Source organism: Schistocerca piceifrons, chromosome X (assembly GCF_021461385.2).
Source record: "Schistocerca piceifrons isolate TAMUIC-IGC-003096 chromosome X, iqSchPice1.1, whole genome shotgun sequence".
NCBI lineage: Eukaryota > Metazoa > Arthropoda > Insecta > Orthoptera > Acrididae > Schistocerca > Schistocerca piceifrons.
In genome coordinates, this window is record NC_060149.1 from 516,806,927 (window position 1) to 517,383,642 (window position 576,716).

At 42.1% G+C, this 576,716-nt stretch overlaps 3 protein-coding genes across 5 annotated transcripts; 2 read left to right on the plus strand and 1 right to left on the minus strand.

Moving 5' to 3' along the window:
- Positions 1-118,322: 118,322 nt before the first annotated feature.
- LOC124722865 (mitochondrial pyruvate carrier 2-like) lies at positions 118,323-178,918 on the plus strand. The gene is made up of 4 exons (XM_047247996.1): positions 118,323-118,472; positions 169,458-169,498; positions 171,020-171,216; positions 178,749-178,918. The coding sequence occupies exons 1-4, from the start codon at positions 118,388-118,390 to the stop codon at positions 178,813-178,815; spliced, it is 390 nt and encodes a 129-aa protein (XP_047103952.1). The 5' UTR covers positions 118,323-118,387; the 3' UTR covers positions 178,816-178,918.
- Positions 178,919-184,162: 5,244 nt separating this feature from the next.
- On the plus strand, positions 184,163-190,415 carry LOC124722484 (fibril-forming collagen alpha chain-like; the record flags this gene model as incomplete). The annotated part of the gene is made up of 5 exons (XM_047247640.1): positions 184,163-184,902; positions 185,219-185,927; positions 187,127-187,723; positions 190,198-190,246; positions 190,387-190,415. Coding segments are annotated over 5 exons (2,124 nt in total), but the record flags the coding sequence as incomplete, so codon positions are not given.
- A 995-nt stretch (positions 190,416-191,410) lies between these two features.
- On the minus strand, positions 191,411-481,328 carry LOC124721529 (synapse-associated protein 1). 3 transcript variants are annotated; one of them, XM_047246548.1, is made up of 9 exons: positions 480,996-481,328; positions 349,089-349,319; positions 337,378-337,466; positions 284,104-284,225; positions 235,509-235,649; positions 231,615-231,754; positions 216,626-216,765; positions 203,156-203,314; positions 191,411-192,276 (listed from the first exon to the last, which is right to left on the minus strand). In XM_047246548.1, exons 1-9 carry the CDS (start codon positions 481,148-481,150, stop codon positions 192,140-192,142), a joined length of 1,314 nt encoding a protein of 437 aa, XP_047102504.1. In that variant the 5' UTR covers positions 481,151-481,328; the 3' UTR covers positions 191,411-192,139. The 3 variants fall into 3 exon arrangements, with proteins under 3 accessions (XP_047102504.1, XP_047102503.1, XP_047102505.1); XM_047246547.1 differs by having other exon boundaries at positions 191,411-192,279; positions 480,996-481,326; XM_047246549.1 differs by lacking the exon at positions 480,996-481,328 and adding an exon at positions 473,491-473,617 and having other exon boundaries at positions 191,411-192,279.
- Between the last annotated feature and the right edge of the window lie 95,388 nt (positions 481,329-576,716).

Genomic DNA, 576,716 nt, shown 5'->3' on the forward strand with positions numbered 1-576,716 from the left:
CAAATAATGAAAATAAATATATACTTTTGGCACAAAAAGCAGAAAATTTGCAAATGAGGTTTACTGATACATTGAAACTCATGCCTTTACGTATTGATAAACTTCCTTAGAATTTAAAAAAGGTGCAAAAGAAACACATTAGAAATTTTTTCCAGGAAGAGAACTAAAAGATTTAATATGTAAGAAAAGGAGGCTATCCTGATGATTGTATGGATAGATGGAAAACATTTGAAGAAACAAAATTTCCAGCAAAAAAGCAACTTTACAATAAACTAAAAGACTATAAAATAAGTGATGAGGATTATAGTCATGCTAAATTAATTTTGGCAAAAGTTTAATATAAAAAACATTGGTGGATAAAGTGATTTATACTTAAAAGCTGACGTTTTATTATTAGCTGATATTTTTGAGGATTTGCGAAATACTTGTATAAAATCTTTTGATTTAGATCCATCTTGGTATTATGCAGCACCTGTTCATCTTTTGATGCAATGTTAAAAGTGACTGGTCAATCAATTGAATTATTGCACGATTATGATATCCTTTTCATGATTGAAAATTGAGTAAAGGGTGGTATACACCAATGTTGTAAAAGACATGTTAAATACAATCAAACATATAAGAAAAAATTTTAATAAAATTATTATATCGAATTGTTTTCTGTATTTAGATGTAAATAATTTATATGATAATAGTATGAGTCAACATATGATGGCATTGAATGGGATGAATTGGTTATGTTTTGGAAGTAAATTTGGAATAGCTAAAAATTTACATGGTTCACATAAAGATTTACCATTAGCCCCTAGAAATAAAACTGTTCCAGGAAGTAAACAAAGTATTAGCTACTTTAGATTATAAATAAAATTATGTTGTTTATTATAGATATCTTAAATTATATTTATCTTTAGGAATGAAAATAACAAAATTATATAAAGTTTTAAAATTTAAACAATCTCCTTGGTTAAAAAAGTAAATTATAGAGATGAGGACAAAAGCAAAAATCGATTCTGAAAATGATTTATACAAATTGCTGAATAAATCAGTATTTGGAAAAACAGTAGAAAATATACAAAGCAGAGTCGATATAAAATTAATATCAGATCCAGATAAATGTGATAAATTAATAACTAAACCAAATTTTAAAAATAGAGCAATATTTAACGAAAGTTCAGTATAATGCTATGAATCCAAAATGTGCAGAAAATATTAAACTCTTATCGAGATATTGACAGTATTTTTACTGACAGAAAGTTTGATTTATGTTTGATTTTCATTAATACAATGTCAATAGACATTATCAGCAATAGCTGATACAAAGTCTAAGTAAGCTGATGCTAATTCTTGTTAGGTAACAAATATTGAATTGTGTGAGAATACTTGTGGATTTGTGTTTTGTTACAAAATCTTTTAACTGTTTTTCTAAATATTGTTCAGTAACAGTACTATAACCAATTTGTGGATGTCTTAATTGATTATTATTCTTCCTTTAAAAGTAATATAGCTATTGGGTCTTTGAAAAACTTTACTTATTTCCTTCTGAAATTCTGTTCTATTTTCTCTATTTTTTTCTATTTTGTATAATGTACTAAATTTTTTGATTGAATGATTCTAAGGCCCACGTTAATTTTTCTAATGCTAACACATTTATTTGCTCGCCCTTAGGTTACACCTTATTTTAAAAAACTGGCAATTTATTTGTTGAAAATATCATTAAATACATAGTTATTAGACAATAGCTTAAATACACAAAGATACACAAATAGCTGTATATAGTTTCATTAAAAGTTTGTGTTCATTGGACATTATAAAACAGCTCACTATAGTCCAGATATTTAACCAATTCTTTGGGAATATTTGCTGCAAAAGAATCAAGCACAATTTTTTTATCATTATTCTCATAATTTCATATCCAGTGAGTAGCTACATTATCTGAAGCAACGAAATTGACTTTTTCAGATTCAAAATTTTGTCGTTTATTACGTAATTCGTCAGTCATAAAGAGACCATGAAAGTGTTTGATTTTAGATGTTTAGCAAGTTTTTCTGTATCAAAATTACTTAATGTATTAGGGTACATATGAATTATTTTTTGTAGTTTTCTTATTCCAGACCCAGCTTTCTTCTCCATTGATAAATTGTGCCTTTTCTCTCTTTAATTCTTATCATCTTTTTGCTGGTCCTTTACCACTTTTGCAATACCAACCTCTCCACATGCCAATGACTCAAGAGTACTGGTAACTAAATATGGAAATGCTGTCAAAGTAATGCAAGGAATCCTCCTTTATGTTTCATTAGTCCAAAACTTTCTTCCTTTTTTGTTAGATATTCGATATATTTTTCAAAACAGGTACAACTAATGTTATGAGTAAATTGTCACCAGCTTTTATTTCCTTCATTTTTGTGAATCAGTTAAACAACTGTGAGTACTATGTAATTTATGATTAATGAGTTTAATTTTAACTGATTTTAGTTTATCTTTGCCACTAAATAGCAAAGTATAATCACTGCTGAAGTTATTAATTTATATTAATAAAATTTTTTCTAAAGATTAATATTATTGTAGTACCCAACCACTGTTATCAACATCTAAACCCATAACTAATTTTATCTTTCCATATATCTGGCTCAAACTCCTGTAGCATCTAATTTTTCTCCAATTGATGCATCAGAAGCATGCATTATTTCTTTGGCCGCTAGCTGGGGTTCTTTAACTGCTTTGTGTTGTTTTCTAAATCTTTATTACCTATTTCTAGAATACCCCTCTTTTTGCAAGCTTCATCAACCGGATTTATTCCTTCATTGCCTCTAGGTAACCACAATAATTATAACCAGAAAGATGCATTTCGAATGATAATTTTTGATGTAAGGTATTAACCAATCCTTTACATATTTTTCATTCATTCAAAATGTGTATGGCATGTTATTCAAAAATCTAATAAGATACAGTATTCCTTTTGGTGTGCTGATAACGAAATCACTAAATTTATTCATTACCATGTGTGTTATTCAAACATTTTCGTTACAATAATTTTTGTTTCCATCCAATACTTCTCCATGAATTACTACTAATCTGTCTATTAAATCTCTAATATCATACATCCAAACACATTCAATTAGATTTTATGTATATTTTTATTAAGCGTACACCGTTTTCCATCTGAAAAATCTGTACTTGAATGTGGATGACTTAATTTTGGAAAATAATATTCAGCAAATTTATCAAACTATTTTATATTATATCTTTATTTGATTTTATTTTATTTGGAATATCAGAACATAATTCTCCTGAACTGAATGCTATATCTACATAATTCGATAAAGCAACATGATCAAATATTTCACCCATATCATCCACACTAATGTGCTTTTTAGTTATCATACATTAATCCATATGCACCTTCATATTATTTTTCACGAATGGTGAACTTAGGTCCATCAAATGCTATTGGTAATCTATCAATGATTTTAAATGTGCAAACAGGTCTTAATACTAAAAGTTAATCTTCACAGTGATTAATATATTCTATCATCCTTTCACTTACATTTATTTTTTTTAGTTTGTAGCTTGTCCTGTTTTAGACCTCTGCTTCATAGTTCTTCAGAAAATCTTGTATATCTGATTCACTTAATGTATAATCTCTTTTATCACTATCATAGAGCTTAACTGCTGGTATGTCATTAAATTATTCAAAATATTTATAAGGAACCATCTGCTTTTCGAGTTCCCTGTTTTCTTCTATAGCTTTCAGATCATCATCACTTACGCCTTTGATTCCTTGTTTTACTCTTTCGATTGCATCTGTAATAGTCTGATCTTTTTTGTATTTTCCATATCCTGTTCTACATTCTCTTTTCCACTTTTAAATTCATCTTTTAATTGTTGCTTTAGCTTTGTATTCCTTGTAGCCTTTTTAACAACCTCGAGGTCATATGCAGAATGTGTACTCAGCCCTTTTGGCCGATTATATTTTGAAAATATTTAATAAAGCTAAAAATGATAATAATTTATTTTTTAACATTTAAGATTTATGGTTAATGTTTGTTGTTATGCTTAATGTTTATTGTCATGTTTAACGTTAATTTTTTAAAATTTAATTTTATGTCTCTACTTATCATTAATCATTTTTCTTGTCATATCCACTGTATTAAAGCCAGATTTATGTTCATTCCAGCTTTTACTACTCATTTCTTCAAAATCATCAAATTCCAAGTCGCCACTGACAAACTTGTGATAAATATGATTTAAATTTGTGTCGTATTGTTTATAAATACTTTAAAAATGTATGTTATCTATTACCAATTGTTTTGGTATTTTATAATATATGTAGGCTAAATAATAACAATCTATTTTGTTGTGACACCCTCTAGTAAAATGTTCTCTATCTACATCCTGATTTTCGAGAGTAAAATCATCGAATACTACAACTGAATTATCTTCAGTTGTAGTATCTTATCTAACAGTATAATTTCATCATTATTTTCTGTAAATGTGGTAATCTTTGCATTATTTTTCTCTTCTAATTTTTCACACTTTTAGAAATTCCAAGTATGTTGACTGATATAAGTTTTTGGAATAAACACACAAACAATTTGTTTTATTCCAGCTGTTCTGGAGCTAAAATGTAATTATCAATGATTAATACTGTTTTTTCACATCCACTTGGTCCTATTGTTGCACATTGAATACAATTTGGTAAAACCTTCCCATGTTTATTTTTATCTCTTCAATAGGAGTCTTAATTTTGGATCCCAATCAGTTTTACTCATTTAATTATATAATTTTTATTAATAATAAAGAGTCACCTATTTCAATTGTGTGGTAAGACATCTGTTATAAAAAACCTTTGACAGTACCTATAACAGACAGCTATAGTAATGTTTCTCTAGATCATATTCATACAACATTTCAAACTCCAAATATCAATTCCAAAAATAATAAATTGTATTCTGTTGGAGAAATGATAGAAATTCCTGTTGGACAATATAGCTTGAAAAAGTTAGAAAAATTGATTCTACCTAAAAAGACATATATACACATCAATGCAGACGAAATTTTAAATAGTTGTTATTGAGAGTGACACGAAATTGTATATGCACATACAGGAAATCATTGGATGTGTATTAGGATTTAATAACCAAATTATTGAAGCCAATGAAAAAATGTTGCTAATGATGTGCTTAAAATTATTTCATTCAAATTAATCGATATAAATTTTACTTTGGGCAATGGAATGTATGTAAAGCAATCTGATCACTTTCATAGAGAAACTAATATCATTGCTTCATTCAAACTCAATGCAGAAATTGGTGGACCAATAATTCGAGAGAAACATTATCCTCTATATATTCCGATTTTTAATACTATAAAAGATTTAGAAATAACTGGAACTGTACTTTCTACATCTACATCTACATCCATACTCCACAAGCCACCTGACGGTGTCAAAGTAATACAAGGAATCCTCCTTTATGTTTCATTAGTCCAAAACTTTCTTCCTTTTTTGTTAGATATTCGATATATTTTTCAAAACAGGTACAACTAATGTTATGAGTAAATTGTCACCAGCTTTTATTTCCTTCCTTTTTGTGAATCAGTTAAACAACTGTGAGTACTATGTAATTTATGATTAATGAGTTTAATTTTAACTGATTTTAGTTTATCTTTGCCACTAAATAGCAAAGTATAATCACTGCTGAAGTTATTAATTTATATTAATAAAATTTTTTCTAAAGATTAATATTATTGTAGTACCCAACCACTGGTGGAGGGTACCCTCAGTACCTCTTTCGGTTCTCCCTTCTATTCCAGTCTCGTATTGTTCGTGGAAAGAAGGATTGTCGGTATGCTTCTCTGTGGGCTCTAATCTCTCTGATTTTATCCTCATGGTCTCTTCGCGAGATATACGTAGGAGGGAGCAATATACTGCTTGACTCTTTGGTGAAGGTATATTCTCAAAACTTTAACAAAAGCCCGTACCGAGCTACTGAGCGTCTCTCCTGCGGAGTCTTCCACTGGAGTTTATCTATCATCTCCGTAACGCTTTCGCGATTACTAAATGATCCTGTAATGAAGCGCGCTGCTCTCCGTTGGATCTTCTCTATCTCTTCTATCAACCCTATCTGGTACGAATCCCACACTGCTGAGCAGTATTCAAGCAGTGGGCGAACAAGCATGCTGTAACCTACTTCCTTTGTTTTCGGATTGCATCTCCTTAGGATTCTTCCAATGAATCTCAGTCTGGCATCTGCTTTACCGACGATCAACTTTATATGATCATTCCATTTTAAATCACTCCTAATGCGTACTCCCAGATAATTTATGGAATTAACTGCTTCCAGTTGCTGACCTGCTATTTTGTAGCTAAATGAAAAGGGATCTATCTTTCTATGTATTCGCAGCACATTACACTTGTCTACATTGAGATTCAATTGCCATTCCCTGCACCATGCATCAATTCGCTGCAGATCCTCCTACATTTCAGTACAATTTTCCATTGTTACAACCTCTCGATACACCACAGCATCATCTGCAAAAAGCCTCAGTGAACTTCCAATCTCATCCACAAGGTAATTTATGTATATTGTGAATAGCAACGGTCCTATGACACTCCCCTGCGGCACACCTGAAATCACTCGTACTTCGGAAGACTTCTCTCTATTGAGAGGGACATGCTGCGTTCTGTTATCTAGGAACTCTTCAATCCAATCACACAATTGGTCTGATACTCCATATGCTCTTACTTTGTTCATTAAACGACTGTGGGGAACTGTATCGAATGCCTTACGAAAGTCAAGAAACACGGCATCTACCTGTGAACCCGTGTCTATGGCTCTCTGAGTCTCGTGGACGAATAGCGCGAGCTGGGTTTCACACTACCGTCTTTTTCGAAACCCATGCTGATTCCTACAGAGTAGATTTCTAGTCTCCAGAAAAGTCATTATACTCGAACATAATACGTGTTCCAAAATTCTACAACTGATCGACGTTAGAGATAGATGTCTATATTTCTGCACATCTGTTCGATGTCCCTTCTTGAAAACGGGGATGACTTGTGCCCTCTTCCAATCCTTTGGAACGCTACGCTCTTCTAGAGACCTACGGTACACCGCTGCAAGAAGGGGGGCAAGTTCCTTCGCGTACTCTGTGTAAAATCGAACTGGTATCCCATCAGGTCCAGCGGCCTTTCCTCTTATGAGCGATTTTAATTGTTTCTCTATCCCTCTGTCGTCTATTTCGATATCTACCATTTTGTCATCTGTATGACAATCTAGATAAGGAAGTACAGTGCAGTCTTTATCTGTGAAACAGCTTTGGAAAAAGACATTTAGTATTTCGGCCTTTGGTCTGTCATCCTCTGTTTCAGTACCATTTTGGTCACAGAGTGTCTGGACATTTTGTTTTGGTCCAGCTACCGCTTTGACATGAGACCAAAATTACTTAGGATTTTCTGCCAAGTCAGTACATAGAACTTTACTTTGGAATTCATTGAATGCCTCTCGCATAGGCCTCCTCACACTACATTTCGCTTCGTGTAATTTTTGTCTGTCTGCAAGGCTTTGGCAATGTTTATGTTTGCTGTGAAGTTCCCTTTGCTTCCGTAGCAGTTTTCTAACTCGGTTGTTGTACCACGGTGGCTCTTTTCCAACTCTTACGATCTTGCTTGGCACATACTCATCTAACGCATATTATATGATGGTTTTGAACTTTGTCCACTGATCCTCAACACTATCTGTACTTGAGACAAAACTTTTGTGTTGAGCCGTCAGGTACTCTGTAATCTGCTTTTTGTCACTTTTGCTAAACAGAAAAATCTTCCTACTTTTTCTAATATTTCTATTTACGGCCGAAATCATCGATGCAGTAACCGCTTTATGATCGCTGATTCCCTGTTCTGCGTTAACTGTTTCAAATACACTACTGGAAATTGAAATAAGAACACCGTGAATTCATTGTCCCAGGAAGGGGAAACTTTATTGACACATTCCTGGGGTCAGATGCATCACATGATCACACTGACAGAACCACAGGCACATAGACACAGGCAACAGAGCATGCACAATGTCGGCACTAGTACAGTGTATATCCACCTTTCGCAGCAATGCAGGCTGCTATTCTCCCATGGAGACGATCGTAGAGATGCTGGATGTAGTCCTGTGGAACGGCTTGCCATGCCATTTCCACCTGGCGCCTCAGTTGGACCAGCGTTCGTGCTGGACGTGCAGACCGCGTGAGACGACGCTTCATCCAGTCCCAAACATGCTCAATGGGGGACAGGTCCGGAGATCTTGCTGGCCAGGGTAGTTGACTTACACCTTCTAGAGCACGTTGGGTGGCACGGGATACACGCGGACGTGCATTGTCCTGTTGGAACAGCAAGTTCCCTTGCCGGTCTAGGAATGGTAGAACGATGGGTTCGATGACGGTTTGGATGTACCGTGCACTATTCAGTGTCCCCTCGACGATCAACAGTGGTGTACGGCCAGTGTAGGAGATCCTTCCCCACACCATGATGCCGGGTGTTGGCCCTGTGTGCCTCGGTCGTATACAGTCCTGATTGTGGCGCTTACCTGCACGGCGCCAAACACGCATACGACCATCATTGGCACCAAGGCAGAAGCGACTCTCATCGCTGAAGACGACACGTCTCCATTCGTCCCTCCATTGACGCCTGTCGCGACACCACTGGAGGCGGGCTGCACGATGTTGGGGCGTGAGCGGAAGACGGCCTAACGGTGTGCGGGACAGTAGCCCAGCTTCATGGAGACGGTTGCGAATGCTCCTCGCCGATACCCCAGGAGCAACAGTGTCCCTAATTTGCTGGGAAGTGGCGGTGCAGTCCCCTACGGCACTGCGTAGGATCCTACGGTCTTGGCGTGCATCCGTGCGTCGCTGCGGTCCGGTCCCAGGTCGACGGGCACGTGCACCTTCCGCCGACCACTGGCGACAACATCGATGTACTGTGGAGACCTCACGCCCCACGTGTTGAGCAATTCGGCGGTACGTCCACCCGGCCTCCCGCATGCCCACTATACGCCCTCGCTCAAAGTCCGTCAACTGCACATACGGTTCACGTCCACGCTGTCGCGGCATCCTACCAGTGTCAAAGACTGCGATGGAGCTCCGTATGCCACGGCAAACTGGCTGACACTGACGGCGGCGGTGCACAAATGCTGCGCAGCTAGCGCCATTCGACGGCCAACACCGCGGTTCCTGGTGTGTCCGCTGTGCCGTGCGTGTGATCATTGCTTGTACAGCCCTCTCGTAGTGTCCGGAGCAAGTATGGTGGGTCTGACACACCGGTGTCAATGTGTTCTTTTTTCCATTTCCAGGAGTGTAGTTTGAGTCTGGTTGTCACCAGAACGTCTAATGTGTTATTGCCACGAGTCGGTTTTAAGCAGGTCACACTATTGCACAGTTACATAAATGTAAATCCATTCATTTTCATAGAGAATTATTCTACTTTTGTTATAAACAACTCTAGAAGTATAAAAGTGTTAGCTACACAAAAAGCTACTACAAAATAATATGCTACATTGGATAATAAAATACCTATTGATAGTATTGATTATATAATAGTGTACACCATGAAAAATTTAACAACTGATACCCAACACAGGATATTAACTGAACATTTAAAAACAAGTTAATTATTATATTTTTATATCATAATCATGATAGTCCGCAGCTCGTGGTCGTGCGGTAGCGTTCTCGCTTCCCACGCCCGGGTTCCCGGGTTTGATTCCTGGCAAGGTCAGGGATTTTCTCTGCCTCGTGATGACTGGGTGTTGTGTGATGTCCTTAGGTTAGTTATGTTTAAGTAGTTCTAAGTTCTAGGGGACTGATGACCATAGATGTTAAGTCCCATAGTGCTGAGAGCCATTTGAACCATTTTTAATCATCATAACTATCTGAAAATTCTCCAGTTTCAAAAAATAGTAAAAATTAATGCACCTCATCAATTATATACTTAAATTCTTCTTTAAAATTTTCAGCTAAATCTGATATTTTAGATATTTTATACATCTTTACATTATTGTAAATTCTCTAACAAAATGTTTTGATATTTTCATCATGGAAATAGAAGACCAATCTAAGTTCTCTTCAGAATCTCTAATAAAGCCTTCTGATAATTCATTTGAATAACAAATTTCACCCCAATGATAACCAGTTAAAATATATAATTCTTCTGATTTTTTTATTTTCAGTATTAGATTTGGTTAAATTTAAAAAAGTTAGGCTCAGATGGCTCCCAGGGGGGCGGGTGGTTGGGGACCAGCAGTCATAGATGAGTATTGTCGGTAGTCTCAGGCCAGGGAAGAACCAGCAATATCCATCCACTCATAAGGACTGCACAGATTGGATTGGACTAATTAAAATGTACTAGGATGTATTTAAGCAATCATTCTGCCAATGGTCCACAAGTGACTGGAACAGGAAGAAGCCCCAATAAGTGGCACTACAGGAAGTACCACCTGCAGTACACTTCACATTGGTTTGCAGAGTACAGTTGTAGATGTAGTTGTGGATGTTGATCGTGAATAAAGTTGCCAGAGAACAAATTACGAAAGTTTTTCTTAATACTGATTGAAAGCTGTACTCATAAGACTTCGTCAGAATACTCAAGTACTTAAACAGATTTATAGAATGAACCCAGTTATCCTTTTTAATCATTATCCTTATGGTTATTTTCCATAGTTTGAATATTGTGCCCATTTAGTATGTATCTGGTCTCAATGAAATGATACCATAGCTAAGGATTGTGTATACTTAGGAATAGCTTGTAACTACAAGGACCTTGCTCTTACACAGTGGTGACATTCTTTTTGGTAATATCTTTCTGTACCTGTGCACTAACAACTGACAGTCAGTAATCATCTACAAAAAATTTGTATTTCTACAGAATCTATGGAATTATCGACAACAATGAAATAATATAAATTTCGGTCTTCAATATGAAATTCATGCTCATTGTTTCTTCACTTTCATCTTTAGTTTATTATTCAGTAAGAAAATGTTACTTTCTACTTGTACAGAAACAAGACTGTTGTTATGAGTCGAAAAACACGAAGGGATAGCAGTAACTGAGAAACAAGGAAGACAGGACTGTAGCCTCTCCCACATGTATAATCTGCACACTGAACAAAGAAGGAGGAACTTGGTAAAGGAATTAATGTTCAGGAAATATGAATAGAAACGGCACGATAATTCTGTCAGAGACAGTGAAGGACCTGGAAGAACAGCTGAAAAGAACGGGTAGTGTCTTCAAAAGAGGACACAAGACGAACGCGAAGAAAAGTACAGCAAGAGTAATGCAATGTAGTCGAATTACATCAGACGATGCTGAGTGAAATACATTAGAAAATAAGACACTGAAACTAGTAGATTAGTTTTATTACTTGAGAACAAAAATGTGTGACGACAGCCGAAGAAGAGAGGATACAGAACGCAGACTGGCAACATCATGAAAGCCTATCTGGAAAAGAGAAGTTCATTAACATCGAGTATAAATCTAAAAGTTATGAAATTTTTTCTGAAGATATTCATATGGAATTAAGGCTTGTAGAAAAGTGAAATGTGGACGGAAAGCGGTTCAGATAAGAAAAAATAGAAGCTTTTCAAAAGTGGTTCTAAGGTACAGTGATAAAGATTAGAGGGGAAACTGAATCGAACTAGGGAGAAAGGAAATTTATGGCACATCATGACTAAAAGAAGGGATCGGTTGGTAGGATACCTCCTGAGGTATCAACGAATCGTCAGTTAGATGGAGAGGCTTGTACAAGATAGACTTGTGCGGATAACATCAAACCAGCTTTCGGACTGCATTGTGCATTGCATTGTTGCTATCATCCGTGAAGACAATTCTTCCCCGTGCCTAAGATTGTGTATAAAACAGATCATTCATCCTTTGTAGCACAGTTATTTGCAGAGTGTGTATCCGAGTGGCTAGTGAGTTAGCGTGTCCCGTCACTTAGCTTCCGCCTCCGCTAGTTATGGCGCAAAATTACCGAAGTGTAAGCATCCCGCTTTAATGGTAAGTACTCTGCAAAATATCACCTGCTTCGCGTCTGCTGATGGTAGATATGACTGTCCGTTGTAAGCATGATTTTTTTTCGATTGTGCAACGCTTAATCCGCTAGATTGCCGCGCACTTGTCAGGTGACAAGTACCTGGAATCCCCGATAGTGCTACATGCCACGAGAGGCGTTATCGCCACTGGGTCTCTGTTCGAGGGACTGTGCAAGTGAGTCACTACGCAGAGGCAGTATCAGTTCATATCGCGTTGCTACATTGTCACGGTGGGAACAACGCTGTTAGCCCAGCCTTCCTGAGACTTCAGCGTTGCATATGTATCCAGTACATTCTCTTCCAAGTTTCTGATAATTTTTTGTGCTGCGTTTTTCACAAGAAACAGAATGGATTGATGTAGCGTTCCGAGAGAATTCAGCTGCTTGTGACTTTTTATTTCATATTTATTTACTGTTTATTTAACCTGGGAAGACCAGCACCATCAGTCTATCTGTTACATCTGACGAGAATTTCCACATATTTTATATGACGTACTCTGTCTGACAAAAAAAGTTAAACAACCGGAAGGGGAAGAAGAATGAAATGAAACTTCATGGGTATGTGCTGTTATTTCAGTGATTACAAATCCGAGTTAAATTTACAAAGAACTTGGCGGTATGACGCCTTTCACCATTATGACGTTACACCACATTTTGTCTTGTTCTATACACTGATTCGGTTGGGAAGGGTGTTGTAAAGCCGTTGTAGCCTCTCGTGAGGCAAGCTGGCCCAAAACTGGTCCTTGATAACCTAGATACTGGCACTGGGACGGAGTCGAAGTTCGAACTAGTCCCATATATCACCTGTCGGGGTCAGATCTGGGGATTTTGCTGGCCATGGGATTACCTCAACACCATTCGGACAGTTTATAGAGACACATACTATGTGTGAATAAGCATTATCCTGTTGTAAACTGGCATCTTGCACTTGTAGTGAGTGAGATAACACACGAGGACGCAAAATGTTCGTGACGTACAGTTGTACCATCAAAGTTCTCTCAGCCACTACCGGCCACGACCTGATGGTAGGGGTCCTCACAGTTCGGCGCTAGCAGTGAAACCACTGTACCTCTCCAAAGCTGAGGAAGAATGGGACATCTCCTCGGGTCGCCGACATACACGTCGAAGATGGTCAGCCGGGATAGTGTAGCACCACAATTTATCACATAACATAATGCGACACCATTCATCAACAGTCAATGCCCCTCCAAACGCCGCAGTTTGCGCTGTGGTGTTACGGCAGTCCACATACAGGACGATAATATGCTAGTCCTGCTACTGTTAATCTCTAATCAAAGGTTTGGGATGACACACAGTGCTGCTGAGAACTCATTACTTGTTCTCTGAAGGACCTGCAGATGTGAAGGAGTGCTTGGTGCGCACTACGACGAAAGTGGTCAGATAAGGTCCACCAGTACCTTAACTAAGTGTATACGTGCTCTCACGTTCCCATGCAGTCCAACATCGAGCCACGGTCACATCTGAATGCTTAATAAATCGGCATATTACATTATTGGACCAGCAAGCCAAATGGAGATCTATAATGAGGGCCCTTTCAAATTCTGTCAGGTGCTGATAACGCTGTTTCACACGAGTCTCTGATGTTTCCAATGATTACTCAGCATCTGACGCTGTTCATCCCCTTATATACCCTATCAAGCCTGATAACAACACTAAATGCGAACAACACTAATGCAGTGTGGAGGTCGTTGTACCTGTCACAGAGAACTAACACTCTAGTAGTTTCCACATGCACCGATTGTATGCATACTTACGAAGTTACATTGATAGCCAAACAGCCTTCTGGGTGCTTCACCTTTTAGTCAGGCAGTGAATACACTGCTCCTATCACAGTTAGGTGAAAGAACGTGTCTGTTGAGTGTTTGTGTCAGATCAGAAAATCCACACATCGCGAAATCTGAATGTTAATGGAAGCGGTTGCTTCGTTGTTGGTGATCCTGGAAGTGTACCTCATCCACATTTTATGGTGAACGTGAAGTATATGTAGTATGCTCTACGTTACAGCTAAGATAGAATATAACATTTAGAAATATTATAGTGTCGAATAAAACATAGCTATATTCGTTTATGAAAAGTTCAACAATGAATAGAGAGTACTGGAAGGCGAGTTTAAACTATGAGCGCTAGACACTATTTCTCATAGAGAAATCTGATCATATACATTAATTTTTAAGGAAAGGTTATTAGAGAGACAGAAGGAAGTGCTTCGGTTTCTTCCTAAAAAGAGCAGAGCATGGAATTGTGTGCCGGATAGCTGTTCTAGAGGTGAAGGGCAGCAACAGAGGAGTTTGTGAATATTTTTGTTTCATGTATGGATACAGCTAAGATCCTAGATGAGTCAGACTTGAGTTTCAGTTATGATGAGATAACCATGATTGATCTTTAATGTGAGGTACTGAGTTCTATCCGCACTGAGGAGCCCATGAAGTAAGTGGTGTGTGGTAGTCGCGTAACTTGTCTGGCACTAACAAAGCTAACTGGGTGAATGAACCACTGACATGGTCATGGTCATACAGTCGTTCGTTGTAGCTGTAATGTGCACAAGCATTCGTTGGTAGATCTAACCCTCTAGTGCATCATTACTTGTGATGTGTTGGTTTACATCACAACAGTGGCGGTTCAGTAGAAAGAGTGACTCCAAAATTTTTACGTTTCATGTTTTGTGGAAATATGTTCCGAAACTTTTGGAGGGAATGGAGGCAACCGGAAATGTTCCTATATGTGCCGACAGTATTTTATAACCAGCTGAGTTGCTCACTCAAAATTACACGAAGTCCTTTACTGTTTCTATGATATGATATTGGGATAGCGTCATGAAGAAATCGATGCAGTTGTTCGAGGAATGCTAAAGTTATTAATTTCTGGTGGGACACTGGAAACACAGAGTGTATATCAAAAAGAATCATCCGATTTTTAAAAAATATCATAACTGTTATGTTATCTGAGATACGGGAGTGAACAATGCACTGTTGGAAAGAGCAACCTCTCTTGTTTTATGGTTCCCACTAGGTATCAGCAGTGTGCGCCCACTTCATTTCTAGTAAAAATGGTGTCATGACAACAGAAAGCGTTTTGTGTTTTACGTATTGCGCATTGCGGGTCAGTAGTAACTGTTCATAGTGACTTTCGTATTAGGTATGGGGTGGATCTTCCTACAACAGAGAGCATTAGACGATGGCATGACAATTCGGAGAAACAGGTCGTTTGTGTAAAGGCAAATCGCCAGGCCGTCCGCGAGTGTCTGACACAGACGTCGAACATATCCGCGATAGTTTCACAAGGAATCCGCAGAAATCCGTTAGCCGTGCAGCTCGACAGCTCAATATGCCCCCGATGTCCGTCTGGCGTGTCTTGCGTCGACGTTCACACATGAAACCATACGAAATTCAGCAATTGCAAGCTCTTCGTGAAGGTGACAAACAACAAGGTGTGGAGTTCTGTTCAAATGGCTCAAATGGCTCTGAGCACTATGGGGTTTAACATCTAAGGTCATCAGTCCCCTAGAACTTAGAACTACTTAAACCTTACTAACCTAAGGACATGACACACATCCATGCCCGAGGCAGGATTCGAACCTGCGACCGTAGCGGTCGAGCGTTTCCAGACTGAAGCGCCTAGAAGCGCTCGGCCACCAGCGGCCGGCGGAGTTCTGTAATTTCATTCTTGGCAAGATGGAGGATGACACTTTTCTTCTACGCTTAGAGTTTAGTGACGAGGCAAAGTTCCATTTAAATTGGTAGGTGAACCGTCATAATGTCAGAATATGGGGTACGGAACAACCACGTGAAGTTGTACAACATGAGAGGGACTCTCCAAAATTTAATGTGTATGGCCTATTTTCCTTTGCTGAGAACATTGTTACAGGAAGCACATATCTCGATATGCTTGGGAACATTCTTTTGCAACAGTTGGAGACTGCTTCGAACGACTTCAGTTGCCAACAAGATGGCGCACAGCCACATTGGCATCTGGAAGAGCGGGAATTTTTAAATCAATGGATTATTGAACAATGGATCGGTCACGCTGGACCAACCAATTCAGCTTTACATTACTGGCCTCCAAGGTCACCGGACCTGATTTAATGTGATTATTTCTTGTGGGGATTTATAAAAGACTCAATTTATGTGCCTCTGTTACCAACAACAATGAATGAACTGAGACATCGCATAGCAGCAGCTGTGGAAACTGTAACTCAAGATATGCTCGCTGAAGTGTGGGAACACTTTGAATACCTCATTGGCCTTTGCCATGTATCTCAAGGGGAGCATATTGAACACCTATGAAAAGGTATGAAAAAAACTTTTTGAGTTTCCTGTTCATCAAAAAACAAAATTCATTGTATATCTTTATTAGTTTCAGGAAGTATAGACGTGCCAAATCACATGATTCTTTTTGATACACCCTGTATTAGGGACTTTGTCATATTTAAAGTCCCAGGTTTTGCTCTCATTTCATAACTGAAGGCAGATGGTTATTCATCTGGACGATGACAGCATTGATATCTTCATGTCTGAAACTTAGGTAAAGTTGGACGTACTCGAAATAGAAGTGATATTTACAGGACAGAATCGACGCTATATTATTGACATAGAAGAAAATTAATAATAGGCCCAGTACTGACCCCTCGGGCACTCCTGAGACAACACTCGACAAAAAAAGTTCGTCACCCTTGGAGACATCACGCAAATACTGTCTAACACGACCTCTGGCTTGGTAATGGCTTCAGTTTGGCGTAGACAAGGGTCTGCAAGTTTCTTTAGGTATGCCATATCAAACTGGTGCCTCTCATTGCCTGTAAGATTTGATAGAGCTACCAAATTGCGGCGATGTCGGTTGCTCCCCCTGTCCAAATAGTTTCAGAAATTTTCTATGGGTTTAAGATCGGGTGATTTATGTTGCCAATCGAATTGTGACAGGGTGTCTGAGTGTTCATCAAACCAGGAACGCATGCATGAGGCCCTGTGAATTCAGCTGTTGTGATCTTTAAGGACAGGAGTATCCACGGCATATTCACCGTAAAGATGTAGCAGAAACTACAACACTTGATAACCGAAAACGTTTATATAAGTATCCTTGTTGATCTTCACGGCAATCTTAAAACGTTATAGAAACACCTCCAGCCTGAACTACATCCCCCGCACGCGCTGCAGATTAAACGCCTCATAGGGCTGTCAGAGTCCTCGACGTCTAGCATCATCTGAGAAGAGGCAAAATAATCACTCGTCGGGCCACATTACATTCCTACAGACAGCTACTGTCCATCGAATGAAACAGTTTTGCTGTAACCAGTAATAATAATAAATTGTGACTGGTAACAGTAAGTTTTTTGTTTCCATTCGAATAAACTGTGTTTGCTAACAGTAAACTTGTAGTTTCATTCGATACCAGTAACAGACACTATAAATCCTAAGCAAAAATGTTCTCATTTAAAACTATTGTGCAGCTTCTGTGTTGTTTGTCCAGTTCCAGACGTGTTGCCTTATGTGGGTGAAGGTGGGGTAATGTGCCCACTATAAGGGAAAATGAATTTTCATCAAACTATGATTATCGATAGAAGCTTGCCGCCTACACTTTTTATATGTGCATATTACAAGGCATCACAACAGCTATTTGTAAGTGAAAACAAAAATCATATCTAGAGACTATATGTATTTTTCTGAATGCTTTAAAAGTGGCCACTTTTCCCTACCTACAGGGTAATGTGGTTCTTCCATCGCAGTAGGATCCCATGTCTGCTGTTCTGATTTTTGGGCATACTTTCTAGACATCTAGATGTCCTAGTACCTGAAACAGTACCAAAAGCTTTGGCCAGATAGTTTTCAATAGTATTTTTGTATTAGACGACGTATATCAGGACGGAGATGGTTTTAAATAATATAAATCAATTCAAGAGATAGAATCACGGACGATAGCTATTTACATAAAAGACTCTAGAAATAAATCTGATCTGTAGTATTATGCGTGATATATGGAAGTAAGTAACTCTTACCGGGATAAACTACGCGGCCACTTTTCCCTACAAGTAATGTGGCCACATTTCGCGATCGGACAGCATGACGGCATTAGTGGTTCACAGATGAAATTATCATACAGAAACATAGAACAACGAACTAAATTTGTAGGCCGAAACACTTCGTTGAAACATTGATATGGTAAAAAATATTACACGAAATGTGAGGAAACAAGAATAGTATAACTTACTTATATTACATTAGATAACTGAAAATCTGAAAAGTTTTTAGAGGACATAACGGAACAAACTTCCTCAGTCAAACTCACTAACAGTGATGGTCCATATTAGATCTAGTCTGACCAGTTCTCAGCAGGTAGAAACACTGTGCAGCGCAAAAATTGTGCCATAGCAACTTTTACCGCCCTCGCGACTTTACCTCGCCTTCCCCTACTGCCGTGAGCTTTGGTCTACGAGGTACATGACTCCAAATATTCACTCTGTGCTACGCTTGGAAAATGAACGATACTGGCCTGCATTCACTGACAGAAGGAATTCATGTCGGTAGAATTTCGGGACCATCTTCTTTGATGCTACAAGAGCTTTTGATTCTGTATGGCGTGAGGGCCTCTTACACAAGATTCTTGCGGGAGGTTTCCCTGTCTCGTAGCAAAGTTAAGGGCCGACGACAACTTCTCCTCTCGTCGTCTCATCCTGGTAAGTGTTCCCCTGGTGTCTGTACTCAGCCTCGTGTTGTGCAGGATCTACACTGCGGACCTACGTCAGACCGAGTGGGTACAACCAGCCTTATATTTTGACGACACTATTCTGTTCACACGCAGCATGAACTCCATATAACGCACCGACAGCTGCAGCAGTCAATCGACAACCTCGCCTAGTGAGCAAGGAAATAGCGACCCTCATATAATGCTTTGAAAACCCAGATTATCACAGTTACTCACAAGGTGGTGCCCAAAGACTTACAAAAAGTAATGATTAGGGACAAACCCATAGAATGGTCCCCTACAGCCACGTATTTTGACGTCACATTGGACAGAAGACTGACGTAGCGCCAACAGATTCTCCATGTCAGAGGAAAGGTATTCGGTAGACTAAGAGAACCTAACTTCGTCTTAAACCGAAAGGATGACCTGTATTGGCAAAGAGACGATTAGTTGTGTTCGTAAATGACACACACCAGTCCTCTACTATATCCCCGGTTACTGATATGAAAACAGTTGCAGCTGTAATTTTTGTGGGACAGATTATCACTGCATACTCTCTTTACTTACCACCATACAAATAAATCTATCACGAGGCTCTAGAAGACCTAACAGAACATCTGTCCCAGCCACATCTCCTACTGAAACAGTTCAATGCACATAATGTGTTGTGGGGCTTGTAATAGTAACGATACGTTGTTGGAAGAAAAATTTTTCGTAAAATTTGCTAGGGTCTGCAATACGATGTCAGTGGTCTGAAGACAGACGCCTTAATAGTTTTTGTGCATTGAATTAAGGTGAGTGGGCAGAGAGTGTCACCGGCAACAGGCGAGAAGCTTGTCATTGGCGGAGAGGTAGCGAGTCAAATTCAACCGGTATTTTACTGTAGTAAATCATGAGTCCCTGTAACGTTAAATATAAACTGATAAAAATGATAGATACAAATAACAGTTTGTGAATACGAGATATATGTGACATTATGAGCCATGCAAAAATATTAATGTAACAAACAGACTATAAACTGACCAATGGAGCATCGCGTGTAGGAATTGACGCTAGGGTCCTTGCTAATGAGGAACTAAGTATGGCTGAGACAGTGACACGTTTTGAGACAACTGACATGGCGCAGTGGCGGGCACTTCAGTGGGCTGCTGCAACGCATCTTCGCATCCAACAACATGGTTCAGCGCACCATCTGCAACTGCCATCGTCGATGAGATTTCAGTTGCTCGGTTGGGAGACTCCGACCAGAAACACGAGATAAATCCGTTCGTAGCGACTAGGCTGTATAGGGAATGATTCCAACTGTAAAGCTGTCGGCAATTCAATGCAACATAGTGCCCGTATTGGGAAACGACAACGTGACTCAGCAAGCCTTTGCATTCAATCTGACAATGGCCATAAACGATGCACGGCAGGTTAAGAACTGCTTTTTGACGATTTATGGGGATCTAGTGTTCAGAATTCGTTTCTTGAACTACTGACTTTTCTTTCATCAATGTCATAAACTTCCGGGACTCTCAGCATGACTGCTTTACTGATCGAACCCCGAGTGGGGCCCAAGATATTAGGTTGGTGCGTAAGTTCGTGCATATTGGTATTCCAGTTCCTATGGGTTTATTTATCGATTGCTGCTTTTAATTTGTAGTCCAGTGTTATCAACGGTTACATGTTGTCATTTTGCCGTTTGGAGATAGTGAATGGAGCTGTGGACGCTAGAATATGTAGCGTCTAGTGGAGAAATCTGAACATTTCCGACGTATTCTTCTGTTTGAGTTCAATAAAGGCAGCCAGAAATGCTTGCGCTCTGTATGGGAATAACGCCATTGGGCAAATCACGGAAATAAAATGGTTTTCTCGTTTTAAGAAGGATTGTTTTGACATTAGTGACTCTCCAAGTTCAGGAAGACCTTCGAGGTCTGATGAAAATTCTTTAAACGCATTATCCAACATGATAAAAGTCAGTTGTAACGGAACTGAAAAAATGGTGGGCTGACAGTAATTTGGAGCCCGCGCATCGGAAACGGGCGCGCTGGTGTGAGACTGCCCGGGAGTGCACCCTGATGCCATCTATTGGCGAAACTGGGAATTAGCGCTGTCTCAGACAATGCGCTAAGCTCTCGGAGTCAAATGTATTCTTTTTCTTGGTAATTATAAGTTATTAGTGTATGATTTAATGTTATAAGGCGCTAGTAGTAAATTATTATGACTGGTATGAACTCCAGGGTAATAAATATAAATTTTCTTAAATACTAAATGATTTCGGTGAAAAGGTGGTAGGGGAACGCCCCCACTCTTGGTGATACGAGCGTAGCTAGAGGTAGCTGGAGACACAGGGACTGAACAATGCAATGGCCTGGGGAGTGTTGACGTGATCGGACGTGCGTAACTGTGCTCACGCAAAAGTGATTGTGCAACAGCGAAGAGGCGAATATCGTCGCCGTTTGTGGACTAGAACGCGACGAATGGTTGTCGAAGCCGTCTCTATGCCACTGGGGCTGATTGTAAGAGTTCCTGCGCCCAGATTTTATGGCGGACACGCAGTAGCTTATACGAGTGCTACAGCTCGTAGTTCCAGCCGCCATTAAGGGCACGAGGCGTGAAGAGGAAGAGCTGCGTTAGCCACATGCATCTCACCACCAGCACCGACACGTCTACCCAAGGCAAGACTGCTTGAAATTGTTAAGTCGAACTTTGTATACATGTAAAAGGAGAATACCAGTTTTCTTTTGTGCAAGTGCAGAGGACAGAATATAGTAATGAGTAAAATTACGACGCATGTTGTTCATTGTAAAGTGTAGTAACCTGAAACATAGTGTAGTGAAATCAGACTGAGGCCACCATCGCCTCTTTCATTTACAATTCTTTTGGTTGTAGAATACTTTAGCGTTTAAGAATGTAGAAAAGAGCAATGGTCACACCAGAATGAGTCGCCTATTTATAGTTACTTAAATTTTTCTGAGTAACCTTTCAAGTAAAGTCACTTAACTAATTCTATAGCAATTGTCCAAAGAGTAATATCCCAAAATCATTAAATAAGTTGAAGGGTAGAAGTTGCTTAAATTGTCTTGGTGGTAATTACCAAGCCAACTCACAGAAATTGAGAGAGTATTTGCTTTGTAGAATCACCTAGAATGATCAGAAATAGTAATATTCAGAATTAAGTTTAAAATTCAACTCAAGCCATTTCACTTTGAAACGAGCCAAAAAATTGATTTATTCTTTTGCTCCTTCAGAGCTGGCGACCGTAGTTATAAGTATTTTCAGGAGGATTCGACGGTAAGTCTGCTGCTCTCGTCGTGCTGATAGGATTATCTACTGCTGCTAGCAGTGGTGATTGGATACATAAGCTCACTACCAAGTTAAGTGGGTCAGGTAGGCAGTGTTACCGTGTGAACTGTAGGGCACTGTAGGCCGTGGATCGAACCCGTTCAATCATCACAGCTCTTTGAGAAATAGTCCGGTTAGGAGTGTACTAATCCAATAGGTAAATACTGGCGAGTAACGGTCAAAAATGTATACGCAAGTGAATTTAGCAAGGTCCATGTAGCACCTAGTTAATGTGGTGTAATGGCGAGGGTAGGAGTGGAGTAAAAGTGAGCTGAGCTTGTGGCAGCTGTGCTGTCTTCAAAGATTAATAACGCCAGAATTCACTACTAACTCTTACCATTAGGGCTGAGCTATTTACGGTTAAAATACGTAGCAGTAAGCGCAAAGGCGTGACAGCTACAAGTCCGTATTGGCTTTATACATACGGAAGTAGGAAGCGGGTCATTCCGTCAGTGGAGGGGTCAAAACAACTGAGTCAGTTGAGAACATACCCCATTTACTGATGGAAAGATTCGGCGGTTCGGTCGCGCAGTGAATTCGAGAATTGGAAAATATAGTGAACTGTGATCATTTCACCATGATGTGACATTTTCATGCAATGGGGAAGGTTCAAAAATCGGGTGTATGGCTACAGCATGCGCCAAGCCAAAATCAGAAATAGGCGTGTGGTTATATGCGCATCTCTGATTGTTCGCCGTCGACAGGCTCGAGAAAAACACCGACTATTCGTATCCCGCACTGTTACTATTGGCGAAAAATGGTATCTTTATGCTAACAAAATGAAAAGAGTTCGAGCCCAAACAAAGCAGCAACCCCCCATACAAAGACCTGTGCTCATCCACAAAAGATAATGTTTGTTATGCGTCTGGTGGAACGGTGACGGTGTAGTGTACTAAGAATTGCGGTGTAACCATCACTGCTGACATTTATTGTCAACAACTGAGACGCCTTGCAGATGCAGTCCTATAACAAAGATCATGAAGACTGCGGAAAGTGATGCTACTCCACGATAGCGCCCGCCAGCATTCTGCTATACTGACAATAAACAGTATACTGGAGTTGGGTTGGGAAGTCATTCGTCTTCCACCGTATTCCCTCAATCTTAAGCCCCCAGATTTTCACCTTTTTTGCTCTCTATCGAACAGCCTTCAAGGAACTTCCTTTCCGGATGAAAATACGCTCTGAACATGACACGAGGAGTTCTTCACCTCAAAATCACGTGATTTCCACAGTAGCGAAATCGAAAAGTTATCCCAGTTTTGGTAGATTGTTGTATTGGTGAATCAGAATATATTACTGATGACTAAAGTCTCTGTTATGTGTATGTATCGAGTTTATTTAGTCATAGTCGTTCACTCAAACAGTTACGTTTCTGGCGTGGCTTGTTGCAGGAGCCACCGTTCTTCTCAACGTTATCTTCATCAGCAATAACTGTTGTGATAAATTCAGCAAAATATATTATTAATTTCGGCCATTATTATGTAAGAGTGGACGTGACTTCATCTAAGAAGCCAAGATTTCCCTAGCGGTGTTGTTGTTCTGTCAACTTCGCACAGAGTTTGCATTGAAAGCGGAAGATGGCTGTAGCATTCGTAAAATGTTACGTAACAAATAGGACCACACCGGTTTGCCGCTGTGAAAAAGTGAGTTTCGGTCGGCTGACTAGCTTGTAGCACTTAGTGGGTTAGCTGCTTTTTCATACGCTTTACGAACCTGGTGGAGCGGCAGGGGATGATCGTCTGGCGTTTTAAAGTCCCATCAGTTGGGACTCACGATATTGATGAGGAACACGATAGTTAGGGGCACTGATACTTGCTGAACACAGAAACGAATGCCATATTTGATAGCATTTCTATGATTGCAGCCAAAAGAAAACGGGAGACGACTGTTTATGACCAGTGTCGTTTGGTGCAGCAAAGTGGCAAGGACAACCGACATGACGCGTCGCCAGTAGCGAACACAAACAGACAGTTAAGAGCACCAAAAAATTCGAAGTAAAGATCCGAATTGGTCAGAAAAATTGACAGGATTCTTGTGGATATGCCACAGAGACGTTAACACGAGTCAAGAAAAAGTACAAAGTTTCAGTACATAGATTTATGGAACCTTCGCTTAATTACCTGTAAACAAACAAAATCAAGAAGTCCGGTTGCAAGGAAGGCAGGAGACCGATCGCAGCTGGCGACCATAATAGTACAGCTTAATATTTAGACCGCACGTCTGTATCATCATAATTTTCGGATTTAATAAATGCGTAATATCAAAATAGATACAAAAGGGTAGGAACGCGTCAACCAAGAAGGTGTAATCAAGGAGCAAGACATCAAGGGTACAGTAGAAATCAAACATGAACCGGCTTATTGAGATGAAAGTCACATTGCGGTAACTATGGGTTCAGGATCGATATTACAAGAAATATTAGCAACGTCACAAAGCAATACTGATTTTTTTGAAGTCACCAATGAATCTATAGGTTTGTTAGAAGTAAGCATGTAAACAGAAATACAAGTCAACTCAGAAGCTCTGAGGGCACAAATACAAGTGAATTCGGAAACTCTGAGAAAAGAAATGACAGCAAACAATGTGGCCTTGAGATCAGAGATGATGGTATCTATGAATACAGGCTTACAGACCTTGAAGAAGGAACTCGTTGTTACGAAAACAGATTTTGAGGAGAAAATCAAGGTAGTATGGAAGAAAGTCGAATCGCTTAGGAAGAAGTTTAATGAGAAGACTTAAATCAGTTTAATGTGGCAGATAGGCGTAATAGGTGAGAAAGTAACCATCTAAATCAAGAACCCTATAGAACAAACTAAAGAAAGTCTTGAAAAGGGATTTCCGAACGTCGTTCTGGGATAATGGGGAACGTAGATGAAATAAGAAGCTAATATTCTGTAGGGAATTTCAAAGGAGGTTAAGAGAAAATATGGGGACCAAATAGCACAAATGAAGAGAGATACTCCCAGAATCCAGGAAGATGTAGCATAGCTAGAGGAAAGTATTAAGCACAGAGGTTTCCCTGGGTATCACTGACTGGTGTAATGGGGTTGGTAATCATGACAGGAAGCTTTATCCTGAAGGTAACGTACACCCAATGGTATTTATAAATGCATGTGGGAACTGTGTATCGAGTAGCGTTAGCAGAAAAATTCGCTTGTTGGAACAGTGTCTTGCTGGAGATGCTTGAGGATGGAAATTAAAGCGACATGCTTAGTGAGTTAATTAAGCGGTTCAAAGCTAAATGCAAGTCGAAAGTTCGACAAAGGGAGCAACGAATACAGTTCCAAGAATTTACACACTATCGACGAAATTCATGGGATTCCATGTGGGAATATTGTGAAAGGTCGTCTAAAATAGTGGGTTACATTGACTCACCGATGTGTGAAGGATGTGAAGGAAGTGCAGAAGCACGTTAGTACAACGAACATTGATTCTGATCAGTTTTTGACTCAAGTAAATAATACAGATATGTGATACAGTAGGGAACAAAGCCCATATTGTTGGGAACGAGCGAGACCCAGTGACGGGAGACGGGTTAATGATTTTGAAATGAGATCGGTTCAGATGAATAGAGGACATCGTCTGGCAATAAGAGAGGGAAGAGGTCGAGGATATTATCGACGTGGATATAATCAGAGTATAGGGAAAAACCCCTAGAAAGCGATTCTCCACATCAGTAAGGGGCTGAAAGGTACGGAAAATGAGCAGTGGACCCGTAACGTTCACAAAAAATGTATGCTGATGAAGAAAAGACGGAGCTCAAAGTAACAAAACGAAAGCAAGTTCACGTGGTGGGTGGACGAAGCTACGTATATATGTAAATGGATCCTGTATCCGACATACATTATTTAATCACCCTCCCCCCCCCCCCCCAAAAAAAATTAATTAGGAATCCGACGACTAGCAAATGAAACAAGAATCACAATCAGTTCAGTTTATTCTGATAACAGATATTCGTAAAACAATTGACATACAACGGAAATATTGTTATAATAAAACCTTGGAACATCTGACAAAGGCGTCGCAGGGAAAGATTCTAACAATTACGGAAGTAAAAGAATTGCAGTTACCAAGTGGCACCATGACTGTCGTGATGTTAACTGAAAAAACAGACAGTACTACAGAATGGAATACATTGTACCTACTGTCGGAATTGAAAGCAGACGAAATGCTATAAAATCACTTTAATGTCTCTACACATCGTGTCGCAGTTGCGGCTCGATATCGGCATAGTAAATTATAGGTGGAAGCTGAAACGCCTGCAGAATAAGTCATTGGCGGCACCATCGGCCCTCGGTAAGCATCGTGCAAGTCAGTCCGAAATTTCTCTAAGACCCTCAACATTTCAACTTTGGCCGTGGCAGTCAATCAGCGGTTCTCATTGGAGAAGTGTGACGGTGGAAGCTACCGAAGATCGAGACTTTCAAAGATCGAATCTTTCAAAGAAGACTGACGATCAAGTAACTTCTAACCGAATAGTTACCAAAAGTAAACCCCGCACTACCGCTTTTTGCACCTCTTACTGTATTCAGATTGGCTGGGTTTCAGATCTACAGAGTTCCAACCGGTAAAAATGCTTCTTAGAACATGTTAGCACAGTCTAATACATACAGTCGCGACACTTACTGCTGTGAAAGTTGTTACCTTCTGACAGTTGAAGTGACACTAGCGCCCCTAGCGGCCAGAAAGCTCGGCTTCCTCTGACAGCAGATGCGACGCAAAAATGATGTTTGTTTTTAATTCGTTTTGTACGTAATTTACAAAATAGTTAGTATATTTTTGCGTCACAAGTGTTAGGAGAACAGCGAGAGACATAAATGATCGTGAAATATAAGTAAACAGAGCATGAACTATTGAATGAAGTGACATAAGCTGCAACATATTCTTGAAAAAAATAATTAAGAAGTAGCATACAATCGCACTTATTCCACTGAAAGCAAGAGAAAACACACTGTATATCCCACATATGAAGTAGATAGATGCTCTTCCTTGTGTAAAAATGCTTTGCAGGAAGCCTGCTTGCAAAAATACAATTTCCATGTTATTCTCTGTGGTATCTGGTTATCTCAATAAAAAGCACGACTGTTTTAAAATTTTATTGTATCCCATTGATAAATTTAATGAAAATAAAATTAAATGAATGAGTCAGTCCTAACACTTGAGCAACCCAAATGAGCCAGATTCATCACTTTTTTTATTTCTTCTCTTGCTCCTACAGACTAAATCTTGATTCCCGAATTTAATAATGTAAAAGAGCCTCACTTTCACAAACAGTCTTATTAACAGCAGCTTGGTTTCAGCACAGCACCCAGGTGGAAAACTGGGGATGTCCATCAACATGTTCACAAAGAAAGCACCACAATTACTTATGTGAGCATATTCATCAAAAGTAGAAGTCATCTTAGTCTCACAATGAGTTAAAAATTCATTGACATCTTCTGTACAAATAAATAGGCTTCCAAAGTTGCCTTCATAACTTTTAAAATGACAATAAACTTTGTCATTTGCATCTAAGTCTTGGCTGCCATCTACAAGTGCTGTCCTACATTTGCAACAGTCATGAATCGTGAGCAGTTTCTTTAATACGTAAACAAACACGTATCTCATGCTGTTTGCCTCTCCGAGGTCTGTTTGGACTTCCACATTTAGTAGTCTGATCACTGAACTCGTGTCACTGATGTCCAACAGTGGTGAAACAAGTAATTTGGGCGCTGCTTTCATACCCACTACTGTCTGACCCCAGTTGATCCCCTCACAATTGGAGGTAGCTACACTGTGTGTGTTCATTAATTTGCTTAAAGCACAATTATTGAATGTAACACAAAACTGTCGTGGTGATGGGTTGCTACAAAAACCATCTTTATGCCTTATCACTGAGAAAAGGTTTTCCAGTGGATCTTGATTAATTTTGAGTGATAAAAAATATAACTTGGATCCATGCAAAACATCATCAACAAACATGTTCAAAGCGCTTATGTTACCCAGAAGTCCTTTAACACACTTAATCCTAGATGAAAAATCTTTCCTATCAACATCTACAAATTTCCATGACTATATCCATGGCTTCAGTGTCTTTAATATTTCCAAATGTCTTGAGGCACTTTTAATGCAGTTCCTTAAGGATACAGGCCCTTTAACACCATATGCATTAAATATTTTAAAAATATCGTTTACTTTTTGGCAAAAATCTGCAGTAGCAGTAGCAGATGATGATATGGTGGCACTAGTAACAAGTGTCTCAGTGCCTGCTGCTACTGTATGACTCAACACACGAACTGAGTGCTTACCTTCAGTTTTGAAAACGCTGGCAGTTGTACAGCTCTTTTAGTGAGCTTGGGGGCCAACTTGTACTTCCTTTCACAATCACTTGAGTACAACTGACAAATGTCCTTCCATGAAGCAGTGCCAATCCATCCTTCATCTGTTGTGCGGATAATTTTATGGCTGAATAAATTATTACATATGCTTTTTATCAAGTGTGGGGTGTCATAAAAAAGTAGATCTTACTCCCTTCGTGTACTAAGCATGGATTAACTCGTGTGATACCCAGTCTGTGCCTGCACTCCACAAAATTCGAGCCTTGATCAGTCACACATGTTTTTACAACCAAACCAGTCTCTGTGAGTTTTTTGACAACTTCAAAAAATATGCGCATCAGGTGGGTGGCTCCAACTGGTCCTTTGGAAAAATAATATACTAATGGCTGTTTAAAATTTGAGAAGATGCCGTTAATCATTATAACTAATGCAGTATTGGCAACCACAGATGTACGTATGAAACCCATGTCTTCAAATCCAATAACACGATTCCTAGAGCTGTCATATATCAAATTTTCCATTACTGACATCTCATCCATAGACAAATTAACAATTATATCAGTTTCTGGTAACTGCTGCACTTCCTGCTTTAAAACATGACATATATTATTATTTATCCCACAATTTAATTGTATATCTTCCACATACCTTTGTAAGGTACATACTGATAGAAAGCTAAAACAGTGTGATAAAAAACTGTATGCCTGAGTACTACAATACAACAAATTAAGTGCAAATAATTTAGTTTTATCTTTCCATCTGGCACTACGTTTTCCATTCAATGGTGTACTGATTTGACTTATCAATAAATCGAGAGCATCTTTTTTCAAGTACTTGGAAAAAAACCACTCCGTCTACAGGCCACAAGTGGCCCATCGGGAGCATCTGACCGCCGTGTCATCCTCAGAGGAGGATGCAGATAGGAGGGGCGTGGGATCAGCACACGGCTCTCCCGGTCGTTATGATGGCAGTATCGACAGAAGCCGCTACTACTGAGTCGAGTAGCTCCTCAATTGGCATCACGAAGCTGAGTGCACCCCGAAAAATGGTAACAGCGCATGACGGCCCGGCTGGTCACCCATCCAAGTGCCGACCACTTCCGAGAGCACTTAATTTCGGTGATGTCACGGGAACCGGTGTATCCACTGCGGCAAGGCCGTTGCCACCAAGTACTTGGAACCAATACTTTTTAAAATAAGCTCGTCCTTTTGTACTTGTGTCCTGTGACGTTGTGGTTGCAGTTTATTCTTACGATGGGCACTTTCCTTGTGACGTAGTAATTTTGTACGAAGTCTAATGATTTGCACGCTTTTACATTTCACTCGATTTTCCAACACGCGAATAATTTCACGTAGTTTGAGCATTTCATCTTCAAAAGATGTCTGTGTCGCAGATTCCGTTGTTAGTGATTTTATATATGTCTCTCGTGTAGTAACACTTGTGGTAGCTGTTTCTTCTGTGTCAGGAGACAGATTTATTGTTTTTGCAGTAACACTTTCGCGTTTGTATGGCAATTTTCTCTTCATCGTCACTAGTTGTGGCTTATTCGGCACGTCAAATAACGTAGGAACTGCATTCCATACCAATGTCTTCTTTCTCGCGCTCATGAACTGTTTGACTCGAAATGTAATGCACAAACCTTCACGTTATTGTGCAAATAAAGGACATCTTTTTGCAGCAGGTCCTGTCTTCTACTATTTATTAATCATTTCTTGCTCCTGAAAAAGAAAAACAAATTCAGTAATTCAATACAGTTTAGAAAAAAATCGTAAACAAAGAGCGCACTAATGCGATGTTCCATGCCTCTCAGGGTCCTTAAGAAACCTGAAGAATGACACATGTGGTGACTTCTTTCTATTATTACTGCAATTGATTGCGCTACATACGCTGCCTTTCGTAAAAACCATGTTAAAAATGAATATAAACGATACTGTTTACATTTACTGAATACCATATTCCGCAGCGTAGCTTCTCCACCGCTTGGGGCGCTGTTGTCGCGGTGTATAACAAAAATCAGCGAGAGGGTCGCGACTGTATATACACTCCTGGAAATGGAAAAAAGAACACATTGACACCGGTGTGTCAGACCCACCATACTTGCTCCGGACACTGCGAGACGGCTGTACAAGCAATGATCACACGCACGGCACAGCGGACACACCAGGAACCGCGGTGTTGGCCGTCGAATGGCGCTAGCTGCGCAGCATTTGTGCACCGCCGCCGTCAGTGTCAGCCAGTTTGCCGTGGCATACGGAGCTCCATCGCAGTCTTTAACACTGGTAGCATGCCGCGACAGCGTGGACGTGAACCGTATGTGCAGTTGACGGACTTTGAGCGAGGGCGTATAGTGGGCATGCGGGAGGCCGGGTGGACGTACCGCCGAATTGCTCAACACGTGGGGCGTGAGGTCTCCACAGTACATCGATGTTGTCGCCAGTGGTCGGCGGAAGGTGCACGTGCCCGTCGACCTGGGACCGGACCGCAGCGACGCACGGATGCACGCCAAGACCGTAGGATCCTACGCAGTGCCGTAGGGGACCGCACCGCCACTTCCCAGCAAATTAGGGACACTGTTGCTCCTGGGGTATCGGCGAGGACCATTCGCAACCGTCTCCATGAAGCTGGGCTACGGTCCCGCACACCGTTAGGCCGTCTTCCGCTCACGCCCCAACATCGTGCAGCCCGCCTCCAGCGGTGTCGCGACAGGCGTGAATGGAGGGACGAATGGAGACGTGTCGTCTTCAGCGATGAGAGTCGCTTCTGCCTTGGTGCCAATGATGGTCGTATGCGTGTTTGGCGCCGTGCAGGTGAGCGCCACAATCAGGACTGCATACGACCGAGGCACACAGGGCCAACACCCGGCATGATGGTGTGGGGAGCGATCTCCTACACTGGCCGTACACCACTGGTGATCGTTGAGGGGACACTGAATAGTGCAAGGTACATCCAAACCGTCATCGAACCCATCGTTCTACCATTCCTAGACCGGCAAGGGAACTTGCTGTTCCAACAGGACAATGCACGTCCGCATGTATCCCGTGCCACCCAACGTGCTCTAGAAGGTGTAAGTCAACTACCCTGGCCAGCAAGATCTCCGGATCTGTCCCCCATTGAGCATGTTTGGGACTGGATGAAGCGTCGTCTCACGCGGTCTGCACGTCCAGCACGAACGCTGGTCCAACTGAGGCGCAAGGTGGAAATGGCATGGCAAGCCGTTCCACAGGACTACATCCAGCATCTCTACGATCGTCTCCATGGGAGAATAGCAGCCTGCATTGCTGCGAAAGGTGGATATACACTGTACTAGTGCCGACATTGTGCATGCTCTGTTGCCTGTGTCTATGTGCCTGTGGTTCTGTCAGTGTGATCATATGATGTATCTGACCCCAGGAATGTGTCAATAAAGTTTCCCCTTCCTGGGACAATGAATTCACGGTGTTCTTATTTCAATTTCCAGGAGTGTATTAGACTGTGATGTTAGTCTCCTTCCCTGGGCTATCCTGTACTCGGTTAACCAGTAACGTGCGTCCTACCATTCAACACGGAAGAAAGTCATCTCACTCTCTTTCTATCTCTCTCTCTGTCACCAGTGAGGTGGGTCCTCGCCAGCACAGTCGAGATTCTCCGTCTAACCTCTATTTAGCCAATCCCAGGGATTCTTATGTTACATAAACATTTTGTCTGCTATCGATACATATGCGGCCTGTGTGTATTGTTAGTGTTGTTGGTATCGAAATCTCTTTGGCATTCGTGGTAGGACAAAATCAGTGAGAGGAAAATGGCTGAGGAGAAGTTAACATCCTCAAAGTGAAAGCTGGTCGAATCCCTATGCTTCAGCCCACAGATTACTTTTTATTGAAACATAAACTGGCCCCAGCGTCTGTTTCATAATGCTGTTTTATCAGCATGGAACGAGTACAACGTGAAACCACATTTTCAACTCTTCCATGAGAAAATCGCCATCACTTTGGATGCTGAAGAAAGGAAGGCCATACTTCTCAAGCTAAAACAAGAAAGGGAGGAAGAGGAAAGTTCATATAAATATATGTCATTTCTTGAAAATGTTACTATTATTTATAAAGCATTATGTCGTTTTGCCCTCTATTTTACCTCTTCTTTATAACGTATTTACAAAAAGAGAAACATGTCATCCACATTCATGGTGCACTGGGAGTGAGCTATCACATAGCACTTGAGCGATGGAGGATTTATTAAAGAGTGTTTTGTTGCTTTGAGTTTTCGAAACACTTCCTCTTTCACGGAGAACAATTTGAGGTTCATCGAAGAAATGGTAAATTACGTGCAAACGCAACTGAAAGATAAGACTAACGATTTTTTTTTCTCTTTGGTTTTGGGTGAAAGGACGGATGTAACTTACGTAACTCAAGTTGTTGTAGTTCTAAGAGGTGTTGACGTAGAGTTCAACTTGGTGAAGGAACTCCTTGATTTAGTGCCAGTGCACGATATAACTACAACCGACAACATACTTCCTTGCTCAGGCAACATTGTCAACAAATATGACTTTTGTTGGGAAAGGTTTTCGTTAATTGCAACAGATGGAGCTCCTGCACCGATTGGTCAAAAGTCTGGTATCATTGCTATGACAAGGAACAAGGTGAAAGAAGTTGATATCCAGCAATACCCTGCCTCGAACATCGTGTTAACCTGCTGATAAAATGTGCCAAAATAAGCGGCGTCATGGATATTTAAACTGAGATGGCACGGTTTGTGCCATCGACAGTTTAAATCCTATCTGGTAGAGTTGGGGTGTGACTATGGCGATGTGCCATATTTTTGTGCCGTAATTTGTGAAGTAAGCTGGTTGTGTTGAGGTGTTGTATTAGAACGTTTTTCCAACTTGTGTGAAGACATATCATTATTAATTGACGTGAAATGAATGCCAGTAAAAGAAATTGATGACCTCCAGTGAATATTAGATCTTGCATTTTGAACTCACATTACAAAGCACCTAAGTTCTTGAGGGCAACTTTTCAGGGTACGCATAAACTACCTACCGTTGTTTTTGACACCGGCCTTGAGTACTAAAACAGTCTGCTTTTGTGGGCAAAGCGACTTTCAGAAAGATCATATGCTCATTTTTTGAACGTAGCACTAGCTATAAATGACTTGAATCTTGAAATGGCCACATTGTGCGAACATTTTGATAAATTTGTTACTGTGCTACAAGTTTTGTCACAAAACTTTGATAGTAGATTTAGTGACTAAATCGACTTGAGCTTTATTTTAATGTTTCTGCAACTTTTTTTTCAGTGGGCGTTGCAAGTGCGTCTCTCGAAATTCAGCCGGATGAGAGTGTCTTCCAGTGTAGTCATATGAGGTAGTCGAAGAGGTTTCGCACTGCAGAAGATATTGAAATGTTTTTCAAGAGTTTCCTTAGGGAACAGTTCCTGCAGTTGTTTCGAATAGCTGCTCAAGTCTACAGTACGTTCGGAACTACATATTAGTGTGAAAGTGTTTTTTTTTCAACAACGAACTTAACAAAATCGAAATCCAGGATTGGTCTTACTAACTTTCATCTGACTGGGGTTGGGGTTGCGCGGGGGAAGAGACCAAATAGCGAGGTCATCGGTCTCATCGGATTAGGGAAGGATGGGGAAGGAAGTCAGCTGTGCCCTTTCAAAACAACCAACCCGGAATTTGCCTGGAACGATTTAGGATGGCCGGAAGCGGGATTAAACCGCCGTCCTCCCGAATTCGAGTACAGTGTGCTAACCACTGCCCCCCCCCCCCCCACCACCCCATCTGACTGGAGCAATGCGTTTAATGACCAGCAATCACACTCCTGACATTCAGAGGCTAGTGTAAAAACATTTAAAGACTATAGTAGTATGAAGAAAATAGATGTTTCGTTCTTTCTCATAAGCTGAAGACCAGATCCGAACTTGACATTTATCAGTGAGATTAGATGTATTAAGTTAAGAGATGTTTAACCAAAAAAAGTATGTGCTCTTTGCTTATTAGTTTATGTCTGTGTTGTATTTGTGACCAGGAAATGAATCCGACGAGAGAGGTTTTTAATTCTCCTTTTCTTGATCCCTGTACCGCCCCCTCTCTCCCCCTCCCACTCTCTACTGAACTGAACGACAGACTGGAACGTCCGTACTGTTTGTAGTTGCTGTCAACTTATGTAGTGTATTATTTTGCTCATTACGACATTACGCATTGAAAAGATTATGCTTTATTTCTTTCTTTGTCACAGTGTAGTGCCTCTATAGAACTGCAGACGGTCAACCACTTTTCTGTCGTCCTCTGGTGTCATCTGAACGTGTGTACCTGCCTTTAGCTTTTCGAATGAAGCTGAAACGATATATTCACGTCCAGAAGAAAGTGGAACATGAAAATGGTCCCACAGGGAAGAAAATCAAAAATAAAATTTCACTCACTGACAAACATAGGAAAACTATACGGCTGTTTTACACCTTAATAATAGAAATTCAAAGCCACATGTGACGAGATGGCGCATAAAAACAGGCACACTAGCGTAAATTCATTTGCTTCTCTTCATGACAGATTCGTTATAAGTTAACTATTATTACTGTTTCATTCGATGGCATCTCTCGGTAAATCATAATTGGTCTTTTAAGGTTACAAATGGTTCAAATGGCTCTAAGCACTATGGGACTTAACATCTGAGGTCATCAGTCCCCTAGACTTAGAACTACTTAAACCCAACAAACCTAAGGACATCACACACATCTATGCCCGAGGCAGAATTCGAACCTGCGATCGTAGCAGCAGCGCGATTCCGGACTGAAGCGCCTAGAATCGCTCGGCCACAGCGGGCGGCATTTAAGGTTACACTTCGGCAAAATACTACGCACATGTTATATTGTGTCGTAAGTATTCATTGCATTGTCGTACTGTAGTAATTACGACAAGGCAGGGGATACTATAGCGGCTACAAACTCGAGCGTCAGCTGTCGATCGTGTACAATGGCCATTCTTCAGTCCTGTTCGCGAGTAAGAGTGTGCGAACAGCGTGCATCGTACCTACACGGCGATACAAATTCCCACAGTGCCTGCGGGCTTCCTCATGGGCAGCTCATGCGCCCCGCGCTCTTCTAAACAATAAATTGGTAGATATATCTCAAGAAGAGGAGGCTATGAATACTGATAATCTGGCTATGTCAGAAGGGTAGGATCCAGAAGAGATGTTAGGAGCACGAGCAAAGGAAATGTGCAATGTACTTTCAGGTGTTCTAGACTATGGCATGAAAGATGCAGAACGAAGAGAGACAGAAAATCCAGAGATGTTTGGAAAATGGAATATTATTGGATGAAGATGAGACACACAGTGAACAGGGCATTGAAGAGGGTTCAGATAAACTAGATTTAGAGAAGGAATTAGAAGATGACTCAAAGGAAGATGACCAGGTTGAAATACTATAGGGGAGGGGGCATATACAACGAAACAGGATTACGACGATAAAATTATAATATTTTATATAAAGGAGGAAGTGGTTCACACCATAACACATGAAGATGAGGAGGAAAAACTTGACTTATTTGAGAATTATAGGACAGATGAGAGTACTGAGATGGATCTGAAGAGCCTAGGAGGAGCACCACATAAAGCCTCAAAGATGGCGAGAAAAACGTGAGACAATTAGCTGTACAAAGCAGTGATAAGAAAACGTCCCTGGGGCAAGGTGAAGTAGAAGGAAATCAATATGATATGTTCCAAAATGACCTACTAGAAGAGGATATTATGAAGGTAGAGTTAAATGTATGTCAACCAGTAATTAATATAACTGTATATAGCGGCACAGAGTACGTTTTAGTCGAGCTGCGTAGCTAAATATTGGCTATCTCAGAACCTAGATATGAAGTTTTAAAAGACCAACAAAAGTTAGGAAAGATGCCAGTGACTGGTATCAATGTCTTACGGGCAATAGGCAAATTAAGTAATCCCAATAGGAAACAGGTACTTTTGGCGGTTGACGGAGGAGGACTGAGTTTGGAGCATGAGATTTTAGTAATTCCAGGGCTGAGTATGTATGTCATTTTAGGAAGGACTGAATCCTGAAGTACAAAGAACAAATTAATTGTGATATGTGATGTTTACAAGTTAAAGGTGACAAAGAAGCAGCTGTGATATATTTTAAAGAAATGATAGTAAATAACAGAAAGGAAAAAGGTGTGTTATCACTGAAATTATTGTTCATAAATTGGGGAATGAAGTATTTGAAGAGTTGCAAAGGAAGGGGTGAATGTAGCCGATGATAAGCCGACAGATTTGTAACCAATAGATTAAATCAACATGCGAGGATTAAGCAATGCTTCATGAACTCATATGGGAATCCATGGAGGAAATACGAAGTTCTTTTCGCAAAATACTACTAAGAAAATTTTGCATGAGGACCATGAAGATAAGAGAAATTAGTGCTAGTACTGAGGCATACAGACAGTCGTTTTTCCCTCTCAATACTTGCGAGTGGAACATTAGAGGAAATGACAAGGTATCCTCCTCCATGCACCATATGATGCCCTTCAGTGTAAGTATTTAGATGTAGGAGCATAAGTTAGAAAAATAATCAGTAACCCTGAAGGAATAACTGGGGCCCAAAAGGTTCAAATGGCTCTGAGCACTATGGGACTTAACATCTGAGGTCATCAGTCCCCTAGAACTTAGAACTACTTAAACCTAACCAACCTAAGGACATCACACACATCCATGCCCGAGGCAGGATTCGAACCAGCGATCTTAGCGGTCGCGCGGTTCCAGACTGAAGTGCCTAGAACCGCTCGGCCACACCGGCCGGCGGCCCGAAAGGAAAGCATGCTGAAATTTAAAGCTATTTTCCAACAGGTTAGGGCAAGTAACGAAATATCAGTGTAAATTCACTATCAAACGACACAGACCATTCCGTATGAGATCCTAGACAATTCCTGTCGCTAAGAGAGAAGCCGTAACCAAAAAACTTAGACAAGATAGAGAAATGGAATGCAACACAGCAGAGTTGAAGCAAATATAAGAACCCACTGGCGATGGTAGGGGAGTGAGACGGAAGTGTCTAGTTAGTAATCGAAGCTAGGACACCATTGCACATCAAGAGAACGATAGGCCAGAACATGTGGACGCGTTCACACAGAAATTTGAGGAGGCAAAATATATGAGCAGCGTGATTTGACAACCAGATATTGGCAGCTACAATTGGCGACAGAATGGTTCAAATGGCTCTGAGCGCTATGGGACTCAACTGCTGTGGTCATTAGTCCCCTAGAACTTAGAACTAGGTAAACCTAACTAACCTAAGGACATCACAAACATCCATGCCCGAGGCAGGATTCGAACCTGCGACCGTAGCGGTCTTGCGGTTCCAGACTGCAGCGCCTTTAACCGCACGGCCACTTCGGCCGGCGGCGACAGAATATCGTGGAATTGCTTTTAGGGGGCAAGTGCTGTCAGTCAGTCTTAGAGATCTAATGTTAATATCTCTTACAGTTCCACGGCATGACGACTTGGGAACAAAAACCGACATTCTTATATACCGGACGTTGTTTTTCACTAGGCACAAAAATTACAGATCACTGTTTTAGAAATCGACTGAGTCCATGTAGTTCACTCTTCTGTGACGTGTCATGCACATGCTACTTATGCTGAGAAAGTAGAGTTTATCAGCACTGATGGTCGAGAATCTTGACAGCAGATATATCTCGCAGTTTTTCAGATGAAACAGCACCACTGCACCACATTTGGTGCTGATGCCTCTAGCGCTCAGAATTGGGTGGAGCCTCTCCTTCTCCAATACCGATAGTCTTTCATGGCGTACTGTGCTCCACACATTTTTCAAGCTCTGTAAGTCTTAGCAGATGCATCCCTGCTTTCCTGTATTACTTCAAGTAAATGGTAAGAAAAATGTATAGATTATATTAGTAGTGGTAGTAGTGTGGAAGGCAAGTGGTAATTATGTGAAGACAGCAACAATAGCGATTACCATGATGATGGTTTCTCTAATGGTACAGCATCCACAAGGAGCTACTGCAGCGAGTCTTCTGGCTTTTATAACACATCATCATGCAGAGTCAGTAGGTAAAAATGTAAGTAGTGAGCATTAGTCAAGCAAGATCTATCTTGTTGATATAAGCGTCCTAGTTCCAACCGGTAAAAATGCTCCTTAGAACAAGCTAGTCTCCTTCCCTGGGCTATCCTGTACTCGGTTAACCAGTAACGTGCGTCCTACCATTCAACACGGAAGAAAGTCATCTCACTCTCTCTCTATCTCTATCTCTATCTCTCTCTGTGACCAATGAGGTGAATCCTCGTCAGCACAGTCGAGATTCTCTGTCTAACCTCTATTTAGCCAATCCCAGGGATTCTTATGTTACATAAACATTTTGTCTGCTATCGATATACATGCGGCAAGAAGGTCCACAGTCGGAAAGAAGATGATCTTGGAAGAATACAAGCTCTGAGACAGCCGCATAATCAAGGTAACTAAATTTCGTTATGTGCATGTTGACAATCTCTGCAACAGGAGTAACGTACCTGCTTAATTATATAGTCAGCTTGGCTGACCGAAAACTATTGTGTTACGATGCCTGGTACATTATTACGTGAATTAAAATTGAGAATGTATTAAAGAAGATAGCTCGTACCGCCACATGAGTTGACCAGTTAGCCTGACCATATGCTTAAAAAAAAAGTTGTTGAATAGGCCTCAGTTCACGAAAAATTAATGAAATCTTGATATATAAGTACCTTGATAGTTCCTGATCAATTCTGAAAGAGAATCAGTTTGGGAAATGCTCGTAAATGTATTAACAATCATACAAGAGTGAGTAGGCCTGGAAGAGCTTCGATAGGAAAGTGGATAATTAGCGGGTGAGTTATTGAATAGGAATACCTTTTACTACACATTTATTTCAAGATTAATTCTGTAAAAGGGAAACATAGGATCAGAAGATTATTTAACAGGAAAACCTTACCTACAGTGGAGTGTTGGTACTGAATATTGTTGGTAAACGGGCTGAAATGCATATATGAATAACATGATCATTTGAAAACGGGATTGCTTTGGGAAAGATGGATTACACACGAACACATTCAGGCTAACCATTAATCAAAGAGAAAGAAGTTGTTCAATAACTTAATAACGGGAACAAGATCTGAATTGGGTTGGAGAGAGACTAGGTTCAATGGTCGAATACTCTGACAGAAAATTATTCTTAGATTTATAAAAAATTACACGAGATTGCAGTTAAGAACAATGAACAGTAACTACATCCAGTGAACAATTCTTCCAAAAGGTAGGAGTCACCGAAAATCACTAGTAACCACGTGGCTACCCACTACAAAGAAATATCGATAAAATATAAAGTAAATTCTCGACAAGAAAGATCACAAAATCAAACAATAAGCACGAGAATTTATGTAAGCTAAGAAACTGGTTCATTTTTAAGCATAGGATACTTAAGTACAACGTCATGAACAAAGCACATGGTAACGGCTACCAACCATTTTGCAAGGAAGACTCACTCCAATCTGCACAAAACACAGTGGGCTTTTATTGATACGACTAGCGAATGTAAGTTCAAAGACATATAGATACTGCAGCAGACCACCAAAGGAATGGAATAAGGAAAACTTATGGTGACAGCGCAGATATAATATGATGATTTTTCTGTATCGAATTAAACTCTTAATATGTATCTAGCTAATATGGAAAATGTTTTAGATGTGAAATACAATTTAGATGCGATAATTTAGCATTGAAATATCTCCATGGCTGCTTAGCTTCCAGAAAAAGCACCCAGCTCCCCTGAACGTCAATGAAGCGATTTATATGAAGATTCTGCATCTCTGGGCTATGACTGAACATAGTCTTCGGGTGAAAAAAAAAGTTTCATTCTTCAAGTCACGTGTAATTTCCCGCGCATGTCTCAACACTCGTCAGGCTCTGCTGCGATAAGATAGCTCCCAGCTGAATGCTGTCTCAGGTGCTGCACTCTGTTGTGTGTCCAAACGCTGAAGTTAACGCCAACTGTTTCCAGACATTTTGCTGGCGTCTATTTGAAACGACAGAATGTTCTCAGGTGCAGCTGCAATTGATTGTTTTGCTTTATTTTCTACAGCCATCGTAAACTTCAAGCAATAATCAATGCTTTGCAAAGTTAACTCCTCTAAACTTTCAGCCTTCTTAAGTCTGGTTTACACTGTGCAAAACACAAGCGAATGCGCATTTTCGGACATACACCAGCGTTTATTAACATTCACCTGTACTTGTAGGCAAGAATTGACACTAAAGGGAACAAGAGATAAAACGAGACAATGAGCATAGCTTTTGAACGCTGCATTATTGTTTTTGACACAAATAATCGGCACACAGGATAGAACATTACACAGAGCCACGAATTCAGAGAGGATTATTTTGCATGGCAAGCGCACTTTTTATCAAGAAGTAGTAAAATGGAGTAGAATAATTTATGTGTCTGAATTTGTATGTAAGCATTAAATATGTTCATGAAGTCCGCTTAGCACTTTCAGCACTAAATTTCCTTAGCGTTATTCCAAAACTTTGAACATTTGTCGCTTGATACTTTTCGCTGGCTTCTTGTTAGATGTGAGAAGGGTTCAAATGGTTCAAATGGCTCTGAGCACTATGGGACTTAACAGCTGTGGTCATCAGTCCCCTAGAACTTAGAACTACTTAAATCTAACTAACCTAAGGACAACAAACACAGCCATGCCCGAGACTGGATTCGAACCTGCGACCGTAGCGGTCGCGTGGTTCCAGACTGAAGTGCCTAGAACCGCTCGGCCACCCCGGCCGGCTGTGAGAAGGGAAACTGAAATCAGAATAGTAATTGGTGATGACGGTTTTAACCTGAAAACACCCTAGCATTGGCACTGGTAAGCCAAAACATTATGACCACTGATCACCATGACGTTGGATGCTACCTGGCGGCGCTGCAGGCACGTAACGCTGTAACAAAAGTGTATAAGCGCGGCAGACACGGACAGAGAATCACCCTAGCGAAGATATGGGTTGCAAATGGGAAAACCCATTGAGATTAGCGACTTTCACAAAGGGAAAATTATTATTACGCGGAGCCTGTGAACGAGTATCTTGAAAACGGAGAGGTCGAATGCTCATGTGCTACTGTCGTGAGCATCTACGGAAAGAGGCAGAAGGACACTGAAACTACCACTAGGCGCTAAATGGTTGGACGCCTACAACTCTTCACAGAACGTGGGGCTTGGAGGCTTGTCTTCCCTGTAAAACAGCATAGCAATTACGGTTGCAGGGGGCACGGGTCCATCGGGATTCAACCGTTGATCAATGGAAATGTGTCGGCTCTTCGGGCGAATCACACTCATTTTTGCTACACTAGGTCGATGGTCGTCTCCACAAACGCCGTCGTCGAGGTGAACGGCCGCTCGAAACATGCAGCGCGCCACGGACGCAGGCTGCTGGGAGCAGTAGTTTGCTATGGGAGACATCCTCCTGCGCTTGGATGGGACCTGTGGTAATAATCAAAGACACGCTGATAGCTGCGAACCACCTGCATTCCTACATGCTTGATGTCTTCCCCGACAGCAATGTCATCTTTCAGCAGAACAAATGTCCGTGTCTCGGAGCCTAAACCGTACTACAGTGGTTCAAATATTCAAATGTGTGTGAATTCCTAAGAGACCAAACTGCTGAGGTCATCGGTCCGTAGACGTACACACTACTTAAACTAACTTATGCTAAGAACAACACACAGACCCATGCCGAGGGAGGACTTGAACCTCCTGCAAGAGGGGCCGAGCAGTCCGTGACATGGCGCCCCAAACCACGTGGCCACTCCGTGCGTACAGTGGTTTGAGGAGCATTATGGTGAACTGACATTGATGTCTCGGCCACCAAATTCACCTGATTTAAATCCTATGGAACCCATCGGGTGCCATTATCGCGTACGCAAATCAGCGGCCCATTATTTACACGAATTCCGTGACCTGTGCGTAGACACCTGATGTCACATATCTCCACAAACCTATCAACAAAGTGTCGGATCCCTCATCAGTGATGTATTTCCTTCAAAGGGAGGACAAACAAGCTACAAAGCAGGTAGTCATAATGTTTTCGCTCATCAGTGTACACTCTAGTTATTAGCAACTTGGTTTATTTAGCTTCGTGACAGTTTTGCATTTCAACAACTGCTATATCTCTGATAGTTGGTGACATCTACAGTGATATATATGCGAAGCACTTAAAGGATTTCAGTGGACTACATAGAGGATGGTAACAGAATTTGCTTAATGGAATGTGAAATATACACTACTGGCCACTAAAATTGCTACACCAGGAACATGACGTGCGACAGACGCGAAATTTAACCGACGGGAAGAAGATGCTGTGATATGCAAATGATTAGGTTTTCAGAGCATTCACACAAAGTTGGCGCCGGTGGCGACACCTACAACGTGCTGAGATGAGGAAAGTTTCCAACTGATTTCTCATACAGAAACAGCAGTTGACCGGCGTTGCCTGGTGGAACGTTGTTGTGATGCCTCGTGTAAGGAGGAGAAATGCGTACCATCACGTTTCCGACTTTGATAAAGGTCAGATTGTAGCCTATCGCGATTGCTGTTTGTCGTATTTGTGACATTACTGCTCGCGTTGGTCGAGATCCAATGACTGTTAGGCTAACAGTCGAGATGACAGGCATCTTATACGCATGGCTGCCACGTCTCGATCCCTGAGTCAACAGATGGGAACGTTTGCAAGACAACAACCATCTGCACGAACAGTTCGACGACGTTTGCAGCAGCATTGACAATCAGCTCGGAGACCATGGCTGCGGTTACCCTTGACGCTGCATCACAGACAGGAGCGCATGCGATGGTGTACTCAACAACGAACGTCAGTGCACGAATGGCAAAACCTCATTTTTTCGGATGAATCCAGGTTCTGTTTACAGCATCATGATGGTCGCATCCGTGTTTGGCGACATCCCGGTGAACGCACATTGGAAGCATATATTCGTCATTGCCATACTGGCGTATCACCCGGTGTGATGGTATGGGGTGCGATTGGTTACACGTCTCGATAACCTCTTGTTCGCATTGACGGCACTTTGAACAGTGGACGTTACAGTGCAGATATGTTACGACCCGTTGCTCTGCCCTTCATTCGATCCCTGCGAAACCCTACATTTCAGCAGGACAATGCACGACCGCATGTTGCAGGTCCTGTACGGGCCTTTCTGAATACAGAAAATGTTCGACTGCTGCCCCAGCCAGCTCATTCTCCAGATCTCTCACCAATTGACAACGTCTGGTCAATGGTGGTCAAGCAACTGGCTCGTCACGATACGCTAATCACTACTCTTGATGAACTGTGGTATCATGTTGAAGCTGCATGGGCAGCTGTACCTGTACACGCCACCCAAGCTATGTTTGACTCAATGCCCAGGCGTATCAAGGCCGTTATTACGGCCAGAGGTGGTTGTTCTGGGTACTGATTTCTCAGGATCTATGCACCCAAATTTCTTGAAAATGTAATCACATACCAGTTCTAGTATAATATATTTGTCCAATGAATACCCATTTATCATCTGCATTTCTTCTTGGTGTAGCAATTTTAATTGCCAGTAGTGTACATTCGACTTGACACATAGGCTGATGGAAAATATCTGTTGTATACGTTATTAGAAGGCAGACTGTATGATACTGGGCAAAGAATTTTTATTTATAACTAAAAATATCTAACATAATAGTAATACATCAGCCATGTAATTACAGTAATTGTGAATGCGAGCAATGAGACTAACGAGGTTTTTCGAAAATTTTAATCAGCATAATTGATACACATTCTTTTTATATTGGAATCCATAGGACTCGTGTGCAGCGACCATTGGACATATAAATATATATATATATATATATATATATATATATATATATATATATATATATATATATTTTCGGAATTCGTGCCGTGGATTTCTGGGATTCCAGAATATCTATATTCTTCTCTCAGCAACATCACATTTTCCTCAAATCACTCCATCACTCACGCAACTAGTGTCAACAACAACAGGAGAAGAAAAGATATCAGACGAAAGAATAATGCACTAACAGCACCGAAGAGTAATGAACGCGAAATTCGTTTAATGCGTCATTAAACGTCGACTCCCTGTGGAGCACAAGCGATTTACAGTTGAGAGATTTCTGATTCCCTTGTGCTCATTCGTTTGTGTAAAAACGGCTTTAGACTCTTTAGAATCTGAACTGCGAGTAAGCCTCGTCCTCTGGAATACTTGGTGTAATGTCAATGACTCTTTCATGCTGCACTCACTCATGCTTATTTCATGTACTTTGTATGTAATACAAACTCCATGAAATCTATGAAATCAAACTGCTTTGTTCTGGTTAACCAGCAATGGTTTCTCGTAACGTAAAATTTAATGTACCACCCATCCTCTGCTCAAAACTGAATGAAGTGACTGATGCCAGTGTTCATGCAAGCAGCAGCTGCACATAGTAAGATGGTCTTATCAGAGAATCAATTGTGCAGTGGACAGTATAAGCAACCAACCTAATTGCATTGTAAAATTATAATTATTGCTAACTATGTTATCCATGCAGCACAAAAATGAGGGACCAACACCAAGTTCCTTGTAAATGAGGAAGAGAAAGGTGTTTACACAAGAGGAGGACTTACTGCTTTTTGCTTTGGCAGACCCATAGAAACTGGTGATGGAAACTTGGCATTCCACACGAGGTAATAAATTCTGTAAATGTGCATGTCAGTAGGGGGGCAATGGGGTTCTGGCGCCACTTTTGATACCAAATTGATATCAAATTAATTATGCCGATTATTTAAAATGATCAATTAATTACCCCCAGACACTGATGACGTCATGGGTTGCCCACAGCCGGCACATTCCATCCCTGGAAATGGTGGAATATTGAAAGTTTGGTGGGAAATCCACAAAATGGGAGGAAATTCAGATTTATTGGTGGGAGTATCAAATTTTGTGTATTCAGCTTGAGGTTCGGAGAGCAACTGACCTAGTTCACAACACCACCACCAGAAGGTGATGTTGGCCCACCACCAGCACTATAACCATAACCCCCCACCAACACACCACCCACAACTCCCAAATCATATCCATGGTATTCTCATCCTCTCTTTCTCCTGCCCAGCGGCACGTCATTGATAACAAATTGATTTGCTAATTAATAAATTTGATCATGAGAGTCCCTCTACATGCTGAGTAATTTTTTCCTGCAGTCAGATTACACTCGCCAGGTAATCGTTACAGATGCTTCCGTGATGTCTCTGTAGGGTTTCCACTGGCTAGGTAGTCACTTCCTCTGATGCCAAAATGGGTGGTAACTTTCATCAAGTAGCTGAAGACATTCAATGCTAATAGCATTCTGTCTCTCGGTTGTCTTGTCATGCTGGTGGAAGTGCGAACTAATCCCACTCAGACCTGTCGATCTATGGGAGCAGTAGGATGTTTCACTCTCTTCATCATCCCTGTGATGCTACAACATCCTCAGTGGCATTGTAGCGAGAAGGAAGTACTTCTCTGGGCGGTATCACTAACCTGGTGTCTTGCTGCTTCGCTAAGTCCCTCGAAGCACAGTAGTAGCGCTCAGTCGCCAGGTTCCATGTAGGTGGTGATCCTGCTGAAGTGAAGTGTTCAGGGATGCCAGTTCTTAATTGTCAACAACATTTGTACTTTGATTGTTTTAATACAGAAATTGCTTTGTCACACACGTCACAGAATCAGCATTTGCAATATGGCGGCTCTAGACTACGCCGTTATATTCGACCCTTTACACACATTAACACAGTTTTCTGACTTTACATAATCATAAACACTGCCCACTTCACGTGGCGTTCTGATAACTAATAACCTCACTTTCTAGCTTGTTTAACAGCTGAAATATGTGCGACGGTTCTTTTAGAGCCGCCCCTGTTACTCGACCGTGCGTTTTGAGTGGCTCCTCGCGACTAACTCGCCCTGTCCTCCCGTAGGACAAGAGAGACCCCCTTTCTCCCTCAGCCAATAAGGACACTTCTCTCGTTTCCTATATATATATATATATCGAAACTTTCAGCCAATGGGCGTTCAGATCGCTGTTGGTAGGTGGATCAGACGTCACATTTGCAGACATTGTGACAGAAATTTGTCTCGGAACACTGTCTCAGATTGTAAGATCCTACTCCAGAAGAGTCGGATCTTGTCTCTACTAAAGTTGCACAACATTGCCTCCTATGATTTCATCACTAATGCTCCTTGCTGACGCTTAATTGTTAAATGTACATGTAGCCTGGCTACTACTGAGCATTCCCAATCGCATAAATATGCCTAATACTTGGCTTAAACACGTGAAGGGAATGCATCTATGCATCACAATGCCTCCGCCACCGGAGGCGGACTACAGCCTTCATACATTCCACATAAGGACCACAAAGATAAGATACGAGTAATTAGCACTGATAGAGAGATATATAGGTGGTCTTTTTCTATCGCTCTGTTGGCGAGTGGAATAGGAAAGTGAATGACCAGTAGAGATACAGGATACCCTCCACCACACGCAGTACGACTGCTAGCAAATTAAGCATATAGATATGAATTTAGTCTACCTATTGAGATGTCAGTCCACCCATTTATAGAACAATTTAGGAACAATGTTGTCTCTTATTTATCGAGAAAACAAAAGATAGAACTTCTGTTGCTGATTGTCTCTCTAGAGAAACATTCATATTAGCCCCTAATTTTCTCATTGCAGTCACTTTCCGAGGCATATGGGAGAGGCTGTAATATGTTTGTCCACAATACTTAGAAGAAACGGTATAGAGCTCTCCTCTCGTATCCCATTTCGTAGGAGCATCGCTTACTTGTCATATTCTCACGAATCGTCCAGTCTTTGATACACAGCATGAGATGTCCCTCGCCGAGTTACAGACTCCTGCTAATTCTGTCGAAATCCCATCACGTTGCGACACCACTGTTCCATTAGTTAGAAGGCTGATAGGTAAAATGCTGTCACAAAGAGAGAAATAGCACACTAACGTAGAGGCGGAAATTCGTAACATGCAAAGTACATGCAGACTGTACAAAGAAATTCAGAAGGACAACACCTACAATTCGTCAATATCAAATGACTGTCTATAAATATCAATCTGTACACGTCCTAATCTCCTTTATCGGGTTCCTATGAATACTAAGGCAGAAATACGTCAGTGCACTGTGGAGCATTCCCCAACAGCTCTCCGAAGGTGATGACTTCCACATTTATTCTCATCTTCCCCAGTGCCGGGGCAGCGGATGTCTTGGTGTTCCATTTCGAAGAGACCAAGAGCATTGCTTCTTCATAGTGCAATCATGCACGTGATCACTGCTTTGGTGCTGGCCATGCCCTGATGGTATTGCTCCCACCAAAACTCTCTCCATTTCAAACAAGTGGTGTCAGTCAATCATTATGTGGTAATCAACAGCGTACCAGTAGACAGATGGAATGGAAAAGACACCATCAGTATGGGGAGGTGTACTCTAATAAGCACCACAGTTGATCGTTCTATCAATTTTAGCAATTTTTTAAGGTTTTTCGTAATTTCAACACCAACGAATGACTCGGCTACATTCTTCCCAGTTTCTGTATCATCGCTAAACCACCCCTTCACTACTTAGCGTGCACCGTATACTAGATTGTTAATGTACATAGATGACTGTGCAGTACGTTCATTCACTGTTAATTGTCAGACATACACACCAATGATACCTCACAACTAGGGTTGGGATAACTTTGAGGGAAGGCACATGGAAGGTGGACGCACATATTTCGTTATTTGTTGTTTCATGGAATACAATAACAATGTTATAATTAACATTTTAAAAACTTTGTTAAAAGAATAGCAACACTCACAATGAAACTTCCTGGCAGATTAAAACTGTGTGCCGGACCGAGACTCGAACTCGGTATCTTTGCCTTTCGCGGGCAAGTGCTCTACCATCTGGGCTACCCAAGCACGACTCACGCCCCGTCCTCACAGCTTTTCTACCGCCAATACCTAGCCTCCTACCTTCCAAACTTTACAGAAGCTCTCCTGCTGTGAGGAAGCTGTGAGGATGGGGCGTGAGTCGTGCTTGGGTAGCTCAAATGGTAGAGCACTTGCCCGCGAAAGGCAAAGGTCCCGAGTTCGAGTCTCGGTCCGGCACACAGTTTCAATCTGCCTGGAAGTTTCATACCAGCGCACACTCCGCTGCAAAGTGAAAATCTCATTCTGGAAACACTCACAATAATTTTAAAAACTTTAACAGGCTCAATTCATCAATAACAAACTTTAACAATCTATACCATTAAGAGCAGGGCTTGAAACCAGGTGTATCCAGTTCCCAAGTACAAGAAAGAAGTCACACCACCTAGGCGTGGGTGCAAGCGGGTTCAACAAAAAATTTTGTCAGGCACTGGAAGTACTAAAAATTTCCAAGCTTGGGAAACACATTACACTAGTGAATAACGGCCATCAAAATTCTGAAAGGGTAACAAGTCACACCACTGACTGTGGCTGTTGGAAAGCCCTCAACAATGTATAAGCCTTAATAAAACTCCCTTAACCAATAAAATACACAATCCCCTAAAACACGCAAGGCTGGGAAGACATGCGATTTAAATGTGACTTGTAACGGATACACACCAGCAGAAACGCAGACAATGAGCCTCAACAAAAATACAATTGCCCAAAATACAAGAGAAATTGGGAAGACATAAAATTTAAATATGACTACCAACCGGTATGCATCAGCAGAAACGTTAACAATGACCCTTAATAAAAATACAGTTGCCCAAAATACGAGATAAATTGGGAGGACATGCAATTTAGATGTGACTCCCAACTGATACACACATGCAGAAACGTTGACAATGACCTTTAATAAATATACAATTGCCCAAAATGCAAGGTAAACTGAGAACGACAGCAGATGGCTATCACAGCCAATAAGGAACAACCAGACACGTTTCCCAGTGAGTGGAGTTAGCTAATGATTGAGAATCATAGGAAAAGCCTTAAAACTTAATGGGGTCTATAAGACGCAGTAAGGGTGCAAGGTTTAAACGAATACTTAAACAGCAGGTACAGGGAGAAGCAACTTCGGACTTGCCAAACACGCTTTAAACCAGCTGAGCTTACTGAAGTCACCAAATAGGACAGACCAATGGTTTCCAATTAATCGGCAACACTTTGCCATGGCGAGCAAATGGTTCAAATGGCTCTGAGCACTATGGGACTTAACTTCTAAGGTCATCAGTCCCCCAGAACTTAGAACTATTTAAACCTAACTAACCTAAGGACATCACACACATCCATGCCCGAGTCAGGATTCGAACCTGCGACCGTATCGGTCGCGCGGTTCCAGACTGTAGCGCCTAGAACTGCTCGGCCACTCCGGCCGGCCATGGCGCGCATCAAACCGTTAATTTAACTTGACCACCACGACACAACTGGTAAAAGCACCAGATGCCAGCCAATCAAGACAGCGTACGACGACAGAAGTGCCGCCGCAACAGCAAGGAAACACGTCTCCGCTCCGGGCCCAGGGAACAGGAACGCGTCGTCCCCTGTCAAAGCCACCCTGCCAATGCACGTCAGAAGAGAACAGTAAGTTGAGCAAATAAGGCTACAGATGAAAATGTCTGAGGTGTAGGAAATCTCAACTTATCGCGAAAGTGACTATACGTACGAGTTTCAAGCTTAACACTCCTTAAAATTAATTGTAAGTTAGACGACGAAATATCAGCGCCTGTTGATGCAATGATTAAGACATACCCATCTGCAAAGGATGTTTTGCCTCTAACACAGATTACGTTACAAATTTAATTTCGTCGAATCAATTTATAACAGAGAATACTCGTGCACATGCACAGAATATGGCCTGGAATAAGAAATTGCGATCAATTACACTGACCGATGATGGTACACACAATCACTTGGGCATACGTTAATATAACAGATCCAATTTCACATTAAAACATGTGCGGCCCTGTAATACCAAGTACCCGAAATGTAAGAAAACTACACTTAACTCCACTCAGATGTGAAGGAGCTGTGACTTGCGGGATTCCAAGCCAGGGTGTTATTGCCTCCAATTTGTATAAGCGTCTTTGAAGTGCTGTAAAATAAGCTAGCAGGGTAGACCGGGAACCTGCCGATCATGTTGCACTCGACGTTGGTTGCTCTCGCCGCTACCAATCTTTAAGCGAGCCGGCAAGGTTTGCCTCCGAGCGACTGAACCACTCACGGCTTCTCGATGGCTGTACCGGCCAGCCGGAGGCAACCAAAAGCCGGCCACGTGCCATCCAGCCAACCGACTTTACCAATACCAGCCAAAACCAACAACACATGCCTCCACCAAAGACCCTAGCTCACGAAATATGATCAGATCGGTATCGGCAAGACAAACAGTTTGTGGCGGAAGCAGAGTGCTATGCTGCCACAATTAAAGCCTCCAGGGCGCAACCAAAGTATACCAGACAGCGTCCTATACCGATGCAGTTAGGTTATCTACATATTTCTAGGACTTCGATCATAGCGCGGAAATTATGATTACTATTGGCCATCTTTCCCTATGTGGATGGAAGTCGCAGAGTATTCTCGCATTCATAGGATAACGTTGGAGATCGAAAGCTCTCCCCGCAGTGTCTATGAGCAACCCTCCCTTTAACACTGCGTCGATTTAATTTACAACTGACGAGAATTAGGAGGGTACTACACCCACTACATTCCACTTCTAATGAACAATCAGAGCAAGCCGAGTCTGTAACTGCTGTTCAGCGAAGATGGTTTTGCACCAACCTTAATCATGACAAGCATCCAAGCGCACAAGATCTCTCCAGATGTATGTCTGTCAATAAGGTTAGCACCTCTTATCGGTTTATGGTAGTATGAGAGTGTTGTGGTGATGTAACAGACGGTTAAGAAGGAACATGTGGTTTGTGCATGGTGGAGCTCAAGATGGACGGAGTTCATGCTATCAATTCTGACGTACTGTTCCAGTGTCTGGGGTCAGTTGCAAGAAGGTATTGCCAAGAGAGAAATGATCGTAGAACGCAAACACATGAACTCCTAAGGCTACACGGTTCTACACTTGAACACGCTGTAATACTAGAGCTGTGCGCTTTTCGATCTATTAGTCATGTGGAATGCAACGCTATTAATAGTCCAACGGAAGCAACATAATTCCAGTGCATGACATACATTTTCTCTGCATGTGTCTCCCCAGTAAACTATGGTGACAAACAGTAAAGTGATAAGCCAGTTACCTTGCACACCAAAGAAAACATCGATTCCTTGTAACACAAACACTACATAAGTTTCCAGAGGTGTATGGTGCCTACTGTTTATGAAGTTCAAGCCTGATTACGGTTCGGAAATTATGATATGTTCACAAAAGATGTGAGAAGATATCGGAAAGAGAGAAATAATCGTGCATCATAAACACATTACAAGGGCTACACAAAAAAATGGTTCAAATGGCTCTGAGCACTATGGGACTTAACAGCTGTGGTCATCAGTCCCCTAGAACTTAGAACTAATTAAACCTAACTAACCTAAGGACATCACGCACATCGATGTCCGAGGCAGGATTCGAACCTGCGACCGTAGCAGTCGCGCGGTTCCGGACTGCGCGCCTAGAACCGCGAGACCACCGCGGCCGGCCAAGGGCTACACAGTTCTGCACTTAAACTCCCTATGATGCTAGAGAGTGTTGCAGGAAGCTTTGTTCAAAGACAATACGGGGAGATCTTCTAATCTTCAACTTTATTCTATGAATGCGAGAATACCCTGTGACTCCCATCCACATACGGAAAGATGGCCAATCGTAATAGTAAAGTCCGCACTATGATCTAAGTGCCAGAAATACTGTACGTAGCTAACCTAACTGTATTGGTATAGGACGTATTCTTGTATACTTTAGTGTATATAACCGAGAATAAACTATGAATGGACGTACTATACAGTCATCTATATACGTTAGCAATCTAATATATGGTGCTCGCAAAGTAATGGAGAGATGGTTTAGCGGTGATACGGAAATTGGGAAGTATGTAGCTGTGTCATTGGTTGGCGTTGAAATTATCGAAAAACTGGTAAAATTGCTAAAATTGATCGCACTATCAACTTTGATGCTTATTACAGTACATCACCCTACATCGACGGTGTCTTTTACATCCCATTCATCCACAGGAAAGCTGTTGATTAACACATAATGATTAACTGACACTATAACACTAACCGCCTACACGTGTGCTATCATGTACCAAATTTGGTTTACTATGCATTACATTGCAGTAAATGTTACCCTCTGGGAGGATTTAAGTAAATTGACCGTGAGTTACCTAATGGATTTGGGTCATCGAACCTGTACTTAATATAACAGAAGAAACCAGAAAGCTATAGACTGAAATTTGGGAAGTGTTTTAAATAACCAAGTTTACTTAAAATGAAATAAAATACGGTCGCCAGCCTAATTAGGCACAGAAATGTGAAACATTACTTTCAAAAAAAATCTGTACAGAAATTTAGTAAGGGAAAGCTTTCATTACTTTTTTCTCGGAGAAGTGCAATGAACTCTACCATAACTAGACGAGAGATGCAGTCAATGCTAGCAGCTATAAATAGTATGAGCCAGCTGTCACGTTTCTGTTTTATTAATAAAATCAATTACAGTAACTTTATCTTTCATAGGCAAAGCCTTAGATGAGTCCCTCAAACTGTCTTTCCAATTTTTACTACACAAAGCACTCAAAATTATACAATTTCTTCACAATGCAATTAGTAAACTTATTGTTCAACAATGTTTCTTCATATCAAGCAACACTAAAGAGGGGACCTTTAAACTGTCCATTATCATAAAGCAAACTAAACACACTTTCTGAGACAAATTGTGAGATGCAAAATTTTGGTATTATTCTTTCATTAATCTTACTCACCTTGCAGGACTTTCAAAACAGTTAATGCCGGTGATCTTTTATACAGATTCTTAAGTATGACTTTAAATGCATTTTACTCTAACTAACCTCAAATCAACATGCTTCCTTTTGTCATTAGCACAACCAGTAATTTTCATTATCAGAATTGAATGCAGCTAATCTTTGAAGCACAAATACTTTGAATTAAAACAAATCAAACATTATGGAGGTTTTCATAAATGCAATACTAACTACCTCCCTTGATTTCAATGAAACCCACAGTATTTCTATATATCTTGTTGCATTCAGTATTAAGCAACACCAACAATCACTTATTTTCAATCGTTTTCCACATACAGGATACTCGGATGTTAGTAATTAAGTGGAATGTATCCTAAGAGGTATGGTGAGAGGAAATAATTCAAGGGTCAGACACACAGTTTAACTTAATTTGCCTTGTTATTGCGAATTAATCAACACTTAAGAGTACTGGTCCATACTTTGAGATAAATCTGACCTCTTAGATTTGCTGAAGTGACGGCGCAATATTGGTGGCAAGTACATGGTGGTCACCTGGTCTTTCCTCTGGTTGTAATTTGCTCTATTACTTTCTTCTCAGCGACGATACTACCGACTTTAGAGTATTTTCCAATAATGGAGCACCATTTTAGAGTCGTACACACATCCGAAGCCTTTCCATATTAACCCAGGTACTGAATGCCACCCCCGGCACTTCCGCTGTTCACTCACTTGCTGCTCAGACCAGGTCTAATACCCTTCTTGATCGAGTAGCAGAGAATCTGTAGGCAGCAACCAAGAATCTGCAGCGGCCGAAGAAGATGATTGAGATCGAATTCTCTCTGTATTCTAAACTTCTTCGACTTTGGGACTAACCTAGTATCATTACCGTATTAGCAATAATTGGCGAAACAGCACCGAAATCCGTTAAATTAAATAATCTTGAATGGTATGCTGTTGATGTGCATTTAAAAACCGAATATGCACGGGTGTGGTAGATATAATAGCGTTGGGTTTAAGAGGCCTAGACATTTTTTGGATGTCAGTATTCATGTTTTTGAGAACAGAATTCATCTAAGCAGCCAATCTCTTAAAATAAATTTTTCACTAGTCTGCAAGGATCTCTTACTCCAGTCAGATGAAAAAAAACAAATGTATCTCAATACAAAGAACGTGAGTTTAATGCCATCCATAACTGTTAATAATTGGTTCAGGTAGAGTCATTGATGAGCTGTTAAAGAAACTTGATTCTTTTAAAGAGAGTGGTTCCAGCTGGGCGTTGAAGGAAATAATTTATCTGTGCCTTAAAGTACATGAAAATTTGGCTTTAAACGCTAGACTATACATGGAACTGACCAAAGTCATAGTAAATAAACGCCCAGTAATAAACTTCCAGTCACGTGACAATGCCTGTTTGATGTGGTGAATTCTGGTCAAGTGTGTCCTATAAATAAGCATGCACACAATATGTGTAAATATTTTCATTGTACAAACAAACTTTGTCGACAAACTATTCCCTGTGCAACAAACACATGTTCACATTTTCGAAAAACAAAACGAAGTTATCTCTGCAAATATCTACAGCCTTCAGTATTCAGATTATGAATGGACGTTCGTAGACGACAAGAGAAATGAGAAAAAATTTCGAGTTGTACCACAAAGTATCTAAAAACACCATCGTGAGAAACATGTAAATCTAATAATGTGGAGTTCTATTGGATAGAAACATTGTTGAAACTAACATGAGGCAGCATTACTGCTTGCTACCATGTAGTTGTGGTATGTGAAAGCTTTCTGTGCTATTTTCAAAATGGCTCAAATGGCTCTGAGCACTATGGGACTTAACATCTATGGTCATCAGTCCCCTAGAACTTAGAACTACTTAAACCTAACTAACCTAAGGACAGCACACAACACCCAGTCATCACGAGGCAGAGAAAATCCCTGACCCCGCCGGGAATCGAACCCGGGAACCTGGGGGTGTGGAAGCGCGAACGCTACCGCACGACCACGAGCTGCGGACTGCTATTTTCATTCCAAGGAGAAGTCAGATGCACATTTACCTGATCGTGCACACTTTAAACCAGACAGCACTATATTGCCACGTGGCAATAATTAGTGTGTAAAATTTAGCAAATTCTGCGACAAACTGAAGCTACCCTTCTGATTTATACTGATACTGAATTCGTGTTGGATCCACTTGCTTCTTGCAGTTGTGGCTATGACTCTGTTTTGTATTCTGATCAGGTACGTTTGTATACACCTTCACCATACACTGCGGCTGGGCATACTGAGTTTAAATAGTGCAGAGGCAGCGACGGCATGTAATGGATCACCGAACAGCTGTATAGAATCGCTAAAAGTGTGAATTACTTTTTACTGCAAAATAAAAATATTGTAGGAAGTCCCGAAGAAGAATCGGTATTTTACTTGGCAAAGGTGTGCCATATTTGTGCGGAAGGTGATATACAACACAGATGCCACTGCCATTTCATTGATGCATACTGAGGCGCGGGACATGCCAGTTACAACATGATTTACAGGCGTCACTATACAGTACGAGTCGTATGCCACAATCTGAGCTATTAAGACAGGCATAAACATTTGCAAACAAAAGGTGTAAGAAGGCAAAAAAGAAGTTAAACTAAGCACAGGTCGTATTTTTCTTCTCTCATCGAATAAAGATATGAGTAATGAAAAGTAATGCAGTATTGCACTAAGAGCGGCATTGGGACGTAAATTTTTGATGTATCGATTCGCTAAATTTCTTGACGTGCTCACATGAAAAATTTGCATCAATCATGAAATCAGATGAACTTAAGATAATGAGGACATATTTTCCCGAGATCGAGAATGTAATCTAGTTAGAAATTTTTCTTGTGAGTACATGAGCAATTAAACGATTTTACTGGAAGATCATCAACACTCAACCGAAAAATTTTAAAGTTTATTGATAATAACAGAGCTGAGTACCAAAGAGCTTACAGTGTGTGGAGTGTATTTAAGTGTAAAACACTTGGAGATTAATTCCAGTTTCTATTTGAAAATTGACTTGCTACTCCTTGCTGGTCTGGTCGAAAGCTTTTGCTGTCTTTGCCTTGAAACATATGAACTGGATGATGTGCATTACATTGCTTTACCTGATTGCTGAAAATTACTTAAGAGGAACTGCAGTTAATTATGAATATTGAACAATCGCAGTTCGTTGAAAGAGGCATTGGAGGCAATGTTGTCCATTGTTCTTGCAAGCATGCCGTTGACACCGACATATCCATGGCCAATTATAATGTGAGAATTGACGAATCTTACTTCATTTATCTTGATGTGATTGGCCTAGACAGCTGAATGACATTGGCGTATCTTCCAGTGTCTAATTTTGAATGGCTTTCACCAGCGAGTGTTGTAATTTTTGTGGTAGAAACTATACCAGACACATAATGCATTTTAGAAGGAAATCTGGAATATTCACGATTTTCATTTGGATTTTCCCTTATGTCTGGAAAAATGTCATCACCATCGGACAGTAAGAAACCAAAAAAAAATATTTTCAAATTTATGTGATAGGAACACTGTGTTTGCCATGACATGAATCTAAAACAATGTTTACAACATAAATTGGTTTTTAAAGATTAATCGAATTTCAGCATATAGGCAAGCTCCATGGACTAATCCATAAATTGTCATTAATGCACATAATGCAGTGATTTCCAGAAGAACTTTTTCAGACTAATGAATAACAGTGTTTTAGAGAAACCATGCAAAGTGTGGGAAAGATGCAGGTCGTATGTCTAGAAACATCCTGGGAAGCCAGATATGGAGCAGCTGAATTAATTACCAAACTACATTTTCGAAGGAGTGTAGTTTTAACGAAAATTTCGAAGCCATAGAACCGAACAGGCTTAATGTAGTCTTTGATAAACCTATTTCAATAGGAATCGCCATTTTGGATATTTTGAAAACCCTTCTTATCGACTTTCATTATGGACACATATTAAACAACTTTGTGGCTAATCACGTGAAACTACACAGACACCGATAGCTTGATATATCACATTACTACTCCAAATATCTACGAGGATAACAGGAAATGTATCGATACATGATCTGATACTTCAGATTTCCCTACAAATAAGAGCTATGATATTCCACTAGTGAATAAAGAAGACTTTGGGCTAATGAAAGACAAACTGAATAGTGAACTTATTACAGAATTTGCTGGTCTATGAGCAAAAAATGTATGCCCTTGAGGCCAAATATTACGGAATTTGCTAGTCTATCAACAAAAAATGTATGCCCTTGAGCCCAAATCTTGACATATAATACGCAGAGCAAAGAGTATAAAACGGTCTTCTGTTGACAGGTTAACCGTTGATAACTACAGGTAATATGCGTTAAATTCGTAAATATAAACGACTGTGCAGTATACAGGGTGACTTTTTCCATTGTGTACAAACTCTAGGGATTGATCGATCAGAAAATACGGAACAAGAAAGGTCTAATGAACTTATGACCGGAAATGCATGGTTTCCATGCTAGAGTCCGTTTATTCAATCATATATTGTTACAGAGACTGCGGTCTAATACGCGCTGTACCATGAAGCCACAGTTACAGTATGCGTTGAAAATGGTTTCCGTGTGCCTCAATGCATGTGTGTACATGCTGTAAGATGTTCTGTCTCACACGTTCACATTGGCCAGGCTGCATCTGAACAGTGTCAAAAGCAGCATGAATACGCTGCTCCAGTGCCTCCAAATCTGGAATGGGCTCTGCATACACAGTGGATGGACCCACTACCAGAAATCGAATGGATTGAGATCCAGTGAATGAGTAGGCCGTGCAACTGGACCCCGTCGTCTGATCCATTGACCAGGGAGGCACGACTGAGACGTATCCGGACATAAATAGCAAAGGGGGCTGGAGCACAATCATGTAGCAGCCACATAACTCTTCGAACCATCAATGGCACCTCTTCTAGCAGGGGAGGCAAAGTCACCCGCAAGAAATGCCGACAGTTCCGGCTTGTTGGCGACGTGCAAGGAAGACTGGTCCCTAAATACAGTCGCAAATTATCCCGGCCCACACATTACGCCGCGCGGGATTAGCCGAGCGGTCTTTGGCGCTGCAGTCATGGACTGTGCGGCTGGTCCCGGCGGAGGTTCGAGTCCTCCCTCGGGCATGGGTGTGTGTGTTTGTCCTTAGGATACTTTAGGTTAAGTAGTGTGTAAACTTAGGGACTGATGACCTTAGCAGTTGAGTCCCATAAGATTTCACACACATTTGAACATTTTTGCATAAATGGAGGAAAGACTTACAAAGTAGTAAATACGCACCAAAATGAAATTTGTGGAACCATGAAACAAGAATTATCAGAAAGATTTATCGCATAGGGTGGCCACAAAGTCCTGTTACCCCCACTGATAGCCAACATGAACCCCTTAACGTGAATAAATTACATAAACAACACTTCCTTAGAGGAGTTTTCCTGAGATATAAACCATGTAGTGCTGCTCGCGAGAGGCAATGCACCGTTGCCTTTGGAGATCCATGAGACTGGGCCCTCCTAATCGCAAATGAGACGATGTCAAGTCTTCTTAGACCTAAGTAAGCAGATTCAAAAATCGTACAGTATAAGAAATCACAAAACAACGACGTTTACAACTAGTACAAGGGTAGAGGAAATGGAATTAATTCGTAACTGCAGTGAAGACAGAGCTTACTGTTATCCCCACATCTGCTGTATCTAACACCGATCAGAGGTGTTTCGTGGAAGAACTGCGAGCTGACCGCACTTTGTCATTTGAAGGCGAAAAAAGACAGAGTCAGTAGTCGATTAATGCTATGACACATTCATATACAACACTGACAGTGATAAGTATGAACGGAATACTGCTTCCACAATGTCACAGTCTGTCTTTAGGGACCTCAAAGCAAATTAGGACAAAAAAATTTTAAAAATGGTGTTTAGTGGCAAAAATATTGAAAGCGACGTAACGAACTCTGGGAGAAAAGGAAGAATAATTTTCATCATTTCATTCAAACGATTTCTAACAAATTGCAGAAGTTAATTCATTGCTTTTGTTGGCCTGGATATAACGATACCTCTGTCTTTCAGGATATAATTCTCATTCCACCAAGCCAAACCAATTAGACTCTTGGTAAAGACTTTTTTCGACTGTGTGAAGTATTTTTTATGAAATTGTCAGATATTATAACTCCTAATAGCTCCGTCTCAATAATTCTTATCCGGAGAACAGTATTCTTAACTCTAAGTCATTTGAGCATTATCAGTTTGCATCAGCATATTTTACGAAGCGGTTTGTTACGCCACAGAGTAATACGGGTTCCAAGTTATAAAATTTTTACCGAAGTTCAACCATATTGGCGTAAGATAAGCTGGTTACTCCACAATTAGCGGCGGACCAGAAAGCACGGTGATGCAAGACAGACAGGCAGCACAGTCTGCAACTCTGCAGTAGCTGAGTGGGAGAAAGCACACGCAGCAGGAAACAGAAAAGGACAGCGTCTAAGCAAACTAACACGCACGCTCGTTCGCGCAGCGGGATGCCACAAAAAGCAATAGACACGGCGAAGAAAAACACTCATAGACCAATTTAACTAGCTGCTAACAGAGAATTAAAGCAAGGGTAGCAGAATAACGAGGCCACATGCGCTCATCGCTAGTAAAACGCACGTCACGGAACTACAGAGAGCTCTTTAAATACCGGAGCCCCAACTCCAAGAAGAGGAGAAAGGTTCAGTTCAATGGGAAAGATTGAGTCCGTGTCGACGACAATCCATTCCATGGCCAGGTTGTTTTAGTAAGTCTTGTCTCAGATCAACCAGCGCAGTATCAGCCAGCTGTGGAGTGTCGCGTCTGAAAGCCGCTGGCGAACTTCATACTGTGTCACACCAACCACTTCCGGTGCGGAGCCTACCAGGCCGGCAGTTTTGGGTTCAATGTCTGTCGCCTACACCACACCGCGGATGGGGTGGTCCAGGGAAGAAGAGGCACGGAGTGGGATCGAGTACACTCCCTCAGTCGGTAGCAGCTATCCATGCAGTACCAGACTGGGCTAAGCAACCGTATCGACGCAAGAGGAACGACGTCTCGCTAGGACGCAGGCGCAAGGACTGCGCAGCGTCCGACACCGAGAGACTTTCCGTGACCAGGGCAGGAGGCAACTACGGCCAACAGTGCACCACCCTTTGTAAAGTTGTCACAATAAACGATTCACTGAATAATCATTTTTTCTTAGCGCCACGAGCACTTCCAGACGAGCCGGCCAGAGTGGCCGAGCGGTTCTAGGCGCTACAGTCTGGAGCCGCGCGACCGCTACGGTCGCAGGTTCGAATCCTGCCTCGGGCATGGATGTGTGTGATGTCCTTAGGTTAGTTAGGTTTAAGTAGTTCTAAGTTCTAGGGGACTGATGACCACAGCAGATAAGTCCCATAGTGCTCAGAGCCATTTGAACCATTTGAACTTCCAGACGATTCCTGACGTCGTGCAGAGGCGTCATCGGCTCGGCCCCTCTGTAGCTTTAACTATGCCCGGTATGCAGCACAACAAGCAGAGCAACGGCCAGGACTATTTCATACTCCACCGAAATTCTGTCTAAATAAAATTAGTAATGACTGTGACGTGCCTGAAAGCATTAATTTTTCTTTCGACTGGCGTAAGGAAAATGTTTGTTTTCTTCATTCAAAGGACACTTCGCTTTATTGCGACGACTATGGGGAATAAACACTGTTACTAAAATATACATTAGTCAGAAATTACTGTAAGAACCGTGCTACAGCGGTTCTTATAAAATGATGTATGTATAAGAAATATTTCATTTCAGTACATTAAAGTCAAGATTGATGAAAGTCGTCTGTAATATAACATCAAACACTCTTGATTTATTTTCCTCGGCTAGTTACCTCTGTAATAATTACATATGCAACAGGTTAGCTGTCGGTATGAATTGCCTTTTATGTAAAACATTAACAATACGTCACTCTTTTGTATAGTTTAGGTGCTTCAAATTCGCTTATTTCACTCCGGATGTTAGGACTATGCGGCGCTATCGTCTCTTGTCACGACCGATCGCGCGCTAGGCGAGGAGGGCTGTACAAACCGTTGTCACAAGGGAATACGAAACATCAGTGCCTGTATTGTGAAGAAAGTGTGATACAACTTCCCCTCAGACATGCATGCATGTTCGAAGGAACATTGCATCGTACTTCTTCAGAACACAGGCACTGCAGTTTCATATCGATCGACCGACACTCGGCCTGCACGAGTACAGATATGATACACAGACGACGACATACGGAAGTTTAGGCCGTGAGTCGTGCTCGGATAACCGAAATGGGCAGTTCACCTCCGCAGGTGGGCGCGGCTCGGACGCCTGTTTACATCCACGCCGCGAAGCGTTGCTAGCGTGAAGTTGTTTACCTCTTGTGCTTCTCGCGACTAACTACGCTATAGACAAATAATTGCTCACTCGTACAGGAAGTCAACCATCAAGATCAGCAACGCTACTGGACTGACGTGACCTTAAGTCTTCGAAGTCGGACGCTTCGTAAGAATAGATCCACAAGCCCTGATAGGCATCCACCTCTCTATTATGAGTAGTGTGATTTACCTTAAACTGACCAACGACACAGTATGTGATAAAATTGTACGTGAACGTAACAATGGTCTAAAATTTAGACATTTTAATGCCAACGTGGGAACGGCGTCAATCGCTCACACGGGACTTCGACTCCACACTATTAGAGTTTTTGAACTTCCCTTCGATGTTCCGGAAGATGTCGTGATCAATGCTTTACAACCATACGAACGCGTACTCAACCACGTCACTGAAAAATGGACACTTTTAAGACATACCCCTTTCTTAAAGGGGTGAGACAATTTCGAATCGAGCATGAAAGGCATGTCCCATCTTACCTTCTTATTGGTGGCTGTAGAGCGATAATTATTTACGACAGGCAGCCCAAGACCTGCAAGAAGGACCCCATACGCTCAGAGCGCGTCCAAACGAGAATAATTAAAGTACTGACGGGCGAAGCTGTACCCCCATCCACGACAGCATCCATGCCTCCTTGGTATGCTGCTGCCTTCCGAAAATGAGTCCCGTTTGCACGATCCACAGTTGCAGATGATGGGCGACCCCATCGAAGAGACGACACAAATTGAAGACAATGTATCCAAAATGTTCAAAAAGAAAAATGTTCAAATGTGTGTGAAATCTTATGGGACTTAACTGCTAAGGTCATCAGTCCCTAAGCTTACAAACTACTTAACCTAAATTATCCTGAGGACAAACAGACACACCCATGCTCTAGGGAGGACTCGAACCTCCGCCGGGACCAACTCCACAGTCCATGACTGCAGCGCCTAGAACGCTCGGCTAATCCCGCGCGGCATCCAAGATGTGAAGCGAGGAATGCTCCGCTGAGCAGCTGCAACAGAAATCGGACTTAGTGGGAACGGAGACGAGCATAGATATCGGCCGACTGGTGGTACCGACAACCGCGTTTGTTGCCGACTTCCAAGATGATCGGACTTCCAGACAACATTTGGATATGGACATGGATGTACGACAGCGCAAATAGAGGTTACAAAAACGGCACAGAAAGAAACGTCACACACCATCAGATGATAGCTTTCTCTGTAAGGGAGACGATGAACGACAACAGGCAGACGATGACGACGCCACAGTAGAGAGTGCTGGAGTCTCTGACAACGATCAGTTTTATACCACTTAATGCGAAGAACTTCTCTCCACCATAGAGACGTTTCAGGCAGTTCCCCAAATTTTCCAGAACTCTGCGCAGTAGAGAAGGACATGACCATAACAACAAACACAGACCAAGCCGCAGGAGTCGTCTTGGGGGTTACTGGGCCCATGATAGCCAGGAAGTCCAGTCGCCTGCAACCACAGGTACCACGGTTGAGACCCTCCCCCCCCCCCCCCCCCTCCAAGCGACCACTTTGTAACTAAGGATAGCCAGCTCACTCATGCCACTGACATAGAGCGCAATGACAAGGACAATGTGGGCCTAACATGCACGCCCCACAACATACAGGACGTCAACAGGCATTCAACATCACATCCGGTAATACTAGTACCATACGATCATGGATCAAGATGGCTTTACCCGCAGATATGCTACACGCTACAGCTACAGATATCATTGTTTTACAGGAAGTATACGTCGACGAATTCCAACCCCTCTATGGTTACAACTTGATGTCACCAACTTCAGAAACCACTAGTGGCACAGTAATCTATCGAACCTTTCAACATTTGGTGGCTCCCTGTTGGACTGAAATTTATCGCAAACCAATGTCTCTTAATGTGCCACTTTCACCTGCCTTTCTAGGGAGGCTGATCATTCCAATACCAAAACCTTCAGGCGGTAATTGACTTGCAGACTACCGCCCATTATCACTACTTAATTGTGGTGCTAAGATTTTTACCAAATTGATGGCGGCATGGCTTTCATGAATACAGCACCGCATGGTGTCACTTGACTAAACATCCCTAGGTGGCTACAGCAACATTCAGACGGCACTCGGGGAATACTGCGATTCAGTCGCAGTGGCGAAATCATGTCGACTACGCAGAGCTCTGACACAAATTAAGTATCCACAGCCCTAAATCCTCACGATCATGCGGTTACAATAGGCAGCGGCGTCTAAAGTGCTTATTAATAGCCGATTATTGGGCCCCTTTACTATTACCAGATTATTCACGATCATATATCACTGGCCTTTCAATTACTTCTCAGCGGCCTTCGCCAACACTTGACAGGCCTTATGATACGGGGGCACACTTTTCAGTGCAAGACGTGTGCAGACGACCTATTACTGGTGTTGCAGACTGGCAACGACGCAAATGTGGCATTGGACTGGGTCAGTAAGTATGGCACTGCTATGGGTAGGCGTATGAACGTAAACAAATCGGTCGACCTGAGTATTGATACTAGACTACCTGTTGACTGCGTTGCACCCTTCCAGATATGGGACAGTATAAAGTGTCTGCGGATCATCTTTCCAAATGACACGAGACGCAGAGCAGCGATCAACTTCGAGAGGTTGCTCCAAGTCATCCGGAGTGGTGTCACAGCTATCAGCTTGCGCGCCTTAGACATGATTCAACTGGTAAATACCTACTTGGCACCACGTATCCCCCACTAAACACAGATGCTTCCAATGCCGAAGACAACCACTTGACACACACTGACAGCATTTGGATACTTCGTCAGAGCGAGATTACTCTACAAGATTGGATATGATGCCCTGACGCTACTTATTGGGAGAAGAGGCCTCATGCACGTATACGTTCACAATCATACTGTACCCTTTCATCTCAGGCCGATGTTGAAAATATGGGATAGGAACCAGCCCAGTTTGTCGGGACCGCCGCGTGACGTAGCCGTGCGGTCTCAGGCGTCTTGTAACGGTCCGCGTGGCTCCCCCCATCGGAGGTTCGAGTCCTCCCTCCGGGATGGGTGTGTGTGTTGTCCTTAGCGTGAGCTAGTTTAAGTTATATTAAGTATTGCGTAAGCTTAGGGACTGATGACCTCAGCAGTTTCGTCCCATAAGACCTTATCATAAATTTTAGTTTCATTTGTCTGGACTCTTGATTGATGAACTGGCACCAGCTTCTCGAACTGCGCTGGTTATGGTGAAGAATATTTTCCAAAAATTTAAACGTATCAGAGATTCTTTCCTTGAATATGGCTACGTTATTACAGATCTCGCAGCCAACAAACCGCAGACGGCACACAACATCTATCGAATACTCACGATCAGGCGCCCCGACAACCCTGTGGAAGCACAACACCCCATAACCTACTGGCCTGTGATAAGGCGGACAATTCACCATACGACCCTTGACACATAACAAGAATGAGATGGTACCTGGTAGTTAACTGTAAACAAGTCACCAAATCCTGATTCAGCGCCATCAGTATGCTGAACTCTCCATTATGTCAAGCGTGTCAGGTTAGCGACCATGATACCCATCGTCTAACGTGCGCTCTCCCTGTGGAAGTTTGACGTCTAGTAACAAAGATTATTTCCTTTCTTATCTGTGTGGAATAACAACCCACTGATCCTATGAATGTTCTTTTTCTGGACAGAGCATACTAACATGAGCCAAGACGAATGCGGTGATATGGATATGAGACCAAGCGGTGCATTACTTGCTTCGCAACGACCAGAAGAATGTGCTGGACTTCTGCAATCACCTGCATGAATGACACACGGTGATTATGTATATCCCGAAATACCAACAATATTTCTCTAATTTTCGGGGGTATGTGTTATGAGATTCTCCACACAGCTGGAATGTCCTGGAGATGAGAAGCCGAGGATAAACACGGTGAAGAGGTCTACATTAACCATGTCAAATAGTCATCTTCTTCGATTGTATGAGATGTTGTGCCCGGAGGCAGAAGAGCCGTTGAGGGCCGCCCTTGTACTTTCCCACCAGTGAAGATTTTCTTTTGTTCTCTCTTTTTATTCGAGCAACGTATCTTTCCCTTAGTGAAGAGCACCCAGTTGATGATATTGTTGTAAACTTATAAAAGAAAATATGCGAGTGCAGGCTTTCTCGGCGAATTTCATATATGAAGTCTTCACGGGTTGTCAGCCGAGTAGCATCGCCGTCTCGCAGCAACGTTTCGGTGGAATGCGTCTCCATCATCTCCACCACAAGGTGGTCATTAATCAAACAAATAAGGAACTGGATGGGCCAACACAAGAGGTGCTGTCCAAAGGCCTAAACTTCGCCCCGGTTCAGAGCACCCTGCCGAAACGGGACATCATAAGTGGGGTAGAGCAAGCCATAAGGAGACTACCTGAAGAAGCTGCAGAAGAAGTAAGAAGAGACGTCTGCAGAGTACTAGACAAAGCAAAGATGCCGAAGAATAACATTTCGGTGGCAGAACGAAAGGCGCTACAGGCACGTTGACGATACCTTTGCTGTTTGGCCACAGGGCAGGGACAAACTGCTAGAGTTCCATCAACACCTCAACAGCATACATGCAAATATGAAATTTACCATGGAGATAGAAGAGAACAGAAGCTTACCCTTTCTGGATATCCTGATCACAAGAAACATGGACGGCACGCTGGGACACGCAGTGTATGGAAAGAAAACACACACGGACCTCTATCTTAACGCCAAGAGCTGCCACCACCCTGCGCAACTCAATGCTCTACTGAACACCTTAGTGCAGAGGGCCAGGTCCATCTGCGATAAAGAAACTTTGCCAGGAGAATTGCAACACCTAAAGGACTCCTTCAAGAAGAATGGATACAGTGAGACACAAATAATGATAGCTCTGAAGATCGACCACAAGAAGAGAGAAGAGAGACCGGATGAAGACGAAGCAATGGGTTGTGCGTTCTTGCCATACGCGGGTCTTCCGATGTCCAAGATCGTGAGAATTCTCAAGAAACATAAAGTGAAGACCGTTTTCCGCGCAACACGAAAAATCGACCTTCTCGGTTCAACCAAGGATCCACTAGGTCTGACGGCACCAGGTGTGTACGAGATCGGATGTGAATGTGGTATGCAATGTATAGGGCTATTACAAATGATTGAAGCGATTTCATAAATTCACTGTAGCTTCATTCATTGACATATGGTCACGACACGCTACAGATACGTAGAAAAACTCATAAAGTTTTGTTCGGCTGAAGTCGCACTTCAGGTTTCTGCTGCTAGAGCGCTCGAGAGCGCAGTGAGACAAAATGGCGACAGGAGCTGAGAAAGCGTATGTCGTGCTTGAAATGCACTCACATCGGTCAGTCATAACAGTGCAACGACACTTCAGGACGAAGTTCAACAAAGATCCACCAACTGCTAACTCCATTCGGCGATGGTATGCGCAGTTTAAAGCTTCTGTATGCCTCTGTAAGGGGAAATCAACGGATCGGCCTGCAGTGAGCGAAGAAACGGTTGAACGCGTGCGGGCAAGTTTCACGCGTAGCCCGCGGAAGTCGACGAATAAAGCAAGCAGGGACTTAACCCCATACGATTTCTTTCTGTGGGGTAATGTGAAAGATTCAGTGTTTAAACCTCCTGTACCAAGAAACGTGCCAGAACTGCGAGCTCGCACCAACGATGCTTTCGAACTCATTGATGGGGACATGCTGCGCTGGGTGTGGGAGGAACTTGATTATCGACTTGATGTCTGCCAAATCACTAAATGGGCACATATCGAACATTTGTGAATGCCTAAAAAAACTTTTTGAGTTTTTGTATGTGTGTGCAAAGCATTGTGAAAATATCTCAAATAATAAAGTTATTGTAGAGCTGTGAAATCGCTTCAATCATTTGAAATAACCCTGTATAGGACAGACGCAGCGTTGCATTTCACAGCGCCACAGTGAACACATTAGGTATGTACGCTTGGGCCAGTCCAACAAAATCTGCTGTGGCGGAACATAGTATTGACGAGAAGCACACCTTCGATTTCGAAGACACAAAGAAAATACGCAGTACAAACGGATTTTCGGACTCAGTAATCAAAGTGTCCATAGAAATACGGTTACACAACACCCTAATCAACCACGACAGTGGCCACCATCTCAGCACAGCCTGGGAGCCTGCAATCAGGAATATCAGAGAAGAACGTTCCGTTCCACCAAGGGCCGTGGACGGAGCAGACAGAGACGGACGCCGGGACTCGAACCCTGCGCACGCGTCCCCCCCCCCCTCCCCCCCACACACCAGCCGATCCAGGCGCATCGGGCGATTCCGCGGGCGCGTGATTGGCCGGCCGCGGGAAGCGGAGAGCGGTCCAGCAGAGATATAAGCCCGCGACCGACGCAACAGATCATGAGAGTGGTTGAAGCAGCCACAGAGGGCTTCAACCACAGAGGCTACTGCGGGATAGTGCTACTTGACGTAGCCAAGGCCTTTGACTCAGTATGGCATAGAGGGCTACTCTACAAGTTGTACACCCAAGGGTTCCCTGGGAGTATAGTTAAACAGATTAAAAGCTATCCCTCGAACAGAACTTTCTCTGTCAAAGTAGAAACGGCCACCTCCACCAGAAGGCGTATTCGTGCTGGGGTGCCACAGGGATCGGTCCTGGGGCCCGTTTTGTACAGTCTGTACACTGCGGACACTCCAACGGCCCCCCTGGTGCACACTGCACAGTACGCTGACGATACAGCCTTCTACACAAGAAACGCGAACAAGGACCTGGTCATCCGTAGGCTACAAAGGGTTTTAGATGACACAGAAACTTGGGCCCGTCGCTGGCGAATCACCATCAATTCTGAAAAGACGCAGGCGATGCTGATCACCCGTAGGCTCGGAAGGCGCGAACCTCCTCAACGGCCCCCCCTCCACCTTCACCTAAACGGAACCCAACTCCCCTGGCGCAGAACCGCCAAGTATCTTGGCGTAACCTTGGACTCTCGTCTTACGTGGAAACCCCACATAGACGAGGTCCATAGGAAGGTCTGCGCCAGAATGTCCATCCTGTACCCAATTCTCAACTCATCCAGCTCCCTTTCCTGCTCAGTAGGAGTGAACGTGTACCAGGCCCTGATCCGGCCAGTCATGGAATACGCGTGTCCTGTCTGGGGATACGCGGCGAAGCAGCACCTTGACAAACTCCAGAGGCTGCAGAACCGCGCCCTCAGGAGGGCACTGCGTTTACCCCTTGGATTCCCTATCGACGATTTGCATGCCGCTGCGGAAATCCCACTCCTGAGAGAGCGTTTTCAAGACCTGGCAAGGGCCTTCTATGAAGGTACTTCCAGGTCGGGAAACGCCCTCATCCACTCCCTAGGTCGGTATGACATGTCCCGCGATAAACACAATCGCCCCATGATGATCTTCGACGACTAAGCCGAAGAGAAAAATCCCAATACCCATTCCCAAATCATACTCCTACCCAAAATGCTACAACTATCTCGCCAAACCTCAGGCAAGTACCAGACTCACACAGAACAAACATCACATCTCACAGACATCAAAAAAGTACAGAAATAATCACACACACAAGTACACAGGGGAGTAAAAGCCGAAAGGCTACAAACTCCCCCTCACACTTCCCCAAAGAGGGGAAAGTGTTAGATGTAAGCAGCAGATATCCCGACACTTCGCCTGAAGATGATGGAGACGCATTCCATCGAAACGTTGCTACGAGACGACGATGCTACTCGGCTGACAACCCGTGAAGACTTCATATATTATAAAAAAATATTTCCATTTCAAAGTGTTTTGATTTCTCTCCTGCTTATGGGCTGGAAAAGAACCAGGAAACAAAACCAAAATGCGAAAACGTGCCTGGCTGCTACATCAGGTGCTGCCATATCAGCGAGGAACATGGAAAACAAACAGGGATGCAGTCCACTAATGTTATGAACTGAATGAAGCAGTTTGTCATTTCTTCCAACATTACAAAAAAAAAAAAAAAAGATTAAGGTGACTGCTTGTGTAAAGCCAGATATCTGGATTCGAGTCCCAGTCTGCAACGAATTTTCAATGTTGTCATTACTTTATACAGCTGCAGGTGATGCATATTCACAGCTGCGAATACATTTCATGAGTAGCAGGGAAAACTGCATTCTGGCACACTTTTGATATCAAATTGTCCAATTAATTACCCCCACCCTCCAAAGAAATGCCCCTTCCCCCAACCACTCCCCTGTGAAATCCCCTCCCCTCCCCTATGAAAATGGCGGAAAATTAAAATTTTGGCGGGCAATTCAAATTTATCGGTAGGAATATCAAATTTTGTGATTTCACCTTGACGTTCAGAGATCATCAGACCTAATTCACAACACTACCACCACCAGAGGGCACTATTGGCCCTCCCCACTTCCCTCTCCTCCTCCACTTCTGAGAGAGCTTTAGTCTGCGCTAAGCTGTCAGATTTGGGAATAAAACACACTTACATCTGTTTACGAGTCACAAGTTGCATTCTACCCAACAGAAACATGGGACATGTTTCGTACCATACTTTTTACAGATGTGGTGCTAATTATCTTACCTGAACATGGCATCTCAAGACGAAAGGTACACTGACCACTCACCCCTATGTAGTCTGACGCCATGTACTGAATGTATTGTGTAACTGAAGAGCTGGTCAGCCAAGAAACAGTCACTCACGACGGACATAAGCCAAGACTTCCGGTCGCCTGACACCCTTGTAAACACACCCGCCACTGACTATGGCACGATGAGGTGCTACTTGGACTAACTGCAGTTCCAACCCCTGACATAGACTCTTCAGTTTAAAAATTTCGAAACGGGGATGTTATTTTGTCAATATACCTCGAATTTCTCACACGAAATATACTTTTCTCCTGTTTGTATCTGCTATTTTCGAAGACAGAAGAAATGACCATGCACTTGTTCTCACATCGCTAAAGTATCGTTACTTGTTGTGAAAATCGTGTACGACACTATGGCATACGCTATATTTCCTCTAAGTATTGTCTCATCAGGTCGCAAAACCTGTTTCTATTAGCTTAATATCTGCCACACCCTGCACCACAGGACTAGAAAGTTAAACTCATTTTCGGCTAATGACAAGCGCTAAGAGCGTACTCTACCTCTGTCACGGGATGCCTCCATCCATTCGAACTCTTAAAGTAAAAAAATGTCTCATCACTTATGAAATCTCTCAAGGTAAGAGAACAGAGAAGTTGTAAATAATAGGTTTATACTACATACAAGTTTATAAATGCCATCATTAAACTCGTTTTATTACGATGATCATCTTTACGTATGTAGGTGGGAGAATGAAATTCCATTAAAAGATCTTACTGCAACGAAAAGATGCCTGATTACCGCTCGAACTCTTGAATTATATCTGTGGTATTTTTGCTTTCACTTCCACCAGCCCGGAGGCACCTCATTGATATCAGATTAATAGGCGAATTAATTAAAGTGGTCATGAGAGTCCCTTTGTACGGTGAATAATTTATTTCCTGCAGTCGGATGCCACTCGCCAGGTAACGATTACCCATGCTTCCATGACGTCTCTGTAGGCTTCGCAAAGGCTAAGAGGTCACTTCCTCTGATGCCAAAATGGGTAATAACCATCGTCAAATGGCTGAGGATATTCAACACTGATTGCGTTCTGTATCTCGGTTGTCTTGTCGTGCTGGTGAAAGTAAGTCACTTAGAATTCTGATGCACTGTTCCCGAACATGGCTCTGAGCGCTATGGGACTCAACTTCTGAGGTCATCAGTCACCTAGAACTTAGAACTACTTAAACCTAACTAACCTAAGGACATCACACACATCCATGCCCGAGGCAGGATTCGAACCTGCGACCGTAGCGGTCACGCTGTTCCACACTGTAGTGCCTAGAACCGCACGTCAACTCCGGCCGGCCACTGTTCCCGAACTAGACCTGTTGGTCTAAGGGTGGTGTAGGATATTTCACTCTCTTCTCCATCACTATGATGACTCTTCTACTTGACTGTATGTGAATAGCTGTCACTTGAGTTTCGAGCCTCCGCCTGCGCATCACGGCTGTTCCACTCCTGGCCAACAACCCACTGCTCAATGTACCGGACAGCTGTTAACGATTCCAGATTCGCAAAAGTTGTCCTATCCTTCACAAAAGGACTGGACACTTAAGTGTTGCTGGGGTTAATACCAGGATTTTGAACAATACGCTTCCCCTCACACCTCCTGCAAACCGAAACGCTCTGAGATGTGTTTTCGAAATATCCCGCAAAGGCTGACAAAGTGGGCGATAGCAAAATACCTTTATACAGACCGTCACATCCCAAACGTGTACGAGATTGCAGACCTAGGTTTTCCTCAGAATACAGCCCTATAGAAACGTTCTTATTGGCTCCCACCAAATTAGTGGGCCGATGTTTCGAGAACTAATATGAATATGATGTTCTTTAGAAGAGACTCTATTGACTATCGACATTTGAAACTGATCACAGAGGAATTTTACTGCTACCAACGTACATTTTACGTAAGGACCACATAAATACAAAAAATTTGTGCTCCTAGTGAGGCATTTAGGTAGCCTACTTCCCTCGTTATATTTTCGAGTGGAATATGTAATAGAATGATTAGTAGTGGTACAAGCTCTCCTCCTTCACACGCCTTACGATAGTTTGCGAGGTAAGGATATAAACCGAAATGTAAATTAAGTCTACTGGTTGTCTCTCTGTAGCAACCAACGTATTAGCCCCTAATTTCCTCATTGCACTGACTTCGCGAGACATGTGAGACGGTGTAGTATGTTTGCTTACACTACTTAGAAGAAACGGTATATAACTCACCACTCAGCTATCGTTTCGTCAGAGCCGGCCACTGTGGACGAGCGGTTCTAGGTGCTTCGTCCCGAACCGCCAGACTGCTACGGCCGCAGGTTCGAATCCTGCCTCGGGCCTGGATGTGTGTGATGTCCTTAGGTTAGTTAGGTTTAAGTAATTCTAAGTTCTAGGGGACTCATGACCTCAGATGTTAAGTTCCATAGTGTTCAGAGCCATTTGAACCATTTGACCCTTTCGTCAGATTATCGCTTACCTCCTGTTTTTTCACGAATCACCCAGTCTTCAATATATATCATTTGAATCCACCTGATTTCAACGAGTAAGAAACGTCCCCCTCCAGATTACAGACCCCTAATAATTCTTTCGAAATCTCAACACATTCCGATAGCACCATTCCGTTACATAGAAGGATACTAGGTAGACAGCTTTCACAACGAGAAAAACAGCTCACTAACATACAGAAGGAAATTGACAACCATGCTGAGTATACGCGGAATGCACAAAGAAATTCAGAAGCGTAAAACCTACAAGTCATTGATATCAAATGACAGTCTATAAATATTACTCCCTAAATGTCCTAATCTCCTGCATCGTGTTCCTATGATTACCACACCAAAACACGACAGTGTAATGCAGCCTGTATCTTCATATACAGCTCAGTCTCTCTCTCTCTCTTTCTCTCGCTCTCAGTCTCTCTCGCTCGCTCTCTCTCTCTCTCTCTCTCTCTCTCTTTCTCTCTCTCTCTCTCTCTCTCTCTCTCTCCACGTTATTTTTGTAACATATAAACAGAGTGAAACTACGTACTATAAAAACTTTGCTAATGTCACCTGGTAGAGAACTCAATAAGATTTTACCGTGTCTCTCCCTTCTGATAAATCGAGAAACAAATACATCTTTGTGTTGACATCGACCATATATGGTGGTCCCATTAAATATACATGTATTGGTCCACTGGAGCAGGTGAGCAGTGATCGAAATCGTTTCCACGGACCTGTTTAAAATTTTGTTGCCTGTGCTGGAGGAAGACCATATAGACTATCAGTCGGAAGGAGAGCGTTCTTGTGTTGTTGTTTCATAAGTAGTTTGATACATTGTTTTTCCTGTACTCATCGAAGCAGTGTATGACTAAAGCTGCCTACTCAGCCACACATTTTGTTTTTCTACCATGACTTCAAGGTCTAAGTCAGGAGCGAAACTGACATTAACACGTTTTGATTCATTGGCCCTCACAGAAAGCTGGACATCACATGGTATCTCCGTCTGGAGCTACATCGTACATAAACCACACGTTTCCTCTTAACCATTTTTTTTATATCATGACGACACTCTCATACTTATACCCCTCGATAAGGGGTGCTAACCTCCCCGAGATGCGCACATCTGGAGAGATGTTGTGCACTAGGGCTCAGCTCCCTCTGTTCCTTCACAAGACATGGAATGTAGCTAGTATACTACCCTCCTACTTTTGGTCAGTTGCAAATTCAATCATGTTCAATGGTATCACTAAACCCTCCTCAAGATGTAGACAACGATGCATGAGCAGCACCTATTTGACAGAGGACATCTGACAGGCTATCAGTTACATTCATTCCACCAGGAAGGAGGAACAAGGTTCACGTTGTCTTTAGTTCTATCGCGGTTCGATTGCGGCCACTTTGTTACTTTGTGCCAGGAAGGTCTCTCAGCAAGGGAAGTGTCCAGGCGTCTCAGAGGGAACCAAAGGGCATGGAGGAGACATGGAGAGACAGGAACTGTTGATGACATGCCTCGCTCAAGCCGCCCAAGGGTTACTACTGCAGTGGATGACCGCTACCTCGGATTATGGCTCAGAGGAACCCTGACAACAACGCCAGAATTTTGAATAATGCTTTTCGTGCAGTTACAGGTCGTCGTGTTACCACTCAAACTGTGCGCAGTAGGCTACATGATGCGCAGCTTCACTTCCGACGTCCATAGATAGGTCCATATTTGCAAACACGGAGCCATGCTCCACAGTACAGATGGGCCCAACAACATGCCAAATGGACTGCTCAGAATTGGAATCATGTTCTCTTCAGCGATGAGTGTCGCATATGCCTTCAACCAGACAATAGTTGGAGAAGTATTTGGAGGCAACCCGGTCAGGCTAAATGCCTTATCCTCTACATTTAATCTTATCTTCCACAGTGACAGTGTGGCAGATATCTTCGTGTTCGATGTCCAAGAGGCGAAGAGCATTGATTTCTCATATTGCAGCCATGTACGTGAACACAGTGTTGGTGCTGGCCATGCCTGGTAGGTGTTGTTCCCACCAAAATTCTCTCCATCTGAAACTAGTAATGTCAGTCATCATTATGTAGTAATCAACAGCTTACCTGTGGATGGGTGCGATCGAAAAGACACTGTAGATGTAGAGTGATGTACTGTAATAGGCAGCACAGTTGACAGTACAATCAATTTTAGCAATTTTACCAGTTTTTCCGTAATTTCAATGCCAACCAATGACATGGAAGCATTATTCTCAATTTCTGTATCATCATTAAACTAGCCCTCCACAACTTTGCGAGTACCATATACTAGATTGCTAATGTAGATAGATGATTGTGAAGTATGTCCATTCATGCTTAACCCTGGAATGGCTGAGCGAAAAACAGAGTCAAGAACAGTCAATCTGGCCTGTGGGTCCCAATAAATAAAACACTTGTAACAAGTGACAAATGGAATATTTACATCAAATGTTGAAATTTTATTTTGTTCAGGTACTACTAAATGCTATATTGACATTATTTTAACTTTCTGAGTTATACAAAAACTGTAAAAAGAATTGAAAAACATACTTCTTTGTAGTACTAAATGAGGTAAATTAGAAATACAAGTAAATTTGACCCCCCCGTGAACCATGAACCTCGCTGTTGGTGGGGAGGCTTGCGCGCCTCAGCGATACAGATAGTCGTACCATAGGTGCAACCAGAACGGAGGGGTATCTGTTGAGAGGCTAGGCAAATATTTGATTCCTGAAGAGGGGCAGCAGCCTTTCCAGCAGTTGCAGGGCAACAGTCTGGATAACTGGCCTTGTAACACTAACCAACACGGCCTTGTCGTGCTGGTACTGTGAATGGCTGAAAGCCTGAGGCAGTGCAGCTATACTGTATGGTTAAATGATGATGACATCCTAGTAGAGTAATTTTGTAAGTTCTAGGACACTAAGACAACATGAAACTAAATTCTGCATTTTACGAAAGACACAACTGATTTTTAAAATTCAGTATATTTTAATTAACTAAACCGATTGTATAACATTAACTAAATACCTGTTTTTTACAATAGTACAACTAATTATAATAACTACGTGATTTATTTAACTTCCAACACGATTTTTAGTACAATAATATGTATTACTTAAAAAATAAGTAATTTTTAAAAGATTCACATTGTGAGTGTAAGTAAATTAATTAAAATGCTTTAATTAAAAAAGAACATAACTTTAAAAATTCGCATTGTGAATATAAGTAAATTAATTGAAATGTATTAGCCAAAAATGTACATTCTTTTAAAAAACAGCATTGTCAATAAAAGTAAATTAATTAATACATATAATTTAACAAAGTACATTATTATAAAACATCACATTGTGAATATAAGTAAACAATTAAAATATATTAGTTAAAAAAGCACATTATTTCAAAATAACACATTGTGAATATAAGTAAATTAAATAAAAGGTATTAGTTAACAAAGTATACTATTTTAACAAATCACATTGTGAAGATAAGTAAATTAATTAATATGTATTATTTAACAAAAGTAAATTATTTAAAAAATCACAATGTCAACATAACTAAATTAAATAACATGTATTAGTTAACAAAAATACATTATTTTTAAATTTGTAGTTTTTATATTTTCTATCATTTTTAAAATGTATATGTGCATGAAGTTAAAACGTTCACATTTTTTTTTACTTTTTCATTCGTTTATATAGAATCTAATGTTAATAATAAAAATTTCTGTAATTAATCTATATTTTGCATCATAAGTGAGATTTTTCTTTCCATACATAATTATATAAGCAAGTGTATCAATTTGAATTTTGTCATTAAAATTTTCACGAAGTTTCATATTTGCTTTTGTGTAGTTAAAGCATTTTTTCTATGTGTCACATTTGTCACATACATTGAATAATTAGATATAAAACTAGGTAGATTAATATCAATATCTGATTTTAGTATAGTCATACTTTTAAAATATAAAAACTTGTCATACACTTTTAAAAAATTATTTGGTGTTTAATATTCCACATTTCTTGAGGAAAAACTATATTTTTACCATTTTTTAAATATATATTCTGTAGTTTAACATGATCAAATTATGATGAATCAACTAACTGATTCTTTTTACGATTTGTCTGAAATACAACAAAAACAAAATAAGGTATATCGAATTCTATAGAGTTATAGTAACTTCTTATAATTCGTTCATAATTATTATTACCAGATAATCCAGCATTAAGATTATGTCCATCTAAAATTATTTTGTCAGTAACAGATGAAGTTAGATGTAGTAAAACTGTTGATGAAATAAAAGGATGTTCAATTCTAGATAATATATTATATCCTTTTTATTGCTACAAAGTCTAACAATTTAGTTACATAACTATCAATTAATTTTTTATTCGATATTCCATCATAAGTAGCAAAATCATCAATATCATTTCCAATAATATTAAAATTCATGAATAATTGTGCATTATTTAGATGAAGCCAAGCATCAACAATGTTTTTTCAATTTCTGTATCTTTGTTAGAAACATTTTAATTATTTTTAGTTTTTTCATTAAGAGGAAAAGAACAAATCTGGTAACTTTCAATTTTATTCATGATTTATTAAGGAAAAACATTTATTAAGATACTAAGCTATATCTAAAATAACTGTTTCAGTTTACTATTTAAGTCAATTTAATTATCATTTTCATCAGTTATAGTAAATTCTAGATGTTGAATTGTATTAAAAATAGGAATATTTATAGGATAATGAGATTACCAAATTTTTCATCCACCAAATTCTGCATTATGTTTCAGTGAATCAATAATATTAGTTTGTTTATGAAAATGACTTCCCCCATGAACCATGGACCTTGCCGTTGGTGGAGAGGCTTGCGTGCCTCAGCGATACAGATGGCCATACCGTAGGTGCAACCACAACGGCAGGGTATCTGTTGAGAGGCCAGACAGACATGTGGTTCCTGAAGAGGGGCAGCAGCCTTTTCAGTAGTTGCAGGGGCAACAGTGTGGATGATTGACTGATCTGGCCTTGTAACATTAACCAAAACGGCCTTGCTGTGCTGGTACTGCGAACGGCTGAAAGCAAGGGGAAACTACAGCTGTAATTTTTCCCGAGGACATGCCGCTTTACTGTATGATTAAATGATGATGGCGTCCTCTTGGGTAAAATATTCCGGAGGTAAAGTAGTCCCCCACTTGGATCTCCGGGCGGGGACTACTCAAGAGAATGTCGTTATCAGGAGAAAGAAAACTGGTATTCTACGGATCGGAGCGTGGAATGTCAGATCCCTTAATCGGGCAGGTAGGTTAGAAAATTTAAAAAGGGAAATGGATAGGTTGAAGTTAGATATAGTGGGAATTAGTGAAGTTCGGTGGCAGGAGGAACAAGACTTTTGGTCAGGTGATTACAGGGTTATAAATACAAAATCAAATAGGGGTAATGCAGGAGTAGGTTTAATAATGAATAGGAAAATAGGAATGCGGGTAAGCTACTACAAACAGCATAGTGAACGCATTATTGTGGCCAAGATAGACACAAAGCCCATGCCTACTACTGTAGTACAAGTTTATATGCCAACTAGCTCTGCAGACAATGAAAAAATTGATGAAATGTATGACGAGATAAAAGAAATTATTCAGGTAGTGAAGGGAGACGAAAATTTAATAGTCATGGGTGACTGGAATTCGTCAGTAGGCAAAGGGAGAGAAGGAAACATAGTAGGTGAATATGGATTGGGGGGAAGAAATGAAAGAGGAAGCCGCCTTGTAGAATTTTGCACAGAGCATAATTTAATCATAGCTAACACTTGGTTCAAGAATCATAAAAGAAGGTTGTATACCTGGAAGAATCCTGGAGATACTAAAAGGTATCAGATAGATTATATAATGGTAAGACAGAGATTTAAAAACCAGGTTTTAAATTGTAAGACATTTCCAGGGGCAGATGTGGATTCTGACCACAATCTAATGGTTATGAACTGCAGATTGAAACTGAAGAAACTGCAAAAAGGTGGGAATTTAAGGAGATGGGACCTGGATAAACTGAAAGAACCAGAGGTTGTAGAGAGTTTCAGGGAGAGCATAAGGGAACAATTGACAGGAATGGGGGAAAGAAATACAGTAGAAGAAGAATGGGTAGCTCCGAGGGATGAAGTAGTGAAGGCAGCAGAGGATCAAGTAGGTAAAAAGACGAGGGCTAGTAGAAATTCTTGGTAACAGAAGAAATATTGAATTTAATTCATGAAAGGAGAAAATATAAAAATGCAGTAAATGAAGCAGGCAAAAAGGAATACAAGCGTCTCAAAAATGAGATCTACAGGAAGCGCAAAATGACTAAGCAGGCATGGCTAAAGGATAAATGTAAGGATGTAGAGGCTTGTCTCACTAGGGGTAAGATAGATACTGCCTACAGGAAAATTAAAGAGACCTTTGGAGAGAAGAGAACCACTTGTATGAATATCAAGAGCTCAGATGGCAACCCAGTTCTAAGCAAAGAAGGGAAGGCAGAAAGGTGGAAGGAGTATATAGAGGGTTTATACAAGGGCGACGTACTCGAGGACAATATTATGGAAATGGAAGAGGATGTAGATGAAGATGAAATGGGAGATAAGATACTGCGTGAAGAGTTTGACAGAGCACTGAAAGACCTGAGTCGAAACAAGGCCCCCGGGGGTAGACAACTACTGACGGCCTTGGGAGAGCCACTCATGACAAAACTCTACCATCTGGTGAGCAAGATGTATGAGACAGGCGAAATATCCACAGACTTCAAGAAGAATATAATAATTCCAATCCTAAAGAAAGCAGGTGTTGACAGATGTGAAAATTAGCGAACTATCAGTTTAATAAGTCACAGCTGCAAAATACTAACGCGAATTCTTTACAGACGAATGGAAAAACTGGTAGAAGCGGACCTCAGGGAAGATCAGTTTGGATTCCGTAGAAATGTTGGAACACGTGAGGCAATACTAACCTTACGACTTATCTTAGAAGAAAGATTAAGAAAAGGCAAACCTACGTTTCTAGCATTCGTAGACTTAGAGAAAGCTTTTGACAACGTTAACTGGACTACTCTCTTTCAAATTCTGAAGGTGGCAGGGGTAAAATACAAGGAGCGAAAGGCTATTTACAATTTGTACAGAAACCAGATGGCAGTTATAAGAGTCGAGGGCCATGAAAGGGAAGCAGTGGCTGGGAAAGGTTCAAATGTTTCAAATGGCTCTGAGCACTATGGGACTCAACTGCTGTGGTCATAAGACCCTAGAACTTAGAACTACTTAAACCTAACTAACCTAAGGACAGCACACAACACCCAGCCATCACGAGGCAGAGAAAATCCCTGACCCTGCCGGGAATCGAACCCAGGAACCCGGGCGTGGGAAGCGAGAACGCTACCGCACGACCACGAGATGCGGGCGGTTGGGAAAGGAGTGAGACAGGGTTGTAGCCTCTCCCCGATGTTATTCAATCTGTATATTGAGCAAGCAGTAAAGGAAACAAAAGAAAAATTCGGAGTAGGTATTAAAATTCATGGAGAAGAAGTAAAAACTTTGAGCTTTGCCGATGACATTGTAATTCTGTCAGAGACAGCAAATGACTTGGAAGAGCAGTTGAATGGAATGGACAGTGTCTTGAAAGGAGGATATAAGATGAACATCAACAAAAGCAAAACGAGGATAACGGAATGTAGTCAAATTAAATCGGGTGATGCTGAGGGGATTAGGTTAGGAAATGAGACACTTAAAGTAGTAAAGGAGTTTTGCTATTTAGGGAGTAAAATAACTGATGATGGTCGAAGTAGAGAGGATATAAAATGTAGACTGGCAATGGCAAGGAAATCGTTTCTGAAGAAGAGAAATTTGTTAACATCGAGTATAGATTTAAGTGTCAGGAAGTCGTTTCTGAAAGTATTTGTATGGAGTGTAGCCATGTATGGAAGTGAAACATGGACGATAACCCGTTTGGACAAGAAGAGAATAGAAGCTTTCGAAATGTGGTGCTACAGAAGAATGCTGAAGATAAGGTGGGTAGATCACGTAACTATATTGAATAGGATTGGGGAGAAGAGATGTTTGTGGCAGAACTTGACTAGAAGAAGGGATTGGTTGGTAGGACATGTTTTGAGGCATCAAGGGATCACAAATTTAGCATTGGAGGGCAGCGTGGAGGGTAAAAATCGTAGAGGGAAACCAAGAGATCAATACACTAAGCAGATTAAGAAGGATGTAGGTTGCGGTAGGTACTGGGAAATGAAAAAGCTTGCGCAGGATAGAGTAGCATGGAGAGCTGCATCAAACCAGTCTCAGGACTGAAGACCACAACAACAACAACAACAACAACAATATGAAAATGACCATTATGTTTTGTATATATTCCATCAGTAAGATTAAAATTTGTATTGAATTATTCAAAAGAAATTATTTTACGATCATTTTTAGCTACAGCTTTTTCATTAGCTTTAACAGTTTGATTATTAAAACCAAGTAAACTCGAAATTCTGTTTTCTATATTTACATCACTTTCAATAAGAATACTTTTCAAAATTTCATCTGAATTAACGTGTAATTCGGTATTTTCAAATGAATAAATTTTTTAAACTAAGTTGACCTATAGAAAAGTCTACTGTTGCTCCTTCACAATAATGTTTATTGTTTTTTGTTGTAATATTTGCTGTTAGAAATGTTGAATAAAAACCAACTAATGAAACATTAATGTAACACTTAATCTTTTTCTAAGTATAGAACAGTTATCACTAAGTCCAAATAATCTACTCATTTACTACTGAAAAAATTATTAATAAATGAAAAATACCATTAATAAATGAAAAAATTATTAATAAGTGAAAAAATTATGAATAAATGAAAAAAATAGAAATAAATGAACAAAACAGATTAGGAAACTAAAGTAAGAAAACCAGAAAATAAGTTGAAAACGAACATGGAGAACTTCAATCAAAATTATGTAAGATGTGCAACAATTGGACTAAGTGCTTGTGGAGAAACAACTTTAATGGTTGATAATTATATTTTAGCTACAGGAAGGTTAAATTGGAGTAAAATTAAGCATTTGTTGTTGCTTCAAAAAGTTTAGAACAACGAAAATATTAAGAGTTTATAAAACAATTATGAAAAATGGAAGATAAAATTAATAAACAAATTGTTAGTTTTATTGAAAATAATGAAGTAATTGTTCCTTAGATGAATGTAAAGGTAATTCAGTTGTTGTATTAGGTGATTTTATTCTAGAACATCAAGATATTGTTAGGAATTATTTTACTAGAGGTAGAGACAAAGGTATAGATTGCTTTTATTTAGCTCAATCTTATTCAAAAATAACAAAACACTGCAAACTTCCTGGCAGATTGAAACTGTGTGCCCGACCAAGACTCAAACTCGGGACCTTTGCCTTTCGCGGGCAAGTTGGTAGAGCACTTGCCCGCAAAAAGCAAAGGTTCCGAGTTCGAGTCTCGGTCGGGCACACAGTTTTAATCTGCCAGAAAGTTTCATATCAACGCACACTCCGCTGCAGAGTGAAAATCTCATTCTGGAAACATCCCCCAGGGTGTGGCTAAGCCATGTATCCACAATATCCTTTCTTTCAGGAGTGCTAGTTCTGCAAGGTCGCAGGAGAGCTTCTGTAAAGTTCGCAATGTAGGAGACGAGGTACTGGCAGAAGTAAAGCTGTGCGTACCGGGCGTGATTCGTGCTTCGGTTGCTCAGATGGTAGAGCACTTGCCCGCGAAAGGCAAAGGTCCCGAGTTCGAGTCTCGGTCGGGCACACACTTTTAATCTGCCAGGAACTTTCATATCAGCACACACTCCGCTGCAGAGTGAAAATCTCATTCTGGAAATAAAACACTTAGTTAGATATAATTTAAACTTTTTAAACATTCTTAGGCAAGATGATACAAATGGCTCTGAGCACTATGGGACTTAACTTCTGAGGTCATCAGTCCTCTAGAACTTAGAACTACTTAAACCTAACTAACCTAATGACATCACACACATCCATGCCCAAGGCAGGATTAGAACCTGCGACCGTAGCGGTCACGCGGTGCCACACTGCAGTGCCTAGAACTGCTCGGCCACACCAGCCACGAAGATGATGCAATATTAAATCATGTTTATTATGAGTTACTCAGAGGAGGTATTAAGTTTGGTAATTTTTAAGAATTGTGTAGTAAATTTTAGAACCAAGTGAAGGAAAATTTAGAAATAAAATTCAACATTTCTTTACAACATTAACATTAAATACAAACATTAATCAATAACATTAACTTCAACATTTACATTAACTTTCACATTGATTTTAACATTAAAACATAAACATAAAAATAAACGTAAACATAAACATAATTAATGTTTCTTCATTAATAATTGTTTGCAAAATATATTGAAAAAGTTGTTTATAAGCTAAAGAAAATAGATAAAAATTTGAAGAACTTGAAGAACAATTTAAGCTTTGCAAAAAGGAACCATGAACAGAATATGATAAATATAAAAGGGCAGATAAACCTGTTATTGATGCTATTGAAAAAAAAAACAGGATATTGAAGGATTAGGTGATAATGTTTTAAAACCAATTGAAGAAAATAGGGAAGTTGAAAAACAAATGATTCTATATCATCATATACAAGATTTTGAAGATCTATCACCAATTAAAAAAAATAACAGATTGGTCTGACGAAATTTATAGAGAATATGATTATACATTAAATGAATCAGAAATTAAAGAAATACATTTAATAAATGCTGAGAAGAAATAGAAAGTAAAAAGATAAATTAAACTAAAAAGATAAATGCTAGTGAAAGAATGTTAAAATATATTAATCATAGTAAAGATAAAATATTTTGTTAAAAACCTAATCGTATGTTTACAATTGTTAGTAATTTACTTGTAGAATTTAATGGTGATGGATTAATAGTGGGTAAAAACATATATAGGTACAGATGGATTAATAAATCTTTTAACTGAAAAACTACTTACTGTAGATGAATTAAATTAAAAGGTTCGTGGTGTAGATTTATCAAAAAATGCAGTTCTATTAATAAATTCAGGAGCATTATATTCTGATAATAATCCAAATGAAACAAGATCACATAGAGGTAATAATCATAAATATATAATAAAACAAATTGTCGTAAAGAAATTGAATGCGTTTGGTTAAATGATGTTAGACGATTAATTGATAGATTAGCAGTTATTCAAAGTGAAGAATTAGCTGGAAATAAATATTATCATAATGAATAAGTTAGTACAATACAAATGGTAACAAATAAATATAATGATTTTATAACCGATAATCCAAAACGAATTAATTATTTAATTAGATTTTTGAAAAATTTTCCACATACATTTTGAAAAAGTGGTAAATATGGACGAGGGTGGTTAATACTTTAATTAACAAATTACCATGTGAAATGCATCTTCCACACTATAAATTTTGTGATCTGGGTACAAAATCACAAGAAAGATTAGCTAAAGGTGATAAAGGTATAAATCCATTAGATGAAACTTACAAAAAACATGATATTCCTTAAGGCAGGGCTTAACAATTGGCCGGTTTTGGGCGTGAGTACTCGCGTCTGCTCAGGCATGTGCTCGTGAGCAGGTGCAAGGTCGCGGAGTAGGGAGGGAGGGCAGGGAGGGGAAATATGCGCGCACGTATGAATAGGACCGCAGCATGCCTCCTATTGAATTCGCGCCGACTGTGTAACGTTAAAAGTACGACAATCAGCTCTAACAGTCACTTCGCTGGTTAAGAATCGTGTCAAGCCGCCGTTGTGTAACCCTAACCATGCTTACGCAGTTCAACCCCCATTTGGAGGAATTGTATATGTTTACAGAAAAAGATGGTGTTGCAAAATGTTTTGTATGTCACAAAACACTGAATTCTTTAAGGAAATGTAATTTGCAGTGACATTATATATACCACACGAAAGACTACAGAAGTGGAAAATGTGATGGACCAGATTGTGCACAGGAAGTTATTAAACTTAAAAGGAAGTTATCCGAAGAAGATCTGGATGGTGAAGAAAAATCAACTGAGGCAACTCTCAGAGTGAGCTGTTTTTAGCAAACTCCCTGCGCCCCTTCACTGATGGCGATTTAATAATAGATGTTTGGTAGTTGCAGCAGAACATTTGTGTCCATCTCAAGCTGAACAGTTTCGGATTGTGCCATTATCTGACATGACCATTTTGTGTCACATACAGGACATGGCAGACGACGTCCAGAGCCAGCTTGCAAATATCTATAAAGATTTTATGGCGTATTCTCTAGCTCTGGACGAAAGTGTTGATATCACTGGAACAGCGCCGGCCGAAGTGGGCATGCGGTTAAAGGCGCTGCAGTCTGGAACCGCAAGACCGCTACGGTCGCAGGTTCGAATCCTGCCTCGGGCGTGGATGTTTGTGATGTCCTTAGGTTAGTTAGGTTTAACTAGTTCTAAGTTCTAGGGGACTAATGACCTCAGCAGTTGAGTCCCATAGTGCTCAGAGCCATTTGAACCATTTTTGAACTGGAACAGCGCATTGTCTGATCGAAATTTAAACAGCATGCTGCGCCTATGATGCACAAGAACAGTTACTCCGAACATAGACGCAATTGTAAAGGGCAAAAAGTACAAGATAACAGAGAATCCCACACTACAGTGACACCTTTTATTGTGTAACAGTTCACAAATTCGTACGAATGTAGAGGCATACACTAAGCTAATAAAATTATGCGGCACGTGTACACTCTCCTTTATTTGTTTCATTTGTCACAGTAATAATTCGTGAGTGATATCCCTGCAGGTGGCCACGGATTTACATAGACTGGTGGCAGCTGTTGTGTGCCCCACATGACTCTCCCACCTCTCTGCTGTGGTCCGGTAGTTGGGGTAGCGTGCTCGCACTGCTCCGTGCTCGTGCCTTGCTGCTCACAGCATGCTCCACGAGCACGTACGTTGTGAAGCCCTGGCTTAAGGAGATGATATACAGTTATAAAAAATACATATAGGTGATAAAGAACTTGAGGTAGCTAAACAGAAAGTATATACGCAAATGATGTCGCATTTGGTGAAAAATTGCAGCAACAGCAATTACAGGAATAATTTATGAAAAAAAAATTGGTATGGGAATTAATGATCATGTTGATGAAAATGGTTGGAGATTATAAAAATCTTTATAAATATTTAAACTATATAAAAGAGCTTGATTATTTTTAAACTATAAAAAAATTTAATAACTTTAATACTATACGAAAATACTTTACCATATTTTAACTATATAAATGAAGAACTTTGCAATTGATTATATTTGCTACCTAGTGGAAAAACTAAACCAAAATTAGTAAAATTAAATTTAAATAATGAACAATTAAATGCAATTGATCCATTTTAACTGAACCACAATAATGTAAGAAAGATTAAAAAACTGGTGGAAATTTACTTATCGCATTTGGTGTCCCTGCTGTGAAAAAAATTATTCAATAATTAGCAAAAAAGAAACATGGTAAAGGATTAACACAATAAGATGGTGGATTTCATCCATTATTATTAGCTGCATCGCAATATTTGGCAACAATTGGTTCATTAGCTGGTGGATCTACATCAATTGTCAGTGCAGTATAAAACATAAAGAAAAATGATAAGGAAATAGGTGAACAAAACTGACAATGCAATTAATAAAACAATTAAAAATTAAAAACTTTTGTGGTATATACATGATGATGAATTATTAAATAAACCATTAAAAATTAAATGTGGTATAGTAAATTTAGATACATCTGATAATCCTGGTACTCATTCGATTTGTTATTATAAAAATAATGATAAAAATTTGTTTTTGATTCATTTGGTGGTAATATACCAGAAAAATTAGATAACTATTTAACAAAAAATGAACTATACTGCAATACTCAAAGAATACAAAACTTTGCTGAAGTATTATGTGGTCAATTCTGTTTATTTATTTTAAAATTACTGTGTTAGAATTATACTTTTAATGATATTTTAAACTTGATAAATATGCATTTTTGGAAATTAGACACATCTAACTAAACAAACTGCATAAGTACTCAATACACGGACACACAATTAAGAAAAAATTGAAAATATTGTTAAACAATATCAATTTTCAATAGATCCAAAAACAGCTAATACAATTAAACAATTTCAAAAAAGGATTTAATGCTATTTTTATAATAACTAAATTTGGTTTTGCTTTTAAAAATAGAAGACTTTTTAGTATGAAACATGCAATTGATGCAGAAGATGTAGTTAACAAACAATACTTAGAAAAAGACTATGTTACAAAAACAGGATTACACAAGCATTTTATACAATATGATTATTATTTTACAAAGAAAAGTAGAGAAAAGTTTTTTAGATTATTTCTCAAAAACAGATTTAACATCATACTTGGAACAGTAAGGAATATTTAAGAAAAAAATATAAAAAACACATAATTGAATTTATTTTTTTAACAGGTGGTAAACAAAAAGTGTAGAATTTTAAATACAGGTTTGTTATTAAAAAAGCTGTAGTTATTGCTAAAAATATAAATAAAGAATTAACATTTAATTATTTCAGCATTTTTGTACATAGTAATTATAAACTTTATAAAGTAAATTCTATTAATCAGGCATTAATAGTAGTAGATAGTCGTGTTTTCTAAGAATAACATTGAAAGATCTTTTAAAACTTTCCCAGTTGATGTAAAATTGATTATAGATGTTGAAATATTTTAAATTATATAAGGTTTTATCTATATAAATATTTTTATCTATACAAAATTTTTAACCTTTACAAAATTTTTCAATTTATATAAAATTTCAGTCTATTTAAATTTTTATATATAAATGGAAAATCATAACTAATATTTAGTTCTTATAGACGATCATTTTTGTGTTTAAAGTGTAAAAAATTTACAGAACAAATACTCCATATAGCATGACAACTAAAAATGGAAGACAATGAATTGAAAGTATTTGTACTATTTGCAAATCTGAAAAAAGCAAATCTAGCAAAAAATTTTTGAACATGGTGAATGTTTAAATAAAATTCGCGAAAATAATATTCCTAAAAATAATATTCTTGAATATATAATAAATGCGCTTCATCAATATTAAAGAAATAATTTTAAAAGAATAAATGTTGTTTCATTTGATATAGATCATATATGGCAAGCTGATTTATCTGAAGAGGATTCTGGAATTTTAAAAGGAATTTCAGAAATAAATAAAAGTTATAAATATTTATTAACAATTATGGTTTTTTCTAAACATATAACTTGCTGGTCCTTTTAAAAATAAAATGGCTAGAGAAGTAGTTGATGCTCTTTCACAATTAAAAGCATCTGTTGTTGAACGATTTAACAGAATAATTAAGGAAATAATGTGAAAGAAATTTGTTTTATAAGGAAATTATAACGGTTAAATTTAGTTAACAATATAATTAATGAATAAAAAAATACAAATCACTCTACAGTAAAAATGCAACCGACAGAAGTTAGTGAAAAAATTTAAAAATAAGTACCAACATAGTATCTAATGAAGTAGCTAAACTTAAAAAATGTGATAAAGTTAGATCCAGTAAACTTAAAGGTATTTTTGAAAAAGGTTATTCAGCTAATTGGTCAAAAGAATTATTTGAAATTGAAGATGTTATTTATTCTAATACATTTACACATAAATTAAATGACATAAAAGCAAATTTTTAAGAACAATAACTACAGAAAAAAATTATCAAGAGGTATACATAGTAGAAAGGGTTTTAAGAAAGATAGTTGATAAAATTTATGTTAAATGGTTGGTTTTTTTTAATTCACAAAACAGTTGAATAAACAAAGACAAAGCAGTAAGAGACAAAAGTCTGCTTCAGCTCACCAAAATTTTATACAGAATCAGTTTACTACTTAGTTTAACAATCAGTTCATTTTCAAACAATTGGTATTTAAAAGAATTTGTTTACTATATAGTTTAACAATCAAATAGTTTTCAATCAACTAGTTTTTAAAAGAATTAGTTTACTATTTAGTTTAACAATCAATTAGTTTTTATTAAAGTATCAAATACTTCCATAAAATTTTTAATTTGAACATCTTTTGATTTAATTAAGTATTTCATTAGTTATTTTAATTCTATCATATTTTATTTTAATTATTCAGTATTTATTTTACTCAATGTTTGTTGTTTTTGTTTACAAAAATCTTTTATATATAAAAAATTTATTAATTACCTGTAGATATTATATTATTAATTTTCTTACAATTTTAATAACTTATAATGACCATGTGGTAATGTATCGATTTTTTTCCAATACATATCTTTTGCTAACGTTTGGATTTACTGCTGTTTTGTTTATGTCCATTGGATATATCATGTTTTTCACTTTAAATTAAATTAATTTTTTTATATTCTTCAAAATTGTTAGGTAAAGAATCATTATAATTTTCTAAACATATTTTGTTTTTAACAACACATTTCTTATTCCTTTAGCTTTTTCCTATTTTGTCATTAACTTTATAAGCATAAATTTTTGCACTTAAACCATATATTTTTTCAGTTACTTTTACACTACAAGCATCTTTTATTTTACCAACAACTATTTTGTTTATTCATGGAATATTATTTATAATATCTGTTTGATAATCACTTGTATGAAAATGACCAATCATCGATTTTAAATCCACATAGAAATCTTCAGTTTTAAAATTATAAATATATATATTTGTATCTTGATACTTAATATAATATATCCAACATAAAGAGGTTTATCAAATGTGATTTCAGTTTTAAACTTACGAATAGCACCAAGATTTTCATTAAATATAGTTCTACATTGGAAGTCTGGTTTGGCTACAAGTTTATCACATAATTTATTATTTCAAATTATTTTAGATCTTGTCTATTTCTTATATTCCCCTATGTTTTTCCAAATACAAAATTATTCATTACTTTATAGAAATCTTCTTCAAAAGCATTTGCTGCTTTAGTTCCTAACTGTGTATTTAAATGTATACACCTCTTTAACCAATTAGTTTGTTTAAATTTTAAAACTTTATGTAGTTTTAAAACTTGCATTAACAGAGTTAAAAATTATATAAGATTTCTATCATGTATTACACAATTTTTTTACCTAAATTAATAATTAATTTACTTTCATATGTACCTGGAACAATGTTTATCATGAAATTTTTTTTGTATTCTAAATCCATTTCAAATACCTAATCATCTTCAAAATTTTTGAAATTTCATTTACTTTTTTAGAGTTAAAATTATTTGTTTCATCCCATTTAAATGGGTAAATATTGCTTCATAGCATCACCATAGTAATTATTAGCATCTAAATATGTTATATAATGCGATATTTCGTTATAATAAAAATCTCTTAAGTATTTATTATTGGTTTTTACATATCTTGTATTATTCCTCCTCATATTCCTTTTTCAACCATTAAAAGCAATTCATAATCATATAATAACTCAATTTTTTGTTCAGCAATTTCTATCATTGCATCCCAAGATAAACAAGGTACTGTATAATACCAACAAAGATCTACATTATCTGTTCTATATAAAAGTTATTCTAAAATTTTAGAAACATCACTTAGAAATAGTATATGAATTTTAAGATATTTGTCACGATATGGCCAAATTTTTATACTGAATGTTTCCCAAACTAATTCTGCATGCTCATGACATTCATCAGTTATATTACAATCATTTAATTTACTCTAAAACTTTTCTTTTGGTGGTAATTGTGTTACTCCAAATTTTTTCCAGAAGTAGTATAATCATTTGAATAAACACATTTTCTAATTACTAAATTAAATAATTCTGGAATAAAACACTCTTTAACATTTTTAATTGATGTTTATTTAAATTTGATGAAGCCATAAATTTAAATGTATCAACAAATTTCATTTTTTAATTGTTTGGAATATTTCCCAAAACGATTATTTTCATTATTTGGTATTAGTTCTATTTCTTTATTATCATAACCAAGTTCCTTTACAAAAGGATGAGAACCATAACCAGAAAAATTATCTGAATAAATAGGAACAATATCAGGTTGTTGTAGTTTTTAATTACAATTATTACATAATGGAGCAATATAATTTCCAGTTACTACATCATGATGACGAACTTTTTTATTATTTTTTTGTATAATAATATTTACACATTGTAAAATATTTAGAATTATTACGTATTTCATTTCCTTTAAATGCAGCGGTTTCATTTAATCAATTTCAAAATAATTTTTTCAATTTCTTCAACTTTTTGTTTTATACAGTGAATAAATTTCTTATAACTATTTGGTCCTCTAAAACTACAGGATCTTTATAAATTACATATATCTATTTTACATAGTAGTAAAATCCACTTGGTTCATGATTAGATATTTCATTGTAAATGATTTTCCTAAATTTTTATAACCATTTTTAAAAATTAACATTCAAAATCAGCATAAATAACAAACAGAACCTTTTGTGTATATTTATAATTTTTAAAATGTACAAATACTTCTTCATTTGGTATTGAAATTTCTAATGATTTTTAGTTAAACAATTTGGTGTATCATCATTAAATTTTTAATTACCATTAAAATAAATCACAAAAAATAATTTACTTCAGTATGTCTAATCACTTTCTTGATATAAAACTTTATAAATTTCTTATATAACAATAGTGTAAATTATTATATTTATTGAAATAAATTACATATATAAGTTTTTCCTTTTTAGATTATGTAATTTTTAATGGATACAGATGAAATTTTTATTACCATGATCAAATGAATAAACATTAATAGATATATTATTTATATTTTCTATTTTTGGTATCTGATCTACTAAAACAGGACATTCAATATTTCCAATTTTTTTATCAAGATCAAGACCAACATTTTTTATTTGGTTAATCTTTCAGGATGCCCATCTACAGGTTACAAAGCTGCTTTTATACACCACAAAAACATTTTTCATCACTATTTATTACATTAATACAAGCTTATTTGTTTTTAATTTTTATCTGGTACACCAATATAAAATGATAGTTTCAGTGGAATATATTTATTACTTACTAGTTGCAAACCAATATTCCATTTAATGTCCATCCTTACCCTTGTCCTTGAAAATTTGTTGTTTTATGTAAAATATCTCTTTTAACTTGTTTAAATTGTTAATAAAATGTTTTCCTTTAAAATTTCCTTTAAAATAGGACAATTTCTTATATGTTAAACAAATTCTTGAATTTTTTCATTTATTGAATTTGTTTGTAGTTTATATTCACAATATAAACTAAAATTTATCTGTAAACCATTATATACTTTCAAATAGTCTTTAACAATTAAAAGAAATTTTTTAACTCTTCAGGCTTTCCCATGACATCATGGGTTGCCGGGTGTTCTGCCGGATATCAGAGTAGATGTATAAGGATTATTATTTAATAGATAATTGATCAAAAATAGAACTATTACATTATTTAGTTGAACAATCGATTAGTTTTTAAACAATAAGTTTTTAAAAGAATTAGTTTAATATTTCGTTTCACATTTAATTAATTTTTTAACAAATAGTTGTTTTAAGGAATTACTTTACTATTTACTTTATCAATGAATAAGTTTTTAAAGAATTAGTTCACTATTTAGTTTAATGATCAAGTAGTATATTAAAAAAGTTACTTTTCTAATTAGTTTGCAATCAATTAGTCTACTATTTAGTTTAATAATCAGTTACTTTACTATTTAGTTTAAGAATCAATTAGTTTTAATAATTTATGCAATTAATAATAAATATTACTATTTAATAAATAATAAATCATAATGTTACAGCTTTCTTATTCTTAATATAATCTAAAGTAAACCTCTTACATTTAGTCTTATGTTTATCTTTATGTGAAGGATTTATATAAAAACAATTTAAATCTTTAATTTCTAGACAACTTTTACATTTCTATGTAGATGTATCTTCAGTTACAACTTCTTCGTTATTCATTGTAGATGTAGATATTTCTTCATTAATCATTGTTAATTATATTTTTGAATGATGGATTTCATCGTAAATGTTCCTAAAGATAATATTTATCAACACATTTTCCACATACACAAGAAATTCGATTTTTATTATAAGTTCTTACATGATATCTATTTATACATGGTTATCATAGTTTTATAAGCAGCTTTTATATATTTTTATAAAATAAAATAATCAATTGATTTCTCTGTATGTCAATACTTACAAAATTTAGAATTCACTGAAGAATTTTGTTGAACTTGCTCCATTTATATATTAATAAATTTATTACATTTCTGAAAAAATTAATTTTTATAATTTTTACAATTTAACTATATAATTAATCACCATCATAATATCCTGTTTCACCATAATTTCCTCTTCTATCAAAAAATCCTGCTTCATCTTGAGCATCATAGATAGTACAAATATCAATTTTATGTTATTTATTTTTAATAATAGTTCTGCAAAGAGGACTATTATCTTTTTCCTTTAACCATTCTTCAACACATTGCTTTATGAAATATACGATTGCAATTTGTTTTAACAAATTGATTATTTTCATCATAAATAGGACAATCAATATCTTCTTCACATAGCTCAAATTATAATAAAAATAAAAAAGAATAATTTTCAATGAATCATTTGGCTATCAATTCAAAATTACAAAATTTTAAAATTATTATGAATACAAACTACAAATTTCTTTTTGAAAAACTAATAAAAAAATTTTCTGTATAAATGGAAACTACTTAAATCAAGAAGCTCAATAATATAAGTATTTCTAAAGAAATTAGAAAAGTAAATGAGCTAATGATAAATGTTTTATATAATATTACAAACTGAGAATATTTAAATACTTGATATGGAGAACAACATTGTCTAAAACAGAATAATGATTTTAAAGTTATTATACCAAATAGATTTTCTATATTAACTGATGATTTCGACTTTGATATATATGAAAAAGGACAAATAAAATTGAAATGAAAAGGAATGAAGAAACTTAAAAATAGAAGTATCAATTTCATTAGATAGAGTTCACAATGAGAAATTTTTTTAAATAATGTACTTTTATTTTAACTGATACATTTATATTACAATCATGTGTAAAATTTTTATAATTCACTTTTATTAAATGATATGTTTTTATTTAATTTTTCCTTATGTTCACGATGTTATTTTTTAAAAACTAATTCTACTTTTTTAACTAATACATTTTAAGTAATTTATTTACCTTCTCAATGTTATTTTTAAAATAATTAATTTTTTAACTAATGCATTTTAATTATTTACTTACTTTCACAATGTGATTTTCAAAATTATTTTTTTTAATTAATGCATTTTAATTAATTTACTTATGTTCACAATGTGATTTTTAAAAAAAGAACTTACTTTTTTAACTAATACATGTTATTGTGTCAAAATTGTGTTGTAAGTGAAGTAAATGAAGTTAGAAATCAGTTAATTATTATGATTGGTTGTTTTATTATTAAATATAGGTATTTAGTTAATGTTATAAAATCAGTTTAGTTAATTAAATATAATGATTTTTTACTGATGCTTAAAAATCAGTTGTTTTATTTATAAACTACAGTCCTTAGTTTATTATTGTCTCAGTGTTCCAGAACATAAAAAATTATTCTACTCACCCTCTTGGGTAAAATATTGTGGAGGTAAAATAGTGCCCCATTTAGATCTCTGGGCGTGGACTACTAAAGAGTAGGTCGTTATCAGGAGAAAGGAAACTGGTGTTCTACAGATCGGAGTGTGGAATGTCAGCCCTTAATTGGGAGGGTAGGTTACAAAATTTAAAAAGGGAAATGGTCGGGTTAAAGTTAGATATAGTGGGAATTAGTGAAGTTCGGTGGCAGGAGGAACAAGAGTCTTGGTCAGGTGAATACAGGGTTATAAATACAAAACCAAATTGGGGTAATGCAGGAGTAGGTTTAATAATGAATAAAAAATAGGAGTGTGGGTAAGCTACTACAAACAGCATAATGAACACATTATTGTGGCCAAGATAGGCACGAAGCCCACTAAAGCTACAACTCAATATGCCAAGTAGCTCTGCAGATGATGAAGAAATTATTCAGATAGTGAAGGGAGACGAAAATTTAATAGTCATGTGTGACTGGAATTCGATAGTAGGAAAAGGAAGATTAGGAAAAGTAGTAGGTGAATATGGATTGGGGCTGAGGAATGAAAGAGGAAGCTGCCTGGTAGAATTTTGCACAGTGCAAAACTTAATCATAGCTAACACTTGGTTCAAGAACCATGAGAGAAGGTTGTATACATGGAAGAAGTCTGGAATTACTAGACAGTATCAGATAGATTATATAATGGTAAGACAGAGATTTAGGTATGCGGTTTTAAATTGTAAGACATTTCCAGGAGCAGATGTGGACTGTGACCACAATCTATTGGTTATGAACTGTAGATTAAAACTAAAGAAACTGCAAAAAGCTGGGAATTCAAGGATAAACAGACAGAACCAGAGGTTGTAGAGAGTTTCAGAGAGAGCATAAGGGAACAACTGACAGGAATGGGGGAAAGAAATACAGTAGAACAACTATGGGAAGCTTTGATGCATGAAGTAGTGAAGGCAGCAGAGGATCAAGTAGGTAAAAAGACGAGGGCTAGTAGAAATTCTTGGTAACAGAAGAAATATTGAATTTAATTCATGAAAGGAGAAAATATAAAAATGCAGTAAATGAAGCAGGCAAAAAGGAATACAAACGTCTCAGAAATGAGATCTACAGGAAGCGCAAAATGACAAAGCAGGCATGGCTAAAGGATAAATGTAAGGATGTAGAGGCTTATCTCAGTATGGGTAAGATAGATACTGCCTACAGGAAAATTAAAGAGACCTTCGGAGAAAAGAGAACCATTTGTATGAATGTAAAGAGCTCAGATAGAAACCCAGTTCTAAGCAAAGAAGGGAAAGCAGAAAGGTGGAAGGAGTATACAGAGGGTCTATACAAGGGCGATGTACTTGAGGACAATATTATGGAAATGCTAGAGAATGTAGATGAAGATGAAATGGGAGATATGATACTGCATGAAGAGTTTGTCAGAGCACTGAAAGACCTGAGTCGAAACAAGGCCCTGGGAGTAGACAGCGTTCCATTAGATCTACTGACAGCCTTGGGAGACCCAGTCCTGACAAAACTCTACCATCTGGTGAGCAACATGTATGAGACAGGCGAAATTCCCTCAGACTTCAAGAAGAATATAATAATTCCAATCCCAAAGAAAGCAGGTGTTGACAGATGTGAAAATTACCGAACTATCAGTTTAATAAGCACAGCTGCAAAATACTGACACGAATTCTTTACAGACGAATGGACAAACTGGTAGAAGCTGACCTCGGGGAAGATCAGCTTGGATTCCATAGAAGTAGTGGAACATGTGAGACAATACTGACTCCATGACTTATCTTAGAAAATAACTTAAGGAAAGGCAAACCTACGTTTCTAGCATTCGTAGACTTAGAGAAAGCTTTTGACAATGTTGACTGGAATACTCTCTTTCAAATTCTGAAGGTGGCAGGGGTAAAATACAGAGAGCGAAAGGCTGTTTACAATTTGTACAGAAACCAGATGGCAGTTATAAGAGTCGAGGGACATGAAAGGGAAGCAGTGGTTGGGAAGGAAGTGAGACAGGGTTGTAGCCTCTTCCCAATGTTATTCAATATGTATATTGAGCAAGCAGTAAAGGAAACAAAAGAATAATTTGCAGTAGGTTTTAAAATCCATGGAGAAGAAATAAAAACTTTAAGGTTCGCTGATGACATTGTAATTCTGTCAGAGACAGCAAAGGACTTGGAAGAGCAATTGAATGGAATGGACATTGTCTTGAAATGAGGATATAATATGAACATCAACAAAAGCAAAACGAGGATAATGGAATGTAGTCGAATTAAATCGTGTGATGCTGAGGGAATTAGATTATGAAATGAGACACTGAAAGTAGTAAATGAGTTTTGCTATTTCGGAAGCAAAAAACTGATGTTGGTAGAAGTAGATAGGATATAGAATGTAAACTGGCAATGGTAAGAAAAAACGTTTCTGAAGAAGAGAAATTCGTTAACATGGAAAGTAGATGTAAGTGCCAGGAAGTCGTTTCTGAAAGTTTTTGTATGCTGTGTAGTCATGTATGGAAGTGAGACATGGATGATAAATATTTTGGACAAAAAGAGAATAGAAGCCTTAGAAATGTGGTGCTACAGAAGAATGCTGAGGATTAGATGGGTAGATCACATAACTAATGAGGAGGTGTTGAATAGAATTGGGGAGAAGAGGAGTTTGTGGCACAACTTGACTAGAAGAAGGGATTGGTTGGTAGGACATGTTCTGAGGCATCAAGGGATTACCAATTTGGCATTAGAGGGCAGCGTGGAGGAATAAAATCGTAGAGGGAGGCCAAGAGATGAATACACTCAGCAGATTCAGAAGGATGTAGGTTGCAGTAGGTACTGGGAGATGCAGAAGCTTGCACAAGATAGAGTAGCATGGAGAGCTGCATCAAACCAGTCTCAGGATTGAAGACCACAACAACAAGTAAATTTGATTGACACTCGGCTATAAATGAGAATAAGTTGTAGAACTAAGACGTAAAAATGTTTAATTTTGATTATATAAATGGAAATTGTGACTATCGTGAACAGTTTGAGAGGTATCGTTCTCTAAAATTAGCATTTTTCTAAACAGTAACAGCAAACCATTTCAGCATGCTCTGTGCATAGCCACAGGTTCAAACTTTGTAAAAGTAGTTAGTTTTGCTGTCCTTGCATTTGTAGCATCTTCCACTTCAACTATTCTTTGTTCTTTAGTGCCGGAGAGTTTAGTGGCAAGCCTGTGAATTTCGACCGGGAGGTTCGGCTGGGTTGCATGCATTGTTAAATATCATGTTATGAGAGAGTTTTCCTTGGGTTCCGAGGTCTTCTCTTCTAACTGAAACGTTTTTGTTTCCGTTGAATATAATGTAGCCCTTGAGAGCTGCAATGTTCAACAACTGAAAAAGACACAGAGAGGCCACTGTCTTGACCCTCTATCAATAGTATATTCATCACGCCTAGCATCAACGACGTCTAGGCCGCCCTTTGTTTCTTGTAGTACGTTATTAACGTTAATTTTTTATTTTTGCCGATGTCACTGTCAGTTCCATCGTCATGATGCAGTGACGAAATAACCATTACTGATTTCTTTCGTCCTGCTACGTATGAGAGTAATGTGCCGTCTACCTGAAGTCCAAGCCTACTTGAGTACCATTTTTTAGATTTTTTTGGGTAAATACTCAACTGGAATTTCAGGCTAATTTTTTAACGTACCAACAACAGTAATATTCTTTTCCTGTGGTACTTTTCTGACGATTACGTAAGAAGTAAACCAATTATCTATGGTCAGATTTGGTCCAGACCCTCTTACTGTGGCTACAAGATGCAAAACATAGATTGTTTTAGAACAAGACAGGGTGAAAACGTTGATCCCATACTTTGCAGGTTTATTTGGGATATACATCCTGAACTTGCACCTGCGTCTGTATGGAATGAGCATTTCGTCCAGAATAACGTTTTCTGGTTGAGCAAAATATGCATTGCAGTTGGAGGCAAACATATCAAGAATGGATCTTATGGCAGCAGGATTATCTTGTCCTTTTCTCTCTTTCCTCGTATGGATGTTGTCAATTCTGATACAACGAGTCAAAAATATGAACCGTTTTAGTGACATACTTGCTCTAAGGATTTATACTCCGGTCCCATCTGTAATCCAAAACTCTTCGATATTCATTTTACTGCAATTCAATGTTCTAGCTAAGCAAAGTAAGCCAAACTAGGCCTTCATTTCATTAAAACTCGTAGGCCTAGCCATATTCGGGTCACTTGTATATTTGTTTCGAACTGAATCAGTACACTCGAGGATATTGTCTGATTCAAGAACTAAATCAATCAATGGATTGTTAAAAAATAACTGCTATGATTCTAACGATGAATGTACATCCATCGCAGCTAGAATGTTTCCAGGCAAAGGCATGGTAACTATATTGTTACGTCTTGTTCGAACACTTTGTGAGAAACAAGTTTTTCTCCGTTTATTTGCTCTGTTCCTTCCGTTATAAAATTCCTTAGTTGAGAGAGTCAGTTATGGGAGATGTACTAGAATCAACAACAGTAGATGCATCGGTTCTGGCAGAAGGCTGAACATCCTCCTCTTCACTACCACTTATATCACTATTCCTGTCATGATCACTGTTTATTTCGAAGTCTGGGGCCGCGTCAGAATCGTCTACTTCACCCTCATCATATCATAAAATTCTGTAAATTTCACTGTGTGAAAGATTTCCTCACGCCATTTTAAATTGTAAACTATTGACAATTACAATTCTGTTTTAGGACGTCACAGATAGTTAACAAAGTAACTCAGTGACAGACCTACACCAAAATAAAAAGGGGACCGCACCGGCAGAAATTTGTGAAGTAAACGATCGGGCTGGGTCTGACAGACCCGCGCGCTTTTTGGAAGATTGCCAAACAATGACAAAACGAATCAAAAGCTCATTCACGACGTGACGTTTTCTCTCGGATGTTACAGGAAGCTAGCAGAGCCTTAAAATCAAAACAGCAACTACACACGTCAAAAAAAGTTTTGCATTATCTTGGTTCCGAGAATTCCGGAACCTGTACAGAAAATTGGAATAGACATCAACATAAACATCATTTCCGCCGTTTTATTGCTCATGAAAACCACACATTGCATGTTGTACCACCATACAGCGCGACCTTCAGAGGTGGTGGTCCGGACTGCTGTACACATCTGTACCTCTAATACCCAGTAGCACGTCCTCTTGCATTAATGTATGCCTGTATTCTTCGTGGCATACTATCCACAAGTTCATCAAGGCACTGTTGGTCCAGATTGTACCACTTCTCAACGGCGATTCGCCATAGATCTCTCAGAGTGGTTGGTGGGCCATGTTGTCCATAAACAGCCCTTTTCAATCTATCTCAGGCATTTTCGATAGGGTTCATGTCTGGAGAACATGCTGGCCACTCTAGTCGAGCGATGTCGTTATCGTGAAGGAAGTCAGTCACAAAATGTGCACGATGGAGGCGAGAATTGTCGTCCGTGAAGATGAATGCCTCGCCAGTATGCTGCTGTTATGACTGCACCATCAGTCGAAAGATGGCACTCACGTATCGTACAGCTGTTACGGCGCTTTCCGTGACCACCAGCGGCGTATGTCGGCCCCACATAATGCCAGCCCAAAACAGCAGGGAACCTCCACCTTGCGGCACTCACTAGACAGTGTGTCTAAGGCGTTCAGCCTGACCGGGTTGCCTCCAAACACATCTCCAACTATTGTCTGGTTGAAGGCATATGCAACACTCATCGCTGAAGAGAATGTGATGCCAATCCTGAGCAGTCCATTCGGCATGTTGTTGGGCCCATCTGTACCACGCTGCATGGCATCGTGTTTGCAAAGATGGACCTCGCCATGGACGTCGGAAGTGAAGATGCGCAGCATGCAGCCTACTGCGCACAGTTTGAGTCGTAACACGACGTCCTGTGGCTGCACGAAAAGCATTATTCAACATGATAGCGTTGCTGTCAGGGTTCCTCTGAGCCATAATCCGTAGGTAGCGGTCATCCACTGCAGTGGTAGCCCTTGGGCGGCTTGAGCGAGGCATGTCATCAACAGTTCCTGTCTCTCCGTATCTCCTCCATGTCCGAACAGCATCTCTTTGGTCCCTCTGTGACGCCTGGACACTTCCCTTGCTGAGAGCCCTTCCTGGCATAAAGTAACAAGGTGGCCACAATCGAACTGCGGTAGAACTACAGACAACACGAGCGTTGTGCCTCCTTCCTGGTGGAATGACAGTAACTAATCGGCTGTTGGACATCCTTCTTCTAATAGGCGCTGCTCGTGCATCGTTGTCTACATCTTTGGGAGGGTTTAGTGACATCACTGAACACGATTTAATTTGCAACTGACAGAATGTAGGAGGGTAGTATACTAGCTACATTCCATGTCTTGTGGAAGAACAGAAGGAGCTGAGCCCTAGTGCACAGCATCTCTCCAGATGCGCGCATGTCGAGGAGGTTAGCACCCCTTATCGGGGTATAGTAAATATGATTGTGTTGTCGTGACATAAAAAAAATGGTTAAGAGGAAACGTGTGGTTTATGTATGATGTAGCTCCAACAGACGGAGATACCATGTGATGTCCAGCTTTCTGTGAGGGCCAATGAATCAAAACGTCTTAATGTCAGTTTCGCTCCTGACTTAGACCTTGAAGTCATGGTAGAAAAACAAAATGTATGGCTGAGTAGACAGCTTTAGTCATACACTGCTTCGATGAGTACAGGAAAAACAATGTATCAAACTACTTATGAAACAACAACACAAGAACGCTCCCCTTCCGACTGATAGTCTATATGGTCTTCCTCCAGCACAGGCAACAAAATTTTAAACAGGTCCGTGGAAACGATTTCGATCACTGCTCACCTGCTCCAGTGGACCAATACATGTATATTTAATGGGACCACCATATATGGTCGATGTCAACACAAAGATGTATTTGTTTCTCGATTTATCAGAAGGGAGAGACACGGTAAAATCTTATTGAGTTCTCTACCAGGTGACATTAGCAAAGTTTTTATAGTACGTAGTTTCACTCTGTTTTATGTTACAAAAATAACGTGGAGAGAGAGAGAGAGAGAGAGAGAGAGAGAAAGAGAGAGAGCGCGAGAGAGAGTGAGAGCGAGAGAAAGAGAGAGAGAGAGAGAGAGAGAGAGACTGAGCTGTATATGAAGATACAGGCTGCATTACACTGTCGTGTTTTGGTGTGGTGATCATAGGAACACGATGAGGGAGATTAGGACATGTAGGGAGTAATATTTATAGACCGTCATTCGATATCAATGACTTGTAGATGTTACGCTTCTGAATTTCTTTGTGCAGTCCGCGTATACTCAGCATGGTTGTCAATTTGCTCCTGTATGTTAGTGTGCTGTTTTTCTCGCTGTGAAAGCTGTCTACCTGGTATCCTTCTATGTAACGGAACGGTGCTATCGGAATGTGTTGAGATTTCGAGAGAATTAGTAGGGGTCTGTAATCTGGAGTGGGACGTTTCTTACTCGTTGAAATCAGGTGGATTCAAATGATACATACTGAAGACTGGGTGATTCGTGAGAAAACAGGAGTTAAGCGATACTCTGGCGAAAGGTTCAAATGGTTCAAGTGGCTCTGAGCACTAAGGAACTTAACATCTGAGGTCTTGACCCCCTTAGAACTTAGAACTACTTAAACCTAACTAATCTAAGGACATCACACACATCCAGGGCCGAGGCAGGATTCGAACCTGCGACCGTAGCAGTCGGGCTGTTCGGAACTGAAGCGCCTAGAACCGCTCGTCCACAGTGGCCGGCTCTGACGAAACGATAGCTGTGAGGTGAGTTCTATACCGTTTCTTCTAAGTAGTGTGAGCAAACATACTACACCGTCTCACATGTCTCGCGAAGTCAGTGCAATGAGGAAATTAGGGGTTCATACGATGGTTGCTACAGAGAGACAATCAGTAGACTTAATTTACATTTAGGTCTATATCCTTACCTCGCAAACTGTTGTAAGGCGTGTGAAGGAGGGTATCTTGCACCACTACTAATCATTCTATTATCTATTCCACTTGAAAATATAACGAGGGAAGTAGGCTACCTAAATGCCTCCCTAGGAGCACTATTTTTTTGTATTTTTGTGGTCCTTACGTAAAATGTACGTTGGCAGCAGTAAAATCCCTCTGTGATCAGTTTCAAATGTCGTTAGTCAATAGAGTCTCTTCTAAAGAACATCATCTTCATATTAGTTCTCGAAACATCCGCCCACTAATTTGGTGGGAGCCAATAGGAACGTTTCTATAGGGCTGTATTCTAAGGAAAACCTAGGTCTGCAATCTCGAACACGTTTGGGATGTGGCGGTCTGTATAAAGGTATTTTGTTATCGCTCACTATGTCAGCCTTAGCGTGATATTTCGAAAAACAAATCTCAGAACGTTTCGGTTTGCAGGAGGTGTGAGGGGAAGCGTATTGTTCAAAATCCTGGTATTTACCCCAGTAACATTTAAGTGTCCAGTCCTTTTGTGAAGGATAGGACAACTTTTGTGAATATAGAATCATTAACATCTGTCCAGCGCAGTGAGCAGTGGGTTGTTGGCCAGGAGTGGAACTGCCGTGATGTGCGGGCGGAGGCTCGAAACTCAGTGACGGCTGTTCACATGCAGTCCAAGTAGCAGAGGCATCATAGTGATGGAGAAGAGACTGAAATATCCTACACCACCCATAGACCAACAGGTTTCAGCAGGATTAGTTCGGGAGCAGTGTACCAGAATTCTAGGTGACTTACTTTCACCAGCATGACAAGACAAACGAGAGACAGAACACAATAAGTGTAGGATGTCCTCAGCCATTTGACGATGGTTATTACCGATTGTGGCATCTGAGGAAGTGGCCTCCTAGCCTGTGGGATGCCTACAGAGACGTCATGGAAGCATGTGTACTGGTTACCTGGCGAGTGGAACGCGACTGCAGTAAATAAATTACACACCATACAAAGGGGTTCTCATGACCACTTTCATTAATTCGCCTATTAATCTCATATCAATGACGTGCCTCCAGGCTGGTGGAAGCGAAAGCAAAAATACCATAGATATAATTCACGGGCTCGAGCGGTAATCAGGCATTTTTTCGTTGCGTTCAATCTCCCACCTACGTAGCGAGAGATAATCATCGTAATAAAATGAGTTTTATTGCGGTATTTATAAAGTGATATGTAGTATAAACCTGTTATTTACAACTTCTCTGTTCTCTTACCTTGAGAGATTTAATATGTGATGAGACATTTGATAACTTCAAGAGTTCGAATGGGAGGAGGCATCCCATGACAGAGGTAGAGTATGCTCTTAGCGCTTGTCACGAGCCGAAAATGAGTTTAAGATTCTAGTCCTGTGGTGCAGGATGTGGCAGATATTAAGCTAATAGAAACAGATTTTTCGACCTGATGAGACAATACTTAGAGGAAATATAGCGTATGCCATAGTGTCGTACACGATTTTCACAACAAGTAACGATACTTTAGCGATGTGAGAACAAGTGCATGGTCATTTCTTCTGTCTTCGAAAATAGCAGATACAAACAGGAGAAAAGTATATTTCGTGTGAGAAATTCGAAGTATATTGACAAAATAACATCCCCGTTTCGAAATTTTTAAACTGAGGAGTCTGTGTCAGGGGTTGGAATTGCAGTTAGTCCAAGTTGCACCTCATGTGCCATAGTCAGTGGCGGGAGTGTTTACAAGGGTGTCAGGCGACCGGAAGTCTTGGCTTATGTCCGTCGTGAGTGACTGTTTCTTGGCTGGCCAGCTCTTCAGGTACACAATACATTCAGTACATGGCGTCAGACTACATAGGGGTGAGTGGTCAGTGTACCTTCCGTCTTGAGATGCCATGTTCAGGTAAGCTAATTAGCACCACATCCGTAAAAAGTATGGTACGAAACATGTCCCATGTTTCTGTTGGCTAGAATGCAACTTGTGACTCGTAAACAGGTGTAAGTGTGTTTTATTCCCAAATCTGACAGCTTAGCGCAGACTGAAGCTCTCTCAGAAGTGGTGGAGGAGAGGGAGGTGGGGAGGGCCAATAGTGCCCTCTGGTGGTGGTGGTGGTGTTGTGAATGAACGTCAAGGTGAAATCACAAAATTTGATATTCCTACCGATAAATTTGAATTGCCCGCCAACATTTTAATTTTCTGCCATTTTCATAGGGGAGGGGAGGGGATTTCACAGGGGAGTGGTGGGGGAAGGGACACTTCATGGGGGGTGGGGGTAATTAATTTGACAATTTGACATCCAAAGTGTGCCAGCAGTTTTCCCTGCTACTCATGAAATGTATTCGCAGCTGTGAATATGCATCACCTGCAGCTGTATAAAGTAATGACAACATTGAAAATTCGTTGCAGACTGGGACTCGAACCCAGATTTCTGGCTTTACACACGCAGTCACCTTATTTTTTTTTTTTTTTTTTTTTTGTAATGTTGGAAGATATGACAAACTGTTTCATTCAGTTCATAACATTAGTGGACTGCATCCCTGTTTGTTTTCATGTTCCTCGCTGATATGGCAGTACCTGATGTATCAGCCGGACATGTTTTCGCATTTTGGTTTTGTTTCCTGGTTCTTTTCCAGTTCATAAGTAGGAGAGATATCAAAACTCTTTGTAAAGGAAATAAATCAATGGAAATAAAATACTTTCCTTTTATAAGTTTACAACGATATCATCAACTGGGTGCTCTTCACTAAGGAAAGGTGCGTTTCACGAATAAAAAGAGAAAATAAGAGAAAATCTCCACTGATGGGAAACTAGAAGGGTGATCCTCAAAATGGTTCAAATGGCTCTGAGCACTGTGGAACTTAACTGCTGTGGTCATGAGTCCTCTAGAACTTAGAACTACTTAAATCTAACTAACCTAAGGACATCACACACATCCATGCCCGAGGCAGGATTCGAACCTGCGACCGTAGCGGCCACGCCGTTCCAGACTGTAGCGCCTAGAACCTCACGGCCACTCCGGCCGGCAAGGGTGATCCTCAATGGCGCTTCTGCCTCCAGGCGCAACATCACATAGAATTGAAAGAGATAACCATTTTTCATGGTTAATGTATACCTCTTCACTGTGTTTAACCTCAGCTTCTCATGTCCAGGACGTGACAGCTGTGTGGGGACTCTCATAACACATTCCCAGGAAAACAGAAAAATATTGTTGATATTTCGGGATACACACAATCACAGTATGTCATTCATTTAGGTGGTTCCAGAAGTCCAGCACATTCTTCTGGTCGTTGCGAAGCAGGTAATGCACCACTTGGCCTCATATCCATGTCGTCTTGGCTCATGGTAGTATGCTCCGTCCAGAAAAAGAACATTCATAGGGTCAATGGGTTGTTGTCCTACACAGAGAAGAAATGAAATTATCTTTGTCACTAGATGTCAAACTTCCACAGGCAGACCCCACGTTAGACGATGGGCATCATCATCGCTAACCTGACATGCTTGACATAATGGGGAGTTCACAACATTGATGGCGCTGAGGCAGGATCCAGTTACTTGTTTACAGTTAACTATCAGGTAACATCTCATTCATGTCTTTGTGCCAAGGGTCATATGGTGAATTGTCCGCCTTATCACTAGCCAGCTGATTATGGGGTGTTGTGCTTTCACAGGTTTGTTGATGCGCCTGCTCATGAGTATTCGGTAGACGTTGTGCGCTGTCGGCAGTTTGTTGGCTGGGAGATCTGTAATAATGTAGCCGTATTCAAGGAAATAAGCTCTGATATGACTAAATTTTTGGAATATATTCTTCACTATAACCAGTGAAATTCGAGAAGCTTGTGCCAGTTCATCTATCAAGAGTCCCGACGCATGAAATCCAAATTTGTGGTAAGGTCTTATGGGACGAAATTGGTGAGGTCATCAGTCCCTAAGCTTACGCACTACTTAATCTAACTTAAACTAACTTACGCTAAGGAGGACTCGAACCTCCGACAGGGGGAACCGTGCGGACCGTGACAAGGCGCCTCTGACTACGCGGCTACCCCGTGTGGCAGTCCGGACTGACTGGGCTGTTTCCTATCCCATATTTTCATCATCTACCTGAGATGAAAGGTTCTAGGCGCTTCAGTCCGGAACCACGCTGCTGCTACGGTCGCAGGTTCGAATCCTGCCTTGGACATGGATGTGTGTGATGTCCTTAGGTTAGTTAGGTTTAAGTAGTTCTAAGTTCTAGGGGACTGATGACCTCAGATGTTAAGTCCCATAGTGCTCAGAGAAATTTAAACCATTTGATGTCAGGGTACTATTAGGGCTCAAATATGCCAGAGTAAAAGTTATAGAACCAAGGTGGATAGAAACAGTGACTGCCGTAGCTTCGATATGGTCGAATGGTTGGAGAGCCTCGTGATTGTGGATGAGTGACTAATACAGAAACAGTGCCATGTCCCCACCTTGGCGATGGAGTTGGTCAGTGCGATAGCAAATCATGTTGCAGAGGAAGATGTTGTACAGGATATGCAAGGGCAGCCAGGAAGGACCGTGGGAGGGGGGGGGAGGGGGGGGGTTCGTTGAGGTGGCAGTAGCTGGCACTGTCGTTACCAGGGGCGTTTGGAGAGGAGGACGAGTGTGATTTTGTGTGCGGTGATGGAAGTGTTTATGTCTAAGGGTGGTAACTGATCCATCTACTGGAAACAAGGGGCGAGTGGTGGGACAGAGGTATCAGTGCGTTCGTGGACAGTGGGGACGAGAGAGTAATAAAATGGGGATCAACAGGAGTGGAGAACAACTCGGATAGGTGGGAAGCTAAATGGTTATCCTTACTGAGGTTGTCCAGGAAGAGGCAGTTGTCATGGAGAAGAGAGTAACGTGGGGTTGGATGACTACTAGTAGCCGGCTGGGGTGGCCGAGCGGTTCTAGGCGCTACAGTCTGGAACCGCGACCGCTACGGTCGCAGGTTCGAATCCTGCCTCAGGCATGGATGTGTGTGATGTCCTTAGGTTAGTTAGGTTTAAGTAGTTCTAAATTCTAGGGGACTCATGACCTTAGAAGTTAAGTCCCATAGTGGTCAGAGCCATTTGAACCATTGTTTTTTTTAGCTGCTAGTAAGGTGGTGGAAGGCTGGTCAGTACTTGGAGGAGTTGACAGGGAGGATGGAGTTGAGGTGTATACATGTCCGGCGCCAGTACTGGCGTTTCTTTGATGTAAGGAGTTTCTGGATGTGTCGCTGCAATTGCTGGTGGTGGAGGAGAGTACCCCAGTCATGGGTGCGGGGGAAGGCACTGGCGTCAGTCAGGTTTGAGCCCTGACAGTGTTTACTTGCGAGTACATGCACGTTGTTCACTATGGTCATGAGTGTTCCTCAGCGTTGTGTAGTCATAGTGTCTGAGTCGTCGTTGATTTGTCGTTCGCCTTGTAAGGCAGCATTCTTATTTCCTACTCGTCCTATTGTACCGGGTATTTATAGGCGACAGGCGTTCGTGCCTATAGCCTTCCCACACCCTGACTACGTCAGCTGGGCCAGGGCTAAGCAAGAATAGGACCAAGGACAGGAATCCTCAGCTGGGAGTCTCTTCGGCCCCCCGTTCGCGCAGCAGTGTGTACCGGCTGCTCATTGGCTACGCTGATATTGACACCAAAAAAATGGTTCAAATGGCTCTGAGGTTATTAGTCCCCTAGAACTTAGAACTAGTTAAACCTAATTAACCTAAGGACATCACAAACATCTATGCCCGAGGCAGGTTTCGAACCTGCTACCGTAGCGGACTTGCGGTTCCAGACTGCAGCGCCTTTAACCACACGGCCACTTCGGCCGGCAATATTGACACCACCCAATGGGCTAAGGACCAAGCGTATCATGCCTCTCGCCACAAGTCACCAATAACCACTGAGAGTGGTACCGATTCACGTGAACCTTGTACATAGCCTTGTGAAGTCCAGGGCTATGGACTAGTACACTCATCAGGCTTCTGGCGACAGAAGAACAAAAATCGTCATCAAAGACCTTCCTTGCGAAGTTACAGAAACAGATGTTAGGGATGAATTACTCTGTCTCAAGTTCCTGGACCCTTTGGTCCACCAATACAACAAGAGGGACCCGACACCTGGAAATTAATGCTTATGCCCACCCATGTTGTCTCGCTTATTAGGAGAGAGGACGTCGAACACATTTACAAAATCACGTATTTCCAGTGCACCACTGTGTGTATTAAATCATATAAAGGCTGCAATGGCCCCTCCATCTGCCATAGGTGTCAACGTTTGCGGTACACCAGCAATTACTGTTCACTGTCTTTTTGGTGTGTCTAGTGTGCTGGCTCGCATTAGTCAGAGGGCTGCAAACTCCTGGCCTCAGAAAAACCCATGTGTGCCCGTTGTTTGGGCATCTCTCACGATCCTCACCATCTGGCTTCTTGGAAGGGTTGTCCTATATACCAGAAGGCTATGAAGTTCTCCAGAAGGAAACCAAGGGCGAATCAGCCACCCCCATTGCCACGGGACCGCACCCATTTCCCCGTCTTACAGGGTCAATCCGATGACCGTCCCACCACTGATGCTCTGGTGCCTGACCTATCTGCGACACAGGAGCCCCCTCCAGCTCCATCCCCTATGACCACATTCGCTGATGCTCAGTCTCCTCCTGCATATCCATCTTCTGTGACGCATACCTACACCCACAAAGCTGAAAGACTGTCTGCAGCCTCCTCCCACCCTCCTGCTTAAGTGCCACAACCCTCCATTGTGGCTCCCTCTCCACCTGCCCCCACGCCCACCCCTGCCCATTGCAGGGCAAGCAGTACACCCGGGATGTACCTCCAGTGGTGGAGACAGATGCTTCTTCCCGGGATGACATGCGAGAGAGATCCTCCAGGTCATCTCTCTGTTCACGCGGCCCCACATCAGGGCTGCCATTCGTGAAACAGATCGAAAGATCCGTCGGATGGAGGATGGGCTCACTAAGATCATCACCGTTGTTGAAAGGCTTAGTCAAGATTTTGTTATAATGGCGAATCGCCCGCCATACAACCATCAGCCCTCTTAGGATCTAGTTGCCTGAATTTTTAATGCTAATGGCCTTACAGGTATGAAGACTGAACCAAACACCTTCCTATTTTACTTGTCTCAGAAACCCAACTGAACCGTCCTACGATTTTCGTCTCTGCTACATGGTTTGCTATTGCACTGACCACCTCCATCGTCCAGGTGGGGGCACAGCAGGGTTTCTGCATAAGGCACTCACCCATAATCGCGATGTTCTCTAACCAATCGGCCATATTGACGCTATGGCAGTCACTGTTTCCACCCACCTTGGTGCTATAACTTTTACTGCGGCATATTTGAGCCCTACCTGTAGCTTGACATCATTTGACAAACTCATTGTTAGGCAGATCTCAACGCCAAGCATCCAGCTTGGCATTCACGCGTTGCTAATCCCAAGGGAAGACTCTTCCTTGCCCTAGAAGATACTCTGGTGTTGTCGGTCTATAGCCCTCACACTCCCACCCACATACCAGTCCGCTCTGACTGCCAGCCAGATGTTCTTGATGTGTATATTTTCAAGAACATTTCAGTGCAGTTTTCGTTGGAAACACGCCACAAACTGGCCTCTGACCATGACCCCATACTTTTGCACTGTACTGACGTCACTCTGTCTTTAGACGTCCATTCTACCTTGACCATCATGGACTGTGATAAATTTTCCTGGATCCTTAATAAAAGCACTTGGCAACATCTCGACCTGGCAATGTCTGCTAAATTTGGTTAGTGCTGTTGATTACCTAACCACAAAAACTCAAAAGGCGATGAAGGCTTTTACTTCCGTTGTCCCAAGGGCTTTAACCCCAATCGATGACTTGCCTCTCCTCTTGCACAAACTTAAAATCCAGAAGAACCACTGCTGCAGGTGGTGGAAGCAGTTTCATGATCCTTGGGGTAACCATTGCATGAAGTGTCTTCAACGTGAATTCTGCCACCGGCTCGCGAACTGAAAATGGAACAATGGGAAGACAAGATGTCTGCCTTCCTCCTCCAACATAAATCCGAATGGCTTTTCCAAGCCCTATGGCACTCCACAGTGGAGACCAACCATCCCATCAGTGCAGTGGATGGGTTAACTTACGACACCCCCCATGTGGTAGAAACTCTGGCCGATGTGTTTGAGGCCCAGAACTAGTTGCTCATCTAGGACCTCACGCCTGATGAACTCCAAGGTGAACGTGATATTCCAGCAGCCGTTGCTGCCTACAGACCACCTCTGACTGCCCCTCATCCCCGGCGGAAATCCAATGGATCCTCCTGCAGAAGCATGGGCAGTTGGCTGCAGGTTTGGATGGCATCTTAAGCGACCACCTCTGCCAGCTCCCACGCAAGCCGCTGGTCTTACTAGCATCCTGAACTGCTGTCTCACAACTGGCCTTCTTCACTCATAGTGGAAGCACGCCAAAATGATTGCCATCCCCAAACCCTTGGAGGATCCTACAGTCCCTATTAATAACAGGCCCATTAGCCTTCTGAATACCATGGTCAAGGTTCTAGGATCATTGATCCTGCACTGGGTTTCCCAGCCTCTAGCAGTGGCTGGGACAATCCGTCAAGAACAGCTTGGATTCACTTCCCTCCTGTCGGCTGAACTCCAAGTCCTTAGGATCATGGAACACGTCAGCAAGGGCTTTAACTCCACCATGTCGAAGCCAGCGATTTTCCTGGACCCTCAAAATGCATGTGACAAGATCTAGCAGAACGATCTTGTGTACAAAATGCTGACACAGACGACCATCCCCGACATCTATGTGAAGATCGTGGATAATTTCCTCCACGATAGGACTTTCTTGGTTACTCAGCAATGTAACTGCTCCAACTTATATCACATGTCGATGAGTACCGCTCATGGCCGTGTGTTGTCTCCCATCCTTTCTAACATTCATGTTAACGTTATGCTAGTCCTCCCACACTGCCACCTGGCGCAATACACTGATGATATGGATCTCTATACCACCAGCCGCAACAAAGACCAGCTCATTGCTCTTCTCCTGAGGCAGGTGGACACGACAGTGACCTGGTGTCATTCTAGCAAGTTTGCCCTCAATGCCACCAAAACTACTGCAGTCTGCTTCACTAAACATTGCCCCATCCTCCGCCACAACATCACTATTGCAGGTGTCCCCAGGTTCCATGGTCCCCTGATACCAAATACACAGATGTCTGGATGGGTAAAAAACTGCTCTTCCATCGCTATGCAGAATATGTAACCCACAAATGATTCAAGCTGATAAAAGTGCTGTATGCACTTTTTCCAGTGTTCACCAGCAGTGAACTGAACCTTGACACCAAGCTCTGGCTGTACCAGATGGTTGCCCACCCTTCCCTCGCCTATGGCTCTACTGCATTGGCTGCAATTAGTGCCTCCCAGATGCAGACTCTTCAGTGCCTCCAGAATAAAGTGCTTTTGTGGAGCCTGCATGCCCCCTCCCCTCATGAGGGTAGTTACCCTCCATGAGGAAACAGATATGGCCACTCTCAAGACGTTCATGCGAGAGAAGGCAAGACGTCTCTATGTTAAAGTAGAAGCCCTATGTGACACAGTCGCCGGTTTACAAAACATTGGCAGCATGACACCCTGGCACTGGCACTAACACCCTGTTCCTCTCATCGCCCTTGAGGACTCCAATTTCAACCACGGTTAACGATAGCCTTCTTATGGCCACTCATGCAGCGTAGTATTGACTTGATGGGTTTCGACCTTCGTAACCCACCCACATTGATACCTGATGATGTTCTTCATTATGTTACCTCTTGCCTGCAGCCTGAACTTCAACTGTGGGAGGTTGGTATGGGACTTCAAGTCCCACTGCCACACATTCAAAGTGGACTCCAGTGACGTCTTTGGAATGGCATCGCTGCCGAATGGAACAGTCGCACCATCCACCAACACAGTCAGACTGTGAGCAACCAGTGAACTTGTATTTCAACCTTCCACTAAAAGAAAAAAAAAGGATGCACTGGGTTCCCACCCCCTCCAGCCCCCCCCCCCCCCCCACTGCACCTTCCTCTCCCCTCCTTCTCCCTCCTCTCTGGCCTCCTGTCCCTCGGCAGATCCCTACCAGTGGCTTTTATTCCTCATGTGTGCTCTGTCACTTACAGTGGTTTTTTAAGTATGTTTGCTCTGTGTGTTTTTATATTGTGACCGATTTTTAACTTGGGTGCGTGACTCCAGTGAATTTTAAGTGCCCCACAAATCGCCAACTGTGTTATTTTAACTTTATGTCGACTCTTTTACCTGTCCCACAGTGAACGTCCCCGTGTTAGTGTATATTTTAACTTCCATTATCTCCAATTACTGTGTTTTTATATCCCCTATTTTCGCTCTTTTTATGTATAAGTTTCCTCTGTTATTATTTGTATGTCACTCAGCTGAAGAGCGGAGGATTACACCATTGCCAGTCCGCCCATGCCCAGGGACATGAAAATACAATAAAGGAAAAAAAAACAGGTGCACTGGGAAAGTAGGTCACTGTTCTAGTATTATTACCCATCCTTAACGTCCTCCCAGCAGCAGTTCACTGTACTTCAGTGATAGTGAGCCGACCTTTTATTATTACCCATTCTCCCCATATAATGCTATAGGCTAGACTGGCTGAAGTAACTGTCTAGTGCTACACTAATGGCTAAAATATCCATTCCATATCTAGCAGTTATTGACGAAATTGGATGTAGCTACTGTATAGTGCTTGATCAATGGCAACTACCCCTTCCCAATTCAAATTGTTTAAATAATCAAATAATGACTTACATCTGTTCTGTCCAGCAGTTCAGCACAGACTGAAGGCCCCTCACAACTGGAGCTGGACGGGGGGAGAGGGAAGCAGGGAGGGCCAATAGCGCCCTCTCGTGGTGGTGTTGTTAACTAGGTCTGTTGGTCTCTGATCCCCAAGGTGAACACACAAAATTTGATATTCCCGCCAATAAATTTGAATTTACCGCCAGTTTTTAATTTACCGCAAAAATTTCACTTGGCAGCCCTTGCCAGGCGGGAGCGGAGGGCATTTCTCAGTGCAGCGGTTGGGATGCGGTATGTGACAGTGAGGAAAACCCATGATGTCATCAGCTGGTGGGGTAATTAATTTATCAATTAAATTAATTAGTTAATTTTATATCAATTTGGTATCAAAAATGCACCAGAACAAAGTTTGTCCTTCTACTTTCATGGCTGACGTAAGCTGTTCTTTGTGTGACAGAAACGAGTAACATGAACAATTTTTAAAAACTACTTGCAGTGCATCTTAGCAGCTACAATTTTGACACTGCATTTCTTTTGTTGTACTCTACCTACATATAAACTTCAGGTTCAGTTTTAACATTTCAGATTGGTCCATTCCTTTGTCAGCTGAGCCTGTGATCTGCCCAGAGAGGTTTGTAACTACCACTGTGCTTGTGGTCTTTGTTCATGCTATTACTATTGTATAATAGTAATCATTCACTACAGTACAGTTCATTTCTGGTGTGTTGCTGTTGACCATGGTGAATTACACGTTTGCGGAATACGCAACATGATGTTATTGTACAGCAAAGCTCAGTGCAATGAGAGGGCTGCTTGTCAGTTGTATGCAGAGCGTCTTCCACACCGCCAGACACCTTCGCACTCTCTCTTTGCTACAGCGACCAGCGGTCCTTTGAGACAAATACATTCCCCACCAGTAAGGCCGACTGTGGTGTTCCATGGCCGCTATGCACAGCCGAGTTTGAAGAAAGTGTATTCCATGCAGTGGAAGAGGACCCTATGGCGAGTATCAAAAACATACAGGTAGACTGAATGTTGATCACCAAACTGTCTGGCGTGTTCTCATTGAGCAACATCTATACCCGTACCACACCCAGAAGGTAAAGGCAATGCAGCCACAGGATTTTGTGTCACGAGCCCATTTCTGTAATTGGTTCTTGCACTGTTGTGTGGATGAACCCAGCTTCTCATGGGGGATCCTTTGAACGGATGGAGCCAAGTGTCTCAACTGAAAACGACGAAATCCAATATGGCAATTCCCCAATTCTGTTTGTGACATAGAATGTGGTCTTGCATCTCATAGGGCATATTCCTCGAATCAAATATCTGACTTGTCTTATTAAGTCTTTCACGCTACAGAATGCTGTGGAACGTGAAAATCCACCCTGTGAAGTCACAAAACTCGAAGAGCTCCTCGTCCACGAATGCTTTATCGTCCCATGCGAGGATGCCTTTGGGGAGTTCTATGCCTCAGGCTGTTGTGGGACAGTAGCCGTCTTGCTCCAAGCGTCTGACAGATTAGGTTTCTCATTATCTCTCTGATACACTCTCGTGGGTTAGACAAATCTGTAACCATTCATGTTGCCTTTCCTTGTATGCGTTCAATAACTGCTGTGAGCCCTGTTTCTCATGGGTACCACACACTTCACCAATATTTTTCAATGCGTTGTAAGAGTGTTTTGTGAGCAATCTCCTAAAGGATTTTCTCTCTGCCTCGTGATGACTGGGTGTTGTGTGCTGTCTTTAGGTTAGTTAGGTTTAAGTAGTTCTAAGTTCTAGGGGACTGATGACCATAGATGTTCAGTCCCGTAGTGCTCAGAGCCATTTGAACCAATCTCCTAAGTATAGTGATTGCACTTTTTCCGGTACCCTACTAATGAACTGAAACCAGTTTGCTTTACCTACAACTGAGCCTAAGTTACTCTCATTACTTATTATGAAACCTGTCAGTGGCTCGGTAAAAGTGTTGAACATACAGCCACAAAAATCTTTGATCAATTGTCCAGTAGCATTAAACATTTTACAGGCACCGACAAATCGTCTATACCGAAAGGGAACTTCTATTAGGTCCAATTAACTGCTAAAATGTGTTGGGTGGGCAGATAACGAGTTGATGTGGCGACGTTGAGTTCGAAAACGCGCAACTGATCTACTAGAAGCAAGAGGGTTATGAGTGTCCAAATCATTTAATAATCACACCGCAGAAGTGTAATGTGGTATGAAAAGTGCAAAGGTTTCACTTTTGACAGAATGGCCGAAACCGCCACGTTTAGCGCACGAAGCAAACCCTTCGCACCCCACCGAGATTAGGAATCGCGCGGCGTAATGATATCTCAGCTCTGCTCTGCACTCGAACGATCTATGCTCGCGGATCACATGCGAATCAGCGTCCACTAATATCGAAGTATGAACGACTGCCACACAACTAGGTTAGGTCTCGTTCTGTGTGCTCCTCAAACTTCTGAAGCACGATTCTTGCCTTTGGACAAGGTCAGTTATCCTGCTGGAAGATGACGTCGCTGCTGGGGAACACATCAAGCTTGAAAGAATTCAGGTGATCCGCAATAACGTTCTCATTATGCGCAACTGATGTGATACCTTCGATTACTAAGACGCGTCCCGTTAAAGCGAGTTGAATAATCTACATAGCGCAATATTGCACTCACCAACCTGCGTAGTGCACATTTAAAACAGCGGTTCGCCTGGATGACGGCATATCTGGACACGACCATAGACGTGATGTAACAGGATACGTGATTCATTCGGGCAGACTATGCATTTCCGCTGACCCACGCTCTAATCTGCATGACCCTGAGCCCATTGCAATCAAAATTTTCCATGTCGTTGGATCTACACTAGAACACGTACAGGTCGCCTACTGCGCAGCCCCGTGTTCAGCTATGTGCGCTGAACGACCTCCGAAACATTTGTGCCTACATCAGCATTGTACTCTGTTGTCAGTTCTGCCACAGATCGCCGCTTCTAGCCCCCTTTACGGATCTGTTAACGTCCTCATTATGTTATGAAGCGTCATTGTCCAGCATTTTGTCGCTCACTCGTGGTTTTACCATGTTTCAACTACTTTCCATAGAAGTTAACGACAGCTGCCCGCGAACAACCGACCAGCGTCCCGTTTCCGAGATGCTGTTCCTCAGGCGCCAGACGTAACAATCTGACCGTTATCAGATTCGCTTATATCAGCGGATTTCCCAATTTCTGGCTCCAGTCGTCGGTAAAATAATCCCCATTCGTCTCTTCTCCGCTTGTGTACTTTCCTTACAGCGTCAAGTGCCCACAACGCTACCATACTTCATTCAGTCACAGTGGGAAGCGGTCATAATGTTTTGGCACATCAATGTATGTTTTAATTGCCTTAACGTAGACCTAGTCTGATTAACCTCGGTTAATAGTCAGTGTGTTGTACGCCTGAGCGACGCAAGTCGGCCCCACAGCCCGAAGGAATTAGCCCACGGTAACAGTCATGCCATTGTTGTCTACTCCTTACACTATTCTCATTGCCTGGTTTCAAATCGGTTGTTTTACTTCCAGACCGAGTATGATGTCAATCCATCACAGCTGCCGTGGTTAATGTATTTCGCTTTTAGGAAAGTGCTTCTAACTTTAGATGCCAATTTCGTTTTTATTCAAAAAGGGAAATTTTAAAACATTTAGAAAAGAAAACGAGACACTAATTGTATTGACAAAATTTAGTGGACATGAAGCTTACCTTTGCATTACACACTCAGATGATCCCAAATGACTTTTTGCAGTTATTCTACTGCACTCTCACTGTACTTTCCGCTTTTATGTATTTTATCAAGAAGTGCACTTCCTTTTGACATTTTGTCATAAAAATAAGCACACGATACCCCAGTAAAGTGTGTTTTGACAATGAGCAAGGCCTTGCCTTTCCACTATCGGTGATAAAAGGAAACTCGCTTTTTATATTTCAGTCAAAATTACATTTTCGTTTAGAAATGATGAAACAGTGATTGTATACATTTAAAATTGCCACGTATCCTCTAAACATCTTCAGACTGATTACCGAAGCAGAAATGGAAATTCTTACTAACTAAACCAACAGTGCACAGTAAATTGCTAGTGTAAAATTCTTTAGTCAAGGTGAATCACAAAAAAAATAATGATACAGATGTCTCTGAGCACTACGGGACTTAACTTCTGAGGTCATCAGTCCCCTAGAACCTAGAACTACTTAAACCTAACTAAACTAAGGACATCACACACATCCATGCCCGAGGCAGGATTCGAACCTGCGACCGTAGCGGTCGCGCGGTTCCAGACTGTAGCGCATAGAACCGCTCGGCCACTCTGGCCGGCGAATCACAAAAGCGGGGCATTCGAATGTCACCAAAAGAACTTTCGGAACAGTGGCACATTTCGAGAAAAAAAAACTGGACTGTCACGAGAAAAACGAAACGAATGGGCATCCTATTCTGGCTCAGTCTGTTGCTTTACAGAAGCCTAAAGAAAGAGATCTGCCCGCATCTCGTGGTCGTGCGGTAGCGTTCTCGCTTCCCACGCCCGGGTTCCCGGGTTCGATTCCCGGCGGGGTCAGGGATTTTCTCTGCCTCGTGATGGCTGGGTGTTGTGTGATGTCCTTAGGTTAGTTAGGTTTAATTAGTTCTAAGTTCTAGGGGACTGATGACCATAGATGTTAAGTCCCATAGTGCTCAGAGCTATTTGAATTTTTTTTGAAAGAGATCTACAAAACTTTTACCTTATGCGGAGCACCTGTAGCTGCGCGCAAGAACCCACCGGTAAGATCCTCGTAATAGCTCAATACATACCCTGTAAGCTGTCCTAATCCACATCAAATCGTGCAAATTATCTGAGGAATATGGAATTATCCTCCGCATCGCAGGGACTGCTCCTGCACGATGGTGAGAGTGGCCAGGCGCCAAGAAACTGCTCTGCCTCCCCCCCCCCCTCCCCCCCCCCCCCCAAGCCATGGAATACCACAAGCCGGCGTCCTTGGACGGGTTCTCGAGCGACGATAAGCGCTGTTGGTTGACAGATACTCGGCGGACGCGCAACGGGCGGCCTTTATATAGAGACCGGCTGGAAAGGAGCGCAGAGTCGCCCTGGCCAGCATGTCGCAGCTCTACCTGAGGACGATCGCTTTCTTCGACAAGCGTGTGCCCCCCAAGCTGCGGCCTCTTTGGGAGCACCCTGCAGGTACGCTGTCTCTCTGCCCACTGTACATTAAGATCGTTTCACACTTGACGGGATGGAACAGAAGGTCAAAACGTTCCACAATGCATTTCAAATCACACAGACCGCCAACGGAACGGAACGAGACAGACGATAGTTAGTCCATAAGTAAGAGTGGTTTAACAGCAGCGTACGGTGATCCAAAACATGCCATTCCAAATTATTTAGCTGAAACTTTACGAACAAATTCTTCGGAATGGCCGTTTACACTTCAGCTGCATAAATTTTATACATGAAACCTTCGCTAATTCGGAATTCACGAAGTGAAACGAAGCCTTAACGTACCAGACAGTTCATTTGTTGAAAATATTTGCACATCCCCTCCCTTCCCATACGCTTCAGCTATGGCCGGTAGTGAATAACGTTTGTGTGTATTATTGTTGGTAACAAATACGCAACAACGTCAAATTCTGCACAGTTCGCTTACTGAAGGCTGCATAACGAACTGTGTTAATTTACATCTGTGTGATCGCTTAAGTGCATTGAAGTGTCATGCAACACAGTACAGCAACCAAGATGAGTGTTAGGTATAGATATAAATCATGAACTTCGGGAGGTATTGGGGATGAAAATATTGTCGTGGTATCATCGTGAGAGAGTAGTGCCTCTTTGGCTGCTATAGACCATATCATTATAGCTCCAGATGACAGCAACAATTAACTGGTAAAGTAAGTTCCGTTGTAGAGTAAATGTAGCATAGAAATTTCCACTAAAGCACCGATTTTCACTTTGCAAAAACAGACATAATGTCTTATGGGATAACAGCAATCAGTGATTTTATAATGTTACTTTAAATCCGTCTTGATTGCAAATTTTTTTTATTATTCATATGACCGGTTTCGATTCATTCAGAACCATCTTCAGATCTGATATTTAAGTTACAGGAGTAACCCGTCCAGTTCAGCAACTTTCACATGCTACGTCACAGATGTTTAAAGTAACATTATAGATTTTCACTTTGGTAAACATATAGTAATGTATCGGTTTATGTACCGTGCCTTTAATTTGTTTAATCTTATTGTTCGTTATTGTGATGCCATTACATTAGTTGCTCTTAAATTAAATATAGTGACAGTCTTTCACGTAATATTACAGTTAACTTAGTTTTTATTTAACCACTACATACGCTGTATATTCCTAGTTATAACTTCAGATAACTATTTTACCAAAAACAATTGTTATTCTGATTTTCAGTAATTCAGACTGAGACTCGTAAGTTTGTCCGAATTAGTGAGGCTTCACTGTATTTGCTTATTGTAAACAACGGCATCATACCTGCTGTTACGTTATTTTTTTGTCCCAGACGCGTTTCGTCTTCTGTTTCAAAACTATCTTGTATGAGCAATTTGAAATATATCACGAAAAATTAAGTTTAGATTTAAAACAGTTTACGTCCTGATTTATGCATTACATAAAAGATACTTACAATTACCTTTCCTAATGCGCACCCTGGCAACGTTCCTCTTCCTTCTGGAACCACGTGCTGAGAGTGACATTTGCACTCCACTTGAGAGAATATTGCGCATAATTGGGTTGAGACTGTGTTGATGAAAGCCGCAAAGAGGGAAAATGCAATTTATATATGCGTAAAATGCACGAAAATTTGTTTCAAAGTTGGAAATTTGTGGTAAGGTCTTATGGGACCAAACTACTGAGGTCATCGGCCCCTAAGCTTACACACTACTTAATCTAACTCAAACTAACTTATGCTAAGGACGACATACGCACCCATGTCCGAGGGAGGACTCGAACCTCCGACGAGGGGAGCCGCGCGGACCGTGACAAGACGTCCGAGACAGCGCGGCTACCCCGCCCGGCCGAAATTGGTAAGCCCACATCATTGTATGTGAAAATCAAGACGTGAACTGCTTCAAGTCTGTAAATGAAATTTTGTAGATAAAAAGAAGAATTTGACATTTCAGAGGATCCACTAGCCAAGCAATTTTCGTAACAAATCTAACTAATCCGTCAGCTAAATGCTTCTAATAGAACCTAACCGTTGGAATAAACGCGGAATTCTTGAATATCCCAACGTTCATGAAGTACCGCAATTAAGTTTTACTCCATAAGCAGTAAGACCATTAACACTTGTTCGCAGTCAGCATCGAATGCGGAAGTAGTGTATCACAGTTCGTTGTGTTATTTTTCTTATTTACTCCATATGTATAAATAATATTCTGTACTAAAAGTTTTGATCAGTATTTCGCAAGAAAGGCAGGTGCTAGAGAAGAAAAAGTCACCCAAACTAAATATAACTTTGTTAAATTACGAGAGTATCATCTATGCCATCTGCTAGCAAATCATGTAAACTCATATTTGTGTGTTTGTGTGTGTGTCTGTGTGTGTGTGTGTGTGTGTGTGTGTGTGTGTGTGTGTGTGTGTGTTCGTATTTTGCAAACATTGTATCAGACGCAGAAATAACGGTAGAGGTTGTCAACACGTATGCATTTTCGTACTTCTCTTCGCGGTAATATCACATTTCTTCTTTACTACCAACTTTGGCTGAGCGCCTACCTGTATCACAGGCCCCAGCCGCACGGAATTTAGCGTCGAAATTGGTACAGTGTGCTTTCAACAGCATGTATGTGACATATAACCAAAAGAATTCGTCAACATAGACGTTGCTACCACTACTGGCGGAATACTAATTTCAAGGCGGAGAACAAAGATAAAAACTCCGGCCACGCTTTCTTGGAACACGCAGTATGTGAGAAAAAGATATACGAGACAGGTAAAGAAATTTATGCTAGAGAATCGTCTATTTCGGAACGGTGTGAATCACTGCATGTGAGCAGTTGCTTTTAAGCGATCCAAGGGTGTCTTATTTTCTCGAAATACTCTTTTTTTTCATAATTTTCTGAGGATCCTTCCGGGAATATAATGCAAGCTTTTTTTTCCACCACCTCGATGTTCATTGTCTAATTCACTTGAAGCATCACTTCTCGGTAGTTTATCATTGTAAAATTGCGAGCAGCGCCAGCAAGAAAAACATCCCTGCAAAAGATAAATATGTTAACATCGAACATAAATTTGTTATAACGCCCTTCCTGATAGCATTTGTTTGGAGTGAGGAGTTATAGACAAGTAAGATTTTGACGATAAACAGTACTGACAAGATGAGGATAGAAGCTTTTGAAATGTCGTGCTGTAGAAGAATTCTGAAACTTAGATGGGTAGATCGAGAAACTGATGAAGAGATACAGAATATAACGATTGAGAATAGAGCTTTATGACCCATATTTATTAAAAAAAATAGGATAGCTTGTAGGACACCTCCTAAGCCGTGAAGAAATCGTCAGTTTGGTAGTGAAAGAATCCGTGGGGGTAACAACTGTATGGGGAGACTACGGCTTAAATACTGTGGACAACTGAAACGGATGTAGGGTGCAATAATTATGCAAATATGAAAAGACTTACTCCAGGAAAACTAGCGTTGAAGACTCCACCTTACCAGTCTTTGGGCTGATGACAACAACAACAATAACAACAACATTGTACAACTTACCACTGATGTCCGGTAAAAGTGATTTTTCACGATATGACGTTTGCACCAGAAACATCGGGAGAAGCAATTACCAAACTGATAAACCACCCTACACTTCCCTACATCTATACTATACAGGGTGTTACAAAAAGGTACGGCCAAACTTTCAGGAAACATTCCTCATACACAAAGAAAGAAAATATGTTATGTGGACATGTGTCCGGAAACGCTTACTTTCCATGTTAGAGCTCATTTTATTACTTCTCTACAAATCACATTAATCATGGAATGGAAACACACAGCAACAGAACGTATCAGCATGACTTCAAACACTTTGTTACAGGAAATGTTCAAAATGTCCTCCGTTAGCGAGAATAATGCATCCACCCTCCGTCGCATGGAATCCCTGATGCGTTGATGCAGCCCTGGAGAATGGCGTATTGTATCACAGCCGTCCACAATACGAGCACGAAGAGTCTCTACATTTGATATCGGGGATGCGTAGACAAGAGCTTTCAAATGCCCCCATAAATGAAAGTGAAGAGGGTTGAGGTCAGGAGAGCGTGGAGTCCATGGAATTGGTCCGCCTTTACCAATCCATCGGTCACCGAATCTGTTGTTGAGAAGCGTACGAACACTTCGACTGAAATGTGCAGGAGCTCCATTGTGCATGAACCACATGTTGTGTCGTACTTGTAAAGGCACATGTTCTAGCAGCACAGGTAGAGTATCCCGTAAGAAATCATGATAACGTGCTCCATTGAGTGTAGGTGGAAGAACATGGGGCCCAATCAAGACATCACCAACAATGCCTGCCCAAACGTTCACAGAAAATCTGTGTTGATGATGTGATTACACAGTTGCGTGCGGATTCTCGTCAGCCCACACATGTTGATTGTGAAAATTTACAATTTGATCACGTTGGAATGAAGCCTCATCCGTAAAGAGAACATCTGCACTGAAATGAGGATTGACACATTGTTGGATGAACCATTCGCAGAAGTGTACCCGTGGAGGCCAATCAGCTGCTGATAGTGCCTGCACACGCTGTACATGGTACGGAAACAACGGGTTCTCCCGTAGCACTCTCCATACAGTGACGTGGTCAACGTTACCTTGTACAGCAGTAACTTCTCTGACGCTGACATTAGGGTTATCGTCAACTGCACGAAGAATTGCCTCGTCCATTGCAGGTGTCCTCGTCGTTCTAGGTTTTCCCCAGTCGCTAGTCATAGGGTGGAATGTTCCGTGCTCCCTAAGACGCCGATCAATTGCTTCGAACGTCTTCCTGTCGGGACACCTCCGTTCTGGAAATCTGTCTCGATACAAATGTACCGCGCCACGGCTATTGCCCCGTGCTAATTCATACATCAAATGGGTATCTGCCAACTCCGCATTTGTAAACATTGCACTGACTGCAAAACCACGTTCGTGATGAACACTAACCTGTTGATGCTACGTACTGATGTGCTTGATGCTAGTACTGTAGAGCAATGAGTCGCATGTCAACACAAGCACCGAAGTCAACATTACCTTCCTTCAATTGGGCCAACTGGCGGTGAATCGAAGAAGTACAGTACATACTGACGAAACAAAAATGAGCTCTAACATGGAAATTAAGCGTTTCCGGACACATGTCCACATAACATTATTTGTGTGTGAGCTGTGTGAGGAATGTTTCCTGAAAGTTTGGCCGTACCTTTTTGTAACACCCTGTATAAGCCACCTTACGATGTCGGGCCGAAGGTACTTCCGGTATCTGTCTACACCTTCTTGCCTGTTCCAGTTGCGAATGGCGCTTAGGAATAATAATTATCAGTAACCCTTCGCATTACGTGTAATTCGTAGGATTTTCTGGTTGTGGTCAGTTCGCGAAACTGTATGTGGGAGGAAGTAAAATGCAGTAATATACTCTCTCGGAACTTCAATCGTATACTCTCTGTGGTGTACAACGGCTGTCTTGTAGCGTCTATCACAGGAGTTTGTTGAGCATCTCAGCAATGCTTTTGCATCGACTAAGAGACTGCGCTGTTCCTCTTTGGGCCTTGTCTATCCCAACTCGTAACGGCCCCAGACAGATGAGGAACACTCAAGCATCGGGCGAATAAGTGTTTTGTAAGGCACTTCCAATTAATCTCACCCTGGTATCTGCTTTACTTACAATTTGTTTTATGTGGTCATTCCACTTTAGGTCGGTCCTACTCCTATGTAACTTACTGATGTTGCTGTTAGCCGTGACTTGTAGCCAGTAGTGTAATTGTACCGTAGTGATCTTTTTTGCCACTTTATACGCTAAACGCTACATTTTATTTACGTTATGGTCAACCACTACTTCCTGTACCAATAGTAGATCCTCTGTAGGTATTTCTTGCAACTCGCTACGGTCTTCTGGCGCTGCTACCTTCCTACAGACAACCGCATCGTCTGCAAACAGCCTCATGAAGTTTCCGGCGATATCCACTAGATTATTTATATATTTTGGATCTGTCGATATTGTCCCATTAAGAGCGACGTATTGAGCTCTGTCTGAGAGAAAGCCCTGAATCCAGTTACAAACCTTTTCCGATACTCGGTAGGCTCGTATTTTTTCACTACACGACTATTCAAAATGGTTCAAATGGCTCGGAGCACTATGGGACTTAACTGCTGAGATCATCAGTCCCCTAGAACTTAGAACTACTTAAACCTAACTAACCTAAGGACATCACACACATCCATGCCCGAGGCAGGATTTGAACCTGCGACCGTAGCGGTCGCGCGGTTCCAGACTGTAGCGCCTAGAACCGCTTGGGCCACTCCGGCCGGCACGACTGTTGGGAACTGTTTAAAACGCCCACTTTAAGACAAGAAACACGCCATCAACCTTGGCGCCTTTGTCTACAATATCCTGGATCACACAGCCGAATAGAGTGAGCTGAGTTTCGCAAGATCCATGTTTGCGGAGTCCATGTTAATTTTCATAGAGGACGATTTCCTTCTTCAGATATGCTGTAGTAAGTGAGCATATTCGTGAATAAGCCTAGCGTCACTGTAAAAAGATGTACACACATCAGACGGAGACACACAACACTGCATGTGTCGCGCTAAACCACCCGTGCGCTGGTGAAGAAGAAAGAAATAAAGTAATATGGGTCTAATGTGGCATCGATGTCAGTGGGGACGGAGCACAAGCTCGGAATGGACAAGGAATGGGAAAGCCACGCCATTTCCAAAGATGACGGTAAGTTCCAGTGGGACCAAACTGCTGAGGTCATCGGTCCCTAGGCTTACACACTACTCAATCTAATTTAATCTAACTTACGCTAAGGACAACACACACACCCATGCCCAAGGGAGGACTCGAACCTTCGAAGGGGGGGGGGGGGGAGGGGGGGGGGGGAGCCGCACGAACCGTGGAAAGGCACCGGCACCTAGACAGCGCGGCTACCACGCGCGGCCATTTCCAAGGGAAACATTCTCGTGTTCACCTGAAACGGTATAGAGAATTCACTGCAAAACCGATGTCTAGATAGCTGCTCGGAACTTTGAGTCCCACTCAGCTAGTGGCTTAACTGCTGAGATACTTTGCTCTTTCACTGGTAAGTTTAGAGTTTTAGGGGTGCGGTGTACCATCTGAACATGGAGTGCTGTTTCCTAACTAATTCGAGCTGATAATACAGACGCTGGGCCAGCTCGACCGTGAAAATGAGGTATCGTATGTGGTGTGCACAAAGAAAATTCAGCATGGACGAATGAACAATACTCGGCGTCCGGTGCTGATATCTTGCTAGCTACTGTCGGTTTGCGTGTGATCAATCAATGTTCGACGTTCCAAAAATATGGCATACAGATAATTCTTAATTTACTCATTGTGGTTCGTATTGTTAACATGACTATGTTACTTTCCTGAAGAGTGAAAGGAGAATAGCTCTCCTTCAGTCGCAAATCGTGATTTTTGTTAAAATGCGCTATGTTTTTAGAGCCCTGCCGACTCAACTTCTGATACATTACATAATTTTGACGTAACAGCTATTTTTCGTACTGCACGCACAGAGACTAGATAGAATATGATATAATTATGGCTAATGTATTCTTACAAGAGTTACTCACTCGCTTAATAGCAAGTAATCATTTGTGGCATTGATAATTTACGCTGTATGAAAAAGGCCTTGCGTATTGCAGCATTTCACTTATGCATGTATGTAAAGATATGAGGTGACTTCAAAAAGTAAATTACGCATTATTATCGCAGGCCATTGAAGTCAGAATAGCAAAGACAAGGGTTCAAATACGCGTCCAGCTATCCAGATTTAGGTTTTCCGTGATTTTCCTAAATCGCTCCAGACAAATGTCAGGATGGTTCCTTTGGAACGGCACAGCCGATTTCCTTCCCCATCCTCGAAACAGTCCGAGCTTATGCTCCGTCTGAAATGACCTTGGTATCACCAGAACGTTAGTCGCTAATCTTTCTTTTTTTTATTGTGGCAGACCAAGTAACTTTTATTGAATGCTGCACTGTATTTGTAAGTGACAGAAATACGTGACACTGTTTCTCAACACAATCGCCAAGTTCCTGCAAACAACGCTCGGAACGTTAAAGTAGTCGTTCAATCCCGCGACGACGGAAATCTGCTCCTTTGTCGCAGACCCACTTGATAACCCCCGAAAGGACGTCTTCATAGTTGGAAAATCTCCGATTGTAGCGAATCAGTTCTTCGACTGCCTGGACATGGCCGTCTGTGATCGACGTCGACGTCGACGTCGACGATCAGCATCACCCACGTTTGTGTGGCCAAGTCAAATTGTCGACACCATTTCACCATGGGTCGATGCAACACTGAATTTGGTCGACATACCAACAGAATTTGCTCACAGGAATCGCACTGTACCGCGAACTTCAACTTTGGAGTACAATCCCAGTTTGCTGCGCCATTTCACTCTCACAGTGCGATGCCCGTGTCATCCGTACACCGCAGTAGAACTGCGTCGGCAAGAATCCCAGAACATGTACTCTTTTCTGACAATACGCCCGCCGCTCTTGTTGCGCAATGACCTTAGCGCGGGCCGACATGTGTAATTCACTTTTTAACATAATGGCTTCCTGCAGACTTCGGAGATGACGGGTACAATGCACACACAATGCGCGTTTTAAAACAGAATTACAGTTAACTGCGCGCATATAACTTGAGTAGCAATTTTTGTTTGTTCTCTGCTTAATGACCTGTACGTCGTGATCAACTCTGCCGGGAAAGTTATATCACATCCGTCTTATTCTTTAGGAAAGAAAGCGGTGTGTCTTTTTTCTTGCAGAATATGCGAACTTCGTGCACATTAAACGGTAGCCGGGGTCCCTAAGGCATGCTAATGTGGTGCACTCTGCGCGTACGTAACCGTTTTTCATCTCAGTTCGTCGCAGAAAGTTTCATCGCCAGTATTCGACCGCCAAGGCGTGGGCATACAAGCACTGAACTGTGCATCAGCGTTCTGGGTTCAAGTCGAGGCTTCTGTGGAGCAGTGCTTTTGAGTTACTGCAATCGCATTAGGGAAGACCTACGTTGAATTCTTTGGCCTGCCATCCAGATTTAAGTTTTCCGTGGTTACCCTAAATCACTTAAGGGAAATGCCGGGACGATTTCTCTGAAGAGGACACGGCCAATTTCCTTCCCATCCACTCCCTGCCAGTCTTTGTGCTCCACCTCGAATAATTCCGTTGTCGAAAGAAGCTAAGCTTAAATCTTTCTTCCTTTTTTAGAAAACTTCTCCGGCGTGTCTCGCGGAGTGTGGGAATCTGACACTATCGTTCTTGAACCAACTTCGACTGCTCCCCACAGAAAATTTATATCCCCGTAAAAGGAATAATTTTTCTGGCTCAATTTGTTTGGTCAGTAAAATAAACACTCATGTATGTACTTAGTGCCCACAGTTCTCCCGAAACCGTCTTTGTAGCACTCAGCTGAAAATCAAGTTTCACCGATTATTTATAGATGGTCGCTGATCGTGTTAATTTAGGACACACGACATTTTGACAGCATCATGATACACAAAGAACAGCGAGCGGCCTCTCTACTCACAAGCATTCACGACAAAGATTACATGCTTATACTTCGAAATCCTGAGGTTTAACATATATATTTGTAATTCAGAACAACTGTTGTACTGACAACTAAATATTATAAAATAAAATAAGGATAGATAAAATAAAATAAGGATAGATAAAATAAAAAGATATTTACGTAGATTCTCCACAGCTAATTACAAGATGACAGCCTCGTCAGAAGTTGTTGATACGTTTACAGAAAACTCTCCCCAGAACGTTTCATTTTTATATGTTCTTCAGACGGATATGCAATGCAGAGAAGAAGACAAAACGTCTAAAATCTACTGCGGTTTTTTATCTCACTGGAACAGAGCGTCCAATCTCGTAATAATGAATTCTGTATAAAAAGTGCTTGGCGTTTAATAGGACCAAAACGGATTTGGTTTTCTAAGAAGATAAAACTGTTGCGAGGGCGCAGGAAGGCGTATTGATCACCATAAGCTTTAAACTAATAGGAGTATGGTTCTTTTCGCCTGGAGAGTGCGCTAAGAATATTCCAATAACTAGCAGAAAAATTTCATCGGCTCTAAGAAATTGTTAAAAATATTTTACTACTATCATTACGAGCAAAGTAGGTCACAAGAAATGGAAACTCAACTTACAGGGACAGTATTTTCAGAATATGGAAGTGTGTTACAAAAATTGTATCTGGTGCTAATCGAAAAACGTCCTTCGGAGACCTCTTCAGAAAACTGGGTATTTTGACAACCACTTCAAAATATGTATTAATGGCTTTTGTCACTGTCAATAATTCTCTTTTCACAAAAAATAGTGAAAAGCGGTAACATAACACTACTACCAAAAACATCTGCTAACAAAGACTGCAGCGGGTTAACAGAAGTACAAAATGTAGTCAGATGCATGGCTACACATGTATTCAAGAACCTATCAGAGCAGATTAAATGCCAAGAAGATAATTTGGTGGAATTTAAGACTGAATTAAAGAACTTTCTGTTAGGCAACACCTTTTGAAGCAATGAAAAGTATTCAAATGCACTGAAAAGTATTCTAATGCACTGAAAAGTATCTTCAAAGAAACTCTTACATTCAAAGTTTTAAGTTCAAATGGTTCAAATGGCTCTGAGCCTTATGGCACTTAACATCTGAGGTCATCAGTCCCCTAGAACTACTGAAACCTGACTAACCTAAGGACATCACATACACCCATGCTCGAGGCAGGATTCGAACCTGCGACCGTAGCAGTCGCGCGGCTCCGGACTGAAGCGCCTAGAACCGCTCTGCCAACGCGGCCGGCTAAAGTTTTAAGCAATTTTATAATTAGGATTAACATCTTAATATAGAAAAATTAAGGTCATTTCAGGATATTTGCACTAAAGTGTGCATTTCTGGCTTCTCCTCACATGCCAGAAACCACTCTCCGCGGGATCCATGCGATATCACTAATGCATACGCAACTATATCCTCGAAAACCTCCGACGACACCTCACATTTTATTAATTGGTTAATAATTAAAATTTTGTATATGTGAAGTAATATTTAAATTCACCCTGAACTCAGCCACAATTTTATGCAGCAGTTGTATGATCAAAAGCACTATTAAGAAGAACAGATTGTTTAGAAGAATGTTGCACTCATTGGCAAATCACGTGAAATGTACCAGTGTAACCCCTGAAAGAAAGCTAGAGTATTGTCACAGCACAAGAGACAGCGCTAGGAAGCCGAGGGGGTCTGAAGTTCGTGTGAACGATGACGATTGACATGGGAGTGCACGCAGAAATATTGAAACATCTGCGAGTTTGAGAGGCTACTAGTGCACATGAAAAAAATATAGAAAAAATATTTGATAAAATGTTGAACATTGTCATACAGCGTGGTGCAGTCGATGCTAATTTGAATGATAACAGTTGGCGTCGCCAAAAAGTTGAAATAATAAGCTATAACTCAAAAGAGAATGAATAGGCTATAGGCCTTTTCTTTCATTTAATCACCTTCCCACGAATCATCCTCAAAAATTAGATCGACGCAGTCAATCAGAGCTCACCATCATTTTGTAGATAACAAAGAAAATATCATACATATGTGTAGGAGAATACTTCTTCAGACGTAGATGATACACCAGAACACTGTTTCAAGATAAAGGCTATGAAATTTATTGTTCAAAATTAAATAGTGCAGGTCGCAAACTCTGAAACTAACATTTCATTGCAATCAGTCTACACTATATGAACAGATACAAATTCCGTTGCGTAAATAGACATAACAATTGACGTTTAATAGATAGAAACAGTTTAAATAGTATAACATACAGTTGTATTATACGTATACAAAGAAAAAATCGTACACAGTACACAAATTAAAGAAACACTTTTCATTAAATAATCTATTTTTAACAGTGTAAATGTCAGCTTCATTAAAGGAGAAAAATACAGTTGTTTTTGACGGTATTTGGTACCTAGAAAGGAAAAAACACAATGGATAAAGTACATAGGCTCTATATTTTGCCTTCTAAATACTGTCTGATGTGACAATTTTTCTCTACCAAATAAATATCGATATTCTGACTTGTTAGGGTGATAGGTGTCCTATTATTTCGCTTCTCAGCAGCTTGCCATAGAAAATTGTTAAGAATACATGTTAAAAAGTTGGCTTTGGCCATTAATAAGTTTTATCATTACTAGCTCCTTAAACCCAGAACATTAAAAGTCGGTGGGTGGGGGGGGGGGGGGGGGAGAATATTACATTTCTGCCAAACCATCGTAAAGTTTAGTCCACATTTTATTAAAAGGAAGTCATAATTTATAGGTTACGATTTAATTAATTACAATTATTCGGTTTCCAATGGTACGTTACATACGAAATTAAGTACAAAGTGTCCATTTTATACCATACTGCAATCATAGGTTCTACGAGGGTTTTCGTAATGTAGGGTTAATCCTGATACTATATCATGACTTTTTGTATGACGGTTAGTATCCTATAACCTCACTTTCACCGTTAGGTATTGGGGTAAGCGATGTGACGTGTTGGTGTTCTGTCTAACGTGAAAACATCGCTGTTTGACAGTGACGTCGCTTGCCTTTTCGTTCCGTACACATTCAGTACGAATCGACCATTACTCTCTGGTTAGCTGCATCCACTGACCAGCTCTAGCGAAGTCATATATGACTTAGACCCTCCGGGGGATGCATCCCTAATCCTCTTGTCGTCGGCAGGGCGTTAAGTACAAATCTTCATTCTTCGAAATCTACGAGTGTTATTTTTCAGAAATGACATGGCCTTCATCGAGGTTAATCGTCTCCTCTGTCGAAATTAGCGAGGCTTTCGTAACGACGGATCGTGTGAACACAGCTTGTCCTCGAAACGCACACAAGCCAAGCGGCAGATAGCGGCTAGCAGTTAGATACGGTGTTCCTTGACATTCGGAGAGGTCTTCACGCCATTCCCACAATAAAGCGCCCACTTACCTACCACATGAGTGGTATACGACTGGCTCGAGTATTTGTTCTTTTGTAGGACGCAATATATCTCCTAAAGCACAAAGGCGCGTGGACCTCTCCTCGATTGCAAGCGGTCATTGAGAGCGCTTGGGGCGAGAAAAAGGACTAGCCACCACAACAGTATTTTCACTTTCGTTGTTCTCTCAGGTGACAGAAATGCCGATCTTCCTGGTGCATTGTATATGGGAGAACAAGACACAGCATGTGCTTGGATTAAAATAAGCGTAAGACTGGGATGTAAACTTTCGCCTCTACTATTCAGCCAGTACAGGGTGGTCCATAGGTGTGAAACCACCATTCTAAAACACACATAGGTGGATAAACATAAATTTAAAGTCGAGTGGTATGAAACGGAAGAGGGTGGGAAACCTGTGAGGGGATGTTACCAACATGGTGGCCTTTTTGGAAGTCACCGTCTTAGATCCAACTCGTAATCTCCAAATGAAAGGAGGGACATGTGAGATATTAAACAGATAGAGAATTGCACGATTGAAACAATGGTGTTTTTCACTTGAGCACTTTATGCATCCTCGAGTTACGTCGTAGTTTATACACAACAGGGCAAATGCTGATGATGACACATAAAGGTCACAGGATGTGCTCGACGGGTTTCCAACACTTTGAAAGGTTGTTGTTACCCACTTCACGCATTCCGCTCGGACTTTAACCAACACATGTACCGGAGTGTGAACTCAAACGTCAACAATCCGCTCCCTGAGGTATGACGTAGGCTGGTCTCAGTTTTCTGCCAAATGTGGATAACACGGGTGCGCATCTATGTTGAAATCAGGGTGTTCTCAATGTGTTCGGCTTGTGTTAACCTCAACTTCTTTCACGTCACTTGTAAGGAAGAAAAATCAGTCAAAACTCGAGAGTTGTCTGTCTATTTAATATGTCAATCACCCCCTTTCCATTTCAATATTACAAGGATCATCCGAGATGAAGGCTTCCAAGATGGTAGCCATATTGTTAACATTGCCTCACACGTTTTCTTCGTCTCCTATCTCATATTACTTAACTTTACATTTCTGTTTATCCACCCGTTTATGTTTTAGAACCGTGATTCCACGCTTGCAGATCATCCTGAGTATCGAGAAGCAATGAAGGAAATAAAAGATAGGTTCAGAAGCGGGATTAAAATTAAAGGTGAAAGGATATCGGTGATAAGATTCACTGAGGACATTGCTGTACTTTGAGAAAGTGAGGAAGAACCACAGTTTTTTTTTCCTTAATTATTATTTCATCCCACTCGCCCCATATGGGCGGGATGTGGGCTGTCAGCGAAGACAAATCGCTGCTCTTCAGCCATATGACAGTAAAAATTTTAAAACATATCATAAAATTAGACATGTCGGTTGACAAAGATGAATGCTTGACACAACAAAAAGACAGATCGTCAGATAAATAAGTCAAAATATAAAATGTTGATTTGGTGAGTTATTAAAATATTGACACAGATGAAATGACAAAATGAATGTTTCACAATATGTAAAAGATACATGGACAGATACATAAGTTAAAAGAAAAGAAAGCCGATGTGTTGACTGGTTAAGATAGAGACAAGGACATCTGAAGTGATGAGTGGATATAGACTGCCAGGGATAGGATTGTCATGGAAACAGGGCAGTCGGGGTAATCCGTAAGAGGGTGATGGTGTGGGCGGATGTTTGGAGGAGGGATTTGGTACAGTGAAGAGGAATGCTGTTTTGGACCAAGGCTCAGGATGTGAGTGGTGAGGAATGGAAACCTGACCAGGGGAGAAGGTTGGGTTCTTTTAGATCTGGTAGGACGGCCATGCATCAGGGCAGATTTCGTGGTCGGGTAAGGAAAGGCGATGAAAATTTTGTTGAGAGAGGATGTGGAGAGCGTGGAGGTGTAGTGCTGGGGTAATATGGTGGTAGAGGCGTGGAAGAGCACCAGGATCAGCGAGCAGGGAGGAAACTAGCGGGTGGCAAGTATCAAGTTTACGGGCAACGTAGGTACTCGGATAAGTTCAGGGTGGAAGAGTTGGGCGGAAAATTTACAAGTTGATAGAGGATTCAGAATTATAGGTTCTTTGAATGGAACAAATAGTCTATTGAGCACAGAATATGAATTGAGAGTTAAACAAAGAAAGACAAAGGCACGGAGAGACAGCAGAAATGAGATTATTGACAAACTTAACATCAAAATTGGAAACCATTTAGTAGAAGAAGTGAAGGAATTCTGTTACCTTAGAAGCAAAATAACGCCTGACGTTTGAAGCAAGGAGGGCATAAGAAGTAGACTAGCGCCGGCGAAGAGAGCATTCGTCGTCAAAAGACATCTACTGGTATCAAATACAAGTTTTAATTTGAGAGAGGAAGTTCCGGGAATGTACATGTGGAGCACAGCACTGTATGAAAGTGAGTCATGGACTGTGGGAAAACCGAAAAATAAGATAGTCGAAGTGGTTGAGATCTATCGTTACATACGGATACTGAAAATTAAGTGGACTAACAAGATATGAAGAGGTTCTCGACAGAATCGCTGATTCATGGAATACGCGGAAAACATGAAACAGAAGAATATGGCGTGTGTTACAACATCAGCGAAAAACTTTTGTGGTACTAGAGGGAGCCACAGTGGCCAAAAAATGTAAGGTACGACAGTGATTGCTATATACCCAACAAATAACTGAGCACATTAGGTGTAAGTGGCACTTTGAGATAAAGGGAGTGGCACAGGAGAGGAAATCATGAAGGGTCGCATTGGACAACTCAGAAGAACTAATGACCCAAGGAAACGAAACCATTTTCTTCTCGCTGTCCTCCGTGTTTCTGAGCCACGTCGTTGCCTTGTAAGGCCGAAGTTGCAACTTCGGATCCAATCTCGAGCATCAGTGTAGATTTTAAATGTGCCGCTGGGTGTACATCCACTGTATACATTAAAATATCTTATTATGGTACTCCTGGATATATTTTAAAAAGTTGTTAAATGTGTCACTGTTCATAGTTCGGTTTTGAGAAGGTGTGGAACGTAAGCAGCGACTGGGAAACACGCATAAAATCTATCTGTACGATATCTGAAGTGTAGGTCGTATAGTATCAGATAAGATTTGGGTTCCAGAAATCGATATGAGTTTCTCACCTCTTCAGATGTTGCTGATTACCAGTGGAAATTCCGAACAGCATCGTTATAAAATACCCGAGTAGCTGTACCTATGTTTCTTTCCCCAAAAGTGATTTGTTTGTGCGATAACGTTGCACATGCGACCGCAAAAGGCCAGCGTTCAAGGTAATGAATCAAAGAAAATGCAACTTTAGCTTTCACGAATCTGTGAAGGTCCTTGACTGGACTGTGGCATTCACTATTAAAATGAAGTATCTCATTATCCAGCTTGTCGATTCTCACTTGCTAATAGTATTAAATTACTCATTTTGAAATTACATATGTGTGCAGACTGAATAAAAGCAGTTTGTTTTCCCATAAGCGTCTTCAGATACTCTGCGTGTTGATGTTGCGCTATGCCGATATTTCGCCTTAAACAAGTCGCAGCCGTTTCCTCCCACATCCTCGTCTAAAACTAAGTAATTGAGCTCTTCCTGGCGACCTTGCTATTGATGGACAGCTCAGTTTAAAAAAATGCTCTCAAATAGAAGACCACTTACATCTTGTCGGAAACTATATCACTCCTTAGCTTCAGCCTGGAATTTACTGAGCTGATCTCGAAAATGTGTTCGCTTTTCTTTTATTTTTAAAACAACTTTAAGATGATACGAAATATTACATCCTTCGACATATTTTCTGGTGCTAACTAAAGTTTCAAAATACTCAGCACTTTAATAAAAAAACTATTTGTCGAAAATACTGCAGTCGAGAATAATAGAAATTTCTTCCACAATCTGCCTGCAAAGAGAATTCTTCCATCAGCTAGTAGAGGCGTTGGCTTCAATACAGTGACGTCATGCGCGGACTGTATCATCTACGTTTCAACGTCTACACCTACAGGGGCTGCACAAAAATGTGGAAACATGCTTGAACATAAATACAGGTGGGGTGAAAAGTGGCAATTGATTCTAAATAATGAAGACTGTGACGTCGTCCACATGAGTACTAAAAGGAATCCGCTAAATTTCGGTTACAGGATAAAATACACAAATCTAAAGACCGTGAATTCAACTGAATACTAAGGGATTACAATCACAAATAGCTTAAACTGGAACGATCACATAGATAATGTTGTGGGGAAAGCAAACCAAGGACTGCGATTTATTTTAGAAAGAAAGTTCTGGGAATGTACATGTGGAGCACAACATTGTGTGAAAGTGCAACTTAGAAAATGCAACAGGTCTACTAAAGGGACTGCTGACATACGCTTCTCTGCCCTCTTCTGGAGTACTGCTGTGCGGCGTAGGATCAGCATCAGATAAGACCGAAGGTGGATCTTGAAAAACTTCAAAGAAGGGCAGCTCGTTTTGTATTAGAGAGGATCAGGGGCGAGAGTGCCACGGACATAATACACGAACTGGGGTGGCAATCATTAAAACAAGGATGTTTTTCGTTGCGACAGGATGTTTTCATAAAATTTCAGTCACGAGCTTTTTCGTCAGAGAGAGGAAATACGAGGGTTGTAACTTAAATAGTGGTAACTATTTATTCACAGCCGATACAAAAGAGTTACATATTTGCACCTGTTACTGTCCTTCAAAGTAGTCACCAGCGTTGTGTAGAACCCGTTGCCAGCGATGTGGAAGGCGTACTATATCGTTAGCAGAACCTGTTCTGTTGATGGTGCGAATGGAGCGGTCTAAAATTATGGTGATTCTCGTGTAAGACTGTGATGATTTTATCCTAAAGTATAACGTTCCTCCACGGCAGACCGTCAGTGAACAGTATTACTGTTCGTTTTTCGAGCATCACCTGCGACCAGCTTTCCGAAAGAAGCGGGGACACTTTCTGCGCAACCCACCCATCATTTTGCACGACAATGCACGGGCTCATACAGCGCAAGCTGTGGCTGCTCTGTTCGGTCGATGGGACTGGGAAGTGCTGTACCATCCACCATGCCGGCCGGTGTGGCCGTGCGGTTCTAGGCGCTTCAGTCTGGAACCACGTGACCGCTACGGTCGCAGGTTCGAATCCTGCCTCGGGCATGGATGTGTGTGATGTCCTTAGGTTAGTTAGGTTTAAGTAGTTCTAAGTTCTAGGGGACTGATGACCACAGATGTTAAGTCCCATAGTGCTCAGAGCCATTTGAACCATCCACCATACTCCCCGAACTTAAGTCATTGTGACTTTGATTTGATTCCGAAGATGAAGAAACCACTTCGTGGCATTCGCTTCAGAACTGTTCCAGAGATTCGACAGGCAGTAGACCGCTCCATTCGCACCATCAACAGAACAGGCTCTGCTAACGGTATACTACGCCATCCACATCGCTGGCAACGGGTTCTACACGACGCTGGTGACTACTTTGAAGGAGAGTAACAGGTGCAAACATGTAACTCTTTTGTATCGGTTGTGAATAAGTAGTTGCCGCTATTTAAGTTGCAACCCTCGTATTTTGTTGGCGCCCACCTACAATGGAGAAATAATCGTCATTATAAAACATGAAAAATCAGAGCTCGCACGGAAAGATTTACGTCTTCGTTTCTCACGCGAACTGTTTGAGAATGGAATGGTAGAGCAATAGCTTAAAGGTGGTTCGATGAACCCTTTGCCAGGCGCTTAATTGTGAATTGCAGAGTAATCAGGTAGGTGTAGATGTAGATACTAGCCACGTCTGCAGGTTATTGTTTTGTATTTAACCACGAACTGCACCTGCACAATGCCCTGAACATGTTGTAAGTGTCAGTCGTGCTCAGAACAGTGTTCCGTGTAATTTTGAGTGCGTTAAGTCGGAGCTAAGAGAATTCGAACGTGGGCGAAGTACTTGTGCTCGTATGGTGGGTGCTTCCGTAACCAAGATAGTCGAAGTGTTTGATGGTTCAGGAGGCACCGCATTGGAGATTTATACCACATACAGAGAAAGGGGATATACACTACTGGCCATTAAAACTGCTACGCCACGAAGAGGACGTGCTACAGAAGCGAAATTTAACCGACAGGAAGAAGATGCTGTGATATGCAAATGATTAGCTTTTCAGAGCATTCACACAAGGTTGGCGCCGGTGGCGACACCTACAACGTGCTGACATGAGGAAAGTTCCCAACCGATTTCTCATACACAAACAGCAGTTGACCAGCGTTGCCTGGTGAAACGATGTTGTGATGCCTCGGGTAAGGAGAAGAAATGCGTACCATCACGTTTTCGACTTTGATAAAGGTCGGATTGTAGCCTATCGCGATTGCGGTTTATCGTGTTGTGACATTGCCCCTCCCGTTGGTCGAAATCCAATGACTGTTAGCAGAATATGGAATCGGTGGGTTCAGGAGGGTAATACGGAACGCAGTGCTGGATCCCAACGGCCTCGTATCACTAGCAGTCGAGATGACAGGCATCTTATCCGCTTGGCTGTAACGGATCGTGCAGCCACGTCTCGATCCCTGAGTCAACAGATGGGGACGTTTGCAAGGCAACAACCATCTAAAAAAAATGGCTCTGAGCACTATGCGACTTAACTTCTGAGGTCATCAGTCGCCTAGAACTTAGAACTAATTAAACCTATCTAACCTAAGGACATCACACACATCCTTGCCCGAGGCAGGATTCGAACCTGCGACCGTAGCGATCACGCGGTTCCAGACTGAAGCGCCTTTAACCGCACGGTCACACCGGCCGGCCAACAACCATCTGCACGAACAGTTCGACTACATTTGCAGCAGCATGGACTATCAGCTCGGAGACCATGGCTGCGGTTATCCTTGGCGCTGCATCACAGAGAGGAGTGCCTGCGATGGTGTACTCAACGACGAACCTGGGTGCACGAATGGCAAAACGTAATGTTTTAGGATGAATCCATGTTCTGTTTACAGCATCATGATGGTCGCATCCGTGTTTGGCGACATCGCGGTGAACGCACATTGGAAGCGTGTATTCGTCATCGTCATACTGACATATCACCGGGCGTGATGGTATGGGGTGGCATTAGTTACACGTCTCGGTCACCTCTTGTTCGCATTGACGGCACTTCGAACAGTGGACGTTACATTTGAGATGTGTTACGACCCGTGGCTCTACCCTTCATTCGATCCCTGCGAAACCCTACATTTCAGCAGGATAATGCACGACCGCATGTTGCAGGTCCTGCACGGGTCTTTCTGGATACAGCACATTATCCAGATCTCTCACCAATTGACAACGTCTGGTCAATGGTGGCCAAGCAACTGGTTCGTCACAATACGCCAGTCACTGCTCTTGATGAACCGTGGTATCGTTTTGAAGGTGCATGGGCAGCTGTACCTGTACACGCCATCCAAGCTCTGTTTGACTCAATGCCCAGGCGTATCAAGTCCGTTATTACGGCCAGAGGTGGTTGTTCTGGGTACTGATTTCTCAGGATCTATGCACCCAAATTGCGTGAAAATGTAATCACATGTCAGTTCTAGTATAATATATTTGTCCACTGAATACCCGTTTATCATCTGCATTTCTTCTTGGTGTAGCAGTTTTAATGGCCAGTAGTGTACACCATGCGGTGAGTCACAACGCAGACGTAAGCGTGTGTTGAGCGATAGTGACGGACGTCCATTAAAGAGGCTTGTGACGAAAAATAAAGAGGACAACAGCTGCAGAAGTCATTGCAGAACTGGACGTCGCAATCGCGAACCCTGTCAGCACCAAAACAACAGGAAAGAAGCTCCATAAGCAGGAAACTGCAGGGGGAGCTGGAATTCCAAAACCACTTATCGATTATGCAAATGCTCGTAACAGGAAAACGTAGTACACGAAGCCATAAAACCTGGACTATGGAAGAAAGTCATTTGGTCGGATGAGGTAAGGGAGAGGAAATTTAGAGTTTAACGTCCAGTAGACAGCGCAGCATTAGAGACGGAGCTCAAGTCAAAACGGCCGTGCCCTTTTTAAAGGAACCACCGGCATTTGCCTGGAGCATTTAATGAACTGACAGAAGACCTAAATTTGGATGGTGGACGGGGATCTGAAACGTCGTCCTCTCGAATGCGAGTCCAGTGTGATAACTACTGCGCCACAGCGCTGAGTACTTAGTCAGATGTGTCTTGTTTCACACTGTTTCCAATTTCCGGCCCAGTTTACGCCCCAAGAGTGAAAAAAGGTGAGTGTTCAGTCGTGTGTGTAGCCACATCGTTGCATTCCATGGTGCTGACCAGAGTCACCCAATGGTGCAATGATTGTTCGCCGATGGTGATGATGTGTTCCTAGACGACAGGGCTCCTGTTCATATAACTCGTATCGTCCAGGGCTGGTTTTGTGAGCACGAGGATGACGTGTCACATATCTCCTGGCCAACACAGTCGCCAGAACTTAATACTATTGACTCTTTGGGGAGAAGGGTGCGTGATTCCTACCCACTTCCATCATCGTTACCTTAACTTAACACTATTTTGCAGGAAGAATAGTATAAGATCCCTTTGTCCTGGAGGCCAAATAAAAAATTTAAAAAAAAACAAACAAGATTCCCTTGAAAACCATACAGGACCTGTATTCATCCATTCTGAGACGACTGGAAGCTGTATTGAATGCCAAAAGTTTTCCTACACCGTATTAGGCAAGGTAATACGTAATGTTTTTGGGTTTTCCGTACTTTTATCCACCACCTGCACATCTTGTGAGGAGATGGCTGTTTTGCGGACCACCGTCATTTCCTCGACTTACTGTTCTACTGACGACTGATGCGTGGGCAGAACCGCTGTTACTGAACCTCAGTGTCAGCTCCGGTTTGTTTTACTTTACCATCAAGATCATTCCACAATATAAAACGTGTTTCAAGAAGAATAGTAAATATTTTAGGAGGCGGTAGTACAGACTAACTCAGAATAGTTAATATTTTAGGAGGTGGTAGTACAGACTAATTCGAATAAAATAAAACAGATGTCCAATTTTTATTTTTTATAGAGACGCAGCTGTTAGCATGTAATCCTTACAAATACTCACAGAAGGTGTCAAGTAGAGGCAAATGATTACGTTCGAGGTTGATTTTCACATATTCCGCCTTCGACATAATGCACTTTCAAATTCTCCTCACAACACCATGTGTTGCTCGTCTGAAGTCGTCTTGGCGAACTTTCACTGGGGGTGGCACTACCCATATTCTGAACGATCAATTCGTCTCTTGTGTTTACTTTCTCTTTGTAGACTTCAACTTCCAGCCAGGCAAAAATGTGAAGCACTAATGCGCAGGGTCCTTGGAGGCCAAGAAACCTCTTCTCCCCTCGTCGGCCTAATACTGGTAGTAAAAGTTCCGTCCACCAAAAGGACTCGAACCACATTACCTCCGAATTGAGCGCCATTACATAGGATGCGTTAGTGTCATCGTCTACAGAAGCAGGTAGTATTTCAGTGACGAACCAGTTACGGAAAAAATTGTTATAATTTGGACATTCTGCATTAATCCCAACTGCTAATGTCCCATATTGACGAGGAATACTCAAGAATCTGTCGAATGGCAGTTTGTCAAAAAGGCTTTGGCGTTGTTTAAATTTATTATGAAACTCTCTCTGCCGACGTTGCCATTTTCTAACACAGCTATTGGACCAGTTTCTCAAAAAAATGGTTCAAATGGATCTGCACACTATGGGATTTAACTTCTGATGTCATCAGTCCCTTAGAACTTAGAACTACTTAAACCTAACTAACCTAAGGACATCACACACATCCATGCCCCAGGCAGGATTGGAACCTGCGACCGTAGCGGTCGCGCGGTTCCAGACTGTAGCGCCTAGAACCGCTCGGCCACTCCGGCCGGCGGACCAGTTTGTCATTCTTCACCACTGTGCTCGGCACGTAAGTGCCATATCTAAAGCGTATTGTACAAATTCTTGATACTCCGTATTCTCAGCTGCAGGAATGTACGCTATCTGATCAAAAGTATCCGAACAACCCTTTGTAACACGGAACTGACGAGTATATGTCACGAGAGGCGAACCCGCAAGCATAACGGACGCGGGGAGTACTGTGTTGTCAGTAGAGAAACAGAAACAGCCGAATTCGTTGGTCAGGAGAGGTCAGTGATTTCGAATGTGGTCCAGTCATTGTGTTTTGTCTCGACAACAAATCCATCAAGGACATATCAACCTTCAAAATCTGCACAAGTCGACTGATGGTGATGTGACTGTGAAGCGAAAACGCGAAGAAACAACCACAGCTGAACCAAGGCCAGATAGACATCATGAACTGACGGACAGGGACCACCGAGCACTGCGGAGGGTGGTTACAAAAATAGCATGAAATCTGCGGAAGGAAGCACTCGTGAGTTCCAAAGTGCTGCCAGTCGTCCAAATAGCACAATGATTGCACAGGGAATTAATAAGAATTGGGTCCAATGGTTGAGCAGCTCCTCATATGCCACACATTACTGTTGCTAATGCAAAGCTACTCTTGGTATGGTGTAAAGAGCAGTGGATGAGTGGAAACTAGTGATTTGGAGTGATGAATCACGCTATACCGTTTGGCTGTCCGATGGGTTTGGTCAGTGCCTGGAGAACATTACCTGCCATGATGTGTAGTACCAGCAGAGAAGTCCAAAGGAGGTGATGTTACAGTATGGCGATGATTTTTGTGGTAAGAGTGCGGTCCCATTATTGCGCTTAGGATAACGGTAAATGAAGAACAATGTGAATATATTTTACAGCATCGTGTACTGCATACAATAGAGGGACAGTTCGGAGACGATGAGTGTATCAGCATGACATGGCCCCCTGCCATAAATCAGCATATGTGAGACAATATCTTGTGGTAATAACATCCCTAGAAAGGACTGCATTGCCCAGAATCTCGTTCTGAGCCCAACTGAACACTTTTGGTGTCAGTTAGAACGACACTTCTTTCAATACCCCAGCATCCATCATGATTATCTTCTCTGGTTTCAGCTCTTGAGGAAAAATGGTCTGCCATTCCTCCACAGACATTCAGATACCACGCTGAAATTGTCCCGAGCAGAGTTCAAGACGTCATAAAGGCAGAGGGTGGACACACCTCATGTTAATGTACACTAATAAGTGTCCAGATATCGACCAAGTCGCGTATATTTGATTTTGACTGCTCAGGTAATCCGCAATACGTTTCTTGTCACACTTGCAAAGCAGACCAGGAATTGTGGCCATGGCAGTGTGTCTGACGTTCCCAGGGATCTAAACGTCTGGTGCAAAATAAGTGCTCGTAAAGCTCGTTGGGTGTTACAATAGATCCTGGGTGACTTGCTTGATACGTCAACTGATAAGACGTTTCTCAGAGTAATTTACGAATGCTGTCGCCGCGTGTTCCCTTATCAGCACACGGCAGCGCTATCTTGCTGTAGTATCGCCGACATCCCTGACGGCGTATCGGGTTTTTCCTTTAGGGAAATCGCACATGTCATCTACTATCAGTCTTCAGTATTTTTATTTACAATTGCCATGACGCGCAAAGGTGCGAAACGAATACCGGAATTATTCGGATTTTCCTATCGTTATCTGGGTCAGTGATTCCCAGAAATTTTCCGTCTGAGCAGATCTTTTAAACAAAAGGTTAAGTGTACTCTTTGTTCTCAAACTAGCTAGCTTTATATTTTGTAATAATTTACCCGATGACTTTTTTGAAGTAAATTATAGAAAATGGGTTCTTATTTCGGAAACAATTATTAAGGTACTACGTGAACAGACAAACTACATATATAATTTTATACGTTCAGAATGTGCTCCGCAAATGACTGCACGATAATTGGTGGAGGGTTCTTCTTACCTTTCCTTCTTCATTCCTACCGGTTGCGATGGAAGAGTAACTGCATGGATGCTTTCTTTTAGGCTCAAATCGTTCTTATCTTTATGTTTGTTACTGAAAATATACGATTAGAAAACAGTAATTATTTTATTTCCTAGGTGATACACCGACTCTCTGAAACTATGCAAAAACATTTCACCAGAACAGGAGGTCAAGCGCTTCAGTTGCCATCTATACTCGCTAATCAGTTAGGTAACAGTTTCGTATGAATTAAACTGCTCGACTGCAGAACTTCTTCGAATGCGTACTGACTAATGGATGTTCGTATATAAGCTTTCCATTGATTTACGGTTTCCCGTCATTTCCTAATGCTCCACACGTTATTTTCGCAATTTCTATTTGGTATATTTTCTAGTTAGTTTAGTTAGTTAGTTTCATGTTTCATGGATCATTTGCACGATAAATCTAATTATTAAATATACAGATGTGAGTTAGTAATTCCTACCCACTACCTTTTACACATTACAATAACAGAAATTCTTCTACAGAATAGGAGTTGTCAAGGAGAAACTTTTTCAGGGTTTATTTACAACAAAATTCATGAGGGAATAAATATGCTGTGAAGCGGTACTCAAAACAGATTTCTACAAGAAGACCGTGTGAGAGCACCACATATCACTCTTGTCGCACGTTTTTGAGCAACAAACACTTTCTTTTTTGAAGATGAGTGACCATAGAACATTTTCCCATACAACTCTATTGATTGAAAATATACAGAATATGTCAACTTTCTAATTTGACTCTCCCCAGGATTTAAAGTGATTCTAACTGCAAATGTGGCTGAAATAAGTTGTTTTAGGTGTTCCACAATGTGATTTTCCAGTTCAAATTTCCATCAATATGGACACCTAAGAATTTTGAAGGTTTCACCCTATTTATTATTTCCACACTCATCACTGGTGTAGTACCCTAGATGCACAGAACTAGGTATGTTGTGTAAAACTGAAGGTAGGACCATTCACAGAGTCAGTGCTGCTTTTAAGAACACTGCTTATCATTTTTTCTGTTGCTGTATGTATGTTTGGATTAATTACAATACTAGGATCATCTGCAGAAAGAAGTACTTCTACTTGTTATATTTTAGATAGAATATCGTTTACATAAATGAGGAACAATAGTGGACCTAAGATTGAGCCTTGGGGAACCCCATATGTGATTTCTCCCCAGTCACAGTAATGTCCCCAGACTACATTGGTTGAATTACCAAGCACAACTTTCTGTATTGTTTTGGTTAGATACATTACCCATTAGTTTGCTATACCATCAATCCCATAAAACTGAAGTTTATCTAGGAGAATATTGTGATTAGCACAGTCAAATACCAACTGGCGATATTTTGTTATTTAATGCTTGTAAAATTTGGTTAGTGAACATGTAACTGGCATTCTCAGTAGGGGAACTCTTCTGAAATTCAGACTGTGATTTGCTGAGGATATTACTGTTGTTCAGACGAGATACTATTGTAGAACACACCATCATTTCAAAAATGTTGTAAAATGATGTCCGTTATGAAAAGAAGAAGAAGTTGGTGGTATATTCATATGAATGAATTTTATGAGAGTTGCTTTTTCAACATACTGCTGTGATTTTTCTCCTGAACTGTTCGTCCCTATACTTTCTACTATAATTAAGAAAGGATTATTAAATATATTTGCTACATGTGACTCATCATTTATAACTCTTCCATTCAGTTCAATAGTGATGTTATTCTGTTCTGTGGCTAGTTGTCCCGTCTCTCATTTCACTACATACCATAGAGCCTTAAGTCTGTTGTCATAATTATTGATCTCTGACATTACGTACATGCACCTTGATTTTTAATAACTATTCTTAGTAATTACGACTTCTTTTTGTAGCGTGCAACTACTAAAAGATCTCTAAGTGTTCTTGCCAACAGATACAGTTTCCTTTTCCTTTCGTAAGATACTTTAATCCCTCTAGAGATCCATGGTTTTTTTATATAGCTGTTTAATGTCCTTTCCGATTAGCTTATGTGGAAGCTATTTTCAAGTAAAGATATGTATTTAATATGCAACAGATCAAATTTTAAGTTAGCATTTGGTGCATTATAAATTTCATTCCATGTCATCTCTTGTAAGTTATTCTTCAGAACATTTGTCGTGGAGTAACTAATTCTTCTAACTGATTTCAACTGAGGATTATTAATACTGTAAGGCACTGTCTCTTTTACCTTAACTAACTGAGCATCATGATCAGAGAGAGATCAACCTTTCTGAGTCTACTAGCCCTGTACGAGACCAGATGTCAGCCAATATCCCCTCCCTTTTCTGCATAAAGTTTAGCCCCTAACAAAACTTTCAATTGATGAAAAGAAAATGGAGCAATCCCATTTCTAAAACAACGAAAGATAAATAATGTACAGTTAATTCTCGAACAAATAAAATTCATCTGCTTTGGAACCAAGAGAAAATGCGTCAGTGGGATGGTTGATTTTTGCTTATCTTTTAGTCTTTTATAGTCAGTTTAATTTCGGCCAGCAAAAACGTGCGTTTTGCTCCACTTCCACTAAATTCCTCATTTTTCTTGTTCATTGCTAACATAGTATAAATTTGTATTCACATCTCTGCCTGTTTGTTGGGACGAATGAAATCAGTTTTATTAAGACTTTTTCTTATAGTAATGGATACTAAACACCAACCTTTCGCGAAAATGTTGTCAGTTCTACCACAACAAATTTCAAGTGCGTTGTCTTCACAGAATTCAAGATGTTGCACTTCGGGTCGAATTTTACTACCTGAAAATATTTTTATTCATTGAAATTGTTCAGAATCCGTGAATTTTTTATTGTTTTTGATATTCGTATAACATCTGTTAATATAATAGTTATGACAAGTGCTTATTCATTTAATCCGAGAATGACCATTTTCATTCCTCGCGCACCATCGTTGTCAGTCATGGAAACAAAGGAGGAACGTTAGTAAAGCTCCAATCTGCGAAGAAAACTGGTAACGTTATATTGCGTTTTCAAAAGATATTCACAATATTTCCTTTTAAGCTGAGGTTAAGGTATTTAGCGCTTCAAAGAAACCCACACGCCATTTCTGATAAATGGATTATCTGTTATTTTGAATCAGTTGGTGAGTGAACAATTCTAACCGACTAGCGAAACAAAAAGCGACAAGCGAGATGGTTTGCTGATGATTCGCTCCAGCGAATACCACACTGGCAGTAAGCTGTGGTCACTGGTGTCTGCGGGAGAATTTCCTAAAATACTGCTCACCACCACATCATATCACGCGCTAACGATCGTATTCGAAAACTGCACTACATTATTTGAAATTCTGAAGGTAACGGAGATAGAATAAAGGGAGCGAAAGGTTACCTACAACTCGTACAGAAGACAGATTGCAGTTACAAGAGTCAAAGGGCATGAAAGCGGGGCAGCTCTTGAGAAGGGAGTGAGACAAGGTTGTAGTAGGTCCCTTATATTATTCAGTCTGCACACTGAGGAAATTCTGAAGAATATAAACGAAAATTTGGAAAGTGAATCAAAGTTCAGGGAGAACAAATAAAACCTTACATTTCTTAATGAGACTACAATTATATCAGAGACGGCTAAGGACGTGGAAGAACAGATGATTTGAATGAACAGCGTCTTGAAAAGAGGTTATAAGATGAATGGCAACAAAAGTAAAACAAGAGCAATGGACTGCGGTCGAATCAAGTCAGACGATGCAGAGGTGGTTGTATTAGGAAATAACACACTGTAAGTAGTACATGAGTTTTGCTATTTGAGCAGAGAACTGAATATAAATTTAAACGTCAGGAAGCCCGTTCTGAAGGCACTTGTATGAAACGTAGCCTTGTACGGAAGAGAAACGTGAACAACAGCATTTCAGACAAGAGTAAAATAGGAGCTTTTGATATGTGCTGCCACAGAAAGACACTGAAGATTAGACAGGTAGATCTAACAACTAATGAGGATATACTGAACATAATCAAGTGATAAAGAGATTTATGTGACAATCTGACTAAATGAAGTGATCGGTTGATAGGATATATTCTGAGGCAGCAAGGATTCGTCAGTTTGGTAATAGAGGGAAGGACACGGGGTGAACATTCTAACGGGAGGCCAAGGTTAGAGCACAGTACACGGGTTGAAATGGATGTATGGTGCAGTAGTTACGCAGAGATGACCAAAATTTGCACAGAACAGAGGGCTGCATTAAACCAATCTTTGGGCTGAAGACCACAACAACATTTTCGTGACTGAATCCTTTTCGGTTTTACTCTCCAGAGAATTTTGTTTCATATTCCAAACAGTAGTAACGTCAAAGTTGGGAATCAGTGTTCTAGATGTTGCGGCTTATTACTTCACCTATTTTGGATCTCGTGCGTCACGGTTGCTCTCCGGCTTACAGCACTAGACGTTAGCTGTGATAAATAGCTGTGGGCCTCGGTAATTACTTTATCACAAACTGAACGAAATGCATCTTTCGCTTCGGGGCATTTATTCAGTGCGCTTTCACAGATGCTGTACGGTGTACAGATGAAATGCAGAGAAAAAAACTAACGAACTACCCTCGTTCCTTGGTTTTCATAGAAACCGGCAAACAAACGTCTACTGTTTTTAGCCTAATTAAGAAGATTATAACCTTGTTTCGGTGCACATTCACCCTGGTCTTGTAATATTCAGAATGATAGACAAGTGGATTTGACGAAAATAGACTATTACACTGATTACAGACTATGCCTAAACTCTGCTCACTGTGATTTCATAAGATATGAAGCAGCTAACCAAATACATCTGACGGACAACTATTTTGACTCCAAATAATACACGTTATGTTCACCATAGCATTTCAAGGAGAAACATGCATCCTTGAATATTTCTTGTATATGCTGTTCTGCAGCCCAACAAATTGTATCAAATTCATACTATTGTAACGCAGAAGCAGCTCTGATGGATTATTATTGCAATAGTATGATATTAAAACATGCATCCCTTTGCAATTTTTACGTTTGAAACGAAGTGAATGTTTTTTTTTTCGTAGCTTCAAAAAATAATAGGAAAATATATCCACAAGAAATTATTTACGCAAATGTCCCCTATAGCGCTGTGAGTGTGAATCCGTTGTGGGTGAAATATTCATTAGTCTTATTATGGAGAACATGAGCTATTTATTCCTTTTTATTAGTTTATTTCAAACCAGATGCGTTTATTGTTTTTCGCTAACTGAAATCGATTTCAAAGCAGAAAAGGATTTATCTTCAGACATGTAGTGTGATAATCGGTATATTACACCACTGCGTGTGTATCAGGTAATCATAACGGATCACTGGTAATTCACCGAGTATGGCCACAACATTGATGTGTAATACATCGATTATCACGCCATGGATTAATCCTTGCGTGCTTTGAAAGCGATTGCAGTTAGCGAGAAACAAGAAGTGCAGCTGACTGTACATATAATAATAAAATGGAGTAAATTGTGTGTATTTTTGGTAATACGTCATTTAGTGCTCAGCACTTCTAGCGCAATGGAGGCAATGAGAATATTCATTAGTCTTTAGTCTATCCTTCGCTTCTCTAATAAACACAACTTTCTTCAGACCGAAGGTTTATTTGAACTCCAGACTCCTTTTGGAGGTGCTACGCCCTTGTGTTCCTCGGATCTGTGAATTGACTTACCCAGCCAGTTATACACTAACGTACAACTTCATGTGGATTACCAGTAGTGCAAATTGGCACTGAATATATATTTCTACGGTGCAAGAAACAGAAAATATCTTAGGATCAATCAGGGATAGAGCACCAAACAATTTGATTCGTAGTCTATCGCTTAGCTTGTCGGCCACAAAGCAGCTTGGCGATTACAAACACATATTGGAAAGCAGCAATAATCAGCTTCGCGCACAATGATACTCATTGATTATTTTAGGCTTCCATAATTAACTTCATGTAAATGGCAGGATGGCTCCTTTCTCCTTTTTTTTTTTTTTTTTTAACTGGCTTTCGGAATGTGCCCATACAGCCATCTCACCGGTGGAAGATACGACAGTGCGTTTCGACTAATCAGGACATTCGTTAGCGCCAAGCCATGCCCCGGTACAAAGTTACGTATGCTTCGTCTTGTCACGTGACGCGATGCAGGCAATTTTTGTTTCAGTTAGTACGGTACTAAGATGAGAATAACGCGACAGTCAGTCCCCGAGCGAAGAAAATCACGACCCAGCCGGGAATAGAACCCGAGCCTTCTCTGTTAGCAATCTACCGGACTGACCCCGCAGCTACCGCGGCGGATAGGATGCCTCCTTCGATAGAGTCACTGCCGGTTCTCTTCTCAATTATTGCCCAAGCTCCATCTCTACTGACCTTCCTGTCCTGACGGTCTTTTCTTCCTTTAGTGTATGTAAGGTGAAACAGAATTATAATTTTTCCCAACTCCGTTGTTCTTGTTTCGGAAACACCGCGACAGCACTACATTAGACCGCTCGCTACGCAAGGCTCTGTTCTCGCAACTGCGCATGTGTGTGATGTGAGAAGGGCTAGTTCATTTGCTCTGAATTAGGGAAGTAGGTGTATGTAACTAATGTGTGATACAGGTGACATTATTGGATTCCACTGCCTTGCGTGAGTTGGAACTTCAACAGTGGCAGTGTTGCCACTGTTAAAATTCCAACTCACGGATTTATAAAGTGAGATGGTGTTTGTCAATGTAATGGACTGAAGGACTGCTGTCGAAATTGACGATGCCGTTGGATTAACATGGGAACATGTTGGGGTCGTCTGCTGTGGCCCTCATTTTCAACAACGTGCGTTCAATGGTGTGCCCCGGAACACTTGTGCCTGCACCAGCATTGCACTTCGTCGTTCAGAATGGTTCAAATGGCTCTAAACACTATGGGACTTAATATCTGAGGTCATCAGTCCCCTAGACTTAGAACTACTTAAACCTAACTAACCTAAAGACATCACACGCATCCATGCCCGAGGCAGGATTCGAATCTGCGACCGTAGCAGCAGCGCGGTTCCGGACTGAAGCGCCTGGAACCGCTCGGCCACAGCGGCCGACGCACTTCGTCGTCAGATATGCCACTGGTCGCCGCTTATCCCACTTTACATAGCGGGCAAGCCTCTGACCTGAATGTTCTGTGATGAGACTTGGACGTCCAACACGTTGTTGCCTCCCCACGGTTTCACCGTCTTTGAACCACTTACCACAGATGCTCACGACAGCAGCACACGAACAGCGACCAACGTCGGCGTTTCCGAAGCGCTCGCGCCCAGGCCGTCAGTCATAACAATCTGCCAGGTTTCAAAGTCTCTTGTCCTCTCTTATTTTGAGAGCCCAAAATAACTTTTTGTACAGAAAAAAATAAGAAAATATGTACAGAAAATGTTGTTTAACTGCTTATTCTTTTTCTTGTGTCTTTGTCCAGCATCGGCGTAGGATCGGCATGGTGGTGAAGAGATGTGGCACTGTTAATTTAGGGGTGGCCGGACACCATTCCTTTCGCACCCCGTTACCCTTGGGGCGGAGTGTGAGTACCCCAACTGTTGGCGTGTAGTGTCATCCATGAGAAAGTGAACGAAAATTCTCTAAATGTTTGCGAATCGTGTGACTGAGGCGGAATTTGAATACCAGCACAGCAGAATAAAAGTCCAAAGTCAAACTTTATTTTATAAAATTAAAATAACTTTCATACAGTTGTAGACATATGGCAGACCACTCTGTTAATTTGTTCAACAGTTCCGTGTTGTTCCATATTAAAGCCGTAAAATAAAACTAATACATTCGAAGTGGATTTTATGTCGATCGATCTATCCATTGATTCGTACATGTTGAACAACAAAGCAATGAACTAGTCTATCGATCTATCAAACGAACGGTTCTTTCCCAGTTTCTGTTTTGTGTTTGCATATGTGTTCTATAGCTCGCATTAACGGTAAAAAATAAAGGCATTTTTGGTATCCTTGTGGCCTGTGTTTTGTATTTTGTAATGAGCTTTATGTGTTATTTAAAGTAAACACAGTAACACAGCAAAACAGCCTAGCTTATCAGATTTCTTCCGTCGGCAATAAAAAGCTATTAAACCAAATGAGTTCATTATAATGTCTCCAGATATAACTCCAGAGATTAGTTTTCACGATACAGAAAGTAAAATAGTAAAAACTGTGTTTGATGATGATGAATTGGAAGTAAAAAAGACTTAAAAACTGTTGGAAAATGAAAAATTCAGTGAAAGTCAAAGGTAAAGATTATTTTCTATTCCTACCTGTACCACATGCCCCACTAGTCCATCTGCTGAAACAAAACAACCTCTACTAGGATATTTTCCTTTTCGTTTGTTTGGCGACAAAAAATAAATAAATAAATAAATAAATTTCCAGCAAGGTTGGCACAAAATTCATCCATGGTTGGAATAGAGTAAAAAAATGATGCTGCATTTCGTTTTGTCTGTAGATGTTTCTATCCCCAAATTCAAGGCACAAAAAGACAATAAGATAGTTTTGTAATTGAGAGTTTCAGTAATTGGAAAACAATAACAGAATCTCATTCCGGTTATAAGCAGAGTGAGAACAGCTTCACACACAAAACTCTCTAGTTGCTTGGGAGTGTGTGAAAATTTTAAAAAGTAAGTTTGGAGGGAATGCATCTGTTGCTGGTCTGCTAGATAAAACACATACTGTAGAAGTTCAAGAAAACACAGGACACACAGAAACTACTGCTTATCTGCTTTGATACACAGCCTTTGAAGGAATAGCTCAAAGAGTTTATAAGAAATCGAAAGATAGTGCAAATAAGGAAAAACTTTTAGAGTTATTTGAACATACAGGGAAAAAAGATCCAAGTACTAGGAAAAAACTTAAGTGTCACAGAAAAATACAGACATCATGATCCACGTAATGAAATCCTTAGTACAAGCAGCATTATCGTGCTAGAACTTAGATGAAGTGAATGAAGCACAACACTTTTCTCTAATGGCTGATGAATCAAAAGATTGTTCAAAAAATGAGCAACTGTCAACTGTTATTCAGTACTATTTAGATGGTAATAAATACAAAAGGTTTCTTGCCTTTGAATCTGCAAGAAAATTGGTTGCTTCTTCTTTCTTAGTCTACATTAAAAACACTTAGAAACTGTGGAGTTAATTAAAATTACTGTGTTGCACAAACATAAGATGGAGCTTCAGTCACGAGTGGTTCTTGTGCATGTATTCAAGGTCTTTTAAGCTGCGAGGTCCGACAAGCCATCTACACACACACTGTATGAACCATAAGTTTAATGTCATCGTAGTAGTAATAGGTAGAGGTACCAAGTCGGCTACAGCTTTTCTTTTATGACACTGCAGGGACTGTTTAATTTTATGAGTGGGCCACCAATGCATCAAATGTTTATTCATACGCTAGTAAAACGTCAAGTGACAATAGATGGGCCTGTCAGTATACTTCATGTTTGGCTGTGAAGATGACAACAGTTGCTATTGTTGTAACCCAAGTAATCATTCAGGCAGAGAAATCAGAACGAGCTCAGAACCATCAGAATTTAGCGCAAAGTTCAACTGTTCTTTTGTAATTTACGCCTGTTTACAAGGTTTCTATGGACGTGTAAATCACTATTTGATTTCCTTCACAGCAACGACTGTGACATAGTTGCTGCAATCAACTTGGCAGAAGCTACAAGGGATCATTTCAACCAAATGTATGGATCAAACTCTGGTTTCACTTAATTCAGGAAAGAAAGTGCAGTTGTGGCAATAAAAATAGGTGCTGATATTCTCCTAGATTCCTCTTCTCCTAGTAGAATTTGAGAGTTTCCAAAACATCTTGGGGAACATGTTTCTAGTTTGCCGAATGAATACAGTCTAGAAACTATACGACTGAGCTCAAATATTTAATATTTAATTAAGTTTTACGTATAATGAACAGTGAACTTGAGAGACCTTTTATTTCAAACTCTGGAATTATTAAAAGATTAACTTGTCTGTTCCCAAAAAGTGAAAATTTCATGGGGAAGCAAATGTTACTGCTATCGGCACAAAATTACTCAAGCAATGCTTAATAGTTGCTGGCAGAAATTAAAATATTAAAAAATCTTATCATAAGACATGAACGGCAAACTGGAGTGAATACCGATAATTTACTTGCATTGCCTGAATTGTTACGGCAATAGAAACTTGCGTTACACGACTTGTACGGATTCAGTCAAATAACAGTGACTCTTCCAGCTTCCTTTGCATCAATGAAATAATTTTGGTGTGTGTGTGAAGCGTAAAAAGCTATTTAATGAATTCCATCTCTGATGAAAGCCTAAGTTATTTGTCTATTCTTGAAACAAAAAGGACTGTGGCAGAGACCATTGAACTGCAAAGAGTGGTTGATGAATTTGCCACAAGTCACAACAACAGAAGGATAAATCTGTTTTAAAAGTAAGTAAATGCCTATTTTTTATTTCGTATTTCGCAGTTTCTCGGTTTCTTCACAGTGGTATTAGTTTTGCTGCTTTCCAGGTGAACATAAAAAGAATGTCCTCTAAAACGAGTGTTTTGAATCATAATTTGCTTTTGTTGTGTGACATGTCGAGAAAGGGGTTCCAGTCCTATCAATATGTTACCTTTCAGGCTTTTGCTATTAATAGGGTATAGGTGTATGGGAAAAAGACAGCTTGTGTATATTGGTGTACTTCAGTTTCCAATACAAGAATGAAAACGTTTTTGCTGTTATTGGGCAGTGCGTGTATTGGAAAATGTAGTTTATGTATATACATTAACTTAAGTTTCCGATACAGGAATGGAAATGTTTTTCGATATCGGTATTTTCCTGTTATCGGTATTTTCCTGTTAGTAGGGAGTGCATGTGTTGGAAAATACAGTTATGTGTAAAAGTGTGCTGTGGTTTCTGACACAGAATTTGTTTATTGTACGTTATTATGCTGTCCCCTTTCAAAACTCATATATGAATGATATATTTTTAAATGAGCTTACGTCAATTGACACAAATTTGCGGGAAGTCTATAAAAACTGTATAAATCTTCAAATTATTACTTATTGGCACGTTTCTTCACATTTTTATGTAATATGATGCAAATGTGGTTCTTTGAGAAACGACTGGATTTCTAATGTTATATTAAAGTAATGTAATAAATTGCTGAAAGTTGGAAACTGATACCTTAAAAAGATTCTGGAACTGTACACACATTTTACTAATATTTTCGTTGTCTTCATAACAAACAAGATAACACGTACGGTTCTACATTTTACAATAGTTATGCCTAATTCTACAACAAAATTCAATATTTCACAGTCCATTTATTCGTCATCTTGGTTTCGTTCGTTACACGCTCTTCAGAATTTCTTAACAGAAATGTTACGTTCATCAGCAGATAACGTTTTAGTTTTACAAGTCTCTTATTGTACTGGACTTAACTGGACCCTTTGCTGAGGGGTAAGTTAGTTTATGTGGCGCAAGCAGTGGACCATGGTCGAATCCCAGAAGAAAAGTGTCCACTGATTATCGTAGAAGCTCTAGTACAAACCTTCTCTGATACTGTCAAAAACAAAAAGTGAAAAAGTGCTGGTAGAGAAAGTTACCTTTCCTTGTCTTCCACTCCTTTGAGTGTCTTCAGATATTCTGGCCTTCCCGTAATATAATGGCCACTATGACTTGAAATCTAATATCTCAGTAGCACTAAAGTCTTTACTCGCAATAAGAACTTTACCTTCCTTCAAACTTGTAAGAATCACCTCTGTAACATCATGCACAGTTAAACAATCTGTCCTGTTTTCATAGTTCCCTTTTTATAATGCCAAAATCCCTATAACAGGGAAAAATAGTGTGCTCCCTCACTGGAAAGTATTGTCATACTTTGTTCAATCTCCCAGAATCGGTTTTCATAGTTCCCTTTTTATAATGCCAAAATCCCTATCACAGGAAAAAAAGTGTGCTCCCTCACGGGGAAGTATTGTTAGATTTTGCTCAATCTCCCAGAATCGGTTAAGAACAACACAAATCTGCTGAGGGTTTATTTTTAATTTGAACCGCCCACCTACATAATGTCCGCCCCAATAGCAGCCGACACGGTAGCTCAGCGTGTTCGGTCAGAGGACTAATTGTCCTCTGTAATAAAAAAAACTGAGTAAAGGACTCAACTATCAACCTGAACGGACACCATGTGACGTCCGCACAGACCAAACGCCACGAACTATACTGAACAAAATGAAAAATAATAAAAAAATAGTAAAAAAATCCCACTCCCGTACACATTTTGATTAAAAAAAAATAGCTGAATGGTCAGCGTGGCGGACTGCCGTCCTAAGGGGCCCGGGTTCGATTCCTGGATGGGTCGGGGATTCCCTCCGCTCAGAGACTGGGTGTTGTGTCGTCTTTATCATCATTTCATCCCCATCCGGCGCGCAGGTCGCCAAATCTGGCGTCGAATGTAATAAGACCTGCACCAAGGCGGCCGGACCTGCCCCGTAAGGGGCCTCCCGGCCAGTAACACCAAACGCTCATTTCCATTTTTATCTACATAATAGCGTTGTTTCTGTGGAAAGGAAGATGTATGATCTCGCACTAAATCATGCTCTGCTGCTGCTAGGCTGTCGGAAATACACCTTCCTCTCTTGTCTGCGGACGTTCTGCCAGAAATTTTAAGTGCTCGTAGTTTTCTTACTCCCTTCGCGCTGACGCTGAAAAGTCTTCTAAATGCATCGGAACATATTCTCTCTTTCTTTCTCTCTCTCCCCCCCCCTCGTTGTTCCTTCAAGTAGAATTAATCCTTGGAGCGTCATTCCTTAAGCACCTCTGCTTCAGAACATATACATGTCAGCCCTTGAAGATATATATAGCGATCATTATTTGCTGTAATATAATGAAACTGTGTAAATATATGCAGGCAGTTTCGTTCTCCAAATTTTACAAAGCAGTTTTGTACACACCTATAATAAGACACGTATTTTTGTTAATATCAGTTTCAAGTAATGTAATATGTACACGAAAATACAAATCATATAACTATTGCTATATAACTGTCTCATTATCTAGAGGTGCTTAGTGTAGAATACTCTTGTAACACGATATTACAGAGATATGTCGGACTAAATGCTACAGCTTAAAATGGTCTCCAGAGTTTTTTGTAGTCATGAAAATGGGCACAATACCTTTTCTTCTTCTGCAACTGCTTTTATTATGCTGGTCAATGTAATAAAATAGCTGGTACTTTGTACACAATCTGATGCTTTGCTTACTATAACAATAATAATTTTAAGCACTTTATATACGCCTATGTATAACCAGCTTATGATCTGAAAATGTTGTTGATTAAATATCGGAGTATGTGAGAAGGACGCACTAAACACCTACTAAAATAACAAGGCTGTGATAAAACTTGTTGCCGGCCGCTGTGGCCGAGTGGTTCTAGGCGGTTCAGTTCGGAACCGTGCTGCTGCTACGGTCGCGGGTTCGAATCCTGCCTCGGGCATGGATGTGTGTGATGTCCTTAGGTTAGTTAGGTTTAAGTAGTTCTAAGTCTAGGGGACTGATGACCTCAGCTGTTAAGCCCCATAGTGCTTAGAGCCATTTGAACCATTTTGATAAAGCTTGTTGCCTTTAAACACTTATCTTGTATTAACTTGTACAAGACGACGACGAATCATGACTTTTACAATACGTCAATCACTATGAAAAATAGAATAAAGTAAACTTCACAACAGAAATAAATACTTCAGTCCTTTTGTGGTGCTGAGCAACGTATTGGAGCCTACAACGAGATTTTGCTACCGATGATTGGTTTAGCAACTTTTACACAATGGCTTCCAAGCCGTAAATCCCATCGTAATATTTGGCCAGTACAGTGGGCAATGCTGCAGCATAATGTCTGCCTCCTTCACAGCAAAGGAATTGCCACTGGCCCTCATAATAACATTGCCACTTCTGCTAGGTTGACAAATAGCTGTTTAACACTGTAGAATTGTGTGTAGCAATAATTTCCCGTCCATCCGAGGCACAATGAACGTGCTCTCTTTAACTACCACACAATACAGTATGTGTACATAATACCACTCTGCTTCAGAATCATTCCGACTCACAAAGAAGACCATTCTGGAACTTTTTGTCGCAACGTTTCTTCCGCCTTTTCCTTCCGCGGCGGTGTCCCTTTAGATTTTACTTAAAGTCTAAGGCCATGACTCCTTACAGTTTTAATTACAAAGGTTCCTAATACTTTTAAAGCTAAGATCTACTTAGCAAGATTAATACAAAACACATTACATACAGCTACACATTTAAAACGGTTACAGATTATTCGTTGCGCACTCCGCAGGATGGTGGCAGCATCTTAGCAGCGGGCTGCCTTACTTTACCCTGCTGCCATTACATGGCGTATGCGCCCTCAGTGCTATATCATCCCACTGCTTGCTTTATACAGGTTTTTACATCTGCCCTGTTACTAACAGTATTTTTAACTTATGACAGAGAATAGCGAAATAACTTCTACGAAATGAAATGGAACAATTCCTACAGTGTGTCGTTACACTGTCCATCTCCTTTTGTTATCTTCTCTCTTCACATTTTCCCGGTGGGGTCAGGGATTTTCACCTGCTTCGAGATGACTGGGTGTTTGTGTTGTCATCATCACTTCGTCATCATTCATGAAAGTGGCGAGATTGGGTTGAGCAAAGGTTGGGAATCTGTACGGGCATTGATAACCGCGCAGTTGAACGCCCCACAAACCAAACATCATCATCATCATCATCATCTCTTCACATTATGACCCCTACTCCAACAGGAGCCTGGTGGTACTTACCACCACAGTATTTCTTTCCAGATCGTAACTTACATGTGTACCAAATTTAACTGAAATCGTTTCAGGGATTTAGGATTAGTTTTTTACCCATACCTTTGCCCACGTATACATTTCAAACGTATTTGTAGACATATGTACCTGTATCTCTAGCGAATTTCGCGCCGCAGTTTCATTTTCTCGCAGCTCAGTGTTTGTGATGTCATATCTCCAGAACTGAGCATCGTACAATGATATAATTTAGTAGGTATCTCCAGTAGCATATGTGGCTACTGTATGTGAAATGTGTTGCGAACAGAATTAATATCAAAGAAGTAATAAACTTAAAACATCATGCAGAATGTGGAAATGGTTCACGTATCTCAATGATTATGACATCACATCTCCTGAATTGTTTGTTGTATGTTGTACATATAATTTTGCTGGTACAATCAGCGGTATATTTGAATACTGTCTGCAAAATGCGTCACGAATACAGTTAGTAGTAAAGAAGTAATAAGTCAAATGTCTTACTTCATGCAGCATTTTTATTGCACGAATAGCAAAAATGTAACATTTCTGGATTATGACGGTAACATGACAGTAGCCGTGTAAAGAATCCCCAACAACATATTATTTGATGTTTTGGAGTAACTAGCCAAACTCTATATTCACAAAGATATCAATAAAAACTGTGTAGACTAATGCGGATATGAGATACGTTTTCTTTTTTAACTTCTAGACTTAACACGTAAGGCTATTCACTGGTTCCTTAATTTTGCTCCCACTTGGTTCCCAACGGAAGAATAAAGCCGAAATGTGGGTCATTCGCAGTACCTTAGAAGTTTGTGAGGGTCATTTCCTTTTCTTCTTTTGATGCTGAAATAGCTAGTGTTTACTAAGGAGATATCTACTACCATTCCTGAAAATGTATTCAATCGTTGTCAAATGAACCATTCTCGGCCGGGCGAAATTGAAAGAACATTCAAATTATTTGTATTCGTTATGTTTAAAAGCTAATAGTTTCCGAAAAATTTAAGAATAAGTACTTTCAATCTACTGCATATACAGCAGCCTACTTGATAAGTCATACCATCGTTGATCAGCACAGTGGCAGGTACCCTCCATTCGGGGCCTGGTATTGCGACCCGACAGTGCAGTATATGTCAGTCTGTATTTCATATTCTCTCTAATTCGGCCATCATCAGTTATGCGTTGCCCTCAGGGGCTCAGCATTTGTTTGCTGGGTACACTCTTGGCGACCCCGGGGTTCCTGAGCTGGGGACCGATGAACACCACTAGTCCTCTGTCACTGTAAGCTCTGGGCATGCTTCAGCGACCAACGTGAAGCGCGTTGCTGGGAAGTTGTGTGTCTACGGGAATGGGGTCTTGGCTTTACTGCCCAGATCGCGAGGACGGAATAAACCTTTTCAAAAAAAAAAAAAAAAACCACTTCAGTCTCAAAGTGTGCTGTGTGCTGATGAGATGCATGGCTGGTGACGTGGAACAGTCGTTGGCGGGCAACCTCTGGAGAACATCCCGCTCCTCAGTTATATAAGGTTTACTCAGGCACACAGGGCTCTTTCTGAGTGGACCCTTATTTCCCTAGCTGCTAGTGGGATCAAAATGGAACACTCGAAGATATCTCCTTCTCCTCCCAGTGGAAATGGTGGGCTGCTGATAGACATTAACACCCCATCAAATAAAAGGGCTCATGCAGTTAGTCCTCCAGACTCGGGGATTATACAGAATTTGACCATGAATAATAACAGAATGCATGCTGCTGCCAGAATGGGTTTTTGACTGTGAAACGGAAAGAAGGTATTTTAGAAAAACTTTCACCTTTTTATGTTAAAAAAGGTTTGGAGGCCATCGCAGGTTCATTGAAATCCCTCAAGCAATGGTGTAATGGCACACTGTTGGTTGACACTGCTAGTTCCCAACAAGCAACAAACCTCTGGAAGGCTAAATGCCTTGGAGAATATACCATCGGAATGGAGCTCTACAACAGCTTGAATTACAACAAAGGTGTTGTGTCGTGTAAAAAAAAAAAAAAGGTTCAAATGGCTCTGAGCACTATGGGACTTAACTGCTGTGGTCATCAGTCCCCTAGAACTTAGAACTACTTAAACCTAACTAACCTAAGGACATCACACACATCCATGCTCAAGGCAGGATTCGAACCTGCGACCGTAGCGGTCGTGCGGTTTCAGACTGTAGCGCCTAGAACCGCTCGACCATTCCGGCCGGCTGTCGTGTACAGATATGGTCAACATTTGTAAGGAGGAACTGAAAGATGAGTGGGCTCAAGAAGGGATCGTTGATGTGCAGAATATACCGAAAAGATTGGATGGGGATCTAGTGATATATGACTCCTCCATACTTACCTTCAATAGCATAAAACTCCCAGAGCATATAAAGGTGGGTTTTTTTTCACCTAAGTGTACGGCCATATGTCCCTAACCCAATTCGCTGTTTGAAATGCCAGTGCTTTGGGCACACCATCTTACGATGTAAGGGTGAAGGCATTTATGGCAAATGTGGCAAGACCAACAATGATGGCGTTGGCTGCTCCTCCCCTCCAAAGTGTGTAAATTGCTCTGGATATCACCCTGTCTGGAGTAGGGACTGCAGTGTCTTCCTTGAAGAGCGAAAGATACAGGAGCTTAAGACTTCAAATGGCATTCCACATGGACAGGCGAAGAAAATCTATAATGCCATGCACCTCCCACATTCACTAGTTCTTTTGCTTCAGCCCTTAAAAATCCTATTTTGATAGCCAATGCTTCTACACAAATGGAGGTTGCTAGTGTCAGCACTAGTACCTGCGCTTGTCAGTGTATTTATTAAGCTGCAATTGTTTCAGAACCAATACCCCTAAGAGAACATCAGAGAAGACCACAGGTACCACCACTGCAGAGCTCATAGTACCTCCAAGGGCACAGTCTTGTAAAAAATCCAGTGCTGCCTCTGCCACTGCTGCAGTAGTTCCTGTAAAGCCTCCCAGGCCAATAAAGCAAATGGGAAGCTTCCGCCACAGGCGAAAACAGAGAGTACAGGAAGTAGACTATCAGACCATGCCGATGTCAATCTACTTGATAGCTCTGCTGCTTCTGCTTCATAGCCAATGAACTGCAAACTCTACCTGTGGCAACCATCTTGCCCCAAAGCTGGAACTCCAATCACTGTGGGCTCCCCACCCTGGTGGACAGACAGTGTGAAAGTCCAACCATCATGATAAATGGCACCCATAATACAGTGGAACATGAATGGGTTCAGGACTCATGTGGAGCAACTGAAACTCCTGGCACAGACACAACCCCTGTGCTTGTGTTTATGGAAAACACATTTCAAAGCTACTGATGTCCCTGTGCTATAGGGTTATACCCTCCACCATAAGGATGACGTGACTGGGGAAAGAGGTAAGGGAGTTGTTGCTGTGTTTGTCAGTAACACACACCACTCCTCGCTTTCTCTTTAGCTGCTAACCTAAAAGCAGTAGCTTTTGCAGTTCATGGAAATCCAGTGATAACTCTCTGCTCCCTGTTCTTACCTCCACAGGATGCAATAGACTCTGAGGCTCTTGCAGGCCTTATTGACCAACTGTCCAGCCCATTTCTCCTACTGGATGCGCATTTCTTGGTTGCTACTGGATCATCCTCAGCCATTGACCTCTTATTCTGCTGTCCAGCCCTTGCACACTCAGCACAGTGGGAAGCAACTGATGACCTTAATTCCAGTGACTACTTCCCACTGTTAATCCACATACTGGATGGAGAATTGCTGGAACAGAAGCCACCAAAATGGATGATCATCAAGGTTAATTGGGCGCTGTTCAGCCAGTTTGCTGTGTTTGAACACCATGATAACCTCTAGGAATGGGTGGACCACATCACATGTGTGATCCGTCATGCTGCTGACTTATCCATACCACAGCCTTTAGGTCACTTAGGAGACGACCAGTACCTTGGTGGGCAGATGAGCGCTCTTCGGCAATCCAGGAGAGGCGTGCAGCTTTTTGCCGGTTTAAATGCCGCCCGACAGCAGACAACTTCACAGTGCACACTCTGCTGCAGAATGAAAATCTTATTCTGAAGGCATATGACACTACTTGGAGACACAGTATTCTCTCACAACTGCATCAATGGGGCTTTCGTGGCCACCTACCCATCTTCTTACAGTCTTTCTTGTCTCAGCGTTTTTTTAGGACTCAACTTCGTGACACGCTATCAGATCGATTTGAGCAGGAAACTGATGTCCGTCAGGGCGCTGTTTTGAGTGTTACCCTCTTTGCCATAGCCATAAACATTGTCACATCTACGGTAATGTGTGTGTGTGTGTGTGTGTGTGTGTGTGAGTGAGTGCTCATTTTAATCATTATCGTCGTATTTTTAATTTATTTGATTTGCATATGAGGAACACCATCCTAAATTTAAGAGACTCAGTGAGGCTTCTGGGCCTCATTTTTTACTCCAAATTGTTGTGGTTGCCACACCTAAGAGACCTGAAAGCCAGAACTCTCAAGTCACTGAACATCATGAAGTGCATTAGCCACAGGTCTTGAGGAGCTAACAAGGTGCATCTCCTCCAGTTTTATTGAGTTTTCATGCGTTCACGGCTCGACTATGGGTGCACCGTATATGGATCGGTGAGGTCTTCTTATTTGAAGATCATTGAGGTGTCATCCATGAGGGGATTCAGCTGGCCACGAGTGCTTATAGGACCAGAACCATACCCAGCCTCTTTGCTGAGGCTGGGGAACCAGCACTTACCATCCAGCGGCAGTTGATCATGGTGCATCATGTGTGTACATCCCTAGCAGCTACGACTTCACCTGCAAGCCTTACTGTTGCATGCCCGCCTTTGGAACACCTTTTCTCCAACCGTCCATGAGGCACAAAGCCGTTTAGGATCTGTGTGCATCTTGTGCTAGAGTCACTTGGTGTGGAACAAGTATTACCCCAAATCCACGGTTTTAACCGTCTGCCGCCCTTGTTACTCGAAAGACCCAGAGTGATTTTACATTTGGTGCAGTGTGGGAGAGACTGCACTCCTACTTCCATTTTTAATGCGATATTTTCTGACATTTTGTTCGAGCAGCACAACCATGTAGCTGTTTTTATGGATGGGTCGCGTTTGTACCCAGCAGATAAAGTAGTCCAGATTATCCAGGATGCCCTCCTCCAACTACAGCAACTGGGGATGGAGGTGTTTTTCTGGTGGGTATCAGGGCACATGGGAATTGTGGGGAATGAAAGGAGAGGTCTAGCAGCCAAGAAGCTGTGTTTTGATCCTCGGGAATTCCAGTTTGCCATCCCCCTGCATGCTATAACCTCGCTGTTGAGCTCCAGAGTCTTGCGTTGGTGGGAGGATGAATGGCTAGAAGTGACACACAATAAGCTCAATTTTACAAAGCCCAGAACGTGGCCGTGGTGTACTTCCTTACAGCCATGTAGATGGGACGACATTCTCCTCGCTCATCTTTGCATAGGCAACAGCCCTATGACGCATGGCTTCTTGCTCCGACTAGAGGACCCTTCAATGTGTGGCGCTTGTGTGTACAGATCAATGTGCACCACATTTTATTGGACTGCGTATTATTTTCCGACCAGCGGACTGGGACTGATTTGCCAACGGATCTGAAATCTATTTTAGGTGACAATAAAATGAATGAAGTTAGAGTTTTAAAGTTTTATGAATTGAGCAATATTTGTACCAATATTTTTGGGGAGATGAATTTAATATGTTCACAGAGTGACTGTTTCACTCATTTTTTTTTTACGCAAGTGGCCAGCCAGTGAGATTTTCCTGTGCCTTCCTTTTAGCTCCTTTGTCATGTTCCTTATGTTTTAGTCTCCTGTATAGCATCTTGTATTCTTTCCGGTTGTCTTTGCGTGTATGATCACTTTTTAGCAATTTTTCCCACATCCGTCTCTTTTAACATGTGTAAGGGCGCTGGTAATCTCACTGTTGAGCACCCGTAAGCACCAAACCCAAACCCAAACACACACACACACACACACACACACACACACACACACACACACAGAGCGTGGGAAAAAAAAGTGTCACGAAATTTTAACCCTGGATAGCTGATGCCAATAGGAACCAAAATTACCAACGTTGTGTAAGTCGACGACGCACCATTTTTAAACTACGAAAACTTGGCGCCAGGCGTTCCGATTGGCCGTGGGTTTGCGCTGTTGCCGCTCGTCGGTTGACGGGCACCGCTATAGTTGTCGGTTCTACATCTACATGGATACTCTGCAAATCACATTTAACTTTTAAGTGCCTGGCAGAGGGTTCATCGAACCACCTTCACAATTCTCTATTATTCCAATCTCGTATAGCGCGTGGAAAGAACGAACACCTATATCTTTCCACACAAGCTCTGATTTCCCTTATTTTATCGTGGTGATCGTTTCTCCCTATGCAGGTCGGCGTCAACAAAATATTTTCACATCGGAAGGGAAAGTTGGTGACTGAATTTCGTGAGAAGCTTCCGTCGCAACGAAAAAAGCCTTTGTTTTAATCATGTCCGGCCCAAATCCTGTATCATTTCAGTGACACTTTCTCCCATATTTCGCGATAATACAAAATGTGCTGCCCTACTTTGAACTTCTTCGATGAACACCGTCAGTCCTATCTGGTAAGGAGGCCACACCATGCAGCAGTATTCTGAAAGAGGACGGACAAGCGTAGTGTAAGCAGTCTCCTTAGTAGATCTGTTACATTTTCTAAATGTCCTGCCAATAAAACGCAGTGTTTGGTTAGCCTTTCCCACAACATTTTCTATGTGTTCCTTCCAATTTAAGTCATTCGTAATTGTAATTCCTAGGGGGGGGGGGGTTGTTTGCGGGAGGAGACCAAACAGCGAAGTCATCGGTCTCATCTGAGTAGGGAAGGATGGGAAAGGAAGTCGGCCGTGCCCTTTCAAAGGAACCATCCCGGCATTTGCCTGGAGGGATTTAGGAAAATCACGAAAAACCTAAATCAGGATGGCCGGATGCGGGATTGAACCGTCGTCCTCCCGAATGCGAGTCCAGTGTGCTAACCACTGCGCCACCTCGCTCGGTGTAATTCCTAGGTATTTAGTTGATAGAGGATAGTGTGACTGCAGTAATTTCTCTCTGGCACACTGCCCGTGAGACCCACATTTGCAACTTACTGTCCACACACTACATTTGTAGTGCCCTGCCCACAATACTCATTACTTGCGACAGTCAATCTACCAATTCCCGTAACAGTTTGAGCAATGTGAGTGCATCCACAGTGAAGAAGATCACTGGCTGGTAAGCCTTATCTATAAGAAGAGGGTATCTGTTCTTTCAGACATGTACGAAAGAACAGATACGATCTTCATATATTAAGTTTGTGTTGCTCCCCCCAAATTCAACACACATCTGCCAACCTCTAAACATGGCATTGTTTCACCTAATGAAGATAGCTTGGCAAAAAGCTTTGACTGTTTGGGAGAAAGGCAATAGGGGTGTTCTTCCAAAAAGCAACTTCCCTAATACATTGAAGCTGACATTTCACCACATGGGTGAGAAAATTCAAGACAATGCTACTGCAGGATTTCGTGCTTCTGGTATCATACCTTTCAATCCAGAAAACGTTTTATCTGTCTTACCTGTTAGTAGTTTGGGAAATGAAACAGGTAAGCCAGTGCAGGTATGTTCTGATGCCTTTGTGGAACACCTGAGAGATGTTTGTTATGGGTCTGTTAATTTCCAACCCAAAAAAGCTCATGGTAGAAAACTGGAAGTTCTCCCTGGAAAAAGTGTCATGTCACAGACAGAAATTTCAGACAATATTGGAGTGGGCAGCAAGGAAAAGGAAGCTGATGATCCCAAAGTTTTGGAGCAAGAAACTGTAATATCTGAGGCAACAACGGAAGAGAAATATGGACCTGAACCTTCCGAGACACCTCCAATGACACTGGCCAAAAACGATTTTGTCTTCGTTAAGTTTCCTGTTACAGAGACTAACCGTTCAAAATTATATATAGGAAGAATTGAGGCTGTGGATTTGCCTGACGACATTCAAGGTAATTTCATGAGGAAGAAAATTAGTGAGAAACAAGAATACTTCTTTTTTCCTGATGTTGTAGACATGTGTGTGGTGTCAAAAGCACAAGTTTGGATGAAGGTGAAAGGAACTGATTTCTAACGAGGGAGTCATTGACATTGTGTAATGTTAAGTGTTGTATTAAGTAATGAAGTTCAGAGATTTAGTGGTTAATAAAACTGGTTGGTAATGTAAAAATATTAATTGGCATTAATTTATTTAAAGCTGAGGGAGTATAAATGAATTTTCCTCAGTAAAATGCTTGATAGATGTGTTTCACATGTTCCAATTCACCTCACCACATGTTTCAAATGCAAGTACTGTTCAAAATATGCAGTGTTCCAAATCACCTCAAGTCCTGGGGTGAAGAACGGGTATGGCAGAGCATTTTCATTCTTGTAACACATTGCTGTAGGAAGGACTAGAGGTGCTGTATTTAAAATTTCAAAATTATAGTACAATATTTAGATGTTAATTTTCAGTAAAAACTTCATTTTCTGTCCCGATTCACCCCAAGTTATGGTGCTCATATTCACAATGACTACTACTACTACTACTACTACTATTTTGATCATTATATTGTAGTGCCCATGTAGAATATGTTAGATGCAAGAAAAGGCCCTAACTTTTACAGGTGAAATAAATGCATAAATAAATATTTCAATTGCCTATAGTGCAAGGCATCTAACTTTTAATACCCCAACTTGGCAAAGCACTGTTTACAGACAGACATGAATTTTGCTGTAGGTTACTACTTGAAACTTTCTTTTACCTAACAAAATGGAATAGTGTACATTTTGTGACAGCATTCAGTATCTCATAAACAGAAGACAGGAATCACATAACAGATGTCAGTACCTAGATTAAAGCTATTCACTATAAAATGGAGTACTGGTAGGCATACACTGATTCTTATTCACTTAGGTATGGCACAGAGTTTCGCACAAAATTGAATACAGTTCATATCAATGCAAATAGCTTACTAACAAGAAGGGATTACCAGTACTGGAAAATCGTAAAAGTAGGTAAGGGTTTAAGTGCTCCCTGTTGGAAACCTTAACTCAGCTTTTGTAACTGTACCATAAAATGCCTTTTATTATTTGATAATCCTTGATAATTTGCTTACAGTTGCCTCCAGGACACAGGACTTTATCGCTTGGCTATGAAAGTAAAAAATAACATTCCCTTATCAGAATTCTGAAAAAGCCTGAAAGACTGGATTCTGTGGCCTGGAATAAACAGCAGTTGAAACAGCAGTTGCCTTTATGTATTGTATCTGAACTGGCTAAAAATATTGTTAAAGAATTTTGAGGAGGAGGAGCAGATTAGTGTTTAATGTCCCTTTGACAGTGAGGTCATTAGAGTCAGAGCACAAGCTCAGATTAGGGAAGGAAGGGGAAGGAAATCAGCTGTACCCTTTCGTGGAAACCATCCTGGCATTTGCCTGAAGTGATTTAGGAAAATCACAGAAAACCTAAATGAGGATGACTGGATACAGGTTTGAACTGTTGTCCTTCTGAATGCGAGTCCAGTGTGCTAACCACTGCACAACCTCGTGTGGTCAAAGAATTCTGGGAGTGGCATCATATGACTGCAATTTTAATTGCAGAGAACAAACATGGACTCAAATTAAGAAAGAATTAATCTTAGGCATTAATGTCCCATTGATATTAAAGTCATTAGAGATGGAGTAAAAGCTCCAATTGGGTAAAAATAAATAAACTGTATCCTTTTCAAAGGACCCATCCCAGAATTGGCCTTAAGTGATTCAGGAAACCCAGGGGAAAATAAAATGTGAATGGCCGGACCGAGATTTTAAGTGCCATCCTGCTGAATGCGAGTCCAGTGACTTACCATTGTGTCCACTTGCTCGCTGACTCAAATTAAGGAATATGAGACACAGAACAATACAACACTTACTCACCAGACTGACATAACATCGTAAAACACTCAAACTATGTAATAATGAAATTGTGTGAGAATGAATGTGCAGTGGAATATACACTGAGTACCATCAATTCATTATTTCTTTAAAATCTGACAGCTATTTAGTTGACACACAAAGGACAACAAAAATGATAAATCATTTAAGTACAGTGCATTCATTGCTGGTAAAGCCAATTATGCATAAAATTCATCTGTGTTATCAGTTTGCAACGATTTGTGATTATTAGCAAATTTGTTATTATGTGTTATTCGTTGTTCATCCTATGGGTGGTCTTCCTTTTCAATAAGTACTTGAGATATCACTATCCATGGAACAATGATTACACCTGCTACCCCAACTGCCATCACCACTATGATACCTTCCCAACTACTGACAAAGACCTTGAAAGTATGTTTACTTTCAATATGCAGCACACATGCAACTATAGATTGCATGGGCAAGTGGCATGCTTTGTACTAGCTGCCAACACTACCTGCTGGCAAGGTCATCTGTCAACCACAAAGTTATTTTAATCAAGCTATATATCTTTTCATTGTAAACTATTAATTGTGCCTAACCACACAAATCGAACATGAACTTTCAATGGCTTGTCACAGAGTAGTGATGTAATTGTGATTTATTCCATTTGCTAACCAAATTACCTTTGTATCCACGAAAATATCCTCACAACAGCAAAAAACTGCATAATATGCAATAATCAAAACATAAAACATAAAATATGAAACACACAGTACTGCAACAACCCTCAGATTTTACAACAGTACTGTGACATGGTTACCATTACCGAAGGAACAGCCCACAGCATAACATCTATTTCATACCGTCAACACATACATAAGGTGCATATCAGCCAAGTCTTCGTCAGTAAACCCATCCATGCTGCTATGTATCAGTGTTAACATACAACTAACCCTGCCATAACACAAACCTAAAAGAGATCTGAGCAGTACTGACAGCAAGCTTGAGGGCAAGGAGTAAAGTGTGCATTACTCCTGTCAGTATCAAGTACTGTGAGTCGCTTGGACAAGATTGTTTCCAAACAAGACACACCTCAATCACGGCGAACATCAATCAAAAATATATAATTTTAAACTCACCATGGTTAGTGCAGCTCCCCCCGTCGGAGGTTCGAGTCCTCCCTCGGGCATGGGTGTGCATGTTGTCCTCAGTGTGAGGTAGTTTAGGCTGGATTAAGTAGTGTGTAAGCCTTGGGACCAATGACCTCAGCAGTTTGGCCCCTTACCACAAATTTCCAAATTTAAACTCGTCCACGAAAGCAAACACTTCCTAATTCTTGCTCTTGTTTTTGCAGGTCCTAAAACTATATTTTTCTGGTCGCCGTTCTTTAAGTGGGTAAGTATGAAATTGTAATTTTGACAGTTTTCACTTTTCTTGTTTGTTGTTAAATTAAACTTTGAATGACAGTTTCTTCAATGTCAGAAACCTACTTCATTCTTTCTTTTCAATTATGTGTTATTGGAATTAAGTGCAGATCATTTATAGATTTACCTTGTGTCTACGGACTTACGTGTGATTGAATTTTCTTTTATTTCTTCTACTCCCAAGGAGAACACGAAAAGTGCCATAATCCAATTTCCCAGAAAATTCACTTAGTGGAGGAGGAGTCAGAGTAAGCGAACACATTTTGGCTTATCTGTAGACACTCAACCATTTCTGAAAAAATTACAGTCAAAGTTTTTGAGATACTTTACAGGACTTTTACAACACAATATCCTCAGACAAAATGGTGGCACAATGGTTAGTGTTGCAGCTTCTTAATTTTGCACCTCGTGTTCGAAATGGAATTACTACCCTTTTTTTCTCATTTATATATCCATGTCTATAGAAGATTGCTACAGTTTATATTGATATAACATTATTCGTCTATCACTTGTATGTCAGATGACTGAATTAGAAAAAGAATGAGAAAATTATTTGAAATTGTTTTCGGTGAAATTCCTGCAGTGTAACATAGTTCATGATCAACTGCAAGTGCCAGTTTTGCAAAAGTGATCCATTATGCATGGTTTGCTGCGAAATTATTGCCAATACATGACATCTTCACAAATGGTAGCTACGTTTCTTTCCCGAGGGAGATTCCTACGAAGAAATGTCACTGTGGCAAACCTGTTTTTGCGAAATGCTTGTGGAATTTGGAATATCTGCATTCTGAATGTTTCTATTATCGGTACCATCCAAGGGAATGCATCAAATCTTCCTGAAGAATAAATATCTTTATAAAATGTAATAATATGAGAGTGGAATATGAGAATTTAAAAATACTGCAACCCATCAACATACCACACACACATATGCAATTATTGTGAGACACTTATTGTGAAATCCAATTGTAATTTTACAATTAATATAATGAATGCCCTTAGATCCCCTAATTTGATAAGAAACATTTGTGTAACAACCATCTAAGAGCATGTGTAGATAAATGAAAAGAATAAAAATAAAATAAATAAAAACAAAAATTAATTTTTGAACATGGGATGCAAAATTAACAAGCTGCAACCCTAACCACTGAATCATCATTTTCTCTGTGGATGTCTTGTGGTAGAAGGCCTATACCTTGAAAGCTTTGATAGTTGTTTATTGAGAAATGGTCATGTATCTACAGATAAGACGAGGCATGTGTTTGCATACTTTGACTCCTCTTCCACTGATCGGTGTTCCTGGGAAATGGGGTGATGACAATTGCCATGTTCTCCTCGTCAGTAAACAAACGTAGAGCAACTCTAAAACTACAGATACATAATTTCTATATAGATTATGAAAACTTTAAATTGCTTACATACAGACTCCTGCAAAATAGAAATTAAAGTAGAGTAAAATACTAAATATAAGTTATGTTGTCATGTTTTGCAGGGGCTTGTAATTGCAGGCTTGAGTGACCTCCAGCGACCAGTAGAAACAATCAGTATATCACAGTCTTCTGCTTTGGCAGTCACAGGCATGATATGGTCTCGATACTGCTTAGTTATTATCCCCAAGAACTATAGTCTGTGCAGTGTAAATGTCTTTGTCGCCCTGACAGGACTTTATTCTCTCTCAAGAGCTATAAGGTATGGTGATCCACTTTTTTTTTATTACTGATACTTATAAAAACCTTGTAATAAATTAACACAGACAAGATTACTATATTAAAACCGAATGGACTCTCATGAACTGTATTTGAACAACTACTAAATAAATGTTTAAATAACCATTACATCAGAATTACATTTTACTAAAAAAGCTTTTAAAAATGGCCAATTACTTAGACAGCAGTATCTATAATAGTCTTCTATTTAGATTTAGTTTATTTTTCATCACACTATATACTTATCAAAACTGTGACATAAATATGTAAACAAGCAATATCAGAATAAATGAATGTGTCAGCACAGGCAGAGTAATAGAAACACATGTATTTGTACTATGGAAGGTGTGACATATTGACAAAAGCACGTTTATTGATGAGAAGGATAGGGGATACTCTTTCCACAAGAAAGAGAGGTTGTAAGAGACTGAATAAGAAACATTGGAGATGGCATAAAAGGCTGGGTAAGAGCTAGGAGGAAGGAATAAATCAGCTACCGGTATGTTCTTTTCAAAGGAATCATCTCAGAAACTGGTTACATCAGTTTAGTAAAATGTATTTCGTGACTAGTTTTGGAAAATTGTTTCCCAGAATTCCATGTATACAGCTCTCTGCAAGCACGTCTTCCCTGTAAATGTACCACTACATTTGTTACGCATTTGTGCAACACACTCATATTGATTGAATGAGCGTATAATGTAGAGTACAACTCTTCTCTGCATACCTGTTATCTTCTGCTAGTCAACCTGAAAGAGAGTCCCAGTCTGATGAACAATAGTCAGGAATTGGTATAAAAATGATTTTGTTAATGACTTTCTTCATTGCTGACAGCAGACATGAGTCTGGTAAATACTTTCCTCGTGGAGATATTTTTTGTGCCCATTCCACTTTAAAACACTTAACAGTTTTACTCCTAGATGTTTCACAGCTTTGTCTTATTCCAGTAACCAAAGATCAATCACTAAGTCAAATGTTATTTGATTATTTTGTTTATTGATGCACATTATATTGCATTTACTTATGTCGAGGGTCAGACACAAATCTTTACACCAGGTGGTAATCACTTTGTCTTTCTATATTCATTTCAAATTTATAATGATGTCAACTTCTTGTACACAATTGTGAGATATCTGAACTGCTTCATAGAGCTACAAGTGATCTCTGTGTTATCATTAACAATGGTAGCACTACCAAACTACCTTGAAGTAGACCACATGCTACTCTAGCTTCTGATGGCACCTCCCCATTACAAATTTTGTTATGGGTTCTGTTTTCTAGGAAGTCTTCACTCCAGTCAAACTTTTATTCAGATATTTCATTTGCATGTATTTTGTTTGCTCAGTGATGATGTGGAACTGTATTTCAGGCTTTTTGGAAGCCAACAAACGTGATGTCAACCCCAGCTGCTGTACTTACTGCTCTGTCCATCTCATTAATGATAAGAGCAATCTGAGTTTCATATAGTCAATGATTACACAATCATTGTTGGTTTTGAAGTAGTAGTAGTAGTAGTAGTAGTAGTAGTAGTAGTGTGGTGGTAGCAAAGTTTGCAGATGAGCCATCACATGATAACAGAAATTCTGCAACATTTTGACTTCAATGAGATAGGTCTAATGTTAAAACTTGCTTACAGGTTATAACTGCGTTCAGGATTGGGACTTAAACCTAAAACTTTGTCATTTGCAGGCAAGTGCTCTGCCAACTGAGCAATCCAAGCAGAGCTAATGATATGCTCCTATCTTTATTTCTGCCAGTACCTCACTCTCATTCTGATGGATTAATAATCCTCCACAGATGTCCTGTGCCCCTTCCTTTGTATTGCAATGACCTGCACCTTTTTAAGTAGTTCAGGATAGCCAGCACACCCTCCTCTGGCTAAACAGCTGGGGCAGATGCTGGGTGCCAAGGTACAGAGGTATCACAGGGAACAAAACGGCAGATGTAGTGGCCTAGGAGGCATGTTTTGATCCTTGGTTACTTCAGTGCCCCATCGACCTGCATGTTCTCGTTTCGCTGATGAGGAACATCATGTGTCAATGAATGGCTGGAAGTGACAGGCAATAAGCTCCATCTAGTAAAGCCTACAATGCAGCAGCGGTTTATCTCCTTCCAGCCTCTCAACAGGATGAGGTTCTCCTTACATGTCATCACATATGCCACAACCCTGTAACGCATTTCTTGCTCTGGCGAGAGGGCCCTCCAACGTGCAGTGCTTGTGGCGTACAGATACCGGTGCTCCACGTTTTTAAACTGTGTTTCATTTTCTAACCAGAGAGTGGATTTGCCAACAGGTTTGCCCTCTATTTTAGGTAATGTTCATGTGAATGTGGTTTAAGATTTTGTGATCCATCCAACTTGTTTCCTAAGATTTTTGGTAGATATTCTTAATGTGTCTGTAGGGTGACTGGCTTACCCACGTTTTTTGTAAGTGGTCAGCCAGTTACATTTCTCTGTGCCTTTCTTTTAGGTCTTTTATGATTTTACTTCTGTTTTAATTATAGGTGTAGCACCTTTCACCATTTATCAGTTGTCTTCCGGCACGTTAGATACAGTGATTGTGTGACTCAACACAAGTGAGATGGGAGTGAGTGAATGAGTGTCATTTTATGGATTTACTCCTCATTGTGTGCAACGATTTTAGAGACTTAAACCACAATTGTTTATTTCCATGAGGGTAAGGGTGCTGATAACCTCGCTGTTGAGTGCCCATGGGCTCCAAACCACACACCTACACCTTTTTCCCAGTCATGCTCCACTTCCAGCAATATACACCACTTGTCAAGAAAAGTTCCGAGACTTATTTTATTACTGGTGTATAAGCGACATCAGCACAGTAACTATGGTAGCTGCTTGAGCTAACAACTGTAAACAGCAGATGTGGATTTGACCAGTTAGTTGTGAGGTTGTGGAAGTGGGCATGAGACCATAGAGTGTCAATGTCATGTCAAATTGCAATGACACAACAGACTGAACATCTAGAAATCAGGTGTTCAATGCCTACTACAACTTGACTGGAATGAACAATGTGGACTGTTCTTTTTTAGAAAATATCACCAAAGGTATTGAGACTTGGAGATATCAATGCAAACCTATTACAAAATGACTAAGTGCAGACTGGGTCTCTAACAGTTTCTTAAGACCTAAGTAAATGCGAACGTGATGTGTGAGTTGAACACCACCTCAAAAGAGGACTTTTCTGACAGTTTCACAAGATTGTATGAACATTCTGTGTGCTGTACTGAAGTATAGGAAGCCTGTGTATAGCACCTGCAGCATTAAAACCACCATATTAACTGTTCTCTACTTTTTATCAATCCAGTCTCAAAACGTTTTGGACTGATGGAGCAAGGTAAACTGTTGCAGAAGAGGGGGTCAAGTTCTACCACATATTTGATAAAGAATTCAATGGACAGCCCATCAGGTCTAGTCATATTTCCTCTATCAAGACACATGAGCCAATTTTCAATTATATTCTCATTTATTTCTCTATCTGTTATTTTCACATCTGTACAGCCACTGAAAGCAGGAACTATATTGTTTTCTCTCGTCTGTCACACATGTTAGTATCACTAAAGGTGTCACAAATGGATCTTCCTGAACTGTATGCCTGTAACCCGCTGTAGGGAAAGCTAAATTTGGTACAGCTGTGTGGTCATGGGTACAGATACGGGTGGGGGTTAATCTCCATGTGCACCTCTCATATTGCCTCTTAAAGATCAACAGATCAGAGTCCAATGGACTGACAAAAAAGGTTCATGATAATTATGTTTTACAGCAACAATAGCAACAAATGCTGAGACTATTTTCAATTTCTCTACACAGTCAGTATAAGAAAGTTTCACACCAGGATAATAATTATAATATGGATCATCAGAAATGGGGTACAGTAGAGATAGTTGTAGCTCCAGTAATTAAACACAAATTAATAATAATTGTAGTAATGGAGAAACTCTCTGGATTGAGGGAAGTGAACTACTAATCTAGAATTAAGATTCATGTGGGAATAAGTCTTAAAGGTATGACTGTTTTGTGTTTCATTACAACAGTGTTTTGTAATCTGTGTTATTAATCAGAAATATGACTTTCAGTAATTCATTTGTACTTGTGCCAAGTTTCGTGTGCATTTCCTTTCACATTTGAGTTTTTCATGTGACAGCTCTTACAGCTTTTTAAATTAAAACAAACAAGATTAACGTTCTACATCTTTATCCTTCATGTCTACATATTAATTTCTCAACAGTCACCTGGACGATGAACATATTTCTCCCAACGAGAGACCAGTTTAATAATACCATCACTATAGAATGATTGACTTTGTAGCTGGAGCCACAACCCTCACTTCTGTTAGCTTGAAGATGTTCTTCAAGTTTTGGAAATCGGATGGGGCCAAGTTGGGACTGTATGAAAGATGACAATCACAGCAAACCCATGGCATTGCATTGTTTCAGATGGCGCCATGCTCATGTGTAGTCCGCCATCATCACAGCAAAGGAAGGGGTGCTCTGTGGGTAGCCAAATCTTCAAAGTAGGAACTCAATTACAGCACACTATTTCTCAGATACCGACATAGTTACATTACGCACCACCTTATTATATGCTATAATTTGGAGTTATCAAGTAGTAGAGGGCTGCAAATATCTAGACATGAAGAATGAAGATGTAGGATGTTGGTAATTTAAAAGTTTTACGAGTTTTGACATAAGAAAACTCAGAATGAAGCAATACTTTTCAGCACACCCTCATATTTGTCTGGCTTCCCTAAGAGTTTTATAATTCATTTACACTTACTTTACATTGTTCCCTGTCAAAGACAGATATTGTCACAAGGAAAGTAAGTTCGTCTGACATGTTATCAACCTATACATGAAAGGTAATAAAAGTGTCAGGTCAACCGGATGCAGATTCAGGAGGGTATCAGCTTTGTTTTAGCCATATGAACCATCCTTATATTCACCTCAAGTCAATTAATGAAACTATATCCGGATATCAGGCATATGAATGCAATGTCTTAACCACTGGTTAGTTCTTCAATAATTACAGAAACACAAAGCACAAGAGCTGAAAACAGTCACATGTAGGTGAAATACCTTAACATAGTACTGTTAAAGTGGATGATTCTTTCAGCTGACATGATGCTATGAGATGCACTAGTTGTAGCATAGTTGCTGGTAGCCCTACCAACTTGAACAGGTATTAGCTGATGTTCTGCAAATTCGAGTGTGGAACTTTACACATTAAAATATTGTATGGAATTGGGAGGAACCAATGGTATTGTTACAAGCAAGAACGTGAGTTACAGAATGAGTTATTAGACGTACTGCAATTGTGGAAATATTCTTCCAAGAATTAAAATGAAGCTATTGACACCCATCAGCATACATGTTTAGATGTCCATATTACAAGCTGATGATTAATAGTATGTAGGGATTATGTGAGGAAATGACAAATCATTAAAAGTAACTGGAAAGGGGATTAAAATCTGACAGTCAAGGATGAGTGGATTGCTACAGTTGGGGAATGAAAGGACACCACAACTGCTGCACAATGTGGACTACCAAAAAAGAAACCTGAGAAAATAGAGACTGCTGGAGTTCTGAATTATGTTTCTACTGCTTTTAGCAAAGATCCACTTCAGGAACCATAAGGGGAGGTGATACATATGTGGAGTAAGTGTAAACAAACAAAGAAAAAGGTAAAGAAAACAGTCTAAAGGATAACAGAAACTTCCTACAAGCTGGAATAAGATAAAAACCTTGGAGAAAGTTAAACAACTGCTGTATTAAGTAAGTAAAAGTTGGATGATCAAGGGAGATTTCATAAGCTTGACACAGTTGAACACAATTGAGATGTGGGACTGAAGTTCCTTACAAGATCATCCTTATATATTGATCAGCCGGAACATTATGACCATCTACCTAATAGCCGATATTTCCACCCTTGGCAGGAATAGTAGAGGCAATGCATCATGGCATGGATGCAATGAGGCCTTGGCATGTTGCCGGCAACACATATACACACACAAGTCACCTGATTCCCGTAAAATCTTCGGGGAGAGAGCGAAGAGCTCTGATGCCACACTCAACCACATCCCAGATGCGTTTGATTGGGTTCAGATCTGCCAAATTGGGGGCCAGCACATCAACTGGAACTCACCACTGTGGTCCTGAAACCAGTCCATCACACTCCTGGTCTTATGACATGGCACATTATCCTGATGGAAAATGCCACTGCCATTGGGAAACATGATCGTAATGGATGGTTGTATGTGGTCTGCAACCAGTGTACAGTACTCCTTTGCCATCATGGTGCTTTGCAAGAGCTCCACTGGACTCATGGTCATGGGAATGTTGTCCAGGGCATAATGAAGCCACCATCAGCTTGTCTCCGTCCCGCACTACAGGCATCGAGGAGCTCCTCCCGATTCACACTATCCCATCAGCATAATGAAGAAGGTATTGGGATTCAGTAGTACTTGCCAATGTGGTGGAATTAATATTGGCACATGTATGGGTTGTCAGCTGCAGAGGCCCATCAGCAGGAGTCTTCAGTGCACTGTGTGTTCAGACTCACTTGTACTCTGTTCTGCATTAAATTCTAATGTTAGTTCCACCACAGTTCACCACCTGTTCTGTTTTACCAGTCTGCCTGGCCTACGACATCCGACACATGTGATGAGGGGTGGCCGCCCAACTCCATGATGTCTGGACGTGGTTTCACCTTGGTTTTGCCACATGTTGAAGACACTCACCACAGCCTTCTCAAATACCCAACAAGTCGTGCAGCTTGTGAAATGCTCATGGCAAGCCTCTGGGCTAACACAATCTGCCCTCGGTCAAACTCTGATAGATTTCCCGCCTTCCCCATTCTACACATGGACAGCATGCTCACGGATGCTACATACACTGTGCGCATGTCTGACTAGCAGTCATTCCTCACCGTGTGACACTGCTATCACCTGGATGGGTTTATAATGATAGGTCAGTGGTTGTAATGTTATGGCTGATCAGTGTAAAAAAAAAAAAAAAAAAAAAAAATTTCTCAAGTTTACTTAATGTGAGCGATCTGCTTACAATTTCAAACTTTTAAAGAAAAATCCTTCATCATCTCTGTCTCAAACAACTGACTGTTATGGCTTGTGTTGTGCTAACCATTAAAAGCCCACAGAACATGAATGTACAGAAGTGAACAGACCATTGGGCAAAATCCAGAGATGAAGGGAACTATAAGTACTCTAAGTGTGGTGCTACAGAAACTCTTTGACAAATTAAGTGGTAAGATATAGTGCATAATGTCGGAACAGATAGGCAAAAAATTAAGTTTGAAGAGAACGGACAATTTCAAGAAATAACAACAGTTAATTTGGCCCTGTATAGACCAAGAAAGACAATCAAAAGATTAGGATATGCCAACCAAATTCTTCAGGATGTTAATTTAGCAGACATAGAAAGATGGAATTCCATGTAACTGTGTGTGTGCAGTATGACAGAGTGTAGAAACTTATTTTTCCTTTTCCAGGTACCAGCTCCAACTAAAGGAAAAGGGAAACAATGGAAGGACACAAGAACAAAAAATGCTTTTATGAAAGAAGTTTTTGTGTGTGTACATATGGAAGGAGTGGACTACTAATTTATTTGGCTATGTATGTAGCAGAGGCACCAGCAAAATAAAAGATTAATGACACTGTATAGTAATCCTTTTACTTGGTTTAGGGTACATTCCACAGTAACCATGCATATGTCACCTCAGCAAGCCACTTCCCAGCCTTAAAAAATAATAGCAACTGCTGCATGAAGAAACTGTTTGTAATTTAAAGAGTTGACTTCTTGTGGATAAAGCTATTACTTTTACTACAGCTATTAACAATGTTAATTTACATTATTTAAATGCAGAATTTGCTCAAATTAGAAAAGAAGACTGACATTAATTTAGTGTATATAAGTCTGCATTAGAATATAAATATTTAGATGTTATATGTTGTATTGAAATGTAAAAAGTATGGAAGTAACATTTCTAAAATGTTCATGAAATTGAAAATAAAGTATGATTGTATATTTTGTGAGTACAAATCTTAACTTTACTTCATTTACTTTAAGAGAATTACTGTATGTTGAACTTCTGTACCACAGAATTACTTAACAGACAAACTGCAGTCCATATGAACAGTAAAAAATGTTTACTATTTGTATGTACCTACTAGTAGAGAGAGATGTCTTAATAAATATGTATATGCCTTAATAAAGAAAATTTGCAACCATATAGGATACAATCACATTTCTGAAATGTTACTGGATATGTCAATTTAGTTTGAACTGTATAGTACACACACTGGCTGACAAAATAAAGTGAAGCATGCAGAGGAGGAGGAGAAGAAAGAAGAAGAAATTAAATGAAGCTTCAGGGTTCATACGGTATTTGATGTTATTTCAGGGATTACAAAATCATGTCAAATTTACAAAGAATGTGATGGTATGAGACCACTTGACTGTTATGATGTCACACCCTCTCTGGCTCATTGTGTCCTCTCCTGAGGAAAACTATGGCACCACGATAAAGTTGCATGACAGGTAACACACGAGGAGACAGGATGTCTGCTACGTATATTTGTACCTTCAGAGTTCCCTCAATCAGTACCAGCTGTGACCTAAAGTCATACCCAAATGCTTCCCACACCTTGAGGTCAGGAGTAACACCACTGTCCCTCTCCAAAATATTGGAAAAATGTGACCTCTCCCCAGGAAGCCACCATACTTGTTGACAATGGTCATCTGGGGCATTGCAGAACTGTAATCATTGTGGAACACGTTGAGACACCATTCATCAGCAGTCAATGCTTCCCGGTCATGGCACCACTCCAAACAGAGCCGTTTGTGTTGTGGTACCAACGGCAGCATATTCATGGGATGGTAATTGCCTAGTCCGGCTGCTGCTAGCCTCTGATGAATAGTGAGGGATGACCAAGAACATTGTATGCGGCCTACAACTTGTTCCTGAATGGCAGGTGCAGATATGAAGGAGTTACAATGTGCTTGGTGCACAATATAGGAATCCTCCTCTGTGCTGGTCAGACGCGGTCGACCACAACCTTGATGAGTATGTTTATCCTCACATTTCCATGCAGTCCAACATCATGCTTCTGCCACATTAGAGTGCTTCACAAATCTGTATCTTGGATTCGATCAGCCAGCCAAATTGATACCCATAATGAGGCTCCATTCGAATTGTGTCAGGTGTTGATAATGTTGTCTTACCTGAGTATGCAGCATCTCTGTGTCCTTCACAGTGGTCACTCAATATCTGATGATGTCCACATCCCTTATATACGCTACCAGGCCTGATAACAGCAAAACATATTAATGACACTAATGCACTCTGGTGGTTGTTCTGCCAGTCATATAATTTCCACTCAGTCATTTCTGCCACCACCCATAGTGTGTATGTGACAAAGTTACATTGACATCTGACCGTGTCTTCTAGACACTTCTCCTTTTTTTCAGACAGCATATTTAACTTTAATCATTTTTTCTAACTAACTTTGTACAGTCAGTTTCTATAGTTACAACTGTTCTGTTACTATGAAGCTCACTCGACTGTTGCTACCTGCCATTAACCCTTTCAGGGGCAAAATATAAAAAAAAAAAAAAAATCATTTTTAAATTTTCCTGGTTTTTATTGTACTAATTTTCATACAGTGAGAGAGAAAAATGTAAAAATTTAATGAAATATACATAAACTGAACACATACAGGGTGGTTTCAAATGGAGCCACTGCCCGCTAAATGTCATCACTTTTGATGATACAGTAAACAGCAATTCCTTTCTGCAGATAAGCGTAAGGCTACCTGGCAGTGACTACATGTCCATCTGCTTCTGTGGGGTTCTTTCTTTGTGCTGCAGTGCACACAGCACCTTGAGGTTCCATGTTTTGGCAGATGTTTTGCTTTCAGTATACATTTATCATGGGGAACAACAGTTTTGAATTTTTTTTGCAGATGGTTCTGACCGTGTACTGGGATGGCCAGGACTATTTTTGAAGACATAACTGCCTACCAGGCCTGTGGCAACACGTCTTTGAAAATCCTTTAGCACTTGCTTCGCTGTTGGATTACACAATCGAAACAGAATAAATGCATTTCCAATAGAAATAACAACTGTATACCAAAATAATCTTAGGCACCACCTTCATGATTTCCTGTCTATTGCATAAAAACTGTTCATCATATTTGCCTTATCGACACATCCCATATTTGCATTATATGATTTCACTATTTTTGGGCAAGGCACCTTTGTGATTTTTCCATTCTTTTCTTTACGGCTAACTTCTTCAACACATACAGGTGAATCAATTGTAGACAGCAACATGACTGCATGTTTGTCTTTCCATTTGATGCAGGTAATGCCATCAGAACGAACTGACCAGTCAAACTCTCCTCTTTGCAACTCTTTGTATGTTTTTAGCGTAGGAAGTCCTTTTCTGTGTGATCTAATTCTTCCACAGGCAAAAAGTCCGTCATCTTTTAGCTTCTGTAAATGTGAGACACTGGTAAAAAAACTGTCAAAGTATATGTGGTATCCCTTTCCTTACAAGCCTTTACGCATATATCTCACAATTCTCTCTATTAAGGATTTTTCCACTATGCCTTCAACTTTTCCAGTATGTATCTGAAAATCATAAATATATCCAAGCTTATCAGCTCAGACCCGGATTTTGTATCCCTTCTTGATTGGCTTTGGTGGCATATATTGTTTGAATGCGATTCGTCCTTTGAACTTCACCATGCATTCATCTATAGCTTGCTCCTTAGTAGGTGCATAGAATTCTTTGAAGATTAACAGTATCTGATTGATTAGTGGACGGATTTTATACAATTTGTCATAATTTCTGCTCTCCCTTGAAGGCATAACAGTGTTGTCATTGATGTGAATATGTGTCAATATCCAGCTGAACCTTTTTGCCAACATTAGTGAGGAAATGTACTCATCTCAAAGTTCCTTATGGGATGACCAGCAATCAAGATAATAACAAGGTTTCTTGATTCCCATTAGAATGTTTATAGCCAAAAATACTTTTAGTTCTGCTTTAGAAAGAGGTCTGAAATTGCCACCTTTCTGTGTTTTGTACAGGTTAGACTGGAAAACTATGTGTTCTAACATAGTGTCACAAAACAGACACAAAAAAAAAAATCTACTGGTTGCTTACCTTCACTGTCATTTTTAAGTTTTCCTCGTACACCAGCTTCCTCTGAAAAATTGGCGGCAAAGTTCACTGCACTGACGTCCTTTCTCCATGAAAAATTTGCAATGGAATACAGTGGCAAATCGTCATTAGCGCTGAAACTATCATCACTGTCATTGTCAAAATGGTCCTCGCTCTCACTTTCCGAAATAATTTGAGATAAAACAGGTGTTTTCATTTGCAAATCCAGATCACTGTCTTCAGCTAGCACATCACTTTCACTGACACTGCTAGTGTCAATCTGTGAGTCGGGATCTGAAGGAATATCTACGAAAAGGCACTCCAGAATTTCCTCATCCTTTAGTCTGTGAGAATACATCACGTGAAACTGGGGGGAAAAAAAAAATTCGTCACACCTAGTAATGCTGCCGTTACAGGAGAAGTGGTTTCAAATGGAACCACCACAAACTCACGGAAATAAATGCATTATTTTGGTTATTATTGCAGTACATATAGTATTAATGTAAACAGAACAGTATTCTGCATTTGATACAGGCATAAAAGTTACCTAATACAAAAGAATACAGTCACAATTTGAGAACAAAGACGTTCGCGCACAGCGTACAAAAATGGCTATCCAACGCGCCTCACTACTTGATAATATTTACAGATTTCGAAGTGGTTCCAGTGGCAGCCGCTAGAGGACAGCACCAACTAGGCTGCTGAATGGTGTCCCCATATGTAGCCACTGCCCTTTTGCCACAAAATGAGAAAATTGTAGGTGGTTTCAAACGGAACCACTTCCCCTGAAAAGGTTAAAGTTATCAGTTACTTAAACAAAAGTCTCTGGATATCACTGAAGACCTGAGTCATTTCCCCCAAGTTGTTCTTCAAAATTTTCTGCAACACGTGCATGTTTACTGCATGCAAAAAGACTTCATGAAATACATTTTCTGTATTTACTGCGTTACTGACCTGTTTCTGATAATTTAGTACTGATTTTAGATACATTGCCTGCTGCTTACCTAGTATGCATGTTCACCTAGTATGCATGTTCCACTGCCAGTCCAGGCCACGGCACCAGCTTCAAGGCTCTGCTGTAGCTGCTGCCAGCCTTCTGGCAGTCAGTATGTTAACTGACATAGGACCTCACAACAGAAGAATGGGTAACCAAAAATTTTAATCTCCTATAGTTTCTTTCAAGTTGTTCTAACATATTTATTTCAGTCATTAAATTAATGAAGTGTGTGAGACTTTACTATGTGTTTGTAGTAATTCTTGCCCCTTTTCGTGATGTTATCATTTTAGAAGAAGAATCCAAATCATTCAGCAATGTACACTTACATGTTATACCTTCAAAATTAACGCAATTTTTTTGTGAAGCAGCAGTAGCATACTAGGCGAGAGGGGGGCGAGAGGGGGGCGAGAGGGGGGCGAGAGGGGGGCGAGAGGGGGGCGAGAGGGGGGCGAGAGGGGGGCGAGAGGGGGGCGAGAGGGGGGCGAGAGGGGGGAGAGAGGGGGCGAGAGAGGGGGCGAGAGAGGGGGCAAGAGTGAGAGAGGGGGAGAGGGGGGGAGAGGGGGAGAGAGGGGGAGAGGGGGAGAGAGGGGGGGAGAGGGGGGGAGAGGGGGAGAGAGGGGGAGAGAGGGGGAGAGAGGGGGAGAGAGGGGGGGAGAGGGGGAGAGAGGGGGGATAGGGGGAGAGGGGGAGAGAGGGGGGATAGGGGGAGAGGGGGGGAGAGAGGGGGAGAGAGGGGGAGAGAGGGGGCGAGGGGGCGAGGGGGCGAGAGGGGGAGAGGGGGAGAGGGGGAGAGGGGGGGAGAGGGGGAGAGGGGGGGAGAGGGGGAGAGGGGGGCGAGAGGGGGAGAGGGGGCGAGAGGGGGAGAGGGGGCGAGAGGGGGAGAGGGGGCGAGAGGGGGAGAGGGGGCGAGAGGGGGAGAGGGGGCGAGAGGGGGAGAGGGGGCGAGAGGGGGAGAGGGGGCGAGAGGGGGAGAGGGGGCGAGAGGGGGAGAGGGGGCGAGAGGGGGAGAGGGGGCGAGAGGGGGAGAGGGGGCGAGAGGGGGAGAGGGGGAGAGAGGGGGCGAGGGGGAGAGAGGGGGCGAGGGGGAGAGAGGGGGCGAGGGGGAGAGAGGGGGCGAGGGGGAGAGAGGGGGCGAGGGGGAGAGAGGGGGCGAGAGGGAGAGAGGGGGCGAGAGGGAGAGAGGGGGCGAGAGGGAGAGAGGGGGCGAGAGGGAGAGAGGGGGCGAGAGGGAGAGAGGGGGCGAGAGGGAGAGAGGGGGCGAGAGGGAGAGAGGGGGCGAGAGGGAGAGAGGGGGCGAGAGGGAGAGAGGGGGCGAGAGGGAGAGAGGGGGCGAGAGGGAGAGAGGGGGCGAGAGGGAGAGAGGGGGCGAGAGGGAGAGAGGGGGCGAGAGGGAGAGAGGGGGCGAGAGGGAGAGAGGGGGCGAGAGGGAGAGAGGGGGCGAGAGGGAGAGAGGGGGCGAGAGGGAGAGAGGGGGCGAGAGTGAGAGAGGGGGGCGAGAGTGAGAGAGGGGGCGAGAGTGAGAGAGGGGGCGAGAGTGAGAGAGGGGGCGAGAGTGAGAGAGGGGGCGAGAGTGAGAGAGGGGGCGAGAGTGAGAGAGGGGGCGAGAGTGAGAGAGGGGGCGAGAGTGAGAGGGGGGACGAGAGTGAGAGGGGGGGCGAGAGTGAGAGGGGGGGCGAGAGTGAGAGGGGGGGCGAGAGTGAGAGGGGGGGCGAGAGTGAGAGGGGGGGCGAGAGTGAGAGGGGGGGCGAGAGTGAGAGGGGGGGCGAGAGTGAGAGGGGGGGCGAGAGGGAGAGAGGGGGCGAGAGGGAGAGAGGGGGCGAGAGGGAGAGAGGGGGCGAGAGGGAGAGAGGGGGCGAGAGGGAGAGAGGGGGCGAGAGGGAGAGAGGGGGCGAGAGGGAGAGAGGGGGCGAGAGGGAGAGAGGGGGCGAGAGGGAGAGAGGGGGCGAGAGGGAGAGAGGGGGCGAGAGGGAGAGAGGGGGCGAGAGGGAGAGAGGGGGCGAGAGGGAGAGAGGGGGCGAGAGGGAGAGAGGGGGCGAGAGGGGGAGAGGGGGCGAGAGGGGGAGAGGGGGCGAGAGGGGGAGAGGGGGCGAGAGGGGGAGAGGGGGCGAGAGGGAGAGAGGGGGCGAGAGGGAGAGAGGGGGCGAGAGGGAGAGAGGGGGCGAGAGGGAGAGAGGGGGCGAGAGGGAGAGAGGGGGCGAGAGGGAGAGAGGGGGCGAGAGGGAGAGAGGGGGCGAGAGGGAGAGAGGGGGCGAGAGGGGGCGAGAGGGGGCGAGAGGGGGCGAGAGGGGGCGAGAGGGGGCGAGAGGGGGCGAGAGGGGGCGAGAGGGGGCGAGAGGGGGCGAGAGGGGGCGAGAGGGGGCGAGAGGGGGCGAGAGGGGGCGAGAGGGGGCGAGAGGGGGCGAGAGGGGGCGAGAGGGGGCGAGAGGGGGCGAGAGGGGGCGAGAGGGGGCGAGAGGGAGAGAGGGGGCGAGAGGGAGAGAGGGGGCGAGAGGGGGCGAGAGGGGGCGAGAGGGAGAGAGGGGGAGAGAGGGGGCGAGAGGGAGAGAGAGGGAGAGAGGGGGAGAGAGGGAGAGAGAGGGAGAGAGGGGGAGAGAGAGGGGGAGAGAGAGGGGGAGAGAGAGGGGGAGAGAGAGGGGGAGAGAGAGGGGGAGAGAGAGGGGGAGAGAGAGGGGGCGAGAGAGGGGGCGAGAGGGGGCGAGAGGGGGCGAGAGGGGGCGAGAGGGGGCGAGAGGGGGCGAGAGGGGGCGAGAGGGGGCGAGAGGGGGCGAGAGGGGGCGAGAGGGGGCGAGAGGGGGCGAGAGGGGGGAGAGGGGGCGAGAGGGGGGGAGAGGGGGGGAGAGGGGGCGAGAGGGGGCGAGAGGGGGCGAGAGGGGGGGAGAGGGGGGGAGAGGGGGGGAGAGGGGGAGAGGGGGGAGAGGGGGCGAGAGGGGGCGAGAGGGAGAGGGGGGCGAGAGGGAGAGGGGGGCGAGAGGGAGAGGGGGGCGAGAGGGAGAGGGGGGCGAGAGGGAGAGGGGGGGCGAGAGGGAGAGGGGGGCGAGAGGGAGAGGGGGGGCGAGAGGGAGAGGGGGGGCGAGAGGGAGAGGGGGGGCGAGAGGGAGAGGGGGGGCGAGAGGGAGAGGGGGGGCGAGAGGGAGAGGGGGGGCGAGAGGGAGAGGGGGGGCGAGAGGGAGAGGGGGGCGAGAGGGAGAGGGGGGCGAGAGGGAGAGGGGGGCGAGAGGGAGAGGGGGGCGAGAAGGAGAGGGGGGCGAGAGGGAGAGGGGGGCGAGAGGGAGAGGGGGGCGAGAGGGAGAGGGGGGCGAGAGGGAGAGGGGGGCGAGAGGGAGAGGGGGGCGAGAGGGAGAGGGGGGCGAGAGGGAGAGGGGGGGGCGAGAGGGAGCGAGAGGGAGAGAGAGGGAGAGAGGGAGAGAGGGGGCGAGAGGGAGAGAGGGGGCGAGAGGGAGAGAGGGGGGCGAGAGTGAGAGAGGGGGCGAGAGTGAGAGAGGGGGCGAGAGTGAGAGAGGGGGCGAGAGTGAGAGAGGGGGCGAGAGTGAGAGAGGGGGCGAGAGTGAGAGAGGGGGCGAGAGTGAGAGAGGGGGCGAGAGTGAGAGAGGGGGCGAGAGTGAGAGGGGGGGCGAGAGTGAGAGGGGGGGCGAGAGTGAGAGGGGGGCGAGAGTGAGAGGGGGGCGAGAGTGAGAGGGGGGGCGAGAGTGAGAGGGGGGGCGAGAGTGAGAGAGGTGGCGAGAGTGAGAGAGGGGGCGAGAGGGAGAGAGGGGGCGAGAGGGAGAGAGGGGGCGAGAGGGAGAGAGGGGGCGAGAGGGAGAGAGGGGGCGAGAGGGAGAGAGGGGGCGAGAGGGAGAGAGGGGGCGAGAGGGAGAGAGGGGGCGAGAGGGAGAGAGGGGGCGAGAGGGAGAGAGGGGGCGAGAGGGAGAGAGGGGGCGAGAGGGAGAGAGGGGGCGAGAGGGAGAGAGGGGGCGAGAGGGAGAGAGGGGGCGAGAGGGAGAGAGGGGGCGAGAGGGGGAGAGGGGGCGAGAGGGGGAGAGGGGGCGAGAGGGAGAGAGGGGGCGAGAGGGAGAGAGGGGGCGAGAGGGAGAGAGGGGGCGAGAGGGAGAGAGGGGGCGAGAGGGAGAGAGGGGGCGAGAGGGAGAGAGGGGGCGAGAGGGGGCGAGAGGGGGCGAGAGGGGGCGAGAGGGGGCGAGAGGGGGCGAGAGGGGGCGAGAGGGGGCGAGAGGGGGCGAGAGGGGGCGAGAGGGGGCGAGAGGGGGCGAGAGGGGGCGAGAGGGGGCGAGAGGGGGCGAGAGGGGGCGAGAGGGGGCGAGAGGGGGCGAGAGGGAGAGAGGGGGCGAGAGGGGGCGAGAGGGGGCGAGAGGGAGAGAGGGGGCGAGAGGGAGAGAGAGGGAGAGAGGGGGCGAGAGGGAGAGAGGGGGAGAGAGGGAGAGAGAGGGAGAGAGGGGGAGAGAGAGGGGGAGAGAGAGGGGGAGAGAGAGGGGGAGAGAGAGGGGGAGAGAGAGGGGGAGAGAGAGGGGGAGAGAGAGGGGGAGAGAGAGGGGGAGAGAGAGGGGGCGAGAGAGGGGGCGAGAGGGGGCGAGAGGGGGCGAGAGGGGGCGAGAGGGGGCGAGAGGGGGCGAGAGGGGGCGAGAGGGGGCGAGAGGGGGCGAGAGGGGGCGAGAGGGGGCGAGAGGGGGCGAGAGGGGGCGAGAGGGGGCGAGAGGGGGCGAGAGGGGGCGAGAGGGGGGAGAGGGGGCGAGGGGGCGAGAGGGGGGAGAGGGGGCGAGAGGGGGGGAGAGGGGGCGAGAGGGGGCGAGAGGGGGCGAGAGGGGGCGAGAGGGGGGGAGAGGGGGGGAGAGGGGGCGAGAGGGGGGGAGAGGGGGCGAGAGGGGGCGAGAGGGAGAGGGGGGAGAGGGGGCGAGAGGGGGCGAGAGGGAGAGGGGGGCGAGAGGGAGAGGGGGGCGAGAGGGAGAGGGGGGCGAGAGGGAGAGGGGGGCGAGAGGGAGAGGGGGGCGAGAGGGAGAGGGGGGGCGAGAGGGAGAGGGGGGCGAGAGGGAGAGGGGGGGCGAGAGGGAGAGGGGGGGCGAGAGGGAGAGGGGGGGCGAGAGGGAGAGGGGGGGCGAGAGGGAGAGGGGGGGCGAGAGGGAGAGGGGGGGCGAGAGGGAGAGGGGGGGCGAGAGGGAGAGGGGGGCGAGAGGGAGAGGGGGGCGAGAGGGAGAGGGGGGCGAGAGGGAGAGGGGGGCGAGAAGGAGAGGGGGGCGAGAGGGAGAGGGGGGCGAGAGGGAGAGGGGGGCGAGAGGGAGAGGGGGGCGAGAGGGAGAGGGGGGCGAGAGGGAGAGGGGGGGCGAGAGGGAGAGGGGGGGGCGAGAGGGAGCGAGAGGGAGAGAGAGGGAGAGAGGGGGCGAGAGGGAGAGAGAGAAACATGTTTCTGAAAAATACTGTGCTGTTCAGCAAGTTTATAGGGAAATCAATCACCCAGTTTTTTAGTCTAAAGAAGTTCTTGTAAGCAACAGAACACAACCAATACTACAGTTGCGATCATTACAGTTTTCAATTGGCTCAATCCACTACAAATAACCCACGGGTGAGTGTGCCTATGTATGAAGTGTGCTAATCACAAACATTGTCTTGTACTGGTCTGTTGTTGTTGTTTCACAATTACAAGCTTGTACATATTCCTTCTTACTGCTTCAGCTAACACAGCAGTCAGTTGTGCCATCATATACCTATGAAATCAACAGTGAGTTACATGAGAAAAAATTATGATCTGGGCAAGAAATGACCCAGATTCTGAGCTAGCAGCATGATCCCACAATGAGGCAGTTATCTGTGAGATAATTAGTAATCAAGTAAGTGGTAGGTAGGTACCTGATGAAAGTTCCCTGTTTAGTGGTTCAAGTGGGTCATTAGTGTGGTTAACATTTGTATGCAGCAACAGAGTGATACACTGAAAAGTTTATTTTATTGTTGTCTAATTAAATATTGATTTACTTCCTATAATGTAGATTTCTTTTATCATCACTTATTTAAATTAAGAGTAAACTGTGATTTTGCACATTCACACTTACCTTGGTAACATAAAGGCAACTAATCTTTACACATGTAAAAACTGTGCCCCATGCCAACTCTTGTTATGAAAAACAGCATGACCACTCGAGGGTTGATGTATCACTTTGCATGGTCAGTTTACAGACCAAAATTAATAAAAATTAAGTATGTTATTTGTTCTTTTAATGTGCCAGATACAAATGTCCAGATAATTTTTTGGAGCCTTTATTGTATTATGATCACCTCTGTAACAGTGTGCCTGCACATTCTGAAATTTCCTGGCATTTTGAAACCGTGTGATGAAGCCAATACTGGAGAGCTACAGTTAAGTATGTAAGGTAATTGATAAGTCCTGGTGTAAGCAGAACTTTGAGTGAGGGTAGTGAGTCATGCCTGGGTAGCTCAGCCAATAAGAGTATTACCCATGAAAGGCAAGGTTCTGGATCTGGCACACTGTTTTAATCTGCCAGGACCTTTAAGCTTACGCAACTTACACTCAAAACTTGCCTGTACGATTTTACAGCACACATCTACCTCTCTGTGCTTAAAAATATAAACTGTGTAATAGCAACGTCATATACTGCCCCAGTTGTCAGAATCCCGTTGTCCTTAATTATGCCTTTGTAAAAACAAATTTTTTAGTTTCACTTTCACAGTCTTTTTAAGATAGATCAGCACAGCTTTGCACCAATGTATCTTAATTGCTGTACATAATCAGTTTCTTGTTCTACATGATCCGGGCAATTTATATTACATTTATAGAATATTGTGTTTGAAAAAACTAGACCAGGTATTGTAACAAGTGATGCAGGTGAGGGGTTGGAAAAAACAACAGTCAGCCAGGGAAACACACAATATATTTCAGTATATTGTAACCATTAATTACATTTGTTTTCACCTACATGCACATTTATCTGTTATACATACACTATATTTCTTAACATCCAACAGATGAAAAGGTACATTATGAAGGTGGTTAGGAATCCCAGTGGCTACTTATATTGTCTATTTCTTTTTAAACAAGAAGATCTTGAAATAACTTGGAAGAATGTATGCATCATAGTTAATTGTTATTCACTCAGGCTGGTTACATTAACTCATTCTTAATAAACATATTTTAACTTATACCCCAACACAGTCTTCACTTGTGCAAATACATATACTTCTCAGCCACTCCTGAAGTCATGAAGAATCAAACCAACATTCATCCAAACCCGGTATGGAACCTGCACGCATGCAAAACACACACACACACACACACACACACACACACACACACACACACACACTGCCTCTCAGTGAAACAAACAAGAAGAGAAAACCACATAATAATAAGACAAAATAAGAACATTTAAAATTAATGAAGTAATTATTATCATTAAAATATAAAAAGTTATTATAGAAATTACAACAGTGACATAGGAACTTTCAGTAACATAAACCTGCAGTAAGTCCTCTATAAAGCAATACCTGCAACATTCTTCAAGGGCAGAGCTACTTTACTTTTGTCAGGGAATCAATAAGTATGATGAATTTCACTCTTCTGTGGAGGTTAGTATCAAGAGGAGTCACCATCTGTATTGGTTTGCAGAACATTTTTTTGGGGGGGAAAAACTGGATGATAAACTACAGATTATGAAGAAATCTTGTTTGAAAATCTATTCAGAAGACTAGACAATGGTATATTTGCATTTTCTATTCTTCATTAAATGTTTATGTTGAAGACAACTTTAAATCATTCTGGGAAGAACTTATTAAACAACAGAACTGATCACTGCAAGTGGAATGTTTGTGTGAAAGGTGACGACAAAATGGCAAGTCAGGTCATTTTAGAATGGTTTCATATTTGAAGAAGAGTTTTAATAATGACACACACCTCTGAAACAGTTACACTACAGACACACAGATATATATCAACAGTTTTGATCAAGTGAAATACTTATAGGCAGAAAGTGGTTATTGCACTCTAAGTGGTTATTGCACTCTAACAATTTCTACTTCACTCGATCCATCAACTTTTATATTCTCTGGTACAACATGTAAGCACACTTATTACTCGAAATATAAAATTTTGTAATTTTATGACAGTTAATTCCTGCTACACAAAAAATAATTGGTTGTAACAACTTTTTGTTATAAAATGCTGAACTTAATCACAAACAGACACTTGATCACAAACTGTACAGTTCTCATATACAACTTTTCACATATTCTGAAGTATGTACATACACTCATATACAATTTATAGCAACACTAAATAATATTAATTTATGGAACACAATTTTAAAAAAAAAGTTTTTTTACATAAATAAATCAAATTACTTTATTTCTAGTATTTCAACAAAATGTAGTAATTTATCCTTCTATTTCACCCAATGAAAGGAAATCTCATTTATTTTAGAAAATTAATTCAGCTATTTATTTATTAATGTGCATTAACACTATTTTTAATTTGATATTTTATAGTCATTCTCTGGTATGTTTTATAGAACACGGTAACTTGAAAATTGACATTTTTCCTTTATGATTAATAAAATATTTGGCGAATTCTGAAGCTGACATCCAGAACAAATAAAATAGTTTTAGGCTAGCAGTAATCTCTTTTACAATGAAAGAAGGCCATTTCATGAAGCCCTTAGGTATACCCAAAAATAAGCTGCAACTGGTCATAAATGTACGTCAGCCTACTGTTACAAGTTGTCAGCTATTTCAGATCAGTTGTATCCTCAGCATCCAGCATCTCCTCAATTTGATTCTCCCAGTTTGAGTCTTGTTGACTGTCTCCATCTGCAACCACTTCATAATCTTGTAGTTCTGCTTCTAGCTCTTTCTCCCACTCTTCTTCTGGAGGAGAGAGACAGATACGGAGGAAGCATAATGACAACAGAAAGCTAAACATCTAAAGGATACAGATGGGAGAATGGAATTGGAGAGGAAAGGATAAAATTAACTTGAATGATGTATGGTGTGAACAAAAATCTCTAAAACAAAATAACGTGCACCAGTAGTTGGAAATAATTTCCTGTCAAAGTTCTTTAAATTCTACTCTTGCTATTAACCTTAGCACGAGATCTGCAGCTTAACTACATCACATCTGCACTGTCTTGGTTTCCAAAAATGTGTAAGTACATTACAATTCTGGCATGAAAAGTCGTTAATTTCCATTTATCTACATACGATCACAACTTTCATCTATGACTGCTACAGTAAGCTGCTCATTTTATAAATTGCTCAAGTAAAAACTATCCAGATGTAAACAAAGAATACTCTGTTTTCACAGTTTCTCTGCACCACCACTATTGTCTCAAACTGCTTCATAATTTTGAAAGTAAAAAATAACTGTCTGTGCGCAGCTTTAAGCACAGTCTAATCCAGCCAGAACTACTTTGGACTTCAAAAACTAACTACATAAACTGATAAAAAATACAAATATTTAAGTACTTAAGCCTACAATTTATGCAACACTGAGTTCTCCCACTAACTTAAATAAAATTAACTAAAATTAAGCAATGAACAAAAACTCCATCTGAACAGACCTCTTAAGGCCCAACTGCACCAACCAACCACTGTCTCATCCTCTGCCGATAGGCATCACTGGATGTTGATACAGAGGGGCACGTGGTCAGCACACCACTCTCTTAGCCGTTGTCAGTTTTTATGATCAGAGCCACTACTCCTCAATGAAGTGGCTCCTCAATTGGCCTCACAAGGGCTGAGTGCACCCCACTTGTCAACAGCACTTGGCAGACTTGGATGGTCACCCATCCAACTGCTTGTCGAGCCCAACAGCGCATAACTTCGGTGATCTGATGGGAACCAGTGCTACCACTGTGGCAAGGCCACTGGTGTAATGAAGAAAGTAACAGAAGGAAAATGGTAAACTGAAAATTGGATAACAAAAACTGCTGAAGAAACACCATTATTCACCTTACAAACATGAAATTGCAAGGGATAAACAGCACCCACTAAAAACTGTGACGAACTTTCACTTTTGCTCTTACTCCTTTTTCAAGTGCCAAGAGACTGAAAGGATTTGTCTTAACACAATTTCGTAGTATGGAACACAACAATGCACCCACCTTTTAAAATATGCCCACAATGTATTGACAGGGTAGGAATAACGCATGGGTATCATTTAAGAAAAATACACAGATGTGGTTAACTGCATGAGAACATCAGCTGACAGAAGTTAAAGGAGTGTAACACTGAGAATATGAAGCAAAAATTGTGATAAAGATAGTAAAATAGCAAAAGAAGGCTATCCGGATGAGCAATAAAGATATTTTAATACCATAAACAGGAGCTGACCTAAGATCTGAAGCAAATAAAGATAATTGACCAACTGGCAACATAATAAGTTTACTTGCTGAAGAAAATTCCTGTGTTTGTAAAACAGAGAAACAGTTGTCTTACAAGTATGACAAATAGCTATAGTTGCAACACTGGTCAATGCTGTGAGTTTTGTGGAGAACCTATTCACAACCTTAGTCACGCGTTTCAGTACATAGTGTTGAGATATGAACTTATACATGGACTGTAAACTGTGTTCGAGGAACACTTTATGCTACACAAGAGAACATAGAATTTTAAAAATAGTAGGCAATGTGATAGAGCCTCTGCGTTAGACTAAAATTAGAAGGAATGGACAAATTCATTTCACAAATCTCTAAATGGGCCAGTAGTGAGGGTAGTACCCTTGTGCAAAAAAGCTGCATCTTTCAGCCTGTACACTGGATTACTACACTTCACTGTGAAAGTATGAGTGGGAGCACGGGAGTGTGAACAACAATGAACTTTGTATCTTTGGCATGAGATAAGGAAGGACACCAGGTACACTCTTGAAAATACAGGCTTGAACACAGTAGCCCTCTTCTTCAACATTATGGATTACACTGGTTTCTCAAAATAAAACCATCCACACTATCCCTAGTTATATTCCAGGACCTATGCATCACGTATATTGTCCTAGTCCATCTGTATTATGCCCATTCGGTAATTACATTCTCTGATAAGTAGAGTCCCATTCTATACCCCACATGTTCAATGCACCACCAAGTTGAACACTGATAACAAATGCAAAATTGTCTAAAGGCGAAACTATGCCGCACGCAACCTTCTATCTCTTACACAAACTTGTTCATTAAAAAATTTACATGTACATTAATAGCAATCACATAAGTTGACTAACAGCCACTGAACACAGGGTACCGTAAGCTGGGGTTACTTTGGCCCTTTATAGGCAATTTTTTTTTTTAATTTTCCCCACTAAAATTACATCATCAGTATGGAGCAAACAAGGTAATATACATTTACAGCATGTGAAGAATGATCTACAAGGTTGTGAGTTCTACGAAGTGATACAGAGTTGGCAGTACTGGACACAATGTTGTTCATAAAATATTTAACACCAATTACACCCCAGTAACTTCTGCCTGGAAGGTTAACATCAGGTATGCTAAAAATATGCTGAGTAATTTTGCATGCTGTCAGCATTAGGTAATAAGACGAGAAATGGTCATTTGTGTGAAATTCTGTTAGTAAACATATTTAGCACTTCTTTAAAATGGTTAACATTTTTGCAAAATATGGGGTTACTTTAGCCCAGGCCAAAGCAACCCCAAAATGAAGATGAAGTGGTGCTAGAATCTGATGGCAACCCTGAAAGTTTCTCTGATATGCAAGTTGATGTCCAGCACCACAAAACATTGAAAGATAAATTAGTAGTTGGGCAGTATACTACAGTTTTATACAACTAAGAAGAATATTTGAAACTGGAAAGACATGAGTGATGAGGGTGCCAAAGTGAACTCTATGGGGAAGTTGAAGTCCTACTGAAAATTGCCAGAAGAAAAAGGCAAACCATTTTATCCTTGGGAGAATTTGATACGAATTATCAGTCCCACACAAATAACACAATTTGGCTATATAATATAATCTCTTTGCAAATACTTACCACAGTGTAACAAATAAGTTAATGAATTAGTCACCTAATGAAATATACTACACTTTTATATTTACTGTATCACTCTCTTAGTAAGTTCAATTTCCATGTGCTTACCTTCAAAATTTGGCAATTTATTTTTCCCCTCATACTCCCAAATTCTATTCTAGTGATATTCATTGAATTTACTTTGTCCCAACATCATAGTACTACTCTTCCACAAAGAAATGAGTAAGTGGGTTGAAGTAACCCCAACTGCAGGTAACATTGGCCCACTTACGTTTATGGAACGACAGCAACAAAAGTGATGTTTTTTGTTATTAACCTACTTAATTGATGGTACAAGCCTCTGACAATACTGGCAAAAAATATTTAAATTTTCTCACTGTTGTTACCCTTTGTTTTCTTGCCACATTTAAAGGGCACAGTAATCTCAGTTTACAGTAACCCAGTCCATTATCCCAATGACTTGAGCAGGAACTTCATCAGCAGTGCACATAGGATACCTAAGTGGTTTTTACACTTTATCTTCATGAAACATTATCAGCCAATCATAGTTTCTGTCAATGACATTTTCGTAAATATATGAAGTTCTTATTAAAGCCTCCTCCACATTTACACTGCACCATCCTTGCACCATAATCCTCCAAACTCCGCCTCTTTTGATCTTCTGCCCTATTCATAAAACAATGCACTTCCCTTTTACTTGCCACCGCTCACTGGCTCCATGCCATATACTTCACATAACAATGATTGTTAAATATGCATTATGTTTCCTAAAATATAATCTTTGACAGTTCATTATAGTATTTAGTGTGTTCTGTTCCCTGCTTGCAACTTCACTTTGAAATTGAGTGGCGTTCCATCTTCTCTAGAACTGTAATTCATCAAAAGGTCACAAAACAATAGAATAAAAATAAACACATAATTCCAACGCATGAAACATCATGTCAAAAAATAATGGCGTATTCAGTTATATTAACCAGCTTCACAGTCTTATTTGAATACATGAAATATATTTGATCAGTCATTTCAGGGTTAGAGAGATATATTATTATGTCATAGGTTATCCTCAATTCAGACCTATAAACCTTTATTTTTTTTCCTTCAAGCCAACAGTAAGAGCCACAGCCATTTACATTACAGAAATTTGCAGAGACCCAGCAGTCAGCATAACACATTTTACTTCTGTTAGTTTCACGGCATAGCTATTTGTTTAATCTCTCATTAATCAGTTCTGTCTCCATTTCACACATAATAAGAAAATGCAACCAAAATCCAATGTAAGTCTGGCTTTGAGCATTAGAGAATCAAAAAGGTGCGTCTAGAAAATTATTTCCACAGTGCAAATGCGAGCATGCATTTAAATAATTGTTAATATTGTGACACAGCCATGCTCATTGAGGTAAACTATTACATTAACTAATGTATGAAAATTAGACTCAAGTGGCATCAAAGTGGCAGGAGACTTTACAGGAAATGGGGAAGGCCGTGTGTTCCATGCTTTTCTCCTTCTTCTTAGGCTGTAGAAAAAAGAGCAAACAGGAAGCCTCACCCTCTGGACTGAAAACTTCGTAATTTTTATACTAACAGAGTTTATTACAGACAATAAATGGAACACCATGAGACCAGCACTTACCAGCACATCTGAGAATTGAGAAGTAACAGCACATTCTCACAATTATTGTATGCATATAAAGCTATGAGCCCAACTTCATGAGTTCCATGAACACATATTTTTAAATGAATATACATGTTACATTTAGAACTACTTGTGCACAAGAGTTACACAAGACCAAATTATTAAAAGAAATAGTTGAAGCTATACAGATCAGGTGTAACAACTACTATCCATTTCTGTGGTGAGAAACATGTGGCAAAAGATATTATAGTTTTTTTCCATTTTATTTTATATTTTTGCCTAATTATGAAGCTCTGTCTCTAACTCTAGAGTATTGAAAGCTCAAATGACTGTACAACCAACATTTATTCATGGAAACAAACAATATGGTTTCTGGGATAAGATAAGAGAGCTCCAAAGATTCTGTAAATTTCTAAACTATATTATTTAAAATTACTTTGGGCACTGATTAGCATATAGTGGTTGCATCAGTGAATTACATGGCATAACCATGATGCCCTTGCATCATACTGACCCGAAGAGAGTATTCACTCAAATGAAAAATGATCGAGAAGACCAACAGCAATCTTATCAATCAACTTTCATAATCAGTATTTGGTTAGTATCACAACACTATGGCAGCCACATACACGTCCAATAGTAAACAAATCATTCGGTTCATGTACAGTACAGTCACATCAATGGTAACTGAAAGTAACACAAAGAAATTCTGTGAATTTATCATCAAATTAGTTAAGTTAATTGCACAGAAAGTCAAATTATGTTTGTGACAATGTGAGAAAATAAATATAAGTGAGAATTGACGTATTTCTTCTGGAGTATTTAAGTCTTTGTCCGAAATAAGGTATCCCATTTCTTACCAATAACATTCGTTTAATTATGTTTTGTAGCCCCCATAAAAATTGGCAAGGGCAGGAGGATGGCTTAAACTGGTGTTCTGGTCAGATGAAGGCAACACCTTTCACTCCTATTACGGCCATGTTCCATACAACTTTGCAGCATTGAAGCACGAATCTAGATTGATGACTGCTACATTTTCTGAGGAATAAGATATCTTTTTACATGAATCCTGCTATGACCATATGTAAGGAACAGCAGGAGTGGTTGTGAATTCATTTTGTCAAAGGAAATAAAGAGCATTAATAAATGAGCAGAACAATGACATGTAAAACGGCTTTTTGTCGGGATTAACACCCCCCCCCCCCACACCTAAAAAAAATTTACTTGGGTCCTCCACTTTTTATTTTTTATTTGTTGTGTCAGTGGCATAATGCATAACATAGGACATAAGACACCTTACCATGACACTGAATCTGCAAGTTCTGCACACTAGCTATTAATCTGGAATGCTTTTAGAAAGGAACACAACCATAATCACTGTTCAGACATGCGTGGTACAATATGTCCCAGTTGCAGTCAGGATCACAAGAGCCTCTGCTCATAGATGCTAATATCTCTCTGACAACATGGGAGCCACACAACAGCCAACACGATCAACAAACCCTCCAGTGCCTAAAAATGATCTGTGCTAAAGCACTCCAGCAGAAGCCTGCCTACCAAAGTTCCGTTAGTAACACACAGGAAAGTGAGTCTGAGGTATGTAATATGGACACCATATTGTTTTCTTTTTCCATCTTAGCACGATAGAAATATGTAACTGGTTTGCGTCGAACATTTCAGAGGATGTTATTAAGTAGCCAAGTAGAAGGTAACTACTTCCAGTTTAGCCATGATCCAAAAGAACTGATAAATTTTGTTGAAATAAAACCTACTTGAATTTACTTAAATTACATTCTCGCATTCTTACATTCTGCATTTGTTTTTATTAATTGTAAAAGTCACACTAGTGCATTATTTGTAATTCACAAAAAGCAAATAATGTAAGTCAGCTTCACATGACCGATAACAGAACAAATGTGTCACCACAAAACAGCTGCCACAGTGTATTTAACAGAATGCACCATATAAATTAGCTAACTTTCTTTTATCTTCCAAATGGATTGGACAATCACAGTTCAATAAGGATGAGTAAGGAATTTAGTTATCATTTCAAGGAATCATCATACCATTCACTTTAAATGCTGTAATAATATCATAGAAAACTTATGAAACAGTTAGATGAAGCACCCTGATGCTCACAAATACGAGCCAGTTGTTTGAATCGCTATGCCACCCTTGTCTGTATACCCTTATAATACAAATTTATATGCCAGCTGAGAGAAGTGTACTATTAACTGAACAGTTAGATTTATGGATATGAATTAACAGATTTTCAAGGAAGCTGTACTAGCAGCAACTGAGCTTACATTAATTCCTCTTTGAAGCATTGCTATTTAACCATTCAATATTTTTAATTAAATTAGAATACCATGTCTACAAAGGAACGGTTCCATTCTCTTGAAGAAGGGCTCATGATGTGTTCCCTAAATAGTTTTAACTGATAAGAAAAATCTCATTGCTACTGGCTGTAAGTGGTGATCATGCATATGCTTTGTGTGCGCACACACACACACACACACACACACACACACACACACACACACACACACACATTAAAATGACTAGACTGCTGAAACTGTGCACCATGTTTACCACACATGATGTCCATTAAAGACAGTTCATAAAAAAATGAAACTCTTGTATCTACAGGTAATATATTCCAGTTTCATTTCATATGGAATGGGAATACAGCTGAAAGAGGTGATCATGTTTCTGCACAAATTACATGCATTTTTGCATTACTTTCAAATATTTATGTCTCATCCATAAAAGACTTATTAATACTTTCTGTTAACTAAACTTATCACAAATAGTTTACACATTTAGGAGGAAGTACCATTTTTTGAAATTTAACTCTCAACTCACATTATAAAGACCAACTCTGAAACAGTATTTACTTACCTCATTAAGTTGGTACACAAGTAATTCCTGCTATTCAGCTGTGTGTCCTAGGAATGTGAACAGGTACACACAAGTACAGTTGCAAATAAAACTGAACTAACCCTTAATTCCACACTTAAGTTGTACTTTGTGGTCTCCCTTGACTGTAATGAACTTTGTGAGCCAATATATTATCTGTGTCAGACTAAGTGAAAAAAATCTATGTTTACAAAATCTACACAACAAATTATGATTTTAAATTAAACTAAAACCAAATGCAGCTAAAAAAACATAATAGTTATGAGAGAGGACAATAGACATACAGAGAGAGAGAGAGAGAGAGAGAGAGAGAGAGAGAGAGAGAGAGAGAGTTTCAACACTTCAAACAAGGAGTTCTTTCGCCCTGAAGGACAGAAGCACACAGCTGTAGAGAGACTTTTTCGAAGATCACATGGGACTGTCACTCAGGGTCCTGAATAAAAGAGAGCGAGGTGGGGCAAGATGTACATTCAGGTTCCCTTTTTTTAGTGTGATATCTGGATGCGACATCTTCCATCTGAAACCTTGAAAGTACCTTTCTTCTATTTCTCTGGACACACAAATACCTTGGTCTAATACTATAAATTATTTTGCCTCTCTGCTGAGACTGTCACCCTCCACTTGCTTCTCTGCAAAGTTGGGAGGCCATGCTTGTTGGTAATGAAATATTAAAACATATACGAAACAGTGTTTTAGAGAGGGCTGTTACTATTTTGTTTTATCATGAAGCTCTGTAAAATTATTTATGCACCATAGTTCCCCAGAGTACTGTGTGTTTATGCCTCTCACCTTGTCAATAGCATACGAAAAAGGAAGGGTGTGAGGGGCAGGCCAGGCAGGTTGGGAGACAAGAGATCACATATCACCAAGCAAAATTATACACTCCTGCTTCCAGTGGTCAAACTACAAGTATCCTATAGTACTTACTTTGTTGACAAAATAAATATATGAGGTCATTTACTTTCAATAACCATCTTTTTTTCGCTTCCATAAAAACACAATCCTCAGAGTGTAATGAACATTTGACATCAAGGTTCTCGCAGACAAAACATTTGGGAGGGGAGGGGGGGGGGGGACGCATGGGAATGGAGAGGAGGAGGAGGAGGAGGAGGAGGAGGAGGAGGAGGAGGATAGAAATTCCTTGCATATTTTTGAGAGTTAATTGAGAAGCTTTTTGAAGCACCTTCCAAATCAGATTTTCTGGTAGTTCTCAGACACTATTTAGCTTCTGGTCTAAACATGCAGGATTCCATATGCAATATTCCTGAATACTGTGTGCGGGTGTGTTCTGAACCATCTCTCTTATAGATCAAGTGCAGTCCCCAGAACTGTACAAAATAACTGGGAACTTTCAACTCATTTACTTAAGAGAGAGTCTGTATGGTCATTAATGTTTCCATAACAATTGGCTTTATCTTTAACACCCCCCCCCCCCTCCCCAAATATACAATACAGAATGGTGGTCACTGTGTTATGCTAATGAGTAAATTTTTTTTTTTAAGTCCATATCAGTAGTTCAGTACACAGAACTTGAGGATGGCATGTTGAGAGCCAGAACCTCATACTGCCGGCAATTTTTCCTTGGTGGGAAGACTAGGATCAATACATATTAGACAAGTGTGTGTGTGTGTGTGTGTGTGTGTGTGTGTGTGTGTGTGTGGCAAATTTTAGGAATGTAATACACACGATTTCAGACAGCTAGAACTGTCAGATCATTTTCTCTGAGACAACTTTTTAAATTTAGAGATTATTATTAAATTTAGAGATGTACAAATTGAATGTGGTTGTAAATTTCTCAGTACATCATAACAAGATTACTTAACTTGAGAAGACAAGGAAGGCAAGCCACACGTGGCAGTGATGACTTCGCAAAGCATTGGCTCTTTCTCCACAATATGTATATTGCAGTAAAATGTCATACAATGCCTTTCATTATTTTAGAATTTCCCAAGCAATGGAACCAGAAGTTCATCTTGATGAGACAGTTTTCATAAACAGTAAAAATATTAATCATTCATACAAACTCGGGCGCTAATGACCATAGCAGTTTTGCGCCCTAAAACCAAAACAAACAAAAAAAAACAAAAAACAAAAAAAAAAAAAATCATACAAACAATAAGCTAGAAGTAACTCTGCTTTCAGTGCCATCACTGATTTCTGACCCACTTCACTACCACCTAGCATTCTCTTCACAAATATTATTGCAAGATCATTCCTGTTTCACACATTACAACATTCACTATTTGTCAGACATTTTGATGGAATAAGGTCATGGAAAGCCACAGTCAGTCAGTACTTCAATACACAGGAAATAAACTGATGGTCCTCATATCTAGGTTGGGAATAGCAGCAAAAGCTTAACTATGCCATATTTCCATTGCATGCTCTATTTTGTTTCAAAATGCTTACAAAACTTCAGCAGCCCATTATTCAGTATTTAAAAACATACATGACATATATAAAAATGGAGACAGAATGTGATAAAACAAGCAGTGTTAGGCTTCAGAAATATTAAGCGACATCGGACAATACTCCTTCATATATGCGCAGTACTGAAAATATATGATAACAACATTCCAAAGCCATGCACAAAAACAACAAGCAATCATTCATGCAAACTTAGTAAGAAATGTCAAACCTTACTCTCTCGAAAGTGGGATAGTACTAGCAGCACCAGACAAACACAGATCACATTTGCCAGTTAGTTCTTGTATAAAATGTCCTCTCCCCCCTCCCCCTACCCACTGGCCCTCTGAAGTGGTATACTAAAAAGCAAAGTCGATCTCATGTCAGTTACGGGTAAACTGAGATACAAAACATTATTTAACAACTAGCAAGTCAAACAATTCTCATCTGAATTGCCACAGTCGCACACACTCTTGGGCAATCTATACTGTTCAATGCCTTGGTTATATGCGTGCCTATTGCTCATTACACCAGTTGTTCAGCATTCCTTGCATTAAATTTATCAGTTAAATATATACTTAAACCAATAAGATATCAACTATTTCCTAATGTAATGGTAGCCATCATTGTTTAACTGGCAGGAAAAATTGGGAATATGATACACGATATTTATCAGAAGAAAAAATTTACACTGTGAACACTGGCAATATGCAAAATGCACAAATATACTATTCTGTGAAAGCTGCACAACAAAGATTAATCTACACTATACAACTATCCACAGAATAGGTCTGCTCAGTTATTTTACTTACCATTCCTTTTGTCAGGATCCATACCGAGTTTTTTCATACCCTCTCGAACCTCCTCTAAGTCCCTGGAACTTGCCTGGAATGTGTCTGACACAAACTCGTGAGAGGGGCTGTCTGCAGGTGCTTGTTCCGCAACAGGTACTTCATGGGGTTGGGGTTTTGCTACATAAGACAAACAGCCAACATCGACATTCACAGCAAATTATGGGGGTGAATAATGGAAACAGTGCAAGCAAACACTGAAAACATGCATCTGTAAAAATAAAACTTAAAATTCATGCCACTTAATACAATTTGACAGCTACTACTAGTCTCTTTTACTCAGTTTCCAACATTAAAAAACTAATAAATATGGAAAGGTATCATTACCTACCAATAGTGCATATTATTCTGTACCACTAGCTACAACACTGATATCATGATTTACACAGCATTTCTACAAGTTATTTCTGTCTACATAATGGTAACTGCACTCAAATGAGCTAAACTCTCCTGAATAATATATAAAGTGAGCAGTTTGTGACTACAAAATTGTCTTTTTCTCACCCTTTCAATTATCCACAGAAGTGTGTCATAGGGTATGACGCAAACAGAATGAAAAATATATTTCCCAACACTGCTGATGGAAAATCAAGAGGCTAAAAGATAAAAGGCAGTGTAGTTTCATATGTACTTCCTTGCATCATGAAACAAAACTGTTGAAAAGGTTCACTCTATGAGAGTAACTAAAACATCATATTTTTATTTCGAGGTGCAATTCACATTACAGGAACAATAAAAATCTTTCAGTGAGACTAATACTTTTGTTCCACAGCAAAATTACAGGGTGGTGGTTGATGGCACCAGTTATAAAACTTGAATACATTCTTACACACAGTCAACTCTAGAAGGAAGTTATAATGGCCATAAGACTGACATGTCACTGACACATTACCTTCTTAAATGCATGGAAACCATCACCAGCAATATAAAATATATGGAATTACAAGGTGTTGGAGAAGTATGTGGTAAAATCTGTACATGGAAATGCTTCATTGTGATGAAAATCTTAAAATACAGTTCTTACATACGTGTTGGACATGTATAAGTTCTAACAAGAACACATGGAGCGTATTTGTATGTCATTTTTTGGTCAAATTACTGTTACAATTTCTTTCATTAATTACATTTGTGCGAACATAAAATGAACTCAATTTTTACATATTCCATCGTATTCAATACCGCTCTATGTAGACACAATAATGATTTGTTGAACCATTTCCTCTCATTTAGTGCACAGTATTTTTTTTTTGGCCAGGTTTTATAGCCAGTATGATTTGTACATAATAGCATTCGATGTAGTGGTTCATTTAACATCACAAAATCAAATTATATTAAATGAAACAAACTGTTACGAACATAAAATGTGACAATGAATTGCGTACCAGCTTACAACTTCTTCCTAACAACACCCAAAAACAATTTTTTTAAGTAACTCGACGATTTTCTGTTTGGTATATAGAATCACTTGAGTTACACAAAAATTGTAATTTTTCATATAACACAGAGAGGGGTCAGCTTCCACAGCACACCTTCAGCTTCACTTCTCACCAAATGGCAAATCAAATACTCACAGAAAGAAGAGGGAGCAGCATTAGGGTTTCACATGGTATACAAGTGATGGGGTCATGAGAGAGAGAGAGAGAGAGAGAGAGAGAGAGAGAGAGAGAGAGAGAGAGAGAGAGAGAGAGAGAAAGTGGTAAAGATAGTGCCAGTGTTCTTTTCAAAGGAACCATACCAGAATTTTCCTTCGGCAGTTTAGGGAAATCACAGAAAAATCTGTATCTGGATTGTCAGGCACATATTTGAAGCCTGGTACAGTGTTTTAGCATTATCTTATGAAGTAATAGTGCACACTGAATGGTGCTAAGCGAAATTAAGTGATTGAATCCTTTATACAAAATGAACTGTTTGCAGCATAATTACTGTGTATAATGTAGAAGAAATAAACAAACAGGAAAGTATGAAAAAAATGAATATTTACTAGTAATTCATGAATTCTTTTAGTGGTGTAATCCTGAGATGCTCAGCAATTCAAATAATGTGTTCTCTATCCCGAACTACAAAGTGCAGCATTGTGTGTCACTGCTGTCACAATGTCATTGTTGTTGGTGGTGCTGTTTTTAAGGCCAAAATTCATGAGCAACTGTGTCCATAAGGGACATGTAAGCTTTGCTTTTAATTGAAGGGCACTTTCTTTGTTAATCAGCCAGAAAGAGAGTTCCAGCAACGATCTGTATTTCCTCAGACCTGTCAGTTATGCTGGGAACATTTCTTTCCACTTCAAAAAGTAAGTAATAATATTACAGATAGCTAATTACATATTTCTGATAGTTTGATGATTGCCTTTTATGGAGGAGTGCCAGTAATTCCTAGAGAAGAATTTCTTGTCATGGTCTTGTAGAAATGCCTAACTGCATGTATCATTATGGTAGAAACTTTTCTGACACATTAATAACTCCTCTGCCATTCCAGTTCCACAATATCCATAATCTTTCTAGTTCTTATGACACCTATGTTGTTGTTGTTGTTGTTGTTGTTGTTGTTCCCCCATTGTTACTGTTTTCATTTATAAACATTAATTGCACAAGAACAAAAATTATGACTATTTGGTGTTAAATCTTTAATTAGTATGAAGGAAGTGCCTAAACAACTTTCTATTTGAATGTTTATTACATACAGCACGGTATTAAACTATGGTAACCTGATTTTATGCTGTCTTCCAAAAAACAAGAAGAAATCGTGTATTGCATGCACCCTATTATTTCCGATTTTTGTTTCAGTCGGGAGTTCTAGTTACCTAGTGAACTGTTCCATCAGTCTCTTTGTTCCAAAGAGAATGTTACTCTCCTTAAGTTAAAGCTGGAAAATAACTGATAAAGCAGTGCAATGGTTTAAACAGTAGATGCCAATGAGTCTGGAAGATTTTTCATATTTAAACATTGCACTAGCCTTCAAACAAGTCATCTGTATGGCACACACTCTCTTCACACACTGTAAAGAAATAAGAGGGAGCTACACCAGTACTGCACCATTTCATAGAAACAGCCGTGAATATAGGTCCAAATTACTGTGTATGCAGGACTCAAAAAAGCAGACAGAGAATCACTCTTCACAAGAGATGAGGATTTCAGCTATCACCAAGTTTAAAAATGGCACACGTGTTCACAGAGTTGTGTACATAATGATTGTAGAATCCACTTCACAAATCAAGAATTAACTTGGGTAATCAGCTGCAAATTTGTGTTAGTGTAACATCACACCTTCGAAAGGACTGACTGGTGAGAAAATAATGAAAAAGAGACAGTTGGACCGAGATACAATTTTTCATATCACTATTTTGTGGGAGGCTTTACAATTAAAAGACAAAATGCTAATGAGTGTATACAGTATTGTATAAAAAATGTATCAAAACAACTCTGCAAATTAAATGCTTTACCACAGTGTAGTACACAAAGCACCTGAGTGTTTGTCACAAACTGCAAGATTGCTATAGAATGATATGACAGATTTTGTGTGCACAGCTTTGAAATTGAGGAACAATACTGGTTAGAGGATGAAATCCAGCAACAACAGTCCCAATGATAGATAAGAATTCATTCCCACATGAGAAGGCAAGCAATTTAATCAGCAAAGGAATTCTTGCACATATCTACGATGAGGAGTCAGTATATTTTGACAATCCACTAAATAACCTTCAGTACAAGTAGAAGGCACTACCAGAGTGATGTGCCCCTGTTTTGGTAACAAAAAATACAACACAGTTGTAAAATATGTTATGACACATTGTCAGTAAATTAATTACTGGGATGACACTTTTACAGTAGAGAGATATAGAAATAAGCTTTGAAACAAATGTTAAAATTGAAAAGCCCATGAAACTGTCTGTGTACATGCTTACATTATAAAACTTAGAAATTTTATTTTTACTTCTGTAATCTACAACATTATCTTTTTTAATCTTAATATCTAATAAACACAATTATTTTAGAAAAAGCTAATTGTGATGAAGACCAGAACAGGACATGAGTTACAATCCAGTAATTTTCAGAGACGAACTGAACTCTCACGACAAAACACTTTTCCTTGAAAGATCAGGAGACTACAGAAATGCTAATGGAACAGTAAATAAAAGGATCAAACCAATATAAAAAATGTTTACTTCTCAGTTGAGAATAATGGTAATGTCGTAATGTGAAAATTTGCCCCAGCAACAAGCAATGAAGAAACTTTTTCAAAGTACACAGTTGCTGTATGCTAAACTGTGCACATTTGCCAGAATATCACCATTAAGAGCTGAATGTGGCACTCTGCTAAATCTGAAGGTGTAAGAAATGGACATGTGTCCCAATGGACTTACTGATAACAAACAGACCCGAACTTTTCGACTCTGTAAGTACAGAACAGGGAATCAGTGATCATAAGACCGCTGCAGCATCCCTGAATATGGAAGTTAATAGGAATATAAAAAAAGGGAGGAAGGTTTATCTGTTTAGCAAGAGTAATAGAAGGTAGATTTCAGACTACCTAACAGATCAAAACGAAAATTTCTGTTCCGACACTGACAATGTTGAGTGTTTATGGAAAAAGTTCAAGGCAATCGTAAAATGCATTTTAGACATCTATGTGCAGCGTAAAACTGTGAGGGACGGGAAAAACCCACCGTGGTTCAACAACAAAGCTAGGAAACTACTGCGAAAGCAAAGAGAGCTTCACTGCAAATTTAAACGCAGCCAAAACCTCTCAGACAAACAGAAGCTAAACGATGTCAAAGTTAGCGTAAGGAGGGCTATGCGTGAAGCGTTCAGTGAATTCGAAAGTAAAATTCTATGTACCGACTTGACAGAAAATCCTAGGAAGTTCTGGTCTTACGTTAAATCAGCAAGTGGCTCGAAACAGCATATCCAGACACTCTGGGATGATGATGGCATTGAAACAGAGGATGACACGCATAAAGCTGAAATACTAAACACCTGTTCCCAAAGCTGTTTCACAGAGGAAGACCGCACTGCAGTTCCTTCTCTAAATCCTCGCACAAACGAAAAAATGGCTGACATCGAAATAAGTGTCCAAGGAATAGAAAAGCAACTGGAATCACTCAACAGAGGAAAGTCCACTGGACCTGACAGGATACCAATTCGATTCTACACAGAATACGCGAAAGAACTTGCCCCCCCTTCTAACAGCCGTGTACCGCAAGTGTCTAGAGGAATGGAAGGTTCCAAATGATTGGAAAAGAGCACAGGTAGTCCCAGTATTCAAGAAGGGTCATCGAGCAGATGCGCAAAACTATAGACCTATATCTCTGACTTCCATCTATTGTAGAATTTTAGAACATGTTTTTTGCTCGAGTATCATGTCATTTTTGGAAACCCAGAATCTACTCTGTAGGAATCAACATGGATTCCGGAAACAGTGATCGTGTGAGACCCAACTCGCTTTATTTGTTCATGAGACCCAGAAAATATTAGATACAGGCTCCCAAGTAGATGCTATTTTCCTTGACTTCCGGAAGGCATTCGATACAGTTCCGCACTGTCGCCTGATAAAGTAAGAGCCTACGGAATATCAGACCAGCTGTGTGGCTGGATTGAAGAGTTTTTAGCAAACAGAACACAGCATGTTGTTATCAATGGAGAGACGTTTACAGACGTTAAAGTAACCTCTGGCGTGCCACAGGGGAGTGTTATGGGACCATTGCTTTTCACAATATATATATAAATGACCCATTAGATAGTGTCGGAAGTTCCATGCGGTTTTTTGCGGATGATGCTGTAGTATACAGAGAAGTTGCAGCATTAGAAAATTGTAGCGAATTGCAGGGAGATCTGCAGCGGATAGGCACTTGGTGCAGGGAGTGGCAACTGACCCTTAACATAGACAAATGTAATCTATTGCGAATACATAGAAAGAAGGATCCTTTATTGTATGATTATTTGATAGCGGAACAAACACTGGTAGCAGTTACTTCTGTAAAATATCTGGGAGTATGCGTGCGGAACGATTTGAAGTGGAATGATCATATAAAATTAATTGTTGGTAAGGCGGGTACCAGGTTGAGATTCATTGGGAGAGTCCTTAGAAAATGTAGTCCATCAACAAAGGAGGTGGCTTACAAAACACTCGTTCGACCTATACTGGTGTATTGCTCATCAGTGTGGGATCCGTACCAGATCGGGTTGACGGAGGAGATAGAGAAGATCCAAAGAAGAGTGGCGCGTTGCGTCACAGGGTTATTTGGTAACCATGATAACGTTACGGAGATGTTTAGCAAACTCAAGTGGCAGACTCTGCAAGAGAGGCGCTCTACATCGCGGTGTAGCTTGCTCGCCAGGTTTCAAGAGGGCGCGTTTCTGGATGAAGTATCGAATATATTGTTTCCCCTTACTTATACCTCCCGAGGAGATCACGAATGTAAAATTAGAGAGATTCGAGCGCGCACGGAGGCTTTCAGACAGTCGTTCTTTCCTCGAGCCATATGCGACTGGAACAGAAAAGGGAGGTAATGACAGTGGTACGTAAAGTGCCCTCCGCCACACACCGTTGGATGGCTCGCAGACTATAAATGTAGATGTAGATGTAGATGTAGAATAATGAATCATATCTATGAATACTATCTGCAGTGGGATGGCTGATCAGATAAGAAACACCAAGATATAAATAAATCATGTTGTTCTGATGAAAAAATGGAATTTTGACCACTTACAGACTTTCAAAATTGCATGTAAATTTGGCTGTGAAAATGTAGACAAGAAGATAATTTCATTCAAGTAATGTACTGTGTAATTTTAAGCACTATGCAGTTTGTTACATCAAGCAATGCATTAACAGACAGCATATGGTTCTCACTATTACACACATCTGCACAGATTGTTGATAAGTATAGGTACAGTTCATAAATGTTGAGGAAGATATACACTATGTGATATCTGAAACTATTTGACACACTCCACTGATTATCTATAATGTCAGTGTTAACCCTAGTCTTTGATACAATCCTTAATTTCTGGTTTTATGTCACTATACTGCACAAAATTACCAATCTGATCACATTAAACTCCTTCAGCAGAACAAGATTCTTGTACAACCGTATAACACTGTAAATATACATAATGAATTAAGAAACTGTAACAGTGAAAGTGAAAAAAGATTCTGCATCTGAATATGTCTTCATCAGGGAGATGTTGACATGCCTCATAGTGAGATGGAGAATATATTGGTGATTTTAGTAAAAGAGACATAAAAAAAAGAAAGGAAAGAAAAACAACACATACAACAAACACAACATTGAAAAGTTGATGAGTGGTATTAAAAGATTTCTTTTTATGTCAGTTCTGCTTCCTGACAGGAATTACCAGGCCATTTAATTGTAATTAAAGAACAGGTCCCCACAATCAAGGTAGTTGAAGAAATTGTGAAAACCACATACATCAAAACATGCACATATTGCATCCAATGATTATTGTGTCAGAAGATACAAAGTGAAAAGGAGACAGGTCATGTTATAGCATCTAATTTCAGAACATAAAAGATAATTACTGCTGCAATCCCATGGTGATGAGGCAAATGAAATCATAATTTGGTGGACAATTACGGGATTGTCTCACAGTCTTTACAGCCTACTAGTCCAAATGTCATATGCGAAGTTACTTGCACTGCATTGTGATTATTTAAAAGTTGTCAGATAAATGAAAAGTATTGCTGTTAAGTACATTATGTTCAGTAAATTCAATTCAATGACAGCTCATTCAACCAGCTAAGAATTAATGCACTCTTTGGAGTGTTGTTCAACTTTCTAATTAACACAAAAAAGTTATATAACCAATTTTTGTTTGTTTGTAGGTATCTCTCTGCAGTCCTAGTACACACTGAAATCCCTACAGCACAGTACCATAATACTTTGCTACAACAGCCCATACAAAATGTTGCAGTCCATTGATAAAGGGGAGGACTGTCCAGTAATTTGTTTCCTGCATTTGAAGGGGAACACTGCTGCAAAATTCATGCTGAGTTGGTGGATCTGTACAGCAGTGATGCACCATCATACAGTGAGGTCAAATAAGTCTGAATGATAAAGAACAAAGTAGCAGAACATTTGTGAAAACCTTGACAAACTGAGGATTTCAAGAGACATGGACAAACCGTTACTTTTAGATCAGCCTACCAAAATCAAGGTGAAAGTGGAAAAAATTAAAACTGGTCATTCATCAATTTTTGACATTTTCCACAAAATTTTGAACATGATGAATAACATTACCTACTGGGTTCTGTAACTGTTTACACCCATTCGAAACACCCACAACATCAAGGCAGCAACTAAATTGTGGCAGGTGCCTCGGGCCAATCAAAATCACTTTTTCAGTATCGCAGTCATCATGGATTAATACTGGATACATCACAATGATCATGAGACCAAGGAGCAAAGCAGTCGGCAGTAACATGTGGATTCACAACGATCCCTCCAGCAAGATGATGGCGAGTGTTTTGGGGATGCCATGGTGTTGTGCAACAGCCTATTTTCACAAGGGGGCAAATCAACACAGGCAAATGCTGTGGAAATTCCTTGACAAGGATGTGGGAAGCTGTTACGACACATCATGTTAGGAGACTGTCCAAGGGGTTGCTTTTGCTCCACGACAGTGCCCCACCTCATTCTGCACATGACAGTCACATATGCTGTTTCTTTGGGCTATCAAATTTTGCCTCAACCTCTCATATTCTCCTGACTTCTATCTGTTTTCCAGGATGACAAACCCATTGCGTAGCACCATCCAAGTATGATGAGATGGTAATTTTGTAAATGGATAATTTCTTGAACAGCCAAGATATAGATTTCTACAACCAAGGTTTCCACCAAGTCAGCCATCAAGAGGAAAAAAAGTGGTGGACTGAAGACTGAATATGTAAGAAGGACAAACACCATCACCAAGTTTCATAGTCCTAATTTGATATTTTTGTTTTTTTTTTTTTGTTTCAAGGTGATATTTATTGATGACTGTCTAACATCTCTTCACCTCCAGAGCTGCAGTTTGTGGCTTTGTCCTTGTGTCCTAAAATGCAGTCATTAATTTTATCTGAATCTGTCCCTGGAGATTAGATTCTCTGCTAATTGTGTCATGGGGACAATCTGCTGCCCTATACTAATATGTGAACCTTGTAAAGTAGATGAGTAAAATGTTTTCTTGATACAATCTCTGTTTATCCTGCTCCTTCTCAGGGAGCGAATCACAGCTTACACTGTAAGTTACATTAACAAGAGACTTGAGCTAACAGAAACGCAATACCCAAATTTGGAAGAAGGAAATCTGAGGACTTTTAGTACCCTTGCTTAAATAGAGCCAGCAGAACTCTCCTATCTGTTCTTATTGCACTCCTGCTAATAATTTTTGTTTTCTTTACATATTTTTCAATTTATGTATATTTTCCAAGTAATATACATGTGGCAGGTACTGAAATATCTGAATACCTTTACTATTCTTTCCCCACTTGGATTCATTATTCAAGACATTGTTTTCAGTATGCTGACTCCAGCGCTGTATCTAGTTTTACTGGAAATCTTGTTAATCAAAATATACAAATCATTGAACTTTCTACTACACTATGACTGTCACTTTTGTGAGAGTTAATCTGCATTTACAGAAATAATGACACCACTCATCGGGAAGACTGGCAGTCCAAATTATCAGTAATGTACTTCAGTTTCAGTGAAACTAATTAATTTCCGAGATAACTAACACTAGCGCTCATGACCAACTACACACTAAAGAGTAGTGAACCAGCCATGTACGAGCATATTATTGTGAGCCTGAATGGTATACTGCAGCAGCACTGACAGCAGGTAGGCATAGGATGATGTTATTGTAGTAATTCAACAATGTCAATGCAGTATTGCAAGTCAGGTTAGCTTGTTGAAACAGTTGACCGAGCTGAGCGATAGTGCACGAGTTTGTGCAGCAAGGGGCAAGGCAGAGTTCCACATTGGTAGTGGCGTTTCAGGATACACAACTGTTAAAAGTGCACATGCGCAACAAGCATACCGTTACCGAATTTTACTGGGCTTATTCTTAGTCTCACAGCCCTACCAGGATGCCGAGGCTGTGCCAAGCGATCTCACTACATGGAACTGCCTGTATTCATCACCAGTTCGAGGCCACGGTAGGGCAACAGATATGGCATCATCAAGAGTGCCCAATGCTCACATAAAATTCTTGCTGCCAGCTTACAAAATGTGGACTCTGGCGGATGGCAAAGGCTCTGCGTCAGCACTCGGGGTGTGCTAGCTGCCAGCCCAGCAGAACTCAGAAGCCAGCTGGCCACTGACCTAGTGTACTACACAGTGCAGATGTCACAATTACGAACTTGTAAACTTTGCAGCTCCCTTTCTCTGAAGCCTCCTGCCCCCTCCCCCCCCCCCCCCCCCTTCCTCCTCCATCATCCACTCGTACCAACCTGGTTCACAGCTACAGCTGCAGCTCCCAGCACTGGATGCTCTACAGCAGTTTTTGCCTCTGAGCTTTTCAGATTCCAACCTTTATCATCACACTTTTGTTGGCCTGGATTTTATGCAAAAGCTGACATAATTCACTAATTGACTAAAGCATTAATTAATAATTCCGCATAATGTACTGTAATTATCAATATGGTGCTTGTACCTGTAAATGTGGTATTTTTAACATGGATGGGTAAAACTGTTTCATATTCTTCAACTGTCACATAGTTCATAAACAGAGTTACTGTTAATATTTATAGTTCATCCAAAATGGAAAAATCTAACTTAGGCATTTTTTAAATGATTATGTGCTTTTTGTGATCAAAGTATGTTCTTTCAAGTAGTCTGAAGCCAACAAATTTTTTTCACAGTTTGCGACCAACTTGCACTTGCACAAGACCTATGCAAGATTTCTAGAAATGCAGTTAATCTGGACTGTACTATAGTTCGTAGTTGAGTTTGAGCCTAAGCATCTATCAAGCAGCACTTCTAAGTTATCATCTTCTTACACTGTGTTAATATCTCCATGTAAGCTAAGTACATTTCTGTGTGATATTATTTGTCATTATGCAACTTACCGTTGCCACTAATTTGAGAACCTTCATCTGTCTGACTCCAAGTAAACATGCACTGTGATGGTATTTGCCACTGTGACACTGTGCAGTAAATTTGATGTGCAAACAAACTTCTTAAATAGTAAACATGACAATAGGCCAAGTTACTCTGAAATCTTTGTAATACATTATTTGCAGAATTCCTAGAAATCAATTTACAACTCATCCACACAACTCTTATCATCTTAACTCCGAGGGCCTAATGGACAATGGAGATACTGCCTCGCTGGAATATCAGAGCCAATATTATGTCAAATTCACTATTTTTATATGAATGGTCCTGTTCATAACCTGATATGAAGATTATGAACATTTTACTAAACAGTAAATGTGACTGTTCATTGGGAGGAAGTATTTAGACATTTAGCAACAGATAATAACAGGAAACAATGGGTGGGTGGGTGGGGGGAACAAAAATGAAATCGAGAGAGATTTCTGTAAACACCACTTCCTATCATGTCTTACTGTTTTCATGGTGATACTTGGTCCTGGTTTCCAAAACAATCCTCGAGTCCTTTCGAGTCCTTTTCTTCCAACACACTTGTCCTTTTTCAAGAAGAAAGAAGGACGACCTTCTGGCTGTGACATCTAGCAACTATGGTCTTTGCTTGCATTTGTTTATTGACATGTTGTAAGTGGGTGTTCTGTCTGGCCTCTTAACATACTTTTCTTTGTGGCTTCACAACAAAATAAGTTCAATCCAGTGACATGGTTTGACCAGTAATTATTGTGCATCATCATCACTGTACCTACTCCACATCTGCTAAAACTACTCTGCTCTCTTATAAATCTGGCACCAATAGTTTTCTTATTCAATGACTAATTTAATAGTGTTTTGCAGTTGTCTCCTGTAAGCTGATACAGGCAAGCAACACCAATATTCACAGTATACCACTGCCTGCCAACACACAGTTTGGTTACATATTTTTATTACTTGTCTTAACACTGTATTCCTCTTTCTTTACTCATCATAAGGCTTTTGTTACATAGCTTCACTTCAGGCGCACTGACCTCTCCATTCTACCCACTGGGACATTCAGCAAACCCAGGCGATACAGAAACTGCAGTTTCTAGAACTAACCAGTGTAATTCCCTATTTAGCTGTGGCAACACACAGCTTGACTGGCCCTTTTTATTTTAATGTACCACTGACCCACCAAGCTATACAGTCTCTGTTTGAAGTGCCAGACTACAAATACAAAGGTCTTGGGTTTGATCCCCAGTCAATCTCAGGATTTTCATCCATCACTTATCAGTTGTTTCACCTCTGACGAAGTTTGTTTATGTGAAAACTACCACTGGGTATGTCAGTTCAGAGATTGGAGGAAGACAATGGCATACCATTCCCAACAATACCACGCCTAGTAAAGCGCTGTGGTGTTCAGAACAATCTTCATATTGGTAACATATTCAAGCACTTGCATATGGACAAACACACACCTCTCCTCAAAGCTCTCTCTCTCTCTCTCTCTCTCTCTCTGGGAGAGAGGGGGGGGGGGGGGGAGTGGAATATCAGGAGTGTATAGCGTATGGCCCTATACCTGATCAATGCTAATTATCATATACAGTTTTGTGGAAAAGAAAATTATAACTTCACCAATTGTAAACTATAAAATAGAGAATATATGCTGACAAACATGGCAACAACTGTTAGTATGGAGCAAGAGGCTGTGGTAAAATTTATGGAGGTCACTAAATTCTTGATGTTTGGCAACTGATGAAATTTTTTTTACAGACTCATAAAATTTGTTTAAGTTATTGCTTGGGCTGGTTTCAACACATTTTAGGGTGCCTTAACAACCATTTCCCTGAAGCCTACAAACTGCCCACATACAGAGGAATGACCTGAAAACCAATTTCAAATGTTAAGGGCACATTATAAAGCAAATATTTGGTACCAGAAATAAACAAAAATAGGACAAATAATCTATGTAGGTTTCGTCTACATCTACAATTAATGCGCAGTATTTTCGAGGTTTTGCCAAATCTGTTTTTGATGTCTGATATTCAAAGAAAGTGCGAAGTTGTCAGAAATAATGCACACTTTCAACGACTAACAATGAAATTAGGAAATTCTATGCCATTTCACTGCATGCATCTCTCTTTTAACAAAATACTTTTAACATCGTAGCAGTTCAACTACTACCATTACAAAATACTTCAATTCAAAAAAGAAAGCAACTGCTTCATTTTCTAACACTTAAGCTTTCATTATCTGTTAGAACTTGGAATCCAACAACACCACTTACAATTGTAAACAAAGCAGTGTAACTTCAGCTATTAAGATCCATTCACATTAAAATAAAAGTGGAATGCAGAACATTCACGTACCAGTTGGTTCAGCAACGTCAACACTGCCAGGCTTTGAAGCATTCTCACCCTGTTCCTGGACCATTGATGACAACTCATTAGCCTGACGGATAAGGCTCACACGATAGAAGTAGTTCCGCCAGAAGTTTTCTTCACTTATCCTAAAATGATAACCATCCTTTTAGTTGGTAAAAGAAAAAATAGAAAAGAAACATACAATTTTTTTAAGAAAAGGGCTGTAAATAACTGCTTTTAAGTATGGCATTATCAATGAAATTTTTGCCCTCCCTTTTCAAACAGCTGTCAATATTTGCTGACTTTCCACAATGACACCCTCAGTCTTGACTATGACTTACAGGCTGACAAACATTGCACCATTTCCAATAACTATAACAATATGAAACTTGCACCTTGTGACTTTGCTTCCACTGTAAATTGCATTCACCAAATGAATTGACAATACATCAAAATGTTTTAAGTGCTTTCCTTTTCCCATCTGCTTACCAAAATAACTGGTACCCAAAATTAACAACAAACATCACTGGATTTCGTTAAGAGTGGCAATAAAGGAATCAAGAAACAATACAACAAAAGTATCTACACGATACCAACATTTCCACTAGTAGGGAATAGATTAAACGATTACAGTGTCGATGCAATATCACCACACACAACTTTTTTTAAACGTCCAAAAAAGAAATAGTTACATTGATATAACAGCATTATAAAAATTCATGCCATCTTTTATAGAAAGATGGTCATGTATAACTACATACTACCTACATAAAACTTCATACACTCTAAAAAGAAAAACTTATTTTATGATAGCCACAGAGGCTTTCCTTCATGACCTGAGGAAAGTAAATGAAACATTGGAAAATTCTGGTAATTCTGGTGTGTGTCTCAAAAATGGTGTCCACAGAATCAGAATAGGCACTCATTAGTTGCAGTTCCCTCAGTGGTAAGAAGCAGCCTTGATGAAGTAGCCTGTTCAAATGTTTATCACATCACTGCATAAAATCTGAAGTAAATCAGTCGAAAACTTTTTGAGATTGTTGGAAACACAGTTTATTTTTATGCTGAAACCAGATTACAATAATGCTGAATATAAAAGAGATATAAATAACCTTAACTTACGAACACTGTGATCACTGAAAATATTTCAGATAAATTAGAATTTAAGGTACCCAGCTTTGCCCTACTTTTCCTAACACACACAGTCTAGACTGCAGCTACACTAATATTATAGAAAATTGCAACACCAATGTACTATGAAGAGGTTTACAACAACACAAAAACAATTAAATTTATGTAACTATATGTCATCTCTTAGAACTTCTGTATGGTGTTAACTACCTACATGCTGCATAAAGACGCTTTAAAGCTTGAGGCATCAAAAAGCCCTAGATATAAATTGACAGAAATTGCTACAGTGCCAGAATGAGGAAGTTGCTGGACAATAATATCCACATACTTATTCAACCACAACAAAAATATGAAGGCCGAGGAAAAAATCATACTCTTATTGGTTTCCTAAGAAGGCTTCCACATTCTTCCAGTTTTGGTTGTACCTGTGTGATATGCAGTTGGGTGCAGTGGGCCACTGCTCATATAGCAGCCTGTACTTTTCATTTTTCTCACACTGTTTGGTATTAGGTTGGTGCAGAAGTTCATAGTGTTTTTGTTATGCGTGTTCATTTTCCTGTTGTTATGTTTTTTTTTTATCAATTGTCATTTTTTATTTGTAGTTCACTGTTGCTATCCAAATTTACGTACCGTCATTCTGACATTTGCAAGATAAGTGGGCCTGTGGACACTACAAGATTGAGTATCAAATGGAGAAATCTGAATGTTTCCAACATATTCTTCTGTTTGAGGTCAATGAAAAGGGCATCCAAAAACATTTATGCCACGTATGGGTATAATACCATTGGACAGAGCACAGCAAGAAAATGGTTTTCTTGATTAAGGGGACCACACCTTGGTTCAGGTTGAAAAAAAAAAAAAAAAAAAAGATTTTCGGATTTCATCATATTTCGATATATTAAGGTTTTATTTAAGTACTCTGAAAAGGACTTTGCTGAAATTTTTTTTTTTTTTTTTTTCAAGCATTTAAAGAGCATTTTCCTACCATGTGTGTTTATGTTCCATGCTCACTTTTCTGTCACCCACTTTTCTACATGTATTTTAGATCTTTATAGCCCCTACATTGCATGTTCGGGATTTTTTTTTTTTTTTTTTTTTTTTTTTTTTTTTACTCCCAAGTGTGCAAGTGTGATGCTATCCTTGGAATGCAATGGTCGGTATTCTTTTGTTTCTGCTGTTTGTAAACAACATGCTTTGAACCACACAGTTAGTTTTGTTCAAGTGTGATTGTGAGTAGTTGTTATACTTATGTTTGCAGTGCTTGTTTACGTGTGTTCTGTTGTGTTTATTGAAGATGACAAAATGTAACGGCATTTTCAAGAAACGACAATTTAGAGGAAACAAGATTAGAAAGCTTTCTGTACAAGAGCTTATGTCGCCTGGCAATGATGTTTCTAATTGCAATTCTTCAACAAGTGCATCATCAAAGAAGCTCTCACTATTTCAGGAGAGTTACAACGAATTTACTGTAAGTTACAAGGGGTGTAGCAACATTATTATAAATTCGAGAACATTGTCAGATGTAATTTCTAAATTTGTACACTGTAGACAGTATGGTGAGCCACAGAGTGTAAAAATTTATTGAGTGTGCTAGTGGGAGAAAAGGCCCAGCAATTGCTTTGGATTTAATTTGCACTAAATGCTGAGCTGTGATTTCATTTACGAGTTCTTCAAAACCAGATGCAATTGGCCCTTATGAAATAATTACTAGATTAGTTTATGCCTTACGATCCATTGGCAAGGGCATGGCTGCAGGGAGAACATTTTGTTCAGTGATGAACTTACATCAATCACCAAAGAAATTTGAAAAACTGACTGCAATGTTAGAGAAAGCTGCATGTGAGGAAATCATGAAACTGGCTGCTAGGGAAGCAGTGGAAGAAAACTATGGATGTTCAGGTATTGCAGTTGCACTTGATGGAAGTTGGCAGAAGAGAGGACATACTTCTCTGAATGGAGTAGTGACTGCCATGAGTGTAGCACACTGGTAAAGTGTTAGATGTGGAGATAATGTCTAAATATTGCAAATGTTGTAAAGTCAATGAACATAAAGAACACAACTGTGTGGCTAATTTTAGAGGAACAAGTTGTGGCATAGAAGTTCATGGAGTACAACAAATATTTCATTGCTCTGTAGAAACAAGAGGTGTATGGTACACCAAATATTTGGGCGATGGTGACAGTAAAGCATACAACAATGTGGCGAACTCTAAGCCATATGGAGATGCCATTATTAGCAAAATAGAATGTGTAGGCCATGTTCAAAAACGTTTGTGAACAAGGCTGAGAAAATTAACTGTTGAAATGAGAGGAAAAAAATTAAAAGATGGAAACAAGAGGTGTATGGTACACCAAATATTTGGGCGATGGTGACAGTAAGGCATACAACAATGTGGCAAACTCTAAGCCATATGGAGATGCCATTATTAGCAAAATAGAATGTGTAGGCCATGTTCAAAAACGTTTGTGAACAAGGCTGAGAAAATTAACTGTTGAAATGAGAGGAAAAAAATTAAAAGATGGAAAATTGTTGACCGGACAGGGTCGGTTAACTAAAACTGAAATAGAAAACCGGCAGGTATACTATGGGCAGGCAATTAGGAGAAATAAAGAAAATCTGGAGGCAACGAAGAGAGATGTTTGGGCCATATTCTTCCGTAAGTCCTCTACTGATGATAAGCCATGTCATGGATTGTGTCCACAGGAGAAAATTCGTGGTGCAAATACAATAGGGCTCAGGCAACTGGAGAATCTTATTCTCACCAGCATTCTCTTCCTGCTGCAATCACAGCAATTGAACCTATTTACAGAGACTTGGCTCATCCTGACCTTCTAAGGAAATTTCTGCATGGGCAGGCACAGAACCCAAATGAGTGTTTCAAAGCATACTTTGGAACCGCCTTCCTAAAACTGTATTTGTAGGATGAACTAGGAGTTCATGATGCTGTTATTACATTCAATTATGGTAATATTGCGAAGTGTTGGGTACTGAAAAATCTGGGAATTAATTCTGGTGAAACTATGATCACTGGGCTGCAACATTGCAATAAAATGAGGATGGCTGATGCAGACAGGTCTGCATCTAATATGGTCAAGAAAGCAAGACAAACATCTAGTAGGGTGAAAAAGAAGCTGGACGACCTGCTAGAGGCCAAAGAAGGGCCATCATATGAAGCAGGGCAGTTTTAATTAACTGTAAGTAACAAATTTCAAAAGTTTTCTCTTTAAAGTCAATTTCCCGCAAACTAAAATTTTCAGTAGATACACCCCATTATATCAGAAACTATCATAGAAAAATGAATGAAATTTTCAGAGACTCTGCATAAAATAAAAAGCCACCTCTGGTACTACATTCATTAATATTCCCCCCACTAGGAAGTTCACAAAAAAATATTTTCTGCAGAAAAAAATTAATATTTTTTGTTAATAAATTTAAAAAAGTATTTCTGAAAAACTATAAAATGGATAAAGTAGATTTTAGTACAGTTGACTATTAGAATTGTGTAACATACAGTAAAAATATTAAGGCCCTGCATCAAATAGTTTCTTCAAAAATGGGTCAAATATTTGCCTAAATTAACATGGGTTAGATAGGCAGGGTGTAGTCCCCTTAAGGTGGATCATTTTGATGTTAGTGACTCTCCATGTTCAGAAAGACCTTCAGGTTTTGACGAATATCATATGAACACATTAATCCACAATGATCATGTCAATGGAATAAAGAACTGGCAGATGTGATGAAATGTAATCCTTCTACCACCGTGTGACATTTGCACACAATAGATAAGGCTCAAAAATTAGGTCTATGGGTACCACATGCTCTAAGCCAAAATCACAATCATCAGTGGATGGGATGGCCATATGTGCACCTTTACTTGCTCATCGTCAATTTGCTTGTGGAGAACATGAACCATTCCTATCCTGTATAGTCAATGGTGATGAGAAATTGTGTGTCTATGCTAACATAAGGAAAAGGAAGGATTGGTTAAGTCCAAACAAAGCAGCAACTCCCCTTGCCAAGATCTGCATGCTTCCACAAAAGATAATTTTATGTAGCTGGTGGAACAACGATCATGTGGTGTACTACAAATTGTTTCTAAAAGGTGTAACTATCACTGTTGACATTTATTTTCAACATCTGAGATGTCTTGCAGACGCATTCCAAGAACAACACCCAGGAAGACTGCATGAAGTGATGCTACTCTACGATAATGCCAGCATTCTACTAGACTGACCACACCCAACCTGTTGCACCCTCAGATTTGCACCTTTTCCACTCTCTTTCCAACAACCTTGAAGCAACTTCCTTTCAGGATGAAAAAACACTCCAAGCATGGGCCCATGATTTCTTTGCTTCAAAATCACACGATTCTACAGTCGCAGAATCAAAAAGTTACACTGTTTTAAATAGTGAAGGAGAATATATTATTGATGAGTGAAGCCTCAGTTATGTGTATCTGTTGCGTTTATCAAAATTACAGAAAAAAGGCTACAAACTTATGCAACAACTCTACAGCCTCACATACAACACTATCTGATAGAGACTAGGACTTGTTTTATTTTTCTTATTTATATTTTGTGTATTTTTTTGTTTTAGCAGTGTAGATTTAGGACTTTTGCAGTGCCAGAGTCGAGCAGTTCAATCTCCCTTGTTGCTGTGGTCTGCTTGCACTTTTCCTGTTGACTGGCTAATTCAGAATATAGCAGGAAATGAATAGCAACAGTGCTTGTGTGAACATAAGAGAGATTAGTCATTATCCAGAGAAGGCTAAAAGTAGTTCGTCTTTATGATGATGCCCTATGCTGAAGTGGCAGTGGAGCAACTGTGGCAAAAGCTGCAGTGCCTCTGGTGCCACCAGAATCCCTTGGAAACCTACATCTTTCGATGCACAAGAGCTAGTCAGTTTGTCCTCATCTGAGGTTGATGGGGTGGACAAAATACCTGCTTGAAACATCATTTTACTCTACTGAAAAATTGTTCTTCCGTAATAATAAGAACAGTTTATGTGCAGCTCTTCTGTTGCACACACAATCTGGAACTCCTGTTAACCATTCCCTTATCAGTCAAATGTTTAAGTAACAAAAACAAGAGACACTATGAAATTAGACACAATGTTTTCATTCGAATTTTCATAGATGAAGAGAGGGAAATACATATACTGAAAATCAAATTGACCAGCCTGATGCCAACTTTGCAAAACAGGGTTTAATTGTCAGAAAAATTAAGATAATTAAGAAAAGGCTAATTGGTGATTTGAGGGAAATCTGAAATGTTTCGCAAATAGTTACTGCTACCTTTGCAAATCAAGCATCAGAAAGTTTCTCTCTTTAGTGCCTAGCTGTTTTGCATATAAAATTTTGCATTGGTGCAATATTCAGCTGACAAAATGGCTTCTTTTAAACCTAAATCAAGACTTTTGAAAGCAAAAGAGGCTAGGAGAGCAATTATGCAACCTCTCTTTGATAACACCTCAGTGTTGTTGCAGCTCTGAAGAAGATTGCTGTTTCTCTTGCAGCCATTGGCACCTCACCGTTGAAAGCTGGCAACGGCACTGCTAGCTGCCGGGAATCTTCTCACATTAACTCGAGTACAGAATGTCTCTAGTATCACCTGGGGTGAGCAAGCACAGCTGAATGCAAAAGATACCCGGTAAATGTGGAAGATCATCCAGAAACAATGAAGGCAGCAAAACACGTGAGAAGACAGAATGGTGAAGATGATCAAGGAGCACAGAATTACATGAAAGTAGTGAGAAAATTTCTTGCAGACATAGACACTTTCGCCAACCGACTCTTGCTGTGTTTGCGATCGCCAGTATTTTCTACATATCTTTCCACATGGTGTGCAGATAACACAAGGGTTTCTGATGATAGAGAATTGTTCACAAGATGCTATCACTAACTGACCGGACACTGTAACTTTTCTCACACAAGGTGCAACAAAGGAATTGGAAGAAGTGGCGTCTCTCTTCATTGACTTGTCTTTTGCAGAGAAGTGTTGTCTTGTGTTATTCCACACATTTATAAACATCCAAAAGTAACTTCAATTAATAAATAGAAAGGATAAAGAGGTCATTTGTTGTTTCCGACAAATCATGGAGGAAGTATAAGAACATCTGCCAAGCAATCTTATAAATATCGTCATTGCCTTTGATTAATATGCAGATGAATTTTGACATTTGACCACAAATCATGCAAGCTGGTTTTTAATTACCTTAAGAAGCACAAACACCTGTAAGTCAATGTAAATGCTGTTAATTTTGAAAAATTGGCTAGCTCTGCAAATGATTCGAATTTCCATGAAACATTGGCTTCAAAGCAGCCATCAAAGGACATGTAAAAAAACAGAAAAGACATCAAGCACTGTATTAGGGATGCATTTTACGAGAGTAGGAGTAAAATAGACAGCTACTCCTATCTTCAAACTTCCACACATCAGGCAAATTTGAGACATTACCTTCAGGGTGGTAACTTGAACCGCTGTTGTGGCTGTTGCTCTTTGGGAAGCAAGCTTGAAGCCCATAATCTCATGGTGAAATGCACAATTTTGTCAAGTGCATATGCTATTCGCAGAAACAAGTGACAGAAATTGGGTCACATTATGCTTATGACAAATGAAATAAATAGGTTAAATCAACACTACAACAATTAGTCAAGATGTTCTCTCTGTTTCTAGTCTTAGCAGAGAAGTAATGTTGATCAACTGCTTGAACAGTAGTTAAGTAACAAAGCAGGGTTTGAGATTGGACAACACGGCTTGGTCTGAAGACTTATATACTAGTAATGGATGGGATTCAGTTAGTCATAAACATTTTAGTGACTATCTAATAATGCCTGGTGAAAACACGACTATGGTTTTGCATCAGTCATAGCCAGCATTACTACATTGACTGGCAAACTTTAATTCCTGCTGGTTGTCATTTGACATTATCTCCTTGCAACTGCAATCAACAATCATCATGGCTTACTGATAGTTATACTCAGGCATCTCAGAAAAAAAAGAGGAGGGGGAGGAGAAGAAGAAGAAAGAAAAAGAGCTTCACTGAATCATGAACTGAAAAACAAATGCTTTTTCCGCCTTTGTGCACAGCACTCCAGTTGAAGTTCAAAGAGATGTTGCTTCACACTCTGCCGAAACTGGAACAGTTTCTGAACATTCGATTCTGACAAAGGCAGAACAGCGATTGAAAAACATGTTCTGCTGGTGAATAAAGAATCTCAGCCACCAGTCGCTGAGTGTTCAGGGTGGGGAAAGAGGGGGGGGGGGGGAGGGGGGGATGAGAAAGCAGATAGTTTGTCACAAACATAAAGCTGGAAAAACTTGCTGTCCATTACATCAAATATATTTGGAAGATATCTGTAACGACCTGTAAGTATTTCCAGCAGCATGTTACAGGTAGCGAAAAAAGATTCTGGCTTTATCTTTTTTTTATGCTCACAGATTAGTTGGTTGATTTGGGGAAGGGGACCAAAGAGCAAGGTCATCAGTCTTTATGCTCCCAGAAGAGTTGAGTACGAGTGTGTGAATGAAAACATCAATGATGTGAATAATTTAAGCACCCTACACTCTGAAATATTAAACATGGCGAAGCTGACAGATCTGAACTCATATTTTTATAATATGCATTGTTGTTCAAGTTACTGGACCAGCCCATCAAGTGATCTCATCAGAATGGTCAACCAGTTACGATCTTCTTTCCGATTCCACATTCACGGCTCTAATGACCCTATCTGGCATTAAGTTATCAGCAATCTGTGGTTCTTGACAGCACTCCTACCACAAAAAACACGACAATCTCATCCCAAGAGAGGATGGCATAGTTACTCAAATTTCCGGTTAATATGACATGCTAATTTTTATCATTGCTTTATCAAATATGCAATGTAATTTTGAAGACAGATATATTGAAAAGACATGTCACTGATTACTTTATCCGTTTTGAATTTCACATGAAAGGTTTCGTGCAGGCCCACATACTGCACTAGATGAGGAGGTTTCTGACGTCAAGGGTCAATTACTATAATCCTGACATTATCAAGCTAAGGCAAGCCAATATAAACATTCAACCAGTTGGTTCTAGGACTTGTATTGTCATTTATACTTTGAAATACATTGCCACAGCTGAGAGACATTATCAGCAAAAATATTCTACCAACTGTAGAAACAGCTGTGTGAAAAGGAAGGGGCAAAAAGGCATCTCTTTGTTTGATGACACCAACATTCTGAACAGCCAATAAATGTAAACACAAGAGGCAACTGTGATGCTTTGTAATCGTATGCTGCATTTCTCGGGTAGGTAGGCCATATTCTTGAGCACTGTTCACAAATAAGAATGGCCAAGGTCAGTCTCACAACCATATTTTTAATCTGCAGCACCTCTTCAGTTTCGTGGGACTCCGTCAGAGTAAGCGACAGCACGATAATGTGTTCACTGAATTGATCCATCAACTTTGTGAAGCCAACTTCACTTCTGATGACGTAAGTGTCCTCTACAGCAGAATATATCCCAAGGATTTAAGGTCAGAGACCACGAGAAGCAGTTGCTTCAGATTCATCCAATAAATGCACAAAACACTACCTGCAGAACCAGCAGCAACAGTTTATAAAATTTGCGCAATTGGTATATACTCCGGAATGTAAGAGGATACAAGAAAGCCAGCACTGAAAAAGCATGGTAAACTAAATATCAATGACTGTGGTAGACTTGCTGATGAAATTAATACTGGAATCGGCAGTATAGTCCAATCCACGAACAATGGCAGTTTGCACATGTCCAGTCATGGTCAAAGCTTGCATTATTGACGATTCAAGTGGCAGTTGGGGTGAGCGCATTCGTTCTGCTTGTAGAAAGAATATAAACTGCAAATTACGTCTCTCGCTTACTAATGCAGAATTTATCACTTACTACCACTATTAGCGATGACAGCTCGCAACAAATGGAAATGAAATTCGCTTAACAACATGCTACGATCACATTTAGTGCTCGCACTAGCTACAGTGGTCACAGCAGAGCACTCTGAGCATACTGAACGCTCACTGGCTGTCAGAACATATCTGACTTAGGTGTGCAGAACAAGCCTTAGCTCTACCAACATTGTTCGTGACTAACTATAGGCGTATGTTGAGGATATACATGCCTGATAGCACTGGTCTTATCAACTGGTACTGGGTGAAATTGTTGAGATTAATTGGATCCATCAAGTTTCAGCTTCACAAAGATCAATAACCACTGCCAGTTCTCTTTTGCTTAGACAATCATCCCCACATTTCAACTAATAATCAACATCTTAACACGATTCAACAGATAGCTGTTCATTAGAGCAGCAAATTCTACACAAAAATGCAGCAGTTTCAGTTATCTCTGACAATGAGCTGGGCAACAACTCCTCCTCAGTTGTAAGGGATTACTTTGTCTCCTTCAGGCGAAGTCTACTTGGGTAGATGAATATTTGTTACTCATTAAGTGTATATGATGTTAACCAGATTTCCACCTTTGGATTCTTTTTGTCCATTTTGGATGATACTGATGAAGGTCAAATGTTGCATGGCTGCTCCTCATCAGTAGTTGTCTATGAGTATGCACATTTGAGAGGCTTTCCACTGTTTGACGCAGAGCAGCACTTTACAGTGACAGGACTTCCTGAGACTACTATCCAATTGTTCTGAGACGATGACAACAGTGAACATGAAGGTCGAGCATCTCAGGAACTCAAGAAGATGGCAGAATTCTACTTATGACATTAGAAACCATGGATTTCTTTGTTTCATGCCGGGAAAATAAAATAAATATCAAATCATAGCACAAACTGGAATGTCTCTGCTTTTCCTCAGTCAGTACTTAATTACGTTGTACTTCACATTTTCTGAACAAAAATTCAAAATACAAATAAAATTTTAAAAAAATTGAGAAAAAGATATAAAATGTTTTGTGAAATCATTTGCCTAAAAGCAAGAAATAATACAGATTAGAGAAACATTTGACACATCTTCAAATTATTTTCAAAATCTTGCACAGCAAGAGGGATGCCAATTTAGAATTTAGAGTTCAATTTTTAACTTATAATCTTGGAATATTAAACAGTATTACAGGATACTTGTCTGATGGGTCATGTAGATAGTGCAGTTGCTGTTGTGTGTCCTTGACATATTTCTATTATCTGTGCCCAAATGTGTAAATAATTCCAACAATTCGTCACCCTTAAAAATTTTTCTACAGAGAGTCCTTCAAATATGAACAAAGAGAAGGTATGTGCTACAAGAAGTAATATCACACTTGTAAGTGCTGTTGTCATCATTGCTGTGTCATTCTGATCATCATTCAAATGTGTGTCAAATGTTTCTCCAGTCTGCTTTATTTCATACTTTTAGACAAACAATTTCACAAAACATTCTACCTTTTTTTTCAATTTTGTTTTCCTTTATTTCATATGATCTTTAGGCTATTACGGCATCAACTGTACTTGTAACCTACAGTGAAAATATGTATTTCAATCAAAATCTGTAATGGAAAAGTTATGCTGAACACACCACTTCTGCAATTCATTATTCCTATTACATAGTTACCGTAATTGATCTTATTATTGCTGATATTCCACGTATGGATATTAATGTTTTATGGATTGATTTATTCTGCACCCGCATGACTTTCTCACACATCAGATCTACAGAAAATGTGTACCATAAAGAAATGAACATTCCATGCTTCACTTCAGTGTAGTTTTCCCCAGGTTCCTTTCTGACAATTTTGTCATCGTGTCTTACGTAACAGGTTAAATAGTAGTTCCATTAATGAAAGAAATGGGTGTTGGAACCACTTTGCAATTAGCAGCAGTATAAAGTCACCGAGTCAAAGTACACAAAAGTTCCAAAACAGTGTTGTTTAAGTTCGACAGATGTATCAACACATGAAATTTCAATCAGATTGTGGGGGGAAAAAGGGAGGGGAAGGGAGAGGAAGGGAGAGGGAGGGGTAGAGGGAAACACTTGTCACCTGTGATTCCACTCCTCTCAGTAAAACAATGGCCTTAACAAGCACACAAAATTAATCTTGCTTCACTGTCAAACCCTTAATGTTTAATATTATGGCACACTGTATATTATGTAAGTAAATCCATAAGTATAAGCTCACACATAGCAATTTTACACATAGGTAGCTTCACATGATATTCTGCACTTTCCATGTCACAGACAATGTATGGTTAAGAGCATTCTACAGTTTCCCCACACCATTCCAGGCCAATGCCAGGGTAGTTCAAACCAAGCATCAACACCTTCCCTTCCCCTACTCATTAATACTAGTAAAATGAAGTAAACCGTTACACAGAGAGATTCCATGATGATGATACAATATTTCAGGGATGACAGACAAGGGTAAATCTATAAATTCCAAGTAAGGGACCCTGGTCTGGAAATGACAGAGTTTAAAGTTCTATGTGAAAACCATTCTTATATCTCCAACACTGGAATGTTTGTACCAGTGCTGCTGTTTTGAAGATTGTAGAGTATGCACTTTTCAAAGGTGGCAGTATGAAACAAAACAAGAAAAAAATATCCAGTAAACACGGGGTCTAAAGTGTGTACCTTAAAAGCTGCAAACACTTTTTCACTTCCAGTACCGTGAAACATCTCTTCTACTGAATATGTGCTTATAGCTCTCAAGGCATGCATTTCAGAGCCCACATTTATTGGGCTTTTTTCTTGTTTTGGTCCATACTACCTCCAACAAAAATATGGGGACTAAAGGGCTTGCATTAGAAGAGATGTGTTTCTCAGTATCTAAGATGAGCAAGTGCTCACAGCTCTTAAGTTATGCAGAGGTATCAGAATGATTTTCGCTTTTAACTTTCAACTTTGTAATTTCCAGACCAAGGTCTCTTACCTCAAATTGATACATTTACCCCTCTTCGTCATCTCTGAAAGTTTCTATCATCTTCAGTGTCTTTTTTGACTACAAATCCATAGTTCATGCTTTTATTGTCCTGTTCAGCTCCCCTTCAATGGGCACTGTGTATTTTGCAACACATTCTTTATTCATATTAATGACATAGAAGGCAACTGAATGAAAATAATGTAATGATATAAATGAAAGGTCTGAGTTAGCAAAGCTGCTGCTGAACCACATGGTCAAATCATTCCTATCAAAAGCACACATAACTCTATAGGGTTCCACCGTAAGTCTCAGTTCTTACGCTCACTTTGAATACAGACTAGGTGACTGAAATTTTATGAACAATATAATGTGACACCATCAAGCACAAATGCTTTTCCAAAACAGGTAAAATGTGTCAATGTTCTTAACTACAGATCATTCACGATCACACTAACATAGAAGTGGAAACTATCTAGACATTCTGTCATTCTGCTTATAATTTATTACAGTCTGAACTGCTATTTCTGCAACAAGTTACATACAGTTCTGGAACTGTGTACCCTCCAATTGAAAAAGAAATGTACTGAAACTTAAGTGCTCTCTTCATTAACAGGAAGCCGACATGAAAAACTATATGAGAAAATATAACTGGCGAGATCACTCACTCATGAATTGTGTGATGAAAACTGACTTTGCAGCATATCCAAAACAAATTTATACGAGGGATATCCACAAAGTACATTATGTTTTGGAATTAAAAATAAATAAAGTATTGGAAATTTTTTTTATTATATACAGATGAAAGCCACACTTAAATACTACTTTTCTACATAGTTGCCATTTAAATTAAGGCACTTATCGTAGCGATGGATGAGCTTGGAAATTCCTTCGTCGTAAAATCAGGCCACTTGCGCCTTCAACCACGTGGTTACCTCTTTTGGGACAGAAAAGGTGTGATTTTTGTGGATTTCCTGGAAAGAGGCACTACAATAAACTCACAAAGGTATTGCCAAACTCTACAAAACCTCAGAAGAGCAATACAAAACAAGCGCAGGGGAAAGTTGGGCTCAAAGATGTTGCTGATTCACGACAACACCCGGGCCCACATGGCAAATGCCACTCGCGAAGTTCTCGAATCTTTTAAGTGGGAGTTGTTTCCTCATCTGCTGTACAGTCCCGACCTGGCACCGAGTGACTTCCACTTATTCCCAGCAATGAAGAAGTGGTTGGCTATGCAGCGTTTTGATGACGCACAGCTTCAAGAAGAGGTAACCACGTGGTTGAAGGTGCAGGTGGCCGAATTTTACGACAAAGGAATTTCCAAGCTCGTCCATTGCTACGATAAGTGCCTTAATTTAAATGGCAACTATGTAGAAAAGTAGTATTTAAGTGTGGCTTTCATCTGTATATAATAAAAAAAATTCCAATACTTTATTTATTTTTAATTCCAAAATGTAATGTACTTTGTGGATAGCCCTCGTATAAGAAGTCAATGAGGAATAGAAAAGATAATTTTGTTAGAGACACATGAAGAATCTCACGTACTTTATTTCCATACTGTCAGGAAGACAAGATCATTTTCCATTCTGTTTGTGTGTCCGTCAATCACTCAATACCTCAGCTGTATGTTGAGTTGTTACCTTTACTCCTTTCATCGTCTGTATTCTACCAAAAAATTATTTTCTAATACTGAACTCTTTAAATCTTTTATTATTATAGACAAGTTCAATAACACCCGTACAAGCACCATGAAAGAGCAGAATCATAATCTTTCTACTAAAGATATTTTCCAATTTGAATAGGAAAGATCATAAAAAATGCTTACCATCACTCCTTTCAACCAATTTTGTTCAGTGGGAGAGGGTTAATGGGATAACGGAAAAATTAAACATAACATTCCAACAAAAAGATGTGAACATACTGAAGCACTTGAAACATATTTATAATGCCCTAAGGATTACAGACACAGACATTGTATGGAAACTAGTACTTACACTTTAGGAACCAGTTCAAATCTCATCTTCTCCAGATTTGGGTCCTCTGCCAGCGTTGCCATGGCTACGGGATATGACACTTCATAGTCAAAATGAAAGTCTACGCCAGCTGGTGGGCTACGGACAAAGGTTCGCCTGTCCTAGAATTTTAAGAAAACATTTGCTTAGTAGTTCAGAGAAAGAGAAGTTTCACCCGAAAATTAACATCACCTAATACTTAACAATGAAGTCAATACTGAAACATTCACTGTGTGTGTGTGTGTGTGTGTGTGTGTGTGTGTGTGTGTGTGTGAGAGAGAGAGAGAGAGAGAGAGAGAGAGAGAGAGAGAGAGAGAGAGAGAAAGAGAGAGAGAGAATATATATGAACCTGATCTCTGAACACAAAAGCTAGTTGAATTACAAAGGTTGCAGAAGCAGAAAACATTTTTTTAATATTTATGTTACATTAAAGATCTTCTGAAGATGGTATCAACATGTAACATATGAGGGTATCACATCAAATCAATGCCCTGCATAGTTCAGAAGCTGGCTTGCACTAGAGGCACAGAAGTCACATACAGCTTTCTTGCAGTATATCCAGTAGTAATGTAAACATTTCCCTGTGGCTCTAATGCAATTTTAATGTTCAATTCACATATAATCAATTTCTTGATTGTAAGCTGCACATATCAATGCACTGAATCTCAAAATAAATTGTGACGCTGTTAACTGAAAATATTGACATAATTACCAAAATAAATTAAATAGGTGTAAAGTAAAGCACATGAATGTTCTAACCACGATGGTCTCCGAGAAAATGGCTTTTAGCAATGTTTCCTAGATCTGCTTCTTACCCGTCACACAGGAATCCTGTTACACATTTGAGTGGCATCAATATGGCAAAAAATTTATGTTCTTGAATATATACAAATATTAGGTTGGTGAATGTTTGCCTTGGTTCATATCCACTATTACTTGACAAAGGAGATAACCTCTCCCCCCTTCCCCACCTCGATGTCTGGAAGCAGGCAACAATGTGACAAGCAGAATTGGTATTTCTTGTCTTATATAATGGCTATGTCAGCACCAGTGAAGGATGTTTTTTGCCAAGTGGAAATGTAGCAAATTGCATCCCATATGCTGCAAAGGGAGAAATTACACAGGGCTCTGGGTCAAATACACAGAATCAAAAGCAACAGATATCAATATTCATAATAACTGTTCATTTTTTGGACAGCAGTAGGTAATGCTGAAGACTGTCATTCACATGGACTGACACTAAACTTGCATGTTAAATCAAAATTTTTCTCACCCTGTCCAATTTAAGACAGTATTTGGAAGTTAATCTTCAGAAATGTAGGTACAGGATTTATAAAACTTAAAGTCAAACAAGACTACATTAAATATCGAGGAGAATATGAAAGTTTCTCTGCAGAGAGTGAAAAGTAGCAAAATGAGTGAACTGTGTAGTACGTGGGCAAGTCAAAAAGTAAAGGAAAATTTAAATTAATTTTTCAATGGGAAAATAACTGCAACATAGTTCCACTACATAAACTCCCTCAACCTCCAAACACTTCCTCAGTCTCTTGAAATGATACACACACCCTGTCCAGTCACAAAGTGACCCCCTTTTCAAAAGCCTGAATAACCACCTTCTGCAGTGCGGGACATCAAGAAGTGTCTGGAAGGTACTGACATGGATGTGGAGCCATGCCGACTTCAGTGCTGTGGCCAGCTGTGCTACGTTTCTTGGTTGAGAATACATGGCTCAATCAGCCTGACTGAAGGTGGTCTCCCTCACTCTTGACTTCGTATAAACCCAGGGAGTTTAGTGGCCACAAGAGTACGCTAAATTCATCCTGGCACTATTCAAACCACAAACGTAAATTCATTTGCAAAGGCCCTTTGTCACCACTAAGGGGACGTCAGTTGCAGTACTCGTGTGCAAAATTCAAGTCTGACACCTATGAACAGCTGTCAGCATAGGTCCATGACCCACATACTTACTGCAGCAACATTCACTTGAGGAGACACATTTGGTAACCCCTTGGTTCATCTGGGCAGTCAGTTGCTCAACAGTGGCATGTCTATTCACCCATACACATCACTGCTGCCGTCTCTCACCACTGTCATTAACGGCCCGTGCTGCACCACAGTTGCCTCAGCACCGGTTTTGGATAGCACCGTTTTGCCATGCATATGCACTTTAACCACAGTGGCACACCAACACTTAACAAACTCAGCTTTTTTGGAAAGGCTTCCACCCATGAGCTGAAATACAATAATCTTGCCTCTTTGGACATCAGACAAATCACTCTGTTTCTGCATTATGACAAAGAACGTACTGTTTAGTGCATGCCCTGGACACACTTCATGTACCCTCCACAGTTCATTCTGCCATCTGCCATATGCGAGCGATTATTGCGTACTGATATCTAACATAGGCAGTGGTCACATTAATGTGACTTAATCGTGTAATTCTGTTCCAGAAGAAGCTTTGTGCCATCATCTAGATCCACTCTTGCACATTATCCACGAACTTCACACATTGTATTCATGCATGCAGGTGCTCCTTCATGCAACCAAACAGGTGAAATTCATCTTGAGCTAGACCACGATTGTTTAGTGGGTGCTCCAGCCACTCAAAACCAATGTTTTGAGGTTACTGGATTTTTGTCTTCCCAGTAGTATGAAGACAGCTGAAGCAATATAACACCTTTTGTAAACTTCCCTCTCCTATTAGTTTTTGATTTTGGATTTCAGATCACACATTAGCTCACAACTGCTACCACTTTTTATTGTTTTATTTTTAGAAGTGTAATGAATTAGTGGTGGATCTTCCCTATCCCGGAACATGCATGTCATCAACTTCCTGTAGAATCCTGGCTTTTGAACTTCCTTCTCTGCCAGTTAATCTGTTTTCCTAATGATGGACCCGTGTCGTGTCTTAAATGTGATTTCAATATTTCCAAGCATTTCTTTTTGCATTTGTCAGGTGAGATGGCATCCAACAAATGTGCACATTGTGATAGTTTAGAAATTTGTGGACAACTGCAATCACTGAACCACGGCTAATGTTGGACTCATGTGCAGTCATCAATTCTCCCATGACGATTATCATAAATAATTTGCTCATTGTGTCTATATTGCTATCCATTTTTTAAGCGAGTGGCATACCCAACTGTTCTTCATTACAGATCAAGACACACTGACTTCTGAAATGATTTATACTCTCTTAAATTTTTTTGTTAAGTAAGAGAGCTATCACCACACTGCAGGGGCATTCTGCAAATAATATCCACAGCTTTAGTCCCTTCAGAGTATAGGGAATAATTACTCTTCATTTTTTCCTTGGTGCATACAGACAACAAGGCACTCATCATAAAATGATCTCAAATCACTACAAAAAAAAGAGTTAATCACTGAAGCAATACAGCTGATGTACAGGAACAACAGTGAAGTTAAGAATGTTATTGTTGAGTCAGTACAGTCTACCAATGGAGCAGAAAAAGTGCCCTTACTTACTGAATTTTATTTTTTTTCTGGATAACATATTTCTAATATAGGCTTGACTACTCTGTTATGGTCCTCTACAAGAGAAACAAAAAAATAACTGATATGGACACACACTATTATGTAAACCTAAAAAATGTCTGAAAAACGCTGTTTCATGAAACCACAATCCTTTGTCAGATTTTCTTATCTGGCTTAAAGAGAACAGTTAACTGATAAGGCAGTTTAGTTACATTACTTATTTCTGTGTTAGAGGATACTGACAATTCTTTGTAACATGGGTGGTTTTATGAACTGGACGCATTTGTGGTATTGAATCCAATGAACCACTTGATGTAGTGATGTAAGTCATCTGTAATGTCATACTGCACAAACATAATTAATATGTAAGGAAAAAAGTACCGTAGAAAGTGTGAGGCATTCTTCTTTGAGAGATTCTTCATTAGCACAGCCAACCCATGGAGGAAAGGCAGGTTCCGCACCTTTTGATTGTTTTTCCTTGATGAATGATTCCTGTTCTTTGTTGAAGTCTCCAAGAAGGCTCTGAAACACAACAAATATATGTACTAATCTCAATGTTGATTTTTGAACAAGAATTGTCTTAGTCATTACATAGCAAAAGCAATATGAATTATGTTACAGTAACAAAGTTTTGGAACAAATCTTGTCCCATCACGTGTCTAGGAGAAGGACCATGTGAGGTTGCTAGGAGGTGTTTGGGGGGAAAGACCGCTTCATTCCACATTTTTGTGCTGCCGACTTACATGTAAATAATTAAAGTTTATGGTGTTGACTTACTATAAAATAAAGGAAGTTCAAAAACACTTAATGAATGTGTCAAGAAGAAGGGGGGAAAAAATTGTCTGACTGATACAAATATGAGTCTGCTACACACAAGTAGCCATCATAATCAGCTGTCTCTTCAAAGACATTGTGTTTATGCCAGTGACCGTTAAACTTTTTATTTCCACTATTGCAATTTCGGCCTCAGGCCATTATCAAGTGCAGATTTTTTGGCTTTAAGCCATTTCTACTCTATACAAGCTGACATTTATATGTCATTGTCATTTGTTGTTACGTACGTTCGTAACACTGCTAAGTAGTGCGAGCACACATGTCCGTATATCGTAAAACAGCACAGTCTGTGCATATGTTTGTTCGTTCAACCATCACTAGTAACTTTTGCACAAAACCACAGCAGTGAATTACTGTTTACAGTCTGCAATTTGTTGATTTTGGAGAGAAGTTCTTCAGCATTGATGGGGAAATAATATTTTGTAGAGAAGTTAAAGTTACTGCAGAAAAGCAGTTTAATGTGCAACAACACTGTGATACAGCCAGAGACAGCAGCTTTGTGAAGAAAAGAGGTGGACAGCAGATAAACACTGTTACTTGAGCAAACAAATCGATCTACAATTGTGTAGTCATCCTTCAAGGGCCTGTGTGATACAATGATGTCTTGCAATTCCCCATTGATTGGAGAAGCTGAAGAATCTCTGCTTCAGACAGTTCTTGGAGAAGAAAACAGCAGATCCAGAATGCTCACAAAAATATGAATTAGTGTTGCTGACCAAAAGATTTGAGTGTTGGTTGGTTGGTTGGTTTGAAAAAAGGGGGGAGGGATCAAACTGCTAGGTCATCAGGTCATAATTCCACAAGGTGCAAGTAAAATAATCGAGACATACAAAACACAGCAGGAAGAAAGGAGAAAACCACAAGAATGACAGAATGGCAACAGACACTAAAATAGACAGAAATTGGACCAGAAAACCACAGAGAGACGCAAGAAACATGTAGAAGAGATCAAAACAAGAGAGCAGATTACCATAGCTGGCTGACCATGAGAATAAAAAGGAAAAGCCAGCCACTCTGCAAAGTGGTAAAGGGAAGGACTCCAGTTAAGACAGAAGGGATTGGACGCGAACTGCAATCGTAAGCTCTGACCTGGGCCGCCGATGTGGGAGATGAACCGCTGTGGTTGGGAAAAGGAGATGGTAATTCAGACACGCAGGAGAACTATGAATATGTGCAATGTAACTGGTGAGCAGTTGTGCATGCCTAACCTTCAATGAAGGGACTCCTGCCTCCACCAGGACACTGGTCACTGGACTCATTCTAAAAGTTCCCGTCGCTAAGTGGACACCACATTGGTGCACTGAGTCGAGTAAATGCAATGCGAGGGCGCCCCCGAACTGTAAACCAGACTCCCATAGTTATGGCGGGATTGAACAAGGGCTCTGTATAGCTGCAGCAGTGGAGAACGATTTGCACCCCAGTTGGTGTTGCTCAGGCAGCGGAGGGCACTGAGGTGCTGCCAGCACTTCCACTTAGCTGACGAAAGTGAGGTAGTCAAGACAATCGGGCATCGAAAACCAATCCTAAGAATCCATATGTCTCCACTACAGTGAGTGGATCATCATTAAGGTAACTACAGAAATGCATGACACACAACATTGCGGCTGAAAACTGGAAGCCATGAGCTAGAGCCCATGACCGTGCCTTCTGAATGGCTCCCTGTAGGTGCCACTCAGCAACACCAGTACTGGAGGAGCAGTACGAAATGCAGAAGTCATCTGCATACAGAGGAGGTGAGACCGACGGCCCTACAGCTGCTGCTGGACCATTAATAGCCACTAAAAATACAGAGACACCCTGACATGGAGCCAGTATGCCACGTAACTCCAGGACCAAACCCAACCGACGACACACCATATGTTCCAGTAGATTACAAAGAAAGTTGGTGCGGCTGATGGGCCAGTAGCTATCCACATCAAGTGGGTTTTGACCAGGTTTGAGCACCGGAATGATGGTGCTCTCCCGCCATTGCGCTGGAAAGACGCCATTGCGCCAGATCTGGTTGAAAATGAAGAAGAGATGTCGCTTGTAGTCAGACAAGACATGTTTTATCATCTGACTGCGTATCCGATCTGGCCCAGGAGTTGCGTCAAGGCAATGTGCAAGGGCGCTGAGGAGCTCCCACTCTGCAAATGGGGAGTGACAGGTTTCACTGTGGCATACAGTGAATGAGACGATTTTCCTTTCCATCAGTCATTTGAGGGTGCAAAAGGCCACGGGGGATCTTCTCCAACACAGAGGCTCGAGCATAGTGCTCAGCAAAGTGCTCGGCAATCGAGTTTGCGTCGGTAGATAACACGCCACTGATGTTAACGCCATGGACACCTGTTGGGATCTGGTACCCAAGAAAACATCTGATCTTCATCCGGAGTTGGGAAGGTGATGTATGGCACGCAATGGCCGACACATACCTCTCCCAACACTCCTGTTTCCATCGTTTTATCAGCTGGCAAAGGCGGGTACGGAGCTGCTTAAAGGCTATTAGGTGCTCTAGGGAAGGGTGCTGCTTACGTCACTGCAGAGCTCGTCGACACTGTAAATTGCCTCACCGACTTCCAGCATCCACCAAAGGACTGTCTTTCACCAGGCGGCACCCTAAAGAACAAGGGATCACATTTTCCACCGCAGAAACGATTATTGTAGTGACCTGCTCAATGACAACATCGATGGCACCATGTGTGGGAGATTCAGCAATGACGGCAGAGGTGAAGGTACCCCAGTCTGCCTTGTTTAAAGCCAATCTGGTTAGGCGTCCGTGAGCATGACGCTGGGGGAGAGACAGTAAGTGGTCACTACCAAACAGGTTGTCATGTGCTCTCCAGTGGATAGAGGGGACAAGTGCAGGACTGCAAACTGGGATATCAATGGGCTAATATGTGCCATGTGCCGCACTGAAATGTGTGGGGATTTCCTGCATTGTCCTTATCCTGACAGCCACAGCTTGAGGAGGGGTTCGAAGGGGCACAGGTTCACTAGATATCGAGTTCAGGACATAGACGCAAACTGCACCTGACACACTATTATATTTATTTATTTATTGTTCCGTGGGACCACATTAAGGAGAAGTCTCCATGGTCATGGAACGATTCAATACATGAAATTACAACACGATTGCAGAAACAGATGAAATGAAATACACTCCTGGAATACATGCGCACATTGACACCGGTGTGTCAGACCCACCATACTTGCTCCGGACACTGCGAGAGGGCTGTACAAGCAATGATCACACGCACGGCACAGCGGACACACCAGGAACCGCGGTGTTGGCCGTCGAATGGCGCTAGCTGCGCAGCATTTGTGCACCGCCGCCGTCAGTGTCAGCCAGTTTGCCGTGGCATACGGAGCTCCATCGCAGTCTTTAACAATGGTAGCATGCCGCGACAGCGTGGACGTGAACCGTATGTGCAGTTGACGGACTTTGAGCGAGGGCATATAGAGGGCATGCGGGAGGCCGGGTGGACGTACCGCCGAATTGCTCAACACGTGGGGCGTGAGGTCTCCACAGTACATCGATGTTGTCGCCAGTGGTCGGCGGAAGGTGCACGTGCCCGTCGACCTGGGACCGGACCGCAGCGACGCACGGATGCACGCCAAGACCGTAGGATCCTACGCAGTGCCGTAGGGCACCGCACCGCCACTTCCAAGCAAATTAGGGACACTGTTGCTCCTGGGGTATCGGTGAGGACCATTCGCAACCGTCTCCATGAAGCTGGGCTACGGTCCCGCACACCGTTAGGCCGTCTTCCGCTCACGCCCCAACATCGTGCAGCCCGCCTCCAGTGGTGTCGCGACAGGCGTGAATGGATGGACGAATGGAGACGTGACGTCTTCAGCGATGAGAGTCGCTTCTGCCTTGGTGCCAATGATGGTCGTATGCGTGTTTGGCGCCGTGCAGGTGAGCGCCACAATCAGGACTGCATACGACCGAGGCACACAGGGCCAACACCCGGCATCATGGTGTGGGGAGCGATCTCCTACACTGGCCGTACACCACTGGTGATCATCGAGGGGACACTGAATAGTGCACGGTACATCCAAACCGTCATCGAACCCATCGTTCTACCATTCCTAGACCGGCAAGGGAACTTGCTGTTCCAACAGGACAATGCACGTCCGCATGTATCCCGTGCCACCCAACGTGCCCTAGAAGGTGTAAGTCAACTACCCTGGCCAGCAAGATCTCCGGATCTGTCCCCCATTGAGCATGTTTGGGACTGGATGAAGCGTCGTCTCACGCGGTCTGCACGTCCAGCACGAACGCTGGTCCAACTGAGGCGCCAGGTGGAAATGGCATGGCAAGCCGTTCCACAGGACTACATCCAGCATCTCTACGATCGTCTCCATGGGAGAATAGCAGCCTGCATTGCTGCGAAAGGTGGATATACACTGTACTAGTGCCGACATTGTGCATGCTCTGTTGCCTGTGTCTATGTGCCTGTGGTTCTGTCAGTGTGATCATGTGATGTATCTGACCCCAGGAATGTGTCAATAAAGTTTCCCCTTCCTGGGACAATGAATTCACGGTGTTCTTATTTCAACTTCCAGGAGTGTATAAGAAACATATTCAGGCGACACGTCGTTAGTTTAAATAAAGAAAATCAAGAATGTAACACTGGAATTTGCTTAATTTTTTAGTTCTTCCAGGTGCTCCTCGACAGAGTAGAAGGAGTGAGCCATGAGGAAACTCTTCAGTTTTAGACTTAAAAGCGTTTGGGCTACTGCTAAGATTTTTGAGTTCTTGTGGTAGCTTATTGAAAATGGATGCAGCAGAATACTGCACTCCTTTCTGCGCAAGAGTCAAGGATGTGCATTCAACATGCAGATTTGACTTCTGCCTAGTATTAACTGAGTGAAAGCTGCTAACTCTTGGGAATAAGCTAATATTGCTAACAACAAACGACATTAAAGAAAATATATACTGTGAGGGCAATGTCAAAATTCCCAGACTATTGAATAGGGGTCGACAAGAGGTTTTTGAACTTACACCACACATAGCTCGAACAGCCCGTTTTTGTGCCAAAAATACCCTTTTTGAATCCGAAGAATTGCCCCAAAAAATAATACCATATGACATAAGCATATGAAAATATGCGAAGTAGACTACTTTTCGTGTTGAAATGTCACTTATTTCAGATACTGTTCTAATGGTAAATAAAGCGGCATTTAGTTTCTGAACAAGATCCTGAACATGGGCTTTCCACAACAGCTTACTATCTATCCGTACGCCTAGGAACTTGAACTGTTCCGTCTCGCTTATAACATGCCCATTCTGTCTGATTAAAATATCAGTTCTTGTTGAATTGTGAGTTAGAAACTGTAAAAACTGAGTCTTACTGTGATTTAGCATCAAATTATTTTCAACAAGCCACGAACTTATTTCACGAACTACATTATTTGATAATGTTTCAATATTACACACAAGATCCTTCACTACCAAGCTGGTGTCATCAGCAAACAGAAATATTTTTGAATCACCTGTAATACTAGAAGGCATATCATTTATATAGATAAGAAACAGCAGTGGCCCCAGCACCGATCCTTGGGGAACGCCCCATTTAACAGTGCCCCATTGGGACTGAACATCATTACCACTCTCAATATTGCGGAGAATTACCTTCTGCTTTCTGTTCTTAAAGTAAGAGGCGAACCAATTGTAAGCTACTCCCCTTACTCCATAATGTTCCAACTTCTGCAGTAATATTTTGTGGTCAACACAGTCAAAAGCCTTCGTTAAATCAAAGAAAACACCTAACGTTCGCAACCTTTTATTTAATCCGTCCAAAACCTCACAGAGAAAAGAGACTATAGCATTTTCAGTTGTTAAGCCATTTCTAAAACCAAACTGTACATCTGACAGCAAATTATGTGAATTTAAATGCTGCAGTAACCTTGTATATACAACCCTCTCGATAACTTTAGCACACACCGATGGCATAGAAATAGGTCTATAATTATCAACATTATCCCTGTCTCCCTTTTTATAAAGTCGCTACGGTTCCTGTAATATCCCTTATAGCTGCGGAGGTCAGGGGTCTGCATTACTGGGAACCAGGTTTCTTGGAGAGCAATGCAGAAAGCAGGTGTAAAGCTTAAAAGTTGCCATAGCTCAGCCAGGTGGTGGACGTGATTGTGAGACTGGGAAGGCATGAAACAATCAATGAGGCAGTCTATGCCTCAGGGTCACCTGCTGCCACCAGATGAGTACCTGTGCGATCGACATCCATTGTCTCTGAGAGCCCAGCGAGGTCGCGAGGTCTAGGTCCTCAGGGGATGCCAGAATCTCCACCTCATCCTCAGACACAGCTTGTAGGTAGTGGTGGTGTGGGTGCCACTACAGTGCCTTGATTCTTGGGGCTCTTTTTCTTTTTAGGTTTCTCTGACTGCTCCTTACGTTTTTCTGGATGGGAGGGCTTCACTGATTCAGTCTCAGGGACTGAGGAGGTCCGTGAAGCCCTGTGGTTGCTTCAGCCACTGGCAGGTGTCAGCTTTGCCACTGGTAGGAATCTGGGAATGGAGTGACCCAAGGGATCCCTTCCTGCCGAAGAAGACTTACGCTTCTCCAGCTGAGAAGTGGGGACTGACATCCCCGATGGGTGGGGGTGGGGTGCGGGTGGTGGGGGGTTGCTCCTGAAGTAGGTTTTGCAGGAGCAACCAGAAGGAAAGTACCCCCCACCATCAAGGGGGCAGGGAGAGTCTGACAGCTCTGAAAGCCAACTGTACATCTACATCTACATACATACTCCGCAATCCACCATACGGTGCGTGGCGGAGGGTACCTCGTACCACAACTAGCATCTTCTCTCCCTGTTCCACTCCCAAACTGAATTAGGGAAAAATGACTGCCTATATGCCTCTGTACGAGCCCTAATCTCGTCTCATCTCATCCTTATCCCATCCTTATCCCATCCTTATCCCATCCTCATTCTCATCTCATCCTCATCTCATCTTTGTGGTCTTTCCGCGAAATGTAAGTTGGCGGCAGTAAAATTGTACTGCAGTCAGCCTCAAATGCTGGTTCTCTAAATTTCCTCAGTAGCGATTCACGAAAAGAACACCTCCTTTCCTCTAGAGACTCCCACCCGAGTTCCTGAAGCATTTCCGTAACACTCGCGTGATGATCAAACCTACCAGTAACAAATCTAGCAGCCCGCCTCTGAATTGCTTCTACGTCCTCCCTCAATCCTACCTGATAGAGATCCCAAACGCTCAAGCAGTACACAAGAATAGGTCGTATTAGTGTTTTATAAGCAGTCTCCTTTACAGATGAACCACATCTTCCCAAAATTCTACCAATGAACCGAAGACGACTATCCGCCTTCCCCACAACTGCCATTACATGCTTGTCCCACTTCATATCGCTCTGCAATGTTACGCCCAAATATTTAATCGACGTGACTGTGTCAAGCGCTACACTACTAATGGAGTATTCAAACATTACGGGATTCTTTTTCCTATTCATCCCCATTAATTTACATTTATCTATATTTAGATTTAGCTGCCATTCTTTACACCAATCACAAATCCTGTCCAAGTCATCTTGTATCTTCCTACAGACACCTTCCCGTACACCACAGCATCATCAGCAAACAGCCGCACATTGCTATCCTCCCTATCCAAATGATCATTTATGTAGATAGAAAACAACAGTGGACCTACCACACTTCCCTTGTGTACTCCAGATGATACCCTCACCTCCGATGAACACTCACCATCGAGGACAACGTACTGGGTTCTATTACTTAAGAAGTCTACGAGCCACTCACAGTCTTGGGAACCAATCCCATATGCTCGTACCTTAGTTAGGAGTCTCCAGTCGGGCACCAAATCAAATGCTTTCCGGAAGTCAAGGAATATGGTATCCGTCTGATACCCTTCATCCATGGTTCGCAAGATGTCATGTGAAAAAAGGGCGAGTTGCATTTCGCAGGAGCGATGCTTTCTAAAGCCGTGCTGATGCATGGACAGCAACTTATCTGTCTCAAGGAAATTCATTATATTCAAACTGAGAATATGTTCGAGAATCCTGCAACAGACCAATGTTAACGATATTGGTCTGTAATTTTGAGGATCCGTCCTTCTACCATTCTTATATACAGGCGCAACCTGCGCTTTTTTCCAGTCGCTTGGGACTTTACGTTGGGCAAGAGATTCGCGATAAATGCAAGCTAAGTAAGGAGCCAATGCAGTAGAGTACTCTCTGTAAAACCAAATTGGAATCCCATCAGGACCTGGCGATTTATTTATTTTCAACTCATTCAGCTGCTTCACAATCCCAGGGATGTCTATCACTATGTCCTCCATACGGGAATTTGTACAAGGCTCAATCGGCAGTTAGTTTGTACGATCCTCCTGCGTGAAAGCTTTCTCAAATGCTAAATTTAAAATTTCAGCTTTCGTTTTGCTGTCTTCCGTTGCCAGGCCAGACTGATCAGTGAGTGACTGGATGGAAGCCTTCGACCCGCTTACCAATTTTACATAAGACCAGAATTTCCTTGGGTTTTCAGCAAGATCTTTTGCTAAGGTATGACGGTGGTAGTGGTTGAATGCTTCGCGCGTGGCTCTTTTTGCAGCAGCAAAAATCTCTACTAACTTTTGCCTCTCCCGATCTTCCTAGTACCGCGAGTGCAGCTGCCTTTGCTTCCTGAGCATTCTCCGAATTGCGTTGTTAAACCATGGTGAGTGTTTTCCGTTCGTAACCCACTTTTTCGGCACATACTTGTCCAATGCGTGATTTACAATGTGTTTAAAATTTGCCCATAATTCTTCCACGTCCATCGTACCGGAAGTAAATGAAGTAGATTCATTTACTAAGTAGGATGCTAACAACTGCTTATCTGCTCTTTCTAGTAAGAATACTCTCCTAGCCTTTTTGACCGACTTTTTAACTTTCATAACCATAGTCGTAATGATAACATCATGATCACTAATCCCTGTCTCAGCACTGACACCATCGATGAGGTCTGGTCTGTTCGTGTCTACCAGATCTAAAATATTTCCGTTATGTGTTGGGTGTCGATTTAGCTGCTCAAGACAGTTTTCGGATAATGTGTTCAAAAGTAATTCACACGACGGCTTGTCTGTACCACCTGTAATGAATCCATAGACATCCCAGTCTATACTAGGTAGGTTGAAGTCGCCTCCGACTAATATAGCATGATCCGGGTACTTCTGCGATACAGAATGTAGACTCCCTTTGAATGATTCTAGAACGGTCACAGTGGAACCTGGTGGCCAGTAATAACACCCCACAATTAACTTTATTTCCCCTAGCTCTGTTAAATGTGTCCAGATAACTTCACAATCACGCTCTATTTCGACCTCAGTAGATACAATGTTTTTGTCAACTACAATGAAAACACCACCTCCTACGGTGTCTAATCTGTCTTTCCGATACACGTTCCAACCCTCACTAAATATTTCAGAACTTCCTATCTCAGGGTTCAGCCAGGTCTCAGTCCCGAGAATAATTTGCATGCCACACGCTTCCTGGAGGGCAGTAAATTCAGGAACTTTATTCCGAACACACTGAAAATTTACTGCTAATATCTTGATAGCTGAAGTGACTTTACACTGAGCGCGTCCTGATTTCCCTGCCTGCAAATCGACTGGTGAATGTTCATCAGGACACCTCGCACTACTGCCTAGCCTAAAAAACCCCCATGTGCAAGCCCCAAGTACTCTGCTACCCGATTACCCGCTTCCTTTGTGTAGTGCACCCCTGACCTATCTAGGGGCGTCCTACAATTCCCCACCCAATAGCGCAAGTCTAGAAATCTGCAGCCAAGACCGTCACAGAGTCGACGAAGCCTCTGGTTGGGACCCTCCACTCGGCTCCAAACCAAAGGACCCCGATCCACTCTGGGAACGATGCTGCAAAGAGAGAGCTCTGTACACGGCGGAACGGAAGAGGGTACAACCATTGTCACAGCGGCAGCGTAGGTTGACGTCATATGCACAGGATGTAGCCTCTCATATCTTCTCTTAGCCTCAGTGTAGATTAGTCGGTCTTTTATTTCATTATTTTTCTTTCTTTCTGAAGAATCCTGCAGTCTGGGGAGCAAGGTTAATGGTGCTCTCTGCAGCTGACACAGATAGGAGGTGGGGCACAGGGAGTACTGGGATGTGAAGGACATCCACAATCTCAAAAGGTGATGCTGGAAGTACAGCAGGAAGACACATGGCCGAACTTCCAGTACTTGGAAGCACCACATCAGGGGGAGGGATATATGGCTTTATGTCACAGCGGTAGACTGTCACCATCGAAGGACAAGATGGTTTGAGTGTCCATCAACGAAACCAACAATGTGGGTGGATGCTATGTTGCAAATGATGATGTCAGTTTTCTAAAAGTTGATGGATCTAGAGGACTGTTCCTCCTGAAGTATGAAGCTCTCTCTCTCGTGAGTTAACAACTCGACAACTGCCATGTCGTTTGAGAACTCTATGAAGGTACTGTGGCCAGATGATGTGAACAACAGAGGCAACACTTTGCAGTTTGTAACAGATGGTGCTTTATACATGGCTAAAGCAGCCAAGGGGCTGCAGATTATCTACCCTCAAATGGTGTAAGTCACTTGCCATACACATACACTGCAACAGATGGGTGATCAAATTACCCTGATGTGGACAAATTAATTTCCTGTAGTAAGAAAATCTATGCGAAAGCTCTGCTATAGGTGCAGAAATTCAAGGAAGAAGCACTTTCACCACCCTTCTCTTGCATGAGTGGTTCTTGGCTTAATGCTACTGAGTCTTACTGCACCAGCTACAGCAAAATAATCTTTTGTGAGACTGATAGCAATGAATCGAGTTCTATCAAAAGTGTGGAAGACGCCTTCACAGATATCTTGTCTGGAAATTTGGCATGCATCAAGGCTAAATTTTCAGTGGTATCAAACACCATCAACATGTGCAGTTGGGTCAAGCTCGTGCACATGTGACTGATGAAGTGAACTACACAATGCAAAGTGTTCTCCTGTGGAACCTTGGATATTCTACAACATGCAATATTTGTGACAGCTTTTCTGGGAATGCCACTACGTTTGAAGATCCTGAACCAAAACTGGCCCGCAGTGACCTTGATGCCTTCAAATACACTTCGTTGAGGTCTTGCCACATAGAGAGGAGCTTTTACAGGTACAAAAATTTCGTCAGTGGCAACAGTAGATCTTTGAAAATAGAAAACCTGACAATGCACCTTGTGATCAGGCGCAGCTCTGCAGCAACTGAAGATTGACAGGACATGTTAACTAATTTTAATATACAAGCGGTGTGCAGTAGTACAAACATTATTTTATTGTTTTGATAGGTGTTATTGTTTTCATTGGAACTTTTTCCTTTTTTTTTTTCAAAAAATGGTTCAAATGGCTCTGAGCACTATGGGACTTAACATTTGAGGTCCTCAGTCCCCTAGAACTTAGAACTACTCAAACCTAACTAACCTAAGGACATCACACACATCCATGCCAGAGAAAGGATTCAAACCTGCGACCATAGCGGTCGTGCAGTTCCAGACTGAAGCGCCTAGAACCGCTCAGCCACAACGGCCGGCCCTTTTTTTCAACTCACACATGCAGACATTACAAATGTACGTGCCAGTTAGTGTCAGACACTGCAAAAGGTAAGCACTATACTCACAATTGGTTCACAAGTGTATTTTGTATGAAATGGTACATAAAAAAATCAACAATGTTATTTAAATAAACTTACATTAAATCACTTTTCAAGGTCATGTTTATTTAAGATTTAGGCCATCATTAAGATCTGTGTCATTAAAATCTGAGTTCTAGTTACAATTAAAGGACAGGAAGGAGGTGTCTGTCTGTCTGCCTGTTTTTCTGGCCAGCCTCCAATTCAAGTAACACATATGCCACATAATGCAATTTCTGAATTCGTCGTCACTATTGTCAGACACTCTGCAGGGATGGAACACTGCCAATTTTATTGCAAATGACATTATTATACAGGTAAATAGCTAATCTAATAATCTGTATTCAATGTATTCCACCAAATGCTCTTTTAACATACATACTAGAATGAGGCATAAAATATCAGCCACAGTAGTTAAATTTGACACTTTAAATGACAAAACTGCTTCACTGGAACTGAAATGTCACACAATGGAGAGTTAATAGTTCATGAACAGATATAAAGATGGAGGAGACAACTATTAGCTTTGTTACTTTATATGGCACTACAACACAGAAGGGGCAGTAAAATTAAAATGACACAGACGGAAAAAAAGTACGTAAATTATTTATTATTTGTAAAGTAATCACCATAACTGGTAACATATTTATTCCACTGTGGGACAAGACTGTCAATTCCCTCATGGAAAAATGCTTGTGTTTGCCCTCGAAACAATGATTTTATCCAGGGATGCACTTGTTTGTCTGAAGCAAATCAATGGCCACGCACGTCTTTCTTCAAGGCTCCAACGACACGCAAATCTTGTGGGAAGATATCTGGACTGTATGGAGAATATGCAAGGGCTTCCCAGCGAAACTTCTGGAATGTAGTCTGAACAACCTTTCACACATATGGGCAAGCATTATCCTGCAAGAAAATGGTGCTGTCCAGCAACATTCCTGAGTGTTTGGACCTGACAGTGCACTTCGATTTTTGCCGAGTGGCCCCACAGCACTGTGCATTAATTGAAGCATGCTATCAAGTCCAAACGCCAAACAATGCTGACGGGTGGCATCATCATGATGCAGGATAATGCTTGCCCACATGTATCGGTTGTTTCGACTATGCTGCACAAGTTTCACCGGGAAGCCCTTATACATTCTCCATACAGTCTAGATCTCTCCCCTTGTGATTTCAATATTTTTGGAGCCATGAACAATGACATTCGAGGTCGCCGATTTGATTCGGACAAAGACGTGCATGACTAGGTAGAATCATAGTTCCATAGGCAAGTGCCAACATTTTTCCATGAACGTATTGACAGTCTTGTCTCACAATGGACTAAATATATTAACAGTACGGCGATTACATTTGAAATGAACAGATTACTTACTTTTTTTCTTTTGACTGCCTCTTATATTTTTACCCTAAAACAACAGTTACTGACTTGACAAATTCAGCGGTGTAACTATTTAATTTAAGGAGTTATAACGAAAAAACACATTTAAAATTGGTGTTCTCCTGTTTGTGTCCCGAGTTCAACAGTTCAGGGGTTCTGTGGCACTTCTATCATATTATCCAAAAATCAGTGACATACTGATCAGGGCCCTTTTTCTCTCTACGATGGAAATTTACGTTAGGAGTGTCATATATGTATGGATGGTGCTCCACGAAGCAGTTTTAAAGAACACAGGAATCTCAATTTTGCGTGCATTTTTAATCAGTAATTTACTGTCAATCCTACAGACAGTAACCCAATTTATTAACAACAGCTTATACGATGTGACTCTAAGGTTACATACCAAGTGGCAGTAACCCTCTGCCAGGCACTTAAGTGTGAATTGCAGAGTAACCATATAGATGAAGTTTGAAGACAGGGTCTATTTCCTTAGGGGATACAATGACATGACAGTAAAGCATAAGAAGAACGTTTTCTTGGACTGGTGCAAAAAACTGAATTTAACTGAGCACCCTCAACTTTTTCTTCACAACACTTTTGTTCATTAAGTACACAACCACAATATTTTGTTTTGATCTGTGGCCTAGATTAATTTTAAGGAATATCTCAAAATCTATGATTACATTGTGAAAGCTGGGTGCAGACTGATCTATCAGGGAAGCAATGGCGAACTGTGTGTAGCAGTCGAGTCTGAAAGCGTAAAGATTCTCATTATTACTCGTTCAGAAGTCTCTTTCCGCTGAGATTTCGCTAAAATGACTAGCACGACATTTTATGAAGCCATTGTAGTCGTGCCTGTGTTTTGGTTGTCAAGGAGATAAAGAGCAGATCTTCATTCACTAGGAAATGCTATCAAAGCAACGTGTTACCATGCGCAATGAAGTTCGGATCCTCGACAGTAATCCGATGTGTTGCCGAGTTTAGGGACCGATGACCTCAGCAGTTTGGTCCCTTCGGAATTCACAAACATGTGAGCATTTTTTGTTGCCGAATTCGTTGCTGTTTTCATACTCGGAAAAGTACTGATGCTACAGAAAAAAAGGCTTGTACGTTCATTGAATGAAGCTAACAAGGGTAGCATAAATCCATCGGTTCACCGATTTTGCTCAAATTTCGTGCTATTGTAGTATGTACTTAGATGTAATATATGTCGCTTTGGTACGAGGAACTTTTAAACGTTTTCGAAAAATCGAGGTCCGAAGTTTCACGATCTGAATACTATGCAAGAGTTCCATCATCGAGCAGCGGCATCAGCGCAACCGGGTAATTCGACCTCTATTGCATGCCTCGCCATTTGGTTTTCCATCTAATATTACACCACGTACTGTTATAGTGACATGTCTGAAAGATTAGAGAAATAACATGACGAGACTAAGGCGCCATAGATAGATAGATAGGTGTTTCGTTGATCAATCGCACGGTACGGAAGCCGTTATGATGAGGAACGTGTCAAGTGCACAAGAAATGCACATATGAGACAAGATTTTTTTTTAATAGTACATTGTTAAAGATTGATATTTCTATTATTTACCCCATTCCCTTAAATGGCACAACATGCATATACTATATTAACAGATTTATTTATTCCTATTCTGGTCTGCGTCTTTCTCTAACGCCACCGCTTGACGGCTGGCGCTCTTGTATCGTATTCAGTTCGAGAAACTCACCCAGATTTCTCGAAAACGGTTGAAAAGCGCTTCGTATGGAGCAATATTTGTTGCGTCGACGTTTATATTATAATTGTACGGAAGATAGGCAAACTCTGTAATCCTCTGGGTGCATGCTTTCCTTCCGTGACCTCCTTTCTACATCTCTGTCTTAGTTCTTCGTGTCTACACTGTTATAGCTTTGTGTACGTCCCGTCAGCCCCATGTTCTTCCTAGTTCTCGTATCTGGTAGGAGAGCGGCGAGAGCGCTGGGGCGCCATTTCCTCGAGACCTTGCTGGATCCTGATGAAAGCCGATAAGCGATTGCCCTTCGACAAGGAACTAAGCTTAAGATAAAGAGTGCCACGGAAGCCAGTGATCAATATGCGTGGCGCGCCACGTGACCGGCCAATCAATAGCCGAGGGCCTGCCTCCGTCCAGTTACTAAGGCACGCTCTGTGCGCGATTCTGCTGAACGCCGTCAGACCACTCTACAACCGCGTGACAGCTGCCAGCTAGACGGTAGATATTCACAAAATTTCTCTCTGGCATTATTTCGCTCAGTCGATCACTCTCCTAGGTACCCTTTTATCGCCTTTTAATTCCTCTGCCCGAGAATCGGCTCGCCCGACCAGTTAGCAGATACAACAAACCAAAATTTTTGGCACGAAGGTCCAATACGTGAATAGTGATATGTCGCAGTAGGTGGAGGTCGCAACTGAACCTAGGTCGGAAATCCGAACTGAAGACCAGCACTGTCCGCATTTTCGTTAGTTTCTATTAAACGGGATTTTCTCAACTGTCTTTAGCAATCTTAAACTTTACCAACACCTTGTTCAGCACATTGCTCCCGTAACGAAGGAGATTATTTTTAACCTTTCATTGACGACGCGTTCATTTATTTATCTATATCCATCTTTGATTGTTTTTATGCATATATTGTACAAATACGTTTTGTTGCCACAGTTACAGTACACATACTAATAACAACACACAGCACATAAAATAAACATTAGAGAACAATTTCTTAATTTTACAGTCCATAGAAAATAATATACAGAAGTTTCAAATAAACTACTGACATACTAAGGTAAATACAAAAAGGTTTACCGTTAGAAATAATTGAGTAACTCAGGTCATCCTTAGAACAGTTTTGGAATTCTGAAGTATTATAGAAAGCCTTTTCTTTTAACCATTTGTCAGTGTTTTCAAGTCATTAAGTGAGACATGATGCGCCCGCAAAGGTGAAGTATTAAATAATTTTATGACCAGGTAATCATAACTATACTGTGTTTTCTTTAATCTAGCTGTGGGCATATCTGTTTCATTTGCCTCGTCTTATATTGGTGCGCAGCGTCGCTTAAGCTGTGTAAGTTATCTTTAATTTAAAAGGCAACGGTATACAAAACGTGATAGGGCCGTAAATACTTTGAAGTCTACTGTTTCTGGCTGAGTACTAGTTCGGTTTGGCCAAGGATGCGAAAGAAAAATGCCGTGGCATTTTCAAACGAACCATTTCGGCAGTCACGTTGACAGATTTAGGAAAACCATGGAAAATCTTAATTCGACTGATCTGCGAATCACGTGCAAACTATTGCACTACTTCGCTCAGTCGATCACTCGCCTAGGTAACCTTTTATCGCCTTTTAATTCCTCTACCAGAGAATCGGCTCACCCAACCAGTTAGCAGATACAACAAACCAAAATTTGCGAATGACAGAGAAGTCCAATACGTGAATTGTGATACGTGTGAATTTTTATACAATGAGTTCGGACGATCTTAATATCAGCCTGACTTCTAAAGATATTAATACTTATTCTGTCCCAGTCATTCATTTGGTACAGGCCCGCTCAACTGGAAGAAAACATGCTGAGAACTATAGAAAAAATACCGACGGTAATGACGAAAGCACACACTTGTCATTGACAGGCGACAATAAAACAGACTGTACATCTCATCATACATTCGCTGGTGGGGGCTCTTTTTTATATAAGATTGCCAATGTAAAAATCTATCGGCGTCACGTAATATCTCTTACCAAAAACATTAAGACTGCCATTTCATTTATTTTATTTTCTAACGTAATATTAGTTTGTACCGAGCTGTACGTCGGAGCTACATCTACGTAAGTCACCGTACACAGAATGGCGGAGGGTAGGTCATACCAATTTTCTGTCCTGCTCCACTCTCGTATTGAGCGAGGGAAAATTAACTGCCTACATCCATCTGTATGCGTCCCAACCCCTCTTCCATATATGTAAGTTCCTAGAACATGTCGGTTTCTTTTTTCATATCGGTTACACCAATTTGGTAGACATTGGTTGTCATACCTAGTTGGTAAGAACTCCAAAAGCTGGAACAATTCTCTGAAATTGGTCGCAACAGAATCTTGAGAGAAATTTCCTTTACAGATGCACTGAATTTTCCCAAAACCCTACCAAGAAATCCTAGTCCTCCATTCACCTTCCCTAATATTAATTTAGTGTTCTGTTTCTTATCGCATTTCACGATTATTGCTAAATACTAATCTTAAAATAGTACACTATCGTATTCTTCCTCGTTATGCATGATGCTTTCAGTAAAAAGTTTTTTAAGTGGGCGGTCTACATTTTGTCTAGGGGTACCTGCCGCCAGCTGCACGTACTGCCTGTGAAACTAGCCCTGATAATCGTCCTATCCAAGGGGCGGCCCTTCAGAGAAGAGCACCTTTAGGCACCACCCGTCACTAACAGGCCGACTAGTCCCACGCAGAGGGGGTGTTGTCAAAATATCATATCGCTGCCGGATACAGAAGGCGTAAAATGGAGCCAGTTCCGGAGTCAGAACACAACAACAAATACGGCACCTCCGAGGCAGGTGACGAGCCAGCGTAAAAACTGAGCTCGTTACCTAAGTTACAGATAACAACGTAGAGGGCTCCTCCACTCAGCGTTGGTTCCCGCACTATCGGAACATAGCTGGTGGCAAGGTTATTCTGTAAGCAGAGAGAGAGAGAGAGAGAGAGCGATGCCGATCTTCACGTGATCTCCAAATCACGCTGGCGACTCCATGTGACATGGGCAGTTCCGCTCGTCAAAGCTGTGTATAAGGCCTGCCGGTATCAGTTACAAGCAAGGAAGAGTTGAAGTTCCTTGCCCAAAAAGTAGTTTGTGTGAAATCGGGGCGGTCATATCGTATCACCATAAATAATCGCGTTTGTGGCAAGGTGTTGCGTGTTTGGCCACTGGCTAGGACGCTTGCTAGGCGAGATAATCCGGAATATCCATGTGTATAGGACGTTACAACAGGGCAAATACAGATCCAGGACACTTGCTGCAGCGTGGCAAGCCACGACCTGCTGCGTCAAGGCAAAAAAAGAGACAAGAGCGACAGAACTCTTGAGTGGCTCATCCCCCACCCCCGATGAAATGGATGTCGTCAAAGTACATAAAACCGGAAGCGATGCCTACAAGAGGACACACAGCGGAGACTACGAGACAGGAAGAACAGTTTCTGCTACAGCAACGGAGGCAGGATCTCATCAGGAAACTTTTACATCCAACATATAAGAAGGAAATACGAAAGCACCGACAGTGATCACGGAGACGTATGTTCTTCAGGTGATCCCTTTCAGACGAAAATACAACAGCTACACAAGAAGAGAATCGACCACCAAGTATTACAACTAGTTACAGGACGGAGAGCACCGCAACACAAAGCAGTGCAACAGTTAAAAGAAAGGGAAAGGAAAAGAGCGACACTGTTGCAACAAGTAACATTCTGTAACATCCTCCCACAGGTGGGCGCAAATCTAACGTGAATCTCTCAATACAACGCAGAGGGGAGACCACAGAAAAAGAAGCGCTTCCCGGTACCGCCAATAGTAATCTATCATGTCGGGAACTACTAGAAGCTGAATCAGGAATTGAAGAGAATGATCAAAGGAAGTCTTAGAATAATATACCGTGGCGACAGTGACAAATAGTTACGTCATTCCCTAGAATACCAGTGGGCAGCGAGAAAATTCTACCCACAGAAATATTCCCTTCTACAACCCACGAGGATCAGAACTCGAGGAAGCTAAATGTAGTAATCAGACGTCTATCCAGTGAAATTCCAGAAGTAATAGTCACAGGAGTTCTCCAGGAGAAAGCATTGTAATTAAGGACGCGTATCAATGCAAAAAAAAAAACGAGATCAAGACAATGAAATCTTAAGGCCACTACCTCTCTATGCAGTCACTCTGGGGTAAAACGAATAAACCGACCTACTAAACACAAAAAGCCAGGTGGAAGACTTCACACCGAAAAACGGACCGGACAAATTTAAGAAATGCCAACGGCTAGACCACACACGAAAAATTACTGTTGATTACCGGCATTATGGAAGTGCCGTATGTAGTGGTCATCATCCAGCGCTGTGACTTGGCTGCAAAAAACGCCAACAGGTCATCAAAGAGTACAATGCAGCCACACTAGCACTTAAACCTACAACGGTGCCCCCACAAGCAACGCCGACGACTACCAGTGAACAGAAACAAACCGCTGCGAAAGTTAACAGAAAAGTCGCAAACGCCATAAATGGAAACACGTCGAAAAGCCTGCGCCAAACGTAGACACCAGCGGATACCAGCAAATACCTCATGCTAGAAACCGCTACAAAATGCTTACGCAAGCAAATTAGTTGAAGATGCAACGAAGGAAATCAAGGATTTCGGAAGGGCTTACAACGGATTTTTTTTAAGTCTAACTGTGGTAGCTGCGAGAAAAATCGAAGCAGCGTTCGACAATGTAGCCTGTACGGATAGCTATAGACTATGGAATGGTAATGGGATTACCAACGAGAAATAGGTCTTTCTACTTATCGATATACGACATCGACGTCTTGTCCCTATCACAAATACACCGGAAGGCTCAAGACGTCGTCGAACTTTGCAACATGATTGGCTATAGACCAAACAGGAGAGACATAGGATGGGTGACAGCATCTTTGTTCGTCAATGTATCCACCACAAAGAATAAATGCTGCCTCGTTTAAAAACCTTTGAAGAGTCGGCAGCAGCGCAGCTATGCATATGTGTGTGCATAATAATTGGTAACGACTGTTGTAGAAAAACGTGTTAAAAACACGACCGTAAATCAGGGCCCTGAGACGGATGCAGTCAGGTACCGTCCTACGAGAGGTACATCTCGAGACAATGAAGAGAGAATTTTTGATGAGTCTCTAGTGCCTGCTAGACAAGTTAGAAGTGCGTTGGCGATGACCATATACGGTCATACGTAAGGCCCCGCAGTGTTGTGTCCGGATGCGTCAACGTGGAAGGACCGGCGTGACCTGTCGCACAGTATAAAGGCAGAGGCAATGTAGCCCGTGGGAGTGTTCAGTACAGGCAGTGGTTCAGGAGGGATGTCTGTGTAGGTCAGGCCTGGGGCCTGGACTTGCAGTGGGCTATCTTGCATCTGCTCGCGCTCACGCTTAGCAGCGTACCTCCCTCCACGTGATTTTGCAATCAGGAATAGTGTACTTACATTGAAATCATTGTCCAATTCTTGCTCAGACGAGCAATTAAAGATTGTAGTTATTCAAGTGTTGCCTCTGTTCGATTATTTGTCGACAGAGTTCCGTAACTCTTTCAAACTTCCAGTTAGCCATGTCCACGTTAGCTGACTGGACGCACCTTCTCCAGTCTCCAATGTCATTGAGCGTCTAGACCGCTCGCAGGACGCGACATAGGGGCTCTATTTTCTGGTGCCAGGTGTGTGGGGTTGGTACTGGATTAGCGTGCAGTTGTCACACCAGAAGTGAGAGGAATAGGTCACCTCTCTTTAGAATATCGAACTTGCTAAGTCCGACGTCAAGCAAAACGACAGAATGGCTTTGAGACCCACTTTGCATTACTTGAATAGCACGTACGCAGGCCAGCGGTAGAGTAAACAGAGTAAAAGAGCTCCCGAGAAGGAGGAGGCTCCCGAAGAAAGAAGAGGAGGCCGGGACTAGCCCGGCAACAGACGGTGCCTGGGGACAAGGAGGGCATCCTAGAAGGCGGCCATGGGCGGTGCAGCCTCAGCAGCAGCTGAGGGACGGGGCCCGAGTCGAAGAAAGCGGGTAGGGACGGCCGACGGCAGCGCGAGGACAGCCTATTGCCACGGCGGGCAGCGCGGGGTCGTAGGCGGCACGCACAGGTGCCGACAGCGGTGTGAGGTCGCAGACGACGACGTGAGAGGCAGCCAACATCAGCGGCGGACGCAGCGGGAGGCGACACACAGCGGCGCGAGGGCAGGCAGCAGCAGCCTCAGCGCAGACGCACCAGGTCGCAGGCGGCGGTGTGAGACAGCGGAAGGCAGACATTAATCGGCGGCAGCGGCGCCGCCGCAAGGGCAACGCTTCGCGGAAACGGCTTACAAAAGCAACGGTAGCAGTGTGAATTCCAACGGTGAGTTAAAAGACTAGCAGGCATGTCGCGACACGTAGATAATGTTGCTGGCTCAGGCTCTGATGCGCCTTAGTCGCAAAGTAGGGAATTCGTTAATTTGTCAGCTATGCTAATACTAATACTAATACTAATACTGCAATCGTTTGACTACACTTACAACACACTCATTGTGTTCCTTGACAGTTGTGATCTTCCGTTTCAACTTACAAGACCCAGAGCAGGATGGCACCGTTTTGAAATTTGTTAAAACTAACATAGTGGGCTCAGCAAGTAGCAAGTTATTAGAGATCTAAGCGCCACTTGGCGAGATGCGCGTGCCGTATTATTGGAAAACTATGCTAGTAAGAGGGCACTTAACTTCTACACATGGCGGATGTTTGCAAGTCGGCAAGAACGTGGAGAAAGTATAGCTCACTTGGGGCTCGAGTTTAGATACCATGCCGTACCATTTGAAGTAAGGAATCAAGAGGTACAAAGCGAGAATCGGAGGTGAAGGCAGGCTTGCTCCCATTTGGAAATTAAGCCGAACAGTGTTTATCCAAGGGATTTACAATGACAAGATAACGACGGTAGTGCGTGAGCGAGGTAAGCAGCTAACGTTAGCAGAGGCTATAGAGATAGCTCTGACAGAAGAGAGCGCGATAGCACCGGCCCTAGAAACGATGATCCCCGAGATGGTGATGTGGTGCCGTAGGCCGACAAGAAAGCCACGAAGTGCTTCAGGTGTGGGATGCCAGGCCGTATGGCGCTAGTGTCGTGCAGTTAAAAGAATAAGAAAGGTGGGGTCGGATGTATCAAGAAAAGACAGGGAAACGGACCAACGACGAATAGTGAGGTGCTCAGTGCATATGAAGTCCATAATGTGTTTTAAACGCAACGGTCATTACGCGAGAGATTGCCCAGAAAGCGTTTGCCATGCACAGAATGCACATGAGAGAAAAAGCCAGGAAAATAAAGTAAGGGCGTATTAAAGCAGTCTCATTACGCTGTATCTGGAATGATATTAGCCGTCGACTGCGAAAGTAAAATTGAGTTTATACAACTGGAGTCTCAGGGCGGCCTTACTAATTGCCTCAGGCTCCTCGGGGATTTCGGTGCGCAGATAAGCCTAGTTAGGAGTAGTAGTGTGAGAAACGGCGGAGAGTATAATCCAGCCGAATATATTAGAATTAGTGGAATCGCTAATGCGGTTGCAAGGACAGAGGAAACAGTAACCCTCTAATTAAGAACGAGAAACGGAATGCAAGTGATGCAACGTTTCCACGTAATTGGGGGAAGATGTAGATGTTCCATATGACGGGTTGGTGGGCCGGGATTTTTCCAAAGAACAAAGAGTCATAATCAATTACGCCACCGGAAATCTGTGGATCCGCGGGGAACGGATCAGAATTAAGACTGAGCAATAGTGTGAGCTCCGCCCGCTGCAGATTTGTATTAGAAGTTTGAAACTTGCTAATACGGCTGTGCAGGTACAAGAAAGAGAATGCTCTTTCAGAGAAACCTAAGATGCTGGGCGAAAGGCGTGTAAGGAAAGGAAGACGGAGTCACAGGTGCGCTCTACTTAGTATATTCAAAGAAATTGAAAGACTCTTGCGAGAGACGCTTAAGCACAAAGCGAGAACCATGTGGAAGGGCGAGAGCGAATAGTAACAAAAACTCATTAGCTGTGAACGCAACAGAGACAGGCAACATGTAATGCCGAAGAGAAGCAAAAAGTGCGCAAACAACTTGTTTCAGCGTTGACAACAGGACCCCGTGGGGAACGGGTGTGTCGAATAGAAAGAGAGGCGAATGGAACGAGGGAGACTATCATTCCCAAACAGGAAATCACCAAGGGCATGTATTTACCAGAGACATTAGTAAAAGTAGAATGAGAAGAGTGCGGAACACTACAGACGAAAGTGTGTCAGTAAACTGCCCACGGGTGGTAGCAGAAGCAATTCCGGAGCGGACTTTTTTACGGCAATCGTTCAGTGTGAAACGTGGTCAGTAAAAATAGGCTACTGCTGAAATCAAGGATAAGTGCGCTAAAGGAGAACATCCGCCAGTCATTCGAATGCGGAAGAGAAGGCAGCAATCACAGAGTTAGGCACCATGTACAGTTACGTTTTCAATTTGGCTGGAGACATTAACTCACAAGGAGAGTATCGGGCACGAAACTAAACTGCTATCGGAAACAGAAGGTAGGGTGATATGTTCGCGACTCTACAGAACACCACAAGCACAAAAGGAGGTTCTCCAGCAGGAAATTATTGAAAATATGTTAGAGGATGACATAGTACCAAATAAAAGTGGTTGGAATTTTACTTTGATTTTAATTCCGAAAAAGATGGATGCCAGCGGAAAGCGAAAGTGGCGAACAGTGACGGACTAAAAGCGACTTAATGAGATCTACATAAATTCAGTGTATCAATTGCCAAGAATAGGCGAAATTCTTGACGGTGTACGAAAGGCAAAGTACTTCTCGATCCTCGATTTAGCAAAGGGCTATTATCAAGCCTTGCGAGACGAACAGGATCGAGCAAAAACGGCTTTCAGTATGCCGTATGGACACTACGAATCCAAACGAATGCCCATGGGTGTTAAAATAACTCCCAGTACGTTTCACAAGTTAATGAACTCTGTCTTGACAAGGCTACTAGGTGACAAACTCATCGTCTATTCAGATGACGAGGTAATATTTGACCCCTCCTTAGCGGAACATAATGTGCGGTTGACGGCGGTATTCGAAAGGCTTAGACTCCACAATTTAAAACTGCAAGTGGACAAGTGCGAGATTTTGAGAAGGGAAGTATGCTATTTTGGTCATATTTTATCGGCCCGGACCTTAAGGCTATATCCACAGAATGTCAAGGTGATTAAAGTAGTGTCCACAGCCCGCAACAACGCAGCAATTACAGGCGTATTTAGGCCTTGACGGATACTACCAGCGTTTTATAAGCAGCTTCAGCAAAATCGCGAATCACTGTCGAAAGAAGTGCCTTACACCTGTGGTGTCGAGCAAGAAAACGGTTTTCGGCATTTGAAAGAGAAGCTGGTCAGTCCGCCTATACTACAGCATACGGACTTAAAGGAATTCAAAATTACAACAGGCGCTAGCCAGTCGAGTATTGGAGCGGTTTTAAGTTAGGGAAAAATCGGAAGCGTGTTACCTGTCGTGTACGCCTCGAGAACGATGAATAAGGCGTAAAGAGGGTATAGTACGATTGAGAGTAAGATTGGAATATTTTAGACCGTATGTATTTGGAAGAAAGTTCCTAATACTGCAGTGACCATAAACGCCTAACGTGGGTAGGTAGTATTTCAAATCCGTCATCCAGAATGATGAAATTTATATTACAGCAGGAGGAATATGACTAGCAGATCCTGTACAAGAGTGGCAAACGAAATCAAGTAGCCGACGCACTCTCGCGAGAGTGAGAGATGTCAGGGCGGCTGGCGCGCGACTGGAAGGTGACAGTAGCCTAGGTCAAGGCACAGCGGAAAAGGAAGCAGTGGCGTGGGTCAGCGACCCACCGGCAGGCGACGACAGCTGTGTTGTCTGCGCACGCGAGCAGGTGGCGCGCGCGGCCGACAAGGATACAGGACATAGAACAGCTAATCCAAGAACAGTACAAGGTATTTTTCGAGAACGGGAAAATTGCATCAAGGATATAGAGAAGTATATCCGGAAACAGGAGACAGCTGAGTCGGGAAAGACGGAAGATATAAGTGCGACTGAAAAAGCCGCAATATTAAAACAGTTTCACGATTTTTCCCACTGGAGGAAACCGGGGCACAGGAAGAGCCTATGAGCGAATAAAGAAGTAACGAGTATTGACCGACATGAAGAAAGATATAAAAGAATATATCCGGAAATGAGAAACTTGTCAAAAGGATAAGCTCACTAGGAAACACACAAAGATGTCTAGAGATCCCGAAAATGACTTAACACGTTTTCGAAATGTGTGACAGACACGTCTGCAGACAGACGGAGGGTACAAGTGTATCATTACGTTTCAGGGTGCGATAACGACAGGCAAGATGCCGACAAAGTAGAGAAGGCGCTAGTTGAGAACATTATACTGAGGTATGGAAATCCATCAGTATTGTTAAGTGACAAGGGAAGTAGTTTTATGAATGAGACTATGGAAAGATTATGTACACTACTGCGTATCGAGAAGAGACAAACAAGTTACCACACTCAAACGGAGGAAAGGAGAGTTCGCATCAAACTTAACGCGTATGTTGCAACATTATGTAAATAGAACACAGGCAAATTGGGACGGTTGGATTCGATTCGCGGTTTTTGTGTAAAATACAACTCCGCATAGTGCGACTGGTTATACGCCACATGAATTGTTCTTTGGAAGAACATGTAACACTCCAGGGATACCACATAAAGATCCAGCTGGAGTGAGGTATAATTTTTATGATTATGTAACAGACCTAAAGGAGCGCATGCAAGAAATACACCGATGTGCAAGAACAAAGGAAATCCGTTATAGGGATAAGGTTCTGTTGTTTGGTGAAAGCGTACGACCAGTCAGATCACGGAAGTTGGATACACAATAGTGAGGTCCTTACACGGTGGTACGGACAACGGGGCCTATTGTTGTAATCTGTCTGAAACGAGATAAATATCTCTCAGTTCATGCAAACAGACTGAAGGAATTTTTCTAATTCCAGATGTTGGCATCATACTGCTTCGTCGGTGTTATCCTACTGCTCATTGGGGTTGAGCACACCAGACAAGAACCACATACGCAAGTAGCTAAGATTTAGTCGTCATCTGGACTGTATTATGACAATAGAGGTCGAGCAAAAATGTACAGTGTAACGTGGAAAATTGAGTTATTTTAATTTAACGGAACTTAGAGAGAAATTTGAGTGCACTGAGGTTCTCGCGAGGCGACCCTCAGACTCTCTAAGGAGCAAGTGACAATGGTTAAAGTAAGCTTGACTAGTTTTAATCAAACGGTAAGCCATGTAGCGAAAAAAGAAGAAATTATCACACATGGAATGATGCAGTTAAACTGGCACGTAGTAGAATTTGAGAACAGCACTGACAAACGATTACAGCGAGCCGTAATTTTGATCACCGCTAACGAACAGCTGATACAACTGATGGGCATTTTCAATGAGCTAGAACGGGAAAACCATACATTAATATCAGCGATTGTCAACGCTCAGAAAGGTATTCTGGAGCCGCATCTGATCAATCCAGTTCCCATCGTTACGTACCTAGAACTAATAAAAGATGACATCCAAGTCAAGCGGTTCCCTGTCGACCTTAAGGTAGACAGAGGATACCAATTGATCAGAATCATCGATCTGGGTGTTTTAATTGCTGGAAACACCTTAAGCAATGTGCTAAATGTCCCGCTAGTAGAAAAAACGTGTATAAGCTCTACAAAATACTACCATCACCATCACATGTGGACAGGACGAGACATTTATTTACGTATATTGTCCCAGATGAAGAGCTACTGCTAAATTATGAGGCGAAACGTCAATATACGAAGTTAAATAACGAACTGTTATAGCGTAAGACGGTAGATCAGAGCCTCAGAATATGCAAACAGGTATTTATACTTTTGTTCACGCATGATCATGAGAAGTATGAGGCTAAGATGCTTCAGTCAGTGCGAGAAATTCTGAAGGATTGGGGGCAGAAACTAGTAGTGTTAAACGAAATTCTGTGGAAACCATTAAGTAATAACAAATGGCTGTTTGTTGCCCCAGTAGACGAAGGCATTACCGCCATCTGTCATGACGGAAGTTCCACAGATATGCTCAGACAGGGAAGATAATATTTTTAGGTAAATGTCGTGGGTATGCGGCTCAGATGGTAGTACAATCTGAACATATAATACGAACAAATGTCCCAAGTAGTCGTACTGTGCCGAACTTAAGCATCTGTATCTGTATCTGCATCTACATATATACTCTGCGCTAGCCTCCAAGCGGTGTGTGGCAGAGGGCACAATTTGCGCTAAAGTCATATTCCCCCCCCCCCGTTACACTCGCGGATCGCGCGAGGGAAAAGCGACTGTCTGAACGCCTCAGTATGAGCTCTAATTTCCCTTATCTTTTAATGGTGATGATCATCGCGTGATTTTAAAGTTGGTGATAATAATATATGGTCTACATCCTCGGCGAAGATAGGATTTCGGAATTTAGTGAGCAGCCCCTTCCGTTTAGCGCCTCATCTATCTGCAAGTGTGTCTCACTTCAAACTTCCAATGAGATTTGTAACGCTCTCGCGATGCCTAAATGTACCAGACACGAATCTTGCCGCTCTTCTTTGGACCTTCTCAATCTCTTGGATCAGACGCAACTGGTAAGGGTCCCATACAGACGAACAATACTGTAATACTGGGCGAACTAAGGTAGTGTAAGCAATTTCCTTTGTTGAAGGACTGCATCGCTTCAGCATTCTACCAATAAACAGCAATCTAGAGTTCGCCTTGCCCGTTACTTGTGTAATCTGATCACTGCATTTGAGAATAATCACACCCGGATATTTGACGGATGTTACCGCTTCCAAAGACTGGCCGTTTATTTTGTATTCTTACATTAATGGGGATTTTCGCCTAGTTATACGCAGTAGGTTACACTTACTAATATTGAGAGTAATTTCCAGTCACTACACCACACATTTACTTTCAGCAAATCCTTATTGATTTGTTCACAACGTTCGTGTGATACTACTTTCCTGTAGACTACAGTATCATCGGCAAACAGTCTAATGCAGCTGTCAATACTATCAACCATATGGATTATGTAAATCGTAAAAAGCAGCGGACCTATTCGCTGCCCTGGGGCACACCTGAAGTTACGCTTATTTCTGTTGAAGTCACCCCATTCAGAGCGACATACTGCTCTGTCTGTTAGAAAGCTTTCTATCCAATCGCGTAGGTCATTGAATAGACCGCAAGTGCGCACTTTTTGGAGCAAGCGACAGTGCGGAACTGAGTCGAACGCCTTTCGAAAGTCGAGAAATATGGCATCAACCTGGCAGCCGGTATTTGGAGCCTGTTGTATATCATGCACAAGGAGGGCCAGCTGTGTCCCGCATGACCGCTGTTTCCTAAAACGGTGCTGGTTTCTGCAGATGAGCTGCTCAGAGTCTAGAAAGGTCATTATGTCTGAACACAAAATATGTTCCATGATTCTACAAGAAATTGACGTCAGTGAAATCGGCCGGTAATTATGTGCATCCGATTTTCTCCCCTTTTTTATAGATTGCTATGACCTGGGCCTTCTTCCAGTCCCGTGGAACTTTCCGCTGTTCCAGTGATCTGACAGATGATGGATAAGAACGGTGTTACATTCGTAGCATACTCAACATATAATCTCAGGGGGATACCGTTTGGGCCAGATGCCTTCCTGGCGTCTAAGCATACAGAATAGTGAAAGGTAGAATGTAAGTAAACTTAAGCTGGAACTGACGATACAACCTACAATTAGGCAGTCAGATGACCCAACAGCCGCAGGACGTAACTTGAATGAACTACAAGGTGAAACTGAATGCCAGGAGAGTGTGTCTGTACCAACTTCCCGTTAAGTTCTGTTTCCTTCTGGGGTTTCATGGGCTCTGGTGTCTTAATATTATGTTGTCTACGCAAATATTGTAAATGTTTCAGAGACTGTTTTAAATTTGCGTGCACAATAATTGCTAAGGACTGTTGTAGAAAAATATGTGTTAAAAACACTATGGTAAATCAGTGCCCAGATACGGCTATAGTGAGGAACCGTCCTACGAGAGGCACATCTAGAGACACTGAAGAGCATTTTTTACAATTTAGCGCCTACTAGACACGTTAGAAGTGGTGTTTATCAAAGTGTTAAGACAAAACGGACAAACGCTAAAGAATATCAGTGTTGGAAAGTGTGAACAAACTAGAGTGAAATGTTTTCTCTTTCACGTACTGAAATTGTAATTATGTTACGAAATGTACACTTATGCACCAAGTGTAATTTATTTTAAAATTGATCTTGTAGTATACAGGGTATCCCAAACTTATCACTGCCAATATCTCTGGAACCACAATTGATATTGACAAACGGCTTTCAAGGGTATGAATACACGGCAGAGGCTCACGAAAGTAAATACTATGAGAATTCTAAACCATGTGTAAATATTGATTTTAGCAACTTACATTTTTTTCAATGGGTACCCCATTTTATTCCATATGCAAGCAATAACCTGATAAATAATAATGGCGTTGGTTCCATCGCAATACATCAATTGTATCCCGAGAAATTGGAATGCGAAGTTGACACGTGAAATGAAAGAAACGCGCCGCTGTTACACTTCCCGCAATGCAAGCGTGACCAGTACGTTGTTCGTAATCGCGATGTGATTGACGTACGTATTCTTACTTTCACTGTTATCACGAGGCCCGGTAGTAATAATAGGGATTCCTGCCACAAACACTGATATGTAGATAACGGTGTCTCTCGTGCGTTCAAAATGTTCAAATGTGTGTGAAATCTTATGGGACTTAACTGCTAAGGTCATCAGTCCCTAAGCTTACACACTACTTAACCTAAATTATCTAAGGACGGACAAACGCGCACACACACCCATGCTCAAGGGTGGACTCGAACCTCCGCCGGGACCAGCCTCACAGTACATGCCTGCAGCGCCTTAGACGACTTTTTTTTTTGTTCGATGTGGTTCGTTGCGTTTGGTCTGGGCGGACGTCGCAAGACATCCGTTCAAATTGATCGTTGATTCCTTGACTGTTTTTTTTTTTCCCGAACACGCTGAGTTACCGTGCCGGCGTCGCTCGGCTAATCCCGCGCGGCTCTCGTGCGTGTCGTATTTATCTACGTACACACTAAGGAACAATATCAGCCGATATACGCTGCCCCGTTACACTGCCGAGGTCAACCCTTCGCTTCTGCAGTTGTGTACAGAAACTGGTGCAATCGGCGCTTTGTGTGCGAACGGATAACTACAAAGCAGATTATTCTGCGTGTAAGCACGTACAAGTAGATGGCACCGATGTACTGTACACTGTAATCTGTGTCACTGTCGTAATCGTAATATTAATTTACCTGTCCACCCGTTCTGTGTGTTCGACATTGTATTCACAAATGACGATATGGCTGACATGATATTAATGTATGGAGAATGTCCACTGACATCAACGTCAGTGGAGTGTCAATGTATGCTGCGGTATTTTAGGACACCGCATCAATGGCCCACATTTCACTGATGGCACTCTTCAACCGGCGACGGTATGAGCGGTTCCCGAGTTGTTACCTTACCTGGACGGATGGAAGACCTACCCCTTCATTTGCGTCAAATAATGTGAACGTCCTGCGCATAATGCCATTGTGGCACGACAAGCGCTTAACCAACAGTTCCCACATCGACTGATAGGACGAGGCAGTCCCGTTCATGGATTTCCAGCACGGTCGCCGGACCTCACTCCTGTGACTTTTTTTCTCTGGGGACACGTGAAAGACGTTTATCAGCAGTTCCCAGCACCAATGGCAAACACGAAAGCCCGCATTAGCACTGCATACGCTGCAATAAAACCACAAACACTGACAGCCATGAATGGATCCGTGATGGAGCGCGCACAGCAGTGTTGCGAAGCAAATGGCGATCTCTTCGAACATACGTTGTAGCGTTTCGACTGTGAGACGTGTGATTGCACACCGGCGTACAATTTGTGTATTACGGAGAAGACGTATGTTTGTTTTGTTCGTACTACTGTACGTTTATGTATGCGTTGCACCAGCTGCAACGGTTCAATTGTGTTGCGGTCATTAAAAATGTCCTGTACGTGGCTTGTACCGCTGTGTAGTTTATGTACAACTAGGTACAAATAGCATGTACCCCTCTGTGCGACCCTTTGAGAGCCACTAATTTTGTTTACTCTGGCCGGTGGTTATCGGTATTTCGTTACCGTTATGTCCATTGTAGTACTGTCGAGGAGTTCAATAAAGTACGTGCATGAACATGTAAGAGTAAACCGTGTCCTTATTTTCGTTGTGGGTCACTGGACATCCGTATGTTCCCAGGCCATGTAGTAACAGTGTACATAACAATATAGAAGTACAGCGTTTCCCACATCGTAGTACGTCAGTCATATCGCGATTAAGAGCAGCGTGCGGGTCACGCTTGCATCGCGGGAAGTGCAATAGCGGCGCGTTTCGTTCATTTCACGCGTAAACTTCGCGTTCCAATTTCTCGGATGTAATTTACGTACTGCGATGCAACCAACGCCAATATTATTGTGATTCCTCGTGTTACTTATTGCGTATGGAATAGTATGTGTTTCCATTTTTTAAAAAAAGTGTTGAAACCAATATTTGCAGACGGTTTAGAATGTCTCCTAGTATTTACTTTCGTGAGCTGCTGCCGTATATTCATACCCGTGAAAGCCGTTTGTCAGTATCTAGTGTGGTTCCAGAAATATTGGCAGTGAATATTGTAGGTGAGATACCCTTTGTAACCCACCTTACCAGAAATGAGAATTGGTACGATAATACGAAATGTTTCGTACTGTAAAATAAAACTTATCTTATTCCAGGTATCAGAATATGTAACAACAATATTTTTTATCTTATTCCAGGTATTAGAATATGTAATAATAATATTAAGTGTGAAATGTAAAATTGTAAATCTCTCTCTTACAGGAAAAGATTGACTTATATGTATTTCTGTCCTGGGCAGTTGTAAAGCAAATGTACATGTTACCCGATTAATGGGATAAGAGTTGTGAGTGTAGGTCAGGCCTGGGGCCTGGACTTTAAGTATTCGCTCTGGCTCTGCTCGCCGTGTACCTCCCTCCATGGGATTTTGCAATTAGTAGTAGTGCACATTCATTCGAGTCGTCATCCAATTCTTGCTCAGACGAGCAATTAAGGATTACGGTTATTCAAGTCTTGCCTTTGTTTGATTATTTCCCGACCGAGTTCCATAACTCTTTCAAACTTCCAGTTAGCCATCTCCACGTTAGCTGACTGGACAAACCTTCTCCAGTCTCCAACTGCACTAAGTGTCTAGACCGCTCGCTGGACCCGACAGGGGGTTTGGCGCGGCTGCTTCGTGCGCCTGCCACGACGAACCATTTTGCTTACGTTCATATGGCAACGTCTCAGCGTTGTTGATGTTTTAGACTACTACGTCTTTGTCAGTGTTGCGGCAGCCGTTTGAACTTGGTGGACGAAAGCTTACACCGCTGCCGGCTCTCAGAGATTGTCCTTCGCAGTACGGGCTGTAGTGAATGCCACAACGGATATCCGAAATCTCCAACTGCACCCGCATTTGCCTTATGCAATTTGGTGAGAGCACCGAAAACCTTTAACTGGAAGCCTGGGAGGAGATTTGAACCACAATCCTCCAAAACAGGAGCCCAGTGTCTTAACCTCTGTGCTACTCACTAGGTAAGCCCAAACACAGAGCTTTTATCAGGCAAAACTAAAAAGTTCAACGACTTTAAGATTTTTTACATGGGTTCATTCCCAAACAAGTTACGTCTTCTGAGAACACTAAGTGATAGTGCATCAGCAGTGACACTTAACCCTGGAAAACGCAAAAGCGCGTACATTCCCGACAAACGTTTCACGCGGCTTCTTGGACGTGTTTTGTGTAGCACACAAGAAACTGAGAAACTGCACAGTTTCTTCGAATGTGGAAGTCCAGGACGCTGTTCAAGAGAGCGAGGAAGCCGTAAGAATCTTGTTTGTCCAGAGTTTTCACTATGAGACACGACTTTTAACACCGCCGCTACATTTGGCTAATGATTGTGCCCACATTTCCGTTAACTCTGTCGTACTTTTTCTGTACAATGTAACTGAACCTTCCCGGCTGATTTTTTTTTTTTTACCAAGAAGAAACAGGCCACGAACAAAGTTGTCTTTCACCAACATTACTCTGGCTAAGGCAAAGTTCCGTGGAAGTAAAGGCCTTGCAGGCACTTTCAATGTTAGAAAAAATTAGGTCATGGCACACATCGCTTCAATGTGGAAGTTTCATTGTGGATGCAACGAACTGTTACGGCTGGTTTTCCTGTTTCAGAAAAAAAAAACCAACAAACTGATTGACTGAGAGGAGAGGGTTATGGGACGAAACGACTAAGTCGTAATTCCCACGATTCCAAAGTTACCTGCATAAAAGAGAAGGTTCGCTAAAAGTGGACGAATCCAGTCAGATGGGTCAAATTATACAGCGGAGACGTTAAAACACACACCGTAGAAGGTATAAAAGGGTAAGCCAAATCTAAAAACTGGAAAAATAGAGGGATAAAAGAGGGATCTTTGCATGGGGGAGCGGTCATGGGTCCCAAACCTAGGAAACATGAAGAGAGGCCACAATCACAACCACCCTGCCTCTGCTACAAGCGTAAAGCAAAACTTAAATCTGAAAATAGAAACCATTTAAACGTATGAAACTGAGGACCAATTCAACCATCCATGAATCGTCTGCTAATGTTAAAGACAAGTAATCTTGAAGGCTATACATAGTACAAAGGGTCAAAAGAAGGAGACATTCCACCGTCAGTCTGGCGCCATGGCCACACTATGGGGGTGGCTCGTTACGCAGGAGAAAGCAATGGGTGAGCTTGGTATGGCCAATGCGTAGATAACATAAAACAGTCGACTCCTTGCGAGGGGAACGGAAGGAAGAGCACCAAACTGCAATAGTCTCCTCCACTGTGAGCAGTTTATTACTGAAAGCAGTAGCGCACCAGGTGTCATTCTACTTTTGAGCAAAGAGAGATTTGATGTGGATCCGCGTATCTGCACCTGGAATCATGAAAGGGAATGGGACTTAAGTATCTGCCTCTTTCGCCAAAGAGTCAATCAGTTCATTCCCTGGGATGCCAAAATGACTTGGGAGCCAGAGAAAGACAACAGAGGTGCGGCATGGCCAAGGGCAGAGAGGTGGTCAAGGATAGCACTAATCAAAGGATGACGAGAGTAACATCAGTCTATAGCCTGAAAACTGATCACTGAGTCGCTATATACTAAAACACTATGGAGGGACGCCTGAGTAACAAAATGGAGTGCTCTGTGAGTGACTAGCAGCTCTGCTGTGAACACACTACATGATCCAGGCAGTAAATGGTGTTCCATACCAGTAAGAGACGCAAAAGCGAATCCTGCCGCATCTACCGTTTTCGAACCATCAATGTAGAAGATGGTAGCACCCGTAACTCTTCAAGAAAGGAATGCACATGATGCTGAAATATCACAGGCGCGACAGAGACCTTAGGACCCTGGAACGGATCAGTCCCTATCCGTGGCACCATCCGAGACAGGGGGGTGGGAGAACACACGGATCACACTTCAGTGAGGGGAGATGGAGATCCCGACATAGGGAAGCGAGACACATTCCAACTGGCAATCCACCCTGAGGGTGGATATCAGGAGGGAGACATGCCTTGTTTGCAAAGAGGATGGGGTACAAGAGACGGTCAGGGAATCGCTGAATGGTGACTGCGTAAGAAACCAGGAGCTGGTTCCATCCTATTTGTAGAGGAGACAATCCCCATTTCTATGAGGAAACTGTTGATGGGACTTGTGTGAAAGGCACCGATAGCCAGATGCAGCCCATATTAATTAACACAGTCAAGTAGTTTCAGAGTGGAAGGAACTGCCAAGCCATAATTCTGACAATCATAATCTACTCTGGACAAACACGGAGCGTGGTAAATGTGGAGAGAAGTGGCACGGTCTGTATTCCACGATGCGTGGGCCAGGAGGCAGAGAGCATTAAGTGTCCGCATGCAGGTAGTCTTCAGCTGGAAAATGTGGGGCAGCCACAGCTTTTTATCAAAACCAACGCCGAAGAAATGGGACTGTGTTGTACTGTGGGTCAACAGCAAGAATGCATAACTAGCGTTCTGGAGGGAGAAAACTGGAAGCCACGAAAGAGGGCCCACGCAGAGGCCATCGGATGGCGCCTTGGAGCTGGCATTCAGCTGATGCTATCAAGTGGGGGAGCTGCACCAGATGCAAGAATCATAGACATACAACGCCAGGGTAACAAGAGGCCCAACAGAGCTTACAAGCCCACTGATGGCGATGAGGAAGAGTGCGACACTTAACACAGAACCCTGTGGGATACCATTCTCCTGGACCCAAGGGGTGTTGAGTGAAGTGCCAACTCAGACCCAGAAGACCCAATAGGATAAAAGCTCGCAGGTAAAATTCGAAAGGGGACCACAAAACCCCATCATGGAGGGTAACTAAAATGTGATGGCGCCAAGTCATGTTGTATGCCTTACGTAGGTCAAAGAAGACCACGACAAGGTGCTGGCAATTAGTAAAAGTCTGTCGGATTGTTGTTTCCAATCTGAATAATTTGTCAGTTGGAGATCGTCCTTCACAGAAGCAACACTGATACAGGGACAAAAGGCACAGATTCGAGTGCTCAACATAATAGGAAGCTAATCATCCTCTCGAGCAGTTTACAAAGTATGTTAGTCAGGCCAACTGGACAGCAGCTGCCGAGAGATGTTGGGTTCTTCCCTGGTTAAGGACATGGATAACTATGCTGTCTCACCATTGCGAGGGGAAGGCACCCATAAGTCAAATGCAGTTGAAGAACCTTGTTAGATGTTGCCTCTGGGTAACATTCAAGTATTGGATCATCTGGTTGTGGATGGAATCATGGCCTGGGGCCATGTCATATGAAGAGGTACGAGCCTGTAAGAATTCCCATTCAATTAAGGGTTCATTATATGATTCAGCTTGTTGGGGGATTGAAACAGAGGGGGGCCTTCTGCAAGAACCAATGGATCAGACCACAGAGCACCCTGTAGGATAAGACCCTGGACAGTTGATTATCGCTGGGGAGCCAGAAGCCTACGGAGCTTGGCCCAAACCTGTGACAAAGAGGCATACATCCCCAGGGTGGAAAAACAGCACTCATAGCATTCCTGTTTACTCTGCTTGATAAGGTAGTGAGTCCTAGCACACTTAAAAGCAATAAGGTTGGGCTGTGAAGGGTGTCGTTTAAATCGTTGCAGGGCCTTCGGCAGTTCTGGATAATGACTGCTATGTTCTTGGTCCACAACGTGACCGGTAAACAATGATGGAGACCTGTGGATACGGGGAAGCAGTGCCAGAGGCATGAAGGAGAGTAGCAGAGACGTCTTGCACGACCACATCAATGCAGTCCGAAGAGGAAAGAAATTGTTGTTTTTCCGGTAGGTGACGGTAGTATCTGTTCCAATTCCACTCGATTATCGTGTGGCGAGAGAGTCCAGGATAGACATAAAGAAGCAGAGGGGACGTCATGTCACCTGGGTCAATGGTCGTCATAGAAGAGGATGGGGTGACATCCATAAAGAAGATGGCAGACTCAGGTTGCGAAGGGGGAGATAGCGCCTTCGGAGGCACCAGGGGATGCCTTGTCCTGATGCTGCTTCTTCTTCTCCTCCTCCTCCTCCTCTTCTTCTTTTGGCGTGGAGGAGGACAGGACACAGAAGGAGAACAGGCTTTTGCAAGATCTGGAACCGAAAGAGAGTGGGCGACCTTGGGGCGCACAGATAGTGTTTTGTGGTCGCATTGTGGTAGTTGGCTTCCGGCCTGAGAGATGCCAGGCGGGAAGGGTCCCAGGTGTGAGCCCCATCACTGACAGGTGCCGAAGGGGGCACATCTTCGGCTGGCTAGGGGCTGGCTAGGGGGAGCGGCACCTGGAGGTGAGGGCGTGGGAACTTCAGGGGAGGGGGAGATGAGGGGGGGGGATGGCACTGGGGTAAGGAAGAGGTAGGAGGGGGAAAGGCTGTAATAAGCAGAAGTAGAAATAATCACATTGGGTGGAAGTGGTTATATTTTTGGCGCGCCTCAGCCTAAGATAGACGATCCAGGGAGTTGTACATCTACATCTACACAAATACTCCTCAAGCCACCATACGGTGCATGGCGGAGGGTACCCTGTACCACTACTAGCCATTGTATCTTATCTTCGTAGTCCTTACACACAATGTATGTTGGCGACAGTAAAATCGTTCGACAGTCAGCTTCAAACGCCAGTTCTAAAAATTTTCTCAACAATGTTTCTCGAAAACGACGTCGCCTTCCCTCCAGGGATTCCCACTTGACTTCCCAAAGTATCTCCATAACACTTGTGTTTTGTTAAAACCTACCAATAACGAATCTAGCAGCCTGCCTTTGAATTGCTTCCATGTCTTCCTTCGATCCGACCTGGCACAGATCCCAAACACTCAAGCAGTGCTCAAGAATAGGTCGCAACAGCGTAATATATGTGTGGTCTCTTTTAAAGGTGAACCACTCTTTCCTAATATTCTTCCAATAAACCGAAGTCGACATTTCGCCTTCCCTGTAACAGCTGTCACATGCTCGTTCCATCTCTTATTGCTTTGGAACGTAACATCCAGATGTTTATACGTCTTGATTGTGTGAAGTAGGACACTAGTAATACTGTGTTCTTACATTACAGGTTTGATCTTCCTATCCATCCGCATTAATTTACTTTTTCCACATTTAGGACTACCTGCCATTCAACACACCAACTGAAAATTTTTTCTATGTCGTCTTGTATCTTCCTAAAGTCACTCAACTTCGACACCTTACTGTACACCACGGCATCATTAGCAAACAATCGCAGATTGCTGCCAACACTATCCGCCAAATCATTTACGTATATAGAGAACAACAGCGGTCTTATCACACTTCCCTGGGGCACTCCTGATGATGCCCTTGTCTCCAATGAACACTTGCCGTCGAGGACAACATACTGTGTTCTATTACTTAAGAAGTCTTTGAACCACTCACATATTTGTGAACTTATTCCATATGCTTGTACCTTCTGTAACAGTCTGTAATGGAGCATGGTGTCAAATGCTTTCTAGAAATCTAGAAACATGGACTCTGTCTGATGCCATTCATCCACAGTTTGCAGTATATCATGTGAGAAAAGGGAAAGCTGAGTTACGCACGAGCGATGGCTTCTAAAATCTTGCTGATCCGTGCACATAAGCTTCTCAGTCTCAAGAAAGTTTATTATATTCGAACTGAGGATATGTTCAAGGATTCTGCAGCAGACAGAAGTTAGGGATATTGGTCCGTAATTTCGTGGTTCTGTTATTTTACCCTTCTTATACACTGGAGTCACCTGCGCCTTTTTTCGAGTCGCTTGGAACTTTGTGCTGGGCGAGAGATTCACGATAAATGCAAGCTAGTTAAGGAGCCAATGCCATATAATAATCTCTGTAAAATCGAACTGGGATTCCATCCGGACCTAGTGATTTATTTGCTTTCAAATCTTTCAATTGTTTCTCTACGCCAGGAATGATTATTACTGTGTCGTCCGTATGGGAGTCTGTCCAACTCCTGGATATTCTTTTTTTCTCTCGTAAACTCGGAAATATGGCGAGCGTGGAGAATGGCGATTACGACAGTTGACACCCTCAAAGTGGCGGAACACAGAGACTTCCCTCATGGAGAGAGTGGCGACAGTCACCAGACAGAGGGTCTGCCATACAGCGGGAAGACATACGTTGAAAACTCAAGCACTGAAAGTACCTCATGGATGGTGGGACATATGGCTGTATGTCACGTTGGTAACACACATAACTTCAACCTTATCTCGGAGGGTGTCACCCCAGATAAGGTGTAGTGTGGTCGTCTTTACATCCATTCCGCACACATCGAAAAAATGAACACCGCGTCGCTCAAAATTAGCCCGGAGCTCCCAAGTTTAAAGGATACGTTCCCTATGAAAAATCACTCCCTGGACTATATTCAGAGGCTGGTGAGGGGTAATAGACACCGAGACGCCGCCAAGGCGATCACAAGCATGGAGGGCTGCAGATTGGGTGGCAAAAGATGCTTTGATCAACAGGGAGCCCAACCACGTCTTACTGAGCAACTTCAGTTCGCCCATTTTGTCCTCAATAATCTCCACAAAAACCAATGGCTTTGTGGCGGTGAATGTGTCCCCGTCCGTCCTAGTACAGACCAGTTAGCGGGGAAAGTGTTTCATTCTGAGACTGCGAGCTTGGCCCTCCTCACAGGGCGCAGCCAAGGAAGTGAAGGCTGCAGTGTCATAAGAAGCACCATTCAATGATCCATTACCACTCGAAGAGATGGCTGTGTGGAAATAGCCAGATTTTTGCGGCTTGATACATTTCATGCACCAATCATCTGCCCTCATACCATCCACTCCGATCAGGGGCTCTCCCCATTGGGCCACCCAGACACAGCAACGGCCGTCCGGCACGACGACCGTTGCTGGGAGTTTCGATGCTCCAGGATGCCATGCAACCACTCCTTGGAATACATGGGCCGGGAACAGTTCGGGTATCACTCGTGTGATCCCTGTGTTGTCAGGGGGCTCAGCCATATGGATACCTAACAGCCCCACCACACAACTGGCTACACATGCTGGAAAGCTAGCAGGGCAGAGGGGGTGGGCAACGACGGGGGCGGCTGAAGGGGGCGTAGGAATTCACACTGTAGACGCTAGGGAGGGAGTTCTTCCCAAAAAATGGCTCACATTAAAGACAGAATATTTAGAAGTGGAGGTCAAACCCCAAAGGGGGGACCAAAACGCCAAAAAGGATGAAAGAGAATAAGCAGGAGGAACGAAATTGCAAGGGATACAGGGAACCTGGTGGATAGCCAGGTCGACATAAATCAGAATATCGAGAGAGGGGAAGAAGGGCAACGGGGAAGGAGGAGCAGGATGGAGAGGGAGGGGCACGATGAAGGAAATACAACCCGTGAAGGAAGGACAGGCTGCCATAGCTCGGAGCTCCGTGTGCACCACGTACGAACTCACGAAACAACCGTGAGCCCCCGACGGGGGGGAGGGGGAGCTTAATCAGTAAAAATGAAGTACTACTGCACTAGCTATATCGCTGTATATTGCCCTGAAGTACTAAATTAATGTCTGATAAACTCGAAAAGGAATTACATATGCCTTCCTAAGAGTAACGGTTCAATATTGATCCCCATACAACAATACACGTGTTGCATGTTTATACTGATAAGTGTTATGGCAAGAAGAGACCAAGGCACTTCATGCCATCAGCTATAAGTATACTGTGTCTAAAAAGCCTATGGGCATTGCCAGTTCTGTTTCTGAGATTTCCTATTAGCACCATCTACTGGACGACTGTGTAACTATGTAGTTTGAATCACTTCGAACAGCTATGTTCTTGAGAAGCACTGGTCTAGCCGTTACTGAAATGTCTGATAGAACATTGTTTGTGTGTGCGTGTGAAGTGAGGGAGGGGCGCACTGAATCTTTCCTCTGGTGGCACAAACTTTTTCATAAAGGAAGGAGAGAAGGTAAAGACGAAGGACGTGGTTTTCGGTCCGAAATTAGTAAAAATGGGAACATCGTAAACGCCGATAAATGAATGAGGATCCTCAAGTCACGTTTCGAATGAAAAGAGGGACGGTAAACCGCCTGAAAACAGGGGTTTTGCGGATCTCCTAAAACGATATGAGCAAGTGGAACCGTGTACAATGTTTTTCCCATGCGCTGTGACAAAGGAGAGCAAACTCATGCACGATCGAGTCGAATCTTGTCATAATTTCTCATTCAGAATTAACCACGGCAAGAAATGTTTTGACAAAATAAGACCAATGTTTTGTTTTAGACTAGCCAGCAAATCAGAGTTACTTATGGGTGGGTGAAACATCGCCAAGACTGGAAAAAAAGTCCCTCTCGTCCGATGCAATTGTTAAAGTCGAATATCTATATGGTAAAAATTGCAGTAACATCCTGTTACATCTCGCCAAAATATCGGCCAGATGCAAAGACTGTAAACTAGTTTTTTATGAAGAAGAATACGAAGTTCTGTACTTCACGAAACCTAAAAGCAAGGTATCCCTTCACTAATGGATTAACAAATTACCATTAATCATTACGTCAAATATTTAGCATGATAATAAGTGGGATTATGAAGTGGAATGATCACTATTTTCAGTTGTAAGAAAGTGTATTGCAGTCCACGATCGATATGGCAGATACTGGGAAACAAGAGTTTGTCTACAGGAGATATTGCATGCAGAACACTAGCACATCCCATAACTGCATGCCGCTGACGTAGATGGTGTCCATATTACGTCAGACTAACGGGGAGGGGCATCAAGTGTATACCAAGGACTGACCGCCACATCCACGTTTCAATGGCGGAAAGTAGCAGGAATGTTTAAAAACTTTAACCGCAAGCACTCCTAAGACAGAAGCCGTATATCTTGCGGAAAGCTGCATAAAAAAGTTTAAGAATCTTCTTTCAGGGCACAATTTACGATGATCATTCATCCCGGTGCATATAAAATCAGGCAAATACCAGCTCGGACCTCTGTGAATGTAACAGGAACACACCCTCATACACATTACAGTAGAAAGTACTCTCCGTCATACGCTTTACAGTACACGTAAAAGAATTACGAATTTCATGGTATTTTGTGTAGCAGTAGCGCTGTTCACGAAGTGTAAGAAGGAAGGAAGGACGGAATGAAAGTTGGTGTTTTAACATTCCATCGACAAAGTCATCAGGAGATACGCACGAACTCTTACTGGGGAAGGAAACTGTCCGGGGCCATTCGAAAGAACCATTCTGGCATAGACATTATTTAATCTACTGGAAACGTGTAAAAAATATTTGCAAGACCAGAAGTGGAGAAATTGCGTCCTTCCAATACAAGTCCTGTGTCTTAGCAGTTCGCTATCTCGCACGGTTGGATCATTCGTGCTTGCAGGAAGAAGAGCGAATAAAAAAGTATATTAGCAGTAGTTTAGCAGAAGTCAACACGTTCTTACGCTCTAAACCAACGATACTGGCGGGTCCTCTTCAGCTCTCGCGAATCTTTCCTGCCGCACGACAAGGGCCCGCCTTATTCGGCAGGAATCATTCGTCAGTTTCTAGCTGCACCATCCACTTTATACACCAGGTTTTTCACCTCCGGATAACTGTCTCCCGCCTAAACTAAAATGTAACTGACGAGATAAAGATTCGACAAAACAGATACCGAAGGCTTGGACCGACAAACTAGAGACCATTCTGAAGGATGAATTCTCTGGGGCTTTTGAGAAAGTGGAAAGTCGCAATGAGAAATATATCGCGTTACATGTATCCTATTATGTGTAAATTATCTCAACAAGACGTGGGGCGCTATTTTGGTGGCATCACAGACGTCTCACACTGATGTGCCTTCCGGGCGGTGGAGAATGGGTCAAGAGGCAATGTGCCTACAAGGCCGTCTGAGTGCGTAAAAGGAGAGAGATATCTGAGTTTACCTAATCATAGCTATTCTCCCTTCCTCCCAACTATTCTTCTTCCCATGTCCTCTTTGGCAATGGACATGACCGGTAGCAATGTTTATCGAAATCTCTCGCACAGCGAACAGCAGCAGCACTAGATGCGAGCGCAAAACACTTCCTTACAAAATAAAGTCTCCCTGTAGCGTGTCCATAAGCTATGGATGACATACTGCATAGGCATCTGCAGCAATACGACCGAAATTCCATCCTTTTTGGATCGAACAGACCGCACTGGCAACTTGTACTGCATTATGATGTCTCGTTGCACTGCATGTGCTTGGTTGAATACAACGTCCACCAATAACAACTGCTATCTCTGTACCTCAAGCCGGCCGCGGTGGCAGAGCGGTTCTAGGCGCTTCAGTCCGGAACCGCGCGACTGCTACGGTCGCATGTTCGAATCTTGCCTCGGGCATGGATGTGTGTGATGTCCTTAGGTTAGTTAGGTTCAGGTAGTTCTAAGTTCTAGGGGACTGATGACCTCAGATGTTAAGTCCCACAGTGCTCAGAGCCATTTGAACCAATTTTTTTGTGTACCTCGCTAGAAAACACGGACACCGAAACTCACTTCCTTCTGATACGTCATCTGACACTGCAACGTACAAACAGCCACTAGATGGCGACTAATTTTTATTGTAGCCTACACCGAAAGCGAATATCTGAAACCATGCAATAAGTTCACAGATACCGCCTGGATCAAATCAGATTTAACGTACCGCTCGTTGATATACGTGTTCCCCTTATTCTTTTGAACTACATCATAATGGTGTGTGGCGGAGGGTACTTTCGGTACCACTATCTGATCCCTCCAACCCTGTTCCACTCGCGAATAGTGCGTGTGAAGAATGATTGTCGGTAAGCTTCTGTATTGGCTCTAATTTCTCGAATTTTCTCCTCGTGGTCAATACGCGAGGTGTATGTGGGGAGAAGTAATATGTTGCCTGACTCCCCCTGAAAAGTGCTGTCCCGAAATTTCAGTAGTCTCTCCGTGATGTACAACGCCTCTCTTGTAACGTCTGCCAGTGGAGGTTGTTTAGCATCTCCGTAACGCTCTCTCACCAGCTGAAATATCCCGTGACGAAACGCGCCGCTCTTCGTTGGATCTTCTCTATCTCCTCTAGCAGTCCTACTTGATAGGGATCCCAGATAGATGAACAACACTCAAGAATCGGGCGGACAAGAACCTTATAAGCCACTTCTTCCGTGGAAGAGTTACATTTCCTTAAGATTCTTCCGATGAACCTGAGTATGGTGTCTATCTGTTTTATATGGTCATTCCACTTAAGGTCGCTCTGTATGGTTACGCTTCGATATTTCACGGCAGACGCTGTCTCCAGCTGTTTGTCATCAATAGTGGAGCTGTACAGTAGTGGATTATTTTCCTACGTATGTGCAATATGTTACATTTATTTACGTTCAGGGTCAACTGCCAGAGCCTCCACCATTCATTAATTCTCTGCAGGTCGTTCAGAAAATTCTTACTGTCTTCTGGCGTTGCTACTTTGGCATAAACAACCGCATCATCTGCGAATAGCCTTAAAGAGCATCCGACGCTTTCTACTACATCATTTATATATATTGTAAACAGCAACGGTCCTATCACACTTCCCTGTGGTACTCCGGATTTACCTTTACCTCTGTCGATTTAGTTCCGTTACGAGCGTCGTGTTGAGTTCTACCTGCAAGAAAGTCTTGAATCCAATCGCAGGTCTGCTCCGATACTCCGTAAGATCGTATTTTTTTCATTAAACGGCAATGTGGGACGGTGTCAAATGCCTTACTGAAGTCAAGGGACACGGCATCAGTCTGAGCGCCGTTGTCCACTGCGCTGTCATCTCATGGAGGAACACAGCGAGCTGAGTTTCGCAGGATCTCTGTTTGCGGAATCCATCTCGATTTTTATAGAGGAGCTGTTCATTTTCCAAAAACGTCGTAATTCTTGAGCATAAAACATGTTCCATAATTCTACAACAGATTGACGTCAACGATATAAGTCTATAACTGTGTGGATCTGTCTTACAGCCTTTCTTAAAAACACGGGAACTGCCTGCGCTGTTTTCCAGTCGTTAGGCACCTTTCGTTGCTCAAGCGATCCACGATAAATTACTGCTAGAACGGGAGCAAGTTCTTTCGCATAATCTTTATAGAATCTTGTAGGTATTTCACGTGGTCCTGAAGCCTTTCCACTAATAATCGATTGTAGCTGCTTTTCAATTCCGTGGCCAGTTATCTCAATATCTGCCATTTCGACGTTCGCACGACGACTGAAAGGAGGGACAGTTACGATCTTCCGCGGTGAAAAAACTTCGGAAGACCTAACTGATTATTTCGGCCTTCTCTCTGTTATTTTCCGTTTCGGTGCCGGTGTGGTCGCTGAGAGAATGAAGAGATGATTTTGACCCATTTACTGATTTTACATACGACCAAAACCTCTTAGGGTTTTTCTCAGGTCGGTTGACAACGTCTTACTTTCGAATTCATTGAACGCTTCTCTCATTGCTTTCCTTACGCCCATTTTCGCTTCGTTCAGCTTTTGTTTGGCAGCTAGCTTTTCTACTTCCCTTGAATCTGAGATGAAGTGCTCTTTGTTTTCGTAGAGTTTTTCTAACACGGCTTTTAAACTAGGGTTATCTTTCCCATCCCTTAAAACCTTACTCGGGACATACTTACTTGTCTAGGGCATATTGAACAACGCCTTAGAATTTTTTCCATTTGTTCTCCACATCTTCGCCCTCATCACCGAATATTTGATGCTGACTGCTGAGATATTCTGAAATTTGTATCCTGTCACCCTTGCTGAGCAAATATATCTTCCTACCTTTCTTAACATTCCTTGTAGGACTCGTTGTCATAGATGGTGTCACAGCCTTATGATCACTGATACCTACCTCTACGTTAACTGATTCGAAAAGTTCAGGTCTGTTTGTTCCCAGGAGGTCTAAGACGTTACACTCACGAGATGGTTCTCTAACTCAGGGTAATTTTCGGACTAGACATCCAGAACAATGCCACACGATTCCCTGTCCCTGGCACCAGATTTGATGGCATAATACTTCGAAATCTATACCTGGCAACTTGAAGTCACCCCCTATTACAACGGCATGATCACGAAAATTACTATTGATATTTTGCAAGCTCTATCTGAAGCGCTCTACAATTACAGATCCTGACCCAGGTGGTCTATAAAATCATCCGATCACAATTTTTGACCATTCTTTTATACTCAATTCACCCAGATTAATTCACATTCTGAACCCGTGATAACCTCTAGATTTTTTATCGAATTTTTTACTGCAATGAACACGCCGCCACCGTTGGCGACTATCCTGTTGTTGTTGTTGTGGTCTTCAGTCCTGAGACTGGTTTGATGCAGCTCTCCATGCTACTCTATCCTGTGCAAGCTTCTTCATCTCCCAGTACCTACTGCAACCTACATCCTTCTCAATCTGCTTAGTGTATTCATCTCTTGGTCTCCCTCTACGATTTTTACCCTCCACGCTACCCTCCAATACTAAATTGGTGATCCCTTGATGCCTCAGAACATGTCCTACCAACCGATCCCTTCTTCTGGTCAAGTTGTGCCACAAACTTCTCTTCTCCCCCAATTCTATTCAATACCTCCTCATTAGTTATGTGATCTACCCATCTAATCTTCAGCATTCTTCTGTAGCACCACATTTCGAAAGCTTGTATTCTGTTCTTGTCCAAACTATTTATCGTCCATGTTTCACTTCCATACATGGCTACACTCCATACAAATACTTTCAGAAACGACTTTCTGACACTTAAACCTATACTAGATGTTAACAAATTTCTCTTCTTCAGAAATGCTTTCCTTGCCATTGCCAGTCTACATTTTATATCCTCTCTACTTCGACCATCATCAGTTATTTTGCTTCCCAAATAGCAAAACTCCTTTACTACTTTAAGTGTCTCATTTCCTAATTTAATTCCCTCAGCATCACCCGACTTAATTCGACTACATTCCATTATCCTCATTTTGCTTTTGTTGATGTTAATCTTATATGGTCTTTCAAGACACTGTCCATTCCATTCAACTGCTCTTCCAAGTCCTTTGCTGTCTCTGAGAGAATTACAATGTCATCGGCGAACCTCAAAGTTTTTATTTCTTCTCCATGGATTTTAATACCTACTCCGAATTTTTCTTTTGTTTCCTTTACTGCTTGCTCAATATACAGATTGAATGACATCGGGGAGAGGCTACAACCCTGTCTCACTCCCTTCCCAACCACTGCTTCCCTTTCATGTCCCTCGACTCATGTAACTGCCATCTGGTTTCTGCACAAATTGTAAATAGCCTTTCGCTCCCTGTATTTTACCCCTGCCACCTTTAGAATTTGAAAGAGAGTATTCCAGTCAACATTGTCAAAAGCTTTCTCTAAGTCTCCAAATACTAGAAACGTTAGGTTTGCCTTTCCTTAATCTTTCTTCTAAGATAAGTCGTAAGGACAGTATTGCCTCACGTGTTCCAGTATTTCTACGGAATCCAAACTGATCTTCCCCGCTATCCTTACGATAAACATTCCAGTCTGAACTTAGGCTTTCGTTGTCACTGACGTCTGGCTCCAACCAGCTGTCTGGTCCGAATACTATCTGTGCATTATATAAATCCTTCCGTGCGAGCTTTGATTTCCATTAAGTTGTTCATTGTCCCTATTCAGGTATGAGCCAACAAACTACGAGTATTTTGTCATTCTGAGGACAAAGTCGGTGATAGAAATTTCGTGAATAGATTTCGTCGCATCTAAAAATGCCTTTGTTTTAATGATTGCTATCCCAAGTACCTAATCATCTCCTTGACACACCCTCCCCTACTTCTCTTTCCTTTCAACTTTTTCAATGTCCTTTGTCAATCCCACTTGGCAAAAATCCCATACCATGCAGAATACCGCAAAAGAGGGTAAACAAGCTCAGTGTAAGTGTTTTACCAATAAAAAATTCTGTAGCACTGAATGAAAACAGTTACCATAAATGATTACACATACCTTATGCCACTTCGTTTCAGTATGACCACAGGATTCGCTTAAAATACTATGACCGCCTCAAGTGTTACTACAGAACGTTCAACACATTTCAACAGCTGGATGAATAGAGTAGAGATTATACATCTCCCTTGGTGCATTTTAACATACACAATGGTATGGAGCAGATCAGTGGTTCCTTCAGTACCGTCCAATTCACACTGTTAAGGTGACTAGCTCAGTGAGAAAGTAGATGTAGAATGTTTTATTGCCGCCACACTGTTTCACTTGACACTGTGCTCTCTCCGATTAATAGTCAAGGTCTTGATTGTGGAAAAAATGATGTTATGTAATTAGTTATTTGTTTATTACACGGATGTGTCCTGAAGTCCTGACGCCTACAAATTCCCGTGCCACAGACAGTAGTAGCACAATGCTTCATCGAAAGCAGGATGGAGCACCTCGTTCATGAAGTGGAGTATCGTTTGGTAATTCATTTTCAACAGCAGCAGAAATGTTACAGCTATGTTATGTCAATTCAGACGGCTAAAGAAGCCCTGTGGATTGGATTGGCTTGGCACAGCTACCTCCTAACCCCCCAAACCCCTTTTTCTGTATTTTTAAAAAAAGTTTTAGATCCTACACCACAACAGACTGTCAACCTGCAACTAACGTGTACCATCAACAAAAGAGAAAGGATAACATGAAGGTGGGGCAAAGGGAGGAAATTAACTGTTGAAAATGGTTGTACTTACATTTTCTTCCACTGTCTTCTTGATTTTTGCACTTGCTTCGCTCACTGTTTTTCCAGCCTTATTCACAGCAGAGAAAAGGAAGCTTCCTATGGATTTGGCGCCTTGCAAAGCTTTAGTTGAGACTGAAAGAAGAAAACGCAGACATTATACACTATTAATTGAGAATAAAAAAAGATTATGATGGTTAAAATATGAACAAATTTTTGTACAACTTTCAAAACATTTTTTTCAATGGCAAGTACCATCAATTGCATTGTTTAAGTTCAAAGTGTTATACACGCGTGTGTGTGCGTGCGTATTTGTTTTGGTGGCAGGTTCGAACGCTGAAGTCTGGAAAACCTGATTGACGAAGACACTATCGTTGGAAATTTCGAAGCCATTTGGAACCTATCAACTATATGGTAAATACCTTCAGTTTAGCAGTCAAGAAGTGGCGCAAACACTCGCAATAAGATAGTCGGGACTGACAACGATCTCAGCGTGCGAAAAAAACGTTGACCAAAACAACATACTACATGGTAAAGTAACCAGTCTCAATACGACAGCAAAAATATTGTGGTACAGAGCAGGTTCATAATTTTAATATGTAACTTTTTACGATGATACTGTGTATACCGAATGTTACAGTAATATTATTATTTGTAATTATTTTGTTTGAATTTTATCAGTTTCACTTGTTCGTGTTGTCGGCAATATTCTATATTACTCAACTGCTCTTCCATAACCCAGTACCAATTGTAACTTAGAGGGGAAAAACTCAATTTTCAATATTTCGCGTAGTTATTGACCGAAATAAAGAAATTTAAAACATCGTCATAATCAACCCCATGAAGAGATATACTCTTATGTCAACAGTTTAACACAAAAAGGCAGCTACTACAGGTAGAAACCGCCCTTATCTCTAACACCCGAATCTCCAGATGTCAGACACTCAGCTCAGTACCAACTGTTGTATGTCAATAGACTATACACCAAAATACTGATTTATTTCATGCTATGTGCTGTCGCCCCGTAGAACATGTGTAAACGGTAATTAAAAGTAACACCAGAACTCCGGAGCACACGAAAAACATTCAGAGTTTGGAGCAATGCTTTTTAGGCAGTCTGCTTTCGCTTCGCTAGTTCAACGTTATGTACGAGGTGCATTCAAGTTCTAAGGCCTCCGATTTTTTTTCTCCGGACTGGAAAGAGATAGAAACATGCGCATTGTTTTAAAATGAGGCCGCGTTCATTGTCAATACGTCCCAGATATGGCAGCACCGTACGGCAGATGGAATTTTACCGCCAGCGGCGAGAATGAGAACTGTTTTAAATACTTAAAATGGCGACGTTTTCCTTACTTGAACAGCGTGCAATCATTCGTTTTCTAAATTTGTGTGGTGTGAAACCAATTGAAATTCATCGACAGTTGAAGGAGACATGTGGTGATGGAGTTATGGATGTGTCGTAAGTGCGTTCGTGGGTGCGACAGTTTAATGAAGGCAGAACATCGTGTGACAACAAACCGAAACAACCTCGGGCTCGCACAAGCCGGTCTGACGACATGATCGAGAAAGTGGAGAGAATTGTTTTGGGGGATCGCCGAATGACTGTTGAACAGATCGCCTCCAGAGTTGGCATTTCTGTGGGTTCTGTGCACACAATCCTGCATGACGACCTGAAAATGCGAAAAGTGTCATCCAGGTGGGTGCCACGAATGCTGACGGACGACCACATGGCTGCCCGTGGGGCATGTTGCCAAGCAATGCTGACGTGGAACGACAGCATGAATGGGACTTTCTTTTCGTCGGTTGTGACAATGGATGAGACGTGGATGCCATTTTTCAATCCAGAAACAAAGCGCCAGTCAGCTCAATGGAAGCACACAGATTCACTGCTACCAAAAAAATTTCGGGTAACCGCCAGTGCTGAAAAAATGATGGTGTCCATGTTCTGGGACAGCGAGGGCGCAATCCTTACCCACTGCGTTCCAAAGGGCACTACGGTAACAGGTGCATCTTACGAAAATGTTTTGAAGAACCAATTCCTTCCTGCACTGCAACAAAAACGTCCGGGAAGGGCTGCGCGTGTGCTGGTTCACCAAGACAACGCACCCGCACATCGAGCTAACGTTACGCAACAGTTTCTTCGTGATAACAACTTTGAAGTGATTCCTCATGCTCCCTACTCACCTGACCTGGCTCCTAGTGACTTTTGGCTTTTTCCAACAATGAAAGACACTCTCCGTGGCCGCACATTCACCAGCCGTGTTGCTATTGCCTCAGCGATTTTCCAGTGGTCAAAAAAGACTCCTAAAGAAGCCTTCGCCACTGCCATGTAATCGTGGCGTCAGCGTTGTGAAAAATGTGTACGTCTGCAGGGCGATTACGTCGAGAAGTAACGCCAGTTTCATCGATTTCGGGTGAGTAGTTAATTAGAAAAAAAATCGGAGGCCTTAGAACTTGAATGCACCTCCGGATCTTATCATTTTGTTTACTAGTGTCCGACATATGGAAGTTTGGGGTACGCAGCATAACTGATAACGCTCATCTACTATTTGAGAACTAGCGCACTTCGTGACTTCCAACAGACTTTAAGCATAACTCAAAATTTTTCCCAAATTTTTCTCGCTTACCCTTAAAAAAAATGGCTCTGAGCACTATGGGACTCAACTGCTGAGGTCATTAGTCCCCTAGAACTTAGAACTAGTTAAACCTAACTAACCTAAGGACATCACAAACATCCATGCCCGAGGCAGGATTCGAACCTGCGACCGTAGCGGTCCTGCGGTTCCAGACTGCAGCGCCTTTAACCGCACGGCCACTTCGGCCGGCGCTTACGCTTAAAGCCAAATACTTAACACATTAAGTCATTTGTTAAATAATCAGATGTCTGAAGCTGTTTTATACATGGGAGTTCGATTCGTTAAATAATCGAGGATTTACAGGTTTTTATGTAACTACCTAGTCTGTTGCCAGCATCTTAGCAATAATACGGCATAATCTGTTTAACAGCTGTGTTCTTGTTTTTCACCTTTCGATGGGCGTAATGGCCTCGGAGTTCAATTAAGCTGCATACAAGCAAGAAGTAAGCTGTTAAAAAGTAATCTATTCTGTGAGCATCGGAGATGTACCGGTTGTTTGCCCAGTTGCGCGTCACTGCGTTGCCCAACAAAGGGGCAGAGAACAAGGGAGTGGGGCTGAATACCGCCGGGCGCATGTAGTGATGAGCAGGGACAAGGCCCGCTATTACGTGTTGTAGGTCACGAGACGCGCCGGGCACCTGTTGCTTTGTGGCCGGTTCATTTCGCGCTCCACCTCCTCCAAATCAATTAGCCTCTTATTACGCATCCCGCTGTGCGTCCGACCAAATGATGCGGCTGTCTGCCGTAAGTATGAAAATAGCATGTTGCCCTAGCCAAAGTCTCCTCCACAGGCACACATTACAACAGCCACATTCATTAACTAAACACTGTTTACGCGTAATCACATTTCCACTTCAAAAACAGTAGTTTTTTATCCCGAAACAGTAACAACAAAAGATATTTTCGTTCTCCCCTACTGTTTTTCCTTACTCGACATTACCTACCCTGCAGACTACTTTTCTACGAGAACCAAATGGAAGCTGTATTACTTGAAAGGTTAAAGGCGCTGTAACATTGTAGGTCAGTACGACAGGTATTTTACTTTTTGTCCGACATAAAGTTACCCTCTTCTACTCCAGATGAAGGTTATAAAGCTCACCCTTGATCTTTCCATTTTCTACGTTCCACATCTTCTATCACCATAAAAGGATAGTCTCTCCAGACCCCCTTGCATCAAAATCCTTCACCAAGAAAATGTCAACAAGAGCCGACAGCGCTATCCTTAATCCTTAACTCGTTTCACGACTGTACACGGTCCCAATTCCTCAACTATAAGATCATTGATTTTTTTCCCAACATTGTATTTACGTATTTTAATGGTTTTATTCAAAGATTGGAAATCGACGACGTGGCCGATACTAACACCGCATCCCTGCTCTACTCGGGACATGTAAATAACTGATAAATAAAAGAAAGAATACTGCTGAACAGTGAGGGCGCCAGTGTTTGCTGATGCAAGAATCACGACCTTACAGTGGGAGGAGCGGATTACAGCTATAAAACACTGACGCTGAGGAAATCTAGCCGAACATATGTCGCACGGTTGCAAATCGTAAAAAAACGGAAGTATTTCTTACCAGTAATGGTTCTTAATGAATACTCTACACAACTGTCAACTTTTAATAATTTCATAATAATTTCATTCCTTTTGTAACTGCACTTTCGTTAGCTGCGTCAATGACCTCCGCTGCCCTGTCGGTATACTATCTTTTTCGAGTTGCTGGATGGGTCGCAAAGCCTACGTGCTTGTCACTTTCTTCGTTGTTACGTTGAATCCCATCCTGTATGAAGTATATTTCAATCTCCTGTTCCACTTCAGCATCGTAATCCCAAAGCTCCTTTTCAGTATTTTTAACGTGTCTACTCACTTTCCCCCGATCGTTTACAATTACCTATTTTACGCAATTTCGTGTCAGTTCCTCCTAATTTATCAGTGAGAGACGGTTGATATTATTTGCTGGCATTTTTTCATTTAACTGAGTTCCGAATATGTCTGGATTTTGGTCGCAGTGGTAAAGGAGTTAATCGAAGAAAAGAAAATCTCTTCTTTTAAAACACTGCCCACGGCGTACACGTGCTCAAGTTTATTTTCGTGGCAATTTCTTGTAGTATTTTTTTCTTTTTTTGAGCAGAACTTTTTAATACGGCTAACTGCTCCGAGATGGTACTTACAAAAGCTGCGCTACACCCGCTAGCAATCACGGGCGTGCCGTAACAGTTTACACAGACTCCATGTCTATCGCTCGCGGGAGGGCGCGAGGACATTAGATATACCCACTTCTCAGCCCTTGACAGTCCGTACGGTTACATCATTGCTGGCTATCACTAGATATGTAATAGTTTCTGTAACTATACTCTGCAAACGACGTGAGTCCGTGGTAGACGGTACTCACCCCTGGAGTACACAGTACGATTTAGTCCCGTTCCATTTGCGTTTGGAGCATCGATGGAAGAATGACTACTGGGAAGGTTGGAGTTGACTCTTTCGTTGGAGCAGCAGTTCGTTTGGACGAGGATGCGGAGTGGGGAATTATTAGAGGAAACAGCCCAGTTTTTGAAAATGTGTGAGTTAGACGAATAGAGGTCAATTCGCAATGTACATAATGATCACGTCGCGTATTTTTTAGTACTGAAGGACGAAAGCAAGGTTATACAGAGGAATCCAGTCTTACGCGACAGATAGGAATATAATCTCAGAATTTAGGAATTTGCTTTGGTATTGCCGTCATTTCTTACGTTCCAAAACTCGCATTCAGGATGTTCTTCACTGGGAGCATTTTGTAAATTCTACCCACTGTATGGAGCAGCAGCAGAGCGTCGTACTAACATTTTACTATCTGCTAACATTCATTTAGTTAATGAGACGAACAAGGTGAGTCTCCTATGTAGTTAATCCCAAACATTTCAGAATTGTTTGAGACATCACAACTTCGTTTAACCCAGGTATACATTAAGGAAGTTCTCACTAAACGATGTGTAATCTCTTCTTCTAGTAAGATTTATTACAGTGAAACTGGTATCGCCTCAGAATTTTTACTGCCAGTATTGTAGATCTGAAACTAACAAATTCGATGTAGTTTCACTCTCCGAAATCCGGTACACTGCTTCGAGGAAATTACAATTATTATTGGTTACGATTTCTCCGTTTTGAACAAACAAATAGCTGTTCCATGCGGAGTATCAGATTTATTTTCATGAACATGTAAAACCAAACGTCTTTAACTATAATTTCTCCGAAACTATTAACTAGATTCAGAGAGTGAAACTACGTTGAAATTGTCTATTTTTCCTTCTTTTTCTTTAACGTTTGTCCCGCCTAGTGGTAGGATCCTCTGAGTGGATTCGCTTTCTCCATTTTGTCCGATCGTGGGCCATGTCTGGCTGAAGATTCACAACCTTCTTGTTGTGCAGAGTGTCGGCCCATCGCTGTCTAAGTCGTCCTTTGGGTCTCTTTCCCATGACTTCCACTGTGTATGCTGCCTTTGGAAATGGTATAGTCCTCTGCGTGCAACAGCACAGCCCAAACCATCGCCGACGGCTTTCTCGCATTTTCTTCTAGATCGGTGCGACCACCGAAACGTTTCCTGATAGTTGTTTTTGTTTGTTTTGGTTTTAGGGCGCAAAACTGCTATGGTCATTAGCGCCCGGTCCGTGACTTAGGAAACAGTAAAAAACCGAAATTGAAAACCAGCAGCAATGGGTACGAAAGTCATAAAATTTGAGAAACTAAAAGCAGAAGGAAGGCTTAAAAATCCACTACAGAAAGGGGTTGGTTGTCCCCAAAAAAAGCTTCAAATGACTGACGTCATTTAATTGGCACTAATAAACTTGAGAACGCGGTCGGCTGAGCGCGTGTCATCTGCTAAAATCGACGATATATCAGTCGATAGCTGTAGACGGGAGCGTAACGGATTAAAATAGGGGCACTCAATTAAAAGGTGTCTTACCGTCCACAGCTGAGAGCAGTGGGGACAGAGTGGGGGAGGATCGCCGCTTAAAAGATGTCGATGGCTAAAAAGACAGTGCCCTATCCGGAGTCTAGTTAAAATTACCTCCTCCCGACGACGCGTTCGGGAGGAAGAGGTCCAAGCACAAGGAAGAGCTTTCACGTCCCGCAATTTATTATGGGTAAGTGTCGACCAATGCGTGTGCCATAAATGAACAACAAGTCGACATAAAACGCTCCGTAGATCGGCGAAGGGAATCGATTGAATAGCTGCCCGAGGAAGAGAGACTGCAGCCTTGGCTGCAATATCGGCCGCCTGATTTCCACAGATACCAACGTGTCCCGGGAGCCAGAGGAACGCCACCGAGGCGCCCCAAGGTGGAGGAAGCGCACACAGTCCTGAATCCGGTGGACCAGAGGGTTCACAGGATAAAGAGCTTGGAGACTGAGGAGAGAGCTGAGAGAATCTGAGCAGATAACGTACTGTATCCGCTGATGGCGGCGGATGTAGTGGACAGCCTGGAGAACAGCGTAAAGCTCCGCAGTATAAACCGAACACTGGTCGGGAAGCCGAAAGTGATTTGGGGTGTCGCCAACAATATAGGCACTCCCTACACCTAACGATGTTTTCGAGCCGTCGCTGTAAATAAATGTGGCGTCCGTCATTTGTGCACATAGAGCAGCAAATGCCCGACGATAAACAAGTGAAGGGGTACCATCCTTGGGAAATCGACAAAGGTCACGGAGCAGGCAGATTCGGGGACGGAGCCAAGGCGGTGCTGTACCCCAAGTTGTCAAGAAGGTTTTAGGAAAGCGGAAGGAAAGAGAATGGAGCAGTTGACGGAAGCGGACTCCCGGTGGTAGTAGGGAGGAGGGACGGCCTGCATACCCTACACGAAAGGAGGCGTCGAAAAAAAGGTCATGGGCTGGATTAGCAGGCATGGAGGACAGATGGCTAGCATAACGACTCTGAAGGACTGCTCGCCGATTGGACAGCGGAGGTTCAGCAGTCTCAGCATAAAGGCTTTCCACAGGGCTAGTGTAAAAAGCTCCAGACACTAAACGTAATCCACGGTGGTGGATAGAGTCGAGACGCCGAAGAATAGACGGCCGAGCAGAGGAGTAGACTATGCTTCCATAGTCCAATTTCGAGCGCACTAAGGCGCGATAGAGGCGGAGAAGGACCACTCGGTCCGCTCCCCAGGAGGTACCATTCAGGACACGAAGGGTGTTGAGGGATCGCAGACAGCGAGCCGAAAGATAGGAAACGTGGGAGGACCAGCACAGTTTTCTGTCAAACATAAGACCCAAGAATTTAGCGACGTTTGAAAACGGAAGGTTGACAGGACCTAGATGTAAGGAGGGCGGAAGAAACTCCTTACGTCGCCAAAAATTAACACAAACGGTCTTACTGGGAGAAAAACGGAAGCCGGTTTCGATGCTCCAAGAGTGGAGGCGATCGAGACATCCTTAAAGACGTCCTTCAAGAAGGCTGATCCGTTGAGAGCTGTAGTAGATCGCAAAATCGTCCACAAAGAGGGAGCCCGAGACATCAGGAAGGAGACAATCCATAATTGGATTGATGGCAATGGCAAACAGTACAACACTCAGCACGGAGCCCTGGGGTACCCCGTTTTCTTGGGAGAAAATACGGGAGAGAGTAGTGTTCACCCGCACCCTAAATGTGCGCTCTGCCATAAATTCGCGAAGAAAAAGGGGCAGCCGACCTCGAAAGCCCCAAGAGAACAGTGCGCGGAGGATGCCTGTCCTCCAACAGGTATCGTATGCTCTCTCCAGATCAAAAAGTACTGCTACTGTTTGGCGTTCCCGGAGAAAATTGTTCATGATATAAGTGGAGAGAGCAACAAGATGGTCAACTGCAGAACGATGCTTTCGGAATCCGCATTGGGCAGGTGTTAAAAGACTGCGGGATTCCAGCCACCACGCTAAACGGTAATTCACCATACGCTCCAAAACCTTACAGACACTACTCGTGAGAGAAATGGGGCGATAGCTAGAGGGGAGATGTTTGTCCTTTCCAGGTTTCGGAACAGGAACGACGATAGCTTCCCGCCATCGTCTGGGAAAAGTACTGTCGGTCCAAATTCGATTATAAATGCGAAGGAGGTAACGCAGACTATGGGTTGATAAATGCAGCAACATTTGGACGTGGATACCATCCGGTCCTGGGGCGGAGGAGCGAGAAGAAGAGAGTGCATGTTGGAGTTCCCGCATGGAGAAAACAGTATTGTAGCTTTCGCGATTTTGTGAGGAGAAAGCAAGAGGTCGCACTTCCGCTGCACGTTTCTTCGGGAGAAACGCTGGCGGGTAATTTGAAGAGCTCGAAATCTCAGCAAAGTGCTGACCCAACGAGTTAGAAATTGCGACGGGGTCCACTAATGTGTCATGCGCGACAGTGAGCCCAGAGACCGGGGTGAAACTAGGCGCGCCTGAGAACCGTCGAAGCCGACTCCAAACTTCCGAGGAGGGAGTGAAGGTGTTAAATGAGCTAATAAAGAATTTCCAGCTTGCCTTCTTGCTATCGCGGATGACACGACGGCATCGCGCACGGAACTGCTTATAGCGGATACAGTTGGCCAAAGTAGGATGGTGGCGGAAAACGCGGAGAGCACGTCGCCGCTCACGTATTACATCACGGCATGCCTCGTTCCACCAAGGAACTGGAGGGCGCCGGGGCAATTCGGAGGTGCGTGGTATTGAATGTTCCGCAGCTGTAAGAATGACGTCGGTAATATGTGAGACCTCATCGTCGACGCTGGGAAAGTGACGGTCATCGAATGTCGCTAGAGACGAAAAAAGTGTCCAATCAGCTTGGGCAAACTTCCAGCGTCGCGGGCGCATGTAGGGTAGTTGAGGCTGCAGTCTAAGGACAATTGGAAAGTGGTCACTCGAGTGTGTATCATCAAGGGCGAACCATTCGAAGCGCCGAGCTAGCGGAACAGTACCGACCGCAAGGTCCAAATGAGATAAATTTGTCATGGAGGCAGACAAAAATGTAGGGACCCCAGTGTTGAGGCAAACTAGATCTGCTTGGTGGAAGACGTCTAGCAATAGTGAGCCACGTGGACAAGGATGTGGAGATCCCCAAAGCGGGTGGTGGGCATTGAAGTCCCCAACCAGCAAATATGGGGGTGGAAGCTGACCAAGAAGATGAAGGAGATCAGCTCGTGCCATTGGTGTGGACGATGGAATGTATACAGTACAAACAGAGAACGTGTATCCGGAAAGGGAAAGACGGACGGCGACAGCTTGGAAGGAAGTGTTTAAATGGATTGGGTGATAATGGAGAGTTTAATGGAGAAGAACCATGAGTCCTCCATGTGCTGGAGTGCCTTCAACAGAGGGGAGATCATATCGGACGGACTGAAAATGAGGGAGAACAAAGCGGTCATGGGGACGCAGCTTTGTTTCCTGAAGACAGAAGATGACCGGCGAGTAGGATCGTAAGAGGATCGACAATTCATCCCGATTGGCTCGAATACCGCGGATATTCCAGTGGATAATGGACATAGGGTGAACAGAAAATGGAGGAATGTGACCAAGGTCGCTGACATCTCAACGACTGCTCAGAGCTTGCGACCGACAGCATGGAATGGCATTCACCCGAAGGCAGAAGATCCTGATCCATAGGTTGGTCAGGAGCAGCTCCTGCCACCAGCGATCGGCCGGTTGATCGGCCGCCAGCAGTGCGCCTCGGCGACACAGAAGACGGCCGAGGGCTATTTCCGCCAGGTGGTGCTGTAGATGGGACACGCCTTGGCGGAGAGGGAGAGGAACTGGGTTTCTTTGTAGCCTTCTTGGAAGTATGATGTTTAGAGGAAGGAGGAACCGATGGTTGGGAAGTTGCGGTACGTAAAAACTCTTCACGAGTATGCTCTTTTTTCGAAGTCTTGGTGTCTGTCTTTTGGGCTCGAGATTTAGCAGAACTCGACGAAGGGTGAGCCAGAGAGTGGGCAGGCGAAAGTGGTGAGGTTGAACGGGCGATCTTTGCGCTGGCCGATCTGACGACCGTGGCACTAAAGGTGAGGTCGCAAGTCTGCGTGGCCGCCTCCTTTGTTGGCCGAGGAGAAGCAAGGACAGTGCTGTATTTTCCTGTCTGAGGCACGGTGGGCTGTCGACTGGCGAAAAATTTTCGAGCAGCAAAGGTCGACACCTTTTCCTTTACTCTAATTTCCTGGATGAGCTTTTCGTCCTTAAAAACGGGACAATCTCGAGTGGAAGCAGCATGGTCACCCATACAGTTGATGCAGCGAGGGGATGGAGGTCGACAAGCACCCTCATGGGCATCCTTGCCACACGTAACACATTTGGCCGGATTGGAACAGGACTGGCTGGTGTGATTGAACCGCTGACACCGATAGCAACGCGTAGGGTTTGGGACGTAAGGGCGAACGGAAATTATCTCATAGCTTGCTTTGATTTTCGATGGGAGTTGAACTTTGTCAAATGTCAAGAAGACAGTGCGGGTTGGAATGATGTTCGTGTAAACCCTTTTCATAACCCTAACAACAGCCGTTACGCCCTGGTCAGACAGGTAGTGCTGAATTTCTTCGTCAGATAATCCATCGAGGGAGCGTGTATAAACGACTCCACGCGAGGAATTTAAAGTATGGTGCGGTTCCACCCGGACAGGGAAGGTGTGTAGTAGTGAGATACGCAGCAATTTTTGTGCCTGGAGGGCACTGACTGTTTCTAACAACAGGGTGCCATTCCGTAATCTGGAACAAGACCTTACAGGACCTGCAATTGCGTCGATACCTTTCTGAATAATGAAAGAGTTGACCGTGGAGAAGTCGTGACCTTCGTCAGACCGAGAAACAACAAGGAACTGTGGCAACGATGGAAGAACTGTCTGTGGCTGAGACTCAGTGAACTTACGCTTGTCAGCAGACATAGTGGAAGGTGAGGAAGCCATTGCGGAAGAATCCCCCATGATTACCGGCGTCTCCGATGGCGCGCTCCTCCCTTGTGGGGGCCCTCTCTGAGGGCACTCCACAGCGGTAACTGATGAAATTAAAGTTAACTTAAGTTAAAATCTTGATACCACTGTATTTTCTGTCATAATGTCAGCCTCCCCCCCCCCCCACCCTCCTGAGGCGCCACCGTTTGATTCTTGATGGTCCATTACTGGAAGAGTGCCCAGAGCTTGGTGAGTTTATGCTAAGCTTACAGATGTTGCAATGCAAAGGTTTCATATGGAACAGCTTTCGTGTCTAACACATCTTTGATTATGTCTTGGTACGTGGTCGGAACTTCAATCTATGTCGCGTTTGATCCACTATAGTACGTGATTCGTTGAGTTTCACGATTTTTGTAGCAAGTGTTCGCGATAGCCAGTACATGAGTTTCTGGGTAATAGAGGATGCGCTGGCAGTCATCGTTTTCCTCTCCATGTCCATGTTCATGTTCACCATAAGCGTCATGATCTTTTCTTTGTCCGACATGTCCATACAGGTCACCAACGACGATGAAGTTGTCTTCTTGTGGGTCTTAAGCAGTCTTCTCGTCAAGCATTGACCAGAAGGCGTCTTTGGTTTCTACATTCGGGCTGATTTGTAAGGCACAGGCACTGAAGAAGTGGACTTTTCATCTGTCTGCAATGTAGAGAATTTTCATGAGGCGATTGTCGTTACGCTGTACTTCAGAAGCAGAATCATCGAATTTCGCTAGCATGACAATGCCGATTCCCTATGCTGTTCTGTGGGCGGTTCCGTTGTGTATCAGTTTGTAACCACAACTAACGTCATTTGGCTTTTGCCCTCTCCACCCTGTTTCTTGCACTGAAAAGAAGCCGATGCGCCTTTTTGCGAGTGCATTAGATAGTTCGCTGCATCTTCCATAGTCCCAACGTTCAGTGATGCGAGACAGAATGTGCCGGCTCGCTTGTTTAACCGACGCCACCCTTGCAACGGTAACCCTTGCATACTTTCCCACGAGCGTTCAGATTTGATGATGCTAGGACGACAAATTACCGTAGTTCCGTTTGACAAACTAAGCTGACGTCAATATCTCTGTAATTAATTTATAGCCATGACAGAAACAACACGTTGTTTGGTGACGACTTTCTTAAGATTTGTTTGCGGGAAAACAGTATCACAGTACGTTAAACGGTCAGATAATATCTGACGTTAACAGCTTAGGTGACTTACCTATGAAAGTGGCTGCAGTCTAAACTGTAGGGAAAAAGAGAGGTCTACACCTTGCAAAAGGCGGGTAGACGATCTTATTTTTTTAAAGTCGTTCATATGGTTGGAAAGATTGGAAAACCAAGTTTCACTAACAAAATTTATGTTGGTTGAATTTTCTGTAGTAAAAAAAACACCCTCGGAAAGAACTTTTCCAGTTTTTTTCAAAAGTCTGAACTTCTTCTGCTCCTAGTTCTTTGGCATCTACTTCCTTTTTAAAAGAGCATAAAATTGTCTACAAATACAATTACTACAACTTTTTCTGCACCCAGTAACAAGACCACTACATTTCCGTCACAGTTCCTTGGAGCAGACACGTACACCAACGAAGAGAAGTTAGATATTCTTCTAGTGTATGGTGAAAGCAGAAGAATTGCTGTTAGAGCAATAAAGAGATATGGACAGCTGTATACTTATCGTGCGCGTCCTACGGGCCAGCTTCTTGCACGTATTTGCAAGAAACTACTTGAATCGGAATCATGGAACGCCATACAGAGGACAAGGCAGAAAACTGCAACTGGCGAGGTACATGAAGGGGCGTTCAGCGTTGGCGCATTACGACCCCACTGTTTCGTCGCGACGTATCGCCTCGGAATGTGGTGTAAGTCAGAAGTGTTCTACACATATTGCACCGGCATATATTTCACCCGTTTCACCTCTCATTACATCAAGCACTCTCCGGTGTGGATTTCGAACGGCGCCAGGAATTTTGCCGGTTTGCTCTGCAACGCCTACAAGATGATCCAACGTTTTTTCAACGGGTGCTTTTTACTGATGCAGCGACGTTCACCAACCACGGTAATGTGATTTGCATAATATGCATTACTGGTCAATAGAGAACCTTAATTGGCTTCGACAGGTACAGCATCAGCAACCGTGGAGTGTTAACGTGTGGTGCGGCATCATCGGATATGTCATTGTGGGGCCGTACGTCATTCCGGTATACTAAATGGCTATAACTATGCACAGTTTCTGCGAAACGTTCTGTCCATTTTGCTGTAAGAGGTACCGTTAACTACGCGTCAGTGCATGTGGTTCCAACATGACGGCTGTCCTGCTCACTCTTCCCGTGTAGCTACAGAGCTGTTAAATGAAAAGTTCCTGAATTTTTGGATCGGACAACGTGCTGAAGTGAAGTGGCCAGCCCAGTCTCCTGATTTGATCCCTCTTGATTTTTTTCTGTGTGGAGCAATCAAACAAAGTATATGCTCAAATACCAACTACGCCAGACTATATGAAGCAACGTGTCATCGAAGCGTGTGCTGATACCCTCGCAGCCGTTCACAAATCATTAGAACGGCGACTACAAATGTGCACTGCAGCAGAGGGGAAGCATTTTGAGCACATGCTTCAGTAAAGTTTTGTATCACGTACAGTATGTATTTTGCAACTTTGTGTGTATTTGCTTCGTACTGTGATCAATAGAAAATATTTTCAAATAAAAAACAAATACGTATGAAATAATTTTAACCAATAAGGGCCTCCTCATTTACATTTGTATTTCTGTTATTTAAAATATATTAACATCTTGTAGTATTTTAATACTTTATGTTGTCTACTATTTTGGTTTCACAGTTGTCAAATAGCTGAATAATATTTGGGCCACATCAGTTAATTTTTGCGCGAAATATCGCAGCATGTATTACTATTGTCGGGTAACCGGGCGTGTTTGTGTAAGGACGGACTCGCGACGTTTACCATGTACTCTACACAACAGTAACGGTCGCATTGGACATCGCCGCTTCGAAGGATGAACAGGATACGAGAACATATCTGTGTCTCAAAAACTATTCGCCTAAATATTATGATATACACATATTTGAAACCGTTTTTTTAAGCCCATCATCTTACGCTAAAATTTAACAGGGTTCCATTTAAAAAACCAAAGACGGCCTCATAGCTCTGAAATAAAAAACAGCACAAACATGGAATGTGATGGATTCAAGTAGCCCCTGTCCCAGCAATTCACTGTCCAAACGACATCTTTGTATCTATTACGGTTGGGAAGATACAAGGGGTGTTATGACTCAGTTGCCTCACCCTGTATAGTAGAAATGTATGTTATGTTATGCACTGGAATTGAAAATATGACTTTGCGACATGCCCATTATACAGGGTGGTCCATTGATCGTGACCAGACCAAATATATCACGAAATAAGCGTCAAACGAAAAACTAAAAGAACGAAACTTTTCTAGCTTGAAGGGGAAAACCAGATGGCGCTATGGTTGGCCCGCTAGTGGCGCTGTCATACGTCAAAAGGATATCAACTGCATTTTTTAAAAATAGGAACCCCTATTTCGCTTTGTGATAGATGGCGCTGTAATAGTCACAAACGTATAAGTACGTGGTATCACGTAACATTCCACCAGTGCGGACGGTATTTGCTTCGTGATACATTACCCGTGTTAACATGGACCGTTTACCAACTGCAGAAAAGGTCGATATCGTGCTGATGTATGGCTATTGTAATCAAAATGCCCAACGGGCGTGTGCTATGTATGCTGCTCGGTATCCTGGACGACATCATCCAAGTGTCCGGACCGTTCGTCGGATAGTTACGTTATTTAAGGAAACAGGAAGTGTTCAGCCACTTGTGAAACGTCAACCACGACCTGCAACAAATGATGCCCAAGTAGGTGTTTTAGCTGCTGTCGCGGCTAATCCGCACATCAGTAGCAGACAAATTGCGCGAGAATCGGGAATCTCAGAAACGTCGGTGTTGAGAATGCTACATCAACATCGATTGTACCCGTACCATTTTTCTACGCACCAGGAATTTCATGGCGACGACTTTGAACGTCGTGTACAGTTCTGCCACTGGGCACAAGAGAAATTACGGGTCGATGACACTTTTTTGCACGCGTTCTATTTTGCGACGAAGCGTCATTCACCAACAGCGGTAACGTAAACCGGCATAATATGCACTATTGGCCAACGGAAAATCCACGATGGCTGCGACATGTGGAACATTAGCGACCTTGGCGGGTTAATGTATGGTGCGGCATTATGGGAGGAAGGATAATTGGCCCCCATTTTATCGATGGCAATCTAAATGGTGCAATGTATGCTCATTTCCTACGTAATGTTCTACCGATACTACTACGAGATGTTTCAGTGCATGACAGAATGGCGATGTACTTCCAACATGATGGATGTCCGGCACATAGCTCGCGTACAGTTGAAGCAGTATTGAATAACGTATTTCATGACAGGTGGATTGGTCGTCGAAGCACCATACCATGGCCCGTACGTTCACCGGATCTGACGTCCCCAGATTTCTTTCTCTGGGGAAAGTTGAAGAATATTTGCTATCGTGATCTACCGACAACGCCTGACATGCGTCAGCGCATTGTCAATGCATGTGCGAACATTAAAGAAGGCGAACTACTCGGTGTTGAGAGGAATGTCGTTACACGTATTGCCAAATGCATTGAGGTTGACGGGCATCATTTTGAGCATTTATTGCATTAATGTCATATTTACAGGTAATCACGCTGTAACAGCATGCGTTCTCAGAAATGATTAGTTCACTAAGGTACATGTATCACATTGGAACAACCGAAATAAATTATTCAAACGTACCTACGTTCTGTATTTTAATTTAAAAACCCTACCTGTTACCAAGTGTTCGCCTAAAATTGTGAGCCATATGTTTGTGACTATTACAGCGCCATCTATCACAAAGCGAAAAAAGTGGTACAACTAAAACAATTCATATTTCTTTACGTACTACAGGAAATGTAATAAAAATTGGGTTCCTATTTTTAAAAAAAGGCAGTTGATATCCGTTTGACCTATGCCGGCGCCATCTAGCGGGACAACCATAGTGCCATCTGGTTTCCCCCTTCAAGCTAGACAAGTTTCGTTCGACATTTATTTCGTGAAATATTTGGCCCGGTCACGATCAATGGACCACCCTGTATATAGCAGGGGTGGTTACAAAGAGGGTCGCGAGCCACGACATAAGGCCGTGTTTAGGCCGGACGCGCACTAACGCGCGGCGCAGAGCAGCGTAGGTTGGAGCAAAGTGTTCGTACGCACAAGCAATGTTCCACAGGAGGCGCGCGTCGTTAAAAGTTGAGAAACGAGAAACGCCGTCCAAAGAGTTCCACGCGCGAACGAAACATAGCCATACATAAACCGTGCGAAACTTACTCGTTGTCGCGCTGGAACGAACCTCTTTTGTTGGTTATGCGCAGCGCAGCTGGTGTTGACGCGCGGTAATACAAAAGGAACTCCTTGGTCAAACTCACAACTGTGCAATCTTATTGTCGATTTGACAACGCTACGTCGCTCTGCGCCGAGCCGGCCATGTAGCAGCAAGGATCGAGGTGAGGCAGTCAGTTGTTGGTCACATTCGTAGCTAATAAGGCAGTTTCTTATCTCCAAGCAGTATCACTATTTAAGGAAACTTTTAATCATTATTGGTGTCCCATTAGTTATAATATTATCTAAGAAGCGTTAATACGGAGAATAGAACGGAGTGTAAAACGTGATAGGGCCCATTCTTTGTCAATATCGGATAAGTTTTACCTATTTTACAACCCAGAAATAAGGAACTACAATAACTGGTCAATACACGCTTCTAGACGCACAAGGGAGAGGCAAGTTCCTACTATTACTGATGTAAAGGACTGCTCAGCAATGAGTCTAGCTTTGAATGTATCTACATATATCCAGGAAAAATCCAACTTGCCATATTTGTAAGAGATATACAGGGTGTTACAAAAAGGTACGGCCAAACTTTCAGGAAACATTCCTCACACACAAATAAAGAAAAGATGTTATGTGGACATGTGTCGGGAAACGCTTAATTTCCATGTTAGAGCTCATTTTATTACTTCTCTTCAAATCACATTAATCATGGAATGGAAACACACAACAACAGAACGTACCAGCGTGACTTCAAACACTTTGTTACAGGAAATGTTCAAAATGTCCTCCGTTAGCGAGGATACATGCATCCACCCTCCGTCGCATGGAATCCCTGATGCGCTGATGCAGCCCTGGAGAATGGCGTATTGTACCACAGCCGTCCACAATACGAGCACGAAGAGTCTCTATATTTGGTATCGGGGTTGCGTAGACAAGAGCTTTCAAATGCCCCCATAAATGAAAGTCAAGAGGGTTGAGGTCAGGAGAGCGTGGAGGCCATGGAATTGGTCCGCCTCTACCACTCCATCGGTCACCGAATCTGTTGTTGAGAAGCGTACGAACACATCGACTGAAACGTGTAGGAGCTCCATCGTGCATGAACCACATGTTGTGTCGTATTTGTAAAGGCACATGTTCTAGCAGCACAGGTAGAGTATCCCGTATGAAATCATGATAACGTGCTCCATTGAGCGTAGGTGGAAGAACATAGGGGCCCAATCAAGACATCACCAACAATGCCTGCCCAAACGTTCACAGAAAATCTGTGTTGATGACGTGATTGCACAATTGCGTGTGGATTCTCGTCAGCCCACACATGTTGATTAAGAAAATTTACAATTTGATCACGTTGGAATGAAGCCTCATCCGTAAAGAGAACATTTGCACTGAAATGAGGATTGACACATTGTTGGATGAACCATTCGCAGAAGTGTACCCGTAGAGGCCAATCAGCTGCTGATAGTGCCTGCACACGATGTACATGGTACGGAAATAACTGGTTCTCCCGTAGCACTCTCCATACAGTGACGTGGTCAACGTTACCTTGTACAGCAGTAACTTCTCTGACGCTGACATTAGGGTTATCGTCAACTGCACAAAGAATTGCCTCGTCCATCGCAGGTGTCCTCGTCGTTCTAGGTCTTCCCCAGTCGCAAGTCATACGCTGGAATGTTCCGTGCTCCCTAAGACGCCAATCAGTTGCTTCGAACGTCTTCCTGCCGGGACACCTTCGTTCTGGAAATCTGTCTCGATACAAACGTACCGCGCCATGGCTATTGCCCCGTGCTACTCCATACATCAAATGGGCATCTGCCAACTACGCATTTGTAGACATTGCACTGACTGCAAAACCACATTCGCGATGAACACTAACCAGTTGATGCTACATACTGATGTGCTTGATGTTAGTAATGTAGAGCAATGAGTCGCATGTCAACACAAGCACCGAAGTCAACATTACCTTCCTTCAATTGGGCCAACTGGTGGTGAATCGAGGAAGTACAGTACATACTGACTAAACTAAAATGAGCTCTAACATGGAAATTAAGCGTTTCCGGACACATGTCCACATACCACTTGAGGTTGTGACAATGAAGATATCCTGGATGGTTGTGTTACTTGTTAGCAAAATATTCAGTGCCTACTGGGAAGATTGTTAGTATTGCTACCGATGATGTACAGTCTGTGACAGGTAGAAACAAAAGCTTTGTGGGGCTTTTAAATGCTGACACTTCATACCCTGAACTGCTGTGTGTCCACTGTGTTATTCAAAGAGAACATTTAGATGCTAAATATTTTCAATATCCAAATGTTATACTGGAGGTGCTAAAAACTGTGAGCTACGTTTGCTCAAATGCCAAAACACACCAGCAGCTCAAATCCTTCATAGAAGAAACTCAGCAATGATGACCTTCCTGATTATGCGACTTTGTATTGTTCAATGAGATGACCATTAGTAGGTAATTTTCTAAGCAAATTTCTCTAATTACTGGATCCAATAGTGCAATTTCTGCAACAAAAATGAAAATATTTCCCTCAGCTTGATGAACCACATTGGCTGTTAGATGAGGCCTTTTTTACTGACGTTGGTCAGCATTTACGAACACTAAACACACCATTATATGAAAGAGAAACTTATTTCTGATTTACTGCAATGTGTTCAGCTACCATAACAAAGTAAGACTCTTTCAGAAAGACCTGGAGACTGAAATACTTTTCCATTTTATATACTTAAAAAAAAATTACTGAGAAACTTCCTTTAGATCAGATGCAAATGCAAAATTATTTAAGTTGAATGTCTGTCCTCATTCATTCTTGGAACAACTTTTCTGTTTTGATATTGTGGAAGATGTCTGTTCTGCTACACTGCTAATTGTTAAGGGTTCAGCAGCTGTACAGCTGGAGCTTCAAGAGGACAAAGGACTAAAGGAACTGAAATGTAGAGGTTGCTCAACTGCTGAATTCTGGGAGAAGGTTCCAGAAGAAAAATATGCACTAACAATACAGTGCGCCAAGAGATTGATCTCAATTTTTGGGACCACTTATGTATGTCAATCACTGTACTAAACACTCTAATTTATCAAATCTAAACATTTCTGTCTAATCACTATTTAAGTGGACTTGTGCGAACTGTGCTCATCAATTATCAGCCACACTTCAATCAGCTCACATCAAAAGTAAACACTCGAAAAAGCTCGTCACAAATATAACTTTCCATTTCTTGTTGTGTAATAAAATAGTCCAATACTGTTATTTTTAAGTGTTTTCTCACTGATGTTAATTATCAGTCCCTAAAAAATTGTGGCTTGCTTCAAAACAACCCTGAAAGTTTGTGGCTCATGAAGGTAAGGTAAGGTAAAGCACGGTAAGGTAAGTGGCCACTCCTGATGTAGTATAGCTTACATAGCAGTCAATATTATAAAAGCTGGCTGCACTAAAGTTACCCCTCTTGATGCATTAATTCTTTTCCAAAGGATTTGTTTGGTTAAACAAAGTGAAGAAGAATTACAATCATTTCTGAAGCATCAACTTGCCCCTTATCAAATGTCTCTATTACAGAAAAAAGTCGTGCAAAAAGGAACAAAACCTTCATTCTACAATATCTTCGGTTCAGTGAACGATGTGAACTCAATTGTAAACAATAAATTTTTTGTTGTTGATAAAGGGTACCTTACACACACAGTTACTTGGCCAAGAAATGTTTGCTTAGAATCAAGAGCAAAAAGTTTTGTTTCTTGCCTGTAACATAATTTTTTATCTTAATTTTCTGTTGTTTTTGATGGGTACTAATGTGAAGGAGAGCAATGCAGCACCAAGAGTGCTAAGAGAATTTGTAGGATTAGAAACCATTCTTCTGTTGAAGTTTTAGTTGAATCAGAGTTAGCTTACTAACTCATTCAGAACAAGTTTTTGTATGACAAACAAAAGAAGAATTGCTTGCTCAAACTTCTTAAAAAGGAATTTCCAGAGTGTAGCTTTGAGGTGGAGCAATCACAAGATGATGCAGACGTCATGACTTTACCATCTGCCATTTCAAGAACAAATGATTTTGGAAGTATGGTCATAGTGGGAGAAGAGTCATGACTGAAAACATGCTGATGACTGGTTTAGGACATTAGCATCAAAAACTTATTTTCTGCTAATGTCATCAAGAGCAGAATGAAATTCGTTTTGCACTGTATTCTACCAGTTTGACACTGAACATATTACGTTCACTCCTGCAGTTAGTGGATGCTAAACACCACCACATCAATCACGGAAAAACAAAGTTTTTGCAACATTATTATGAAATATGAACATCTAAATTCAGCATTTGGCACATTCAAGAAACCAGGCTCTACATGTGAAGTACTTATAACAACTGGAGAGATTATTATTATTATTATTATTATTATTATTATTATTATTATTATTATTAAAACACTGTATACTGGAGGTGTCAGAAATTGTCAGATGCTAGATGATTTGTGCTACCAGCTATTTGCTATGTCTGCCACAAAAAGCAAACTGAATTTTGCAATGTAGCCAACCACAAAAGATTTTGCACAACATAATTTAGTATGGAGTTCCCAATAAGTCCAAAATTGGATGGGGAAACAGGAAACCATTTGATAAATGGGGCTGGAATCATAATAACCACAGTCTCAGGCCTGTTGTAATGAGCCAAAATCCAGCACCCGAGTCAGTTCTTCACAATGTTTCATACTCAATTAAGCTGCACTGTGATTGAGCATACTGCTGCAAAAAATTAGGTTTCAAATGTTCTTTCATCTGCAACAACTGCAGTGGAGTAAAACTCTGAAAACGGGCCACAATTCTTATATGAAGAAAGTGAAGAAGTAGCTTTCATTGAAATTATTGAAGAAACAGACACTTAAGTCAATGATATGGAATAGGTTGACTCACTGTTGGAAGAACTGATCAATCTGGAACTGACTGACTACTTACCCTGACTCTACTATTCTCAACACATTTCTGGTGACACCAAGGAACATTGTCCATCAAAACATCAGATGTGTATCATATTGCCACCTGAAGTGGGCAAAAGGTTGATGTGCACTGTCAGAAGTATTACGCATCCACAAGTGATAGCAGTATTAGTAGAAGTTAATGCATTTTTAATTATAGTAAATTCATTTTGAGTATTCATTAGTAAATTCATTTGTACTGCATAGCTCCTTTACACAAGTACAACCAACTACCTGTTTTGGTTTGCTAATAATATTCCAATTTTCTGTCAGGGTCAATCCGTACCAAGTGGTCCAGCACTGGTTGCTTGTCCATCACACAAAAATTGATATTCACTGGGTGAATTCCCTCATTTGGTGGACTCTAAAATATTTTAAAAATTTTTTTATTGGTTATCATTAAGAAACAGCGGCCATTTTTGTTTCAGGTCACAAGCATTCTTTCACATTCACAAGCATCTGCAATTTTATTAAAATTATTCAGAAATCGGTTTCCCAGACCTTTCAAATAAAAAGCATTTAATTCAGCACATACTGGACCATCGATTAAAGCCATGATCACTTAGCTGAATGTATTCCTTAATATATTTTAATGGCTCAAAGTTATTGGTCACAAACTAGAAAATAAAATTTTTTAACAGTATTTTTCCAAAGAAGGGATCATTTCTCAGCCTTAATCTTTTTTGTGCTATTACACTACACAGTATAGTTACTTTTCATGGCTTACGAACGGTAAGAAGCTTACACTTAAAAAATACACTATTTTAAAAAACTGATTACTTGAATTTTTTCCATTCTTTGGCCTACAATACCTTTGTTAGGAGACCAGATAAAAGCCTAAAAATTACACACTTAATGGCACTTTATGACGTCAAACTACAGTATAAATTTCAACTCTGAGATTAAATGGGAAGTTAAAAAGATATTGTGAATGCATGTCAATAACATGTTTCTTAATATCTGCAATATATAAACCAATGGATAAAGTGTATCAGTTACATAATTTAAATATATCACACTTTTTTTTACTTTTTTTTAAATGAGCCAACTGATTACATCATCTTGTTCTCACCTTATTTGTTATTACTACGTTGTTCATTAAACAACTGAAATTTCTTCACTCAGTTTAGGCACTAGGTTAAAAGTTTGCCCAGTCGCATTTGTAAACTTTGGGGGAAGACAGGTACTTCAGTTAATTTTAACAGAGATTCGGCCTTGATGCTTTTCAACTTTTTTTTAAACGAAGTCCTTGGTCCCGGTGGGTGGTAAAATTTAACAAGCACGTCTTGGTTCAATACTATCAACTTCAGCAATCCACTACAGTTTGCCATGAACACAAGCTACTACACACTTAGTTTGAAGTGTCAAGTGGTGCAAAATTTCCACACTGATGGAGTTCACTATGAGCTGATGTTGATGTGAACTTACACTCGAGGACGTTGTGTAACTGAGGTATACAACAATGGAATGCCTTTAATCTTATGGCAAGTGTTGCATCTTTCCTCCATGACACTAGCATGAAGTTCTTGTATTTCCTCACATTTTACAAAAAAAACAGAGGTAATCCCTTTTACCTGTTCTTTACAGAATTTAAGCATTTCTTGAGGCGTCATGATCTGGTTCTCATAGGTCCACTGCAGACTAGCTTTTATTACAGCTCACTTTTTTGAACCCCTGACGCAATCACATGCATTCTTCCCATGGCATCAAACCAAAAAAGTGCCTATCTGTATCAAGTCCATGGTCGTCTTTGTGAAAGGTGACTTTAATCTTTTTTTTAACTGGCTTTCAACACCACCAGAGAAGTACATCAGGTTGTTTATGGAAGGGTAGTGCTGTTTTATTTAGTTCATTAACTGCAGTTGGAAAGCGTGCACTGCTGTAGTGCTGTGTTCGACGTAGTCACTTATGACACAAAAACTGTGACTCTTTACTTTATCTTTATGATAGAACAAATGGATGAACTGTGGCCTGTTTGTTTACACAATGGTGCGCTTGTACTTCATCTTGACCAGCAAAGAAATAATTTTCAGGAAAGTCAGCAAGAAGTGAGCATTCATCAACTGTCAAGGTTTGCTTTTTGTCTTTCAGAAATTTACCCTGAGCTTTGGCAATAAAATTATGCATTTTCAGGTTTTCAAGGTTAGTTACCAACACTTCAAAAACTCTTCTCCTGGTTTTGTAACTGTCACCATTTCCATTCTGTCTTCTGTTGTGTTTGCATTCTATATTGTCAGGCATTAAATCATCATCTTCCAATTCTTCAAACATGTCAAGTAAAGCTTATTTGCCTGGAAAGTCTTGACACAGTCCCATGATCATACAGTTTACGTGTCACTATTGCAAACCAGAACTTCTGAAAGAACTTTATAGTCAACTCTCAGATTGGCTCCATTTATCATCAACTTTAAATTCTGGTGATACAACCGAACGCAATTATGGGTACCACATGCCCCTGCAGCAATACACCATTATGGTCTAAACTCGCAAAATTTTGACCTTTCCAATGCTAATGTCAGGATTTTCTTTCTTGAATTCAGTGAATAGTTCATTTAAATTACACAATATTAACCTTATTTGTTTCTGGATCTTAGTACCATTTTCTTTCACAAAAAACAATATTTTTTGTCAGACATCAAATGGCTGTTATTGTCATCTTCATAAAACCTAGTAATCTTTTCAATCATGTTTTCATGATGCATTTTTCTTTTGTAATCCAGGTAAAATTCCCTGCTCTTTTACTAACTGCCTTGTTGATTTGACCAAACGTTCTGAGACATTAAATTCATCATTAACTTTTGCTCTACTCCAAGAATTTGGTAATAAATTGATAATAGAAATTTGGCACAGGAACAAAATTTTGAATTCCAGAATTTCACTATTTATGAAACAGACACACTGTCACAATGCAATCATCTGTTTTTAAAGCCTTTATTTCTTCTTCAAATGCCAACACTTCTTTTGTAGCATTTTGTGAAATTTTCAAACTGTTTGCTTTCAACTTTAACTTCCATGTCGTTTTTCCAAAATAGTCTGTCCCTTTTCATGCTGCTGTTCATCGAGTTGATTATGATCGCGTACATACTTTGAGTCTGCATTATCGTGTACATACTTTGAGTCTGCATTCCTTTCATGTGAATGAAGGACTTTGGAATATCCAAATTGTCAATGCCTCCAGTATTGGACAATGCGTAATATATTTGTGTATGTGTAACAACGTACTTCTTCCCCCATGTTTTCAAAGAGGCACTGATCATTAACATAAAAATCCCTTTCATTTTGAGTATTCCCATTGGAAACACTGCAAACCAGTTACACACAGCATACAAAGACTTAACAAGAGTATTTAGTAGGCAGCACACATTGCCCTTCTGCTTACCATCTGCCAAATAATGTTAGAAACTGAATTTTTCTCCATCAATCTATGTAAATATTTCACTGTCCACATCAATTTCACAATAAAAGTATCTTCAGGACAACCATTTATGCTCTTAATTATTCAAGAGTGGGTCCACAGTCTGCTTCAAATGAACAGTACAGCATCTGAAGCTCGAAGTCGCAAAGAAATATCTAGCTGAAACTACTACAAGAAAATGTCCTAATAAAAATGATACATCTGATTGTTCACGGATATATCCCAAGTCACAATGCCTGATGAACCTAAGTAGTACTTTGTGTACACATGGCGTAACAGTGCTGAAACTACACTGCGTAAGCATATTTCCATTTCACATTTTCAACAGCTTCAAAAATTCTTTGCAAGTGCTTCACTGTGAATATTGACAAATGCTGTATCATTGTATTTTATTTTTCTGCAAGCTATAGAACCTCGTTAAAAGTACACAGTTCTGTTTAAGAATATGGGTAGTTACTTTTCCGTCTCTGAAAATATGTCAAATGTTAATCATAATAGAAATACAAGATCCCTTAAATACCATCATTTAAGGCAAAGAGAATTTCAATATCTGCTGTATATTTTGGGCAGTCTAAATTATGTGAAATAACCAGTGCACTAGTGAGTACGAACTGTTATTAGGCTATGGCCTTACAACAGTAATTAATAAGTAATGAGCACGTGAGTGTGTGACCGCTATTGTAACTTGTCCCATCTAGGAGATGATATGCTGAATAGCACCACCACTGGTTAAATTAATGCAAGTTAACTGCTTTAAGTATTAAGATCAAATCTGTAGAAGCTCTGAACTTTGGATTCATATCCACTGCTGGTTACATTTGATGTTCTCTCTTTCCTATTACATCTGATGATCAAATGTGCTAGGATACAGATTACCATCATGCCATTAATTTGTTAAGGTAGATGCAACGCAGATTGCAAAAACCGCACACAAGGTACAGTAGGAAAAAAAAAAAATCATTGCAAAAGGTAGATAGGGAGAGTACACCTCAGTGACAAAACAGACAACAATGCAATCAACACTGCTGATTAGCTCCCTGCCCTGTTGCACGAACATCTGTTGTCATTATGGCACGAAATACCCTGACTGCTGCCGGCTGCTACCGATCAAAACTGGGGAGTTGATACGCTGCTGTAGTTCCCAGTACCTGTACTGTACAGTGTTGTGTGTCTTTTTTTTTTGACTGTGTGTTCCGCTGTACACCTTACAAAGATGAGTGCTGTAACAAAAAAGAGGAAATTTGTGCCTTTGCATCTAAAATTAGAAGCACTAAGATGACTTGACAAAGGAGAAACAATAAAAAAACTTGCTCTCGAATATGGTGTCGGTGAAGTTACTGTTGGTGACTGGCGAAGAAACCGACTTAAATTGGAATAGTTTTCTTCACAGAAATGCTCACGAATTTCTCAGTTGAAGAAGTATAAAGAAGTCAGACTTTGAAAAAACAAGTGAGGCATTGTTCATGTGGGTTACCCAACAGAGACAGAAGGGTGCTCCGATTTCTGGCCCAATCTTGCAAGAAAAAGCTTTGTTTTTCAGAAACCAGCTGCAGGAAGGAGATGACAATTTCGCCACTAGTGTGGGCTGGCTGGACAAGTGGAGGAAGAGGTATGGAGTGCGTCAACTATACGTATGTGGAGAAAAACTATCTGGTGACGCTCAGGCCATTTCAAAGTTTATCTTCGAGTTAAAAAAAATCATAACTGACGAAAATTTGTCTAATGAACAAATATACAACTGTGACGAAACTGGGCTAAATTTTAAAATGTTACCAGCGAGTACACTTGCTTCTTGTGAAGAAAAAAGTGCTCCTGGACAAAAAAAAGCAAAGAGTGGCTCACAGTTATGGCAGCTTAAAATGCAACTGGAAACCACAAACTAAAACTAGTTGTGATTGGGAAGTCTGCCAAGCCAAGAACATTCATTCAAGAATGTATCCATCTCAGCTCTTCCAGTTGTCTATACACATCAGAATAATGCCTGGATGAATCAGGAAATCTTCAAGAACTGGTTTTTAACTCATTTGTACCTGACTGCAAGAATTTTTTAAAAGAAAGGGGACTGCCATTCAAAGCAATTTTGCTCATGGATAACGCATCCTCACATCCAAGTGCAGGAGAACTGCAGTGCGACGGTATCCGCGGCTTGTTTTTCCCACCAAACGTTACCTGTCTCATTCAGCCCATGGATCAGGGCGTCCTGGAATGCCTATTTAAAAAAAAAAAGTATCGAGGACGATTGCTACAGTCAATCCTGCATTCCGAAGACAATGCAGGAGCGTTGAAGAAAGTGACTTTGAAGGACGTTGTGTACTGGATCAGCGAATCTTGGAATGAAATAAAGTCAGACACAATTTCTAAGTCATGGAGGAAAGTTCTACAGGATAGCATGCCAGACACAGAAACTGAAGATTTAGCAGATGAGGATGATCAACCATTGTGTAATTTAATCAGAAGATTGCCAGGGTGTGAACAGGCAGAAGAGGTGGAAGTAGACAAGTGGTTAAATTCAGACGAACAGTTGGAAGTGACAGACTCCTCTATAATTGACATGGTTAACATTCCATCGCAGTGTGAGAGTGACGAGGATGACTAGGCAGAGGCAGCACCGATGATGAGTCACACTGATGGCTACGCTGCTCGCAAGGCCGCCATATGCTACATGGAACAACAGCCTGAGGCAACACCAGCTGACCTACTGCTCCTGAGACAGTGGCGTGACATTGCCACGAGGAAGCGTTGCAGCTTCGCCAAACAAAAGACACTTCACTATTACTTGTCTAAATAAATAATTATTGTTATTCTGCAAATGCATGTGTAAATACTTTTATTTTAATAAAGTTCATATTTTGACCTGTATTACTTACAATATCATAATATTTCTTTTTCCCATTTAAATTTCGATAGTCCGAGTTTTCAATAGTTCAAGGTGGTTCCAGTCCCATTCACCGCAAACTATCAAGACTCTACTGTACTGTGCAACCTGAAGTTATAAACTATGAAATTGAATGGTTACATGTTTTGAGTTTTTTGCTGATGTAGTGACAACAATACTCAACTTTTTTTAATAAAAGGTTGATCATTGTGTGTGAACTAAGGGTTGATGAAAATAAAACTAATGAGCTATTTAAAACCCTAGTTTTCTAAAATCATTTCTTGTACACAAAATGCTCCATATTTCTGCATACTACATCATTGCAAATGTTCACACACTGGAGAAATGGTATATAAACTCTCTGAAAATTCCATGCATTTGGCAAATGATTTTCTTAACCTCAAAATTCTTTATCAGTTCATTGCAGGTGATGACTGGTGTTTAGAAAATGTGGGCCTTAATGAAGCTCCACAGAAATTAATCAGACGGTGTTAAATTGAGTGATACAGTAATCCACCACATTTAAAAAAGCAATTTAAAGCAGTGGAGAACTATACTGATGTGATGTGCTTTAGCATAAGTGAAGAGAAACACCTTCCAACAGCACAAGCAATCCCACAATAAAAAATTGTAAATAATTTTGTCAGTTTAAAATGGAAGTGGAACAGAAGCTTTGATTAAAGTGACAACAGCGATTCCTGTCACTCATTAACTGAAATTATTTTCTGGTCATCATATTTTTATAGTAATGGTGTAATTTTCCATTTGTCAACTGGTGACAGCTGTGGATGATACAGACTCTTTCCGTAACGAAAGAAGAAAATAAACGCCTACTCCGTAAATAATGTGCAACACTAGAAATCAATATAGATGAATTCTGTAACACTTAACACCTAAGAAAATTTCTTGTCGGAGTAAATATCTACTTTCATGCACAAGCATTTCATGCTTGGTAGACACACTGCCAGTTGTTCGGTTTTGGCAATATAAACACACTGTTTGTAATGGAATGCTGAAGTACCTCACTGTCCTACACTGCCCCATTTTGATGGAAACATGACTGTTTTCCTTTAATACGGGCCAACACTACTGGTGGCATTCTGTTTGGGAAATTTTCAGCATTATCACATTCCCCACACCCACTTCTCTGTATGCTATGTGAAAGCATGTTAGCTAATTCCATCCACACCTGTTCATGGTGACTGCAGCATGATGCTGTGCATGACAGCAAGCATAATGTTGCACTACCACCGCAGCAACTTAGACAGATCTGCACTGCTAAGTACGCCCAATGAGGTCTGATTAATGGAAAACTTTCAGATGCTCACATGTATTGGCTGCTGTTGCACAGCCATAGTGATAAAATATTTCATTTCACACCATGGTTACACATGACAAATTTAAATATCAAGTTTTCTTCCCCACACTGTTTATCTGTAACAGGGTGGCTATATAAGCTTTCTGGAAAATTAATACGGAAAAAATACCACTCTATTTCTTTAAATTTAATTGGCACTTGTCTCAAATGGCATCAGGAAGTTTGCAGGAGCACCAGACTGAATTTTCATATTCATTATCCATATCACAGTTGCACTACAGTGATGTTAGGATATTTGTTTTTAAGCATTGCATCCATACATTACCACTGTCTAAGTGAAATTTCAACTGTAAATGTAAATGCCATTTTTCATATATGCAAGGCATTGCCACAGGTAACAGTTTAGCTGCCAGAAAATAATTCTTAGGACTGACTGGGGAGCGAACACAGGCTCTGGATGCTCACTTGCTCCATAACCAACCCAATCATCAAAATACACAGTGGATGGCAATTTCTGAGGGAATACAACAAGAGCATTAAAAGAAGGAGCACATATTCATATTAAGGGAAGGTTGGAGAATGATACTGGCCACATCTATTTGAAGAACCATACTAGCATTGGTCTAAATGGATATTCTCAACTTTTATAGCAACCAGACAGTTGTTATACAGGCATAAGGGCATGAACAGGAGGTAGCAATTAAGAACAAATTAAGACAAGATTGCACCCTGTCCTCCTTGTTGATCTGTCCACTGAGCAAGCTGCAAAAACAAGGAAGAAATTCAAAAAGTGAATTAAAGTTCAGGGAGAAGAAATAAAAACTGAGGTCTCCTGATGACACCGTAATTCTGTCAGAGATGGCAAACGACTTTGCAGAGCAGTTGACTGGAATATATAGTGTCTTGGAATGGGGTTTAACATGAACATCAACAAAAGCAGAACAAGGGTAATGGAATGTAGTCAAATCAAGCATTGTTGAGGGTATCAGAGAAGGATATGGGATACTAAAAGCAGCATATGAGTTTTGTTTAGGGCAGCCAAATAAATTACGATGACTGATGTAGATAGGATACAAAACGCTGATTCGCAGTAGCAAGAAAGGTATTTCTGGACACAAAGTGTAAATTTAAATGTTTTTTTTCTGAAGGTATTTTGTCTTTAGAGTAAGCTTTTATGGAAGTGAACCATGGACAATAGAAAGGTATGAAAGGAGAACAACAATACAGGGTTACTGAAAGAGAATGCCATAACTTTGAAAATCTGTATTTAATCAAAGAAACATGATGAAACCTTGGGTAACTAATCAGCGTGACACACACTAACAAAGTGGTGGAAAGGCAGGTACAGATGTGAAGGAGTTACAATGTGCTTGGTGCACAATACAGCGATCCTCCCTTGTAGTTGTCTGACACAATCAACCGGATCCTTATAATCGACCAGATCCTTAATGACAAGGATGCCTGCCCTCAATGTTTTGGTGCAGTCCAATACTGGGCTAACGTCACATCTGAATGCCCCACAAATATGGATATTGCACGATTTGACCAGCCAAACAAACGGAGACCCCACAATGAAGGCCTATTCAAATACTTTCAGGTGCTGATAATGCTCTCTGACATGAGTAACTTTCTCTCTGTGTCCTTCACCCAGAACACTCAACATGTAATGCTGTTCATGCTACTTATATACTCTACCTGGTCTTGTAACACTCACTGAACACTAACGACTTTAATGAGTTCTGGTGGCTGTTCTACTGTTACCGAGAACTGCAACCCTAATTATTTACATAGCCGCCAATGGTGTGCAAATGCACAAAGTTACACTGACATCCAAAAAAATCCTAGAATAAAAAATTAATGAAACAGCACTTTACGGAATACTGAAGCACGTGTTTTATCACTTCAAAATCACATGAAAGCTCCATTACAACTGAACAGAATAAGAATTTTGTGTGAAAAGTGTGCCAATTACATTTCCAACTGGTCATAATATGAGGATGGTTTGAAAAGCTCTCGGAATGGAATAGAATAAAAAAGTACTTACATCACTGAAACTTTTTTTATTTTTCAATGCAGTCTCCTTGTAGATTAATGCACTTGGTCCAACGATGTTCCAATGCCTTGATCCCATCTCTAAAATGAGTTTCCTCCAGGCCTGCAAAATAGCTGTCAACTCCAGCTCTCAATTCTTTGTTTGAAGTGAATCTTTGTCCACCAAGAAAAATTTTCACTTTTGGAAAGCAATTGAAGTCTGACGGAGGTGAACAAGGCAGGTGTGGCAATAATTCACAGCTTAGTTCGTATAATTTTGCCATGCCATTCTCATGCATTTTTGATCCAGCATCAAGAGTTGTGGCACCCATCTTGCAGATAATTTTTTCATTTCCAATTCTTCAGTTAACATCTGGCAAGTGTGAGAATTTCACGCACTTTCAATTAGTGATCCTCCATGACCATTTTGTGCACTTTTGCAATGATTTCCGGAGTAGTGACACATCTTGGCCGACCACTGCGTGGATCATCATCTAAGCTCTCCCAACCAAATTTAAATTCATTTGTCCACTTGGCAACAGTTGAATATGAAGCACAGTCCCCCAGTGTATTTGGGAATCGGCATGAATGTCCTTCGCTTTCATACCTTTCTTTAAGAAGTACTTAATCACTGGTCAAATCTCAACTTTTTCCATTTTCGCAAATCACTACGCGGAAACAACAGAGCCACGTCACCACCACAGCTCTCTTCCAACAGCACTGACATGGAACATGTTTACAGGCAACAGTGCAATGAATACCACGTGAACAACTTGTTGCACTAGCGCTGACCTCTCATGGTGATTTCGAGAACTTTTTAAATCATCCTTGTAGCATTCCAGGGCATGCGTGATGGAGCTTACAGAAAGACCAAGAAAACCACACTGTTTGAAGTGGTGAAACTTAAGTCTGCAGAAAGTGTAATTTATTGACAGCAATCAATAACATTCTAAAGGAAAAATCACTTACTCTCTAAGACAATCTAATGCAATTATTTGTCAGTTACTCACTCGTGTCTACAGTGTACCTAATTTTTATCCTTTTCCAGCAGCTGTATTACCTTTACACTCATTTAAGTATTATGCAGGAACCAAACCCCCCCCCCCTCCCTCCCTCCAAAAATGTTATGCCCTCTGACCAAAACATTAGAAGAGTTATTATTCATTAATAATGACAACTAGCCTGCACTATTTATTGCTCCTGCAGTATTTATTGCTCCTTACAGAAAATGCACAGGAGATATCCATCAATTTAAAACAAATAGCACTAGCTGGCACTCAAAATTAGGAGAGGAGTGGCACGGAACAAGAACTTTTTAAGCAAGTCCACTATAGGGCTCTGTATTTCAAATAGCTCAACTGCTCTGCCATGAACAAGGGAACAGACCAGTCCAAAATGATGAAACATATCCACAAATTTTTATACAGAACCAATTCACCAAAAGAAACACAGTGTTGGAATTTTAGCTAAAAGACACACTGCAAGTATTTATAAAAAAAAAAAAATGTTGAAAGTTGCCAAATTTGTAGCTTGCCAGGCTGGTGGCCCTACCGTAGCTGCATCTGACAGCTTGTGCGCAACAGGCAGGCTCACAGCCTTGGTTGACGGCACATCAGTAAACATATAACATGGCACAATGCGCTCTTACTTTGTGAGTGAATTTCAGATTCTATTGATAGTTTCTCCGACACAACTGTTCACAATTACTATTTGCTCGAATTTGCAACTTATTTAATATCCATAACATTTATCAGCTGCCTCTGAGGTATCACTAAGCATTAGCAAGGAGATAAAATTAATTCAATTTTCACTGTGTTTTTTTCGTACACGCTTGTTAATAGCATCTGTTTTTGTAGAGGTTCCAATTTCACACTGGTGTGGAATCCAGTTAATGTTTTGTTTCTTGCAAACATAAATGTGAAGAATGTGGTATGAAATCTCAATTGTGTACTTCCCCTGAAGACCTACCATATACTATTTATTAGTCAATTTCTTGAAAATTCACTCTAATGATATCAACATTTCATCTGAAATTGTGGAAACATAAGATGAAACAGCAAAGAACTGACTGACAATTCCTTAACTGAGGTTCGAACAATAATTGTTGTGCTACTTTAAGTCTGGAACAAAAATACAGCAACTTCCAAGCCCAAAGAAATGTAAAGTAATAGATTTAATGACAAAGAAAAGGCTCTAAATTTTTTGGTTAAACAAAGTAAGGAAAGAATGTTTAGAGCTAAGCAGTGTGCAAGCCTGTTTTGGTTTGTAAAATTTGAACATGAATTGTGTCAATGGAAGAAAGATTTATACAAAGCATCAAATACGAGTCAAAATGGAACTCAAGAAAGTATGATAGAAATACCATTTGAAAGATTTAGAACTGCTTGTCAGAGTCAGTGCACCATTATTGACAGGAATTTACAAAACAGGTGCCTCTGAACTGCAAGTGATACTAACATTACTGATTCCCAGGCTTCTTTGACCTCATTAACAGATTCAGGAAATTATACAGTAAATGAAGCCACAAAATTACCAAGTTTATTTCAAACACACAGGATATTTCATTAACAGTGAATACCATACCAAAATCTGTAGCTGGCATGAAGTTGAAGCTTCTTGTTATCCGCTAAAATGCTGTGTGCAAGGCAAATCAGTCAGGTTTTGTGCAAGAAACCGCGCTTCATCATTTTGAGGGAGAAGACAGAGTCACTTGTGCAGTCAACAAAACACTGCCAATGATAAGTATGAGTGGATTACTATTTCCACAGCTCCAGACCTGTCTTTAGGAACCTCAAGGCAAATTAGGACTAAAAATTTAAAAAAAGGAATGGTTAGTTGCAAAAATCTTAATCAATGTTGCAAAATCTGGAAAAATAGGAGACAGTAATTTTCAATATTACATACAAAATGTCTTCATACCAATAGCAGAAAATAATTGATTGTTTTTGTTGGACTCTTGGCCTGAATGTAACAACAACTCTGTCTTTAGGATGATGACAGAAAGACTTAATATAATTTGGATTCCACCCGAAACTAGTAGTATCATTCAGCCTCTCGATAGAGAAACTTTTCGACAGTGTAAACTTTTGAAAAAGATTATCTGGCAATATAATATTCCATAGCTCTTTGTTACTTTAGGTTTATCCGTGGAAAAATATTGTTAGTATTGTCATATTGCATAACCACATTTTATAAATTTGATAAAGTACACCAAGTATGCAACACAATGTGCAGACCAATGCTCATCACCGTTTCTCATTTCATCCCATTTCTGTCTGAATAAAACTAGTAATTTCTGTGAAGTGTCTGAATGCATTTATTTTCATTTTGTCAGGTTTGCTTAGTGTAAGGAAAAAGTTTGTTTTCATCATCCAATGGACACTTTGTATTTTTGTAATGACTACAGGGGTAAAGAAAGAAGTGTGCTATTTTAGTAAAATATATATGATTACAAAGTTACCATACGAACCGAGCAAAAGGAATTGTTGTATAAGAATTACATCCGAACAGTTTAGCTGTCAATATGAACCACGAGTTATTCAAAAAATTAATGATTTGAGACTTTTTGTCATGGTTGGACAGCACATTATGCAGTGCTACATTCTCTTGGCGTGGCTGCACCTGCTAATTAGCCAGTTGTGTGCTAGGCTGTGGTTTTTCGTGCAGTAAAAGTAGCTCACATTAAAAAAAATAAAAATTAAAAAAATAAAATTAAAAAAAAAATACTTGCAGTGTGCCATAGCAGCAAAAATTCTGATAGTGCATTTCTTTCAGTGTAATTTTCTTGTGTGAAAAATTTCAGGATAGGTTTCAACATATTGGACTGGAACATTCCCCAGTAAGAAGGACTAAGTCTGCGCGCGCGCGCGCCCACACACACACACACACACACACACACACACACACACAGGGAAGTATTACTGTTAGTCTCCTAGATTTTGCAGACCACATGAAGATACAGTTTTACAAGCAACCTAGAGGAAAAAATTTTGATGTGTTGGCAAACTAATGGAATTATTTTAATAATGCAACCATTCTACATCCTACTGTCAGATGTGCTGTTATTTTTGATGTTACTAAGTGTTCCTTGAAGCTAATGTTCTCCTGTACCAATGGGACAGAAGTTTAATATATTTTTATTTCCTTTTATTATGTTGAGATAAGTTTCTTCTTCTTCTTTTCTGGTGTTACAGCACATTAACAGCCCGGGCCTTTGTGACTACCTGTCTCCTCCAATCATCACTTGACTTCGCCAACCTTCTCCACTTTTGTACTCCTGACCTTCCCAGAAGTGTTTCTACCTTATCCAGTCATTGCTGTCTTTGTCTTCCCACAGAGAGACTAACCTCAAGCACTGTAATTAATACCTTCCTTGGCACACTGTTGTTCCATTCTCTGTACATGCCCCAACCACTGTAACCTTCATGCGTTTACATCTACGGTGATTGGTAGATTTTTATAGAGTTCAAACAGTTCTGCACTGGTCCTAATTCTCCACATACCATTTTCACATACTGCCCCATATATCTAGTACGGTACTTTGCATTCCCAGGCATTGTAAATGTTTCTGACCTGGAGTGTTACTGTTCACATTTCCGACCCATATGTAGCAACTGGTTTTATAATTGTTTTGTAAGCTGTTGTCTTCAGCCGTCTTGATATTTTGGAGGATCACAACATCTTAAGGAAGCTGAATTGCCGGCCAGTTTGGCCGAGTGGTTCTAGGTGTATCAGTCTGGAACTGCGTGACCGCTACGGTCACAGGTTCGAATCCTGCCTCGGGCATGGATCTGACATAGCCATGCTTGGAGACGCAAGGAATTTTTGCTGGAAAGCTGTGTAGTTTCGGAAGGCAAAGTGGCTGCACTTAGATTGGACATAGGTAAGGAAAAAACTAAATATATGGTTAGCATCAGAAACAAAATAAAGTGGAGAATCATTATACTGTTTGTAGTGTTTTAAAGAGTAAATCAGTGAAAGTATTTAAGAGGTATTGTTACAGAAGATGATTACGGTACCAACAAAGATAAAGGCAAGAACAGCCGCAGGTAACAGGTGATAATTCAGCTTCAAATTCTGAGTCATTCTGTAGAATATAGAAAACTATGTTTTGTTTGGCAGTTTTCCCATGACAGCCCCCAGAGCCGAGTTAAATAATACCACTGATAAAGAATCTCCTTGCTTTAGTCCCTAAAAAAAAAAAAAATTATTGGTATATTTGTCATTAACTTTTATTATGCAGATGTTGTTACTCAGGATCATTTTCATGGGTTTTACTAGCCTTGGCGGTATCCCTAGCTCCCTAATGACTTAAAAATACCATTTCTGTTGACTGCCATAAGCTGCTGTAAATCCACACACAGCTGATACACCATTATATTGAAATCTAACACTTTTCCATTACTAATCCAAGGGTGAACATCAGATCTTTCGTTGCTCTTTCTTTCCTGAGCCCACACTGTATTTCCCTATCGTGGCTTCTGCACATGGTCATAATTTTTTGTTCGGTATTCTAGAAAATATTTAGTAGGCAGCATTCAGCAGTTCTATTCCTCTGTGGTTATTGCAGTTTGTTATATTGTCCTTCTTATGTATTGGTTTAATGATGGATGTATTCTAGTTGGAATTTTTTCCACTTAGTATTTTCTCAACCAGTTCATGCCTTTTCCTCAGTACCTCTATACCACCACACTTAAAGATTTCACTTGATATCCTATCTTCCCCCACAGCTCTGTAGATCCTAATCTCTGCAACAGCACCCATTACTTCTCCCACATTAGCTTCTCCTCCTCCTCCTCGTCATCGTCATCGTCATCGTCATCATCTCGTTCCAACTACTTCTATTCTTCAAATTCCTAGGTTTCCCCACATTTCAACGGTTTTTAAAATATTACTGCCATCTTTGGATGATTTTAGTTTCATCTAAAATCAAGTTTCCTTCTTTATCCCCGCATATCATTGTTTGATGCTGCCACCCTTGTTCTCTCTCTCTCTCTCTCTCTCTCTCTCTCTCTCTCTCTCTCTCTCTCTCTCTCTCTCTCGTTCCCTTAAACAGTCTCGATGTCTTCCAATCTATTTTTCTCAAATTTCCTCTTTTTCCTTTGCCAAATAGTTTTTGCTTTACATTTCATTTCTTTGTAAGTTTGTCCTGCAGCCCACATATTTCACTGCAGCATTATCTTCCTTTTGCTATTTCGTTCCTCAATAGCTTTATCAAAGTCATCATTGTACTACTCACTCCATCTTACTCTGTTTTCCAGTCATGCTTGACTTCCATTGTCTGCTGTATTGTTCTTTGCATCAGTTGCACTGCTCTCTGGGACTAGTTTCCTCCCCAATAGTGAGATTTCGGAGATAGAGTAGTCCTCCATAGGAAGCTCCCTTCTTGGAAGTATGGGGGAGTCAACCACGTGTGTCCTTCGCTAAGTCTGACATTACTTTCAGTTATTTGTGACCGAGTACTTCTGTTTTCTTTCATATCAGCCTTCTTTGGCCAACACTTGATTTATCGAGGTTTTAAAGACAGAGGGTATCTTTCATTTTTTCCTTTTCTATCTGAACAGGACACCAAACTACTGAGGGTAATAGTAGGAATGTATTGTCTTTTAAGAAGAGGATGGATCTTCAAAGGCTAAGTGACCATTCCTGCTAGAAAACGCAGGCTGTGAAGGGGCAGCCCCCCTGGTGGTATTTCACAAGAGTGCCTTCACTGCTGTGTAAGAAATGTGTAGAGTATGTCTAATACAGGTGGAAACCAGACAGCCTTTATGACGACTACTAAGCAACTGACATGGACTCATTTAAAAATGGCTACTTTGAATACACTGAGTTTTAATACAGCAGGGCCATTCAGAAGCCTGAAAAACCAACTGAAACATTACCAAATAGGAATAGCAGTCTTACAGGAGTAAAGATGGAAGAAGAACTCAACATTTGACTCTGGTGGCTACACAATGTTTGGCAGCAGCAGTAGAACAGCTGATCTTGGAACTGGTTGCCTAGTACACAGGACACAGGCACACATGATGTGATTGCAGCTAATAACAAAGTCATTCTAAGAGAGATGAATGCCAAGGTGGTAAGAGAAATGGCATTTAGACCAAATGTGAACTATAGTCAACATGAAAAATGTAATGACAACAAGATGAGGCTGGCTGATTTTGCCATAAACAAAAACCTCACCATAACTATCAGCATATTCTCACAAGGGACACAGAAGTCTCCAGATGGAGAGAGAGCGAGCCAGACAGATCAAGAGCTTGTCCAAAGAAAGTACACCTCAGTCCATAAGAATGTTAAGGTGAAGAAGGGGGGGGGGGGGGGGGATGATGCTGGTTTGGATCACTACATGGTGACTGTCAGGTACAGGCAGAGGATAACAACAAAAATCTATAACATATAGAAAGGGATACGAATTATAATGGGGAGCCAATCATCATCAATGAGTGGGAAACAACATAATTTTGAAGAGAAATGGATGAAAGCAATTGCAATTGAGGAGGAGATGGGGATATAGTAAGAGTAAATTCCATTGTGTGGAAGATGCTAGGACAGCAGCATGTGGACATATGCACCCACATGGGAGTCTGGACATTATTGGCAATCTTAACCCTGCACTTTCTTCTACACCAAATCACGATGTTAATGTTTTCAAATAGTATTGTTAACAAAACTTTTGTTCCATAAAACACCTTAAATTTATTTTCAAGACTTCATTGGCAATTGCAGCACTTAAAAGAACATCTGAGGATGATTTCCCACCCACCCAGGAAGCCAAGCATGTTAAAGCACTGGGGCAGGGGGATGCAGTGGCTGCATACTGAATCCACCTGATGTATTAACGCAAGTCTGCCTGGATGTGGCTTCTAGGCTCTTTCCCACATTGGTGAATACTGGGCCAGTACCCAAGTCCTGCCTCAGTTACACATTCTGCAAACATTTAGAAAACTTTTGCTCACATTCACATGAATGATACTGCACGCAGCCAGGTGGAGTACACATATTCCGTTCCAGGTAATAATGGTGTGGCACCAGGAAGGGCATCAGGCCACCCCTGTAACTCACCAAACCAAACCCATTACTAACAAACTCAAATCTGTTAGCAACTAAGCCAACCCTGCACCAATGTGGGACAAAGGCACAAAAAAAGAAGAAGAAAAGAAGAAGAACTGAAGGTGCTTCAACTGAAGGTGAAACCAGTGCATTGCATTTGGGGAGTGGAACCAGGACACACACACACACACACACACACACACACACACACACACACACACACACAGATATATATATTTATTGGGGGGGGGGGGGCGAGGTGTTACAATCAGAGCACAGTTTGCACATAAAGTATTCCCACCTTAACTGTTGACCATGTGAGCACATTAATCACACAAAAGGAAATGTGTTATGGTACGTTGCATGAAAAATAGACGATAGGTGAAGAATATTATAGCTATAAAACAGTTTATCATTGGAATGTGCAATATTGGAAAAAAAACACTGATGCATTGCAAATATTGCTACATTACTATTTTTGAATTTTCAAGAATCCTTGAGCCTGTTGTCAACAAAGTACAATTGTCAGCAAGCAGGTAAGCATTCAGAGCTGCACTTAGGTTTCCTATGGTTTTTCCTGCAAGTTGTTCCACTGTTTTCAACAGCCACAGCACTAGTGGCAGATAATTATTTTGATAAAACCTGGACTTACGTCCACAAACGCATTAGAGAGAATATCCTCCATTATTTCAAGAAACCTGACATATTCTGACCTTTCATTTATTTCAATTGGAGGCATCTTTAACTGACTTAAAGCAAAACTGGTAAGACTACTACCAGACACTTGTTAATCAATGTTACTCTTTTCCTTTTTTTTATTTTTGCTCCCTTACATACAACAATTCTTTGTGTTATGTACAGAAGGAGATAACCTACCCTTGCAAGTCAAAGTAAATAGTAAATGCACTGTCATCAAAAGTGGAGACACCAATCCCTCCTGCAAGTAGTTGAAGAAGTCTCAATTGTTTTGCAAGAGACAGATGATACTGACTGCTTTTGCATATGGATTAACTTCACACAGCAACACAACTTCACACAGCAACATCTTTGAGAAACCTACTCCTCCACCAGCATCCACCATCTCCTCCTCTCCCCCACATTATTGCATGTTGACACAACACTGTCACTTATCGCCTGAAGCAATGGATTGCCTTGCTTTACATCACTTTCTTCGATTTGTCTCAGAAAAGCGAAAATTGTTTTATCGAATCAGGAAGGGACAGAAGAGCACCTTACTGACAAATCATCAAAGATGAAGTAGTAGCTCAGCTGGACAAAGCAAGAGAAACTAACTGGATGTAGTTTCATCGAAGGAACTATCCTGTATTGCCTGTAATTGTTCAGGGAAACCTATATCAGGATGGTTGTATAGGGATATGAAGGGATTACCATGTTATCTTCCATGCTGCTCATTTAGTAGTGACCATGGTAATTTGGTAATTATTGACACACACTCAACAAATTTAATACTTCCACGAAAGGCTCAACATGCATTTTCAATCTTTAATCTGGGTCTCCAACCTTCGCAGTGCAACACAGAAATAACATTAGCATATCCGTATTCATTCTTGCAGCAACAACAAAAAGGAAGGGGTTAGAGTTTAATATCCCCGTCAACAGTGTTGTAATTACAAACGGAGCACACGCTCATATTACGGAAGGATGGAGAAGGAAATCTGCTGTGTCCTTTCAAAGGAACCATCCTGGCATTTGCCTTGAGCCACTTAAGGAAATTATGGAAAACCTAGCTCTGTATGGCCAGACAGGGATTTCAACCATCATCCTCCCAAATATGAGTCTGGGGTGCACAACCTCAGCAAATTGATTAGGATTTATCTCACTTATCAAAAAGTAAGCACAAAAAACAACTGAAACATACATAGAGTAACCCGTTTGCTAGAAATCGAGAAACTGCATCAAAACGTTTATTATACATACATGTAATATGTTATGACCATTACATAGAAGAAGAACAACAACAAAACAAACTTGAGAGACAGCGTATGGTGGGTAACTTATCACTAATGTGATAACTGTTTTAAGGAAGGCATGAGGGAATTTTCATTCTAGTACATTCTCTCTAAACCATATGTGTATCTTGAACTACTTCAACAAATCAGCTGTCTGTATTCTCCTCGGGTGTCAAGCCAAGTGCAGTGTTTTGTAACACAATATTTCAAAAACATACCTCGAAGTCACCTTTATGAATGAGCTTCTCTGCTGCATCACGCACCTTCGCTACTCTTTATTGCTCCCCACTCCTTCCCCCATTATGTGGTCGCAGGCTGCACCAGGTGGAATGCTAGGGAGAAGGGATTGTTGATTGCTGGGTCAAACTCCGGTCCCTCAGTGCTTCTGCCACACCTGTTGAGTGCAGAAGTCTTTCTTGGCCGATACTGTGACTTCAGCTAGTGGGGTGTTGGGTTCCTTACTTTACTGGAGTGGAGCCATTGTTCTGTTGATCAGGTTGTTTGTCACTTATTTCCATAGACTGCTTTAGAACCCAGTCCAAAAATGACAAGTTCTGTCTCTGCATTTCTCTTCTTCAAATTTCACAGAGTCCCCTGTAGCCAATGCAATGTTCTGATGCATAAGTTAGGTTAGTCTCCTGTGCTCCTTGCACCTTTCTTCGACTGCACAGTCTGCCTTGCTGCATTTGCAAGGAATACAGTAGACACACAGTTTCCAAGTCATTTTTCACCAAACCTAACAGTGTACGTGTTTTCATAGGTGATCTCTCTGAGACTTACAAAGCTGGATAAGCATCGTGACAGGAAAGGGCATCTCCTCAGGTCTCTTACCTTCTTAATGAGGTGCAGTGAGCACAGTATAATACCGACATTCGCAAGGATCGCCCAACATATAAATACTGAGGCCACCCACCAGATTACAAGACTTTGTTGGCTGCATATGCCACTTGCATTAATATCAAGAGCTCAGATGGAAACACAGTTCTAAGCAAAGAAGGGAAAGCAGAAAGGTGGAAGGAGTATATAGAGGGTCTATACAGGGGCGATGTTCTTGAGGACAATATTATGGAAATGGAAGAGGATGTAGATGAAGATGAAATGGGAAATACAATACCGCGTGAAGAGTTTGACAGAGCACTGAAAGACCTGAATCGAAACAAGGCCCCGGGAGTAGACAACATTCCATTACAACTACTGATAGCCTTGAGAGAGCCAGTCCTGACAAAACTCTACCGTCTGGTGAGCAAGATGTATGACACAGGCGAAATTCCCTTAGACTTGAAGAAGAATATAATAATTCCAATCCCAAAGAAAGCAGGTGTTGACAGATGTGAAAATTACTGAACTATCAGTTTAATTAGTCACAGTTGCAAAATACTAATGCGAATTCTTTACAGACGAATGAAAAAACTGGTAGAAGCCGACCTCGGGGAAGACCAGTTTGGATTCCGTAGACATGTTGGAACACGTGAGGCAATACTGACCCTACGACTTATCTTAGAAGCTAGATTAAGGAAAGGCAAACCTACGTTTCTAGCATTTGTAGACTTAGAGAAAGCTTTTGACAATGTTGACTGGAATACTCTCTTTCAAATTCTGAAGGTGGCAGGGGTAAAATACAGGGAGCGAAAGGCGATTTACAATTTGTACAGAAACTAGATGGGAGTTACAAGAGTTGAGGGCCATGAAAGGGAAGCAGTGGTTGGGAAGAGAGTGAGACAGGGTTGTAGCCTCTCTCTGATGCTATTCAATCTGCATATTGAGCAAGCAGTAAAGGAAACAAAAGAAAAGTTCGGAATAGGTATTAAAATCCATGGAGAAGAAATAAAAACTTTGAGGTTCGCCGATGACATTGTAATTCTCTCAGAGACAGCAAAGGACTTGGAAGAGCAGTTGAACGGAATGGACAGTGTCTTGAAAGGAGGGTATAAGATGAACATCAACAAAAGCAAAACAAGGATAATGGAATGTAGTCGAATTAAGTCGGGTGATGCTGAGGGAATTAGATTAGGAAATGAGACACTTAAAGTAGTAAAGGAGTTTTGCTATTTCGGGAGCAAAATAACTGATGATGGTCGAAGTAGAGAGGATATAAAATGTAGACTGGCAATGGCAAGGAAGCGTTCCTGAAGAAGAGAAATTTGTTAACATGGAGTATAGATTTAAATGTCAGGAAGTCGTTTCTGAAAGTATTTGTATGGAGTGTAGCCATGTATGGAAGAGAAACGTGGACGATAAATAGTTTGGACAAGAACAGAATACAAGCTTTCAAAATGTGGTGCTACAGAAGAATGCTGAAGATTAGATGGGTACATCACATAACTAATGAGGAGGTATTGAATAGAATTGGGGAGAAGAGGAGTTCGTGGCACAACTTGACTAGAAGAGGGGATCGGTTGGTAGGACATGTTCCGAGGCATCAAGGGATCACCAATTTAGTACTGGAGGGCAGTGTGGAGGGTAACAATCGTAGAGGGAGACCAAGAGATGAATACACTAAGCAGATTCAGAAGTATGTAGGCTGCAGTAGGTACTGGGAGATGAAGAAGCTTGCACAGGATTGAGTAGCATGGAGAACTGCATCAAACCAGTCTCAGGACTGAAGACCACCACAACAACAACATGCTGGCATGACATGCTTAATAGGTTGTACTTTCTTCATTTGAAGACTCTGCTGGTCTTTGTCACTGTGGTTTGTATGTTGATGGCAGATTACACTTGGTGAGTACATATGCTGTCATTGTCTATTATCTGCGATTAATTTTCTCCTGTAGGGTTTCAGAGTCTCCTTCACGGTTGTGTGTCATCACTGCAGATAGATTTTGCATTATTATAATATACCAGGACCGCTTTACCGTGAGTTGTGTGTTTCATCCGTCTAACGTACACTATTTATGAGTATTTCATGTATCCCTATTTGTTATCCACAGTTTACATAGAAGTGTCTCAGCTCCTCTATAGTTACTTTAATGTATGGATGATCTAGGTTCCGTGTAGATGCCAGTGCCTATTCTTGCTTTTTAGGGTGGTACCGGGGCTATAAGGATTGCCACTGCTTAGTGTTGACCATTGTCGTGTTGCATATAGTTCTCAGTAGTATGAACACAGTTGTCTCCCTGGAGTTTGTTGTGTCACTCAAGAGGTGGTTATGTGCATTTAGTAATGACCACATATAAGTCTTTGTCTTAATAACATTTAACAGTTTAGCTTATATGACAGTGTGTGTTTTTGGGTGTTACAATTACAGATAGTGCTTCTTTGCACTATTTAGCTTTTTGTCTATGGCTGCCACTCCTACTGTATTTTATAGGTGTCTGAATTGAGGTGATTACTGCATTTTTGCTTGTGGTAGCTGGACATTTACGGAGTCACAGGTGTGTGTGTGTGTGTGTGTGTGTCACATACAGTCTCCTGGTTTTTTTCTCTGAACTAAGACATGATCCATGGTGCTGATCTATTATTTTTGGATGTTTCTGGGTTGGCAGCAGTACTGTTTGTCTATCACCGAGTTTCACATACTGAGTAGTTTATCACACCAGGAGGCCGTATTTTACCTTCCACTTGTACAGGGTGTGGTGTGGTAACTTCTTTATTTAAAAAAACAATCATAAATCAGAAAGTATTAGAGACATCAATTTAATTCTTTTTTTATTTACAAAGAGTAACATCTAAAGTTTTGTTTCATTAAGTTTTGAAAATGATATCTCGAAGATGGCATCCGTTCTGCTCAATGAATTTGTAGAGTCGAAATCAGAAGTTTTGGTCCACTTTTTCTAACATGTCTCTGTCGATGCTGGCAATATCAACATGAATATTGTTCCATAGCTCAGCCAGGGTCTGTGGACAATTGGTATACAGCAATGATTTGAGAGAGCCCCATAAGAAAAAGTCGCATGGCACTAAATCTAGCAAGTGTGCTGGCCATTGGAGATCACCCCTCAAAGATATGAGACGATCGGGGACGTGTTCGTGCAACATGGTCATCGATGTTCGTGTCGTGTGAGCTGTAGTGCCATCTTGTTGGAACCAAACATGACCCACATCCATTTCTTAAAGTTCTAGAATAAGAAACTGCTGAATCATCTGAACGCAACGCTCAGAAATGACCGTATCTGCCTTATCATTCTCTTCAAAAACCCATGGACCAATAAATCCAATTTTAGACAGTGCACACCAAACAGTTACACATTCTGTATGCAGGGGCTGTTCATTAAGTTCTCGGTGGTTCGTGCAACTCCAATACTGCACATTTTGTTTATTCATGCAGCCAGACAAATGAAAATGTGCCTCATTGCTGAATAACACTAAGGCGTCATGAGGCAGCTCACCTATCAAGGCTTCACACTTATTTTTTCGTGAAACAAAATCACGTCGATGACCTGTGTGCACCACTGACAGTTTATATGGACGAAATTTCATCTCTTCATGAATAATTCGTCTCACTGTGCATTCATAAATTGCAAGGGAAGCTGCATGTTTGTGTGCAGATCGCTAGCAGGAATTCAAAATCGACATCCTTACCCCTCTGCATGTTTTCTGGAGTTCTGGTGGTTCTTGAAGATCCTGATTTCTTTTTCTGCACACTTCCAGTATCCATAAAGGTATCTACATACATAACAGTTTATTTCCCATCAGGACCATGACCTGCAGGCGCAATATTGAACTGTTTCCTGAATGCATGTCGAATCACAGCCGTGTGTGTTGCGTGTTTCAAATAAGGAAGTTCCCGCACTGCACCCTGCACTTTCGTACTGTTGCTTTGTTTGTTGATGTGTTCGCCACACACTGCTTTGCAGGTATTCAAATATTTCACTGTTCTGCATCTTTAAACAAGTGCATACGTTTTCTCATGTCTTCTTGTCCCCGATATGGATGTATATTTAGTTTTTACATAGTTTTCAAATATTTTTACGTTTTTAGGATTTTCTGTGGTGCTTGTATTGGAAAGGCTGTTTGGTCATTAAATATCCAGTCCAAATGGTCCACTTCTTATTTTTAAGGTATTTGAGCATGTTGATCCCTCTTATTACTTCACCATTTTTTACTACTTTGTGCTTGCTTTTGCAATGTTCAGTTGTGACTTTGTTGTGGTTTATGTTATGCTATATAATGAATGACTTCAGGTGCCACTTTTATTTTCATTTTAAATGCATGGTTTTGGGTCTGGTTCATTAGTGACTGGATATGTGGTTCCAGTGGAGAGTTTTCCAGGATGAAGTGCCTGTTTGTGCACAATTTGATTTTACACTGGTGTTTCCTTATCACAGTGTAGTTTAGGTGTGGAGAGTTTTAATATATGAATTATGCATTTTGTCTAGCATTACTTTCATGTTGACTGCAACTGGGTACGCGATGGATGTCACCACCTTTAAATAGGTTAGAAAGGACATGAGGGAATGTGCTTGGCTTTTGTGAAGTTTGTGTAAGTTATTGTCCGAGTTCCCCATCTTAAGGACTCTTCAGAGTTCATTTTCTTGCTCTTATACATTAATACATAGGTGTCTCCTGGTTGCGTGCTGTTGGATTTTCATATGGATGTTTTGAAGTTCACGGTCCTGTATGTGTGTGTTCAAACAAACGGGCCTATTGGTTTTACTGATTTACTCCTACTAATAGGTTATTGTTACATATAAATAGAGTATTTGTGCACAAGATGTTCTTCGGTAACTGCTCGTCAATACGTATCACATATGTTACTTTTAAGTCCGTGAGTACATAGTGACAGAGGAGGTCCCTAAAGTTGGCAAAATTGTTATATGCCCATTACATTTCCTGAAATTAGAAGAAACATTAATGACTTATTTTGTTGTTACTCTGTAGATATTGCATATTTATGGCCTTTTACTTACAGGAGTTACGCATTCGCTTAATGATATACTATAACTGGGTTGCTATATAATAATATCAATGGAGCACTTTTTGTAGTTTCTTCCGACTTCAATTCCACTTGTATACTAAGTTTTAGACTGAGATTTACATTGTTTATATATTGGAGTTGATTAGAGAATATGTGATGTGACAGATGTTATTTCAGTGGGTTTCAATTGTCCAATGAACATTTGTTCATGAGGTTTCTTTTACATTTGTTTACTCTGCCTGTTTGATTTTATGCTATTAGGTTATCTCATTTTATGATTGGTATATCCCATATTCCTGTGTTTTCTGGTTAGGAAAATATGTGACTTCAGTTCCTTTGCTGGTTTAATTCATTGAATGTGTGGGCTCCCCTTGGGTACATTATGTCACTGAAGAAAGTAAGTGTGTGTGTGTGTGTGTGTGTGTGTGTGTGTGTGTGTGTGCATGCGTGCGCAAGAAACATAAATTAAGTGCTAAACTTTGTTCTGTAAGGGTATGAATAGTATATTTTTATTATGTAAGTTTATGATGTAATTTATCCCCATTTTGCTCACAAACTGTGATTTTTGTTGTTGGAATTCTCATTACACTTTACTAGCACGTTATATATGTTTCCATATTCAAGGGCGTTTCAACTGGTAGCATATTTTGAATAAATGACATATAAATTACAATACAGCTATTCATTTCAATTTTCATTATTCACGTAGAAGAAGAGTAAATCTGGATTACTCTCCACTGAGTGGGTTGACGGGGTCTACTGGGCTCACGCAGACCACTCTCGACAAAGTGTTACACCGAAAGAAGTCTCCAAGCTCAAATGTCTAGCAGCAAGAGAACAACAACTATAAGCACTGCAAAGAAGAACCATAATGAATCTCACAGGAAAAAAGATAGACAACACAGAGAAGTCAGGAGCTCTATTTCACACCAGTACCAACTGTTATACCTATTGCAGATATCATCATGGGTAAGAACAACCACTTTCCACCCTCCCCAGTGATGGAGCGGAGGAGATACATTGGTAAAATACTGCGTGCTCACGAGAGCCCTTCCACTGACAACAAACCTCACAAAAGTGAAAAAAAGCTGTGGTTTGAAAACCATGGAATGATCCTGAAATTTTGATTCAGTCTGCACACAAAGGAAATGCCATTGTACTACTTTCGCTGTCAGAGCAAAATCATGAAATGTACAACTTACTCAACGTTACAGCCTACAGAAAACAAAGTAGATTTGACCAGCAAAGTGAGAAGGAACATCATCGAACTTCTATGCTGGCAACTGGGGAAAAAGAGATCAACAAGCTTCGACCACGAGCTGCTGCACAGCCAAGGCTCTCTGGCTTACCAAAAATTCACTAACAATACATTTTTCTATGGTCTACTGTAAGCAATACAGGTGCAAGTATGTACCAGGTGGCCAAACATCTAATGGGACTACTAAGTAAGCCCTTACATCAGTGAGTGGCAGCATCACATCAGGAACTCCAGACATTTCATTCAACAGCTGCAGTAACTACGTCTTCATGTTGAGGACCTCATGGTGAGGTTTGATGCCGTCTCCCTCTTTACCAGAGGGACTCTTCTGATTCCATCAAGCTTATGAAGTAGAAATTCAACCTGAGAATGAAGTTGTCCTCACATCTCCCTTCTGCTCTTAGGCAGTGATTATTATAAACCAATAGGTGGCACCACCATGGGATGCTCTCTATCACTGGTTGTGGCAAACTTATTCATGGAGGATTTCAAAGAGTAGGCTTTGCAAACAGCTGCACTGATTTCTCCATGCTTTTCCAGGTATGTTGATGAAACATTTGTGGTGTGGCCACATGGGAGCTATATTGGAAAAATGCCGCGTGCTCACGAGAGCCCTTCCACTGAAAACAAACCTCACAAAAGTGAAGAAAGCTGTGATTTGAGAACTACGTAATAACCCTGAAATTTTGATTCAGTCTGCAGACAAAGGAATTTCTCCAATATCTGAATTCTCAACACCCCAGCATCAAATTCACTATGCAGGTGCAAAAGAATGGCAAATTCCCCTTTTGTGGATGTCTTAGCCAAGTGAGGAGCCTACGGCACTATGGGAGACAGTGAATACAGGAAATCCATCAACGCAAATTTGTTTTTCCACACCTCCAACTGCCACAATCCTTCACAGCATGAACATGTGCTATGTACATTGGTCCACAGAACCTGTGTACTAGTAGACGAAGGAAGCCTACCATTGTAGTCATTTTGAGACTGTTCTAAAGGGGCTACTGAAATACACATGGCCAACAGAGAAAGCAGCTGCACTCAGCCAGCTTTCGAACAATATCACTCAAGTGACTTCCACACCCTACAGTGGCAGCAGAAGCAGCGAGGGATCAGAGTTCACACCCAGTATTTGGTGGGCATGCAACCAGGTAGTGGGGGAAGGAGTGGGGAGTGACAGGAGTACAAAAGAAGCACAATGTTGCAAAGACACTGATCATGTACGGATAACAGCGACGACATTTCATGGCATGGCACCAATGAGGCCTTAGTAGGTAACTGGACAGAGTTGGCATTACAACTGCATACATAAGTCACCTAATTCCCATAAATTCCGGGCAGCGCAGCAATGAGCTTCAACGCCACATTCAATCACATCCCAGATGTGTTCAATCAGGTTCAGATAAGGCAAGTTGTGGATGGCCAGCAACCAACCACAACTTGCCACTGTGTTTCTTGAACCATTCCATCATGCTCCTGGCCTTGTGACATGATGCATTATCTTGCTGAAAAACACCACTGCCATCGGGAAAAATGATCGTCATGAAGAGGTGTACGTGGTCTGCAACCTGTGTACGATACTCCTTGCTCGTCATGGTGCATTGCATGAATTCCATGTGAATATTCTCCCCACCATAATGGAGCCACTGACAGCTTATCTCAGTGCCGCAGTAGAGGTGTCAAGGAGCTGTTACCCTGGGAGACAACAGATTCACACCCTCCAATTGGCATGATGAAGAAGGTATCGGAATTAATCAGACCACGCAATGCTCTGCTACTTCGCCAACGTCCAGTGCCAGTAGTCACATGCGCATTTCAGTCATAGCTGCCAATGTAGTGATGTTAACACTGGCATATACATGGGTCATCAGCTGCAGAGGCCGAACGTTAGGAGTGTTCGGTGCACTCTTGTGTTTAGATACCCTTGTAACCAGCCCAGCATTAATGCTGGATGTTAGTTCTGCTACAGTTTGCTGCCTGTCCCATTTTACCATTCTAGCAAGCTTGTGATGTCTAACATCTACAATGATGGATGACCCCCCAACCCCATATCTTGATGTTGTTTCACCATATGTTGAAGACACTGACCACTGCACTCCTCGAGCACTTGACAAGGCATGCAGTTTTCAAAATGCTACTAACAAGCTTTCACGCCATCACAATCTGCTCTTGGTCGAACTCATATAGAATGCTCATCTTCCTCATTCTCTGCACAGACAGCACGCTTACTGGTACAGTATGCACCATGCGTGTGTCTTGACTAGCAGTCATTCCTTGTCAGGTGATGCTGCTATCGCCTCAATAGGTCTGTATTCATAGTAGGTTGGTGGTCATTATATTCTGGCTGATCAGTGTATTATGTTACTTAAACACCTGAACCTGGCTGGACACCTCAGAGCAGTGCAAACAAATCTCTGAATCATTTTGTAAAGATCCTGTGATCAAATAGGATGCTTATTCTTGGTTATTCGGGTAAATACAGTGAAAAGTGTGTGTCTACCCCCCACCCCATAACATACCTGATCTTGAAATTACTCAACCTCTTCACATCTTATTCTTATGACGAACAACATTCCAACAGGCAACTGAACAAGACCCTGAGGGGCAACTGCCACACTGTGTGAATGAAACTGATTCATTTCTTTACCAGGTGGTTAAGATCAATTTTGACCTAGCACCAAATGCTCAACCTTTTTTTATATCACGTAGTTTCCACCAACTGCAAGCCTTCCCAACATGAAGACTCAGAGTCTGGTGACTGCTGCTGATTTAAACCCAAAAGATTACTGAAAATGCTAGATCTTACGGCAGCCCTCACCTTCAATCTTTCTAAATAAAACGAAGAACTAAAATGAATAAATAAATATTAACTTTGGCCTCAGTTGTTGCTGCTCTGTACAAATGATTTTAGTCTTCAGGCGAATTTTTTACAAGTCTGTATTAACTGCATCAGAGATCATTACCATGATGGAAGATCAATCAAACACTGAAGTCAATCCTAAAAGAGACAGATCGACATTCACGCTCACTTCGGAATAACAAAAAAATGGTTATAAAATATTTCTTCCATTTCCAAACCATGAATAGACCTACTAATATCCTGCACAGGATGACCATAAAGGCATTTCCTTATTGAATAATATATTCCCCATGGCTGTAATATTTTTCTTTGAAGAGTAACAATAGGCTTTAACCAAATAATCCTTGCAACTTTCATAAATGTGTGGTGGGTATCTTTGTGAAAGAGATTTTTCAGATCACTAAACCAGGAGAAAAGAAAAGTCATAATATTTGTCTTAATAGAGAAGTGGAGTGCTGAGGCATGAGAAAGGGGACAATACAGCACAACGGTACATCTTTGCATTCAGTTAGTTGGGAAAAAAAAGAGGTCTTATCTAGCCTGCCCACATTCACAAAGAACTGGTGGTTCGAAGCACATATTTAAGGAGGCTCAGCTGTTCTGGCCCTCTTCAAGGTCTCTTTCTCAACAATCAAAGAACACTTCCCCATTTGCGTAACTGATGCTGTACACTCTTTGTCCAAGTACCAATTGGAAAAGATCACACACTATCTACTGATCAAACAAGCACATTTTTATCAGTGCAACACGTTAAGATGGGCTGTAATCTTAGTGCCAACACATTCAAGTAGACTGTCACACAGTAGAAGATGACATAATTATGTTAAGAACTACAGCTTGGTGAACACACACACACACACACACACACACACACACACACACAAGGCATGTGATGCTGTAAGGAAAGTTTATTACAGGAGCAGAGATGAAAGACCAATCATTGTAGCAAAAATCAAGGCCACAAATGGGGATATCCAATGCCAAAAGCAGCTTTGACAAAGGGCAAAGTATTATGGCACGGTCTTGGGAATGAAAATCTCAGAAACTGCGTTGATAGCTGGCACTTGCATGCCAGTTTCATGACCACCTATGGAAAGGGGAAATCACAAGTATATAACTCAATTTACTGACCTAGTCTCTAAAAATAACAATTGCCATTGCCTAATTAGATCTTCAGTATAGCTCTCAGAGGCTACAGTACACTAAAAATTAATTTAGTACGCAGCAGGAGAGTTTAGCTACTAATGAAGTTTAGTTTAAAGAGTTGGTGGCCAAATCCTATTACAATGGAAAGTTTCTTAGCACAAGCGAAGAATGTATATCTTACTGATAGTATCGAAGAAATAAAATCAGGCTTCGCCTCAGCACATCTTCAATGCAGTAGTGTAACTATATGTCTGCATTTTACGTGAGAAGCTTGTTATTACATCAAATATATGTTAATGATTTCTTATTCCATATCCATAAGAACCATTTCACTTAGAGTATGTCCTACCATCCTTGAGTAGCTCCTTGATCTACAGAACAAAATGTGTACGTAATCCACAGTAAGAAATGAGGTCATACTTTGGAAAATATAAAACTAAAACGCAAGAGTACACTGTTGTCTTCTGTGACATGTATTTCTGGCACAAGACATCTTTAAACATTGTATTACACAATTCAAGTGACCTCATTATCTCCACAGTAAATACATACAAACACTCTAACTCAACAAATATCAAGTGAAATAAACATACCAGCACCAAATGGTTGGCCCCCTTCCTTGTCCTCCACAGGTGTTCCTGGTTCAGAGGCAGCCACATCACTGTCTGCTCCTCCTGTAGCACTGTAACAGAAATACAAAAGTTAAAAAACCCACATGTACACACACACGAGGGAGGAAGGGAGGAAAATATTTTCATGCTGAAGGTAAGTCTCATTGATTAATATGGCACATTTAAGATGATTGTATGCACAACAGAATGTAGAGAAGAAAAATTGTGTTATCTATAATGTTAAGATTGTATGTACTTGCAATGCCCTGAGAAATAAAAAAAAAATTCCTCTAGATGAAAGGAAAATTTTGTAGTATTTATGTCATCACAGTTCCGTTAAGACATATACATTGTCCTATTGCCAATAAAAACTACTGCAGAATTCACGATAATCAGAATAGGATCACTCTACCAAACTTCAGCAAGGGGTAGATGGATTCATCAATGCATATGATGATTAATCACTAGACTGAAAATTATCTTAGTATGGGAACCTACAACTTCATGATGTGACTACAGACATGCCAGTTGTTTGCAACAGCTCAGTAAAATTAGTTTAAAATGTAGAAAGCAATGGATTAAGTAAACTAAGAACTACAGAAATGATAGTATTTCCTAGCAGATTACAGGACTTCCAACTAAAACTTAGTCTTCCATTGACAAGTTGGTTACAGATGGATCTATTACACCTTGACTTACAATCTGCCCACGAAGCTTGACGTGTGAAGTTTAGGAAGTAGTACATAAGTCCTAGCAGAAGTTCTGCATTCACCACACACAATATTTGTCATATTGCAAGACTCAGAACTTACAACTATTTTGTGAAGAAATTACTCTGATTACAATACTACAATTTAAATAGTGTGTTTCACTCCTAACAGGCAACAGCGTAACAATAGAACTATATGTAATGACTGGAGCAAACTAAATATAACAATACTACTTCAGATCTTTAATACAGAGATTACTTGATATTTGAAGTAATTACATGTAGTTATTAACTCAATGTGCAATAAATGGCCATTGCATCCAGTCCTTATCCATTTGAAGAACACTATTTTCTAGCTTACCTCCAGAACTTACTAGATTAAAATTGTATTAGACAGTCCACTGCACTGACAGGTTTTTTGTCCTTACTGGAGCCAACGTGGTCTAATTTTAGAAAAGTTTCCCATAACCATCACACATTTTGCTGAAATTTTGTGAGAGCATTGACACATGTCATCAGCACAGTTTTACTTTTGCCAATATAATACTTCCAGGGATATAGTCATTTGTTTAATTACACAGTTCAACTACCGAAAGTACATCCTCCATTCTCCCCCCACATACACATACATTTTCGGCTATGTTGAGACACAATGTCTCCAGCAATATTTTCTTGAAAGAAACAAAACTTGACTATCTCACGCAACTTTTCACATGCTCAAGTAAAATCATCAAAAAATTTCTGAGCAATTTTTATAGGGATAATTTTAACCAAAGTCAGCTGAAGAAAGACACACTTGAAAAAATAAATAAATAAAAATGTAAAATTAGCTTTTTATATCTCTGGAAGTACCTGCAGGATAAACCTGAAACTTTGTACGTAATAATTTACCAATACAAGGTTTTTTTTTTTTAATATAAAATTTCATTCTCTTACTGCATGCCAGCAATTTAAGACAAAGTTGATGATATTTTTAAAACGCCAAAATTGGCTATTTTTAGCCAACTTTTACAAAATAAAATTTTCTGAAACTGTTTTTATTAGAAAGATCATGTTCTAAACCACCAAAGAAACTAATTTTTTTCACAATGTGAGCACACAAGGCCCCAAAAAAATACAACAACAAGGTAGAGGTGCATTTAAAATAGGCCCATATTCCGCAATACTCAAATTAAATTTGAAATCTTTTTATTATGTTCTACAATTGCTTAGCACTCTATATAGGGAAGGCAACATCAGAAGTCCTGATGGTTAGGAAGTGAGATCGAGTCAGAACAACTATACAAACTTCAAAAAATGGGTGCATTTTTGTCACGACTTATCAGGACATATTTCAGCCTGTTTTCCGCTATGATAGCTACGGTATCAAACTAGCTGTGCATTACCAAGGCACTGGACATTATGTTGGTAAAACTGTTGCCTAACAGCTGAATAAACTGCTTTCAATCTGTACACCATCATCACATTGTGCAAGTTTTGCAGAAGTTCTTATGAGTCTGCCTGACTTTTTTTTGCAAAGGACTCACATTATAGACCATTTTGAGTTCTTTTATTGTGCAATGCTATTGACATACTAGTTTAACTCCAGTTTAAATTATAGCATATTTTGTGTTTGCATAGTTTACACTTTATGGGAACTGATGAAAAATTGTGTAAATATGTTGCTATGGTCCATGGTGGCTTAACTACTGCTGGTGACTTTTAAAGTGAGAAAACCAGCATTCCCATCACCATAGGGGCCACATCCAATAGTCAGTCATCAGCTGTTACCGGTCAGTTTCTTTACCACAGGTTTCAAAGCCTGATAAGGGTTTCTTTACGCAGGATCCCAAAGCCGGATGATCTCTTTCTTTAAGTGTCAGAGGACAAAGTTCAAAGAGGTCTCTTTTAGGATCCTAAGCTTAGGTTTCTTTCAAGCTACTTTAACTTTTTACAGGTTTCATTAATTTGCTGTAGGATGTCATGAGGAATGACTGCAATAACGTGCTATTATGGAACACTAGGCTTGTGGCCTTTGATGGCAAATAAAACGAATTTGCTGGGCCATGTTAGTGCATGACACTTATTACAGCATCCTCCCTCTTCTTCTTTGGGGAAGTTTCATGGATATTTCCAATCAACCACACTTTTTCATAAATGCTTGCAGAATATTGCCCTGATTGGAAGTCTGATGTTAATGTATCTTCTCCACTATTGTCACTAATTATACCCAGAAAAGATTATTCATCATTTGAAAATCTGCTAACCTGAATTGTTGCATCATTATTTGGAAAAAAATGATATTTTCTCTAGTTCCTGCTAAAGTATGACCACGTTATAACCACTCTTCTCTTAAAACTTTACTCCGATCACTTTCTTCTTTGCTGATGAAAACAAATTTAATGCCGTTAATGCTCTCAGTGCAGAAGAGAAACATATCAGACCTCCAGCCAGGAAAATAGGCTGCATGCATTTATGGAAGGGTGTGGAGAGCTGGAAATATCCGAGACTGCTGCTGAGCTTTATGCACCCACATGGCCCAGGAAATTCATTTTATTGGTCATCAAGAGGTGACACAGCACCCTCACTGACATCTGGTTGACAGTATAGTTTTCCTGATGACGTTCTACAGAAAATTAATGAAACCTGTAAAATTTCATGTAGCTTGAAGGTAACAACATGTTTTGGATCCTAAAACAGGCATTTTCTGGATTTTTCCTCTGACACTTCTAGAAATATATCATCAGGCTTGGGATCCTGTGTGAAGACAGGCTTGGGAACTTGTGGTACAGAAATCCATCAGTGGCTGCCAATGCACAGCTACTGGGTGTAGCCCCTATGGTGATGGGAATGCTAATTTTCTCACTTTAAAAGAAACCAACAGTGATTAAGCCACCTTGGACCAGAGCAACACAATTTTTCATCAGCTCACATAAACTGAAAACTATGCAGACACAAAATTTGCTATACTTTAAACCGGAATTAAACTAGTATGTAAAAGAAAAGGTAGGCTGCTATGAACATCCCAGGACTTACACAATGTGATAACAGTGTACAACTTTAAGGCAATTTATACAGAGAGAGAGAGAGAGAGAGAGAGAGAGAGAGAGAGAGAGAGAGAGAGAGAGTGTGTGTGTGTGTGTGTGTGTGTGTGTGTGTGTGTGTGCCTGATATGTCATAATGAATCATGACAAAACGACACCCATTTCTTGATGTTTATACAGTGGAACGACTATCTCACTTCTTAGTCATCAGGACTTGATATTACCTTCCCCCAGAGAGTGTTAAGCAATTGTAGAATGTAACACAACACGTCAGATTTAATCCGAGTACCAGCAGAATATAGGCATATTTTAAATGCACCCCCACCTTCTCATTGTCTTTTTTTTTTTTGGGGGGGGGGGGGGGCTCTTATGTGTACACTGCAAAACCAAATTAGTGTTTTAGTTGGTTTAGAGCACGGACTTTCCAATGAAATTGGTTCAAAAGAGTCTGTAGAAGACTATTTAGCGAAAGTGGGCTACAAATTAACATTTTTGGCATTTTTAAAATATCATGAACTTTGCATTCAATCTGTAAACTACTTGAAAGCAGTAGTAGAACGAAATTTTATATTCTAAAACCCTGTATTGGTAACTTACTATGTGCAAAGTTTCATGATTATCCTGCAGTTACTTCCAGAGATATAAAAAGCTAAATTTCATGTCTTTTTCAAAGATCTGTTTTTTCATCCTACTTTGGTTTAAATTATCCATATAAAAAAATATTTATTGAGCAGTTTTATGACTTTTGCTTCAGGGTGAATAAGTTGTACAAGATGGCATAGTTTTGTTTCTTTCAAGATAATACTGCTGGAGATGGTATGTCTCCAAGTTGTCGAAAATTCAGAAGTGGGCTTTCGATAGTTGCGCTACGGGCTCAAGAAAGTGATGATCTCTGGAAACATTACACTGGTGAATACAAAACTTTACCAATATTCACTGGCAACATGTGTGAATGTTCATACAAAATTTCAGAAAAATCCATGCTAGTCGTATCAGACCCTCTAGAGTCTAGACCCTATAGCTGACGATGATACATTTATAGTCTTGAGTGACAAAGTAAACAGAGTTTCCTTAGTGCACAAACACCAGCTCAAAGTTCTGCTACATTATCTATGGGCACTGCATGTACTAAGCATAATTATATTACCAATAATATCAACCAGAATACTGGGCAATTTCCTTTTGCTCTCCAGGGCAAACACTCTCATAAAAATGTTCATGGTAAACAAATCCACCACAATTTTAAAATACTTTGGTCAATAAAGTCTTGCACGATAAAAGTCGCTATGCATTACCACGATTTCTTAGTCGACCCACCATCGGACGAGTCTGAAATCAGAAGTAAAACAACGTACTTCATTAAGCAATTATGAATTTCTTAAACGACTGAAGATGGAGATTAAGAAACTGAAAAACAGATAAAGTGGTTTGACATGGAGAGGAGCTAAGGTACAAGAATGTACAAACACCAAAAAAAGTGCAGAAGAAATATACCCAACAACCGAAAGTCATGGCACTCCATTACGAGATATGTTCACCTTAACAAACAAGTAACAAAAAATAGCATGATTAACAACAGAATAAGTGCAATAATACTTGTATTCATCTTAATTTTTTTTAGTTTCTTGAAATGTTTTAGAAATTTTTTCATCTTTCAAATGCATTATCTTTTTAACTTCATCGGTTCATGACCTGTCATTTGTTATGTTAGAACTCTTCAGTAATTGGATTTATATTTGCCAGTTTTATTTTTTAAATGTTTTACCTTTTAATTTCACTGGTTTACAACCCGTTGCGTGTTATGTTTGTACTTTCCTGCTTTTGATGCAGATTTTGGTAAATTGTATGTGTCTCAGCATTTGGCTCATGCTGTTAGTTATATTAGGATTCTGTGTCTTATGGATTGCTTTGTTGCACATATTCTGTTACTAGTCATGCTGCTTTTTCCAATTTGTTTATTAACGTGAACATCTTTTGTAATGGACCGCCATTACCTATATTGCTTCTGTATTTTTTTGGCATTCGTACATGCTTATACCTTAGTTTCTCTCTCTGTCACGTTATGCCCTTCCATCACAGTGTTTACCACAAATATGGCCTGTGGTGTTACTGTTCAGTCTGCTTGCCGTGTCGCAGCCACAATTTGAGATATTATTTGACAGTCCACTTATGACAGATGTTTGCTTATCAACTGTTAGCTCATAGACATGATGCCCCACCACTTCTAGGTAGATTATTGTTGAAACATTTTCTCTCTTTCAGTTTTTAATTGTCAATCTTTAATTGTTTAAAAATTTCTTAATCGCTAAATGGAGTAGGTTAGAGCTGTTATTTTACTTCAGATTTCAGATACACCCGATGATGGAGCTAAGACCCCAAAACCGTGGTTGCCTATAGCGGCTTATGTCATGCAAGGCTTGAGTGTCCCACAAATAAAAATTTTGACACATGTAAAATACAGAATCTGGCTTGCTTCAAAATTTATCAAGCCAACACCCATCCAGTTATCCACAACTAATGTAGGTGAACGTGACAAAGTTTGCTGCATTAACAAATGCCTCCATGAGCTGATATTGTGTATCAAGGCAACCTCTTTGTGCATTACTTGTAGGTGGGTCATTATGATGCACCTTCTGGTGGACATCTTACCAGTATTACAATCCTTGCTGTGTAAGTGGTGCATCTGTTGCATACACAGCCTTAGCAATACTTTACTCTGCTACTACATACATGACAGTGACTGAACATCAACAGTATAAGTAATGGTACCTCAGCTTCAATGGTTTCGCAGATGACCATGTGCTCACCAACACAGAATGCCTAGGTTCAACACTACCTCTTTCGACTTCTTATTAGCATTGGCTATATTGAAGCCAAGAGTTTAATAGGCTGGAGGTATTTAACAGTCATCTACATGCCTTCACAGCTGCAATTCAAGTGTGTAACAGTGCATTTTATCACAATATTTGCATCTAGCTCCTCAATTTCAATCTACAGTTAGTGTATCATACATATTCCATATATTGTCGTGAGGCAACATCGCTGTAGAACACTAGTTAACTACAATAGCCATTGACACTGCAGCAAATAAGCATGTCATTTGGAAAGAAGTTTTACATACATTATCTATCTCTAGCAATTTCTCTAACAAGGGCTTGTGTATGTGTGTTCTGTTAGCCCAAGAACATATTGTTAGATTTGTAGACTGACCTGTTTCACAACAATTCCAAAATCATGTGGACCAAAATTATAATCATTTAATATGGTTTTATATGTCTAAATATGACGATTAATCATGTACAAAGAATCTTGCCTCATTGAGTTGCCGAAGTTCTACAATGAACCGATCACTGAAAAATCGATTTATACCATCATTTATTTGGCATTTCGGCCACTAGGACAGCATGTCTGACCATCTACATTACACACACACTCTACGAACCATTGCTAACAACCTGAGCAAGGGTGTATTGTACCACACGTTAGTATTTCTTCCCATTCCATTCGACTACCAAGCAGGGAAAGAATGAATGAAAGCTTGGATGCCTCTGTGCATGTTAAAATTAGACTAATCTTGTCTTTGCATTCCTGATGGGGCCTGAAGTCAATTCCTGGGTTCTTCACTTAATATTGGTTCTTGGATCTTTGTGATTAGGCTTTCACAGGATACCTGGTGTCTGAAAATTCTGTTTCATTTCAGTATTTTTGTGGTGCTCTCCTGTGGGTCAGACAGACTTTTGACTATTCACACTGTCTTCCTTTGTCTACATTATAGTAAATTCACTGTTGGTACGCGTCCCACACTTGAGCAACATTCTAAGATACAACACGTAAGAGTTTTGGGAGTAATTTCCTTTGTAGACTACCTACAAGTTCCCAGTATCCTGCCGTGAACCAACGCCTGCTACCTGCTGCTTAAGCCTATGTCATCATTCCATTTCATATTCCCCACAAAACATTAAACCCAGGTACTTGCATGAATGTAATTCCAACTGTGACATACCTATTGTTGTCACACAATACGAATCTGTTCTGTGACACAATTTTACAATGCACCATTTTCTGATCTTATCAAGATGCGACTCGATATTTGTGCAGCTTTTCTCAGACAGCAATTCATTGCATCACCTATACGAAGTCTGAGGTCAAGAGCATACGCAGGATCTAAGTTTCAATGGGAGCATCCTTATTAGTTTATGGTGAATGGCAAAATGGTTTTAGAATTTTACCACAAATAGATATGGACATACCTGCTACTAGTTAGTATCCTTAACATGCTTCATCTTTCTTTCAACTAATACTGCTTTGGTATGGTGTGTGATGAGCCACAATGTGAGCTGAGATTGAGAAGATCCTTTTCTATGAGGAGGGCAGGAAGGTTCAGTACACCACCCTGGAGCATGACTGAAGCTAACTCAGTATCTGTTGTTGATTTTCAATCTAAGATAACATGCGGAGTCCTCCCTACAAACTTAACTTCAATTCAGTCACAAATTTTCAACTTCTGAGTGCAGTATTTTGTTTGAGGGATCTACAGTATATTATGGTTAAAATGGGGGATAACTTTGTTGAAAGTTCTGTATTGAATATTATGGGTAGCCTATTAGACGGTGAAACAGTGTTCAGTTTCAATTATTTCAACTGTTTCTGAATGCCCATGACACTAATACTTATATTATCCACCTTTCCAGTGAAATGCACATTACACTGAGATAACAGTCTTGCAACTTCTTTTATTGAAGACTTGAAAATGGACTTCAAAATTGTGCTTAGGGTTTGATCAAATTTATTTCTGTTCCTGTAGCATTTAGGAGTGTCTACACACTAGCTTTCGTGCCACTGACAGCTTTTTCACATGACCTGAATTTCTTTGTATTCTGCAAGAGGTCTTTCGATGTTGTTCTACTATGGTACTATGAGCAGTAGAAGCTGTTCCTTTTGAAGTTTCTTCACAGTGGATGTATACTAATTAGTCCGCCCTCCAATCATGAACTGTTCTACATATACATATCTGTCGATTGATTGGTCAACTATTCTTCAGACTAGAGCCACATTTCCTGTACTTGCTGGACTCCAGGGCTAAGTCATTTGAGTTTTCATTTCAGATTCGATGTGGCTGTCTCTCTGCCTAGATTATTGAACATAGAAATGTTTCTACTTGTTTTTAGTTCATCTTTGTAATGTATGCATTGGCATTACAACTGCTTCATGTTGACCGATACAAGTTTCCAAGTGGCCATCATGAAAGAGGGGATTGTCCCCCTAATGAATAAGCTTCCAAACTATTTTTTTGTAATTACTTTTCAGAGAAAACGTTTAGTATGTTTTGTATGATATGTTGTCATCTGACAAATTGCAACTATTAACATGAATTACAACTTTGTAGTACCTATGGCTGTAGTAGCACTAATAATGCATGTTCAATTTGTCATATGGAAAATGGCTGCACCATCAATACAAAATTCCAATCATCACACAGTAGTGAGTACTTGCACACTGTTTTCACCATTTACATACAGGAAGTTATTTATGGTGATCCATGTGGTAAGAAAGTGTTCAGCTTCTCTCCATGTACCCAAGAGTTACAGTCCTCCTTGTGTTCAGGACATGTTCAGATCCGCCGCACTCATAAGTTGATTCTTAAGTTTTGTGAGCACCTTTTCTCTTCAAAAGTTTATGGAATTATGGTACTTATAGCATAGCTGATTTATTAGTCAAGCTTTATAAAGGGAAAAAAATCACGGAAAAAAAATGTGTGTTATTAAACCAGCTGTGGGTTTGTGTCTCTGACTGTTCACCTTGAATTATTACTGTGAGTTATCTAACTAGTAACCAGGCTCATTAATGAAGAAGGCATTGGCTGGACAAACTTCATAAGTAGCTTTTGATATCCCACTTTGTCCTCTTACTTCTCTATTGGCATCTACATGTGTTCAACCGTTGCCCACCCCGAAATTCGCTAACATAGTTATATTTCTATGGTCAAATGATATTCCTACCCCTTAGCTTACTTTAACCACAGAAGGGAAGCAAGTCATATGCCACATCTATCTGAACTGTTTGAATTCTGATCTGTGTGATTTATATCTTGTGTTTCTGTAGTCTAATCAAACCACTCTTGTTAACTGTTGAATGGATTAAAGTCTAGGCTGGTAGTCTGGCTCACCTTCATTTTGCAAGCTAATGCATTCACGTGACACACACACACTTATTGCATGCTGAAGTATTACCTCTTATGCTAGCTTCCAGACCTTTGTCTTTCAATCTAAAACTATAGAGTATTTGCCACTGTAGTTCTGTTTTATTATTTATTGTGTTTAAAACACAGTTGGTATTAAATCACTTCCTCAAATTTTCCACTTCACTACGGAAACCCATAATTGATGTCAAGAACACTGCACATGCATTTGCAAATGCCAATTTATCTCCATGTTTTACTCGGTCACAAGATATAGAAGCCAAGGAAGATCATCTTTCACTCACCGTGGTAAAATTTGTAACATAGTAATTTATTCCACGCCCATCACTAAAAATATACAGAATCAAAACAAAACTGTTTCTGAAAGAAACCATTTACAAAACATGTGCAAAAGTAGTAACATGCCAGAAAGCAAGCTACTACAGGTAATGCAAACACTACTGCAGAACGTACAAGACCCTCAACACACAATCGCAGAATTTAAATAATCTTTGATAATAAAGGTTGTAGAAATGCTTCTCAATACTGCCACTGTAAATTTGGAGGGCCATGCTACCTTATTTCATTTCAACTCTCACCGTAAGCTATGCTACACACTATCATTTAGAGCAATCACAAGACCACTAAAAGGCTAGTTTAGCTTGTAACTGATGAGTTATTTTTATAACTAGAAAATCTAAAGAGAAATATGTAACACAGCTCAATTTCACACACACTTAATCCAGAGAAAACTGCACCAAACGCTTATTATTTAATGGTAATGTTATATGAAAATGTAAGTTGAACAACATGTTAACAATGTGGTGCTTATGCTGGCCTTCTTTGTAAGTTGAGTGTTGATACATCTATGAAGTGTCCCCCATTAGCCTCTAAGCAAACAGTGGTAAAGCAGATTAAGAAAATGGATACCAGCATCTGTAAAAATGTATAACTATAAAAGAAAGAAGTTATCTGAAACAGTGTTGTTAATGAGGTTGTAAAATTAAGAGGAAGAGGCATGAAGTGGTTTCACAGACCAATCAATTTTAGCTATGGTTCCATTTGTATACTAATCACAGATGTTTTGTTACAATAACCAAATATGATCATGTTTCACATTGTGCCATTTACTAGCTTAAACTGAAGCCAATAAATTCCTTGAAGTAAGGCATGTGTAAACAAAGTTCCCAACGTCTTGCAAATTTATGTGTAAGTAAAGCTGAGACCTGTTACATGTTTCAAAAGCTAATAAGCTTATTATGTACTTTCCAGTACTGATTCAATGCATCATGACATTGAAAATTTCTCATTACTTGTGATTTTGTATTAATATGATTTTATAATTATGATATACATGTCAGCACCTTTGGCCATAATGTTAAGCTAGAATTTTGAGAGTTCAGTGTCTAAACACTGAGGCCCTTAAAAATGTTTGACTAGCTCAGTTGAAACAGGAATGAGAGAAACTGGGTAGAAACATTAATTTTAGTTTTTATTTATGAATTACGCTTTTTGTTACGAAACTTGACAAAATGATAATCAGAAACATATTGTTCCTGTGTTGCCACCTCACCTACCAACATATTCTGCTTGTCCGATTTCGCACACTCTTTGGGACTGAAGAATGAAACCTACAATTCAGATGTCTCCACATGTGATAACATCCAGATGAAACCAATGTTATTTTATCCTACCTACTGTAATTCATACTATACAATGTCAATTTATTTATTGTTCTTAATATTTGTACTAACATTCACAATGCTAATTAAAATCAACAAACCTGGAGTCATCATCTTCTTTGGTTTCTTGAGTTGTGTCCTGTGCTGGCTTCTCGGAAGTAGAAGTCTGCTGAGCAGGATCACTTGACTGATCTGATGGTTGCTGGCCTGTAGTTGCATTTGGGTCTGATGGGTCCCCCTTCCTTAGGCCTCCCAAAACACCAGACCCTAGCCAGCTTGTCATCTGGCTCTTTACATTCCCCAACATCTCCAGTTTGCTTCCTTTAGTCGGACTGCAAAGAATAAGGGAGTTTAATTAAAACTCAGTCTTTTCAGTGACCTCACTTCTTGAAGGCAAAAACTCTTGCACATACTTCATTTATGCAGCACAGCAATTTACTTATAAACAGAAATGATAGAAAATGAAAGATTTTTAATAGCAGTGGAATGGAAGTTAGCCATTAACATAAATGAACAGTGATTTTATTTGAATCATTTGCCCTACAACTTTTCACAGCCAATGACTTTAGGAATTAGCTACAGCCTAGAATAAATGACTATGTCATCATTTTGAGCTAATAAGAGGCATCATACAATTCCAGACAGCACAATGTTACCAACACACAATTACAGTATTAAAAGGTGATATCTTGCAGGCACCTAGCTTGGTACAAGAAATGAGCAAAATGAAAAAAGTACTGAATATGGTCCTCAATGATGCCAATTGCGAACATGTAAGTTACACAGCAGTGTGTTCTTGCTGTAAGTAGTTAAAGTTGCAATAAAAGCATATAAATCTGTTAAAAGTACACTTCTTTCGTTTTTAAGAACATGATTGTCGACCTCCTGAAGTAGTACAGAATTTTCATCATATATTAAATCAGAAAAAATTGAAAAAATAGCAAAACATTATTTATTTTGCATTTATCTTTAGCTGTAGGGCTACAAGGAGAATGCTTCAAGAGGCCACATATGAACAAAATGAATTTTGTATGTCTTGTTCAGTCTCTAAGGAACTTTATACACTTTTCACTCTTCACAGTAACATTTTATGTGAAGGGTATGGAGTGACATGCTAATCCTGTTACATGAACATGGATAAGCTTCTCCAGTTACCAAAGAAACTTTGAAACAAAATTCCCATGTTACCACAGTCCTTGCAAAATGAATCATCCACCCCATGGGAAAGTGCACACTGTTGTGTAACTGAAAGACTAGAACTGAGTGCCAGATCAGACCCCCCAGACTTATCCTTCCCAATAAGGTAAATGGCTGGGTTTGGGTCCCAGTCGAACATATGCTTTTAATCTGTCTGGAAGTTTCACAGTCCTCACAGTTTATTTTCATCTTAAATTTCAAGTTTCTGTTACTCTTTTTACTATTAGAGTTCTTCCATGTTCTGAACATATCCCACTCCTAGCTATTGTTGACACCGAAGTTTTTACTAGTAAAATGAAAAAAATCTAGAGTACCCCTTCTGAACTTCATTAAAACCAGAACCAAGATATGTAAATATGAAAGACACTGATACATATTTCAGTGACAAATTATTTTTGTTACTGTAAACAAGGTATACAGGAAGTCACAAGTGAAAGTGGTTTGTCTCAAAGACTGGGAAGCATTTCTAAAAAACAGCAGGTAACTATTAATTCATGGGTGTTACACTGATGTGTTAATGACTTGGGAGTTTCATATTAATAAAATTAGCTTGAAAGTATGCCCATTATGGTTATAATGAGGATTTAATAGGACAGTAAATGCTGATACTGTAATATGGCCTCATTCATTCACGCTTATTATATTATACCATAATGTGGGAGGAAAAGCAAAGGTTATACATACAAGAAGTTTAGTGCGGCTATAGAAGAAAGCTGTAACATATACTATATATTTGCCTCTTTACCTCCCTCCTCCCCCCCCCCCCCTCCCATTTTTAAACATAACGAGCAGACAAATTTGAGAAAACGAAGTATCTAGTCTGTGGAAAGGTACAATTACGTACTGTAGCTGGAAAGTAAAAGCAGAAATCTGTCAATAAGTGTTATTAACATCTTTATACGAAATTTATTAAATTAAGAATATCATGAATACAGCGCTCATTCACTACAAAACGTTACCACTAGCAAAATACGAGTTTGACAATCTCTATTTAAATGAATATTTAGAAGCTGATCACCGAAGAGCAGACATTTTCCAAAAACATCGTTATTTACAATACGCATGCAGAGAAAAAAAGTATGATAAAATGCTTAGGTACAATCGGTAAGTTGTAATATCTTGACATGGTCACACAATAGGGCCTTGCGATATTTTATGGAGTAAAAGCTTGCGTATTTGTGACACTTAACATACAACAACGAAATGAGAATGGTTTTTGTTGTATCAGTTAATAACTGTCTTCCGGACACTACATTTACGGCATTTTAAAGCAAGAACCTAGCTACAAAAGCCAAACAACATGTTTATCAGTATCAAGAATTTACTTCATATCAGGAACAACAAACAGATGACCGATGAGTTAAATTCCTCTCGGTTGCAGTAACCCACAAATTCAATTTTCCAAAGAAATAATTTAGTAGATAATAATCGTAACTGCAAAGAACTTCAAACCTTTGCATTCATACATTATCCTGACAGTTCTGCTGATCTGTGAATGCTCTCTGCTGGTGTCTTATTCTTCAGCGTTACAGAAACGTCGCAAATACAGGAAATTTCTCCAGTTCGAGAACTTTTTTACACCCTGTAACATCTTACACTACCGCTGTATCATTAACATAACAAAGACACGCACCTCAGTACTTTTGTTTAGCACCTGAGAAACAGTATAGTTTCTCGAATATACCAGCATATCAATATAGTGTATAAATAGAACAATGTATTTTCAGTTGTGTGGAGATTTAGTGATTCATCGAAACAAAATACGCAGGCTTTTCACAAAGAAATGTTAATAAGGGAGTTTGGTTTCTGTGTGTTGTTTTTTTTTTTTAAGGGGTGAAATAGGATACACTTTAAACAGGACACAGTAGGACCTGAAGTACTGCAAGCTCTTTTTACTTTAAGCAAAAAATTAATTTGTCTGCTGAAATAATACTGTTTTTGTTCTTTGTGTATGCCTGCGTATGTGCAGACGCCCGCCCCCTTGTAAGCTGCCTCTGAGCGACACTTGAAATACCAGCTGCCACTGGCCAAGTATGCCATTTTGTCACATTCTGGTGGCAAACTTTTGAGTACATTACGTTCTACAATATTTTTGGTGTAATATGTACAGGGTGGGGCAGATAAAAGTGGCCTGGAGAACAGAGTTCCACGGTACCAAGAAAAACAACAGAGTAAAGATACAGTGCTAACCCGACAACAGCAGGTGTTTAAAGTGACCACAGTTCATCTCTTGGCACTTTTGGTTCCTGATCAGCAAGTTTCTCAAGGCAAATGGAAGCTCGACTGCTGAATTACTGCAGTCTCATCCGAAATGTTCTGCTATAGTTTTTGAAGGCTATGAGGAGTGTTGCGATACACGTTACACTTGAGGGCTCCCCTCACAAAGTAATCGCACACTGACAGATCAAGTGACCTAGGTGACCAGACAGGGCCGCGACCAGACTTACCTCTGCTAACAACTCAGTCAGTTTTGAAGATTGCGTAAATGTGCTGTATCGGCAGTTGCTCCAGCCTGTTGCATATAACCACAGAGGGTGTGGTTATATGCACAGATTCGCGTCTGATAATATCCACTCGTCCGGGCCACTTATTTGCCCCACCCTGTGTAAAGGGCAGTCATATGGAAAGGAGACAGGTGGGTAAAAGAAAGTATACCTTTTATTATTTCAAAACTAATCGTTATAACTGTTAGTATGTGTACCTCACTGTGAAACTAGACGGTCGGTGCCTTCACTGTGAAACTAGACAGTCGGTGCCTTCATGGGGAAATGTCTGCGGTTGCCTATGCAACCATGATTGTACCAAGGTGTGCACCTCTTCGTCTGAAGCAAACAGACGGCCACGAATGTCTTTTTTCAAACTCCAAACATACAGAGGTATTGGGACTGTATGGAGGATGTGTAAGGGCTTTCCGGCGAAATTCCGTATCGTGCTCTAAACAATCTTGTCAACATATGGGCCGGCTCATCAACGTTGTTTCCTCTACGCCGCAGAAGTTTTGATGGGTAGCCCTTACACATGCCCCGTACAGTCCCGATGCCTCCCCTTGCGGTTTCCATATATTTGGAGTTCGGAGCCACGAAGAAAGACAAGGAGGTGCACGTCTGGGAACAATTGTGGTTCTGTATGCAATCGGAAACATTTTTCCGCCGAGCCTTTGATCTTTTACTCATCAGACGCTCTTTAGGAAGTATGTTGCAAGTAAAAATCAACAAAAATAAACGAAATTTCCCATTTTAAAATCTTTTTTTGTGGTAATGAAATACCTCCATCTTGGTTGTACACGTTATTGAAAATACATTGATTGGCGATTTATCTGGTAATAAATATGCAACCACTCGCTTTTTTACGATTTATTGAACCATTAACACGTTTTCGAATCACTGCAGGCCCATCATCAGATGGAGGTGTTAGAAGATGATGATGATGATGATGATGATGATGATGATGATTTAAGGTGAAGCGCGCTCGACATCATGGTCATCAGCGCGCTGACGAAAAGTCATCATGCTAATCTCATGGGTGGGGACGAAGGCTGTCACCACATGCGCAGCAGTTTATAATGTATTAAAGTCTGCCTCCCTTCCCCACTAATTTAGGGATGAGGCCTGACGGTTCACAAAATTTCACCACTCTTAACACTGGTATCAATATCTGCGAAGATGGTGGGCAGATTTCCATCGAGACTGAGGGCTGCCCTAATATCAATATATAGGACAAACGCAACCACAATATGCCGAACAGAGTGGCACATCACGAACTGCACTGAGTGGTGGATCCTCCCGTCGAAGGAGGAAGCAATGTGTTCAAGGGTCATTCCCGATGCGCAGTCTGCTAAGCAGAACTTCCTTCCAGCGGTGAAGCTGGCACGAAGTCCCCCATGCTTTTGTGGTCAATTTGAGCGACCGCTGTTTGTTGTCTGATACCTGCAACCATTCAGTCTCCCACTTATGCATGATACGTGTGTCAGGAAATGAGATGATGGCTTGCAAGAGAGAATGGAGCATTGATGGACAGCACAACTCCAACATGCTTCCTTGGCGACGTTGTCGGTCATGTCGTTGCCGTGTGTCCCAATGTGGCCAGGTACCCAGCAAAAGATCACCTCCTTCCCACGGTGTTGGAGCCGCTGTAAGGAGTCATCGATGAGCTGAATCAGCGGGTCTACTGAATAAATTTTGTGAAGTGCTTGCAGTGCACTAAGCGAGTCGGAACAGACAAGAAACCTTGTACGGCGATGTCTACGAATCCTCTCCAGTGCCATCAGAATGACATATAATTCCGCATCATAATTTGTAAATTGTTCCGGAAGACGCACTTTAAAAACCCTATCAGGGAAAACAGCAGAACAACCGAGGACATTCTCTTGCTGGGATCCATCTGTATAAACAACTATAAAACTGTGGTACGTACTTAAAATTGACGAAAACAATGTTGTAAAAACAAAATCTGGAGTACAAGTTTCCTTGTGCTGTATCACGCTTAAAATCACATTGAGCCTCTGAAGGCGCAATGCGCTCCATACCTGGCTGTGTATTTTGATGCCCGATAGATCCAGATCCTTGAGACAGTCTTATGCACGTATCCCAACTGGCTTGGTCGCATGGGGCCGATTTCTGAACGGCTGTTCAAAGGTGGGTTGAACCACTGAACTAAATGTCAACGACTGAGGTGACGCGGAGATTTTCATCATCTGTCGAGCCAAAAGGATACGTCGCCGAGTTCAGAGTGGTGGTTCAGCAACCTCTGCACACAGACTCTGAACTGGACTGGTCCGAAACGCTCCAGTACATATCGGAATGCCCTCCTGGTGGACAGCATCTAACTAGTATCTTGAGGTAGGACGGGCGAGCAGATCCGCATACCACGCTGCCATTGTCTAAAGGTGATTGAACAAATGCTCCATAAAACTGCAAGAGGCGAGACCTGTCAGCTCCCCATATTTTTCCACTAAGGCATTTCAAAATATTCAATGACTGGGAGCCCTTTGTTCGTATATCTTTCGGGTGTGTGAGCCTAGTTAATTTAGAGTCAAATAATAAACCCAAAGAGCGCACAGTGTCTTGAAAACGTAAAATATTGTCCCCCATTGTGAGCAGTTGTTGCTTAAAACTTCGACGAGCACGGTTAATATTGACAGATTATGTCTTCTCTGGTGCGCTGTTCCAAGAACATTGTCTTGTTGACCAAGTGTAGCAAGATGCAGTGCTGATGAGCCTGCAGTGGCTCGGAAACATGTTCATGGTTGAATAAATCGTAAAAAAGCGACTGGTTGCATATTTATTACCAGATGAATCGCCGATTTAAATGACAGTCGCAGTTCATCATCCACAGTGGATATAATGAAAATACACTGATGTTGCTGAAAGTGTCGTAAAAGATCTTTTCATGTTCTGGATCCTACTTACAGACCAATATTACTTTAAAAAGTATGTTAGTAATATAAATCAATTAAAATCAACGTACTGTGTTGTATTATAACTTTTTTAGGGTGGGGATAAGTAACTCCCCATCTTTGGTGATGTGCGTTATACATTGAAGCGCCAAAGAAACTGGTATAGGCACGCTTATTCAAATACAGAGATACGTAACCAGGCAGAATGCGGCGCTACGGTCGACAACGCCTATGTAAGACAAGTGTGTGGCGCAGCTGTTGGCTCAGTTAATGCTACTACAATGGCAGGTTATCTGGATTTAATTGAGTTTGAACGTGGTGTTATAGTCGGCGCACGAACGATGGTACACAGCATCTCCGAAATAGTGATGAAGTTGGGATTGTCCCGTGCGACCATTTCACGAGTGTACCGTGAATATCAGGACTCCGGTGAAACATCAAATCTCCGACACCCCTGCGGCCGGAGAAAGGTCCTGCAAGAACGGGACTAACGATGTCTGAAGAGAATCGTTCAAAGTGACTAAAGTGCAATCCTTCCGCAAATTGCTGCAAATTTCAGTGCTGAGCCATCAACGAGTTTCAACGTGCGAACCACTCAAAGAAACATCATCGACATGGGCTTTCGGAGCTGAAGACCCACTCATGTACCTAGCCTGGGCCCGTCAACACCAACATTGGGCTGTTGACATATGGAAACATGTTGCCTGGTCGGACGAGTCTCATTTCAAATTGTATCGAGCGTATCGACGTTTACGGGTATGGAGACAACGTAATGAACCCAATATGTCAGCAGATGACTGTTGAAGCTGGTGGAGGGTCCGTAATGGTGTGGGGCGTGTGCAGTTGGAGTGATACGGGGCACCTGATGTGTCTAGATACGACTCTGACAGGACACGTACGTATGCATCCTATCTGATCACCTGCATCCATTCATGTCCATTGTGCTTTCCGAGGGATTTAGGCTATTCGACAACGACAATGCGACACCCCACACGTCCAGAATTGCTACAGAGTGGCTCCAAAACACTCTTCCGATTTTAACACTTCCGCTGGCCACCAAACTCCCCAGACATGAACATTATTGAGCATATCTAGGATGCTTTGCAACGTGCTGTTCAGAAGAGATGTCCACCCTCCTCCTCTTACGGATTTATGGACAGCCCTGCAGGATTCATGTTGTCAATTCCAGCAGCACTACTTCAGATACCAGTGGAGTCCATGCCAAGTCGTGTTGCGTCACTTCTGTGTGCTCGCGGGGTCCCTACACGATATCAGGCAGGTGTACCAGTTTCACGGGCTCTTCAGTGTAGAAAATGCGTTGGTCAGTTGCTAGGGTTAATGCCGAAATTGCACTTCTAAAAATAAAAACTTTGGCAAATATAACGCTTTAAAAACTATTTCAGGTAAAACCTGTTGCAGACATAGGAGGATAACAAGTCAACCCTAACATTTTCATCTTGAGTAGCACTGCAATCGTTGAAAATGGAATTAACTTCATTTTTGATTACAGACTCCTGTTTTAATTGCACGCGGTAATAAAGAAATTCATTAAAACACAGTGCAGACTGTTGGCATTAGCTTTTTCTGATGAGGACCACGAAGAGACTACCAGTGGACGTTCCACACCATGGGTCCTTGATAGAGGTTGTTTTTGACTACTTGATGCTTCGTCTGCACGCTGCAACACGTGAAGGTAACAAATGCGTAGCTTTTTAACAAGAGCGTTCGCTGCACCAACACCAGCGATTTCGCAAGCAACTGTGCCGAAGTTCACCAACGGGTTTTACGCGCACGTAGCAAAGCATTGGTAGTGAGCAGGCAAAATCCCCATACGGTCAATAAGAAAGTAATCAAGGCCACCTGATGTACATGACGTACGCTCGCGGGTGGGAATACGCAAATTTCATATCTAAATACTATAAAAACCACTCAAATTCATGGCAGAGATTACTTAGCGCTGCACAGGGTCCGGCAAAAAGACCTCCCGTACTTCTACATCTACATTTATACTCCGCAAGCCACCCAACGGTGTGTGGCGGAGGGCACTTTACGTGCCACTGTCATTACCTCCCTTTCCTGTTCCAGTCGCGTATGGTTCGCGGGAAGAACGACTGTCTGAAAGCCTCCGTGCGCGCTCTAATCTCTCTAATTTTACATTCGTGATCTCCTCGGGAGGTTTAAGTAGGGGGAAGCAATATATTCGATACCTCATCCAGAAACGCACCCTCTCGAAACCTGGCGAGCAAGCTACACCGCGATGCAGAGCGCCTCTCTTGCAGAGTCTGCCACTTGAGTTTGTTAAACATCTCCGTAACGCTATCACGGTTACCAAATAACCCTGTGACGAAACGCGCCACTCTTCTTTGGATCTTCTCTATCTCCTCCGTCAACCCGATCTGGTACGGATACCACACTGATGAGCAATACTCAAGTATAGGTCGAACGAGTGTTTTGTAAGCTACCTCCTTTGTTGATGGACTACATTTTCTAAGCACTCTCCCAATGAATCTCAACCTGGTACCCGCCTTACCAACAATTAATTTTATATGATCATTCCACTTCAAATCGTTCCGCACGCATACTCCCAGATATTTTACAGAAGTAACTGCTACCAGTGTTTGTTCCGCTATCAAATAATCATACAATAAAGGATCCTTCTTTCTATGTATTCGCAATAGATTACATTTGTCTATGTTAAGGGTCAGTTGCCACTCCCTGCACCAAGTGCCTATCCGCTGCAGATCTTCCTGCATTTCGCTACAATTTTCTAGTGCTGCAACTTCTCTGTATACTACAGCATCATCCGCGAAAAGCCGCATGGGACTTCCGACACTATCTACTAGGTCATTTATATATATTGTGAAAAGCAATGGTCCCATAGCACTCCCCTGTGGCACGTCAGAGGTTACTTTAACGTCTGTAAACGCCTCTCCATTGAGAACAACATGCTGTGTTCTGCTTGCTAAAAACTCTTCAATCCAGCCACACAGCTGGTCTGCTATTCCGTAGGCTCTTACTATGTTTATCAGGCGACAGTGCGGAACTGTATCGAACGCCTTCCGGAAGTCAAGAAAAATAGCATCTACCTGGGAGCCTGTATCTAATATTTTCTGGGTCTCATGAACAAATAAAGCGAGTTGGGTCTCACACGATCGCTGTTTCCGGAATCCATGTTGATTCCTACATAGTAGATTCTGGGTTTCCAAAAACGACATGATACTCGAGCAAAAAACATGTTCTAAAATTCTACAACAGATCGACGTCAGAGATATAGGTCTATAGTTTTGCGCATCTGCTCGACGACCCTTCATAAGATAGTTACAAAGAAAGAAAGATACAGAGAAAATATTGTGATTTCTGTACAATAGATACTACAAGTTACATTAGCCGGTTTTAAAAATTATGTCCAGTAAATGACAGCCTCCATTACCGACACATTGATAAAGCCTTCCTGGAAGTCACCCATAGTTTTCCCGTGTCATTTCCTGTGGAATTTTGTGTGGGTGCATGTGAAGATCTCTGCGCAGGATTTTTTCTGCACTTCTATCAGACAACCACAAAGCAGCTACATATGTAAGTGCTGAACGCTTTGGAGATCGCTGGATAGACACTCAAACACGTGCCACGTATTCGAGCGCTGTGACAGGCCGAGGTCGGCCAGTAGATTTTGTTTTTAGTGCAGAAACTGTTGCAACTAAAGGCAGAACCTGATGCTCTGAATTCTACAACCTGAACTCCAACAGTTTTTCTATCAGGAACAGAATCATGTGGTCCAAGTTCGAAACGAATGTGAAATGTAGTGAAAAGTAGTCATCACAGAACCACCTTTTTCAGTATACTACTCCACAACAAATGCATGATGCTCACCTAGCGAAGCTACTGCGCCTACTGAAAATAGCACTTACACCGCTATGAATCGATACCAACTCCACCTCTGTACCCCCACCAGAGCTGAAATAGGAGCCTCTGCATATATGGGAGGTCCGTTTGTCGGACCCTGTACAACATAGTAGGGATTGTTCCCGTTACAATTGGCTATGAAGTGCGGAAAGAACGACTTTAAATGCACATGAGCGCGCTATGATATATATTACGACTTGCCTCCGATACACGAAGCATCCCCCGTCAAGCACACTATTAGGTGAATTGCAGAGCATCGCTGTAGATGTCGGTTCTCCAATAAACACTAGTTCTAAATCCGTGGTTAATAACTACTTGGTATTCACTTATTCACCCAGGGATCATCTCGCAATGATAAAGGATTTGTCATCATAACACAATGAGGGAGAGAGAGAGGGGGGGGGGGGCTACCCCACCAGTTTGACAATGAACCAATAGCTTCGACGCACGCGCAGAGCGTGTCAGTCATCCGGTACGCTTCTGTCTGACGCCCCAAAGCCATCTGTCGGAAGCCGCCTGCCTGTGTACGTGTCCGCGCTCGCATGTGCTCATCCCTGCCGTTGTCAACCGATTAATCAGTGGCCACGGCATCGTCGTCCCTTGTACAGCCAAGTAGTTCTTGTTTTTGTTTGCTGTAATTTTAACATGGCCAGCGTTGGATCCCGTGCTGTGATAAGTTGGTACCCTGTGTCCCTGTTCAGCAGATTAGTGGAGCTGCGAATTTCCAATGCTTATTTAATAACGCTGTCCCAGTACGAAGACGTCGACCAGAGAATTTTGGTATTTTTGCATTCCATAGTGTGTCCCAAACTGCGAAAACGCTCGGTCACCGCAGATTTTTCTGGTTGGTCCAGTCGTGTCTGTCGTAGAACTTTGAAGCATCTAATTTTTGTGTGTCCATCCGTTCGACTGGAGATCTTGGGGACCAAGGCCGTTCACTATGTAAGAAAATGAAATGCCTACAGCCGTCCTTACGATCTTATTTATTGCACAGCTACCAGTTTCGCCGCTTCAGTCCGCCATCTTCAGGCCTTAGTTGATGCTGAAGGGAATATCGCGATCCATATATACACTGCATCAGTGGCCAACGTAACTGGCTGCATAAACTAGTTACGTTGGCCACTGATGCAGTGTAAACATGGATCGTGTTAACTCCTTCCGCATCAACTAAGGTCCGAAGATCGCGCATTGAAGCGCCGAAACTGGTAGCTGCACAATAAATAAGAGCGTAAGGACGGCTGTAGGAGTTTCATTTTCTTACAATTTGAAGCATCTGTCTTCCACGTTGCGACTAGTCTTCCCAATGTATGACGTCGCGGAACTTATAGCTCATTTAGGCTCAGTGTAAGATGATCTCGGTTTAAAAAGGCCCGGTGTCTATTAAGATTCCCTGTAGCTCTGGGCCGTCATACGTTGGACAAACTTGTCGCACCGCGAAGAGTAGATGCGTCGAACATCGACGACGCACACTTCTGGACCAACCTGAGAAATCTACAGTGGACGAGCTTTGTCTCAGTACAGGACACAGTATGAAAAACAAAAACACCAAAATTCTGTCATCGACGTCATCGTATAGGTATAGCGTTATTAAAGCAGCAGTGGAAACTCCCAGCTCGATTAATCTGCTGAACAGGGAATGATGGTACCAATGTAGCACAGCATTGGCTGGTCAGGTTAAAATCACAGCGACCAAAATGAAACTGTTGGTCTTAAATGGGACGATGATGCGGTGGCGACAGATATTCTATTAACAACGGCGAGGATGGGCACACGCCAGCATATGCGCATGTGTCGAAGCTATTGGTTCATCGCCCGACAGGTGGCGTAGCTGTCTCTCAATACAGATCAGTGTATCTGCGCTATTGTTCAACGAATTTGGCGCGTTCACGCCTGCGCAATTTCCCTTCGGACTAGCACAAATAAGGAGGCTTCGGTCACAGCCTTAGCAGGGTGTTCGCCACACCTGAAGATGTCGGGCAGTTGCGCCGACAAAATATCGAGGAAATTTCACGACGACATGCGACGTCTCGCCCGAGAAACTATTGACAAAATTCTACGTCTTTATTCTTCGTGTCTCTATATTTAAGTTTCGGAAACAGATGAAAATCGGATGCGGCCATGTCGGGACTGTTTGGAGGATAATCGATACTACCTAACCGAAGACGTTACACACCACCATGCTACACACTGCAATCTGGAGCCCTGTAGCGGTAGAGGGCTACAAATATGAAGACATGAAGAATAAAGGTGTAGGACGTTAATAACATTTGTTTTACTTAAAAAGCCTAAATAGTTTTCACGTAAAAATTTTGGAGTCATTACTTTTCGGCATGTCCTTGTATTTTAAAATTATGTATTAAATGCATACATGTTATAAAAGTGTATCTGTGTATGTTCCCCACCATATCTTAAACCACCGGATCGATTTCAGCTGGACTTGGTAAACACATTGCTATACTGTAAGAAAAGCTGGACGGTGGTAAGAACCAGAAACCTCCTATTGAGATGGGGGTGAGATGGATTAATAGAAGACTCGAATAAATATATACCTGAGCAACGCAGATTACTCAGCTAATATTAACTGTAAGCCGCGTGTGTTGCGAGGGCGGACGAGAGAAATTAAATAGACAAAAACGATGCCACGACATAGGATTTTGTCCTTAAATGTTGTGGCTCTTGGTTGATATAAACGCTAAGAGTTAAACATTTTCGCAAATATATTTTCCGGCGTAAGGAACTCCTTCGTGTCTAGTTTGAACGGGCCTTCGCGCATGGATATACCAAGGGCGTCAGAGAAGTGAGGCTAATCGTTCGAGGAAGGCAGTGCTAACCAACCTAACTCACTTTAGTGGCCTGTTCCAAACTGTGAAACTGGGCACTGTCAGATTGGCTATTAAAAGTAGAACCTCCGCACAGTCGGGCGTTTTCTCCAAAACACGAGCTATTAACCCCCATAGCAGGAGCTCTCTCTCTCTCTCTCTCTCTCTCTCTCGGACCAGAGTTGTTTTGCATTCTAGACTTTTTGACATTTTTCATCTGATAAATATACGATGTCCGTCCACTCTTATCAGAAAACCACACCGCGCTTCTGGTAATTATTTTTCCTAAGAACAAGATTCGTCAATATAATTTGTTGGAATCCTAACCGTTACGTTTGTATCCGTTATTAGCATCGTCACAACAATTACAGGAGCATTTTACGAACACATTTCCCCTTCGCATCAGAAATCAAATTTCACAAAAAATTAATTGGATTACCACTTTTACGAATTAGTTACGTAACACCTACTTTATATGCGTGGATGAGAAACCAAAAAAGTGACGACGAGAAAAAGTATTTTATTCTAATGCATTTGATATGGGGAACTGTGTGTGTGTGTGTGTGTGTGTGTGTGTGTGTGTGTGTGTGTGTGTGTGTGTGTGTTTCAAATAAAAAGACCGTTCAGGACATGATAATGGAAACAGCTACAAAAAATTCAGTCAGTCCGCTCAATGAACTGGCCGTTCTTATCCCGGCGAGCTTCCAGAATTTCTTATCTCTAGTATGTATAGGTATGCTATCACAATGCCGGTACTTCTTCGAAATTCAGGTATCGGTGCCCCCAAATTGTATTACAACTTACTCAGACTTAGAGGCGAGATGTCTCCCCGTCTCAGGATGTGAACTACTGCAGCCTCGAGCGTATGCCTGACTGGAATGGGCGCGCATAGCGAGGCGGGCGGGCAGCTTGCAAATGAGGCGCCGAGAGCGCACTCCCGCGGGACTGCTCTCCACTTAACTGCCGCATTCAACCTCTCGGCGTGCACCGCCCAGCTGCCTGCTGCCTGCAGCGCGCTCCCAGCTACCGCTTCCACTAGAAAATTTTGCTCCACGTACTGTTTGCTTGTGAGCGAATCTCATCATTTTCTCGCACATAACTTACGGCATATTTGCAGAAGCATTACTGCCACTCTGAAGGCCATGAATGATTCGCTAATTAAGTTAATTCTACAACAGCCAGAAAAACTTAATTTGATATTCATATCGATTCTCAGTCACCACTAAGGTTAATGATGATGAATGCAAATAAACGTCAAAATAAAAAATTAATTAACCGTTCTTTACAAGATCTACCGTAAGCGAAACGGTTTACTGCTCTTAGCATCTCAAAGAATGGGTTAGGTTGTGTCGCTTGGGGAAAGAGACCAAACAGTGAGGTCATCGGCCTCATCGGATTACGGAAGGACGGGGAAGGAAGTCGGCCGTACCCTTTCGAAGGAACCATCCCGGCATTTGCCTGGAGTGATTTAGGAAAATCACGGGAAACCTAAATCAGGATAGCCGGACGCGAGATTGAGCCGTCGTCCTCCCGAATGCGAGTCCAGTGTGCTAGCCACTACGCCACTTCGCTCGCTCTCAAAGAATGATTGCGAGTTCAAATTGTGCAGATTTTAATTTAATGCAGTTTCTTGAATCAGTTGTTTGACTGGGAGTATCATCCAATCTGGTAAAAAGGCTCTGCAGGACGTGAAAGAAAGACGACTCGTGAACTCTTTCACAACAAATCGACAGCACTGACAACCCAGATGTCAAATTATATTCCAAATCCGAATGTTTTTAGTCAGTCTTATCAATAACGGCAGAAGGAAAACTATTAGATGTGTTCAGCATTACCAAATAGCTTCAATGAAACGCATTTACATGGAAACCTGTGTCACGTTACTTTCGAGAATAAATCAAAATAAAGAAATTTTGTACTTAAAATTCCCGAGGCAGTATTTTGAAATTCACTGGTTTTTTTGAGAAGCACGATTTATTCGACATGCAACAATGGTTGCCTGTCTGAAGAACGTGTTTTACAAACTACCCATTGACCCATTTCAGGGCTGGGTGGTGCTTGTGTATTCGTACGCTGACTTTACCGTACCTAGTTCAACCGAGTGGCACCTCTGAACAACTGAATGACGATGGTCGTTCGAGGATTTGAAGTCTTTTCTCTTTGCAGGTGCTTATCCCACCCGGACGGCTCAAGTCCAGCAACTTGTCGGCGTATCAGCTGGCGCCGTCGCTATACAGCCTGAATTATCCACATTGCCCCCATTCATTCACACTTGCACAGAGATGGCTGATGTATGTTGATAACACTTCGCTACCCGTGTTGCGCATGTGCACAGGCCTCTTTCCTCTGGCAACAGACAACTCATAGAGCGACCATAGTAGTGGCTAGACCAGTACCTCAGTATTCCACTAGATATTTCTGTCTTCCAACAACATCTGCGTTTCCATAAGTAAGGCACTGGTTCTTCAAAACAAAATTAATAAAATGGTGGTTTGAGGCAGAAACCACTGGTGCCCAAATGGTTAACAATGCCGGTCGAACGCTCATCTGTTTACAGTTGTTTGGGTGCGTTTATTCTGCCACCTCGCTGCTCGTCGACATGATGAATGAAATCCACCGAGTCGTAACTGTCCATTCAACCTGCACCTCCCCTCTAAAACTGTCGCCAAGCGATGATACCTAGATGGTTTGAGTTTCACGCTGCCACCATCGCCGCATGCTCAAATGGTTCAAATGGCTCTAAGCACTACGGGATTTAACATCTGAGGTCATCAGTCCCCTAGACTTAGAACTACTTGAACCTAACTAACCTAAGGACATCACACACATCCATGCCCGAGGCAGGATTCGAGCCTGCGACCGTAGCAGCAGCGCGGTACCGGACTGAAGCGCCTAGAACCGCTCGGCCACAACGGCCGGCCATAGCCACATGTCCTGAAACCTAAGCCGTCATGGCTGCTTCGAGGTCACTCCAGCAGTACGACATTTAACTCTGCTAGCTATCTGAACTGCTGCACCGGAATTTACTACTGACCCAACATTATTAACGTAGTTTCTTTCAAAAAGCGATTCGTAGGCCCGCCCACGCTGAGGTACTGTTTCGTCAGTTTTTATCTACATCTACGGGTTGAACCACACATTCCACTTCCAGATTTTCGTGGGCCGCATATCGGTTTGATCCAAGAGACAGGTCCCGGGAATGGAGAAAAACCTAAGCTGCAAGACGCTTGGCGTAGATGAGAACAGTAGCTCTTCAGACTACTTAAAGGTTTCGCGTACCAAAATCACGTGAGGCATGTAGAAATGTGCTACAGCCTCCTGTATATCGCTCCTACAGTGATCGCGAAGACGACGATGAAACTAACTACAGTTTGCGCAGACTCTTTTAGGAAATCATTTTTTCCGCGCTCCATACACGAACAGAACAGGGAGAAGCCCGGATAACTATTACAACGGGAAGTATCCTTCGCCATGCATTTCACAACAGTTTACACGTTACAGGGTATGGATGTAGAAAGAGATGTAGAGGCAGATGTGTGGTGCGCGCGAAACCGTGCAACAAACAACAGTCAAACACGACACTGCTCGAATGACCCCGAAGCAGCCAATCACGGCTCAGGGGTCAGAACATACTGCGATGATCGTTACGCGAAACAAACCAGCATCATATTATCGCCTGGCAACGATCCTGCAGAGCAGCTGTGGTGCAATTTCAATGGGCCGGTAGGACTAAGTAGGCCTATGCAAGCGAGCAATGAGCAGTGATGTGACAGCATAAACGAACCCTTTGGTTCAAGCTGGCACCGTAGTTACTTCGCTGACGTCGCTCATACGCCAGGAATAAAGTCAGTTTCTCTATACATCATGTATAGAGAAAGCTACACCATTAATTACAAAATTGTGCGTGTTTATAATACAATACAGGTACCAGACTAATACAGTAGCTCAACATATCGCAAACCATCACATTTGAATGACAAAGAAAAGGAAAAAAAAACCGCACAGGTAAAGGAAAATCGTGATCGGCAGCACAGACTTCCGACCATCATTTTCAATGGAGAAAATAAAATAAAGACGTATACTTTCATATAAGCCTCCAGCCAGATATCTTCATGAACTGATACAGCTTTTGTTTCAGGCATGGCCAGCAATTATTCTGAATGGCAGGTGGTGGCTGTTTGCTTCCATATTGTAACGACAAGTGTGTATTCTTGCTCGTGGTGTCACTCCGCGATGATAATTATGACGACAGCAACGACACGCATCAGCGCTGAATGGAATTTTAAGTTTATTCATTTATTTCCTGTTATGTGATTAACATTGCCCCACGGTTTAACACTCTACATATATGTATATAGGCGCACTTATTTCCACATATTTAAATATATACCTAATGCACACTGGAATTATAGACAATTGGATGACCTAACGATTAAATATTATAGTGCCCTTTTTACGACAAAATTAAAAGCTATTAAGATGTGTATCATCATCTGGCAGATCTGGGCATATTAAAACCATATTGAAAATATTTGCAGGATAAAGTATGATGAACTTCGCCAATAGCATTTCGCGAGAAGATCGTTTTCTTGTCGCCAAAGATTCCCATCTAAGCTCACTGAGCAATTCCTTGACGCACTAGTTTTGATCGAACATACCACATCTGAACTGCATCGAGTTTTTCCATTATCATAACCTGTAAGGAATCGTTAGCTAGCACTCTAGCAACGCTGACAAATGAGAAATGAGTCGTACCAGCGTTTTGTACGCGGTTTTCTTTACAGGTACAATCGACTTCTGAGAAAGCCTTCCAATAAAGAGTATTCGGCTAATCGCTTTCGCTACGACTAATCTTAGGTGCTCGTTCCACTCCATGCCGCTGAACAACGTTACGCCTAGGTCTTTAATTGACATGACCTAGTCAAGCAGCGTACCATTACTGCTATACAGGAACTATAGAAAAATCTCTACTGCCCATCTGCATTAAATCTCATTTATCCTCATTTAGAGCAAGCTGCCTTTCATAGCGTTAAATTGAAGTTCTGTGCTAGTCATCCTCAATCTCCTTACTGTCACTAAGAGATACTTTCCCCACACAGGACGATGTCACCAGGAGTATTTTGATCCTGAAGAAATACCCCACTGCTGCTTTGTCACACCATACGGCAGTGCTGTCTTCTTCGTCTGGCAAAATATGTCCGTGGTTGATTCACTTTTTCCACTTATTTGTATTCGAGAGTGATGAGCTGAGTAAATATGTCCTCACAGAAGGAGAAGTTTGCTTGGTCAGGTCAGGCTCAGCTGAAATAATCTTCTCGGTATTCAGTTATTCACGAAATATGTTATGCAAGTGTAGCTGATCCTTTAGCAATTGTTTTATTCCCTTCCTCGAGAAAGCCGCAACTTCCATGCCACTTTCTTTTTTCCTTTTGCATCGGAACCTGTCACTAGATTTGAGAGACAGTAAGTGTCTAGCAATATTTATTATTGCATTACGTCTTTCAACGGTGCGAGCAGGAGCCTGCTATCGTCACTGACTGCATTCTAGAAGGCTACAGAGCCGAGGCTGTCAGTGGCAGTGCCCGCAGCTAGTCAATAGAGACGCCTGCTGATGAATGGCGAGACGGGTCTGCCTCATTTACGTAACACTCAAACAGGGACTCGTCGGCAGTCCTGCTGACGTCCTTTCAATATCTGTCGGTGACAGCGTTTCTCTAGCGATACCGCTACCTACCTTAACCGTAACTTATTCAGCTGAACTTATGCGTGCTGGCCCCTGACGGCCCAATCGGGCCCAACCGACCACCGTGTCATCCTCTGGCAATGGTGTCATTGGATGCGGTATGAATAAGTATGTGGTCACCACACCACTGACCGGGACGTTGTCGACTTTCTTGACCTTGAAACAGGTACTACTCTGTCAAGTAGCTCCTCAGTTAGCCTCACGACGCTGAATGCACCCTATTCCAGTCTCCCCACCAAGGATGTCCACTTGGTAGCACCAGGAATCGAATCTTCGCATGGCAGTCCTTTGGAGGCGGACTAATTCATTCTAGTGTAAGCCGGTAAAAAAACTTCTCTTTTAACCGACGGTCTGCTAAGTGTTTGCTTTCGAGCGACCTGGGACTAGTCTAGGTTGATATTAAGACTGGTTTCTAACGCGCAGCAAATGTTAAGGAAATTATTCTACATCTACTACATTTTTATTTGAAACGGTGGGTTTGAAACTGAGGATCAACACGCGATTTCTGCTACGATCATTGCAACGTCGACTGTATGCTCGAACATTTAAGCCTTTAGTCGACGCTCGCTTCGGTCAACGATGGTGTACATTGTACAAGGAGTGGTCAACGTGTCACGAGATGGCTCTGAGCACTATGGGACTTAACATCTAAGGTCATCAGCCCCATAGAACTTAGGACTACTTAAACCTAACTAACCTAAGGACGACACGCACATCCATGCCCGAGGCAGGATTCGAACCTGCGACCGTAGCGGTCGCGCGGTTCCAGACTGAAGCGCCTAGAACCGCTCGGCCACTTAGGCCGGCCGTGAGTCATGTCTTCGGATCCTGCAGAATAGATTGTGCATGCTTCCCCGTACGATTCAGGCAGACACGAGTTCCTGACACCCCACATTCACCGACTCACAGCACAATGACTGTAGCCCGTGTCTGCGGTGGCGACGTGGCGTCAGTTCTTCGAACACCTGTGGTCGTGTGCGGTGGTTTACGCGTGTGGTAACACTATCTCTGTGATACTGCAGATCCATCCTAGACCTAGGAAACCCGAATTCTTGTTTTATCCCGATATGTTACGACTCATGCAGCTTACACAGTTTATCAACACAAGTTCTTAGTCCACAAGCTCACGACATGCTGCAATCTTCATTACACACCTGTTTGTGACAGGCTGCTCAGTTACACTCGAGCACTACATGTGATACATCTTTAAATGAGAGAACCCTCCTCCCCCCCCCCCCCCCCCCCCCGAATTTGGACCACTCAGTTTCTATTTCTTGAACTAATGGGCTCTAACACCAGCTGAGACTACTTTACCCACAAATACGGTGAATTTGGAACACACATTTAATAATAAGATACGATATTTTAGCATAATTTGCCATAATTATTACATAAACTCCTCTGTAGGAACCAATAAGGGTTCCGAAAACAAAGATCGTGTGAAACCCAGCTCCGTTTGTTCGTCCACAAAACCGAGAAAGCAGGAGGAGATTCGATACAGTGCCGCAATGCTGCCTTATTAACAAAATACGATCTTACGAAATATCAGACAACTGTGTGACTGTACTGACGAGTTGCTTCCAGAGACAACACAGCATGTCATTCTGAATTCGGCGTAGAAATTACATCGGGCGTGCCGCAAGAGTGCGTTATAGGACCATTGCTTTTCGGAATATACATAAATGACCTAGCAGATAACATCGGAAGTGCCATTAGACTTTTCGCGGATGATGATATCGACTGGAAAGCCGCGAGGCTAGAAAATTTTAGCGAAATGCAAAAAGATCTGTAGACGACCGGCGCTTGGTGCAGGGAGTGGCAATTGACCTTCAACATAAACAAACGTAAAGTATTGCGTGTACATAAGAAGACATTTATAATATTATACACAACTGCAGATCACTGGAAGCAGTTACTTCCGTAAAATATCTACGAGTATGCGTACGGTGCGATTTGAAACCGAACAATCGCAAAAAATTAATCGCGAGTAAGGCAGATGCCACACTGAGATTCACTGGAAGAATTATTATGAAATGTAATCCATGAACAAAGCAAGAAGCTCAACAAACACTAATTCGACCAATACTTGAATATTACTTGTCCGTATGGGATCCGTACTAGATAGGGCTGATACATGAAATAGAGAATATCAGTGTGTTTCGTTGTTGTTGTTGTTGTTGTCTTCAGTCCTGAGACTGGTTTGATGCAGCTCTCCATGCTACCCTATCCCGTGCAAGCTTCTTCATCTCCCAGTACCTACTGCAGCCCACATCCTTCTGAATCTGCTTAGTGTATTCATCTCTTGGTCTCCCTCTACGATTTTTACCCTCCACCCTGCCCTCCAGTACTAAATTGGTGATCCCTTGATGCCTCAGAACATGTCCTACCAACCGATCCCTTCTTCTGGTCAAGTTGTGCCACAAACTTCTCTTCTCCCCCAATTCTATTCAATACCTCCTCATTAGTTATGTGATCTACACATCTAATCTTCAGCATTCTTCTATAGCACCACATTTCGAAAGCTTTCATTCTCTTCTTGTCTAATCTATTTATCGTCCATGTTTCACTTCCATACATGGCTACACTCCATACAAATACTTTCAGAAATGACTTCCTGACACTTAAATCTATACTCGAAGTTAACAAATTTCTCTTCTTCAGAAACGCTTTCCTTGCCATTGCCAGTCTACATTTTATATCCTCTCTACTTCGACCATCATCAGTTATTTTGCTCCCCAAATGGCAAAACTCCTTTACTACTTTAAGTGTCTCATTTCCTAATTCCCTCAGCATCACCCGACTTAATTCGACTACATTTACAGGTTCACTTAGTAAGCACGAAAGCGTCACAGAGATGAGCAACCAACTCCAGTAGCAGATGCTGCAAGAGAGGCGTTCTCCATCACAGTATGTTCACTGTTAGAGTTCCGAGAGCGTACGCTCCTATAATAGTTAACAAATATATTGCTCCATCCTACGTATACCTCGTGAAAAGACGACGGAAATAAAATCAGAGACATTCGAGCCCACACGGAAGCTTACTGGCAATCTTTCTTCCCGCGAACTATTCGCGACTGGAACAGGAAATGGGGGGAGGCGGGGGGAGTGATAGTGGTACGCGAAGTACCCTTAGCCACACGCCACAAGGTAGGTTGTAGAGTGCAGATGTACAAAGACCTGTTCAGATTTCAGTAGTGAAAAATGAGGAACAATTTTACCTGCATTTGTTTAGTCCTGACTGAGGTACACGGTGGAAGAGCACAGAATGCGGAGACCCTCAGAATTTTATTTCCTGACAGGAAGAGAGAACGCTAAGAAGTTGGCTGAACGAAGAAGCGGTGGAGGTCATAGAACTGGTACTAATCACAACACTACAGCAATCGCCTAACAACAACATTGTAACGCTTTTCGTCAACAAATGCAGGCCCTGATGAACATGTTTTCACTGTTTTCCAACACGACATGAAAAGCAGTGTGACACCCACCCACCGACCTATTTTCCCACATATCTGTAATGTGTGTACAACTTCCCTATGAAACAGTAACAGTTTTGACATAAATGAAAGCTGGAAGCATGAACGGTCAACAAAAACATTGGGAACTAGAGCCCATCACCTTGGTCCCACAAAGAAGCCAAAAGGTTTTGACCTGCCGAGGAATCTCTGGCGCCGCCTCAACAGGTTAAGGACTGGACATGGCTGTTGTAGCTGCTTCAGGTACAAATGGGGCTTAATCAGTTCAATGTGTGAATTTAATCAAGAAGAGCAGACAATTGAACATCTAGTACAACACTGTCCACTTCGCCGGCCGGTGTGGCCGTGCGGTTTAGGCGCTTCAGTCTGGAACCGCGTGACCGCTACGGTTGCAGGTTCGAATCCTGCCTCGGGCATGGATGTGTGTGATGTCCTTAGGTTGGTTAGGTTTACGTAGTTCTAAGTTCTAGGGGACTGATGACCACAGATGTTAAGTCCCATAGTGCTCAGAACCATTTGAACTGTCCACTTCATTCATACCCTGGAATTCCCGACGACTTGTTCACTCTCACACCCAGCTTAATTAATTGGTTGAAAAACACGGACTTTAAGGTTCAATCTTGTCTTATATCATATGTATATTGTATAAAATCACCATACGATTAAATAAATAAATGTTGCGACGATGAGATTTTGCACACTTACGAAAGCAATATCTGGCTGCTCTTATTCCACCCGGCCTGGGCCCTCTGTCCTCAAGGTGGACGGGACGCTGCTGCTCAAACCTGTCCCCCCCCCCCCCCCTTCTTCGACGGTAGTACTCCTCAGGTCATTCAGTGTGTGTGGAGGGTTACTGCGAAAGTGCACTGCAAGTTTTTACTGGTTTCAAGCATATGCAGTCGGGTTCATGTCAGCAGGACCTGCAGAACCTGGAAGACATTCCAGTACGAACCCACAGAATTTTGATTATGGGGACGGACAAGAGGTTAAAGGACCCAGATGAGACACTGCATACACTCGCACTTTCCTAGTCAGCGATTAGGAGGCCTCCGGTATCCAAGTGTTCGAACTTTTTCCGTCTTTTACAACTTTTATTTGCGTTTATGGATAGCGTATGAATGATGAGAGCGAGAAACCGTTGGAAAAGCGGACGGGCACGGCTGAGCAGAGTTAGGCAGAGTAGGTTTGTGCAATATATGTGACATACACGGGTTTAAAGCTTTTAATTTATTTATATGTAATTTGAACAAAAAATTTAACATGTCCAAAATCCACTTATAAATCACACACACACACACACACACACACACACACACACACACACACACACACACACAAGCAAGCAGAAAGTAATAATTTAAATAAAAATTAATACAACTCGTTTTCAAGTCGCACTAAAAAGTATAAAACAAATTTTCCTAACTGTATACAGTTAGCCTCGAAAATTTATGTTTGAAAAATATTTCAATAGCTATGACAATACTAATCATATTTGTAACGAAAAATGCGGGGCGCGTACAATGCATAATTGATGCATGAATAGTTCACCTCATAAATATTATCTATTTGCATGCGCCCCACGTTTTCCCTTACGAATCGTGCAAGTATCGCAACAGCCATTAAAAATCCTCTAGCACAAATTTTCAGGACTATCTGTATGGGTTTATGAATCAGTACGGGGCTAGAAGTAATTATTTTATACTTGTTAGCCCAATTTTAAAATGTTATACCAAAAATTTACTTTATACTAAAACAATTATTTTTCCAAGGATCTCATTCTGCTGTTTGGAGAGAATACACAGTAACAACTTATTTGAAGCTCTCACCGATGCCATGAGGCGGAGTGACCGGCGATAAAAAAAAAAAGGAGACAATTTCTCGTGTAAATATGAAATGTGTGTCAGTATCACATTAAAGAATGACAAACGTGAAGCTCCATACCGCGTAATTCACATTCAGGTCATTATAAAAATTGCACAATTTCTGCCATTCTTTGTGATAGTAATGTTTCACCATTATGACGTCTTTAGGCCGTTGAAAAACGAATTGTATGGCGCATTTTCTGACTTTAAGAACAAAGAAAAGCGATGCCGGGCTTTGCTAAATCTGTGGGACGGCTGAAAGCGCTCTCGAGGCTCCGCCAGTGGGAGATGACAAAGGACCGCCGGCGGGGCTTGAGCCACGCAAGTGGCCTGCATTCCCTGGACTAGCTGTGCCGAGGCTAGAGTTACAAAGACGCGTAGCAAACGTGAGCTCGCATGAAAGTGTACACAAGAGGGACTGGATAGTCGGCTGCTACTACACAGAATGAATGAAGCCGCACGTTACAGAACCGCTGGCGATGAGGTGACACCACGTAACTCGTGGAATATTTGTGACAGCTGTCAGTTTGATCATCATTACTATCTCAAAGGCAGGCACGTGCCCAATGTTCAGGTTCCGGGATGGGGAGGGGTTGGGCTGTAGCTTCTGCGATTTGCTGGGATCACTGCTGAAACGGATACAGCCTGGGAATGTTTGCAGCCGGCCGGGTCGCAGGCGCATCCAGTGGAGCAGCCCTCGAGGGAGCAGCTGAAGTGCCCTGTGTAATTTTCTAGAATTCCTTGCCATTTTTATAATGTTTTCGTACTACTTTATTTTCCGAAATTTATCTACGAAACTTGGAAGCTGATATGTGTAATAACCAAAACGCCTTCAGTAAAATATTCTTTCAGGAAATTTGTGGGCCGGCCTTTGGTGGCCGAGCGGTTCTAGGCGCTTCAGTCTGGAACCGCGCGACCGCTACGGTCGCTGGTTCGAATCCTGCCTCGGGCATGGATGTGTGTGATGTCCTTAGGTTAGTTAGGTTTACGTAGTTCTAAATTCTAGGGGACTGATGACCACAGATGTTAAGTCCCATAGTGCTCAGAGCCATTTTTGAAAGTTGTGGTGTTATGATCCCCTTAAATTTACAGTTACCGCATTTTAACACCTACTTTTTTTCCAAAGTTGTCGAAGCTATTTCTGAATCTAACAATGCTATAAATGTGTGCCTGCCTTTCTTCAACTTGTCTTGTACCAATAGTCGTGGGGTAAACAATGACTTTTCCTTTGCTTCACTCGTCATGGTTCCTGGTTTGGTAAGACTTGTTTCTTTGCAACTCTTCGGGTGGTGCTGCTCCACGACAGCAAGGTTCTGCTGAGTCTTCTTAAGAAACACTTAGTTTAATTCAAACACCTATCACGATAGATGTATTAGTTTAACTTGTTTTGCACCGTTGACACTTCTTTAATTATTTCGACAGACATTTTAGTAAAGCTTCTAAGATCAGTATGTAATCCTTATTACCGTCTTATCTTTTCAAGTGTTACGGTCAAATAATAGTAATGCAACCATGAGCTATTGGTAGCTAATTTCATTTTTATTATGCTAGTGCGTAATACCACGCTAAGTTAGAATTTGTAAGTGATCTTTATTTACTCATCCTATGTGAATAAATATGTAGCTCTCATTGATTTATTTATTGTATGGTATACACAAGAGTTACTACATCACAAGAATAGCTATACATACACGAAGATAAGTAAATTACAATGTATCAATCCTGCTTCTCTTTCAAATTCTGAAGGTGGCAGGGGTCAAATACAGGAAGCGAAAAGCTATTTACAATTTGTACAGAAATCAGACGGCAGTTATAAGAGTCGAGGGGCATGAAAGGGAACCAGTGGTTGGGAAGGGAGTGTGACAGGGATGTAGCCTATCCCCGGTGTTATTCAATCTGTATATTAAGCAAGCAGTAAAGGAAACGAAAGAAAAATTTGGAGTAGGAATCTTAAAATCCATGGAGAAGAAATTAAAACTTCGAGATTGCCACCGACATTGTAATTCTGTCAGAGACATCAAAGAACCTCAAAGAGCGGTCGAACAGAATGGACAGTGTCTTGAAAGGAGGATATCAGACGAACAGCAACAAAAGCAAAACGAGTATAATGAAATGTAGTCGAATTAACTCAGCTAATGCTGAGGGAATTAGATTAGGAAATGAGACACTTAAAGTGGCTGATGAGTTTTGTTATTTGGGGAGCAAAGTAACTGATGATGGTCGAAGTCGAGAGGATATGAAATGTAGACTGGCTATGACAAGGAAAGAGTTTCTGAAGAAAAGAAATTTGTTAACATCGAGTATAGATTTAAGTGTCGGGAAGTATTTTCTGAAAGTATTTGTATAGAGTGTAGCCATGTATGGAAGTGGAACATGACGATAAATAGTTTAGATAAGAAGAGAATAGAAGCTTTCGAAATGTGGCGCTACAGAAGAATGCTGAACATTAGATGGATAGATCACGTAACTAATGAGGAGGTATTGAATAGAATTGGGGAGAAGAGGAGTTTGTGGCACAAACTGGCTAAAAGAAGGGATCGGTTGGTAGAACATGTTCTGAGACATCGAGGGATCACCAATTTAGTATTGGAGGGCAGCGTGGAAGGTAAAAAATAGTAGAGGGAGACCAAGAGATGAATACACTAAGGAGATTCAGAAGGATGTAGGTTGCAGTAGGTACTGGGAGATGAAGAAGCTTGCACAGGATAAGGTAGCATGGAGAGCTGCACCAAACCAGTCTCTGGACTGAAGACCACAACACACAAGAATCCAGCTCTCCCGCATATACAGGGTGTTTCAAGAACGACTTCACAACTTTAAAAATTCATATAAATTTATTGAAAGAAGATGTAGAGCTGGGTTTAGTGTTATTCTGTAGGGAAATACATCAAGTTTTTTTTTTTTTTTTTTTTTTTTACTTTAAACTAAAGATGTTGTATGTGGCTTCCGTTGGTTATTCTGCACACATCCCATCGAAAGGGAATTTCTTCCCGAACTCGCTGCAGCATTCCAGGAGTAACTTGCTCAGTGGTGGCGTAAATTCTTGCTCTAAGTTCAGATAGAGAAGCGAGCACAGGAGGTACAAACACGATATCCTTGATGAATCCCCATTAAAAAAATCGAGTGGTGTCAGGTATGAGTATCACGGGGGCCATCCAACTGGCCCGGCACGGACAATCCATTGACCTGGAAAGCTGTCACAGAGAAAATCCCGGGCGTCAGCCAGGTAGTGGGGCGGTGCACCATCTTGTATGAAGTGAACATTTCGTTCTTTGTCACCCTTATCGATCTGTGGTATCAAAAATTGTTGTAACATATCCAGGTACACTATCCCGTTGACGGTTCTCTCATGAAAAAAAAGGGAGCTGTACACTTTGTTCTAGCTCAATACACAAATAACTTTCACTAGCGAACTACGCGAGTCAAAACTTTATTTATTTCCCTACAAATTGACACTACAATCAACTCTGTAGATACTATTAACTATTTTATATGAATTTTCAAATTTGGAAAGCCCTTTTTGAAACACCCTGTATAATAGAAATGTCAACTGCTATAAGCGAATATCACAGTCTTTTATATAATTTATCATTCCAGTCGTCACTGAAAGGAAATCTTCGAAATGACCCTTGTAGGCACTTGCTGGACATACTGACACAACATGAGCACCTCTCTGTCGTTAAGCACCACATTCACAAGATGGCGATAAGGTTTGCCGCACTTGTGGTGAGTATATGCGCATCTTCAATCGCCCGATCGGATGCTACTCAGAGTAGTCTGTGTCGCCCGAGGCTGGTCAAATACAGAAGGTTTCACCTGGACGCAGGGCAGTTTCAGGCACTGTAGAGAGCAGTTTCGTTGCCAGCACCGCTTCCATTCATCGTTGGCATTGAATTAATTTTCAGCAAGAATTCTGGTTGTGATTAAAATCTGATGTCTTGTCCACCCTTTTCGCTCCACTGAGAATACCTCATTCAGTACTGGAAGGTCGGTGTTATCAAAAATCTTCTTAATAACCATAAAAAACATCCCCAGCTTCGCGATTCCAGGAATAATCACTGAAATGCTTTCTTTCCAAATGTGAAATACATCCGGTATGTTAGACGTCAGTTGCCGCGTAACGATATGTTACTGCCAGCCTACTCACAGCAGAAATCGCATTATGTACAAGAATATCTTACCTTAGATATACTCGTTACCAGTCTTCAAAGCAGAATGGAATATCTTTCTGTGAGTAGGTTCTGGAATTCGCAGTCAAAACGTCGCCAACACTTCTCGTACAGGGTTATTACAAATGATTGAAGCGATTTCACAGCTCTACAATAACTTTATTGTTTGAGATATTTTCACAATGCTTTGCACACACATACAAAAACTCAAAAAGTTTTTTTAGGCACTCACAAATGTTCGATATGTGCCCCTTTAGTGATTCGGCAAACATCAAGCCGATAATCAAGTTCCTCCCACACTCGGCGCAGCATGTCCCCATCAATGAGTTCGAAAGCATCGTTGATGCGAGCTCGCAGTTCTGGCACGTTTCTTGGTAGAGGAGGTTTAAACACTGAATCTTTCATATAACCCCACAGAAAGAAATCGCATGGGGTTAAGTCGGCAGAGCGTGGAGGCCATGACATGAATTGCTGATCATGATCTCCACCACGACAGATCCATCGGTTTTCCAATCTCCTGTTTAAGAAATGCCGAACATCATGATGGAAGTGCGGTGGAGCACCATCCTGTTGAAAAATGAAGTCGGCGCTGTCGGTCTCCAGTTGTGGCACGAGCCAATTTTCGAGCATGTCCAGATACACGTGTCCTGTAACGTTTTTTTCGCAGAAGAAAAAGGGGCCGTAAACTTTAAACCGTGAGATTGCACAAAACACGTTAACTTTTGGTGAATTGCGAACTTGTTGCACGAATGCGTGAGGATTCTCTACCACCCAGATTCGCACATTGTGTCTGTTCACTTCACCATTAAGAAAAAATGTTGCTTCATCACTGAAAACAAGTGTCGCACTGAACGCATCCTCTTCCATGAGCTGTTGCAACCGCGCCGAAAATTCAAAGCGTTTGACTTTGTCATCGGGTGCCAGGGCTTGTAGCAATTGTAAACGGTAAGGCTTCTGCTTTAGCCTTTTCCGTAAGATTTTCCAAACCGTCGGCTGTGGTACGTTTACCTCCCTGCTTGCTTTATTCGTCGACTGCCGCGGGCTACGCGTGAAACTTGCCCGCACGCGTTCAACCGTTTCTTCGCTCACTGCAGGCCGACCCGTTGATTTCCCCTTACAGAGGCATCCAGAAGCTTTAAACTGCGCATACCATCGCCAAATGGAGTTAGTAGTTGGTGGATCTTCGTTGAACTTCGCCCTGAAGTGTCGTTGCACTGTTATGACTGACTGATGTGAGTGCATTTCAAGCACGACATACGCTTTCTCGGCTCCTGTCGCCATTTTGTCTCACTGTGCTCTCGAGCGCTCTGGCGGCAGAAACCTGAAGTGCGGCTTCAGCCGAACAAAACTTTATGAGTTTTTCTACGTATCTGTAGTGTCTCGTGACCATATGTCAATGAATGGAGCTACAGTGAATTTATGAAATCGCTTCAATCATTTGTAATAGCCCTGTATATCTCTCGCAAAACTCGTTCGACCCATACTTGAGTATTGCTCATCAGTGTGGGATCCGTACCAGGTCGGGTTGACAGAGGAGATAGAAAAGGTCCAAAGAAGAGCGGCGCGTTTCGTCACAGGGTTATTTGGTAAGCGTGATAGCGTTACGGAGATGTTTAGCAAACTCAACTGGCAGACACTGCAAGAGAGGCGCTCTGCATCGCGGTGTAGCTTGCTGTCCAGGTTCCGAGAGGGTGCGTTTCTGGATGAGGTATCGAATATATTGCTTCCCCCTACTTATACCTCCCGAGGAGATCACGAATGTAAAATTAGAGAGATTCGAGCGCGCACGGAGGCTTTCTGGCAGTCGTTCTCCCCGCGAACCATACGCGACTGGAACAGAAAAGGGAGGTAATGACAGTGGCACGTAAAGTGCCCTCCGCCACACACCGTTGGGTGGCTTGCGGAGTATAAATGTAGATGTAGATGCAATACAGCATTTGTTATTAAGGTATTGTTTTATCCTTAACCGGCACTGTGTGCTGCGTTTATTATGATGAAAGGTGTCATCAAAAGAAAACAAACTGCCGAGCAATGAAGTGGATGCACAGAAGACGATTTGAACTAAGCTACCACGGCTGGACACGACAGCGTGCACGCGTACAGTACGTTGTTTCCAGCAACTTTTGCGCATCTGCCTCTGCGCTAGTGTGGGAAGGAATAGGCCACCTTGCGGTCAGGCGTTGTTGCAACGTTTCGTCACTATAGTAGCGCACGCAGCATGGCCATGGCAGTAATAGCTGTGTGGTAGCACTGTGTTAACATCCGTACTCCTGCAGTCAACGTGCATACCGGATTTGCTTTTCAGAATCGTCGTGTCACTTTCCTACGTCCTTTTACTGCTAGCTCAAGACATTCGGTTGCTTCAAATAACCATTACGAACAGAGAAACAAGAAGCACGCTACTGAACATAATAACCACAGTAACTTTAGCGAACTCGAATGTAGCCTGCAACCGCCTGCGATAATTGGCACCTTTGGTAGAAGAAAACCGCGAACAGGATGGACAGCGTGACTCAAGTTCGTCGTTGCTACGCTGCCTGCCATGTAAATAAGTACCCATCAATCATTATTATTCTGTTTCTGGTAAGACTTCAGTTGCTTATTTTTACCATAGGGCCACGAGACAGTTTTTTGACGGATAAATTAACAATAGGTAGCCAGTGCTAAGTAGCCTGTCGACGCCGTTATTTCCTTCTAATAGTGCCGAATGGGAAAATTGGGTATCAAAGCTACTGGCACTGAAGACAGGCGGAACGAAACTACGATTGTAAACCAGGTCAACATTACTCTACATGTCATATACGGCCATTTTAATAGCGGAAAAGTTGAAGAACAACGCCTGAAGTTGGTATTTCCTATCAAGCGGCTTTCTTCTCGCCCTCTAAAAGAGCTTGAAAATGGTATCCTACTTTTCCCAAGATTATTTTTATTATCTATATTAAACTACGCTGTCTTGAACGAAATTTATACTTCTCTTTCAAACACTGGACAGTTTGCAAAACATGTCCATTATCAGCAGCACTCATCCACTTTACATTAGATCTTAATTACGTCACAATCTTGAAGGCTAAACTTTAAGTATTTTACACATTAACGGTGGTTGATGTAGAAGGGCGAGCAACATTAGCCTTAAATCATGTACATTAATATAAGGAAGACAATATTAATCATTGCAACTGGTACACTAGTCATAAGTACAAGAGCGTTTTCCGGTGAAATGGCATAGTGTAGTGGGTAGCGTATTAACCTGACTTGTCGAATGTTCGAATCTCGTCCAGTACTGTAAACTGCAACAAACCAGTCTTCGAAGTTTCGTTGTAATTGGTCTTGTATGCAGCATACGTACAGAAAGAAGGCCGCATACAACAAAAATGTAAGCAAAGCACCAACACCAATAACGCATTCTGTTTTTCGCAGGATGGAATCTGGCAGTTTTTACAGTTTAACTTTATTTACACGTACTTTTTAACTGAGAAGTACGAGTATTTCAAAGATGGAACCACGTATGTCACAGTCCCGCAGCACAAAAACGACGGTGTAGTTGGAGGGATTGGTTTCCTGCGATCGGCAAAGTAAATCAATGAGAAGTGCATCACGACAGTGGTGTAAGCAAGCTGGCGTATCGCGTCGCGTTGCCGAGATACGCTAGCGATCCATAGTTGAACGCAAGCGCCTTCATTCCCCTGATACAGGAAGCTGCTGTCAGTTGCGGCGGAGACTGCTGCAGGCCTGGCGTGAGCTCTCAGCTGATTACACATGTCTGCAGATGAAGGGGAGAAAGGGGGAGTGGAATGGGCGGAGGAGGGAGAGGGATGGCAGGTAGCTGGGGAAGCACGAAGGCGGCGCCTGTGCTACGTGTTAGGGTTGCCATCCGTCCCGACGTACCAGGACCATCACCGTTATGGAACTTCTTGTACCGACATCGCGACAAGACTCAATTTTGTCCCTATTTTGCAAAATACTATTACGAGTTTGGCTCAAGTACTGAAGTAACGCCATCTGTTGGAGTAACAAGTAAATGCAGCTTCAGTTTTATTCATGTAAACAAGTTTATGTTGACTAGGACGTCTCACAAATGGCGCTGCATGTTGCGTATCGTGTATCGACGATGCAAGCACCTTGTAGATCTAGCGCCATTATTCGAGAAAACACCAGAGTTCTCCAGTAGCACTGGGCTGGAAATATTTAAGCAGTGTCACGCGGAATAATCGGGCAGTTCCCATTTAATAGCGATCTGATAAGACGATTCTTTCTAAACTTAATACAAACAACGAGTGCACATTAGTAACGTTTGAATTGTTTACTGCGGGTATGTACGGTGTGAAGTGTATAGTTCAAAAATGGTTCAAATGGCTCTGAGCACTATGGGACTTAACAACTGTGGTCATCAGTCCCCTAGAACTTAGAACTACTTAAACCTAACTAACCTAAGGACATCACACACATCCATGCCCGAGGCAGGATTCCAACCTGCGACCGTAGCAGTCGCGCGGTTCCGGACTGCGCGCCTAGAACCGCGAGACCACCGCGGCCGGCGAAGTGTATAGTTACCTGTACTTCAATGGCTGAAGTGTGACTGTCTACTGTTTTACCGTCCTATAAACTTACCATAGCTTACGAAAATGCTGAAGGATGGGAAGAGAAAGTGTCACTTTTCGGATGATTACAAAAAGTAGTGTTCCAGGATGCGTTGTGTGAGTTCCGTAGCTGTTTCATCTCAGTAACTCACGGACACGCCAGGCATCACATTTCCGCGAAGAATCATACGAACAGCCGGCCGTGGTGGCCGAGCGGTTCTAGGCGCGTAGTCCGGAACCGCGCGACTGCTACGGTCGCAGGTTCGAATCCTGCCTCGGGCATGGATGTGTGTGATGTCCTTAGGTTAGTTAGATTTAAGTACTAGGACTAGGGGACTGATGACCTCTGATGTTAAGTCCCATAGTGCTTAGAGCCATTTGACCCATCTTATCTTGCCTTATCCGTAGATACTCTACGATTTCTGCGAAAACGACTGTCAGAGTTTACGAGGTACTTTATGTGCCTTTTAGCGAGTAAATAGTTCAACCGAAGAGGTGGCACAGTGGCTAATGTCCGATTTCACACTCTTGCGCCCTATGTTCGAAACCCGATTATTATTATAATTTTTTTATCATTTCTCTACCCATTTTCATAGAAGATTACTGCACGAATGTTTTCCAATGTGTTCTGCCATAACGCTACACTTATTCGTCTACTGACCGTATGTCTAATAATAAATTTTAAAATACTAAATAATGAGAAAATTATTTGAAATCGTTTTCGGTGAAATTCTTGTAGTGTACCTTGATTCATGATTAACTGCAATCACCAGTTTTCGATAAAATGATTCGATATGCGTGGTTTTCCACGAATTGTTGCCAACGCCTGAAATCTTCAGTAAACGACGTTTCTTTCCAGACTGAGATTTCATACGCTCGTGGTGTTCGGAACTTCTATGTAGCGAATGCTTCCACGATAGATTCCATCCAAGGGAATGCACTAGATTTTCCTGAAGAATGAACTTACGAAAAAATATAATATAAAAACTGATATAAGAATATAATAATTTATAAATATTGTAATCCTTGAAAATATCATACGCACATAAATAATAAAATATATATGACACTGTGAATTCAGTTTTAATTTTACAATTGATATAACGCCCTTTATGTCCAATAATTTGATAAACATTTATGTAGTAACCTTCAACGGATATGGGTAGATAAATGAAAAAAATAAAATCAATACCTGGGTTTCGAAAACGGGGCGCTAAACTGAGAAGCCAAGACGCGACCAGTTTACCTGAGGTGGTCGCGCGCTGGAAGGCATGTAAGTTACGTGGAAAACCTTGAGCATCTCCCCCCCCCCCCCCCATTTTCAGAAACGGTCGAGTATCTACGGATAAGCCGATACAGGCGTTCGCTTATTTTGACTCCACTTCCTCTGAGCGAAGGTTGAGGGGAATCTGGCTAGTGAAGAGGGCCTCGCCGCGCGCCACTGTTTTGAACAGCGTTTCCGCGCTGCCCGCTACTGCCGCCTGCGTGTCTCCCATGTCCGCCCGCCGTCCACCGCTGCCAAAGCGCGCCACTCACCCTGACTCTCTCGCAATCTGCCTCAACTGCTGGAAATCTGTCCGCCACCAACACGCCGCGCCGTCGCCTTCGCCAGTAAGAGCAAATGACAGTCCCTGCCCGTTTCACGTGTATCTTATCGCGTTCCTAGCACGCTCGTGCTAGCAAGTCACAGAGGCGATAACGTCACCGTTCGGACTACGTTTACGGTCTAGGAGCTATTATTTCTAACGGTTCCTCGTAACTGCCTCAGTGTCTTCTTTCATGGGAAAGTCTAGCCCGAGATCTACTTCGCGGAACTGAGCAGCTGCTTGAAATACATGCAGTGACAGTGAGTAGCGAGCTGTCAACAAAGTGGCGTAAAATCCGAAGGTTGCAACGATGCAGCCTAAATCACGGCTAATATATACGACACACAGATGTTGATTACCCAAGAAACATTGTAAAGGCATTCAATAAATTTGGTTCTTTTATTTTACGCCTCAAATTCCGTAGAACCAAATTGAGCAGCAAATCTCCATGATCATGAAAATAGTCAGTACATGAAATAACCATCACGAAACTTATTAACACATAAACGAATCCTATGCAGACGATTAAGCTGCCATGTATATAATGTAAAAAATAAAATTACCTGAAAATAGCAGTAACACAAGTGATAGATCCTACAATGATCGCTTTCACGGGCTGTGTTTACTATAGTCAAAAGTCCTGGGCTAAAGTTTTGGTACGGAACCTACGTCCGAAAACATACCGTTTGGACGTATATTTTGAAGGAAATATTTATCAGATCACTTTCAAATCTCCCCCTTCTCAGTACGTACAATGGAGACAATGAGATCTGCCGTGTGTGCTTTACTTTACAGGTACCCATGACATGGCCAATGCTTCGAGTACTCTTCGTAATCTTCAATTCTACGGGACGAAAGTCCTCTGGGACGTCGAGAGTGGCGCGTCCGTGGAGCACCGATGTTATCCCTACTAATTAGGAACGTTCCAGTTTCTTGCGGCCGTCATAGTTCGACGAAAATCTTCTGCAACATCGCAATTACTAGAATTATAGAAAGATCCTTCTTCTTCCTGGCCTTTACCCCGTATCTTCACGGGGTCCGTATGTTAATTTTTGGATTTGTTAATGTTGCTGGTGGACGGTGGTCGGGTTCCCTTCCTGTCGCCATCCCTTTCCGCTGGGGACTGAATTTGTGTACCGCAACACTCTGCGTCTAGGGTTACCCCACGTGAAAGCGTGCGACCGTTTCCGAAATGTTTGCGAATCGTGTAACAGACTAGGGGCTGGTATTCATCTTGTCGCATGCGGGAAACCAAGTAGAAACCATATGGAGGCTGGCCGACACACCGGCCCTGGTCGTCAATACGCCGGTTTTAATATCGGGTTTTGTAACAATGAGCTATTTTGGCTCGAAATGCAAGCGTAATACGGGAAACTTGCGAAATTAGCCTTTTCGTTGAGCCATTTCTCTCTGGAGCGGGGGTGTCCAACCTATTACCATTGCTGGGACACATTGGAGAATGAGTATTTTTGCGCCCGACATAGTAGGCTATACGTAACAGTAACATTAACCGCTTGAGGAAAAAGAAGACATGCTCACAACCAGAATAGGCCAATGAGAGAATACCGTTGTGTGGCGGGAGTTTCAGACAAACTCTGTCGACCTTCCAACTTCTGTGGTATACATCCTAAATCATTTGTGACTGACAACCGGCTACTTTGTCTTAATCTTCGAAGATTACTATTTCCTTGTTAACCTCGTCTTCAGCAAGTTGAAGTCTTATCATTCGCCGTATTACTGCGTAAAAGTTTGCTTTTTATGGATTACTGGGTGACACGGTCCATGCCTGATCGTCACCTGAGACGACAGTCGCCTTATAGGCACTCGACGAAGACCAAATAACAGAGTTCTATAATATGAGCAGCTGCAGTTGCATTTGCAGCTGTGAAGACGAAAATATAATTTCGTGTGGCTCAATGGCCCGATGGAAATCCGCTGCCACTGCCCTGCTATCTTTGTTTGAGCTGCCTGATAACTACAATCTCTAGGAAGTACATAGTTAACGAAAGTAGATAGCCAATCTAGGTGCAACGGTCCTACCAGTTTCAATGGAGACGCGTACCGTAATGTAGTTCGACTGTGACATCGAAGCATTATAGAAGCGAATAGTCTTTGTCAATAGCGCCCCTCTCAGTTGTTTATTAAAAGGTATAAAATAATATATACACCCAATTATGAACCAATATCCAGAACGTCTGTCTCTTGCTGAGCTTCTAGAGAACATTCTAATTATGACATTTCTAGTGGAAAATAAACTTCCTTCAGAACAGTCTTCACAGGTTCATGAAAAATTACTAGTGTGAATAGTGGCTTGCTTTTCCTCACGGAACGTATCCTGCATACAGCAGATGTAGTTTAACGTGCAGACTCCATGTTTACCGAGTTCTAAAATGCGTCCGATTCACAGTCAAATCGCCTACTGATAATTAAGATACGGTCATAAGAAGTATAGTTGTGTTCCTGGCTAGAAATTTTCACTAGTAGAATCCAACATGTTATGCTGTATGGCTACTGTTCTACAGTCGCGAAAATATCTACGTGAGCCACAAAGAAGTGTTATCGGATCGCTAATGATCTGAGTAAACATTAACGATCCATCAGGGCCAGGTTGTTCACTCGTAATATCTACAGGAAAGTGAAGTCTCTAGATGGCTGTAAAGATATGTAGAGCGCCTACTGAATGACAGCTGTCTTCAAATATCTAATGGTAATACTAAGAAGTGATACGAAATTGTACGAGCTCGTGAAATCTGTGGAATAGAAGACCTCGATAGATTCAGAGCGTTTTGGGAAAGGAAGTATTACATAAAATGGTATTGCGACCAATTTGTAGTGTACCACTATAGCGTACGGATGCGTTATCAAGCAGTCATGACGGAAGTCGTTAAACAAATCGAGCCACATCAACAAACCCTCAGCCGCATGCCCTACGGGAACATGTGGAGTACAAAGGTAGATGTTATAACACCATTTTATCACTCGTAATTTGTGGTGGCACACACCACTTTTAGCGTCGGTGTGACGTTATTAAGAAAAGCTGTATAGACTAAAAGCCCTTTACTCCCGCCCCTATCGCTATCTGCAGTTACGACTGCCGTAGACAATCATTGATAGTCGTAGTCTCAAGTCTCCCAGGTTCCCTACTAGCGCAATATGTACCAAAAATGTACCTGTCGCGTCTTCATCAGTATGGACAGACGCATTACTAACCGCGCGACTGCTACCGTCGCAGGTTCGAGTCCTGCCTCGGGAATGGATGTGTGTGATGTCCTTAGGTTGGTTAGGTTTAAGTAGTTCTAAGTTCTAGGGGACTGATGACCACAGATGTTAAGTCCCATAGTGCTCAGAGCGATTTGAACCATTTTTTAGACGCATTACTGAAGCTTACTGATGTAACTTATTGTATGAAAACCATAGCATAAAAATTTCTGAATTATTCCTGCAACAACGATTACCCCTAAGAGTTTATTTTCATTTTTTCATATTTGTTTACTCTTAAACAAGTTTTCCAAAAATAAGGTCTTTTCTTGAAGTTCTTAAGGTCTCTCACGAAAGTATTGTTTTCTTTACCCTCAGGTTATGTGGCACCGTGTGAGCTTAAGACCCGTTCATAATACACGTAATGCTGCAGAATTTTGAAGTTAAGAACAGAAATTAGAAAAAGTCGAAAACAATTTACTTGCCTACCTGCATACGAATAAATAATACATACATTACCATCCTTTAAATTACTGCTGGGAACCCCTGCATAGAATAAAAATAATGAAAGACGAACCAACCTTTAAACTTTTATCTGAAATCTGGCATTAGACATTCAGTTTGTTTTATTCTGTTGAAAGCATACTGAATTATTAAAAATTGAGAAAATAGTGCATACCAGTCTGTACCTTGGTTAAGATAGTGTTATGCGTTACGAAAGCGCAAATCATGTAAGTTGTAACTGATCACACGCGCACTCTATCTCGATATACCTGGCACGAAAACCACAGTCCTGCAGCACTGAACAGCTCAATATTCAAAGTAGGAAACAATATGCCGGATGCCTATGCATGTTTCGTAACTCCCAGTACCAGGTCTGCTACGGTCAACTCGTAGTGTCGGTCGAAGAAGAACAGTGGAACAGGAGACAATGCCAAGTTCTGCAGTTCCCGTCGACGTTCTACGAGAAGTCGGGTTCTGACAAGGCGAGGACGCTACAAAGAGCACATCAGAAACTGGCCGCAGTCCAGGGGGGGAGGACCGCTTGGAACCACGACGCCTGACAACATTCAGACCTCTTGTTTTACGAGAATTGTGACGTGGCTCACAAATACAGGGAAGGTATCTTCCCGCTGACAAAACTTCACACCTGTCAGATTTGCTAGTGACAGGGACTTTACGATATGCAGACTAACAACTGACGCTATCTGTTCGTTCTAACACGACCAGAAACAATAAACATAGTACAACGGGGAGGGTTCCGGTTGCCGGGAGCTTCTGGAACTACATCTGCAAAGGTACTTCAAGTAACACTGAGATGTATACTAGAGCAACCAATACAGAAAAAAGCCGCTACATACTGGTCGAAAGGGAGTTAATAAGATCAAGGCGAAAACTCTCACAGGCGCACAGACCACAGATCGAAAACAGAACGACACATCTGGTCTTGTTTGCCGGGCAAAAACGCTGTAGTGGTACCGGAAGGTGAAGACGAATCCGTATCTTCGTTCCAAACATCAAACAAATGCTCAGTTTACGGACGCTAAATGCTTCAAGAGCGCTTACCCATCTTCGAATTAAACAAACGTTTTTTGACTTCCGGTATTTCCAGCAACGAAGTCACAATAAAATCATCAACACATTTTACTACTGCGCCTCTGGACCGCAAGGAAAAAAAGAGACAATTATAAGATCTGGGTATTAGCCGGCCGCGGTGGTCTAGCGGTTCTAGGCGCTCAGTCCGGAACCGCGCGACTGCTACGGTCGCAGGTTCGAATCCTGCCTCGGGCATGGATGTGTGTGACGTCCTTCGGTTAGTTAGGTTTAAGTAGTTCTAAGTTCAAGGGGACTGATGACCACAGATGTTAAGTCCCATAGTGCTCAGAGCCATTTGAACCATTTGAACCTGGGTATTAAACTAGACAAGATCAGTTGGCTTCCACTGGAGATGACCAGACACTTAAACAATGTATACTGCGAAAATGATTGGCAGTATTCTCCGACATCACGACGTGACGGATTATATGCTGACACGAGTAGTATATTTAACTAATTCAAGTAAAATGGTTCAAATGGCTCTGAGCACTATGGGACTTAACATCTGTGATCATCAGTCCCCTAGAACTTAGAACTACTTAAACCTAACTAATCGAAGGACATCACACACATCCATGCCCGAGGCAGGATCCGAACCTGCGACCGTAGCGGTCATGCGGTTCCAGACTGATTCGCCTAGAACCGCACGGCCACACCGGCCGGCATTTAACTAATTCTTCCCTCGCTTCTTCGTAGAACAACTTAATAACAATATTGTTTATGTTCTCCAGGATCCTGTGGAACATGAACAAGATTGTGCTTTTCTTTTATATTACATGCAGAATCGTATTTCAGATATTTCAAATTATACTTCCAAAATATACCGGTGATGTGTCTTGCAACAGAAGACAAAATGTTAGTTCGTGGACGTTACAGTACTAACACCTTACAACTCTGTGTGCAATAAAATTGAAGATCACGGTAAATACCTATGTGTCTTGAGGTTCCAAGGTGGAAAACAGCCATAGGGAAAAAAAGTAATATGAATAGTGAATGCTGCGAGGGATTAGCCGTGCGATCTAAGGCGCTGCAGTCATGGACTGTGCGGCGGGTCCCGACGGAGGTTCGAGTCCTCCCTCGGGCATGGGTGTGTGTGTTTGTCCTTAGGATAATTTAGGTTAAGTAGTGTGTAAGCTTAGGGACTGATGACCTTAGCAGTTAAGTCCCATAAGATTTCACAAACATTTGACCATCTGAATAGTAAATAATCTGTCTCTACACGTTAATTCCGTTATGCCACGCTACCGTGTCTACAACAGCGTACTTCCTAGGACTGCTGATATTTTTAAAAATAGCAGGAATCCGATATATCGGTATTTAAAAAATATTACTATGGGCTCTCGATACATCTAAGATAGGTATCGATATGGCGGAAGAAATATCGATGTACCTGCCTATAAAAACATCGGTTGCACATTGTGAATACACTGCCGATTTTAGAGCTGTATATTTGAGTATTTATTTATTACACGGCAGTGACCTAGCAGTTGCAGTGTGAGAATTCCGTGGTGAAGCAGTTTCTGTTAGTAGCGCCGAGCGCCGATTACGTCACCATTTACCCTCACACGGCTCCGTCCACCGTAAAGACCCATCTTGCCAATTAGATTTTTGTTCATCATTTTCAGCAACTGTTTTTAAAGAATGCCGGTGTGAAGAAATAACACACTAGTTGCGTCAAAAACCGTTTTTAACGCAACTGGTGTGCTATTTCTTCTCATCGAAAATCTTGTTATTCCATGCACTCATCCACTCCCCCAGTGGATTCGGACGACTACTGTTGTGTCACATATACTTACTTCACACAGGCAAAAGGAACATTTGAAATTGATGAAAGCTCAAAATATAGTCAGACACCTTCACTTTGTTCAACTACAGTTTCAAACGGAGAACTTCAAATATTTACCGAAAATAGTAAATATATATATACAAATATCGGTACTCGATATTGCCATTTTGATACCGAAATATGGATACATCGTGGGAAAAATATCGCCTATATATATTATATATACATATTTCTTGGAAAAAATATCTATGCGTCTATTTTATCAACAACACTAGTAGTTACGGTAAAGATGATCTGCGTTTTATGATCCATCGGACAGTTGTACTGGGTGAAACGAGTTAAAGCATACACCCTGCAGCAATCGTCGGAAGGTTCCAAGCCGGAGGCATTCCCTGCTTGATCTCGTCATGTTGGAAGGCACAATGCATCAACAAGTTTGATCTTCCTCGACACGATGGCATCTACCAGCGGGAAAATGCAACGTTTCACACAGCTCGCAGTGCATGTGTGTGGTTCGAACAGTACCAGAATGAGTTTACCGTACTCCCGTGCCCATCAAACTCCCCCGATTTAAACCCTATCGAGAACCTGTGGGACAACTTGAATCGGGCTGTTCGTGCCATGGATCCCCAACCGACAATCCTAGCGTAGCTGGCTACGGCACTGGAGTCTGCATCGTAGGGTTGTTCAAGCTTTAGCCTGGTGGCCACATTAATGTGTCTCGACGGCGTATATCAATACCTTCTCGTTATCCAGCAACGCGAAGTCATTTCGGGCACCGTTATCTGCTGCTTTTTTTAATCTCGTGAGCCAACGGATCGAAGTGAGTTTCAGAAGAAAGTTATTTGTGGTATCTAGGGTGATTTACACAGTGCTCAGAGAAAAGAACGAGATAGATAAGCAAATAATGGCAACAAGAATTCGCGCAGGAAACAGTTCAAAGTTTTCACTCGAAAAACTGTGAAGTCCCGGCCGCTGTCACGATCGACAAAGGTTAATGTCTGCAAGACTACTATACAGCCTGTGGCCATACCCTTTGGTGCAGAGACCTAGGCTAAGACCCAAAAGAATGAACGAAAACTCCTGACATTTCAGGACGATGTTCTAAGGCACTTCTGGACCAGTAAAGGATGGAGACGACTGGGAAAAAAAGGAAAAGCACGCAAACTACAGGAGTTGTACAAATCGCTCGACATTTTGCAGTGATTGAAGATAGGATATTTAAGTGGTATGGGTGCGTACAGCGTTAAGAGGGCCAGATCATCTGGGACCACGACTGAGATGGAGTGATGGGATCAGAGAAGAACAAAATGAGACTAGCTGGAGAAGAACATATGGACCGAAGATGCTTGAAGGGAGACACTGGCGAAGACGAAGACCGACTGTCGTTTGTGTGGCAAACCTGGTATATACACTACTGGCCATTAAAATTGCTACTCCAAGAAGAAATGCAGATGATAAACGGGTATTCATTGGACAAATATATTATACTAGAACTGACATGTGATTATATTTTCACGCAGTTTGGGTGCACAGATCCTGAGAAATCAGTATCCAGAACAACCACCTCTGGCCGTAATAACGGCCTTGATACACCTGGGCATTGAGTCAAACAGAGCTTGGATGGCGTGTACAGCTACAGCTGCCCATGCAGCTTCAACACGATACCACAGTTCATCAAGAGTAGTGACTGGCGTATTGTGACGAGCCAGTTGCTCGGCCACCATTGACCAGACGTTTTCAATTGGTGAGACATCTGGAGAATGTGCTGGCCAGGGCAGCAGTCGAACATTTTCCGTATCCAGAAAGGCCCGTACAGGAGCTGCAACATGCGGCCGTGCATTATCCTGCTGAAATGTGCGGTTTCGCCACGATCGAATGAAGGGTAGAGCCACGGGTCGTAACACATCTGAAATGTAACGTCCACTTTTCAAAGCGCCGTCAATGCGAACAAGAGGTGACCGAGACGTGTAACCAGTGGCACCCCATACCATCACGCCGGGTGATACGCCAGCATGGCATTGACGAATACACGCTTCCAATGTGCGTTCACCGCGATGTCGCTCAACACGGATGCGACCATCGTGATGCTGTAAACAGAACCTGGATTCATCCAAAAAAATGACGTTTTGCCATTCGTGCACCGGGGTTCGTCGTCGAGTACACCACCGCAGGCGCTCCTGTCTGAGATGCAGCGCCAAAGGTAACCGCAACCATGGTCTCCGAGCTGATAGTCCATGCTGCTGCAAACGTCGTCGAACTGTTCGTGCAGATGGTTGTTGTCTTGCAAACGTCCTCATCTGTTGACTCACGGATCGAGACGTGGCTGTACGATCCGTTACAGCCATGCGGATAAGATGCCTGTCATCTCGACTGCTAGTGATACGAGGCCGTTGGGATCCAGCACGGCGTTCCGTATTACCCTCCTGAACCCACCGATTCCAAATTGTCGCGATACGATAAACCGCAATCGCGATAGGCTACGATTCGACCTTTATCAAGGTCGGAAACGTGATGGTACGCATTTCTCCTCCTTACACGAGGCATCACAACAACGTTTCACCAGGCAACGGCGGTCAACTGCTGTTTGTATATGAGAAATAGGTTGGAAACTTTCCTCGTGTCTGCACGTTGTAGGTGTCGCCACCGGCGCCAACCTTGGGTGAATGCTCTGAAAAGCTAATCATTTAAATATCACAGCATCTTCTTTCTGTCGGTTAAATTTCGCGTCTGTAGCACGTCATCTTCGTGGTGTAGCAATTTTAATGGTCAGTAGCGGATGTTGATTTCTACACAGGAAATTTTCTTTCTCCAAAAGTATCTATAATTTCATTATTAGCTAATGGAAAACATATAAACGTAATAGTTTACGAGGTGTGCAGTTTTGCTAAATATATCTGAATGCCAATTTGCGAATTATTAATTAATGTTAATGTTTTGTATTTTCACGTTTGTTTACTTTGCATTAATGGCTGTTTCATACGAAAACCAGAAAATTTAAAAAGGATTGAAATTGCTAACATTACACCCACCGAAAAATGAGAGGTCAGAGTGACCGCACCACGGAGTCAGTATCCCATGTTTGATACTATGTTAGTCAAAGGTTAGTGTTTTCAATACGTACGAATATCCTGCGGCAGTAACCAGTGCCCAGGACGGCAAAACACACACTTCAAAGGGCACTAGACGTAAGCATTGAGGAGACTTCTTATCAGTAATAACGTCGTCCTGTCACATACCATCCCCACAGATGGAAAGAGAGAAATAACTGCCTATTTGCCCCTGTATGTACCATAACCTCTATTTCCTTATTCTCACGGCCTGTTTGGTTTATATGATGGAAGTGGCGGAGGTAATGTACAGAGTATCTCTAATACCGTTTCATTTAAATTCAACCGGTGAGGGAGCGGAAGGGGAGGGGAATGTGAAGGCAGAATAACTCTTCAATTTGTGATCGCTGCAAGAGTTGTCCACTATACAAGACGCGAAGCTCACGGGAAAAGGGAGAAGAGTCCTTGGGCATGCGCGCCCACCGGTGCGGACGTTTATTCAGTAAACGCCTGTCGCCTTAAAGGTGCTGTTCCCATCGTGCTGCTTGCAGCTGGCGCAGCCCCATCGGGAAGTATGCGGAGCGGTTCCTTAGCAGATTCTGCAGCCTGACGCTGTCTGCTACAGAAGAGCCATTTACATTTTTAGATGGCGAAAAACTAACGGAAATGACGTTCAAATTTATCATTATGAACTTTAAGCACATGCATCATGACGACGACGATTTATTTTATATCAGACAAAAAATAGATCATACTTGATTAAAGAAGCAAAAATTATGTCAATGCAAGTGGTTTTAGATCCAGAAGATAGCAACTTCTTTTCAACCAGCATGTTCAGCATCCTCAAGTATTAATGCTGAAATCTTTATTATGACTAAATGTGAGTTTTACGAACCAGGCAACTGAACGTGATTATTGTCAAACCGAATGAGTAACAAATTTCAGTTCGTTGTAAATGGTTTTCATCGTTCCGCAACAAAGTAAATGTTAAATAAACCATTGTAGTCTACAAAGTATTTCTACCTTTTTCACCTTAATGTTACGGCTAATTTTTCGTCAGGTGTTACCGAATAACACTATTTGATGGACACTTCTTGAGACATGGTTAAACGGGGCAGTATTTAACCTGAATAACATATGGAACATTTCATCGTCGTTTGATAAACGACGATTGATAGTGTCGTAAAGAAATCATCATCAAGCCTTCTTCTAAAGATGGCATATGTTTCAGCTTTACAACTATGTAACTGTTGGAGAAAGATGTCTTTTTCACTTTCTTCCCGAAGTAAGCAGGACAACAAATCGCACTCACTCCTTCTGAGAAAAATTCGTTTATCTCTACGAATTCCACACGACTCATGAAGCTAGGAATACTAGTAGCTACGTCCACCAGCGCGCCGCGCCAACAGGCGTTTCAGTCGGCTCCAGTGTCCTCAAATGAACCACAACTTCTATTTTGACCATACTGTAGTGAGATACGGCTTTCGTTTCCGTTTTAAAAACAATTTCGATATGTTAACGTTAAGTAGCAAGCGACAGCATTTTTCACGGTGAATCTTTGAAGTTTTATGCGATGCGTTACTAAATATCCAAGTATCACAATAACTACAACCAGCATCAAAAAAGTGGCCACTTCATCATCAAGCTGTGATATTAAACTGTAATATAAGAAAAAAATCAACTCTGTTTGCCAATTAGTTTCCTCAAAATCGGGTGAGATGTATTATACAAAGAAAAAAAGCCAAAATCCGAAATAAGTGGTTTTCAATTTTTTGAAGGAAAAATAACCACTATTGAAAAATCAGCTCCAGAGGCTCATGCAGCTTTGCTTCAATTACATACAGTGCTTGTTTCACAGCACTAAAACAAGGAAACTCATTTTTTTCGACGTACTATCAAGCTGCAGGTCAGAGCGCTTTCTGGTTCGTTCGTGATGCCGCAAACGTCAGTCACACTGCGGTAGCCGCAGCCGCGCGTTAGGAACCGCATCATCCTGATCTATATTAGCGAGTAGCCGTCTTAGATTGTTTGCAGATGATGCTGTCATTTACCGTCTTGTAAAGTCATCAGATGATCAAAACGACTTGCAAAATGATTTCGATAAGATATCTATATGACGCGAAAAGTGGCAATTGACCCTGAATAAAGAAAAGTGCGAAGTTATTCACATGAGTACTAAAAGAAATCAGCTACATTTCGCTTACGCGAAAAGTCACACAAATCTGAGGGCAGTAAGTTCCACTAAAAACTTAGGGATTACAATTACGAATAACCTAAATTGGAACGATCACATAGATAATATTGTGGCTAGAGCAAACCAAAGACTGCGATTCACTGACAGAACACTTAGAAGGTGCAACAGGTCTACCAAAGAGACTGCTTACACTACGCTTGTCCGCCCTATTCTGGAGTACTGCTGTGCGGTGTGGGATCCGCATCAGGTCGGACTGACGGATGACATCGAAAAAGTACAAAGAAGAGCAGCTCGTTTTGTATTATCGAGAAATAGAGGAGATAGTGTCGCAGACATGATACGTGAATTGGAGTGGCAATCATTAAAAAACGGCGTTTATCGTTGCAACGGGATCTTCTCATGAAATTTCAATCACCAGTTTTCTCGTCCGATTGCGAAAACTTTCTTTTGGCACCCACCGACATACGGAGAAATGATCATCACGATAAAATAAGAGAAATCAGGGCTCGCACGGAAAAATTTAAGTGCTCGTTTTTCCCGCGTGCCGTTCGAGAGTGGAACGGTAGAGAGACAGCATGAAGATGGTTCATTGAACCCTCTGCCCGGTACTTTATTGTGGATAGCAGAGTAATCACGTAGATGTAGATATGGTACTTCCCCTTTTAAGTTCCTTGAGCATCTCAGTTACACTTTCTACGGGCGCATGGACCTTCCACGATTTTAGAATCGAATTTCAGAATTTGTTCGTTGTCTACTGTCATGACGGCTCCATACCCGGGAGCAGTACTGCAGAATTTGTCACACTAGAAGTTTGTATGCGATTTCGTTAAGGACCCACTCCTCTTATCCCGATGCTCTATGGTATCTTCTATTTCCGTATCCTACATGTTCCACACATTTCGTGTCACTTCGTAGATATTTGGACTATGTGACATGCTCCTAAACTTAACCATTGATACCGTAATCAGACACTCACGGGTTCCCTCCCTTTGTTAGGTTCACTATCTACCATTTATCAACATTTTAGGAAAGTGGTAATTCAGAAGTAATGTTTAAATACTGTCAATCGTTCTGTGTTACTGTACTATCGCCCAGCTACAATATTTTCCCGAAAAAACAGCATCGCCATCCATTAATCCGACAGTGCTGTTGACCACCGCAATTTCAAAATTCCCTGGTACTTTGGTACTTATCCTACTACCATGTGCGACCTAATGAATTATCTTAATGTCGCAGTTATTGCAAAACGTCATTATCACCACTAAAATACTGAACACGCATTGTCACTCGTATCATCTTTTTAGTAAAACTCTCCGCAAAACTGTCTTTAAACTATTTATTTTCTATTTATAATTTAATTTCAATATTTTGGGTGAAACAGTAATATCAGAAAATGAGTCAGCCTTGGTGCAAAACACCTTGTTATTCGTTTACTTCTTTCTTCTCCCAAACTAATTTCGGCGGCAAATCTCACCATCATAAGTGGGTTTTTTAATTTTATTTATTGTATGTTACAGCATGTTTTAAGAATTATTGTCGCTGTTTGCGACATATTTTCTGTGCGCTTTTTTCCTGTTGCCGTTTTTCACGTAGCGAACATCATGTCATGTTCATTGGATGGTATGCAGCTGCTTTTATACACAGAAAAACAAAGTGCGAAAGTTTTGTTTTTCTGTGTATAAAAGCAGATACATACCGTCCAAAGAACATGACATGATGTTCGCTGCGTAAAAAACGGCAACAGAAAAAAGCGCACAGAAAATATGTCGCAAACAGCAACAATAATTCTTAAAACATGCTGTAACATACAATAAATAAAATTAAAAAAACCCTGATGATGGTGAGATTTGCCGCCGAAATTAGTTTGGGAGAATAAAGAAATAAACGAATAACAAGGTGTTTTGCATCAAGGCGGACTCAATTTCTGATATTACTGTTTTTCTATGCAAGCACGGATCAAATGGAAGAGTTCCAAGATAAAATCATTATTTTGGGTAAGTTAAAAATAGTCGTCGTTACGGTAACCCGTTTCTGCAGCGGTCGTTTAAAAAGCGGTACTTACAGATCTAATTAGGAAGCGCATCGTAAGAGGACCACACATTCGCGTGTGACGGCTTCATTGCAAAACTCGTTACTGTAATTGGGGTGGTGGGGGGGGGGGGGAGGAGGCGTCGGCCTACCGGCACTGGAAACATTCCATGGTAGTCTCCTCCACAGCTAGAAGATTAACAGCCTTCAGCACAGTTGTATGTGTTACTCAAAAAACCACCAGCTACTCTCGTACTTGGGTCTGACATGTTAGTGGTATCTGTCAACGGCTCGCCAACTGAAGTATCTACCCACTACCTTTCCTATAACTATTTCCGCTGCCAAGATAGGTAATCTTTAACTAGGAAATGGCAGGTCACATTACTGCTGTTCTGGAGCAGTGGGCTACGTGCCTGTACCATTTCTTTTCTACAGGGTGCATTCTATTCTATCTATCGCTTGAGCCTTGTCCCGCAGTTACGCAGGGTCAGCCATCGTTAATTGGATTTGGCATGTTAATGGTTAAGGAGTGTGGCCGGATGCCCTTCCTGCCGCCACCCCGTACCCCCCGCGACGCAATTAGTGTACCCTAACTGTCTGCGTCGAGTGTAATCCATGGAATAATGCGGATGTGTTCAGATGTCCGCGAGCCGTGTAACTGAGGCGGAACATGGGGGACCAGCCCAGTATTCACCTAGCGGGATGTGGAAAACCGCCTAAAAACCACATCCAGGCTGGCTGGCACATCGGCCCCCGTCGTTAATCCGCCGGGCGGATTCGATCCGGGGCCAGCGCGCTTACCCGAGTCCAGGAAGCAGCGCGTTAGCGCTCTCGGCTACCCTGGCGGGTCTACAGGGTGCATTCTAATGATGCTGAAAACATTTGGCGGTGATGGAGACGGGAAAATGTATAAATGTGGTATAGAGCATCTTCGTCAGTAAACGACTGAGGCAAAAGTTACGATGTCAAATGTGCTTTGAGGTGCTCTGCCAGACGAATACGAGAACTCACTTATCGTTGTTTGTACGACGTAAAAAACTTATTTACTGTGTACAAAGTTACTAACAATTCAGAGTGGGGATCCCATCAGGTGAGGATGGGACAGGAAACACTTATGACCTGCAGATGGAGTGGAGTGATGTGTACATTGACTGTCAGACATTAACGGCCACTAAGGACTTTACAGTCTATCAGACCCAGTGAAATGGATTTGTAGCCAGTTACAGATTTAACATACATGATTTTTTTAAAAATATGAATGAATCCTTCGGCTGTATTTGAAGGTCTTGCTTTATCTGCTTTCAGTTTCGGCGATGCGATGCACGATCTTCAGGCCCCTGAATATAGTAAACACATTTATCATATTTGTACATAATATAATAAAACTGTAACGTGTATTCAAAAAGAAACGAGCTAGAGGCTGTAAAATAAAAACCGCTGAAGTGATCGTAATGCCATTGCCTAAGGATGAAGACATGATCCCCATAAGATCACTGAGGTCCCGAACTCGCCGCTAGAGGGATGCGGGTGCACACGCTCTTGACAGTGCAAGAGAATATCAGGATCAGGTAAAACAACAAATCTCCGACATCGCTGCGGCCGGAAAAAGATCCTGCCAGAACTGGACCAACGTCGACTGAAGAGAATCGTTCAGCGTGACAGAAGACCAACCCATCCGCAAATTGATGCAGAGTCCAATGCTGGGCTATCTGCTGTTCAACGAAACGTCATCGATATTGGCTTTCGGAGTCGAGAGCCCACTCCTGTACCCTTGATGAATGCACGACACGAAGCTTTACGCCTCGCCTGGGTCCGTTAACACCGACACTGGACTGTTAATGAATGTAAACATCTTGCCTGGTCGGACGAGTCTTATTTCAAATTGTATCGAGCGGAAGGACGTGTACGGGTATGGAGACAACATGAATCGATGGTTCCTACATGTCAGCAGGTGACTGTTGAAGCTGGTGGAGGAACTGTAATGGTGTGGGGCACGTGCAGTTTGAGTGATATGGGGCCCCTGATACGTCTAGATACGACTTTGACAGATGACACGTACGTAAGCATCCTGTCTGATCACTTGCATCCGTTGATGTCCGTTGTGCATTCAGACGAACTTGGGCAAATCCAGCAGGGCAATGCGACACCCCACACCTCCAGAATTGCTACAGGGGAACTCCACGAACACTCTTCTGGATTTAAACACTACCGACGGCCACCAAATTCCCCAGATATGAACATTATTGAGCACATCTGGGATGCCTTGCAACGTGCTGTTCAGAAGAGACCCCCACCCTCTCGTACTCTTGCGAATTTATGGATAGCCCTGTAGGATTCATGGTGTCCATTCCCTCCAGCGCTACGTCAGACTTCAATCCAGTCCATGCCACGTCGTGCTGTGCCACTTCTTCGTGATCGCGGGTGCCCTAGACGATATTAGACAAGTGTGCCAGTTTCTTTGGCTCTTCAGTAAATATTACATATTCTAAAATCGGAATGCGTATAAATTGATAAGTACCGCAAATTATTATTAATTGCGTGCACGTAAAACCTTTGGTTATTAAAGAGGATATGTAGTTCTGTTCGGCATATGAACGCTCTCTAAAGTACTCATTTAATAAGTAATGAAGTTATTTTTTTACGCAGAAAAAATTTAAAATAGTGATAAAATCCTACTTACAAAAGTATGTTGCAGTATTCGCGGTTTACAGATAGTCCCACGGTGTTGTGACCACGTCTTCCCTTCCTCCCGCGTTTGCAGGCTTCAGCATATACTCGCCTCACTAACATATCTCTGAACAGTCCATGGTGGAGGATGCTTGAGCGCTATGCATACTCGGCTGCGTCGCAAAGAGTGCGAGCGTAAATCTTGGCTAGGCCTGTTTTGTACTGAGGACAATTCAAGACGCAATGCGTAACTTCTCTTAAAAAATTGCGTATGCTATCGCTGTTTTGCTTCAGTTAATTACTGCAGTTATCGCGCTCCCTGCAGATTTATTCTGTTAGGAAGGCATATTATGGCTTGAAGTGCCGGCATTAGAGGCGAAACTCCAGGCTCAGGTACATTAATGACAGATAAGGGAACGAGCCGTGTCTCTCTGGAAAGGAGTCATCCCGGTATTCGCCTTAATAGATTTAGAAAAACTAAGGCGAACTGAAATGTGGATAGCCAGTCAGGAATTTGACAACCGTTCTTTCCGAATGCCAGCGCGCTTATCATGGATCAGCTTTATTGTCTTCGATACGTCTAGACCTTGGGAAAATGTTCCCAAATATTACAATCGCACTGTATTACCATCTGCTGCAGTAGAAGTGTATATTAGACGTCGCAATGCTTCCTAGTATCACTCTCAATTTCCAAGCGAAAACAAATTTTAGCCTAATGTCAGGTTTTAATTTTGCCGGCCGCAATGTGGAGGAGGCAGTAACGTTTATCTGCGCAGTAAAAACGTGTTATCTGTGTTGTGGCAGCACACAACCAGCGCTGCTATCGCAGAACTATTCTGCAGTCACAGTGCGCAACAAAAAAGTAACACGTCAAACCTAAACGGGCTAAACCCCGGTCAAGGCTGGCAGCAGCTCGCCAGCCATCCACTTTAAGGGGCTATGGCCACAGTTTCCTTGAATGGATAGCTAGCGATCCGGTTTCGTGAGCGACACCGACCTCACCAATGCACAAACCACGTGGGCGAACAGGGGCTTCTTTGCAGTCAACTATCATTTCGACGCTTGTGCACCACTTACACACTTTTCCAGGCTTTCAGTTTATCCTCCACATAAAAAGTGCACAGAGCAAATGTTACTGGACGCCAGTCCTAAGCTAAAACCTGTAATGAGTTCCATAAAATGGTCGCCTAAAAATTAACTCGCTGGAAGGATAATTCCGCAATGACTAATTAATTATACATTTCAAACGTCCGTTAGTGGAGATCACAATTTTATATCGGCTACCTAAGGTGGGAAATTAGATAGTTAATAATTATCGCTGAAAAACATAAATAAGTAAGTTTTATACATTATTCGCGACTCCAAAATAAGATTTAGTACATGAGACGAAGGAATTTGGTAGAGCGGCTTAGAAATACGCGTGAGGTTTCGGATGGGGATCCTACTAAGGGAGCAAAGAGCATCAGAAATTATATAGCATTATCAGAAGAAATACAAACAAACTGATGGAAGCAATTAATCCCACTGCCGGGATGGAAACAAATCGAAGAGATTTTTTTTCATATGAATGGAGAAACGTACATTGAAGTCTTAACGTTAACAGCTTTTCCAAACCCTCGCGGATAAAACTACTTTAATATTCCACCCAGGTCGTGCAAATCTATTAGAAAGGCAGAATCGAACCGATCGTTACACATCGCACAGCTCTTTCCTAAACTTTCCTTGTCTCTTTCATCAATTTTTATTTGGTAAAAATGTTTCACAACCTTACAAATAGTATTAATCGATAGTACGAGTTTTGTACACAACTTCCCGCATGGATGAATTACACTTCCTCAGCATTCCTCCAATGACTCATTTTGGCATCTGTCCTTCCTGCAGCAGTGTTTACGTCGTTGTTCTAACGTAAAATGAGGAGCCAGAGATGAATCTTGTAAAAAGACGACCTGATAGGTCAGCGTGCCACTATTTTTGGTGGCAGCCTGCGAAGGGAAATAATTAAATATCACTAGTCTTATATAAGAAGGAAACAAGCCTCTTTTCAAGCGAGTGTTGGGTTGCCGTCGGGGGTCTATCTGCTCTTTGTGAACCGTCACGAGGGGTTTGACAGCCACGGAATGCGCGTGTTCGTGCCACCAGACACATCCTGCGCTTGAAAGGCTGGGGCAAAGTAACAGCCCGGCAGATGTCATTCAACTGTGGACGGTCTACACTCCGATGGATTACCCGCCGCCTTAGCCACTTTTCTACGTTTCCTCCTTGTATACTAGTTGGGAGTAGCCAAGTACGTTGACTGAAAATAGCGAAGAGGTATCACACCGACAGATCAAAATGGTCAAGCACACAGAAATGGCCGAAAAAAAAAAAGGGCAAGGAGATACCGCCACGAATCAACAATGGGCATGGATGCAAAATCGGCGATTTGCAAAGAACATTTCAAACCAAAACAGCAACGGAAAAAAGAGGATGAACGCAGAGCGAAACGACAAGCTTCTCTTAAGGAATGATTGTATATTTTAAGTTCTACAATAAATCGAGCTGTTTGAAGACTAAGTAGCCAAGGCCGCCGGCGCATGTCAACAGTGGCGCCCGGCTCCGAGAGAATCGGTTCGAATGCGAGTGAGTGAAGCAATTTTCATCTCCCCCTCCGTCACACTGATTGGTGCTCAAAGCATGGCGCGCGTCTTCCCGTGACTGCTGGAGGGCGACGCCACATGGTGCTCACAGCGGTACGAGTGGTATTTCTCGTGGGGCCCCGTATGAGTGTAAGGCCAGCGAGAAAGACCTCGAAGGCCCCGTACATGTCACGTTGATAACATCATGATTTATGGCTGAAGGCGGTTGTTCTTTATTATTACCACGTCGAGATGCTGAATTACGCTAGGCAAAAGGAGGTCCAACACGATATTACGAGATGTCCATCTCATGACTTTTGTCACCACAGTATAAAGCTCATACTTTTGCGTCAGAACAACACGAGTTTTCTTTAAAACTCTGATCAAAGCATTACAGAAAACTAGGTTTCGAATACTGAAACTGAGCCACGGTTTTATTAAATATATGGGAAAGTTTCTACATTATCAGGCTGTCATAGTCATCATTGGATACAACCTGTGATGTATGTACAGAACCAATGACAGACTACAGTTCGGTGATTGTACAGAGCTCAAAATATCCTATCAATTTGGACGACGACAGTGACGAATTCGACAATTAAATAAACATTGAACTTTTTGTCACCGCCCAGTCGAAATATGAAACGTTCAGTGGAGCTACTTATACGGGCAGTCGTCAGGTGGAATCAAAAAAACCAGTTTACTTCCGGCTCTCAGACAGTGCACACGTGTTGGAAGTACGCTGTGTGCGAGTTGTTTACGTTTCGCGGACGAGTGTGTCGCTTTGTACTATTTGTATACTTTTAAGTGTATATATGTGAAACATGGACTATAAATAGAATGAGATTTTCACTCTGTAGCGGAGTGTGCGCTGATATGAAACTTCCTGGCAGATTAAAACTGTGTGCCGGGCCGAGACTCGAACTCGGGACGAGATACTGGCAGAAGTAAAGCTGTGAGAACGGGGCGTGAGTCGCGCTTGGGTAGCTTAGTTGGTAGAGCACTTGCCCGCGAAAGGCAAAGGTACCGTGTTCGAGACTCGGCCCGGCACACAGTTTTAATCTGCCAGGAAGTTTCATGGACTATAAATAGTTTAGACAAGAAGAGGCAGAAGCTTTCGAAATGCGCTGCTACAGAACAATGCTGAAGATTAGATGGGTGGATCACGTAACTAATGAAGACGTACAGAACAGAATTGGGAAGTTGGGGAGAAGAGGAATTTGTGGCACAACATGACATGTTCCAAGGCATCAGGAGATCACCAATTTAGAACTGGAGGGCAGCGTGGTGGATAAAAATCGTAGAGGGAGACCAAGAGATGAATACACTAAGCAGATTCAGAAAGATGTAAGTTGCTGTAGGTACTTGGAGATGAAGGAGCTTGCACAGGATAGGGTAGCATGGAAAGCTGTATTAAACCAGTCTCTGGATTAAAAACCCCAACAACAGAAAGTGTTTCTATACTCATACCGTCGTTCCCCCAGTGAAGAAGTAGTGAACGCCAGAGATGTGTTTCCTTAACCACAAGTTTGCAGCGAAAGTGCTACACAATTAACCTGACAAATGGTCGATTCCCCGACACTCGTCAAGTCGTACAGCCGGCGCTGGAAATTTGCCATCAGAACGCACCGACGGATAGTCCGCTGCCGGCGATGTCCGAAATTCATTGTGAGGTCCTTGGGTCAATCGCCAACCGTGAACGTGCAATTTCTATCTACCACAGGAGCTGCAGCACCAACATGAAGAACTATAACTGCAGTAGCAACAATTAGCCGAGCAGCAACAGTTTCATCTCCTTCAGCCACAACAATGACAAAACAACCAGAATAGGTATAGATACATCACGGCAATCAGCAAGTCAGCAAGTCAGCAATCACTGTAACCTTAACAGCTTTAGCACCTTCAGCCGAAGTATCGGTGCATAAGCAGCAGTAGCAAATCAGTCCCCTTACTAAAAGGCTTTGTGATGACTCTTCCGTCCCGGACTGTGACATGAGCGAGACACTGGGTTCGGGTCCCCCTTCCCCTGGCGGCACAGTGCAGAGAAATACAAACCACTCTCAGGGTCAACCATCGACCCCTAACGATACGGTTGCGCGGAGGGTGTCAGCATTCTGTAGAATCGTTCTAATGCAGGCCCATACACTTGTCTTCGTGGAGAGCCTAGATAAGAAGATTGGAAAACTGCATCGTATGTCAGTGGGCAAGTTACTGTATGCCTACGGCTCATTTAAAACACGATATTGTTAAATTAATCCGTCGGGCAGAAAGAGAGTTCAGGTAGAACGGAAGTTCGCTGCGGCTGCCAATAATATAATAGAGGCCGCCGTACTCAAAGACCGTAAGTTCGATGTGTATATCCGCTACTTCCTGCTCCATATGTATGGCATTATCCGCGATGATGACATTTCTCTAACATAAGGAGATAGTCGACTAAATGGAACTAGCACACGCGCACGCTCGCGTGTGCTTGCTTGTTTTCGCAGCTTACGGGCGCTCAACGCCGAGAGCGGCGCCCATACATATATTGAAAGAAACCGATGCGGATAAAATGTCTGAAATCGTTGTCACACAGTGAGAAGGAAACCTATAAATAGCACTCAGACACTCACTCCCACTCCACTCGCGTGAAATGGAAATCAAACGCTACACGAAGAAACCTAATTCAAATCCAGAAATAACGGCGCCGATTCCAGTCTGCATGGCAGTGTTTCGTTCACAAACTTTGACCTCACATTTTGCCAGGTTGGGGGCACGGTGTTTAGTGGAACCACACGTCGCCCGTCATCAAATGCAGAAGTTTCTGGCGTCTTCATTGTGGCGAAACAGTGCAGATGCCATACTCGTTGCAGCAGATGCAGCTATCAACACCCAACCTATTTGTGCACGGCGACGGTTCTATCTTGCACAAACTGTTCTCGTCAGCACACAGTCACAGGTAGGTCGTGCGCGGTATTTCTCCACCAACAAGAGCTACAACGTGCAACGGCATATGCCACGTTGGTAGCTCCTAGCAGTACACATACTCCTCTGCCCTCCGGCAGCCTCCCAATCCCCAAAGTCACATGGATTTTCCATCACTACCGCCGAAGCTTTCACTACAGCCGCCAGTCACCGTTGTCACCTCAGTTAGATTCTCTCTTTCAGAGTGCCAGGTATCGTCAGAATGACTTTCAGTCAACGGACAGATCGGGTGTCGTCTCCGGCGCGAGACGTCCATCTAAATGGCACACTCGTAGACCAGGCTGGCGACACAGCTTCTCGGTAATTAGCCAAGAATTTTCTATCTCTCACTTCCTCCCGCAAGCCCCTCTATCACACAACCCGTACTCTCCTCAGTACGGTAAACAACCACCGCCGCTTCGTAATAACGAGTGTATCATCGAAAATATTACCTGGTTTATCCTACATATTGAAGACGAGAAGAGACAGCCACCTGGAACTTTACAGATACAACCTCCAGAACAGTTGTTAACGAGCCTCCTAACACCAAGATGTTATGGTGGGATTTAGGATCTTCCAACGGTTCATGGTGTTCTCCTTAATGACACTTGACCGCCTCACTGAGATGAGCATTACCGAACGGCAGTTACGCCCAACACCAGTCCCTTGTAAGGACCTCAAATCGTCAATTCACAAATCCGTTTATCACGATTGGAGCTGTGAATGGCCCATATCCCAGCAGGATAAGGGCGGCCACCTGGTGACCATAAAACCGAAAATCTCTTCTCGACCATGGTTCGCCTCTGTGAAGATTCGTAGATAAGGGACTATCATTCGCATGACTTAGGAGATGGCCGTTAACCCGCCCACCTACACCATTTAAAAATTATCGCTTCTGAACACTGCGATGAGGTAGCGGCAGATCTGAACTAAGTCATAAGTAAACGGCCGCTCAAGCGGCCCTGTACAGGAAACTGGTTGCGAGGGGTCACCCCTCTCCACAAGTATGACTTTTTACTTTACCAGTCTGATGTAAGTACAATTTGCTGGCGGACTATTTAAAACACGCCTGTATCCAGATTTAAGCTATACGTTGCTGAGGATCTCTTCGTCACAGGGAACTAGCACGCCTCGAAAACTGGGTAGTTGTGTGAATTCCGAATTAAGAACTTATATTTGTAATTGACGCCGTCGTCCAGCTTTAAACTGTAAGTTGATGTGCATGTCGTCCTCCCATGAGACCAGCCCCATTCGAAAACTGGGTCGCATTTTTATGGTTTTCTTTTACATTCAAAACTTATCTTTGTACTTCAAACTTTCGTCATTTTTCTATTGTGAAATTTAAAATTCTCTTCACTTTGCACTAATGTAGCAACTACTGGCTCTATGGTGTTCGTCATTTGACGAAAGGTAATATATAACCGTGTGCCGAATAATTAACGGCAAAGGCATTGTTAATAAATAATCTCCCACTCTCCCCAAAAAAGAACTTTAACACTGAATTCTTTCGTGTTTTAAACGTTTTCATTATACTTTAATAACGTTCCTCCAGCTTGTGCAGCTAATTGTTTTATTTTAGCGACTGCAAACATCTCACTCATGTGCATTGTTTATAATTAATAAAGTGCTGACAGTATAAATGCAATAAACGCAAATTGTCTTCTCAGGCTGGATAGTACAAAGAATCATCACGAATTAGCGTCGGAAAGTGCACTTAATACAAACATCAATACAGATGGTTAGAAACATGAAGGAAGAATTGTAGTATTAAATTACGAATTGGGCTCAAATGCAGCCTGAAGCATTTCTGTTGACGACTACGCATTATTCCTTCGTTACGGAAATAAATCCAAGCATCTGTGTATCTGTATTTTTTCCGCGCCATTTGTGCCCCTAATTGCTTCCCGACAAGGCACTTGTACAGGGTTGGATGGAGCAGCTGAGAACATTTATTTTCTTGGCAACGGATGGAGGGAGATTTTATGGAAGTTTGATGACCGTCGAGATTGCGATCGCAGCTGAAGGCATTCAACCGTTACAAAACAGATAGCTGAAAGTTTCCTCGACGACGTGCCGACGGCACGCGCTGCGGGTTCGAAAGCGCGACGCAAGAAAACTGCGAAAGCACAGCAACTTTCTGCGCACTTAGAACCGTGTTGCTGAAAGTTACAGAAAGGCATCATCCACACTACTACGATAAGAATGCAAGAAACGGAGACGTGCGCTATCTGCAGCCCCTCACGCAGGACGTGTTTCTCACCGCGAAGCACGCCAGACGTGTCTGTCTGCTGCACGCCTGGGACTACCTGCTACATTTCACGGAATGTGCTCCACATCATGATTTACGACCTCTAGCAGCTGTTCCCGGCTGCAGCTGGCGCGTTAATCACAGTTTCTTTGCGAAAATGGACGCGAGGAAAATAGCTGCGTCAACTTGTTTAGTGATTGTCGAAGAAGAGCGGAGAAAATCGGGAAGAATATTGAGGACTCGTCGATGGCTGGCTTTAACAGCGAGCTGCTGGTAGAGAAACATTACATAATGTTGTACAGCGATCTGAGATACATACTAGCAGAAATTATTCATTAACTCAACAGAATCTTCATCCCATTTTCGGTTTTAAACTGAGTATAGTTAAAATATAGTGTCTAATGTCAAGTTTGCGCTTACATAATATCCATACTCTCGATGTTGCATTGAATACTATCTCTCCGAAGTGACGTACTTCATCACACAGGTTCCAAAATCGAAATTCGTTTCGTAATTTCATTTGAATGGAGGAGGAGATTTTTAGAAAAAGATATTTACCTTCAAGATACAAACATGAGGCACTCAATAAAAAAAGGAGGGAGGTAAATTTAATTTACAGGAAGTTTCGATATAGCAAAAACTTCCAGCGTGTAATTTGTGTTTACTTTCTGACAGCCCGACAGTCACATTAAGATTTCTGCCCTTTGCTTCAAGAATTGCAGCTAATACACTATTTATAGTAAATAATATCGACTTTTGCAGTCAATACTTCTATTTAATTAATAAGAATGAGCCTGAATTTTTTATAAAACAAAAGGCGAGAAGAAAAATTTGGAAGCAAGTAGACGCCAACGTGTTTAGCTGCCTGCTCCCAGTTCACGACGCTATCGACTACGCTACAGCTTTGACATGGCAGCCTGACCTCTGTATATAGTAAGCCGGTCGGAGTGGCCGTGCGTTTCTAAGCGCTACAGTCTGGAACCGAGCGGCGCTACGGTCGCAGGTTCGAATCCTGCCACGGGCATGGATGTGTGTGATGTCCTTAGGTTAGTTAGGTTTAAGTAGTTCTAAGTCCTAGGGGACTGATGACCTCAGCAGTTAAGTCCCATTGTGCTCAGAGCCATTGTATATTGTAAATAGAATCGGAGGCAGTCAATATGAAGACGCGACGAAATCTTTGAATAATATTTTAAACAATAAGAAAAACCACTATCGACTGATCTCAGGGATGCGATTCCATTCGCTACTCAAGTCAGATAAACAGCAGCTGCCGTCTGGACAGATAGCTTGAGATTATCAAGCACTGTGTTGAAATAACGAGGAACTATCCATCAAATACGTATGAAGAGGCTTATTTGCGTAAAGTACTGAGAGTTCATCAGACCCATTCTGGAAACATTTCTGTATCTTTCTCCAAGTCTTATGATGGTGTCCAGAGCCTCAACCTGTAAAACACGCAAAGGGAAACTTTGAGAGCATAATAAGTATATGCACGGCAGAGACAATACCAATCTGAATCAATCATTGCCAAGCCGAATAACTGCTTGCCTAAGGACCAGAGGTGACCCAATGCGTTATTGACTTGGGCAGTTTATTAAGCTCTTTCTCTTGAGAAAATAATCCAATTTATCTCAAGTTGTGACCATTTGTTTGTCTGTACGTGGACATCATATATACCGATTTCCGTCCCATTCGAATAATTCCTTCGTAGTGTGTCTTTTTTTTTTGTTTTTTTTTTAAAGAGTTAATGTATTGTGATGGTGCAATTAAAATGCTTAACTCCTTGAAGATGTACCTATATGACGAATGCGTGTAAACACTTATTCTTACTGCTAGCTTTTATGCAATCAATACTTTCTTGCCTAGTTATAAGTTTGCGCAGAAAATTACTCCAGAAGGCATTGAGTGGAAGTATGTGAAATATATAGTGTGTGTGTGTGTGTGTGTGTGTGTGTGTGTGTGTGTGTGTGCAGGGTGCTTCGTTTGCTTGCAAGACTAGCCGTTATCCGAAGAGCAGAATTACCTGAACTTAACTGAGTGAGAAGCTCAGTAATTTATTATAACACCACCACTGTCTGCAAAAAGTACCAATTCAGCCCGTTGGACGTCAAGTCACACATACAGGGCGTCCATAATTAAAGTTCCAGTTTCAAAATACTTTAGAAAGAGAACCACTGCTAAGAATGGCGTCAAATTTGAACAGCATATTACTGACGCAGGGGTAAACGTCACGGGACAAAAAAATGAAATTTAACGAAAATTTTACCAGCAGATGGCGCTGGAAGCCTCGGAATATGCACAGCTGTTCTTGAGTTTGTGTCAGACGCTCAACATGCCTGTCTTCTTTTACAAGAACGGCGACTGTGCGCCAGTAGCCCAGCAGAAGTTCTGGGCACTCAAGGATATGAAGAAAGGCATTGGTCCGATGTTTAATAAGGGTCTGGAGAAAATGGTTACAAATTTCGAAAAAACACGTTCTTTGGAAGTGCAGTGTGGCAGAGGGAGGAAAGCAGTTCATCCGAAGTCTGGGGAAGACGTGACTACAGCATAGCAAGATGGGTTGAGCGGTGGTGTGCAGACATGAGGTGCAGGGTATTGCCCGAACGTTGAACATGGCTGCTCCCTTCGAAACATTCTGCATTGCTAACCAAAAAAAAAATTACGTTCCGGACTTGCTTCCTGCTTGCCTGCCAGCAAGAAGAATGTTTATTCTGGAATTTCTCGCTCGCATGGGTGTGGACAGTGTATCGCAATGGAACATTCTATGAACAGACGAAGCCCATTTCCATCTCCAAGGACATGTCAATACGCCGAGTTGCAGAATATGAGCAATGGAAAACCCGCACATACATCAACCAGCACCCTTCCTCCTGGATAGGTTACTGAGGTGCGCGTTGACAGCATCGTTTGTCGTTGGGCAGTACTGTTTCGAGGAGATGAGTCCTGTGGGTCCTGTTACCTGTATCGTCACTGGGAAACGATGTGAAAATCTTGCGCACCTACGTCATTCCAAGTCTTCAACAGCGTCGGTGTGAGAGTAGGATTATTTTTATGCAAGATGGCGCTCCTCTGCACAATAGACAGCCAGTGAAGCGGCTGCTGCAGACACATTTCGGAAATGCTAGAATTATTAGCCGTCATTTCTCCACAGCCCGGCCGTCCAGATCACCTGACCTTCATCCGTGTGACTTCTGGCTGTGGAGTTATCTGAAAGATGTTGCGTTTACTGCTCTAATCACGAAAGCAGCTGAACTGAAGGCAAGCATTCCGCAACGCATTCTGAACATGACCACCAAGACATTCCGATCTGTTGTTGAACAGCCTTTTTCCTCGATTTCATCTTGTGGCAGAATACGGTGAGCAGCATATTTAATACGTCTTGCGCTAGTCTCACGACAATTAGAAACCGATTCCATGTCGATTTTTATGCGGTTGTTGCCAGAAGGACAATTAAAAACCGATGTCGTTTTGCTTTTTATGCGGATTTTGATCTCAGGTCAATCAAAGACCGATTTTTGCCATCCGATGTGATACGACCTTGCCGTTGTGGGTTGGCTCACCTAACAAACAGTCCCGTAACTGCTGGCTGCCGAACTATTGCCGTCATGCAGAGCAAACAGTACACATAGTGTAATTCACAACTCCAACCATAAGTATTGTATTGTGATTTACCTGTCATTTCTTGCCGACCCCATTTCTGTTAAGACGCTTATAGCGCCTTCTACTGGTAAAACTTTCGGTAACTTTTTTCGTTCCATGACGTTTCCTTCTGCGTCAACAATATGCTGTTCAAATTTGACGTCATTCTGAGCAGTGGTTCTCTTTCTACAGCGTTTTAAAATTGGAACTTTAATTACGGACACCCTGTATAAACAATATGAGTGGACCGCAGATTGAAACCTGTGGGATTCCGTTTGTGATTTCTCCCGAGTGAAGTCTTCGGCCTTTAAAATATGGTATGAATTGTACAGCAGAACTCTTTGTACTCTTAAGTACGATTCAAACCAGCTGTGTAAGGCCATAAATCTTATCGAACCGAAGTTTTTTTTTAAGAGAGTAATAAGTAATAGAAGTCGAGCAAGCGCCTTGGAGAGATAACAAAACACCAGCAGGCGATATTTTACTATTTAAGGCCGCTCATATTTGGCTGGTGAATGTATAAATAGCATCCTCAGTTAAGGGACCGTCCTGGAATCCGAATAGCGATATGCTATTTAAATTAGTTTTTGGCTGAAAGCAAGAATAATCTTGACTAGATTAATGTTTCGAATATTTTGGAAAAGAAGTCAATAAAGAAACTGGCAAGAACAGCGTTATTTAAGGTAATTATCTGATCTGTGCGTAGAGACACCTACTGCCACATACCTCCACAGACCTACCAACAAACTGTCGGATCCCTGATACGCAGGATCAGTTATGTATTTCGTTGCAAAGACGGACAAACAAGCAGTTAAGCAGGTGGTCGTCATCTTTTGGCCCGTCAGTGTAATTGCGCAGCACAACCAGATAGTCCCTTAACAACTGAGCACGCACTGTTTCAGCTTGACCACTGTTTGACAAAATATTTATAATCAGGATTCTATTATCTAGCTGCACACGAGTTGGAAGATTAACCACTGTATTTAGATTTAAACCCCCCAGTTCATTTTCCCTGTCTGTATCTTTTAATAAATCTACATTAAGATCTCCACAAACTAGCCCCCGACTCTCATCTACTGAATACAGTTCTTTTCTATATGTCTGACTGTGCCAAACTCTTACATATGTTGCAACTCCTTTTTCCATATTAAATCTACATGACAATAGTGTTAGTTTTAATACCTGATATTTAACTTCTACAAACTGAGGACCGAAGAAGGGATTAAGTCGAAGAATTATTTATTTGTTTGTTTATTTATTTATATATTTATTTTACCTGAACAGTCTTCCATAGATAGGCTGACGAAGATTAGCTTACGATCATAGATTTTGCGTATGGCATACGGGGTAAGACTGTTGGTGTTCCCGACTCATAGAAGCTAAACGAAATAAGAGGCTACCTTTGAATGTTTCTCGTTCAGCTCTAGGAAACACACAACATAGATCAAGGCTCAAGCGTGCTTGTAATTTTCAACTTCTACATTTGTGACGCTTTTCTCACAACGGTAACAAGAACTCTATAACTCTACAATTAAAAAAGTAACTGTTGTAATCCATTCCATGACTTGCCGAGTAAAGCGTCCAAAATCTAACTAGAAATTTACACATACATCCACTGGAAGCCTCGCAAAATGAGAAACGTTTAAAAGCTAAGAAAGTACAGCTTTGTGAACATATGTTATTGACAAAAATATCTGACCGGGTGGTTTAGGAGTGCATGGAAACTGTAAGATTACGGGATCGAATTTACACAGCCATCTTCACTTCACATTCAAATTTCCTGAGCTAGGAAGACTAGCAAATGCAACTTCTTACCTCTTTCGCGTCGCTGGCAAGAGTAGCGCGCTAGATGGGGACAACACAGGCTGCGTTAGGCAGCTTTAGGTTCACAGGATGCAAATGGTCGCAGTTTCCTGGATGAATATTTACACTTAGTTTTCATGCAAATTTCCGGACGTGGTGTAGAAAACGCTTCGCGTCAGAGCAGAGCCTAACAGCACAGGTTATCTAGTAACAGAGGCATACCTAACAACGAAACACCCCCAAAAGGTTTGGTCGGTTCAAATTAGACCCAAGGAGATATGCATGGGCTTTTAATAAACATTTGTCCTATTGCAACTGGACTATCTTCTATATGACTGAGTGTCGTTTACACATATGTAAAGAAAACCCTGCGGCACATTTTATAATTAAATCATCATTTAACTTTCACAAACATTCAATGTTTTCTACTCCGGACGCACGACAAAGATGTTGAAAGGGAGTCTTCAACAAACAACAACCAAAAAATTACCTTCCGTGGCACCGGGTGACTGTAGCGGCCAATGGTATAATTCGATACCCGTACGCCCTCTTGTGAAGGATCCATCGTAGCGGACCCTTATGATTAAGAATTGCTCTTACATGGAAGTGGTGGTCCTCCGTTCTGAAGAAAACGGTAATTTCCGGCATGTACACACGACTGTGGAAAAAATGTAGACGAAGTGCAAACCAGTAACAGACAGACCTCTGATGGAAAACATATGGGGTTGCTATTTCGAACTGGCGCCTTAGTAAACGCCCTTTAGTTCCGGTGCATGAGCTACAATTCACCATAAATTTTTATATTTATTCATGTACTAGATATAATCTTTTGAAATCGGATGAATCTTTCTAGAATACCCTTCATTTCACGCGCAGTTATTGGCTTTATTTTCTAGCTGAGCATTTTGAGGACAGCGCTATTCCGAATCCACAGTCAGAACTTCTGAGGCTATCGTTGTCACTGCTTTAAGACGACGGCCAGCGCTGTCTAAATAATGTTCTAAAACAGGAAGTAGTAAGTCCGCTGGGTAACCCCAAATGTATCTTACAAATGACAACGTAAGTACATAAAATTATCGATTTATCTCTTACTAGCTTATTACGAGGCGTTCCTTAGTATTTATTTATACCATACTATGTTAGAACGAATGGCTCCAGTCTACAGAGTGAAAATAAATGCAGTTATTTATAACTTAGTGTAAATACAAATTAAGTAGATGTATGTGATGTGAACACAATATGAAAAGGACCCTGTGAGCACTGGAGACAATGCCCAAAAGCCGTACACACAACACATATACGTCTTATCAAGAGACATAAATCCACCTACCGATGCAGGTTTAGGTGGAATTAAAAAAAACTTGCGTCTGAATAGTGAAGTAGTAGTTTCAATTGATATCGAAAACCGTCACGGTAAAGCGTAACCTACACTATTCGTATTTAAAGTAAACAGAAACACCCTTTTCACATTCACTGAAATATTAATTTAACACAAAATGTTATTACAAATTGGTTTTTAGTTTAATTTTTAACCAGTCACTACATATACAGCCCTAGGCACATTTCCGGTTGTGAAATAATATCGAAACTTACGTCAATCAACATTGCAAGACGATATGCTACGGATTTTTTTTACATTATTTTTAAATTTCACCTCCTCCAGCCGGCCGCGGTGGTCTAGCGGTTCTAGGCGCGCAGTCCGGAACCGCGTGACTGCTACGGTCGCAGGTTCGAATCCTGCCTCGGGCATGGATGTGTGTGATGTCCTTAGGTTAGTTAGGTTTAATTAGTTCTAAGTTCTAGGGGACTGATGACCACAGATGTTAAGTCCCATAGTGCTCAGAGCCATTTGAACCATTTTTTCACCTCCTCCCAACTTCCATTCTCGTTACTAGCGGTGCTCTGGTGTGTTATTGCCACTGAATTTTTCCCTAAATAGCAAGCGACGTGTGTACCACATTCTGCTGACATTTATCCAGGCGTTTCAGAATCATGGTTTCTTGTCACCCCATTTCCTTCCCCATCCCTACTCAGTTCCTACGTCTGATATGGGCCTCCTGGTCACACAGTGCTTTTCCCATATAATAAGCGATATGTGTAACACGTTTGGCTGAAATCACTACAGGGCTGTTATTTCCATGTCACCTCTTTCTACTGCCATGCCCATCCACAGAGGGTATATGTCATGACGATTGTCACCCATAAACCAAGCACCGGCCGGAGTGGCCGTGCGGTTCTAGGCGCTACAGTCTGGAGGCGCGTGACCGCTACGGTCGCAAGTTCGAATCCTGCCTCGGGCATGGATGTGTGTGATGTCCTTAGGTTAGTTAGGTTTAAGTAGTTCTAAGTTCTAGGGGACTCATGCCCACAGCAGTTAAGTCCCATAGTGCTCAGAGCCATTTGAGCCCATAAACCAAGCACCCACAAACACTATGAGTTCGACATTAGCACAGTTCGTTTGCAATTGTTTTGCTTGTCACTCCCTTCACATCATCAACCCACCCTTAGCTGCGCAAGAAGTGCAACCGCGACTGTGATAGTACATCTTGTGTTCTGTTTGCGGATTTCATTCCACAGAAAGCGCAAGAAGTTTTGTATCGAATGGACTTACGTCAGGGATCAGAAACCTTGCCTAAAAAATACGTGATCACGCATTTCACACTAACCCAATCCCTTAAACACCCTTCTCCCTCCCACCACAAAAATATGAAATTCACGTTATTCGCACTGCAGTTCATTACAAAATCCGCCTATCAGTGCAGACTCAACTCTCACTTCTCTAGCTGAGAAGCTGTAAAGAGAACATTGAAATTTTGTACGCGCTTTGCAAATACCACCTTGCTTCTGTTCGAAAACTATCTTTTCAGAAGTGGAGGACATTTAATACAGAGACGATGGCCTACAGTATTTTTTCCCAGTTTTTTAAAGACAGTTATTCTTCGCTCTCTGTCTGTTTCGCTGGCCCGCAACTAGTGGGGCTTCCTAGATTCACAAGCAATTAAATTTGTTGAGCCACTGCAGATTTCTACGACTTCCTGCCTCAGAAGTCGCCTTTGTATTTCTTTGAAGTGTTTCGGCTGGTGGAAGCGCTCTTTAGTTTACAGGTAGCCCACTCATATACATGGTTTTTTTTTCTAATTTATTCTCACGGAATCTTGCGTTTCCCTTCTTGTCGCAACCATCCTCTCGCACGATTGGTGAAAGAGTCTTTAAACTCTGTCTAAGCTTTTCTCCACTATTCTAGAGGCAATTTTCCGGAGTGCCCGCCGTTACTGACAACCCTTCTATAATGTGCAGAGCTGAGAACGGTAAATCGTGTTCGAAGGGCGTGGGAAGGGAAGGGATGAGAGAGATTTATGCGGCGGATTAACGTAAGGTTCCTGTTCCTCCACGTCAGCTAGAGCTCTGCTCTACGGTGACTTTGGGTGACTGGGTGCGACGAACTACCACACAGTTTAATACAAAATATGTACTCGTATTTTTTATGAACTGTGCCGCACAGCTTCAATGTATTTAAAGAATGCCATCACGAAATCACGAGAAGATACTGTAATGTTTGCTGATTTACAGAGAAGTGGTTTACGTCAAGCGATCATCTTACAGGCACAAATGCAGTTACGTTGGGTTAAAGGAAGGACGCCATAGATCCTTCCCTTAAGCTAATGTAATAGCATCCGGGTAGCGGAAATCGTCGCTTGAACGAAATTGGTTATCCGTTAATCAACACACATTACAACAACTTTGGTGCTTTCTTTAAAATTTTACTACATTTACTTGACGTGAGTAGTAATGTAGCCTACTTCATTCCAATGTAGGAAAGTCCTCACCCCACGTAACTGATTTTCCACGCTGATATGGAATGGTTATTTGAGGAGCAATGATTATATCAGTTTTTTTATGCAGAGTCATTTCTTATGTTATTTCTGGTGCGGAAGACCTCCGTACTCGAGACGGTCATCGGCCTCAAAGGGATTTTAGGTAGGCGTTCGAAAGCGCAAAGGACTTAAGACACTCCGTATGTTGGGAGGGAAGGAGTGATGATGATGATGATGATGGAGAAGAAGGAGGAGGAGGAGGAGGAGGAGGAGGAGGGAGGAGGACGACAACGATCTTCCCGAAAGCAATTACGCAAGTTAATGCGGATTGTTGGGTGAAACACTGGAAGAACGTTTCAACACACTATTAATCTTATGCTGCTTGACGCAGTCACGTCAGCTAAATATCCGGCCGTAGCGTTGCGAAACGACATGAAACTGAACGAGCACAGAAGGTGAATTGCAGAACAGGTGTGTGGCCGCCTACGGTTTATTGGGAGACTTTTAGTACTCTACCGGGTCTATAAGAGAGACTGCGTACAGAACGCCAGTGCTACCAATTTTGGAGTGCTGAGCGAGGGTTTGAGATCTCCACTACGTCGAATTGTACGAGACCGTCCACGTAATTCCGAGGCTTGGTCCTAGATTTGTTACCGCTCGATTCTATCAATACACGACTGATACGGAAATGCACTGTGATTTAGATGGGAATCCTTGGAGGCAAAAAGACGATCCTTCGGCCGAACCCTATAGAAGAAGTACCGTCGCCTACGTTTATGACGCGCAAGGGCACAGTAAGAGAGATTATGGCTCGTGCGCAGACTCACAGGCGGTCGTCATTCCCTCGCTCAATCTGCAGTATAACAGGAACGGGAATGACTAACAGTGATACCAAGCACCCTCCGCCAAGCACTGCACAGTGGCTCACACAACAGATATATACAGCTGTACGTATCCGAGAATAGCGGAGTGCTAGCGAATGCTTTCACTGCACGTGGTATTCAGTGCGTTTCCCGTGACGTTACCGGAGCATTCCAGTTGTTAGTTTGCGAAATATAAGACGATCACATGTGTAGTAACGTCGTTACCCGCAGAATGGACTGAACCAATGAGAACGCTCGGGAGAGAGAAGACAGCTAAATGTTTAACAAATTTTGGAAGCTGCTCTGAACTCGCTAGATTAACAAGTGTTATGGTCTGCCGTGCAAGAAAGGAAACAGGACCGGGTCGAACCGGCCGCGGACTACAGGATGATTTACAAATGATTCATTAAGTTTTCACCTTTCATACCTTAGAATATACGAGTAGACTGTTCAATCACGTTAATACGACCAACACCTATGTTCGACGTCAACGTGCAATAACCACTCGCATGCGCAGGTGGCAGCTCTAACAGTGGATGATATAAAGATTGTCAGAGCTCGCGGATAACAGTGCAGTCGTTGTCGTAATGCGGAAACAGAGCGATTTATCTAATGTCTAGAAAGGCATAATCATTGGCTTTCGGACCAAGGGTGGAAGCATTTCCGAAATGGCTAAGTCTGTAAACCGTTCGTGAACCGCAGTGGTTAAGGTAACCGTGCATGGCAAAAGAGTGCACCACGGCTCATAGAAGACAGGATGGACGACAGCTAAGGAGATGCGCACGGGCGAATAGACGTGCAACTGTTGAGCAACCGACCGCCCAGATGAACCAAGTGGTTACCAACAGAGACTATAATAAAACCAACAGATACGTCGAGTAGACGACCATTCGGCGAACGGTGCTGCGTATGGGCCTCCGAAGCAGCCGCCTGGTTCGTGCACCCATGCTGACTGCTGTTCTTCCGCCGGCCGATGTGGTCGAGCGGTTCTAGGAGCTTCACTATGGAACCGTGCGACCGCTACGGTCGCAGATTCGAATCCTGCCTAGGGCATGAATGTGTGTGATGTCCTTAGGTTAGTTAGGTTTAAGTAGTTCTAAGTTATAGGGGACTGATGACCTCAGACGTTAAGTCCCGTAGTGCTCAGAGCCATTTGAACCATTTTGAACTGCTGTTCTTCGGCGACTAAGGTTGGAATTTGCACGCCAATAGCGCAACTGCGCATCCACTAAGTGGCGACAGGTGGTCTTTTCAAATAAATCACGTTTTACGCTCCATCGGACAGATGGACGTTCGTGTGTAACTGTCCAGTCCTACATGCAGTTTACATTTTGAAATTTTGTTTATTGCACGGCAGGTTCCACTGTAATTCACCAGGCGGCAGAGTAATGACAGTTCCCAAAATGGCGACTAGCCAATACAAACCATGTTTTCTGTTGACATATGAGAAGACTGAATCCGTCACTACTACGCAACGTGCGTTCCGAAGACCGTACAGCATACAGTCACAAACCCGTCAAAAGGATTCTGTGATGGTATCGAAAGTTTAAGATTACGGCTTGCCTCTGCAAAGAAGAAACGTCCGGACTACCGGATGTTGCAGTTGAAACAGTGAAAGGTGTCGCGAAATATTTCTTCGTAGCGCAAATAAATCCGTGTGGAAGATTCTGCGAAAGCGACTCCATCAAAAATCTTATCTCATACAGGTGCTCCAAAGTTTTCGGCCAAACGACAGCACTATCAGCAGCCAATTTCGTTCCAGGAAACACTCGAAGATAACGATTTTACCAATATGTTCAAATGTGTGTGAAATTTCATGGGTATTAACTGCTAAGGTCATCAGCCCTAAGCTTACATACTACTTAACCTAAATTATCCTCAGGACGAACACACACACACACACACACACACACACACACACACACACACACACACACACGCCCGAGGGAGGACTCGAAACTCCGCCGGGAGCAGCCGCACAGTCCATGACTGCAGCGCCCTAGACCGCTCTACTAATCCCGCGCGGCACGATTTTACCCCAGACTCGTGTTCAATGATGAGGCGATGTTCCACGTAAACGGTCAAGTGAATCGTCGCAACATTCGCATATGGGTCACAGACAATTCCACTGTAAAATGGAGATTATATGAATGCGTGATGTCTGTTCTTTCGGAAATCACTGGTGTCAGCTGCAGCGGGACATTAAGCGGAATCAGCAGCGACGAACGAAAATGTGTACCGGACCCGGATTCGAACTCGGGATCCCCTTCTTACTAGGCAGGTGCGGTAACCGCTTAATGTTCCGCGGCAGCTGACAGCAGTGACCCCCCTTCAATTTACATATAATATTTCACAGCTGCTGTTTCTGCGTGATTCCGAAAGAACAGACAGCACGCATTCGTATAATTGATAAGCCTAGCTGGGTAATGGATCCACTTTCTTCAGTGCGAATGCACAAATTCATCCGACCTCCCGTGGGAATCTCAGAGTAGCGAACGGGAGTATAATCGATAGGAACTACGAGTAGGTGGGGTTCGGTGGAGGTGTGAATCGGCCGTGAGATATGCCGAGATAACGCGGTGTTCAGATAGCGCAGTGGTTACCGCACCTGCCTAGTAAGTAGGAGATCGCGTGTTCGATTCCCGGTCCGGAACACATTTTCGCTCGTCGCCGCTGATCTCAACTTGCTTCGCGTCACCACTCTGTACTGCACAGGCTAAACGCCTGCCTCCCTCCTACGCCCCATCTCTCTCTCTCTCTCTCTCTCTCTCTCTCTCTCTCTCTCGCTCTCCCTCTTGTAAGTACAAAAGTAACATTTCGAAGAACGCCACAGTTAACTTCAGACAAGTTGAAAGCAATTTGATATTTCAGTATAATCACGTAAAAAAAAAAAACTCATTTCTACACGGAAGTTGCATTCTGCCTGTCATTAGGAAACTACCTACACGTTAAAATAAATGGTATCCCTGAAATCTAGGAGACGACTATCTTTATGAAGAAAACATACGAAGAAAATTATATACTTCAAACTGTAACTTCTCATTTGTTTGGAAGAGACTTTATAGTTCCTGTTGATCGACAGTAGATCACCAAAGCTTTCTGGATCGGAGCGTGGCGATTTTTTAATAACAAGCCAACTTTACTAAGCATTCTTCACTAGGTGCGCTTGTTGCTGGGATGCATGAAATATGTTTTGCAACCACTGCCAGGCCCGATAGATCCTTTCCTTATCTGTTCCATCACTTCAAGATCTCATCATCGCTGGCGTGTGTTAAATTATACAGGGTGTTACAAAAAGGTACGGCCAAACTTTCAGGAAACATTCCTCACACACAAATAAAGAAAAGATGTTATGTGGACATGTGTCCGGAAACGCTTAATTTCCATGTTAGAGCTCATTTTAGTTTCGTGAGTATGTACTGTACTTCCTCGATTCTGTACCATGTACAGCGTGTGCAGGCACTATCAGCAGCTGATTGGCCTCCACGGGTACACTTCTGCGAATGGTTCATCCAACAATGTGTTAATCCTCATTTCAGTGCAAATGTTCTCTTTACGGATGAGGCTTCATTCCAATGTGATCAAATTGTGAATTTTCACAACCAACATGTATGGGCTGACGAGAATCCGCACGCAATTGTGCAATCACATCATCAACACAGATTTTCTGTGAACGTTTGGGCAGGCATTGTTGGTGATGTCTTGATTGGGCCCCATGTTCTTACACCTACGCTCAATGGAGCACGTTATCATGATTTCATACGGGATACTCTACCTGTGCTGCTAGAACATGTGCCTTTACAAGTATGACACAAAATGTGGTTCATGCACGATGGAGCTCCTACACATCACAGTCGAAGTGTTCGTACACTTCTCAACAACAGATTCGGTGACCGATGGATTGGTAGAGGCGGACCAATTCCATGGCCTCCACGCTCTCCTGACCTCAACCCTCTTGACTTTCATTTATGGGGGCATTTGAAAGCTCTTGTCTACGCAACCCCGGTACCAAATGTAGAGACTCTTCGTGCTCGTATTGTGGACGGCTGTGATACAATACGCCATTCTCCAGGGCAGCATCACCGCATCAGGTATTCCATGCGACGGACGGTGGATGCATGTATCCTCGCTAACAGAGGACAATTTGAACATTTCCTGTAACAAAGTGTTTGAAGTCACGCTGGTACGTTCTGTTGCTGTGTGTTTCCATTCCATGATTAATGTGATTTGAAGAGAAGTAATAAAATAAGCTCTAACATGGAAAGTAAGCGTTTCCGGACACATGTCCACATAACGTATTTTCTTTCTTTGTGTGTGAGGAATGTTTCCTGAAAGTTTGGCCGTACCTTTTTGTAACACCCTGTACAGTTCCACGTCGTCTGCTGCGGACGATTTGTTAATCTTCAAGTCCTCGAAACCATTTCGGTCTCTGTGGGTGGCAACCACACTGCACTTGAAGGCTCGATGTTAATAACAGAGAGAGAGAGAGAGAGAGAGAGAGAGAAGTAATACAGATCTGACGTGGAAATCATGAAGGTGGAAGGTGTACCAGGAAAAAAAGGGTTTCACGTTGAAATTTTCTACGAATTATAATACTTTCATTTGACTGTAAGACACTAGTGTTAACGATAGAAAAACTATTGTGTTAATGACTCCATGCTGTTCCTGCATAGCTTGCACACATTTATCGTACTCTGCTAAGAACTTCCCACATTTTATTTACGTCAAACATTCGGTTCAAATGGCTCTGAGCACTATGGGACTTAACATCTCTGGTCATCAGTCCCCTAGAACTTAGAACTACTTAAACCTAACTAACCTAAGGACATCACACACATCCATGCCCGAGGCAGGATTTGAACCTGCGACCTAGTGGCCGCACGGTTCCAGACTGTAGCGCCTAGAACCGCTTGGCCACTCCGGCCGGTCAAACAATTGGAAATAGCGGAAAGACTGCCACATACACGTAGCAAATTTCATGGTTGAAAGTAATTACAACCTTCTCACGTAGAAAGGGCTCTATTTTTAACCCTATCACCTCTTGTTAAAAAGTGTGTATCTGTTAGTATACATCAATTATGCTTGTTGATCACACATCTGCCCTGTCCTGGTATCGTAATGGAATTGCAATAATTAAACTGAGTTCACAGTTACTGTCTTGTATACTACAGAATTGTTTAAGTCCGTGAAACTGCAAAAAAAACCAACTGGACTGCAGTTTATTTTTCGCCTTCTAATTCATCTGCGTCGTCTTTATATGGTTTCAAGAAATTCACAGTTCTCTTTCAGACCCATTATCATATCCCCTGTAATTTGTAAGTGGAACCCTCTTCCTTCAGCGAAACGGCAACTTCATTATAATGAAAGTGTAAAAGCTCCATCATCATATACAAGCTATTCCAATATATACAGCCCTCTTGTTTGAGAGGGGACTTCAGAGATTAACATTTTCTTTTGCGTACCATACAATGCATTTTACAGTACGTATTTATTGTTGCTGCGATGATCGGCCCATGATTTAACAAGAAACAGTCTTTATCGAAAGTGTGGCTAAGTATTGTGTTTATACAATAGACAGGACAAGGAAGCTTTCCGTAATTTTCCAAATGTGTTGTTATATTGGCACCCCGGTCGGAGACAATGAGAAAATTATGCATGTCCAGTGAAATTTTCCAATCAGTCTGCCTCTCTTTCAGTTATTTTATAATATTTACTTATGTCTTCGTAACATCCAGGAATTTAGCTGCAAATGAAAAATTATTCGGCCGGCCGGTGTGGCCGTGCAGTTCTAGGCGCTTCAGTCTGGAACCGCGTGACCGCTACGGTCGCAGGTTCGAATCCTGCCTCGGGTATGGATGTGTATGATGTCCTTAGGTTAGTTAGGTTTAAGTAGTTCTAAGTTCTAGGGGACTGACGGCCACCGATGTTAAGTCCCATAGTGCTCAGAGCCATTTTTGAACATTATTCACAGGAGGCCAATCTGTGTTTATGTAATGTGCTGTAAGCATGAAGTAACAAAACCTTATTATGCAAATCAGTCCACCTCTCAACTGTCGCAGCACGTATGGTACGTTATTAGATACTTCCGTAATAACAGAAAGCATTATGTTGTTTCTAGTATCATCAACCTGTATTTAGACATGCCTACTTACAGAAGAGGAACGTGGCATGCCAACGAACGCTGGCTTCTCTATATTGTGCATCTATATCTATTAATACTTGGCCTAGTTATATGAAACATCTACCAGAAACCGCACCAACAGGTCTTGTATCTTTAGCACAAATTGCCACATGCTTTGCTGCTATATTACTTTTTATTATTGCCGGTATTCACGAAGGAGCAGTGTCCGTGTGAGACTTTTTTTACAACTGTGTTTCTTTAACTAAGTCATTCATGCACGATACGTACCAAGTAGACTTTTTGTATCGGGCTACAGCCAACATGTTTACTCCATACTTCGCTTTTTACGCCTTCCCGTTTCTTCAATGTGTACACATTTTTCAAGTCTTAATTCTTGTTGCACTGGCTTCCTCACGCTGCATGATTACAGACAGACGACAAATGAAACTTGTGCTGGATGTAACCGAGCACGTATTACACGCATAGGATACGTTTTCGCTGCAGCCGTGCTGCTGGCAGCTAGCAAATCTTATCTCGCTCTTCGCCGAGTGCCTAGTTGCGTTTACGCTACATGCTCTCTTCGCGCCGGGCCGGGACGGCGAAAACGGGGAAGTCCACTTCTCTGATTTTCACGTTGTAAAAACTCATGGCGACATGTAATACTACGCCACTTCATCTTCTGAACTTATTTTTTCCATAAAAGTTTTAATTTCCTTGAGAAATAAGAAACAGTCTACGTTCGGTTTTAGTTCCATAACATTTCTCAGTTTTCAAAAGCATTGTTGTTGTTGTTGTTGTGGTCTTCAGTCCTGAGACTGGTTTGATGCAGCTCTCCATGCTACCCTATCCTGTGCAAGCTTCTTCATCTCCCAGTACCTACTGCAACCTACGTCCTTCTGAATATGCTTGGTGTATTCATCTCTTGGTCTCCCTCAACGATTTTTACCCTACACGCTGCCCTCCAGTACTAAATTTGTGATCCCTTGATGCCTCAGAACATGTCCTACCAACCGATCCCTTCTTCTAGTCAAGTTGTGCCACAAACCACTCTTCTCCCCAATTCTATTCAATACCTCCTCATTAGTTATGTGATCTACCCATCTGATCTTCAGCATTCTTCTATAGCACCACATTTCGAAAGCTTCTATTCTGTTCTTGTCCAAACTATTTATCGTCCATGTTTCACTTCCATACATGGCTACACTCCATACAAATACTTTCAGATATGACTTCCTGACACTTAAATAAGCATATGTTTAAAAAATCTGGTAGTGTAGCATCTTAATTTCTTAATAAAACCTTTACATTTTCATAATTTGCGACAGTCATTGTGGAATGACACTATTTGGCACCTACGTGCTCTTGATTTACAAATCATCTTGTGAAAACGTTTGATTTCGGGTTGCTTACTGTGAGAAGTTTTAGAGCATACATAATTGCGAGTGAAATATAGCTAAAAGTACAAAAAAGTTTTTGAATTGGTAGTGACACAGTTATCTGTCTCCTTGCCTCAGTTTTTTTTTCTTTTTTCGGGGCCTTTGTCCCTCGTCAAAGCGGGGTCCACCGTGTTAGTATTGATTTGGCAGTGTTCGTTGCAGAGGGTGGCCGGATGCCCTTCCTGCCGCCACCCCGAACCCCCTGGGACGGAATTAGTGTACCCCTGCTGTCCTCGTCTAGTGTAAGCCATGGAATAGTGCGAACGTTTCCAAATGTCTGCGAGTCGTGTAACTAGGGCGGAACGTGGGGACCAGTCCGGTATTTACCTAGCGGGATGTGGAAAACCGCCAGGCGGATTCGATTCGGGACCGGCGCGCATGTCCGAGTCCAGGAAGCAGCGCATTAGCGCTCTCGGCTGCCCTGGCGGGTTTGTCTCCTTTCATCAGTAAATGCGAGTTACTGATTGGTGTCAATGCTGCTCGAGTTTAGCTTGCTTTAGCGTCGAGTCAAACACTGCAGGATATCCATCAGTGCAGGTCTAGTGTCGGTCCCTCATATTATTTCAATGGCCATGTCCATAAAAATCTAAATGTATACGAATTTTTCCCTCGGCGACGTCCCGTTATACTGGACAATCTGCTATGGTTTTACAATAGTCTCATTTTACATTATTAGAAGCAAACAGTTATTTTTTAAATTTTTTTTCAATTAACACACCGCCATCTGAATGAAGTTTTGTTTATTTAATTGCTACCTAAGTTTCGGCCTTTTATTCCATTTTCAAGTGATGGAGTTCATGTCATTAACATATAATACAGGAAACTAAGCTCAATTTGGCCATAAATTAAGAGAAATATTCGCTCCCCACGAAATGTCAGATGTAAAATAATCATGTGTAAGTAGGCTGTTTATGTTTTCTTTATATAAGTAGGCTGTTTAGGTTCTTATATTGGTAACGCCGCCGCCACGTAGCGCTCTCTGTATGAAAATGAAATCACTGGCTGTGCTGTGTGCAGTCTGTGGCTAGTTTGCATTGTTGTCTGCCATTGTAGAGGGGCAGCTGGATGTTAACAGCGCGTAGCGTTGGGCAGTTGGAGGTGAGCCGCCAGCAGTGGTGGATGTGGAGAGAGAGATGGCGGAGTTTTGAAATTTGTCATGAACTGCTATATTTATATATGATGATATCAAGGTAAATACATTGTTTGTTCTCTATTAATATCTTTCATTTGCTAACTATCCCTATCAGTAGTTAGTGCCTTCCATAGTTTGAATCTTTTATTTAGCTGGCAGTAGTGGCGCTCGCTGTATTGCAGTAGCTTGAGCAGCGAAGATTTTTGTGAGGTAAGTGATTTGTGAAAGGTATAGTTTAATGTTAGTCAGGGCCATTCTTTTGCAGGGAATTTTGAAAGTCAGATTGCGTTGCGCTAACAAAATATTGTGTGTCAGTTTAAGCACAGTCATGTATAATTGTTCAAAGGGGACGTTTCATATGTCGACCCTTAGCCGAGGATACCTCACTGGAATCTTCTGATTTTTTTTCTTGTAGTTTGTGTAATTAGTGTAGATTTTGTTTATTGATAGCGCGTAATCATAGAGAGAATTTCCTTTGTTGTTGTAGTTTTTCATTGTTTTACAGTAAAACAGTTGTGGCATGCATGTAGATTTGCACCAAGTATTTCGCAGCTGCGCTGGCAATTAAGTAGACATTATTTCCATTGCTATGTTATTTTATTTTGCTCTTCAAATTGTGCTTTTCTGTGTTATCGTGTGATATATTGTGACAATTATGGCGTGTGAAAAACGTAATACTAGGCTCCAAAGTAAACTGAGAAATGACAGTGAAGACGAAAGCAGTGTGTTAGCGCCGCAGAGTAATGAATTAACTAATGTTCAAAGTAGTAATTTGGTAATTGCGCATAGGGAAATGGAGCGGGCGGCAAACAATGGTGTAGGCAGTGAAACAGGTAGTGAACAGGGAAGCGTAATCGATCGATTGGTCGGCAACAGCTCGCCTCAGGAATCGGGAATCGGGAATGACAGAACACAATATTGCAAATACTGCAGACTCAGGTTTTGGGTTCTCACCGTTTTCTCAAATGAGTCAAGACACATTTTCCGCTTGTCAAAATGTGAATGTTGCCGGTGCAACTTCACTGCCGAAAAGCACTGAGGAACATGTTTCAGACACCAGTGCATTGTTATTACAATTAATGCAACAAATGGGACAAAAGCTTGAAAAGTTAGACACAATGGAACAACACCAGAGACAAACACAGCAACAGTTAGACACAGTGGAACAAAATCTCAAAAAGTTAGACACAGTGGAACAAAATCTTAAAAAGTTAGACACAGTGGAACAAAATCTTAAAAAGTTAGACACACTGGAACAAAATCAGAGACAAACACAGCAACAGCTTCAAAAGTTAGACTCATTGGAACAAACTCTTGAACAAACGCGTGAAGATTTAACTACTGAGTTACATAACATTGAATCGAAATGTCAAAAAGTCTGTAATGACGTAAAAACTCAAATTTGTGAGCATTTTCAACCTATTTTTTCGCGGCATGAAAAGGCATTACAGAATCACGAAGCAGCCATTAAAGAACTGCAAATTATTGTTCATGAAAATCATGAGACCTTGCAAGCTAAATTTGACTCAGTTGCATCTACCGATTCGGTTACGCAACTTGCAAAAACTCAGGAAAACTTAAAGAACACAGTAGATTCGATTTCAACACAAATGGACACTCTGAAACTTGGTTCAGAAAAACACATTGAGGAAATGTGTTCACTATCGGAGAAAGTAGCCGAACTTTCGGATCAATTCACTAACTTATCTACGAAGGTAGATGATAATCTGAACGACACAAAACCGGTAGTCTTTAATGACACAGAAGAGTGCGAACAAATTAGGAGATTCAAACAAAATCAGAATCAAATTAATACGCAACACCAAAGAGAAATCCGGGAAGTACAAGATCAGCTGACTCAGGTAATACAAGAATTACGTATTTCAGAGGCCACTCGCGCTCCAATACGGGAAGAGGGACTTAGAAATACGGAACAACCACAAAATAATAACACAGGGCATTTCGGAAATTATGAAAGAAATTGGCAAGGTGCACCGAATTTTGAAATGGAACCGCCGAAACGACGTAACAATGACCGATATGCGACTCGCCGACATGATGACTTTGACTATAAGCTGTTCATTACTACACGTAAATTCAAAACATTTAAGAATTCTGGCAACGACATTCATCCACAAGCATGGCTCCATCAATTCTCTCATTGTTTTCCTCCCAACTGGTCATTAGAGCACAGATTAGAATTTATGTGTGGCTACTTAGAGAATGAACCAGCTGTAAGAATGCGGTCGGTCATTCACGATTGCCACAGTGAAGGAGAGTTTTACCATGCCTTCCTCTCAGCATATTGGTCTCAGGCCACGCAAGACCGAGTAAAACAAAGCATCATCATAATGATGAAACGTTTCGAACAATCTGAATTTTCCAGTCTTATGAAATATTTTGAAGACATGTTGCACAAGAATCAGTACCTGTCAAACCCATACAGCCCCTCAGAACTTACCTGCATTTGCTTAATCAAATTGCCTGAACATTTACGACACATTATTTTGGCAGGACGTTGCAAAGACGACATTGAAGCTTTTCAGGGACTGTTACAAGAATTGGAAATTGACACTGACAATCGCGGAATGCGGAAACAGGAACACAACAATTACAGGTCACATCCGTCACAATTCCTCGATAATAACTGGACGCGACAAGGCTATTCTCACAACACAAATCGTGACCAAAACAGACACCACCCCTATGACAACCGTTGGCAGAGTAGTAATAATTACAGGGAAAGATCACCTCTCCGCGGTAATGACTATCACAGAGACAATCAGAGAAACAGACAATATGGGAACCAAAACAATTATTATTACGGGAGACAGAATAACTTGAGACGCAACGGTCCAGCGCGCAGTTACGATTCAGGGAGAAATTCTCCACCACTTAAGCGACAAGAAAGAAACTACAGGAACTACCGACATGACGACAGACGATGTGATCGTAACGAAAGACCTGAATTGCATCAGAACTGGCGGGATTCAAACAGAGCAGGGCCCTCTCGTCACGGTGAATTTGTAGAAGTTAGGTCTCCAAACCCCAATAACGACGCGCGCCAACAAAGAGACAATAGGCAATGACTCACACCGCTGGCAGCCACAAAACATACTTACGAAACTGACGACGCAGCTGCCGTAGCTAGTAATTACGTAAAAATGGAAGACATTAGGGACATCTTACTCCAGGAACACGACATAAAACATAACAACATTGCATATCCTGTGATTCACATTACAGTAAATGATGTAAAATTTACGGCAGTACTTTACTCTGGCAGTCCCATTTCAGTAATTAGTGAAACAGCCTTTAGCAAATGCAACAAACCGAACGATTGTCCCACACTTCCGTTACATAAGATTAAATTACAAGGTGCAATCTTTGGAAAAAGTGTAGATGTACGCCAACAAACCAACATAGAATTCTTTTGTCAAAGCCACAGCTTCTCTATGAGCTTTCTTATTGTTCCATTATTGTCGACGGAAATTATACTGGGAGTAGACTTTTTGAATGAATACAAAGCAATCTTAAGCTTTCACGATGCTGAAATAAGTTTAGAAAAAGAAGGTAAGTCAGTAGCTTTGAAATTTGAAGACTGGTTCTCAAACCATGACGAAGAAATTAATCGGCTTTACCTCCTGTTAGACAACAGTTCGGAATTTTCAACGGAACTTGACACTAACAATCACTCTGCAAGTACTGACAGGGATGATGTCGACGGCATATTTGAAACTAATAAGTTAATTCAGAATAAAATTCAAACAATTGAGAATTGTAATGACACTGATAGGCAGGACCTCTTTGAGATTTTACAAGCACATTCCACAGTTTTTACTCACAAAACAGGAACAATCAAGGGATTTCAATACCAATTTCGTGTTCGTGAGCATACTAAATTTTGTGTTAGACCATACGTAATTCCGGCGCATTATAGGGACCGTGTTAGAACAGAAGTACAATCTATGCTTGATGAGGGCATTATTGAGCCTGCAGTAAGGCTCATACAACAATCCATTACATGTTGTTGAGAAGAAAAATGGATCGATCAGACTTGTCTTAGATTCGAGACAAATCAATACTATCATTATTCCTGAAACAGACAGGCCGCAAACGTTGGAAGAACTTCTTCGAAATTTTAATGGTGTAAAAGTGTTGTCTTCCATTGATCTCAGATCCAGCTTTTATCAGATCGAACTTCATCCAGAATGTAGAAAATACACAGCTTTCCTTTGTTTCGGCGTTTGTTATCAGTTTCGGAAACTTCCCTTTGGTTTGAACATTTCTTCAGCAGCATTCATTCGCGGGCTAAATTCCATATTGCCTGAGTTCTTAAAACGTCACATCACCTTATATGTGGACGATATTCTAATAGCAGAAGCTTCATGGGAACAACATAATCGCATCCTCAACAGTTTGTTACGTATTTTTGCAGAATCTGGAATTACAGTTAACTTGGAAAAGTCTGAATTTGGTCGGACAAAGGTGAAGTTTTTGGGACATATTATTTCTTCTAAAGGCATTCAGCCGGATCCTGAAAAGTTAGAAGCAATCAGAGCCATTCCAGTTCCATCCACAAAAAGACAAGTCCGCAGTTTTCTAGGTCTCGTAAATTTTTACCGTCGTTTTCTGAATGTGCAAATTCTTGTTACACCAAAACTTTGTTCTCTCACTGGAAAAAAATACTATTTGGAACTGGGACGAACAAGCACAGTTGGAATTCGATTCTTTAAAAGAAGCGTTACTTCATGCGCCAATATTAGCTCATCCAGATCTATCACAAGATTTCTGCCTTAGCACGGATTCTTCTAAAGTCGGTCTTGGTGCCCATTTATTTCAAGAAGCCATAGAAAATGACATTACTGTTCAGAAAACCATTGCTTTTGCTAGCCGAGTGCTAACAAAATCTGAAAAAAATTATTCCGTTACTGAATTAGAAGCTTTAGCAATCGTTTGGGCATTTAACAAATTCCGTTTCTTTCTTTCTGGTAAGCACGTAAAAGTATACAGTGATCATCGTGCATTACAATTTCTTATGTCTTCAAAATTAAATCATGACAGGTTAAAACGTTGGGCATTGTTTCTGCAAGAATTCCGCTTCACAATAGTCTACATTCCCGGCAAGAAGAACATTGTTGCGGACGCACTGTCACGCGCACCGGCTGGGCTTGAGAAAAGTAACACAGAAGGCAACATTGAGAAAAATTTCAGTATTCTTTACATTCAGAAAGTCGCCTTTGAAAACTTCATCACCACATCTTTAAAGGACATTGCTCATGAACAAGATAAAGATCCGATTTGGAAAGACATCAAGAGCAAATGGCATGAAAAGACACACACACACAGATTCGGCATTACTACCTGGTTAGAAACAACATACTCTTCAAACGCTGCACTGTTGATGACAAGCTATGGGTACTTTGCATTCCAGACGATTTTGTTAATAAGCTCATTTGGTACATTCATTACAGCTACGCACATTTTGGCCCACGAAAATGTTATCATATTCTTCGAACGACTTGTTATTTTAACAATATGGAAAAGCGAATTCGAAGAGTCTTGTCTATTTGTAAACTTTGTCAAAAGGCGAAACCATCTACTGTCTCACATTGTGCTCCGTTGTTTCCTATCATTCCTTCTAAATTAAAAGAATTTGCTGCTGTTGATCTCTTGGGACCGCTTGTCAGAACATCTAATGGATTTTCGTAGGTTCTAGTCGCTGTTGAACTTACTTCAAAATTTGTTTCTTTCACTCCGTTACGTAAAGCCACTGGACGATCTGTATCCAACGCCTTTGTTAAAAATTTCTTACGTGAAGTTGGACACGTTAGTAAAGTCATTTCAGATAACGGACCGCAATTCAGATCTGCTGTTTGGTCACGCATGCTTCGCAACCATAAAATCAAACCCGTTTTTATTTCATTGTACTCACCACATTGCAACCCGTCTGAACGGATTATGAAAGAAATCAATAAGCTTTGCAGACTTTATTGTCACAGAAAGCATCAGCATTGGGACAGATATTTACACTTATTTCAAAACGTGCTGAATGAAATGCCTCACGACTCCACTGCTTTACCACCTACTCTTGTACTGAAGAATGAAGAACCACCGAACAGAATCAGAGAGCTTGTACCTTTCCCGAATACACGTAAACTTCGACACAAAGACATAATTGATTTGGCTCTTAAAAATATAAAATCTGCAGCAGACAAAAGGAGAAAACTACATGGTAAAGCAAATGCAAAGAAGTTGTATATTGGTCAGAAAGTTCTCATTAAAGCTCATTCATTGTCACATAAGAAGAAACACTTGAGTCACAAATTCTTTCTAGTTTACAATGGACCTTACAGAATCCAACGTATACCACATGATAATTGCGTTGAAGTTGAAACTCTGCGTACTAGGAAGAGTAAAGGTTTACACCACATTTCACATGTAAAACCATTTATTGAAAGATAATCTGCTTTTTAACTTAGTCTTTGCCATAAAATTTTTCGCTTCACATTACTAATATGCTTTGTCAGACTTAGAATCTGTTAACATACAACAATGTTTGAAGTTAAATATCCAATCAAGAACCAAGAGAACTTACTTAAACAGGAATGACGAATGCATTGTTATAGTGAACAGACGTCACAGTGTTATTGTGTGTGTACATTCTTGCTTGTTAGTTGCACGATTATGGAACGACTATAAGGCTTACATACTTAGAACATTTACCAGTACTGCTAATGAGATTTTAATGCAACATTTTGGTTTACTTGAAAATATATTCTGGATTTAAAGTACTGTCAGTGAGATACCAGATGGCACAGTGGTTAGTTTATGTGACAGCTACACGATTTTATCACGACGCTACTAATGAGTGACAATTTACAATGTTGCTTTTGCAGTGTTTCTGTTTTATATCTGCACAGTTTTTCTGAATTCTTCTGGAAAGTAAAACATGTTTTAGTAGTAACTTTTGTGGTACAGCAACAATGAGATTGCCTTTTCCGTAGCACAACAATACGTTACAGCACAGTACTTTCTTCATCACGGCAATAAGTGTAATAACTAAGATATCTATACATAAAGCATTTCACTTTTGTTTATCATGAGGTAAGTACATTGACTTCTGCAGAACTTGGCTTTCGGAGGACGATAAGTACGACACTTCCACAGAATTATCTTACAGCAAGACGCACATTTAGCGCTACAGGACACGCATTTGAGAGATTTTGTACTTAAGCCATTTATTTTTCAAGATTTTTGAATTACAAAGAAAGTTTTCCGTGATATATTTCATTCTATTGCTGTAATCTGTAACACCTGAGGGTATAATTACATTAATCCTCAGGGGGGTACACACTTACTTTGTGTACCATGTGTGTGGCAACTACAAGGAACCCTAGCTAATATGGTATTTGCTTATACAACTTTACACATCGGTACCATATTTCTCTAACACACAAATTACACAGCTATCTGATCATTTAACTGAGAGATAAACATTTTTTTTACTACATCAGTGACAGATGTTTACGCAATTACACAGTTGAATAACTTCACACTTATAAAATTGTATTTTGTCTGTACTTTGTAAACTGTTCATATTTTTTTTGGAACCATTGTGATACTATGAGAGCTTTGAATGATGTATTTGGTATGGATTCATGATTTTTAAAGTACGTTTGAGGCAGATGACACTTTTGACATGAGCAGAGAATTTTTTTAATTATTGGAGGAAGTTACGACGATTTTGAGATTTGACTGAGGTGTTATGATGTTATTTTTACGACAACGATGTGTATTATGCTGCTGAGGTATGTTTATGATTAATAGGCTGAGGCTATATGAGTTATTTGATTATGCTTCATATTTATAATGACGAAATATTGACGAGTGTCGATGGATACATATATGTGTAATAAGGTAAGGAGTAATGAATAGTGGGTAGGGACTCTTGACTTGTGAAACAGGATGTTGGAAACCAAGAATCGTACTTTAAGAGTTATGAAATGTGTGTAAATGCGTGAATGTATCACAATGCCGGCGAAAATTTTTTTGGACACTTATATTTATAGGATTTTGTTTCTACAGATTTGCAACGCTAATTCTTGACCTGTGAAATATTTTTATGTGAGACTGTCACTGTAGCGGAAACTGCTGTCGTAAATATTTCCGTAAGAAAGTTAAGTGACCACCTGCACGTAATGCGTCGCGGGCACCCACCTGGGCGACAAGCCGCCCGGGAAAAAAAAAGCCATTAGCCTTTCAGCGGCACAGGTAGAAAAAAAAAAGGGGAGGCCATTGTCCGCGCTACTGACATTTCCTTGTTGAAAGCATACTGTGGAGCTCGTAATTTATGATATTTACTGAAATGCCTAATAAAATGACAAGAAATATTTTTACATCTGCACACCTGATTATGACAAGCGTCTTTCTATGAGAGTTGAGAGAATTTCTACTAACTTATGAAATGTCACATGACTACTGAATGATATTTTTATGCTTTGCTTTTCATAGTTGCTTATTTCATTTGATATCTGGTTTCCAGCTGTGTTGCAGCATTGCTTTTATAAAATGAAATGCATTTGCTAATGTGAACACTTTCTGTCAACAGATCTATTAAATAATTATTTTATGATCCACATTCTTTAAAAAAGGAGCACTTGGAAAGGAAAGAACAATAAGAAGGAACTAGTAACAGTAACACATAATTTTCTTTTCAAGTACATGGTAATATTTCTTTTACAATAAGTTGTAGTGGTGCACCACTTTAATTACTTAGACATTAAGATGTAATTATACATTTCCCTTATCTGCATTGTTATCTTTAGTGTACTATTTTTCCTGCTTGAGCTATGTCATGTTTAGATATAAGCTGCTGTTTGCCAGCCATAGTGCAACTGAACTTTAACTTGTGTTACTCTGCTCAGCCAGATTTATTTTTCTTGTTTGCTGCGCATTGCCTCATATTAGTTGTAATGTTGAATTGCTTGGTAATTTAGATTTACTTTAGCTTGCTTTGCGATTTACCATTTTTTTTCATTGCTGTTTATATTAATTGTTTTATGTGATGCTGCATTGCCTCGTCCCTTGGTATATATATCTGAGCTCAGTAGATTTAAGTTAGCTTAAGAGGGGTAGACTATATAAGAAACTAACCATGATGACTTGGAAGAAATGTGTTGAGTAGCTATATGAAAATGGTTTGGGCGAAAAAGAAGGATACTGTACAGTGGAGAAAAACTATTTTTGACAGAGGATGTGAATAGAATACAGAAAGCAGGTATAGATAGGACTTTTTGGGAATAATGATGAACAAAGGGAGATCTCCATGCAAAATACTGCAGTAAAACAAACCCTGTCCTTTCCCTTTTGTGTTATCCCACTATATGTTTGTGTACCCTTGTGTATTTGTTTTCTTCCTGTCTCTGTGTACTGTTTCATAGAACTTTTTTCTCTTCTAATACTAAGTTACATTCACTAGGATGAGGAATACTGTTATCCTCGAATATAATTTGCATTAATAATATGTTATTTACTTTGTAAAGATGTTTACACATTATTTATTCTGTTTTGTTTTAATGCTCATGTGTGAAGTTGATGTTTCAATAATTATTTTGATCTTTTATGTGTTTACTTATGTCATAATTCCTGTAACACTGATGTATATGCTTATTTCTATTCTTTGGTAAAGCCCCTATTACTACAAATGTTATCTGTATTGTTATGTTCTTTAATGATGTATTTTGTACCTTTGTAATTGTATTCTTATGTTATACAATTGTAATTGACACCAGTTCATCAAATTAAGTAACTTGTAAGTTACATTTCACTGCACACGTTTCTGTTGGTCATAGTATATGGACAATATGTGAGAAGTAGGGACTGTTAGTGTTTGCACGTGTGTTAATAATTCAGCAACGGACTGGATAACAGCATTGTTGGTTCTAAGGACAGTTCCGAAAACTTTGTGAGTGCACAAGTGGTGGTTTATGGACTTGCTATATTATCCGCAAGACTCTTCAATGGTGATTGTGCACCTGCACAGTCACAACAGATGGCTGCTGGCTATCTCTACAAGGACTACAGTGGGTCTGCATCTTTGATGACCCACCAGTACCATTATCTCTACAAGGACTGCAGTGGGTCTGCACCTCTGGTGGCCCACCAATACCATACTCTCTACCAGGACTACAGTGGGTCTACTCTGTGATGACCTACCTACCAATATTCTTCAAAACTTCGAATGACTCTGCTGTGGGTTTGCTCCATTGTGGCCCATTACCTGTCAGCATGTCAAGAGTCAGCACTGTCTTTCCGTTGGAAGGACAACACTACTTCTTCAAGACTGTATGGAAATCCACTACTTCTGTGTGCAATTTCTTTTACTAATGAGAAACTGTATTTACTATTATGATGAATGATCAGGACTATCTTTATGGACTGTGAGAAAATTTTAGCTTTTGACCAACATTGTATCAATAAGTGTGTGCATTTTATATCGTTGTTACTGTAATTGTGAAAAATTTTTGTCAAATCTGTATTGGCCAGTGCCCAACACCATTTGTAAAAATTTTTTGTGGGGAGCATGGGGGCTATGTAAGTAGGCTGTTTATGTTTTCTTTATGTAAGTAGGCTGTTTAGGTTCTTATATTGGTAAAGCCGCCTCCACGTAGCGCTCTCTGTATGAAAATGAAATCACTGGCTGTGCTGTGTGCAGTCTGTGGCTAGTTTGCATTGTTGTCTGCCATTGTAGAGGGGCAGCTGGATGTTAACAGCGCGTAGCGTTGGGCAGTTGGAGGTGAGCCGCCAGCAGTGGTGGATGTGGAGAGAGAGATGGCGGAGTTTTGAAATTTGTCATGAACTGCTATATTTATATATGATGATATCAAGGTAAATACATTGTTTGTTCTCTATTAATATCTTTCATTTGCTAACTATCCCTATCAGTAGTTAGTGCCTTCCATAGTTTGAATCTTTTATTTAGCTGGCAGTAGTGGCGCTCGCTGTATTGCAGTAGCTTGAGCAGCGAAGATTTTTGTGAGGTAAGTGATTTGTGAAAGGTATAGTTTAATGTTAGTCAGGGCCATTCTTTTGCAGGGAATTTTGAAAGTCAGATTGCGTTGCGCTAACAAAATATTGTGTGTCAGTTTAAGCACAGTCATGTATAATTGTTCAAAGGGGACGTTTCACATCTTGTAAAAAGATCAGTAACTGATAGTAGAAGCACGTAATATTTATGTTAATGACAAACTCAATCACTTGAAAATGGCAATTACCTGGGTCGTAATTAAATAAACAACAGTACAGTCAAATGCCGGCATGTCCATTTAAAAATTATTGCATATGTGTTGCTCAGCAACATCAAAAACTGTAAACAGTTATTTGTTGTCCATATTCTACAATAAGTAGAATACTCATTTCCTATATGGAACAACAAAAATAAATTAATCTGAGATGAGACTTTGCTGTGGACGTATTATAATAAAGGCTGCACATTGCACTTGATTCCTTTCCAGTTGGAGATGATAAACGGCAGATGCTAAAAAAGTAATTTTTTTGTGTCTGAGTTTGACTAATAGGCTTTTTCAGTTCTGGGAATGCATAGTGCCATAAGGCGCAAATAATTACACGCTTAGATCACGGCTGTCCATTATATGGCCGCCACAGACCGACAAAGTTAATTTTTCAGACACAGTAGTAAATGAGGACACCGTTGTAAAATTAACCTGTTATATCGACTGCGCCCGGGCGCCAACAAGTACGCAATGTGGTGCTTGCTGACCTACTAGCTGTCTTCCGTTCATGATATTTGCCGCGCGTTTCCCCACCAGTGGCACATGCACGTGCTACGTTGGCCACACGGGCGTCGCGTCGTGATACCCTTAAATACCCGCGATCGCGCGCTTGCCCGCTCGTTTTCTTTCTTTCTTTCTTTCTTTCTTCCTTCCTTTCAGTTCAGTCACTGAGACACACTGTGCTGTTGCACTGGTTGGACGTTGCTTAATACACTACTGGCCATTAAAATTGCTACACCACGAAGATGACGTGCTACAGACGCGAAATTTAACCGACAGGAAGAAGATGCTGTGATATCTAAATGATTAGCTTTTCAGAGCATTCACACAAGGTTGGCGCCGGTGGCGAAACCTACAGCGTGCTGACACAAGGAAAGTTTCCAACCGATTTCTCATACACAAACAGCAGTTGACCGGCCTGGTGAAACGTTGTTGTGATGCCTCGTGTAATGAGGAGAAATGCGTACCATCACGTTTCCGACCTTGATAAAGGTTGAATTGTAGCCTATCGCGATTGCCGTTTATCGAATCGCGACACAGCTGCTCGCATTGGTCGAGATCCAATGACTGTTAGCAGAATATGGAATCGGTGGGTTCAGGAGGGTAATACGGAACGCCGTGCTGGATCCCAACGGCCTCGTATCACTAGCAGTCGAGATGACAGGCATCTTATCCGCGTGGCTGTAACGGGCCGTGCAGCCACGTCTCGATCCGTGAGTCAACAGATGGGGACGTTTGCAAGACAACAACCATCTGCATGAACAGTTCGACGACGTTTGCAGCAACATGGACTATCAGCTCGGAAACCATGGCTGCGGTTACCCTTGACGCTGCATCACAGACAGGAGCGATTGTGTACTCATTGACGAACCTCTGAGCACGAATGGCAAAACGTAATTTTTTCGGATGAATCCAGGTTTTGTTTACAGCACCGTGATGGTCGCATCCGTGTTGAGCGACATCGCGGTGAACGCACATTGGAAGCGTGTATTCGTCATCGCCAGTATGGCGAAACCCCACATTACACCCGGCGTGATGGTATGGGGTGCCATTGGTTACACGTCTCGGTCACCTCTTGTTCTCATTGACGGCACTTTGAACAGTGGACGTTACATTTCAGATGTGTTACGACCCGTGGCTCTACCTTCATTCGATCCTTGCGAAACCCCACATTTCAGCAGGATAACGCACGACCGCATGTTGCAGGTCCTGCACGGACCTTTCTGGATACAGAAAATGTTCGACTGCTGCCCTGGCCAGCACATTCTCCAGATTTCTCACCAATTGAAAACGTCTGGTCAATGGTGGCCGAGCAACTGGCTCGTCACAATACGCCAGTCACTACTCTTGATGAACTGTGGTATCGTGTTGAAGCTGCATGGGCAGCTGTATCTGTACACGCCATCCAAGCTCTGTTTGACTCAATGCCCAGGCGTATCAAGACCAGATGTGGTTGTTCTGGGTACTAATTTCTCAGGATCTATGCACCCAAATTGCGTGAAAATGTAGTCATGTCAATTCTAGTATAATATACTTGTCCAATGAATACCCGTTTACCATCTGCATTTCTTATTGCTGTAGCAATTTTAGTGGCCGGTAGTGTAGTTAGCGCCAAAGGTCGCCTATTTCCCATCGTTCGCGTGCGTGTGATTTGAAAAAAATGGTTCAAATGGCTCTGAGCACTATGGGACTTAACTTCTAAGGTCATCAGTCCCCTAGAACTTAGAACTACTTAAACGTAACTAACTTAAGGACATCATACACATCCATGCCCGAGGTAGGATTCGAACCTGCGACCGTAGCGCTCGCGCGGTTCCAGACTGAAGCGCCTAGAACCGCTCGACCTCTGTCGCAGATGTTTCGCGTCGAATTCCATGATGTGGTATAGAATGGATGGCGGTAACGTTGTCCGAAAAGGACGCTCGTTTACGAGCACCAAAGCTTCGGAAATTTAAAGTGTAATGTAACGTTGTAAACTGATGCCGAATTATACATATATCTGTCCCTCCGACGCGCGTACGGTTAGGGAAGAAGAATTCAGTTTTAATATAATTCACGTTTCTTGGAGACCTACTTCGCCTCTCTCCTACTTATTTACCTATATTTTATTTTGGTTTTAAGATCGAGCAATGAGGTTGATGAGTATATTTATAATTTTGTTCCAGAAGCCGCATGTGATTACGACGATAGGTTTTGTTGGCTGTACTGATTATCAGTGAACGATCCATGATTGTTAATGCAGTCAGGTCATCCATGAAAAAAACGGAAAGTTGACGCAGAACGTCGTGTATTCAAACCGGCAAGGCTGAAGTATATACTGTGATTCAGCAAAATGGAAACACAATGTGTCTCATATGTAATGACAATATCAGTGTGGAAGGCGTACAACAGAAAGCGCTATTATCCTACGAAACACGGAACATGCTTCTAAGTACGATGAATATAGTGGCCAAATAAGATTCAATCGAATCTATTCACGGTAAAAAATGACCGGAGAGCAAGCCATGTTTAAGAAACCACAAGAAAACTCAGAAAATACAGCAAAACTAAGCTTTAAAATAGCAGAAGCTATTGCCAAAGGAGAAAACATTTGTCTCATGATGAATTCATCAAAGAATGTTTGGAAATATGTGCATCAAAGGCGTTTCCAGACCACATACCGTTAGTGAAAAATACAAGCTCGTCACATCAAACCACTGCACCATGAGTTGACGACATGGCAGAAGATACTGAAATTTCACTCTAATAAAAAATGAAGAATGTTTATTTTACAGTTCAGCGCTTGTTGATTCAGATACTGAGCCGTAGGCAGGCTTTGTGTGAGGAGACATAATTACAATGTAACCGAGGAATTACTTGACTTACGGTGAATGAAAGGAGCAATAACAGACAAGAAATTATATGAAGAGTAAGAAGTTGTATATACAAGTTTGATCTTCATGTTTACGGCGAGAAAAGGGGGATTTGTGACTTTGAATAGAGTAATAGCATGACACGCAGGATTCTAAAACACCACTGCATTATTCACTATGAACAGCTGAGTGCTGAAGTTCTCGATTTGAAGGATGTGATAGAAAAGGTAACATTGACTGTCAATTTCATACGCGCAAGAGGACGAAATCATATCAGACCTTCCTGTCTGAAGGAAGCTCGGGGCATGATATCATTTACTTTTAACCGAGTTCGCTGTCTCAGACGATCATCAACGCTAACACGATTTTATTCTCTGTTGGGAGAAATAAAAACCTTTATGATCGCCACAGTACAAAATGTCAGAGTTTTGGAGAACGAACAATGGTTGAATGATCTGGCTTTTTTAGTTGACGTAACTAAATATTTCGCCGACCTCCAAGGTATAAATTATTGAAGTGCATAACTGTATGGAGATATTCAAGCATTTATTAAAAAGTTTATCTTGTTTGAAAAACAGATACTGGAAAGATAGTTTGGTCGTTGGGAGACCTTGTCTACGCGAAATCAAGAGACACTGGATTTCTTCCCGAAAAAAATAACTTAGTGTGAGGAAAGACTCACAGAATTTAAGAATCCAGAGCCGTAAACAAAATTGTTCCAAAATCCTTTTGAGGTGAGATTGAAAACGCTATGTTAAACCTACAGAACAGACGGCTACTGCCCAGAGTTCTCAGAATTTCGACATGGAATATATCTACAAGGAACTCTGAAAAACGAAGATGTTTGTCTAATTAAGTTTTGGTTTTAAGTGTTTTATTTTTTCTTAATTTTAAGTTTCAATTTAAGTTTGTAAGATTCTAATACACTGAAGACCCAAAGAAACCGGTACACCTGCCTAATATCGTGTAGGACCCTCGAGCACGCAGAAGTGCCGCAACACGACGTGGGATGGACTCGACTAATGTCTGAAGTAGTGCTGGAGGGAATTGATACCATGAACCCTGTAGAGCTGTCCATAAATCCGTAAGAGTACGAGGGGAGCGGAGATCTCTTCTGAACAGCACGTTGCAAGGCATTCCAGATATGCTTAATAATGTTCATGTCTGGGCAGTTTGGTAGCCAGCGGAAGTGTTTAAACTCAGAAGGCTGTTTCTGGAGCCACTCAGTAGCAATTCTGGACGTGTGAGTGTCGCATTGTCCTGCTGGAATTGCCCTAGTCTGTCGGAATGACACAACGGACACGAGGGCATGCAGGTGATCAGACAGGATGCTTATGTGCGTGTCACCTGTCAGAGTCGTATCTAGACGTATCAGCGGTCCCACATCATTCCAACTGCACACGCTCCACACTATTACAGAGCCTCCACCAGCTTGAACAGTCCCCTGCTGACATCCAGGGCCCATGGATTCATGAGGTTGTCTCCATACCCATACACGTCCACCCGCTCGATACAATTTTAAACGAGACTAGTCCGACTAGGGTCGTGCAGTCATCAAGAGTACACGAGTGGGCCTTCGGCTCCGAAAGCCGATATCGATGATGTTTCGTTGAATGGTTGATGACCCAGTACTGAAATGTGCAACAATTTGCGGAAGGGTTGCACATGTGTCACGCTGAACGATTCTCTTCAGGCGTCGTTGTTCCCGTTCTTGCAGGATCTGTCTCCGGCCGCAGCGATGTCGAAGATTTGACGTTTCACCGGATTCCTGATATTCAAGGTGCACTTGTGAAATGATCGTACGGGAAAATCCCCACTTCATCGCCACCTCGGAGATGCTGTGTCCCATCGCTCGTGCGCCGGCTGTAACGCCACCTACAAACTCACTTAAACCTTTAAAACCCGCCATTTTAGCAGCAGTAACTGATCTAACAACTGCGCCAAACACTTTTTGTCTTATATAGGCGTTGCCGACCGTAGCGCTGTATTCTGCCTGTTTATATACCTCTGTATTTGAATACCCATGCCCATACAAGTTTCTTTGGTGCTACAGTGTATAAATACATATTGGCTGCCTGCATGTGTTTTATTTCCATGGTTAGTTTCTTTACAAAACCCACTTCGAAATGTAGTTGGAGGCACCGGTTTTAGACCGACCGTATCTCCACTTTGAAAAAGTTACGCATAGCTGTTACGAACAGTATTTATTTAGGGACATTAATGTAAACCAAGACTAATTGGAACTGACTTTTTTATAGTAAAAACGGCTGAATAAGTGTCCGTTTAAAATCGTCACTTACTTTTGGCGTTATTGAATTGTCTTCACAGCTCGTAAGGAATAAAACTGTGTTGCGTGTAGGCCCCGAAAACCGTACAACGAGCAGCAGTCGAACACTGCACTACTGGAGTGACCTTTAAGCAGCCAGTCACAGCTGAAGGTTCACGACATACGGCTATGTACGCAGCGCGTAACACAAACCAGCTTGGTATCATCGCCTAGAGAGGATCGTGGCGAGCAGCCATGGTGTAGGTTAAATGAGCGGGTAAGACAAATGGGTTTGATTCATCATTACCTTGCCATGCCATGCCGCCGAGCAGCGAGCTGGCAGGATGAGCTGGTAGCATGAACGCACCCTAACGTCCTTACAGTCAAAGATAATTTAGGACAAACATGTCACCTATGCTCCAAAGTAACTAATGCGGGCAGCCTATCCGGGAAGGCTTTTTAAGCGCGCTTACTCGGTCATGCAGAACTAGTATCTACATACGTTCTAAGACTGGTTGATTCCTAAACTGACAGCTGGTATCCCACATTTCATATTATTACAAGACGGAGCTCTGTCTCACTGGCAGAGAGTACAGAGTCCCTGTCTGAATGTTGACTTTCCAAACCGGTGGATTGGGCTCTGCGATCAGGATCATTTTGCACTCTTCAGGCGGCCCCCGATGTCTCTTCATCTTACAGCTCGTTATTTCTTTTCTATGGTGATACGTGAAAGAAAATGTTTAAGTACCAACTTTGCTGACAACAGTACCGCCTTTTCTGACAACACTGACTGAACTTCAGGATCGCAAGGCTTGAGTTTGGTACACTGACGTACTTGCTCGAACATGCATCCTTTTTACTTTAGTGCCGCGTAAGTGTTTGTACGTGGAATAAGGAAAGCAGGACATAAAATATTAATAATGCTGTGTAATAATCTTGAAAATGTGACTTTTCATACCATGCACCATTCACAGTTTTCGCGTAATACTTCGTGAAATACGTTCATCCAAAACCCGATGATTCATTTGTGATCACTCTGTATTACAGTCTGTATACAAAGTGATGAGGGAGGAGGCGAGTCTCTACATACTACCAATCAAAGCCACATGGCAAACGTATAGGTTCTACACGAAATTATACCGACCCTTCCGCTGCGTGACTTACATCAATGGCGACGCAGTGCGCAGAAACGCCTGGGAGGGTGTGTTCCACTAACGCTCAACTTGCCTTTCGTGGGTAAGACTGAACAAATCATACGCACACACTACACGGCAGGCGTTGATGCGAAAGGGTGAAGGCTGCGGGGAGGGGGGGGGGGATTAAAGGAACTCCTCCTCCCACAAAAAAAATATTTTAGCGAAAGTGATCATAATTCTACATAAATCCATTTCCATATTTCGCAGCTCACTTTCGGACGGTAAGAAACATGGAAACTATGAGTCTCCTAATGGCATCGAATTCTACGAAATTACAAGCTGCGCTCAACCCCCGATACTTTTCAGTTTCTTGCTCTCATGGATGTGCTTGCATACTGACCGCCTGTGGAGAACATTCCAATCTGGTGAAGGCGCTTATTGATAGGTTGACGGTACTTGTCGCCGATAATAAATCCGACAGGGTTCGAATGTGTTCACAGATAGTATTAGCAAACAACAGGAATTTGAGAATGCCAAGAAAGAAAGGTAATGCCCCCTCGCCACACACAAAGAAAAATATTACAGGGAGGATAATTTCCAGAACGTTGGCGGAAATGATTCAAAGAAACAGAATTACCCTAATTTACACGCTCTAACCGCCATGATCTCCAGACCTGAGCGCATAACCTAGTGCTAGGCTGAATACTGATAACGGCGAATGCAGACTTCGATTTTATACTGCGTAAATTTCAATGTCTAAGAGTTTGTTGCCGTTATAGTTCTTAGATCAATTGCACGACATGATGTCCTTAAATTTTCAGACCAGCACTTTTTAAATGCTGTAACTGTTAGCAACTGCTATTTCATAGCATTTTTGTTAAATCAAGATAAAAAATCGTCATCATTATAACAGTAGTAGTAGTAGTAGTAGTAAGAGACAAGTTCGGTTTTGGAGGATGGGAAATGGAGAGAGGAGCGGGTGGGGGGAAGCGTGGAAAAGAGAGAGAGAGAGAGAGAGAGAGAGAGAGAGAGAGAGAGAGAGAGAGAGAGAGAGAGAGAGAGAGACGCCACGCTGAAATTCATTTTCCTAATAGAATACAATTCCAGTCAGTTCGTCAGCGGACCAGTGGTACTTAGCCCCTGTTACTCTTTCTCTGCGAAAATGGTCTGTCTATTGCGTACCACGGCTATAAATCCAAGCGATGTTATGAAGGTGTGTGAACAGGACATAAAATCTAGTGTATACGAATATCAAAGTGTTCTTAGGGCACTCTGTCGCCGATATTTAACGTCTGCTGTTGCGGCAACTTCCAATCCGAATGAGGCACTTCGAGCGCAAAGAGCTACGTTTATACGCAGTTTGGAGAATCTCGTGCTAAGATTACATCTTTACGCACCAGTAAAGGTAGCTTTGACGCTACATTGCCGCGTTAACCCTGAGCGCCTAGCACACGCCAAGAGATACATGAAAACGGTTAACTGCACTGAACACGCCAGGGATAACATCCGCTTGGCTCCGACATCACATTTAGTGATTTTTCCAGACCACGCGATTGTTAAAACTCGTCATGTGGGTTCTTTCCTGGGAATTATGTAGAGCTGTAGAGAGCTCCCGGCAAATATTACGTCAATCACACTCATTTCACTCATGAACACAATTATTTACCATGACAATACTTGTTAAACAAGATACCACTTTCTCGTTTTTTGTTGGTATCTTTACTGACGCCAAACACACATGCTACCGATTGCAAAGGAATAAGTCCGCAACAATTTAAAGTCCCTTTACTAGTCTTTCTATATACCGTGGTTCTGAATCCACGTTAAAATTTAGACAGCCCCTCCCCAAAGTAACCGGTTAACCGGTGAGTGAAGTCAGTTCAAAGTTCGGAAGAAGGCAATGGCATACCACCTCAGTGAAAGATCTGTAGTGTTCCTCGGTAGAATTTGGTAATAAATACACAGGATTTCTCCCACAAAAGACGTCAGCTGTTTTTTCCTTTGTTTCGGAAGGTGTATTTTGATTTGTTCTAGTAACGTGTAGGTGGAGTCAGCTCCAACGAAGACCCCTTCTCGAGCGTTTCGGGTAACAACCCATTGTCGGCGGAAAATGAACTTCTGGTTCTCATTACACCCAAAATTACGCGCAAATTGTAATTTTTTGTCACCTATCGATAGAGCAGCCCCAAATTTGACTGGCACAAAGTAAAACGAAGTTTATGAACGGTGATGGTGAAAAATGAAACACTATTTCTGGCAGTGATTGGAAGGCAGCTGTCTGAAAGAGCAGCGAAAATATTTATTCATCCTTATCAACGTCCTATGTAGTAGGTTACTAATATGAATTGTGTGTTTTATACCAGTTTTTTTAAAACATGCTATTCGGAATGAACATCATATAAACTATTTTTCTTATTCTTTATTTCTTATAAAATACATCCCTGCAGTAGGACAACAATTCTGGTGTTAAAAGGTTTCATCCTGTTTCTCGTAATGAAAGATATTATACATATTTGGTAATTGCTACGTATCTCCAGTACTTTTCGGTGTCTCTGTGCACGACACATTACGGCCATCACCAAGGCAAAAGAAGATACTCTTACTACTAAATTCGTGTTTACAGAAGTATAAGCGCCGGCCGCTGTGATCGAGCAGTTCTAGGCGCTTCAGTCTCGAACCGTGCGACCGTTACGGTCACACGTTCGAATACTGCCTCGGGCATGGATGTGTGTGTTATGTCCTTAGGTTAGTTAGGTTCAAGTAGTTCTAAGTTCTAGCGGACTTTGACCTCAGAAGTTAAGTCCCATAGTGCTCAGAGCCATTTGAACAACTATAAGCAATTCTCTCTCTCTCTCTCTCTCTCTCTCTCTCTCTCTCTCTCTCTCTCTCTCTCTGTGTGTGTGTGTGTGTGTGTGTGTGTGTGTGTGTGTGTGTGTGTGTGTGTGTGAGAGAGAGAGAGAGAGAGAGAGAGAGAGAGAGAGGGGTCACAAGCTGTATGTTAAATATTGTGCCTGGTGACAAAAACTGAAAATTAAGCACAAAGTGTACTAAAACAATGGTGATACACAAATCGAACAGACAATTAGGGCAAAGATTAAGATAGGAAAAACAATAATAATGTAAGTGATGATTTTCAATTGATGATAATGGATATCAAAGAAACAACTGCAATAATTAAACAGATCTTCAGAAATTAGAGTAATTTATTAACAACCACCTTAACATAGTAAAATGAAAGAAGTTAACCGAAACACTTATTTGGAGTATTTTATGCAACGGTAGTGAAGTGTGGACTATATAGAAAAAGAAAAAAAAAAATTGAAGAAATAGTAATTTGGGTATGGAGAAGAGCCACAAAGACATCTCGGACTGAAATAAAATCAAGTGAACAAATACTGCAAGAAAAGAAGGAAACAATAAGTTAATTCGACACCTATATCGACCTAACAGCTTCGAAAAATAGGTTTGAAGGAAAAAAACCCTAGGGGAAAGAGTTAAGAGGCAGGCCCAGAACATTCGTATTACGAAATGGGTTCAATGGAATGAACTGCAGCAACTACAACCAACTGGTAAAAATGGCGACAGTTAGGATGGGTACACCAAAGAGGCGTTGCCTGTAGTGTCCAAAAATTAAGCAGGTGAAGTAAAATAATATATACCGTATATATAAACGATATATTAGTTAAGTAAAAGTCTGGTCTGACAACCCTATCGATTTATACTAACAGATGAATTAACGAATTCCAATGTCACGTGACCTCTTAAATAATCTCACACCAAAAGGTACATCACGGAATTTTAAAAGAGTTTTTTCGTTAGTGGCAGTTTTGGTATTGTCTCAATTTCTTGTAATGCGATTAATCGAAACCCGAAGTCTTAAGATCAGGTGATGAGCCGTTACATTTAGAGTACTGTCGATGGACAGCAATAGGAATAAAAAAGGGGACTCTGGTATTTTCGGTAATCTAAATAGTTTACAAAACAAAGGTTTCGCTGTTTCCGTAATGGAACGTTTAAAAATCCATGTTCACAGTTACTAGAAAACAAAGAAATGGATATTCGCAATAAAGTTGAGTGGATGGCAGAATTATGACCGTAAAGAACATGGAGATGCACGAAACATGTCAGCTTGTCAGGCGAATGGATGTTCACTGAGTTCCTTGCAGTATTCCAACAGCGAAGGACGAACAAGAGGATGACATATTGGAAGGCGAGTGCAGAACATTACGAAACTTGCAGCAATAACCAGTATGTGTACAGTTGAAGACTGCAATATTTGAAAAAATCGGAACGAGACGTTTGTCGCAAGTGTCAGATGGATGATGCTGAATTTGTTATAATTTGTGTTTAACGGGTTCTTTTACAGAAGAAACTGCAGTCTGATGTAGCTTAGATGTGTCAGTTACTTTCTGTTTCAGCAACCAATCTTCCATCTCCGCCATTTTACTTCAGGTGGTTGATGCAGATGTGTCTTAGTCCTCTATGTTCCACGTTGCCTTTCTCCACTGCAATGCCGTCTCTTAATCATCACACAATGACAGTAGACAATCCAAAATTATTAAAAAACTCTCTTCGTGATCTGAAGAGAGTTAATCACATTGTGTAGTAAACAAGTGAATATAACGAGTCTGTTGTTAACAAACCTTTTGAAATGCTAGATTTACAATCGTAGCGGTGACGAATATTCAGTTGGAAATCACGTACAGTTTGCACGTACTGTGGTTCATAACGAGGAGACAAGTGAAATTAGAGCGCACGTAGGGAACACGTAGGCATTCCCCGCTAGCCACGCTGGAGCAGTGAACTGAATGCGAAATGATAACCGCAGCAGTGGGTGCAGGTGCACTGAGGGAACGGCGCCAGGTGCCAGCTAAATGGGGCTTGCGACGGATACGGCAGTAACAATGTGTGTCAGCGCGCTGCTATCTGGGTGCATATAAACGCGCCAGCTGCGTGCCATGCAACTCCATTCAAACACTAGACGGGCCGGGGCTTACCACTACACTTCGCTGTCTCAACTTATCACTGCGCAGCGTGTCTGTTCGTAAAAAAGGTAACGGACAGAACTACATGAAACCAATCGCATGTAAAGCAAAGGCCAGGCCGATTCTTTGGAGGAATAGGTTTGAAACTTTTCGGGTCCACAGCTCCCCTGACCTGAACGAACACTCGTGGCTCCCCTTTGCACGTGAAATCCAACCCGAGGGGTTGGGTAAATAAACTTAAGTTGCGAAAAAAGTGTGTTATTTCTTTCTTAACAGTTGACATGCGTTTCACGGCATTTTTGATGTTATTGTATCTTATTCTTGCAACGAAATCAATGGGAAGGACGAACTTTCTGTTTCATCATCAATTCTTCGAGCCTCGGCATAAGAATGGAAATTGTGACTCGCATATTTCTCCACATTCATTCGCGATCTGCATTTCGTACTGACTGCCAGTGCGTAAAGAAAAAACCACCTCACGTAAGTAGGATGTTGCAAAAGACTCCAATATTCGTAGGGGCTTGTCACCTATTTACGGATACGCTTGTTTGGTTCAAATGGCTCTGAGCACTATGGGACTTAACTTCTGAGGCCATCAGTCAACTAGAACTTAGAACTACTTAAACCTAACTAACCTAAGGACATCACACACATCCATGCCCGAGGCAGGATTCGAACCTGCGACCGTAGCGGTCGCGCGGTTCCAGACTGTAGTGCCTAGAACCGCTCGGCCACCCTGGCCGGCTTACGCTTGTTTCATCACGCCTTAAAACTCAAGCGATCATGAGGGAATGGATTCCCATTTCTATGTAGAGTCTGAAGAAATATCAATAAATGGCTTGTGTTCTTCAGTGGTAAGAGTTGACGGATGTTTCGTACTAATAGGATCGTTGGTTCAATTGTGTTGAATTTCAGTATAGTACTTCAAAAGGTAAATGAGTTAAGTTAAATGACTCAAGAACACAAACTTCAATTCCTTATTCAACTGAAAGTTTTCTAAAACCCTGTGAAGATCAGGGTATAGATAATGTATATTGCATCCAACTTCGTCTTCCACAACAGTAAATTCCTTGAAGGCTGAAATTTTCTGACAGTTGCAAAATGCTGGTCTCATTACCTTTAAGGTATACATTTAATGAACAGGTTTTCAAAGATGTCACAAGTATACGCCAGCTTCATAACGAAGTCACTGTCTACGAACTTCTCGCAGCTCAAGCGTTTCCAACAAAAGAAGACTGTAGTACATACACCCTTTTCGAGAGACTCCCACTTGAAAGCCACTGAGAGTAATAAAATGAGCTCAGCCCCCATTCCAACACTCATCTGTTGAAAACATCTTGATAGTATCCTTGTTATCCATTTGTTGTGGAATCTTAGAACACATTTTGAGCTCAAACATTTTGAGCTATCTCTGAGAGAATGATCTTCACTGTGCCAACCAGCATGGATTCCAGAAACACACACCGAGTGAAACCCAACTCGCACTTTTTTCTCTCGTGACATACTGAACGCAAAGGATGAAGGCAATCAGGAAGACGCAGTTTCAAAAAGCATTTGACTCAGTTTCAAATCTACGCTTATGTCGCAAGCACGATCGTATGGGCTATGAAGTGAAATTTGTGACTGGATTGAGGGATGGTTGGTAGGGAGGACGCATCATGTTATCTTGAATGGAGAATCATCGACAGATGTTTAAGTAACTTCGTGTGTGGGACCCTTGCTGTTCATGTTGCATCTTGATGATCCAACAGACAGTATTAACCTCAGACTTCTCATAGATTATAAAGTTATCTATAATGAAGATTTCAAAATCGTGCCAAGATGGGGAACTTGCTCTAAATGTTCAAAAATGTAGAACTATGCACTTCACAAAACGAATGACGACAGTATCAACTAGTCACAGATGAAAACACTCAACTCGTGTAACGCTTTGTTGGGCTATGAAATGGAACGATCCCATACACTCAGTCACAGGTAAAGCAGGTGGCACACTCCGGTTCAGTGGAGGAATAACAGCAAAATTCGATCAGTCTACAAAGGAGATGGTTTACAAGCCATTCATGCGACCTCAGGCGCTTAGGTCCCGTACCGAGTAGGGTTAACATAGGATATTGAAGTTATATAGAAAAGGGCAGCACGAATTGTCAAAAGTTTGTTTGTGGTAAGTGACACAGATGCTAAATAATAAATCTAGTAACATACAAGCTGCTATGTGTCGCTCCCGTAGTGATCATGTGGCCAAGATTAGATTAATAACAGATCGCGCAGAGGCATTTAAACAGTCTTCAGGCGCTCCATACGTGAATGGAACGGGAAACATTCCTAATAACTGGTAAAATTCAAAGTACCCTTTGCTAATTCACAGGGGTTTGCGTATTGTGTATGTAACTGTAGCTGTATACACACAAGCGGCCGACTTATAATGAAATTTACTACTTCGATCATTGATTGAAGAACCTCATGAAGGAGAAGGCTCATTCTATTTGATACCAGTGCTTCTTGGTGTACCGTGTCCAAATAGCAAGAGGCACATCTTGAATGTACAGAGCTTGCAACCTGACGTAACAAACTACGACCACTGTCTGTCCTCACGCCTACACAATTTTCGAAATTAATGTTGTTCTCTTCCATAAATGAGTAGTATTTCAAAACTATCAAGTATTCGACGACTAATAGTGCTGTCTGTCGAAGATACTCTACCAGTTGCTTAGCAGATGAGTCGTCCATCATAGCAGATACCATGTCCGTAACAGCTGGTGAAGTAAGTTCTTCCGCTTCGGTGTGAGGTTTCTTGCTCTTTGGTATAAGGTAGGGAACTTTATAAGTTGAAAGAGCTTTTGTAAAAATCGGAGTCATTTAGTGAAAGTTTTTTGTTCTGTTATTTCTTTTAACTTGCGGTAAAAGTATTCTCGTGGTTTTTGTTATCAAACTACCGTGATTTGACTTCCAATGTAGTTTTATTTTATTAGGAAGCATGATTATAGTAGGTAGAACTTCGAAACAAAAGACACACTGCGGTCGGTTTTCCATTTCCAACAGTAGTAGACTCAAAACCGAAATTCATCGTACTTCCTGCATTTTAATCTCTTCATTTCTTTATAACTGCATGATACTTTTGAAATACCACGTTTCGTACTAACATTTAAGAATCTGCCCATGCTGACAGAGAAAAATAAATCACAGACGACAAATAACAATTAAGATGATCTACTTTCGATAATACTAACCTTCAAACTGGTTTTTACTGAATAAAAACAAATTAGTCATATTTTATAATTCAAGTACAATCTTTCACGCTGTCATAGTAACAACACATACTCGCCGGCCCACTAGGTCTCACTACCAGCGCACACTGTTTCTTTACTCAGAGCGCGAATAACCGAATTATTATTTTTATGAAACCACCGAGACACATTCAAAGGCCGCAATGCCCATAGGAGCCGCGAACCGTAATTTGAATACCCCTTTGAACCCACCCACGAAAGAGCTTAGCTTACAAAACCCTCGTTCGACTAATAGTCAAATATTGCTAGTCAGTCTGCTCCTCTGAGAGCTTGACGCCGTTGCGCACAGTTAGTCGCCACTTGACACGGTCATCTGCAATGCTTTCCCAGCGACTTGGATTGATTCTGGTCTTGGCCAGATCTCTCTTGCAGACATCCTCGAAACGAAGATGCGGTCGTCCCACAGGCCTCACATCCTCCTGAAGTTCTCCGTACAGCAGTTGTTTCGGTATCCGTTCAGGATCCATGCGCCTGACAAGTCCCAACCATCTTAGACGTCGATGACTCAGGAGTGCAAAGATGCTGGTTGTGCTTGCACGATGAAAGACTTCGGTGTTGTGTTATCTATTTTTCCAAGAGATCTGAAGGATCTTCCGGAGACAGCGGAGATGGAAGCTGTTGAGTCAAGATTCATGCCTAGAAAGAGTTGTCCATGTCTCACAGCTATAGAGAAGAGTGCTGATAACACAAGCGTTGTAGACTTTTAATTTGGTTTTTGTGGTAAGCAGTCCGTTGTTCCATGCTCTGTTTTTCAATCTAGCCATGACAGATGATGCCTTTGCGATTCTGTTAGTAATTTCAGTGTCCATGGACAAGTTGCTACATATTGTGGATCCCAAGTAGGTAAAGTCATCAACTACCTGGAGAGGATTGCCGTCAATGCTGATGGACGGAAGGTTGGTAGTGCTCTGCGCCATGATCTTAGTCTTTTGAAGGCTGATGAGTAGACCAAATTTTTCACAGGCATTTGATAATTTGTTGATTATCTTCTGTGTTCGCTACTAGAGCTGCATCGTCCGCATATAACAACTCACGGATAACAACTGTATTTACTTTGGTCTTGGCCTTGAGGCGAGCAATGTTGGAAAGATTTCCATCAGACCTCGTATGTAGATACACTCCCTCCTCACAGTCTTCAAAGGCAAATCTGAGCAGAAGGGAAAAGAAAATACCAAATAATGTAGGAGCTAACACACACCCCAGTTTCACACCGCTATTAACGGGGAATGCTTCTGATGTTTTACCGTTGAAGCAGATTGTTGCTTGTGTTTTCTCATGGAAAGAGACAATTATCTGTAGTAGTTTAGGTGGGCATCCAATCTTCTGCAACAGTTTGAAAAGCCCCATTCTGCTCACTAAATCAAACGCTTTAACAAGGTCAATGAAAGCAATATAAAGTGGCCTCTGCTGCTCACGACATTTCTCTTATACATACGAAAATCATCACTAACACTGCTTCTTTTTGTAATCAAAACATACTACAGAGATATTACGACAGTATGGTTTCACAAAGTTTGTGAATACAGTCAGAGGTATTACATGTTCTGTTGATTACATTTTATCATGGAGTTGTAAATTATAAAATTTATTTTACCATTATTAACTACTGAATTATCGATTCTGTGTGTGTGCTGTTATTGCTGATTTTGTAAATTTGTACAATGAGTGCGTGTGTGTGAGTGCGCGCGCCGGTGTATCCAATTTTAAAGTTCCTCCCAGTTTGCCCTATGTAGCTGCTTGATCAAGTTTTACCTGCTTAAAAAAAAAAAAAAAAAACAGCCTACAACAGAAGTTAGTCCACGCCTTGAACTACTGAAAGGAAAAATTCTCAGATTCAGGATATGCAGAATGAAATGTTAAATTTGCTCAAGCTACTACATAAGACTAACTGGCAGGAAATTTCAAATTAGATACGCTGAACACATCCAACTGTTACACACATAACCAATCTACAAAACTGGCAGTACCAACACACACAAAAGACAACCTTGTAGGTGGGGCAACCACAGCTATGACTATTCATGTTGGGTATAAATAACCGCTTCAGCTTTATTTTGGTCCTGTATTACTGTATCACTACCGGTTTTGTGGGGGTTAAAGGCACATTTTCAGGTGACATATGATTAAAATATTAGGGCGAAAAGGTTCGGAATTTTTTTTTCCCCAACATTCATTGGCCGTCAAATACAGAACACCGCGCTTCTCCAATCTACACTCCTGGAAACTGAAATAAGTACACCGTGAATTCACTGTCCCAGGAAGGGGAAACTTTATTGACACATTCCTGGGGTCAGATACATCACATGATCACACTGACAGAACCACAGGCACATAGACACAGGCAACAGAGCATGCACAATATCGGCACTAGTACAGTGTATATCCATCTTTCGCAGCAATGCAGGCTGCTATTCTCCCATGGAGACGATCGTAGAGATGCTGGATGTAGTCCTGTGGAATGGCTTGCCATGCCATTCCCACCTGGCGCCTCAGTTGGACCAGCGTTCGTGCTGGACGTGCAGACCGCGTGAGACGACGCTTCATCCAGTCCCAAACATGCTCAATGGGGGACAGATCCGGAGATCTTGCTGGCCAGGGTAGTTGACTTACACCTTCTAGAGCACGTTGGGTGGCACGGGATACATGCGGACGTGCATTGTCCTGTTGGAACAGCAAGTTCCCTTGCCGGTCTAGGAATGGTAGAACGATGGGTTCGATGACGGTTTGGATGTACCGTGCGCTATTCAGTGTCCCCTCGACGATCACCAGTGGTGTACGGCCAGTGTAGGAGATCGCTCCCCCACACCATGATGCCGGGTGTTGGCCCTGTGTGCCTCGGTCGTATGCAGTCCTGATTGTGGCGCTCACCTGCACGGCGCCAAACACGCATACGACCATCATTGGCACCAAGGCAGAAGCGACTCTCATCGCTGAAGACGACACGTCTCCATTCGTCCCTCCATTCACGCCTGTCGCGACACCACTGGAGGCGGGCTGCACGATGTTGGGGCGTGAGCGGAAGACAGCCTAACGGTGTGCGGGACCGTAGCCCAGCTTCATGGAGACGGTTGCGAATGGTCCTCGCCGATACCCCAGGAGCAACAGTGTCCCTAATTTGCTTGGAAGTGGCGGTGCGGTCCCCTACGGCACTGCGTAGGATCCTACGGTCTTGGCTTGCATCCGTGCGTCGCTGCGGTCCGGTCCCAGGTCGACGGGCACGTGCACCTTCCGCCGACCACTGGCGACAACATCGATGTACTGTGGAGACCTCACGCCCCACGTGTTGAGCAATTCGGCGGTACGTCCACCCGGCCTCCCGCATGCCCACTATACGCCCTCGCTCAAAGTCCGTCAACTGCACATACGGTTCACGTCCACGCTGTCGCGGCATGCTACCAGTGTTAAAGACTGCGATGGAGCTCCGTATGCCACGGCAAACTGGCTGACACTGACGGTGGCGGTGCACAAATGCTGCGCAGCTAGCGCCATTCGACGGCCAACACCGCGGTTCCTGGTGTGTCCGCTGTGCCGTGCGTGTGATCATTGCTTGTACAGCCCTCTCGCTGTGTCCGGAGCAAGTATGGTGGGTCTGACACACCGGTGTCAATGTGTTCTTTTTTCCATTTCCAGGAGTGTATATGGAACCGCGTACAGGGGAGCATGTGGCCGCGTTCCCTGTACGCGGTGCCATACAAATTGGAGAAGCGAGCGGTAGTTACATTTTGTGCCAGCATTGAGTGATATAGGAAATTCCCGCGTGTGTGTCTCCTTTACATTATAACCTTGTTACTATAAGACACATAAGACTAAGACACATCACAGTTTGTTTTCACTACAGACGACTAGTTTTTTAGTGTACGTTACTAAGGTACTGCCACAGACTCTGTAAGACTCTCCTTCGGTTTTTAACTAGGGCGCGAGTATCACTTGTCGCCCAGCGGTGTATGTTCTTGAATTGGTGATAGTTAAATACGGTTTTCATACTTGGTCGTGTGCAGGAGAATTCCAAGAAAAACATACTAGTTTTTACCACTCCAGTACATTATTCAGTGAAACCTATTAATGCATATAGCGTAATTTCAATATTTTGTGATTTATTGTAAGTCCTTTTGTGTTAAAAGCTTAAATTGCATACAAAGAATCAATGAATACCTTGCGATACTTTCGGTATCGACACTTTTTTAGGTCTTATAGAGGTAATGATACAATTTTAAGTATTGGTATCGATACCAAATATCGCATAGAATCTGGTATGGGATCGTCCCTCCCCGTGAGTGGAATTTTTTCCCTGTAACCAACCTGCTTCCCTTCCCCCAGTTTTTCACCAGTTCGCAAGCAAAGTGTGCTAACTGTACGAAGCAAAATAGTGTACACCGGGCCTCGCCTTTGTGCTCTCTGTGGCCACGAAAGCTCCCATCTTTTCGAAAACTGCCTCACACTAAGTACCGGATGATCAAAACGTTAGTATAAATTTGAAAACTGAATAAATCACGGAATAATTTAGATAGAGAGGTACAAATTGACCCACATGCTTGGAATGACATGGGGTTTTATTAGAACCAAAAAAGATAATACAAACGATCAAAAAATGTCCGACAGATGACGCTTCATCTGATCAGAATAGCAATAATTAGCATAACAAAGTAAGACAAAGCAAATATGATGTTCTTTACAGGAAATGCTCAATATGTCCACCATCATTCCTCAACAATAGCTGTAGTCGAGGAATAATGTTGTGAACAGCACTGTAAAGCATGTCCGGAGTTATGGTAAGGCATTGGCGTCGGATGTTGTCTTTCAGCATCCCTAGAGATGTCGGTCAATCACGATACACTTGCGACTTCAGGTAACCCAAAGCCAATAATCGCACGGACTGAGGTCTGGGGACCTGGGAGGCCAGGCATGATGAAAGTGGCGGTTGAGCACACGATCATCACCAAACGACCCGCGCAAGAGATCTTTCACGCGTATAACAATACTTTTTTTATTCTAATAAAACCCCATGTCATTCCAAGCATGTGTGTCAATTTTCACCTCTCTATCTACATTATTCCGTGGTTTATTAAGTTTTCAAATTTATACTGACTTTTTGATCACCCGGCATATATAGGACTGTCCAAATACAAAGAACAAAGCCCAAAGAAATAGCCGCTAGGCAACATCAACTACACACGTCGGCGGCAACTACATCCTTCGAACGCTGCATAAGAGAGCAGCCAGTATTTGACTTTGTAACGACCCTTTTATCATACTGATGTTCTTATTCAAAGGCTGCGGAAAACCAAGTGCGAAGCGCGTCTTCATAGTTTCCATACTGCTTTATGTAGTGACTGTGCTTGTGAAAGAACCCAACACCCGTGAATATAGCACGACCATACGGCAGCGTAGTTCAAGGACGAAAAACAGACAGTCGCAGGTGTTATTTACAAGTATTCTCGGCAGACCAAGCAGCTGCCCGCACGCTGTCTCATCGGGCACAATTTCTCTCCACAACTACTCCGCTTTAGCTCGTCCCTCTGCTAAAGAAGTACCTCACAAACAGATTCGTGCGGTTTGGCACAAAAACGCACGCTTTGTGAAAATTCGGATCGGCATTTTGTAAAACGAAAGGGAGAAGAAATCTGAGTGCAGTGAACACTTGATCTCAAGCCTTAAAATCGAATCTTACGAATCAGTTTTTGCCTGAGCGCAAATGAGTAACTCCAACTTTTATTTATTTACTGGCCTCTATATTTTACAAGTCTGCCACTACGAATTAGTGTGTTAGCACTTCAAGTGATCAGCAGTATTTTGTATCAACAAAGTCTTGTTTGAGAAATTCACTTTCCTATTTCTGAATGAATAGCAGTGTCGGACTTCCGTAAAATAATAACAAATGTCGTTGGTGACGGACTTTTGCTCTTAATTACTGCTACGTAAAGTTCTCTGCGTTTTTCCTGAATATTTTGGAAAGTCAAGTAGTAACCGCCCGGATTGGTATTTCTTGCTGGTTTTCTTCGGATTAAGGGAGCTAAGTGAACTTAGTACTACTTATGCCCCGAGTTAATCAAATATCTCGAAAACGACGCATCGTACGACAAAAAAGTGTTCAGGGTGAAGAGTTAGCATTAGTAACTGCACTAATCACCTGCTAATAGCCTCTCCTGCGTGAGCGGGGCTAACCACCGCCCCCCTTGAATACGTCGAAAGCTCTAGAATTTGACAAAAGTGATTGCAAACTCTTATTTACTGATTACATACGAAATGTATCCTAGAAAATATACTAGCTGCAGTGCTTCTGTCAAATGCACGAGCTTTCGCTCGTCCCACGATCTAGAGACGTCTGCTGTTACTATATCGAAGAAGTATATTGCTGGCCGGCCGGAGTGGCCATGCGGTTCTAGGAGCTACAGTCTGGAGCCAAGCGACCGCTACGGTCACAGGTTCGAATCCTACCTCGGGCATGGATGTGCGTGATGTCCTTAGGTTAGTTAGGTTTAATTAGTTCTAAGTTCTAGGCGACTGATGGCCTCAGAAGTTAAGTCCCATAGTGCTCAGAGCCATTTAAACCAAGTATATTGATGTTGTAATTTATTAACGCGATAGGAATCACAGTCAGTTTACCGCGATGTATCTTGTTTGTTAGACAGGGCATTTAATTTTTCATTAATTTTCTTCATTGGTTCGTCTAATTATACAAATCTGAAGTAAATCGGCCCCGAACTTCTAAAGATTTTTGTTAACAACTTTTCCCCTTTATATATTACAGAAATATGAAGAAAACATGGCATGGTCCATGTAGGCTGTATTCTTTTTATTATCTATGCGATTGGCCAGTTTCAACCTTTGGACATTTTCAAGCACGTACCTTACGCTTCCAGCTTCAAAATGGTGCAAATGGCTCTGAGCACTCAGAGCCATTTAAATCATTTTCCATTATTTGCTCCTTTTGTGAATGAGTTGGGGGCAGAACGATTGTCGCTGAGCCCCTGTATATGGTATGATTTCTTTCTTTTCCACTATTTTAGTGAGATTTATATGACAGGAATTAATATGTGAGCTGATTTCTTGGGGTGTCCGCTCTTTTAACAGCAAATATGTCCGGAATGCGGAATACCTTCCTACAGTCTGCCACTGGGGTTTGGTGATTATCTCCGTAATCCTCTCGCGCTTACTACACGCACCGCTGTACTTTGGATCTCCTATTACATCCTCTTTCAGTGATACCTCATAAGGGTACTTTGCTGAGGTGCAGTACCCATGTGGCCGAACAAGAATTTGGCTATGTAGCTTTTTCATGGAAGAACTACATTTACTTATGATTCTTCCCATGAATCTGCTTTTCCTACCACTTGTTATATGGCAAAGTTTCGCTTTGGCTCACTCCAGACAGATATACTTCGAGGTTGTTACTGTTTCCAGTGTAGTTCTTCAAGCCTGTTTCTGCACAATCGTCGATCCCCCGGTACATTTCCCTGCATTTGGAATTGCAACATTACTACGGCTTATACGAGTGGAACAGTGTCACGGAGCATTCCACGACATCCAGTAGCTCGTTTATATTTATCGTGAACAGCACCGACTACAAACAGCCCTTAGAGGTTACTCCAGAAGCTACCTCGACAACTGTTGATCTCGTTCCGTTGATAATGACTTGTTGAGTACAGTCTGCTAATAATTTCTGAATCTCGTGACAGAACTGGTCCGATATTCCCTAAGCTCGTGTTTGGTTCACTATGCCACATTTCTTAAGAGTATTGCATGCCTTTGAGAAGTCAAGGAGCACTGCATAGACGTGCATGCCGTCATCTAGGCCCTCTGGACGGTACCAAGAGCAAGGCTGTCTGAGTTTCACAACACCCGTTAACGAAACCCACGGTGCTTTCTGAAAAGGATATTTTCATCCTCACAGAAGGTCAATAACACGCGACCGTAAAACTTGTGTCACTGTTCCACTACTGACCGATGTCACGGATAAAGGCCTACAATTATGTGGGTCTGTCCGATGACCTCCTTGCACGCGGAAATCTGCCGCTGTATCTTTCTCCAGCTGCTTGGGAGCATTCATTTCTCCAGCGACCTACTAGAATCTATTCCGGAAGAGGAACAACTTCTTTCGCACAAGCTGTATAAAACTGGGCAGTTCCTTCAAGCGTCCAGATGCATTTCCTCGGTTGAGGGATTTTTAGTTTCTTTTTGTTCCGCGAACAGTTCTCATTCCTCGGTATTTCGCCGTTCGTGCGGTGATTGAAACGAAGAATCGAATTATGATCTTTCGCTGTGAAACAATTTTCGAAGGGCGATTTTAGTTCGGTCCCCCGTCACCTTCTGTTTCGATACCTGTATCACTACTGCGGGGCTGAATACCTGATTTTCGATCATTTGCTGATTATACACGAGCTAAAATCCTCTTGGGAATTTACGCTATATGAAATCGGCAAAATTAACGTCCGGACATCTTACAATGTTCTCCTTACTCGCATTTTGCTTCGTTCAGTTTGTACCCTTCAACAATTTTTAAATTCACTTGAAACTATGATGTTCTATTTTCTTTCGTAGCAACTTTCAGAATGTGTGTTCAACAACATAGTGTCGTTCCTATCCTTCAAAAGCCACTTCACACACATCAGTGACGCGACATTGTGATCGGTCTGTTTGAAGACATTGTTCTAAAAGTTTAAAGGGCAGTATTCACACTCGCCCTGGCGTGACCACGGCAGTGCATTCCGTGCTCCCCACGACGCCGCACCGTGATCGCCAAATTTCTTACAGCCGATATTTTCTCACTTCACGCGCGCGGCACGGTCAAGTTGTTCTGTTGTCGTGAAGTAGCATGTCATCAAAAACAGAAATGATGAAAAACTTATTCAATTAATGCGCAACTATCCTATGTTGTGTGATCTCTCCAGTCCCAAATACATGGACACAGAGCTGAAGAATACACTTTGCAATTAAACAGGAGCAAAAACAAAAACAATTGGTAAGTAAATACGTGTAAATTTCTGATCTTACATCAACTAACACAACCAGCGAGGTTGAAGATTACTGTTCGGAACTGTTGGCTATAGCCGTGACACTTTTTTTTTTCATATGCCCCGACATCAATAGCAATATAGCTACACTGTGCGTCTACAAGAGGCAATAACGTTGTGGAGAATGTCTTTGTGTAATTAAAGCGTAGTGATCCGGTGTACGAAGGAGCCTGAACAGAAACTCGTTTCGCGTCCAGAGCTCCTGTGAAGTCGGAAAAAATGCCACATTTCACAAAAACCCACAGTGATATCCTTCCACATTTCTTCTGACCGAGTGCGCATCAATCCGACTACCTTATCGTCTGTAATTGTTTAGCAGGTTTTTCTTGTGAACCGTACTATACCCCATGCGATAACTAAATGAAATCGTGTTTAGTTCATCTCCCGTGGCCCAGTATCTGAAAACAGGTAGTAAGAAGCGATATAACAAACGAAGATTTCACAGGCGGTCTTAGCGGTAAAGGATCAGTATCGCGCGAAATAGAAGAAAACACTCAATACTATAGAAGAGAAGCCAATGATGATCAATGTTGATTTCATATATTCAATTTACAATAACCTGTCAAAGTGTGTGTTAACTGTATTATATACTAACATCAAACAAACGGCGAGCTGTTCTCTTGGCGTAACAGCTTTTCTCCAGTGTGTGTTTCGCTTTTTCTGACAAACTTCCAACTTGTTAAATAGTAAGCTGAATGAATTGTCTGACATTCTGAAATATTCATACAACTTTTCTCCACTGTCCATCAATTCACTGTACAGAGTAGCAATCTTCCTCCTCCCCTTCTCCCTACCCGATTGTTCTGTTGTTCAACGCCTTATCAATCCACTCTTGTTTTTCCACTTTTTTTTTTCCTCTTCGTCATCCAAAGTCACAGCAATCAGCATGAGAACGTTGTCCGAGAACTTCGTCATCTCGGCCGCTCAAGTGTGCTTCTACACGCCAGAAGAAACACTAACCACTGTGAATAGGCGTCAATGTGGCATCACGGCCGGTGCAATCACAGGCGGTCACGCCATTGTCGCGTCAATCTGTGTGTGTGTGTGTGTGTGTGTGTGTGTGTGTGTGTGTGAAGCGCCCTTAGAACATCTCTCGGTACATAAGTGCCTACGTAGTGTACAATACTCCTTACTATCATCCACTGATACTCCACATCTTAATGTCTGCTTCCCAGAGATTAATGTTTGATGTTTAACTACAGATTCGGTGTGTTCCTCACATTTCAAGTAGCTTTTTAGTGTTAACCCTAAACATTTACACGATGTAACGTGCTCTATCTGTTAACAACTAACAGTCTGATACTTTCGGAATCTGTGTCATGGCATTAATTTGCTTTTATCAACATTAAAAACAGCTGCTAATAATTACATCCATTGGAAATATTGTTTGTGTGTTTCCTCGTCTCCTTAAGATGGTCAAACGACGATACCTTCCAGAATCCAACAGCACTGATGATAGTGCTCCTGAACCAACGTAATTAATGTATTAAGAGTACGTGTGTCGATGATGTTAGTGGATCTATTACGCTTCCTTATGGCACATACGACGTCACATTCGATTCTGTTGAATATTCGCCATCCAGTATATCGTACTGAGCTCTTTAGATATACATTATTCTAATTAATCCCTCAGCAGTGAAGATTCTTGGTTATTAGTCTACAATCGTTAAACCCCCTATTTCTTAAAGAACTAGACTCCCACTTGTAACGGACTGTCAAATAGAACAGGCAGATGCAGAAAATAAGTAAACTGTTAATTATTTCAAAAGTAACTGTTAATATATTTATCCCATTGAGACAAGACGGTGAACGCCTTCACGGAAAAATGTTTGCAGTTGCCTATGGACCCATGACTGCACCAAGGCGTACACTCCTCCGTTTGAAGCAAATCGACGACCACGAATGCCTTTCTTCAAGGCTTCAAAAATCTGGCAATCGCATCGACACGTATTGGGTCTGTACGGAGGATATGTAAGGGCTTCCCAACAAAACTACTGCACCATACTCTAAACAACCTGGGCAACATCTGGACCCGTCCATCAAGGTTGCTTCGTCTACGCCGCGTTTCGCTGGGGAGCCTTTATACATCCACCCCAAGAGTCCAAACACCTGCCTATGTGATTTCCATACTGTTGGAGTCCTGAAGAAAGACATTCCTGGCCACATGTTCGCTTCGGACGAAGAACTGCACGTCTGAGTACAATCATAATTCCGTTGGCAACTGCAAACATTTTTCCTTTAAGGCATTCACCGTCTTGTCTCATAGTGGGACAAATGTATTAACAGTTGTGGCGATTACTTTTGAAATAATAAACAGTTGACTTACTTTTTTGCATCTGTCCGTACCAGATAGGGTTGATAGAAGAGAGAGAGAAAATCCAACGGAGAGCAGCGCGCTTCGTTACAGGATCATTTAGTAATCGCGAAAGCGTTACGGAGATGATAGATAAACTCCAGTGGAAGACTTTTCAGGAGAGACGCTCAGTAACTCGGTACGGGCTTTTGTTGAAGTTTCGAGAACATACCTTCACCGAGGAGTCAAGCAGTATATTGCTCCCTCCTACGTATATCTCGCGAAGAGACCGTGAGGATAAAATCAGAGAGATTAGAGCCCACACAGAGGCATACCGACAATCTTTCTTTCCACGAACAATACGAGACTGGAATAGAAGGGAGAGCCGACAGAGGTACACAAAGTACCATCCGCCACACACCGTCGGGTGGCTTGCGGAGTATGGATGTAGATGTAGATTTAACTGCGTTACATAAAACAGTTCCAAACGTGTGATTACAAATGAGTTAATGTTCAAAAATGGCTCTGAGCACTATGGGACTTGACATCTGAGGTCATCAGTCCCCTAGAACTTAGAACTACTTAAACCTAACTAACCTAAGGACATCACACACATCCATGCCCGAGGCAGGATTCGAACCTGCGACCGTGGCGGTCGCGCGGTTCCAGACTGTAGTGCCTAGAACCGCTTGGCCACTCCGGCCGGCTGAGTTAATGTATTAAACATTTGACGTTAAGCATGTGGGCGAGAAAAAGTTTAGGAAAGGTTTGAAATAATGCTTAAGTTTGTTGAAAGTAGTTGAGTGCTCTCAGTATGAAACACTGGATAAATATAAACAGGGTACTTTGCACTCCATTTTAAGCAAAACCAACTTTTTCACACATCTCACTGTTTACGTCGTATCTCCTGAACTATGTGTCGTACAAAGACATTTTTCCAGGTACATTCAGCGATGTGTTTAAGTACCGGCTGCAACGTTTGTTGCGAATATAGTCGGGAGTAAAGAAGTAATAAATTACAACGTCATGTCTAATGCCGAAGTTTTACCACATGAACAGCGACAATGCAGTAGACGACAACCTTTTTCTTTTCATTATTTTGCAGGGGGTGTCAGCGAGAGAAACTTTCTTGAAAGTTTGAAATTGCGTGTGAAGTTAGTTTGAAGTCGCTAAGTCTTCTCATTCTCAAATACTGAATGAATAAAATCTAAAAATCTGTGAGCTGTCAGTTATAAGATTATACCTCAAAAAAATACTGAAAATAAAGTTTTTGTAGCTCCTGAAATCCGTTATATACGCAGCCTGCGACTGTTACTGGGTTCCGGCTTAGTTACAAGGGAACCGTACGAACTTCCCCTCGCCAATTTGTTTCATAGTGGCAGCAGGGTGTGTAGGGCACGATATGGACTTCAAGATAGGTGAATAGGAAAACATAATTTTCAAGAAAATATAGTTTGAAAATTTTAGGCATGTTTATGTACTCTGTAGGGTCGCTAGTTTTTAGTTGAGTCTGCAGCCGGGAGAATAAGCGCTTAGTTTCAGAAGTACAAGGTCTTGGATCGAACCTCGCTGCGGGTGATTTTATTCCCATGTAATTCTAACAACATATTTATTACGATAGTGCAAATTAAAATATTTAATGACTCATTTACTACTTTCCTAATCTTCATACTGAAAAAGGAAGAAAATTATCAGCTTAAGGAAATTGAAAATAAGAAAAATATCACGAACTTTCAAATCTGTACAGTCATTTTATTTGTATTATTGTATCTTCATTTGTGACAAGCTTAATATACAACCTTTGAACCACTGCACGATTCAGGATGATAATGCTTGTAGAAACATGGAAAACAATTACTGCGATATTCAGCACATGAAATGAACGTCAAAGTTTCCCATGTGCAAGGTTTCTAATGTATATTTCAAAACAAGCTTGGTTTACATTCATAAATGGTCCTCGTCCGCCACAAAATTTCGCGGCGACGACGCATATCGAAGCGTGTCACCAATTACTCGTGTAGATAGCTAAAAGGAAGTAGCACCCGCACTAACATTCGATCCAGTGACCCCGCGCTTATGAAACTACAGGCTAATTCGGCCGGCTGTGGACTTCATGAATAATAGCGACCCTAGAAAGTTTGTAAGCACGCGTAAAAACTACTTTCTCGATAATGGTTGACATCTGCGTCTTCCTATTTACATATGCTGAAGTCGTGCCCCTACACATCCAGCCAATACGTATCAAATGGGTGAGGAAACAAAATATCTCGGTATATTCACGTGATCGTAAAAACACGTTTGATTTAAGATACCTTATACATATTACAAATACGGGAGAGAGAGAGAGAGAGAGAGAGAGAGAGAGAGAGAGAATGTGTGTGTGTGTGTGTGTGTGTGTGTGTGTGTGTGTGTGTGTGTTACTCCTTTAGGCTGTAAAGGCTGGACGGATTTGGATGAAATTTGGACTGAAGACAACTTATACCCTGAATTAACACACAGCGTAAAACCTTATACAGCGTGATTTAGCAGTCTCTATCACTGTCGTTTTATATAAAAAAGGACCTTTCTGTAGGAAATTTAAGTTAGTTAACTTTTGTCCTGGGATAAGTTTCCGCTCGAGGCCACGGTTTATCAGTTATTATAGAAATACATACAGAAGTGACCTTCAAACAACTCCACCCACACTTATCCCTCACCAGTCAGGATTTCTAATATGTTGCTCGCGACACTCACTCCTATCTCGGTACAAACATTTCCAAAAACATAACCAATTTCAGATATTCGACCTTTTTTTGTATCTATTAACCGGGCTATTACGTCATCAGCGTAGTCGGCAACTTCGTTAACATCATTAACTTAAACGTGCCCTTGAGGGTAATGAACGAAAATAGACTTTTGTAAACGTTACGCTACACTTAATAATTACGTTGACAATCCGATCGAAACTTAACCATTACAAGCACAGAAGTTTTTTAGTCACAAGGCCTCACAAATAAAAATAGGTGATTATTTTATGCAGTCAAAATTCACAAAATTATCAGGTAAAATTTACACAAACGTCAGTTTTACAATCTGTAAATGTTCGACTAAGCCAGTGTCTTAATGTGGCCAGTCAATAATGACCAAAAAGGAGGAATGTGGGAAATAATTCGTATAATCGCAGACATTTGTACGGTCGTAGGAGAGGGTGGGGGGTGGGTTACTATGAACAAATCCTAACCGGTGGGGGGTGAGTGTGGGATTGGGGGTGCGTTTGAAGGTCACTTTTGTACATTTTTCTTGAGTAACTCGAGATCTACTGCCTCTAGCAAAAACGTACCCCAATACAAAATTTAATTACATTTAATTATCCACAAAACTGCCCAGTTTATTGTTTCTGTAGGACTAATAGTTTGCGCGTGGCGAGCGAGAGAACATGAAAATCTCGTACGTTGTTTATGAAGTCTAGCTACAAAATCGTGGGTTGCATAAAACGGCAGCGGTAGGGGCACCTAAATCACCTTGTGTATACCTATCTACCAAAATGGTGGGGGTGAAAAGAGGTGTAGCCCACGGCGCGAGTAGCCATACTTTATTCATCCAGTATTTGACAATGCGGGTAGTTAGTGACTTGCAACAAACATGACACACAATTTCAAACTATTAAGAAATATTTCTTCGCTGACAACCCCCCGCAAAATGATGAAAGGAAAAGCGTTTATCGGTTACTGCATTTTCGCTATTACTTCTTTACTACGAACTGTATCCGTGACATTCTGTAGAAAGTATTCACTTACACCACTGAATGTAACAGCAATAGTATCATCGTACGACAACAGTTCACGAGAGGTGTTACAGACAACGAAATGCGTAACTGACGCATCAAGTATAAAGTTTAAATTTATTACTGCTTTGCTATCTTTATTCGCAACACATTTCGCAGATAGTAGCCACATAAACCACTGAATGCGCCTGCAAAATCATCACTGTACGACTCATCGTTGCCGGCCGGGGTGGCCGAGCGGTTCTAGGCGCTACAATCTGGAACCGCGAGACCACTACGGTCGCAGGTTCGAATCCTGCCTCGGGCATGGATGTGTGTGATGACCGTAGGTTAGTTAGGTTTAAGTAGTTCTAAGTTCTAGGGGACTGATGACCTCAGAAGTTAAGTCCCATAGTGCTCAGATCCATTTGAACCATTATTATTATTATTATTATTATTATTATTATTATTATTATTATTTTTACTCATCGTTCGGTAGAGACGCCGTGATAAACATTTTGCTGCGTGAAAAAGAAACTGAAGAGCGAAATTCACTAAAGATACAGGCGAAATAGTGTACATATAATTGTGAAATATGTTAAATATATCTGAAATATATTTGCCGCGGGCAAAGCCACGGTTAATAGGCTCACCCTAAGCGCTTTGAACGATTTCAAGTAAATTTGGTACACACATTAGTTTCAGTCTGGAAATAATTACTGTGGGGTGAGAACACCTAGCATCCTATTGGGATGGGGGTGATAACGTGGAAAGAGGAGGAGACGGGCAAAGAGAGGGGTGAGGATGAAATGGACAGAGAGAAGAGGGCGAGGTGGACTAATAGAAGACAGAAATATATGCGTACCTGGAAATTTTTTTAACAACTGTGTAACTGCAGGTAGCACCACGGGGCGAGCTAGTATCATATGTATGGAAAGACCAAATCAGGAAGGTTTTTTTTATTTTATTTTACAGTAATCTCCAGCAACATGACTGCCAGACCAACGGAAAAGGCATTTTTAGCACTTCATGCCGCAACTGCAAGAGGTCAGTGATAGTTCGGGATGGGGCTTCACTGCATTCCTGAACGATGTTCACGAGTTCTTGGATACCGAGTTTTACGGTGATGGATCGGTCGTGCATCAGTTGGCAATCTTCGATTGCTGGCAAGACATCTCACGTTGTCCGGACCTGACACCGTGTGATTTTCACCTGTGGGGATATATCAAAGACTCTGTCTTCTCACACCACCTCTTCCCCACAACATCGCTGACGTATGAGTGCCTATCACAGCAGACACTTTAGGTGAGTCGTCTGGATGTGTGTCGTGTGACTAGCCGTTCACAGATTGAATAGGGCACAAAAAACTTTTTTAGTTGCTGATTACATACAAATAATCATGTAGTACCTACATAAAAAACGTTTACCGTAACTCTGAAGTGTCTAGATCATGTGTGTGTGTGTGTGTGTGTGTGTGTGTGTGTGTGTGTGTGTGTGTGTGTGTGTCACAGTGTCTAACGCCTTTCGGAAATCTAATCTGTCTACGTGTTCATTAGCCCCTGCTGTTTGCTGGTTATCGTGCATGATAAGGGAAGCTGTCTCATACAACTGCTTTTTCCCCGAATCTGTGCTGGTCCTTCGATAGAAACTTATTTCCCTTCAGTAACGTCAGAATGTGCTAAAAACCACTCTCGATGCGACTAATGATCATGCTGCTCGAAACCCGATTCATTACCAAAAAATACGATTTCGAATGCTCCAATAGGTGAATGTTAGCTATACTGGTCCGTACTTTTGTGCATCCATTCTTTTACCCTTTAGTGAAGAGGGGTTTTAAGCACTGTCTTCCAGTCACGCGGGACTATTTGCAGCGCGACAGATTCTAGATAAATATGTGCTAGGAAATTGACTACGTCCTTGAAACGCAAAATCAAATAGGAATTGTGCCAGGACTCCATTTTGAGTAGTCGTAACAGTTTTCAACGCCAATTTTTGATAGATCCTACGCCAGGATTTGACTCCTAATTATTGTACACTTCACAGGTGTTACTTCGTGCGGTTGCATTGACTGCCAGTAAGTTATTTCAGCTTCCTTGCATTCTCTTTTGTAGATAGTAATCCGATTCTGAAGAGTGGAACACCGTCGCATTCTTCGCCGTCGGAACTAAGAACTAACAGCCGAAATTACTGTAGTTCCATTTGAAAAAGCGAAGCTGATACCGATTCTTGTAATAAAGCTGTGAAGGGATTTGACGTCTGTTAGTGAGGACTTTGTCACAATTCATCTGCGTGAAAACAACTGCGGTATTTGTAACACTTCAGAAAGTACCCGATATGAACACAAATTAGCTGAATCATCCTTCATATTTAGCTTTAGAAGTTACCGAAACATTCTGCTGCGAATCAGTGTATTTGAGTGGCGGGTGGGTGATTAGCTGAAGATTAGTCACATACTTCAATGTTCTGGAAGTAACTAGCACCTACTTGTGAGGCTGAAGTCACTTTTTTTTTGTCAGGACACTCACCGATGAAGTTAGCAGCCTCTGAATTTGAAAATAATCTCCCGTCTTCGCACAGTGTACTTTGGATTAATTATTTTGGTTCCAATATCTTTGTTGTACTTTTCATTCGAATTACTGAAACATAAGTATCATCAAAATGTGTTTCTACGTTGTGTGTAAGAACTGTCGTGGAAAAGTAGTAACACAAAAACAAAAGTGACACATTTAACAATGTTGTCAGTATGTCTATGGAAACAATAAGAAACATAGCATTAGTTATCCAAGAGCTGCGGTGTGCCAAGAGCTGAGGTGTGTAAAGAGAAACGAATTTAACTACGTGTGATACAAAAATTACGTAGATATGATTTATTGACAACAACAACACGAATTTTTTTGTTGTTCTGTTAGCAATATAAAATTTGTACATTGCAACTTTAACAATTTCTTCAACAACAAATAATACGAAAGATTATTTGGTGGATATGACTCACACCGTATTACAAAACCGAATACATACTTCACACTGAAAAGAATAATTTGTAGATTTACATAAAACCATTTTATAATTTCCCTCTTACCAATTGACTATCGTTGTTCACTGTCTTCTCCTGAAAATATTAGCATTACGATGTGAACATTTCTAATTCTAAACTTTGGTATGGTTCTACACTGTCGTTTATACTTACGTAAGCCATTCTGTCTATAATTAGCTGAAGGGAATTAGCTCGGTCGCAGAATAAAAATAATCGCCCATTAATGGAGAGACGATTACTCGGAACTAAGGACTACCACAAGAGGGAAATAACATTAAAGTAAACAAATATCAGTTAGGAACAGTAGAGCTAAGTTAACAAAGGGTGTTGAGTTTACGAAGAAAGTTTGTTGACGTAATGAGGAGTCGGCTGTTAATATTGTAACTGCCACATTAAAGAGAACTAAGGTGCCTGCTACATCAGCTGTCACTTCCCCATTAAAAGAATCCAAGATACCGTACACACAACACATGATAAGCAGAAGTACGCTGCAGAAAAGAAAAGCAGTGCGAATCATAAGAATTTCAATTACTGCTTTTGCTAAGTGTTTTTTATGGACGTATTGTGCTGATCTCCGTTTTCCAAGAAAAGCTGACTCCGCCCGATTTCGGCTCGGAGTGCTTTGGCTTTCCATAACGTCCGTAAGGCACTCTTCAAACTACTGATTCTCTTCGGTGAACCATGAATAAGTCCTGCCGTCCAGCTACTGCAGAGAAAAATGTATGCTTCACACAACCAGGGAGATTTACTGTCAAAAGCTCTTGCATGTGTATCTCTTGCAATCTACGCTCTCCACTGCCATCATGGAAAGACTTTCCGTTCTCACGAATCGCTTGCGTAGCACTTGTTGCTTCCCAAAGGGGTCGCCTGGAAGAGAATCATTAAAAAAAAATTTCCTGTTCATTATTGTTGGCAATCAGCGAATAAGTAAATGCTGCAGTATGAGCAAATTTTCAGTCGGTTGTGCAAGTTTTAGGAGGCATCGAGGACACACATTCTGGATTATTTTCTTTATATTTGGTATAGTGAGCGAAATGCGATGAAATAAACATTGCATCCAAAAATATTTCTGACAGTGTGAGGCTGGAACTTTCTGTACAATAACTTACAATGAGCTGCCTACAGCTTCTCGTTTCAGTCTGTGTTTATTAATTAAACTACGACGTGCTGTTACGCTATCACACCTATCTTATGGACTCGCGAAAGCTTGAAATACGGCTCCTGGAAGAGCGCCGCGTGTGATTTAATGTCTTTTAGAATACACTGTCTCAAACAATACAACCAGAACTACGATAAACGATGATGTATAATGTGAAGCATTAATGTAAGGAAATAAGTAAGCAACGTGCTGCTGACATGCGTCGTTCTAATTTAATTGCTACGTAGTAATTGAAGAGTGAGTTGCCCGATTTGGAATTTCCTCGCATGCTGGTGGGTCTATAATTCAGCCACGTCCAGTCTCTTCCTTCTGGCTTTGCAGTTCATTAGGTACACGTATTATAATGACCTCTTACGTCGAATACACCTTAAACGCCTTAAGTGAGGCATTTCTTTAAAATAGAAAGAGAATTGACTCATTCAGCGTCTGCTAATTGTAACAAAAAGCATTTAAAATTACGGTTCAAACAACCACCCTCGGGGCTATTGTGCTGTCATCCTGAGATGTGGTCGTTCTTCTTAACTAAAAAAAATTTAAGTGTTCTGTAAAAGGCTCACGAGCTAAAAATTGTTTCAGAAATCGGTTTACATAATGCTATATAATGATTCCCAATACTTTCCAACAATAGCATAAAAATAAATGCACGTCGATACTAGGGGTTGCAAATTAGTTTGTCAGTCACACTCGTTTTCCCTTGTAAATGCACTTTTCTATATTACGGTAGAATATTTTGTCTACATTGATGTCATTGTACATGTCATCTGAATTGCGACATTGCTCAAACAGTATGGGGTGATTTAGCGAAAACACGTGGACCGTAAATGAGGCTGACAACTTACTGTGTTTAATCTTCACACCATCTCTCTCATTCTATAAGGCGCCAACAAAGCTATCACAATGATAGTGTATCATCGTTTTCGGATGTTATGACGCTATCCGAATAAGAGTCGTATAGGATACTAACAGAAATTCAAACAAACGTGACGAAACGTAACACTCTAGCTACTGGACAGACAAGGCGAAGAGAACGAAGACTGAGGGCCACACACGATGAGACAGGACTCGTCTTCGTGTGGGAGATGCTAACTTACGTGCCAAACATTCTCTTGCCCGAGCGCCGCACGCGATGTTCGCAGTCCAAGCTCCGGGCGGGAACTGTGTGTTTGCTCCGAAATAAGCGCCATATGAGGGGAAGGAAGTGGGTGCCGATTTTCTGGAAGTGGAAATGGTGGGGGAAGTGCTGGTAGTGGGGAGAGTGGGTTGGCAGGGGGGGGGGCGAGAGGGGCGCAACGTGACGTGGGAGCCGGACTGCGATTGGGCGACACGGATTTATGCGCTCGACCTGCGTAGAAGTGGTGAACGGCAGGCCACGTGCCGAAACGGTGGTGTCTTCAATTTCTCCTGAATTAAAGATTTAAGCAAAATGTCAAAAAACAGAACAGTATTCCCTGCATTTTCATACTATTATAGTTACGACATCCGTGAGTGGGAACTACGTTTTGAGCCATACATAGTCTTTCCGAATCGTCTGCAATGTCTCTTTGATACAGCAAATTGTCTTAAAATTTGACAGTGACTAAACGTGTCATTGTATCTTTGAAAAAAATACGGAACTTACGGCAGAAGAGTTACTGAAGTTGATCCCTGAGGGAACATGTATAGCTAAATGTGCTAACATCTTTATACAGTTTTGAAACAAAAAGATAATTATTGTGATAGAAATTTTAGAAAGATAGTCTGTGCATGAGAAATTTGTACTCAAACTGCCATTTACGGCCAGTAAAGCCCCGGGTAAAAAATAATATACAATAACAATTTCAAAAATCATATAAACTACCACCAAGAACACGGTCCAACGACGGTGTTGCGTTGCAGAGCTGTGCAAAGCAACGTACTCCATACGCAGTATGTATGCTGCGACAAAAAGAGATACAAAGAATGAGACGTGCGTGACAACAGTTTCGGTAACAATAATGCTATAATCGAAACACGTTCGTGCACGAGAGTTATAGCGGAGGCAGCTGTTTGAAAGAATATCGACAGCTGCCTTCAAACACACAAAAGGGTAGCGCTTGAATGAGTAGTGTTTGTTTTTAAGAAAGCGACGTGTACATTAGAAACTGGCTGAAAATAATTTTTTGTCTAACGAGTGAGCCAAACCCGTTACGGCGAACGGACATTGGCGAGTGCACCAACTGCGCAAGTGCACTGCCGAAAACGAGTTATTTTGGTCCATCCGCACTCCATAATTCGAGAACAACATTAAGGAAGACTTCGTCTCTTTTTGTATCCAGCGATCTTAGGGCACGGCAGAGAGTGATACCTACGGACATACCTGATTTATATTACAACCCCAAAATAATCAATGAAGATTAATTTACAGTCCTGGGTTAAACCAGCAGCACTACTGCTCTAGTCCAATTGCCAGAGGGGGCGATGTCCCTTAATTTTCACCGCCACTTTTTGATCTTCAGTGCGTAGCCCAGCTGCTGTCATTATAAGAAAGGCTTCTGCGTTCTCTGTGTAAGCAATTCATTGTCGGTACACGAAATGAAGAAATGTTTCTGACCTAAGCAAAAACGAGAGAATGGCCCCTCTCTTTCTGACAACACTATCTTTTTGGGAGTTGCTACGCTCAAATACTTTATTGCGTGTCAAATGAGAGGCAACATTTTTTTTATGATTTAGAGGAACAGTTGTAATCAAGGACCACTACTGAAGTCTGGGTACAGCTTTATTCTTCTTAACTTCTAAAGATCAGAACTTACGAATGACAGTACCTGGATTTTCCTTTCCGGCGTCTACTACAACTGCAGAACACGACCCCTCTCTCCCCCTCCCCCTACACACACACACACACACACACACACACACACACACACACACACACACACACACACACCAACACCTATTAACCACCCTGGTGCAAGGAATACTGTGACAGTAATGTGAATGAACTTGATGTCGCTATGCTTCTATGGAATGCGAGTTGGTAACACTCGACTGCAAAGTTCGTCTGTTTAACCGTGACTGCAAACTACCAAGCCTACTTGATGTTAAAATGCGTTCTGTGTTCCTACAATGGTTTCAGACGGCAGACTGTGTCCCTGCCCCCTGACCCAACTGTTCCGGGGGGTCCTTTTAGGGTGAATGCTGGCTTTATGTCTTTAAGCAAATGATAGTACTAGCTCTCTCTCCCCCCCCCCCCCCCCAATTCCACAAACCAAGATGCAACACATTATATGAAACACTTAACAGTTACAACAAAGAAACACTTGACAGTTGCAACAAGCGCTAAGGGAACCGAGTGACACGCACAACCTTACACAGTGCTGAAATTAAATGCAATAGAGGAAACTGCACCGCTCATAATGCAACTATCAACATATTTGACACGGAAGACGTATAGCTGGTAGCGACATTGCTAGAGAGAGTTGCGAAGGGATGGTGAAGGGATACGTAGAGGGAGGTGGGGGTGGCGAGGGATGGAGGGCACAATTATGTTGGCCCTAACCTGGACAGTGGAAGAAATTAATACTTACATGTCATATTAAAAAAAGGGTCATCTACCGCACGATAAGTTTCCAGCTGATCGAAAAATGACTAGAATATGGATGGCACCCGAACTCTGAGAAGGTTAGACCGCTGTGAGCTCTGAGCGATGTTCTGAATTGAGTAATACCACGGGGGGAGAGGATGTCGGGACGGAAAAGATGGCGAAAATTTGGTACTTACGTCACATAGACGTCACTCCGTGAAAGCCAATTTTCATTCATGAATCTACCGTGATGGGAATTACCATTCAGTCGACGGGGTGACAGTACAATCGATTCAGTGCAAAGTCTCACTTATTTGTGTCTCGGCTCAGGCGTCCACTCTCGGCAGAAACGTGACGCGTTCTGCCAAGTAATGAGTTTTCATCCAACTATTTTCAGTCATTGCGACCAAAGTCCCAGCTTCAATGTTTTGTCTTCAGTGTTGTCTTAAATATTTTGTGTGCAAATTAGTGACAAAGCTGTTCTGTCGTATCGCAGAGACTGAGTACAAGTGGTCTTCGTAACCTCAGTTATTGTATACATTACGTGAAATATTTCGATGTTCACTAGCCACATGTTTCAGTTGTAACCATGGTCTGGAACAAGACTTTGGTAAGTATTCACAATCATCATGTTTGTAATTCATAGCATAATAGAGAGAAAAGGGAAAAGTAACATTTTTAAGCTTGGAGAATAGAATGGTACAGTTGTTTCTTTCATGTAGAGGTCCTGTGTGGCTGTTAAGAACTTTCGAAAGATGAAACCTAACTCAGCGGTATACGAATTAGCTCTGACTACATACATTCTCGTCAATTTGGAATGCAGTGATGAAACTATGAAAGTTGGAAATACTCAACGAACTATAAAACAAAACTCAGAAATATCCGAAATGTATGTGTGAAATGTTTACTCTGCATCATTTTGCTCGAGGAACGAATCGCATACGGAAAATAGCAGTAACCTGCTTTGGTTTTGCATTCAGTCGCTGATGCCTTTACACAGTGACCAAATTACGAAAAGATCAAGTAACAGTTCCCTGAAGAATTCAGAACGGATTAAGAAGGAATTGGGTGTTTTAGAGAGGTGTCAGAAGGGCTCAAAATGGGGCATATATCCGAAGACAGAAATTCATAACACAGCTTCGATTATAATAATATTCACTACGTTCTTACAAATATGAATTATGTATGTATTACGTAAGTGTGCAATCCACCCGGCGTCAATAACAACCGCATATGAGAAACGATATAAAAGCAATGACAGCAACTGATTGCCGAACCACAAAGAACCAAGCAATATTTTCTCAACAATAATTGCGTTCAAAGCCGGTATTACGTTTGGCTTGATGTAGTGCTTTAACCCAGATTTTTCAAAGCAGCAGACGTGCGCTAATTAAGTTTGGAAAGGCTCCATTTTTCACTAACGTCCATAGAAAGGACAAGCGGTAGTGAACTGGTAAGTCTCTTCATACGTGCTTCGTGTTAATTTCAAACATTCTTGTAGACTAGCATTAAATACGGTGTGCTGCGATTTTTGTCTCCTATCGGGTCTATACCAATGCATTACTATTTCCCGAAAGATTATTTTACCATACACCGACTGTTCGTCCCTAACTCAGCTGTCGAGGTCTCTTCTACCTGTTGCTTGCCGTTATATATATATTACTGAGAAATTTCTTCGGTAGAAAATATTCCTGGTAGTTACGTCAGGAAAGTGGAATATTCGACATCTTCACGAGCTTTTCCTTTCGGAAACGATAGATCAAATTACTTGCATTAAATTTTGCTTAAAAAATGGAAAGTTCAGCACCGCATTCCAAATGTTGACTGTTGCTTTTGGCGAATCTACTATGATTAGGATATGAGTTTGCGAATGGTATAAATGTATCAAAGAGGGGGTCGAGAAGACACTAAAGACGACTACCGCCATAGCACATGAAATACTGGTGACAGTTTGCAAGAAGTAAGGAAAATGGTTCTGGAAAATCGCCGAACCACTATCAGAGGGGTTGCTGCTGATGTCGGCATATCCTTTGGATCATGCCAAATAATTTTTTTCGGGTGTTTTTGGCACGACACGTGTGGCAGCAAACTTTTCCAAAATTGTTGAATTTCGACCAAAACCGACGTCGACAACGAACCAGAAGTTAAAAATGAGGTTGTAACTGGTGACGAAACATTGGCTTAAGTGTATGACATCGAGACAATGGCCCAATCGTCCTAATGAAAACTGCCTGCCGAGCCAAAACCGAATAAAAAGTAGACAAATTCGACCACATGTGAAGGTTCTTCCGTTTTCTTCGATTGCAATGGGATAAGCTTCAGTTCCTCCCTTATGGTCGAGCAGTGAACAAGATACCTTGAAGCCATGCGCCGTTTGCGTGAAGCAATCCGAACACGACGACCAGAATTGTGGCAAAACCATTCGTGGAAATTGCATCACGATAATGGTCCCGCTTACATCTCAATGCTAGTTCGTGATTTTTTGGTAAAAAAACAAAGTTCTATTGTCTCGGCCATCGTATTCACCAGACATGGCCCCCTGCGACTTCCTTCTATTGCCGAAACTAAAGATATCCATGAAACGACGCTTTGCCATCACTGATGAGAAAAACAGAATCGCTGAAGGGCTGAACAAACGGCGAAACGTGAGTTCCATAAGTTCTTCGAAGATCGCAAAGCGCGCTGGTGTACGTATTATATCTGACGGGGATTACTCTGGAGGCCAATGTTGATGAATAAATAGAGATTCTTTAAGAAAAACAAAAATTCACATTACTTTTTGATTACACCTCGTATGTGACAAGATTGTGACACCGAATTCAGCAGCGGAATCATTATCAATTGAATTTCGTTGTTCGTAACGCAACTCCCAGTCCTCAAGCTTGTACAACGTGATCATTAGAAAGGAGAATACAATTCGGGCGGAGGGAGCGGGAGGCGGGGGAGAAGACGATGAGAACTTAACATCTCGTCGACGTCGCGCTCATGAATGGCACAGGACACGTTCAGTAGGAAAAATGATAACGAATCACTGGCCACTGATTCACCTCATGTGATTCTGCAAAAGCTGATCGAGACTAAAGTCGCTTAATTCCAACTTACGTTAGAATGTGCATCTTGCATGACGGAAAAAGGTATGTAATTTTATTTGGCATTATGCAAAGGACGCCAATCTCAGTGATTTTTTTAAATGTTGTGGAAGGTTTAGGATAATACTGAAAGAGAGAACTCACTGTTGCGATTCATGTGTAGGAAACTTTATGGCGTTGAAACTCAGAGGTAGTCTGCTCAGACCTCTAGTTCTGACTCATTATTTACAAGATCTGAGCTTTAGAGAACTTCACACACAGGAATGTCCGTACATCAGTACTTACTTGACTAAAATATGTTGCACATTGTTTCTAGGGCACTTTTACGACAATAGTTACTTAGCTACAAAAGAAGGGAGCGAAATTTATACAAGTTTCTCGAACATTTCTGAAACAGCAGCAAACGAATGAAAGTATATGGTGAGATCATTTCATGAATGGCAACATACAAAAGAATTCGAAAGACTAAACTTTTAGAAATTATCTGTATTCCTACTTATGTATTCTTCACTTTATCATAAATGCGAAAACCATGCAAGGCAAGGCAGCCTGAAAGAAAATTGTACTCAAATTCAACAAGCTTATTTTACACTTCTCAGCTTACTATTTAACATTACTCTGTGACAGTTCTAAATACGGAATTACATGTCACATCATCAGAAAAGCCAGCTGACAGAAAATACCATAGTGATTCTTCGTTTTAATTAATATTCAACCTGTGTTATCACTAAGTGGGACATACAAGTGACATCAGCCAAAGTCACTTTTCCCTCTGACAGAATAATCTAACAGTTAAATAATTTTCTACTCTGCATTCAGTATGTTAATAACTAATACGCAATGAAAAATAACTTTGTTGGAAATGCAGTGCAAATTTATGTACTACATACAACAGCGACTTTCTGAACCTTTATTAACGCCAAGCTACTTTTATTTCACGCTCATTCAAAGTACATTTCCTTCAGCAATTTATGCTGTAACAGTGCTGTGAATAGCCATACTACTTACTACAGTACATCTATCTTTGCATATGCTCTCTGATACATTGCTATAAACGCAGTTTACACACTACATTGCTGTGAACACTTGTCATATAATATCACAGCAGAAAGTTTGTTATTTGTGCGTGCCATGAACTACACTTGCTATAATGTGAAACGTTTTAAGTGATATTAAAAAGCATGAATATCTGATAACAAGCTACTTTTTCCATGAGTGACATCTATAATTCACTTAACAATAAGTGTATTTTGTTACTTACTCACTAAGTACATACATCTTTATTTAAACTCGGATCTGAAAGGCAGTATTACAACAAAACTAACAAACCCTACGGTACTTGATTAGAAGGGACCTGTAACAACCGGATGTAAACAGCTATATCAAAAGAATACACGACACATTGTTACAAAAGAAAAACTGATGTGACAGCAGTAGCGAGAAGTGCAGAATAAAGTTTTCGAATAAAGAACTGCGAAACAACTGTGATTAGAAATCACTGACATAACATTTGACATGAACTTGAAGCTTCCACAAATATCTAAAACTTCGTACTTGATGCTTGTACAAACAATTAAACATTTGTGACTTATGTATTTCTAAACTTAGTTTAAAGTGTTTACACTGCAAAGTACGACGCCGAGGAGAGTTAAAACATTTTCACATATTTAGACTAAATATCGCAATGACAAAACGATGTTGCCCCACCACGATCCACCTGATGATACGTGAATGAATGTCATACGCGGCCCTTAACCTCAAAGATAAGTGTGCGAGAAGACGTATTAACAAATGCTCGACACGACACACACATTACCTTCGAATGTCAATACTATAAGGAAATTCTGCTGAGCATATACAGCAAATGTTACAACTTCACATCTTGATGATGAGATAAATAGTGAATGAATTAGTTAAATCGAGCACAAAAATAGCTTAACATAATCTCCTAAATACATAAAAGTCATACCTGTCTTTCTTATTTTCAGCTTCAGTGTTGCTTATCACGTCATTCTCCACAGCATGAGGCGACAAGTTCTCTTCTTCGCTCTTCTGGGGATCACCATCTTTCTTTGCCGTTCCTCCCATCCAGCTACTCACTTGATTCGTAAGTCCGGAAAACATGTCTTTTACAAAAAAATGTAGTGTGTCCTGTTGGATGAGAGACCACCGAGGTACTGTGTTTCACTGAGACTCAACAGCACCGAACGTTTCAGGCATGCTCACGGAGCGCTATGATCGTCACCCGTATATATCTCGGGCCACCAAGTTTACTGCAGCGAAATTTGGCCGATCGAAGAAGCCTGCTAGTAGTACCGGAGTCTGCCGCCAGATGTCACCACGCGCAAAGGGAGCGCGCCAAGCTTGAGTATGGGTGCTGCACGAGGCGAGTGAACGCGCCGAACTGCACTTTGTAGTGCTACAAAATTCTTCGAATGCACCCTTTTCTGATGATAATTACTTCAGTTTTATTTTGTCACTGTACTCAAAAAATACAGGCATTATTTATACTTTTTCGAGCACTCTGATCTTTCGTTGGTTACTCTTCGAAGACGAAACAATCTGATTTGTTTCAGTGAAGGACACCTGTCATACTTGTCAGTAAGTTGCACATGTCCTACGTTAATACATTCTGTGCGTAAGTAACAGTACCAGTAACTGCGTAAATGACTCCTTTCGTCCATAGATATGTTGGCTTGTACCGTTTTTTTTTTTAATTTTTTTCCTTTATTGAATTTCAATTCCCCCCGAAGGGGGCGGGCTGGCAGCAGCTTAGTGTGCCGCTCTTCAACCTACAAACTTTGTTAGAAAGATGAAGAGAATAAATAATAAAAACAGGATATAAAATCGGAGACTTAAGGAGTAACATGGCGAAAAGAAATCGTGGAACTTAAAACAAAGAACAGAGGGATGATGACGCTAAGAAAATACATACAAAGCAGACAGGTAAAACAATAGACAGACAATTAAAAAACACGGCGACAGTCTGGTTTCTGTTCGCAAAAGACATAAAATTCACACCCAGCGACAGTATGGTTTCTGTTCGCAACACGAGAAAGACGAACAACACTGAACAGTCTCTGGAACACTGCACTAAAGAGTTGGCAAATGTGACATACCACAGCCGAGAGCAGGTGGGGGGAAACTGGACAGATGATGTGAAAATAAAAAAGGGGGGGGGAGCCGGGAAACGAGCTGATGGAGGATGGGGACCCATAAGAGGGGTGGGGGGCGCTGGGCAGACGCGACAGGGGGTGGGGTAGGCAGAGGAGGGGAATTCGAAAGGACTTGGGGGGGATACTGTACTGTTTTTTTTTTCTTTATTGTGATTTGTATCACCTTACACAAGGCGGGCTGTCAGCAGCTGAGTACACCGCTCTTCAGCCTCGAGATGTACAATTAGTAATAAATAGAGGGGGCACAGAGAATACAATCAAAATGGCGGGCAAAACAATGTAGACACCAAAAAACAAAAAAAAAACACGGAGCCATTCACGCCTGGCGAGAAAACATCACTGACACTGTTTGACACGGCGCACAAAACAGGGATGATGGCGATGGTACACGTGAACAGTGGCGGCGTTTCAGCGAACAAACACTAAACACAAACGAAGGCACACACACGAGACACTAACGGCGATGACCTCCGGCGCGCGAATGTTCACTGTACGTGTGCGAGTCCGGGGACCTGCCAAGAGAGGAGGAGGAGTAAGGGGAGTGGGAGATCGAGAGGGGGGAGCAGAGATGCCACGGGCAGGGGAGATAGGGGGAGGGAGGGAGGGGAAGGGGCAGCCCGGGGGAAGAGGGGTGGAGGGAGGGGATGGGGGAAAAGGAAAGAGAAGAGAAGGGAAGGGAAGAGAAAGGAGGGAGGGTGCCTAAAGAAAAGCACACTGGAAGTGGGGGGGCAGGGTCAAAGTTGATAGGAGGGGTAGATGGAGGGGAGGAGGACATCATCATTGAGGGGGAGCTGGTGGAAGCCACCTTGGGAGAGGGTAAGGAGGGTTGAGAGATGGAGACCGGGTGGGACGTGCGAAACAGGCGCGGCAGCGGGCGGGGGTGGGAGAGGATCGGGAAGACGAGTGGGTGAGGAGGATCGAGTTTGCGGGAGGTGTACAGGATCCGTATCCTTTCAAGGAAAAGGAGGAGGTGGGGGAAGGGGATGAGATCGTACAGGATCTGCGTGGGGGAGGGGAGACGGATGCGATAGGCGAGGCGGAGAGCATGACGTTCAAGGATTTGGAGGGATTTATAAAAGGTAGGGGGGGCAGAGATCCAAGCCGGATGGGCATAACGAAGGATAGGGCGGATGAGGGATTTATAGGTGTGGAGGATGGTGGAGGGGTCCAGACCCCACGTACGGCCGGAGAGGAGCTTGAGGAGACTGAGTCGGGAGCGTGCCTTGGCTTGGATTGTCCGGAGGTGGGGAGTCCAGGAGAGGCGACAGTCAAGGGTGACGCCAAGGTACTTAACGGTGGGAGTGAGGGCGATAGGACGGCCATAGATGGTGAGATAGAAATCAAGGAGGCGGAAGGAAGGGGTGGTTTTGCCTACAATGATCGCCTGGGTTTTGGAGGGATTGACCTTGAGCAACCACTGGTTGCACCAAGCGGTGAAACGGTCAAGATGGGATTGGAGAAGGTGTTGGGAGCGCTGCAGGTTGGGGGCAAGGGCAAGGAAGGCAGTGTCATCGGCAAACTGGAGAAGGTGGACGGGGGGGTGATGGCGGCGGCATGTCCGCAGTGTACAAAAGGTACAGAAGGGGGGAGACGACGGAGCTTTGGGGCACACTGGCGGAGGGGAAAAAGGTGTAGGAATCTGTGTTATGGATGGTGACATAGGAAGGACGGCGGGAGAGAAAGGAGCCAATCAGACGGATGTAGTTAATGGGAAGGGCGAAGGTTTGGAGCTTGAAGAGGAGACTGGGATGCCATACGCGGTCATAAACACGTTCGAGGTCCAGGGAGAGGAAGATTGCAGAGCGACGGGAATTAAGCTGTTTGGAGAGGAGATGAGTCAGGTGAAGGAGAAGGTCGTCGGAAGAGAAGGACGGCCGAAAGCCACACTGGGTAACGGGAAGGAGGCGGTGCTGGCGGAGATGCTGGTGGATGCGTCGGGTGAGGATAGATTCCAGGACCTTGCTGAAGACTGAGGTAAGGCTGATGGGACGGTAGGAGGAGACGGCGGACGGCGGTTTGCCAGGTTTAAGGAACATGAGGACACGGGAGGTTTTCCACAGGTCGGCGTAGTAACCGGTGGACAGGACTACATTGTAGAGCTTGGCCTGGGTGGAGAGGAAAGAGATAGGAGCTTCACGAAGGTGACGGTAGGTGACACGATCGTGACCAGGAGCGGTGGTGCGTTTTGTGCGGAGTGTAGCAAGGAGATCCTGTGTAGTGATAGGGGCATTGAGTTCCGTGTGTGCAATGTTGTCCAAGTACTGGAAACCAGGAGCGAGGGGAGGGACAGAGGTGTCAGTTCGATCGAGGATATCCGGGAAGAGGGAGTAATCGAACTGGGGATCATCGGGGATGGAAAAGACATCGGAAAGGTAGGAGGCAAAGTGATTGGCCTTACTAAGGGTGTCAGGGAAAGGGTGATCATCATGGCGAAGAGGATAGTAGGGGGAGGGTTTAGTTCCGGTAAGGCGACGGAAGGCTGACCAGAACTTGGACGAGTTGATAGGTAGGGTAGCAGTTAAACGGGTGCATGTCTGTCGCCAGTCCCGGCGTTTCTTAGCCGCGAGCAAATTACGAATGTGTTGCTGGAGTTGCCAGTGGCGTCGTAGTGTGTCCGGGTAACGTGTGCGGAGGAAGGCACGGTAGAGATGGCGGGATTCGCGGAGGAGGAGGACGGCCTGAGGGGGTAAGGTAGGACAGTGGGGGTGGATGGCGACAGTAGGGACGTGGGCCTCCACGGGCTCAGACAAGGTCTGCTGGAGAAAGGAGTCAGCATGGGTGACATCATCGGGGTGGTGGTAGGTGAAGGGGTGGCTATCGACCTGGGTGGAGAGGGTATCCCGGTAGGCATTCCAGTTGGCACAGGAATAATCATGGACGTACTTAGGGGGAGGGTCATGACGAGGGTCGGGGCGGGGGCGACGACCATCTGAAATGGTGAGGAGGACAGGGAGATGGTCGCTACCAATAGGCTTCAGGACATCCACCGTTATGCGGCCAAGGAGGTTGGGGGAGGAGAGGATAACATCGGGAGTGGTGTTGGATTCGGGACGTGTGTGCTGGGGGATGGGAATGAGGTCGCCTTGAAGGGAAGAGAGGAACCGATGCCACCGCCGTAACGGGGGTAGCGGAACGACTATGGATGTTGAGGTCGGCGGCGATCACGTAGGAGGAGAAGGTACGGTCGATGTGGGAGAGGAAGTCGAAGGGAATAGGGGCGTTGGGGCGGACATAGATGGTGGCGCAGGTAACGGTAGGCCGGGGAAGAAGAGACTAAGGATCAGGTGTTCGGTGGGGTCGGGAAGGAGAGGATACTGTACTGTTTTTTTTTTTTTTTCTTTATTGTGATGTTAAACACCTTATACAAGGCGGGCTGTCAGCAGCACAATACGCCGCTCTTCAGCCTTGAGTTTGACAACAAGTAGTACATAAAGGTGGCACAGAGTAGATAGTAAAAACGGTGGGCAAAAAATTTAGATACTAAAAATCGAAAAAACATGGAGCCGTTCACGCTGGACGAGAAACATCACTAACACGAGGCGACACGGTGCACATAACATGGATGGTGGCGACGGCACGTGAACGGTGGTGGCGTGACGGCGAACAACACTACACACAAACGAAGGCACACACACGAAACACTGACGGCGATGATCTCCGGCGCGCGAATGTTCACTGAGCGTGTACGAGTCCGGTGACCTGCCAAGAGAGGAGGTGGGGAGGAGGAAGGGGAAAGGGAATGGGAGAGGGGGGGAGCAGAGATGCCATGGGCAAAGGAGAGAGGGGGAGGGAGGAAGGGGGAGGGGAAGCCTGGGGGAGAGGGGAGGAGGGAGGGGGGAAAGGAAAGAGAAAGGAAGGGAAGGGAGGGAGGGAGGGTGCCTAAAGGAAAGGACACAGGAGGTGGGGGGGAGGATCAAAGTTGATAAGAGGGGTAGATGCATGGGAGGAGGACATCATCAGGCAGGGGGAGCTGGCGGAAGCCACCTTGGGAGAGGGTAAGGAGGGTGGAGAGATGGAGACCGGGTGGGACGTGCGAATAAAGGCGCGGCAGCAGGCGGGGGTGGGAGAGGATCGGGGAGACGAGCAGGTGAGGAGGATCGAGTTTGCGGGAGGTGTACAGGATCTGTATCCTTTCAAGGAAAAGGAGGAGGTGGGGGAAGGGGATGAGATCGTACAGGATCCACGTGGGGGAGGGCAGACGGATGCGATAGGCGAGGCGGAGAGCATGACGTTCAAGAATTTGGAGGGATTTATAAAAGGTAGGGGGGGCAGAGATCCAAGCTGGATGGGCATAACGAAGGATAGGGCGGATGAGGGATTTATAGGTGTGGAGGATGGTGGAGAGGTCCAGACCCCACGTACGGCCGGAGAGGAGCTTGAGGAGACTGAGTTGGGAGCGTGCCTTGGCTTGGACTGTCCGGAGGTGGGGAGTCCAGGAGAGGCGACAGTCAAGGGTGACGCCAAGGTACTTAAGGGTGGGAGTGAGGGCGATGGGACGGCCATAGATGGTGAGATAGAAATCAAGGAGGCGGAAGGAAGGGGTGGTTTTGCCTACAATGATCGCCTGGGTTTTGGAGGGATTGACCTTGAGCAACCACTGGTTGCACCAAGCGGTGAAACGGTCAAGATGGGATTGGAGAAGGCGTTGGGAGCGCTGCAGGGTGGGGGCAAGGGCAAGGAAGGCAGTGTCATCGGCAAACTGGAGAAGGTGGACGGGGGGTGATGGCGGCGGCATGTCCGCCGTGTACAAAAAGTACAGAAGGGGGGAGAGGACGAAGCCTTGGGGCACACTGGCGGAGGGGAAAAAGGTGTAGGAATCTGTGTTATGGATGGTGACATAGGAAGGACGGCGGGAGAGAAAGGAGCCGATCAGACGGATGTAGTTAATGGGAAGGGCGAAGGTTTTGGAGCTTGAAGAGGAGACTGGGATGCCATACGCGGTCATAAACACGTTCGAGATCCAGGGAGAGGAAGATTGCAGAGCGACGGGAATTAAGCTGTTCAGAGAGGAGATGAGTCAGGTGAAGGAGAAGGTCGTCGGAAGAGAAGGACGGCCGAAAGCCACACTGGGTAACGGGAAGGAGGCGGTGCTGGCGGAGATGCTGGTGGATGCGTCGGGTGATGATAGATTCCAGGACCTTGCTGAAGACTGAGGTAAGGCTGATGGGACGGTAGGAGGAGACGTCGGACGGCGGTTTGCCAGGTTTAAGGAACATGAGGACACGGGAGGTTTTCCACAGATCGGGGTAGTAACCGGTGGACAGGACTACATTGTAGAGCTTGGCCTGGGTGGAGAGGAAAGAGACAGGAGCTTCACGAAGGTGACGGTAGGTGACACGATCGTGACCAGGAGCGGTGGTGCGTTTTGTGCGGAGTGTAGCAAGGAGATCCTGTGTAGTGATAGGGGCATTGAGTTCCGCGTGTGCAATGTTGTCCAACTACTGGAAACCAGGAGCGAGGGGAGGGACAGAGGTGTCAGTTCGATCGAGGATATCCGGGAAGAGGGAGTAATCGAACTGGGGATCATCGGGGATGGAAAAGACATCGGAAAGGTAGGAGGCAAAGTGATTGGCCTTACTAAGGGTGTCAGGGAAAGGGTGATCATCATGGCGAAGAGGATAGTAGGGGGAGGGTTTAGTTCTGGTAAGGCGACGGAAGGCTGACCAGAACTTGGACGAGTTGATAGGTAGGGTAGCAGTTAAACGAGTGCATGTCTGTCGCCAGTCCCGGCGTTTCTTAGCCGCGAGCAAATTACGAATGTGTTGCTGGAGTTGCCAGTGGCGTCGTAGTGTGTCCGGGTCACGTGTGCGGAGGAAGGCACGGTAGAGATGGCGGGATTCGCGGAGGAGGAGGACGGCCTGAGGGGGTAAGGTAGGACAGTGGGGGTGGATGGCGACAGTAGGGACGTGGGCCTCCACGGCCTCAGACAAGGTCAGCTGGAGAAAGGAGGCAACATGGGTGACATCATCGGGGTGGTGGTAGGTGAAGGGGTGGCTATCGACCTGGGTGGAGAGGGTATCCCGGTAGGCATTCCAGTTGGCACAGGAATAATCATGGACGTACTTAGGGGGAGGGTCATGACGAGGGTCGGGGCGGGGGCGACGACCGTCTGAAATGGTGAGGAGGACAGGGAGATGGTCGCTACCAATAGGCTTCAGGACATCCACCGTTATGCGGCCAAGGAGGTTGGGGGAGGAGAGGATAACATCGGGAGTGGTGTTGGATTCGGGACGTGTGTGCTGGGGGATGGGAATGAGGTCGCCTTGAAGGGAAGAGAGGAACCGATGCCACCGCCGTAACTGGGTAGCGGAACGACTATGGATGTTGAGGTCGGCGGCGATCACGTAGGAGGAGAAGGTACGGTCGATGTGGGAGAGGAAGTCGAAGGGAATAGGGGCGTTGGGGCGGACATAGATGGTGGCGCAGGTAACGGTAGGCCGGGGAAGAAGAGACTAAGGATCAGGTGTTCGGTGGGGTCGGGAAGGAGAGGATACTGTACTGTTTTTTTTTTTTTTCTTTATTGTGATGTTAAACACCTTATACAAGGCGGGCTGTCAGCAGCACAATACGCCGCTCTTCAGCCTTGAGTTTGACAACAAGTAGTACATAAAGGTGGCACAGAGTAGATAGTAAAAACGGTGGGCAAAAAATGTAGACACTAAAAATCGAAAAAACATGGAGCCGTTCACGCTGGACGAGAAACATCACTAAAACGAGGCGACACGGTGCACATAACATGGATGGTGGCGACGGCACGTGAACGGTGGTGGCGTGACGGCGAACAACACTACACACAAACGAAGGCACACACACGAAACACTGATGGCGATGATCTCCGGCGCGCGAATGTTCACTGAGCGTGTACGAGTCCGGTGACCTGCCAAGAGAGGAGGTGGGGAGGAGGAAGGGGAAGGGGAATGGGAGAGGGGGGGAGCAGAGATGCCATGGGCAAAGGAGAGAGGGGGAGGGAGGAAGGGGGAGGGGCAGCCTAGGGGAGAGGGGAGGAGGGAGGGGGGAAAGGAAAGAGAAAGGAAGGGAAGGGAGGGAGGGAGGGTGCCTAAAGGAAAGGACACAGGAGGTGGGGGGGAGGATCAAAGTTGATAGGAGGGGTAGATGCATGGGAGGAGGACATCATCAGGCAGGGGGAGCTGGCGGAAGCCACCTTGGGAGAGGGTAAGGAGGGTGGAGAGATGGACACCGGGTGGGGCATGCGAATACAGGTGCGGCAGCAGGCGGGGGTGGGAGAGGATCGGGGAGACGAGCAGGTGAGGAGGATCGAGTTTGCGGGAGGTGTACAGGATCCATATCCTTTCAAGGAAAAGAAGGAGGTGGGGGAAGGGGATGAGATTGTACAGGATCCGCATGGGGGACGGGAGACGGATGCGATAGGTGAGGCGGAGAGCATGACGTTTAAGGATTTGGAGGGATTTATAAAAGGTAGGGGGGGGGCGGAGATCCAAGCCGGATGGGCATAACAAAGGATAGGGCGGATGAGGGACTTATAGGTGTGGAGGACGGTGGAGGGGTCCAGACCCCACGTACGGCCAGAGAGGAGCTTGAGGAGACTGAGTCGGGAGCGTGCCTTGGCTTGGATTGTCCGGAGGTGGGGAGTCCAGGAGAGGCGACGGTCGAGGGTGACGCCAAGGTACTTAAGGGTGGGAGTGAGGGTGGTAGGATGGCCATAGATGGTGAGATAGAAATCAAGGAGGCGGAAGGAAGGGGTGGTTTTGCCTACAATGATCGCCTGGGTTTTGGAGGGATTGACCTTGAGCAACTACTGGTTGCACCAAGCGGTGAACCGGTCAAGATGGGATTGGAGAAGGTGTTGGGAGTGCTGGAGGGTGGGGGCAAAGCCAAGGAAGTCGGTGTCATCGGCAAACTGGAGAAGGTGCATGGGGGCTGACGGCGGCGGCATGTCCGCCGTGTACAAAAGGTACAGAAGGGGGGAGAGGACGGAGCCTTGGGGCACACCAACAGAGGGGAAAAAGGTGTAGGAATCTGTGTTATGGATGGTGACATAGGAAGGACGGCGGGAGAGAAAGGAGCCGATCAGACGGACGTAATCAATGGGAAGGGCGAAGGTTTGGAGCTTGATTAGGAGACCGGAATGCCATACGCGGTCATATGCACGTTCGAGGTCCAGGGAGAGGAAGATTGCGGAGCGACGGGAACTAAGCTGTTCGGAAAGGAGATGAGTGAGGTGGAGGGGAAGGTCGTCGGAAGAGAAGGACAGCCGGAAGCCACACTGGGTAACGGGAAGGAGGCGGTGCTGGCGGAGATGCTGGTGGATGCGTCGGGTGAGGATAGAGTCCAGGACCTTGCTGAAGACTGAGGTAAGGCTGATGGGACGGTAGGAGGAGACGGCGGACGGCGGTTTGCCAGGTTTAAGGAACATGAGGATACGGGAGGCTTTCCACAGGTCGGGGTAGTAACCGGTGGACAGGACTACATTGTAGAGCCTGGCCAGGGTGGAGAGGAAAGAGACAGGAGCTTCACGAAGGTGACTGTAGGTGACACGATCGTGACCAGGAGCGGCCTTACTAAGGGTGTCAGGGAAAGGGTGATCATCATGGAGAAGAGGATAAAAGGGGGAGGGTTTAGTTCCGGTAAGGCGACGGAAGGCCGACCAGAACTTGGACGAGTTTATTGGTAGGGTAGCATTTAAACGGGTGCATGTCTGTCGCCAGTCCCGGCGTTTCGTAGCCGCGAGCAGATTACGAATGTGTCGCTGGAGTTGCCGGTGGCGTCGTAGTGTGTCTGGGTCACGCATGCGGAGGAAGGCACGGTAGAGACGACGGGATTCACGGAGGAGGAGGACGGCCTGTGGGGGTAAGGTAGGACGGTGGGGGTGGATGGCGACAGTAGGGACATGGGCCTCCACGGCCTCAGACAAGGTCTGCTGGAGAAAGGAGGCGGCATGGGTGACATCGTCAGGGTGGTGGTAGGTGAAGGGGTGGCTATCGACCTGGGTGGAAAGGGTATTCCGGTAGGCATGCCAGTCGGCACGGGAATAGTCATGGACATACTTAGGGGGAGGGTCATGATGAGGGTCGGGGTGGGGGCGACGACCGTCTGAAACGGTGAGGAGGACAGGGAGATGGTCGCTACCAATAGGCTCCAGGACATCCACCGTTATGCGCCAAGGAGGTTGGGGGAGGAGAGGATAACATCAGGAGTGGAATTGGATTCGGGAAGGGTGTGCTGGGGGATGGGGATTAGGTCGCCTTGAAGGGAGGAGAGGAACCGATGCCACCGCCGTAACTGGGCGGCGGAACGACTATGGATGTTGAGGTCGGCGGCGATCACGTAAGAGGAGAAGGTACGGTCGATGTGGGAGAGGAAGTCGAAGGGAATAGGGGCGTTGGGGCGGACATAGATGGTGGCGCAGGTAACAGTAGGCCGGGGAAGAAGAGACTAAGGATCAGGTGTTCGGTGGGGTCGGGAAGGAGAGGATACTGTACTGTTTTTTTTTTGTTTTTTTTACTTTATTGTGATGTTAAACAGCTTATACAAAGGCGGGCTGTCAGCAGCACAATACGCTGCTCTTCAGCCTTGAGTTTGACAACAAGTAGTACATAAAGGTGGCACTGAGTAGACCGTAAAAACGATGGGCAAAAAATGTAGACACTAAAAATCGAAAAAACATGGAGCCGTTCACGCTGGACGAGAAACATCACTAACACGAGGCGACACGGTGCACATAACATGGATGGTGGCGACGGCACGTGAACGGTGGTGGCGTGACGGCGAACAACACTACACACAAACGAAGGCACACACACGAAACACTGATGGCGATGATCTCCGGCGCGCGAATGTTCACTGAGCGTGTATGAGTCCGGGGACCTGCCAAGAGAGGAGGAGGAGGAAGGGGAGTGGGAGAGGGAGAGGGGAGAGCAGAGATGCCACGGGCAGGGGAGAAGGGGGGGAGGGAGGAAGTGGGAGGGGAAGCCTGGGGGACAGGGGTGGAGGGAGGGGGGAAAGGAAAGAGAGGGGAGGGGAAGGGAAGGGAAGGGAGGGAGGGAGGGAGGGTGCCTAAAGGAAAGGACACAGGAGGTGGGGGGGAGATACTGTACAGCTTTTTTTTTCCTTTATTGTAATTTTTATCACCTGATACATGCGGGCTGGCAGCAGCTTAATACGCTGCTCTTCAGCCTTATGGGGTACAATAATATGATATAGGTGACACAGACAATACAAAAAATGGCGGGCAAAGAAAGTAGTTACAAAAAACAAAAAACAAGAAGCCGTTCACGTTGGATGATATAAACACTAACACTTGGTGACACGGCGCACAAAACACGGAGAACGGCGACGGCACATGGAACAGTTGAGTTGTAACTGCACGAAACACAAAACGAAGCACACACACTAGACACTGATGGCGACGATCTCCGGTGCGCGAATGTTCACTATGCGTGTGCGAGTCCGGGGACCTGCCAAGAGAGGAGGAGGAGGAAGGGGAGTGGGAGAGGGAGAGGGGAGAGCAGAGATGCCACGGGCAGGGGAGAAGGGGGGGAGGGAGGAAGTGGGAGGGGAAGCCCGGGGGGAGGAGGGGTGGAGGGAGGGGATGGGGGAAAAAAAGGAGAGAGAAGGGAAGGGAAGGGAAGAGAAGGGAGGGAGGGAGGGTGCCTAAAGGAAAGGACACCGGAAGTGGGGGGGTGGGGCAGGGTCAAAGTTGATAGGAGGGGTAGATGGAGGGGAGGAGGACATCATCAGGGAGGGGGAGCTGGCGGAAGCGACCTTGGGAGAGGGTTAGGAGGGTGGAGAGATGGAGACCAGGTGGGACGTGGGAATACAGGCGCGGCAGCGGGCAGGGGTGGGAGAGGATAGGGGAGACGAGCGGGTGAGGAGGATCGAGTTTGCGGGAGGTGTACAGGATCCGTATCCTTTCAAGAAAAAGGAGGAGGTGGGGGAAGGGGATGAGATCGTACAGGATCCGCGTAGGGGAGGGGAGACGGATGCGATAGGCGAGGCGGAGAGCATGGCGTTCAAGGATTTGGAGGGGTTTATAAAAGGAAGGGGGGGCAGAGATCCAAGCCGGATGGGCATAACAAAGGATAGGGCGGATGAGGGATTTATAAGTGTGGAGGATGGTGGAGGGGTCCAGACCGCACGTGCGGCCGGAGAGGAGCTTGAGGAGACTGAGTCGGGAGCGTGCCTTGGCTTGGATTGTCCGGAGGTGGGGAGTCCAGGAGAGGCGACGGTCGAGAGTGACGCCAAGGTACTTAAGGGTGGGAGTGAGGGCAATGGGACGGCCATAGATGGTGAGATAGAAATCAAGGAGGCGGAAGGAAGCGGTGGTTTTGCCTACAATGATCGCCTGGGTTTTGGAAGGATTGACCATGAGCAACCACTGGTTGCACCAAGCGGCGAACCGGTCAAGATGGGATTGGAGAAGGAGTTGGGAGCGTTGCAGGGTGGGGGCAAGGGCAAGGAAGGCAGTGTCATCGGCAAACTGGAGAAGGTGGACGGGGGGTGACGGCGGTGGCATGTCCGCCGTGTACAACAGGTACAGAAGGGGGGAGAGGACGGAGCCTTGGGGCACACCGGCGGAGGGGAAAAAGGTGTAGGAATCGGTGTTATGGATGGTGACATAGGAAGGACGGCGGGAGAGAAAGGAACCGATCAGACGGACGTAGTTAATGGGAAGGGCGAAGGTTTGGAGCTTGAAAAGGAGACCGGAATGCCATGCGCGGTCATAAGCGCGTTCGAGGTCAAGAGAGAGGAAGATTGCGGAGCGACGGGAATTGAGCTGTTCGGAAAGGAGATGAGTGAGGTGAAGGAGAAGATCGTCGGAAGAGAAGGACAGCCGAAAGCCACACTGGGTAACGGGAAGGAGGCGGTGCTGGTGGAGATGCTGGTGGATGCGTCGGGTGAGGATAGATTCCAGGACCTTGCTGAAGACCGAGGTAAGGCTGATGGGACGGTAGGAGGAGACGGCGGACAGCGGTTTGCCGGGTAATACTGTACTGTTTTTTTTTTTCTTTAATGTATTTCAATTCCCCAACGGGGCGGGCTGGCAGCAGCATATGCGCTGCTCTTCAGCCGAAAGACATAGAACAAAACAATAGAAGACATTTAAAAACAGCAAAGGAGAGAAGAAGGCGAACATAGATATAAAAAGGGAGAACATCATGGAAGGCAATAGACAAAGAAAAAAACGGGGTGACTGTAAAATGGAGATAAAAAACTGTTTAAAAGTAGCACACACAAAAAGCCACACACTGCGACGATTAAAAGAACACAAGGCACAGTATGACTGGAGCATAAAGGTGTGGACGGATGGCATAGCACACAACGTAACACTGACGGCGAACCTCAAGGCAGTACACAATTAAAATCACACCTCTTGACGCACACGAGAAACAGCACTAAACACAACACTGATGTGGCACACTGATGAGGATCAATAAAGAGGATCTGCCAGGTTCAAGGAGATGAGGGAAACCTGAAGAAGGGAGGGAGGGGAAGAGATGGGGGAGGGGTACTGTACTGGAGGGAGTATAAGTTAAATATGGTCTTTATGGACAGAGACAGTTCGAGAACATTTTCCCCACACAAGCAACTTACCATTTGGCACCCCCTTTCCCCCCTTTTCCCTCGTACTTTCTCACCCGTGTCAATTTTCGTTGCTAACTGCGATATGCACAATATACAAATGTAGCATTTGGGCGCCAGGGGCGCCCAAGCGTGCGCTACGAAGTGTGATATGTACTGTACAGAAATCTGCGTTATGGCGCCTCTGGCATCCCTCTCAGCTTGGCGCCCCAATCGGCGGCTTGCGTAGCTTGTGCCTAAACCTGGCCCTATTTATGGAACATGTATTTGAGAGGACAACGACGAATTAGATGTGCATATTTGTAGGGAAGTATACGATGCCTTTCTAAAAAGTATCCGACCTTTGGCCAGAAAAAGTATTTCGAATATCTGACGTGGTTGGATCCCTAACCCCCCTGCAAAGTAGGCCCTTTGTGCTTGCATACACTTAGCCCACCAATCCTTCCACTGCCGAAAACACCTCTGGAAGTCTTCTTTTGGAATGGTGTTCAGCTCCTTCGTCGTGTTCCGCATAATCTCTTCTCTACTCTCAAAACGTGATCCTTTCAATGGCGTCTTCAGCTTTGGAAACAACCAGAAGTCGCAGGGAGCCATGTCTGGAGAGTAGGGCGGTTGGTGAACGGCTGTAATTCCGTGTTTGGCCAAGAAATTTTGGATCAAGTGGGATGAATGTGAGGGGGCGTTGTCGTGATGCAGTTGCCAGTTTTTCGCCGTGCACATGTCTGGTCTTTTGCGCCGTACTGCGTCACGGAGTCGCCGGAGAACATCTTGATAGTACTCCTTTGTCACTGTTTGTCCTTCTGGTACGTATTCGTGATGCAAAATTCCATGGACATCAAAGAAGACAGTCAGCATCACCTTGATTTTGCTTCTCACCTCCAGCGCTTTCTCCGGCCTTGCAGACTCGGGATGCTTCCATTGTGATGACTGTCTTTTAGTTTCTGGGTCGTACCTGTACACCCATGACTCACCTCCAGTTATCACGGTGTTCAGAAAGCCAGGATTAGTGTTGGTGGTGTCCATAAAGTCCTGTGCAACGTCAAAACGGAGGTCTTTTTTTCCGGCGACAACAACTTGGGCAGGAATTTCGCAGCCACTCGATGCATGTTCAAATCATCACGCAAAATTGCATGTGCAGCATCTTTGTTCATTCCAAACTCTTAGGCAATCTCGCGCACGGTCAAACGACGAACTGCCATCACCCTCTCAACAACACCCGCAATTCGAGCAGTTTGGGGCCTGCCAGAACGCTGGTCACTCTCCCCTGGTGTGCGGCCATTTTTATATCGGTTGAACCACTCCTTAATTTGTGTTACACCCGTCGCATCTTCTCCAAAAACCTGCTGAATCATACGAATTGTTTGTTGAGAATCACCAAGCTTTTGGCAAAATTTGATGCAGTATCTTTGCTCAGCACTTTCAGTCATCTTGAGAGAATCGTAATCCGACGAACACGTTGTGTAGCACCTCACTCAGCGACCGACAGACAGCGACTGACGCGCTGGAAGGGCTGGAAGGCGGGGACAAAATTCACGCATGCACGTATAGGTCTCTCCCTTTACTATATACAGTGGCGCAGCGCTATCGTCTCTGTTTTGCGCGGGAAAATCAAAGGCCGGATACTTTTTAGACAGACCTCGTATGAACCATTCTGAAAGTTGTTGCTGCATCTCGTAAACCCGAGCCAGACGTGTAACGGTTTCCTGGACGAGACGAGGGTGCTATTGACAAGGAACACCTGTTTTAACAATTCTTTGGCACGCTTACGAACTTCATTACACGTTCCTCTGGCGTTTTTAATAATTTGTTGTTTGAGAGATTGTTGAGCGAGATGCATCTGCGGTGTCTTATGAATCTGCAAGTGCTGATAATTCCACACATTTGATCATAAGAAGTGCCAAAGTGAAGACGGGTACAGACCTAACTACAAGCTTAGCAAGCATGCGTGATTGCATATGTAGTGCAAGCATGGTGCAGCTGCCGTACGGCAATATTTTGCAAATATCTGAACTGTAGAAGATGTCTGAGGCGTGATCAGTTTTCAGGTATGCAAGATTGTGTAAATATACGGACAAGCACATGTTGGAGCGTGTGTAAAAACTTTGGTGTTCGTGCACAAACTAAAAACAGTCGAGAGACAGTCTTCGCGGTAGTGTCATGTCAATCAATCTGAATGAAATCGACCGCAAATTGATGGAAGAGTTTGTTCGAGAACACAAAGACCAGCCTCGTCTTTGGAGGATTTAACTGAAAGCTTATCACTACAAGACAAACAGGGATATTGCATACGATCTGTGTCTAACACAGAGTGTATGAACTGACTCTACTGCGGACGAAGATGTAACGATCAGAAAGAAAAATTCTTTGAGGACCAAAGATGGGAAGTGAGTGTTCAGTGTTGTGCGTCTTTTCCGAAGTGTTGCGAACGGAAATCATACTGTCGCTGGGTGTGTTTTTATATCTCTTGCGAACAGAAACCAGACTGTCGCCCTGTGTTTTAATCGTCTGTCTACTATTTTACCTGTCTGCTTCCTGTGTATTTTATTAGCATCGCCAACCCTTTGTTTTTATGTTTTAACTTTCCATAATTTTCCGCCGTTTTACAATTTAAATCACCGTTTTATCGCCTGCTTTTATTGTGTCTTATCTTCTTATGTTTTAAAAATTCTGTAGGCTGAAGAGCAGCGTACTAAGCTGCTGCCAGCCCGCCCTCGTCGGGGGGAATCGAAATTCAATAAAGGAAAAAAAAAGATAGGAGGGAAAAGAGAAAGGAACTGTATAATAGATGCAAATCTTTGTATATCGCATAAGCGTATATAAACCAAGTAATGTTGCCAGTATTTCGTGTGGTGTTACAGCTTCTCCCACGATTGCATCCTGCTTTTTAAACAAAGAGCTTAAGTGCTATAGAATAAGTTTCTTCGATAATCCTGAGAAAACTATGCTAATTTCATGGAGATACCTTCAACTGCCATACAAAACGTGAGAATAATTTTTATTTCGTTAAACAGTTTTGCACCACATATCCTGTTTTCCATTTTTTGTTTTCTGCGTCACAAGGATTTTAGTGTCATCAGAGCTTGACGAGATCCAAGCAAAAACTGATGCTTGTACAAGTGGGTCTGGACTAAGTATAAGCGAAAAAGATTCGTACTGGCCTGTAAAATATCGTTGATCATGTATGTTTCTCAAGCTTTTACTTACGTGAGTGGCCATCTTTGCGTTGGTTTGTAAGTGAAGATCTATGGATGTTACAATTTATTAAATTCTTTATTTGTATAATGATAGCGTCCGTAATTGTTTTACAATAATGAAGTTATTTGAAATCCGTCTTTGCAATTACAAAAAAGTGCATTTATTTCAGAATTTTTTGCCACTTTATCGTAAGTACTGACTCGCTAACGAGTTTTTTTGTTGTTTTTTTTTTTTTCGTCTTCCACGAGAATAAGTGTCCTTTATGGGTTTGCAAGTAGCTGAGGAGACTAACCCCGAAACCATATTTTCTACTAATACGTTTCTACGTTTTGTCCATGCTAGGCAACGTCCGTCGGGCATCTGGGTAATACGATCAGGCAATCGGAGTTGGTGTTTGATGATAATGGTGATCTCCATGCCGACAGTATTTGTTTCCTCCAGGATACTGATGTTGGGACGTTGGTCTTCCCATTTCACTTCCAGTATTATCGTGAGGCATCGAGTTTCATATGTCCTTTATATGCGATCCCGGCCTCACACACATAAATGAGAGTTACGATAATGATGGTCTGACAAAGAGTTTAGTATGAGTGTTGACGTCATGGGAGTTGAAGACGGCCGGCCGCGGTGGTCTCGCGGTTCTAGGCGCGCAGTCCGGAACCGCGCGATTGCTACGGTCGCAGGTTCGAATCCTGACTCGGGCACGGATGTGTGTGATGTCCTTAGGTTAGTTAGGTTTAAATAGTTCTAAGTTCTAGGGGACTGATGACCACAGCTGTTAAGTCCCATAGTGCTCAGAGCCATTTGAACCATTAGTTGAAGACGCAGTCCCGTAAATGGCCAAAATCTGCGCTAGCACGTTGTATGAGGTGCTGGATTTCAGCTTCAATATTCGCGTTTGTCGAAAGATGACTCCCAAAGTAAAGAAAGTGCTCAACATTCCGCAGGATTTCATCGTTGAGTATTACAGCTGGAGCTTTATAAATGGTCTTTGGTAAAGATTGATGCAAAACATTTGCTTTCCTGAGGTCTACATCTAGACCGATGCTCATTTATGCCTCATTGGAAACATTCAGAATTGCTTGAAGGGCTTCCTCTAAGTTAGCCATGACAACATTATTATTTGCATACTGGAGTTCGGCGACAGACGTTGTGATTTCCTCGGGCGCAGTTCTCAGTCTACTGAAACTCAAAAACCCACCATCCGCCTTATAGACTATTTCAACTCACAATGGTAGTTCTCCTTCATCGAGGTGTAGTAAATTTCCAACAAATTCTGGAAAAAAGGAAGAGTGATCACACCTCCCTGCTTTGATTTCGAAAGCTTCTCTGGTTTATATCAATTGATGAGGATTGTGGCGCTCATGTTACCGTACAACAGTAGAGTATTAGTCTACAGTTTGGGGTGCATCCGATTGAGTCTAGGACCCTCCAAAGAGTCTCTCGATTAACAGAGTCGAAAGCCTTGATAATATCTATGAAGGCCATACAGAGGGGAAGATCCTTTCTTTATTTCTCCTGCTTTTGTCGGGCGCTAAATGTCATACCAACTGTACCTCCGTTTAGTCTAAAATCATTGGATTTTTGCAGGGTATCTACAGCAAGGTGCATCAGGCAGTTAGGCATAACTATGGCAAAAATTTTCCCAGCAGACTGAAGTAGCTATTTTCCATGGTAGTTGCCACAATCGGCTTTGTTCACCTTTTTGAATACGATTACGACCATCTTGTGAGTTAGCTGGAGTGGTTCCAGCATCCCATATCTTGGCTGTAAGTAGGTGCATACGTTGAGTAAGCTTCGGACCTCATTTCTTAAAGAACTTTCCAGAGGTCCGATCTACATCAGCTGCTTTCTTGTTCTTCGGCTGGTGGGTAGCCTCTTCGACTTTCTGGAGTGAAGTAACGTATTCGAGTTGATACTAAGTTGGCCTTTGAGGAATTACGTTGACTCTATTTTCCTCAACACTCGTTTCGCTGTTCGGAAGTTTATGAAAACGTTCCTTCCAGTGGGAGTTAATGGAGCAGATGTCTTTGAGAAGTTTAGTGCCATCTTTGGATTGTGAGGGATTTAGACCTCCGTGGTCGGACCATAGGCAGTTTTCAGTAGCTGCATGGATGGACTTCAAATGACTTAAATGGTTGCAGTCGATTGTTCCTAAACATTTAATGCGATTGCTACAAATGACAAGGCAAGAGATTACTGCGACATTTATTTTAAGTGCTTACTTATTTTCTACCCATGAAAATCCTGTTTCCCCGGGTCCACTATTCACAACGTCCTGAATAATTTGTCTTCCATATGGCAACAATTGTTATGTGTATAACAGTAAATAAAATTTAGCATTTCATATTCTTATTCTTAGAACGTCAGCGTCATTCGGTATCTTCCCCACTCTCATCCATGCAGTCGCCGCCAGGAGAACGGAATAAAGCAGTAGTGTAACTTCGGGCTGTTAAACGGAAGAAGTGATCACAATTTTTAGAAGACTGCACATCCTGTGAGTAGACTGTTTGCGTTCTGCATCCCAATCCTCTTGATCACTTTTGATTCTCTCACCTTTTGTGGGCAGTTTCCGAACTCTGGGGCAAGAGGTGCGATGGTACGGTAAGAACTATATGAATACATAATTGTCCGTTAGCTCGTATCAATGTCGTAGGATATAGAGGTCGTACTTTTTGCTTTCTTAATGAAAAATTCAAATTAATTCTCCCTGATACACAAAATCAGAATACGAAACTGTTAGGTTGCAATTAATATTTCCCAACAACGATTTTAGAGTTCAGTATCATTCACTATTTATTCACTCAATGCACGTAATAAGTGGCAGACTGGTGAAAAACACACTTGCTGTATGTTAACAGATCTAAAATGACTCGAGACCCCATGTAGTGGTTTGAAACTCGCTATAAATTGCAAATAAATCCGGTAATACTGCGAAATTGTATATAGTGTATGTGTTCATAGACGAGAAACGTTGTATCTCCGAATTAGCGACAATTGTGATAAACGTATGTCTGTCCGACACCGACGAAGTTATTCCAAGGGCTGACACTGTAAAATACTCTTGAGTCCCCATTGAACAGTCTGAGCTAGAGTCCAAATTGTGACGAAATTATTCTAACAAGGAAACCCACGCAAGGTATAAACTTTGATTTTATTCGGCTTTGAATATGTTGTAGTGTAGAGCAAAATAAAAGACGGCCGTTATGGAGGCGAAACACCCCCTTGAAAAAAATTGAGTTTAATATTTATGAATGAAATAAAAGTGCTTTGGTTTTCAATGTATGTTACAACGGTGCACCTAGATTTGTCGAAAAAGTCGTGTTTTTCAAATCTCCTCCCCACTCCCTTCTATGTTTTTCATTTCGACATTGGACTATTAGAAAAATGTCTAGCGTTATTAATACCAAACTCAGTCATATACTGGAGTGGAATTCCGCCATATGTGAGACGCCATAGGTGTTCTGCATAAGGCGGCATTCCTCTCGAATTTTCTTAACAAGCAAGGAAATAAGAAATGTAACATTCAAAAGATCGTTGTTCAGTCATATACAATGAAGTGGCATTTCGAAGACGGGCTTATCAAAAATAAGCTAGAGATATCTCTGTACCTCTGTAAGCGCGCTCAATTTGTTCCCGATTGAATGCCAGTTCTCATATTGAGTTATTTAATAAGTCTTTCCCAGATAAATACATTATAAATGAATAGTATGTATATATATTGTTCTACATATATTTTCTTGTTAATTTTATGGAATATAAAATATGTAGTGTTATATCTGAATTTTGGTTTTGCATTTGGTGTATTTTTTCTAAGTTGTAGCTTTTTCGAATGTAATTATGTTATATCCGAAACTGCTTGCACGTTACTATTGTAACATTATTGTAAATGTGGACTATAATGAGGACCCACAGAACTGTTCGGGTAAAAAAGTGCTTAATGCACTTTGATTTCGTGCACGAAGCACATCGGACAACTACAAATTCATGACAGGAGCGTTAAGCAAGAGACGATTCCCCCTCTTATTTTTCTCGGCTGACAAACCTCACCCCTTACGGGTAGCGTATTCGGGACAAGTGGTGTGGGAAATGTTGGGTACCGGGACGCCTAGTTCGCGTCACTGATTGTGATGTTGACACGCCTAGTGTTTTTCATATACACACATCAAAATTAGTTTTGCATCACCTTGGTTCCTAGAGTTCCGGAACCTGTACAGAAAATTGGAGTAGAGATCAACCTAAATATAGAATAGAGAACAACCTAAACAGCATTTGAGCCCTTTTTATTGTTCATGAAAACCACGCATTGCATGTTGTACCTTCAGAGGTGTTGGCCCAGATTTCTGTACACACCGATACCTCTAATACCTAGTAGCACGTCCTCATGTATTGATGCACGCCTCTGTTCGTCGTGGCATACTATCCGCAAGTTCATGAAGGCACTGTTGGTCCACATTGTCCCACTCCTCAATGGCGATTCGGCGTAGATCCATCACAGTGGTTGGTGGGTTGCGTCGTCCATAACAGCCCTTTTCAATCCATCACAGGCATGTTCGATAGGGTTCATGTCTGGAGAACATGCTGGCCACTGAAGTCGAGCGATGTCGTTATCCTGAAGGAAGTCATTCACAAGATGTGCACGATGGGGGCGCAAATTGTGGTCCATGAAGACGAATGCCTTGCCAATATGCTGCCGATATGGTTGCACTATCGGCCGGAGGATGGCATTCACGTATCGTACAGCCGTTACGGCGGCTTCCATGACCACGAGTGACGTACGTCGGCCCCACATAATGCCACCCGAAAACATCAGGGAACCTCCACCTTGCTGCACTGGCTGGACAGTGTGTCTAAGGCGTTCAGCCTGACCGGGTTGCCTCCAAACACGTTTCCGACGATTGTCTGGTTGGAGCTCTTATGCGACACTCATCGCTGAAGAGACTGTGATGCCAATCCTGAGCGGTCCATTCGGCAGGTTGTTGGGCCCATCTGTACCGCCTTGCGTGGTGTCGTGGTTGCAAAGATGGTCCTCGCCATGGACGTCGAGAGTGAAGTAGCGCATCATGCAACCTATTGCGCACAGTTTGAGTCGTAATACGACATGCTGTGGCTGAACGAAAAGCTTTATTCAACATGGTGGCGTTGCTCTCAGGGTTCCTCCGAGCCATAATTCGTAGGTAGCGATCATCCACTGCAGTAGTAGCCCTCGGGTGGCCTGAGCAAGACATGTTATCGACAGTTCTTGTCTCTCTGTATCTCCTCCATGTCCGAACAACATCCCTTTGATTCACTTCGAGACGCCTGGACACTTCCCTTGTTGAGAGCAGTTCCTGGCACAAAGTAACAATGCTGACGAGATAGAACCGCAGTATTGGCCGTCTAGGCATGGCTGAACTATAGACAACACGAGCCGTGTACGCCGTTCCCAGTGGAATGACTGGAACTGATCGGCTGTCGGACCCCCTCCGTCTAATAGGCGCTGCTTATGCATGGTTGCTTACATCTTCGGGCGAGTTAAGTGACATCTCTGAACAGTCAAAGGGACTGTGTCTGTGATATAACATCCACAGTCAGCATCTATCTTCAGGAGTTCTGGGAACCGGGTGATGCAAAACTTCTTTTGATGTGTATATGTTGGTGGGGATTCTTTATACGGCTACTGTCATGTTACCGGCATAATCCAGAAATGGTACATTTTTGGTGTTCGTGCAATAAAACAGCTGCATGGAGTATGAAATTTTAACTTATTACTTCTTCACTACTAACAGTATTCGTGACGCATTTTGCAGACAGTATTTAGATATACCACTGTACGTACCAGCAAAATTATATCGTTGTACAACATACAGTTCAGGAGACATGATGACATAATCACTGAGATACGTGAACCATTGCCACATTATGCATGACGTTTTAAGTTTATTTCCTCTTTGCCATTAACTGTATTCGCAACACATTTCGCATACAGTAGCCACATATGCTACTGGAGATACCTACAAAATTATATCATTGTACGATACGCTTTTCAGGAGATATGACATCACAAACACTGAGCTGTGAGAAAATGAAACGGTGGCGCGAAATTCGCTACAGATAAAGGTACATATGTCTACAAATACGTGTGAAATGTATACGCTACGGGTAAAAAGCTAGTCCTAAATCCCTGAAACGATTTCAGTTTAATTTGGTACACATGTAAGTTACGATCTGGAAAGAAATACTGTGATGGTAAGAACCACTAGGCTCCAGTTGGAATAGGGATCATAGTGTGAAGAGAGAAGGTAACAGAAGGAGACGGAGAGTGTAACGACACGGTGTAGGAATTGTTCCGTTTCATTTCGAAGAATTTATTTCGTTATTCTCTGTCATAAGTTAAAAATACAATCAGTAGCAAGGCAGTTGTAAAAACCTGTATAAAGCAAGCAGTGGGATGATATAGCACTAAGGGCGCATATGCCATCTAATGGCAGCAGGGTAAGTAAGGCAGCCTACTGCTAAGATGCTGCCACCAGCCTGCGGAGTGCGCAACCAATAGTCTGTAACTGTGTTTTAAATGTATAGCTGTAAATAATGTTTTTGTGTTAATCTCTATATATTGCTAAGTAGATCTTAGCCTTAAAAGTATTATGAACCTTTATAATTAAAGCCGTAAGGAGTCATGGCTTTAGGCTTTAAGTAAAATCTAAAGGACTCCGCTGCGGAAGGATAAGGCGGAAGAAACGTCGCGACAAAAAGTTCCAGAACGGTCTTCTTTGTGAGTCGGAAGGGTTCTGAATGACAGTAGAGTGGTATGCTGTCCACATACTATATTGTGTGATAATTAAGTGAGCATGATCATTGTTAAACGACCTCGGATGGACGGGAAATTATTGTTACACATAATTCTACAGTATTAAATAGCTATTTGTCAACCTAGCAGAAGCGGCAATGTTATTATGAGAGCCAGTGGGAAGTCGTAGTTTGCTGTGAAGGATGCAGACATTATGTTGCAGCATTACCCACTGTACTGACCAAATATTACCACGGTAATTACGTCTTGGAAGCCATTGTGTAAAAGCTGCTAAATCATTCATCGGTAGCAAAATCTCGTTAGAGCCTCGAGTACGTTGCTCAGCACCACAAAAGGATTGAAGTATTTATTTCTGTGGTGAAGTTTAGTTTATTCCGTTTTTCATAGTGACGAACATATTGTAAAAGTGATGATTCGTCGTCATCTTGTACAAGTTAATACAAGATAAGTGTTTAAAAGCAACAAGCTTTATCACAGTGTCGTTATTTCAATAGATGTTTAGTGCGTCCTTCGCACATGCTGTGACATTTAATCCACAAAATTTTCGGATCATAAGCTGGTTGTACAAAGGCATATATGAAGTGCTTAAAATTATTATTGCTGCATTAAGCAAAGCATCTGATTGTGTACAAAGTACCAGCTATTTTATTACATTGACCAGCGTAATGAAAGCAGTTGCAGAAGAAGAAAAGGTATTGTGCACATTTTCATTACTACAAAAAACATTACTACAGTGATGTTCAGAACATACGATTTTACTTAATGATGGTGTGTGAGAAACTAAATTTACATTTCAACAAAAGTGCAGGAAGTGTTTTTATTACATTGCATTGAAATTCTATCGGTTCAAAAATTCTTCATGTTGAAAATTATCAGGAAACCTCAGTGTAAAAATTCATTTTCAGTCAGTGGTCAATTCTGTGTAAAGATAATGTTAAAGAAAGATGTTTATTGGTTACAAAACCTAAAAAGAACACCACCATAGTAGCTATGCATCTCTAATGCTTAGCAGGATCTTTTCACTCAACTTTTCAGTGTTATTTCACATAAAAGTGTCTCAGGCTTAAAGCACATTTATTCTATACTGATGAAAGTGACTTTTTCTGCGGCAATGAAAGTAATACACGTGTAAGATCCATATTGTCCGTACATAGGGTATGAAGTTATTTCAAAGTGGTTATGACTTACATTGTGTGCCCTCCTCCCCCATGTTTGCTTGTCAATTTACTAAATCTGTTCCAATTATTCAAAAATTAAAGATTGAGTGGTAAGAGCTTAGCTCTGCAGTGCTTAGAGTGATAAGTGAAATCAAGACTGTGGTCTTACTGGATGCGAGTGTCCACCCATTGTAATTACGACTCCCACCTTTTTTTCTTTATTGTAATTTCATTCCCCTGCCCATATGGGGCAGGGGAGGGCTGGCATCTACATGTACATCTACACGATTACTCTGCAATTCACATTTAAGTGCTCGGCAGAGGGTTCATCGAACCACAATCATACTATCACCCTAACATTCCACTCCCGAACAGCACGGGGGAAAAACGAACACCTAAACCTTTCTGTTCGAGCTCTGATTTCTCTTATTTTATTTTGATGGTCATTCCTACCTATGTAAGTTGGGCTCAACAAAATATTTTCGCATTCGTAAGAGAAATTTGGTGACTGAAATTTCGTAAATAGATCTCGCCGCGACGAAAAACGTCTTTGCTTTAATGACTTCCATTCCAACTCGCGTATCATATCTGCCACACTCTCTCCCCTATTACGTGATAATACAAAACGAGCTGCCCTTTTTTGCACCCTTTCGATGTCCTCCGTCAATCCTACCTGGTAAGGATCCCACACCGCGCAGCAATATTCCAACAGACGACGAACGAGTGTAGTGTAAGCTGACTCTTTAGTGTCTCTTAAGTGTCCTGTCAATGAAACGCAACCTTTGGCTCGCCTTCCCCACAATATTGTCTATGTGGTCTTTCCAACTGAAGTTGTTCGTAATTTTTACACCCAGGTACTTAGTTGAATTGACAGCCATGAGAATTGTACCATTTATCGAGTAATCGAATTCCAACGGATTTCTTTTGGAACTCATGTGGATCACCTCACACTTTTCGTTATTTAGCGTCAACTGCCACCTGCCACACCATACAGCAGTCTTTTCTAAATCGCTTTGCAACTGATACTGGTCTTCGGATGACCTTACTAGACGGTAAATTACAGCATCATCTGCGAACAACCTAAGGTCAAGGGAGGACTCGAACCTCCGCCGGGACCAGCCGCACAGTCCATGACTGCAGTGCCCTGGACCGCTCGGCTAATCCCGCGCGGCTAGAATGTTGTTCATGAATGGAAGTACAACAGGTCGATTCACCAGACTGACTTACAGATTTGTAGCCAGGGTGCTTGGGATAACCACGAGAGTGCTCCTGCTGTCATACGAAATCGCACCACAGAGCATGACTCCAGGTTCCAGTCCCGTGCGTCTAGCACGCAGGCAGGTTCGTTGCAGGCCCTCAACTGGCCATCTTCTATCCAACACACGCCATCAGCAGCACCGAGGCAGAAACAGCTTTCATCAGAAAACACAACAGATATCCACCCCGCCTTCCAATGAGCTCTCGCTTGACACTATTGAAGGCGTAAATTGCGGTGGTTTGGAGTCAGCGGAATCCACGCTACAGGACGTCTGTTTCGGAATTTTTCTTGAAGTAACCGATTTGTAACAGTTCGTTGTGTCACTGTGGTGCCAACTGCTACTCAAAATGCCGCTGCAGATGCAGTACAATGCGCCCGAGCCATACGCCGAACACGATGGTCTTCCCTCTCGCTAGTGCCATGTGACCGTCCTGAGCCCGATCTTCTTGCGACCGTACATTCTCGTGACGACCGGTGCCAGCAATCATGTGCGGTGGCTACATTCCTGTCAAGTCTCCCTGCAGTATCTCAGAAGGAACATCAAGCTTCTCGTAGCCCTGTTATACGACCTCGTTCAAACTCAGTGAGGTGTTGATAAAGGCGTCTTTGTCGCCTCAAAGGCATCTGGCTAACATCAACTCACCTCGTCGAATGTCAGAGGTGACTAACGCTCACGACCGTTACATCTACATCTACATCGACATCCATACTCCGCAAGCCACCTGACGGTCTGTGGCGGAGGGTACCTTGAGTACCTCTATCGGTTCTATTCCAGTCTCGTATTGTTCGTGGAAAGGATTGTCGGTATGCCTCTGTGTGGGCTCTAATCTCTCTGATTTTATCCTCATGGTCTCTGCGCGAGATATACGTAGGAGGGAGCAATATACTGCTTGACTCCTCGGTGAAGGTATGTTCTCGAAACTTCAACAAAAGCCCGTACCGAGCTACTGAGCGTCTCTCCTGCAGAATCTTCCACTGGAGTTTATCTATCATCTCCGTAACGCTTTCGCGATTACTAAATGATCCTGTAACGAAGCGCGCTGCTCTCCGTTGGATCTTCTCTATCTCTTCTATCAACCCTATCTGGTACGGATCCCACATTGCTGAGCAGTATTCAAGCAGTGGGCGAACAAGCGTACTGTAACCTACTTCCTTTGTTTTCGGATTGCATTTCCTTAGGATTCTTCCAATGAATATCAGTCTGGCATCTGCTTTACCGACGATCAACTTTATATGATCATTCCATTTTAAATCACTCCTAATGCGCACTCCCAGATAATTTATGGAATTAACTGCTTCCAGTTGCTGACCTGCTATTTTGTAGCTAAATGATAAGGGATCTTTCTTTCTATGTATTCGCAGCACATTACACTTGTCTACACTGAGATTCAATTGCCATTCCCTGCACCATGCGTCAATTCGCTGCAGATCCTCCTGCATTTAAGTACAATTTTCCATTGTTACAACCTCTCGATATACCACAGCATCATCCGCAAAAAGCCTCATTGAACTTCCGATGTCATCCACAAGGTCATTTATGTATATTGTGAATAGCAACGGTCCTACGACACTCCCCTGCGGCACACCTGAAATCACTCCTACTTCGGAAGACTTCTCTCCATTGAGAATGACATGCTGCGTTCTGTTATCTAGGAACTCTTCAATCCAATCACACAATTGGTCTGATAGTCCGTATGCTCTTACTTTGTTCATTAAACGACTGTGGGGAACTGTATCGAACGCCTTGTGGAAGTCAAGAAACGACATCTACCTGGGAACTCGTGTCTATGGCCCTCTGAGTCTCGTGGACGAATAGCGCGAGCTGGGTTTCACACGATCGTCTTTATCGAAACCCATGCTGATTCCTACAGAGTAGATTTCTAGTCTCCAGAAAAGTCATTATACTCGAACATAATACGTGTTCCAAAATTCTACAACTGATAGACGTTAGGAGATATAGGTCTATAGTTCTGCACATCTGTTCGACGTCCCTTCTTGAAAATGGGGATGACCTGTGCCCTTTTCCGATCCTTTACAGCGTATATCCAAAACAAAAATGGTTTGCATCGTTATAGTGTCCGCCCTTGGTAGCTGAGTGGTCAGCGCGACGGAATGTCATACCTAACAGCCCGGGTTAGATTCCCGGCTGGGTCGGAGATTTTCTCCGCTCAGGGATTGGGTGTTGTTGTTGTCCTTATCATCATCATTCCATCCCCATCGACAGGCAAGTCGCCGAAGTGGCGTCATCTCGAAATACTTGCACCAGGCGAACGGTCTACCCGACGGGAGGCCCTAGCCACACGGCATTTCCATCGTTATAGTGGCGCTACTTGTGCCACTCCTATGTTTCACTCTTTCAGATGTAGAAGCAGCCCCCCCCCCCCCCAAACCTTTGTTTTGTCGCACTTCTACTCCTTGATGCTGCGATTTTTCCGTTAGTGTAATTAAATATATTCTTTGCTTAGTAGATCTGTTCGGAGTGTTTGTTTGAACTTGAGACAACTAAATGTCCCGAAAAGACACATCATACGAAAAAAAAGTCTAGGTGAAAAATCAAGGGAATATCTGTCTGTGCTACAACTGGCCACCTGCTGACCACCCCTCTTGCGTGGGCGGGGTCAACTTTGTATTTTCAGATGAGAGCCCACTCATTTTTACTGCATATTCAGATTGAACGTCAAAAAATACGTACAGTTTACGCTAACCATTTTGTTGCATTCGTAGTAGATGGCTCTGTTTTTGCAATTAAAAACCGACGCATTTGATTCTACATTTCATTTACGATGCAAATACAAACGGTTGACACTTATGTTCGAAATTTACGTTAGTATTGCAAATTTGATGTACAGTACATTATGGTTAGCCGTTTCAATGTCTGATTAGAAATTACGTTTAGCGTGATCGAGGAACAGCTACATGGATGTTATAAGTTTACTGTTCCCATCAAACCGAAAGCAAGCGCCTAATGATGAAAGCCAAGGGGACTTAACGAAATCAAGCACTCCAATGGTGAGAAGCAAGTGGACTTACCGAAATCAAGTATCCCGATGGGAACGGAAAACTATTATATCCACTTCGTTGTTCCTGAATCACGCTAAATATAGTTTGTAGCGAGACACTGAAACGGCTAACCATATGGTACTGTACAATCAAATTTGGAACACTAAAGTAAATTTCGAACGTAAATATCAACTGCTAGAACACAAATGTTTACATTTACATCTTAAATCGAAATGTAAATTTGAAGGCGTCAGTTCTTAATTGCAAAAACAGGCAGACTTTCATTTATCGATTACAGCACCATTACCACGAATTTAAAACAATGGTTTGAGTAAACCATACAATCCGAATATGCAATAAAAATGGGATGTTTCATTTGAAAATACAATGTTGACCCCGCTCACGCTGGAGGGGTGGTTCGGTGGTGGCCAGTTGCGGCCCTGATAGATGTCTCCTTTGGTAATGTTAACTTTTCAGCCAGAACATTTTCTTCGTACGGTGCATCATTTGCGAGATATTTAGCTGTCACAAGTTTTAACAAGCATACTGTATCTGAAACGTCTCACTCTGCTCTCGACGTTGGTGTATTGTACTCTGCTGTAAGTTCTATGGTTTATGCTACACCTGCGCAAACGTGTACGAAGTTTTATTGTCCATTGCGCGAGCGGATCTGCAGTGACGGATGTGACGTCACTTCTGGCGTAGGGCGAGTTTGAGAAGACCACATAAGCTGAATAGCTCCCACCTGGCCCAAGCCCCGCGCCTGCTTGGCGTCTAGTCAATTGTCAGAGCGGAGAGCTGCTAAGAGGCCGCGGAGCGGCGTGCAAACGAACTGAAACGCTCAATCATAAACGAAATCTCTTACTTTCCGTCACGTTACAGACGGAGTCTTCAGTAGTAGGTAGGCAGTGAGCGTTGTGGTGGAGTTTGCATTGTAAACGAATTTCCGATTATAACAAATGGTTCAAATGGCTCGAAGCACTATGGGACTTAACATCTGAGGCCATCAGTACCCTAGAATTAGAACTACTTAAACCTGACTAACCTAAGGACATCATTACCATCAATGCCCGAGGCATGGTTTAGAACCTTCGACCGTAACAGCAGCGCGGTTCCGGACTGAAGCGCCTAGAACCGCTCGGTCACAACGGCTGGCGATTACAACATCAATGATGTCACGCATTTATTACAATATTCCACTCCCACACTCTACCGCTTCTGACCAAGGCCACTTGCCCTACATATAAAACTGTGCGAAATTCAAAAAACAGTGGAAAACTGAAAAATGGTGGGAATTTAAAATATGGCCAAAAATTAAAAGCCGGCCGCGGTGGTCTAGCGGTTCTAGGCGCGCAGTCCGGAACCGCGCGACTGCTACGGTCGCAGGTTCGAATCCTGAGTCGGGCATGGATGTGTGTGATGTCCTTAGGTAGGTTAGGTTTAAGTAGTTCTAAGTTCTAGGGGACTGATGACCACAGATGTTAAGTCCCATAGTGCTCAGAGCCATTCGAACCATTTTTTGAAAATTAAAAATTTGGTGGCAAAATCAAATATAGCTTAATTGTGATAGTGGGTTTCCCTTCCACTCCAATGACATCGCTGTGGAAGCAGGGGTATTGTCCTAAGTATAAAACTGCAAGAAATCCAAGATGGTGCATTGTCCTGTTGGAATTCACAATAATTGGCCTGTAATACTGTCACAATCTGCAGTGTTGCTAGATTTTCTGGATTTTCCCCTGAAATCACTCACCCAAGACAAAGGATGTTTGTTTCATCTGCAGCTCGAAGTCTATCTGTTAGACAAAAGATGTTTTTCTTCTACCATTCTGAGCCTGTGGGTCTGGGACAAGGCATTGTCTCCCAAGGTCGGCTCTCATCCTCCTGTATCAGTTCTAGGACAAAGGGCATTGTCTCGCCCAAGACTTGATGTTTTCCCCATTTCCTCACATGCAGGTCCAAGCCTGTTGTCAATGTAAACATGCTTTTCCTCCCACAGGTAGTAACCACTCTGAACTTGCCTTCTGACCTACTTAACATGTTTTTCCAACAACTTTTATTCATTCGCAAGGGGAACACTCCCAAGGTTTCTCTTTGGTTCAGTCGAAACTTGGCTGTATGATTGAAGGACAAAAATAAAGAGACACATATCTTGGCATAGGTTCCAAAACGCTGGAGCTTCCGAGAAAATGACAATCAAAGTTTCGATACGACTTCATTAGGCTACTCTCATAGCGTAAAACCAATTTCGCACAAAACAAATTGCATGCTCCGTGTTCAAATCCAATCTGCATACTCGTTTTGTTGTAGTAGCGGAAGTATGTGACATCAATACTTTTTATGACAACGGAATTAATGGCAAAAGAAATAAAGATTCCAGATCTTATTAAAAACAGATTTCACATCAGAATCAGCATAGATTAACACTTTCGTGGAAACTGCTACCAAAAGTTTTAGTTTGTCTCTAAGGAGCTAGTGAAAAATTTGCTCCTAGATTCCATCAAGAAGCAAACTATTTAATGGAACGCTATTAGAATATGCATGAAACAGCAAAAAAAAATTCTGGAAACCTCACAAAAGAAATCAATCATCAATATCTGGACAAAGTTTTGCGATCTTTTGTAAAAATAGAGCCGTTTCTGTAAACTTTTGACTCGAGGAGAGGGCAAAACGACCCCTTTCTATACTTGGGGCTACTTGTCAATGAAACTGGAATACTGGCATGTTCATTAAATGTAATTCCGCCAAACTGTATGCCGTTACGTGAATCCTGCGACGTATACTTTCACTGACAGGTATTCGCTGATTAGGTAAGCGCAATACTCTCATAGCGCAGCAAAGGGAAACCACAAGTAGAAGCGATGCAGTTAAAATAAACAAAATCAGTTGCAGGATCCAGCTTTCGAGAAAATACTGCGGTATGTGCGCTTTACACCGAAATTATTGCCAGGTCGCGAGGTTGTTTTCCTAATGACATTCACACAAAAAAATGTGAATGTGATTGTGCCTTCGCACATCGATATTGGTGCTCTAAATTTTTATGCTTTGATTGTTTTATGAATGCACTAGTTCTCTTGAAGTAATAAACAAAGCAAAAATAGAAATACTAGAACTTTTATGTTTTTAATTTTCAGCTATTGTTACTTAAGTAAGATTTGTGATCATAAAATTTATTTTATTAATATTTGAAATTCTTATTCCTTTTGTCAATAATAGCATTGTATTTTATGTTGACACAAAAATGTAGCTGTGACATACTTCCGTGACAACAAACGAAAAACGAAAGATAAGATTGGATTTGAACACAGGACGCTAAAGTTCGAAACTGTGCTCTTAGTCACTGAGCTGCCAACTCATCTGGTTTTGCGATACGCGGGTGGGGTGATGAAGTCGCTTCGAAAGTTTGACCACCATTTTCGCGAAAACTACTGGCTGTTGGCGCCTAAGCCGAAATAGTGGTCTCCTTAGTTTCACCCTTCGTTCATCAAGCCAAGTTTCGATTATATCACAGACCGGCCTACGGCAGTTCCCCTTGTCAGACGAGTAAGGAAGAACTGCAAGGTTATTTTTATAGTAGTCTGGTAACTTGTTCTAATTATAGAATTGAAGATGGCCACAGGCTTTTCCCCTCAGCGCTGAAAGACTAAAGATTTTGAACAATGCGATCTCGAGATTTGGGCCACAAAAAATGAGGACAAACGACGGCAAGATAATGGCGAAGATCGAAAATGGAAAAGATCAGTTTACACTGCAGATGAACTCGAATGCCTGTGCTTTAGGAGCTAAACAACATGTTAACTCTTGTTGTCTCTAGTTTGTGTGTCTTCTTCCGTGTCTTTATTTTGCAAGAAACTACGTATTTTGCAATAATTTTCTTAAAACGGTTTCCTGTTTTACTGTAATTTGTTTGTTTAGATTTACTTTCAGTACTAATTATAAATTTTCTCTTCAGTTTTCATACTTCAAATACCAATATAGTTCGTGAATGCACTATTATCGCAATATGCTGACGGGGAACTGATTCAGACGGTTAATTTACTGTCTTACTTCTATATTTATTTAGCAATATATTGTCGTATCGCTGTTATTACTAATCATTAGAATCATTAATAAATAGTGCACTTTATTTTTATTACATTTATCTTGTTTTCGACAGTGTTGTGCACAGATTATTCCAGCTCTGTTTAGCGAGTTTATGTTCCCGACACCAGTTGTCTGTTTAAAGACCGCTGTCAAAGCCTGTCGATCTTGGCCACAAAAACTCTGCTCCTTCTGCTTTCACTTTGGGGAACTTGAGCTCCTCTGCCGCAGAGCGCTCCGCTATTCATTGTTCCCCTACCCTCGCTGGACCAGAATCGCAAATGTCCTGCAGTGGTATCCTCGCAGTCTTTGCATCCGAGTGCACTAAGCTCAATATTGCACACGCAACTGTCGTATCTTCGCCAACTTACCTCGACGAGTTAAGCCTTACATTTCAAGGCATAAACATCTGTGAAATACTTCTTTCGGAGACCTGGCTGAAACCAAGTACTCCCACAAGCTCGGTGTATCTAGACGGTTACATCATTCTAAGGCATGACAGACATAAGCGATGAGGGGTACAAGACGGGCGTACATATACTTTAATTTATCACCTGCTATGCTACACATACATCAAGTAATAATGGAGATAAACAAGTGGCATGTATATTCATAGAGGTCAAATCTCTTAACAGAAAATGCTCGATACGTGTCCCCTACAAATTTCCTAAATTAGGTGGTTTTTCCTGCTTCGAAATTGCTCTTTCAAGTCTCGAATCGACATACGAGTATAAACACATCATCATAGCTGCTGACGCTAACAGGAATTTTCTATACAATAGTCCTTTCAGTTTGAAGTTTAAGAGGATGCTTTGTTCTTCAAATGTAATGCTACTTCAGCTTGCTCCTACCCATCATATGAGCAGTAGACACACTCTCATATATTTGCAACGAAATACCCGAACAGAGTAATTCGTACCTCTAAAATATCTGCACCTGGAATGTGCACCCACGACATTATTTTCATGACGTACTCGGTATAATGTTCCAGAAACAAACCGCAACTGGCTACATACCTAACTTCAAACGCAATACTTTATTTGAACTTGTAGCTGAGGTGCAATAAGTATTTTGGGGTCTGTTTCTATTCCTTTCTTGGACGTAAACGGAAAATTGCAAGGGTTTACTAACAAACTTACTCAACTGTATGACAAATGTGTTCCTCTAAGGACCGGTAAAGTAAGAAGGAAGCCTGCACCTTGGCTAACTGAAAAACTAAAATAGCTTATGAATTTCAAAGACGCTGCACACTGGGCATACAAATTACGCCCCATGCCCGAAAATCATAGTACTTACAAGCAGAAGCGGAAAAGAATCAGTCAAGCAGTGAGAAATCCAAAACTCAGGCGTACCCATACATTAACTGACAACAGAAGCAGACCACCTGCACTATGGAAAAATCTGCGTGGTCTTGCTATGGGCAAAGTAACAGCTGCAGCTGATTCCATTGCTCAGCCGAAGCTACAACCACAATCGAACCAAAAACGAAACAGAGACTCATTGATTACTTCATGGGGGTAAATGACCGTAGCCACGAAAATTTTTATCTAAAGCATGTTACTTGCAGTACCGTCAAAAAGCCGTCATGCGTATCAGATCAGCTTCTACGGGACATCATGGCATCACAGTCCAAACGAGAAGCTTATTACAGTCCCACTACCGCGCACTATAGCAGATGCCTTCAACCATTCCTTAACCACAAGTGTTTTCCCTGAGGCCTGGAAACAGGGAGGACTTAAGCCACTACCTAAAAATGACGTTGCAACTGCACTCTCTAATTACTGACCTATTTGCGTTCTTCCTGCACTGTCCAGGGCATTAGAATATGAAGTCCACTACCAGCTAACAAACTAGCTGACTACAAACAACCTATTAGACGAATTCCAATCAGGTCTCCATAAATATCTCAGCACATCATCTGCCTCGATAAAGGTAACGGATGACCTGAAACTTACCATTGAAGCACATGAGGCAACGATCATGTGCTTCTTAGATTTCAGCAACGCCTTTGACACTGTCGACTTTGACATTTTACTTGCCAAACTTAGCAGTCTAAATTTCACCGAAAATGCAGTGCAGTGGTTTTGCTCATACCTGAAGTCTCGCCAGAAATGCGTCATCTCCAGCGCCATAAAGTCACAATGGAGATAGATGGTATCAGATGTCCCCCACGGTTTGGTATTAGGTCCTACACTATTTTTATTATACGTAAATGAGGTCTCACCAGTTTTGTCCTGCTGCAAATGCCACATGTATGCTGATGACCCCCAGTTGTATCTAAGTGGAAAATCCAATAAACCTGAAGACAGCTATCGAGATTCTCAGTACCGACCTTTGTGCACTATCAAAATGGGCGAAGGATATAGGGTTAAAGCTCAACTCAACCAAAACCTAAGAGGTACTGGTTGATACCAGCTGAAAATATAAATTGGACAGAGCACGTAACTGCAGTGTGCAGGAAGGCATCAGCACCTCTCCATGCCCTATAAAATATATTAAAAGCTTTTCCCTCTTGACCTGAAAAAGAAACTTTTATAAACACTTATACCTCCAATTATTGATTACAGCGATGTTATCCTTCAAGGCCTTTTTCGGGAAAGCTCACGGCGCCTGAAGCTAATTATGAATACCAGTGTTCGTTATATCTACTGCAAATGTTATATGTACGCTGATGACTTCTTCGGTCATATTTCACCGTCATACGCACGACTGTCCTGGCTACGAGCAGACAAGTTCAGAGATATCCATATCCTCTGTCGTTTTTACTTTCCTACCAACGAACACTGCCCCTCCTCATTATCTCTCCTAGACCATAACGCACTTACCTGAACAACATGGCAGAAACACTCGTTCCCATCGGAGCGAAATCCTTTCCGTCTCACTCCGTTGTTCAGCCACTTTCTCAAAGTCCTTCTCAGCAGCAAGGACCCGTCTCTGGGATAACCTTCCACGTTATATTAGAGAATTGAATAACATCCTCGGCTTCAGAAGACAGTTAATGACACATCTACTAAAGCAACAATAAGGATTACCATTGTCCCAATACGCACTCGCTACACGTGTACATACTGTTTTCGATCCAGATTTTCCTCTTCTCCTAGAGCTCGTAGCTGATGCAGTCTCCTTGAACTGCCTTTCCCCAGAAATCGCTCTATCAAAAAACGACACTCTTGTATACCTATAACTTTTTTTAAATATTTGCGGTATCATTATTGTTATTATTGTCTTTATTATTACTGTTACTAGTACTAGCACTACCATTATCACTGTTATCACTATTGGAGGCAGCAGCTGCAGTAGCACAAGCACTGCCAGTATTAACAGTATTAGTTCATAGTCAGTATTGGTTACATTGCCATTTCAGACACTCAAAATATTTTAATATTATTTAGCATATTAAAAGCGTTTTTCTTAGGAAACTATGATGTAAAAAGTGTACTGTATGTGCGAAACCTTGGTCCAATGTAAGAGAGAGCCTGATGGCCTTAATCAGATAAGAAAAAATAAATAAATAAAGTTTGGTTACTGCTACGTTTAAACAATTCCCCTTTATTGGTAATTCACTTCAAACTGAGATAAAAAATGGGAAGCCCACAATCCACAAGTTTAAAAATCTTGCTAGTACAGCTGTCCGAAGTTTAAACAGTTGTGTATGCCAAAGACGCTTGCAATTGTGGATCCGCTAAGCGAGGGGTTGGCAGGTGTGGGGCTTCAAGTGGTGGGGTAGCCATGGTAAAACAAAAAATACTAAATCTAAATAAATATGTGAGAGCGCAAACAAGTAAACTAAACAAAAATGGCAAGCACGGATCTGAAACAGAAATATCCAAAAGCACGAATGGTAAAAGCGCAACAAAAATGTCCGGAAAGTGATTAAAACAGGCGACAAAGGAAGGAAAACGATGTGGCGTCATACATTCGACAAGGTTTGCAGCCAGGGGGAGGAGGCGCAGACGGCTTACGGAGAATTCTGGGCGCTAGGGCGACTGTGGACAATAGTCGAGGCACGGGCTCGCCAGGGCTGGCGCACAGCAGACGCCGTAGAGGCCGGCCAATTTCAAAGGGACGCTCTGGCGCGAGCCATTACCTGGAACCCATTTGCCAAATAGCAGCGCTTGTAGCTATGGGAACGACGTGCTAGAAGCTTTTGATCTTGATCGGCCCACGACTCTTCGGGGCCGACTGCAGACGCCTAGTCTCCACCGTTTTACTTGATTTTTGTCAGGTGAGGCTTCGGACTAGTTTTGGTGGGGCCTAATTTTCAATTGGACGGACGCCTTGTGATTTTAGCATCAGTGACTAAGTTTTCCCGCCGCTGGAGCGGACAGCAATGCTATTGGCTCCAGTGTACTAGAGACATCTGGGTAGAATTTGCGTCACGAGGCGGAATTTTGCCATTTTGTTCTTTGAGCACTGCATACTTTTTGGTTGTGGCGCGAACTTAGAAGTGTCGCGGCCGGAGAGAGGTGCACTGCGCTCTGAGCAGGACATTCGGTCGGCGACCACCGTAGCGAGGAGTTTGATTCAGGCGGCGACAGTCGTAGTTCAAGGTTTTAGTTTCGGGCAGCACTCGCCGTTCCGGTATTTAGATTCAGGCGGCGTCCGCCGTAGTCAGAGGTTCGACTTGGAGGATTCCCGCTGGTCCCGGCGGAGGTTCGAGTCCTCCTTCGGGCATGGGTGTGTGTGTTTGTCCTTAGGATAATTTAGGTTAAGTAGTGTGTAAGCTTAGGGACTGATGACCTTAGCAGTTAAGTCCCATAAGATTTCACACACATTTGAACTTTTTTATTTATTTATTTATTTATTTTTTTTTTTTTGGAGGATTCGGCCGAGAGCCGCCTTGCTGTGTGGCAGCCAGTAGAGATGGGTCGTTCGCCAACTAACGGGTCCAAAGGAACAGTTCACCAAGATGAACGGAACGAGCGAGGAACGAATTCTAAGGAATGGCGGAATGGTCTTTCATAGTTCACTTCGGTCGCGGCTTTCTACTTTCAGTTCCCGGGAAAGGGAAACGGTCGGCCTCGTTCCCGAACGGCACGTCGGCCGGTCTCGTTCTAGCTTCGGTCCAGTTCCCGCCTGTCTCGGTCTTCCTCGGCCAGACTCGTCTTTCTTCGCGTGGCCACTCGTCGCAGTTACACTGCCGACTGCTCATATTCAGTATTGAGTTTTTGTTGTTCGTTCCGTTCGCTTCGCACGCCCATTCTAGATCTGTTACAAACCTTTTTTGAACTCTGAACTTCTGGTTCTTTTCGTATTCTATTCAGCGTCCACGACCGGTAATTAAAATGTATTTTATTGTTATGTAAATTACATAAAAATTACGTGGTATGTGATACATACATCTTTTCAGGTAACAAAACGGCGTATCATCTTACTTCACTATTTCGATAAACAGCAGAAAAAATACTTGTAAAATGGCAAGATTTTTTGTTATTACACATGCATGGCACACAGTAATCTTTTTTTGATCCAAGGTAAAAGAGCATGGTCATTGTTATGGAAGGCAGAACGACTTACAACCGAATGAAGCCCGCGCTTCGTAATCGAGTGTATGGTGTCACATTCTGTGAAGAGAATATGATAACTCCTACAATATTATTTCAGTGGTACAGGGTGGCGCACGAAAAATCAGCCCCGAGTACTAGCTGCTCATAGTCGCTTACCAATCGTCATCTATTATTTCGAAGTTGTTTGCATTAGCTTACTTGTTACTTGTTCACTGCCTAATTATTACATGTTTATCTATTCTGCTCGTAGCGGTCAACAAATCGTGCCTAATTGGCGAGCAGTCTGTACTCGGGGCCGGTTTCTAGTGCGCCATCTTATATTATTTCATTGCGATCAGGCACATAACGCTACAGTTGGCTGAACGAGATGTTTTGCAGAATTACGAAAATTAGAAGTGTGTGAGAATTCTGTTATGAATAAAAACTCTGTACTCCAGGGCTGTCCCCTCTTGGCGCCTTCCATCTTCAGTCACCTAAGCTACTAATTTTCAATTTTTCGTGAGAACCATATACCACACACAGTGAACGATGAACGAGTAAACATGAATGGTTCCCAAAAAAAGAGCGATCACCAGTGAACTAGTTCCCAAGGATGAACGACTTTGCCCATCTCTAGCAGCCAGGCCTGCCGTTGCTGATTCGTCTCTGGGCGCTCACGCAGTACATCGACGCAGCCGTGGTGCTGTTACCTGCCAATTCCAGACTACAGCTTTTGGCGAGAGAACTTGGCGCTTTTGCGGCTAGGAACTCTGGAGTACTAACTTGCTGCAGGTTTTCTGTAGGATTTCGTTTCATTCAGACTGGTCAATTAAGCGGAATGTTTCGTTTGACTCAATTGGTGTTTAACCTTGTGCGATAACAGTCAGATTTATTTTTCGCTTCATCCGTCTGTAACTCTTGGTGGGGAAGATAAGGCATTTCTTGTACTTTTTCCCCAACTTGCCAGCTTTATATATACACTGAAGTGCCAAAGAAACTGGTATAGGCATGCGTATTCAAATACAGTGATATGCAAACAGGCACAATACAGCGCTGCGGTCGGCAACGCCTATATAAGACAACAAGTGTCTGACGCAGTTTTTAGGTCGGTTACTGCTGCTACAACGGCAGGTTATTAAGATTTAAGTGAGTTTGAACGTGGTGTTTAGTCGACGCGCGGACGATGGGACACAGCATGTCCGAGGTAGCGATGAAGTGTATTTTCCGGGACGACCATTTCACGTGTGTACTGTGAATATCAGGAATCCGGTAAAACATCAAATCTCTGACATCGCTGCGGCCAGTAACAGATCCTGCAATAACGGGACCAACAACGCCTGAAGAGAATCGTTCAACATGACGGAAGTGCAACCCTTCCGCAAATTACTGCAGATTTGAATGCTGGACCATCAACAAGTGTTAGCGAGTGAATTATTCCACGAAACATCATCGATATGGGCTTTCGAAGCCGAAGGCCCACTGGTGTACCCTTGATGACTGCACGACACAACGCTTTACGCCTCGCCTGGACACGTCAACACAGACGTTCAGCTGTTGACTGGAAACATGTTACCTGGTCGGACGAGTCTCGTTTCAAATTGTATCGAGCGAATGGACGTTTACGGGTATGGAGACAACCTCATGAATACATGGACCCTGGAGGGTTCGTTATGGTGTGGAGCATGTGCAGTTGGAGTTATATGGGACCCCTGATGCATCTAGACACGACTCTAACAGGTGATACGTACGTAAGCATCCTGTCTGATCACCTGCATTCATTCATGTCCATTGTGCACTCCGACTGACTTGGGCAATTCCAGCAGGACAATGCGACCCCACACACCTCCAGCACTGCTACAGAGTGGTTCCAGGAACACTCTTCTGAGCTTAAACACTTCCGATGGCCACCAAACTCCCCAGATCTGAACATTATTGAGTATATCTGGGATGCCTTGCTACGTGCTGTTCAGAAGAGATCTCCACCCCCTCATACTCGTACGGATTTAAGGACAGGCCTGCAGGATTCATGGCGTCAATTCCCTTCAGCACTACTTCAGACATCAGTCGAGTCCATGCCACGCCGTGTTGCGCCACTTCTACGTGCTCTACACGATATTAGGCAGGTGTACCAGTTTCTCTGGCTCTTCAGTGTATATAAAGTTTCGTCAAGACTACTTTTCAGACAGGATTACTCATTTTTAGTCAGTATTTTGTTGGATTTTTATCATTTAAGGAATATAAATGTTATTTCGTTACACTCTCGGTTCGTGTATTAATTGTAAAATATTCCTTATGCCATTATTTTGGAGGGGCTCTTCAATTGATTCTTATGCATTAAACTTGTGAGAAAGTGCGCAGGAGCTTACGTGGTAGGGCCGATGTTGATGCGGCTTTTTTTTTTTTTTTTGTATATACAGTAACCGTGATATGTCGCTCGTCGCTGTCAGGTATCACCTGTTGTTGTCTCAGGCTGTAATTCGAGAACAGGAATACGTAATTGGAACACAGTGGTGCCCATTTACGACACCACACTTTTCACCAGAGGAGTTGCTGCCAAGATCACGCCTTTCTTTGTAGAAGTAATGGAAGGTGCCGATCTTGAGCTGGCTAACTGGTTCACTTTGTCGCAGAGCTTTCTTTAATTTCACTGCTGCTACAACCTCATATCTGACAAAATGACCCACCTCTTTCCAGATTCTTCACTGGTCGGTGACCTGGAGGTTCTTCATTGGTGGCGATGCTCAAATTACTGCTTACGGCGCCTGCAGGGATCTGCGAGGCACCGGGTCCGGCGGTATCAATAAGCTACAAAAAATGCATAGAGACCAAATCCTAGAATTTACATTTTAAATGGCGGTGCTGGTAAAGAAACTGCTGAGCGTTTTCACACAGAAGAATTACACAGAAGCTCTGAGTCTGACGTGTTTCCCATAGCGCTCATCATAAGGCATTGATGGAAAAGGGCTTTAATTAAATGGCTTGGTTTCCCATCATACATTAAAAGTTGGTATATAGTAAGGTGTGCAAACCTCAAACCATTAAGTAGCATAAAATGAGTGGTAGCAACCACATCAGAGACGCTGGTGTTATTTTTGATAAGATATCGGTGGAACTGCATATTCCTACACATAACTTGTGTAGAGCAGGAACAAAGCTTGAAAAACGACTAGCGCTTGGTGACAAGGAGATTAATCTGTTGGAGGAGGCGTGTAAGCAACACGATATTGCATGTGGTACAAATAAAACTTTGGCAGAACGTCACGTTGTAGATCGAATTGTAGCTGATAAAGTTAGAGAAATACGCAGGAGAAGAGACATTGCTATAAGCAGCGTATTGCAGCATTTGTAGTCGACAAAACAACGTGCACCAAACTTAAATTGGGTTTAGGAGTAAATTTCCAATAAATTATAAAGTCCAGTCATCATACACTAAAGATGACGAAGAAAAAACGACTGTTTTCAGTCATCGCTGTCAGTGGCTGAAAGTGCTCTGAAACAGATCGGAGGAAGAAGAAGAAGAAGAAGAAGAAGAAGAAAAAGAAGAATATCAGTTAAATTGCCTATGATTCTACTAATACCTAAGGCATCTGATGGAATTACTCCATTTCTAATTCCTGCACTGGCGGGTCTTCCAGGGATTGGCTCTTTAGCTGGAGGAGTGACAGCAATTTCGAGAACAGTGAAAGATGCCAAAAAAATCCAGGAACAGCTTGATGTGGCGAAAAGACCCAACAGGATGATGGAATTAGTGGCTATTGGAAAAGGAATTTATTTAAAACAACACAGGAAAGGGCTTGGGCTATTCATAAAAAAAAACGCCTAGCTATACTACCCAACAGACCACTCACAAATACCTATCTGTTTAAATCCCATAAAAAATTCAACATCCCAAGATTTTGAGGAGTTTTTATGCATAATACTCTACCCAAGATCACATAGAAATTTAAAGAATGGGGGACGCCCAATTTAGATGTTGTAGGAGGACTTTGAACTCACTGGGCTGTATTTACTAAAAAAATAGAATGATATATATTATTACTATTTTGACCTGTTTGGTGCGTTGCAACTGCCAGAAGAATTGCAGTGATACTTCATCAACAATCGTGTTTTCTGCAATTTTCGACACTATCAGAACTTCAATACATACTTATGCAGCCATTTTTGCCTAATGTTCCTCGTGACAAGAGCATAAAAGTAAGCATCACGCACAGCACTGCATTAGTTGAGATTCAGGTATGATGTCGTCCACTCTTACTCTAAAAGAACGAGCGTCAGTTCTTTGTATGGGCAACTTTCCAACAATCGATTTAAGCAAAAGGGATAAGACGGCAGACATATAACAGCATTCATAAAATCACGGAGACAGTTAATAAACTGCATCTAGAAGTTGATGGTAAAAAAGGCTGTGGGAATACCATCTGATGCGTATGATGTTGATGATTCAAATTTATTTTAAAACAAAGTAAAAGGGGTTGTCCCATGTGCAAACCTCAGTATGCATAAATCGGAAATAAGGACAACACAGATAACAATAGACTTTAGCCAGGAAATTTCAGCAGGACCGCTACTAGTTTTCTCAAAAAGTCAAATTTTAGGGAAGAAATCTGATAAATTTTACAAATTAGCTCAGCTGGCAGATATATTATCAGTCAGTAAAATTGTCATTAAGTGTAATATTGGAACAAATGCATATCTCAACAACAAATTGATTCACACAATTTACAGACCCTACTCTGTGGTCATTCCATGATATAAGATTGTCGAGTTGCCCACAAACCCAATATACCTCCCAGTGACCATGCAAGCATTAGACCATCTCGAACTACGTACTGTGAACAAAGACAGGTGCCTAGCCGAGTTTCGTTGTAAGCAAATCGTAATACACCTTCATATAAAATAGGATGGGCACAAGGTATAAAAGCGTGACATGCAGCCATCAGTGTACCACTTCGCAGTTAAGACAAAATATGTTAACACAGAAGGGCTTCCAGTTCCTTGAATCACTGGTTTTACGACCCTTCTATGATGACACTTGATATAACAGCTGCCGTAGAGCATGACAAGCGAATTATATGTCACGAACACTTTTCACACAAGCTCGCTGCTATGGAAAAGTTTAAAAAAAGTGATATCAGGATTTTCATTCAGAACCAGAACACTTCAACTGTTCCATGCAAGAGTTTCCTATATCTGGAAGGTAGATTTTAGGAAAAAGGGTGGCAGTGCTACAGCTGCATCGAAACTTACATGTAATGCTTTAGCATTCTTGTTTCAGTCACTAAAATATGAATTTAACGGACGTAAGGTTGATCACAGTCGCAATGTAGGCATCATCCCTTAAATCACATGTTTCTGCACTGGTCTGTCTCCAACAGTTAAGAAAACACAGGATAGTTCATAGATGGTCAGAACAGCAGCTCAGTCCAGGCATTTTAGTTCATATATACCTCTTAACCTTCTGCTGGGGTATTTCAAATATATGAAACGTATTATTATGCACACTAAGCAGGAACTTATCCTAGTAAGAACTGCAACTTACAATAACCTATACACTCAAAGAGGAATTGAATTGAAAGAAATTAACGCCGATAAAATAATATGAAAGTTCTGAATGCAGGTATTCATCAACCTTTAGTTTTCCGTTCTTGGAAGCTCTTTGAATGTATCATGCTTCCGACCACACCCACCCAAATATCTGCTATTAAACCATCCATTCAACTACAAACACCATCATTCATAACACTCGGTTTCCAAACTGGAGGGAAGGGAAAATGTGCTGGCGTAAGCTGTCGCCAGCACACCTATCAGGAGAGACGCCAAAGACAGACCCGCAAGCAATGCACTGCCAACGCCCTTTCAACCGCGAGTTTTTAGACCACCGCCGCAGACTGGAGGGCCCCGTCAGTCACAGTCAGAGAGCCCAGTTAGTCGCAGTTACAACCCTAGCCAGTCGCAGTCACAAACTCAGTCACTATTCTAGTTGGCGTCCGTCAGTTCACATCATCGGCTACTAGAGTGTCGTGTTTATAGTGGGACTTGCACTTCAACAGCAGTGAGGCTAACGTGGACTACTATGGAAGAGCTTGTACCACAACACCTTCCTTAAAGAGAAGTAGCTTCTTATTCTTATGAATAAAGAACCCTGTTAACACAAGTGTGCAGTTGTGCTGTAGAAAGAGGATACCGGCCACCAAACAACATCCTCTTCTTGCTTCCCATGGTACAAGACTCGACAGTCTTAACGAGACGACACAAAAGAAACCAAAGAAAGGATTGTACCACATTTGAAAATTCTATTTTCACTAATGCTAAAATGCGTCTCAACTCAGATTTTTATCCATATGACAGCGTGATATTAGACTTAGATACAGATTGTATACAGTCTGCTATATGGTATGTATGCAAGGTTTCATCATTCTTACTATAAGGGCATTAAAGATGAGGAAGGAAATCTGCCCATCCTGTGGAAATTTAGAGATTTGACTGCTCAAAACTGAGCAAAAGAATTAAATCAGAAGCAGCAGATGTCAGAACAGAATTCGAATCATCAATGAACTTCCTACCAGACACCACAGCCATTAATTATTCACCATCCGCGTGGATCGTACAGCGAGCTGTTCAAAGAAACATGCGTCATATCGAAAGTATTTCGCGATGACACCACGAAGTGTGAACATTGTTCTAGATGCTCAAGACTTCTACAACGAATGCTGACAGATTGTGTTTAAGGCTATTGCATTTATTGCACTCACCAACAGAGAATGTGTAATAACGACATTCTCTGCAAATGTCGGTTGACCAAAGCTTTTCCAGGACATGAAAGGTTCTAAAACATGATGAACTGCATTGTGGTGAACACATTTACATCATTCAATATGATGACCTCGGAATACCTTACGATGTGTAATGACATAAGAGGACACGACCATCTATGTTAAAGGTGACAAGACGGTCTCGTGGGTGCACAGAGTCTACATGAATGCAATGACTGGATCCTTTTTTCCCTTCCTTCAACAAGTGAAGTAGTATGGTGAAGAAAATCATTTTTTGTCTGCTTCAGAAAACGTAAAATTACTTTTAAGTTAGGTGATAAATAAAAGATTAATAATAAAAAGTATGACGTGTTATTATTATTTATTCATACCTCTCCTCCTCCTCCTGCGAGGTGGCGCAGTGATTAGCACACTGGACTCACGTTCGGGAGGACGACCGTTCAGTCCCGCGTCCAGCCATCCTGATTTAGGTTTTCCATGATTTCCCTAAATCGCTCCAGGCAAATGCCAGGATGGTTCCTTTGAAAAGGCATAGCCGACGTTCTTCCTCGTCCTTCCCTAATCCGATGAGACCAATGACCCCGCTGTCTGGTCTCTTCCCTCAAAACAACCCAACCCAAACCTCCTCCTTCAGAGGAGTACATGTCAAGTACATGTGAGAGGATATTGCTCAATTCGTAGATGAACCTTGAGAATCGATATCGGTCACATGCAGCCTCTTCGCTAGGTCCTACATGTGCTGGAAGATATGCAAAACTTCAGGCATACACCGTGCGAATCGAACTATATTCCATCTTAAACTGCAGCTCTTTTTTCTATGTACATCTTATACTCAGCTGTTTTTTTCTCTGTTCTCATGTTAATGACAACTGGAAAAGCAGAAAAGTTTGTCTTATAACAAATATATGAAAGTGATTGACTGAAAAATGTCAGAATATAATCGAGGCATTGAGACAGGCTGATCAGCAATGGCGTCCTTATCTGAAGGACCACTTCTATTAGGTCATACCCTGCCAATCGTCTCTGAGTGCAGGCACAGTAGTGATAGCAAATGACTGCAATGGCCATTCTCTGTCAGCCACATGATGGCGCCCGGGCTCTCCTTGGGTTGGTGAGTATATCTAGCTGTATGCTATCGCGACATCAGGGAAGAGATAACTCTAACTCATCCCAACATGTTCAACAACAGCTGCCACCCAGTCGAGCATATTTCACAACCAGAAGCTGTAACTTAATGGGAGTAAAGTGTCAGCTGATAGACTTTTTGCTTTGTGCCAACAGCTGGAAGACTTACACAGGAGATAGAAGGCACCCACGATCTCCTCCTTCTGCAACACGTTTGTTCTCAATTAAGCATAGAAAACATTGCACTGTGATGTGTGTTTCCAGATGTTATTTCCACTCTAATGGCCTCTAGATATGTTTTCAGGTGGAAGGACCATTGCTGTAATTCCCACAAAAACCCTCACTTTGATGAACTGCTGATGTGTGTGTTTCCAGGAATCTTTTACACTTGACACTGTAAGTACAAATACGCAGAGGCAAGCACAGACCTTTCTTCGCCAACCACACCAGCTGCAGTGGCTGACTCATTTCAGTTTCACACTGTCTACTAGCACCACCTCCAAGGCTGAGAGATTCATTTGGTAAGTGTAGTGGTGATGATGGTAGGAGCAGCAGCAGACTCCCACGTTTAGCTGATAACATTGATGGTACGTATCTCGCACAGTATATGTGTTCTTTATTTCCCCTGCATAGACATAACCTACTGAATTTTTTATTATTGCGGATGAAAGCCTGTCATCACCACTCTTTGGTGATCATACTATGTTGATGGAGATTATTGGTGACTCATGACAACACATAAACCTCTTCATGTGTACATATCTCTACTATGTTAATATGACGTGTTATTGTTTTTTTCCAGGTTTATTGAGTGAGGACATTGTCATTGCACAGCCCAGTTAAAGTGAGGCGACTGCAGAAGTTCAAATTAGTATGTAACATCTCTCTCTCTCTGTCGCTTTCTCTACAAGTGTGTGTGTGTGTGTGTGTGTGTGTGTGTGTGTGTGTGTGTGTGTGTGTGTACATTTTACACTTGATACATACTTTCACCCAATTAGGACTCATACAAGTCTGTGAGCTGACTGTACTTGAAAACAGTACAGAGCACATATTAAATGAAACTTCAATTGTTGAGCAAATACATATCTGTGTTAATTCACGATGGAAATGTTTCTACAATTTACACGTGCATACAGTACTTCACTGTTGTTTTTGTTGCTAGGGGAGTTAGATAAGATTATTATCCTATGCAAGACAGTAAATGCTGAGGTACCTCGCAACAAGATGGTTACTACACCAAAACCAATTTTCACCCTAGAGGATGAACAAATACATATGTGTGCTAATTCACGTTAGAAGTATTTCTACAATTTACATGAACATACAACATTTAACTGTTCTATTTCTAGGTTTAGGGGACTTAGATAAGATTTACAAATTTGTGCAACAGACTGCAGAGAACATTCAAAGTTGTGGTATTAATTTTTTTGTTAGTTCATGACTAGTTTCAAGTCTAAGCTTGTTATCAAATCATCCAATAAGCAATGCAATAACATGCATTATGATAGCCACATGCCTGTTCATTCTAGTGAAACACATTTTCTAGAGGGTGGAACTTAATTCATATGCTTTTAATAGTTTCCACAATGAAACATTGTCTCAAAATATGGTAGAAAACCCAAAGCGATACTGGTCGAATGTAAAGTACACCAATGGCAAAAGACAGTCAATACCGTCACTGCGCGATAGCGATTGAAATGTTACCGATGATGGTGCAAGTAAAGCGGAGTGACTAAATACAGTTTTCCGTAATTCCTTCACGAAAGAAGACGAAGCAAATATTCCGGAATTCGAAACCAGAACAGCTTTCAGCACGAGTGACATAAAAGTAGATATCTTAGGTGTTGCCAAACAACTCAAATCACTTAAGCAAGGCAGGTCTTCTGGTCCAGATGATATACCAATCAGGTTCCTTTCAGAGTATGCAGACACAACAGTGCCTTTCTTAGCAACCACATACAATCGCTCACTTGACAAAAGGTTTGTTCCTAAGACTGGAAAGTAGCACCGGTCACACCAGTATTCAAGAAAGGAAATAGGAGTAACCCATTGAATTACAGACCCATATCACTGACCTCAATTTGCAGCAGGATTTTGGAGCATATGCTGTACTCGAACATTATGCATCACCTTGAAGAAAATGACTTATTGATATATAACCAACACGGATTGAGAAAGTATCGTTCTTTTGCAACACATGAAGTAATGAGTGCTGTCGTCAAGGGACCTCAGATCGATTCCATATTCCTAGATTTCCAGAAGGCTTTTGATACCGTCCCTCACAAGCGACTATTAATCAAATTGCGTGCATATGGAGTATCGTCTCAGTTGTATGACTGGATTCGTGATTTCCTCTCAGAGATGTCAGTTCGTAGTGATAGACGGTAAATCGTCGAGTAGAACAGGAGTGATATCTGGCGTTCCGCAAGGTAGTGCCATAGGCCCTCTCCTGCTCTTGATATACATAAATGATCTAGGTGATAATCTGAGCAGCCCCTTTGGATTTTTTGCAGATGACGCTGTAATTTACCGTCTAGTAAAATCATCAGACGATCAATTCCAATTACAAAATGATCTAGAGAGAATGTCTGTATGGTGTGAAAAGCGACAACAGGCACTAAACAAAGAACAATGCGACGTCACCCACATGGGTACTAAAAGAAATCCAATAAATTTTGGGTATGCGATAAATCGCACAAATATAAGGGCTGTCAGTTCGACTAAATACCTATGAATTACAATTACGAGCAACTCAAATTGGAAAGACCACATAGATAATATTTTGGGGAAGGCGAAACAAAGACTGTGCTTTGTTGGCAGAACACTTAGAAAATGCGACAAACCCACTAAAGAGACAACCTACATTACACTTGTCCGTACTCTGCTGGAGTATTGCTGCGCAGTCTGGGATCCGTAACAGGTAGGATTGACGGAGGACATCGAAAAAGTGCAAAGAGTGGCAGCTCGTCTCATGCTATCGCGCAATGGTGTCACTGATATGATACGCGAGTTGGGGGTGGCAGTCACTGAAACAAAGGCGGTTTTCTTTGCGGCGAGATCTATTTACGAAATTTCAATCATCAACTTTCTCTTCCGAATGCGAAAACAATTTGTTGACATCCACCTTCGTAGGGAGAAATGATCATAATAATAAAATAAGAGAAATCACAGCTCGAACGGAAAGGTTTAGGTGTTCCTTTTCCCTCGCGCCATTGGAGAGTGGAATGCTAGAGAAGTAGTATGAAAATGGTTCGATGAACCCTCTGCCAGGCACTTAAGTGTGACTTGCAGAGTAACCATGTAGATGTAGATGTAGGGGAATAAAGTTCAGCCCTGTACTGCTTTACAAGATGTGTGTAACAGCAATGGATAGGCACATGGTTTTCGTAGTATTTGCATAGCTTATTGGATGATTAGATAATGAGCTTAGGCTCAGGACTAACATCAAGTAATAAAGAAAATTAATATTGTAACTATGATATTTCTCTGCAATTTATTACATAATTTGGTAACCCATACACCTACTGACGTCATGCCTTCCAGAATGCTGGAAATTAGTTCGCGAAGACTGTTGACTTATGCTAGAGAAACGATGTCACGGTCGCTCGCAGTGATATGATGCCATTCTCCACCCAAAGTTGTTGACGAATGTCTCAGAATCTCAGTGACTTAATAAGTAAGTGTTTAATTCACATTAAAATAGTGCTATTAATAGTAATTCACACTTGAATACTTACCAAATGTTCTTGTTTCCAGGGAGTCTGGATGATGAATCTGTGAGGTCGGAATGGGCTGGGGGCCAGTTAACGACCTAGAACATTATGACATTGTTCTGACGCCATTCTCCACCTGAAGTTCCTTGAGAAATGTCCCCACTGTTAGTGATACGTAAGTAAGTGTTTATTCACATTAAAAATGTTAATAATTCTCACTGGTATACAATACTTACAACATATATTTGCTTCTAGGACGCTTATGAGGATGATTACATGATGAATGTGCCAAAATTATAGCCATGTGATGATGACATGAAATCCATGTGGGATAATACTACACATATCGATGAGATGCTAATTAAATGCAAGAAACGATTATTTACACTGGCGTAGATATATCATGTTTCTTTCTGAATGATGGCATGGTATTTACCATTGTCATTTAGTCATTGCAGGAATTCTGGGGTCATCTGCATATGGCCTTTCATCAACACCACACCAGCATCCTGGGCTCTCATAGTTGTTGCGAATTCCACGACATCGGCCACTGCCTCACCAGCATTTGGTGGTTGTCTCCTCACTGACCCCAGCTGTCAATGTTCACCGCTAATTGCCATAATAACAAATAGTGTAGCAGCAGCAACTCTCCTATTTGTCCTACTAAAAATATAGTCACATACCAGGCCAGTCCCCACCATTAAACTACTCTGTGATTTTAGTTGCGTTTGAAGATAGAATCCTATATGGCCGCATAGATAACTCTACTGCAGAGTACCTTGATCCTACTCCTTTTCTGAATGCGTGTCCACCAATTCTGGAAAAGGGAAATCCTCAAAATTGTCAATGATCCATGGTATCCTGCAATTAACTGTTATACAGTTTTATGATGTGAACAAACACACCCTCAAAAACCAAATATAATGGTGTAGAAGAGAAAACCATCGTCTGTTATCAGGGGGAGCTGTAGCGACATCGTGTGGTGCCTCAATGACTGAATGTTTTGAAACTTTTACCTCGAATGTGAGATTGGTCGAATTTTCTGATGTACAGGGAGAGGGGTCTGTAAGGCACTCAGCTGTGTACTCCACTTGGACATCCATTCTTTTGTTTATGATGCATTAATGATGTCTTTAAAGGGTGGAGGGGAGTCCTTTTATATCACTCTCGCAGAGATTAAGCTACAAAACATGGCTGTGTTAATGTCCAAAATCGCGAAGAAGAATTTTGTTTTGGTTGGTCACTTCTGGATAGGGAAAGAAACTATATGAACACGCACCTTTCCGACGCACATAATAAATGAGACATTTGCTCATTTTGTGACTTTAATTGAATGCATCTCCCTGTTAAACTTCAGCATGTACCACACACATCGGTTAACGTTTACTGCCGGAGAAGGAAGAAGGAGAAGGCAATCCAGAACAAAAGCATGCTGTGCAAAAATAGGTAGAACATAAAGTCGTTGGACCTCTCTGCTTTTTCCAAGTAGCTGGACAGCATCCCAGACATGTTGATTTGTTGCTTTTCTCCCATGTGGAGAACCAACGCTATGTATGGCTCAAAAACATGCCCCAGGTTCTTTCATCGTAGGGATGGGCAAATATTTAAATATACCGACATTTATTGTGTCAATATTTATAGAGTATATCGATATTATCAACACAAGAATAGCGATATTTCGATGTATTGGCCGAAATTTTCAGTTTACAGGAATTTAAAAAAAAAACGAACTTGATCGAAGTCTCAGAAATAATTACCAAACATTTAAAAACTGACAAATATTTCATTATATCCAATATCAATCAATGAAAGTCACGCAATGTATTATAAAATCACTTATGATAAGAGTCAAATTAGTGAAACAACTGATCGCCACCAATGGACATTAACAGAACTCTTTATTTAATATGTTCCCCTGTCAGTCTGCTTCTGTTATCTGGCACATTGAAGTTTACTAACGAAGCCACTCTTATGGACGAAACATAAGAGGCTTGGCATATTAAGTATTTACGAACAATTTCTGACAAAACATGTGTGAAATGACGACTATCAATCCAGAAATTTACAGGATTACAGTTACACCCTGAATGTGGTTCATCGAGATATTATTTTAGCTCGTTTGGCAGAGAATCAGAGCTTGGAATATCTTGTATGAATGAGCTTTCGAACAACAGTTTTTATGTTGTAACCAAATTGAAGGCTTCTTAGAGTCTTCTTGTATTGGGAGCAGGCAATGATAACTTACACCATTCTCATACGGTGTTATCACCAAATGTGTGCAATTGCAATGGTACAAGTGACACACGGAAATAGCAAGCTTTCATGAATATACTGTACAGGTACATTCATGTTTAAATCTGTTGCCCATTTGTAGTACTGAATATGAAATTAATTTAAACCTATTTTATGACATTTATTGTTAGACTGCAAAGATTGTACATAGTTGGAGTGGGCAAGAAACCTGCTGATGAGAACTATAGTGCCTATGAATCAAGAAAGGGCAGATAATAAAAATATCGCTTTCGATAGTCAGTATAAAATATCGATTAGGTGACGTATCAGTAACTTAAGTTTCGACTGTATTCATCAGTACTATTTGTAAGAAATATCGATGCTATGGTGTATCGGAATTTTTTGCCCACCTCTATTTCATCCCAATTGAGTAAACATAAAGGTGCGTAGCATTAATGCCAGAGATGACTCAGCTCACTTTCTATGAGCAAGTTTTTATCAAAGCATTGTATAGAATGTTCCTCATAGGAACCTGTAACTGTGGAAATGCGTGCCGAGATATGCACGTTCTCAAATTTGACAACGTCCACCATCAGGAGCAATGCTCTTTTGTCGTATGTATAGATTTTGAGTGCCTTCTGATTCCTGTGGTATACTGTGAGGGTTCTACCACTGCCTCCCATAGCATCAAATAGCAGAATACGATGTTCTGCGCTCATATGACACAAACCTCAATCATTTCATTCATATTTGGAAGATAATCTTTTGAGATGGTTGCTCTCTGAGCTCAAACATCTTGCGAGGCTTGCTGATGAGACTTATAACACCAACATTCCTACAGTCAAACCGCAGGAGAATAATGCATTACACAAGAAATCAGTAGACTCTCGTATCAGTGGATCTGCCTCAGAAAAGTGGTAACTCCACATACAGACCACTGTCATCTAATGGGGAAATTCTGTGGCGCAGCACACAGCGCATGTAACCTGAAATGCCAACTGCCACAGCACAAACCCGTTTTCTTCCATAATTTAAGTGGACATGGTGCTCACTTCCTTGCTGAAGACTTGGGTGATTCTGACTTGGAAAAGAACAGAGTTTGTGTCCTACTTGAGTTTGTCGAAAAATAGAACTCATTCTCTAAGTGAACCAAAACAAACATTATGCTCCGATTCTTAGATTCACTCCAATTTATGCATGCAACGCTGCAGGAACTTGCTGAGATGACGTGTCAGGAGGACATGAACCTCACTATAAATGCACATCCTGATGGTGCAAAGTTTCAGCTTGTGACGAAGAAAGAGGTCTTCCCTTACAAATATCTGGATTCAGTGGAGATACTCAATGAAATCACACTGCCTGACAGTCACATTTCTGGAAGCGGGAATGGCTCATCCAGATGGTTTGCACGACGCACACAGTGATTTCCTGCTATGTCCACAGTATCTAGTCTCGCGTAACGGTTCCATCCCTAAGCTGTAATAACGAACAGAGGCCTCTTGTGATGTGTGACTTTGAAAAAGATTTTCTTTAATTAATGACAAATACCTCCGCAGGTCGAGGTCTCGCTGTAACGTTCTCACTTCCCGAGCATGGGGTCCCAGGTTCAATTCCCCGTGGGGTCAGGGATTTTCGCCTGCCCCAAGATGACATGGTGTTGTTTTGTGGCCTTCATCATCATCATCATTCATCCCCATTATGGTGGGAGGAAGGCAGCGGCAAACCACCTCCATTAGAACCTTGGTTAGAACTGCAGTGTGGGTCTCCGGCATCGTTCCCCTATGCTCTGTCAAGAAGCATGGGACTTCATTTACAATGACAAATACAATTTTCGGCAAGACAACAGAGAATTTAAGAAATAACCATGAAATTCACATAGTTTACTGCTGGAAAGGGCGTTATGGTCCAAGGCGAAAATTTTAAATGGACTACAATCTTCTATGAAGGTTGGGTCATTCTCGAGGTGGCTAAGGTTTTGGTAGTGTTCGTGAAACCTGTCCCTGTTAGTACTTGTATGATAGACCTACCCAAACTCCTTATGCAAAATTTTCATTACGAATTTGTGAAAACTCATTTCGCACATCCCAAATTATTTTATAGATGCAGATAGTTTCATATACTAGGTCAAGCGATGTGATCCATATGAAGTAACAAAGTATCAACCCAACAGATTCGATACGTCTGGGTATGTAGTCGATAGTCATTTACGTATAATACCTGAAAACAATAAGGTTATTGGCCTAATGAAAGACAAGGCGAATGGGTTCTACATTGTGGGGTTTGTAGGCCATAGTAAAAAATGTATGCATGCTTTATTGATACAGGTGTCATCCAGACAGGTGAACAGTATGTAACATACCGCCTTAACGGTACTGAAAATCAATGTTTCCAAGGATTGCCTGCTTTTAGATTCTGAAATTGCCCCGCATATGGTGCATCAGCTAAGGTTTCGATCATGAGATCATGTGGTACACACTGAATCGAAGTTGAAAGTCTATCTGCCTATGGCGACAAACTGTTGATTTGTGAAAATGAAATCGAAACCCCTCCATAATCAAACTATTCAACCATGTGATAGAGATGGAGAGCGGGTCTATTTATTGACTTTGTATATAGAGAGAAAATGTGTGTATGTATACAGAATAGTGTGAACCATTTGTCATAGTGTAAGTAGATGTGAACATTTTTGTGTGTTTATGGGCTGATTGCACATCATATGGGCATGTAAATTGTATATGTGTACTCGACATGCCTGAGTATATATATATACATATATATATATATATATATATATATATATATATATATATATATATATATATTGTGTGTGTGTGTTACATCAGTTTGTTCAACTGCTGCTATTCAAAGTCGCTGGATTTTAGTGTAATGTACTTTCCATGTGAAGTTTGTCTTTTCAATATCTAAACGTTTTTTTTTTCAAATACCATTCTAAAAAATTTTTCCCATTGCAATAAAGAATGAAAAGCGTAAAGACTTCCCAGCAAACATATTGACCTGTAGATTTTGTTATATTAGAATTTCAAATTGCTAGTGATTATTGTCATTACTTTAAAAATATAATTCTGTATTTCTTTCTGGTCATTATTATTATTACAGGATCTCTGTATAAAAATTTCATGCCAGAAAGCGTTACATATTGTAACCAAGAATATATTGTACAAACAAATGAATAAATGCCTGTTTCCTTGTTATTATTTATGAAACCAAACCCTCAGTCCTCAAACCCAGTCATATTGGTAGTAGTATTAGATACAAATGTCTAACGAAGAGACAGGTCGTGAGTGTAAAGCTGATAAAATAAATTCGAGGACACAATCCATTTCTCTTGTTCTGATAGGGGCTCTCAGTATTTTGTACTGAACAAATGTGAGGATTAAGTCTTATGATTGGAGTGGTGGAGGAAAATCATTGTTTTTGGATAATAAATTATGATAATGGGGTTATAAAAGTCATATTCATTAATTACATTAATTGCACAATGTATTATGATAGGTCATTAATAAAAGTGATAAGGGTAAGTGGCTGACTTGTAGAAAACAATGGACCCCTTGTATGAGAGAGGAAATTCTCCTGTGACCTTGAATATAAGCAGGGCAACTGCCTCAGGCCATCTACCAGAGAAGACACTGACCCCAACAACTGTCTCAGGACATTGATCAAGGTGGACACTGACCCCTGATCTTGAAGATGAGGATGGCAGGTGCCACAGGATAGTGTACATTGACCCCTGACCTTTACATTCAAACAGGACCTTTCATTGCACTAAAACTCACTTTACCCCACTACTTTGGAGGGGTGAGTTGTTGTATGATGGCGTGTTGGAAACACACATTTAAAGCGTAGTCATGTTTGGTTGTTAAGAGTACACTTTGTGGAACCTTTTGGGAGATGAATTTTGTGAGCCAATAATCTAAGGATTTATGAATGCAGAAGATTCAATTGAGAAACAATTTTATATTGTAGTCAGTAAATCATCAGCATGGCAAACCTGAAAATAAGATATTTCTTTGTACGGAAGGTATTTGGGTTCATCATCAGTGAATCAGATTTCGAGAAAATCAGCTGAGTAAAAAACTACATTTTAGTGCTGTAGACTCATCTTTCAATTACATTTCTTTCAGAAAAATGGCGGAAGTCCATATAGTGGACACAGCGATGTGTAGGTGTTATTGAAATGGCATGGTAAACATCATGATGGTGTTGGTGGTGGTTTGGTGCTCCTCCCCTGCACATGATGTGCCAAGTCAAGATTCCAACCCAAAAGCATGAGGTACATGCTGTATCGCAGCTGCAAATAGGACTGTCACATCAAGAGAGTAAGTGGATCGCTTGTGATGATGGGATAAGAACCGTACTGTACACACATTAGTCGTTTAGGTGATAAAGGGGGTACGGGTGAACATTAATAATACCGACAAACTGCAGGGCCGAATTCCTGACTGGAAATGGAGGAAACAAGGTCCTTTGAACATATGTCTGGAAATGGACAGTGTGAGTGCAACGACAACAAATAGTCCCAGAACACGGTACAGAGCTGTATCGCATCCACATCACAACAGATGTTCAAAGTGGCCTCCATGAGATGCAATGTATGTGTTCACACATAACATCATGGATCACACATTCTGTCCTCTCTCCAAACAGTGTAACAGGTGTTGTGAACATGCTGTTGAAGAGTGTGCACTTCAGGAACTGGTTCAGTATGCACAACGTTTTCTAGAAGGCCTCAGTGGTAAAAATCCAGGGGTTTAAGTTCGGTGATCTAGCAGGCCATGCTACAGAGCGTTCGTGTCCTATTCAACATCCAGACAAGATGTTGTTGAGGTGTCAACGAACTGAATGTGGAAGATGGGTGGTACTCATCACACAGAAACCACATAACCTGTCGTACTACCAAAGGTACATTCTCAAGCAGCCCAGACAGAGTATTCCACAGGAATTCCAGGTACATCCCTCCATCCAGGTGTTGTGTAATAATAACCAATGCAAGTATCTGGTCGCCAAGAATTCCTGCTCACACGTTGATGCTGAATCGGCACTGATGGGATGTCCCAACTTTTCCAAAAGGACTGTCCATAGCCCACAGACGACTATTAAGCAAACTGATGATGCCAGTTCTGGTAAAGATTGCTTCGTCATAAAAAAAGGGCTGATGACAGAAATCCGACATTTGTGGTGGTCTGGTGCAAGAACTATCAACAAAATCCTTCCCATGGAGGGAAATCTGCTGTTGATAATCCTCGTACTCGTTATAGGCGACAGGGATACCAGTGGTTGTCATGCAGGATACACATAATCGTACTTTGGCTTACACCATGTTGGCGGGCCACTTGTATGGAACTTATAATCGTCTTCATCCGATTCTCCGGATCTGATGTATGCACAGTGGTTGGTGTCTGTAAGAGTACTTGTTTTGATATATCTGTGCTGCCTCTCGACCATTTCCATCTGCTTGGCCCAACAGAAACACCACCTTCGCTTGTTCCCAACATGATATCGGACCATTCTGATGTTTACAGTATGCTGCATCAATTGCACAGCCAGCAACACAAAAGGAACACATGACATGTGGTCAGAGGAATTTTCATTCGTCAGCTCCATCTACAATGGCAACAATGCATTTCTGGACACATTTTCAAAGGACCTTTTTTCCTCCATTCCCAGTTAGGAATCTGTCTTTGCAGTTTGTCGGTTTTATTAATGTCCACCCTATTAACGTTTCAAAACCCCAAAGCGACATAGGATGCTGAGACACGTAAGTTGCTCGTAATATAAAACACATGGGACCGCAAATGTTGAGAAATACCCCAACAGCTGATGACAAATGTTGAACATATGACCTCTCCAAATAATGTACCTCAATGTATGTGCAGCAGTTGGGCATATTTGTCTTTCTCTCATTGGTAGGGGGCAGTGCTACAGGTCGCTCCACTAGGATACTCCTTTTTCGTAACTGTAAACCAGTTAATCATGGTCTTGTATTACCACTACTGCAAGCACTACCATATCACATTGGATAATGCTAGAATGAAAACATAATACTCTAGCAGAGCGATGCCTAGCTGTGCTCCCTACCGGCGAGGGTAGGATCGACAAGTCCAACTACAGCATGTGCGGTGAAGACTGCACATTACTTACTGAAAAATTTGTAAACATACTCTGATGAGCCAAGACATTATACTCACATGCTTAATTGTACGTTGGTGTGCTTTTTGGGTGCAATACAGCGGTAATTCTCCGTGGCAGTGACAAGTCCTTGGTAGGTTTATAAGCACCAACATCTAGGCAAGGGATTATACTGGCATTCGTGTCTTTTCGACGTGTGTACAGTGGGAACATGAGCTACGGCGACGTTATTACCAAATGCGTCCCAACAGGCCCAACGTGCTGTTATTCTTTTCTTGGCTGCCGTAGCGCAATCACCGGTACACGTCTAGGGGAATAGTGTTCCTTCTGGGACAGTCTGTATTGTCGCCAATTTTATTCAAGATGGTGGCTCTCCCTGAGTGGTCCCCCAAAATTCTCTCTGTAGGGGTAGATGTGGCAACGTCACACTCACGACGTCACCAAACCCACTCCTCCCCTCTCCCCCACTTCCCCTCCCTTGCCACACTTAGGGATTGATAGGAAAAATACTGACACTGTTCTAAGCTGCTGGAGAGAAAGGACGTAAGGTACTGTCTTTATTTATTTATATGCAGATTGTCCTACAGTTGCCCCCTTTCTCCACTTGTGAATAGTTGGGAAAAGCTCAGCATGCATTAACCTGTTGGTGAGGAACATACTATGTGTGTGTGCACAGCGTGTACAATTGATAATATGTGGACATCGAGCAGAGAGGAGTTTAATAACCATATTACACACAAAATTGCAGTCAAAGACTGTGACCACAGCTTCAACTCGATGGTTGGAAAGATGAGATAATGGAGGAGCATAAAAAGAATACTTTTTGCCAAATAATGGTGATGCAGCTGGATGGGGTTATGCTGGTGCTCGAACTGCCAACCTCCGTCTTTGAAATGGCTAATCAACCTGTCTCTTCCACTGCACAAGAGGCGATTGCCTCCAATCTAGCAGGTATGTAATTTTATTCCTGTGTGCTACATTTCTGTGGTAGGCAGCGCACCAACAGTAGTAATATACTGAATTAAAAGTGGTTCTCCCTGCAATCAAACAGACAGGTCTGTAGTAGTCTGTTCTGTTACACAGCCCCAGAGGGCGCTTGAAATTCTGACATCATGGGCGAAAAATGCAATGGAACCAATGACAGCATTGCGTCTGGTCACGTGATCATTATGTGGGGGGATTAAAACAGACGCAGTCCCAGCTACAGTCAGTCCAAGCATCATGAGGCGTCAACAGCAACCAAGAACATCGTCCACCCCTGCCTCGAAGAAGAAACATAAAAGTAAGTACATGTGGTTCGGTTCCATATCTTTGTTCAGCTCCATGTGTTTGTCTGTGAATGCTCATTGTTTCTTTTTCTTCTCCTTATTTGTTCAGCGACCTCCAGCATGTCCAGACCAGCAGCAAACTCTGGCTTGTTGGGACCTATGGTGACCTCCGGCATGTTCAGGCCAGCAGTAGCCATTGCTGGCTCGTCAGGGTCTTCATCAACCTCTAGCCTGTTGGGACCGGCAGCAGCAGCAGCATTTTGGGATTCTATAGCTCACCTGACCAGCACGTTGGAGCAGGACAACGAGTTGCTGTTATCAATCCCACTCATCAATTTTTGTTATGAAGAGACCCAGTCAGTCCTCGACTTTAAGAAGAATTATGCAGAGGGACCTACACCACGTGATGATGGTCAGTACTGGTCTCAGACATATGCACCATGCCAGAACATTCTGGTATTACTACAAGGACAGAGTGTTGATTGGGTGTATGACAAACCGCTGATTCTTACCAGAGCTCTACTACTTTTTACTTCAATATAGAATTTAACAGATAAGGCTCAAAGCCCTTAAATATTGGTATATAAGTGTCAATGGACAGTGAATGGTGTGTTGTGTTAGAGGCTGAGAATGCATCGATAAGTCTTAAGTTGCAGTTTACAGAGTGGGATGGGGTGGACTGTCTCATGCAGAACCCTACATCAATCGACAGACGAAGACTGAACAGATGGCTACGTTGTGTTAAAAATGTATATAAAGACATTTTGGACTACCTCCATATGTATAGTATGCGTGCAGAAGATTTAGAACGCTGTATCAATATGATGTCAAAAGAAGAAGCTAAAGGAACATCCATCAGTTTGAGAGAAATACACGTTGAATTCTGTGCATACAAGAAAGCTTATTTACTAAATTGTGTACAGGTGTGATGATCATGAAAGAGCCAACTGATTTTTTTGATGTAGTGCACCAAATGTATGGCTGCTCAACAAAAATGTTTATATTACCACAAACCGTGTTTTATTTTATTCGCACTTCTCACAATAATGTTACTGCTATCATTATTTTCACCGCAATTCCTAGAATACCACTGAAAGGGTACAGTACCGCCCGACATTGAAAATAGGTACAACATACTTCATTATTTTTGTCAGAACAACATATTTTTTTTGTAAAACTAACTCAATTTCAATTAATACAGCGAAGCCGGATACCAGTGTGGGAAAGAATGACAATTTATTTATTTAATTGATCACATGTACACTCCCACAAAGTAAATCCCTACATCCAGTTTGGTGAGATCTGTGAAATGAATGAATGTATGGTCGTCTGCTAACCACAGATAGTGAATGTGGATATATGGTCATCTTTGAGACGATCCTTTGGCCACCTTTGGTGGGACCAAAGAGATGAAATTTACCAGAGCGTTGAGTGCCTGAAATGTGGCTGACCAATACGGCAGCATGGTCTTCCCCCACCTCGACAGAGGAGCGAGATGACCTGAAGAACGGCCATTTTTCGGCACTCTGCCCCTGGATCTTGTGCTGTTAAGGCCTGTTTTAGTTGTGCTCCGTAATGATGAAAGAGTGGAGACATGGTATGCATGTGGAATATTTAAGGGTAGTTTGAAATAATAATTTCTCTATTTCAGGAACTTTTGTGGGGAGAATTAAATGTCAGGCAGGTAATATTAAAGGGATTGTAGTAATCTTCGGATGTGACCAACGGTCACAATGAAACCACGTGTAGCAATAAGTTGAAATACTTCCGTGTGCTTAAGTTAAGCTGAATTACTAGCGTATGTACAATAAGTTGAAATATTTAAGAAATAGCGTGTGTACCATAAGTTGAAATATTTAAGAAATGGCGTGTGCAGGACTTGAAATTAGAGACGAGTACTTCCACGTGGTGAGTACAGTGTGAGTCTCAATCTGTGTATGAGACAAAGGGTAAAGAGAAGTACCCGTCCATGGTATCAGTTGAGGACTCGCGTGTGTGATGAATACATTCTTAATATTACCTTACGTGATATAATTCCGTGTGACGCTAGATTCAAACTCTGAGAGAGAAGCAAGGTGAGTCGGCCGTCTATCCAGCAACGCCACTTGGCTTGCATTGCACAGGAAGACGTGCATATATCTCCAGAGTTCATAGTAGGAAAGTAGAATTACGAAGTGGGGCACTGTCGTGTGAAACTGGGATAAATATTAATTGAAGTGGGAAAGCTGAAAGTGATAATGTTGTGACCATTCTCTGTGTAGTATTTCCTATTGTAGTGTGGTGTATGTCATGTAATTTGGGTATGTGTGGTTTGCATGGGAGAGTAGCAAGGTAGTTGCAAAAGATTAGTGGGTTATGCTTGTTTCCTTCTGTATCGCTCGATCTGGAGGATAGTTTCGTGATGATGATTGTGAGAGTCAAAGTGTGAGAAATAATAAAAGATCCACCATCCTATCCAGAAAGTGCACTGCAGCGTTAAAATAATTACGAGACCATAATATAGAGATTCACCATTGTAAGGCCATGCCCACTGGGCGGAATTTCTCATGTGTTATTGTTGTAGGTTGTAGAATTTGTGTGTTTAGGTTAGAGAATTTATCGGAATAAATAAGATAGTGAAAAGAAAAAGATTGGTGGACTTTTCCTTCGAACTGTATGTTGTCATAATGTCCCGAATTTATGATGTGTGCGCCATTCATATTCAGTGCGGTGGCCACCTGTTGACATAAGCCGTTAAATAAAAGACAAAAAGAAAATGTGGTATTGCCAGTGCGTAGTGTACAGTCAGAGTTCTGTAAATTACTGATAGTCAGAAGCGTGTTTCCGTTGCGTATTAATCATATAGGAGGATAACTTGTAACTTAAGTGTGAGTACTAGAGTTCATGTTACTCGATAAGTAAGAATGAATCCACTCGCTTGGCAGACCACTCATCTTGCAGGCCTGACTGCTTGATGCCACAGTATGAGCAAGGCAAGTGGGTGCCTCTCACCACAGCAGCATCAAGCTGCCTAAATCAACTCATTACCACAGTCAGCGTCTTCAGTCATTGTTAAACTGAAAAACTAAATGATACACCAACTTTCATGTGTATATATACCCAGAGAGTACTGCAACACACCAAAACCTGATGTAGTCAGTATCATGGTGTGGAGGGTGAAGCATCCTTGACATAAGGACTTGGTTGTAAGTGGCTGGTCCTGTGATGGTGTGGAAGAAGACAAGAAGAAGAAGATGAAGAATGGGATGCTCCTACTAGATAACATACAGGCGATAATTATAGGTCCATCCAACTGCAGCAAGACAAATGTTCTCATGTCACTGCTAACACAACCCAGATGGAGTCCATGTTGAGCATGTACATGTAATTTTAAAAAACGCTGTTTCAACCCAAGTACCAGCTGCTGCAAAACAAAATACAAGGTGTTGATGGTGTAAAATATACATTCACTCAAAGCAGTGAAATCCCCCTACCAGTTTCCCTGCCAAAATGTAGGAAATTCTTCCAGCAGAATAATACACATACAAATAACTGAACACAGTGCTTTACATCCTTCCTCTACAGCAGCTCAACACTGACTGAGTTTTTTCCTGCCAATTCCCAAGTGGTGGGGGGGGGGAGAGGAAGTGGGGGAGGGGACGCGAAATGGGGGAGAAGGGAAGAGTTGTGGTGGTGATGTCATCAGTGCAACATTGGCACATCTACCCCCTACAGAGAGGAGGTTGGGGGCACCCATGGAGAGCCACCGTCATGAATAAATTTGGGAGCAGTGCAGACTGTCCCAGAACAAACATTATTTCCCTATTGATGAGGATGTGCAGCCTGTAGCTACTTCTCCAAGCTGAAGGATACAGTGTGATTACATAGATCTTTCCAGCTTAATATACTGTTACAACTTCCCAAGCTCAGATGTTGTACTATGCCAGAACGACCAAGAGGCTTGGTTCGGGAAAGAGGGATGACTTATGCCGGAATGTGCAGAGAAACACAGGCGAGTGTGTCATTGATTTTATTACGTCAAAGGTACACAACCGGCCTTGTGATGAACTCGGCGATGGCGTTGTGCAGAGTGCGTGGGTCAGCGCCAAAGCGAATGCCGTAATCTGCAGCATCCGCGTCCTGTTGCCCAGCCTCGCGGATGTAGTGATGTAGTGATCCTACTCGCACCTTGGCTAAGTGGACACAGCATGCATTAAATGTGCCCGTGGCTCAGAACACGTCTGACTGCTCCCTCAAATGTGACTTGTGCACAAAATGTAGAATGCCAAAGGGAAGCAGCTGACAGCCATCGGTATAGTGAGCCTTAGCAGCTTTGGCTGTCTGCCCAGGGCAGCTCATTCAATTCCCACAGACATCTCCGCACCAAGGAGGCCGCAAGTTCGCGCCCCAGCCCGCCTCTGCCGACGGCAGCTTGCAGTCCGCCAGAGGATACCACCCAGAGAGCGGAGGCTAGCAGCCCTCTCGCTCCTCGAACCGGTGCACCTCCAAGGTGTGGCCCGCTGCACCATAGCCATGACGCATCTGTGCAGTGGAGGTTGGAGGTAGCTTCAACGGGCTGGTGATCGCCGATTTCCGTCACCCGAAGGTCGTCGCGATTGGCCTGCAACTTAAACACTCATCATTCCCTCCGGTTCTAGATGCAGTTCCTCTGGAGGGGACGAGTAGAGTGCTCTTTGCTAACTACACTACTGGCCATTAAAATTGCTACACCAAGAAGAAATGCAGATGATAAACGGGTATTCACTGTACAAATATATTATACTAGAACTGACATGTGATTACATTTCCACACAATTTGGCTGCATAGATCCTGAGAAATCAGTACCCAGAACAACCACCTCTGGCCGTAATAACGGCCTTGATATGCCTGGGCATTGAGTCAAACAGAGCTTGGATGGCGTGTACAGGTACAGCTGCCCATGCAGCTTCAAACCGATACCACGGTTCATCAAGAGTAGTGACTGGCGTATTGTGACGAGCCAGTTGCTCGGCCACAATTGACCAGACGTTTTCAATTGGTGAGACATCTGGAGAATGTGCTGGCGAGGGCAGCAGTCGAACATTTTCTGTATCCACAAAGGCCCGTACAGGACCTGCAACATGCGGCCGTGCATTATCCTGCTGAACTGTACGATTTCGCCACGATCGAATGAAGGGTAGAGCCACGGGTCGTAACACATCTGAAATGTAACGTCCACTGTTCAAAGTGAAGTCAATGTGAACAAGAGGTGATCGAGACGTGTAACCAGTGGCACCCCATACCATCACGCCGGGTGATACGCCAGTATGGCGATGACGAATACACGCTTCCAATGAGCGTTCACCGCGATGTCGCCAAACACGGATGCGACCATCATGATGCTGTAAACAGAACCTGGATTCATCCGAAACACAGACGTTTTGCCATTCGTGCACCCAGGTTCGCCGTTGAGTACACCATCGCAGGCGCTCCTGTCTGTGATGCAGAGTCAAGGATAACGGCAGCCATGGTCTCCGAGCTGATAGTCCATGCTGCTGCAGACGTCGTCGAACTGTTCGTGCAGATGGTTGTTGTCTTCCAAACGTCCCCATCTGATGACTTAGGGATCGAGACGTGGCTGCACGATCCGTTACAGCCATGCGGGTAAGATGCCTGTCATCTCGACTGCTAGTGATACGAGGCCGTTGGGATCCAGCACGGCGTTCCGTATTACCCTCCTGAACCCACCGATTCCATATTCTGCTAACAGTCATTGGATCTCGACTAACACGAGCAGCAATGTCGCGATACGGTAAACCGCAATCGCGATAGGCTGCAATCCGACCTTATCAAAGTCTGAAACGTGATGGTATGTATTTCTCCTCCTTACGCGAGGCATCACAACAACGTTTCACCAGGCAACGCCGGTGAACTGCTGTTTGTGTACGAGAAATCGGTTGGAAACTTTCCTTACGTCAGCACGTTGTAGGTGTCGCCACCGGCGCCAACCTTGTGTCAATGCTCTGAAAAGCTAATCATTTGCATATCACAGCATCTTCTTCCTGTCGGTTAAATTTCGCGTCTGTAGCACGTCATCTTCGCGGTTTAGCAATTTTGATAGCCATTAGTGTACAAATTCAGTTTTCCTCAGCCCACTTCGGCCTCTACATACAGGTCACCTGAAACTGTAGTAATTGCCACGTAAGGGCTCTTCACAGCACAAGGGTGCCCTATGCTGCCTTGATTACTTCACATTTGCGTACTATGACCGCCGTGCTGTTCCTTCTAGCCTACGAGCGGTGTCGTAAACCCGCCTCGCAGTATTGTTTGCAAAATATCGAAATCGCCCGCGCCTGCTTTCTGATGTGACAACTGGTCCCGTAACTACTACCTTCCATCCATAACTGCGCGAAATTTTCAAGAATTGTCCAAATCTGCGCCTGTACTTATTCGTGGTGCAGTAAATATGTTGATGCTCTTCACGAGTGTGGAGCTGGATTTGATAGTCCTGAGGACACAATGTTTCGTCGGTCCAACTGGACGCCATCTTTGGGTGAGATTGCAGAGGCACACTCACGTTGGAACTGAGGTAACAACAGATACAGAGTCTCTTTTTTATTAGTTTGTACCGCCGGCGGTGCTGCAATTCTTCGCTTCGCAGAGGGCAACTCTTTCACTTACCATGCATCATGCTCAGTGGCCTGTGACCAGGGAATAAAAGTTGATGATGATGATGATGATGTTTGGTTTGTGGGGCGCTCAACTGCGCGGATATCAGCGCCGGTACAGATTTTCCAACCTTTGCTCAGTCCAGTCTCGCGACTTTCATGAATGGTGATGAAATGATGAGGACAACACAGACACTCAGTCATCTCGAGGCATGTGAAAACCCCTGATCGTGCCGGCAATCGAACCCGGGAATAAAAGAGCCGCCATATCTGATGTTACCTAAATTCCATGGTGACTGCACCTGGAATCTCATCTGAAGATGGCCAGTTGGATCATGGGAATATAGAGTCTTCAGGACGATTAAATCCGGCTGCGTACCCGTGAAGAGCATCAACATAAAGACTTTGTGTTTTATCAAATAGGTATCTTCGACCCGGTCCGTCGGTGAGCTGATTGTGGTAATGCTCACAGCGATTTTGCCTTATTGGAATGCCGATTATGGACGGTATGGCCTTCGAACAGAACCTTTTTGATCGACCATTATAATCGATATTTCCGTAACAACATATGTAACGATGGTCGAACCAGTAAAGGTATAAATATCAGACTGACAACAGTAAAGAAAGCTTACGAAGAGAGCCATTTGTTAAGTTTTAATATAAATTTAAGCATTAGGAAATCTTCTCTGAAGATATGAGGGCAAATCAGAAAGTCTTTGCCACTGTTTATTATTAGCCAAAGTAGTGTATATACAGGTAATGACAAATATACATCCTATTCTACGTACCTTACACTATTTTTCCACATAGTCCCCCGGTTCACACATTTGTCCCATCGCAGCACTAAATTTGAGATGCCCCTCTGGTTGGATTTTTTCCGGACGACTATGGAATCGCTGTCGGACTGCTTTCTTGGCTCCATCGTTACTTCTGAATTGCTGCACTGCCATACGATATGCCAAACTCCAGGGAAATGGCCGTGATGTGCACACCCCGATCTGCTTCCACCATTGCTTCCAACCAGGAAATGTTGTCGTCTGTCAGCGGCCTCTACGACCGCTCATTGTCATGCAAGACTTTGTCGAACTCACAACACTACCGCCGGCTGGAGTGGCCGTGCGGTTCTAGGCGCTACAGTCTGGCACCGAGAGACCGCTACGGTCGCAGGTTCCAATCCTGCCTCGGGCATGGATGTGTGTGATGTCCTTAGGTTAGTTAGGTTTAATTAGTTCTAAGTTCTAGCCGACTGATGACCTCAGAAGTTAAGTCCCATAGTGCTCAGAGCCATTTGAACAATTTTTGAACACAACACTACTACCTCATAGTTCTCAAAACGAGACAGTTTTCCCCATATGTGGGCTGCATTTCCTTGTAGATCTCGACGGCGTTCGACTTTTGCTCCATAGAAAACAAATCACACTTGGTTGCTCTAACGCAATGAACGTGTGAAGCACAACCTCCGTCTTTAACAATTGACTACAGCGCCGTGCGGTGGAGCTATCGGCAGATAAGGCCGGCACGAACCAAGAAAGGTCCAACACTGGAAATGGGTATATTGACATTGCATTTACAGACATAATTAGGCTAATAAAATAGGGGCAAAGACTTTCTGATTTTCCCTCGTCGTGTAGCCTTGTGCGGAAATGCAAGGAGAGCATATTTGGATATTTGTGGTAAGGTCTTATGGGTCCCTAAGCTTACTCACTACTTAATCGAACTTAAACTAACCTACGCTAAGGACAACACACACACCCATGCCCGAGGGAGGAATCGAACCTCCGACAGAGGGAGCCGCGCATAAAGGAGAGCGCTAAGCAGTTCAGACAAGGAGTAAATAGAAACTTTTGAAATGTCATGCTACAGAACAATGAGGAGATGCTTAATATTCATGGGACATTTTGACTAAAAGAAGGCATCAGCTAATAGTACATAGTGTGGGGGGGGGGGTGAAAACTATAGATGGAGACGAAGGTTCGAATACAGTGAGCAGGTTCAGATGGATGTAGGTTACAGCAGTTATGCAGAGGCTTGCACAGAGTAGACTAGCGTGGACAGCTGCTTCAGGGCAGTCTTAGGACTGAAGACAATAACAGCAACAATAATGGCAACAAAATGAATCTAACTCACAGTATTCTGAGAAATAGGAATAATTTATGCCATATCACTTACAACATGAAGCTTCAGCTAAAGAATGACTACAAGTTCGCGATCAAAAGCAAGCTCCACGAACTGTGAATACAGGGCGGCACAAGAGGCGAGGCGCGAGAGAGCGCTACAGGGAAGGCATGTCGGCGCCTTGTCCCGGGGAGCTCCTTAATAGATTGCAGATCCAATGAAGTTGCTGCGACGAGGTTATGTGTATCGACACACGGAGACGTGCGCCGCATGCCAAGAGCGCGCCGCGCCACGCCGGGCCGTCTTGAGGAGATGAGCTGCCTGCAGTACTCATGGCGCGCCTCCCAATATCCCACAGCTTCAAATAACGGCTGCGCAATTGGCAGCCATATTACAAGTTCCTAACCAGGAGCGAATTATTTAATCTCATCTGAGTGCTTTGGTAGTTCAGTTTTCGAATCTCCGCGTATTTATTAGACACAGTTCTTGCGTTTTTATCCGTGTCTACAGTAGAGTTCCGCAGCACGAGTCGATAGTCCGTTTGTCTGTGTAGTGTAGTTTTTCACAGACTTTAGTATGGATAGGGACAGTGGCTGCTATGTGCGGATGCGAGCCGAGTTGGTGACATTACGCTCTGAGCTCCAGACTGTGATGGCTTAGGTTGCACAGCTTGAATCTGCAGTGGATGGGCGTCACTGTTGTGGGCCTGCCGTGGGGTTCCAACGGACGTACAGCACATCTGAGTACTTCGATCGGTCCGCAACAGTGGCCAGCCCAGTTACTGCTCGCAGTGAGGTTGACCTCTCACTCGTGGTCGAGTGGGAGGTCGCCTCGGGGCGCGGCAGTCAGCGAAAGACTTCCCAGGGGGCTTCACGTATGGCCTCCTCAGTTAGTATGACAAACAGGTTTCAGGTGCTGTCTGTGGCTGACACTGTCGCTCATCCAGATACACTCTCCCGTCCTATTTCAGAGGAAACCTCTCAACCTGCAACATCCGGGCAATCACTGAGGGTGGGATTATTGGTAGTTGAGAGCTCCAGTGATAGGCGCGTTATAGGGCCCCTTACATGACTGCCAAAGAGGGGAAGAAAGCCAATGTGCACTCCGTGTGCATACCGGGTGGAGTCATTCTAGACGTGGAACGCGTCCTTCCGGATGCCATGAAGAGCACAGGGTGCAGCTAACTGCAGGTGGTGGCTCGGCACCAATGATGTGTGTCGCTTTGGATCAGAAGAGATCTCTCTGGCTCCGAGCGGCTAGCATAAGTGGTAAAGACTGCCAGTCTTACGTGTGAGATGAAAGCAGAGCTCACCATCTGCAGCATAGTCGATTTTATGTCCAGCCTTGCGTCAAATATGGTGCGTCTAGGAAGCCTGCATAAAACATTCAAACAAATCGTATTAATGAGTTTTAGTACAAAATGGAAAGAGACAATACTTAACTGTGACAAGTAAAGAGATGTGTCGCAAGCAAAGGGCGCCATACGAAATAATGAGTCTTCTTTAGTATAAACAATTACAAGTCTGAGGTACATACAATATACAAGCAAAGTAACTAGTGTTGACGCTTCTATACAAGTGCCTAGTCTCGAAGCTACTACTGAACTGGCCCCAACCAATCGGGCGCGGCACTTATGTCCCCTTCACATAGGGTTCACTGCTGTCGCGTTGTCGTCCTGGAGAGGGGTCTCTCAGCGTGCGATTAGCTGACGTCAACAGTCGACAGGGCGGATTGTGGGCCTCTGGTACAGAGCCGAGTGGAGGGTCTGAATCAGAGGCTCAGACAGTTGTTCGACCATGTAGGCTGCAGATTCTTCGACTTGCACCATAGGGTGGTTGGGTTTCGGGTTCCGCTGAATACGTCAGGAGTCCATTACACGCAGGAGGCGCTACACGGGTAGCACGAGTTGTGTGGCGTAGACAGGGCGGTTTTTCAGGTTAGAGGGTCTCCGGAAAACACAAAAAGAGCTTCAGTCTCAAAAGGTGCAGGCCGAACACAGGAAGAACCTAGATCAGTAACCATCGGTATAACAGTTGTAAACTGTCGTAGCTGCGTTGGGAAAGTACCAGAGCTCTAAGTGCTGATAGAAAGCACTGATGCTCAAATCGTTATAGGCACTGAAAGCTGGCTGAACCCGGAGATAAGTTCGGCTGAAATTTTTGCGAAGTACCTAACGGTGTTCCGAAAGGATAGGCTAAATACAGTTGGCGGTGGGGTGTTTGTTGTTGTTAGAAACAGTCTGTCTTGTCACGAAACTGAAGTAGATAGTTCCTGAGAGTTAGTATGGGCAAAGGTCCTTCTTGGCAACCGGAATAAAATAATAATTGGATTCTTTTACCGACCTCCCAACGCAGATAATACAATTGCTGAAAGGTTCAAAGAAAACCTGAGTTTAATTGCAGACACTTACCCGACTCATACAATTATAGTTGGTGGTGACTTTAATTTACCCTCGATATGTTGGCGAAAATAGATGTTTAAATCCGGAGGTACGCATAAAACATAATCAGAAATTGTGCTAAACGCATTCTCTGAAAATTACTTCGAGCAGTTGGTTCATGAGCGCACGGGAATACTAAACGGTTGTGAAAACACACTTGACCTCTTAGCAACAAATAATCCTGCCCTAGCCGGCCGGAGTGGCCTAGCGGTTCTAGGCGCTACAGTCTGGATCCGCGCGACCGCTACGGTCGCTGGTTCGAATCCTGCCTCGGGCATGGATGTGTGTGATGTCCTTAGGTTAGTTAGGTTTAAGTAGCTCTAAGTTCTAGGGGACTGATGACCTCAGCAGTTAAGTCCCATGGTGCTCAGAGCCATTTGAACCATTTGAATCCTGCCCTAATAACAAGCATCAAAACGGATACAGGGATTAGTGAACACAGGGTTGTCATAGCCAGACTGAATGTTGTAACCACTAAATCCTCCAAAAATAAACGAAAAATATACCTATTGAGAAAAGCAGATAAAAATTCACTGTGATTTCCCTAAATCACTCCAGGCAAATGCCGGGATGGTTCCTCTGAAAGGGGACGGCCGACTTCCTTCCCCATCCTTCCCTAATCCGATGAGACCGATGACCACGCTGTCTGGTCTCCTTCCCCAAACCAACCAACCAACCAAAAATTCACTTGACATCTTCCTAACAGACTCTCCTCTCCTTCAAAATTAACAACGTAAGTATAGATCAGATGTGGCTGGAATTCAAAGAAATAGTATCGACAGCAACTGAGAGATTTATAACTAGTAAATTAACAAACGACGGAGCTGATCCTCCTTGGTACACACACGGATCATAACTCCGTTGCAGAAACAAAAAAAAAAAAAAATTTACGCTAGATTTAAATGAACGCAAAATCTCCATGAGTGACGATCTTTAACAGATGCTCAAAATTTTGCCCGAACATCAGTGCGAGATGCTTATAATAGTTTCCACAACGACACTTTGTCTCGAAACCTGGCAGAAAGTCCAAAGAGATTCTGGTCGTATGTAAAGTATGCTAGCGGCAACAGACAACCAATGCCAAATCTGCGCGATAGCAATGGAAATACTGTTGACGACAGTGCTACCAAAGCAGAGTTACTCAACACAGACTTCCGAAATTCCTTCACCAAAGAAGCGAAGTAAATATTCCACAAGTTGGATCAAGATCGGCCGCCAACATAGGTAATTTAAAAGGAGATATCCTCGGAGTAGCGAAGCAGCATAAACCAATAAAAGCAAGCCTTCCGGTCCACACTGAATACCAGTCAGGCTACTTTCAGAGTATGCTGATACAATAGCTCCATACTTAACAATCATATACAACCGTTCGCTGGACGCGAAGATCCATACCCAAAAACTGGAAAGTTGCACAGGACTACCAATATTCAAGAAAGGTAGTAGGAACAATCCACTAAATTACAGGCTCATGTTATTAATATCGACATGCAGCAGGATTCTGGAACATATATTGTGTTCGAACATTATGAATTATCTCGAAGAGGACGGTCAATTGACACGGATTTAGAAAACATTGTGCTTGTGAAACAGAACCAGCTCTTTACTCACACGAAGTTCAAAAAAATGGTTCAAATGGCTCTGAGCACTATGCGACTTAACTTCTGAGGTCATCAGTCGCCTAGACTTAGAACTAATTAAACATAACTAACCTAAGGACAGCACACACATCCATGCCCGAGGCAGGATTCGAACCTGCGACCGTAGCGGTCGCTCGGCTCCAGACTGTAGCGCTTAGAACAGCACGGCCACTCCGGCCGGCCTCACACGAAGTGTTGAATGCTATTGACAAGGGATTTCAAATTTATTCTGTATGTCTAGATTTCCAGAAAGCTTTTACGCTGTACCACACAAGCGGGTTGTGGTGAAATTGCGTGCTCATTGAATATCGTCTCACGTATGTGACCGGATTCGTGATTTCCTGTCAGAGAGGTCACAGTTCGTAGTAACTGAGGAAAAGTGATCGAGTAAAACAGAAGCGATTTCTGGCGTTCCCTAAGATAGTGTTGTAGGCCATCTGCTGTTCCTTATATCGATAAACGATTTGGGAGAAAATCTGAGCAGCCGTCTTAGGTTGTTTGCAGATGATAATGTCGTTATCGTCTTGTAAAGCCATCAGAATATAAAAATATCAAAACAAATTGCAAAACGATTTAAGAAATATATCTGTATGGTGCAAAAATCGACAGTTGATCCCAAAGACTGAAAAGTGTGATGTCATCCACATGAGTGAGAAAAGGAATCCTTTAAACTTCGTTTACACAATAAATAAGTCAAATCTAAAGACCGCAAATGCAAATAAATACGAAGGAATTACAATTACGAACAACTTAAATTGGAAAGGGCACAAAGAAAATGTTGTGGGGAAGGCAAACCAAAGACTGTGTTTCATTGGCTGGACACTTAGAAAATGTAACAGATCTACTAAACAGACTGCCTACACTACACTTTTAAGTCCTCTTTTAGAATACTGCTGCGCGGTGTGGGATCCTTACCAGATAGGATTAACGGAGTACATCGAGAAAGTTCAAAGAAGGGCAGCACGTTTTGTGTTAGAGCGAAATAGGGGAGAGAGTGTCACTGAAACTATACAGGATTTCGGGTGGACATCATTAAAACAAATGTGGTTTTCGTTGCGGCGGAACCTGCTCACGAAGTTTCAATCAAAAACTTTCTCCTCCGAATGAGAAAATATTTTGTTGACGCCGACCTACGCAGGAAGAAATGATCATCATAATAAAATAAGGGAAATCAGAGCTCGGATGGAAAAACATAGGTGTTTGTTTTTGCCGCGAGCGGTTCGAGATTGGAATAATAGAGAATTATTGTGTAGATAGCTGGATGAACCCTCTGCCAGGCACTTACGTGTGATCTGCAGAGTATCTATGTAGATGTAGAAAGGCCCATTATCGTATAATTACACGACTGCACGCTAATCACCGGCAGCAAGCACTTACACCCATTAAATATCTGGGAGTATATCGAATGATATAAAGTGGAACGGCCACATAAAACCAGTAGCAGGTAAGGTAGATGCCAGACAGATTCATCGTAAGAATCCTCAAGAAGTGTAGTTCATCCACGAAGGAGCTAATATAGAAAACTCTCTGAATATTGCTAGTCAGTCTGGGATCCAGATAGAATTGATAGAGAAACAGTGAAGAATCGAAGAAGAGCAGTGCGTTTCGTTACAGGTTCATTTACTGAGCCCGTACGCGCCACGAAGATGCTCATTCAACTACAGTGACATACGCTAAAAGAGAAGCGTTGTGCATCACTACGTGATTTAATGTTAAAGTTGGAAAAACTTACGCCGGCCGCGGTGGTCTCGCGGTTCTAGGCGCGCAGTCCGGAACCGCGCGACTGCTACGGTCGCAGGTTCGACTTCTGCCTCGGGCATGGATGTGTGTGATGTCCTTAGGTTAGTTAGGTTTAAGTAGTTCTAAGTTCTAGGGGACTGATGACCACAGCTGTTAAGTCCCATAGTGCTCAGAGCCATTTGGAAAAACTTACTTTCCTAGAAGAAACAACCAATATATTGTTTCCTCCTACATATACCCTAGGGAAAGGTCATGAAGATAAAATTAGAGAGAATAGTTCTTCTCACGGACCATTCGCGACTGGAACAGGAAAAAGGTCGAAATACTCTCCCTCACAGACTATATAGTCCAGTCAACCAAGGAAAATTAGGTGACAAAATACGTGCATTCGCAACTTTTTGTGCATTGGTAGGGTGACGTGGAATGAGTAACACACTAAAGATCCAGACCGCTGAGCGGTGAGCGTGATCGTGGTGGTGAGGTAAGAGTGTAAAAGTCACTTTTTTATGTTTTTCTTGGCTATCTTGGAAACCACGGTTTCTAGCGAAAATGCTTTCCGGTACCAAATTAAACTATACTTAATTTCCTAAGAGAAAGAATATATTCAGTTTTCTCTTGGATTAATGGTCTCCACGTTACAAGGGATGGAAACATCGTAGATTATGAAAAACAGTTATTGAAGGACATGTTCTAAACATCATGAGCTGCACTTGAAGTATTTGTTTGCCAGACTGATATTCAGGTGTAGAACCCATCGTCAGTGTCATCTGCTACAGAGGAACAAACAGCTGTACGTACATCCGTATATTTCTGTAACATGACAGCTGTATACACTGAGGTGACAAAAGTCATGGGACACCTCCTAATATCGTGTCGGACCTCCTTTTGTCCGGTGTATTGCAGCAGCTCGGAGTGGCAAGGATTCAACAAATCGTTGGAAGTGCCCTGCAGGAGTACTGAGCCACGCTGCCTCTATTGCCGTCCGTTATGTGCGGAAGTGTTGCCGCTGCAGGATTTTGTGCACGAACGCACCTCTCGATTACGTCCCAAAATGTTCGATGGGATTCATATCGGTCGATCTGTAGGGCCAAATCATTCGCTCGAATTGTCCAGAATGTTCTTCAAACCAATCGCGAGCAATTGTGGCCTGGTAACAATGATCATGGGAACATGACGTCCATGAATGGCTGCAAATGGTCTCCATGTAGCCGAACATAACCACTTCCAGTCAATTACCGGTTCAGTTCGATCAGAGGACCCAGTCCATTCCATGTAAACAAAGCTCACGCTATTATGGAGCCATCACAAGCTTGCACAGTGCCTTGTTGACAACGTGGATCTATGGCTTCCTGAGGTTTGCGCCACACTTGAACCCTACTGTCAGTTATTACCAAGTGAAATAGTGACTCATCTGACCGGGCCACGGGTTTTCATCGTCTAGGGTCCAACCGATATGGTCATGAGCCCAGGAGAGGCGCTGCACGCGTTGTCGTGCTTTTAGCAAAGGCACTCCCGTCGGTCGTCTGCTACCATAACACATTAACGCCAAATTTTGCCATACTGTCCTAACGTATACGTTCGTCGTACGTCCCACATTGATTTCTACGGTTATTTCAATCAGTGTTGCTTGTCTGTTCGCACTGACAACTCTACGTCAGCGCCCCTGTTCTCAGTTGTAAAGTGAAGGCCGTCGGCCACTGTATTGTCCGTTGTGAGAAGCTTCCCCCACGATGAGTGCTACTCGCTTTCAATTTACAGACAGATGATACCTCCCCAGCATTTCTTGTCTAATTCTCTCATGCGAATAGACAAATAACTTCACTGAGCTCCTGTTTATATACAGGGGTTATTGTCAGTTTATTGACTATTTATTTGCAGTTGCTAAATGATATGTTATGCAAAAAAGCTCAACAACTGCAGCTGTCAATTGTCTGCCACAATGAAGAGTCTTTCCCAAGTGTAACACGCGGTCAATACGTATTCGACCTCTACGGTCGCAGGTTCGAATCCTGCCTCGGGCATGGATGTGTGTGATGTCCTTAGGTTAGTTACGTTTAAGTAGTTCTAAGTTCTAGGGGACTGATGACCTCAGAAGTTAAGTTACGATACAGAAGTAGGTCTCTTAGGCGATATGGAGCTTTAGATAAGCCAAGCAATGCCTTGCTGTAGATTACTTTCCTAGATTTAAACATGTTCAATTTTGTTCCATTAGACACATTGACAGCCACCTTGCAAGGTATAACGTGGATGAGTGGTAAGTGGCCCTACTTAGTGCAGCCCACTCTATAGGTGACGGCCATTCCTGAATGGAAGTGACTTATGCAGTCTACCAGTAACACAACTAATGGTGAAGTAACTTCCTGGTCATTCATTAATCCACCGCGAACTGACTACAACATGGTTACCAGGCTTTACAATATGCTGGCAACGATAGATAACAGCAAGAAATCACATTTACTAATCCAGTCCTATTCCTACCACAGCTGCATGGGCTACTGACAACATCACATTTAAAAACTAAGCACTTTTTAACCACTATTTATGGGAACGTATTTTACATAAAAGCTCACTTAACAACTGCAAATAACTCCACCATATAAACACGAGGTTAGTGGAGTTATATTTTCTGCTTTAGAAAAATGGGCAGGAAATTCTGGGGAGATATAGCCTGTCTGTAAAGCGAAAAGCGATAGGTTCATTGTGGAGGAAGTCGCCTTTTCCGGAAGAACGTTACAACTGCCATACAGGATAACTAAGAATCAGTTTCCCTCTAGCATCGTAGAACAGTCTGCAGAGATTTACGTAGATTCTGTCCATATGCGTTTCTTGTGCTGATAGTTTTACTAATTCATATCTGTAGTCCATGTAGTGTTTGTTAATGCACTTCGTGGGAAATAAACTCCCCACGTCATTTCTGCACACTGTGTTGCCAGTGATTCATAAGGAGAGCCGCGAAAGGGTCCGCATAACTTTGTGAAATAGCCTGCAGTTGCTTTTTGTGACGTAGTGCGGCGGGGAGAATGGGGAACTGCCTGCTCGCTCTTCATTTTGCAGATGTATGAGGGAGGAAAATGCATGACTACAATCTGGTGACTTACCCTCCTTCACGCTTCTAACCTCCACCCTCGTCTTTCCAATCTGTTACACCCCCCGAATAAATTTATCCCTTATATGGCTATATTGCACATACACGTGGTACAAACATTTAATATTTGTTATTAATCCATGATTTTTTAACAATATACATTAATTTTATACCATTAAAACGTTATTTTTAACAATTTGCGATTTTTCCATTCCCAGGAATGAGGAAACTATTAGTCCTAGAGAAAAAAGAATACATCCTTTTATGTAGGAAATTTAATTTAGTTTAATTTTGTACTGGGAAACTTTTTCGTTAGAAGCCGCAGCTTTCGAGACATTCAACAAAAACATCAAAGGGAGACATTTTCTCGTCACTCCGCCGCCTCCCACCCCACCTCCACGCTCACACCGCATCGGCCAAATTTTTTTTTATGTTCCTCATGAATTTTTAATATGTTTCACATGACACGCCCTCTATCTTCCCGAAGATTGTACAGAAATTTGCAACTACGCGTTTTTTCCCCAGGATAAGAAGGTTGCTTGCGGGATCTAGATGTAGATGTAGATGCTGAAGGATTGTAAAGGGTGTTTCAAAAAGATACATGCTATTCCAAGTATATTCTTCATAAATGAAGAACGATACTTGGATGAATTTCAACTACGTATAGGACGAAAGGGTTTTTATTTTCAAAAAGAACCCTCTGATTGTATTAGGATGTATCTTTTACATGCATGCATATACAAGGTTGAGATACTTTTTGCCATTACGTTTAGGATAAATGTTTACATTTATATTTCACCAATGTTCATTGTGCCCTCCACCGGACACGCGACAAATATCCAGACCGTAGTCAGACTCGATCTATACTTCTGCGCGCACGTCTAGAGTTTTTTCTTCCACTGCTGCTGTTATGTGGTGTCGCAATTAGTCCAGAGTGGTTTAAAACGGGGTCACATAGACGGAGTCTTTCACAAACCCCCACAAAAAATGAAACATAAAATCACATACTGTGATACCAGGCGACGCTGGAGGCCAATGGTCCACTTGGAGACCTGTACGGTCATTCAGGTGGAGCCATCGTTGAGGCAGCTCCATTTGAAGCAATGCTCTTACATGTAGCTGCTAGTGTGGCGCTTCTCCGTCCTGCTGAGAAACAAAATTTCTGTCCAGTTCTCTCAATCATGGAAAGAGCCATAATGAACGATCGACGATGCTCTAGGTAGACACCTACTGGCAACCACAAGAACCGGCACCAGCAACTTACAACTGGTAACATGGTAAACATTTCGATGCCTGAGTTGAAATCCATCACAAGTTTCTATCTCTATTCGTGTAAAATGCATTGGCTTGTGAAATCAGATTTTTACGTCCCTGGGCTGGACGGTAGTCTGTATTGCACGCAGATAATTGACGATTCTGTAGCTGATTTGGTAGTGAACGTTTATGTCAGCCTCACCACAGAACAGAAAAGTTCCACGTGAGGAATGATATTAAAAATGATCGCCCTTTATCTTGTATGAATGTAGCAAACCAAGGGTGTGTTATTACCTGGGTCGCGACTCGCTCGTGATGTACTCAGTGCTACAGAACTACACCATAGAAGTGGGTCGTGACTATGTCGTGACGTAGCGGAGCGTTGCAGCGTGTTGCAGAATCGGCAGAAACTCAAACAGATGGGACGCTGTAGGCGACCGGCTCGAATGACGTGGAGCGGAGCTGCGACAGCTACTGGCTGCTAGACGTCGCACTGTGGCTTCAGCCTGGGCCTCCACTGGGGCCTTACTCGTCCGACTGACAGGTTATCCGTGTGGTCGTACGACTACCACTGTAGACGAGTATCATCCGACACACGGCTGGCAACCAGTAATTCGCGAGACAACTGGACTGAAGAGTTACGTGATCAGACAATTTCCAGTGTCAAAGGAAACTACTTTCGACAAGTGTCTTTCTAAGATTCGACAAGTGTCTTTCTAAGATTCGACAAGTGGTAGACTATGCCTTTGGAATAATAGCTCGTAGATGCAGATTGTGGCAGACAAGTACTGAAATTGAAATGCCTGATAATGCTGACATACTCAAATGTACACACATCAAAAAAATTTTTGCGTCAGTCCGTTTCCGAGAACTCCTGAAGGCAGACGTTAGTTACATGGAGTGAATATACGGTTGCAGGCGTTCTCAGTTTGAGAGGTGGCAGAAGCCCCCTCTCATATTTCAATCTTACTCTGAGTAATTCGATTTTCCTCTCTAATTGCATGAAGTGAAAAGTTGCTATTCCTTCACACGCGGACTTCCCATGCAGCGTCTCTCGTCACCCGGGTGACAGGCGGGCTCGTCTGATCTTGAAAGGGCTAAGTAGACGGGTGTGAAGGAGTCGAGTGAATGCTTTCCAGACGCCAACATTGTCATAAAGCGGCGGAGACACGCCCGCAGGGGCCTGAAGGAGCGGCTGGGCTAGAGATTCCGTTACTTCGCAGAAACTTAGCGAAAACACTTTCTGGTGGGCTACCAGCGAGGCGTGGGAATGACTTGTGTTCCGAGGCAGTATGGGCGGGCAAATTCCCGCGTTTTCTGCAAAATCGTAACTGTGATTGGCTTGCTCAGGGCATAGATCCGTGACGTAGCAAAATCGGCGCAGAAATTGGCGCCAAGAATCTCCATTGGTCGAATGGTAGTGCTTCGGCAATAGAGTGGAATTCTCCACCGGTTTTCGAGTTGCTGATTGGAATGTTTAACCACAGTCACTGTTGTGGGGGCGGGAATGTTCTGTGTTCGGCTTGTACGGGTGCTCTTGAGAGAGTCGGCTCTCGTCTTTCGGTCGGAGTAGGTTACAAGACTGAGCTCTCGCTTCTCTGGACAGCCTGCCTTCCGTTGGCTGTCTAATATACTTTTATTTGATTGTAACTGTTTAACGAAGTTGCTGAAGTTTCGACTTCAACGTAACTTTCCGAGTACAGTTGGCAATTGAGCGTTCTGCGTACAGGCGGCCTATGTTGTCTATCTTGGGCAGTTTTGGCTAAAGTTGACTGTATCGGAGTTACTGTGTGACTTCACTTGTTAAAATCAATCACTGTACCGTCAGTGATTGTGTGGCGAGCCTTCTTCGTCTTCCTCTGAGGCGCATTTGGATTGATAGGAAGTCTTTAGTCTGGACCAACCAGATCAGGATAATTTGTTTCGGGCTATACTCGCGACATTATCATCACCACGACGGGACGTCGAAGCAACCAGCCATCGCTTCCGGTACGCCAGATCGTGTCCTTGCAGTTAAGAAGACAGCTTGGTAATGTATGTCTGCAGCACTGGCAGACTAGGGAATTTGCACTGTGATAATCAGAGCTCAGCAGAGCGCGCCTGTTCGTCTTTTCTAACTTTGTTCTGTCTTGGGTGTTCATTGTCTGAGTTATCACTACCGTAGCAGCAATTAATGTTGAGTTGCAAGGAATTGGCTCCACATACCACTTCGTCATAAATGTCACAATTTAGTTTATGGACAACTTCACCTTCACAGCATTTATTTGAGTATCCAGTTTGATCCAATTTGATGTATTGTAAACGTTTCATGTCTTTTGTTTATGATTTTGAGTTTATTCATAATAAATCAAATTGGTATTTTGGACAGAACTTTCATTCTGTTAATCGGTAGAGCAACCCTTCCATTTCTCACTACGTTACTGAAACTTTCCTTTATTTAATTAATGTCTATCAAATTAAATTATTGCAGGTGTCAAACTCTTTTCTACTCCACTTGCAGGGTCGATTACAGTCAGTTCGCGTTTCTTCTTAATCCATGTGCAACAGCAAAAGTAGGAGTTAGAAAAGGGGGGGGGGGGCTTAGAGCATCATTTCCATATGAAGATTCGAGAAGAATTTAGTGTTAAATACACTGCTAGCCCCGGCACCTCGCAAGTTTTGATTTTAAATAGTTTGTAGGATTTTTAGACAATCTTATAGAATGTACACTGTACGTCACATATTCAATAAATCTGATCTCACAATATTATGTGTTTTCTACGTTATGATTAGCGTTTCCACTTAGTTTACACACTGATGTCCTCTCCAGCTTTGAACCGTGGCTTCCTCTAAGTCACGGTGGTGACCTCTCGTGTCGCGCATATTCGACAGTGACCTATTCTCATTCACAACACTTATAAGCATCTCCACGTCGACAGTTGGTAATTAAATGCGAAACACACACGGACTCTAGAAACAACAGGGGCATGCTTGCACCCGCTACGTCCAACTACGACCAATCCCATTTTTTTTATATGAATGCGTGGTATCTGTTTTTTTCTGGCGTGTCCGAACGAACGGTCACCACGCATTCATATAGCTGATTCGCCTCGATGGGCAATGACTCCACCACCTTCAGTGTGGATGCACAATTATTTTCGCCCTCCTGCGGGAATATCGAGGTAGCAATCATGGAGGACATTGACGGGCACTGCAGGTAGCTGCCGTTAGGAGGGTCGGCTGCGAGGCGTACCGAGATAGTCTGCGTAGTTGAGATAAACACTATGTACGGGTGGTGAAGTGGTTAACGCAACTACATTAGTAAGCAGGAGCTTCCAAGTTAGAATCCCAATCCGGAACACATTTTCACACATCACCGGTGATTCCGCATAAAGTCCCGAAGGAGGTGGCATCAATAATTAATTCCCTTCCCGTTCTTTTCTTCCTTCTCCACCTTCAATTTACAATCCCATTTCGCTGGTATCCGATCTCTTTCGGTCGTGGAGAGTGGACACGTGGCAGAGCGGCTACATGTCTGAGATAAGTCAGCCGCATGCCAACTAGTTGGACGCTCAACTTTAGTATACTGCCGCGTAGGGATATCCGCAGCCTCTTGATAACCACGTAACTGATGGCAACGGCGCCGTTGTTACTGTTGTTGGCCGTTGTTGCCGACGATGGTAGCGAACCTTGGTGGTGTCTACTACTGATGAGCCTGTAACCAGAACGTTTACTGCCAGCACCAAATACACCGAAGAGCCAAAGAAACCGGTATACCTGTCTAATACCGTGTAGGGCCCCCGCGAGCACGCAGAAGTGCCGCAACACGACGTGGCATGGTCTCGACTAATGTCTGAAGTAGTGCTGGAGGGAATTGATACCATACATCCTGCAGAGCTGTCCATAAATCTGTAAGAGTATGAAGGGTGGAGATCTCTTGTGAACAGCACTTTGCAAGGCATCCCAGATATGCTTAACAATGTTCATGTATGGGGAGTTTGATAGCCAGAGGAAGTGTTTAATTTCAGAAGACTGCTCCTGGAGCCACTCTGTATTAATTCTGGGCGTGTGAGTGTCGCATTGTCCTGCTAGAATTGCCCGAGTCTGTCGGAATGACACAACGGACACGACTGGATGCAGGTGATCAGACAGGATGCTTACGTGCGTATTACCTGTCAGAGTCGTATCTAGACGTATCAGCGGCCCCACACCATTTCAAATGGACACGTCCCACACTATTACAGAGCCTCCACCAGATTGAACAGTCCCCTGCTGACATGGAGGGTCCATGGAGTCATGCAGTTGTCCCAACACCCATACACGGTCACCCACTCGATACAATTTGGAACGAGACTCGTCCGACCAGGCAACATGTTTCCATTCATCAACAGTCCAATGTCGGTGTTGACGTGCCTAGGCGAGGCGTAAAACTTTGTGTCTTGCAGTCATCAAGGGTACACGAGCGGGCCTTCGGCTCCGAAAGCCTATATCGATGAATCGATGATATTGCGTTGAATGGTTTGCACGCTGACACTTGTTGATGGCCCAGCACTGAAATCTGCAGCAATCTGCGGAACGGTTGCACTTATGTCATGCTGAACGATTCTCATCATTCGTCGTTGGTATCGTTCTTGCAGGATCTTTTTCTGGCCGCAACAGTGTCGGATATTTGATGTTTTACTGGATTCCTGACATTCACGGCACACTCGTGAAAAGGCCGTAAGGGAAAATCCCCACTTCACCGCTACCTCGGAGACGATGTGTCCCATCGCTCGTGCGCCGACTATAATACCTCGCTGGAACACACTTAAGTGTTGATAAGCTGCTATTGTAGCAGCAGTAACCGATGTAACAACTGCGCCAAGGGCTTCTTGTCTTATATAGGCGTTACCGAACGCATCACCGTATTCTGGCTGTTTGCATATCTCTGTATTTGAATACGCATGCCTATACCAGTTTCCTTGGCGTTTCACGGTACAAAGACGGGATGATGCTCTTATACAGTGCAAGAAGTTGATTCACGGTATAACATCTGTAGCATCTCCTGTAGCCGACGCAAGTCCACGGAACTCTCGCGAAGTTAAGTGATTGATATTGCAATAAGAGCTAATTTAGTCAACATAACATTTTAGACTAGTGCATTTACTTCCTCGCTAGGCCACTTGTTGACAAACTGCCTATTGGCTTCTGTCTCGGGGTCTGCGGCCGACGTTCATCTAATGATTTTTCTGACGTTTCGCCAGCACGAGTGGCTGGCATTATTAAACCTTCACCCTCCATTGCCGGTGGTGAACTGGAGGTGAGCTCGCGGCCGCAGACTATATGTACCTGGCACGCCAACGTCCGAGGGCTTCTCCGCGGTCGTTTCCGGTGCGGTTCTCCTCTTGCTACCTGCGACGGTCGTTCACTGCAGTACGGGAAGTCAGGATCCGTTTACCTTAAGGCTTTCCTCTTTCTTGTTGAAACTATTCGCGTGTTTTTGGATTTCTACAGCTTCTCTGAACAAGCGCGTGTGATAGTGCTTCTCTACAGCCAGAACTTCCGTGTCGGCGAATTATATTACGTGGTCGGTCTCATTCAGTGCGTGCTCTGCCACGGCCGATTTCTCCACCTGCCCCAACCTGCAATGTCGCTTATGCTCTTTGATCCTGGTGTTAATTGATCGTCCAGTCATTCCGACATAAACATTTCCGCATGTGCATGGTATACGGTATATTCCCGACATTGCAAGTGGGTCTCTTTTCTCCTTCGCCGATCTAAGACACTCTTTGATCTTCCTTGTCGGTTTGAAAATCGTCTTTACGCCGTGTTTGTGCAATATACGGCCGATTCTGTCCGTCACTTTGGGAATGTATGGCAGGAAGGCCGTACCCGACATTTCTTTTTTTGGTTCTTACTTCGCCGAGTGTTTGGCTCTGTTACACTTCTAATGTAATTTGTGTTGTACCCATTGCTCCTCAGAACAGTTTACAGGTGTTGCATTTCTCGTTTGAGGTGTTGAGGCTCACATATTCGTCCTGCTCTCGTTACGAGCGTACTAATCATGCCTCTTTTCTGGCTCAGGTGGTGGTTTGACAGTTTGTACAGGTATCGGTCCGTGTGTGTCGGTTTCGATACACGCTGTGTCCCAGGTTTTCGCCGTCCCTTGTGACCAGCACATCTAGAAATGGCAGTTTCTTGTCCTTTTCTACTTCCATGGTAAATGTTATGTTGGCATGGAGGCTGTTCAAGTGTCTCAGGAATTCACCGAGCTGTTCTTCACCATGGCTCCACACCACGAAAGTATCATCGACGTACCTGTACCACACCTTAGGTTTGCAAGTCGCCGAATCCAGTGCCTGTGCTTCGAATTGTTCCATGAAGAAGTTGGCCACCACTGGACTGAGAGGATTTCCCATGGCGACGCCTTCCAGCTGTTCGTAGAAATCGCCATTCCACGTGAAATGGCTCGTGGTGAGACATGCGTGGGAGAGCTTTCTGATGTCTTGCGGGAAAATGGAACCGATGTGCTCCAGAGCGTCACTGAGTGGCACTTTCGTAAATAACGAAACAACATCAAAACTGACCAGGATGTCGTTTGGCGCAAGTTTCAGTTTCTTCAGCTTCTCAATGAAACGTCCTGAGTCCTTAATGTATGTGTCGGTCTTCCCCACGTGTGGCTGGAGCAGAGAGGCCAAGTGTTTTGCCAGTTTATACGATGGTGAGCCAGGAGCGCTAACGATCGGTCTCAGTGGAACGTTGTTCTTATGGATCTTGGGTAATCCATACAGCCGAGGTGGTAGGGCTTCTGTGCTGCGCAGGTTTCTCTGTATGTCCGCCGGCAGAGAAGACGCCTTGATTAATCGATTCGTAGAGGTACATATAGTCTGCGGCCGCGAGCTCGCCTCCAGTTCACCACTGGCAATGGAGGGTGAAGCTTTGACAATGCCAGCCACTCGTGCTGGCGAAACGTCAGAAAAATCATTAGATGAATGTCGGCCGAAGACCCCGAGACAGAAGCCAATAGGCAGTTTGTCAACAAGTGGCCACGAAAGCCTTAACAATTTTGTATTACGCCTCTATGGGGAGGAGATTTGCAGATTGTACCGACGCCTTGACCAACGACGGAAGAAGAAAGCGCGACTGGTGTCCTCTCTCGACTTTCTGTCACGGTGCCGATATGAATGTGCTACACCGAAGTTCTTGAGATGCAAGCGCCTATTCACCACCGCCCAAGCACATCGTATCTACGACAGAATGGAACGAGCTTTTCTTCGTGAGCGAATACATACAACACGGAGAGACCCGGCAAGAACGGATCAGGAACTTCTGGACATTTTCTATCAACTAAGTAGCAGAATGCATCGAGACGACTGGGACAAGATCGACAGCATCACCCACAGGAGCATGCAGAACGAACTCGAGCGCTGCACCGAGCGGCAAAAGAAAAAAGCTTGAAAAATGCCGGAGGCAGACCGACAAGGCGATTCCCGACATGTCACACACAGCGGTCAACCTCACTGAACGACAATTGACCGAAGAGGAAGTGTCTGTTTTTCAAAAAGGAGGGAATTTCGCTATCAGCCCGAGAACTATACCTATGGAGGACATCATTGCCAACACCGAAGCAGCAATTCGGACCCTTCCTTGGGAAAGGGCAGAGGAAATACGCACTGAAACAGCCAGGATACTGCGCCGAGCAAAACCACCAGCTAGCAACCTGAAGAAAGAAGAGGTACAAGACAATAAGAATCTCAACGCCGACAAGAGTATATTGGTACTGCCTGCCGATAAGGGGAATGCGACCGTCGGAATGAAGACCGAAGATTGTGAGCAAAAGATCCGAGACCTATTAGATCCGACGACGTACCGAAAACTAAGCGCAGATCCGACGCAGCGTATCACTCGGAATACGAATCGATTAATCAAGGCGTCTTCTCTGCCGGTGGACATACAGAGAAACCTGCGCAGCACAGAAGCCCTACCACCTCGGCTGTATGGATTACCCAAGATCCATAAGAACAACGTTCCACTGAGACCGATCGTTAGCGCTCCTGGCTCACCAACGCATAAACTGGCAAAACACTTGGCCTCTCTGCTCCAGCCACACGTGGGGAAGACCGACACATACATTAAGGACTCAGGACATTTCATTGAGAAGCTGAAGAAACTGAAACTTGCGCCAAACGACATCCTGGTCAGTTTTGATGTTGTTTCGTTATTTACGAAAGTGCCACTCAGTGACGCTCTGGAGCACATCGGTTCCATGTTCCCGCAAGACATCAGAAAGCTCTCCCACGCATGTCTCACCACGAGCCATTTCACGTGGAATGGCGATTTCTACGAACAGCTGGAAGGCGTCGCCATGGGAAATCCTCTCAGTCCAGTGGTGGCCAACTTCTTCGTGGAACAATTCGAAGCACAGGCACTGGACTCGGCGACTTGCAAACCTAAGGTGTGGTACAGGTACGTCGATGATACTTTCGTGGTGTGGAGCCATGGTGAAGAACAGCTCGGTGAATTCCTGAGACACTTGAACAGCCTCCATGCCAACATAACATTTACCATGGAAGTAGAAAAGGACAAGAAACTGCCATTTCTAGATGTGCTGGTCACAAGGGACGGCGAAAACCTGGGACACAGCGTGTATCGAAACCGACACACACGGACCGATACCTGCACAAACAGTCAAACCACCACCCGAGTCAGAAAAGAGGCATGATTAGTACGCTCGTAACGAGAGCAGGACGAATATGTGAGCCTCAACACCTCAAACGAGAAATGCAACACCTGTAAACTGTTCTGAGGAGCAATGGGTACAACACAAATTACATTAGAAGTGTAACAGAGCCAAACTCTCGGCGAAGTAAGGAACCAAAAAAAGAAATGTCGGGTACGGCCTTCCTGCCATACATTCCCAAAGTGACGGACAGAATCGGCCGTATATTGCGCAAACACGGCGTAAAGGCGATTTTCAAACCGACAAGGAAGATCAAAGAGTGTCTTAGATCGGCGAAGGAGAAAAGAGACCCACTTGCAATATCGGGAATATACCGTATACCATGCACATGCGGAAATGTTTATGTCGGAATGACTGGACGATCAATTAACACCAGGATCAAAGAGCATAAGCGACATTGCAGGTTGAGGCAGGTGGAGAAATCGGCCGTGGCAGAGCACGCACTGAATGAGACCGACCACGTAATATAATTCGCCGACACGGAAGTTCTGGCTGTAGAGAAGCACTATCACACGCGCTTGTTCAGAGAAGCTGTAGAAATCCAAAAAACACGCGAATAGTTTCAACAAGAAAGAGGAAAGCCTTAAGGTAAACGGATCCTGACTACCCGTACTGCAGCGAACGACCGTCGCAGGTAGCAAGAGGAGAACCGCACCGGAAATGACCGCGGAGAAGCCCTCGGACGTTGGCGCGCCAGGTACATATAGTCTGCGGCCGCGAGCTCGCCTCCAGTTCACCACCGGCAGTGGAGGGTGAAGCTTTGACAATGCCAGCCACTCGTGCTGGCGAAACGTCAGAAAAATCATTAGATGAACGTCGGTCGAAGAAGCCGAGACAGAAGCCAATAGGCAGTTTGTCAACAAGTGGCCACGAAAGCCTTAACAATTTTGTAAGAATGAGATTGATATACAGTACCCTGTCTGTCTGAACACCATGTAACTGTGGGGATGGAAAGTGTCAGTATAAACGAGTATAATTTAGCATCTTACACTTGCAGATCTAGCATTGATAAAGGAGTTGCCATTTACACAAAACAAGGGTATAAGGTCCCGATTAGGAAATTACGCTGTCTATCTGACAAAAAGAAAAAATTATTAATCTGTGGTGATTTCAGTGTAAACTTTCTAAGCAATTCTGATAGGAAAAGTGAAGTAGAAGTATTATTAATGACATATAACTTAGAATCCGTGATCAGCTTCCATACACGTATAGCTCAAGACAGTAACACTCTAATAGATAATGTGTTTGCACAGCAAGAGTATGTGAAACTAATATATTAATTGGGGAGCTGTATATAATGAGCCAAATGCTAATGATAAATGTAACATATTTATTGATAAATTTATATCCCTTTTTGAACACTGTTGCCCAAAAAAACTACTAAATGTAACACCAACCAGTTTTCAAAGAAACCTTGGATTACTACAGGCATTAAAGTGTCTTCAGAAAGAAGAAGAAAATTGTACGAGACAGCAAGAATTAGTAAAGACCCAGAAGTAATTTTACACTATAAAAATTATTGCAACATACTGAGAAAAATTGTCAGAAAATAAAAAAAATATGTATATTAGAGATGGAATTAACAACTGGGGCAATAAAATTAAATCAGTATGAAATGTTATTAGAACAGAGACAGGTAAAGTAACTACTGGGGTAGATAGCATTACTATTGAAGAGAATGATACCATCTTAACCAACAGTACTCAAGGAGCTAACGTATTTAACAACCATTTCTTAAGTGTAGGTGAAAAGCTGCTGAGAATAGTTCAAAAGAAAGAGCCAAGCAATACATGGAATAGTCAGTTTAGAGAAATCCTTGTCAGATTAATTTTCATCTAACAACTTCTTGTGAAGTAAGGAAAATCATTAAATCTTTGAAAAATAAATGTTCTGTTGGAGCAGATGACATCTATAACAAGATATTTAAACAATGTGGAGCAGTTACAGCTGATGTTCTGAGTCACATTTGCAATGCATCACTAACTGAAGTTATTTTCCCAGAGAGGTTAAAATATGCCATTGTCAGTCCTCTCTACAAAAAAGGGGACACCACAGATGTTAATAATTACCAGCCAGTATCCTTGCTTACAATATTTTCAAAAATGGTCGAGAAAGTAATGTTCTCAAGAATGTTTAGCCATCTCAACAGTGATGGAATACTTAGTAAATCACAGTTTGGGTTTCAAAAATACTATTCTACTGAAACAGCAATATACAATTTCACTTCCCACATATTAGAGTCTTTAAATTGTAAAATGTCAACAACAGGAATTTTCTGTGACTTATCCAAAGTATTTGATTATGTGAACCATGACATTATGATACAGAAATTACAATTCTACGGTATAAATGGAACATCATATAAGTGGTTTAAGTCATATGTACAGAACAGGAAGCAAAAAGTTTCTTTATATTGTTTAAGTGATTTGAGGAAGTTTCCCACTTCATCTAGCTGCAATGAAATTACGTTAGGTGTTCCACAGGTTTCGCTCATGTCTCCCCTTATGTCATTGATATATGTGAATGACCTCTCTTCTTAGCCGGCCGGGGTGGCCGATTGGTTCTAGGCGCTACAGTCTGGAACCGCGCGACCACTACGGTCGCAGGATCGAATCCTGCCTCGGGCATGGATGTGTGTCATGTCAAATGGTTCAAATGGCTCTGAGCACTATGGGACTTAACATCTATGGTCATCAGTCCCCTAGAACTTAGAACTACTGAAACCTAACTAACCTAAGGACATCACACAACACCCAGCCATCACGAGGCAGAGAAAATCCCCGACCCCGCCGGGAATCGAACCCGGGAACCCGGGCGTGGGAAGCGAGAACGCTACCGCACGACCACGAGATGCGGGCTGTGTCATGTCCTTGGGTTAGTTAGGTTTAAGTAGTTCTAAGTTCTAGGGTACTGATGACCTCAGAAGTTAAGTCCCATAGTGCTCAGAGCCAACCTCTCATCTGAAACAAGAAGCTAAACTGACAATGTCAATAGAAAATGGTACAAATAATGTCTTTGGGAAATTATTGATTGGTTTTCTGCGAATGGGCTTGTTCTGAACTTTGGAAAAACACTGTACATCCAAATTTCTACTGCAAGGAGTACAGTTACTTCAATAAATATAACACATCAACAGAAGTCAGTAGTCAGGGAAGACCATACTACATTTTTGAGTGTTCATATAGATGAAAATCTTAATTGGAAAATTCATATTTTGAATCTCCTAAAGCGACTAGGTTCAGTGACTTTTGCAATCAGAATAATTGCTAATTTTGAGGATATAGAAATTAGCAAGCTAACAAAATTTGCATACTTTCACTCTGTGACGTCATACGGAATAATATTTTGGGGTAACTGAACGTTTAGGCGAAAGATATTCACTATTCAAAAGAAAGTGGTGAGAATGATGTGTGGGGCTCATAGTCGCACACCTCTCAGGCATCTGTTTAAAAGGTTAGGAATTCTTACAACATCCTCACAGTACATTTAATCAGGAATGACATTTGTTCTCAACAACATGGACCAGATTAAAAACAATAGTGATATTCATGATTATAATACCAGAAAGAAAGACTTACACTATCCTCTACTTACCCTATCTTTGACACAGAAAGGGGTAAAATATACTCCTGTAAAACTTATAACACTATCGTTTCATAGTTAAGCCTCTAGTATTATGCCGGCATGCAGTTCGCCCAGTGACAACACTCTCAGTCCTGTCACCAGGAGCCACGTATAACACTTACTGGCGCTGCGTGCTCTACTTAGCTTTAGTATCGATATTTTCTAACCTGTTACAAGGGAGCCACGTACAACACTCTAGCAGTGTATTTGTCAAATATGACATAAGCTAGCAAATAGTGTCATCCTCTGCAAGGATTTTTGAATTTGACCGTGTGTTACCTAACAGAACGAGGGTATCGGACATGAATTTCGTAATGGTAGCAGTTAGTAGATAACAGAAAGACTAATTTTGTTAGAAGTTACAGTAACAGAATTCTTGTAAATGGAATAATAAAACGGTCGCCAGCCTAATTAGGCATAATAATATGGAAACATTATTTTGAATGTATCTATCTTTTAAACAGTACTTCCTGTTTCTTTAATTAGAGAACAACTATTCAGTTTGATTTCTTCCTAACGTAAAAGAATAGAATTGGGGGGCGGGGGATTAGGGGGCCACAAACTATCCCTTCTTTATAAAAGCAAACTATACACACTTTTTAAAAATAGTTTACATTATGATACCAGCTTAGTTAATTCCCCACTTAATATCATTTACCGTGCAAAACTTTAAAACAATTTGCACTGGCAATACTCTCTACATCATCAGAAATGGCTTACAGTAAAAGTTATACTTTGAATATAATCAAAACCAAGTACTTTATAACACCACTTGTGAAGCAAGTGATTTTCACTGACAACTTTTTAAGCAGCTAAGCTTTAAAAACACTGACACTTGTAAAATAGAAGCAAACCAGAACACATTAGAGATTTTCATAGATTCAATAATTAGTGCCTCCCTTAATATCAATGAAGTTAATAGTCTAACTACTCACTTCTATATATTTTTGCATTCAGAACTATGCATTTTTAAATAACACAGATGATCATCATTTTTTTCCCACACAAGGTACTCGGATTTTGGTCATTACGAGGAGAGGGCCCTGATAGGTACCATGAAAGGAAACAATTCATGGTTCGAACACAAAGTTTAGTATTATTTGCACTATTATTGCAAATCAATTCACACAAATACACTTGTTCGTACTGATATACCGTTCTAACCTCTGGAATCTGATGAAGTGTTGGCGCAATAGTGGTGGCGAGCACGTGGCGTCTACCTGGTCTCTCCTTTGGCAGTAATATGCTCTATTAAATTCTTCCTGGCGACGTGAATACCATATTAGAGCCATTTCCAATGCGAGAGCACCATTTTACAGCCGCAGTTACACCCGAGGCCATTCCATCTCCAATTAGGTACTGGATGCCTCGCTAGGACCTGCGCTGTTCACTCATTGGCTGCTGGCTACTGACTCCTAACTGTGCTCTCTCGCTTGCCACCCAGATTGAGCGCGAAGTCCACCTTTTGGCGAGCGCCAACTCACTTCCGTTGCGGAGGGGAAGTACTATGTCTTTTTTATTCTACAATGCAAGTTCCTCAGTACGGACCAGTTTTTTACATTATTATTTCCTTTACATAAACAAACTTATTTTAGAAAGTCTCATTATTTAAATACACAGTTATATTTCTACAAAATATGTTTCATAAAACCGTATTTCCTTACAGTAAATCCGTGACATTAAGCATTAAAGAGGAAACACTTTATAATTAATTACACTGAACAACTACTCCCTATCAATCATGGTGTTACAAACTTTTCGATAAATTACCAGATGAAATCAGACAGACAGTGGTAATAGTTTCAAAAATAAATTGAAATCATAACTCCTTGACAACTCTTTCTATACCATAGATGAATTCTTGAATACGAATAAATAAATCTATAGGTGCATTTTCAACTTTTCGCGGCGCTATGAATAATCCATTAAATTTCGGGCATGAAGCCGCGCAAATTAAGGGATACAAATTTTAAGCTCAAAAAAAAAAAAAAAATACCTTGTTTCATGTGTGCATTTCTTATGCACTTGAGACGTTCCACATCATAACGGTTAGGGTGAGATTGGTCAATGGAACACGTATCTAACTAACTAACTACCTGGGGAGACGTTTAACTGGCTCCGACGGAGTAGGGCTGCGGGAGTAGGAAACGGCAACCTGCAGGACGCAGACGTCGTGCTACGAGGAGTGGCTGCGGATGCAGGGACCCAGCCGTGCGTATACTACGCGCTGTATTTTTAGACTCGTGGTCTAGGAGTAGCGTGTTTGATTCAAAATCAAAACGTCTTCGGTCCCGTCTTCGAATCCCGCCGCTGGGTAAATTTTGATTAATATTCAGCATTGGCGGCCGAAGAGTTCCGGCATAAGAAATCACCCTCATTCTGCCAACGGCCCTGTCAAAGAGGTCGGAGAATAGGACAGAGGTTCAGGGCTTTCTCTTGTCCTAGGGGTGCGAAATTGCCCCTAAAGGCGGAAGAATCAGCAATGATCAACGGCATGAGGATGCAGAAGGCAATGGAAACCACTGCATTAAAGTCCCGTAACGTGTATGCATAGGACATGTGGTCTGTAATTGAAGAAGTGCCATGATGATCTCTCCATGGGAAAACGATTCCGGCAGGCCGCTGTGGCCGAGCGGTTCTAGGCGCTTCAGTCCGGAACCGCGCGCCTGCTACGGTCGCAAGTTCGAATCCTGCCTCTGGCACGGATGTGTGTGATGTCCTTAGGTTAGTTAGGTTTAAGTAGTTTTAAGTCTAGGGGACTGATGACCTCAGATGTTAAGTCCCATAGTACTTCGAGCCATTTGAACCGTTTTGAAAATATTCCGGAATAGTCCCCCATTCGGATATCCGGGAGGGGACTGCCAAGGGGGAGGTTACCATAAGAAAAAGATTGAATAATCAACGGAAGGATAACGTTCTACGAGTTAGGGCGTGGAATGTCAGAGGTTTGAACGTGGTAGGGAAACTAGAAAATCTGAAAAGGGAAAAGCATAGGATCAATCTAGATATAGTAAAGGTCAGTGAAGGGAAGTGGAAAGAAGACAAGGATTTCTGGTCAGATGAACATAGAGGAATATCAAAAGCAGCAGAAAGGGTATAACAGGAGGAGGATTCGTTATGAATAGGAGGGTAGGGCAGAGAGTGTGTTTCTGTGAACAGTTCAGTGACAGGGTCGTTCTTATCAGAATCAACAGCAAACCAAAACCGACAGCGATAGTTCAGGTATACATGCCGACGTCGCAAGCTGAAGATGAAGAGATAGAGAAAGTGTATGAGGATATTGTAAGGGTAATACAGTATGTAAAGGAGGATGGCCGGCCGGAGTGGCCGTGCGGTTCTAGGCGCTACAGTTTGGAGCCGAGCGACCGCTACGGTCGCAGGTTAGAATCCTGCCTCGGGCATGGATGTGTGTGATATCCTCAGGTTAGTTAGGTTTAATTAGTTCTAAGTTCTAGGCGACTGATGACCTCAGAAGTTAAGTCGCATAGTGCTCAGAGCCATTTGAACCATTTTGTAAAGGAGGATGAAAATCTAATAGTTATGGGGGACTGGGATGTAGTTGTAGGGGAAGGAGTAGAAGAAAAGGTTACAGGAGAATATGAGTTTGGGACAAGGAATGAGAGAGGAGAAAAACTAATTGAGTTCTGTAACAAGTTTCAGCTAGTAATAGCGAATACCCTGTTCAAAAATCACAAGAGCAGGAGGTATACATGGAAAAGGCCGGGTGAAGGGGGAAGATTTCACTTAGATTACATCATGGTCAGACAGAGATTCCGAAATCAGATACTGGATTGCAAGGCGTACCCAGGAGCAGATATAGACTCATATCACAATATAGTAGTGATGACTGTAGGCTGAAGTTAAGACATTAGTCACGAAGAATCAATATGCAAAGAAGTGGGATACGGAAGTACTATGGAATAACGAGATACGCTTGAACTTCTCTAAGATTATAGATACAGCAATGAGGAATAGCTCTGCAGGCAGTACAGTTGAAGAGGAATGGACATCTCTAAAAAGGGCCATCACAGAATTTGGGAAGGAGAACATAGGTACAAAGAAGGTAAACGCGAAGAAACCATGGGTAACAGAAGAAATGCTTCAGTTGACTGATGAAAGGAGGAAACTCAGGAATACAGAAATACACATTCATATGATTTGTCGACCTGGAAAAAGCGTTCGACAATGTAAAATGGTGCAAGATGTTCGAAATTCTGAAAAAAGTAGGTATAAGCTATAGGGAGAGACGGGTCATATACAATATGCACAAAAGCGAAGAGGGAATAATAAGAGGGGACGACCAAGAACGGAGTGCTGGTACTAAAAAGGGTGTAGGACAAGGATGTAACCTTTTGCCACTACTGTTCAATCCGTACATCGAGGAATCAATGATGGAAATAAAAGAAAGGATCAGGAATGGAATTAAAATTCAAGGTGAAAGGATATCGATGATACGATTCGCTGATGACATTGCTATCCTGAGTGAAAGTGAAGAAGGATTACATGATCTGC

Coding starts and splice junctions, on each gene's coding strand:
- LOC124722865 (XM_047247996.1), top strand. CDS start 118,388: ATGTCGCAGCTCTACCTGAGGACGATCGCTTTCTTCGACAAGCGTGTG. Junction 118,473..169,457: donor TCTTTGGGAGCACCCTGCAG/GTACGCTGTCTC, acceptor TTGTTTTTGCAG/GTCCTAAAACTATATTTTTC. Junction 169,499..171,019: donor GGTCGCCGTTCTTTAAGTGG/GTAAGTATGAAA, acceptor CATGTTTTGCAG/GGGCTTGTAATTGCAGGCTT.
- LOC124721529 (XM_047246547.1), bottom strand. CDS start 481,150: ATGTTTTCCGGACTTACGAATCAAGTGAGTAGCTGGATGGGAGGAACG. Junction 337,467..349,088: donor AAAGAAGATGATGACTCCAG/GTTTGTTGATTT, acceptor TTTCTGTTACAG/TGCTACAGGAGGAGCAGACA. Junction 284,226..337,377: donor GGGCCAACCATTTGGTGCTG/GTATGTTTATTT, acceptor TTCTTCTTTCAG/TCTCAACTAAAGCTTTGCAA.